Below are 576716 nucleotides of genomic sequence, written 5' to 3' on the forward strand. Positions count from 1 at the left end.
TGAGGTACCACAGTTCTGACCCTGGCACTGGGGGTTGTGGTCCTCCAGGGTCTGGGGACGTCTCAGAAGTAGCTTGAGGAGAAATGGGGAGAAAGGAGGATGCTTATCCCTGTTTGTTTGCAGCAAAATGAAAGAACAACTTGTCCACAACTTTTAAAAATATGTTGATGAGGGAGTTGTTTAATGAAAGATGGAAATTTCTTGAAAATTTGGTTTTACTACTCACCATAGTGCAAGAGAGAGAACTCACAGAGAACGTGAGAAAGGCTCTCACTGCAACAGACCCTGTGAGGGCAGGGTAGTGAAAACCCAAATCCCTTAAGAGTTCACAGTCAGCAGTGATTACCCAGCCCTAGGGCCTGAAAAGTTGGAATGAAGCACATGGATTAACCCTTCACTGGTCTGGAGACCAGCCTAGTGCAGTGGCATGCACTGAAACCCTTCAGAATGTTCTTTAAAGTTAACACATTCCTTTGCAGTTTACAAATTTTATTGTGGCTGCTCTTTGATTCAACAAACTCTGGCCACTTTGCCCCAAAGTGGAACCGAAGTTTATCAGATCAAGTTATAGGATGTAGCAAATAAATAAATAAATACATTGAAAACAGAGCCTATGAAATTAATTTCTCTCTTCTAATTTTCCCCAAATGTCTTGTAGTATTGCTGGCTGAGACTGAGCTCTGGGAAGTAATACAGCTTATCAGATATTCAACGTTAGGTATTCAAAATTATATTATTATAATCTTCACCATACCATTAGACTTATATGTATATAAAATAACTTCTTTTCTATTTAAAGTCTATGTGTCTGATGGATATTTTCCAGTGCATTACATTACTCTTCTTCACCAAACATCAATGACTGTAGGACACAGACCTCCTTCCCAATCAATGTGTGCATGTCCCCTCCTTCACAAAAGACCATTATCCTGTGGTGTTTAGGAGAAAAAGCACACGATAGGATCCTAGAGTGGCTGTGGCAAAAAAAGATCCACTGTGATTTATGCAAGGTGCATTGGGAGCTGTCTGATGTGAAGTCAGCAGATGAAGGGCAATGAATAATTCAGCACCAGCATCCGTCACATCATCTCTCTTCCCATGTTATTGCTGTTTTTACGTAATTGCAAAGTGAAAAATAAATTGATGTCATAAAGAAAGCTGCACCATTTGTCTGGGAGTGCACATAAGAATTAGAGGTGCAGTTCTGCTGCTTTGTGAGCCCTGCATGATGCTACAATGTGCAAAATTAAAAATGTGTCTTTGTGAACACCTTCTCTAGGGTTAGGTGGGTGATCCATGACAGCTTTTACATTGGCATTAGTGGCCTGCACTGATAGGGAGTGATGTCTCTGAATTGCTCCCTTCAAGCACTCCAGTGCCACTGCCCTTGCCCTGTGCTGCCCCAGCAAGGCTCTAATGTGGAGCTGGAACTGCATCACAGGGGAAATTCTGTTTGCCACCCTTCAGACAGAAATACAGCCAGGGGAAGGAGTCACCTACCTCAGGGGAGATTTGGAAGGAGAATTTGTGCACAATGCTGTGTTGGTTTACTCTGTGCACCTCAAATAAAGAACTCAGCAGAAAGGGCTTGGTCAGTGGGCTCAGTGATTCTGTGCAACACAGGAAGCTCAGCTGGCTGGACATGGACACACACACAGAGTCAGCTCGTGCTCTCAGTGTCCTGAGTGTTCACAGGAACTGAGCTGAGGAGCCGGTCCAAGGGCAGCTTTCCTTGCCTGTTCCTAAATGGAACAACATTTTGTACTGACTCACAAGTTTCAGGTTGTATGAAAATCTCAAAGGCCCCAAAACAATTGTGTTTAGGAATGGAAGTTGAGGTAGGTCTGAAAAGCAGAATAGCAAAGAGACTGGGACAGGAGCTGGGAAGATTTCTGGCTTATTTGTTCCCTGTTTCTGGTAGTGTGCATTATCTATCCCTGTGTTTAAGTGTGGCCCATGCTCTGTGCCCTTCTTGCTGCTATTATGTCATGGCTGGAAAGAAAAAAAACCCAGCACTGGTAGATTTCTGCTTTTTAACCTGAATTGTTCCAAAATACACCCAAACAAGCTCCAGCCTGATTCCCCAGTCTCCCTAACAAGGCACAGTCCCTCCTCTGCTCTTGAGTCTGTCCTTGCCTCATGTCAGCGAGGCTGATGTGAGCAAATTCTATTTCTTAGGAAAGTTCTGACTCAACAATGTAAGCTTTTCAAAGGAGAATGAATGCAATCTGTGAACTGAATTGGCAATGCAAGCAGATTAGAAGAAATGCTATGCAATACCCAGATCATGCCATTTTAATATCTAAAGATGATTGCTTTTAGGAAGGAGACAATAGGTTTAGCATAGAGGTGACAAAACATATTCTTTTTGCTTTTCCTCTTGGTAAACAAAGTTCTTTCAGAAATGAAATGAAACTGTATTATGCAACAGTGATGGAAAGGGAAGACATGGCATGGGGGCTGTCTCCCAGCTGGTGAGATAATAGTGATTTATCAATGGGCACCAGTGGCTGCAGAGACCTTCTCATGCCTTTTGTCCTGCAAGGGCTTCATATTCTTTGAGTTAGGTTAGGTTGTCAAAACTGAAAGAGTATGTTTTTTTTTTTTTTGTGGTTTTTTTTTTTTTTTTTTTTTTTTTTTTTTTTTTTTTTTAATATTTGTATTAATTGGTTTCCCTAAAGTCCAGGTCAGCTGGAAAAGCCTTCAGTTTTAGGGTGAGGCATCACTCACAAGCAGCATTTAAAGAGTGGCTGGTGAGTGGGAAGGGGAGAGAGATGCTGAAAGGGGAAAGGAAAAGTTTGCCAGGTTCTCAGTAACATGGTGAAGTTTGCCAGAGCTGCAGGAAGGTTGAGCTTTGCAATTTTCTCCCACTCTGACATAACAAATTGCAGGTCCAAGGTAGAAATCACTGCAGTGGAAAGTAACAGGAATTACTTCCCTAGCTTAAGCAAAAGAGTCTTTTTTTGGTTTTTTTTTGGTCCAGGATTCATGGAAATTTACTGATAATAGAAAAAAAAACTTGCCCATATGAGCAACCCTACAGTACTTCTTCATGGAAATACAGAAGTGTCAATACTCTGAAGTAAGAAAAGTTTATAGCTAGATTCCAAAGGCTTTTTTTAAAAAAAGTAATGCTAAAAAAAATATAAAAAAACCTTTCACCTACCTGAAAGTGTCCTTTATAATCTCTTTTTAGAAAAATTCCCTTTCCCTTCTTGAAAATAAATTAATAATCTCCTTCTGCTCGCCCCCATACCAGCAATCTTGAATATTTCAGGGATTGTAAATAATGAGGTCTCGGTTATCTTTGTGGAGACAATGATGTTGTTCTTGAAAACACTTAACTGGGGTCTTGGTTTTAAGGAGAAATATTCCTCAGTGCATTATTGCTGTGAATTGTAAGTGCCGAGTTTCCAAGTATTTCCAAGCACATGCTTCACATTAAAGTGTAGGGCTTTCTTCTAATTTCTCATCCATTAATGGATAAACTCTACTGGGATTTTGACTGCAAAGACATCAGAAAAACACATGGATAATTTTAGTTTATAAGCAAAGTTTTCCTGAAGTCACTTGCATGTATTTTCTTGCAGCTGGTCAGACAAAAAGTAAAGCAGAGCTGCCACTTGAATTCTGTTTTACTGAGTGTATATTTAACTCTAAGGAACTGTATAACCCAACATAGGATGTAGGTGAAGAGATTCTATTCCAAACCATAGGGGGTGTTGCATTCCTTTTTCTGATGCTGAATTTCTAGCAGTTCCATGAAAAATTTTGTCGACACTTTCCTGATGTGGATAATAAGATCATCTCAAGACCACATTACCTGGACTGTGCTCTTGGATCTGAACTGGGTAGTGGGGAAAAATCTTCTGTCTGGTAGAATTGCTTTACACAAAATATCCTGGAGAAGGACACCCACAAGATCTCAGCAGTTGTATTCTTGCAAGTTGAATTTTGAAAGCAATCCTATGTTTCCTATAAAGGCTGTTGTAGCTATTTGGGGAGAGGGCTGGGGAAGGGGTCATGGTTGTTTTTATGCCTGGGTCAAGTTCCTGAGAAACTCTTTCCATTTGGCCAAATAAGTGCAGCAAAGAGTTGGTGAATTTTTGGACACCTGTCTATTGGCTCCAGCTTGGCAGGAGTCCCAGGGACTAAAAATGCAGTTGCTGATGTTCAGAAAAAATCTACCAGGACCAACCATCAGTGATGTGAGAGCATATTCTTTCTACTTTGATGACATTTGACCAAAACAGGAACAACAGGAGATTAGAGCAGAGGCTTTAAACCAGGACTTCATTTCTTCTGTTGCTGTTGTATTACAGCATTACCACAAATTCTGCAGCCAGGGTTGCAGCTTTGAGGCCCCAGCCTCAGCCTCCATGTACAGCATTTTCATTGATCCTGAGCTAGACAAGCAGCTTGTTTTCTGCTGGATTATACTCTTCTTTAAGAGGTGATGAGCACAACCCGTGTTTTTTCCTCCAGCACAAAAATATACATTAATTAAAAATGTTTCTAGGCAGCTGGCACTGATGTGTGAGACTAAAGCAGTTCAGCACTTCTGGGAGAGGAAAGGGAACCCCAGTGACAGAAGAGTTTGTAGTTTAAGGTTAACTAACATGAGTGCTGCAGTTTTGGGTATTTCTGTTCATGTTGCTAATATGTACCATTTAGAATATGATTGTTTCAAGGAAATTCTCTTCCAAGAAAACACACGCCAACCGAAACTGGAGCATTTAATTCAAAACTGCAATGTGATATACTAATTAGTCTGTAAAACATAATTAGTCTAAGGAAAAGTAACATACTCTGGACCAAATTCTTTGGTGACTTCAATGGGAGGAGTGCCTGTATACCTGGGGGTGGTGTTTATATTGCCCTTTGATCTTCACTTCTGGAGCTCAAGTGCCAAACTGTATTAAAAATTCATTCTTGGAACCCATTTTTAAAATACAGACAGCCATTCCCAGAGGCAGCAGCATCCAGCCTGTGGCTGGGGGAAGGATGGCACTACAAACCTTGCAGAAAGCAGCTTCAAAAGGCTGGGGACCTTGGCACTGCCAAAATGCAGTGGCAGACCCTGTAATCCTACTTCTTCCACTAAACAGGCACCTGATTTCAGTTCTCATGAGAGGAATAAGTAGTGCTGCTTCTTTGTACAGTGAGAATAAAAGGCAAATCCTATAAAGAATTGCCCTGTCTTATGCCAGTCTGCTGTGGACATTTATAATTAAAGAAAATTGAGCATCCCACTGCATACAGGCATTTCATCTGAGAAGATTTGCTAATTTATTTGAGTTTTAAGTCTAGGTAAATTTTATACTTCTTTTTCTATTGTTCTAAGTTATTATTTTTCATCTTCTCCAGCCACTAAATTTTACCCCCATCGCCACCCCAGGGATGACACTCAAGTGTGACAAATGTAGAATCAGCAGCTTGCGTGGCAGTGCCCTCATGGGCAGCAGTCCGTGCTATGGAAGGGCAGTGATGAAATGTTTTAACCCAGTTTCCTTTCAGATTAATTCTCACTTGGGTTTGCAGGTTCTAAATCTCTAATATTAGGCAACTGCCTCCCCTCCCTCAAATGCTGCAAATAGCCTATTGTTATATTTTGCAGGATACCAGGAAGAATTACAAATTTGGATATTTATGTAGTGATAAAGATATTTCACTGTATCATTGGTGTAGTATTAAATACAGCCTATCAATATTTGATGTACAGGCTGTCATCACTTTTGTGGGTAATGCTGTTATTCCTGGTTTTCAGATGACAGGAAACACACAAATTTTTCACAGAAATTGAGGCTTAGCTACCCAAGGGTTTTTCTGTCTCTGTCTGTGTCACTTGTCCCCAGTGATGAGGGAGAAAGGGAACAGGTTGCAGGCTGAGGAGGTTTCTCAGTACCTGTCCTGGTGTCACTCCCTTGCATGGGGAGCCCTGTCGCAAGGAAAGCTTTGTCTTGTAATCTCAGATTTGTGGTCAGGCAGCTCTGAAAAGGTGGAGGACAAAGTTTCTGCTACAGCAGGTAGAGAATGATCCATTACCACTTTGTGTGCTTGGCATGGAAAAGTCAGATGGCTGAGGCACATGTGAAAATAAATATATTTTCTCAAGGATTGTAACTGTCCTAGTAATGACTGTGCTGTCTGTGAATGAACATTTCACTAGTGTAAAAGAGCTCCCTTTTTGGCCATAATTTTTTCTGGTATATGTATATTATTTATTTGATAAAATGAGCCTTATTTTTTCACTTTTGGGGTACTGTAATTTGAGCTCAAAATTCTCCCCTCTCCAAAGAGTATCAGGTTGGAGTGGTTTGGGTGATGCTCCCATATACCCTGCAGAATCATGGTTCAAGGGCTTCCCTCTACTCTTTTGGCAGCAAAAGTATTGGATACCGATCCAACATCTTAGGAGAATCATCCTTTTCTTCTTTCACATATCTCCTCAGCTGCTGAGCAGCTGAAGAGCTGACAGAATTAAATTACATTGCTGCTGCTGCTATTAACAAAGAGTAAAGAGAAACTGTTACATCTGGCTCCACTTCTTTGCCAGAGTCTTCATTTAATTGTTTTCTAATTTGAAGAAAACCACAAATGACAAGATGAAACTGCTAGAAATGTAAATACAAGAGTCAAATTGCTCTTGTCAGATTTCTAGTTCACAAACCTTGGTAATGTGATTCTGCATATCTGACCAACAAATAAGGGTCATAGCCCCTGGATGCTGCTGATTTCTTTGTCGAAATTTGCAGTCCCCTTACTGACAGTCACAAGAATATTTTAGTCTGAAAGAACATGGAACATGCTGGATTGGAGAAACCAGCTTCTCAGCTGCAGATTTCTTTTGTGTTTGCTCTGGGACAGCATTCCTTGGCAGTAAATAGGGAATTTCTATGGAGTTGGGCTGGAAAAGGTTTCATTATTTATTCTCTGCCACTTTTAAAATAATTTTTTTCCCTTGTCCTTTTAGTCAGGTAGTGGTGAAATGTATTTGAAGAATAAATAAAGTTTCACAGACTGTGGTATGAAGGGTCATCCAATTTCTAAATGCAGGATCACAAGCCACTAGTTATGCTGAACATTTTTTTAATAGCACCATTAGTCAAAGATTTTTCTCTAATAAATCTGCAAAAGGTTTCATTCTCACAGAAGAAATTCAGAGCAAAGTATTCCTGAACAGATTGTAAAGAATAAAGTTTATCCTTTGGAAAATCCTTATGAAGGGTGAAACCCGTATTAGTTTTAAAATGGTTTGTTATTCAAAAATAAGAAATCATCCGTTAAAAACAGAAATGCAAACAAAATCTGCAAGGAAATCTTTCTTTTCCAATTGATGTGTGACACTTAGAAACACTCACAGTCCTGAGCTGCACTGGGCAGGTTTACACAAACGGCAAAATCAATCACCTCTAAAGGCTTCCCTGGCTGACAGAAATCCCCAGGTAACGTGGACTCCTTATTCCTTTACAAATGCGCTGCAGCCTGTCGGGGCTGGCAGAGTGACCCTTGGTGAGCGTCCCCGCTGCACCTTTCAGTGACACGTTTGGCCAAGTGGCTGAAGCCCATCCCCTGCTCTGAAGCTGCCCCGCTGTGGAGCAGAACGAGCTCAGGGAGCTGGTCCTGGCCTGCCTCAGCTGCCAGGGCCTCACAAGGCTGGGCTGGGGCTGCCATGGCGTGCACGGGCTTCTCCAAAAGCTCCTCCGAGCTCTGGGCCGTGGGCTCGTTTGCCGTGGAGCTCCCGCTCAACGCTGCCCGTGATGTGGCTGAAACACGGGGCTGGGAGAGAGGAGCAGAGCCCTGGGGAGGCAGAGGGAGAGCAGCCAACGAGCACCAGTAGAAAGTGCAGCTGTCACAGAAGAGAGAGAAGTTAAAAAGGGAAGGGGAAAAAAAAATCCTTGACTGTCCCTCAGGGCCAGGGGCTGCTGTCGTTCCAAATGCCGACAGCTTTCCAAACCTAAACCAAAGCTATAAAATATGAAATATAATGAACAAAAGTTGGCACCCACCCATGTGTAGCTGTCAACCTAATAAAAACAAAATTATCTGGCAGCTGGCACTTAGGTAGTGGGAGATGCCAGCTCTGGACTCCTGCAGAACAGGTCTTGCCTTTGCCTTCTACTTCTGGGTGTTTGCTAATGTGCACCAGAGGGTGAGGAAAGAGTCCTCTCCATGCTAAGGCTGACCTTGGGCGTCAAAGTGAACATCTCCAAACTGTGTGTCCTTCACAGTTTCCTGCTTAGAGAGGACAAACAGAGAGGGAGTGTTGGAGGCTGTATGTTACTGTGTTCTGGTTCCACTTCCCCCATCATTTATTTGTTAAGCACTAGAGTAAGCTGCTGAATCAGTCACAGTGAGTGGGACTGACTTACATTTGATGGGGAAAATTGACAGGTTTGGTGGCACAAAGCTGGCAAAGGACATAACCCCAAATCAGGGCGCCAGATGATTTTCTACAGCAAATCTTAAAAATTAAAACAAGATATTATGAGAACATGTAAGGGTCATTCAGAGGGGACACAATAAGAAAGGGAGTGACCAGTCTTTCCCTATACCAGTGTTAGAGCATGTATAGATTATTTCTGTGTTAATAATGAAATCTGTGCAATTAGAGGGATAAGTAGGTCAAAACAGCTGTTGGTGACAGTCCTCCATCTCCAGTCTTTGAGAGTCAGGGGTTAGATTTGAGTGGATTAGGTGTCCTCACATCACATCTGGTATGAAGAGGTCTGAAGGACCAGGCACTGATCTGGACTTGATGCTCCACAAGGAGTTGAGGGACATTTGGTGTTGCCCTGGATTGGGGTGTCTCATGCAGTTTATTTCAAATAACATCTCACTGGTGTGGAGGAACCCCTCAGTGACTGAAAGCAGTGCAGGGTAGGTGGGGATGAGCACCCTGCAGAGTGGAGGGAGCAGCTGGCTGTAGACACATGAGGGCACAGAGTGGAGCTTTTCCATGGCAGGGACAGCACCTCCCTGGCTGAGTGCAGCCTCCTTTGCTTGTCTTGGCCATGCTTAAGGGTGTGGGACTTGCTCCTCTTTTATCAAAATAGTTTTCTTCTCAGCTGCTGTGAATTTGTCAATCATCCCCTCCCAGCTTTCCATGGCACTGAGTGAGTCTGTACCACTCATCCCACACTGGCTGTTGGGCTCTGATGGTGATGGAGGCAACAAGCCTCCTGCCAGAAAGGCTTAATAATGTGCACATCAGTTGTATAGATCACCACAGTAAAAATAAAACCAATTCTGTAATGACAGAATTTGAGAGGATCTCCTGGTGTCATTGTGTACTACAACATTTGCATTCAAGGCTTCCCAGTTAAGGGAATTCTGTGAGCAGGGACTTAAATCTGAAGGGAATGTGGCGCTCAGAGAGTGGCCATGAATTACTGCTCCTCTCTCTTCTGAAACACATCCTCCATGTGCACATCCACACAAGCACATGTAACCCTATCTAGCTATTTAGGAACATTTTCATGACCCTAGAGGTCTTCATGGCTGAAAGGAAATGTTCATTACAAATGATCTATGTGAAGACACAATTTGTCATAGCCAGCCTCCTAATGGTTAGCTGCAATACACGTAAATAGGTGTACTATGCATTGTTTATCTGGCTCTTATGTGTAATTAAGGTTGTTGTAGAAAGATTTGCTTCCAATTCCCTCTGCCTGTGGGTCTGGGGAATGTCTGCTGAGATCCTGCTTCGTGTCACTCATTGCAGTGGGGAGGCTGCTGGAGTTTGCTCGTGTGCATCAATTATATATCTCGTGTCAAGATAATAAAGGAGCAAAAATGGCAGTGTTTGTATAGCAAAGACAAAGATCCAAGTGAAGGTACAAGGCCAGTTAATCTGGGCTTAAACCATGCATCCTTTGTACTTACTGGAGTTTTAAACAGTAGCCATTTAGCTCCTTTCTTCTCACACCTGAGCTAACATAATTTTTCACAAAAGGTATGATGCAAACCCCAATGAAGGGAGTTTCAACATGGATATTAGATATAAAATATTGCCAGAGCGGGTGACCAACCACTAAAACCTGCTCCCAAGAGATACAGGAGACATTGCTCTCAGGAGATGCTGGTCTCATTTCAGACATTTAAAAAGCTGTCATCATGTTAAGGTAGTCATCCAGTATCTCAAAAAGGTTAATTGTGAGACAGACACCACCAGAATCAGTATGGCCAATCTGTCCTGAGATGCACTGAAATCACTGCAGAAGCACCTGCTTTTCTCCATAAACTGCTGCAGGAGACTTAAGGAGTAATTTAGACCAGACAGTTGACTTCTTGCTGCATTTATATTATGTTGTGTTTGTCTTGCCCATTGAGGCTTTCTAAGACATTTGACTGCAGCCCTGATTTCCTGGTTGAAATGCCTGAATCACTGCAAGCTGTGGAGTGTGCAATGCAGGACATGAGCCTGGATAACAGCTTGGATAATCTCAATGGTCCCTTCTTCCCTTAAAATCTCAGATTTATTGGACTGTAGCACACAGTTTGGACATCCCATTGAAGAAGTCAGAAGTGAGAGAGCAGACATGTGATGCACAGAGGTGCTGTCTGAAGCTGCAGATGCTTCTCCAGACAGGAGATCTGCATATGGGGAGAGCTCGAACAATAGACCATTCAGGAAAGTCTCTCTGGGACAGCTCATGCACTGTTTTGCCTGCAGAATCTCCTTTGGAGAAGATATTCTTTCCTCACTCTTGAGAGATTGAGACAGAGTAATGTCACTAAAACAATGCCTCAGAAAGACCTTCTAGGGAGGTTCCACTTTAGTCTTATTTGAAATGTTAGAAGACAAATTTTTTGTGTGTGTTTTTGCTTTGATGATATATTCTTGCAAAGATTCAATCTGTCATCAGAGGGTGTATGAAATTCCCTCTGACAGTTATGGGGGTTCCACCCATAAACCAAAAAAACAGAAAAGGGAGAGAGAAAGAGAGAGAGAAAGAGAGGGAAGGGAAGGGAAGGGAAGGGAAGGGAAGGGAAGGGAAGGGAAGGGAAGGGAAGGGAAGGGAAGGGAAGGGAAGGGAAGGGAAGGGAAGGGAAGGGAAGGGAAGGGAAGGGAAGGGAAGGGAAGGGAAGGGAAGGGAAGGGAAGGGAAGGGGCAGCTCTCTGCCTACCAGCACCCCAAGCCCCACATTTGCACTGTGCCTAGGGCTGCACAGCATGGAAGTTGCTGTGATCACCCCCACCAGGAATCAGGGTTGTTGGCTGGGCAGGACTCAGGGGGTTTCTCACGGGCACCTGGATCAGCAGCGGGCATTGCAGCCCAGTGTGTGGGGTTTGGTGGAACTTGTGCTGCCAGGTCACCCATGGACAGGGCTCCTGCCTCCTCCTCCTCACCCCTCCGTGTCCAGCTCCCAGTCCTGTGGATCCCTGGCTCTGTTGCCATCGGCAGCACTGGGAATGGTTTCCTCTCTCCGGGTGCAGCCGCCTGTGCTCAGTGCCAGAGCGCTTTGGAAGGAAATCATTCCCAGTCAGCCTAATGCCATAACAAGCTCTGCAACAGCTGCAGCAGTGATATGCTGGCAAGCTGTGTTGACCTTTTAAAATGAATAAAGAATGACTATTTCTACAGTACATATAACTCTTGTCCCAAACCCTATCTGTGTGCCCAGACAGCACAGGCATGCTGCTGAATTTGCAAGGAAGCAGGGTTTTTTTATTTTTGGCTTTTTTTTTTAATGTCAAATTTTATCAAAGCCTGTAAAATTATTTTACAAAGGTTAATCCTCTGAAGTTTAAAGTCAAAATATCCCATTCTAGAAGATGGCAAACAGGCTCTGAGAGGTTAAGGAATTTTGTAGTGATCATGCAGTGCACTTGTTAAAGGTGTGAGAATAAAACCTGGAACTTTCAGGTCTCAGTTCCCTGTTAATCCCAGCTCCATCCTTTAAAGAAGTATGTAATTGAAGAAACAGGGTGTGTATACAGTGATCTTTTCCAGCAGTCTGCAGTCTAGAGATTTCCCAAGCCAGAGAATCTGAAACCCAAATCTTGTTTACTGGCCACTTAACAATCTCCTCCACATGTTTGCCTTTCATCCAGCACCTATTGCTGCCTTATAAGTCAGGATGGAGGTCAAATGTTTGGACATCTTCACTACACAGCTGGAAATCTGGCACCATCCCTTGGAGAAGGATGCCCATTCTAAAAAAAATCCTATTAAAAAAGGATGTATCATAATTTAGTGGAGACTAACTTGTTTCACCAGGCTCCTGGCTACCTGCCAGTTGACTTAGACAGTTTTTGAAGGTCCTCAGACCTTCCAGAAGTTTTCAAATTAGAAATTTTGAAAATTAATTTAAAAAAAAAAGCCAAATACCAACCTAAACTTTTCATTAGTGAGTTCTCATGGATGAGGGCAAACTGAGCACCCTCCTTTTTATACCAGTAGCTGGTTCAAATATCTGGAATATTCAGATATCTCAGCTGATATTTTCTGCTGGGTCAGAAGCTTCCTGTATGACCCAAGGAAAAAAATATATATGTGTGCCTCAGTTACCCTTGACAAAAAGGAGACAACAGCCCTTACACTCCTCAGATCATGGCAAAGAGTGTGGGACACTCAAATTCTGGAGCCACACACATGGCCTTGGGTATGTATTGAATTGTGGCTGTTCCAGTGCTGCAGAAGGAAAAATTCAACTATTGATCCAAAGCTTAAGAGACGCCAAATTCATGGGAAATACATATATTTCCATTGGTGTGCTTTCATATTACACCCACATTCAAAAACCATTGGTGAAATTGTTACAGCTGCATTGTCAGATGTGGATTTACTGAAACTGCTATTTTCTTGCTGAAAAGAGGGTTAGCTTAGCAAAGTTTTCATCACTACATAGTTTTTGAAATGTTCCAGATTGATCCAAATGCTTCCCTTTAATATTTTTCAAATTAAAGTTTTTGTCTATCTTTTTGGGAAAAAAGTCACCCAATGAATGTCTACAAAAATAGTCATAATTAAATTAAACATTTTAAAAGTATTTGAGAGAAAATTTTTTACTTGGCCTATGCCGTGTCTTCTACTCATAACAATTGTCATATTGGACTTTTATCTCAGTTCAGGACACAGCTTATTTTCTAAAGCTATAATTATCTTCACAGATGAAAAAAAAAATCCCATCCAATTTTAATGCGCACAAAAGGCCACAAAAGCTTTTCTTTAAAATGAAGATGCATTAAAATCAAGACTGTTGTCAATGAATCATGAAAGTGGGATTGCTTGTTGAAGTTTCCACAATTTTCCAGGAAAACTCTGATTTTCTACCTCACCCTGGACAGGGAAACAGTGTAGGCTGGAGACATCATGGTCCATATGGAGAGGAATGTTGAACCCAAGCCAGATGTTTGTAAACGTTAACTTTGAAATGTGGCACAATACCACAAGCTGTCAAGTTGTGTAAAAGCTTAAGCAAAGACAAAAACAGAACGTAATATTTACCAGATGAGATTTCTCTGTAATCTTGTTGGAATTTTGGGAGTATCCAACTTTCATGGATTTTGAAATGAGCCCTGTATCATTTTTTTCCCCTTTTCTCTCTCTCTTTTATGAAGAGGGATAAGGAAAAACCCATGCTAATAAAAAGGAAACATTTCACATGGACAAACAATGGACTCAGAATGTCCTTGGGCAATTTCAGATGGGTATATATTTTCTTGAAGATTGTATCCCATGAAAGATGCACATTTTTGGCATCATATTTAAAGACTTTTCCTGAAAAAAAAATCTATTTCTGGAACAATTTGCTAAATTGGTAGTAAGTAGGACAATACCATAGTATTAACAACATTTTTTATAATGCCTGAATTATTGCAGTAACATATGTTAGAACAGTGCAAAACCATCCAACATATTTTACATCTTTTGCCAAAAATAATTTAATTCATCCATATAAAAAAAGATGAGTAAAATATTTCACTACTTGAATTAAAGACATACAACTCAATCCAGAAATAAAATACTAACTCAAGCAGACTAAGGTGACATATTTTGCTCTCTGCTGAGAAAATTCTTATTTTCCTTTGCCTTCCTGCTTTTAATTTTTGTGAGGCCCCAATATTTCCACCCCCAATATTTCCCCATTCCTATTTTCTACAGCACCTGGATGGGTTTCTATTAGACCTCTTCTCTCAGTAATTAAAAAATAAAGGTCTATATGCAGATGTGATCCCAGGGCTTTTTACACTGCTCACCCAACCAAGAGGAGCAGACTCAGCCCAGTGAAGAATTGCTGAGGCCTCACCTGGGAGCAGGGATGGATTGTGAGGACACCATTCCCCACCCAACTGGGATATTGCTGCCCCCGAGCCTCAAATTAAAAGTGTCGGGGGGACAGCAACCAGTTTCTGCCATGCCTCAGCTGGCAGAGCACCAAGCAGGGATTCTGTCCAGCTGGCAGAATTTGTTGCAGCCACTGGGCTGCTCAGCATCACCCTGGATGGGATTGGCAGGGCCCTGGCTGCAGAATCTGGGCTTCCTCCAGTGTTTTGACACACCTCCCTGGGACTTGGGTTTGCTGTGAGAGAGATACACAGTGTATATGTTGTGGTGGTGAAGAAAACATTTGTTGAAAGAGTGGTTGAATTGGTGCCAGCAGTTCTGACTTTTTCAAAATATCCCTGAGATCCAAAAATAGCAAATGCACAAATCTGCAAAGAATGATGGGCTATTTTGAGGGTTATGTTGGATCCGGTTCCCAGCATTAAGGAAGAGAGACCAGGGCATTCTGTTGAATTTCTGCTAAAACATGGCTGGGAACAGTGATTTGTATCACTTTAAACTCACCAGAGTCATAGAAATTGTTGTTTGTGTTGCTTTGTTTTGCTGTTTGTGCCAACAGCAATTGAATTTAAGGACTTCATTTTCCAGGAAGTCTCCATCCAGCTACTGACTCCGTGTGCTCATCATTTAGTGCTCAAACAATAGAATGTGACTGTACAAATAGTGTTTGTGTGCACAAATTAGCATGCTGGTTAATTTGCATTGCAAATTGAGCGCAAACTTTCAGAACTTGGCTCTTGTTAAGCCTATAAGAAAGAGAACCAGAAATAAATAGAGAAATATTGAGAGATTTTCTGTTTTGAATGTTGTAAAACACAGCTATTGCTATCTATCCAAGTGTTATTTAGTTGCAGGAAAAATACAGTTGATGGAGAAATATACTTACTGATCTACTTCAGGCAGACAGAGCAAAGTTAGATGGCAAAGTTAGCCATGAGGTAAATATAAAAACAAGTCTGTCTCCAGGTTGTTTATTCAAAATACATAAATTAGACCTCTGAAATAGCCAGAATAACATATGATATGACGACTTTTTCACTTACCACTGTGTCAAACCAATACTGAACTACAAAAAGTTTCTCAGCTCCCTCCCCTTCCCCCATCTCCTTGAGCATCAGGGTGCTGGGAGATCAGCTAACAGCTCAGGAGTTTTTCAGTACGTGACTGCGGGCACAAAGATCTCCCTCATTCTGAGTAAACAGTAGCTCCCATTTTCCCCAGTAGCTGCTGGTTGGAGACTGTGATGAGAGTTCCCACACGGCTACCCCCTCAAGTTCCTGGGTAAGATTTCAGCTGGAATAGTTTCCTCCTGATGGAGCACAGCCCTTTATTTGAATGTTTTTCACTTGATTCCTTTCCGCCCAGTGGGAATTCCACAAGCAAAATTCTTGTGGGACTGCAGCTTGTCTGTCTGGAAAAATGAGTATTAGCTAAATGATTAGTTTGTCATATGTGATCAACAAGGCAGCTCATTCCCCTTATTTTCAGGAAAGTATCTCCTGGAAACTCTAATGCTAGGAAAAGATTAGGATCATCTTTTCTGGCTGTGCTCAAGAAACAGATTGGATCAAGGTCATGTATCACTCACTTCAATATCCATAATCCCAGATATTTTCACAGCGAATTGGGAAATCCCTGGTGTCCTCAGATGCTGTCCATTTTCTACCAAGAGCACCTGGGGAGATCGAAGTCCCAAGTAGGTAAAAATGGGCAGAAAACCCAAACCAGAAAGTTCAGCCTCCCTGCTGGAAGCTTTTTCTTTTTAAAGTACTTCATTAGCACTCATTATCCATTCCTGCTGATGGATGGAAGTGTCTGTCTTGTTAATGAGAAGCCAGAGATAAATGTCCAAAATTCCTGTGTTTTGAAAGGGGGCATGCTGGCTCATATTGCTGCAATAGGTACAAAGTTGGAAGAGAAATGTTAGAGCTCAGTGAAGATTTGGGTGTTGTTTCCCTTTGAATAAAGGCTTTCATTCATCTCAAGGTGAGCTAATTCAGCTTGTGCTAAAAGGATGTATAGAAGGACACTGCAGATGGGGAGTGAGGTGGAAGGAGTGCTGTACTAATGCCTTTAAAATCACTTTCTACAAAGTAGGTTGTTAATTTAGACTTGTTTTCTTCTTTCTTCTTTCTTCTTGATATTTTTCAACAGAAGACTGGGACAGAAGATGCATGAGATGTAATAATTACCCATCAAGACTTGACTTTTAGAAAAAAGAAGGAGAAACAGCAATCTGAAAACAGAAATAGAAGTTGTGAGGAAAGGGAGGAAAATAGGAAATGTAATTCATTTATTCAATGCTGGTATTAAGGAAAAGCCAAGGTTAAAAAGAGTGAAAAAAAAGTATGTCTTTGCAAAGCTCTAATAGATATGCCAGATCCTCTCTTTTGCTTTCAGCAATTGTGGTGCATATTGTTGGCAGTGGTTCAAAGAAATGAAGTGCTCATTCCCTGGGAATTGTCTTTCACACAAAAAAAGTAATTAGGGGAATAAAAGAATATGATGTATTAGAAAATGGGAGCCATAACAAACTACTAAGTAAGCTGCCATGGCTAATTCTTCTTAACATTCTTTTAACCGCTCTCAAACTTGTAACTGCATCCCAAACATCTCACATTTTCTATCTCGTTGAAAATTTCTGTATGGCCCATCTGATGAGGGCAGGGATGTCAAACATCTAAGTGTGTATTGTGTGTCCTAGTGACAAATATGTTCCCTTGGTGTAGGAAAAGGGCCAGAAGGTACAAAGGGAAAGAGAGTAATCTATTTATAACTTTTACAATGCCTTGTAAGAGGAGATCTTGGGAACTCTTCTCCTGGGGTGGCTGATTGTGCTCTCTCTGATGTGGACTCTGCTAAGTATGGGTAGGAATCCTATTACTGACCACTACAAAGGACTGTGTGGTTTAGTTCAGAATATAAAATTCATATTATGAATGCTGTATGGGGGCGGAGGGGGGGAGGGAAGTAATATTAGCCTTCTGAAGAAGAGGAGACTGTCATGAATAATGCAGCAGTGGCTCTCCGGGAGTCACACAAATAGATCGGATTTAAGATTCCTTTCCCAGTGCTAAGGTCATCCATAGGGATGCTTTACATTTCTGCAGCACTTCCCAGGTACACGTCTCAAAGCACCACCAAGCCTGGAAAGAACTGTGATTTCACAGAACCTGAGAGGCTGGCAAGTGCTGCTAGAGAAGATGTGGGGAAAGGAAAGGGCAGAGGAACAAAAAAGCAGAGCTGCCCACTGAGTTGGCACAGCCAGAGCCGTCCCAGCCCAGCTCTGCCTCTGCTTTGTGCTGTGTTTGGGCAGGGGCTGTGTGCCCAGCCCTGTCTCAGTGTGAACCCGAGCACCCATGAGGGTGAGATGGAGATCCATGGCAGTGGCTGTCCCAAAACAAGGGTTTTGAGAAACTCCAGAGAAATTTGATCTGTAAAATCAGTCCCTGGCTCCTGAGGGCTCAGTGTCACCCCGGTGGTTTTGTGCAGTGTTGTATGGAGCAAAGCTGGCAGCACCCCAGACATTTTCACCCACAGCACTCCTTCCCACAGCCTGCTCTGTTCCTGCACAGCCAAGGGTGTCCCAGGAGAGCTGAGATGTGCCAGCTGGGGCAGGTGGGCACCTCAGCCCAGCGCTGTGGCTGGGGAGGGTGGGCAGTGCTGTCAGGACACCCCTCCCGAGGCACGATGAGCTTGGGTGAAGCTGCCCACTGACCACAGAGCTCTGGACACAGCTCCCTGTGCTGTGCCCCTGTCCATTCAGGCTGGGTAAAGCAGAAACATCCTGTGCTCTGCTTCACTGCTCTGTGACTTCTCTGCTGCCAACACCTTGGTAGTCAATGCTGGACACAGAAACAACTCCCTGGGAGAAACACGTAACCCCATGGCTCGGTCCCATCAGCTGAGTGCCAGGACTGTGGCAGTTGCTGACACCATATTTCTGTGTGCTTTGGGTAGAGAACCAATTTTTTGTTGCTTTTTTTTTATAAACTTTAATCAACAGCAGAAATAATGAAGTGGGAGCACATCTTTAGGTCAAAAAAATATCCTTGACACAGTCTCTGCTAATGCCATCTGCAACAGTTCATAACTTAATGGGAAAAAATAGAAAGACATCATCTTCAGACAACTCACTTTGTCCTGTGGAGCTGAGTCTATAAGAAGCAAGACCATTTTACTAAGAAAAAGCATTTAACCCAGGAGAGAATTGAAAGTAAACACCAGTAATACAACGTGCTTTAGATAAAACAGTATTTTTCTGCCGCTTGATCTCGCTCAGTCTTAAGCCAATTTTGGCAGGTACTGCTGTATTAAGTGGTCAGTCCCCCGTAGTGGTCACACACTGTTTTACTGGAGGTCTGACAGCAGCCATAGGAGAGATAAAATTAACCCTTTGGCTCCAATGGATCTTATTGCCCACAACTGGGAATACATCAAGAATTTCTAGTTCTCAGCCTCATGGGGTTAATGGCAATCTGTTGCTGATTTCCCTGGACAATCAGAGTAGCAAACACTGGACTGTTTAATGAGCCCCAGAGGACAATGCTGGCACACAAGGCTGTGAAGATCTGGACAAACCAAGGAAAAGTAAAATGAAAACAAACATGGACGTTTATTTTCCTAACTCACCAGTTGCAAACAAAATTTCATTTAATAAACCATGAAATGTTTCACAGAGTTTCTGTATATTATTGTAAGAGCAGCTGGGCAATGTAAAAGTTACTTTCCCTTCTCTTTGTTATGCAGTTCCATATCCAGCTCTCATCCAAACAAAGTTGTATTTATTTATGTGTTAATATGTTTATCATTTAATTCCTTACCATGCTTTTCTGAAATGAGTTCAGCTGTGACTTAAGGCGTCATCATTTGTAGGGTCTCCAGCACAGAGCAAAACCAGGGAATCACTGAGGTTGGAAGGGACATCTGGAGACTCTGGTCCAGCCCCTTCTTACCCTGCTCCTGCTGAGCCAAGTTGGAAATTACATTAGGTTGCTCACAATACAACATGAGGGAAAAGCTTTTTTTGGCCATGGAACGGGGCAGGTTTTCTGGTGGATTAGAGAGAGAAAAGTTAGCCAAGCTTCAGTTTGCTTTTTTTTTTTTCCCTGTATCTGAAACAAACTGGAATTTACATGAATGTTTTTCAATTATCCTAAGGGAGAAAAATCAGCATGTATTTCCTATATCAGGAAATTATCCCTACTTGAGGAACACATAAAAAGTGCTGAATTTGAGCGTGTGCTTGAGTCCTTACTGTGGTAAACGAGCACATGCTTTGAGTTAATCTCCTACTGAAGCACTTTCCTGATTCAGGATGACATAGTGCTTGTGAACAATTTTTCTTGAACACATCCTTGATGCATACATAATGCCTGGTACCTGCTTTTTTTACTGATGCCCCCATTTTGTTTTTGTTCCTTGATTGGATGAATGTAAACTAGTGGAAAAGGCAATAAATCAAGAGAAATTTCAAGACGGCAGAGAACACTCTGTCACTGTAAATCTATGGACCAACAGGAGAATTTCTGCAAGACTTTTCTGTCTTTCAGTGAACCAAAAGTTCTGTCACATAGGTTCAGGCATTTCACTTGTTCATGTGTTCATAGAAACATTTGTTTAAAGCCAATTTGTAGCAAATTGCTGTCCAGTGTGAGTGAATGTCAGCTTTGTCTCATAAGTTTTATAAGGTTGCATTGATATATTTGAACAATTAGTTGCATTCCAACATGATGAGGTTCTTATTTCCCTCAAAACTTCCCTCACTGCCAAACGTGCAAGCACATCCACTTAAAACAACACAATTACTATTGTAATTTCTGCAAGATTTTAACCCCCCCTCCATTATTTCTAGACTCTTTCTAGTCAGCATCTCCAAAATTTCCCTGCAGGAGGGGATCAATGGGTGCATTTCTATCAGCTCTGTGTGCTTGAGAATATGATACTGATCTACTTTTGTGGTGCTACTGAAACCCATTTCCACACATCTGGGCATATAAGATAGAACAAGAGATAGTGCTGTCCTCCCCTTTTAAACACACACTGTCCCGCTGGTCTGAGAAATGAAGCAGAAGGGAATTGGTGCTATGTGGCAAGCTCAGATAAGCATCGGGGGGCAATGACACCTGAGATTTCATGGGCAATGGCAAATGAATGACCAATTAGCAAGAGGGACAGTGTAATGTGGCACTGTAATTATGCTCATTAATGGCACTGCAGGATTGTATCTCCCACTCAGTGGTTTCTGTCCTTTGGAAGGGAGCAGAGCACAGCTGAAATGCAGCAATTGAAGGGGATTTTAGTAGGAATAGGGATAAAAGCGAAATCAGTTATGGTTTTCAACATGTAAATGATGGAGATTAATGGACTAAGGACCCATGAAAGGAAACTGTGGTCAGCAAATGTGAGCTGCTGGTGGTCTGTGGCTCAGAAAAGGGCAGAAGAGCCCTAGATGTTCCATGGATATCAGCAAGAGCAGCAGAAAAGGACTTGGCTCCTGTTGGGAAGTGGTGGAGGTGAGGATGGCAGAGCCGGCTCAGCGAGGGCCAGCCCCAGCTCTGGCAGCAGAAATGAGTTCCTTTCTCACTGCACAGGGAATGGGCACTTTTGCTACCTCCCCCTGAAGCTCCTGGGCAAACCCAAGGGGCAGATGAGGCAGGATGGATGGGTGCTTTCCTCAGCTCCCTACACCTGCAGGAGCAGGCTCAGAGCAGGCTTGTTCCTGGTCTTCCTGTTTGGCACCACGGTGGCTGTTTCATTGGAAATATGTGGTTTTGGGCAACAAGAGGCCTCATCTGCCTGATGGACAGGGATCAAATTACGGGCTGGTGACTCCCTGGACTCTCAGACTATGTGAAGGAGCACCATCAACCTTCACAGTTCTCACTCAGCCCAAATAACAGCAAGAAAACTTTTCTGGCTCTCCACATTCACCTTTAATTTAATTTTTAAACATTTAGTAAACACAGTTGTAGGGCTTCTCATTAACTTTGGAATCTTATAGTCATAATTTTTGATACACAACATTACTTACCAATTAGCTTCTCTTGTTCGTTTAAATTTCTTCGCTCATATTTTAATGGGAGCTAATGATGCTTTTGTTGACTTATTTAATGTTATGTAAATGTGGCTATAAACTGTGAAGGGTTTAAAGAGCAGCTCTTTTTTTGCTTACTCATCAGTTTTTTGAGAATGGCATTCTCACAATCTGCACACATCACCTTGACAAATACAAGTAACTAAGAAGGCAAATAATAATAATTTCATAAGATAAGCAGTGAAAAGTATTCAGTGTAAAATTTGAATTCTTCTTTTTTGCTGATGATTACTCTTTCTTTTCTCTTTTTACTTTTTTTTTTTTTTTAATGGAGCCTAAGGGGACTTTGTAACAGTTAATCTAATTCATCATATATTAAGAAACTGTTAAACTTAGGTGGATGTTTAGATTCTGCCATACTCAGGTTGCCAGATCATGAGTACACCTTGTTTAGTTTTGTTTCACAGAACAGAGCCTCTCACGTGTGCTTATACAAGGCCTTTTAATTCAACATAAAAATCCCTTCAAACTGAGATACCAATGCACATGTATGTGGAAAATACATACAAACAACAAGACATACACATTTGTTGATAAATTTAGTTAACCCTATGAAAAAAAATATATCTTTATTAAAGAAAACATTGATTCTTGTACATGTCTCTGATGTTCAGCCCTCTGGAGAAATAATGCAGCTTATTCAATGTCCCCTTTCTTCTCTACAACTCAGGACTGCTCCCCTTTGTCTCGTCTCCAGCGTGGCTGCCAAAGGTCAGCCAAAGGGATGCTCAGAGCCGGGGAGAAGGGCCAGCACAGGCTGGATGTGCTTACAGCACGCCATGGCCCAGGAAAGTGCCCCATTGCTAACGAGCTGCAGTGGGAGCAGGGAGCCTGTGAAACTCTCCAGCCTGCAGTTTGTGACCAATTGAGCCCTGCTTTCTCAAATCTGATGGTAATGCTTTGAAAAGGCACTTCAAGCATATCATAGGAAATTTAAATATTTAAATATTCATTTATTCTAATTTTCCTTTTGATAGGTACCAACCACTAGGCATACATTTCAGCAACTATGAAGGTCTGCAGCAAACTGTCTATCAATGTGGATTTTAGCACAATTCACTGTAAATTAGGGAATGATTTTCATCTTCTTATCAATGTTTCAGGAACTCCTTCAGTTCGATATTTAACAATTGGGAGCTGAGAAGGAACACTTCAAATAATGAGTGAACAAGTTTTACCTCCTATTTCTATCTGTTCCAAAACTTTGTGGGCATGTAGAGTTCTTTCTCTAGAACAGATGCTAATTTTACCAATGTAGATTTACACAGACAACAGGTACAAAAGTACATTCATCACAAACCCTTAAAAATTCTTCAGGGATTTAACTTGAAAAAATAAAAGCCAGCAGATGTGACATTCAAATGATCTACACATTTTATATGATACATAAAATACCAAAATGCAATATTTTGTTGTTGAGGTGTGTCCCACACTATGTTGTCAAGATTTCAATGTTTCCTACCTTAGTAGTCATCTAATATTGAAAGTAATATAAGTATATTAAGTTTGGCATGTCATAACTGCTAGAGAAACAAATTTAGTGCAGAAGATATCAGTGACACTATAATAATGCTCTCTTTGATTACTGATAAATTGTTTATTGCATTTTTGCTTTCAATTGCTTTTTTCAACAATTGTCAACTCTTTTATATGCATTTTCAAACTTCCATACAGCTTTTTGTTGATGATGTTGTTCTGCTGAGCAGTGAAAACATACTTAATTTTTGACTCAGTGTGACAAGCTACAAACATATCTGCATACTTTAATAGCAGAAATGTGGAAATATGTATGTATTCTTCTCCTTGATTAATTGTTTGGTATTAGAGGAGTTCAAAAGCTTGTGTCAAAGGCACAGTGGTGCTATTGGTGTCACAAGGATGAAATTTACTTGCACAGTGCTCATGCCCATGGGTGATGCCAAATCCTTTCCATCACATCCCAGTGCTACCCATGCCAAACGTGCTGCAAATTCCTAAATCCTCTCTGGCATAGCAAACTTTCTATGATGCGTTGTTCAGTTTAGGTTCCCCATGAATGCAATATGCTGGCATGAAGTTCAGTTCAGTAATGGTTGGGAACTGTTATCTTGTTCTGTCCATTGTCTTTTATTTATGTAACACAAAGTGCCAACTGCTCTATGTCCCATGTCTGTAGCATAAATCCACTTTCATTTCTTAATTTCTTTGTAAGATTCCTTCACTGCTGAAATGTGGCTTTCTGTGACTGCATCAGTGTGAGGCTCTTCAAAGAGTGCAAAACTATCTGAGTAGACTAATGAAGACTGCAAAACATGAGTGCCTTCTAAAAGGACTGGCACCACAAATGAACCAGCTGTAACTGAAAATTTAAACAGATTTCTCTCCCTCCTGTTTTGTTTCATAATCCAGAAGTTGTTGGGTGAGTAAAGAGTTTCTTTCCTAAAACACTTTTATAATAAGCAGGTAATAAATTCTATGGAGGTTACTATTTTGATTTCTTGTTCTGAAATTCTGATAAAGGTGAAAGAAGGATTCTTAGATATTAGCTTTTGAGGGATATTTAGCAATCTCTGTGTTTATTATCAGATATTAGTATTACTGTTCCTTGCTCTCAGATTAAATTCATCCTGTCTGTCTCAGTGCCCAGAAGTCCCCTTCAAAATATGTTTGGAAAAAAAATGGAGTCCCAGTGCATAGTGAGGAGAAGTCAAGTTTCTTTAGCCCACAGTTAAGTGGAAAATTGTTGGGGCTGTGACTGAACGTGAAGATTTCACGAGGTTCCAGAAGCTCACCTAAATTCAGATCAGTCCCTGGGCTTTTGCTTCTTCTTCAAACTTAATCTAAAGAGTCTAAATATCAGGAGTTTTCAAAGTAGAGTAGAAAAACCTTGCAGAATCAGGGTTCTTTTACCAGACTACTTCTAGCTGTTCCTTCTGGAGTTAAAAGCTATGAGAATAACAAGTTCACCTGGAAGCTTGGTTGGGAGCCAAGTAGAGCCGTATCTCACTTCCCTTCAAAGAGGTGGTGGGAGGGAGAAGTCTCCTGTGCAGACCAGGAGGCTGATGAGCAGGAAGGTGCAGCACAAATGCAGACATTGCAGCCTGTTTCGGTTCCTCACTGGCACTTCTGCATCGAGATACCTCCTGTGTGCTGTGTAGGTGCTCTGCCAGCAGGGAGAGAGGGAGAAGGTTGTATTTTCTTGCAGGCAGGTAGAGGTGAGGGTCTTTTGTAATCACACACTCAAAGGAGAGATAAAAAGGAAAAAAAAAAAAATCACAACTTCTGCTGTCATTATCAAGCCTCTTATCACAGCCTCCTTTACTTTTTCCTTCCTTTGTTTATTCTACTTCACCACAAAATTCACTCGTGTAACAATTTACGTGAATTAACTTGTGCCACCATTAGCCTCTTGTGCCTTCCCAGAGGTAGAAACATTCTGTGATTTTAAAGCAGAGCTGTGTTCAGAATGCACTAAAAAGCCACTATTTGGGCTTACTTCTAAACCAGCAAATTGCAGCTGAGATCTGCAGCAGACCAGCACAATGCAGCCCCAGCCCTGCTTACCCTGCTCCATCTGCAGCTGCTGGCAAGTGAAACCAGAGGCCATTAAGAAAGCTAATGCTTAGCCATTTTTGTTGATGGATTCAGCACTAGAACAATATTTTGCAGGGAAGCTGGACAAAAATGCTGTTAGTTCTCATTAGAGATGGAAGAACTTTGTGAAGCTAGAGGTTTTTGCAAATCAATCATATTGCTTTTTAGGTACACAAACTGAGTCTGACTTCACAAACCATTTTTTTTTTCCTGTCATTGAATTCCCAGGGGGTTTTCCCCTCCCCAGACCACTGATGCTTAATAAAAAGGGGGGAAAAAATTCAAATGTTTTTCTATCTCAGAGAAAACCTATTCTTTGTACTAGCAATAGCAATGCCACCCTTTAAATAAGTAGACCTTGAAGAAAATAGGGTAGGTTCTCTCACTGCTATATTTAAACTCTGTTTTTCTCAATTATGTTTTTAATTCTCTTTCTTTTGCTTTGTGATCACTCTCTGTTCCCAGTTGTACACTACTCCAGGCCGTCTCCTTTGCACTCATGCTTTCCTCACTCATAAATAAATTTCCCTTTGAGATTTCCATTTGAGTCCAGTTTTCAGTTCCATTTTTTTCATACAAAATGAGTTTGTATGTTTGCTAAATCTTATGGCTCATTAAGTGCCATTGTAATAAGGCCTCTGTGGGAAACACAGATATTTTCTAGGAGCCCATTGTGCTCTCATTGTAGCTGAGTGTCCCAGCCTCCAGCAAGAGGAAACTCAAGATGCAGAAGGAAGGGGTAAATGCCAGACAGATTTACTGGGGGCTAACAGGCCTTTGGAGCCCATAACACTCCTGATCTTTGCAGGGCTGGCAGCCCCACTCTCCCTGCAGCTCCTCTCTGGCTTCTCCATCCCATCAGCTCAGTGCAGCTGACTGGCCCTCGACCAATACATCTGGCACAGGAGCTCTGGAGCAGAGAAAGTGCAAAAAATGCCTCTTTTTCTGCTCTCACTGAATCCTCCTCTCCAAGTTGGCTTGGAGCATTTCTCCCCAGAGGGAAATATTCCTGCCCTGGCACACCAGAGCCTGGCTTCATGCCATGCTCTCGGTGTGAGCCTTGCATACCTGACCCAAAAGGTGAGCAGGCTGGAGAGGTGCAGAGGGGAGGACCTGCCCTTTTGGGAAGTGGTGGGATTGTGGCTGTGCAGAACAGCCCCTCCTCTGCTTCCAGCAGGGGATATTTCTGCCCATCCTTTGGCATAAATCTCATATATTCTGCAAAAACCCTTCTGCATGGTTGCCCCTGGCATACTGATGCAATACACACCCTGTGCTGTGATGGCACTGAGTCCTTGGATGGGGGGTTAGAACATGCTCCAGCTTTGCAAAACATGCCTTTAAATATTTATTCTAATTGTATCTGTACCATTGTGTGACTAAACCTTCTCCATTATTCACAGCAATAGATCCGCTTATCATAATGATGTGCTGTCTTTTGAGCATTAAATACAACCCTCAAGTTGCTGTTTGAGGCTTTTTTTCCCCCTCATTCTTTTAAAAAATACTGAGCTATAACAGTCTGTTTCTTACTGAATGAGCTGCCGCTCATAAGTGAGCAATCAGTATTATCTAAATAAATGAAATATTCTTTGGGGCTCAACAAAACGCTTGTTAGGTTGAAAGTAATCTCTAGGAAATGAATGGTGTTTGTTGGTCTTTGAGAACACAGAAGAGATTCAAGCTTGTGTTAGTATTTCCAACAGTGCCAACATAAATGTGCAAGTCTCTAAGATACAGAGCTTGTTATTGTTATCAGATGAGGGCTGGAGAGAAATGTGGTGTTATGTAATTCAGAATTACTACTTAGCATGGAAATAGGCTGCAGAACACACTCAGAGAGTCTGGTTTAAGTGTACAGTGGTTGCAGAAGGAACAGCCTGGTGAGCCAGGGGATCCCAGGATACTGCTGCCAACTCAAATTGCTCCACCAAAGCTCATGGATGCCACCTGGACTCAGCACCCTTGAAAAATGAGTCCAGAATATGATTTCCTGAGTGGCTGTTGTGTGTTTTGCACTATTGTGGATCACTCTCTCCAGGGCTATAAAAAGAGAGGGTTCTTTGCTAGCTCACCTGGCTGGCACTGCCATAGCCCCAAAAACTTGGAGAAAGTCCCACCGCTTTCAAACCTCATCATTTCCCAGAGACCATCATGCAGCTTTATCATAACACTTTTGATTGAAAACATGCAACAGCTTTCACCCCACTCCAAGGCCCAGTGTTGGCTCTTTGAATGTATTTTGGACCACCACTCATCCACAGAATGCTGAAACAGGCAGTGAACCTGCTGGCTACACTCTCACCTTCCTTCCACCTGCCTGGTGGGTCCTACATTGCTTTTAATTTTATGTTTTGTGTTTGTTTTTATGTCCAAAATACCTTCTTCAGGGTAACGGGCAATTTTGTATTTTTGGGCATTCAGAGACCAGGTCCTTCTTCAAGTAGTGAGAGGAGACATGGTCGAGTGCTATGAGTCAGGGGTTATTCTTGTGTGACAGGATCCTCCTGGGGGATCTTGGCAACTCCTTTAGGCTGAAGTAAAGGTGTTGGGGAACATTTGCCAGGTGAGGTACCCATTGGAACTGCTCTTGCAAAGAGGAAGGAAGCTGTTTAAATCAGGTGTTTAAAGTTAGACTTCTGGAAATGAATCCCATCTTCAGGAATTAAGAGGTGGAAGTTTGAGACCTGGACTAGTTTCTGACCATCTGCTTGGGTGAAAGGATCCATTTTCTTTTATATGACTCTGAGTTAAAATATTTCCTGTAACAAACTTCTGGGTACAAAAGCAATTTGCAACTTAGAGGGGAAAAGACCTGACATTTTAAAGGCAAACTATCAACTAAAATAAAGTGAAAGGATTATTATGTGCATATGAAGGATGGGGAATAAGTGAGATATTTGTGACATATACAGATTGTTCATGGAAAAATGATTGCTATGAGTAACATGAAAATTAGTGCCGTACTGCACTTTGGCAAGTTCATGGCTCTGCTTCTATCTTTAGAGCTTGATTTTATAGCATGACCGTCTCAGTAGTGCCTGGGGCTTCTCTTACTCTCTCTTTTTGAGGACACTTTTTTTGGACACCTGAAATAGTCTCAGAACTGCCCTGAAACCTTACAAAGGTTTCTGCCACTGTGAAAAAACCTGAAAATCCAGTTGGCGGAATCTCCTGAAGTCCAAGCTGCTGGTGGATCAATGCTCCCTTCTTTGTCCCCAGATCTACAACACTTAAAATTGAACAAGGATGTCCTTCAAACATGTCCTCAAATGAAGGCACCAAATGTGCCTTCAAAGCTCTGCAGCCTGTGCTCAATGTTCAGCAAGGTTTTATCTACCATCAAAGCCAAAGTGAAGAACATCCCTGCACATTTTGTTGGGCCTTCAGGGGTGTCATTATAGCCCCAGACCAACAGCTCTGCCTTTCCCAGACGAGCTAATTTCCACCATCAGTCTGTCCCTCAAAATAAACACAGTGTGCTTCTTAAACTGGAAAACCATGCTGAAAAGAGGATGAAAAACCTCAGAGGAAAGAAGTGTGAAAAACTATGATTATTAGGAGGTCCAAGCCAAAGGAAACTAGAGCTGCATTGTCTTTGAACAGCATGTTTGTACTAAGAACTTGTAGCACTTTTTAGTTTTGTTTTGCTATCTGCCATTGACTGTCACATTTCACAACTTAAGAAACATGTTATTTCTTTGTTTATTTTGTCAGTCTTAGTCTCTGGAGGGAAATTATATCACTGTTTCAGTGGAATAGATTTAATTTGTTTGTGTCTTGTTGTCTATAGCATCTATCTAACTACTTATCTCTGAAGTTACCTCTCAGTCAAAGGTTTTCTGTTTCATTCACATTTTAACAGGAGGGAATTTGCACTTGATTGCTTTGAACACTTCCTAAGTTTGGCCAGCTATCTATGTATTTATTTTTCTGTTCTAGTGAGGGAAAATGGGAATTTAAAATGTATGGAGCCAGCAGAGGTTTAGCTGTGATTTGTTTCTAATGTAGAGGAAAATTGCCCAAGTAATCTTATCCCATTCATACAACTAATATGGCCATGAGGCTCTGATGTGTTGAACAGTAAACACCACACAACATACCCTTAAGAACTGTGGCTTAAAAGATTTCTTATTTTCCATCACACGCTTCCAGCTTTCGATGAATAAATATCAGGTCCTGCTTGCACTAACGTCCATGGGAGTTTTCATGGGCTTAAATGAGAGTAATAGAAGTTCCTGGTTTATAAGCATATTTTATAAAAATGATAGTTATTATGCATTATGGAGTTAAATGGTAACACTGGGTAGCTGTGTGAGGGAAAAAAATTCTGATACAAGCTAGCTACAACAGCCAATTCAGATTGAGAATGTATAAACCCACAATCAACATTTGGGCAAGGGAGGCCATGCATTCTCCAACAAATGAGGGCTTGATATATGGAATAAATTCTTGCTATATTTTCTAATAACCAAAAATTGAGATACCCATGCAGGGAAATGCTCTGACCTGTGTGATACAGGAGACACTTTAGATGAATGTGGCAATTCGTTTGGGCTTCATAGCTATCAACTGGGTCAGCTCAGTCACACCTTCACCAACGTGATCTTAGAGCAAATTTAGATATACATGCATATAGAGAGGGATGCACACATCCAAACCCAGGACTACTTGTTGAGAAGATGCAGAAAATGAGGAGGGCTTGAGAATATGAGGGAGAAGAAGATTTACATGTATCACCTTCCATACAAGACCAGAAGAAGTCAAATCTTGTCTCATCGTCATCATTGGTGCAATTTGCACCTGCCACACACTTAAATCTCTTTAATCATTGTGAAGCACATAGGTTAGGATTGAACACAGTCTTCACAGAATTTTAGTGACCCTCCTAATCTTTTTAATCAAAATATCTTGTGATATTTGGCTACAGTATTTCACCCCTGACACCAAGCAAATTGTTAAATGGTAATTTAACACATCATCTTGCAGGACTTTTAATGGATCCAAACTCATACCTTTCCTCATCCTTTTGCAATGGTGTGAGAAATAAGTAGTTGATTAACCTGGGCCCTTGAGAAAGGATGGGTTTAGGCACTATCTCCGCTGAATTTTATATTGATATTCTGTAAAATTCTTCCCTGAATAAACAAATATTAAATATTGCTCGTTCATCCGATGAAATCTACACATGGTTTGAGTACAAGCCTGTTTCTTATATGCCATTACCTCCTTTGCCACATCCCCACAATTCCTTTGAATCTTCTCCAGATCCAGTGGCTGTTGAATTTACATTCTTCTCTGGGCTGTTAATGAGTATATTGATTAATACTGGCTCCGGTATCAATCCCCATGGGAGACCAATTGATACTTCCCTCTCTTTTGACACAAAGCCATTGATGATAAGTCATTGGCTCCTAGCTGTTGGATAGATTTTTGTCTACCTTATTGTGTTATTATGCAGGCTATGCAACTCCAGCTTTCCTATTGAGCTCATGGGTAGAACAAAACTAACAATTTACTAAAAATCCAACTATGTTATGTCTGCCTTAATTAATTTCTCAGTATAATTGGGCCTGAGCTTCCTTTCACAGGCCTGTACCAGCTATTACATGCTTCCACATAATCTTGACCATTTCTGTCAGGTTTTGTTTCTATAGAATCATGGAATAATTTAGGATGGATGTCACCTGTTCCAAGCTCTGGCTCGGAACAGGTTCTGTTGGATCAGATTGGTCAGGGTTGTGTTCAGTAAAGTCCTGAGCACCTGAGAGGTGTGGCTACACAAGCTCTCTGGGTAACATGCCCATTTTCATGTCCTGTGATTCTTTTTGTGCATTTCATGGCATTATCACACACCAGTTCCAGCTCCCACACTGGTGGGCAGCAGATACAGCAGTGCCTGTTTCCCTTTCTCAAAGGCAGCATCTTGATGAGGACTGAGTCCCCATTTCAAATTTCAGTGGATCCACACACATTGGGACAGTAGAATGGACCCACCAGATCAAAGAACTACCCAGGACATCCCTGCTGTGCTCTGCCAGTGCCAGCTCCCCCGTGGACCTGTCCTTATCGAGCACACTCAGCACAGCTTACGTAAATATTTGCTCACTTTGGAGCAAATACTCCTTATCCAATTGTCTTCCTAAGCGATGAGGATGTGGGCACAGAGCCCCTTCTTAACTCCTCTGACATGATAAGCATTCAGCTCCAGTAACTGAGGCCTGGTACAGTCAGAGCTCTTACAGGGGAGGAGTGCTTAAGCAAATTGTATCTCAATGGAATCAATAGGACTTTGGCACTTGCTGAATGTTTAAGCACGTGCTGAAGTGTTTACTATTCAGCCCCTCATTTAGTTCCCATTTAATTAAACAGAATCAGATTCTCACAGAAGTAAATCACAGGAGTTTCTCCCAAAGGAGTTTTCCCAGTTTGCAATAATTGAAGAGTTGTCTAATGTCCCAACTCTACATCTTTTTTTTTTTTTTTTAGACGCTCCTCTGTCTGTCTACCCAACCTATATTATTTTCACCTCCAAAATTATAAACTATTCAAAGGAGAGATGCTGTCAGAAGCAGCCAAAAGGGACACAGGTTTCCTCAGTTACAAATGAAGTTCTGAGCCTTTGGTAAATGAAATGAAACTTTTCTGATGTAATTGTTCTTCAAGTCTAAGCTGATATAAGCATCTCTGCTTCTCCTGATACAGGTAAGGATTTCTTTGGAAGTTTAGTGCTCCCACTCCAGATAAAAGCAAGTCATTTGCTGCTTTCATCATGTCACTACTAATTTCCAAACAGTCAAACCTGCTGCTAATTTATTTACTGAACACTGAAGCCCTGTTAGCAGGGGCTGCTACTGAAACTGCTTTCTGGCCTTCGGCTTTTGTTTGTTGACAGCCTGATTTCCCAGTAGGCCATTTCCACCTGTGTTTCTGTTGTTTTTAGTGCATGTCTTTCTTTCTTCTTCCCAGTGAGTGTCTCCCAAATGGCTCCTGAAGGGTTTCTCATCTTCCCTCGCTCTCTCATCCCCTTCTCCCTCCCAGCTGCAAGGACTCTCAGCTCTGCTTTCAGTCATTCTGCAGTTAGTGGTTGTCTACACTGCTGAGCTCCCATGGGGCACTAATTTTTGTTTCAAGGACAAGATTCAAAAGAGTTTGCTACACACAGGTTGCAGGGTGCACCTTCAGATGTGCCTTCAAATAGACTTTGGAGATTTGAATATATGAGCTTTTGAAAATCAGTTTTTAAATTGCAAGGGAGGCCTATTAAGTGCTGTAAATTTTTTTTTTCTTTTCTATTTTAAAAGCTGCATTAAAAAAAGTGATTTTTTTTCCTTCCTTTCTCCCATGACATTGGGTGGAAATAGAAGTTAGGAAACTGCCATTTCCCTTTAACTTCATGCATATCAAAGGCAGAGAGATGACAGGATAAAATGATTCAGAGAGTGGCCGGCATACTCGGTGTCTGGAGGAGCCAGTAAAGAAAAATATTGAGATGTTTCAGTGGTTTCTTTGCAACAAGTCAGTGTGCCAGGAGCTTTAAGTGTGCAAGAAACGTTCTAAGATGATTTCCATGAATAGAAAAATTCAGAGGCTGCACAGGTCTAAGGATTTATATCTCAAGATGTTATTCTAATTTTGCATTTCTTGATACACCCTTTATTTCATATGTAATTTCTGGTTTACACTTAATTTATCTTAACCACAGCAATGTTTAAGTCTTGATGAGCTCCATTTTGAGAGGACCCGTTGATACTCACAGCTACTGTCTGGTACACTGGGCTTCAAAAATTCTCCTTTGCTTGCATGTTAAATTCAAATGGGATTTTATGCCTCAATTTTGAAGTGTTGGTTTCTAATAAAGTCCATTAAACTCAATAAAACTGCTTGTCTTTTGGCTTAAGCTTGGAACTGCAGACTGGGGGAGTCTGCTGGTTAAAACTGGTGGGCCCTTGATTTCTCAGACTGGATGTTTATGTCTAGTCAGCACTTCTGATTTTTTTTCTCCCTACTTTGCCTCAGTTTCTCACTTTTAAAACAAAGGTGGCAAGACTGTCCTGCCCCAAATAGGCACTGAAATTGTTCAGAAACAAATATTGGTGTGAGAATTTTCAAAACATCCCTGGAGCAGAGCTCAGGGAGTGAAGCTCTGCTGCCCAGTGCTGTGCCTGGAGGCCACCCCTGCACACACAGCCAGGGGCTCAGCACTGCAGCTACACTCTACTGACCTTGAGTGAGTCTCTCAGCTGCTGTGTCTCTCCATTTCCCAATAATACTGCAATAAGACTAATATTTACTTTCCTCACAGCCACATAGTAGTCAGAATGAATTAATGTTTATAAAGGACTTGGGAGTCCTTGGATGAATGGTCCCACAGAAGTGCTAAGCAGAGCGTGCATTGTCATTTCCTTGTAGATAAATACATATCATTTACATGGCTGTACAGAGCTGTTCACACAAGCATATGCAATGTCTCATCTCAGTGCACTCAGGCTAGCACAGGATATAAGAACAAACTCAACAGTCCTTGACAATTCATGTCATTTTGCTTTGAAATGAGTATATTTTCTGTGAGAACAGAGCTTATCATGTAATCTCCAATGAAAGTTATGTTCTGCCTTTTTACAGTTGCCATGATGCAAATGTCATTTGTACTCTCCTTCTTTATGAAAGTTAACAGTTATTTAAGAGATCAAAGTTAATTATCACTAAGGAGATCATTTTTACCTATCAACCCACTTTTGTAACCCCACTATCACAAGTAGAAGCTTTATGCTAATCAGTTTTCTAATTTCCATAAATTACTGATAGAATTACTTTTTTTTTTTACAGCATGAAAGTAGATCTGTTGGTGAAAGCTCTTGAGAGGTAAAAAGACAGAGAGAAAATGAGGTAAGGTGCATTTTCAAGAGTTTACCAGCTGAATGTGGTACCAAGAAAATAAAATCCAAATCATTAGTTTCATCACACCACAAAACTTGTGGATGCTGCAGCTTCCCTGCACTGCAGAAATCTGATGCACACACATTGTTTCAATTTAACATGGTGATAGAATGGAAGTGAACGTGAGGATCACCGTGTGACCCTATTACATGTGAAGTGTCTCTATTAGAGCTGCAGAGACAGCATGCCAGAGGAGCTGAAATGTGTTGATAGAAACAAACAGATATACCTGTTTAAAAGCAGCAGTCAGAAACTCTGCAGTGTGATCCAAGCATGTTCTGCTGGAGAGGGCAAAGTAGTCTATCCTAGGGGAAGAGGATATTAAGAAAGAAACCCTTTCCACTCCATCACAGCCCTTTCTGTGCACTGAGCTTGCCAAATGGAAGCTGCTGCTGCTGCTGTGGAAGTTGTTACTGCTATGACTGACAGCTGCTGCAAAATAACCTCAGCTACAGCATGGAAGGAACAATAAGAACTCAAAATGAAACAGATGCGGATATTTTGGGTATCCCCTTGGTCTAAAAGTTGAGTAAAATAATTGCTTAGTAATTAACAAGCTTGTTGCTAGGCTGCTGCAGCCTTTTAGACTAATGCTGATGAGTTCCAACATAAATTAAATTGTCTCCAACGCAGAGTCTACAACCTAATGTTGTATCCATGCCTCACCTGAACGAATCCACACTTGTGGAGCCTCATCTGGAGTTGGCAACAGAGCAGTTCAGCTTCCAGTGGGCATCAGCAGATTTCTGCTTGACCACTACTCCCTAGAATAAGGAGGGACCTGAGTTGTCATTTTGGTCACATTGGAATGCCAGCATCTCCTGTCCTTGCCTCTGTACCTGTGGCAGTTCCCACAGCAGCATTTTTAACCAAGTTGAAGAGTCCAGCTGTTGCTCTTCCAGGTGCCTGAAGCACTTTCCTTGTCCAGGAAGGAACTGGCAACAAGGCAAAGCCCAGAGAGCCCAGTGGCATCAACAGGGCCACATCCCCTCTGCTGCCACAGGCACCCCACATCCCCCAGGCACTGTCTGGGCAGCCCCACAACCCCAACAGGCTCCAGAGCTAAATGCAAGGGACACCTGAAAGCACCCCAGGAACAGGCAGCCACAAAGGAGTGTGAAAGGACCTGAGCTTCCCCCTGGCTGTGAGGTTTTGTGTCTCTTCTTAGAGAAAAGCAGCACAAAACTACATTCTCTCCTGGCTTTTTATTCCTCGACCTTCACCTCTCTGGCATGCACACACCTATTTCTCTTCAAACGCAGGAGCCACCCCACTGAAGTCAGCAGGACTCTCCTGGTGCTTCAAGCCAAGCATGCATATGCCTGGATCCAGTTGATATTTACAGAAGGCTCCTTTTGAATTGGCTTTTGATTATACCACCTGTGTCAGAGGGTTGTTCCTTATTGCATTTGTGGATAGCGGGATCAGCGTGACTTGCTTCCACGTGAGAAAGATGGCAAAAGATTGCAAATATAACCTTTAACATTGCAGGCCTTTTTTGACTGCCATGTACTGCACTGAACGGTGTATTTGTGGTTGAAAGGGAGCATAAACTATGATGCAGAACACTAAAGGATTGAGAAAATGTAACCTTTGAGCGGGTGGTTTGAGTTTTATTATCCCATTTATTTATTCTGCTGGATATCTGTAGGATAATATGATCAATGAGTTGGAATCCTTCTTGTTTCTACCAACAACAAATCAAACCATTAATAGGCCAATAAAACCCCGGGATTTGGAGAGAGGGGAGGAGGGGAAGTAATTGCATTGTTCTGATGCTAACGAGGCACATCTATCTTGAAATAACTGATTAAAGCTGGTGTTGACACAAGGCCTTTGCACAGAAAAGGCTCAGAACAAGGTGTGTAGTGCTGGGGTCCCAGTGGCAGCTCTGTGTTTTCTGTGTGTGCTGTGGGATGTGGGAAGCACCTGTCTGGGGGGATTCATCCTGCTTAACCCTCTCTGTGCACCACAGGGACAGGCTGGCAGTGCAGTGGGGCAGGAGCATGCAGGGTTCACGGGGCATGATGTGTGGCTGATAAATAGTTCCACAGCTGTGTGATTGCATAATGATAGCCACATTCATTCACCTGCCTATCAAAAGCGATGCATTAAAGTTTGAGCTCTCTTCCCCAGGGTCCACAGAGAGACATTTGAGTGTTAGCTTATAGTCTTTAACATTCCTCCTAGCAGTGGGCTAAGTGCAGTGGGGTTAAACAGAGTCCCTTTTGCTTAGTAACCCATTAGCTAATGGGTGTGTAAGCCCATCAATTTGCTGTTTATTCCCTAACCCCATTAGGGTACACCTGCTGTGCATAAAAAATACACCTGACAAATCAGAGTGATAGTTGAAATAAAATAAATATCAAGTGTTGTTATAGCTGATCCATAGTGTTTAAGGCAGAAAGGGCATAACAGTGATTTGTGATGGCAGAACAAAATAGCTCGTGCTGGCTCATGGTAGCTTGAGCAGGTTGATATAAATCCCCCTGCCATCACCTGTAGGCTCCAGAACTCAGCTCCCTCTTTGCCCAGCCCCAGGGACCCCTCCAGAGGGCTGGAGTTCACCTTCAAACGCCATCTCCAAGCACCTTCTGCAGAGCCACAGTGCTGCTAAGTGATAAATTAATTATTTGGGGGAGGGAGGGTGAGAGTTCACAGGCTGCTCTCCTGCGAAGGCAGCCAGCAGCTTCAAATCTGTCTCCAATACCAGGCCATTTGTTTTGTCACTTCATGGGCTTTATTTATTTATTTATCTCGCAGCTCGCCCTGTGATTAAAACTGTTGAGACAGCTGTTAGCTGGTAGCAACTTTCCTGTTGCTGCTTCCTGCCATCAGTCAGGGGCTGAGGGGGTGATGGGAGCTGCCCTGAGCTGCCCCTCTGGGCCAGGGGCAGGAGCATTCCCAGCCCCCCTGTCCCCATCCCCAAGGTCTGCTGCAGCCCCACAGCACAAATAGAAACTCCAGCAATGAACCTGTGGAACTCGCTGCCCAAAGGTGTTACTGAAATGAAGGTATTAGCAGAAAATGTATTAAAACAGGGGGATGTTCTTTTGTTTAAAAAAAAAAGAACACCATCACCACCGACTGGGGAGGATGATGACAGTAAGGTGAGCAAGGGCTCAAGGTGGTAAAAAATGAATGGGATTTGAATGAGCCAGGATTGGGCTTTATGGAGAGGAGCTGGATGCCCTCTGCCATCAGGGTGCTGAGCAGCCAGGCCAGGGAGGGCAGGTGGAGAACACACAGGCAGAGAATTTTTAACATCTGGGATAGCAGAGAATGGAGAAGTATTCCAATCTCTGTGGTGGGGAAATATGCCTAGAAAGCCTCTCAGGCTGAAGAAAGCTGAGAACCAGGTCTGGGCAGGCGGTGTAACCTCAGGTGTGCAGGGGGCTGTGACCACAAACACTTCTGCTGAAGAAAACAAATGTACAGGCTTTCTGCAATCCCTTAGGGCTGGCAGTGCTGGCAGAGACAGGGCCACTCATGGCTGCTAAACCCATAGCTGGGCAAGCTGAAAAGCTCAATTGTAGTTAAAAACAAAAAGAGGGTGAGTGAGAAGGAGAGACCAGGCCAGCCCTGCCCTGCAGTGGAGCCAGTGAATTGCCAAAAGTCTCAGACAGCGTTAAGGCAATGGAGAGAGAGTTTTGGGTTGCCTGAACTAGATTGCAAGTGCTGCTGATGCACCAAGGAGCAGTGATAAAATGAACAAAGCAAGTCATTGCTCTTGGCTTGCATTATCCACAGGCTTTGGCATTTTCCAGCCCAGTGCCTGTCTCTGCCTTCCTGGCCCACTGCTGCTCTTACTTTTACATTATGACTGTCGAGGAGTGTATCATTCATAACATCCCTATCACAGAGAGATTCCTTTTTAAATGCTTGGGGAGATGGAGGGCTACAAACCCTGGGAAATCAGCTATACCTAATATATTATGTAGAAGTTCTGTAATCATTATTGAACTAAAGTGCATTGAGTAAGTGGATAAAATCAGTCCCACTGTAGCATAAGTCTCCAGAGATCACAGATAAAAATGCCTCGCACTTAAGCAGAAAAAGGTAACAAAATATTTCCAGTCCCAGCAACAGCATTTTCCCCTCTATATAAATAGGGAACCCTCAGGAGAAGGCAATGATGCAGCAGAGGTTGAAGGCAAAGTTAATGGTGGTGGTGAGGTGGGGGAGCGAGGCAGTGCCTGGGGCAGGCTGGGTGAGCAGCGTGAGCAAAGCTCCGTGGAAAGGGGCAGAAGGCAGAGCCCCCCCTGGCAGGGCTCTGGGCAGGGAGACATGGGCAGGACCCTGCGAAGCTGGGGGGCACACTGTGGGTCTGGCATGGAGTGGAAATGGATTTTTTTTGTGCTCTGTTTTTTCTCTAGACTCTGCAGAAAAGTCAATTTTCATGACCAAGGTCACCTCAGGCCTTGCTTCCCGTGGCTCTCAGTTCCCCACCTGGGCACAGGCAGGGGCACAAACACGGCTGCATTTTTGTGCCTCCTGTGCTAAGGTCTGCCCTGAGCTGCTGCCCCCCTGCCGGGAGCCAAAGAGGCATCCTCAGTGCTGAATTTATCCTGAGTTATTCTCAACCAGATAACTGAGCCCCTGGGAGCTGAACAGACCTCCAACATCATCGGCCCTTCCCTTTTTCATGCATTGGCCGAGAGCTGCCAGGCTGCAGTGAATCACCTCGGCACGGTGAGACTCTCTTGTAAACCTGCTAAAACTTTTGTAAAGGCTTACAGTACAGGATACATTTTGGCATGAATGAATGTGGGAAAATGAGGGATTCATATTATTTAATGAAAAAAAAAGGGAAGCATTTCATTCCCTTATACAAAGCAGAGTTAAGTTTGACTGGCCTATATAGAACAGAGTTTATGATATGTTTCAGGAAAGCATTAAATGATCATCTAAATATTTTTTTTTCATTGAGTTCTTTATGTGTACATACACATTAATGAGGAATTTTGGGTTTTTCATTGAAAATAAGGGGGAAAATTTGTGTTAGACCACTGTGTTTGCTATTCCTGTGGTAGGCCCACATTAAAAAAAGCCACCTAGAGCTGCAGTCCCTGCTGTTAGGCTGTGACCTGGGTAGTCACTGGCATTCAGGTCCTGGAATTACTTTATTAAAGTTTTCTAGGATGTGTGTTGTTTCTCATGGCCTGCCAATCACATTGGAGCAGTGCCATAAGTTCTGGTCTAGCTCTGTCCTCAAGGGCACCAAGGGGAGGAAGAGAGAAGAGGGCTGTGGAGTTGGAGCTATTACTTATTTATCTGAACTATCGACCTGAACTCTGCTACTGAAATATCAGCATTAGATGCTGGGGAAAAGGAGTGCCAGAGCCAGCACCTGCTGGGAAGTACAAGAAACAGAGATGTCCAATGGGGCCCAAATCAGTCTTTGTTTCATGGAGACAATGGTGCTGGGACAGGCAGGAGTTGACAGGAAGGAGTGAGTACAACTGGTGAGTGGACAAGGAGGCACTAAGCAGCTGGCCAAGTCTCAAGGAACTCAGTGTCAGGTGCTCAGCACCTCTGGGATGTGCCTTCATTGTATTTAGTGACTTGAAATGTTCACTGTTAGGATCTGCCCATTTTTATTAGTACAGCGATAATTGTGTTTGTGAAGGGAGAAGAAGTGAGTAGCAAGTGAAGCTTCTGTAATGTTGCTGTGGATGGGGAATGTGGTTTTTGCTGAAGCACTTCCAAAAACTTCCGTCCTGTGGAAATGAATGAGTCTGGAGCAAGAGTTGGGGGCCAGGGACTCTGTGGGAGGCTGTGACCCACCTGCAGCACAGCAGCACCACGGGAATATTTGCGAGAGGACTGGGGAGCGAGGGGCAGTAAACAGGAAGGAGCTCAGGAAATCAAGGGAATAACATCAAATGAGTCTTCAGCTGCCTCATGCAATGACAGAAGATACAGGGGCTGTGGTGCTAAGCAGTGTTACATAAATGATTACACAACACTACTGTGGCAAGAGCCTAGAGAGACTCTAAAGGGAATAAGCAGACACACAGACACAGCCAGGAAGCTGACAGTGAAGGCATCTTGTCTTGCCAGTGTTTCTTTAATAAAAATTAGAGACATGCCCACACAAAATTACAGTCAGCACCACTGCCAGAGCAGACCATTCAGTGAAAATGACTTCTAGGGTGGATAAAAAAATGAAAGAAGTTACTAGGTCAGGGGGTAGCAGTGAGGCACATCATTATACACCTGATGTCACATCTCCCTGTGTTGTGACAGATGACAGGTCCCTCCCTTTGGGCACAGGACCCACCATGGGCCATGTGTCTCACTCAGCCACAGCTGGATGTGCACCCTGCACCTGGTCCTCATGCTTTGGGTTTCAGAGGGTTTTATTCTGGCACCAGAACCTCTATCACAGCACTGTCCCCCAGCTGAGCTCAGTTTGGACTCTCAGACACCACTGGGGCTGCCCAGCCTCGAGCTCAGCAGCCTCCTGCCATCCTAGCCCACCTTTCTTGTGAAATATGACTCAATTTAAATACCAAATAAATCCATTGTCTCTGGATCCAAAAGGCTGAAGCAGAACTCTTGTTCTGCTGTACATATTACAGGTTATACTACATCCTGAATTTAATCCCTCAGCCTGCTTGCTTTTCAGATACTGACCCAACATCTTTGTAGTCAGCTGAGCACTCACAGAACCCTCAGCTTCAGTGAGAGCTGCCAATATTCACACCATTTGAAAGAGAACCAGGAGAGTTATCTCAGACAGAAAAAACAGATCTCTTGTGCTGACAGAATAAACACATTTGGGGTCTGACTTTGCCAACATCTCTCCTTTCTCAAACTACTGGAGTGGGTCTGCTCACATTTAAGAGATACCCAACACTTCGCATTGCAAGAAGCCACTTCCAGCTGCTTATGTTTTAGCAACTTCATTTTTTTAAAGTAAATTTTAATTTAAACTGAAACACCCGGCATTCCTATTCCTTCCTGCTTTAGGTCTGGTGCTTTCTCTGTGTGACAGAGAAATTAAATGCGTGTGTCAGCCCTCCATATGCCAGAGGTAAAAATCCTCCTGTCAGAGGGGTACAGAGTGAAACAGAGTGCCTGGAACCAATCTAGCAGCTGATGGATTTGTCATTTAGGAAGGGTAGAAGAATGGAAATCCTCTGTAGGAGCCTCCTTCATGGTCAAGGAGCTCAGCACAGGCAGATGCAGCTCCTGGGGCAGTCACTGGACACATGGATGTGCTGCCACTGACTGAAATAATACCCAGAGAAAAACTCCCCACTCCCTGGGTCTCTGGCACAGGGTAGGATGTGCCTGGTGCTCCATGAGCACTGTGTTTAGAGAGAGACAGCTCTTGCAACTGAGCACCTAAAGATAAATATGCCCCTGAAATCCCCTAAAAAAATATGTTGGTCCTATGGGCAAACAATACTCTGAAACAATGGAAATAATAAGATTAACAGGATGAATATTCAGCATTCCAAGTGAGGATCCTTTGAAATCCATTCGAGACAGAGGGAAAGGCATTTCAGTGCACCAGCATTCACCACATGTCACTGTGTAATTCCATGAATTTCTGTCTCGCCTTAATTTCAGGAAGACAATTCAGTAGCCTCTGGCTTCTATATTCTTTTTTTTTTTTCTCTTCTCATCTACTGACTAGCAGAGGCAGAAAAATAAACACACAACTAGGAGCTGTATTCACAGACAGGAAGTAACTTTAATTAAATATTGTGAAAGTTGAAAAGTTTTTACAGCTTGAATTTCTGCAAAAAAATTATAACAATCTCTACAGTAGTTAGTTTCTCTAACAATAGAACTGTACAGTGTGTGTGTCTATTCAAAAAGATTTAGATAAGAAGGTGAAAGGTTAGTAGTTTCAGAGATGACTTCATTTTAGCTGCATCCTAGTACAACTGTGAGGAAATAGGCATTACTTTATGCAATCCAGTCATTGTGAAGCTTCACCTTGTTAAAACTGAAATCTGAATGTTTCCACTTAAAGCCATATTCTGTAAACAGCTGCATCTTTTACTTTGTAAAAGACAAAGGGTGGTGCAGGGGAGATTTTTGACAAATTCCCATTGATTAGATCACGATAAATAGCTGCAAAAGAATGGAATTATGCACATTGCCAAAGGCTCTTTGGACACTGGAGTAGAGACTACAAATGTGGCTAAAGTGGTGTCAGAACTGCTAGGACTGAGTGGAGCTCTACAAGAGTAATTGATGGCGTCACTGGACAAAATATGGCTTTAAATTTGATTACATTGTCGTGCTGTTGCTTATTATGTGAATTAGAATAATCACTTGGAATACAGAGAAGCAATAAACTGATGTCTCTCACATTTTTTCCAGTTCTCTCTTCTTTTATTTTCTCACCATGAAAAAAAAAAAAAAATCCTGTTTTTCTTTCCCTTCCCCCCAAAGATCACACTGTGACATTCTAGTGAAAACCATTGCAAAATTCATACAGGAAGCATGCACAGTTGCAGCATCGTTGTAAATGATTTCTTGCTCGACTAGAAAAAAGTTATATTGTTTTAAGGTAACAAAACAGTTCTTTTGTGCTTTTCAATTCCTTTTTTTTTTTTTCTTAGAATGTTAGTGATGATTGACAGTTCTGGTGCACAGTACAATGTACAAGTGAAATGAATATGATTTGCATTGTTAAGGCATCCAATCTGCTGGTTTATATTTATGTGAAAGACAGAGAAATATACAAGCAGACTTAAGAAAGAAAGTATTTTCATTGGGTTCTATGAAGTTTCTCCCCATATTTAATGCACAAAAATGCGTCACTCCAAAGAGGAGAAATCCCATGCATATTAATAGAGTAAAACAGCATTAGTTTTTGTTAAGCCTCAAAAGCAAAGGATACATTTTTTTTTAAAATCTACATAACTAAATGCTACAAGAATAATATGCTACTTTTTGCCATATATTGGAAAAAACTTCTTAACTTACAAATAATACAAAAATAGACAATGGCTTTTGGGTGGAAATTAAAAAAAAATGGAAGCATGGTTTTAAACAATACTAAAAAAAACAACCCTATAAATGAAATGTATTAAAATCACATTTAAACAGCTAATACAACGGTGAATGACCAAACAAATCAGCACTTTTCACATAGCAAACATACACAATAAAATAAACTTGTAGGGGACAAAAAGCAATGTACAAATTCCAAAGATAAATACATTATTTATATGGATATTTTACAAAATCCCCCGTAAAACAAACGAACAAAAAAAAACAGAAACAAAAAGCTTTTTTTTTCTTTAATTAATTTGCAAGTATGTGCAAGCTAAAGGTAGTGAGCTCTTTTTGCAAAATATGCAGTAAATTTTTTTTCTTTTTTGTGATATTGAAAAACTGTCTTAAGACGTTAAAATGTATAAATAGAACAACAACTTTGGCAAAAAATCACAAAAAATCTACAGTATTTATAACTACATACAAAACACAACAGCAAAGAAAAAATATCAGGTAATGCATCTTCAGAGCTTTGCTGCCTCTTTGACTAATAATTTTTAAGAACACTTCCCAGATAATGATAGCAAAATTTCTTTTTGTCGTAAAACAGAAGCTATGGTTTTGATTTGAAACCCCCCACCCCAAAGTCAAGTTTCACTACTCAAAAGCAGTTCCCTGTCCTGGCTGGAGCGTGGCAGAACTGGGAGGGTCGGCTGATACAGGAACGGGGCCAGTGGGAGCTGGGCCAGGAGGGGTTTGGGGTGGGGAGGGTCAGACCCCCCTGAGGCTGAGCCCATCCTGCCCAGCAGGGCAGGGCAGAGGGGCTGGGACCCCCGGGATGGCCCAGTCTGTGCCCCCCGTGCCAAACCCACAGGGGAGGCTGTGCCCGGGGAAGGGGAGCCTTGGGGGGTCTGAGATATCACCCCAAAGAGAGGGGTCCTGCTCACTCCTCCAGCAGCTCTGGCTCTGCACCTGCAGGCACTGGGTTTACACTTCCAGAGGAAACATTTTTGATATTTCCACCCCGACCTTCCCTTCCACCTGCTTTTTTTGCCAAGAAAAGTTGGACCCGAAGGTCCCCCTCCAACCTGGTGTTCTGGGATGAGCTTTTCCTCTTGGGTTATTTACACAATTTTGCAGCCTGATATTAAAGGTAGAGGTTACTAATCCCACCCCTCACCCCAGCCCTCATAATCCAAAAATATCAGCATTCTTGGGAGTGATATCTGTTTAATCAGAAGATTAAAAATGCTTCATATCAGCAAGTCACCACTGGATAAGCAACATATATGAGCCGACCCTTAATTAAATGGCCATAATTCTTCTATGAAAAACTAACTGGCACTTCTATTCTGTCCCATACAGGCTTGTATGCAAATGACACCACTTTATTCTTCTTTACACAGCTTTAAAAAAAAAAAAGCATAAATTAAAAATGTGGAGTTCCATCTCTAGTGTCCCTTGTGTAATTGTATGATTTATAAAAGACAAATGGTGTTGAGTTAAATCAAGCCTTAAAAAAACCCACAAAAAAAACAGAAGGAAATAAAAGCAAGCCCCCACCCCCCCGCCAAAAAAAAAAAAAAAAAAAAAGTGGATTTTTTATCAACATACAATAAATATATCTCCCAGGTATTTGGGATGGACAACTTGAATCAACACCTTGCAATTGTGGATTGTTAATTTCAGTATTTGCAAGGATGGTGATTTTTCTTTTGTTTAAAAATCTGCAGTTATTGTAAGATCCTTCTTTATTTCTTTTTTATTTTTAAAAAGGCCTGAGTAAAAAGTTCCACTCTGGGACTTGTATCAGAAGCAGAATTCAACCTCTTCATTAATAAAATTCTTCAAGGCAATTCTTTCACATGGGGGGAACAATCATGCCAGATATAGCTGTTGGAAGGAAACGGAAGGGAGAGAGAGAGGGGAAAAGTTAATTTTTCTGCATTATTAAGCAACTGTTATAATCCTCATAGCTTTAAACATTTACTTGCAATGTAGTCGATATACTTTGAGTTAAATTTATATATATCACTCATAAGAGACAACTATGTACACAAGAATCATGAAAAGTTTCCTTTTGACTGGAAAAAGATTCAAATTGCAAGTGACTTTGCTGAAATTACTGATTTTCCTGTAGAAAAAGTGCCCTCCCTCCATATCAGTATCAGACCCCAATTTATTTTTCTGCTTTTAGTTTCAAAATCCCCAAATGCTGAGAAGCTTTGGCTCCACCCAGCCATTTCCACTCTTTCTGTTACTTTTAAAAGCAAAGCAGGTATTTGTACCAAATTAGAGAAAACAGCTGGAGTCATTCCCCTGTGCCAGCCCTCCCAAAGGTCAGTGCTCACCCCTGGGACTTATGTATGCATTTCCAGGAGCTCAGAAAAGGACTTAAACTCCCAAATCCAATTTTGAAATTGAAATACATGCTCAACTCCTGGGTTAGCAGGCCAGCATCTTTCCTTTTGCACCTGTAGTAGATGCCACCAACTCCATCAGTGAGTCAGAGGTGAATGTTAATTCAGGATGTTTTCTCTTTTGCTGGCTAAGTTGAATCATCAGCATTTCTTTATTATGCTTCCTACCTCATTTTCTATGAAACCACCACCTCTCTTAGCAGACAGATATTTATGAAAATTCAACAGGGACAGTTTTGCCCATAAATTGACCTCCAGCTCCATCTCTCTGTATTTACAGGGGTCTCAGATCAGACATCCCAAGTGTGCCAGTGACACACGGTGAGCAGGCACATCATTACAGGGGTAGTCATGGAAGTTTATGGTGGGAACTGTAAAAACAACGTGTCTCTAAAATGCCAGTTGCACAGTTATTTGCCAAAAGGTAGAAAACAGATTCGCCTTCAGGTTGGCAGCACTTTCCAGGCACATGATTTAAATGCTGCCTGCCATTCCAGACATCTGGACATGTAATTTCTTAAGGAAGGACTCACCCTTGTGACTGGTGCTGATTCATTGTGCTTTAATTACAGCTGCAATTATTTGATAAGAACAGAGCCAAAGTAAAAGACTCACAGATTTGGGGTTGGAGGGGGAGAGGAGGGAAATGTTTTCTCCACAAACACCACCATATGTGCAAGAATTACAAGTCTAATCAGCAAGGGGAGAACAGCTCGAGTAAACTGCACTGATTAAATGAAATAAAACGAGGGGAGAAGGAGAGAATGCAAAACACATCCAGCATGTTTGCAACAGGCCACCCTCAGAGGTGGCACATTGCACCAGCATTTCAGTTATTGGAATTTATCGTGTGGAATCACTGTACTGATTGTGGCTCCCCACATGAGGGTTCTTCAAGGAGTAAGTGAGGATAAAAGGGATAAAAAGGTGAGTTAAGTTGATTTAAGTCCTACAGGAAGATAGGTGAGAAGCATAGAGAACTCTTTAGGACAAGGTATTGCTTTCTTTTAGAAAAAATATCTTTTCTTCAGAGAATGTCACGATATTATTCTAATACTCAATCTGAAAGATTCATCAGAAGCAAATCAATTTCATCAATAATTGGTCAAGAATTGTGTCTCTTGGGACAGGACAGCTGTCTACCCTGGGTAGGAGCCCAAAAAAGGTGAGATAATTGCAGTTCCTCCCTTTATGATTTAGACATTTCCCTGTGGTTACAGATCAGCCACGTACCTTCTGCTATTAGAAACAAATGGCACAGAGGCAGATCTTAGCTCCTTTTTTTTCAAAGCATCATTGTTTTTGAAGAGCTCTGAAATTCTGAATTAAATTACAAGGCAAATGATATCTTTTCTGCCTAAAAGCTTTGATATTTCCATTCTTTCCAAGTCTTCATTTAGATCACTCCACTTTTATTCCATAAGTGCTACATCTAGTCATGCAAATTCTCCCAGCTGTAGCCTGTTATTGATCCTGAAAACAGAGATATCAGTGGGAAACAGTGCAGGTATGAGATCACACCACCTCCAAAAAGGGAGGGCAGAGAATAGAAAAGCTCCCACCAATGGCCTTTATTTCTTCTATCATATACTAATTTGTATTTGCTGCCAGCAAATTACAGAAATAATGTATTTGGGGTTTTACAAAATTGCATGGCAAAGAGAAAAACAGATAAGCCTGGCTGCTGTTTTAGTGAGTTCTGCTGATATCTAAGCTACATAAGGAAAGCTTGATTGCTTTCTGATGTATCCAGAAGCCCAAGAGAGATAAGACAGCCTCCTTATACATGGTTGTTTATTTAAGCATTAAGGCACAACAGGCAGTGCATCTCTGAGTGATTATTACAAGCCTCAGGTGGTGTCAGGAGGCACAGGACCAAAGGCTGTGTGCCTTTAACTCACCAAGAAGTTCAGCGATGACCTAGAAATGAACCATCTCTTGGAGTCTCATTCCTATTATGAAAACTGAATTGCTAAACAAAAATTAGGGGAAATGCTCAGATCTGTGTGGTTCCTGGGCACTGCAGATGTGGAGGTGACATAATGAGGAGGCAATCAGACAGCTCCAGGTGTGTCCAGTGCTCTCGGCTCATTCCATAGTTGCTTTTCATAACTGAGTACACAGAATCTGAGAATTCTGTGTCTTGTGAAAGGAGAAACAGTGCCTGAAAAAGATTTCTCCTGTTACTTGTTTTTTATCTCCATCCACAACAAGATGGGACAAGGTGAAGAGATGAAAACAATGCTAACCTGTTGAAAAGCTTGCTATTTTTAAAATTATTTTCAGTTTGTTTTTTTTTTATTTCAGAAGGGAAATATTATTAGCTGTTTTTTTTTTTAAACTTGAAGCATGCCAGCACTGCCAATTCTTTTAAATGAAAATCAAATCTCCTAAATGCTGTAGTTTACCTGAAAATTTCATTTTGTCTTATTCCTGACACAGTTTGTATTTCTAACAAAGTCCTAACTGAAGGTACCCAAGATCTGCTTATTAGTTCCTAGTCAATTTAAAATTTCTGCACAGTTTTTCTGTGTGTGGGTGAACCTTGAAGGATTCCTCCTGCCAGTTTACCAGTGTAACATGCACTGAGGACAGTGCTTTCCTTCAGGCACAATAGATCCAAGCTTTTATGAATTAATTCCTTCCATTCTGCTTGCATATAGATTTTTTTTTTTTTTTTTTTGGCTGCTAATGGTACTATCAGCATTTTGTCTTCAAGCCCAGTGTTCCTCTTTCCAGAGGCTGAGTGACATGTGGAGTTTGTGCAACCATCCTGCTCTGCACACCTCCTTCTGAACCTGGCTTAAAAAAGGATAGATTTTATTCCTCACCCGATGCCCTTTGGATAATTTGCACAGGCTCATGGAAAGGAAACAAATCTCAGGTCTGGAGGAAGCACAATGCACAGCATGGAATATTTCCCACCTCTGGCAGCTGGAGGCAGCTGGCTGCATCTGCTTAAGGAAGCCCCTGGATCTAAGCAAGCATGAAAATGCCTCTCTCAGCACGGTGATGTGCAGTGAGGGAACCACACGGGGAGGTTTGGGCATGGTGTAAAACAGACTCAGCCAAACAATGAGATGGGCAGTGCTGGGCTTTGCAGCACCCTCAGTTTGACAAGATTTTCTCTGTCACTGCCTCGCCTGCACCAACCCTTCAATGGATTTAGATACTAATGCTGGAGAACTTGTAATGAGAGGGGAAGGGATGCAGAAAAGGAGCAGCCCCTTGATACCAACAGTTCAATAGGCTTTCCAAAAGGCCCCGTGCCTTTTCTGGAATGAATTGGCACAGGAGTACATTAATCAGTGGAAACTAATGTTTGCCCTGGTGTGAGTTAAAGTAGAAAATGCTGCTGTTAGTTTGCAATGCACCTCCTGTTTGTGAAAGGGGAGGTTTGTGCCAAGCTCTGTAACGCTCTATTTGCTCTCAGTAGGATTTCTGCACAAGTGTACTATGACAAAGGACAAAAAGGAAGGGAAGATTGAGTGACGTACTTCAGGAGAAGGCCAGCCCCTGGAGAGACCCTGCAGTGGAGTACTTGCTAGAGTCCACAAAAGACTGGTCTGATAAAGGACGACAACAGGGAATAAGAGAGGAAAGAAAGAAAAAGGACGGTATTAGTAAGCTGAAATATTACTTGTGTTTATCAAAACAGTAGGTCTGTGCTTTAAAAGACACAGCCTCTCAATTCAGCAGTATTAGCTGGGTTAGAGATGGGGTGGTTGCCAAACACCTGCAGGCTCCAGGGTGGGCTGGGGGTGCAGTCAGTTACTCTGTGCAGGAGGAAAGTTTAGGACAGAGCCCACCAGGGATCCCCCATTGCCTTGGCTGCCCTGGGGCAGCTGGGAGCAGCCACCTCCTGTGCTTCCACCTACCTTGCAGGCTATTGCCATTGGTGCTGGTGCAGGTGGGAGGGGGGGAGGTTTGGGGTCTCACGACAGGCGCAAACGCACTCTTCTGTTTCACCGCTGAGACCATGTTGGCTGGTGAGAAGGAGAAAATCCCGGAGGAGCTGCTACAGTTGGAGGGGAGGCTAGTGGAGGAGGCCATTGTTGGACTTGATGGCACAACTGGAGGGAAGAAAGACCCCCAAAAAGGCATTCCTTAGAACTCAATGATAACAGGTTGCAGAAACAAGAGAATTCTCATTCCTGGATGCTCTAGATTCTTTCAGGGATGAACTGACTGTTCAGAATGCAAATGTGCTACATGGGAATTTCAGTAAACCATTATTTGACTATAAAGTGCAACAAATATCTTTGGTTCATGTATTTACCATCAAGCTTTTAAACAAATTTCTTTTCATGAAAATAAGCTACTTTAATATTCAGAAGGCAATGCTGGTTTCCCCTCTTATTCAACAACAACAACAAAAAAAGGACCAAATGTGACATCCCATTCTTTGTCCTGTTTAGAAACTGCTTAGTTATACAAGTGGCTGTGAATAATTACATATTATAGAGTAAAATTCTGATCATCTGGGCTTTGAATTATTATTTTATTTGCATTTATGTAGATAAAAATTACCCTATTTAGGTTCTTATTTGAGAATCTGATATCATATTTGTTAACACTGAGGAAATCAATTAATGGAAATTAAATGTTCAAAGTTTCACAGTCTGACAGATACAATCTTAGTCTGAAGTCACTCTGTGTCTGGAAGTACTTGCTAAGGGAGAGCAATCAAAGCACCTAAATTGAATTGCTACTATACAGCAATTAGTTTATTGATTTAATTAAGAATGCCACCTTTTAATTTTCAGGTCATGATTGAAGCATTTTCTGATTCAATGGATTAGACATTAGCAGAATGACAGATCAACCAAGAAAATCTCCCAAAATATAAACAGAATAGAGAGTCAAGGCTAGGAAGTGAAGTGCTATTCTAAAGAGGACTCCGTTCATAAATATGAAATAATACACTGCCACAGTATTTTAAATGCATTACTGGCATCTGCTTCCAAAAGGAGATGTCTCATCAATCATGTTATATTATGAATTCAGAGTGTGCAGATTCTGTGACAGTAAATCCAACTTAATAAGTAAGGTACTTTGTAACATTACATGTTACATTATTATTAGAGTACAAAAATAATCACTGGTTAGCAATTCTCAGGTTATAAATACTAGTTATGTGGGTAAATAATTTTTTCTAAATTTGCAGCAGAGGAGAAGCCTTGGAGTTGAGTATTTTATTCAGAGTTCTTATTCCCTTTTTTATTCTGATGCAATTCAAAATAATTCATTGCTGCTGTTACACCATTAGTTTCAGATTTGCTGTGTAAACCTTGGTACTTGCAGCAGTCGGTTTGTCCTGTCCATGCTACAGTCACAGCCTATAAATCTATTTATGTGTCCAGACCTTCCATCCTGATTCTGCTGTCAGCTTCCTAGAGATGTCAGTGGAATCCTTTATGCCTCATGAGCAATGTCAGAGGAATTGGGCAGGTCCTGCTCATTCAATTTCTCATGTGACCGGGAGCTACTGAGCTCAGCTGCAGAAAAGGTTCACTTTACCAATAGAAATGTATTTATATACCAATAGAAATGTATTTATATTTAAACATCTTACTAAACCTTTAATATCAAAATGCAGAAAGTTAGTCCTGCACATAAATATTTCCATGACTGGGACTGTAGACCATAAGCTCTTCACACCATGAGATGTATGATTTGTATGACTCACATTTTTGTGTCATTCACTGTACTGACACTAAAACACAAAATCTAAGAGCCTTTGTCACATTTTACTGACTCAGTGAAGTTAAAGTAATATTACTTAAAAAGCAAGTGGGATATAAACAATCAAGCTGAGGCCCAGTATTGATCTGTAATTTTTATAAAGGTTATGGATGTATTATTTGCTGAGAAGTTGAGGACAGTGTTTCTTATTAGAGTATAAGGTATGTGTTGAAACTATCAGACTAAATCATGAGAGATTATCCTTTGTAAGCTCTTTTAAGGCTCCCAAATAAAAGAAAATAATAATAATAATTAATAATAGTAATATGAAAACAGAGAGGAGGATTTCTGGCTACACTGAAGTCCTCAAAGTGCATCAAAGATCAGTGCTTTGGACAGGAGACAAAAGACCAAGTTCTATTTCAAGTGCTCAAAATAGAAAATAAGTACTGAGCATCAGAGAAAATCTACCGCCTCCTTCTAATGAAAATGTGCAAAATGCAGAAAAGACATAAAATACTCACTGGCATAGGGAGAATTGGCAGCAGATCCATTCAGGAAGGTTGGAGAACCGCCTAAATTTGACATTCCAGCGTTCCCATAGCCATTCATGCTTGTTGTGACAGAGTTGTAGTTTGTCTGCTGCGGGGTGGTGCTTGGCACGTAGCCATGAGGTGACACACTGCTGGAGTTGCGAGTGAAACCTTGCGTGGGGAGGGAACACAGGCAGAAATTGGAATTAGCCCCACAGCAGCTCCCTACACAAACCAAGGGGGAGCTCAGTCCAGCCAGGGAGTGCAGAGAGGGACAGGACTGACCCCCAGCAGCACCAGGTACCCACATTGGAGCTGTCCCTGCCCAGGCTGATGCAGAAGGAGGGAGTTGGAGCCTGCAGAGCTCCCCAGGCAACCCAGGGATGCCCTGGAGCAAAGATCAGCTCGGGGTGGCAGAGGAACCCTCGCTCTGAAAGGGCTGCTTGTAGCAAATGGATAAACACGACCTACATTTTCAGAGTGAGGAGTCCAGACCCACTCAAGGTATGTTAAAAGCACGTGATTGTTGTTAACTCTGTTCTGATGTCGCTGGCATTTAACACACCTCAGATGCTCACTGCACACTTCAGGAAACAGACTGTATTTCTCCAGCTTGTGGGATATCCTTTGTCTTTTTGCCTTGGTATCATTATGTCAGTGGGAAATGAGCATCAAATTTGACAGCAAGTTAAAATTTCAATCTCTACCTAATTCTGGAAATGACATTTTAGGAAACTCATATCCAAATATTCATAAGGAAAGATTTGTTTCTAGAAGCCACAGAAATACAAAATATGCATCTTCACTCCTAGAAGAAAAAAATGCCAATTTTTCTGCCTAACACACAGCATAAAATATTTCAATCTAAAAATAATTTTGTGTTTTTTTATTGTAATGCAAAAAAATTTGTTTCTGCTCTTCTAGCAACAGCCTCATCCTAACACTTTCTCATTCAAATGTATTTTTAAGTTGGGTAATATATAGAGCTGAGCAAAGGAGAGGGCAAAATGCAAAGAGCTTTTACAAAATTGTTCTTCACCTTTTTTTTTTATTTTTAACTTTTATTTTAAACCAATACTGATTTTATAATAAAAACACTTTATTTTAAATATTCAATAAGCTCTGAAAATGTCTTTCTAAATATTTGTATTCTTTGCTAGTTGAAAAATTTATGAAAGACTCAAACTCTGAAAAAAACACAGTTCCAATACTCTATCTCTTGCAAAACAAACCCAAATTAAATAGATAAACATTAAAGGGATAACTTCATATTATAATAAGTGCTACACAAAGCCCAGACTGAGAGATCATCCATGCTCAGGAAAATATATAAGCAAGTACTTAACGTTAAGTACATGCTGAAGCTGATTAAAATTAGTGGGATTTAAACACAAAGACAAGCGATGCTCTGGGCAGAATGAAAAGCTATTTAGAGACAGGCAGCAGCGCTTTTCCCGAGTTAGGGCAGCCCCATCCTGTGTCATTCCAAGGGTCTGGGATGGGCCGCCCAGCCCTGCTCCAGCACTGAGCCATCCCTCTGCCACTGCTCCGCACACCCCCTGACTTCTATCAGAAAAGATCCACAGAGAGAGGAAGATGAGGCTTCTGCTGACCCTGGTTGGTGGCTTGGGAGGCTTCGGAGACATTGACAGCGAGCTGGCCACTGAAGGAATTCACTCCCATCATTCCCGCGTGGACGGAGGTGTTGGCGAGGGCGGGGAGCTGGTTGTGGTTGCGGGGGACGCTGTAGAGCGCTTCGGCGATGTCTGCAGCTCTTTTCAGGATTATTTCCTGCAGGATAAGGAAAAAAAAAAACATAGCAGAGTTACCAAAGAGACTCTGACAAACCTCTTCTTACAGACTCAAATGAAACATTTCCCTGTCCAAAGGAGATGCTTTTCTTTCTAAACCAGCTGGCTGACAGAGAGTTCATGCTTATAGGATCTTCCTGTTAAATCCTGACATCTGTGCTAAGAGAGTTGGAAGTCTCTGTCCCAGTGGCCACACTTTGTATAAAAAGATCAACTGGCAGGATGGGGCTGGAGCCTGGGCTGGATCTCTTTAGGGGAAGACGGAGAAGTCACTGGTGGCAAGACATAATGTACAACATTGCTCATATTATATAGGATCTGGTGAAAGTGGGCGGATGCCTCCATGGTGTTTTTACAAACACTAAATTCACACCCTTTAAAAAATAAAACAAGCGAACTAAACCCCCTCCAGATATGGCATTGCCCTCTACATTTATTCTTGTCTCCCATTGTAGCATCATATCCCTTTAGCCCCTAACCTATCTATACAGCCAAGAAATAGCCATGATATAGAATTGCTGAAGTAGAATGCATTTACCTGGTTATTATGTGGCATACCATAGAGTGCTTCTACTAAATCAGCAGCCCTCTTAAGTATTACTTCCTGTCAATATAAAAACAGAAGCATTCTGCTGAGTTCAATAAACTCCTTGTCGGGAAAACAAATATTCTCTTCTATTAGGTGCACCGTGTTTTGTAGTGTTTTTTTTTTTTCATTTTTCCTCCCACCAGGTAAACCTTAATTGTAACAACTCTCAGCAACCACTGAATGGTGTTAAATCACTGGTTCATCCTATTCACACACACGCTTAATCAAGTCAAAAGGTGAGAATCATTGGTGCTGCAAAATAAAATACATCACTCAATTGTCTCTACCATCTGCACTATAAACCACTCATGGGTTTATTGCAGAATACAATCCCGAGGTCATTTACTAGATTACTGCAATCAATGTCATTCAGAGAATGTTATGAATCCCTTCAATGTGTTTATTTTATTCTTAATTGCATGCTGCAGGAATTGTGGCCTTACCCAGCAGGCCACCTTCAGAATATACCCAATCAGTCCTGCTGCTGTAATGTGACCCTTTGGCCTCTTCAGTTTGTGTCCTGGTACCAGGGGTCAGGGCAGGCATGGAATGATGCCCAAGAGGAAAACACATGCAGCGTGTGAGAGAACAGCCCAGGACCAGGCAATAATTCCTGGAAATATTCCTTGCATGGACAGCAGACTTTAAAACAGTCTGAGATTCAGTTCTCCATTTCGGGCAATTTTTTTCCCTCCATTTTCTTATTCATTCCTTTTCATTTAATGTTTCTTATGGTATTTTATACTGGTATTCAAGTAACAATAGTATTTCCTGTGTTCTTATATTTTAAAGCATCCTGATGATAATTCTGATAGAAAATATAAAAATGCATTGCAGAATTACCACAGAAGAATTTTTTCCCCTTATTATTTCATGGCATCTTTCAGAGCAGATTCCCAAATGCCCAATCAAAACCAGTCAAGAACATGCTTTGAGTAAAACATTGTATTTTTGTAGTTCCCAGCTCTAAAGTACTGCTCTAATATTCTAACATGACGCTATTCTCTGTGGCATATTTCTGCAAGCAGCTTACAAAAATAGTACCAGTTCTAAGCATTTTACAGTTTTCTACAAAGTTAAACTTTTAAACTTAAAATATTTTACACAATAGCCATATTTTATACCAAAAAGAAACAGTAATGCTCAATTTTCATATACTGTAGACTCTGATCAGAAAATAGAGATATAATTGCATTCATTTTGCTGTCACCATAACCTCTTCAAAAATCCTTGAACAACTCTTCAAATGACAAGCTTTTAGATGCATATTAGCATTTTTTTTCAATTTTAAATTCTCTATAATATAACATAAAATAGTTGTCATACTGCAGTAACTACTTATGACATATATAATGTCCTAAATTCAAAAATGAGATGGAGGATTTTTGTTCTCCCAGTAAACATTTAGGCTTGCCTTCTGCTGCACACACCCCTGTCTCAGAACACACATTTAAATTATTTTCCACATATGAAGTGAGATGTAATACATAATTGATGGATTTTTAAATCACTACACTTGAAACAGATTCTGAGGAGTTAAGTTGCTACAGCCTTTTTCTGTTGATGGGTTTTGTTTGTTCCGTTCATTTGATTGGTTTTTAAGATTGGGGTGTTAAACCCAACTGCAAGTGTTGGTTTGGGGTGGTTTTTTTCCTTGTTTTTTGACAACATGGTCAAAAATCATGGACAGACAGACACAAACAGCATCCAGGTACAAACAATCCTCATTCCTCACAACACTGAGGTGCCTTTTCTGCCTCACACTGAAAATTCAAACTAGAGAAGAACAGAGACATTACTGAAAAAATGTTCTCTTTTTCAGTTCATGATTTTAGATAGAAAATGACTGCACAGGTGTTTGACTTTGCAAACCAGGATTTATTTCACTTCAGTAGAAATTGTTTGCAGTATATATTTCACTGATGGAAAATTAGAATGTAATACAGAGCCCACAAACTGCTTTGGTATATTGTTAACCTAAGCTGTCATTATGCCAAATTACTAAAAAAAAGAAAGTTTAAATAGTCATTTCTGCTCTACCTGACTAATCATAGTTATTTATATAATGCTGAGCTAAAAACGTTAGAGTGCATCTAAGAAGAGATTGAAAACCGTGTTAAAAAATGAGGTAATTACATAGAATCTTACAGCTGCTCTCCTTCATATCAAATATATTTCAGTTCTTAAATACTGGAAGTTCTTTGATGCCATATCATATTGCATGTAAATAAAACTAATTGTCATGATGGTTTATTGAAACATTCCCGACAAGCAGCATTCAATTTTCTTAGCTAGGCAATGATTCTATTTTTTTTTTCAACATTTTCAGGGTCTGTAAATTTGAGTTTCATACTTTCTCTAACAATATTTTCACACAAGAAAAAAAATTTCTTGTTTATGACATTTTCAGATCATACAAAGTAGATGTTACAAAAAAACCCTCCTGTGTCAAATAGTGGTATCTTCTATTCCAGAGCTGGTGGTACTTTTTATAGCTTTAACCAGCTTTAAAAATACACAATAAAATGCTGCTAAAGACAGGCTTAAGATATTAACTTCTTGTTTTCTGAATGCATCTTAAACCTTTTGCAGCTCTGCCTAAATTGCAATAGAAGCTGCTCCACATACAAAGGAGCCCCTGAAGTCCTCCATGAGTTAGAGCAGCAGACCTTGCAAGGTGCTTGGATTGCGGTGACCAGAAAATTGTTCTCACCTCCGTGTCATTACGCTCACAGTGAAGCAGCCCCCGAGCATGTTTGTGTTCGGGATCTAATATATTGCCTTTCAATCAGAGCTGAGAGCCACTGAACACATAGACAGAACATGACGAGCGGGTCAGGAAAGCAATAAAGATTTTACAGAGCTGTCCAAGGTGCTAAATTTACTCAATAATGGGTTTGGCACCATAGTGTTAACCTCTCATTTACTACCAGTTTGAGGGACTAAATTGAAGTAGCTGACTTCATTTACCTTGAAATGTATATTTTATGACATTATGTAAGTAGATTGAAAGGGCACTGCAGTTTTAACAATTTAAAGGCTAGAGCATGTTTAAGATGAAGCTTGAATATTTATCGTACATTGCACTTAAACTATATTGTATATTAAAATGCATTGATTAAATTTGTAAAAGGTATTATAAAAAAGGACAGCTAGTATAAGAGATCTATGTCTTTTAAAATCCAATTGATACTGCACGTTACCACTGAGATGATAACAGATAAACAGATAGAGGGGGGGACAGAGAAGCAGACAGAGCAAAAAGTGAGTGAAACTAACATTCTACAAAAAGAAATCTCTGCATAAGCTCAAGGTCTGCTACTCCAGATATTCTTTTGTTCACAGATATTTTTCTTGCCCTTCATCTCTGAAGCCTAGATTTTCATAGCAGTAAGTGGTCATCATGTAAGGTCCTTCCAACTGAATATGCAAGTGGAAATGTTTCCTGAGAGAGACAGAGTTTGACTAAAGCTAATATCTAATTTATGGGGGCATTTGTCAAGAAAGATCCACTTTTCCATTACTGCTAAAAGTCTGACAGCTTTGGGTTTAGAATCAAGGACTTAGCAGCATTTAGCTAGACCTAGTGAGGGTTTTCTTTTTTTGTATTTTGTTTCAAATGAGAATAATTTTATTTCTCTAAAAATCCCAGATGAGGAAATATTGAGAAAAGGAAAGATTATCTTAGTAATTAAATACTATACATCAGAACTCTGCAGTCCAAGAATCTGTACACCAAAAAAACATAGTCCACTTTTACTCTAAACTGAAGCTGATTTTCTACTGAAGGATTTTTGCTTTTTTAATTTTTGAAACAGGCTCACAATTAAATATTTTGATCAAATCTTCCTCCTGAAGATACTAAAGAGTGTCTACATACTCAAAGGAAGGGCTGAGCAGTAAATTCTACTGCAGCTTTGCATATCCTCATACTACTGTAGAAAAAATATTATAAGTAATATCAGAGTAACTGCACTTTTGAAGCACAAAGACTGAAATTCAAACTGAATCCACTTCTGACTGAATGTACCTCGAATACTACAGCAACTCAACATATTTTGTTGGAGGCCTGCATTCCTTTCAGAAGTATTTCACTAAGAACATGAAACTTTCATTTCAATTTTTATCATGATGCAAACACTTTGTGTCAAGACGTATCATGACAAACACATTTTTTGTTAGTTCTAAAAGAGATGAGGTATTTCTTCTTGTGACATCTGCTTACTTTTTATTCAGAAACTCTTGAAAAAAAATCCACTCTGTGTCCCAAAAGGGCTGCGAGTCCGGTGAGATAAAGGTATCTTGAGTTACACTGATTTGTTCAGCTTAAGTAACTAAATTAGATAATGTTCAAGGTACTTGTTAAACCGAAATGAATTTTGTCAAGAAGAAGCTGACCACAATATATAACACTCACCAGCCACATATTGTATTATTGAGACCACCAAAGGATTTATGAACTCATGGAGGGCGTGGGGGGGAAGCTGTTCCAGCATCCTCTGAGGCATTTATCTTATGTGTTGTCTGGATATCATATCACCTTCTAATGCTCTTTAGCATTGTAATACAAGAGAGAGCTCATTCATCTTCTGAGAGGGTACTTAGGGATGATGATGTCATTCATACTTTCTTGACTCTTATGTCTGACCTCCTGCCTTTGCCTTCTAACTTCCTACTCTCATGGCTACTCGCAAGAAAAAAAAACCCTCTGCAGACTTGAAATGCTCAGCATCAGACTCCAGTTCACTTCTTCACCTTGGAAAGGTCACATTCTGAAATTTCTAGTCAAAACCACAGTCATTTGTGCTCAAACTTTCCCCTTGGTTTTCAGTTGGTGAAACAATAAATGTGATAGTTAAGTTTTTAACTTACACTTGAAATTTGTGCATGCATTATACTTTAAAAGATAAAATTGTGAACACCTCTTTCAAATTTAAAGGCAAAACCAAGAGAAACATTTACAAGAATGCCAAAGATCTAAAATGCCAAACATTGAGCTTGGTACACAGGAGCTTCAACTTGTCCAGAACCTCCCATCTCTCCCCATCAACAGTGAACACTGAATTATTGTATCATTTTCAGAAATTATAGCTTTATAAAGACTCATAAAAGCCATTCAAAATGTAAAGATCCTCCATTTACTGTAAGACTGAGGGAACTGTGCCAGCCTAATGGGAAGTATAAAATAACAGGGCCATTTATCTAAAAAGGTATTTGTACTCACACCAAGCTGAAAACTTTTCCAACAAACAAACAGAATGGTTTCCATGCATTATGAGTGAATCATACCAAAGAAGTGAGCACCATATAGATACCACAAAGACAAGAAGGCAAAATGGGAGAGAAAGATGATGTGTCTCACTTGAGATTTAGTTTACCACTGCCTACAGGATGGAAATGCACTGAATTCCTGCCACTGAATTTCAATGGCAGCTTCCCAGAAAACATGTCTACAGTGGGAGCTAGAACTTTGGTCTTTCCAAGCCACTGTAGTCTCATCAGCCTCCACCCAAACTGAAAATCACAGCCTAAATGTACAGCACTAAAAACAGTCATGCATAACCTTACCACCTGCTCCACGATGAGCCAAGCTTATAAATAAAATATAGGAAGCCTCTATGAGGCAGCAGAAAGAACAAATGCTGAAGTGCAAATGGGAGCAGGCATTTAGCCATAAACATTGAGAATCGATGATTAAAACTCCTCTTAACCACAAAGGTGATAAATGCATGCGGGGAAAACACACCCTGTCCAAACAGTCTTCTTTACAAATACTGCTGACTAAAGAAGGAACAAAATTATGATGATCACCTGGAAGTCTGTCCTTGCAAGTCTCCCATCTTACACCTATTAATGTCCTGGAAATATGGTGTAGTTAAACACTAAAAAAAAATATCAGCCTCTTTTTTTAATCCACACCACTCATGCTGGTGGCCCCACTCCCATACGTTATGGGCATGTAAAAACAACAGAATTAGTAGCTAACACAGATGTGTTCTTCATCTAGATACAGGGTGGCATGGAATAAACCACCATTAATATTGTTGGTTTGGAATAACTCTTTAAATAAACTGCCACTGGACAGTCTGGATGCTCCCACCATGTTATCATCAGATGAAGCATCTGGCAAGTAATTTAGAGAGTTTTGTTGCTAAAAGTTCTGGACTTGTCTGCTAATGCTGGGTCTCTAAACAAAGGGAGAAGAGTGGGTACAAGAGGGCAGATGTGCAGAATTAAAATCACTCTGCTGGGACTTAAATAATCTCCTTTAGGGACTTTAGGGACAACATTGATGTCATGACTCACATCCAAGTCCCTCTGATAGCTGGAGAACTTTGCTTCTCCTAAGTACCTAGCATGTCTTACCCCTGACCCCTCTGTTTACCAGGAAAAGGCATTTACAGCCACACACAGGAACCCTTCAGAGCTGTCAGATTTTACCTCATGAGGCCAATCTGCCTTTCATGGAGCCAGTGCAGGGCTGGTGGATATCCCTGCACTGAACCCTTGTATCTGTTCACAGCAGCTGAGAGCTGGCAGGTGTCACTCATGTTTGGGACTCACAGACACGTCCCTTCCTGAGCCAACACTGGGGCAATTCTCTGGCCTCCCCTACAGCATTTCCCACAGATTGAGGGTCTAATGACAGATCCCCTCAGTCTGGAACAGCTAAACCAGGAGAGGAAACATTTTACAGCTTTACAAAAACCTGAGGGGTTTGTAGCATGGAAAGACCAGTTCTGCAAACACTCCTTTTATGCCATCCCATCATTCATGGTCAGTTTGTCACTGTGGCCAGTTTGTCACATCCAGTGAGTTATCCAAAGACTCTAATCTAATCTAATAGATGCACAAATGGGTAAGTCCACATAATTTAGTGACTAACAAAAAATCCTTTGCCAACTTCCTTTATGGAAATCCCTCCATCTCACCAGGTTACAGTGACTCACACTATTCCCCTCTATCTAGGCTGCAAAAGAAAAATATTCCTGATTTATCCATATGAGCAAACAAATGACAACATTAGACACTTTTCTTTGATCTGACCTCAAAGGTTTGTCACAATGACCTAAAGCACATTTTTCCTTCTAAATTTTCCTTATTCACCTCCACTATCAGCCCCAGGACAATTTTGGGTAGGAGCCTTGGGCATTAATTTTTTGCAAATTTTCTCCAAACTATTTGTATGAGCATCTACAGTACTTTAGAGCATATGTTCATTAGTAAGATCAAGGAGTTTTTAGGTTTGGGGGATTTTTTTTTTTTTTGGTTTTGTATATATAAGATTTTCTGATAGTTCTTCCTCTTGCTGGTATTAACATTCCTCTTGGGAGAAACAAAAAAGGGGGGAAAAAAGAGTTATTGCTCAAAATCTTCTCCTGACTATTTTATACTCATATATTTTTTGGGAAGTTGTAAACATTTCCTTACGGAAGAAGGTTTTGAATGATTTGAAGGGTCTTGACTTAGGTAACCTTTCACAGAATTTGGAAAAAATTAACAGAGACACTGAATTCTGACATTGTCATTCGAAGATACTGCACAGGCTGTTTTAGAAGCTTTATTCTATGGATCATATTATTGTGTCCATTAGAAAAATTCCCTAGAATATTGGGAATTAAAAAAAGATTACCTGTGACTTGTGATTTTGTGTATGGCACAATGCAGATAACAAATTATGTATTTGTAAGAGTGAAAAACATTCCCTGGCAAATGGACAGGCTGATATCTATTTCTATGATTTGTATACACAAAGACTTTGCAAACACAGATCAAGTCATAACACTTTTAAATTGATCTCACATTAGGTCAAACTGTTCTGTATTGGCTTAATTCACTTGGCTGCATTTAAATCTATAGAGAAATATGCTTGGTAATGCATGGCCAAAATCCTGCTGAGGTAAATCAGAGGAGCTGCATAGCAATTAAAGTGCTAATTGTAGATAAGTGTTTTGTCCATTTTATTTTCAGTTTGTCTTATGCATTTATCCATATAAATATCTAAATATGCCAAATTTCTCTCTTGTTCAATTGTTCAATCACATTGAATTAAAGAGCCACCCATGCTTTCTTTTGATGAAGGAGGAAAAAAAAAACCAACACACTAAACCAAACCAAACCAAACAAAAAACCCAGTCTATCATTAAGATCTGTGAAACTGTCACTTTCCTGGATTGGATGCTTCAGGTGGGAAGCATAAGCAATTAAAAATCGAGAGTTCAGGTTACTTTTAATAGCAGGAGAAAACTGAAAAATAAGACATATTGAAATTCTGACCTACAATAATATTCTGCTCTGTCTGTGGAGAGTGGATGCATAAAAATGTTGAAATAGAGACTGGAATAATGTTGGTGGGTTTTAGTATTACAGTTAAAGCACTGCTCAGTCATAACCCCTACAAATGACTGGTTTCACTTCTATTTTATCATTGGCATAATTAAAAGGAGTCTCTTGAAAGGGGCATTCTCATTACAGCCAAGGACCACTTCAGACCCCATTGAAATGAAAAGACAGACCATAGATTAGGTGCAGATACAAGTGGTAATTTCTAGGGAAGCATAAAATACCAAATGTGTAACAACCATATTTTACGTGTTCAAAAGACTCACAGTATTTTGTTGTACAAAGAGACTTTGGTTCAGAAAGACAACTTTAGCAAAGTGGCTCCTATCAGATATTCTAAAAAAACTTCAACTTCCTTATCAGAAACAAAGTTATTTTGTTTCTTGTATTATTATTTTTAATTTACAATCCTATAATTCAGCAGAAATTATCCAAAACAAGTATCAATGTTGAATAACTGTGAATTTAAGAAATTTATCCAACATTTCACAGAGGTAACACTCTTTCTGTGTACATCTCCAGAAAGTAAAAGCGGGCAGAGCATTTTACATGATCTAGGACTCTTTTTTCAGTGCTGAGGGAAAAGTATTACCATTGTCACTACACCAATATATTTTATAGAATTGCTTCGAAATACTGACTTTTCAAAATACATCAATATTTCAGTAGCATTTTTGAGCAACAAAACCTCAGCACTAATGCTAGTTTGCAGCTGAATAATGAAATAAAATCCAGATTATCAAATTATGAATACTTTTTATTTCCTGTTTATTAAAAATACTTTTAAACACATTTCATTTGTCTGAAGTTCACATTTGAAAAAAATTAGGCACCTCTATTCTGTTGAGTGTTTGAACTTCAAGATGCTATGAGCAGATGAAATTATGAATCCAGCATTATTAGTGGAGGCACTTAGGTCATCCTAAAGAACAAAATCACCAAACTTCGTAATTTCTGTATCTTGGACTGCCCAAAATATAGCAACAAAAATGTGTTAAATATATGTGTCTCTGCTTTAAAATGCTTCTGGGTCTTGTTTTCATTCTCCTCTCAGCAAATACATCATTTGTTATCTGTAGTCACAAATGTATTCCAAAATATTCTTTAAAATAAATCCAAGCTGCATTTCTGTGTCTGTACAAGTAGGTTGAGATTGTGCTATTGTACTTAGAAGACATTCCAGTCCAGTTGAGTTATATCACCATAAGTTACATGATTGACTTTTACAGCAGAAAGAAAAGGTTGTACTCAAACAACTGTTATTGCCTCAATGGAAAAAAAAAAAAAAATCAATGAATGTAAAATGAACAAGAGATTTTGTCCAAGTTGCAGTTAATACTACTGAAGAGCTATGGATATTAAAAGGTCAACAAATAAATTAGTCCAAGTGTTATGAAATGAATGATTTGGCTTATAATTGTATTGAGTGCAAATTGTTCACTGCCTATTAGACCAGGTAATTTTTAACCATGGTGCCTCAATTACTGTTCCAGGAGCAATAATACAGTTGTAAGAGCCACCGCTTCGATCGGGTGACCTGGGAGACACTCCAGGACAGCTGCCTCTGCTATGATGGATCACCGAGCCTGATCTCCAAATGGTGCCAAACCTTCCCTTCCTGGGAGGGGATCTCATAAAAGAAACATTACTGCTTGATTCATTTTACCAAAATGCTTGAGTTTTCTAGCGTCAGCAGCTGGGCAGAGATTGTGAGGCTCTGTATTTCTTAGAAGAATTACGACAAGAGGCATCCTATTGCTCCCAGCACTCTCTGCTAAATGGCATCATGATGGTTTGGAGGATGCTTTTCCTGCCACTCAGCTGGGCTGTGTTGTGAGAAATACACAGCAATCAGATTTTACATCGCCACGTAAACCACCACATAACACCTAAAACTAGGCCAGAAATGGAGACTCTAGGTGAGATTATAGACATTACTTCACACTTCTGCAGTGCCCCGCGTTCAGAGATCTCAAAGCGCCACTTTAATGGGAGCAAATTAAATTTCACAACACACTTTCTAGGAAAACACACTCTCTTCCCCATCTTCATCAGAGACAGCCTTGAAGTGTAGCTGTTTGGCTAAAATTACAGTGGGCTATGGTTAGAACCAAGGCAAGTTTTGTAGGGTGAGGTAATATCTTGTATTAGAGACACTGATCCAGGCCAGAAAAGGTACAGTCAGCACACAGGAAGCAAGAATAGGCATCCAAACCCTGTTTTATTCCAGTTATATCAGTCAGTCTAAGATACAACCACTCCTTACAAATCTTGATAGCTTTAAAAAGGGAAAAGGAATCAATCTGATTTGCTTTCATGCTATGAAGCACCACCCATGTCAGCAGCTGTGTTCCCCCATAGCTTCTTGGGGCACGGTGCTCCCTGTGAGCCAGGGTTCAAAATAAGGCAATAAAGGGCTCACCAGGCTTCCTAGAGGATTGGGCCTTAAAGAATTGTAACTAGGATGTAACTACACAGATCTGCTTCCTGCCTATATATAAAAAAAACTGAAGAGGTAAATGCAAATCCTGAATTATCAAATAATCTGCACAGGAGAAACCACAAAAATAAAAGCCTAATTAGAATAGATTGTACCCTATACAACCAAATCATGTGTATATTGTCACTCTACTATATGTTTGATAAATCACTACATTCAAACAGTCTATTGGGAGGGTGGTTTTCCATTTCATCTCTCCATTGAGCAAAAAAAGTGCCACATGACTGGAGCCTGAATTTCCATTTCACCAGCATACAGTTGAACTGAATAATATTTGGCACAATGCAGTGTACAACTGAACCACTAAATGGCTGATTTACTAAATTATTATTAGATGAGCTCGTGCTGTTCCAAGTGAAAGTGCAGTCACTGTCTCTCTTCATGGTGTGTTGAAATTGTTCTGTGTTTAAATATTCAGCATGAGGCTAATGTGAACTGATGAACTGAGACTACAAACGTTCACTTTCAATGCAGACAGGGAGACAGAGATGCAACATATCATGTGGCCTGTGGAGGTGAAGATGATTTATGTTTAAGGATGCTGCTGCCTATTTCTATTAATATAAGATATTCTTAATTAGGTTTGTGTTTGATCCAGAAATTTGGAAATGTAGGAGTTTGGAAATGTAGCTAGAAGCTAGAAAATAGCTTCAAAACTGAACTGTGTGGCTGTGGAGGCATCAGAGATCTGGTGAAGAGGTACTTGAGCCTGGAGCTGTGCATGAGCTGCCTCCACAGTTGCATTCTTTGCTCTCTTTAATATTTGAGCTGTAGCTTAAAAGTATCACTGCAATTCCTACCTGAGCATCAGAAATTCTTGGTGTGTAAAGAACTGACCATGTTGTGTAATCCTATGACTTTCTGAGTGAGTGCATATGGGGGAAAAGGAAAACAGATATTTTTAAGACAGGTTAAAGAGAAAAAAAAAAAAATCCAAACAATTTCTTTACTGCCACCTGCTGGAGTTGACAATAACCCTTTGTCCCACTGAGAGAACAAGCTCCTCACTTGGAGGACAGTTACGGGGAGCATTTAAAATACTGTGATCCCAGACACTTACAGTAGATTAGAATTTTTTATTGGTGCTGTGTTGCCATAACAACATAAAGACAGCAGATGACTTAAGCTAAGCTTGCAAAGCAAAAGGCTGCTCATCTGGCAGTTAAAATGAATACAGTTCACTTCACAAGTTCCCCATATGGACCCTTAGTGTATGGTAATGAGGATACCATATGGTGGGAGAAAATGCACAGAGAACAATTGTGCTCCACTGGATGAGTGAAGTGAGCGGGAAGTTATGAGGAAGCACAGGAGAGAGATTTGTGTGTGTGCTTTCTAACTCAAGGGTTTCTTTCAGAGCGGGGTTCTCTCTCTTCTTAATCTTCTTCTTAATATATACATGCATAGAAATGACAGAGAAACATATTGCACATTTCGTAACATCATTCATCATAAACTGTCAGCCGTGTTTGTAAATCAGCTCGGTAAGATCTTAGAAATTTGTAATTCTTAAAAGGTAAAAGTGCTAAGTTTTTAGACAAAGTGCAGGAAAATTTAAGCACTTCTGACAAGTAGAAACATTAGTGGTAATCATTTTAAAAATGCTTGCATCTTCCTGCCTGCATGTTTAGCTGTAAATAATGCCGCAATGAATAAAAGCTTTAAAAAAGGGGAGGGGAGGATGCAATGGAAAAAAATATATTTTTTTATTTTATTTCCAAAAGGATAAAAAGTAATAGATGATCAGAACCATATGCATGCCAAATTCTGCTGTAAATGTACATATGCTATAGAGCACGCTGTACTAACCAGATCCCAAACCTGGTAAGACAGCTTGCTAAAGGCTGCAAAGTCAATTTTGTACTACACATGCTTCATAAAAGATGAATATAAATGCATTAGTTAGACACGGTGAGCTAAATTAGAAGGTCAGGCAGGGCTGGAAGGGCTGAAATATCACACAACCAATGACTGTAATTACTCTTTTTTTAAGTCTATTAAGTGGTGTTGTTCTATCAAGGCTCAGGGGTATAGGACATGAAGTACAAGATAAAGTAATGTGTATTTATTACTCCCACGGGATCAATTTACTAGATATTTTCAGCTCCATGGAGCAAAATACACAAATGCAGCCTTTGTTACTTTCTTCAAACTGTGGCTTTTTCCTTCAAAACCTGCTCCTCGAAGGGACTGTGTTTACCTGGTTGGTGTCTTCCTCTCATCCTCAGTTAATTGTTGTATTTAAAACCAACAAGGATGTAGGATCCCTCCTACAGGATGCTCAAACAAGTGGTTGGAGTCGCTGAGATGGAATGTGCAGACTAGAAAATCCAATCCCAGGCATGATTTTTACCCCAAGGCAAAGCAGAGAGCGGGAGCGGAGAGCGGCGCAGAGCTCCTTGTCATCATGTTAGCCCTGATCTATTAAAAGTTTTGTCATAGATTCTAAATTACACCATCTGCTCTAATCATTTGCTGAGTAAATGCTGACCCAGTTATAAAGAAAGCTCAGTGAAATGTGTGTGCACACTGCTGACCTTCAGAAAGGAAAGGGCTCCTTGCCAGCCCTGTGTTCTGGCTCTGCCCTTCAGCAAGTGGTGCCTCTGTCCCTTTGCTCTCCCCTTTCAGGCTCTGCATATTCCCAGACACCCCTCTGACATCCACTGCCCCATAAGGGTGACACTTGCACAGCTACCTCGCCATCTCAGAAGCTTTGATGCTCTCTTGTTGAATATTTTCTATAGGATAAACAAAATATCAGATCCTCTAAACAAGCTCCTCAACCCACTAAGTGCTCAAATTGTTAGGAAACTTAAAAAACCCCAAGCTGTTGAGGGCTCAATACCAACCTTAACTCTGGTCTCACAGTCCTGTAAATTTTACAGTAAATGTAGAACCCTCCAAGCACATTCCATGACCTCCTTGCTGTACACATGAACTCCAATAGCTCCTCTTTACATGCTCCCCCTTCCTGCCCACACTCAGTATAAAAGTTTTCTAATGATTCTCTTGTTACGCTGGATGGGGGAAAAAAAAGTGTTTTCTTAGCTGAAAACTACTAATGTTGGTTAAAATATAGTATACGTTGAGTTAGTAGATGGCAGCCCTTTCTGGAATTTCCATTGGGTCTGTCTGAGCTGCATTGTCTTCATTGCTATTTTAACCCCTGCTAGCAAGCCTGGGCCAACCACCCACGTTTAGAGACAACCTTTATTTGCAATATAAACAATACCCATGTCACGACGGATAAAGGGCAGATCTGTGGGATTTCATGTGGAAAAAGACAACTGCTTTTGCCAGCCTCTGATTCCTAATAACCACATGTCTTTTATTAGTGTCCTAAATGAGGAGGTGAGCTACGTCTTGGGGGGTTTAATGACTGACCAGAGAAAAGGAGCTGAAGGGAAGGAGGATTCTGGTTACCTGTGCTCTCAGCTCAGCAGGGAGTCCCCTGTGCACTAGAGAGAGAAGCTCCACTTTCATCTACATGAAGAGAAACCAGAAGTAAAGGTCCCTTTCAGGAGGGATAAGGGGTCTCCTAGAGAGCACTGAAGGAACAGACTGGGAGGGAGAGGACGTCAGATCACAGAGGGGGTTGGTGCAATGACTCGCTTCTCAAACACAGAGTGAACAATCTTCTGCTTAATCTAAATACAAGTGATGAGTTGTAGGAGTGGTGAAAATGGCAAATAAAATCTAGGAAATTGCATATAAAGAGGAATCGTTGTTATTAAATCATTTAGGATGGATGTGTTTCAAATCTAGCTCACAGCTGAAGCTGTTTTACAGCTCTAGCTGTGGAGTTTTAACAAAATTGCAGAATTGCAACGTGTCTGCCAGGGATTTATTTTAAGGATTGCAGGGTAGTTACATGAATGAACCTTAATAGACTCAGCATGTTGTTGTGATCTGAGCTCTTCGGTGATCTCGCTGCAGTTTGTGTGCACAGGAACCAACAACACGAGTGCTTTTGTGTGCACGTGTGCAACCACTCCAGATGGACGTGGGGCACACACACGTGCACGTGTCCCCAGCTCCAGAGACTGCTCCTGCAGGACAAGGACAGCATTTCTCAACCTCAGCATCACAGTGCTCCTTTTCTCTTATCCCCAGAGATCTCTTGTTTCCTCTGATCTGCCTCCTGTCTGTATTAGAAAGGAAAGACTACACTGCCCAGCACACGGCTGGCACTTGATCTCACTCCAAGCTTTGGGTGCTAATCCCAGCACCTCTTGTCTCTCCTCCTGGTGCCTGTGGGTGTGGGGGTGTCTCTACAGACATGCACATCTCCTTCCACTGGCTGCCTTCCCTGACCTGCTCTGGACAAGAAGGGAACAAGATTGTGGCTCAAACTGGCTCCATAGTTCAGCTGCCAACATCAGCTCCCTCTCTTTTCTCCAGAAACTATATATTGCATTTCTACTTTAAGCACATCAGCTGTCAATCTAGCAGTCCAAAGACCCTCATTTCCAGGTGCTCCCATTCTCCTCACTGTGGGAGGTCATTCTCTATGGGAATTTGCCTGCTGTAGCACTGGGAAAGGGAAATTATTTTTTAAAATTTGTCTTTTTTTTTCTTTGTCTACTTCCAGCAGATAGTTGGAACATTTCAAAAAAGTTCATCCTGAGCATAAATATTGAGCACTTTTGAAAATACTGTTTTTAAACTTGTGGAGATCAAACTTCTCTAACAGCCTCAATGGTTTTAGAATGCTGTTATCCCCTCAGCTCTGGAGGGCAGAGCATGTGCTAACACTCACTTGATGGCCTCAACAACTCTCCTTGACCACAGGGATAAGTCACAGAGCAGAATGCTCTTGACGGTCCATGGGAAGGGCAGCATGCCCTTATGAACACAAAAATTATTACCACTTCTACGTCTGGAATGATCTCTAATTCATCAGTAATGTTTCAATGGAATAATGGCCACAAACCCTAGCACCAATTAGAGAAATATGATTTGTTTTGTTTATTTAATGCAAAGGCACAAGCCTTTTCATGAACAGAAAGTGATGATGTGCTGTCAGGACAAAGGGGGAAATGGAAGGAAGGATTTTGGAGCTCTGAGCACTGCTCTCCTCTCTTCTGTTCCTCTGGAACATTTGCCCTTTCTGCCCGTGGTTCCACTGTGGGAGCCATATGGCTTCCAACACTCCTCTAAGTAGCCACTGAGAATTGTCTGCAGTGGAAGAGTGCCAAAGCCCTTCCTGGTTTAATGACATGGGGAAGAGCACTGTGCAGTGCTCACCAGCACAGGGGCTCACACGTCCTTGATGCTGATCCTGGAGCCAGCAAGTGATGCTGGGAATTGAACCATCAGTGCCTCAAACACAGAAGTCAACATGTGCCAACCCCTGCTGCATTCAGCCTCTGTGCCTGGCATATTAATGAGACTTGAACTTGAGGTCCAACCTTCAAGCTTGCACACAAGGAATTATCCTAAGACCAAAAAGAAAGTCCTCTCTTCATCTTGTTTATTTTTAAGCTGGCACAGTGTTACCAGTTTCTTTGCTGAGTTTGTTCAACCCTTAAGAAGTGACCCTTTTTTTAGTCCATCACATCTTACCTCTGCAGACATAACCACAATTTCCCTTGATTTAAAGATTTGAAAAATTCATTTAGAAGGTACTCCAAAGAAACACATGAAGCCAAGAGGGTAGAGGAGGGGACAGAGGACTAAGTGCTAACCCTCACTCCCACACCTTATCCATAAATACCTGATGAATATCAGAGTCAGGATATGGAGCTAGAAGAAGCTTCCTTCTGCCTGCAGGAATGTGTGCTACCAGTCTCAGACCAAATCAGAAAGAGGAGGGTGCTCATCCTGGAGGCTGCATCCCCACATTTCAGCACCAGCACAAAGGGGCATTGCTGGGGACCCCCTTGGTGCCTCAGGAGCCAAAAAGGAGCCTAATTCCTGTTCCACCACAACCCCATGCCATATAACTCAGTTTAGAATTGCCCAGTTTTATTTTACTTTAATTTCCTGATTTAAATAAAATCTATGGTCATCTACTAGCCAGCTGGAATATTTGGTTTAGGGAAGCTTTGCAGCAATTCTTTTGCGCCTTGCAAATGCCTGGTGCATAGTGAAGGCTGGCTTCTTCTTTTCTGAGAAACTATTTTTCTCCAGAAGCATATTTGGCAGCAGAGGCAGGATAGAGGTGAAAAAAAAAAAAAAAAGCCCCTACAGAAGGATGCTCTCTTTCTTTGGAAAGGGTTGCACCTCTGGAGTGAAACTTGACAAGCCATGAAAGCTGTGTCCTGCTGAAAGTGTGTCCAAGCATTAGGGAAAGGGACAGCTTGCAGAGGGTGAACAGAGCCAATGGTAAATGTAACTCTCCAGGACAGCATGTTTCTCTGGTGGGAAGAGGGAAGGACAACACATCAGTGACCCCAAAACCACAGCCTGCAGCCTTCCTAGGCAAAGATAAAAGACAGAACAAGCCTGTAAAAAAAGTCACATACTGACTTTTATTTCTTTCAATGAATTAAACAAATTAAGTTCCAGTGTTCAGGAAATCTTTCTACCTTTCAAACACTTAAGAAATTCAATTAATCAAAGCCTACAACAATCCCTGAAGAAAGCTTGTGGACAGCTCAGGGAGCTACCGAAGAAGGGTCACAAGTATTGCCCAGTCACAAAGGCTATACTGGATGTACATTAACTGAACAATTCATTTGTCTGTGTCTCAGGTCTGCAAATTCACATTTTTTTTTCCACAGGGAGTGTTCTGACTCCCCAGCTCAGTAACAGCAGATAAAACATGTGGTGGCAGCTGGCCTCAGACAGAGACTCCAGATCATCACCATTGCTCAGAGCTCCTATGGACACCAGCAACACTTAAATCCCCCACCTTGTACTGCAGTATACCACAAAAGTCACTGCAAATTCTTGCAAGGTAGTAAAATCAGATCTGAGTGCAATCCCATGTTTTCCCAGTACAATAAACCTATCTGAAAAATGCTGTCTTTCTCCCAGCTTTTACTTGACAGAAATCAACAAGAAAACCTCACTAATTTTCATGAGAACAAACATCACTTCAGTACACAATGCTTTAATTAAATCAGCAATCCTGAAATAAAACAGTATATAATCATTATTACCCCAAATCAATACATGATGCAGCAGCAATGGAGTCACATCCAATTAACTTGATTTTATCAATGGTGAAGTTCTCAAAATTATGCTGGCAAAGTGCTACTGGTATCAAAACCAAAAAGCATCATTATTTCATGAAAACACTGCTCAGGTCCCAAAATGGTAACAAAAAAAATATGTTCATTGTTAGGTATTTTAGAACATAGAGAAAGATTTGTGTTTAAGAAAGGCAAGAGCTGTTTGAGTTGGCTGTGGCTGAGAAGATAAGAGAATTCTCCTAAAGCCCCAGTTGCTGACTGAGCTTTCTTGGTCATGCCTCTGTTTTAGCTTATCTGGGTTGGGTACCAAACCAGGAGCATCACATTTACAGAGCCTTGCACTTTCAGGCAAAACCATGCAGTAACCATCTTTACCATATTTAACAGAACAATAAACTTTGTGCTGACCTTTGGCAAGCGTTCGGGGTCACCGGGGTGCCGGGGGATAACCTTCTGTAACCTTTGGAAACCATAGTCAATGGTGGGTTCGTTCAGAGCTGAAACAACAACAAACAACAGCGTGAGGTGACAAAGGCAGAGCAGGGGCTCAGGTGACAACAGGCAAAGGCACCGTGGGACCATGGCAAAACCCCCTTTGAACTCAGAACTGACTCAAGTCTTGGTCCAAGCGCTGCTTGAGGTTGGTCCTTTGACTTCCATCCAAACCTTCCCACTTCAACTCCTCCAGCAAAGCTGCCGGAAGATTTGGGGATGTTGCATCCATCTTCCAAACAGGAAGCAATTATTGTCTCTGAAAGGTACAATGAAATCTATTTGATAAATACTTTACACCTCATGTTTCATGTTGGGTTTTTCATATTACGAGGAAGGTGATTGGAAGGCAAAAGTAGTTCCTATTCCAGTACCTTTCTTGTTCCAAATTTGTTATACATTTAATATGCTCCATGTGCAATGTTCACAAATAATTTTGTTGTAAAATACATGCAATTGTCTTGGCAGAGGTCTTAATTTTTACTCATCGACACTGACTTCAGCAGCTTAGGCTCCAATCAGCACTAAACTGATCCAGGAGATTTAATAATTAAAAAAAAAAAATACGTCAATGTTTTTAGTTCATCTTTCCCTAGTCCTTGTCCCATAAAATGGAGGTGAGAAATAGTGAAAGTGGAACACTTTAATCTTCATGAAAATGCTGGTCTGTCTGCATTAATGGAAGCTCTGATTGTGTCAAGCCTTTAAGCACATGCTTATCTGTAAGCACATACTTAAACCCATTTGCTTTCAGCAAAGCAAATTTGAGCATATTATGTTTTTTATATGATTGCCTATAATTACAGGGGACTGCACTGAATGACCTTCTAGCTATATTTCCAGTCATATGATCACTTTAAAACTCAGATGTTAGTGAGACTTCAACATGTGCTTAGAATTTCCTAAGTGCTTTGGTGAACTGGAACAGTCAAGTGTTCTTGAGCATCTCTAAATAACAGCACATCTTGACTCTCCCATACCAATAGAGATGTGGAAATATTCCGCAAAAATTTGTTCTAATTTTTTGAGTTAAATGGAAAAAAAATATCCATTTGAATGTGTATTTTTGTATTTTCAGTCTTTTTTTTTTTTTTGAGGAAAAAAAAATCTATATTTTTTAAATTTTTGAGTCACTTTTAAGTTTTTCTTCTCTTGTCTTAGCTCATTAATAGCAAAAAAATTTATTTCTTGCACAAAGTCTTACTAATTTATTAATATATCATGCACCTTCATGAGGATCATTATGAACTTTTTTATGTGGCTAGAATGACAATATTTGAACCCTGCAAAAAGATTTATCATTAAACTTCATCTCTCAGCCTCAGCATGACATAACCTGTCCATATTTCCATGTTTTCAGTGAACGTTTTTCCATACTCCTAAAGATCTTCATGTTATCAAGAAAAAATATCTAATCCCTGGCTTGTTTGTAATTAATTGGCATTCCATAAGAAGCCCACAAAAAAATCCCTTTAAATTACTGCTACTTTCAAACCACATTTCTCCAGCAGATTGTCCAGCTGGCAAGCAAAGGGTCAAATTTTCATCCCCTCCTGAACCTTTGGCACATCCCATCTCCATAAGCAAATCCAGCAATTCTGCTGCAGCCTGAGGCAGAGGAAGGGGATGTGAGGGATGCAGACCTACCCACCATGGTGAAACACAAATGTGATGGCACTGCCTGGAGAGGAACATGGTCCAGCAGGAGCTCAGCATTCCTCTAACATCAGAAAGGAACCTTCTGACCACATCCTGAAATTATTCTTGCTGTATTGTGGTAACACCAGCTTAGAAATCCTTCTGGATTTTACCTTCTGAGCTTTTTACTACCCCAGAGGTCATGACATCCCTCCAGTCTCCTTGTTTGTTTGGGGTTTTGTCAGGTATTTCCTTTCATCAGGAATATCTGAATGTGATATTTTATTTCTATCCAGGTCATTATATGGAAGGAGTGAGCATAAGGCTTTTCCCTTGCTTGGGCCCCTTTCGATTTTGGGATGGTTGGGCCTTTTTTTCCTAAATTTCCTTTCACACCCTGGACCCCGCTGACCCCTCTGCTGTGAAGTTTTGCAGAAAATATCACAGTTCCTTGGTTTGGAACCCCTTGGTTTCCTTACCTCTGAGTTTACTTATAAGACTATTTAATTTAAATATTTTTCAAATAAATTAATTGTCTGCTATTTATATTTACTATAAAAAATAGCTGTTCTCTGAGAAGATTAAAAGACCCCAAAATCCTACAGTTTAAATTTACATTTCTTTTGCAAATAAGTTCAAAGATTTTAGTGTGGTTCTGCCAAATGTGTTTCTCCTCTAATTCAGTCTAGTTTATGGCCATTTTCCCTTTAGATCCTTTGGGAAAGTAGTTGCTAAATTCTGCAATATTATAAATGGAGGCCAGTTCTGAAATCCCCCCAGAGTTAGCAGTCATTTTCTCATATCTTCCTACACGTTCAACACATTTGAAATCCACAGAGTATTCCCTCTGAGTATTTTCTGAACTAAATGGCCAAAAAAAAAATGTTAATTTTATGGTCCAATCTAAGAAGGCATCGAGCATACTGCGAGAGACAGTGAAAACTTTCTGCTTCAAACAGCTTCAGCTTTACTTCAGTGGTGGGGAGAGGCTGCACACAGCAATCTGCAGGACTGGGTCATAAACTGCTATTGTTAAATACCACTCATTATTCTACAACCCTTCAACCTTTCAATCTTACATAAAATTGAAAAAAAAAAAAGAAAAAAAAAAAAAAAGAAAAAGGTATCTTTAGCTGCCTGGACATCTGACAATGGATTGGACAATTGCAGCCCTCCATTCCTTGTTCATTTACAACCCAAATGTAATTAATCATCTCTCAATGAAAGAGATCTGTTCACATATCTAACCCCACCCACAGCATTAAACCAGACCAGTTGTGTGTCAGGAGGTGGAAAAACTCCAAAAAAAGGGATTATTCTCATCTCCAAGCACGGCAGAAGAGCCAAGGTCAGACAGCACCTCCCTGCAAGGCTTTCCTCTGCCCCACTATGTGTGGCTGGTCTCTGCTGCTGAAGTCCACCCACAAAAAGGCATTTCCCAGTCCTTTAATTCAAATAACAGTTTTCTTTCCATGACTGGAAAAAAAAAAATCAATCAGAAATACAAACTCTCTATTTGTGTTCTTGACATCCCTACATTAAAAACAAGCTAACACATATGGTACTTAAAATGCATTCCCATTACCTTATATTTTAAAAGTACCATTGAAAGTATTACTAACTTTAAAAAACTGTACTGAATTCAAATAGGTCCCAAGGCTAATGGAAGCAATTTGTATACCAACCCAAACTGACTGGCCCACTTTTCAAAATACAGGTATGATAATCTTGTGGTTTTAAAAGGACATTTAAATTGAAAGACTGTGAATTTAGTACATAATTATACCAATAGAACCCTTTAACTTGTCAACTTGTAAATCTAAAAGGCTATCAATCATTTCTAAAGAGGAAATAAACCTTAAAATTCTTTGATTGACAGTGCTTATTTTTTATGTGGAAAAAAAAAAAGGAGTAAAGTGGCCAGAAATCCATTTACAAAAGTACATTGTTTTACATAGGTGAGTAAAAAGCCAATAATTACACCTCCAAAAGACATATAAATCAAGGTAAGTACTTTTCCCTCACTTACATATTTTAAGTTGCAGTAAACTTCAGGTAACTTTTTATTAAAATACTTTTCCAAATGCAAAGCTTATTGAAGCCATTAATAGAGTAGCATTTTCATTTAAGCTAATATAATCATTTTTGCAAATACAAGATTTAAGCCATTTTTCTCCTTCCAAACAATAAACTTTCAGCCTGTCTCTTGTGTGAATTAACTAAAATTACACCCAGGTGTACAAAATCTGTCTATCTATCCTAGTGTATGAGTTAAGGCACAATATTTATTATTCTTACCATTTTATGAATTACTTCTTAAACCCTTGAGGAAGAACTTTCTTTCAAATTAGACTCTAACAGAATAAGCCATGAAGCTCCTTATGCAGCAAGTCTAAAGCCATAACTCATAAAATCTAAGGCTTTTAATCATGAAAATGCACAATGTCTGTAGAAATAGGGATGTGTACATTAAAGCCATCTTTCCAAAGTCCAGCTTATGTTTTCAACAAAAATGCTTCTCATGCCTCTGAAAAAAAAATGTTTCCATCATAACCATAATTTCAAATTCTGCACAAATAATTTTAATAACCACATGCAGATAATCCACCATCTTTAAAAGTCTCTTTTTCTTTTTAACTAGTCAGTGGAGGGCTTTTTTTAATATTTCATATAATGAATTCCTACTGTGTCAATAAAGCTTTGGTTGTTAATTGAATGACTGTCTGATATATCTGAGAGAGGAATTTTTTTCTGGCCGTGCTGCCAACTCCCAGCAGAATGATCGACACTTAATATCAGCAATTAAAAGGACCTGTTCAAATATCATATGGAATTCGTAGCTTGGGGTAGTGTAGGAGAGCCCTTCACCAAGGAAAACTCATTCAGCAAATGCAGAGAGTAATTGAATTAGACACGTTTTAACATTATTATTCAAAGAAAAATAAACACACACTACATAGAAGCATTATGGAAATATTTCAGAATGTAAAACATATCCAGTTAATTTGTTTCCCATGCATTCATGGTTTCATTTACTCCTTTTATTTTTCAGTCCTTGTTTCTTTTTCATTCTGTTTGACCCAAAACCAACGAGAAAGCAGCACTTAGACCTATGAACTTCCCATATGCTTTTCCAGTGGAAAAGGCTGCAAGGAGAGGGAAGGGATCTGAAGGCTCAAATAACCCAAAAAAAAAAGACTGAAGGCTACAAAGACATTTGCCTCAGGCCCATAGGTCTGACCGTCCCTGTCTCAGAGGAGAAATCTGACCTTGGTTTTTTTTAAGTGAAACACTCAGGGAAAGGTTGAACGTGGGAATTAAATATCCCACAGTGTCTGCTCCCGTGGAGCACCAGGAAGTCGCTGAACAGTGGAATGGAAGAAGATGCTTTAGACTCTTCCTCTCTGTACCTTCACAAATTTATTTTGTAAATTTGGCTCTACAACAAAATTAGACAGCTGATGACAGGTTCTGAATTGCAGTGTCAAAGAGGTGGTCAGGCTTTGGGGTCTACCCAGTTGTTTTGGATTTTTTCTTCCTGTCCAATGAGACAACTTGTCAGAATATAAATAAAAGGTGACTCTGTGGCAACACACAAAAAGTTTTGTGTCTCAACACCTCACAGCCACAATAGGCTTCTGCTGCATGCCCTGACCCTAACAAAATAAAAGACTGACTGCAGAAGATGGGAATAGGACAGGACAGACCATAATAATGTCAAACTCCAGATGCTAAGGTCCTGCAGTACAGGAGTGCTAGTGGATGATGCTATAAAGCAATATTTTAACACCAAACTCAACAACTATTATGCACAGTGGCCTCTTTCTGCCTGCAAAGACAGTGACAAAAACCCACTTGAAAACCCCGTCACCAAATCAGAAAAAGTCTGTTCAGCAAATCTCCCTGCAAAGACTTTTCCTTTGCTAATTAAAACTCCTTAAATGAAAACATGCAAGCATTTGAGCTATTGGTTGTTGGTGTTGTGAATTTGTCTTGCTTTATCTGAAGTTTTCTTTCCACTGACTTTCCCTTGAGTGTTTATGCACACAAGAAGTGGAAAATGGAAGTGGGTGGGACAGAAGAGCCTGCACAGAAAGGTCTGGGCTAGAAAGGCCCTTCCAGTGTTCACCCAGAATTTCCTTGGTTTTCTGGTCTTGGTATTTAAATATGCTTCTGTGCACTGAAGTTCCATTTCTAAAATTGAACTGTGACATCATGACATTTTTTTAAAATTATAAATAGATATATCCAAAATGTAATTCCTACATTTTATTTTATTGCCACGTAAAGCCCCAACAGACAACAAGGAAAATGGAGAGCTGCATCAAATGATAAACCCAACACAAAGTTCTCCTGAGCTCCCCAGGGACTGCTCTTGAACTAAAGATGCAATAGGCCAGTGTTGGAGGCAGCTCCACCACGTTCATCAGTGTTTTTACAGACAGGATAGACAGCATGATATTTTCTTCCTGAAAACATTTTTTTTCCAGGAACTTAGAACCAGAGGAGCAATTCCCTTCTCACCCAGCCCACTCTGCAGCCAGTGGAAGTGCTGAAGATGCCAGGAATGCATGTCTTGAGTCCCATATTTTTATGGAAGTTACAGAATGTGATTATGAGATCTGTCTAGCAGGAATTATGTGTTGGTTTCTCCAAACACATCAACTCTGAAAGTTCACTCATAGAAACCTGCAATCTGGCTTGGGGGGAAAAAAAAGTCAAACAATTTGTGAGCTTCACGGTTTCTTCCTCCTCTGACTGCACTGACCTCTTGTCTAATGGGGAAGATTCAGCCTTAAGGGAGTCTAAAACAGAATCCAGTTTCAGGCACTGGAATTTAAACATCCCAATTTCACAACAGGCTCGTGGAATTCACTGGGGATGTGCCTAGAGAGGGCCAGAAGGAAATCAATGCATGTTGGTTATTTCGTCTGGCTGTCCAGGTTAATTGATGCAACTTTGGCAGTCATTATAAAAAGGGGATAAATAGCATTTATATGTGAATATTTTTCAGTTTTTCAGACACATTCTGGAGGTGCATGTGAGAAGGCAGCAAAAAAAATTCACTAAAAAGGGCTGGTTCTCAATTGCTTCTCCCCACATTTAAATAAATAAATATATGTGCACACATAAACAACAAGCACAGAAATGCATCCAAGACAAAATTTACAATAATGGGTGTGTAAGGCTAGTTATAAGATCTATATTTAGACCTACTTTAAAACATTTTAAAAATAAAGACACTGCATTTATTTTTAAACTGTTGGCTCAGAAACAGATGCAGAGATGTGCCATACAGAGCGTGGGAGATGCTAAACTGTCACCTCATGTAACCTTTTCTTTCATTCTGTATTCTGCATATTTTCAACATTTTTTCCTTTGCATGCACTTTTCAAATTCCACAGTGTAGGTGCAGACACCTTTAAAATTGTCCTAGGGATAATTTTGGATAACATACAGGTAGTTTTTTTTTCTTTTTTCACCCTTCACAGAGTCCTTTGGAGTAGACAGTATTGAAAACCATTGTTGAAACTTGTTTGTATGCAGAAATATCTCCTTTTGATATTGCCTCTCTCACTCTTAACCTTGTTATTTCTCATCATCTCTTCAGATTATTTAAAAAAAATTATTACCAAGGGATGCATAAATGAAAAACTGAGTGTCCTGTGTGATTTCCTATCAGAAGTTTTTTAGCCTAAATTTGGCTGTTTCTCAGAATTGTAGACTTCTGACTTGCAAGCGCACTATGGCCAGAGCAAAAAAAGGAACCTTCAAGAGAGAAAATTGGAAAAACACCAGCTATCACATCCAAAAATCTTTTAAAATGAGATTCACAGGGAAATACAAGTGGAGTTGAATCATAAAAATGAGATGAATTACGCCTAGCTGTAATGAATATTATAGGTGTGGTGCTCTTGGAAGGGGCTGACCTGCTGCGAGGTTTAATTTAGGTCTTTAATCCCTCTCCATAACTACTTTAAAATCCATTGAGAAAACAATAGTTTTCACACACCTTTATTTCTAAATACTAGCTTTGACAGTAAGGCTACTCACCCAAAAGCAAAAGGACCTTTTTGACTACACTTTGGCTGATGCAGCAAATTGTTTAAGATTGAAACAGTTGACTTTGTTGTTTTCTAGTTTGTAACATTTAAATAGAAATGTATAATTTGAGAGCTTTCAGTAGTCTCTGGTTTCAGCAGCAGATGTATCACCTGCTTCCATGACTGTTCAGGGTTTGGGATTTCTTTTCTGCAAAAATGTTGACAATAAATGTTATCAAGGGTAAAAAAAAAAAAAAATAAAAAATCATCCCAGCCTGTCTGATAAACATGTTTCCCTGCCCTCACACCCCAGTGAGCACTGTGACACTATACTTTTATCATCTAGTGTGTGCTCAGAATGAGCTTAGAACAGCAATTGCCAGGAATAGGCAGGCGATAAACTGCATTGATTTAACACATCTTGTTTTCAATCATGCTCGGATTTTCTGAGCACGCATTTTTCCTGTACTTCAGCTTGTAGCTTTTATCTGACGAGCTGATCCCTTTTCACTGGAAAATGAAAAGGTCGCACAATAAGACACGGTTTACTGGAACTTGAGCATGCACCAGGGAAAGTATTTTAGATAAATACTGTCAGACATAGTGGAGCTGAATTTCAACAACACAATTGCTAAACAACAATACTTATTACTCTCTAGAACAAGCCTACAAGCAACTTATGGCTTACAGCAGGGGAGATCTCAGAGTTAGGCTCAGGAGTTAAAGAAACCTTATTAAAGCTTGTTTAAAAATGCAGCGTTGCTTTTGCCTTACATGCACCAACCAGCCCTACCCCATGACCAAATTAACATCCCCTCAATTCCTATCCTAGGTAACTTATAAATTATGGAAAAACACACCAATGACTTTTCTTTCTTTTTTTTTTTTTTTTTTTTTTTTTTTTTTTTTTTTGGCAGAAAGGTGATTGACTGCATGCTTGATTTAATTTAATCAAATGGAGCACTGGGTGCTGGTAAAAAATAAAATTATCCAAATGTGAAAGTAATTTAACTGAAACTAATTCATTAACCAAGGTGAGTCACTGAGGAGGTCAGTAAATAAGCAAGGAGTAATATGGCTTGAACCATTCACCAAAGACCAATGTACAGTAGGCTCAGAAGAATAATTCTTCTGAGCCTATATATAATTCTTCCCTCTGATAAATAATTCTAATATTCTAAGAAATAATTCTTCCCTCTGAATGATTACAGTGATCCTGACCAATACAGGACTGGAAGCAAAATATCCTCACTTTTTCCTACCAGAAGGGGCAAAGAAAATTTCCAAATTATTTTTACTACACTGATTATACCCAAGAAAAGATACCACCTATTCTTCATGGAAGATGCAATACAAAAGGAAGTCCCAAAACCAAAGCTGCATCCCCACAAACCTCCTGCCCATTTCTCAGCAATGTCAGTGCATGATTGGTGTGAAATATTTACGTTTTCCTTGCTTCTCCTGAGTGTGCGTATTACTCATTTAGGTTCAGCACAAACTCATCCTAGATTCCCTTTGTCCAAGATCCTGAACCAGTTTCAAGCAGAACCATTCTGGCAAATTTTCTGAAACTACACTGACGCGGGCTGAAGTTTAGCTAGTCTACTGCATATACACATCAGATAGCCAAGCCTCCAGCTCTAGTCAGAACCATCCATCTTTTGGATATTCCACTCACATTGTAAGTCTTACAGAAAAAAATATCATAAATATTATTTACGTTACATTTTTGAATTATAATTTTAAAAAGGCAAGTCACAAGCAAAGGAACAGTACTCAAAAAAAGCATAAAGTAAAATCCAACTGTGCAAGCAATGCCACCTCACATTTAGCTTCATGAGCCTCACTGCAAGAGAACTCACATGAGCATTGATTTCTCCTTCTCATCTGGCAAAGTTTTTGTTTTTTTTTTTTTTTTCTAGAGGAGTAAGTTGAAAATCCATGCTACATTTTAGGGTTATCTCACGCAGCACAGGCAGAATTCTGATATGTCTTCTCCATTAAGTGCTCATAATCCCAGGAATGAAAGAAACTCATTTCTTCCCAGGGTGCCTGTTAACTGAGAAACTCATCTTAATTGAATGCACAGCTCAGTTAAGCATCTCCACACCGCAGACCATTAGTGCCCCTTGGGCAGCTCTGCCAGGCCCTGCCTGCCCGGGGCTCAGCAGAGGAGGGGATGGGATGGAGCTGATGAGCAAACACCGTCAAGGGCTGCTGCTCCTGACAAAATGAGGGCTCTGGGGCTGGACTGGCTTTGGCTGAATTGTCAGTGTTAGATCACCTTGCCAGGCAGTTACAGAGGGATCAACAAATCCTACAGCTCTGCTCCCAAACGCGAGCTCAGCACCCCTGAACACGCCACAGAGAGATCACTGGTCTGGAATCTGGAGTCTCACAGGCAGAAGGGAAGAGGGAGCAAAAATAATTGCTTATATCACTCCCTTCTCATTTTGCCTCTCTTCCACCCTCCCAATTTACCTTCTAGAATATACTCGGTAAACCAGTGAAAGTGATTATGGAAATTAAAACATCTGAGGTGCAACCATTTGCCTACAAAATTGATCTCCGAAAAAGAAGCTGTAAAAGAAAAGGAAGTGAGGAACCAGCCTGAAACTCACTGTCCTGTTATGAAACTCTCCCAATATTTCATTTACAACAGGAATGAACTTTGGTTCTTCAGTGGTCACTGCTGAATTTGAAATACACGGCAAAACATCTGAGCTTGTGATGGCACCCCAGAGCAGTAACCACATCCCTGTGCTCGAACTAGATTATTTTTTCCAAAATTGGAAATATTAAAATTTCCCTAATTAACACAGAGGTGGAATACACAGATTAAAGATTGTGAAATGATCAGTAAATAGAATGAAAGAGGTAAAGTTATGATGGATAACGAGATATGATCACATAGGTTTATAATCATGCACTAGTGCTTATTTCCTGATTTTCTAGATATTATTGGCAGCCTATAGGAAGATTCAGATCTCAGCTCTGAAGCTATCAATAACATACCTTCCAAGCAGCATAGTATTGCTGTTTTCTCTTGTATAAATCAAATACCTGCTTTCCATCCAATTCAAAACAAAAGCAAATGGATTACATTATTCTGCACAATATTTTTTCTAGTAGATTTCATAAGAACTGTTGTCATAAAAAATTGCCACCAAAATCTATGTGTATTGTATTAATACACCTCAAAGTTCAATACCAACACAAACAGTATCATCAGGTGATAAAAACAAAGATGCTGCAAGTGTGACATGAAAAAAGAGTATTCAAATGTTAAAATCTAATTTAGCAATTTGCAAATTGCTGCTCTAAAAGGAGGAATTTAGCATTAATCTTGCTGGAAGTGGCATATTTATCAGGAACTGATTTGCAGCTTTCCAGGCAGTAAGCAATGATATAAATACACTTCTGGGTCCATCAGCACTATGCAAGAGTGAGCTTAAGCAGACAAGCTCAGGGAGGCCCTGGGTGTGTGAAGGATTGAGCACCTGGCTGCCAGAGTTAATTCATGTGCACAGAGGATGCACTGATGCTCCTGCTCCAAACCTGCTCCAGCACAACTGCCCCGGGGTATCTCTGCTGCCTGCTCTGCTGGGCAGTGGATCCCAGCTCTATCCCAGCTCCAGGGAAGCTTTTCCCTCTTCCCACACAACCCCCCTGTGAATGCCAAGCCCATCCCCTCTGTCCAGACACCTTCCCTCACCAAAGAGGGACTGCAAAAATGTCCAATATCTTGGGCTTCAGAGAAAATCACTTTGGTTTTGCACGGAAGGCCCTGTGCTGATGCTGTGCCATGTGTGCCCCTGGGCAGCTGTGTCCATCCCTGCAGAGCCTGGGCACAGCCAGGGGGGCTGAACACACCTTAGAGGTCTCTCAAGAGAGGAGAGTCCCACCACTGGGGTTTTCTCACTGTGTTAACCTTGATTTCTACATTCTGTGTGGTTTCTTCCCTATCTGAGCATGATACACACTGAGTGGTAAAAGCAGTTATTGAAAATAAAACTACATTTTAGCTGATTGAGTAAATAGACACTGACAAGGTTCTGTGCATCCTGCTGGAGCAGATGGATCCTCACTCACCCAAGCTGAAGCTGGGGGAGACACAGCAATGATATTTAACTCTAGGACATGCAAACTGGTTGATGTTTTCTCTAAAAAGCAAAAGGAAATGCAATGTCACCTTTTTCTTCCAAACTTTGCTTGTTGCACAAAACAGAAGTGAAGGAGCAAAAGAAAAAGAAAAAATTCCCATGGGACTCGCCTGCTCTACCTGTCATTTCCTTTTGTTCCCTTTCCTTCTGCAATTCCCCCCACACCAGCAGCATAACAGAGTCCCCTTCAAAAACTACTATTTCAGTAGTTTATCACATATATAAAGTAAAACATGAAATACTGAAACACAAATAAAAGGAAACTAAATACACCATCTCCTGGGCACCTGGAACAAAACTAGAAAAAAACCTTTTCTTAACATTCAAATATTCTGAAATTAAATAATTGGAAAGGGAGAGGTGGGACTAATGCAAGTCTGTTTTAAAGCTTCTTATGCTGTGAAATCCCATATTATTCTATAGGCTGCATTCACCATCAGCTAAACTGACCCACTGAACTCTGGTGTAAGTGTCAGATGGCAGAATTTCATTTCAAATACTCTTGAAAAACTACTCAGGGTTGACTTTTATGACATTCAACTACTAAGCATGCAAATCATTATTTATTGTTTCTTAGGCTTTCAAATCTCACTGGATTAAAGAACACATTACATGATTTGGTCAGAATTTTTTTTCAGCTCTGTATTTTAATCAGATTATGGCTGTGGAGACATTAAGTTTCAGGATATTTCCCCAGCAAAGAAGATGTATTTCCACCAGCAAGAATGAAGTCACCCTCTTTGTTGTGAACCTATGCAGAGGGTTTTTTCCCTCAGTATAAGAGCTCTTTACACATTATTTGGCATCATACATTCCCTGTAATTTATAGCAGTCCTGAATTATTTCTCAGTTTCAGAGCTGGGGAACAAACAGCCACAAAGCCATAAAATGTAGGTACCTATGCCTATTTAATAATCCCAGCAGGCACCTAAATGAACTTTCAGGACTCTAAACGCAATTAAAATTCTGACTTTAAGTAACAGGGTCAAAATTACAAAGGAAGCTTGAGACTCAAAAGAGGGTTTTCTGCCACTGGAAGAAAAGCTGCTGCTCTCCAGGGCTTGGACCTGCAGCTTGAGCTGTCTGAGGCATCAGGAGATATTGAGATCCTTCAATCAGAGAAGTTTTAGTGAACTAAACCTGTAAATAAGCACAAGGGACAAAATTCAAAATTCCTTTCTCTGTGCTGTGCTGGGCAAGGGTAGAAGAGTTGCCTGTTGGGCACTGTTTTTCAGTAGTAAACTGCAGAGAAAATGAGCTGTCAGTCAATGATAACCTCCCATTCCAAGCACATAGAGCTTTTCAACTTCAAAAGGCACTAATGAGTAAAAATTAGTATCTGCCCATCCTTGTACTATTGCCTTCAAGTAGAATTTATTCTATTTGAAGTTTTTTTTTTTTTAATGTATTTGTATTCTTAATTTATTCCTAGTCATCCTGAAAGCTTTTGGAGACACGTAAGACCCCAAAAAATGACATTCAGTGACTGTCATTAATTTCCCATTTCATAACAAGTTTCACAGAGGAAAAGAAGCATTTTCCAACCTGTGGTATACAAAACTCCTGGACCCAAGAAGTCCTGTAACTTTTTCTTGGTGGCCCAAGTAAGGGTGCTAAGAGAGGTGCAAGTCTGTTGTCATCTGGCTTAAAGCTACTGCACAATTCATTGTTCAAGGTTCTGCATTTGTTCTGGAAAATATTTAGGTGTCCACAACCCTAAAAATGTTGCAGAGGCTGCAATAGAAGGTTTGTTGGCACAAGCTCTCCTCCCACTGGAAGATTTGCTACATACATTGAGGCACCAGCTTGGAATACTGTGGATATTTTCTGCTGAATGGGGCCCTTGGAGAGGAAATATTTGATTTACTGCAGAGTTCTCATTTCCCTGAATTGCAAATAAAGTGTAATTTGATTAAATGTAAATGAATCCTACAATACTTTTGGTGGCTTGTCTGAAACAATTGATTGTAATGGGCATCCATCATTTGGCTTGATTTTAATTCAGAGACAAAAAAGGCAAAATGAGAAAACTAAAGCAAGTGCCACAAACATTCTAGAGCTGGAGCAGTCGAGATTCCTGGCGTTGGACTGTCATTCCCATTGTTCTCAGAGTAGAGGGGAAATGCAAAAGCAGAAGAATAATGGGAAACACATACATAGAAACAGATCTAGAGGAAAATTCAGATTTTTCACAATGCGTTCTGTTAAATCAGCCTAAGGAGCACAATTTGTTAAACTTATTTTAACATCAATATTCTAAAATGAATGAATGAGGAAAATTAATATTGCTCAGTGTTTCTCAGTTAGAAGAAAAGCTTTGTTTTTATAGATCACCCAAGTCCTTTTCCACCAAGATAATTTCCAACTGCATAATACTAACTTCAGCAGTTCTTGTGGTTTGAAATAATAAGAGAAGTGAAATTACTGATACATACAAGCTTGATAAACTTTTGGTGTCACTTTCTTTGAATGTGGAACTACACCAACCACAGAGATAATAATAGATGACCAGATTGTAACTGCTTTATTGCTTCTTTTTCCTCATAAATTTTAATTTTTGAAAGTTAAGTGAAAAATGTGGTTTCAATTTCCTACAAATTGCACACAATTGGGTTTTAACAAGAACATAGAAAGAGATGGTACATTGGTTGGAGTGAATTAGGGAGAGGAGTTTGTTATTCTGATGACGCTGAAAGACAAAGACACAGAGTTAAAAATGCAAAAAAGATGACTGCAGAAAAAAAAAAAGCAGCTGTACAATGTACTAAGAAAAGCAAGGAGTAATTCTTTATCTAAATAACCTCTGAGCAATTTAACATGAAAATACTTGCTCTAGCCTTTCTCCCCTCTGTTTTACCAGACTAGAGCTTATAAGAACTCGGGCTGCAGACATGAGTTACAGGAAAGCCTCTGACAAGCAAACCCTGAGTACATAAAATCCTTTACCAGCAGTACCAGAGCTGCCCGAGTGCTGTGCAAAGCAGCCCTGCTCAGGCCATATTAAAAAGGCCTGGATAAATACTTATGTAGAACTACCAAAACAAGAGCAGAAATGAAAGCCCAGAGGAGACAGAGATAATATTGATTTTGCCCAAGAAGCACATGGGGTTCAAATCAGGGTGTGGCTTTACCCACAGTACCCACACCTACAACTACAAAGCACTTATTAAATACTATTTAACACTTGTATCTTAAATCATACTAAAGGTGACCCGGATTCCTTTCAGCAGCAATGGTTCAAGAGAGGTTTTTGAGGTACCTAGAGTAGGTAAGGGCAGCACCAAGCAAATGTTGAGAGAGGATCCTGCCAGTGCTGCCAGCAGAGAAATGAGGGGTTAATTCAGGATGAACAGGGAGGTGACCCAAGTGAAACCAAACCTATTGGTCAGCACAGCTCTGAAATGGGGGTGAAGATTAAAATACAAATTGGAAAACCCCCTAAATACGTGTAGTCAGGCAGTCAACACTTACTGTAAAGACTGCAGGTATAGTGAATCTTAGAATAATCCCAAAATGTACAGTGGTTGACAGATTCCTTATTTAATCAAGCACTTAAGTAACCTAAAGAGCTTCTTTGACTTCCAAGTTGTTTGGCTGCTTCTATGTAAGGATGCTCTTGAATCCTAAACCATGTCAATTGACTTACATCTTTTTAAACAAAAAATACAGTGAAAAATTATGTAGTAATGTATGTAAATATAAAGACTTTATCAGTTTTCTTTAAAATGTTTAAAAATACTCAGAACTTAAAGGAAAAAAGTAGGAAAGAAACAAAAGATACACATTTTAATGAAATTTAGTGCAAAAGAAATTTTCATTATCATCTTGTATGTGAAAAAAAATCAATTTCCCTAAGAAAAAAAAATCTGGCACTGTAACTAGCACTTCAGGGGGAAAAAACCCATCTTCCATAAAAATTCAAATTATCAAATTTGCAAAATCTAAAGGGAAAAAAGTTATTAGGGAATTACTGCAGAAATTTGAGAAAATATCTGTGATGAATTTCATGCAGCTTTAGACTTTATTACACAAATCCCTAGGAATATTTTTTTTTCTGTAAGAGAACTGTGATTGGCCAATAACTGTAAACCTCAAACTGTTTTCTAAAGCTACACACGTGTACTGATGAACTGCTCTGCTGACACCCCATGCCATGGTTGTTTCCTGAGTTAGATTTAACACACATTTTCTGTCCTATGACTGGAATCACCAAAGTGAGAAAAACCCCACGGGCATTGCATTAAAAAGATGCTCCAGCCCCAACACCTCAACTCATGAGAAAATAATTCTTCCAGTGAATGGAAATGGTTGGTCCTACCTCCTTCCAGAGGAGCATGTCCCCACTGCAATTGCTCCTTCCTGAGTGGAGATGCCAAGGGTGCCAGAGAAGAGGGTTTTCTTCACCCCACAGAGCCAGAACACACACCTCTCTCATTTATCATCATGCCAGCTCTGCCTGCCAGCCTGACAAGGATTTTTCCCCCAGGGTTTATAAATTAGAGATGTTATTTAGGTTACAAAAACAATTGCACGTTTGCTGCTTGCCGAGCTGTGAGTGTGCAAATGAAAGGATGTGAAAGGCCAGGGCAGTGGCCACAGCTCTTCCTCAGGCAGGGAAAACAGGGATGGAGAGAGAGTCTGGGAGAGGCACCACGGCCATCAGTGGCTCCACTCCTACTGCAGGGCCCTGCAGTTCACAGAAAGCAATTTCCTTTGGCCTCTGCATCAGCCATAGATTATTTTCTTCCTTTCATTTTTTCTCCCTTCCCCCCATTCCTTGAGCAGAAATGGCTGCTTCACTCTGCCCCCTCGCTGTATGGATTAAAGGGGAAAAAAAGGACAAACCCAGCAACGCTGAGGATCCAGAGCAAATCCTGCAGATCAATGTTGGCTGAAATTTGTAGGAGGTCTGATCTGTTCAGAACTTGATCATCTGCTCTGGCTCCTATTTCTAGATAATGATCATGGGATGCAGTAAGTTTGCAGCACATACAGAGCAGCTTCCTCACGGAGCAGGATGCACCTTTGCCTCCACAAGTGCTGAAATATTGCCCTCTTACAAGACTTCACTGGGGTTTTTTTGTGTCACACAATTTCTCCTTAATTATTTCCTTTTTTTAACATAGGTAAATCTTATCTGTGTTCATTATAAAATTCTCGCTGCTAAATTATTTATGCCAAACAATCAAGTGTGGTACCTTTGCAGATGTCAGCAGATAAACAGAAATGCAATGTTGCATGATGGAGTTTAATGCTGTGGAAATGTCGGGGTGCTTATTTTAAAATTCCACTGACCTTTGCTGTCCTTTTTTCAACTTTTGCTTATTGCCACAGTAAGGAAACACTGCAATGAGATCGGGAATTTTTACACGAGGATGCTGAAAGTCAATACTTAAGGGAAGTGTGTTTCCTCAATGACACCATCGCTGATTATGTGCTATCAAGAGGCAGCAAAAAGGCACCATTTATACAGACCATGGGCAGTTCAAGATACAGCAAAGAGCAAAACAAGCAAAGCCAAACTCCAGCGTTGCCTCAAGAGGAGCACAATATCTGCATGTTGTTACAGGGGGCTGCTGGGACATCAAGATATTACAGGTTTGTGGTTATTTGGGGGTTCCTGTCTTTCCCTGCTGGCACTCCAGGCTCTGTGGGACCTGTGTAACAAGGCAATAGTGTCTGGGAATAATGAGCAGGGGAATGCAGTGCTGTTCTTTCATTGCAGTGTTAGGTGCGATGTTGCACACTAAAGCACTGGATCAATACTTCCAGCAGCAACCCGTTCAATACACCTGAATTATTGCTTCATTTTTCTTCTTATTATAGATGAGTTGTGTTATTATTTTCCCCAAATCGATATTTTACAACCTTTTTTATCCGTTTCTCCATAAATTTTGTGATTACTTTAAACTGGGAATTCCGGTACACTAAATAAGATGCAGTATCTGAGAGGTAGTGAATGTACCAACACGATTTTTTACTCCAGACACTGCTTAAAGGCAGATCCTAATCAATAGCTAAGTAGGAAAATTTTTAAGTTAGAAAGTTGGAAGCAGTACCATGCTAACAAAATGAAAATCCAGGTTCCTAGAAAAAACTGGCTCCAAAAGAAAGAAACTATTTTAGAAACACAGGGAAAGAGAGGCCTGATGGGCACTTTGCGTGGGAAATTTAATTCCAAACAAATATGCTTTTTACTTCCCCTCAGCTAAAGGGCGACCATAATTCACTGAAATTGTTTCTTACAAAGCAGATAATCCTGTGCACCTTAGAGTGATTTAATTAGCTTCCGTAGCTGTCTCCTGCTAAGTGTTTAAAGCATCTGCAAATCAAATCATGTTAACTCATCTGCTGCACCACTTTCTTTGTTCTGTGCATAGGACCTTCCTAATAGCATTAATAGAAGCATGAGTTTCCCTGGAGAGGGGAGTAGCAAAGTGAGTTAATTACATAGTTATTGTAAAATTGTGTACATTATTCCACAGATCACGCTGGGTAAGTATTAAGTTGCTACACAAAAAAAATAATTTTGGGTGATCCCAAGGACCAAAATGGTACAATTTGAAAGGAAAATGCAGATTCCCACCGAAGCTGGAGGAATTCTGCCAAATTCCTGCACGCAGTCTGCCTGGCCTGGCTGCTCATGGGCTGCAGTGCATGATCCTGGCTCTTCCCTACACTTCAGCTGCAATTTCTATCTCACATTTACTGCAGGATTACAAGATTGAGCAGTAGGAGGTACAATAATCTCCATTCAATGTTTTATGACACTTTAAAATTTTTAAAAGGAAAAATAATAAAAAAAAATACTGGGATTTTCTACTGTAAATTGTACAGATTTCTGCTCAGATATATTTAGTCTAATTAGGCATCACAGACCCCTCAAGGAGCAAGTCCAGCAGTTTCTATGGATCTGAGCATCAGTCTACAGAGGGGCAAATAATTCACAACAAATTATTCCCAGTCAATACCTATCCAAAGGGATATTTTCCTCCAATTATTCTGTTTAATTAAAGTATTTGACAAACAGTTTTTCTGACTAATCTTATCCTTATAGATAGATAATTACAGAGTGGATTGTTACAATTTTTAAACTTAAATTCTCCATTTATATATTCAGCAAAGGCATCACCTCACCTGTGTATTTGCTGCTTTTCAGCAAAATTCCTTAACAACCAAAAGTGAGTTTTACATCCTTTTGTCCAGACAAACACCAAGAAAATTCACTTTCCATAGCACACTCTGAGTTTTTCTCAGAAGGGATTGTTTCAGCAAACTCACTTGTTCAAACATTCACAGGGAGCAAAACACTACAGGGAAACTGAAGGAAATTCATTGCCAAAACACAAATGAATATTCATGGTCCACAGAAATACCCTTATTTCCCAGCTCTAATCAGCATGAACATCTGTGGAAAAAAAGTCTAATGGGGGAAATTGGAGAGGGGAGGGGGGGTCATTTCCATCCTTTCCCTTAGGCCCCAGTTTAAAGAGGGTTCATTTCTCTTTCTAACAGAACTCGCAAGCGATGTGAGGATGAGCAGTTTTGGTGAAGAAAGGAGGTGAAGGCTTGGCCTTATCTTTGGGAAATCTGAACTAAATTCTTCCTCCTAGAACAAAAGATATCTGGTGCAGGTTCTTGTTCCTGTCCCTGGCCAGCCAGACTTGTGCCAGCCCAGGGAGCTCCTCCATCAAAAACAGCCCCTGAGCTGACAGAACATCCAGGGAAAATCCAATTTCAGGCAAATGAGTGAGGCATGGCTCACTCTCATCCTTCCAAATAACTGACATGCACACTGCAGTGCAAGATTTAGGGGAACAAAAAAATACCTCAAAATTAAAAACTTGTAGAAAATAAAAATTACTGTTTCTCAGTATGATGGCCACTTGAAGACCTGTTTTTATGGAACAGCAATGTAATGACTATTTCTAGTAGCTGTGTACAACATGCCTGTGAACTTTAGGGAGAATTCTTTTTGGAGTGGTGAAAATAGTCAGAGATCTACATTTGGAAAAAATATTTCCCCAGCAGAAGTGACCTTTCAATGTGAATTCATGGTTACTTCTGGCAGCAAAATCTTGCCTTTCATTTTTACAAATACAAGCTTGCTGCTGGAACTGCCTGAGCACACAAACTATGTATTTTTATTCGATGAGTTGTAGCCTTCTACAGAAATTATCCCACTGAAATCTGGGAACTGGATGTAAGATAGGAGAAAAAAACAGAACAAAAGAAAAAGGGGACAATAAATAGATGTATTTCAGAAATGATTAGGAATTACAATATTGGGTAATAGTTACTTTCCTGCACAACCCCTGGCACGTGAGGCACTGAGGGTGAAATGCTTCTCACTCAGCTTTAGCCAAACAAGTTCTTATTTGAGAAGTTTTTCAGAGCCCATGTGCAGGCAGAGGACAGAGGAAAGTTTCCTGAAGATTCCCCCACATCTTAAATGGCATCTTACAGTCCAGAGGGGATCAGACCCAGAGCTCCAAGGGGTTCACTACATTTTTATAAGGTATAAGAGGGCTTCATGATGTTGAAAAAGGATAAAACCCACCCTGAAGATGCTGCAGTGCTAAAAAGGAACATAAAATTTCATAATTCTTCATAGGTGTCACAATTTTGCTCTGTAATTTTCACAGATTTAAAATAGGGAGTTTGGCACCAATTTCTGTTTTAACACTTATTTTTACTAGGTGGCTGTTACAATATCTTAAATGCCATATGCATTTTCTGTCCCCTGGGGTCCTAAAAATGCCATATTTAGTTGCTTGTGTGGGGTTTCTCTGTGTGTTTTTTTGGCTGGGTTGTTTTAGGTTTTTTGTTGCTTGTGTGTGATTTGGATGGCTTTTATTAACTCTCTGTCTGCTGGGTGTGGGTTTTCCTTTTTTTAACCACCAATGCTGGCACCTGGTGCTATCCAACAGCAGTTAAGTCCACAACTCTTCAAGCATAGAGGTTAACCACAATTTATGGCAACAGGAAAAAGAAGAAAAATCATATTTGGGAAGTGGGGGGAGGGGATAGAAGTTAAAGACATTGAGAGGTGAAACAACAGTAGGTTTGGCCATGCAAATGCCTTAGGGCAAACTGTGCAGGACTGCAGCAAGTGCCCAAATCCAGACTCCACTGTGACACTGCCTGGGTGGCTCACACTTATCTCCCCAAGGTGCAAACTACCACAACTCCCCTGGTCCTTGGCATTGGAAGTTTGGTGTGGAATGGAAGAAGTTCCTTCAGAAGAGCTGCAAAAGCACAGCCTGATTTACATCACGCTAATATGCTGGTGTTCCAATAGATCAAATAATTTCTATCCTACCTTGTGGAACAAAACATCTGCATACACTTGGCTTGGCAGGACTAAGGCATGATGGTTTTATAGTTCTCAATTAACTGCTCACAACAGACCAGGGGCAAGATCCAATGGCAAAACTCCTTTCAGTGAAGGTTATACAGTTAGATGCAGACCTTAAACAATCAAGCTTGACATTTTTTTTTTTAATTAAAAAGGAAAATGTAGCAGTTTTAGCACCACAGTGCTGTCCCTCAGCAACAGCAGCAGCTGGGCGATGACAGAGACCTGCCAGGAGGTCCCGGGGAAGCTCGTTGAGATTGCTGAAACTTTTGTGCAGATTGAATCTTCAAGGAAATTCTGCTTTCTCTAAGACATTAGCCAGCCATTATCGTTAAATAAACATGGCCCAATGCCACATATCTCACATAATTTAAAACACCGTGGCTACAACTTTTCCGAGTTGGCTCCCGTGGTGTCACCAACGCAGCAGCTCTGCAGCCTGTCTGCACTGCAAAGTTTCAGACAAAATGGCTCAAAAAAATTTTAATAAAGTAAGGATGGACACTGTAACCTGTGCCAGGAGGCAACTCTGCAGAGTTCTGGCACATCCTGAGAACCTGCCAGGATTGAGTTTTGTCATAGTGTGATTAAACTGTTTCAAACATCTCTATCCAGTTACCAGGGCAGACCACATCACTTATGCACTTGATATCTTCATAACTAAGCAGAAGAGTCTGTGTGAGTTCTTGCAAGATAGCAGAAAAGTACAAAGAACTCCACACTCCATGCAATAAATTGCTCTTGCATCCACTGAGATGAAAGGCTACAAGTACAAGATTTTCCTTTTATCTATATATTAACAAAAAAAGCCTGAATCTGTAGACATGGGCTATATTGAGGCACATCTTCTCTGTAGTCACTGCTGTCAGAAGCTCTAACCAGGCTAGATAAGCACTACTGGCTGTGTAGGGATGCTGGTACAAGCAGAAGGAATGATGCAGCCCAAGTCCTGCCTCTGGGGAACGATGCTGCACATCCCAGAGCTGGGCACTTGTGAAACAAAAAGCCTCAGCAAAATGAGCCCTCACTAACAAGCACCTCAAAGGATTAAACACATCTTAAGGAGACTATTTGGCAGGCAGTGCTGTGTGAGAACTTGCCTCAGGCAGCTGTGCACTAAATTCAGGTCCTGATGCCTTCTCCAGAGCCAGGGTGGGCACCTCTGAGAGCCTGGCCATGGCTTGGCCACTCTTCAACCACAGCAAATCCTGCCAACCATTCCAGCAGAAACCAAAACATGCTGCACCCCACGAGAAGAGCAGGAAGGATGAGTTAAGGACATGCATTCCCATGAGGAAGCCAGAAGTCCCAGTCTATTAATCATGTCAGTGGCAACAAGTAGTTGAGGATTCTGTTTTCTGGACCAGCAAAGAGACAGTGCCTTGTCCCTCTTCTTAGAGCACAGCACCAAAATACATTAAGGTGATCAGTTCAGACTCTGCTGCCACTCTAAACTGCCCATTTCTGTGGTGTTTGTCTAACCTGGATAGCCACACATTAAAGGCAGTGAAGTCCCCCGTAGAAACAAAGTACAATGCAGACATTTTAGAAATTCATCTCATCTCCCTGTTTTATTGGCCTTTTTTAAAAAAATAAGAGGGAATAATATCTCATCAAGTGACATGAGCTAAAAGGATAATAAAAAAAGATTAACAATTTCAGCCTGGAATAAGAGTTTTGAAGTAAGGGTATGAAAATTTAAAGGTTTTGGGGTGGGGATAAAGAAAAGAATTTACAAGGCTTATTTTGTGAATCCAGTTAATTTATCATGAAGTCTGGAATTTGAAAAGCAAAAAAATGGTTTATTGGCTCTGAAGGTCAGATAACAATGTTATATCATATTCAATGGGTTAAGGTTCCAAGGGTCTACAGGGTTGCATGACAATTGCAGGAATCCTTATGAAGTCTATTTTATACCTTTATTGTTAATAGCTTTCTAATCCTTTACCACAAATTTATAGTTTAGAAATGGCAACACATCTTAAAGATTAAAGGTATGTGACAAACAGTTCATGTCCTCTAATAATCAAATCACATAGTTTAGATTGGGGGCTTATCAGGCTTTTTCCTACTCCATGGTTTCATAGGTAGAAAATACTTTATATCCCTATTACATGAATGATGAATGGGACCATTGGTTATGGGCTGTTATTTGCTTGGCTGTAGTCAATATGTTTTCTTTGGACAGGGACTTCAGTGATTTATTTCTCTTTTGGCCTTATCACTTATTAACTCAGGGCAGACAGAAACAGCCAAGGCTGTGAATAAGGACTAGTGCCCATTTAGACTTCTAATATCAGGGAAAATATTCTTTTTAATGATCCAGCTACCCTTTGCTGCGTAGAGTCTGATTGCACTTCCCTCTAACTAGAAAATAAAGGTCATATTTCTTAGAAAGTGTATACATAAAATATGCAAAATAATATGTTTCCTTCACAGACAGCTTTATTCTGACGGTTGCTGTAATTGCTTTCATTCTGAAGCTGTGCTACAGGTACCCTGCACACTTCCAGTGATTGTGTTTTGCAGTGTGTTATGGTGTTACCAGTGTTTAAGAAATACCAAAGAAATGAGGGTTCTGTTCCTATTAGCATAGAACAGGAATCCTCCAGTTTACCTCCACCAGCCCCTCTCTGTAATCAAGTGGGATTCCTCCCATCTTCCTTTCCTGACTTTCTGCAAACCAAACCAACCAGCCTAATATTGCTAATATTCCACCATGACAACTCTCCACACTTCAGTCCCCTGGGCATGTCCTTACAAGCTTCAAAACAAATATTTTGGTAACAACATTAACACCCCAAACCACCACCAAAATAATAAACACCGAGATTATTTCATCTAGAAAATCTTGTTCCAAAGCAATTGCAGCTTTTTTTTTCCCCTCAAAGTTTCCAGGCAGGGCAGGTGACTGACTCAGTTAATGGACTGGAACATACAAAGGGCCAAGCTTACACTCAAACAGAGATTTCCTGAGAGCAGCTCTTCTCCTCAAGAGCAGGTTAACACCCAGATCACATCACAGATGGGGGGCTTGGAGGGAGAGACTGCACCAACCCCACCCTTGTTTTCCCTGCAGGGTCCTGGACCCAGCAGTGGCACCACGAGTCCTTCAGGGGCTGTGACAAATTCCTCTGGAGTCCCCATAGCAAGGCCCACTTGGGAAGGAACACTTGGCACTGTGGGATAAAGGGGAACTCAATGAAATCTTCATTAGGATATTTTTAATTACATTCCCCAGTAAAAGTTTATATTTACAAAGGTTTGTTTTCATTCATTCTTACTTGATTGTGCTCTAGAGAAAGGATTTACCATCTCTCCTCCATAGACCCTCTCTGAGATCAGGAACAGATTTTCTATGGAGCATCCAAAGCACAGGGTAACCTGCAGCACAGGGCTCCCTGCTCTTCAGAACAGACAGCTCTTACTTTAAACTTTTTATATTTCTTTGCATAGAAGGATTTTTTTTCCCCTGTTCTTCTGCAGCACTTTCTGACTATTTAACTTCAGGACATCTGATACTTTTTATTCTGCCACCACTATTAATATTTACAAGTGAAAGGCAGATAAAAACTGCTGTTAAAAACAAATGGCATTCATTTGCTAGCTACCAGATCTCATAGCTGGCCACTCTTCTGGAGAAGTGATGTGTTCTATATTTCATTTCAGCTTAATGATCCTCATATCTTTGAGATTGAAGAATTTTATAAACACATCAGGATAAAACCTGAGACAGCACCAGACGTGCTGGATCTTTCCTCTTATTTTTATTGTTTTGTTGATGGTGGCCTTCTCTCCTGATTTATACTAATCAGTTATTTAAGTGCTCATGATTTAATAATAAACACGCATGAATGAGGCATTGTAAAACTAATGAGGTTGTGGATTACTGATTTTGAGAATAACTGCCACTAGGTTTTAACATTTCCCAGGAACCAACAGCCACACAACTATGGCCAAGGTTAGCTGGTGTAAGGGTCAAACTCCAGTCTGAAAGGATCAAGAAAAGCTCCAGTGGGGCTGCAGGAACTTCTTGACAGCCAGTCTGTCTCCTATCACCACTTCTTTTTCCTTCTTCTTTTTTTTTTTTTTTTTCCTTAATGTTCTTTTCTTTAGTCTACAAACTCCAGGACTCTCCATGCTGAAAACTGCTTGTTTCATTGATTATGTACTTTTTGAACTTAGTTATTGGTGCTTCCTTGAAAAGAGAAAATTTTCCTAGCAAAGGAAATCACTGAAATTTACCAGGTTGGAATCTGAAGGGACTCAAGATCAGCTTTTAAACAGTTCCAGTTCTGACCAGATCTCTGTACGTGACTCCAACCTGTGCTTCCAGGACCATGGACTCAAGTTTTAGATGGTAACAGGTAGTTTTTGGTCTCTTACTCTTGAAGGTATTTGACTTCAAAAAAAAGGAAAGGAGAATGGTTCTCAGAAGACAACTATTTCTTTGCTTCTGAAAATACAACCATCTAACAATAAAAATCTAAAAATTAAAGCACCTAAAACAGAGCCTTTTGGAAATGTTACCCAAATCATCTATGATCTGCAAGGCCCTTCCCTTTTAGTTCATGGACTCAAATATTTTTGGAAAAAATTTCCACGAGACCATTTCTTCTTTGTAGCAAATAGAGGAGTGGAAAGCTTCCTGAGAAGCCCTGTGACATTTCAGAGACAGACGCAGTTTCCCAGAAATTCTGTGAATATCCTGACCTCCACAGCACCAGGATTTCCACATCTCTGCACACACAGCGCAGCACAAACACCGGTCACTGCTGGCAGTGTGCACCCTGTCCTGCTCAGCCTGTGCCACAGTTATCCTGCAGGATCAGAGCTCAGCACGGGGTTATTCCCAGCCCTACACTCATCCCCCATCCACCATTCCCATTTGCAGCACTTCAAGAGACACATCCCACCCCAGAGCCCACAGCAAACACCAAATGGCCCGTGGGGGACTTGGTCAGCACACAAAGGGTTCAGCCCACAGCCTCCCTGGAAGCCTAATGCAAATTCAAATGGTCCCTAAATTCCAACCTCTATCCAAGCATGTAACCTATTTCCAAAAGGAGGAGCAGTATTTGGGGTACTGCTCAGCCAAGAATCTGAATTAACCCGCGTTGCACACAACCTCAGTGACACAGCTCTGTACTTCTGGCCCCTATGAAGTCGTTTGCTCTGTTTTGGGACAAAAAAAAAGCACAAAATCTTAAACTGAGCAGGTGGTAGAAGACACAGCATAATGCATTTTTATGGGCCCTCCATATGTCCTTTCCAATATGCAGTGAGATAAATTCTCATCTCAATTACGGTCATGCAGCCCCACTCAAATCTTGCAGCTTAGTACCACTGCAAAAGTCATCTGTGAAATTCATGCTGTCCATGGTGCATCTATTTTTTTTTTTTTTTTAATTAAACCCAAACAAAATCTCAAAGGCCTGTCTGGGTATCACAAATTTGTGCCAACTCTCATTTCTTATTTAAGTCGACCATATATGTCCTTAGTTGCCTTCCCAAACTACCTATGGATTTGTGCCTCTAATCTCTTCCTTTATCTCAGTTTCTCCAGTTCTAAAATAATGGTAGTGACACACACTTGACTCCCAAGTTGTGACACAAAGCTGAATTCAATTCATTCAGTGCTCTCCAGTGCCAGAAGAGACTTAGAGATGAGCAGTGCCACAGCATCTCTGGGTATTTCTATGTGTAACATGGATTTTTAATATTATTCCAAAGTGAACACACATTCAAGGTGTGTTCAGACTTCTGTATTTCAAATCACATTCTCTCAGGAATGTCAAAGCTTAAAATCTAAGAAATAATTGCTCTCAAGTGCATGCCAATGGCTTGCTCTGCAGATGGAAAATAAAAAACTTATGTTTTCTTGTAAGGACAGGGTTGACACTGGTTTATTTCTTTCAGAAATACTCACAAAAGCCAGGATTTCCCTGTATATATGTGACCTTCATTCCTAGATGGCACATGGACTACTTAGAGATCATGTTACTAAGTTATTTGCAGTTAAAGAGGAAAAAAAGGCTAAAATTAATGGGTCACTGGGTATTTTCTTCTGAGAACTTAACTACTTAACAGTAAGAAAAAAACAGTTTACAGCCAGGTGGCTTGAGGGGATATTTTGTTGAACACTGATTAAAAATAATTTCTTCTAAATGAGACCTGACCACAAAATGGGACCATTAACGAGCAGGGACATTCTCACCAGAAAGGAAACTACGCTTGATCAACTCCTGCACCGCCCACAAACCTCAGGTCTTGTTCTCCCTCTCTCACACACTCTCTTTTGCTTCTCCCCCCCTTGCTTTTTCTGCTCTCCCCTTTTCTTGTTCTTAATAGCAGGGTAAATAAGCAGCAAGTGATGCTGAAATGTTTTCGGCCAAAAACAGAGGCCAAACTCCTCTGAGAAAACATTTGGCCTCTGTGGTTTTGTAATATGTTCCAGAACACTGAGTTCACTGAAGAACATTGTGAAAAACTCCCATCGACTGGAGTGATGCTGGGGAATGTTACTGTATCCCAACTTCCAATTGGTCCACTTCCTGCAGGCCTTGTTAAAAAAAAAAAAAAAAAAAGAAAAAAAAAAAAATAGTGCTATGTGGGAGTTAAATCAAGTTCCCATGGGAAAAATGAATGGCAAGAAATTCTAGCTTTAAAAGAAACAGCTAATCTGCTAGTTTGATTGTTCTTCAAAACTTACAATGAACCAATAATCCTAATTAAAACCACTTGGCCTAGTTCTCTAAAGCATCATAGCTTTTTCTATGCTTCGTTTGTACACACCATAGACTATTAGGTTTTTTCTAGTGCTCACTAACAAAGTGCTGACTTTGTTGGGATGGCTGAGCTAATTTCGTGAACTCAGTGTGAAACCTTAGCTAAACAAAATTGTGGTAATTTTCCTTAATTTGTAAAAGTGATTGGAGTGCAAACAAAATTTTCCTCTTGGGTCAATCCTATAATTTTCAATTAACTAAAACTAATCGGCAGGCATGTACTGAACCTGCATTTTGTTTAAAGGGCTGGAAGGCACTTCTGAAGGTCAGGATGCATTAATTGTTTTTATTTTAGTTTCATTTAGTCCTTTTTAAAAAGCTACATTTACATTCAGGCAGGTTCTAAAAGGAAAATGCAAATTGTGTGAGGTAGGATTTCAGTCACAACACCTTTTCTGTATCCATTGTAACTCTGTAAGTAACTGCATGAGAGAATTGTCCATGGACTGGATCACCTTTGATTTTATCATTGTTCAGTATTTCATAACTTCCATTTACTGGATGAAAAAGATTGTGTTTTAAACACCAACCAGAAAATGCATACATGGAAACACTCTCCCTACTGGGACACTTTATTTCCACATTCAGCCATCTGCTTCTGGGCAGACAAGCTAAACTGCTGCCCTCCTTTTTACTGGAAAGCTAATTAATGATATCTGAAAAGCAACCCCAAAATGGGTTCAGGCCATTTTTACATTTAATGAAGTCATCATAAATTTCTTTGCAAAGTTAAGGGGAGCAGATTCCCCCCTTTTTTCCCTTCCATATCCACACCTGCCATTTCAGAAGCCCCAGGGGCAGCCACCCCAGTGGGGTGACAAGAGGCAGGACAGCACAACTTCCTGCAAAAAAGAGAGGAGGAAAAGGATTCATCTCAAACAGTCCAAAGCTCTGGGCAACATCCTCCTGTCATGGTTCACACCATCAATTTGCACAAGGCATCAATTTGACCTTTGCTTTTCCTTTTGTGCCAACACATTCAAAATCTTTTTGATATGGTATGTTATTGTCCATTATATGGGTTTCCCACATATTGCTGAAATCAAAATGCTCACAAATAAACACACAGCTTCCACAAGTGCCTGCTCCTCAGCCAGCAGGGCAATATGTGAGTATTTTAAGAGCCAGTTTAAAGAAACACAAGGCATAATCTCATCTGGGGGAGGGTATTTGAAAAAGACAAGAAAGAATTATAAGGCACCTTTGTTCACCTTGCTTAGTTTAGTGTTAACAAAATTTGAATAATTTTCCTGCCCAGCTGGAGCACAGAATTCTCTCCTCTGCCTCGAGTCCCTGTGTGTACACTGAGAGTTGGAGTAATGCATGTGGAACTCAGGATGCCTTAGTCACAAGTATTTATGGTATATCCTAAAGTTCCAGTGGCATTGAGGGCGAGGAAATGAATTGTACAGGGTTGTGCTGAACCACAGTTCAGGCAAATAGTTCCAGCATAATCCTGTCTGTAGATGTGAACAACAAGTGCATTAAAAGCACATCAAAACCAGGGCAAACCTGTTAATTCCTGTAGCACACACCTTCAGAGGAATCAATGACACACATCCTTTTAAAAAGTTAGGCTGCTATTTGATTTATTTTCCAGGCCATTCTTATAACTACTGACAGTGGCTTGACACTGACAGCACCTGCAATGTTCCAGACTGTTTTGGGTTTTTTTGTTAGATTTTTTGATGCCAAATTACTCAAGTTAGTGGTCTCCAGTGTGGGAAACCACCCCAAAGCACAGTGCAAGTTGCTGTGTCTGCAAAACTGACTGGGCTGAGAGCTACTTGAGATCCCTGTAAGCCAGAGACAAGTGAGCTATGGTGAGATGGGCTGGCAAACAGGCTTTGAACCCTTGCAACACCTGCTGGACAACATGAGATGGAGATGTTTAGCAGGATCCTTCTCAAGACAGGAGAAGGATGTGTCTAGCTCCTTGTGCTTGCACTCTTCCTCTGTTTGTTTAAGTACTGGAGTATCTGCTTCCCTCCTTCCTCTCCCCTCCTGGGTAAAGAGATGTCCCATTGAGAGGACAAACAAGCAAACAAAAATCCCACACTGGGATTTCAGATTCATCCCTACAGTCCCCCAGTTCTCCAACCTCCCCCTGACTCCAGCCTCAAACTGGTGCCTTCAGTGATGTCCTCAGCAAAAACAATAAGATGCAGCACAGGTTTTAATGATGAAAGCAGAAGCCCTAGCAAGGGTGATATATTGCCTGCCCCATTTTCCCCCCTTACGTTCAAAGCATCCATACCTGTGTAAATGAATCTTCCAGGCGTTCCCTTGCAAAACTGCTTAGACTTGTAGGACAATGTGACTTCTACAACCCCTGGGATATGTCGGGGAGGCGTCTGTACACGGATGGCATGTGGAGTAATCAGCTAGAGAAAACATTGGGAAGAGAGAAGAAAGAGAAAACAAGCACTGTTAGATGCTGAACACCTCTTTAATAACACTTTCCTCTCAGATCACAGTAAATAAGCTTTAAAACATGTAATTAACCTGTCAGTGTTTGAATACAATCTCGATGTAACCCACACAAAAGCCAGTGACCACAATATTTACAAGCTTTCTCGTAACAGCATTATTCCTGTTTTCATACATGGCAGGCAATTGCTTCCTAGTACAAGCATCAGCCCTGGTTTAATGCAATAACTCCAGCCTACTCCAGCAGGACACCCACGTTTGCTCAGATGAATTCTGGGATCATGACAGTGTCCAACAAATCAGATTCATAAATGACACAGAATTACACGTGTGAACATGGCACAGCACCAGTCCAAGGTTTTAAAAACTCCAGCTCCCAGATGACATCTGTAGACTAGAAAAACACCTTGTGCTGCTGTTTTAATTTTCTGTTCATTCTGTGGAGGTGTAACTGATTCCTGTAGAAACGCAAATCTTGGCTTCTAAAGGATGCTGGATCTTTCCTTCAAAATTATGAGAGCACTCAAAAATGATGTACCAAAGAAAAGCATCTAACCATCACCTCCAGTCTGCCTCACTGCAATGAGAGGGCTTCTTCAGGTGTAGATTTACACAGAAATAAGTAGATAAACCTGACTTTATTGGGGCAGGGGATTCTGATCCTCTTGGCACAAAGGTTGGGGTGGGTCAGCGCTGCACTTTCCAGGCTCTAGACAATTTTTGCTTTTTCAGGATTCTGGACTGGATTTAAAATGTGGTCCATGAAATGAGTAGCAGAGCTATCTAGGAGTTCACTAATTCAGAGCAAGATTAACTCAAATCTCTGCTGCTCTCAGAAACTACAGCATTGTCTTCCCCATCACCAAAACGTCCTCTTCTCACTCAATGTGCTCCCTCAGAAAAAAAACAAACAAACAAACAAACAAACAAAAAAAAACAGTAAAAAGAAAAAAGAGGTCCAGAGAAAAGATGACATGATTGTGTCCAAAAACCAAGATACAGCTCTGGCACATGGATAATCCTTCTCTGCCTGTGGCACATTAATGCACCTCTAGAGAGGCAAATAAAACCAAGACCTGGCTTGACAGGTTATGAGCAAATTGTGAACACCCCATGCAGTCAACTGCTCTATGCTCTTGGTCGAATCATGTCCTGGATTAAGGAATAAACTTCAATAGTTTTTTTTTAAATAAAAAGCTTATTTTGTTCTTATTTTTACTAAGAACCAAATGTTTCAGCATTGTCGTAAGGCCCCACCGAAAAAAAAAAAAATCCAGACTTTGATCCAGTTCTTTGTTTAGGGCACGGGACTAAAAAAGAGCACAGAAGGAGAGTAAGATCTGTCTGAGAGCCATCTGTGCTACAGAGGGAAATGGCACACACAGTAGGGAGCTCTCCATATTTAAAATAAGAAAATTAATATTAAATCAAGTTGAATGTTAAAACCAAAACTACCAGCATCAAATGCTCCAAAAGTTATTCAGATCCACAGAAGTCAGAAGCCACATGTCATTTTAGAAATTATCATGTAGGGGTTGATGTCTTCTTGTTTGGGAGCTCCAAAAGAATGTTTTCAGGCTCTGCTTTGGAATCATGTGGTTTAGAAACTCACTTACTTTTAAAAGAAACCTGCCTTTTTTTCCTAAATTGCTCACTCTATCAATTTGGGAAAAAACCTAAAAATTAAAACAAAACCCAAAACCAAACCCCAAACTTCCAAGGAATGCTTTCACTTAAACTGTGTTGTCTTACAGTTGAGCTGACCAAAGCCTAAAAGTCCAGGCCAATTCTCTCCATGCCCTAAAAAGCCAGCAGAGGCAGAAGGCAGTGCCAAGCAGCAATTGATTTCCAGTGCTTCAGACACCTCTCACGTTGGGGTGAGCCTCTCCCTGGAAGCTTCAACCCTTCCCCACTGAACAAACAGGACAAGCTTAGACTATTTGTTCAACTGTAAGCAGCCAAATATAACTGAGATAAATCCCATCCTCGAGTGGTTCTGGTTAACTGGGTGAACTGGCAAGATGGAGAATAATTTATGGCATTTTTGGGAAAAAATATTTGTAAAAACAGCCAAGGATTTTAGTAGTAAAGGTTAACACGCTCATCTTACTACATCAGCATGAGTCTTGCATCCCTCACCCCCATTCTGGCATGAGCTATACAGGCAGCTTCTGGTTGTATCTTTGAATTTCCCAGCATTTACTGGTCTGTCACCACTTTAATGTTCTTTAAACATAATTTGTGGCATTTTCCAATACTCATCTTCCCTGGTTCCCAAGAAACGTCTGACCTATTTATGGTCCATTGTTACAGAGAGCTGGGGAGAGTTAAGCAAGTTTCCTGGTTTGTTCTCCACAAACAGTTTGGTTTTCCTTTGTGCTCTGAAGTAAATAAGTTTAACTGTGTTTAAAACCACAAATATACAATAATGTCGCCCACACATTCCCAAAGGGTGAACATTATGTCTGAAGTCCTATGGTTTAGGACACTCAGGATGTATTTTATTCCTCCTTTCCCTACAACTAAAATTTGGGAGGTATACCAGGAGCAAACATGTGCCTCTTCCTTTTGCTTTTTCTCCATCACATCTGTCAGTGACCACTGGCAGGGATTCAGTGCTGGGTCTTTGTTCTGGGTCAGCCTTCATGTCTCCTGCACACAGAGGGAACTGGACAGCTTGGTTACACACGAGGAGCTCCTGAGATTGCTGTCATAGCAGGAGATTTGCTTTAAGGGACAAAAAATGTTCCTTTGCACATTGAAATCTCCCACCTTGAATCTCAAATTCAAGTTCCACAGCACTGCCAGGATCTGCTGTGGACTGGGAGCATCTCTCCAAATTGTCCTGACTCTGGTTTGTAATCCAAGTGACCCAGTTGGTGCTGTACAGCTCTGGGCAGTCCAAGCCCATCCACAGCAAAAGCAGATCTGCCCCTGCCTTCCATAACTCCAGGATTATGGGATGTTTTCCTCTGTACACTGTCAGCCTGGGGCCTGATGTTGGGAACCTACTCCACCTTTTCTCCCTTCACCCTGACATAGACTGTTCCTTCTTCAGGGCACAATCTGCCTCGTATTTACATGCAAAACATCTGGAAGAGGTGAGCTATTACCATCCAGGGATATTAAAAGTAAAGACAACACTTCTGGATGCCTCTGAGCCCCAAAGAGCTGGAGACTGATAAAGAGTCTTGGGGAAGCATCGTGACATGTCCACCCTGTTGTTTTTCAGCATCTGTCCTTGCCCAGTGACAACCACAAGACTCTGAGGTAGATGAGCTCCCCGTGTGACCCAGCAGGGCCAGTTGTGCATCCTCAGCTCAGCTGGAAACTCTTGGTGGATGAACAGACACCAAAAGAACAGCATGGAAACAACCAAGAATCCCTAAATATGAGTTATGCCCCTTTCTGAATTTATTTTTTAAATGTAAATCTTGAGCAAGGCATTAATCTGTGATTTGAACAGGAACCCAGCAGACAAAATTCTCAAATCCATCTTCCTCTTCCATTTCAGCATTTAGCAAATTAAGAAATGGAGCTGGATGTAAAATAAGTAACTGGACCTTTATCCCAAGGGATTTTCAAGTGATTTGGCCTGATACTTAGTAACTGCATTTGCTGTTTGGTATAAATTCTTACATGTCAGCTGGGACATGCAGTGGGTTGCACTAAAACCTGAGTTAGGGATCTTTTGAATGGTGGGTGGTGCCTGGCCTTCAACATCCAAAACACATTTGGACTGAGTGTGTACAACAAGCCTCTTTCTGTGGTTTGCTAATATATTCTAGGCATTCTTGTGTGATACAGCATCATTTCACACTCTTCAGAGTGCCAGGTTACTTTCTTTTTTTAAAAGTGACATTTTATAAGGAGATGTCATTAATCTGAGTCACTAGTTTATTTTTGCATGCTTGAGCTCTGGTTTGTGGTTAGGGAAATGGTGACAATCAGTCATAAATTTGACTTTGACTCTGTGTGAAGAGGACCATTAGAACAGGAATGAAGAAAAATCCCACCAACTGAAGGTAATGACAGCTTTCAGTAAGAACAGAACCCTTAGGGTACCTACATTTTAAAAAACAACCAATGACTTTGCATGCCTCAATTCTGGGCATCCAGATGCTGCTTAATAAGCCTTGGTTTGCAAAAAGAGTGTGCCTACTCATTTTTTAAAAATGAGTCAGAGCTCCAAAATAAGCACTAAAAGCCAGAGACTTCCAAAATCAATAACAAACATAAAAAGCAAAATAACAAACTGAATTTGATTCAGCAGCAGTAAAAAAAAAAAAAAAATACACAAAAAAGCCACCAAACCAAAAAAATCATCCTCTGTTTTTGCACTGTACAAATGTAAAAAAAAAAAATAAAAATAGATGTTTCAGTGTTTCATCTTTTCTTAATATAAAAGAAAAAGAAGTTGTTTCCAGCTGACTCTGTACAGCTGCAGGAATGTTCTTGGCAGGAAAATGTTTGAAGAAATAGTTCATTTTAAGCAAATATTGTGGAATATTTATAAGACACTAATTTTGTCTTCACAATCATGTATTTGCCCTGCAAGTCGACTCTCAGAGTCTGAGCACCCCAACAGGAGAGAGAAACAAGGACATGTTCTTATCAGCAGCACCACTTTGGAATATTTGTGACCACACAGGGACCCAGAGCCTGGGGGAAACGCCCCAAATTCCAGCTCTGTGTTGTGTGCACTGCAGACAGGCAGCGGGGCTGTCTGGCACACAGAATGTTTGCTGGGAGGCGCTGAGCACAGCCAGCATGTGCACACCATAGAGCAGCGCTGTTTGTTTGGCGGTACGAAAGTCCCCTGGAAACAAAAAAAGGCATCAGACGGCCCATTCTGCTGTATTCTAAAAATACCAGGGGCTTTTAAAGTCATTTTTCTAAAGTAATATGGGAGGTAAGGATTAATTGAACCTACTGGCTTAGGGTATCTGCATTTCTGCTCAAAATTAATGTGACAAATTAAGTTTTTATTTAGTTCTCCCTGGCTGAGAAAGGTTGCAATTATGTTAGAGTGTTTACAGCCAAAATATATGTTTAAATAATAAATATGTGTTTCAGAAACCATGCTAGACCTCCTTTTTTAACACAGTCAACTCCATTTCAAGCATATAAATATTTCAATTACAAAACTTGAATGCATGTAAAATAAATTAAAAATATATTATTTGCATTTCAAATTATTTATAACATGCTGCTTGACAGCAACAAATTCACTCTTAAAAGGAAGTTGTTTGGGTTATTTTGACTCTTAACTTTACTTCTGAATTAGGGTAGGAGTTATATTTTAAATATCCATGCAGCTCAGGTATTTACATGGATTTTGCTATAATAAAGTCTGAGTAATATAGGACCTTTACAATAATTACCTTCACAGCACCTCTCCAAAGAAGGTGACTAATCTTATTACTGTTTTAGAGAAAGGGAATTGAACTTTAAGTAGATTATACGATTTGCCCAAGGTCCCATGCAAAGTCTGTAGCAAAATGATGCTTAATTTCAATATTAGACTTCATCCTCCAAACCACCTGCAATTATCACTGAAACTGAAGCTGGAAAAATCCACATGAAAATGTTCTTTAAGACTCTTTATTTTTCTTTAGTCTCTATCTGGTTTTGTTTGGGATTTTCTGAAGCCCAGTTAAAATTATATTTTGTTTGGATCTATGAAACAACAGGATGAACTTTAAAATTTGTCCAGAATTCAATGACAAAATAACCTGGCCAAGTTTGCTCATAACTGGGCCTTAATGGCAACTCAGGATGAGCCTGCTCCAGTTTTGTAATGGACTCAGTTTCAGAGGCTTGACAGTTCAATTTTATACTCTATTAAAGTAAAACAAAAATATTCTTCTTGGGTACTGAAAATTCCTTAGACATTTTTAGAAATGGGAAGGCAAATGAAAGAACTTATTTTGTACTTCATAGGTGGCTTGTATGTGTAATTTGAATTATTTATAGACCACTATTATTTAGGGATCACTCATGCATTTCTGCACTTGTTTACCATGTTTGTTTGCTTCTTTTAGAAAGAATGTTCTTTACTCCTATATGATTTTTGACTGCTCTCATAGGTTATGAAATGAGAAGCAGTTTTGCAAGAGAGAGGCAGTGAAAGAGTTGCAGGCCATTGCAGCATTCCCAGACAACAGACTGGCCTCGGTCCGGACCCCCTCTAACATTATTAATTCCATGACAAGGCCTTGCAACCATCAGCAACAATGTTTTGACCAGCATTAATCTCCTGAGATTAGAAACTGACAATTAATGGCTTCCACTAATAAATAGAATCAAGATTTATAATGAAAGATCCAATTCTGCAGCGCCAGAATCGGAGCAGTTTCCTCCCAGCCCCTTCACCTTTCCCTGTGAAATGTCTGCAGCCATAATGGCTTCAATATTAACACACAGAATGCTTACACTGGGCCCAGGGGGCACTTTCATGATCACATAAGGGCTTCAGAATAGGGCTCATTTACTGTCTCTCCTTTTCTGGAATGCCCTTTCATCCACACTTGTCCTCAAGTGGAAGGATGAGAGACAGAGAGAGAATAGTGAAGGACATTAGAGAATACTCTTCACATGGAAAAAACACTGCCATATGTGCAATGGAATCAGTAGGGGGAATGTGCTGGATATAAATTAATCTATGGTGTTGATTTAAGATTTACAGGATGGAAGGTAAAGCATGAGAAGATCTTCTCACCATTGGGAAGTGTTGCAGAGATATTTCAAGGAGGCTGCATTTTTTTTCAGTATTAAAATAATGAAAATTACTATTTCTTATTAAACCTTAAAAAGGCTTTTGGAAAGCCCTAAGTTCAAAATATAAACCTTTCCTTGGAGCTGTCTCCTTGTGCCAGTGGGGGAACTCTGCCATGGTTTCTACAACCCTGGCCATGGCCACTGGGCTGATGCTGCCTGGGTTTTAACTTTCCACCGGTTTTGGGGGAATGTAGGCTACACAATTAATTATGTGCTGGGAAAAGACAGGATTTAAGGAGCTGGGAAGAATAACAACAGGGAAAAAAATGGATAAGAAACAAGGAAAGGGCTCCTGTGAAACTGCAGAGTCCCCTGCTAGGTATGAGGAGTCCACTGTGGTGCATTTGTTTGCTGCTATGAAAATGATATTTACACCAAGTATCCAGGCTTTAGGGATATGCTGTTCAGGGGTGCTGAATTCTGCAATCTTCACCTTACTGAGCTGCAGCTACCAGCAACCAGTTTCCCTGAAAAGTGGGATCACCTAAACGTTTGTTTCCTGTGGGCCCTTAGCTATTGTAGTGCTAAACACAGAATTATTCACACAGGCCTTTATCCTCCCCTTTCCTCAGAATAAAAGCCACTGAGCTAAATTCTCAGCCAGCACCAGAAGATCCAAATCCCCCTGGCTATAATGGGTTCCCACCACAGATAAATTTGATTAATTATTTTCATAAAACTGAGCGAGGCAAAGATTTGTGTGTCGACATTTGTTGCTGATTTAGCATGTGGCCCAGAGAAAGGACAGGCTGGCTACAAGAGACAAAGCTGTGAGACATTAGCTATGAGACAACACCTACCTCACTCCAAACCAGCATGGTGCCGAATATGACCTGTAACCCATCAAAGAAATTGTCTCCTATGATGATGACAGTGGCACCTCCTGTAGTCCATCCTTCACTTGGACTGATGGCTTTGATACATGGTGTAGCTGCTTTTCAACACACATGAAAAAGAGAAGTATTCTGCTGTTAGAACTGGATTTTAATGATAGAAGACGTGAGAAAAATAAAATAAAAGGAGCTTTCATTTCCCCCCCCCCTTACTAACACAAAGATTTCAGCAATCATGTTCTTTATAGTACATATGCATGACCTCAAACTCTGTCTTTGGAAGCATTTTTTTCCTTAATTAATTTCTGTTTGGTTTTATTATCTGCATTGAAAAAATAATTTTTAATCCTATATTAACAAAAAAAAATCACAGCATGATGGGCAGAGACCAATTGGAAATCAGGACACATCCCTTTTTTTATTGTATATGAAATGCACAAGACCTAAGTTAATAAAACAATCTCCAGTAAGCTTGCTTTATTATCCATCAGAACCCAAACTCACCAAGGAAACTCCCATAAATATTATGGAAAATATTGGCAAAATAAAAAAGGGTGTAACCCTCAGCATTTCTCTAACTGTTCTGCAAGAAGATCCAGGTTATTCAGTATTAAACCATCCTGCTCTGATTAATGCTTTGGCTACTACCAAAAAAAAAAAAAAAACAACACCTCAGAACCAAAGCCACAGCTGCCATCCAGTCATTCCAGGTGTATTGCATCTACAGGATAAACAAGATGTGTGTGCAACACATTTTGCCATATCCATGGATTCTCACAGCCACTTTCTTGGCATGGTATCTACTCAGAGCCTCTGAGAGGATGTTGAAAACTCAAGTGCTGCTCAAATCTCGGGCTAAGAGCTTCTGATTTAAGACTTTGTAAGCAGAAGCAGCTCAAATATTGGTGGGCTGGGGCAGTATAAACATTCACATATTGATTCTCCTCCTCTGCAGCACAGGGACGCCTTGGAATTTAACAGTGCTGAAGCAATAGAAATAACATTACTGTAAAAATAGGCAGAAAGCCCTGGGTAACTCTCTACTGTGGAGTCTCAAGGGTGGTCACACAGGTTGATGGAAAGGAGCAACTTCACCCAAGATGCTACCAACTTTTCCTTGCATGAGGTGAGAATATGGCATTGGTAACATTAGATAACACTTTAAGTAAAGCAGGTACCTCAACAATTTCATTACTCATGGAAAACAGGTTCAAGGAGCAGCATAACTCCACCAGCCAAGCTCAGTGTTGGAATGAATGATTCTTTCCTGCAGATGTGAAGCCAGAGGGAAGAGGCTGCACTGCAAACTCAGGAACAGCTGCCACTGCCCAGTTTTAGGGTTGGTGGCATTTGGCTGCGAATTACTACTTGATTGAAAGGCTGATTGAGCTGTTAATTTCATTTGTAATTTTGATCATTTGATGATGTACTAAGGGAAGAGCACTCAGGCACTTCCTCAGGTAAGGACTTAGTAGGAAGATGGGGATATTAAAGCCATTGTGTGTTAGCACCACCCAGGATAAAACCCTTGCCCTCATGAGTTACTCAGCCTGGCAGTGTAGTGAGTTACTTAATGAGGCACAGCCTCAGTCCTAAATTCTTCTAATTATAAAGACAGGACATTAATTCATTCACAGAAGCCTAATTCAAAATGCTCCAGACATAGAGCGCTAAAGAGACCCCATGCATCTTTATGATTCCTCAGTGAAGTTCTGGTTGGTTGGAGCTGATTGCAAGAGCCAGTGTGGCTGCTGGGAAGCTCCTTCCCTCAAACCCTGGGCAGGGTGGGTGGGTGGGGAGCTGGGAAGCAGGAGGGAGCTGGAAAGGGAGCAGTTGAGTCACCCTGAGCAGTGTTTCTGTGAGCACTGCCCCAGCCTCACACCACTGGTGGTGGCAGGCACAGATGGGGAGCAAACAGACCCCAGCCCTACCTACAAAAGGTTGCAAGTGTCAGGAACAAAGTTTTCCACTACTTAAGCTGATGGGGATGCCAGCTCCAGGGAAAAACACAAACAGGCAGAAAAAAATCATTACCCTACTCCAAACTTGGCAGAGTACAGCCATTAACTTTTACATGAGCTAACAAAAGAAACATCCTGACATTACCGTCACGAAAACGTAGCGCGCACAGAAGTAACTTCAATATGTTTAATTTGGATTCAAATTACTTGCCTAAAACTGTGCATAAGAAACACTGAGATGTCCAAAAGTAAATGCTTTCCCTTCAGCCAAGCTCACAGTAATAGATCTACAGTGAAAACAGCTTTTCACAATGCCATCTAGCCCTTTCACAGTATCAAACTTTTCATAAATAAAAATTAAAATCACTTCCAAATTACACCCTTTCCAGTATTCCCAGTTGATTGTGGACACATACCCCCCACAATAAAACCCAGAGATAATCAGTTTCCCATGTGTCAGAGAATAAGCTACTTTTCTTAAAGACAACAGGCAACATTTTTTTGCCTAAATACCAGTGAATAAAAACTATTTGAGACCATAAGCCATTAACAGAAAACACATGCAGGCTTTGCTGAAAGGGTTGTCAAGCACTGGAAGAGGCTGCCCAGGGAAGTCACCCTCCCTGGAGGTATTTAAAAACCATGTAGATGTTGCACTTGGGGACATGGTTTAGTGGTGGGCTTGGCAGTGCTGGATTTAGAGCTGGACTCAATCTTAGAGATTTTTCCAACATAAATGACTCTACAATTGAAAATTATAGATTCAAGTAATCTTTAAAATGAACGCAAGATACTCTTGTGCAGTTACAGGACCCACAAAAAAGTCCTTGCTATTTATGTTGGGATGCTCTTTGTGCTCCCTACATTGCAGTCAGAATTTCAGGTTGCTGCCCTGTCTGTGCTGATTAATGTATTTGATTCCAGTATTTTATAAATGTCTTTGCTTCATATCAAACACCTGCCAAGTCCCATCCATGGGAGCCAGGGGGACTGAGGCAGACTCACTCAGGGCTCTGTGCTGAGCTGGGGCTGTGAGTTCTTCACTGGGACACTCTCACCTGCTTTCTGCCTATTTTTACTGTGACCAATGTCACATGGCATTTTATTGAAATATGTAGAAATTGCGCTGAATCTGTGCCTCATCAAACCTGCTGGCAATTACCCAGGACATCTCCTCTGAGGATAATAAGTTACAAAGACTTGGTGGTTTAATCACCAGGGTAGGATGGTGCCCTTTGCAGGCCCAGCCTGAGCTGGAGTGAGAGCACTGTGCATTCCCAAAAGATTTCAGGGCGTTATTTTTCCATGTCACAAAAACCAGAGGGACTCCCCAACTTTGCCACACAGCCTCTCCTATTTTAAAATGCAAGTGTCTGTAAAGTTTGGAAGGGCTGCAGGAGGTGCTGCCCAGCCAGAAAAGTGGCCCTGAAGGGCTGCATCCCAAGGAAGACGTGCTGAGGGAGGCATCCAGACTGTTACCTGTTTTTGAGGGCACAAACCATGTTTATACAATGACATATTTGCAATAACCAGTGTCATTCAGGACACTGCTGTGTCTAAAACTTTGCCTTTCCCAGGCCCTTTGCTTGGAGCAGCAGGGAGGATGGAACTGGGTCCCTTTGGAGCATCCCCACAGGTAACACTGGGAGGGGGCAAGGCAATGAGCTCAGCTCTATTTATGCCCCTGGTACAAATGTCTGGCCAGCTCAGGCCCTCAGCTCTTCATACTTCTGCTCTTAATCACTTGGCAACTTTCAAAGCACTGTCTGGAAGGTGTTTACTTCTGTGCAACCCTAGGAAAACAGAGCTAGGCAGAATAATCTTTTCACTGGAGGCCTTGATTTTTCTATATTTTGGTTTGGTCAGAAGACAAACCAAAATATAGATTTTTTTTTTTTCTTTCATAATTCCAAGTTCCAGAATCTCTACCTGGAATTAACTATAACACTATTCAATGCCTCCAAGAAAAACAAAATGCTTTGTTTCAAAATATTATCACTTCTCATGCCCTTCTGTATCCCCAAAGCATAATTTCTGAAATTTTTAAAACAAATAGAAAAAAGGTTACATAAAATTTAGCTTTTTCTGTGGAAAAAGAGTTTTTAGCCAAAGTCTGAAGCTTCACTAATAAGAAAATACAGTGAAGGAGTTTAGACCAGTCCTAATCAAGGCAGTGAAGTGAACATGATTGATAACATGAACAGCCTTTAAGTCCAGGGAAGAAGAAAAGAAAAGAAAAGAATAATTGGTCATTCCTACATATATGAACTTTTCTCTTGTTATTTTTGAATGAAGAACTGGAAGCCAACTACAATAAGAACCAAAGAGTTTGGTGGCCCAGCTATCAGACAGGATTTTCAGACTCTTTGGTGTGAGTGTCACATCTGTCATGTTCTCTCAGAACACAATGGGCTGGGCTGAGGGAAAACCAAACGTTCCCCTCCAGCTGCGGCAGGACTCTGCAGCTCCTCACTGAAGGTGATGTGGCCACGTCCTCCACCTGCTGAAAGGGTTGTGAGCCTCAGTGAGCTGCTCTCCTCCTTTGCACGATACCTGGGCAGGTCAGAGCCCCCTGTGCCACGTCCCACCCTGCTGCTCCCACGGGCCAGGCTCACAGATAGAGGTGGCCGTGGCAGCCTCTGCATCCCAAACTTATTGAGGCCATTGGGAATCCTGCCACTGGCTTCAAAGCTAAGGGCTCTATCAATAAATGTTAAGGATTTATGAGCAAAAACCTTCATGGCTCCAAGGAAAACAACATTCCTATGAAATCCTCATTTTTCTCAAAGTACACATTGTTAAAATCTTATCAGCTCCCATACAAAGGATGGCAGGTACCCACTCCAGCACGTGGAGAGCTAAAAAAGGAAAAGTTTTTTGTTGTGTGCTGTGCGTGCCAGTGTGTTCCTGTGTTCCCACACTTCCCAGCTACTGATATACAGGGATTTTTCTTCCCTCAAACTGTGACAATAAAATGATTACCCCGCCACAGTTTAGCATAATGGTTCAGAAACGCTTGTGGCATATTGCAGAGTTAAAGTGGAAATTATTAGGTAGCTCTTCTTTGTTATAATAATGATCACTCCACAAATAAAAGCTCTTCTCCCAAAGGTACTGCAAGGCACAAAATGCTAATTCTGAAGATTATGTGTGCGCTTTTATTAAATATTACTCTGCCCTGTCTGTTTGAGGGCTTCACTGCTCTGATTGTTTTATGAGTGCCATGTTAATGTCAGCCCCATCTTGCTAGCAGCAGGCACACATTTTAGCTTTTGTATGAGAGTTGATCAAAGGCCACGTGCTGAGGGAATTGCTGAGAAAACACGGATAAGCGATAAAAATCTAACAGATTAATTGGTTTAAATTTCATTTCAGGGCGTTGAACTTTGGCTCAGGACACAAGTACTACACTACCAGTCAGGGCCTAATTACCACATTTCCAATTTGCCTCTCAACAATGCTTGGCAGGGAGAATAATAACAGTACTAATAACAATAGCAATAATAATAATAATAGTAAAATAATAATAGCAATAATAATAGTAATCATAATAACTAAATAACAGCAAAAACGTCTCCTCTTAGCTTCTTGTACACATTTAACAACTAACTTTGTGTGTAGGCAATTGCAGGAGGAAATTCCTCTCTCCCACTCCACCACCCACCTGCCTCCTGAGCATTTCTACCTGCCTCAAACAGCACCTGATGACAGAAGAAATAACAGACACCCTCAGGAGCATCTGAATTTACAGCATCAAAAATCTACCAACTCCAGCCCCTCCCAAACACACACTGGACGTTTCATACTCTTAATTAGGGACCTGCATTTCTAAACAGAGATAGCTTTTTATCCTCCAACAGAAATGATCTGTTCCACTGATAGAAAACAGAGGCCGGAGGGAAAAAAACATATTTACCACAAAGTTTATGGGTGGCCTTGGAATAAGGGTTAATTGAGCTTAGAGGTAAATGTTCACTGAGGTGAATTAGTGGGATGTACAGCTATCAGCAGGGCTCTGGGACTGCTCCTATTTAGCTTCTGAAATGTATTTGCTCTGTGATTAATATCCAGTTTGTGCTGGTGACTGTAAGAATGACCTTGCCTGCAGTTTTTATCATGAAGTGTGGTTTCATCCTCTATTATTCCATAGATGAGGCTCTGACAACAGTTGCTGCATCACAACAGGAGTTTAAATGATAGGGCACATGCTTTTATTTTTCTTCTCTCTAAGAGTATTGTGACACGCAAGGAGAGTTGCATAAAGGCAGTTAAAACTGGGAATTAAGAGGAACAGGGAATTTATGTCTCATCTTAGAGGAAGTACTGAAAATATCTGGAATTTAATTTAATTTTCCTTTTTTTTTCTTGGGTAAAACCTAATTCCAGGCTAAATAAATAAATGAGCCACAGATTAACCCACAGTTTATGGGTCTGATTCTGAAACCCATTAAATGCTTTCACCAAACTACTGACTTTTCAGACTACCAACACAAATCTGTTTTAAGCACTCAAAACCGTAACTTATGGAAATTGTGATTTGACAAACCACTCAAGTGCTTAAAAACCCCACTGAAGAAGTTGCAGGATAAGGAACTCGATTTTTTAAGATAGTTGGGCCCTGTGAAAAGCTCCCAAGAGCTGGGGAGTGGATACAGAACGGGGGCTCCCATTTCACAACAGCCTCGGGACGCGTGTGGACTCCCCTGTGCAGGGCAGGGCTCATCCAGCCTCACACAAGGACCAGCAGCAGCACAGCCAACACAGCAGCGCCAACACTTTGGCCTCAGCACTAATTCTGAGACTTTTTTCCAATTTAAAAGAATAAACCAAATATTTTTGAGGGGTTGATCTTGGCTGTTTTGTTGGGTGGGGAGGGGGAGAGGGATTGTTTGGGTTTTGGGTGGTTTTGTTTTCCCCTAAATAATATCCTCATTCCTGAGAAGTGGGAATTGTCAGGCTTCTCACTACTCTGAGCATGCTGAAAGGGTGAACCTTAAAAATTCTGTCTGCCCAGGCAGTTGTGCCATTCCAGCCTGGCTCATGGGGCATTGCTGGAACTGGCATCCAGTACAGGCAGCTGAAAGCGACTGGACTTTATGAAACCAGCCTGGATGGGGAAAAGTCCTCAGGACCAGCCCAAAGGACACTTCAGGGAAAGGGAATGTGGCAGAGCTTTCATGTATTTTACTGGAGCATTAAATCTTCACTTAATCTTAAGCTAAACAATGTGTTTGCTGCTTATCTGGGTGAAGTGATGATCTTCCTGCCTTCCTCTTGCCTCTCAGCCGGCTCTGTGTCCCATTCTCCGCTGACAATGAGCAGCTGCTGTGCAGGAAGCAGGGCAGCAGAGGTTTCCCCTTGGAGCAGATAACTCCTGCAGCTTTGTGCGACACAGGCACGAGGATGTGATGCTCTGCTCCCCCCTTCCCAGCTCCTCGATATTTGGGGGTTTTAGCATATGCAAGCCTTAAAGATTACAGCACCCTGCCAAAAATGGCAACCTCCTCCCGGTCCTTCGTGACATCTGCACTGGGTGAAATCACTGAACCAAAAATACACGCGCCGTGCAATCCCTCCAGGTTGGGGGAAGGGAAGGAAAGGAAGGTTGCATTTGTTTCTCTTTTCCAGTAGTGAAATTAAAGGTCTTGGCTGTGATTTTGTGCTGAACATTTTGGATGCACTGTTCCCATTAATGGGAAATGAAAATGTAAATTACCTGGGATAATATTCCACCTACAATCAATACTTAAGCCAGTGTTTCGCTTTTATCCTTGCTGATGCCTCAGCTAGCAAAGTTACATTTCATGGAGTCCTCTGTGTTTCACTTTCCTTAATGATTTCCAAAGCTCTCAGTTGTTGATCAGTGCCTGAAAAATGACTGCATGGAAAAAGGAGGCAATCCAGAATAATGAGAGACCTGTTACAAAAAAAAAATCTGCTCTGTATTTTACTTACAACATTTCCATAAAATAATAATTTAGTTATCTCTGTATGATTGCAAGAAATGTATTTTCATTCATTCTCTTAAATCCTTTCACATCACAGAGGAAGTTCTGCAAATTTCTTTGCTTATTTGAGTTATTTTTTTGTTTTACTACAGTAAAAAATTAATAAAACAGTCAGAGTCCTTAGTATCTCCCTGCAAATCAGTAAAACTTGACCTCCAAAGAGAGGTCTGTCATGTTTGTATGGCAAATAATAAATTCCCCAAGAAAAATGCAATTTTACAAACCTACTTAAAATTATGTTAATTTAAATATATAGGTTCAGCTCAAACATTAATACATATATATAAACAATAAATTTATTATTCTTCTTGAAAAATATATCTGCATTCTCTCTAAGTATATATATTTCAAGAAGCCTAACAACTTTATTGTCAATTTTTTTGATGTGCTACTCTGATTTTTTTATTCCTAGGAAATTTTGGGCTGGCTTTAAGCTCCAATTTTTTCATTCATTATTTTTGCCTCTGAATTGCAAGGCTTTCATTTTGAGTCGGCCATCAAGAAACTGCTGCAGGTGGCTTTGGCCAAACATTGCTAAACTAGTGCCAGCCCCTCAGCTTCAGCACTCCCCGTGCTCTTGAGCAGCTCAGGTGCTCAGGGATGCACAGAGTGGGTCAGGAGGAAAACCAGACATCCAAGAATATTGCACAGGGCCTTTCAAATCTTGGCAGCAGCTCCAGTTCACAACTGGGGATGGGTTTGCTCAGACCTCAACACCAAAGCAATGACTGCTCTGCTCCCCCAGGGATGCACAAGCATATTTTGACCCCCAAGTGAGATAAATATTTTACCATGAGTCCCCAAATTATTTCACCTCTATTCCTTCAGCCCTTCCTCCACCCCATTGTGTCACTTGCAGAGGAACACAAACTGTGTGAAAACCAAAGGCAATAAACCCCATGTAGGGGACTGAGGTGTGACACAGGGATGGGATTATTGTATCTGTGTACTCCCAAATTTTATTAATAAAACAGTGAAAAAAAATAATATCTGCCTTTCCCATTGCAATTTCAATGGCTTTCCACCATTAAGTTCCCATATGAAGTTATGGAGACCAGCTAAGTCACTATGACTATTTTATAAATAGGCATGTCCAGAAAGTAGACTGCATCTGGTTAAGTGCACTGAAGTTTAAAAATAGTTGTACTGATGCAATTTCTGGGTGAGGATGGAGGCAACCTTGCAAATGGAAGCCCAAATTGTGTACTATAAATCAGGTCTGAAAGTTTGACAAAACAAACATCTCTGCATAGTTTGCATACTCCAAAATATACTTAATTCAACTGACTGTTCCTTCATGATCCAATGAAGAATTTTATATTTGCTAAATGTTAACTGTGTGCTTTACTGCTTTCTGAACCTCAAACCAACAAAAGGGCAGGTGGGTAAAAACTTCCAAATTCCTAGTTTGTTTTACCACCAACCCTGGTCCTGTTTCCTCATTTTCACTTTCCATCAGTACTTTAACAAAACAGTAAATCCCTCATAGTAAATCTCCCTAGAGTCAGAACACAGGACCATACAAAATCCTGCAAGGTGCAACAGGCTCAGCATTCAGAGCACGACAGGGCTGAGCCTTGATGCTCCAACACTCACTGGTGCATTATGGCCACACTGGCAAGGTTCAGTTAGTTATATACAGAAATGATTCTAGATTAAACAGAGTTCAATCTAAACCTAAATTCTCATTGCCAAACTAAATACCAGTATCAGCTACATTTTTATGACATATTTCACTATCACAAAGAAAAAAACAGAACCCCACATCCTTCAAGTTAAGACCCCCTCCTGTTATATTACACAGGGCAACAATCAGAAAATCACCTGAGATGGATTCCACAGGAAACAAAGAATTTGTTTTCCTGATTAAAAAAAGATCCAACTAATACTAATTTTTAGCTTGGGTCTCTTTGTTCAGCAGAACTGAGGAAGTCTGCCCACAACAGAGAGCTCGCAGTAATCGTCTTTCAGAAACAAGAACAACCCGTGCAGAAACACAAAGCTGTTCTGCCAGGGACAGGGAGTGCCTGCAATCCAGTTTCTTCAAGGGAAATTCAAGTACCCTAAGAGTTCTTATTCCTCATCTGATTCCTCTCACAAATCACAAGCTCTCTAATGCAATTTTCTGGAGTCTGAGAATCATAAAGTCAAATCTGAACTAGTCTAGTGGAAAATCTGTGACGCTAATCTTGGCCTACGTTGTACTTTTAACAGGCACTGAATTTGTGCACCGGATTATCCAGATGGCCATACAGGAATCATCCTGATAGGATTAAACCTTTGTGCTGAACTCTGCTCCATCTGTTCTGGGAGGTTTGCCTATCGCTATCGGAATACGAATGCTCAGCCTAGGTCCAGCACCACGACTGAAAGCACCCATTTACCACACACACACACATGTGTACATGTGCACACACAGCTCCCCAAGTGCTTCATTAGTAATGTGAGATGAAGTTACCCCGAAGTTTACCACTAAAGAAACATATTGGTTTTATTACTCATTCAAAGAACAAAGTGCGTTATATCTAAATTCAAACGAAAGAGTATTTTTGTTGTTGTTCTGGGATTTGTTCAATTCATTAAACCATAATACTGCCATAAATTTATAGATGAAGGCATGACTAAACATAAAGCAGCAAGGCTCTTCATCTTTGAAATCTATTAGTGTATGAGGATGTATGGCACAGTCACACTTTGAAGATGCCATGGTTAAATAGTTCAGATTAAAAAACAGCCAGCAACGAAACACATGCGTGCACACAAGCACTGGTAGCTGCTCTTTGCAGCTCCATCTACTCACAGCCCAAGAACAAAAAAGTAATATTCAGTCCCAGTAAAAGCAAAGCTTATTCCCATTAATGTTTCTTTCTGCTTTTATTATCTATTAATGACAGTCTCCTGCATTCATTGCTGCAGCCTGCCAGATGCAGCAGAGATCCATATTCATCATGTGCAAAAATTGTGCTCGGGCTGTCTCTGACAGGTTACGCAGAGCTGCCAATGGAGGGACCAAGGTCCGATGCACGGCCTCGGGTTTCCAGGCCCTGGGCCAAGGAGAAGGGTAGGGAATCTGGCTCTTCTGCAGGGGAAGTATCCCAGAGATCAGAGGGTTTAGCTAAATTTCTGTTCTGGCCAGAAATACTCAGAAAACTAATGACTACCTGGGATGGAAAAGGTGGATACGCAAATTAATTCATATTATAGTTATATTATTATTATTATATAATTATTAATAATAGTAATAATAATATTTAATTATTGTTATTAGATTCAGCAATGCAATATAATCCTCAGCCCCTGTTTGTGATGGCAGTGGGACAGAGATGGAGGCAACATAACCTGCCCTGCATTTCAAGCAGCAGCCGTGACTGTGTTGCACAGACTGAGACCCCCTTGTCTCTGCTGTGCTGTGTCTCTCAGACTGTTCCTTCCTCTGTTCTTTGTGCTGCTCAGAGTGCAGGGTCAGCACCCCCTCCCAGCCATTTAGGCTTTACTTGCAAAAACATAAGCATAAAATTATATTTATAGTTCATAGTATCTATCCAGCAATGACACCACATAAAACCAGCACGCTGAAAATCTGAGTGAATACTTTGGACTCGAGCCTACAAATGCTTAGAGAAGTTGTTCTTTCAATGTCTCTGATAAAGCCATGCTAGGTTTTTATTTATTTATTTAGGGCTGCATTCAGACCACCTACCTCAGGCATTGCAGCCTGTCAAACGTCAGAGTCCAGCTCTGGCTGGGTGAGTCGGCCTGCCTGAATTAGGATCCTCTTTCCGCTATACAATAAGCAGAAATGGGAAGACACCTCTGCAAGCTGGGAGACCCAGGGAGTTCCGTGCTGGCTCAGGAAAGTACCAAGGGATCTCGGCAAGACGATAGCATAGGTAGGGAGCAGCCAGAAGCAACTTCATAAAAAAATTTGGCAGCTGATATTGAGCAGGCACCTGACTCTGGGCTTTCCTGCAGGCACCTCTGCTGAGGCTCAGGGCTAAGGAGGAGGCAGCACTCACTATCACCTCCAGGGTCACAATCCCAGGAAAACAGAAATTTTCCCCAAAGGGCTGCTAATCACAGTAGCTTTATCTTTCAGTGTTTCAGAGAGTCAAACAGAAGTATTTCTTTTACCTCCTCTTCTTCTCCCCAAAGAGCCCAGGGAGTTGAGCAATGCTCTCACCTGAACGTCCTGCAGGAAAGTGCTGTGACCTCAAACCCCAGCCCATGAACTAATGCTGTGGCTGGAAAGACGAGCAGTGCTGTGGTCAGGCAGGATTTGCTCCGAGTGCTGGCCTTCCCTGTGGGCATGGATCAGGTAACACCAAACCTATGAATTCCATATGCAAGCCTGGGTTTTCAGGGAGCAGCAACACGAGCTGTCTGTTCAGCCTCCAGCAGCAGGGAAAGATCCAGCACTCCACTCCCATTTCACAACTTGGGAGGGATCTCTGTGGGAAAAGCACTTTGCTTTTTCATGGGATAGATACTGAACCTCTGAGAAAGCTGCTACAAAACCATAATGATATGGTATTAACCAAACATAATTAATTCTGAACTTCCTTATGCTCCCAGTGCTAACAGGCACTTCAAGGGTAGTACAGCAAACAGCACACAGATTCCTGCAGCTCCTGGGACCAGATTTTTGGAAGCATCCACCAATCCAATGATTCCAGCAAGCAACTAATGGAATTTTCAAAGTACCTCACAGACAGATAGAAATTTTGCAGCCAGACTTTTAAGAATCGCACTAAACACCTACCTACAGCTTTAGGCATCCTGGTGCTTTACAAGTTTGGCTTTAGGTCCAAGAATTCTCCCCAGCAAATTCCTTTGGGATACCTATGCTCTTGGATGGCCACTTGTCTCACAAAAAAATGGATCAGAAGTTTAGAAAATCCTAAATTTCCACATCATGAAGGGCGGTATCTCTTTAAGCATTTCACTGTGGCCATTGTACCTTAACTTACACATCTAAATGTTCAAATTACTTTTGAGAAATAACCTTAAACTTCTAAATTTCAGACAAGTTTTTCATGAAACTTTATTCTTGATCTTTTTAATAAACTTCCTAAGCCCGTTCGCTTTGCTCAGTGAGGTCATAAACCAGCACTGCTTATATTACAGTCACTTTCACGCTAAGGATTTGTTTTGTCACAAAGAGAACTATAAATTCATGGAATGAAGGTGGAAAGCAGAAAGGACTAATTGTGACACACAAAGCTTTCTGGTTATGCTCAGCAAACAGTTGGGGCTAAGATTTTAAAAACCACTTTATGAAGTTGTACTATTGGCTTTAATGAAAGCACACTTTTTGCAATGCCCTACACTCCCAAAAATCTTGTACTCTGGACTGGGGCCAAACACAAAGCCTTTCTTCATTCCAATATTAATTATTAGTAGCTTATTTTTATTCTTTGCTACTAAACATTAAAACTTTCAAATAGCAAACCAGATTAGAATAACAACTCCAAACATCCCACGCTGGTGGGCTCCATTTTCTGCATCAGTGTCCTGGTTTATGCTATTAACTCATTTCCTTGCATGTGGAGGAGCCTTGTCAAATATTCATTTTTCTGGGGAAACACTTGGCAGACAAAGACTTGAATGCTCACTCCAATCCTCTCTCAGTTCAGTGAAAAGATGAGTTCATTATTTGTGAAGTTTTCTAAACTGAATATTCTACATGACAGTTTTGTGGAAAATTTTCACTTAAACAAACCTTTAATCCTGAGATTGTTATTACTTAGTTGATTCACAGCTTTGGACATAAGTTTCCTGGGAGCAAAAGCATTTTATAACCACTGATTGCTTTGGGGTATTTAAATACTGGGGTGCTCAACATGTAACATTTGGAAGTGTCCATATACCTGCAAACTGCTGTGAACACCATTCTTTGAAAATCATGACATTTTATAACATCCAGATGAATTCTCAAAAAATCACTAATTCTTGGCCTTCAACTTCCAAACTACAATTCACAAAATTATTTTCCTTCCAAATTTTCCCAAACCAGCAGGAGAACGGAGTGAAAAAATTACTCTTTCCCACCATAACACCAATACATCATTTCCTATAATGAAAAAATCTAAATTAGAGGATTTGTTCAGAAATAATATTAATCGTTCTACAATAACATGATGTTTTGTCATTTCCTGGTGTGTCCACTTTGGAAGGTCGGGAAAACAACACCTGGCAAAACTTCACTGCCACAGTGGAGTGTCTCTCAAACATTTCTCCAATTCTAAAATCATTCTTCTCCCTATGATGCCATTATATTTGCAACATTGTGGCCAGCAAAGTGAATTAAAATGTAATGAATACTCATCATCTATGAATATTCATTTCCTATTTGAGTGCTGCTGAAGGTTCCCCTGTTTAGGTACCTGTGAAGTTTCAGCCAAACAGGGGAGTTAAGCTTTTTCTACTTGCATGACTGTATTCCAGTTCCTCTAAAGTCTGGAGAGAAATCTCAAACCTTCAGCAAAAGGCTGCTCAAGCTCTCCAAATAAGAGCCAACACTTATGGTGGTTGGACAATTTCCATCTGAACTTTCTCCCCTTATGGGTCTGCTGTAACAAAACAGTTTTTTCTGTGCAAATCTGTATCAAAATTCAATGGCAGTTTTCCCTATGTTTTCTTCTTTTTGCAATTTTGGGAGCACAGTTCTGAAAGCTCCTCAGGGAAATTCACAAAATGCTCTCTATCTTCATCCATGTACTATTTTTCCATGAATTCATGACATCCTTGTAACAATATAGGATAACAACATATCACATCTTGACATCCCTTAGATATTGGTGGGGAAAGGCTGTTTGGGGGCATTTTATTTATTTTATTGATTTTATTTATTTATTTATTTGAAAAACATAAAGGGCATCTGCTCATGGGTAAAAAATGACATGTCTTTGTAAAATCAAGGTGTTGCCCATTCCCAGTTTTCCTTTCTCAATTAAACATTACCCTAAATCTCTGATAAGTGACTGTCAAGGGAAAATCCTTTCTAACTGTGCTAATTGGAGTATTCAAATTTGCCTTTTCAGAAGATATTTCCATGGAAATTATGTAACAGTAACCCTTTCATTAATGACTAGAATACCTCAGATGATATCCCCTAAGTCTCCTGCAGAAGTGTTAGCACAAATATGTTACACAATAATGCTTAAAAACCAAAAAAAAAAAACCCACACAATCAAACATCCAACTTCATGCAATAGCTACACTCTAATGGCAGAACTGAAATTCTGCAATCTCCTTGCCTAAACTAGCCTTTAAAAATCCATTTTCATTGCTTAAATCTTGTTTTCATTTAGCGTCAGACTAAAAATAAATTTTGAAAGATCAGAATTGCTGCAGCCAGATATTCCAAGCTTTTGAGTACCTCTCCATAATGGATGATTTATGACCCACACAAACAGAAACAAAAGATTTTCTGCTTTTTGCTTGGCGTGACTGGCTGTGAGAAGGGCAGCTCCACCGACCCACCCACCCAGTTCTTGTGCAATTCTCAGTAATATCCAAGAAGGAATAAGGGATCTGGGCCTGCAAATAGAGACTCCAAAAATAAAAAAAAAGAAGACATCAGCAAAATTCAGTGGGGCACAATTTAGTTAACTCAGTTTTGGTTGCCTAAATTAGAGCTGTACAAATCCTAGCTCTGCCATGTTTTTGCTGATCTGATTTAAATCCAACATTTCACTCCTGAAAAGACCATTTTGATCACCCAGCCTGACATCCTGCATAGCACCCATCAGAGAACTTCATCCTCAACCATGTGAGGAATTACTAAAACCCTAACCTCTCCCTGACCTGCCATACATTATTTGGGAAAATACCACGTCCTTACTCAACATTTACAACAGAGAACTTGCCACAGTACTGGGACTTACTTCACTGCCTCCCAGAGTTAAGATCTTGTTAAGATCATCACGAGCCTTACTCTAGCAATTCTCTCAAGTAAAGCATCTTAACTCTCTGGCCATGTTTTGTCTCTTCAGAGGGACAGATGCTCCAACTCCTCCCAAGCTCACATTCTGAACTACTCCAGCCCTGGTGTTTTCACTTGTATTAGAAGTTCCATCTGATTATGAGGAAAAAAAAAAAACAACTTTCTTTTGACAGTAACAGAGCATTGGACCAGGCTGCCCAGAGAGGTTGTGGAGCATCTTTCCCTGGAAATATCAAAAACCTGACTGGATGGGATCCTGTGCAACCTGCCCCAGGCAAACCTGTTTTAGCAGGGGGTTGGACTGGATGATCTCTAGAGGTCCCTTCCAGCCCCAACCATTCCCTCATTTTGTGAAACAGAATAAGTCCACAGGGCAGTGAAAAGGTTAATATTATACACTCAGTGAGGTCAAGCTCCAAGAACACATAACAAGCCATTATGTTAAAAATTGCCTGAATTTATGAGTCACTGCATTTATGAAGGAACTGATATGAAAAAGACAACTTGGCAAAAATAAAGAAAATTATTTCCAGCTTGAAGTTTTGCAATCCTTCAGTATATCAAGGCTCACTTACTGTTATTACTATCCATGTTGTGCAATGTCTTGAAAGTCACATTTTTTTCCCCTGTGTATGCATAGAGATGTCCAACAACCCAAGGTATTCTTCCCTCATAGAAAATAAATTAGAAAGCAGACATAACTCAGAATAACAGACAAGATCCCCTCAAGTAGAGTGGTAGAATCCTCATATTTTTTTTCAATATTTCCCTTCTAAATAATAAATCAAGCCCACTGCATTTCTCTATACAGAATGATATGATGCAGAAAAAGCTTGTGTGTTTATATTTTTCATATAATCACAAAAACATTCTTAAGCTCAGCACTAAACTATAACAGGTGCTTCCACCCATAGATGAAACAAGTAAACTTTAATGCTTCTTTGTTTAAACCTGGCCAGTTTTTTAATGCAATAGTCCCTAACTTTGATGAACGTGAACCTATACCAACTAAGGGTAAAATGTATCAAGTTTTGAAAATTAACAAGTCTAAACTTGTTAAAATTTTTGCTTCAGCCAGTGTTGTGTCTTGGAGTGACAATTTCATCAACTAGCGCAGAGATAGGCACCACCAAGGAATTGAGAGATAAAATGGTTAAAAAGGAGCTAATCGGGTCATCCTCTTCACAACTCTAAACACTGCCCAAAATTTGGTGGCTAGAGTTGTGCCAGAGCCACTCAGGGCACAAGAAGAAGGTCACTAAGTCAGATGTCTGAGCATCTTTCAGGAATCACCCACCACGTGCAACTGAATTCATGGTATCCAATGTCTGTCCTTCTGTTACAGGCAGACTAGAAATGAGACCTAAGGGCAGTCCGTGTCAAAGCTTTATTTTAAATATTATCCTCTCAAAATCCTTTATAAGGTGAGGGAATTTTTTCCTTTTTTTAATAATCCAAACAGAAAAGACCTGATTCACCAAGGCACAGCCTAGCAATCACTTTTGCTTTCAAATCTGAGGACTCAGTGGAAAATCTCTGATTGTGCAGTAACTGTGAACTCTTAAATGGCCCAGGATGGGCAGGATTGGCAAGAAAAACTCTTTAAATGCCCCACTGCTGACAAGAGAATCTACCTGTTATGTGCAGCTGAGGCACAGCCACTACTGCTTTTCATTTCTTGTAGGAGGTATTGCACCTGCAGACAAACGGTTGGAGTCACTCACTGCTGTCATGAGCTAAAACAACATTGTAAAAGCTTGGCTGTCTCAGGTAGCACAATAAAGTGATCAAATAACCCAGCCTTGCGCTATCCTTTCCCGTTTAAGGCAACCAGTAGTAATGGTTTTGCTACATAATGACTTATTTTAGATATAAACACACAGAGATTAATGCATATTTCATATTAAAATAACAGCAGGATGTTGCTTTGGAAATCATGGTTATCTCCACTTCCACCTGTAAGCTCTGATATCACATCTAATAATTTGTGTCTATTTCTACCCTGCATCTTTCATCTGCTGATGCTGTTGAGCTGACTCAGAACCAAATCATCAGCAAACCTCACCATCACCTAATTCTTCAGTGCTCTCCCATGGAGGAAGAAGGAAAAGAAAAAAGAAATAAAACTGTCCCTTTAAAAACCCAAGCATTTAAGCTACTTGTCAGTCGTCTTCCTGACAAGGCCACTTGAATGTATTCAGGAATATTTGCATAAATGCTCGAAGTGAGTTCACCCTGGCAGCTAGTGCTAATGGTACATAAAGTAATTTAGTCACTTCTCTTAGGCATCCTGTCAGGGTGATAAGCACCCCCTCTTTGCCTTGTTGCATATTAGATCATTAGATAATAAAGTGTTAGAGCATGCAAACTGACAGGGTCTCAGGGACTATCATTTTTCGAGGGCATTGAATTCTGCCAGTGAGGAAAAACAATAGAGAAAGTGATGCTGCAATTGGCTTTACATTCTTGTAAAGACATTCAAAAGATTTGGGGAGAAAAAGAATTTTTGCTTTGCAATGATATGAGAGTTTTAACTGGAAACTTTGCAGTGGATTTATTGCTGGTAAACTTGAAAAGAATTTTTGCAAGTGCTGCCAGGACTCTCTCCTTCCATAAGTTCATCACTTAAATTTCATTGGGAAGATTTTGCTTTTAAAATTGACACCCTGGGATGAACTACAAGCTGAAATATATCCAACAGTTGGGGCCTGTTGGCTCTTGACTATACATCTTACTATATATATAATTTGGAAAGGTCAACCACACTAGCTTTCTGGTTTACCATAAATATAAAACCAGTGAGGATCCAACTATTTGTGAATGAAAAAGTGATAATTATTGAAAACCACAGATTACTGTGGCTTACCCTATTTATACCACACAGAGAAGGATGAAATAATAATTGGTCTCTGCCAGCTATTACTTTTAAAAGATAGATACATTTACTTGAAAGATGAGCTGCTTAACCCACTGGCTTCAAGGGGGCAGCGTGTGGACACAAAACCAGGATCTGGGGTCCTGGTTATATTCAGAGAAAGGAGCTACAAAAACGAACCTTCACTTTACTGAGTGAAAAGTCTGACAAGCAAGATATAAATAAAGATGTGTTGGATGTCCCAAAAATAATCCAGACTACCTGCTAATGAGACGGTGAAAGCCAAATGTGGAGACACCAGGCTCCTGAGTGGCTCAGGAGGTGCAGCTTTCTTCACAGATTTTTGGTCCCCAAAGTGTCTTTTAGGTGTCACATAAACTGTAAGTTGGTGTTTCAGAGCAGCAAACACAAGATTGTAAGGATAAACTGGATATTGTCTAAGTAAATTCAACAACCAGCACACCTTTCTACACCCGGCCTCCCCTCTCCCCAGCCCTGACAGTCAGGCATTCAAATCTATTGCCATCAGATATTTGTGTTAAGAAGTTAAATGTCTGGAAAAGTCCACAGAAATACATTTGGTCAAGGGTATATTCTAGTCAGATCCCAGAGTTTGTAAACCTGTGATGAGCAGTTGCTCACCAGAGCAATGAACCAGAGACAAGCCATGACTACGTTCCCGTCCCATCTCCCTGCTCATGGATACAGCTCAGGTCAATCTGTCCTTCCCCAAGGGAGGCAGAAAACCTGGGGAGAGGAGAGGCAAACAAACTGCCTCTGATATTATCCAGAATAAAAATTGCAAAAATTGGAGAAAATTAGTATGTTTTTTGACTCAAAGTGAAAGCAAAAAATTATTTCAGTGGTGGAAACTGTCATCTGTTCCAATGGGTCTTGTCCAAAATTCAACAGCATTAAGCCTTTTTCTTTCTTTTTATTTATTTAGTTAAGTGGTTTAGATACCTAATTACATCATAACAGTTACTGGATTTTTTTTTTTTTCCTGTTTCTTGGACTCACATGTTCAGAGAATTCCTGGAGAGCTGGGCTGAAGGATTTAGGTTAAAAAGAGAGGCTCCACCAAGCCTCTGGGAAGAGAGCAATTTTGTAGTGTGAAGGCAGCTATTCAAAAGTAAGAATTTACTAGCAGTTTCTTTATGAGGTTGCTTGAGAGGTGCCTGAGAAAGGAGATTAGAAAAATCACCTTTCCCACAAAATGTACACATGGAGACGTTTTGCAGATGTTGACTTTTAATATCAGTACAGTAACTCAGGTGGGTGCAGCTACGTAAGCAAAGAATTATCTTTTTTTCATTGTTTTTTTGCCAACAGAACCCCTCAGGTTGTAGGAGTGGGAACGACATCTGTGGTAAAATGAGATACCACCATGCATGAGAATAAGGGCATTTATGGAAGATTTATTTATTACTGCCTCAATCAAAAGCATGCACTGAGAAGACTGCAATGGGGGAAAAAGAAAAAACATGACAAATACTTTAGTAGGAATATAAGAACAAAAATAGGAGTGTTTTTTTAAGACTAGACTTAATGGAAAGATTACAAAGTTGAACAGAAAGAAGTTTCCCTTTGTAATGCCTTCTGCTAATTAATAAAGACAGAGTTCATACATTCCTTATAAATTTCAGTAAAAATTATGACAGTGGTTTATTAAATTAAGTTGTTGGCAGGATGAAAAAAAAATTCTATAACATGAATTATGGCTGAAAATGGCTCGTAGCCTACATAAAAAGTTAGAGCTAAATAAATACAGATGTAAGTTATGTTTATATAATGAGAAACGCTGCTGAGCTAAGAATTTTAGGTTAGTAAGTGTGAACTACAGACCCGATTCTGCAAACACTTATCAATACCCTCAGCTTCTCTGACACAAGAAGCCTCATTGATCCCAACAGGACCATATGTGAGCATAATCTTAAATATATGCATAAGTGCTTGCAGGACTGATGCCTGAAAGCATAAACAGAATAGAAAAGTATTTCCACAGGAATCCACTGAGCAGTAGAAACCCACACATTTTCCCATTTCTCAGCATTAATAATTTCTTTTAACGTATCTAGTTAACATTTCTCTGAGTGGCATTTGCTTTCCCAGAGAAAATTTTATCTAGTTTCTTCAAACTCTTTGGAAAAATCTATTTAATTATTCATCAGATCCTCGGCAAATATTTGTGAAACAAACCAGCATAAAGGACTGGTGCCTTCAACACTCAGCTACTTCAATGGGAGCTCATCTCTTAGAGGGAGCAAGCACCTATTGAATTTAGGATTACAAACAGCTTTGAAGACAAAGAGCTATTCTACCAAGCTGGAACAGGGAGAGGGGAGTGAAATGCCCTCTGTTTTTGTTTTGTTTTTCAGCAGTAGTCATCAACTTTGAGGACAAAGAGCAAAACAAAACATTAATCAAATCCAGATTTTTCAAAGTACATTTGCACTCAACAACTCCAATTTTAAGCACCTACAGTCACCAGCAGATGTTCCCTTCCAGGACCAGCTGACCTTACAGAAGAGATTACTGTCCCCAGGCTGCTTCCAGCCACGTGCCCCATCCCACCCTTGCTGGAGTTTACTGTACTTTCAGAAAAGCCAAACTGCCTGGCACCATTTCTCCTTCAATCATTTCAGCAACAAGCCAGATTGGCAAAGAGTGATTATTTAAATGGTTTAATTCAAATGAACTTCACTGGCCTGGAGGAGACCAGGGAGCAAGCACACAACCATCCTAGCTGGCATGTCCATGGTGAAGAATAGCCTGGAGCAAGGAGGGGAGACAAACAGCTGTGGGAAAAGCAACATCCTCAGCTGGCACAGCTGGAGCCAGAAAAGAACATGCATCCATGGCTTAAGTAAGCAGATGGATTTCCAAAAGGGCTCTGCTTTCATTTAAGGGAATTCAAAGGAACAGAAGAATCTCCTAGAGAGCTCAGCACCCTATAGATAGAAGAAATGCAATCCAAAATTTGGGTGCTGAGCACTTCAGAAAATATGCAATATCCTTTAGATGCACAATAGTCAAAATCAGCACAGTCTAGGAAAAAGTCAGACTCCAAATATGGGTGCTGAATAAATGCAACCAACATTAAAAAAAAAATCACCCCATTTCACTGACACACAGGACAACTCTGCACCCATGTTTGCTTACTTGTTTGTCATTTCACTACATTTAGAGTTGACCTACTTGAAAAATTCCCTCTTTGGTCTTGAGGCCAGTCCCTTTCAAATGTCTGGCCCCAGAGATAATAAACGCTTACAGGCCAGTTTTGAAACCAGCAGCCAGAGACACAAACCAAACAAATCCACATTTAAAGTAGCAATGCCAACCAATGAAAATGATTTGCCTACCATGTTCCAGATAAGAAGGCGTACCTTCCGAGGGATCGAGTCTTCGAGCTCTCCGCCCGTGCTTGGAATTGTTGTGCACAAACATATTGTCTGACACTGCCAGCACATGGCCATCAACATTGACTGTTGTAGACACCACGACCTGCAAGCACAAGAGCAAGATGGAGGAAAACTTGGAGAAATCTGTGTGTTTTTCAAAAAGCGTGGAGTGTAATAAACTCGGTTAAATAAATAACAGCTGGGAGCTGTAGAAAATTGCAAAGCTATTTCACATAATAACTGGTGCTTATGCTGTACAAATCTAACAAGAGACGCTATTGATGAGTGGGTCTTTGGCATCGAAAGCTTTTGATGCAGTTTTAAGTCAAATTGCAGAGTTTGTAGCTGCGTGGCAGACAGCACACTGTTAACCATCATTTTAACAAGAGGATCTTTATTAAGTATTTTTCCCCTCTATACAAGGGCAGCTGTGTTTCACCCTAAATTATCCTTCAGTTTCCACGCTGAAGTAGATAGAGATGTTGACATTGCAAATGAGAATCGATTCAGAATAAAAGAAAACAAAAGTGTATTTTGTGAAGTTGTAACAAGAGTTGTTGTTGCCTGCCTCGTCCCCACCCTCCTCTGCTGCTCTCCCCTCAGCCCAGTCACTGCAGGTTGTTGGACTTACCCAAATTTCTCCCGAGCTCTATCTTAAGGAGTACCTATAGGCATGTTTATGTACACACACACACACACACACTTGACAGTGGGGTCTTGATCTGGAGAACACAACCCTATTCATCCAGTGTTAGAATTATTTGTATTTCTCAACTTATCTCAATGTCAACACCTGGGATTTGATTTGAGGCAGGGTGAGAGAGACACAGCAGGACTGCACTGGAGGAAGGATCAGACACTCCTGGCCCCCAGAGCTGCCCAGGGCAAGAGAGGAGCAACCCAGCTGGGGCAAACAGGTAAGTGATGGGTCCCAAGTAGAAGACCCAGCTGCTCCAAGGTGTCTAGAGGGACTTCTCAACCCTCAGGCTCCAAAAGAAAATCCCTGTCTAGGCAGAGGGCACATGAGCCATGAAATGTCATGGTGAAACAAGTCCCTTGCAGAGCTGTGAGCTCATCACCACGTCTCCTCCTACCCCATTCAATCCAAGCAGTCTCAGCCTCTCTGGTTTTCCTTCAGCCACCCCTCCCACAGCCTTTTGGGATGGCATTCCCAGGGTTTTACCCCAGCCAAAGATTTGGCCTTCAGCTGGCTGCTGGTTTGCCAGGAGCACGCGTTGCCTTCGAGAACTTTGACTAAAACAATAAGAAGAAATGACCTACACTTCTCCTTACATTAAACAGGGAAAGGGATTAAAGACTGAAACCCACAGAGATATGTTTATTCATGCGACCTCTTACAACCAAATATAATAATTGTCTGTTAATTGCAGTTTCAGCTCCCACCTCATGCTTCGACATGTGAAACAGCAATCAGCAGCTCCTGTTTAATCCACCTATTATGTTGACTAATTAACTTTGCTCGACAGTTTATTTCTTCCTCCATTATCAGCCCCTGTCAGCCGCAAGCACAGTGCCGCAAAGGGGGACCTCAGCCCTTTTGATTGATCACCGATAGATTGACATGCAGATTAATTTAATTAGAATCACCTCACTTGAGAAATGAAAGACAATGGCAAGGGGGCTAATAGATCTGCTCTTATAATGAGGCAAGCCTCCAGAGCCACGGCAGAGGATTTCTGATTTATTTTGCTGAATTCCCCAGTCGCTCTGAAAGGCTCTCGCTTTAATTGTTCTTGGTTTTGAGAGGCTTTAGCCTCTGAAGAGGTGAAATGCTTTACAAGGATTGGCAAACATTGCTTCAACTCTCTCAGGAAGCTGCTGCCTCTCAAAGTTGGTCAAATGGGGACACTTAAAGGATCGCTTATAACTATTCAATTTCATCACTTGAATTGGAGCTAAAAAAAATAAAAAAACAGAGCGAAAGGGAAAATATTCTACCTATTTCTGGTCCTCAATTAAAATACTCAAAAAGTAAGCAAAGCCACTAAACTGCCCAGAGCAGATCCTGAAGTCTTCCTCTGCAAAAAGAGGAATACAAAAGAGAATATTTTACATCTAAAAGATCCTAACCCCATCCCTCAGAATGTCATTCCAAGCAATAGACTTTTGTGCGTGTTTTAAGTGAAAGATATTAAAATACAGAATAAATGATTCAAGAGCTCCTACAGATGGAAATTTGGGAAAAAGAAAGCACCAAATACTACAGATAAGTTTTTCTGAAATCAAACTAAGGAAAGAAAAAAACCCAAGCCCTATATATAAAATTCCAAAAGGGATTTCAAAAGTAATTTATCCATTGAATTCCTGAGGGGTAGAATAAAGTTTATGATATTTTCAATAAAATATGATCTTATAGTAAGTGGCTCGGGGTTTGCAATCTTATTTGTGCACTTGCAACCACTGTAAATTCTTCACAAGTGGGATTTTGAGCCAAATTGTTGCCATTGCCTGTCACAGCTCCATGATTTATGTCAGCTCCTTATCTTCTTCTATGAGTCTGATTAGATGCATATGAAAATTAACCAAATTACAATTAATAACAGTGGCTACAAGATAAAATATTTTCCCCAATTCCAAAACCCTACAGGTACACACAGACTTCACACTGAAGCTGATCAATCCTGCGCTGAAACCAAAACTTTTAACATTTTTATAAATGGGATTCCAGAAAAAATAATGAATCAAGAGTAGTAACAGTAAGATTAACCTGTGAAAATCCTGTATCTGTGTAGCTGTTGCTATGTACGCAGCTTTCTAGGTAAGAACTTGAGGACACAATCCTGTTGAGGTTTTATGTGAGTAAAGCTACATTTAATTTCCCCCTCCTCAGATTTTCAAAATTGTTGATGCAACATATTTTGAATTACTTAGCACTATCTTCCTACCTCCCTCCTGAACAGTTTGATTTACTATGAAGAGACCACATTGGTGTGGCTCTTTGGTGTCGTTAGCAGCAGAAACTATAAATGGAATCCCCAAGTAAAACTGTTTCCAGTCTCAGGAAATGCAGAAAAAAACCCCTCTAATGTGTCTGTTTGGAAAAAAAAAAGATTATTCATAGCACACCTGTAAGAAGCAACAGGCTCTTGCTGCTCAATTCTTTAAATGAAAAATCTCATTAATAGAGGAATGTTAAATGTGCACTGCACCAAGGAAATATTAATGCCTCTAATTATTAAGAGTGAAAAAATGTACCTCGAATATTGTGTGCCACAGTTGCCTTGGATTGCTACAGAGCACTTACATACTTACAAGTTCTACTCATATTTTTTAATCTAAAAAAATACTACACTCTCCTCATTTTGATTTTGAAATGACTGGGATATGTTCGAGTTAAAGCACATGCTAAAACTAATTTGTGGAGAAATCATAAAATTAGGGGGAGGGGACAGCCAGTGTATATGTGGAATGGGCACCAAGGCATCCTAAAACACAGACTGTAGCAAGAGGGAAAGGCACACTACAGTTTAATAAATGATTAATGAGGTGCTGACACATTAATGTAAGCACAGGGACAACCAGGTCTGCCAAATCTCAAACCTTTCCAAATTTTGTCAACAAAACACAGTTTTAATTTGAGACAGGCAAACACGGAAAATGATTTTGAGCTTTAGCTTTAGCCCTTCATAGATTTTGAATTTAAATCCTGTATCAACACCAGGGGAGACAGAGGTATGAAAGAAACACATGGGTTTACAAATTTCTTCAATGAAATTGGCACTATCGAATGCAATAACGTATCCCAGCTCTGTGGATTATTCTGCCTGCCATTAAATAGTTCAGTTTGTGAATACTTTGGAGCTTAGATTTTTTTCTTTTCTTTAAATATTCAGAGACCAGGAGCCTGGAGATCAAGCTATTTATCCACGTTTAGCACTCGGCCTGTTTATTTGGTATAGTACCTCACTTAATATATCAAAATTAAGCATTGCACAACTCCTGATTTTTAACCACAGCCCATTAAGCTTTGCTCACTGATTAAGACATAGCATTTTCCTTGTGCATTCAATTTTCTCCAATGTATGGCGAGGGATCTGATATTTTTGCAACATCCCCAATACCCAGTGGCAAAGGCAGAAAAAATCTGGCTAGGATGATTTCCAGGTTTGAAGTGTGCCCTAAGTGTTAAATATGTGACTCCAGTGCTTGCCACTCTTCTGAAAGCTATAAATGGCTCGAGCACATCTTTATTTTCATCACCACTTGGTGACCTCTTCCTACAATGTGTTGACTTCTTTATTCTAGTAACAAAAAATCACTCTCCATTTAACAAGACACTTCAAAAGGTGCCTAACTAAGAGCACATAAGTACAATACATTCAGTAATTTTGCTCACGTGCTCAAGGACAGGCCAGGCACTTAATTACCTTGTTGAATTGGGCCACAGCTCTCACTGCTATTTTTCAGTCTCTTTTTCTTTTTTTTTTTTTTTTTGCCTTTGCCTTCTCTGGGGATGGAGCCTTGCATGTCCAAATTCCATTATCTGGGATTCATGAAGCATCATCTCTGTCTCTTATGCAAATTTGCAATAAGACACAAGTGGCTTCAATTCAAACATGAGTGGCAGCATCCCATGGAGGCAAATGAGCAACCTCTGCTGCAGGAGAGGCTGTGGTAACAGAATCAAACAGTATGGCAATCTCTAAGTGACTTTCAAGGTTTTCATAATAAGTGAATGTTTGGGGTTTTATTCAGTGACACAGCCTGAAAAGTTTCCTCTAAATTAAAACTTGACATGTGTCAGTTTACAAGCAGTTCTGCTAAAACAAGAACAAGAAGACAGCTAGGGCACCTGGGTTTCATTAATTAAAATAACATACAAAACTGTTTAGGTTGTATGAATGCGTTTTTAGTTCTGAAAAAATCAAATCTAGCCAGAGTTCACTCATGACACCATCTACTTAGTAGCAGTATTATTATTACCACTAACTGGGGCACTACAGCCCATTCCACCAAGAATGATGCCTTATTGTGATGAAGAATTCACAACCAGACTGCGTATCTGCTCCAGAGGGTTTCTGGAATAAAAAGGCAAGATTGGGCAAAGGTGATAATACACAAGAGCACCAAATGTTTTGTGCAATTGGACTGATGAAACATGGAGATGAAATTATTTTCTCAAGGACCAGCAGGAGTGTGAGGCACAGCTGAAGTACTGTGCAGTACTTGACTTCTCCTCCCTGACTGTCTCCTTGTGCTAATAGAGACACAACAAACACAGCCAGGGCCAGCACTGCTCCAGCACACACACTCTGCTGGCACTCCACACCCCTCCACTTGTCACATCCTGGACATCTCAGACATGCAGAGAAATTTATTTCCTTCCAGGCCCTAACAGCTTTTATGTTAGACTTATCACACTCCTACATTTGCAAGCAAAGTTCAGGATAAAACCTCCTAATTAATTTCTGAGTGTGAGCCTGAATCAACACATGCTCTGCCTCCTCCCTCTACTTTCTTAACATGTCTTTTTTCAGGTGATAACCAGACAATTCCATGCTGCATGGGGAAAAAAAGACCAAACCAACTCTAAAATCTACTAAGAAAGGAAATTTTCTACAGGACTGGTCCTTAGATAGTGCAGGACTCACATCCTTGACCCTTCATTGATTCTCCCATCAAAACCATAATCTGTGTTCTAAGAACTTACAGCAACTTTTGGGGACTGACGAATGACAGACCAAAAGTTGGAACTATTTCCTGGCAGCTTCAAAGTCCTGCACAAGTAGGGGAATGAAGGAAGGGAATGTCTCCATTTTTGTGTGTATAAAATGAGTATGGTACCATTTAAAAGTATCTGGAAACACCTTATCCTTATGGTTTTTAACCAGAACTTTGACATCACCACTGGAGACCTTGTAAGTCACTGGCAACAATTCAAAGGCAGCTGATAGCAAACACAGGGACACAGATTTAATTTGGTTCCTACACAACACTGCCTCAAACACCCAGGAGCACCATAGAATTGAGATACTACATGTACACTCAGTCTTTTTCACCCTAAGAAATGATAAATGAAGCTTGGACTCTGTAGATCCCAGCTGTTTTATTTTAAGAAGTCTATTGCTAAAGACCAACAAGTTCAAAATTTTAAAAAAAAAAAAAGGGAAGAAACAAAAGCAGCTATTGTAAAACAATAAGCCTGGGCACTGAAGAGAACGCTTCAATGCCACCCTGTATGAGAGTAGGAGTGGTTAACTTGGCTGAAAGTGATTAATTTCTTGAAAATGCTGAGGTCACGCTAATTGACATGACCTGTGTAATTAAGCAGTCTCTGTTTACACACGGAAAGCTCAACTGCTGTGAAGCTGGGTTTGTATGACAGAATGTCTTTACAAGTCAAGAGATCAACAACCTTTCCTGTGTCCTACCTCCCCGCCGACACAGCTCCTGATTGCTGTTCTGAGGGACACGCACGGGCATTTCCATATGAAAATCAGCCTCGAGCCTGGGCGAGCAGAGCCCCAGCAGAGTGTACATGTTGTGAAGCAAGCTCTGACAGGCCCCAGGGGTGGCTGCTCGGACTAAATCCCCGTGCTGGTGAGTCCTTTTCCCACATTCTCTTTCCTTGATAATGCCCTCTGGAATCACAGGAGAATCGTGACAGAGGGAGGAGTGTGGGGTGAGAAGCTGAGGGCTCTGCCATGCCAATGCTGCCTTTTACACTGATTAATTTAATCCCTGTGGCCACATCTCCTCACTTCTGCACTTCCTTGCTCAGAGGCAAATAGTATCCTTCTGCCTTGAAGCACTGCTGCAATTAAATATTTCAACAAAAGACATTCTACAGATAAATAATATTGTCACTTACATAGCATTCAACACTTGTGTTGAAGTGCAACAATGCTGGAAAAGAAGCAAACAAGGTCCTGAGTAACTACAGAAAGCAGATATATTTTGGAGTTCTCTTTCTCCAGAGACCCATGTGGTCCATGGACAAATCTCTTGTTTCTTCTTCAGAACCTTGAGGTAAAGCCCCATAGACAGATTCTACCATGTTGCCTCCTTGGGCTGTATTCACTCCTCCCACCAAAGTTCTTTGACTTTCTATCCCATATTTTTATTCAGCACATACCCAAGTAAAGCATTATTGCCACAGTCAAAGAGCATGTCTTCAATAAAAGTGTTGGAACAATTATTCCTCAGCATTGCCACCACTCCACTGTGCTGCCAGCACTGGGGAAGTGCATGTACAGACCACCTTCCCAAGAGACAGTGATGTTCTTCATCCCAAAATGAGTTGTGACACAAGTGGAGCATAACAAGATGTCCTTGGCCATCTGAAGCTGAGTTGGTATTTCAGTTCCCAAGCCCCGGTGCCACAAGATGCAACAGTGGGGAAGTACCAGCCCAAAGCATCCCAACAAAGAGACACCCAGTGGTAGCTTTTTCCAAGTGCTCACTACAGGGATAGACTTTCAACCCATCAATGCATGTTTATGAGTCTTTACCACTGCTCAGGGGTAACACAGGTCTGATTTTATTAATTGCTCTTACACCTTCCTCTGCCCCAGCCAATAAACAAGGTGCTCACTTAGTGTCTGCATGAAAACAAATAGTTCCCCATGGAGAGAGAAATATCTCAGAGCAGGAGAGCCCCATAGCTGAAAACAACAGAGATGTCATTTTGATTTTTCCTTTTCATGCTTTCCCTTCCGGTTAAGATGACATTATCTTCAAGAGTTCTCTCTTCCAGAGCAAGAGAACCCAACTACTTCCTGACCATTCTGCTGTGACAAGACGTCCTCAGGCATTATTTTGTGACCTTATGCTTTTAGCATCTTCCAGTGAATTATTAGGTTAGTTTGGGTCAAAGTACTTCTGTCCTAACAGCTGCTGATTTTTAAAGGAGGAAGCGTGTCCGACTGACCTGGAATCGACGCATGTCTCGAGGGTTTCCTGCATTTTTTAGGCAATTTTGGTTACATTTGAGGAAAAATTTCAAGAAGAACCTATGGAGAAAGAGAAACAAACATTAATGTCTTATAAATAGGGCGTAGTATGTATACATATGATAGTAATATAAATATGACATCTGCACATTTGGTCCAACAAAGACTTAACATCAGTATTCCCAACTCAGACAAATCACCCCCCTGCCCATCCAAAGAGGGAGTGGAGCTTGCATAGGCCCCATCTAGCAAAACATGTGAGCACATCCTGAAAATTTAAACACTAATTTCATAGCTCTGTTGTGTCAGAGCCATTGAAGATTGCAAAGTCAGTCCCTCTGTCACGCCAGGCTGGCTGTGCCATCAGAGCAATGAGGAACAGACACGTTTTTCAGCACTGCAAAAAAGGGACAGAAAATGCTAGACATGAAAATTCCCTTGGGTATAAATGGGGCTTTGTTTTACAAGTTCACTGTTACCCACAGGTTTTGATTTAATACAAAAATACTGAAAATGTTCCATACAGTTGAAATCTCCCTCCCAGGATTAAACCAAGTTTGTCCATAAAATTAATGCTCAAACAGTGGTTAATGGAACCCAAATCCCTGAGAGAAGGGTAAAGGCTTGGTCAAAGGAATGACTTCATGGAAAAATGAAATGTTTTTGATGCAGTTTATTTCCTGACCATACACAGTTCACTGAAGTAGCTATATGACCCTGACATATATCTCTAAGAGAAGACATTGCCTTTTACGAAGCCAAAGAAAAAAGCAAACATTTCACTGAAAATATTTCCTTCAGTGTTATGCATCAGTGGACTATAAACTCATAAAGACAAGTCAATGAATAATAGTGGGTCTGAGATTCCAGGCTTCCTCCCTGAAAGCCAAAGTTTATCAGCCTTTTGTCCAAGATAAACTACAGACTAAGGTCTACTAAAGCTCAGTCGTGCAAAGTTTAATCCTACAGCAAGCTAAAGCCCAGTGTAACCAGACAGGGCAGCATTACACGTGCAATAACCATCAGTGACTAAGCAGATGTTCCTCTGCCCTGTTCCCACATACAGGAGTGGAGTAGGGAACAGTTTGATCCTGTTTTACTTGAAATCTGAATGTTAACTTTTGCAAGCAGCCCTCTTTTAGCACCCAAGCTGAATGCTGGGTCAGCACAATTTGCACAGATTGTCACCAAGAAAGGCAACACCGCAGGGTAAACAACGTCAGAAAATCCCTTTTTGATGAGCAGCATTCTTTGCCCTGCTCTAGTTGTGATGCTGCCCTTCAACAAGGCAAGTTTTCCTGCTTGTTCCTCTATGTCAAGGAAATTGTACATGGCAAATAGCTGCAACGATAAACCGAAACTACGAGGGACTGTTTTCATTAAAGAAATGCAATGTAATGAGGAGGATTATCAAATGTGATGCTTGGGATTATCAAGGACTAGATCTCCTGGCCCAGGAAGTCTCTTCTAGACCTGAGCTTCTAAATAAAAGCAAGCAATCCACATAAAATAAACATCCACAGCAGGGGTTTGGAGGCAATGTTTGTTTAAAGGAAAGAGCAGTGCAAGTCATTGCATTTCTCAATCAAGCAGGTTCTGATATTCAATAATGGAAAGGTGGTGCTATTTGCTGTACATGTGCCTTTTTAGCTGCTAATGGCCAGCTGTGACAGCCTGACTCAGATTGTGTAGAAGGAGCTGTCAGCACAAATCTTGGCATCTCGGATCCAGACAACTGCTTGCCACCAGGCAATGGTTTGTACTTGTGCCAGAATGGATTTTGAGAGACAAGCAAATAGGGCATTAATTCCGCCAAAGAAAAACGAAAAGTGGGGAGAGTTGGGGATCTTGCACTTCAGATGATGGCTGTCCTGTCAACAGCTCGTCACTTAGCTCACGAGCTATGAAGGGCACAGACATCAGATCCCTCTTGCCCTAAGCTGGCCCTGTCTCGCGAAACCCTGGCAGGATTCGGAGACCACCCCTCCACACGAGATTGCTCGCTGAAATAAAAAGCCTGGCCATCTGTTCAGAGGCAAAGACATCTCTGTCAGCTGGTGCCTACAGCCTCAAACAGGCCCTTATGTGGCAAAACCTCTCAGAGCCACTCACTCTTTGGGGAGAAGCTGGCGCTGCCCTGGGCTTACCGCGGGATTTTGGCCGTTTCGCCGAGGACTGAGTCCAGCAGCTGCCCACCCGGTCTGCCACAGCCCCAGAGCAGCACCCCAGGCCCTGAGGGGATCTGGGGCATGGAAAAGTTAAAAATAACTAAAAATTCCTGGTTTGTATTCGCACAGCACACAAATAACTGGCAATGAGGGTTGGTGGGTTGATTAAGGGTTCCCCAAAAAAATGGAGGACTCTTTGTGAAGCTCTGTGGAGAAACACTGGGCCTTCCCTCCCCTTACAAGCTCTGAATTCATGTCAACTCAAAGGCTTGGAAAGTCACTCTGAAATACAAGAGTTTGCTTTTTGAGGTCTGCAAAACTCTAACACAAAGTTTCGCAGTCTAACTCCATTTGCACTGTGCTATAACCCCCAAAGGCTACAGAAGTTTCACCAAAATAAACTGCAGAAGAAATGAAGCTCATCTGCTTAAACCTACCAAAAAACCTCAGGCAAGAAAGCAAGCAAACAAAACTTCTTCTGAATTAAACCAACTCCAGAAAAAAATTAACTTGCAAAAATAACAGCATTTTCAGAGGAACGCAAAGCTTACACAGCCAAGTTCACACACTGCATGTTAAGCAAAAAAAAATCACCAGTTTACAGAACACATTCTGCCAAGTGCCATATTTTAATTCTACTGAAAAACAAAACAAACGACGGGGCTGCACTTTGTTTGGGAACACACCAGGGCTGGAGTCCCCCCAGCCACACAAAGCATCCCACACTCATCCAGGCAAGAGCTGAGCAGCTCCTGGGCTGGCACCACACCTGGCTGCTGAACCCCCACCTTGGCAGCAAGGAGGAGGAGAGCAGATTAAGAGAAGAGTAGAGCAGAGCAGTTTGATTCATAGGTCTCAGCCCAGGCTCCTGGTTCCTGCTTCAAACCGATTGTTCAGGTGCCTTCATCACCTCAAGCCCCATCCTGCCAGCATTGCTCATTAGCAACACTTCACTCTGCAAATATTTCAGATTTGGATTGACAGCACTGGTCCAGGAGAAGTGCCAACAGAGCTGAGCGCTTTGTAAGCATAAACCTCCATCCCCATTTGCTCACATCAAGCTTCTTCACAGTGGATTATTTTTTTTTTTCAGTTCTAACTTTCCCCGCATTTGGCAGGACTGTGTACTATTAATGCTAACCACAGAGGATATATAGCATTAATACTCACTACTGGGGTCTGAAATTCATTTCCAAGATGAAAAAAAAAATGTGCAAAACACAGGAGTGTCAATAAAATCTTCAAGTCTCTCTCCAAACTTATGTGACTGCTGAACACCCGCTCTTCTGCCACACAGGAGCCAGTCATCAATTATCCTTATTGCTACCATTGAAGGTTCGGGGGTTTTTTCATGAATCAACCAAAACATATTTTCTGACTCCCTTCCTGACTACTACCATCCCTGGTGTGAAGAGCATTTGTGCATGTGGAGCAGAGAAACATAATCCAGCTCCATGGAAGTCAGCTCAGGTCCAGGAACAAAAACTTGCATTGGTATTAAACCAGAGAATTCCATGTGTCACCTTTACCCCACAGAGACATGGCTGGAGTATAAGGAAGGGAACTTTGGGGGAAAACAATTTTAGATTATATTCAGATGTCCTACGATGCTGCTCAGGGCAGGCTGTAAAAACTGCAGAGGTAGTGACATTGCTGCATTTTTAATCTGTGCCATGCAGGCACTACAAATCTCTGAGTAACTGCAAGGTCCGGTGTGGAAGTGCATCCTCTGGTTAAATACAAACCCCTGGGCTGAACCAGGCCCCAAACTAACGTGAACTTCTTTTGGCCAGGCAAAAGCCCTAAAAAATGTGCTATTGGTTGTTAGGAATGTTCTTTTCTCACAATTCAATAGAAATTCCTTTTTTAGAGATGAAGTAGTGGGATTTTTCCTAACAAAACTGCTGCATTTCCAAAAAGATGTTGGTGCCAGTAGGACTGTGCTCTCACCCTCTGCTAGGGAGGAACTCTACCCCAGGCCTGGTTCCTACTGTTATTCCAGCTCCTGAAACCAGCTCTGTCCTCACTCCTGCCCCATCCATCCTCTGATTCCCTGTGTTCCACTGATGGATCTGGTGAGCACAAGACCAGCTGGAGGTCACTCCACTTGTTTCAAATACTCCCTGCCACTCCCTGCTGGCCTCATTTTCTATCACACACCAAACCCTTTGGGTTTGTGCAACACCTTCCCCAGCAGCATCCCGCTCTTTGCCACTACCACAGGGATTTAAATTAAACCCACGGCAGAAATGGAAATCCAAGTAATGAAGATGTAAGAGGATTTTGCCTTCCTGCTTTTCTTGCCACTACAAATTAATACTCATGTTTATTAAAAAAAACTGAAGAATTAAATTAAAGAAAGCTAGTTCTGACATGATCTACGTTGGCTCTTCTGTCACTCCCCTGAAGGAAATTTAAAGGAACTCAAACACGAAGGCTTAGCAGTAGGATTTTCTTGCCATTGCCACAATAAATATGTCTGTGGAAGGAGGAAAAAAAATAGTTGGAAAGAAGACCTGCTGCATTCCTGATGCTGAAGAAAAGCTTGTTTGTTCCTGATACATTGGAGAAGTTGTTCAAGAACAGTTCCTGCATGTGAAAATACGACAGCTGTCATGGTGCCAAGGTCAGCCAGACCAGTGGCTATCCAGCGTGAGTGCTGGTTATACAGCTCAGACCTGGCTAGGGCAAACAAAACTGACAAAACACACCTTTTCTGTGGTGTAAACACATCTGATAGAAAAAGAGCAACTTCAGACTGCTGGATGAAACACAGCAGCACGTATATGTGGGTTTGTAAAATTAGTAAAACCAAAATACACAGGGCCAAGGCAATAATTAGCAACTTTCCATCAGATAAAAGGATTGCATGCCCATTCTGTACGGCACACCAATTCAGCAGAGTACTAAATATGTGCATAAATTTAAATACACAAGCAGTACTGGTGGAGACAAAGGTACCACTCACATCCTTGAGCATGTCCAGCTCTGCTGTCAGCCTGGTGATGCTACAAAAACAGTGTCTCACACAACCCCTGATGGGTATTTTGGCTCTGGTGAAAACTTGGCATAGCTGGAGGAACCAAATCCAGTACAGGGGTGAGCCCAGAGGTCACCAAGGTTGGCAGTGCACTCACTGCCACTGCTTTGTTTGCTCCTGCAGGGTTTTCTCTGCACTTTTCACACACACCTCTCTTTGTCAATCTATAACTTCTCCTACAAGTCCTGGTAACTTGATTTACTCAGTAATCTGTTGCTAAAATAAAATATAGAGAAAATGCTACTTTATTTGAAAAAGTAAATAATAAAAAGGTAGAGAGAGTAGGTTTAGATTAGATAAGAGCAGAAACTTCTTCCCTGTGAGGGTGGTGAGGCCCTGGCACAGAGTGCCCAGAGAAGCTGTGGCTGTCCCATTCCTGGAATTGTCCAAGGCCAGGCTGGACAGGGCTTGGAGCAACCTGGGATGGTGGAAGATATCCCTGCCCATGGCAGGAGTTTGGAATGAGATGAGCTTTAAGATCTCCTCCAACCCAAACCATTCTATGACTCTAGGATTCCATGAAATGCCCCTTTAGAACCTTCAGAAGGACAAAGTTAATTTTTTCCCTTTCAAGTTGACTCTTCCTATTATTCCTAAAACTCCTATTTTAAAATTGCAAAAGTCCAAACATTGAAAAACTTAGGCTTAAATAAAGCTTTTTTATATTCTTGAAGAATAATTTCTTTAATTTTCCAACATTTTAAAACTTCACTTGAAGATTGTTTTTTGGTTTTTTGTTTTGTTTTTTTTTTTTCCTGCAGGCCTTTTCACATACAGCTCCCTGATCATGTCAGGGAGCCTATTCACAAAAGAATAATTGATAATTACAGTGATGTTTACCAACATGAGGCTGAGCATGGAAATCAAATATAGGCATGGAGAAAACCTCCTATTACCCACATGTTCACAGCTGGATTTTACTTGCCTCTTTAGTCAATAAACAGCAGTAGCTACCTTTTGTGGCATTTTACAACAAGAAATTTATTCTGCAGAAGAGAAATTAAACACCAGATACAGCCATCTAACTCTCTTCTAAACATAACCTCTTGAGTTATCAAACATCCTAATTAGGAAAAAAAATCCCAAATCTGTTTTCTCTGGATTCAGTGCTCTTACTGATTTTAAATGGAAGCCAAATCAGACATGCATTTTTCATTTATGGGATGCTAAGCAATTCACTGGTTTACAAAACGAACAAACACGAAAACTAAAGGCATGGAAAATTATTTCCTTTACTAGAAAACATATATCTTCCTCCTGAGCTGCTGAAAAGGTCCAAGAAAAGCAATGTGATGCAGAGAATAAAACTCAGGCAGGCAGAGCCTGTAGACTGAAATTTTTCAGGCAGTGTCACAATAACAGAAACATAATAATAATAATAATAATAATAATAATAATAATAATAATAATAATAATAATAATAATAATATTTTTGTGAGCTTGCTGTTGCTACCAGAGCTCCAGCACTGCCAGGGTTTGCTGTTATCAATACAGTAAATATTCATCTCAGCACAGCAAACAGCTGAGGAGGCACCCACACAACCACCAAATTAGAAGGCAGGACCACCCAAACCAGCCTTAAATTACCCATTGCTCATTTCAGCAAGTGCTCCCAGTCACTTTTCCTTAGGTCTGTGTGTTCTGCAGAGCGAAGCACAGCATATCAATTTTTCATCTTGCATTTTCGGGACTCCTCTAGCTCCCTGATACCGAGTTATAATGCATCACAGAAATTTAGAGTAGTTTGGGAAATTGTGTTTGGCATTTTCTCCTGTGAATGAGTTAAAATCCCAGAGTGACTGTTTTGGTTTCTTTTCCCAGACTTTTAATAAGAAAAGAAAGAGATAACACCATTGAAAAACAACATCACAAAACAGAATTAAGAACAGTCCAGAGGCAGATTTGAATGCTCAGTTTTTGTAATTTAATTTTGCCCCTAGGTCTCACGTTTTAATATTTTTTTTTTCCTTTCAAGTAGAGAAAATCTGAATTTTCCTATATCTCCTTACTAGTGCCCAGCTCCAGTATCTAAAATTTTTATTACACTTGAACTGCAGCTACCTTTCTATCACAAACAAAAAAAAAGTTGGAAGGAGTTTATGCCATCTGTGTACCGGGGATACACAGGGTATTTGGTTGATGACAACCATTGTGAATAGTAAAACAGTAACAATAAAAAGCTAATTAATTTGCTTCAGTTTAACCACTTTTCCCTTCAGTCTCTCCTTATTTCGCTCCCATTTCACACCTCAAATGCTAGGGCATAAAAGCGAGTTAACTATTTTTAATTTTGACTGAAGACATTAGACTTCAGTCACTGGAAAAAACGACAAACCAGCCCTGTGGTCTGTCATAGTTCACACAATGCCAGTGAATTAGCAGCCCTGCCAGAGTCATACTTTAGCAGAAAGAGCCTCTGTTCAGTGTAAGTGCTGACAGATAACAGCAGTGCTGTTATTGCAATACGATAGCAGCCTTTGCTTCCCTGCTTCCTCAAGGTAAACTCCTGTAACTTTAGCATGGGCACCAAAAAGCAGCAGAGGTACCAGAGACAGGGGATGTTGGAGAGCAGGGCTAATCCAGCCCTCTGAAGCTGCTTTTCTCACAGCAAACATGAGGCCCTAAAATATTTCACCCTGAGCTGGGGGTGCTGATGATGTATTTTTTTCACCAGCTTACTGAGAAAGTTAAAAAGATTCATCTGGTAAATATTTCACGTGTAGAAAACACATTTCCCACCTTTCCCTGGACCAGGCATGTGTAAATCCCCTGCATGTAAAAGTGTGGGCAATCTGCCTGTACATACAATAATTAATGATTCCTCAAATAACCTGACCCCAAGAATATCTTTAAGTAACATTGGCACATGGGTGCCATCACCCAAACCTGCAAAACCCAGAGGCTGAGGCCATTTAAGGGACAGGTGGGTGCAGAAAAAGTTCTGCACAATCAGAAGATGAAGTGTTACTCAAACCCCATCTGAACAGAAGCATCCTCAAGCATTTACACCAGGTGTAGTCATGATCTTACAACAGTGAAATCCCCTGAGACCTGGCTCAGAATCTGCTTCATTTTCTCCTCAAGATGTCTTTTATAAGTGGAAGATGCTTTAGGTTAAAAAAAAAAATTAAAAAATTAAAAAGGGGAAGGAGGTCTGCTTAGACTGATATAGAAATTATTTTTGACCAGATTTATGTGTAGGACTGATGGCTTGAAGAGAGAGAAACAACCAAGGTGTTCTTAGATCTCTGATTTACAATAACACATAGTATACACCAGTAATGAGTCAGAAGAACATAAAACATCAAGAAAGTGATTATTGAGTAAATTCATGTCTCAAAAACATTAAAAATGCACAAACCAAGGATTTTCCAGAGAAATGAAAGAACTTTTCACAGTGCTCTGTGCCCATGAGATGCTGACTCTGGGCAAGCTCAGGGGTTCTTGGCTACAGCTGCTCCAGTGCCTTGGGATCACTGCCAGCAAGACCTACATTGCAAGACTGGGATTTACTGCTGGGATGACACCCCAGCCTCAGCTTCTGCATCACTAAATCCTCCAGAGAACTGCGACAGTGATGGACAAGTTTAAAATGTGCCTGTAAATCACCTGTTCACACAGTCCTGGGTGGAACTTACCTCACCTGGACCACCTCAGTAATTACAGAGAAGTATTTGGGAAGTGCAATATGGAGAGGGATTGATTGCATTCCCTCCTAAGACAACTTATGCTTCATAGAACACATTAAATGTTTGCTACAGGTAAAGTGGCAGCAGTGAAGGACATTATGTGGGGGAAGGGAAAAAATTAATAACTTTAAGTTATTAAAAGCTAACTTAATAAATCAAAAACTATAATGATCTGGGAACCCAGTCAGTCACTGACAAAGGACAAACTGACAGAGATGCTGCTGGGAGATGGTCCTCTTGAATAAATCCAATTATTAAATGAAATCTTTTAAATAAACTAGTAGTGGTGAGTCTAGAATTAGCTGTCCAATAAAAAAAATACATGCAAATGTACATTTGTATTTACCCAAGACAAGATCAAGTGCAAAAATATTGTGGAAGAAACGCAAGTCCTGCCTTCAGCTCCTGCCCACAAGCTGGACATTCCATCCAGGGGTTCCCATTGTTTCAGGATATTTAAGAGAATAAAGCCCTCGTTTCCTTTGCAGCAGGGAGCTCTGGCAGTGAGCAGAGGATCCGGAGTGTAGTGGCTATTTTGAGAGCTGGAAGGAAGCAAGAGGCTGCTCTGTGCAAAGGTGGAGGCACTTGGAGCTGTGTGTGTAGTGGTTCAACAACAGAAGACATGCCAGGGGTTCTTGAAGGGGATCAGGAACTGCCTTGAAGTATAAAATGCTGCAGATCTCTGTGTGTGTGTGTGCACGGGCAAGCAACACACACACTGTAAAATTCACTGAGATTTACCACAAATGGGGAAAAACTGAAAGATGAAGGGGAAAAGAATTTCTGATGTGCTGGTGAAGAGGACCACACTATATGTACTGCTGCAGATGTCATCAATAAATATTGCATATGTCTGCTACCTTTAACATGACATTGAAAGAGCTTAATTAACCTCAGAAATAATGACCTCTGCAGCAAGAATGTAGAAACCAATCATATCTGCTTATATCACAAGTTTGGATTAAATGTTTCAGAGCTTTTCTTAAAGCAATGAGCCTTGAATATGTAGGAAAAATACTTTTGCTGATGTCCTTTTCTGTGTCAGAGAGATGTGGGAAAGGCATTGTAGGCTGTAGCTGCAAAGTTATCTCTTTCACCAGTTGGGAAAGGTGATCCAGCTAACAAGAATATTTTCTCCTGCCCTTGAAGCCCACCATCCAGTGAGGGTACTAAAGCTGAAGGACAAAACCCCAAAACTCGGGTAGAATTCAGATCAGGATGCTAGTGACAAGTTAGAACCAGAGCAAGGCAAAGACATGAGTCGGCATTTGTAGAATAACTCATGCTTATGGCACTGTGTACTTCGTTGGTGGGAGCTGTGAAAAACAGCACATTTAGAGGGAGCTCAACAGACCAAAAGCATTGTAAGGGCAGAGGCACAGCATTAAACACCTGACAGAGGGGAATAGGGAACAGCTACAGACAACTTCCATGGTGTTAAAACACAGAAAAGACTTGGGATCTCCCCTGTATTCATGGATGCCTGGCTGTGTCCCAGATGCCCTTCTGTGTGAGAGCAGGGATGAGACCTGTGATCAGTCGGATTTACACCCACAAAACGCAGCACATGAGGGTCTACAAAGTACTAGATAAGTACTTCAGAATTATGACTTTGCTGTGTCGCTGCAGAGGACAGCATCGGCGATGGAAACTTTACAATAAACAGTTAAGAAACCTTGCCAAGTATCCAGGGCAAAAAGATAAAAGTTCATCTACATCTTAGCAATGAAAGTTACAATTGAATGGACTAGGAAGTACTGAACAACACTAAACAAATCTAACTATTTTATGTTCTATTGTACTTCTTCTGAGAGCAATTGTGCTGGACATCAGGAACAATTTCTTCACTACAAGGGTGGCAAAGATCTGGAAAGAGATGCCCAGGGAGGTGGTGGAGTTCCCACCCCTGGAGCTGTCCAAGAAATGACTGGATGTGACATTCAGTGGTTTAGTTGACACCATGGTAGTCAGACAAAGGTTGGATTAATGATTTTGGAGGTATTTTCCAACTTTAGAGGTTCTATGATTCTAAGTTTTACATCTCTGCTTAATCTCCAAATAAAAATTAAGATCAAGTTTGAAGAAATACTGTGCAGTGCCAGTGACAAACTCATCAGCAGACACGTGTTAGACAACATGCTAAAATACCCTCACATCAACTTGTCAACAATTACCACCAACTAACAGACAACCCTGACAATATAATGCTCAGGGCTTGACTGAAAATACAGTTAAATGTACACTATCACATACAAATTGCATGTGGCTTTGAGTCTATTCAATGAAATCATATTACTCCGAGTTAGGAAGTATGGATCATTCTGATTACAACTGAATGACAAAGTTTCTATCTGCTAAGATTTCTTCCACTGCACAGAATAACTGCAACAAGCACAAAATGACTGCACTGCTCCTGCAGGGAAGCCTCTCTGCCAGCCTGGAGCTGCAGCACTGCCTGTCTACAGCCAGCTTTACCCTTGGCATCTGCTGAGTCCTCCACCAACTTTTCACACAAAGTCCATGGATATAAAGAGGCAGGTTTGGCTCACTGTGTTTAAGAGAGCGTGAAGATCGCTTCATCTTAAAGATTCCCAACACTCGGTAGAAGCAGCTACCTGGAACTTGCAAGGACATTGAGGAGAACACTTTCATCCTTGCAGAAAGCGTCTTGGGACTTGTTAAGACTACAGGTGGTCAGACACTTGACTTTGTGTCTCTCCTGAAAGACGGCACCTCCAGCAAGGCGGCACTCCCTGGTGTGACACCTCTTCAGCAGCATCTGAAAGGGAAGCCAGCCTCCCACTGAGCCACCAAACGCTGCTTCCCACACTTGTGAGGCTTTTCCTTAGAGGACTCTTCTTTGAAATTAAAAAACTGTCAGTTTAGTGATGCAGTGCCAATAACTCCATGAGCTGTTGCTTTCGTATATCCTGCTTTAAAAACTGGGTTTCATTACATAACAGGTTACAGCAAAGTGATGTCCCACAAGTTTTAAATTGAGATTTCTAATTTTTTTTTTGCACCTGCACATGGTTTCCCTGGTCTCCATCCAGTCATTTAGAAGGCACATTCTAATGTTCACCTACATGTCACTTTGAAAGCAAGAGATAGATACATTCTGTATTCCTTGGTAACAGTTTTTATATTATTTTTTAAATTACACGTCCAAAGATCACAAAATAATGGGAAAAATAAGTTTTTTCTTTTTTATTTTTTCAAAGGAATCTTTGTATCAAATTGTAGGCAATAATGTATTTGAGATACATAAACCAAGAATGGAAGTGGAGCTGGCAGAACACCCACAGAACACCCTTGCCTTCATTCTAAAGAGACTTATGCTTTCAAGGTGTCCAGGCAGAAAATCTTCTGGAATTTTAAATATGTTAATAGCTCAAAGTAATGACGACTCCAAGCCAAAACCCCAAATTGGAAAGTTCCTGAGCCCCAAGCAACATTGACTCTGCAGCAGTGAAAGACTGAAACAAATTCAGATGGGAACACGTACACCTTTTGTGAAGTTCTCACCTGAGGTTGGCATCTGACCAGAAATAACCAGTTCAGACCCCATCTCCGAGACCTGAGCTCAGGACCAAGAAGTCTTCAGAATAAACTGAAAATGTCTTCCTGAAGTGCAAGAGAGGCTGGTTTCTCTCATGTCTGTTCCCAAACTCTCCCACCCATTATCTCTTAAAGGACATTGGCAAATGGCACCCCTTAGACTCTATAAATCTGTATAGAAGGAACGGCATAATTTTTCTCCCATCACGAACCTTCCAGTCTAATATTTGACAGCCTAGATCAGGTGCTGTCCAAACATTTATTAAAACATTTTAAATGATGAATATATCCAATTATTACTATTAATGCAGCTAATACTGACTAATGAGGGGGAAACACACTAGCTTGTGTCCCGCAATTCATTACCCCTGCCTTGTCAACAATTCAAAGCCCAAAACCTAATCATCCATACCGGGCCCTGTTATATTTCACACGTCACATTTAATAAGTCACTCAGTGCCTATAAATTAATGTAACATGTCGGCGTTTATGAGCGTGGCTTTGTCGCTGTTAACAAATGATGTGCTGGCCTGGTCTGCTGCAGCTCAGCAGTGACGAATGATGGAGGATGATTTCTCTCCAAACTATAAACTGCACACTGGGGACCACAGCCACACGTGGGCATGTGTGTGCAAACCCATGCTGGGTGTGGGAATGGCATAGAATATACAAAATTAGGTACCTGTTACAGGTATATTGCATACATTTTAATGTAGTAAATATTTTTCAGTCCAGTCATTACATTTTATCAGCACACATCATAACTAGTCAGACACATACAGAGATGAATACAAGTTGCCACACAGTGTTACAGGGATGTATAAACAGCTCTTCAGCAAGTTTATCAAAAACACATCTCCTGAGTGTATCATGTTACAATTTCACTCGCACCACTTTAAGCCAACCAAGTTTTTAGATACTATCATTTATAACAACACAACACACAGGTGGGGCCAGATCTTGGGTTTGATTTACAGTTCATCTGAACACCTGTAATATTTCCATTCTTAGTGCTTCCCCAGCCAATCACAGCTTGAAACAGAAATGAAACACCACAGAGTTGTATTGCAGAATGTGATGTTAAACTGCAGATGACTGGCACAGCACCAATACTTCCTTTACTACTTCTTGAGCAAAACTGATTTTTTTAAACAATATGAATAAAGCATAACTTAAAGTAACAGAGTATATTAAAAATGTACATGTGATATACATGCACTTTTTAAAACCCTTCCTCCAATTTTCCTGAAAAAACTGTAAGCACTGGAAAGCAACAGAGAAAATGTTGTCATCTTTTGGTTACTTTGGTCACAGCTGTGGCAGGTTCAGGATTGAGGAAAGACATCTGGATCTATACACGACTGCATTAAGAACTATGTGCAGTAATAAAACTGCATGTTGCAAATGCACACTGTAGCCAGGAGGGAAGTTGTCACTGGAACCAGCTTTTATGGACATAAACAGGTTTGTCAACAGCAGAGGAAGAAGACAGATAAGGACAGGACCCCTGACAGTTGAGCTCCTCACCCCTTGGAAATCTGACTCTTACCAAAGCACAAACCAGGACCCTCGTTTTGGTTTTATAACAAAGCTTTCCTGATAGTAAGGCCAGTTTTGCCCATATGGGCTCTTTTAAAGTGTTGTATTCCATTACAGGGACAGATTCCTTATGAAACAGATCATCCTGGAATACACACAATAATGCATTGGTGATGAGCTCACAGCCAGCCTGGGAGAGACAGATTTGACTGAATTCTCTGGATGCTTTTATTGCCTCTGTTGGGAAATGACAGTCTGTAAAAAAGGAAGATTTGTGGGAAAGGATCATGTCTGAAGGTCTGCCAGCACAAAAAACATTCTTAGAGAAAAACCTCTAGTGTGACAAAACATCATCTTGAGAAAATTTGTAAGTGAAAGCTCTTCACTTAATCTCAGCAGCCATGACTCAATGCTTCCATGTCCTACTAAAGCAACAATCCTTAAGAGCAGTGCAGCAGAAAGTCACACTTATTTTCCAAAATCAATCCACCTTGGAAGGGCCATCCCATGGTTACAGTACTAGAGCAGGACACAGAAGACCTACATTCCTTTCTGTGCTTGGTACACTTTGGAAGCCACCAAGTTGCTTTCAGGCTGCTAAAGTTGCAATTAAACCCTCTTAAAAGTCCTATTGCACGTTTTACTGTATCCTTAGAAGTCAAAACACCTTTAAAAATCTACCTTTAAATCTCTCTGTCTTCTTTTCCCATCTTTAAAATAGGGATCATGACACTTCTCTAGCACACAGGTACCGTACAGATAGATAAAGACAAAGACACTTTCTAAAAGGTGTCACACACATCTAGGATTCTCTCATGTATTGTTGGCATAAAAAAAAATCTTAGATATTTTTAAAGACTTCTGATATATAAAGGGGAAACGATGTAGGATTTCATAGACTTTAAATGTCTCTAAGAAAATTATTCTGTATAGGCTAGATCAGTGAAAGAACCACACTTACCAATTTGTTTTTCTAGGTCGTGTATAGGATTTTTTTAGCACTTGATAGCTTTAGAGCAATAGAGATGGTTAAATTCTATTGAAAGGCTTGAGCACCACTGCTCCTGCACTCTACACACTTCTTGTTGAAGGAAACTATTTGGGAGTACAGTCTGAGATCAGCCACGACAGCAAAGACCAGTTCACCAGTTAAGGCTCAGTGACACCTCAGTGTCCTCACAGCCCATCATTTGCAAAATGCTAGAGATCATAAAGGCTCTAAAAACCCAGGACCACATATTTTAACAATTTCACTGCAGAAAATGTATTTAGTAATTGCCTAATAAAACATGTGTCATTTTCTCTAAAAGCAATATTGTATTTCTAGCATCTAACACAGAAATTATGTGGTGCAAACCCTTCTTCCAAGTAACTCCATGACAACACCTATGCAAGCAGAAGCTGGGACCACTATTCCTGACTAAAACCAAATTATTAGAGCAGTGAAGCCCAAATAAACAGCATCACCATAATCAAATAATGTCAGCTGTACAGCACCCCCAGCACCTGGGTTCTTTTAATCCCATTCTCCTCCCTGTCATTCATTTACCATCTTTACTCCTTTCAGTTGAAAATTTTGTGGGGCAGCATGATATGATTTGTATATAAATATTACCTACCAGTTTTCTATACAAAACATATGACAGATAAGAACAAACTTCATAACCTTTTGGGGTTTTTCTTCCTTACATTCCTTAAGCTTTAAATGGGCAGGAAAAGCCAAAAGTAAGCTGAGTGCCAACATGAAAGCTTGGTACTGCTTTCATGCCACAGCAAACACACTTAGCTCTAGAAACTTCTAAAACTCCATGAGATAAGTGGAGATTGCAAAGAATCGACCACACAGGCACTGCTGAGGAAAGCTTTAAAAACGTGAAGTAGAACTACCCTGTTGCAAGGGATTCATGGAAACTTTGAAATCTTGAAAAGGAGAGAAATCTGCATGACAATAACATTGTTTCCTCCTCTGAGGGACCCTTAGGGCTCACAAAATCATACAGAAAAGAACACAGCTCTTTTCAATTCAGTCCATTGTGCAGAACGGTGAATGTCACCAGTTTTATTTTCTAATGATTTAACATAAAGAAAAATAAGGGCTCAGGCAGAGACATAATTTCCTCAAGAATTTATTGTTCACCAAAATGGTTTGTTTTGCTGAAACATTTCTTTTTGCTCCATTTTTTTCTAGCTTCGTTCTAGAGCTGCCTTCACCCACACTTTGCTTTGAGAGAGGTTAACTTTCCATTGTCACCTCTTCTGCCACCCGCAGCCCCTAGATGTCCCCTGAGCAGTTGTTGCTGCAACTGAATCACTGCTAAGGCACCAACCATCTCTTCCTTCTTGCACCACACCTGTCTGGCTCCTCCCTCCCAAAACATCAGGGATCCCTCTGGAGACACACGGGAGCGAAGCACCACCAATACCAGAGTCACTCCTCTGGCAGCCGAGGCAGAATCAAGCCTGAATTCCAGGCTGAGGATCTCCTTTGATCCCTGCTGGGGGAGCAGTGGTGGCCCAAGAGGACAGGAGCATCCCCAGCCTGTCAGCTGAGCTGAGACCAGGAACCACCTCCCTGAGGGAGAGCCAGCTGGAAGAACATCCTTCTTAATCCCTGTGTGAGCAGTGGGATGAGCTGCACTGAAATGAAGGGCTGGAAGCAGATCTCCTTCCCACCAGCAGCAGCTCCAGAGAGACCCTGGCTGGGTGTGCTCTGTGTGATCCTGGATATTCCAGTGCCACCACACACCTCAGCAGCCAACCCTTCCCATGTGCTCTTACTGCACTTCCTCACTACAGCAAGGACACAATTTATCCTCTTTGTGTACCTAGTCCCCACTGTCATCAAGCCGGGTAAGGAAATGCCAATATTCTCCTTTCAGAGAGGAGGAAAACAAGTGAATTCACAAAGACATGCAAGAGTTTTTGGTAAAAGAAGGGAAAATATTCCAGTGCATGGCTCTGCTAGTGACAGAAGTTCTACTCCAAGAATTATTTCTTTTAATTAGAAAAGCAGAACAACTAAAAAAAAATTAAAATCTATCTCAGCTTCATTTTCCACCAAAATTAGCACTTGGTTCAGAAAGCAAATAAGGCAAAAACTTAGCAGGCAGAGAAAACTCCAAGTGCATTGTATGTCCAAGCTAAACTGATGCAATTCCACATATTCAACAAAAATAAAGTCAAAAGTAGGTCAGAAAAGCTGACAGAATTAATCACAGAAGAGATGAACAGGAAATTTGATGGAAATAAGATCACTTTTCATTATGAATTCAGCACTTAATTGACTACAACAAACTTGAAAATACACTCGATGAATGTCTGCATTAGCTGGACTTCTGAATGTTTGTAGCAGTTAAGATACACAAACTGATCAATAGTGTAAAACAAAGGAGCTCAGGTATGCATGTGTACTCATACATCACTTCAATAAATTACCCTGGGTGCTAACACTGCGGGAAGGAAGGGGGGTGGATTTAGAACAATCATTTTGGGATCAAGAGCTAAATCATTTCAACCACATTTTGATTTCTGCAAAACTCGGCAGGAATTATGAGGCTTAACAGCATCTCAACAATTAGCATATTATAAATACAAAAATGATATATTAAAGCGAGAGGAGAAAAAGGCCAGCATTTTACACCTACAGTAATATAATTCCACTACTTAATGCAAAGTAACAGGCATTAGAGTGTTTGGGATCCTCTTGTATAGTGTTATCTGTTCTATCAGTAAATGAGACTATGTGAACAGTACAACCTATAAATAATTCAAGGCCTGAGATGGCAATTATAGAACCATGCACAACCAGCATGAATATTTTATGAAGGCTAAAACAGCCCTCAGAATGAATCATGGATAGATGAACACACACACATACACACACACTCAGCTGTTGGCCAAGTATTGCTCCCAGACATGGCTTATATCTGGTCCTCACTACATCTAAAAAGAAAATTCCTGAACCCAAAAGTCAGAAGTTACATCTGTATTTTTAGATATTAAGAGATATTAAAAAAATAAATAAAGGGACTGCAGAAGAAAAAAAAATGTTCTGTTGGTGAAAGAAAATGTTTGTTTCCTTTCAAAGATTCTGGTAGGAATTCTAAACAACTTTTTCCTGTGCACAAAATGTGGCTGCCAAAAGCCAACCACGATGTACAAACCAAGGGTCTGCAAGAGCTGTGCAGCACCTTAGTCTGCAAAATCTGCCCCTAAAGAAGGACTTGCCTACATGGAGATATTTTCCAGTAGAGATATACTGGTGTAACTCCCCATATGGGCACTATTATTGCAGCACAAGAGCATTCACAGGGGAGTTAGAGCAGTATAACTACTCCAGCATAATTATACAGGTATAATTATGCCAGTAAATTTCCTTGTGTTAGCAAGCCCAGAGAAAACCTCCCTGTAAGGAGCAGGGAACTGCTGCATCCTGCCCCAGCACACAGCCAGGGGGCCTGCAGAGAAACATCTGGGAGCAGAGATCCCCAAACTCTGCTCCCCAGCCAGGGCACTCAGTGGCACATGAGTAAATTAATAACACACAATGAGAAAAATAATGAATTAATCTTTTACATGTCTATCATGTACACAGTCACATGCATGGGCACCCATACATGCTTTAGATATATTTATACTGTATATAAATATAGCATACATAAATACACATACTTTTATTTATAGGAATTTACATTTTAGAACATGTGTTATAAACACTGTCTGATTAGTCCACAGATCACCTCCTGGAAATGAGGATGTATAATTTCTCCCATTCTCCCACTGGCAGAACTGGAATACAAAGTTAAAACACCACCAGCTATTAAAAGAAACTGGGCTGGAACCTGAGTGACCATCAGATAGCTGTTCTATGCTAAATATAAACATATCTTTGATAGCTTGAAGATTTCTCATGTATAAATACAAATGATGAAACTGGTTTTGGGTGCATGGCAGTCTACATGCATGCATGAGAAATAAAGATTAAGACTGAACACAAAAAAAAATATAGAACTACAGAAGAAGCATCAGACATTTCTTAGTAATCTTAATACATTTTGGGGAGTTTTTTTTTTATTTTTGAAGCTCTTATTGGGTCTTTCATTTGCATCTAAAAAAGGCTCTTTTAAGGCTACAATTTAAAGCAATGCCTTGCAGACAGGCTGCCGGGTCCTCCTGCAAGGATGTGCCCATGAATAGGGTCACAGTGTCACAGACAGCACGGGGAGCACGAACTCACCCACCTCACGGCCTTTTCCTGCACGACCCCTATAATTTTGTGGGTTTGGCAAACACAAGGGGCAATTGTGTCAGCCAGGGTCAAGCTGCCATTGTGGGGGGTTTGTGGGCAGGATCAGTATCTGAGGGAGAGGGGTTGTGTCACGCTGGGTCAAGAGTCTGCAATTGTGGGTGCCAATTTGGCGGCTCCGAGGTGGGTTGCAGTTGTTTTCCAGGGAGGGAAGAGATGACCATGCTGGCAGCTCAGGAAGATTCAGGTAGAACAGAATCTGTTTCTAGAAGGTTTGGCAGTGAGAAGAAAGTGAATTTAGTTGATGGAAATGGGGAGATGGCAGAAGGAGACAAAGCATCCAGGAGCTGGAATGGTTTAGGATATCTGTAGGGGAAGATGCAGCTCCAAAGGGATCGGTGCCTTCAACAATGCTGACCACCGTGAGTTCAGTATTTTACTCAGCCAAAAAGGTGTATTTTCTCCAGCAGAAGACAACACCTTGAAAACAATACGCTCCTCAGGACATACACCCATGAGAAACTGGTGCATCAAGGGGAGGTTTGGCAAGTGGTTTTACACCCTAATTCTGCTTTGTTTGCAACCAGGTCCTAACTCAGCCTTTTTTCTCCCACCTGCCCATGCATTTGGAGATGTTGAATTGTGATTTAAACTGTGACTCAAACATAATCAAACTCCTGGTATATATGGACCCACCAAGGCAGAACTGTGGAGTTTGGTTTTTCTCATTTAAAGGCAGAAAATTAAAAAAAAAACCTATCATGAACAGAAACACATACCTTGAGACCACAGTCCAAAGGAAATACTCTGCTAATTGCAAGGGTGTATTAAAGTCATGAACTAAGTAAACTAATTTGCTCTTGGCCTACTTTCTATACCTCCCAGGTTTCTGTTTAGAACCTCTGTTTAGACATTTCACAATCTAAATCTGGTGAAGTCTGAAAAAGGCCTTCAGAAGAAGGGAGGAAAAAAAAAGCCAGGGAATGGTGCAATAAGCAGCTTTTGAAACTTGATCTGGCTTTCTATTAATTTGCAATACAGATTTGATTTCTAACTCTCAAAAATCAGAATGGTTAATCTTTTATTTTCATTATTTTGACATTTCTGTTTACCTTTTAGAAATGCTATCAGAGACACAATGTGGCATTGGAAAGCTAAATGCTAACACATGGAGTGCTCTATGACTGCAAAAATTTCTCTCATACTTTTGCAAATACCACAGCCAAAATCAACAGCACAAGTTTGATTTTCTTCATCATGAATTGACAGCTTATTTATCTCTAAGGAAGAACTTTCTAAACCCCTTAAGCTTCCAAACAACTAAAGAAGGATTCTGCTGACTGTTCAAAAATTTTTGTGCCTCATAAAATTATAAGCTACATTATTCAATTCCTCATGTGTTCTTTCAAAAAAAAAAAAAATAAAGAGGATGTATTATGAATTGCAACAGATTTAATGAAAAAAAAAAGTCAAAAGACTGATCTGCCAAAGAACTTTCTTATTAGGACTTGTTTCATCTGATATTAAACCACAACATCCACATTGTGCATAAAGTTCAGCTAAAAAGTCTTCACGATATCAGCTGATCTTAAGTACATATAGACCTTCAAACACTGGGTCAAGTCTCATTAAAGTCAAAGTTTAACACATGCTTCAGCATGTGCAGAACACGATGGATTTACATTAAATGCTCAATTGCTTTCTTGAATTACAGCCTTAACCACTTCATACTCCAGTGAAGGTGAACATGATCCTCCTCATCAGGCCGGGTAATGCCAGTGCCCTGCTACAGCCCTGAGAGCACAGGCACTGCCAGACTGCCAGGAATGATGGTTCTGGGGCTGCTGGCAGAGAGAGATGGTCCTCAGACACTGTCCTGGAGCCTTGAGAACACAACCCTGGCTGCAGCAAGCCCAGGCTCTGCTGCTGGGCAGCAGCATCTCCCCCAAACGCTGCCTTCCAGCGAGCTGAGGGCTTGTTTGCAGTAGAGACTTTAAATCAATACACAGCAACGAAAGAATCCAGCAATGCTAACAGATCAAGTATTCAAACGTGGAATCCAGGGAACATTTCGCTTGCCAGTAAAACGCCCAGTGTAACTCATTCACCCATGAAAAGAGCTGTGTCTGAAGTCATCTTTATTTACAATGTGTTTGTGCCATGTTTGTTTGGAAGGTGGAGGACGAGTTGGAGTAGGTGGCATCTCTCATAGCTTCCTTTCCACACATGCTGCATTCAGACTCCAAAGGTCTGAGCCTCACAAGGCAGTTACTGAGGAGCACACATTTATTTGCACCAAAAATACATAACGTGCTTGCTGTGAAAGTGGTCTGTTAGCCTGAGCTTGTAAATCACAAATTCCATATGCAAAAAGTGGAGTTACTCTTCTCTAAAACTAGTGTAGCACAGAAATTGGATGATGCGTCACTTTACCTCCACTGCCCAAAAGGTGAAGTGGCTATAAAAATTGCCATTTGACCAAGACTAGGCTACCAGCCCATGTTCTGAGTTTTGCTGAATGTCAAATGGGTCAAAATCTGGAATTTTTGTCTGAATTAGAAGTCTGAAATGTTGATACTTATTTTCATCTTAAATCAAAACAAAAGAATGACACATTATGAAAAACTAGAAATCATACCTGGAATGGCATGACAGAAATACACAATATGGTGAGAAGTCTCTCATTTCCTCAGACAGTCAGCTGGACACTGTGATATATACCATGGCCAAGTGAAACTTGATAACAGGAAAAAAAAACAGACTTCACATTTTCCTGTTTCAAATTCTCAGCCCACCCTCTCCTTGGAGCTAATGGAGAAATCTCAGATAGCAGGAAGGAGCCCACAAGGAAAACATAAAACCTCCTGGAACAGGAGGTGTCTCCAGCCATGTCATACAAAGAATCATATATAACATTTTTATCCACTTATTTTTCTAAAGTAAGAGATCCTTTCCCACCACAAACTGTGCATAAAAATATCACACCATAAAATTAAGCATATTCTAAACCAATGTAATGATGTATTTGATAAAAAAAGCTGTTATCACAAGCACTGCTTCATCCTGAAACTTATATTTTTGTAAGCAATTACATAGAGAAGATGGCTTGTTTCTAGGTTATTCTGCAGAGTGGCTGTCTCAAGAGAGATGAAAGAGCAAAGGTAGGTCTTTCCTGTATATCCCCATCAAGATAATAATGGATGTGATGGGAGAAAGCCTGAAGTGATGTCACTGGAGGCAGAGTGCACACAGTGCTACAGGGGCTCCGTAATGGAGCAGGAGAGACGAGCCACAAACATGAGAGAGGGAAAATCCTGATGAAACAATAGTTAAATGGAAATTCAGTTGCAATAGAAGCTTTTGTTAAACTGGATAAACAGTCCTCAGTAAGGGAACATGAATCATATGAAAGAACAGGAAAAAAACCAACAGCATCTGAATCTCCAGAAGAATTCCCTACAACTGACTCCTCCATTCAGAGGGTCCTAAACCCAAATTTCCCACTCTTGGGAGCCCATTAAAAATGCCATCCTGTAGGGCCCTTCTAACCTTCCACAAGACAACACACGAGGCATTTTTATAAGTCAGCAGAGGTACTCATTTTTGAGGTCTGTCACAAAGAACAGGAAATGATCTTGCAGCATAAATGGTCATCCAGCAGAGAAAGGAGATTTTGTGTTAAAGTTACACATGCGTGCAAGTAAACCCAGTTCCCTGGGGTAAAGAGACATTACATAACACCCCACTATTTACTAAATGTAATTTCTGTTTTACTGAAATAAATGAAGACAGGTAACTACTGTAACCACAAAATCATAATAATGAACCGGCCAACAGATGGCAGCTGAACCAAATCACCTGATTTAAATAAGATCTGCATTCGCTTCAATCTGGCAAGTTTTGCAAACAGATTTAAGTCAACTGCCAGATAAAAATCAAGCAATTTCAGAGTCATGCTTGCTTGGAATGGATTATAACTTTATTATGAATTATGTCTCTGAACCTGCATGTTTAAAAGAACAAACATTACTACTGTGGCACCAAAGGGGAAAGGGGGAACAAATCACTCTATTTAGTTTTGCTCACCAATGATATCATTAATACAATGAAAATAATGTTCTGTGCATGAATCTGGCTTCTGATGGCAGCACTTCGGTGAGAGACTGAGAAAACACAAAGCAGAAACAGATTCCTGAGGCAGTCAGTGAATATGAATTAAAAAAAAAACACAGGAGAGCTTTCTGGCCTGAGGTTAGAGGCAGAGGTTGGCATTATTTTACATTAGAAACAATTCACATTCAAAACTGTAATTGATAGCAGTGAAGTGTTAGGAAAAGAGACTGTGGTGTTCAGGCAGGCTGACCTGCCAATCAAACTCAACCTTTCTTTGAATGAATAAAAGCTTCATTGCCCTATTATGTGGATCTGGGCAGGCAGCACTAAAGTACCCTGTTTGTCAAGTTTATGTGCACTGCCCCAAGCTACCCAGACACCCATGCTCAATAATAACTTGAAATCATCAGTGATTTTTGATAGGGTTTCTTTTAAAACATTTAGTGTTAATTTTACTAAGTCCCTGGGACTTAAAGAAACAGGAGGGCAATATTTCCACTCTGCTTTGTACAAAGACTGACAGACAATTCTGCTGCTGCTCTAGTTAAGGTAGAGCGAGACTGTTGGCTGGGGTTTTTTTAAAACATCTGTGAAACCATGTAGTCTGAATGCTGCAGGCAACAGCTCCTTATCATTACAGGGAGGAAATGCTTGTCTTGATACTTTTTTTTTTTTTTTTTTGCCTCTCCTCCAGGCAGGAGAGCTCTTGTAAATAGAACAATTGGCTTTTTGCTAACCATTTGATGGGAGACTTTGGTTTTTCAGGATTCCTTTCCTCTCCCAGTTGCTGCCAGTCCATTATGTTCCTTAGAGCACCAAATCCACTGCTGCTTACATCCTGATGCACTTAGGAGCACTGGAAACAACAGAATTATTTGCTGCAATCAAGTTGGTCTTTCTGTTGCTGAACAGACCCCCTTTAGAGGTCTGTGATCTGCTGAGAGAGGCAGTGAGAGTTCTGTGCTGAACTGGGCCAACACACCTAAAATGCAGAGTGCAGTTTCTCCTCCTGGTGCGGTGAACACCACCTTTAGCTGTGCAAATCCATAGAAAGCTGATCTTTCAGGAGATAGAAGAGAGGATGGGGGAAAGGTCTGTAAGCAGAAGATTCCCAAGCCCAAGAGGATGTTTAAGGACCCTACTGCCCTGCTGCACAATTGTCCTGTTTCTATCCTACAATGCCCTCCCTGCTATCAGAGCTTCTCTCTTACATGGGAAGTGGGTGCGTGGCACTGTGCAAGGTCTGGGTATCAGTGCACAGAGGAGGACTACACCTCTGTAGCGTCAGGTGACAGGAATTTCGAGGACTGCTGTGACACCTCTGCTCACTGAGGGAAGTGCCAAGAGCTCCTCACTGAATATGAACAGTGACAAGTACTCTCCAGGCAGAGGATCTGCTGCTGCCTGCACAACTCACTTCCCATTGTATTCAATTAACTTGCTTGTCCTCACAGCTTCTGCAGTTTCTTTTTACCTCCTAAACCTCCCCATGAGCAAGTACACAAAGCCAGTATATTCACGTGTCCACATTTGAAGTGTCTTGTAAAGCTGTAACAAAAACTCCTGCTGGGAAATTAGTTTGCTGTGCCCAGATATTCTGGTTGATACATAAATATGATAAACTCCGTATAAATATAAATAACAGCTCCTCCCAGAGCACAAGAACAAAACCAGTGTCATCATGAGAAAGTCACCCTCCAAAGACAGCTCAATCTCAGACCTGATTTAGCAAGCAAAGTTTCTGATTACACTCAGCCCCTGCTTTTCCAGTTCTCTTCACAAGTGATTGAGGGGAAAAGCTACTTTTGTAAGTGATAACTGAATGTTGCAGCAAACACATGGGGAAGTAGTCTGTGGCTAGAAAAAGCAGCAAGGAAATCTCTTAAAATGCTTACAAAACTATTAAAGGAGACATGGAGGAAAAAAAAAAAGTGAAATTAAAAAGAGGAGCTCACCCAGTTTCTGCCTTTTAAACTACTGTCCTTCCTCAGCCTATTGTCTCCTGGGCTTTAAATATCTTCTAAGCTGTTTTTTCAAAAGGGAAGCTCTGTGTACCAGTGATCATACAAGCTGGTTGAAAATAGATTCATCAGGCTTCAAAGGATTATTGTTTGCAAAGAGACAGTACAAACATAACTATTTTGCAGTACAGCTATGACATTATTAACCTACTGTGCAAGGATTTTATTGCCAGATTGGTTCATTTATCAAAAATAAGGGAAATTCAAAGCACCATAAGGAAGGTAACATTTCAGCAGCTTGGCTTTCACTTAATGTCATTAATCTCTCTATTTACACAGGAGGCAAAAGTCTTCGTTTAGTGGTGTCTCAGTTCCACGTAAGAGCCCTGATTCAGTGTCTGAGCTCCAGTACATCAATACTGCACTTGGCAGAGAGGAAATATTAGTATTTCTGCTATGAAATCTTTTTTTTTTTTTTTTTTTGACTTGTAGGGTCCCTTCCTAAGCTAAGTGCTGGGAGGAAGATGACAGCTGCTGCATGTGAGAAGTGTCTATGTGCAAAAATACAGTGATAACTGGAGAAAAGAAAAAGATACCCAAATACTGCAATATTTGTGTCATTAAAAGAATGAAAACTTTTAATATCTGAGAATTTGTGTCTTCATATCATGGCACCACAAGTAAAAGCAAAGGGTGTGCTTGGGGAGGAAACATCGAACAATGACTGGATTTTTTTTTTTTTTTTAAAGAAACTGATGGCAAACATCTCAATAATTCATGAAGAAGCAATTGATTTTTTTGGCTGGAAGGACTGGCTCCTTTCGACTTGTCCTCTCCAGAGGAAAAGCTCATTAACACAGAGGTGTGGGGGGCAGGGGGTGTGTGCACATGTGCACATGGATGTTCTCCACACATATACATGCCTGTGCACACACTATTTACGTGCATTTTTTAATCTAACTTTTACAAATCTCACACAAATCAGATAATATGTTTTTATGTCCACACAGACTACAGATACAAACACACCAATACAGTGAAAATAATCTTATGGATTTTCATTACAGAATTCAGTCTTCTCTATTCCAAAAGATTTTCATGAAGACCCTAAATTATAGCCTTTTAATTGACCCACCTCCAAAGCATGCAGAGTGCTGAGATCCCAAGATGCATACAGTATTTTTGCAATATACTATGGGTCAAATTCATTTCAGGTACAACTCCTCTGCAGTGACTAGTTATATCTTTTGAGAATGTTAGCCCCCAGAGTATAGTGACAGCAATTACCCCTATTTTCCTGCAGGAAACATTACAATATATTTGAACACTACTGAAAGCCCTGGAAAATGTGCTTATAGTCATGGCTCCCTCAGAAGCCTAATAATGGAAATTATAATGTCTCCAGTTCAGCCTACTGGGTTTTGACCCCAATGGTCAAGACATCAGAGAAAGGCTTTTTCTTTTTTTTTTTTTTTTCCCTCTTAACCCTCTGGTTTTATCATTGTTTTAAAGATTTTTCAAGAGCTTTCTCAATCAGGAAATGTAGCATGCAGCAGCAGTACTTTGTGATTGGCTGTACTTAATCCCACACAGCCAAGGCACAGAGAAGTTGAACTAAAGCTGGGACTTCTCCTCATGCCTGGATACTGCCAGTTCATGCCCTTGCACATCACATACAGCAGATGTTGCAAAAGGCTGGTGGAAAAGTGGAAAGATACAGAATTTTTCCTAGCCTTAGGCTCCAAGGACACTGCATGGTGTGCAGGGTGGAGGTGATCATTCTCAATGAAGAACCTGCAAACCACCCCTGGTAGTTTGAGCTCCAGCTGTAACTCATATGGGGACAAGAGACTCCAGCACCCTGGATCCATTAATTCAGTGAAATCAATGAATTTGCTCCTCTGTCACTCCCCATTTCACAGTTCCCTCCCCAGCTTCCAATCTCCCTCCCTTGCTCCCTTTCTTCTCCTCTTCCCACCTCACCCTGCACACAGCAGACCCTTTGTGGTGAGATCTCTGCAGAGCATGGGGTGGGCAGGGAGTGACCCTGCAGGGCCCAGGTGTCCCTCGTCCCTGCAGACAGGACTGTGCTGCACCCACCCACCCACCCCACAAAGGGGTGACAGCAGCCCCCAGGCCAGGAGCGCTGGCCAGGGCTCCTCTCCTCCAGAGCTCCAGTGATGCCTCAGCTCCCAGCCCAGCCTCCACCCACAATGAATTCACTTTTACTGGGATATATTCCCTATACTGGGGAGCTGGAACAGCTATTGCTATACAGAATACTCCACAAACCCAAGGGGAAGCTGTGGGTTATTTCTGCTCTCTCCCATGCATGACTGTACCATAGCAAAGAAAAGGCAGCTTCACTCGAGTGTAAACCCTCCTGGAGTATATAATTGTCTAAATTACTTATTTTTAAACAATATCAGGGAACAAGCAACACCTTTGAAAGTTTGAAGTCTAGCAGCATCTTTTAAAACTCAGAAGATAGGGAATTATTTTGGATTTTGCCGACTCTGAATTGCAAACCCAAATGATTAACCTCTCCGCTGGGCTCCCTGTTTCCAGGGGAAACAGCAGAAAGGACGATTTCTATGCTTAAATCTCTAAATCAGATTGCACAGAGTAGTGCTGGCAGGTGATAGCTGAGCAGAAGATACATCCTTTTGTCATCAAAACCTTACAAATTATTTATTTGATCAGGAAGGAAAGCTGCAAAAGGCATCATATATTGATAGTTACTATTTCAGGGCAGGCTGCCATCCTTTCCAGTTGCTGTGAGGATAAAGGAACAACTCTTAAAATACACTCAACTCTCCATACATTATATTTTTGGAGTGGATGAACATTGAACTTACAGCTCAGACCACAAAGCTACTACATCTCTCTGTAATGGATTTGTGCAGTGTGTGATCCTGTCAGCTCTGCCCCAGAAACCCTGGGCTTGTTTTTGGCTTTGCCACTGATATTTTGTGTGAGTTTGGGCTAATCACTTTATCCCCTTGTGCCTCCCTGTTCTCCTTTCCCTGCTGTTGCTCATCTTTGGCTACTTAGGTACAGTGAGAATGTCTGAGAACAGGGATTGGTTTCAGAAAATGTTATTTAGCATCCTGACTTTAGCTAAAGCTACTTCACAATTAAATAATAACAACACGCCTATCCAGATATCTGATTGTTTGCCACCATTCAATGCCAGCTATGCATTTTGGGACCTCACAGGAACAGTTCACTGACACCAAACAGTTTTCATCAATTGACTTAGGAAGAGTAATTTGAGCCTGCCTTGGCTCCCCCTTTGTCTCCAACACCACTCCAAAGTATTACTTCTAATCCTGACTAGCACTATTGAAATCCTCACAATAATGGCTCATTTACCTGTGATTTTTATGAGGATTTTATCATGCTAGTTTTTAGTGGAGGTTGATTTCTCGTTTGCATATGGCACTAGGAAAACTAGAGAATTCATAAACTGCAAAATCAACCCTTTATTCTCCATCATAGAAACTCCAGAAACAGATAAACCTGTATTGAAAAATCTCATTTCTTATTCAATCTCATTATTCTGGAGGGAAGTAGTGTTGGAGTACCTTGGGTTGTCACACCCCCAACCTGAGAGAAACAAAATTCCAATGAGACAGAAAATATTTCAGATCTGGAACAAACTCATTCTAAAGGCAAATGGAAGTCTTACAAAGTAAAATACCAATAATAGCTTCCATAAAGGCAGACATTGAGCCAAGTATCTCTCTGCCAGTGGCCAATACAAGCTGTGTGAAAGGAGAAAATAGGAACATGGAAAGTGTATCCAACTGTACTCTCCCAGCCTCCAGCAATGAAAGTTTCAGGGCTCTCCAGGCCCAGAGATTGTATCTGAGCCCTCATATTTAATAGACTTTGTCAGCTCTATCCTCCTTGAACTCGTCTCTCTTTGAACTCATTTACAGTTCTGACCTCCACAACATCCTGTTGCAATGGGTTCCACAATTTAATTATGCATTGTGTGAAAAAGTACTTCCTTTGTTTGTGTTAAACCTGCTATCTGACAATTTAACAGGGACATTTTTACTCCTTGTATTGGGAATTGTGAATATTCATTCCATATTCCCTTTGATAATTTCATAGTCTTGATCATATCTTTCTTCACTCATCTTTCACCCTAAAGATTTCAAGTCTCTACAATCTCTTCTCATCTATCATTCCACAATCCTGACTGTACCTCTCTGCAACTCTTAACCCATCCCCAACCCCCAAAGATACCAACTTCCTTCACTTGTTTGTGTTCTTCTGATTAAAATGCTTGGAAGTGAAAAAGCAGAAGCTGGAGGAATCACATCTGTAAATGTTTTGTTCACACAACTCTTTGTATTACTTATTTTTTTATTTGTTTCTGTAAGATTTCATTTTGTAAGAATCTGGAGAATAAAATGTTTTCTTAAAATGTGATTCCTTCTCTCAAAACTGAATCTAACTGCTAGAAAATTTCTAAAAACCCAAACAAAACAGTAAATGCAACCAAATATAATACTTCCAAAATTTCACTATAGGCTTCACAAAATTAACAGAATAGGCTTTACCAATTAACAGAAAATGCTGAGAGAAGGTCCACACAAAATAAGTCCTTGCAAAATGTAGTGTCATAGCCCCTGGAGTCCAGTGTTTATCAGGCAAGGTATTTACACATCTTGCTTACTTTCCATTTCCCTCCTGTAATACAGTAAGTGGTGCTCCTTTTATTTCCTTGAGCTTTTTGAACTGCTATCATCTCACCTGGAGCAAATGGGGAACAGCATCCAAGTACTGGCTCTGAGCTACAGGACTTTGGCCTGCTCCAGAGCCTTGCAGTGAGATTCACAGCTGCCCCCTAATGTGTCCCTCTGCTTCTTTCTTCAGACTCCAACTCAGTTTTCATTTTTTCCCCATGAAGACCATTGTGAGCATTTCCCTGCTGCAGATTTCAGAGCTTGCCAGGTGCACTCACCTGGGGCTCCTTTTCCTGGATTGTGATAAATGAGCAACTTCACAGCTTTTTCTACCTTTCAGACCTCAGGGACACCATTTGACTTGTCCAAAGCTTCACCTACTCTTTCCATGACTCGTCAAAGTCCTTCCTATTTTTGTTACTCTATGTATAGTAGAAGCATATCAGTCAATGGCATCTCTCCAGGACTTTCTTTTGTCAACTGCAAGGGGCAAAGAGATCTTTGAATGCTTTATAGCAACCTCTTGGTCTTCTGTCAAGAAATTCCTTGTCATCTATCAGAGGATCCTGCTTCCTCCTTGAAAGTTTCTTCTTTTGGTTGTGAAATATTTCTGACTGGGGGCTTTGGGGGATTTTCTATACAGACAGTTCCTTTACCACTCATGCTCATACCATTTCAAAACTTACCCCTAGTTTATTCTGCAGTCTCAGCTGCCACTTTGCAGCCTTAATTTTTCCTTACCAGACTTTTAATTCTCTTGTTTATTTCTATTGCCTTTTTTTATGCTTAGTGTATTGATTAAACAGGAGCATGCACAAATAATTCCTCTTTGGCTGACAGCAGACCTTGCACAGTTTCACTCAAAAGATTAAAGCTTGCAAATGCCACATCTGGACAGCCACAAGATGGGGACAAAACCCACAGGACCCTCCCTGAATGGGCCAGATATTTTTGCAGGCATTAAAGTGTTAAGAATTCCTGTTACTTAAAAGTCTCCCTACTATGCATCTTCAAATATTGCAATTTTCCCCCAAATGTATAAATGTTCAGTGTAGCTTTATAGCCTCTCTAGTTGGATAACACAATTATCCAAGTATCCTTCACTCCAAAATCATTCTTTACATAATGTCAACATTCAGAAATTATTCTAATTTTCTCTCATACCAAGCATTAGTGTGATGTTACAAAGTCATAAGGTGGCAGGTGAATCTGTGAACCAACAAAAAAAAGCACCCCCAAAAATCTCAACTAAAACTGAAACTATAGCAAGGATTTTAATACTTGTAGCACAAAAAGATTTTCTGTCAACAGCTTTGCCATTGAAGTTCCATGTATTTCCTGCTGTCCATAAATTTTCCATTCCTCACAGGCCAAGGTTTTTGGCACAGGAAGAAAGTATTTGTACCAGGAGAAGCTGCAGCAAGGCTGGCCACAACCAAGAAAGTAGAGAAAATAGTTTGAAGTTGGGTGAAACAAAATCTGAAACTTCTTTTCCAATGACAAGCAGCAAAACATAAACAACACTGCTCTAGGGCTGAGTCAAGTGTTGAGATAAACAGGACAAACTTCCACAAACTTTTGTTTCAAACTTCTGGAAAACTCCACCAAAAAAGCTTTGCACCCTTTTTCTGCTCACTCAGGGACATAAGAGTTGTCTCTACCAATTTGAGAAGCAGTGACTGAGGAAAATGTGAAAGGAGGGTATTCTGCAACCTGGGAAATGCAATCACAAGGGACACCGGAGGCAGAAAATTTCAAGCTAGAGAAGACTGAAATAATAGATTTGTGTTCTCTTGGCAGAGCTGAAGCAGTTGAAAACATGAACTTGATGAAGCAACCCAAACTACAGCGGAGGAAGCAGGAAGGAAAGAGGATGACTCCAAGAAGAAACAGCTCTTCCAGTTTCCAGCAGACCTTTGGAGAGGTGTTACCAAATGAGAAGACAAAAGACTGATCAGAGCAGGAACCAACAGCTGGGAGAAAATGAACAGATCAGGAAAGAGTACGTGTGATTATTCTGCACATGGTTAATGGGGGAGAAGAGGTCCTTGAACTTGTGTGGGGTGAGGTCACCATGGGTGACGTGAGCTCTGCAAAGCAGCACCATTGTTCTCCCTGAAGTCTTCCCCTCTGGACGGTCAAAAGAAAATAACTGTTTTCACCATCTTCTCTTTTAATTTCAAGACACGGTGATTCGGCTCCAGCTGTTTCCACACCCTGCTTTACATCCACGGTCCATGTGACCTTTCCTCCCTGCCCCACCCCCAGCCATTTCCTCTCTGAGCTCTTCAGAACAGCTTACACCAAACAATATTTAGCCCTAATTCATTCTTGCTCCATTTGGTTACTTCTCTCAGCTAAAAAAACACAAAATAGCTGCACTTCCCTAATGAGAAGTGCAAACACAAAACCCAATGAAAATATTGGCACCGTTAAATTCTAACGTGAAAGTCAATGCTGCCCCAGCCCCCTCTCCCTCATTTTCCATTTCAAGCATATATATTATTAACCACCTTTTTTATTTTGCTGCTTATGAAAGAATACATGGTCGATGTGATCTTGTGTCCCTGGGATTAGGAGTTAAGACATCCCCTATAAATCAGTGTAATCTTTGTAACAGGACGTCGTTGCATTGAGCATTCCTGTCTGTATGATGCATTTTCAATTACTCTACATGTTTTCTACTTAGTAAGCCAGCTTAATTCTTCGCTATGTCACAATATTAGAACATGTCCCAGGTTAGAAAAAAGGAGCAATCTTAGAGTCCTTGTAAGTTGTTTAGCCTCTGGCACTTATAAATCCAAAAACACAAGGGAAATCCCTTTTTCTTGCTTGTAATATGCCTTTAGATTTATTACTTAAAGAATCTGTTCACTTAATCCTTGGCTGAGGTCAGGGTTCATCTGCATTCTAATAAAGGTTTTAGTAAAAGTAAGACAAAACAAGAAAATGAAGGAGTCTGCCTGTATAAGCAAGCAATACTGCAGATAAAGTATATTCCCAAGTAAATTCTCCACCAGGAAAGAAAACGAAGCAGAAAAAAAAAAAAAGCAGGATGCTTTAAATTACTCTACACAAATCCAGACCATCTATCTTGGGCTGGTCTCTTCGACAGCTTGGCCAGGGTGGGCAGGCAAGGCAGAGGCTAAAGAGCTCTTTAGGGACCAAATTACTGTTTCAAAATGGGCCTGCTGCTCCAAGGATATGACAATATTATCTGAGAAATGTTACAGACATTGTGTGTCCTTCAGAGTTCTGCTAATACATCTCCTGTGATTGGAGGCATGTGTCACTACACAAGAAAAAAAAAAAAAAAAAGAAAAGATGTTCATAATAAACAGACTCAAAAATATCTGGATGTAAAATTAGGAAATGACCAAAATATGGCTATGAAACTTATTAATATTTACGTTGATCATGTTTGGATTTCCAGAAAACTGATGTACAGATGTTTTATGTTGTCTCTTTCTTTTCAGGGGGGCTTGTTTAATTTATTTGATTTTGTGGTGGAACAAAACAGCGCTACAAATTCCAGAAGAGGTACAGTGAGAAAGAAAGAAGAAAAACGAGGCAGAAAAGTTATCTTACCCTGTATTCCTAAAAATTTGCATATGAATGAGCATGTCTGTACATCTCTGTGTGCAAAAAAAAAAAAAAAAAAATTCCATTATATCAAATGAAAGAGCTCTGTTTCTCTGTTTGCCAAGGAAAGATTTCAGAAAAATCTGTATATATCCTGGGTTCTAGCTGATTCCACTGAAACTCAGGCAAATCCAAGGCCACTGAAATCTTGGTAATTTCTGTATTCACATGACAAAGCTCCTTTAGGCAAGCACATATTCTGCACCTCAACTTTCTGATTTAGAACACTCTCCCCAAAACCACCCCTCAGAAGAGATCTCAGGTCAAATCTATGAATGTGGTGGCAATGCACTGAGCAGGGTTTGCTTCCAGGAGCACAGGCAGGCACCCTGCATCAAAGAGCTATTTAACATGAACAAGCACTCCACATCCAACAAATATTTTGTGCAAATATTACCAACACAAAATTCACTGGAATTTTGTTACTACGAGGTCCCTAATCCCTGCTGTGCAGATAAAAGCACCTGCATCAGGGTAGCATTTTTAGGATTTCTCCTGCTTTTCAACCCAGAGACAGCACAGAACTTACCACCTTCAGTGCTACAGATGTTTCATCACTGATGAAAATCCAATTGCAACTATCGGCACTGATTGTCACAGTGTTGTTAGACAGAACACTGAAGGTACAAATTAAACACAAGCACTTTGCCCTTTTTCCAGACACATTACAGCATGGAGCATCCCTCATCCATATTACTGTGACACAAAGCAGGGCTTCCGGAGGGAGAGAGAGGGAATAATGTCTTGCTTCACTTTTCCTCCATCCTCCAGACTGCAGACCAAATTTCTACAGAAAGGTGTGAACACAAAGCTGAGGCAACATGATAATTCTCTCTCTTTTTTTTTTTTTTTTTTTTTTTTTTTTTTTTTTTTTTTTATCTCCCCCACACCTGGTTGTGCCTTGCAGGTTCTGGGCCCTGATCTGGCAGTGTGATACTGCCAGAATTTGAATTCCATTCCAACTGGAATTCTTCTGCATCAGTATAAGAATCCCAACATAGGAACATGGAACTAAGGTAAAAGCTTTCCAGGGAAAGGACTGCACTTAATCGTGTTTTCCCCAGCACAAGCCTGTTATCTACAGTAACAAATAAAATTTGCATCCTTGAATTATACCAGGTGCAACAGTGATTTATTCATCAGGTTAGTAAAATTGTGAAGCTGTCAGAGGGCACCTACTGTGAATGTTTGCACAGACCCATGTTCATCCCTGTTTACAAACAGAAGATAAGAGGATTCAGAGAGAAATTTCCATACCATAAGCATCTATTAAGACTGCTTGTTCTGCTGCTATATCCTGAGTTCTTATTTCCATTCACCTCAGTCTACAGAAAAAAAAATTCAATTTACAGGAAAAAAAAAAGTAAATAAACCACTCTTCACAGGAGAAGATCTCAGCAATCATATGCTGAGCTAAGAACACCATTCTCCTCACAGCAGCACTGAGCCCTCAGTTCAGCACATGCTGATATTGCAAATGGCCTTTCCTTCCTTTCCAAAGGCCAGAAACAGAGTCCATCCCCAAATGCAGGTTTGGGTTTTTTTACACCTATGGGTACTGAAGGACTGGTTTGGGTTTTTTTCTTGATCTGATCCATGACTAAGCCCATTTCTGTTCTTATACAGATTTATACCACCCCTGACCTCCCTATCACTCCTATTCACTGACACCACAAGACATTAGGAGTAAGCACATCTTTTTCTTGCTCCTGTGTGTGGTCCTCACTGGCACACACAGAGATTGAGGCTGTTTTATTGTGATTAAATCACCCCCATGAACTGAGCTGTCTTTGTCAGCTGGCACTGGGCCTCTCCAGAGCTCTGTGACTGCATGATTAGTTGAGAAGTATGGGTTATATTAACACTTTGATATGATTACAAATTCAATTCCCCAACTCTTCGATCAGGTAAATCCTTATCAATAAGAACATTTCCACCGCATATGAGCAAATAGTTTTCTGAGGTATTTCTGATTTTCTGGACACAGTTTAAATTACAACTCTTCCTGGGAAGCAAATTATTCCTATTCTGGTCAGAGCTCATGCTCCAATCCTTAAAAGAGCTGGCTGCCTTCTCTTGGCTGTCTTTCCCCAACCTCTAAAGGCTTAACTCAAGCCACAAAAGTTAGTGTCTGGAAACCAAAGGCAATCACCCTTCTCCCGATTAAATCCCAAATTGCCATCTAAAGTTCCCCACATTCAGCTTTCCAATCCCCTTATTAGACTATTTTAAAAGCAAACCACAGTGGGGTTCCAACAAAGACCATGTCTCATTGTTACAGGCCTGACTGTCAGTAACTAAAGATGTCACACATGCAGAGTGTGCCCTGTGATGAGCAACCGTGTCAAAAGAGGTTCTCTGTTAAAACACTGATACTTTAAGAGTGGGATTTTCAAAAGCACTCAGCATTCACACAACTGTTCAATGGCAATGCTCCCCAGCTAGGGCAATATTGAACACTTTTGAAAATCCCATCCTACATGTTTACACAGTCTTTTAATCATTTCTGTCCAGGCTGGCAGGCCCTGGGTGCCAGAGAAAGAAGAAAAGGATTTAACAAAGCAGAAATAAAAATAAGGAAAAATATTATCTAAGGTAAAACACCTCCTTTAATAAATTAAAGGGTAAAATAATTCACATTTTTAACCCCCCAAAGAAAGCTAGTAGTCAAAAAACAGCTAGAAATAAAGCAGTACTCCAATGATATCGAACATCCCATCTGGATAAATGCTTAAATTCAAAGGCTTAATAACCAAATGAAAGAATACTGAGAATCATTAGAAAGGAAGACAACGTGCTCTGTAACATTAGAGAAAGCTGATTAAATGGGCAGTTTGTTCTACAATTTGGTCAGTGGCATTTTGGCATTACACTATAAATGGGTGAGGATTAAGTCATTTCTCAGCTTTCCTTGGCAGAGTCTTTTATTATTTACACTATTTACTTCAGGGAAGTCTTGGCGTATGTCATATTTATCTTGCTGAAAAATGGGCCCGTAAATGCATATCACCTCTTGAACAAAGCAAAGCATTGTAATACTAATTTGGTTCACGAAGTACGTAATTCAGCCTCTCTGCACAGGGGCAACATTTGTCTCCTGCTTTATTAAATAGCTATAAAGCCATTTTTTTCACTTGGTACTGAAACAGGCCAGGCCAGTGGCCTTCTGGAGGGCTTCCTGCAGACTGTCATCCTTCAGCACCCACCAGCACCATGTGAACACAGACAGGACTGCAGGACCAGAGGGGATGTTTGCACCAAACCTTTCCAGCACCATTGGGATAGCAGGGAGGCAAGCCCTCAGAAACAAGCAAATACAAACTCCCTGCTTGCCTCTCTTCTGTATTCCCACAACAATCAGGTTTTCCCACAAGGAATTCTTAGCTCAGGTAACACCACTTCCTGCAGAGGATTTGTCTTTCCAGCCCAGCCAACAAGATGTGGTTCCAGAAGGGCTGAGCACAGAGCCTGCTCATCTCAGGATGATCTACCACCTCCACACTCCTCAATAGAGGAGCATCACTGACTGCACCTCCTGGCAAAAACACCCTCCAGTACCAGCAGAAACGCCCAGTTTAATACCCATGGCATCCAGACTTGCCCCATCACTGCAGATTACAGTGTTTTAATTTTCAGTAGCCACACCTCTAAACACACCACCCACCAAGAGCTCTTTTGTGCTTCATTTCAGACCCTAAGTGAGACCCTCACTACCCCAGCTACAACATATTCTAGGAGCTGTACACCTGCCTGGTGTTGACCACCACCTGCACTATGAAATACAAAAAATTGCTGTACAGGAATGGGGAAAAAAGATATGGAGAAGAGGAAATACAAAAAGGTGACTTCCAATTATGAACCTCTTTTTCTAAAGCAGACATTTTATACAGAAATGGTTTGAGAGTAATTTGATATTACAGAGCAACCAAGTATGGGGGAAGGAGGAATGATGTGTGCAGCTTACAAATGCAGAGAATAAATACACATTTTTAGTGAATTGAGAGTGTTTAAAATAATTTCACAGACAAGATTCACTTATCACCACGGGTGGCCTGTGTAATAGATGTTTTAGTTGAAGATGCAAAACTTCGGAGTAGCAGGAGTTGTTGATTACAAGCAAGAGTGTTTGCACTTAAAATCCTATCAAAACTGATCTTTGTAAGCAAATAATATTAGACTAATCTATTCTCCAGAGGTTATTAAGTGCGTAGGCAGAAAACAGCATTGTCATAATGTTAATTAATTTGAACAAATGGGGTAAGGGGGAAAGGAGCTGCTTTTATGAAAGTTTCTCATTTCATCTTCAGAACTATGTTAGACCAAGAGCTGATCATAATAATAATTACCTAGGTTTTAAGGGTTGTTTTCCATGGGAAGGATTATGCAAATACTTAATTTACATGCGGAAGTATTGTGATTTATATTCTAAGTGAGAGATTAACCAGAAAGAGACCAAAAATCCAAAGTGAAGGCCAGAGCTCTGCATCCCTCCATTATCCAAACTGCATCCCTGTACTAGCATGGTTTTGCTCTGGAATGCTGCTGGGACACACAGCATTCCACACAGGAGAAGATTACAGGGTCAGGACCCAAACAACCAACAACCAAGCTGAGGGCCTGATGAGCCAGTCACCTCCCATGAAAAACAGAGAGCAGAGGCAAGAAATCATGGGAAAAGAGACATTAAAATGAACTTAAGTGCTTTTGATTTTTTGAACAAAGATGTGGTTTAGATTCCCTTTCATCCTTAGCACATACTTTATGTAGCTGCCTGACCAACCCTGCTTTCAGATCCCAGGCTAACAGAGCAAAAATTACCAGGTGCTCTCTACCATTCTCCCCTGCTGTACCTCAGCTTGACAGCCCTTTTTTCCTTGCTTGATTTGTCCCAAAATTAGGATGTCACACTTTCCTTAGCCACAGTTGAAGATGACAGAACAGCACCTCTCCTCACCCATTACTCAAAACTGATTACAGTAAAAATTAACTAAAGCTGCTGGCTATCAGTCTAAATAGATTTATCTTTGTGCTCCATCCTAGTTCCCCTTTTATAAAACAAATGTTGTTCTTTAAGCCACCATGTTCTTACCATCATGCTGCCTCATAAGCTGTTTCCTCCTGTCAGTGAATTTCCCCTTCATTAAAGACTTTTTACAGGTGGCAGTTACGTGGTGTTTGTTGCACCCATCAGGAAAAGGCACAGGTTGGATGATGGTCTTCTAGACAACAAAACAACAGATACTGCAGGGTGTTTTCAGTGGAGCATTTTCAGCCAAACCTGAAAGACTGACTCCTGCACCCAGTTTCTTGCAGAAAATTACAGAGGACAAATTCACACACAAAGAAGGGACATTAAATTCAATTATGTGTGTGCATATAGGAGCGGAACGGGCAGTTTCATCCTGTAAGTTTTAATTGTGATTTATCTGGAAAACTCCCATAACTCAGTCATTAGTTCTAAGTATTACAGCTTTCCTTAAGAGAGGACAAAAGCCAGAATCTTCATGACACTCTCAGCATCTAATGCAGTGGCTTCTCTTAAAGAATGTGATTCTGTTTTTTCATTGTATTCCATATATGTAGAATATGCCATGAATAATTGCAATAATGCCATGAAAAGATGGTTATTTTTATTGTTATTACAATACAAGAGGAATCAACAATTTCCATTTAACTTAGAGAACACACAATCATAAAAGCTACTGTCTGACAAATAAGAATTTAAAGGTGCATTGGTGGTTTTATGCCTTGCTTAGGCCACACTTGTGGGGATCCTATATATAAACATCTAAAGAGCAAAATCTGCCATGTGCTGCTCATATGGTATAAAGGACAGGTACATACTACATCCATCTTGCAAAGATAAGAAGCAGCATAAATACAAGTAGTGGGAAGTGAGAAAAATACAGATATAATGTCATTCCATGCTGCAAATCCTGAAATTGCTGCACAAACAGAAGATCCAATTTGTGACAGTTTTGCTTCCTCAACCACTGTATGGGATTAGCTTCTGCCATGTTTACTAAAGGAATGGATGTTGATTTTTCCCTTTGGATTTTCCTGTTAGAAACATAACAAAAAGTTACTCCATGAATTTATTTTCAGCTGCCAGTAATCAATTGCTTGCTCTCAGCAATTACATACAGGGGGTGTTAAATGCATATCCTGTACCACACTTACAGTATTCTGAACACACAAAAAAAACCCAAAAAACAAAGGCACAGTCAAGCTGAGTTAATAACTTTGTAACAGACCAGAATCAAGACTGAAAATATTTCAGCAGAAAAACATTTTTCCATAAGAAAAACTTCAGAATGGTGCCTATGCAATGCCAACCAAATCCACACACTTTCTTCCATGCATCAATGCCACTTCGTTCAGACTGGCTGGCTTTTTCTGCAGTGACCCCATCATGCCTTCTGTATTATTTAAAAAGATTTATAGCCGGGTGTCTCGTGTGCTGAAACATGAGCTCTGACCCCCAGGCTTAGAAGTTGTCAGGCAGAAACATTAATATTATGCCACATTAGGAAAGAAAACTCATCAGTAGCAGCAAACCAAACGACAGAGTGAAACATGATGCTTCTTGTCATACATGACACTGAACACTTAAAACATACCCAAAAAGTTGTGCCCTCTAATGTGTCACCTTCTCTGCTGCACCAAGGCAAGAGCCAAGGAGCTGTGCCCCAGGTGGGGCTGCTCCTGCTAAGGGTGATACAGGAGAACCTACAGTCACTGCAAACAGGAAAATCTCAGTGCCATGCAAAAACACAAATACAGACAATTCTTGCCCAAAAGGAGTTAACAGATATATTCAGGGTGGAGGATGGAGAGAAACACAACCTACACATGGGGCATTAGGAGCCAGAGCTGAGAGAATCAAAATGGCTTCTCCAAAAATGCCTGAGAAATCAATGCCTGAGCACAGGACTCTCCTGAGACCCCATCCAGTAACCCTACACCACATGATTCTTCTTCAGCAAAATTCTCTATACTGACAGAGTGGGCAAAATCATTTCATCAATAAAATGTTTGTGTGCCACAAAACAGCACGAAGCCCTACCCTGAGATTTTAGAAAGGGCTGGCTACTTTTAGTGACTCACAAAATCAGTTGTGATGCTTCATGCTAAAAATAGGCACAAACAGTCTAAGCTTCAGGGAATAATCAGATTGCCACACAGGTAAGCAAGGATTTTCCTCCCAAATCCCACAGACAGAGCTTCAGTTTGGCAGAATATCTGAAGGAAGCACATACACATATATGTGATTTCTATAATCTTTTGTCCAGTTTCATACACACTGATGTCAGTAGTACTTTATATATATATAGTCAAGGTATGAATTAGAAATACAGAATTACTATGTCATAAATATGGTCATTAAAGATTCAAAATATTACCCACAGATATTTTGCTCAGATGTTTGTTTCTCATGCAATCTGTCAATAATTTACCCCCCCCAAAATTAAATAAAAGAGAAATTAAGAGAAAAGGAAGATAAGGGAAGGAGAAGGGGCAGGAGGAAAATAGGGAGAAAAGCAAAGGCAAAATGAAAAACTTGCTGTCTCTGCTTCCTAACACTAGTCTCGAAAGTCATCTGAGCTTCAACTACCTTGATGAAATCAGAGGAGTAAAGACATATATGTTTAATCACTGAGGCAGACACGGCTTTTTCAAAACCATATATTTTATTCAAGTATGATTTCCTTTTCATAATAAAAAATGTATTAATATGTACTTTCTGACTAATCTTAGCAATACCTGGTAATTTTCCCATATCTTTAAATATTTCTTAGAACAAATGGTCTTGGCTCTTCTCACGTGTCACATGCACAGGTGTATGAGTGTGAGCAAGGCCTGTTTCTCATTTGAGAATCCAAATTTGCTTTCTCAAGATCTGTTCATTTAATGGCCCTTTTATAATGTATAGAAAACCAATAGCTGAGCACATAGGAGGGTTTTTTTTTTCAGACACTAATCAGAGGGACTCTAATTCTTATGGAAAAATGAGGCACAAACAAATTTTTATCAGCTTCACATATTGTTTTTGTAACTTACTGAGCTCTTCTAAAATTCCAACAAGCCAAAACAGCTGTGGAGCCCTATCATAATTTGCACCTCTCCTGACACTCTGCTGATACCACAACTCATATGCCCCACTAGGCAGGGACACAGCCCCTCTTCCCCTGAGGGGAGATGCACACAGGGACATACATAATGCAGAAGTCTACTGCACCAAAAGGGAGTATCAAAGTGTTGCTGGTCTCTGGAAGGTGTTCAGAATAAGATGTGATCTTGGTTGCAAGGCCAAAAACCTGGCTTCTGGAGGAGGTATATACCAGCAAAGGTTTATATATTCCTTTCAGTAAACATCTGCTCTTTTAAGGAAAAGTCTAAGCCAGCTTGTAGCATGGCCTGTGAATCCTGGATGTTCCTAGAGGGCAGATTGTGGTTGCCTAAATACGGTTAATTGGAAAAATCCTTTTCATTGCAAATTTGACATGTTCTCCTCACTTCTAAAAAATTTAGATAATAAAAAAAAAAAAAAAAGATTAAAGGTTTGACCCCGAAATGCAGAGGTTTATAGCACACAAGATTTTCACTTTTGGAGAAAATAAAACAACACAAATACCAAATTTTCCTGACTTATTCCATCCTTCTTGCTATACTTACCTCCTGCCCCTTTCACAAGTTTTATATACATGCCATGCAAACAAAAAAAAGCATATACATGAAGAGAAGCAGGGGATGAAGAGAAGAATGCATGTAAATAACACAAGCAGTCCATTATGCCTCAAGGTTACTGCACATTTCAGATATAATTTTTTTTTTATTTTTTCCTGACTGAATATGGAAATCCACCTCTGGGCTGTTAAGTGTAAAGACCAATTTACAAATGTCTCATACATGCAGAGAAAAAACTGGCAGCCAGAGGACAAATGCTAGGATTGTGTGCTTCCCAGGCCTGCAGACTTTCAATTAAATTAAGTTCTAATAATTGTGAATACATTAACAAATATCAAAGAGTGAAATCAGAATACAAACAGAAAGGAAGGAAATATTTTTAACAGATCTGTTATTTGCAAAACAGTCAACTGTCAACAGTGATGACAACACTGTTGGAAGATTCACAAATGCTCATCAGGGATAGAGCTTTTCACTGATTTTCAGATTAAATAGAGAACTTTGAAGAAAACTACTACATTTTTAAGTTTTTCTGTCAATGGGAATTTGCCATGCCAGTCTAAAGAGATTTTTTTTTTTTTCTGGGTATTTTTACTCACGTTTACAGCTGCGAAATTGCACTTAACCCAAGAAAGACCCAGCAAGCACAAAACTCGAGCAGAGATGAGAGTTGCACAACACTGATGCCATGTCCTTTGTGTATTGAGGAAAGGCAAATCAGGCCTGACATGAAGTGATCAGAAGGAGCATTTGGCCTAGAGAACTGTGGATAAGGCCAAGACTGTCAATGTTGCAATCAGAGGCTCTGGGACAGACAAACAGCTCATGGCCGGGTGTAAGTTCATTGGCACCAGCACACTGCAGCTCCCCCACGAACAAACTGTGCCCCTTCTGTGCTGAATTGTCACACACAGCAGGCTGAACCCAGGGAAGGTGTGGCCTTTACCAAGGGGTACCATCAACAGCCACATAAAAATCCGGAAAACCGAATGGGACATATGGATTTCCCATACGGTGGAACACTGGCCCATTGTAAGAATAACCTCTCCCCCTGAGTTCAAGACACTTTGTTTCAGTGCAATCCCTCTTCCAAAAATTCTCATCCCAAAGCTGAAGGCATTTCCTCCTTGTGCTATAGAAAATTCAGGGCACAGAAGTGGCAACAAAATCTGAAATTTGTTTAAAGAAACCTTAGTCTGACAAAAGGCAACTGGCAAACACTCAAGGGTACTTCACAGGATGGCCAAAATTCTCCAGAATCAAGGAGTCACGTTCCATACACTGCACTTACAGCTTGACAACTCTCAAATGGGTTGCAGGGTTTTTTTTCCATTTCTCTTTTTATCCAGAACCCCTGAAAACAACTCTGTCAGATGCCCCACCACTACTAAAGAGCTCTTTAGACAATACACCCGCTTGTGAATTTCAGAGTTCATGTAGAAAATCAAAGTTAATAGTTTCTCAATACTATTTTCATTTCCTGCCCATGATCCCAGTGCAACAAAGTATTTAAGCATGTGCTTCAAACTTTGTTCTAGAAGTGCTCAAGAAGCACTGCTATGTGGTGCTTTTCCTGACTTCACTTAGAAGTGCAGAAGAAGGGCAACACCAGATAATTAACATTTGCAGTACACATTCCTTTCATTTGAATTTCACTTCCTGCTCAAAAAACACAATTGTAATTTCCACACTGCTATTCTGAGTAACTTTCAATCAATACGACAGTTTAAAAAATTATTTAACATGATACATAAACAGCCTGGAGCAAATGAATCCAACAAAAAAAAAATATTTACAAATATAAACACCAAAGAGTTTCATTTCACTTTAGAAAACTAAAGAAATCTGCTTAAAAACAAGTTAAATGAGTAATGTATTTTTCTAAGAAAAGTTTTTCTGGTTTTGGGGTTTTTTTTTGTTGTTTTTTTTTTAAGACAAATGAGTTGACAGATGTTTTACTAAAACCATTAAGGCAAGATGGCAATAATTTCTGGGTATGTTAACTAACCCACTGCTAGCTGGATCATGTGATGCATGACAACAGAGTTTTCACATTTGGAGCAGAAGCAGTTTACCAGTTTGAAAGTCAATCAAGTGAGTATCCTGTGCCCCAGCCTTCCCATCCCCACTCTAAAACACCATCAACAAAAGGACAGATATAAATATACCTGTGTATAACTTTAGCAACAGATTTAAGGTAGGTGCTTATTAATATCATGAAGATATGATTCTTAATGATGTGGGAGCAGAGCCTTATATAGGTTTGAATAATGACATTGTCTCATTGCATGCATAGTTTGTGCTTTTGTCTGAGACAGGTTCATTTTTCACTGGAGGGGAAAGGTTCATCTCGCACGAGGGGGGTAACCAGTTGATGTTACAAGGCTGACGATTAGCCCCCTCGCTGTTCCACATGACACTGGGAAGGACTCCAGCAGGCATCCTTAATGCCTGCTTCAGCATCTTGAAGAAATTAATGAACACAGCTTCGATGGCAAAACATTTCAATCAACCCCAACCAGCTGTGCCTACCATTTAAAAAATATAAATTAGGAAAACGACATATTTATTTAAAAACAGCCTTATCAGAAGTTTCTTCGAAGGATACAAGTTATTTTGGGAGCGAGAGAGGGAGGAATAAAAAGGAAGAAGGACAATGGTGGTTAGTGCCAAAAGATGTGCGATGGCCCCCGTGTTTGTTGAACAAATTAAGCACGTTCTGGTTTTTCACCTGCTGAAGTAGCAGCAGTGCATATGGCCCAGAAGTTAAAAATAAGGAAATATGCATACATTACCATACTTAATGGACGACCCTCTCCATTTAATATGCAAATTTCCTGAAATATTACTGAATGCCGTCTGTTCTAAATGAATAAATTTGAATTGCAATTAGAATAATCCTTTATAATTAATGAAAACTGTCAATTTTGGTTCATAAGTAATTTGATTAACAGGATGATGGGACACTTATCAAGTTCACTGGACTGCTAGGGTATGAGAAAGCTGACAGGGAAAATAAGGTGGTCCAGGCACTTAGGCACCACTGGAATATTATCCTAAATTATTGATAACACAAGCTAATGAACTTCAGAAAGTGAACTCTGCATGCTTTATTTAAAGGGACAGTGCACTGGGGTGGTAAGGACTGGTTTGGTCACGATAGCCTTTTCCAAAATACAGTCGTGCCATTACACACACTCATAGGAAAAAAAAGAAAAAAAAAAAAAAAGGAAAAAAAATCCACAGGCAACAACACACACCTACTTAAACCTGAAATTTACACTTCCCAGCTGCTTCCAGAGAGGAAAAAATGTTCACACCATAAATGTAAGAAAGGGACAATGCAAGCCAGGTGGAACACAGTTTATATAATGTACCACAGCCACTATTTTATGTTGTATTTCCATTGGTTAAAAACTGGCACTCATTACACCTGGTTTTCCATGGTTTTTTTCTTCCTATCATCTACCATGCAACAGGCCAGCATTTTTTTTTTTTCAAAATGAGCTTTTGCTAATTGAAAACAGGAGAATGTTAATGTATCAGTTTCAGTCTTACAAGAAAAGCAATTTTGAAAACCAGCCACTACACACCCAAGAAAAGCCCCAACTCTGAGCTCACCATTTCCCCCAACCCACGTGCTCCCTGACAATGCCATTCTGCCACAAATGGAAAGATGACTGTAGGCCAAACCTCTGGGCTAATACACCACTCCCTCTGTAATTCCATTAACTTCGGGGGTCAGGGAGGATGTAATCCAATGCAAAAGTTGCCAGTAATGGCATTTTAAATCAGTACAGCCATCAGCACACGCAGGCTGCAATTCTGATAATCTACCTAATGAGCCCAAATGTCAGTAATATACGTGAACCTTAGTAAAAATTTCAAATCCATGGCAATGTCTGAGGATATTAAGTTTCCCAAATCAGTTTAGTTTTTGAATGAAAAGTTCAGCTGGATATGTTATCCTGCTACAAAATGAAATATGGTGAAATTAGAAGGATATTTTTTTTCTTTTCCACTCAGTGTGTCTTCTTACAAATACATTCCTCTAAAACCCTGCTAGGCTCTATACACATCATTCACATATCTTATGAAACTATATCATATTTTATACATTGCACGTGGCATTTAGTGCATGCAATTATCCCGTATCACCATCACAAAACCAACAGAACAATTCTGAATGCAACTTCAGAGTGAGATCTCTTTCCAAACATCCTGATAAAGCACATCCTGGATACACCCACACAGTATAAATGGAATCCAGTGCAATTCGGCCTTTTAAATTTTGCAAACAACAAGTTGAAAATGGTAAAATCGCCTGCTGAACGAGCCTCCCCTTCAGCTGAGTGCAGGCACAGAGCCAGGGGATGCTGGGAGATCATTTGGAAAAACCTGCTATTCTATAACAAAAGCCAGGGTGCATGAGCAAGGTTTTTAAACCATTAGAGCACTGAGAACTCAAACCAGATTTTCAGCTAATCACTGAAAGACACTTTTGTGACCCAGGGACCAAATCTCTGCTGAATTTCAGGTTCAGACACTCTGAGCACCAAACCATCGGCACTACCTACAGGAAGGCCACAACTTTGAGTAGGAGGTAAGCATTCACAGATGCAAGAACAATACTTCATTTTTAAATCAAACATTCTGATAATGTTCACATCTTGCCTAATGCAGAACATTTCGACACAGGAGGCAACATTTGTCTAAAGTACAAGCATCTGGAAAAGGCTTTTTGGAACTGAAATGCTCCAAACCAGAGGTGTGTTGTTATAGGTAGACATTATTAGAATTTGCAAAGCCAGAAATTAGTTCACTTCAGTAACCCTGCTCTATAGTCTTATGTAGCCATTTTAGCTTGTTTCCACAAGAAAATGTACTTACTGCAACACTGAGCAGCATCAGAGACACCCAAACACTTCTGAGCTCAGATTTTGGTACAGCGCTCATCAGTATGGCAAATAAAACACATTACAAGAAAACAATGCCATAATTGGCCAGTGGGGCAGTTTCCTGTCTTCTTCCCCTGAGGCAATCAGGCCTTTTTTTTAGTCTCATTTCCTAAGGAAACCAGGATCTGCAAGATCACATTGTCTGCTCTTGAGTCTCTCCCCATAACAGTTTTAACCCTTTGTCCATTTCTGAGACATGAGTCTCAAAAAAAGTAAAGTTTTGATATTTTCATGCAAATACCTCGACAAAAAAAGATCTGCCACAAAAGGGAAGACAGGTACAATGCAGCCAGGTAAGAAGCAAATGCATCCTTGTGCAGCCCAAGTGGAAGGGAGCACAGGACATGAGGATCACAGTTCAGGGACAGTTCTAAAGGCAGGAGAGCACTGGATGTTTGCAGCGGAACTCAGGTTCACAGGGAAGTACAGAGAATATTGGAGTGAGGGCTATAAAGGTTATGTCAGTGATCAAAGGACATTATGGTGACAAGCAGACATGATGAATGGAGTTATTGTGATAAAGGAGCACAGGAAACAATACAAATCTGTGGAAAAACAGGGTTTAGTTTCATTAGCTTCACTGCTCATGGAACAAACTCTTACTTTGACAAATCTATACACTTTTGTTTGTTTGTTTGTTTATTTGCTGTTCCCTTCCTTTTACTGTCTTTTTCAACTACTGATTTTTTTCTTGCTGCTTTCATTGTGGCTATGGAAAAGCATTTTCTACAAGCAGAAAAACAATAGAAGACCGGCTTAAGAAAACACTAAATTATCAGCCACACATGAACATAAGAAAGATTATGTCTCTGTTCTGACTTCACTCATTAATAGAATGTGGAAATTATGTGCAATTCTTTCATGCCCCTTCTCACTACCTTTCAACTTTCATAACCATTTGCTCCAATTTTCTTAAGAAGAGATGTCCTTTAAGAATCCAGTAACTATTTTAAGTAGCATTATCATCTGAATTTAGGAACAGGTTAAGTGTGGCAGTAAGATGCCTGTAACTCACCATGCAACTACAGAAAGATTAATTATACAATGCAAACAGCAAAGTTAAGAAGTCCTGTGAATAGACCATGAGATTGTCCTTCCCTTTCCTCCAGAAATCTACTCTTCTAAAAGCAAGGGATCAACAAGCATTATCCATTTGGACATGTAAAGGTTGAACCAGGATAAGTAAATATAGCCTAAGCAAAACAACTTGGAAAATCTCCTGTTCTAAATTTGCAGTATCTCTTTTTATATAACATCACAGTGAATTCTTTAGAATTCCATAGGAGTGATAAGGGCCTATCTTACTGAGGAGGCACTTCAGTTAAAGCACAGCTAAAAGTTCTAGCAAAATCTCGTTTCATTCATTCACACAATGCAAGAGAGATTCAAGTAACAGAGTTCCATAGCGGGATAAGACTGAACCATCCACTAAATAACAAACAACAACACAGGAGAGACAGCTGAAGGACACACCAAGATGCTGGACAGAAAAATGCCTCTATTTAATTCTCCATCGTGTGAATGGGAAACATAAATATTATATTCCCCTGGCAGAGCTTCAGAATTATGAAGGCAAAGGGCAGCAGGTGAGAAAAAGTATCTGTTGGGAAAATAACCAAAATTTGGAAGTCCTTCCCTTGGGTGGTATCACTAACCATTCAACTGAATAGAGCATATCTATTCTTATCTTATTCCTATGATCATGGCATCCAAGAGCCATTATCATTTGCTCTCCTTGGTGACAAATGCCAAAACACCCAGGGCAAGAGGAAATAAAAAATAAATATATAAATAACCCAAACGTAGATTTTAGTGGCATAAACCCTTCTGGATATGGATGTAAATAACAAGCTTATTTATTCATCCTCCTTAAAAATATATAGATTATTTCCCCCACTGCCCCCAGTTTGCTGAGCTAAGAAAAATTAATTTCAAACTGTTGAGGTTAGGAAGGGAAGGTTGGAAAAGGGTGAGTGTTATACAAGGCTTTATCCCAAACAAATGAAAATCTTTGATTGAATTATGATCTGACTAGTTTCTTTTTTAAGACACATCAAGGCATTTCAGTATGTGTCAATAAAAGCCCACCTGGAGGAAGAAATTACAGAGCACTGGAAAGAACGCCAAGATTACTCAAGTCTTTGTGTTTTCATTTGTTTTAAATCTGTGTGTTGTTAAAACAAATGTAGAAATTAGCCATATGGGAACTTAGTTTTGGTGCAATATCTTCATCTGTCACCGCATTCGGGAAAAAAGCACACACACAAGATCAGTGGCCAGGGAGGGAGGGTGAGAACAGCACACAAGGAAACAATGCTGAACATATGCACAGGATTTCGACCTCGCAGCATGGTGACTAATGATTATTTCATAAATTCGAAGCTGGGATGGATTCTTATTACAGAAGGGGTACATTTTTAAAGATCAGCTAACAGTTATTGTATAGGAAGGTAGCTCACACCTCTCACTAGGACAACCTGCCCTTCTACTCAGTGTTTCTTACCCAAATGCAAACCACACACTATTTTCAATTCAAACCTTAGACCCAATCCATGTAAGACAGGAGCTTAATAGCTTTCCAAACTCTCATTTGGCCTCAGTTATACAACCAGCTGACACTGAAAATAATTAATGCCCTTTAGGACTCGCATCTGCTCCTATGGTTCCATGTCAAGGTTTTTAATTGGGCTATTTTGGCATTTGGAGACAATGGCAAGGTGAAATAACCTTTCTTTAATATTTCTGAGGTCAGAAGTTAGTCCTGCCAAAGGTCATCCTTCAGGTTCACAAATGAGTCATTTGTATCACCTAATGCAATCTGTGACTTGCAAATTGCACTGGGAGATGTTCTAGTGCATTAATTAGTCCATGTGGTGAATACTGAATTCATCATTACCAGTGAAGCCTGTGCAGGCGTGCCAATACTCGTTTTGGTGGGTTGCAGTAGCTGATTATATTACATATTCTCCTTCAAACCGTGGCCTTTAATAGCGGGCCCTGTCTCCCGCTAAAAGCAAAGACAAGGACAAACCAATACTCTCACTCTGAACAGGGCAACATAGGAAACCTACACATCAGGAATTCTCCAAGCGTGCAAGGAGCCACCTCAGCTCATTCATTTGGGTTCTGCATCCAGACACTGCCATCCAGCACATCCACAACTGACACCATTGCTGGATTGTACTCGAGTCAGAAGACAAGTGGGAACTTCAGAAACTGGGCTTACCTGTCTCCTGCTTGTCAAAACCTAAAGAGTAGTTCTGATTTATTAATTTTTTTTTTTTTTTGTTAGCTGGTTGGTTGGTTTTCTCCATAGCTGTGGGGATTACAAGCTTTAAAAACAGACAGGCATAAGCAGTAATTAACTGCAATTCTCTAGTGACCTCATGTCTACAAAAGCAGGGCCTTTTAGAAAGCACAATGAAGCAAGACCACTACTAACATCTTTCAGAGAAGATCTGGTTATCAGACAAATGTCCCAAGTTTCCCAGATTTTATTTCCAAAAGTGACATGTCACTATCATCTTGTACACCTGCACATGGCAGAGCCACTGTCTTCAGGCCTGAGGATCTTTCTGGGGGCAGAAGAGGGGTTTCTCTCATGTTTTTCCCTACATGCTTCCATGCCCCAAATTTCCCCCTGCACTGGTGCTCCATGGCTGGTGGTGCTCCCCATATTCCTCACAGCTGCCTGCCCCACATTTAGGTCCCCATTTAGGTCCCCTCTGTGCTCCAGGATAGGTCAACACCAAACCCAAGGCCACTTTTTAAAATCAACATTCAGTCAAGCCTCCTTGCTGCACAGACACCTTGCAGAGAATTTCACCCCAAGTCAGTCTGATCTTTCAGCTGGTTGGCAGCTATTGCCTATAATGAAGGGATTATTAATTTCTGTTTCAAAGGGATAGGAGATCAGGATATGGACACGGCATGACTGTACCATCTGTGCAGTTGACATATATTGATTCATACCATCTTCCCATCTGTCCTTGACACTACAGAGCATCAGAGGTCACAATCAACTCTTTGCTGGAATTCCCCCAAAAAACAAGTTTTTATCCAGTTCCCTGTCAAAAAAACACTTCGAACCACTTTTACAGAAAATGGATCACCTCTTCAGCTATTATGGAAACAGATACAGAGCCCACAGTTTGGCCTTCTGTGGCCAAAATATATGCCACACAAGAGGGATAATAATGACAAATATTATCACACAAAAACAAATAGCAGCTTCAACATCTCTTAACAAAAGGCTCAGACTAAAATATTGCTCTTGAAACAGAAAGGGAGTGAAGGAACTATGAAAATTACTAAAGTTCTACAATGATTTGCATACATATATTACACTAGGTACAACAACCAGGCAGAGAAGAATGTTGAGAAATGTGAAGTTGGGTGGCATGTGCCTATGGAAAGTGGTGGAGAAAAAGAGAAAACCTGCAGCTAAGTAAATCACGAAATGTATCAAGGTCTCTGGAGACGACCTAGTTTTGTTTTCATGATAGGTATCATTTTTTCTTCCTGTCATCCTATGCAAATTGCTAATAGCTCAGAAATGAAAACTTTTTAAATGGCCATTTTCTGGCTTTTGTCAGTTTAAATATTTCATATGGCAGAGCCCACAGTGTAACTGGAAGCACTGTGTGTAATCTAGGCTTAAGCAGTGCTCATGCGAGACTGCATTTTCTGTGAGTTACAACTGTCCCAAAACAGCCTTAGGTTAAAACATGTCATGTCCTCTTTTCATTCCAAAGAATTGGTTGAAGAAAATACAACCAGATTTTAGAAAGCTCAAAATTTTTAAAAGTCTGTGGTAAGAGGAAAACAATCTATGTTTTGTCGTTGCTGTTGTGACAGAAATGACTGCACAAGTCCTTAAATAACAGAGTTTAGTCCTTATGTGCTGCTTTCCTCTTTGAGCCTAACCAAGCTTAACTACACAAAATCTCAAATATTCTCACACCACCTTTTTTTACACTTGAAAAATAGACATGGAAAACGACAACATGGTCTGGTGGAGTATCAAATCTGAAGCTATGGGCTCTGATTTGATTTATGGCCATGGCTGACACTACTAAACTCCACCAGGATCAATTTCTTTACGCACAGCGATAACACAACGCGAAATCTCTCCGCTGTTGTCGGAGTGCAGCAGCGAGGAAAAGCCCCAGAGAAAGAGCTCCTGCTGGGTCCAGCTTGTACGTCCAACACGGCAACTCCATGTGTTCGGGCAACAAAAACACGGCCAAAAAGCCACAGATCGAGCCAGCTGGGGATGCTCGGGTGACAACAGCATCTTAGCAGGTACATCCCACCTGGTTACCCATGCCCACGTGCCAGGACAACCTGACACATTTCACGGCAGCTGCGCAAGCTCTCAGATTTATTTTTTTCTAAACAACCTAGCCAGGTTCTGAAACTCAACACCACTGTTGTGGTTTACACCTGATACCTCCCCTCTGCATCATCTGCGCTCGCCCATGTGAGGAATTTTATGAATTGACTTTTGAGCGAGCCCATCCACAACAGGTGACGGCGCGCCGGGGTGCGCTGGCTGCCGGCCCTGCCTGCGCGCCGTGCCAGGCAGCTTCCCTCGGCCCTGCCGTGGGCTGTGGGCTCTGCTGGGCGTTTGTGTTTTATTCCAAGGGATTAAACTGCCCAAGGAGGGGAGGGAAAGGGGCACAAACGCAGGGAGCAGCAGGCCCGCAGCGCTGAGGGGCCGCCGCAACATGGCGCCGCGGCCAATGGGGCAGGCGCGGCACCGGCCCGCGCCGTGCTGCCACCTGGCGGCCGCGGCCGCGCACTGCACCCACCCCCGAGCCCTCCAAAAGCCCCCTAATTTTTGTCACTCAAAAAAACGGAATTTTTGTCTTCCTCCCAAAAAAATCTAACTTGTCACCCCCCCCCGCCCCCGCAGGGAAACACCACAAAGATGGGTGTGCACCTGCTCCCTCACACACGTCCAGCCATGAGGCCTCGGGGTACCTGGCGGTGCAAGACCCAAGGCTAATATCATGAGGTGGCGGCATTAATGAGGTAAAATATTGCCACGTTATTGTTAATCTCTTAATAAATGCATTGAAAACCAGGCACCATCCATTAAAAGCTGCCCAGGGGTTGGGATGTGAGCGAGCAGATTTTTTTCCATGTTAATTTACAATGGGCAAATCAGAAAGTAAAAGGACCTAGGCGAGTTGCAATCCAGCCAGTTTAAGAGTGCACACGTGAAACGAGGATTTGGGATTTACTGCTTGCCTCCTTGCCAACTTTTAAGGTTTCACAATCTAATTCCTTTTGTGTGATTTTTTTTTCCTCCCCAAAAATACTTTTTTTCCCCAAAAAATATCAATTTTTTTAGCTCTGTTTCCACTCTTGAATGCAAAAGCAGCACACCAAGAAACAGGAAAGTGAAGACTCGGTCCATCTCCCATGAAAGCTCGGTGCAATATCAGACACACTCTAAGTCTCTACTTGTATTAAGCACAGAACCCATCTAAAATGAATCCTTCTGAAAGTACTAGGTGGTTAAGTACCTTGAAAATCATATTTCAAGGGTACATCAGGGGATTTGTCTTCACTGAGGTGGATGAGAAGCCAGCCCTTTCAAGGCATTTGCTGTAGACATCACAAGAAATCAAAGTCCTGGCGCCTATAGGAGCCCAGGCATAGAGCGGCTGATCAGAGCCTGGGGATTTACAGTCACAACAGTTTCTGACAACAAATTGTAGGTGCTCTGCAAATCCCCATGTGCTGACGTGTGAGCGCTGCCTGAGACGCAAAGTACCAGGGCTACCCTCGAGTGCAATGCTAATGACTGTCAGAAATTACAGCAAATAAACTAAATTGCAGAAGAACTATGGGAAAGGAGGAAACACCCAACAGGTCAGCTTCCATTAGTTTTCATACCTGTCGGAGTCCATGTTATTTCACTTTGTAATAAAAGGATAAGGAGATCTTTGTAGTTATTTTACTGAGGTCAGAGGGGGTAATGTGCATCTAGAGCAGCCTTCATAACCAAGCAGCAGGAGCATTACTGATCAGCTCAGAACTCACCTGAAGGCTAAAGCCTGAATTGTATTACCATTTACTTTTGTAAATCTGTTCAAATGCTGCCATTCAGTCTAGTTTTTGCCCATTCCTCTATTTATTCTGTGCGCGCTCTGTCTCCTCAATGCAAATAAATGTGTTGGTTTGTTGTTTGTTTTATTTTAATAAGTAATCATTTCTATAATGAAGAAATTCTAAAGAAACAACAAACAAACAAACAACAAACCACCAGACTAGATTCCTGTGATTACAAATTCACTTTACCTTTTCTCTACCTCCAGAGCAGTAGGGTGGTGATCCAGGAATCAACTATCACTTATCCCTGTAACTTCCTGTAACCTTCCTGTCTGGGCACAGCAAAGATAACCTCTGCCCTACAGGGCTCACAGTCTAAAAAGCTTTGTCCCACACAACCTCATCACGGTAACCCTTTCTGCATCTTCCTCCTCCTCTTTGCCACTCGTGCTTTAAGAAATAATCCCAAGTGCATCCCTGTCTTCCTTTTTAGTGATTCAAAAGGAAGCAAAGACCTGTTGTGGTCAACAAGTGGATGCTGCAGAATCCCAGTAATTAATCCTTGCATGTAGAACAAAACCACCTCTACATCCATCTGCTTGTTCTTAGACAAGGAGACATTCCTACAGCAAGATCAGTGATACTTGCCACAAGCAGACCAGAACAAAGTTTTTCCTCCTATGAAGACCTTCAAGCAGTTGCTACTTGCAGCAAATAAACTACATAGTTCTCTGTTAAGTAAGTTACCAGAAAATAAAAAATAGAAAGAAACCCCATTACTTAAAATATTCATCCCCACATCTGGATGATAAAATATAATTCTTATGGCAAAATATCATTTTTAGGCGCTATGTTCCCTATCTGCAATTACATCAAAATCACATTAATTGAGCTATAACACTGTCAGGCCCAGCAGCTGGGAGGCACATCCATACATTCTAAAGAGGTGGCCATTAATTCAGCGCTCCACAGCGTGGCAATGAAGTTGGGATGTCCGTTCCCCAACGTGATTTACTGTCTTTCAAGCTGCTTAAGTGGGAACCTCTACAAAAAGATTTAAGTTAAGTGACTCTTATGCCGAGCTGGAGCTCATTTATTATTGAATTAAGTTTTCATTTCTTTTAAAGGGAAAGAGAAATATAGTTTTATTCGAAACAAGGTAAAACAGTTCAAAGGAATCAAGTATTACAATTTAGGAAGTAAGAATATATATCAGTGGGTGATGGTGGCATTGTGCTTTTCTATTGCTGTAATGAGAAATTTAAAAAATATATATGTACTTATAGTAGAAATACACAAATATATGGTTTATGTATACAAGTATGTACACAGGTATGGAAAATATATATAGAAAATTAGAACTGAAAGTACAGATTAAATGTATCTGAGACATTTATGAGCCTAAGTCCCAAAACTCAACATAGGCTTAGTTTTAAGGCTATATATGCCTGTTACCTTAGAATTCTTTTTCATATACTAGCAGTTCAGTCTTTTAAATAATGTATTCAACCAGGTTCTAGTTCAGAAAACATACTGTATTTTATTTCTTGTCAATTAAAAAAATATATCAAAACTTGTACCTGGCTCTCAAGCACCTTAGTTAAATGGGGATGGAAAAGGTGGGTGTTGTTTTTGTAATGTACTAAAAACTGAGTCTGAGAGAGAAACAGAAATTTATCCTTTTCAAACAGCAGGTACCCAATTTCTGCCCTGAAATTAAAACATCAGAACACAGCAATCAGTGCAATATTTGGCCTCTGTCCTCTAACCACATGAAAGAAATATATTGAGCTAAATTTGCTGCCAGCTTAATTTTATTGAAATTAGTGGAGTTTATCCAACAAAATATTTGGCATCTTGCATTTGATAGACAAAATGTGCCAGTGCAGGGAATGGGATTTGGAGGGAAAGCAATTATTCTGCATGCTCGATATTTCTGCAATGGCTAAATATTTCTGAGTAAAATATACTTTAAAATAATAATTAAAATTTGCCAGGACCCCCATAATGGTGTCATTTGCACTCCAGTCACATGAGTCTACAGCACAAGACCCTTTCATAATTAGGAACGTACACTATATAAGCTCCCTCCCTAATTAGCAAATTATGTTGAAAATAGCATCCTGCTAATTAACGGTTATTATGGCATTTCTGAAGCTGAAGCTTTAATTATCACCAACCTAATGATTGTGTACAGAAAAAAACAACTTTTTTTCCTTAAATTATCAATAAGGGCAGGAGATTATTATCAGGCGAATCTGCTGACGGCTGATTAATTTGTTTGATGCAAAGTTGCTGTGTGTTTCATATTATTTTATTGGAGTTGCAGGAAAAAGGTACATAATTTGGTTTCATTAGCAACTACTGCTATTTATCACCAGAAGATACCCCTCCCTTTTTTGTTGTTTGTTCAATTCTCTCTGTGTTTTTGCCTGCACCAGCATCAAAGTCAAGAGCAGGAAGTTTTAATTAAGTGACACTAATGAGGTCGTTGAAAATGATACTTCAGCAATTCAGCATGCTGTTAAATGTGTTTATTCTATAATGTCATCAAAGGTGATTGTTTTCCCTTGTAATAGATAAAATTCATTACCATAAGCATTGTACTTTTGAGTGTTAGAGATACAAAATGCGAGTTAGTCAGGTGTGTCTGTTGCACATTTTATCTCATCTACCTCTGTAAATGAATTTGCATCTAAAACTATCCCTTGAAAAGGAAATGTAGCATGAGCTGTAGTTGTAAGGGGCTTTTTGTTTGCAATAACTGAGCTGTGAGCAACCTGCTTGGGTGTGATCATTGGAGCCCTGCTTTTCGAGCTGCCAACCCATTCACAAGCACATCTCGAAATCTTCTTGGCTGTATTCTGTTCTGCAAGTCCTAATCAAACAGTTTGAATGAATTATTTCCAGTTTGCAAAGGAGCTGTAGAGTCATGACACAAAGAATACCAAGATTTTGAAAATCAAAGAAATCACAATAGGCTGAAGATGTAGATGCAAGATGAAGATGCAAGACGTGTTTTGTAAGGAGAGATTGTCCCAGCTGAACAAGGTGGAAGAAACAGAGTCTTCAAATCTGAATCAGGAGGAGTTGTGAGCATTTATGAGTTTCTGCTGCTCTGTTCCTCGCTGGGAATTTGGCCATATAGATATAACCTTTGGCCCCATATGGCTCCTCCAAACGTACACACCAAACCCACTAATCCTGCAAGCAGAGCTGATGAAGAGATATATTCATGTCTATAGATTTGGCATGAGCGGGGGCTAAAAATCCACAAAGGATCCCAAATGTCTGGGACAAGACAGTCCTTGTGGGAGAAACAATGGATCAATGTAGCACCTGGTCTGATCAATCCTTAAGTTGTTTGATTCCTAGACAAATACATTTCAGAATTAAAAAAATAATAATACTTAAATTCAATTTGCAGAACTATGTTCAGTCAGAAGCTGACTCTGAAGTACAAATCTGAACATACTAAGGGAGCATTAAGCAGACATAAATGGGGTTCACCTCTCCTGACACCTTGCAGTAGGTTAAAGACATGGACATTCAGTTTAACTCAGAGCATAATACAGCCCACAGTACTTCCTGACAACCCACTTCAACCCCAAAATTTCACTCATATGATTAAGAATGTCAAAATGTTGCTTTTCTGCCCTTGTATGCTAAAAAAAATAAGGAACTAGGTACATGTGAACACTAAGGAGAGTAAAAATATAGTTCACATTTTAATTGTATTTTTTTAAACTATTACAGTTCTGAGATTCTGAAGTTTTCCTCATCTAGAATAACTAAATAAAAATCAAATTAAAATGAAACAAAAAACCTAGAGAAATAAGCTCTATGGGAAAAGTCTCCCTTTGCTTCCCTGAAGAATGGAAGCAATAATTTGTTTTGGTTTGTATCAAATTAATTTTTAAAAACTCTGTTTCTTTCCAGTAATTTTTTTTTAAAGTCAGATGAGGCAAAACCAAAAGAAAAAAAACCAAAAAACTACAAGTTATTCAGAATGCCAAAGCACCACAAATATTTTTCAGTGGCAAAAGTCCAGTGTTTTCAATAAATAGCATTTGGACACTGCTCAATTGCTAAGTGAAATACAACATGGCATATGTGGGCTTAATACTGGAAATCTTTACTTACAGTTCAAATTTAGAGCTGCTTTTCAAAGCTTTGGTCTTAGTCAGTTCCCTCTTTAAACACCTGGCCCATGCTGCATGGTTTTCCATCTGGCTGGAGGGAGAAGGCTCTCCAACCCAAACAATGTACAGACACCAAATTCACCTTGTCCTTTGGTCCATGGGACATTTGGATTTGCCGGTCCAGCCCTCGGAAAATGCAAAGAACACAGCTTTCCCTGATGTGATATTGCAAGGAGATGCTCCATTCTGGCAATATGAATTGTGTTTTACAGTGCAGAGCCACTCATTTCCCCCAGCTGTCACCCCTTGCAGTTGCTAACACTGCAGGGACACATCAGAATGTACTGGAGATAAAACAGTCTCATCCTTCCTCCCTGAAGTCAATGGCAAAACTCCTATCAATTTCACTGGGGCAGAGCTGGACCTTTAATGAGAAATAAACAGTTCCCAAAGTGACTTCTACAAATAATAGCTACAGTGGCACCACAAACAAACTGTGATGGCTGGATAAGACATGAAAAGAATTTTTGCTTTACAGTCAGGAGCAGGGAATTAGAAATTGCCTGCACACTCACCCACCCATCCCCACGGCAGGAGCCATAAATCATCATTTTGTCCACACGGAGCAAAAAGCAGGAATCACAGGAAGATGCAGGGAGAGCCGCCCTTCATGTGGACAGCAGGGGACACGTCTGGGTCACATGACCCCTAACCTTATCTTTATTTTTCCATCAAGCTCTGTGACATTTGTCCTTTTTCATTCAATAAGATGCAGGACTATTTGCCATTTTCAAGTAACCCCATTATACAGTACTTCCCATTGACAGACGCGTCCCCACAGTACAAGGTACTTTAACTCTTTCTAATAGGTTTCTTCCTGACTCCTGTATCCCGAGTGGGATTTTGTGTTTTGTTTGCTTTGACAAAAAGAAAAAAGGGAAAAAAGAAAGAAAGAAACATACCCCCTGGGAAAGTTAACCTCAAAACATAACATTTCTGAAGCAGGATAAACCACCATCGTAACTGCAGAGGACAACATAATTACAGGCAAAACCATAGAAAAACAGATGTACTGAGCAAGCAGTCTTGGCAGTCCAAAGTTAGAAGGTCAATAGGTTGGGTTGCCTAAATTGTAGCTTTTTAAAGCAGGCATTAGTTTCTTTCTGCAGATTAGCCACTTGAGGATCTATATTTTGTCTGAAATCACAGGCACCTTCTCATCCAAAAGCGCAGCTTCTCCAGAAATATAAAAATTGACATAAAACTTCATTCCAACTAGCACAAAGGGCTAGGGGAGGAGCTGTGTATAGAAGGTGACAGTTTGCATCTCCAGAAGGTTCCTACCAGCTTCACAAAATGTTGTCTCCTACCAGTGACCAAAGCACGGGGCTGTGTTGTCCTTCTGTCATCTGAAGGGGCTCATCCCAGTGTCAGTCTTCCAAGTGGGAGAGGATATCCCATCTTTATCTGTCCCCTACAGATAAAGACTGAAGGTATCCCCAGGGGAACAAGTACCTTTATATATCAGCTCTGACTTTTTTTTATGGAAAGCTGAAAGATGCACCCACCTGCTTTATCCACAGTATTAAAAGTTTTCATACAAGCCCTGCCAATTTTAATAGATTGGAAGGAGTAAGAGAGAGCTGCTCTTTTTTACAGCTATGAAGATAAGGCCCAAAGAAACTTTGTAAAATAAGTTATTCTGGCAAATCAGGACTTTAAGGAAAAATCTCTCATCAGCAGCTTTATAGCTCTCAGCAACTTTCCTCTGCCTCCACAAATACTTGTGTGAGATGAAAATTATTGATGAGCTCCGCCTTCAAGATAGAGAACCTTTGCAAGGGGGAGAGACCCAAACTCTTCAACAGAGGACAAGACAAAATATTTCAGGAAAGCCCTGGGGTGCCTACTCAGTCCAAACCATGCCCTTCCTCATAACAGGTGCTGAGCTGCTCCACTGCAGGATGCTTGTGATAGAAGCAATGAGGACAATGTTCTTCACAGACACGTTTCAAGAACATCTCCAAGTCACCAAAGTGTTTTTAAAATTCTGTGATGTAAATTTGTTTATTATACTAAAATCATGTTCAACCTCTCAGGTCAAGTCTAAAGAAGGGATCCCTCTGTCACATGGCACAAAACCTGGCAGAGGCAAAGGTATAATTGACAGCCACAAGCACTGAAGAGAGTTTCATTGCCTCTGAAGTGCTGAGTTGCCTCCAGCCCTGCTGCTGCTCGACTGAGAAAGGAGGAAAGCTTTACTGTGCAGCACAGAGCTGCCTTCACCATGGTTAGCTCCTCGCCCACACACAGAGTAACCGTGGGTCATTGAGGAGGCAGGATTTCAGCCTGAATGCAAACATGAGATGTGGACCAAGAAAATGCCCTACTGGGTTTTTTTTCCCATGTGATTAGAGGCACACTGAGATTCTCTGAGAAAAATGACGCTCTGTTTAGTCACTACAGGAAGGAAAGCACCACTAGAAGCAGCATCACTGGGGTGTCCAAACCACATTTTCAAAGGCAGAAGTTTAGTCATTTGTAGCTGACTTCCAGCATATCACTATGCTCATATGAGTGGATCCACCTCTGTGGCAAAAATCAAAGACCACCAATTCTGATTCTATTCTTTCCCTAGTTTATATTTGACCAGTAGCAGTCTCAAATGAAGCCTTACATGATGTGTTGTGACACAAGAGATGATGACAACCATGGGAAGAAGCTCAATACAAATTCTCAGCACTCATTCTTTCCCAATCCATGACTGAACCCTCCTGAAAAGTACCTGATTTGTGTTAGCAACATTTCAAAAATGACAACAATGAGGTGGGCATGGAAAAGTAAATACCACAAAGACATCACAGATCAGGATACCAGTAACTAGAGGCTTTCTGCAGCAGCACTTGATAGCAGCAAGTAAATACATCCCAGATGTGAGGTATAATGACATTTCTGAAAGGCAGTTGATGCATGTGTGCACCCAGACATCCCTACTCAGAATGACTGTCAATGTGATGACTTCCAGAGAACTTCTGAGATGCCATAAGATCACTGTACAGCCAGTGGACAGCAAATTAAACATGTGACACGGCTGCAAAATGATCAGTGAGTTGGAGCCAGATGTATGAAGGTGGCTTGTGATGATCAAATGGCACTGGTGGAGATGCACCTACAGCTCTGTGTTTTCCAGACAGCAAGATTAGACAAGAAATATTGGCAAATTAGAGGGAGATAAGAGAAAAGTGACAAAAATTTTCAGTGACATTCAAGGGAAAAATAGATAAAGTAAAGTACCAGATAAGCCACAGACTCATAGGCATGCATTTATTTTCTGGTGATAATAATTGAATTTTTAGCCTCCTTTTACAATTAAAAAAATAAAATACAACCATAAAGCAGCAGTTTCACGAGGATGGTAGAATCAATAAATAAACTCTTAGGCAGCAGTGGAGCTGCATGGAGAAGTTTTCAGAAAAAGGCTGCAATATGTTTGTCCTTATCTGACTGCAGTTCAGCGGTTGTGCAGCATTGCAGAGCTGACACATCAGCCTTGCTCTCAGGGTGGACACTGCCCACATCCCAGCTGTGGCAAGATGTAGCCCACACTCCTTGTCCCTCAGTCATCAATATCAAAGACCTGTAGAAGCTTCTGCTGTCACTCCTCCCCTTGCCCATAGGAAATCAATGAGTGTTGAGGTTTTATTCTGACATACATATAGAAAATATCTGTGCTGCGGACACAGAATCCAGGCAGGGCACAGAATTGCCTCACGGTTGAACCACAGTCCTGCTGAAGTCAGGTGACTGCCAGCACTCATTCAACACGCTCCAGATACTCAAAATGCAGGTCAGGGACAGAATCTCAAGTGATCAGTGATAGGTTTTCAGCAGCACATTTTACACTGACAAATGAAAGTTTCTCTGCAGTGTCCCTTCTTATAAATATTTCTACAAATTTTTTGTGCACCTTCAACAGAATGTAGAACTTCAAAGCAAAAAAGAGGACTCTAAGAGAGCTACTGAATCGAGGACTCTGGTCCAAAATATTTCAAACCTGGACTCAAATCCTGGATCTTATATATTGCAAAGACTAGAAAATTAAATGGGAAAGCTTCACATTTTTTGCAGACTAGAATTCTTGGTTTTCAGTCAGCACTACTGAACCATTACAGCTGGGTTCAGTTTCCCAAGGACCTCTGCAATCAATAATTCCCCAATTCCTGTTCAAACTCTTATGACCCCTACAGTATCAGAGATAGGCTCAAAACCACACCACTTTCAAAAGACTGAGGTGCCAGGCATGACCAGTGAGTCTTTTTTGCTGCCCAGACCCACCCATGCAGACCATGTCACAGTCCAGTCCCAGCCACACAAGTGCATGGCTGGCTCCCATTTAATTACTTCATGTCTTGATTTCCTGTTCTTCACTTTCACGATTTATTTTCTCTCAGCTTCCTGCCATGTGTTCTCAGCTTGCAAACGACAGGATGCCATTTGCATTCACAAACTACCAGGAGATTTTTACTGAACTGTTAAAGTTACATCATTGGACATTATTTTGCCAGTATCATCACTGGGCTGACATGCAAAGCTGAAGTTTATAAGACAAGATGCTCTTCATCCCTCTCCTACACTGGTTTCCATGTTGGAAAAGCCAGTCCACAGGCCAGGAATATAGGATTGAATCTGGCTATTAAAGGATAGCAATACAAAAAATTCAAAATAATCTAGATGGGAAATGTTTTCAAATAGGAAACATATGTTATTATGCAAATGTTTTATTCTTTATTAATTTTTTCAAACTTCAAGATCTGTATTGCACTTGTAGCATAACCAGGTTGCACAACTGCCACTTATATTAACCTTACCATATGTAAGACAAAGAAAAAATGTATTAATAGGTTCTATTGATTATCTGCTTAATGCAGCTGTGTTACTAATCCCCACACCTCAGGTTCCAAATGCACTGTGCAAACAGTCCATAATAAGGTGCTTTTAAAAACCAGGGAAAGCTTGCAGGAGACTCTCTAATATTAAATAACAATTTCCAGTATTTTTTTCAGAACTATAAGGAATAGAAACTCTCTTTTATAAATAAGGATCGGTAACACTGCAACCAAACACCTTATTTGTGGTTTAACAAAAAGTAGAATTTATTTTCAACTGAACATTCAATGCAGACTAAAGGTGCTCTCTCTGACAGAGGGCATCAAAAGTAAGAAACTAGCATTTTAAAATAGTTCTTACAATTACAGGTCATGCTTTAGTAGCTTGAAATGCCATATTTGTATAATTTCTCCTTCTGGGTGAACACAATTTTAAAAGGAAATGAAGCATTGTAATATAAACTACCACCTATATATACCTTGTGCTCACATTATAAATATTATCAGATACAAAATAAAAAAAAAGCAGCCAATGCTTTTCCAGAGGAAGAAGACTTTTTTGTTTCATTCTTTCTTGATCTTTTGTTGTGACTCTCCCTTTGATTGACAGGTGGCATTCTTGTCTTTATGGATGGAGAAGCAAAGCCCTTGATGGTTATCGACATGAGGAAATGTCATGTGTGACTGTGTTTCAGCAGGACCTTTCCCCCCCTCATTTTCTACTCCTCCCCCCTCACTTAATTTAGTATATTTAATGCCAAAAAGTCTCTCAAATATGAATTTATAATCCAAACACTAATTGCAGTCAGGAACCCAAACCTGACATTTAATTGCCATTTGGTATTAAAAGTCACATTTGCAACAAGTGTCATTACAAGGTAAAGTTGACCAAGTTCCCTTTTCCTTTGGCCCTATAAAACCAAAACCCTCCTTGGCCTCAAACCTTCAAGCTGATGGTGGAAATGTGCTGTTGGAGGACCAGAGTAGCTCCATAGCAGCACGTCATTGTAAATTACACATGGGAGTCACTCACCCAGAAACCAGAGGTGGGTGGGAGAGGCAGAGCAGGGGTGACACATCAACACGAGGGCGATCACCCCATGAGGGGCTCGGTGCCTTTCCTGGCAAAGAGGGGCACCACCCCCATTTGTGTCCAAAATAACTCTGTGGCACTCCACCAGCACGAGGCCTGACCCAGGGACTGAGGGGATTGTGCTCCCCACCAGCCCCGGTTTGGCTGTAGGAGTCTTTGTGGTGCAGCACACCAGTGGCACTGACCAGTACGTGCCATTAGCCACCCACAGCATATCAGCATCACAGACCATCCTCCACTGGCCCTAAAGGACACTGCTGCCCTCCACACTACCCCCAGTTCTGCCCTGGACAATATTCCATGTTAAAAACCCCACTGTTCATGCCCTGCACGGACTTCAAACTACCTCTAATACTTATTCCTCTACCCCTCATGCACCCTTCCTTTGTCATGTCTGAAATTAATTTGTTCTCCTCCATCTCAAGCAGGGATCATATCTTTATTTGAATTGTGAAGTGTCCAAACAGCATAAAAATTGTATCTTTAGTGATGTCAAATAATAAGTAATAACAATAGGGAATACTTTGTCTGGGATAATGCATCCATGCTCTCTCTACCATGACCCTAATTCATCTGCATAAATTTCCAACATGTTTTATATGCATTATGCTAACATTTTGACCACTAACCACAGGGTGAAAAAAATGTGACATAGGAGCTGGTTTTCTGTAGCCAAAATTAGGTATCTCAAATTAAAAAAAAAAGAGGAATGGGAAACTACTTCCCAAAACACATATGTCCCTTTGACTGGATCTACATTCCATCCCAGGCCTGATTGTACTTGTCCTTGTTACTCCACAAATGGTTCATGTCTTGCAGCAAGCAGATCTTAGGCAAGTGAACGGCCCTTCTTCTGACACTTTTGCATTAAGATCTTCATAGATGGGTAAATTTTCAGTTATTTTCACGTTAAAACTCTGTATCTTGCTTCTATGTTATAAGCAGTGTTATGGGGTTTGATGCCTCTATTGAGTACTAAAATAAGAGACCAGCCGTTCACACTAGGCAGCAGGAGCTGTGCAAGGACATCTTGAAAGGTTTGGATCTCAAGTAAATGTTTCACTGAATCACATCACCCCAGCTGCAGAGCAGATGCTGCAGGTGGTACCCATGGTACCTGTCAAAGCTCCCAGGCACAGCCAAGCTTTTCTCCCCATCTCTTTGACATATCTCCTGACTTTTCAATCCACATGCTTTCAGGCATTCACAGGGCCAATTCTTTGCCCAGAAGACTGAAAAAAGAATACCTAAGTAATTATATTACTTCTATGCCATTGGATTCAATCTCACAAATGCAAAAAGAACATCTGAGAAGAGTCTGCCTGGCCTCTTCTTCTTCTCCATAGCAGAAATACAAAAAAGCAAGTTCAGAGTCAGATTTACACAGTCTCAGTCCAGCCTTGTCTGCAGTGACATGTTTTGCTACTGTAGAATACCAGAAGAATTCTCTAAGCAGCAGAACAAAGAGGGAGAGAGACCTCTGCCAGTTCTGAAACAATTACTTTACTTCAATTGAAGGAGTACTTGGGAAGACAATCACATGTGGGATGCATGAGCATTCCTATTTCTTCTAGTTAAGTACTCCTGCTTTTCCCTCATCTTGTCACTGAACGCATTTCTGCTCCTTTATAGCCAGCCAAGCTATAAAATTCAGCATGAGCTTGAAGTATACTACATGCTAATTTTGTATTGCCCTAATAATGCTCAGATTTACTGGGATCTATTCTCTCGCTGATGCATATTTGTAAGTACTATTAACGTTAATGGGAGTTACCAACTAATTAGAAAGGAGAACAAAATCTAGGCTATAGGATGCAAATTAGAGTAGTAGCTGTGTCACTTATCTTCCCGCTGAGGAATTACAGAGTACTGCAATATCAAGGACAGTGACTCTAAATTCAGTTGATTATTTGCCTTACATTTTACACCCTTGAACCCACAACAAAACAAAACACTCGAAGGGAAATATCCAGCCAGGTCATTAAAGTCTATTGCATAATCACAAAAATCTCTAAGCTAGTTCTCAAACTGAGAGGAAGACCTGAAAAGTCCTAACCTAAACACACTCAGCAGAGAACTGTTGCAAGGTGTAGCTAACAATTAATATTTTTAACAAGCTGGTCAAGAGAGTGTAGCTCAGTGAGTCTGTGTATTAAAAGGGCATTGTTAGCACACTGCTTGGCTTTTATGAGGTGAAACAATCCAAACCTACTTCAGTGCATGGAGTGGTTTGGAGAGGTTTTATTTTCATCCTTAAAGTCCAGGGTGGCTTTGGCATAATAAAGGTCATATCTCCTAATCATGGTAATGTTCACACACAGCAATATGAGCTCATTGCAGAGAGCTCCAGCACTCAGAAATCCCCGGTTAGAAGGTGTCACCGATTAAACTATCGCATTTCAAAGGCTTCCATACAGTAAATAGGAAAGAAAAGAAGAAAAGGAACTGTGGCCTTTTGTTATTCAAAAAGCTACGGAGAGCGATAATTAACCCATTTTTGTTGAGAAATCATTTGGACAAAAGTCAAGGGATTGCCACCCTGTCAATTGTTAAGTCTAGATAAGGACATTATATTCCACTGTACAAAGAGTGACTGAAGATAGTGAATAGAAAGTAGGCCACTACTATGACTTTCCCTAGTCCATCGAAAAAGAGGTCTATTTTTTTCCACAAAAGAGGTAATATAGTAAAAAAGTCTCTTCCTACATTAAAAACATAACTACAGAGCTTGGTTTTTTTTTTTTTGCATTTTGTTAAATATTCAAAGGTACCATGCAATTAGCATGTCATTAATGAATAATTAATTATTGCTAAAACAGCCTTCAGATTTTTTTGCAACTAAATTATTTAAAGAGCAAATATAACAATGGAATGCAGCTCCCCCCTTTCCCTAACTCTGTATTTTCATCAGTGCTTTGGTTTGGAGATGAATTGGGGATATTAACTAAGAGAAAAATTATATTTTGGAACATGAAAAGATTCCGCTTTCCCTTCCTGTTTGTCTGCCCTCACTCCCTCAAAGGAACCTGAAGACAAAAAATAATGTAGTCCTTACTAGGATTACTCAGAATGTATGAGTTTAAATATCCGATATGTGCTTCAAAACACAAGATTTGTACATTTCCTGAAAAAAAAAAATCAAACAAACAAAACCCCCAAAAACGTTTAAAACTAATTCTGCCATCACTTTGCAGCAGTGAACCCCAAGTCTGAGCAAGTGCATGTATTTTTGTTGATCATTTGTCACCAGCTCAAATGACAGTTACTTTATTATTAAAATCTACCCCACTATACAGCCAAGAGCTAAAGAGAAAGTAATTTGTTGCCACTTGCAGATATACATCAGTAGTAAGACGTTAGTTTATATTTATAAGCTGCACATCTGTGAATCAGTTGGCCTACCCATCTGTTAGCTGCACCAGTAAACAGGGAGTCTGTGCGCTGCAGATCCCTGCATCCATCACAAATTCCTTCTTTAATTGTATGTTTATGCAACAAACCTCCACTTAAAAGTGTATTTGAGAATGTTTTGAACAGTGATAATTAGTTTTTATGACTCAATGCTACTCTTCCTAACACTGATTCAACACTATTATTTTAATAGAGACAGCACTTTTCTCTGACAGTGTCAAAGCAGGTTCTCTCCATGGAGCAGGTTCTCTCTTTGTCCCTACAAAGATACTCTGGAAAAACAAATCTCTTCCCAGTGTTCCCAAGCTACCATTACAGCATGCAAATGTGATTCTTCATCTTTTCATAAACTTTTCTTTTAGAAGTTGGTCCCTGAAATAAAATACATTAAAAGCTATCAGCCCACCACAAAAAGTTGCAAAAGAGCTTGGATTGCACTGGTCTGGATAACAGGGCTTGAATTGTAATGTTGGACACATAATTACTAAGACACACCTCATGAGCCAAGGAGACCACTCACCTGTTTAAACTTAAGATCCCTGCTTACATATATTGATTCCAAGTGCAGTTTCATTTCCAAGCAGATTTATGCTTGGGTACCTCATGTAATTTCTGTAAACAAAAAGCTAATGGAGAAAAAAAAAAAAGCCATAAAGTTGTACCTCTTACTGTATCTCATTTTACTCAGGAAATACTGCATGCACCTTTTTGCATAATAGGGGATTTTCACAGTGTTTTTTTTTGTAATGGCTTTACAGTGAAGTTGTGTACAATATGATGTTCAACTTCATAAGGCATTTAGTTACAGCATTGAGTTTGTTTGAGGAACTGAAAGCACACTTATCTATGTATCATTGTGCTGATGCAAATGGCAAAATTTTCCACATGATTTAACATCATTTTCTCAGGGTATTCTGTGTCCAACTGCCTGCTACTCAGTAAATGTTTAGATCAATGCACAGTTGATTCCAAGCCTTGCAAGCCTAAAAATCCTCCTATATCTAAATAAACACATAGGTTTACTCAATGCCACAAAAAAAAAAAAAAAAAAGGACTGGGGCAGGATCTGGAAGGAATCAGCTGGGTTAAAAAAAAAATGCTGATTAAAAAAAAAAAAAACCACAGATACACTTGTGATAAAACTTTAAACAATGGATTACGTTTATGTGTATCTCTATTTACTCCTCACCAGGAAAGGGCTTCTCTTAGGGACTCTTGGAGCAGAAAGTGCCACCAGTAAATGGTGGAGCCCTGCAGAAAGTGCCATTGACTGACAGCAGTGACGCCCACTGGCACAGCCAGCCCCAGGAGCTGCCAGGAGCTCCCCTGGAGTTGGTCTTCAGCCACCAAGCTGCTCACAAGTCCAGCATCTGTTCTTTGCTTAACATGACTGGGAGCCGTATGGACACAGTCCTCCTCTCTCATTCCTGGGGGCAGATGCCAGCATGGTCTTATGTCACTTCCAAGAGAAAAAGCCCTGACCTACACAGTGGCCATCAGACAAACCAGGATCTTAAGGAACAGCAGGCTTGGCAAACCATGATAACAATTTTTAGAGCATGTGGCAGCCCGAAGAGAAATTTCTCTCGGTAAGTATTGTTGTGATTTTGTGTGATTACAGATATGCAGAAAAGCCAGATCAAAATAAACTTACTGAGGATATGCAAAAGTGAAGAGTGCAAAAAGAAGCAATCACCGTGTTCTCATCTCTTAAATCCTCTGCTCCCAAACCCACCAGACCCATACACCACCAGTTAGGCTTGGCAGGGAGCTGCAACTCAGTGCTAAAAGTCATGCAGTCCCCAGCTTCTCTATGAAGCTGATGACAAGGGCATCAAATTGATGCTTCTGCAAGAACTGGCCAGAGTACAAAATCTCATTCCTGAGCAGATGTCAGGTAGGACGAACATTCAATCTCCACAAGGCTTGGACAAAAATGTAGGACAACAGCACAGAGGTGAAAGAGGTTTGGTGAAAAGAACAGATCCCAAATCTCCAGCCAAAATATTTCAAAGCAACTTCTGCCGAGAAGACACAATCAACAATTCCAGTGAGAAAGAATGTCGGCTTCAGCACACACAAAAAACCTTCCACTAACATCTCCCAAATGGAAAAAATATTATAAACAACATTCACCTCACTCTCCTCCCTCCCTGTCACAGAAATGACCATGATTCTTTACTACATATCTTCAAAAACAGTCCTTTGCAGATGAAAAGAAATAAAATCTAACCTTAAGAAGTACATTCAGAGACCCCCTTTATGCCACCGCTCTGTGTTATGGAAAAATGAAGGTAAAAATCTGTTGAAAAACATTTCCCTGCTGTATTGTGATTGACATCTGACAGTGCTCAGTGGTGTCCTAACTTGGATGAATTTAAATGACAAGCTTTCCTTTATAAGTAACAGAGCTCCTTTTACAATAGAACAGCACGATTACTTCATGGAAAGGAAAAAAAGGAAGAATCAAAGTTTTTCTTCAAATCCCTGGGGGCACCCCTGACCTGACACCAGGCTACGACCTTCCCTCGTTAATCTATGCAAATCGGATGACTCTAATTTGTGGCGCCGATTACATTGCCACACCTTTAAATTCAGAGATCAGCTACGGGATGATGGCTACATCACACAGAGTTCAGATCACCTTCATGTTGCCAACATTTTTAATGCCATGACAGATGACTTCCCCACCATTCCGGGACAAGGCAGTCCACGCAGCCCTCCAGACTACTTTTTGATTAACATCGAGACAAAAGGCACTGGTGTTTTGCCTCCTCGTTTGTGATTAGCAGCATTGCTGCTGTAAGCATTCCTAAGCTAGAACCCCTGGGAAGAGTATCAGATCCCAGGTCAAGGCACAGACTGCCAATATCACGGCTTTGCTAACAGTCACCCAATCGCTTTTATGGACATGAAAAAAAAAAAAAAAAAAAAAAGGAGAAAAAAAAAAAAAGGTATTCACTGTAATAAGCACCGGTTCCAACTGAGAGATATTATGTCAAACTCTAAGGCCTGTTTCAAAACTTTCCCCATTCACGTAACTTAATACACTTTGTAAGCCAAAGAGGGCAATATCACAGAAGATGCTCTATGTTCACCTTCCACGTCACACAAAGGCCATGGAAGCTATTTTGTCTGGGTTCAGTGCAGTATGGGGGTTAAACTTTTTGCTTTAAATTGGGTCCTCAACAAGGATACACTATTTTTTATTTAACCCTAGCCTAACTTATTCTATCCCTAGTTTTATCCCTTTTCCACAGTGAAACTTTTGTCTTCATGGTGCTGATAAAGTGGAGATTTTCATTTATGCTGGAAAATGTGTTAGCTATTTCTGTTATCCACATACACATCTTTCCATTTAGAAAGTCATGAACCCCATTTTCTTGAAAACCCAAAAGCACATATAATTAATAGTAAAACACTCCAAGAATTTAATCCATGGCCTATGTGATCAACCTAACAACATGCTCTGAGCAATGATCTCATTTGCTCATGCCTTGCAACTCTGACAATGCTCAAACCTGTTAACCATCTTTTCAAACAAACTCTGAAGGCTGCCAGTTGTGACAGATTTGGACCAGTGCTGATGCTAACATGGGAGTTAGTTAAAGTGATTTGATAAGCTTGTAGCAGCTTGAGGGGCGGCGTCATTCCAAATAAGTAAACAACATTGTCAACAACATAGCCCATCAATAAATGCAGCCTCTATCTCACACAGTCATTATTAAAATTTAAAAAAAATAGTAATAATATAGAAAATCAGAAAGGAAGGCAGGCAGATAAGGGGGAAAAAAAAGAAAAAAGTTTCTTTGTCTGTAGCCACAAATCAATGACATATAGCACCAGGGTTCACTGAAACACTGACAAATGTGTCAGCAACACTTGTTTTTTAGCATTACTGTATTCTTTACAACTATTAGGAAGCAAGTACAAGGTTATTATAGACAGAGAGGCTAAACATACAGTGACATGCTTCACAAGCTCACTCATGCTTTGTATGAGAGCTTTCACTTTCTATAGAAGTGGATTATCCCATTTTCTAATGCTGATCCAAGTGATCTCATTACTTACAGAAGAATCCCGGCATACAAGAATTGTTCTGCGAACGATCACTTACAGCATCCCAGCAGACCCTATTTTTAAAGAAAAACTATAATATTTTTCTTCTAATGGCTCTTCTATTGAAGAAAAAAAAAATTTAAAACTGAAAACAGCTTCCACAGGGATTTCAGCCTGGTCACTGGGGAGGCCAAATGCAATTATGGATCCAATACTTTTTAACAGCTCCCACTCTGATGGCCAATAAGCAGTTTGGTATTTCCCCATCTCCATCCCCTAAGTAAATTGCTATATATATATATATATATATATATATATATATATATATATATAACCACTGGCAAGCTGCCAGAGACTTTGGAGGCTGTGCACCACAAACACGCTCAGTGCCTCCTGGCCATCTGGTGAGCTGGCTGGATCCCTGCTCCAGGATCCATGTCTTCGGGCAGTACCAGCCCCTGGAGGATCTGGGGGATAGGCTGCCTGTGCTGATTGACAATTCCTCTGCTCCATCCTCAAGAGCTTTTATCAGAAAATGAATCCCAAAGGTCCTCCAGCATCTCATAATATAAAAAGCCCTTTCCACAAGGTGGGACTCGCCATAGCAGACCTCAAGAAGAGACCTGTAAATTGGCTGGGGAAAGTGCTTTAAAATAAACAACAGCTTTCAAAACAAACCCTAAAAGCATCTAGGCCCCTATCCAACAAAACACTTAAATGCTCATGTGGCTCTAGAGAGGGAAGGCAGCTCACCAAATATGCGCAGATGCTTGATAGTCAGAGTCACTTTCCAGAGCTCTGCCATGTGCTCATCTGTAACCTCGGACAAGGGATTTGAGCCCTGCCCTGCCAGGTTTCATTCCCTCCAGCTGGAGATCTGGGAAAGTCATCCTGAGTTTCATCCTTGAGAACACTGTCTTATATATATTGGATATGTATCTAGTGCTGGATTTTGAGATGATGAAATACAAGAGGTACATTTAACTACATATACCCAGACCTTCCACCCAACACACTAAGTAGATTCTTTGAATTTCATTGAAATTTCCCCTGTAAGCAAAGGTTTTCTAGATCTTTAACTCTTGAAGGACATTGAGCTTCATGGTTAAAATTGACAAGGGTGAAAAAAAATTCTATCATGTTTTCACTGATGGGAAATACAAAAATTCTGCCAATGTTTCAGATGTTATGATGTGGCTCAGATCTAAGTTCAGAGGAATTAGTTCTTTAACGTCAATTCAAGGGCCTTTTCACTAAGGAAACAAACCTTATTGGTTTGCCTCCCTTTTTTTCAGATGCATATGAAGTCATTATTATATATTCATGACCATTCTCACAGAATGATCCTGTGAGATTTAAGAAATAACAATTTTTAAAAAATTTCCAAAGGACTGGCTGCAGTGTTGATTAATATCCAGAGAGGAAAATCTAATGGGTAGGGAAGTGCAGAGTGATTTAGGAGATATGGGATGTAGAAAAGATTCTCCAGCTTAAATTCTCCCAGACTTCTTTGGAGAATTGTTTTCATCTCTCCTGTAAAATCTCAAGAAAATAGCATATCATTACTTCAGAGGGGTCTGAAGTAATGAAGTATTTCAGAATAATCCATTAAAATATCTCAGGTAGACTTGAAATAACGGGAGTTTCATCCATGATACTCTTTCTTTTCCTGATTTGTAGCCTATCCAAACTCCTTTGATTCCTAAGTCTCTGCCCAGATTGGTATTAAAATCACCCTGGCAGTGCAACTCTAGGATAAAGACATCTGCTAATTCAGAAAGAGCTTGAAGGCTGCCACAGCTATGAGAGATTGCTGACCCTGAACAGGGTGATACCTTGGCCTAGGATAGGTCAGGAATAGCAGAGCTCCACAATTGGCTTTTCCAGCCCAGCCAAAACAGCCATGCAAAGAAAAAAACACTCAGGAAAAGCCATCACGCAAATGAGCAATTCTGCCTGTTGCCAAGTACTACTTGAGAAGAGGCAAAATTTACCATCACAGACCAGAGCAACAATGCCTGTTTCTTGTAATTAAATTATTAGTCCCACTTCCAAGCTGAGACTGGAGCTGGAACACTGACATGGCCCATGCAGTTCCAGAGGGGCTCCCTGTGGAGACCACCGTGCTCATTGCCCTCGGAGAGAGCAGGGGAAGGGCTGCATTTCACTGGAAGCCAGTCAGAAACCATCTAACTGCAGCTGCATCAGGTGCTGCTGCAACCTGCACGTTGGAAAGGGTTTCAGTTCAAGCAGTGGTGATTAATTGACCTGAAGCTGTGTTCCTACCCCTCCCATGGCATCCCAGCATCTTGCCTCTGAAACAACAAGGGGTTAAGGTTTGCCACGAACGCACCACCTACATTTTTAAGGCTATAAAAATGGGATGCTTACACTTTTCCTAACCCCTCACCAATGACCAGACCCATATGTAAATTTCACACAGTAGTATTTAGTAGCATAATTAATCCCTACTTTATGTTATGAGTAATATTTCCTATTCCCGACCCTGCAACGTCCTTTAAGAAGATCCATGTTCCAATTAGACTAGCCCATCGGCACTCTTTTAATGAGCAGATTAATCATTCAGATGGGTACAATGGTGTCATCACAGGTTTTAAATATGATAATCTACATCCTAATGGTGCTGCAAAAGCCTTGGCTCACAGCAAAAAAAGGTAGGCAAAAACTGGTGCTACTTTCTTTTTTGTTCTCTCTCATTTTCCATATGACTCAAGACATGAGAATTCTTGGGCAATGCAGAAAGTGCAGCAAGAGGCAGCTGGGAGAGAGGGGCTGCAGAGCAGTGTGGTAATTCAGGTGCAATAATTGTTTTGCAAGGGTAGAGAGGTCTTCTGGTCCCTGAAAAACCTCCTGTCATGATGAGAAAAAGTTTCAGGTCTGCCATGTCAGCCTAACAGATCAGCTCTGCCCTTAGAGCCTTTTCTCAACACTTACTTAATACACATCTAAAATGTGAGACTGTCATTCAGAAATTCATTTAATTTTAATAATAATACAGATCTTTTCAGATCATGCTAACTTCACCATTTCCAAAAGGCAGACTAGATATTTTTAAAGCCAAATAGAACCTATTGTATTTGTAGGAAAAAAAAAAAAAAAAACACAGACAAAAAATACATTCAGACTGCATTATATTGGCTCAGTTCCATGCAAGCTGGTGTAAATACTCCAGATCAAATGGAGTGAAAAAGCTCCTAATAGTATCTTCACACTAGAAGTGCCAGGGTTATAACCCAGGACCATCCTCCATCCCTACTCTCAGTGCAACACTTAAAAATATGAGCTGCACCACCCCTTAATTGTGGCTTTCTACTTAGCAATAGGTGGAAGTTTCATCTGCTTTTCCATCTCTCAAGCTTGTGTTAGTGAGACAAACCCTGCAGAACAGCAGCTCCTTTGCAGACATACAACATGGATTTACACTGTGATTGATTTTGATGCAGCCAAAAAAGAACCAGCAACTCAATCCGAGGCCGAGGCTGTATTTTAAACCCAGCAAGAAAAGGATAGTGGTGGATACTTATCTGTGAAAAAGTTCACTGGAAACCAAGATCCATTTCTGAGCCCTGTGCTCTGGTAAACAGTCCCCATGAAGTCACGACCAAAGTCTGAGTAATTCTTTCATCACTGTCTGAGGATGAACTGAGTAAGGGATATAAAATTTGGATTTACCCCTAATGTGCCCACACAGTCTATGGCAGAAGACAACTAAATTCTGCCTCAAGATGTCTGAACTTCATTAAAACATGTTTCTGCTACAAAGGAATCTTTATTTCTTATCATTAAAGCAAAATCTCTTCCTCAGGAACCAAAACCTACCCTCCAAAGTCATTGTCAACAGTGTGATTGTATTTTTCAAACCACATTTTTCAGCTAATTGCTGTCCAAAGCCTCCTTGTTTTACTCAGATATGTAACTGTAGGAATCAGTCATGCTACTCACTCAATTAAATAGTATCCTTCTTGGCCCTTCATCCTTTAGGATCTGATCCAGCTCTCCTTGACTACAGAGACGACTGGATCAGAGCCATTTTGCATAAAGCCAGCAGAGGATTTGGTATTTCAGTCAGGTGCTCAGGTGTGCTGCCTGAACTCAGTCTGAAATTGCCTGCTCGAGATAGGCTGATGCAGAGAACTCTTTGCATACAGAAGGAAGCACTGAAATTATAAAGAGCTGTCTTGTGACCAGGTACTTGCTGGGCTAGGAGACATTATTCTTACTAATGCACCTTTGCTAATGTCCACATCACAAGGATATTTTTTTTTTTACCATAACACTAATGTTAGTTGTCCATTATGGTATGAGGAGTCATAATGGCCAAGGAATCCCTACAGTGAAGTAGCAAAAAGAACATTTAGAAATAAACTCCTACACTGGTTATGAGAATATTGCTGTGGCAAAATGCTTTTATTATTATTTAATTTATTTTTTTAAATGCATTAATTTCTGCTCATTTTGCAAATTTGGGAAATGATTCACAAGGCAGCACTTCAAAAGCACTTAGGGAGAGCAGCCTCAACCCTGTGACATTCCTCTTACAATATTCCTCTTACAGAGGTTCCCCTATGCTCACCCTGGCTGGCTCCTCTGCAGCAAATGCATTCTCTGCATCTGACACGAGGATCTGATTGTGGCTGTCACTCTCTGCTGAGGCTTTAGCTGTGCAACTCTAGAAACCACATCAAATTGCAGTTTTTCCTGATTTTATTCCAATTTGCATAATAGGTCACTGTTAGCACACTGTGCTGAAGGAGAAACAGCTCAACCAAAATCTACCTTGAATGCTTCCATTAAAATGTGCTCCATTTTTCCCCTCTGCTCTCACTCCTGTCAGCCCACTAGTGAATTAAGGAAATACATATGTAAACAACTATAAAAATGCAAAAAATAATTATAAAATTAGTTCTAGATGCATAATCCAGTGTGATTCATGTTATGTTCCCGCCGTGATCCCAGTTCCAGAAGAGTTAATCAACCATAGCAACCTTCTAATCAGAGCAGTGAACTAATGATCCTATTTCTGAGTAATACCAGTCAGATAAGGCTCTCAAAAGGTAGTTAACATCACTTTGGTGGAAAGGCATGACAAGTGCAAGTTCTAGCAGTGAGTAATGCATCATTCATGCCCCCTCTCGTTCTGACATTTTAACGTTATCTTGTTTTACTGTGTCGGCCTAACACTGCCACTGCTGGCAAATTAAACTGTGAACTTACAAAGTGGGTGGCAATAAATACAAATTATGAGAGTTCAAAAGATGTCCCTGGAGGTGTACTGCCAGACATGGAATGTCTCTGGCTTTTCTGTCACATAGCAATAGACAAGACAAAGTGTAGCATGAGCTGAAAAAAAGAATTAACTACATCATGGTGAAAAATGAGAGGAAAATGAAAAGAAAAAGAGGGGGAAAAAAGGAAAGCCAAATAGAAAGAAGATATAAAGGCAGAGCTGGAATGAACAAAAGAGCATACCTTTGGAATATAAAACATAAATGAATTTCACCTTGCAGAACAAAAAGCTATGTAAATTAGGGATCAACAAATGCCTCTTCAAAACATCGACCACCTATAAAATGTTGTCAATGTTTTACAAAACATCAATGTTATAACAAAAGTAAACATCTCCTCCTGAAGAAACTGCAACACAAAAACAACAGCAGCATGATGTTGCAGCATTTTTATCTCTAGCAGAAATTCAGAATATCTCACTTATCCACACTAACAAAGATTTCACATTTTGCACTGACTTAAATACATGGGGCAAAATCCTGCTCTCATTGTCAGGAAGAAAAAAAAAATTGAGAGAAACTGCCTGAGGTGACAACGAGGAAATCAGAAAAGGGCTTCTTGCACAGCCTTATCCCCAGCCTTTTCTATTTTGTGTAGGGAGATAAGAGGGGTAGTGGGGCTCCCCTCGGACACCCCAACTCTCTAGGGGGCTGGTGACCTGCTCAGCCCCCCAAGCCAGGGCCCAACACACACTGCAGCAGTTGTACTGCAGATTTATCACAGACAAAACACAGAAAGTTAACATTTCTTCCTTCCCACGGGAAGATAAAACTTTCCATGCTATTAATGGGGTCAGAAAAAAACTGATTTTTAATATACCCAAGCCATGAAGCTTATTCAACTTGGTCTAACACTGCTAATGAATCTTATAAAACATTTTATCTCCCCCGCCCATGTTCACAAACCACTCACATGAGGCTTGAAAATCACAATAATATCTTCCCAAAGTGCAGATATCACTCACACCATATGCAGCACAACTCTTTATTTTTCCCTATAAACTATTGGTTTCATTGAAACTCATTAGCATCACCTGTGTTAATTACACTAGCAAACCAATCAACAGCTCCTTCTTAATTAGGTTTTCTTTATTAAAGCCGGAAATTACCAAGGAGACAAAAGTCAACTGGGGAAATTATGTGAAAAGGAGTGTTTATGCCAAATTACCATACAAAATATAATAAGGAAAGGAAACTCAGTTTGTTTACAGGAATAACAAACAATATTAATTTTCAAGGTCACTGGCACAATTATTAATTACCTGCCTTACATTTTATTGTGATAGTTTAGTCTGCTGAGACAGGGGTCGCTCATAAAAACCCTTTGGAGTGTGGCTGCTCTGCATTTCAGCCGCCGCGGTCGCTGCCGATGACGCGGGCGGTGTTTTAGGAAGTTACTTTCATGAGCATTTCCCAGATGGAAATTCTGTCAGGTACATAAAAAGCTTTGTGGTTTGACTGCTGCCTCCCTCAGAGAGGTCCCCTGGGAATGGAAAATGCAGCCAGTGAAATCCAGGTTTGCCCATTCCCAGTGGAAGGCGCTTTGGGGTCCAAGAACACACCATGAGAAGTGCTGCTGCTACTGACCCTTAGACCTCACAGAGACAACATTCCCTACCCTTTACACCCTCTGATACCAGTTAAAATCACTCCCACAGCTCCAGGGAACAGAGCTGGCAGGGGCTGAAACAAATCCCACTCAGCATAACTGGTTTTACGATGTTCTGTGGGGAACACAGTCAAATTGACCCTTCTGCAGAGGAAATCTGCTGGCATACCCAGCTTCTTCTCCTCCATTGCCTGAAAAACGCTACCAGGCTTTGTTTGTGGGTCCCAAGCTGGGCTCAACATCCTCCTGCTCAGTCTGGTTGGCATTGGGTTGATGCCAAGATGAGGTCAGGGTGCTGGGCCACAGAGCAAATGCTGTGGCTGTTGCTGTAGGAATTTTGCCAGATGCTTTCTCTGCCCATGCCCACCTACCACGAGAGTCCCCTTTGAGTGTTCTTTACCACACGGTGCCTCCTTTTCAATTTCCTATGTGCCCACAGAAACACAGGCTCACACATTCCTCCAGCTTCTCTGCAGCTCCACAGCTCTACCATGAGTCCCAAAAAATCCTTAGATAGCACCACCAAAACTGTTGTCTCCAGATTAACCACCTGGCAACACAGACTGAATTTTCAGCTGGGTACATTAAAAATCAGGGTTTTTTCTGACCCCATTCTTGACCCTGACTGAATCTGTCAAAGGAACCTACTGAAATAAATAAGACATTCATGAACTGTAGATGATCTGTTGTTTATTTACCTGAAAATCCACCTCAACAATTGATTATTTCAAAGTTAACTCACTGTGCTGTACAACAGTTCAGTTTAACTTTCCAAATATGAACTGACTGCTCCAGCCTTGTTCAAGTTGTTGTACCTACAGTTTTACAGAACTTTTTAGAAACTCCCTTCTAATTCCATAAAAACTCAGGGCCTGCATCTTCCTCCTCGTGTTTCCTAAATGACTATGAACAGGTCCTTTTAAAGCTGATAGCAGTTGGTTCAAGTAACTTGCAGAAATGCAGCTCTTACATTACCTCAGATGCTTTTTTCTGTTGTTTTGAAATTACTTCTACAGTGATTGAAAATCTATATGTAATTTTTAATTAAATCTACCTATTCTAATATTTTGGTGCCTTCATCCTTAGTTAATCACTCAGCAGATCTTTTCAATCCTGCTAACACTTGCATTTGGAAAGAATAATATTCTGTAGTTTTACAAATATGCAATATCCTTGAAAAAAAAACCCTAGTTGTCTTCTCAGAACAACTCTCCTTTAACCCAGTTATCTGTTATACCATCAACATCTCAGCCCATTTATTAACTTCTAAATGCAGATACCTTAGCTTTATTGCACAGATCTATTACATAATGGGCAATCATCTCGTTTCACAGACAGTTGCTTGTAAACTAAGGTAATGTGGTTTTCCCATGAGTTATTCTTGTACAGATTATGGAGTTTCTCTGTATTTTTTTTGTGTTGATCTTACACTTTGCAGTCCTCATTATGGCAGCAGGGGAGATGCAGCAGTCTCCAGTGCCAGGACACCTGCAGCATCTGCTCTCTGCATGGAAAGCATCTGCCACGCTGGGGCTTCAATGCTTATCTGGGCTCCCAAGTGTGACCACAGTAACAATATTTCACTTTCTCCAGATTCTTTGCAAATTCCACTTCATTCCAGCAAAACTTGGAAGCATTACCACTCCTTCCCTCCAGCTCTGCAAGGACTTGTTCCAAACTGACAGTTCCTTTGATCTTTTCCCTTCGTTTGCTCACTGAAATAGGTAATGAAGATGTGACACAGATTCAAGAGGGCTGGTGAGACACTGAGTTACCCCCTAACCTCAGCCAGCTGGTGGAGGAAAGAAAATGGTCACACAAAGATCCAGGCCTGACTCTCCAGAAAACCAGAGTGCTCACACAGGGAAATGAGGAGGACTTGGAGGGAAGTGGCTGCCCTGAAGGTGTCTGTATAATTGAGGACATCTCACAGTCCTCGGCAGGAGTTTCCTCCTCTCCCCATTGCCTGGGAGCATTTCCCCTCAGCTCATCCCAGTCCCTCCCCTGACACACTGACTCTAATGAAAGCAACACCTAGAATCTGCATTCAAATCACATTTTCTGGTTCAGTCAGAAGATATATCCATCCCTGCTTTGATCTTCACAACGAGCTGCTGGAGAAGAGGCACCCTCCAGTCATTCCCTGAATCTTCCTGGATTTCAGAGTACAAGAAGAACATGGTCTGCATACACCAAGGAACTGCTGGGAGAGCCCCCCAGGTGAACATCCAAACTCTGGGAAAAGTTATGGGAGCTCTCCCACTCTGTCCTATGAGGGAATAACTTGTCAATGCAGCAAAGTCCCAACTCGGCCTCTTCCACTCAATGAAAGCCAAAAATAATCTGGAGATGTTGCCTATGACACTGCACCAAGCCTTTGCAAGGTAGGAAATGTCATGGGATGTGACAGGGATGTCTCAAAAAAAGAGTGGATGGTTTTAGAAAAGCATATTGCACACTAAAGGTGGAGCTTCCAATCTATGTATCATTTAAGACAGATTATCATATTCTGCTTTAAAATGAGACAGGTATGTGAAAATGTTTATTTCTGTTATAATAGGAGGGGAAAATAGCCAAGGAAAAAAAATCCCCTATGCTAGAAATGCATCACAGTTGCACCAATTCAATATTAAGTATTTAAAAGACAATTTTTTTAAGAACTATATGATTTCCCTGATAAACCATAATGGCTATTTAGAATCCATCATGGTCTACTATAAAAAATCATGTTTAAAACACTTCTAAAATATGTGTAATAAAGATTTTTTTTAATCAAAATTATTTACCCAGAAGACCATAATGGTTCTGAAATGTACTTTGTAAATCTGTATTCAGGGACTTTTTTGTTAAAAAGGAAGTGTTGGGGATTTTTTGGGGTTTTTTTTTTTTGGCCCAAGAATCTTGAACAGCTTCTATGGAACTATCAGGATTTATTGTTTTAATAGGGCTGAAATGAAGTTTGGAACATGCACATACAGCAGCAATGTTTTCCAGACAAAAATGAGAAAGAGGAAAAAGAAAAAAAAGCAGTAAAAGTGGAAGGAGGAAAGGAAATGGAAGAGGGAGACAGGGGAAGGAAGACTGCCCACACAACTAAGATGCTGAGGCACAGAAGAGACACAGTTGTTGTAGCAGAGGCAGTCAGTGAGGGGGAGGTCTAGAATTTCCAGGAAATTGGGGGGAGAAATTATTTCTCAGCTCAAGGGAAAGCACTGCTCCCACAGACTGCAGCACTGCAACGTGCCAGCACTGGAGGAAATAAAGTGAAAGAAAGGAAACATTGATTTGGGTGAGCAGGAGCTGCAGAGCTGACAGCAGCTCCAGGTAAATACTGTAAATGCTTCCACAGCAGCACCCCTGGGTTCAACAGCACAGGCTGCTCACAGAGTCTGCTCCTGAGTGCCCATCTGGTCCTGACTGCAGAGAAACCATGTGAGAGGAGACCTGGGAACAGCCAGAGTGAAGCAACACGGCCAATATCCCACCTGTGCCCCAGCAAAACCATCAGAAGCCACCTTAGAGCCACACCAGGTGGGTGGAGAGCCAAGGCATCCTGTCCACATCAGCAAGGGTCTGGTTCCCACTCCCCAGAAACATCCTCCAGCTGATAAAGAACAATTTTAACAACACCATTTCCATGAGGTCTCAGAGTACAGAGCCAGAGACATGAACCAATCCATCTACCAAGGCAATCTCCCAGGAGGAAATTAAGGAAGGGGATAAAGGCCCTCAATGAACAACCAGTGGCTGCACAAAACAACCTGCAGCAAACAGCAGGTTCTACACATGGGCACAAACACCAGCATATACACACACATCACCATTTTCAGGAGCCACAGTCAGTGCCACCAGACAACTCTGAGGCATTACTTTTGATTTTTGTTATCCCAGCACTAATTCTCACTTGAGAAGAGAACACTGGGACCAGGAACACTCTGGGACCAGGAGCCAACTATTTTGGTGCAGGTGTATCAAAGTCTACTTGAAGTAGTCCTCATTCAATGCAGCCTTTCAGTGGCAAAACCAGCTTTTCTCTGTTAGAAAAGTCAGAAATTAAAACTCCCAGGAGCTGCTTGCTTGCACCATGCAAAACTCCACTGCGCAGCCACACCGAGGTAATCCTTGAGCAGCAGGTGGCAAGTGCCCACAATTGTCTGTGACTAGAGCAGAGACCCAGCCTTTGAACCAACTCTAAGGTAATTCTAAAATGCTAGCAGCCATCCTTGCTTATTTTTACTTAATAATTAGAAATAAGTACCAACTAAAAGCCAGAAAACAGTGTTTGTTCTGAGTCATGTAAATACATCATCAAATCACAATGTCTGCTGATACTGCAGAGGGCATTAATTTAACTAAACAAAAGCCAAATGCAACACATTTAAATCACTCTAATCTATGTCTAAAAGAGATTTAGAGAGAAAGACAGGACAGTTCTTGACCTTTTGAATGCAATATATGATACCCTACTGAGTTAGATATCCATAACTCACTCTATCAAGGATTTCTGTGTCTGATCGTCTTTTGATGTTCGTGCATTGCCACAGGTGAGAAGGAAGACTGCACTGGGAAAATGACCCTGCTGGAGTCAGTAAAAATGTGTGTTCACAGGAGGAGTCCAGCTTGTCCTCCCAGGAGAGCCTCCCTCCCAGTTACAGGCTGGATGTAGCACCCTGGTGGGTGCCAAGCAACAGCTCAGACTGCATCACCTCTGTTCTCTTTGGACTGCGATTCCCTGCATCTACAGGTCAGGATAACTGGTGAATTTGGGAGAACTCTGCACCTGGAGGCTCTCACTCCTCAGGGAATGGGAAATACAAGTCTTTGGAGAGGAGATTTCTTTGGCCGCTTGCATCGATCTGCCTTGAACTCACAAAGGATAACTTTTGTCACCAGTCTTCCCCATAACACTTCAAGAGCTTAAAATACACTTTGAGGAAGGTTTCAAACAGTTTTTTTCCCCCTCAAATCTGTCTACGCTTATTCATCGTGGATTCCAGAGGGATGACCTGGATTTCCTTGCAGATTCTAAAACCAAATTATATCGGTCCCAATTAGGTCATCTGCTAGCTGCACCTGCAGCTCAGGACTGCAAAATCCCTCCCCCTCTGTATCTCCCTACAGCTCATACAGGGCAGGGAAGCCTTCTGTGTTAGAAAAACTACTATAAAACCATATAACACAGCCTAAAAATACAATTATAATTGCAATGCCAAAAGCAAGCCAGTCAATATCTTCAAGATTCTAATAGTTTCAAGCACTATTATCTTAACGGTCTCACATCACAGTACTGATTAAAGAAACATTTTGTCTTTTTATCTGTATTCAATGGAGAGCGTAATCACTGGAGTGTAGAGAGCTAAAATATTTATTAGGAAGTATACAGCTCAGGCCAGGCGGCAACAGGCAATGTTCAAGCAGTGAGCTGCAGCCCAGCTTGGACTCTAAATCACAGATCCCATCCCATCATCTGCTTGGGGTGATCTGCTGCACACAGGACAAGCTTTGGAGTGAGTTCTGCTCCTGCTCTGCCCCTCTGAAAAACATCCACAGGAAGATCCTCCTCAAGAGCTTCAATGGGCAGCATCTCTCAAGGAACAGCAATGGGCAGCATCTCTCAAGGTATTTGTATCTGGCTAAGCCAACAGGACCTACACGTGGAGATGGAAAGTATGCTGCTTCAAGTATAGAAAATATATGTCTGGGGGCTTTTTCAAAAGTAAATAAGCAAATTTGCCCTCACTGATCTTCATATAGAATTAAGGGTAAAAAATAAATTAAAAAAAAAGAGGCTATGCACCCATTCTTGTCCTGATAAATTTGTTTTCTCTTTTTGCCCAATTGCTTAACAATAAATCCACACACACTCTTTACCATAGCCTACTGCAATACTCCTCAGGGCACATGATCAGCAATCAGAAAGCTTGAAAGATGGCCAACATAATCTTAAATATCCCAGTGTATTAACAAATCAGTATTTCAAATTTAGTGGACATACTCAGATATGTTTTCCTCTCCGCAAGAGGCATCATGTAAGTGGCAAACAAGATACAGAAGATCGATTATTTAGCATAATTGCACAATCTAATTGTATGGATTTTAAATGGAACAGGAGGAGAAAGATTAAAATCATACAGCACAGCAGTATACTTTCACAGACTGCATGAAATAGATTTTCCCCAATTAGCGGAACAATGGAAATATTTACTGTCTATCCAGTGAAGATATTCTGAAATAAGAATCAGACAACATCCAGATTTGCACAGGACAGGGGCAAATAATTTCATCATTGATGGGGGGGGAAAAACCCAAACAACCCAAAGCATTGAAAACTCACACATTCTACTCAAAAAGCCACATTTCAGAACCAGATTTGGGGACCTCACAAACAGCCTGTGCTGACTTCCTGAAGGAAACACCACATCCACGCCAGCAGATGAGTTTCAGACACATCTGTGAGCACCTTTCAGCAAAACCTGGACCACTCCAGCCCATCCTGCAGATCAACCAGGAGAATGGAGGGAGCTCCCCTGTCTCAAAAATTAAGCTCCAGCGCTAACCTTGTCATATTCCCCGGGCAGACAAAGGCGGCGCGGCTCCGCTCAGCCGTACCACGGGTTAACTGGCATTTCTAATACTTTTCACCTAGCCTGGCTTGACAGATGCCTAACCTTCGCCGGGAGTGGAGACAGCCTGATGGGCCCTGGCCATACAGGGGGAAAATTTTTGATGCTTCCCACTTATGACATGATTGATTTTCTTTCAGCGGCCCTTCACTTTTGGCTGTGGCGAGGGCTGCCTGCCCGAGCCCCCGCGCGCCCTGACCTCGACATATGGCCGCTGTGAGGCTGAAAACTGATGACGGCAGAAACCTAAAAAATCAATAGGCCCTGTCAGTCAGTGGGGAGGCGAACGTCTCTTAAAAACCCAATCACGACATGTACTTGCTGCACGGTGCGGATCCGCTGCACACTTGAGAACACACTGAATTTCCCGGGGTTTTGATTTATTTTTTTAATTTTTTTTTTTTTAAACTTCTGTGTTAACACACCATTTACCTATTTATTCCTTAACCTTTTATGCAGCAGGAAAGCGCATGAATCTTGTTAGGGTAGAATTGCCACAATATTAACTAGAAGAAAAAATAATAAAATCCCTGGAAACTCTTTGGGAATAGCATGAAATAAATAAAGAGCACCTTTCTGTTGCCAATATAAACACTGACATCATTATTTTTGACATTATCTGGAAAGAATTTAGATATAAGGACTTCTAGAGTCTAAAAACATGTGAGCATGAAACTGTTTTAATTTTCGTTGCAGGGGGTGAAGTATTGTTTTGGTTTGTTTTGATTTTTTAACGTAGTTTTTAAAATATGTAAGAAAGAAACAGAATTTACAATTGGTTCTACACTTCATAGTTCTTGTCATCTTCTGTGCTCAGTGAAGAAAGGAAATTATTGGCCCACTGAAATCAGCTGGAGATGCTGATGCTCTGTAAACTGCACTGAACATTTGTATCCTGCAGGATGGGGCCAACAACATCCAACTGATCCTCTGCTCTTGCCAGTTCGGGAAACAAAGGCATTTGACAGGATAGAGATAAGCAATGTAGCATACAGTGATTCCATTTACCTATTTTGCCCCAAAACAGTCTTCCAGAACCCTGATGAAAAGCAAACAAACAAAAATCAAACCACAACTAGAACCATAGCTGTTAACCAGGGATAGGCCCAATTATATTTTATTACCTTCATCAAGAGTGCAAATCCCAAACAAGGAATGCCTCCGAGTGATGTACCTAACCTGGCTGAAATTTTAGAGAGATGGGATTTATTTGAAAACCCTATCTTTGTGCAGGGAAAAAAAACGAAAAGAAAACTGTAAGGAGATGTTGGCTGAGAAACTGATGCATTACCAGGATGCATTTTAGAAATCCACCAAAAGTAAGGAAGATTTTTAAAAAATATTCATTGTACAAATAAACAAAACGTAATGCTGAATTCTCAAATTAAGACCAATTAAAGCTTTCTTTATGACTACAAACCTGACAAGCTTACAATTTCACCCTGTTGCAGTGGGGTGTGTGTGTGTTTTAATGTAATATTAATGAGCCAGGATGGAGGGTCATAAAAAGTGATAGGTTTTTGCGATGGTAAATTATAAATCGGTATTGATTTTTCCCGGCACTAATGCAGCCAGCTTATTGTAAGACACCACAGGCAAAGTGCACTTTATCAGATTAGACTGGAGCCTGGTATCAAATATACATGAGAAAAAGGATGCATTTGTGACTTAGACTAGACTTTTTTTTTAATGATACATGAAATTTTTAAGGAAAAAGTCTCAGAATATTAAGAAATTAAATACCATTTTAAAAGATCCCAGATGGTAGCAAATAGATATTAATGTCACATTAGGGTAATTTGTTTTTACACTGATGGAATATAGGAATATAGGAATAAGTATGTGAACTAAATTCTGCTCAGATTTAACCATGTGCTTAATCAGTCCAATTTATGATCATCTCAACTGTTCATGAAAAAAGTTTTTCATTTGCATAAAATGCCTGAAGAATCAGGCCCTACATCTGCTCATACCTATATGTGATATCAAGTCACACACATAGACACCTATTCAGGGAACATGGATCCTGTGTGAGGGAGTTTTTACATCTTACACTGCTTTGAAGAAGTTCATTTTTTTCCTCCCATACCTCATACCACCCCTCCATGCCAGCCAAAGAGCTTTTCCTTGTAGTACTTTTATTGCTTAAATACTGTGAAGCTTTTCTTTCCCTTTCATCTCAAAAACGCATTGGGAGTTGGCTGCGCAGTAAAACTGGGCGTTATTTTTAAAATCAGCTCTGCTTTTCATCTCCTGACCTTCCCGCAGTCAGGATTTCCTCATTAAAACATTTCAATGACGTGGATAATTGACCAAAAAAAAAAAATTGAGAGGGAGAAAGAGAAAACAACAACAACAACAAAAACCACCATTGTTTTCTGCAGATTTGCTCTGGATGGGCAGCAAACCAGTATTCCTTTCTCTGCACCCAGGAAGGGAAGGGAAAACTGTACAAAGGCACATGTTCACATTCCCAAGCATGTTCCAGGGATTCTGCCAACCCTCAGTGGCCTCTGTCATCCCCTCCTGGTGGCTCCAGACTCTCCTGATGCTCTCTGCTCTCCTCCTCTGGCCTCCAAGGTCCTGCCAGCCTCCCAGGGCAGAGCTGGTCCCCAGCTCCTGCTGCCTCGCTGGCCCGAGCAGCCTGTGTGAAAAACTCCATATTTTTCCCCCAAACCCGTATGTTCCTTGACAGGTTGTTAACAAACAGCCCCACACAGGCTGCCTGCAAAGGACCTGAAGTGAAGTGTGAACCCAAATAAGTAACAGTGGGAAGGAGGAGGGGAAGATGGAGGAGAAAGGGCTGGGCTGCATTTATGGGTATTTTCCGCAAGGAAGAAGGTGTGGGGTTGGGGAGATGGGGATCCTCAAGGGCATCTGAACCCCTTGAGAGATTTAAGCAAAGGAGCATTGAAGAAAATCCTTTATGTTTCACACAAAGGGGAAGGGGGGGTCCAAGGAGCCCCCACGCTGGGCACTGAGGAGAGGTCTCAGTGCAGGGGACACAAGGAGATGGAAGGTGCTCCCATTCCCCAGCTTTGAGTCTTTTTGTATTTTAGCCACGGAATTAATGCTTGGCATTGCCCTCTCAAAACCTTTCTGAAGCCATTTACCTTCCTGTATTCAGTTTTATTATTCTTACAAGCAAACTGAGAGAAATGAGAAACTGGGAGAAGAGAGGGAGGGGATGCTGCTTTTTTATTTTTAATAAATGCATACAAATAAGCTCCCAAACAAGCCCAAAACACCAAGACTTCCTCACTGCCAGCCCAGCTGGCCCCTCTCTCTGTGTCCATCCATTCTGATGGCCACAATTATGGCTTAGGAGAGATGACCACCGGCCCTCAACACCACGGAGCGAGCCCATAGCAACTTATAGGATCTTACAGAAACCTTACTTGGGATTAAAACAACAAAGAAACTCAAACACAACCACTCTCATTAGCAGAGGGCCAGCAACCCCGCTTGTCTTGCAATGATGCATTAGATCACAGGATAAAAATCTGAGGCCTTAAGAGCCATTTCTCAGACAAAATTCCTATAAACTTCAATGGAAATTCTGCCCGTCTTGGGGACCGACTGGGCTTTTTCCTTGCAACTTTTCATACACTGAAAGTAATAAGAGGAAACTTTTCTCTTTTGACAAGACCTCATCAGGTAAAACCTAATAAAGCTAAAAAGGAAATGAGAAAAATGAAAGGTTATTCCCAGAGCAGTCTGATCCTGCCTCAGCCAAAGCCAACGCTGGAGACGCCTCCGTCCTGAAGGAGCCAGAATCCCACTGGCACATCCCCCAGGATCCCCCACCCAAACCCCAGGCACAAGGGTGGGACAAACCGAGGGGCACCTCAGGAGTGCCCCACCAGACTGAACAGGACGAGAAAACACAGCCTCAAATCTGGCCCAGGGAAACAGAAGCCCCTTCCACTGCCTCAGTGCAAACTCACTGTGCTCCCAGTCAAAGCAGCACTTTTCAAGTGATTGCTATAAATGTTATTAAAGTGAAACAAGCCACTTTTTAAATGTATGCTAATTCCACTTTATTAGTGATGCCAAAGTCCTCATTTACATTTTTCATAAAAATTACGCAGATTTTTTTTGCTGCTTTAGGGATAAGACTAATAAACAAATACATAAATTAGTATATTTTAATTAAATGTTATCCCACCAAGTAATATTGTATCCCATTGTCTAAAACAAACAGAAAAAAAGTAAAACCTATAAAGCACCTCTAACTCAAAATTTGTGTTGTATTAAAATATTAGAATTCATTAAAAACTAATTTGAAAATCACTTTACCTAACAATCATAAAAATTTTGAATTCCATATTCCAATACATGTGATTTGTTTTGGTACAGGAGATTACCACTGCAGCACACATTACTGTTGGAAAATACATGTGTTAGGGACATCACAATGCCCCCAGATCCCCAGAAAATAACAAAGTCAAGTACTACCTACAAATGTATTACTATTTCCATATTAAATATTGCATTATTTCCCTTCTGGAACCTCATAGGCTGCACACAGCCTACACAAGCATATTTTTTACCTTGCTTTTAGGTCCACTTGAGCACATAAAAAATACCTACGTATTTTGGGATGGGCTATGGCACAACATTGGCACTTTAAAATGTTCAGAGTACAATAAAAGGGGCAGGTTAAGGCATTCTGGAGCAAGAAGGGAAAGTCCAACATGCAGAAAATAATCACATCTTAATTCAATATCTTAAAGCAGTCTGCAGAAAGAGCTTGAGTATTAAAAAAAAAAAAAAAATCAAATGTGCATTAGAACATATTCACCTCATTAGAAGGTTTTCCATAACTGTTTTGCCTCAGATGGGACAAATAGACCTCGGCTCCGCATTTTCATTACTCTCCATCCTCCACTGTAATTTTTTCTAAATGTGAGATTATTGCTTTTCAAGGCAAGAATTTAAATGAAACAAGCACCCTATTTGGCATTTTCACTGAAAAAGCTTTGTCTCCCACTTGGTTATGCTTCCTGGAAATTGAGAGATTTTTTTTTTTTCTAAGTGAAAAGAAAAGGAAGCAAAAGAAAACAAAAGGAGTTTTTGTGTATATAAATGCACTTTCTGAAAAGGTGTAATTATTTATTGGCCTTCCTGAGAGCATAATTGACTGCATATTCCTATTAAGACTATCTTGCACTACAACCTCAGCTGCTCCAAGGCCATCCCATCAGGTATCTGATTCCAATATCAGTGAGAGATTCCAACTGCACACAAGGAGAGCAAGGGGATGAAGCTGAAGTAATTAAGCAGCAAGTTTGAAGATTACCCATCTTCAATCCCTTTGAAGGCAATGACCAAGTTTCTGCAACATGGATCACAGCACTTGGGTGGGAGGACTGAGATTCCCACCAAGGTGAGCTCCATGGGATGATCCAAAAGAATTGTGTACAGAGAGCCTCAGATCATGCAAATATGGAGTTTTTCTCCATTAAACTTAGGGGGTTCTTATCTGCCCCCAAAGATGGTTTCCTGCAGCTTAAACTTCCTGAATTCTTCTCATTTGACCAGATGTCAAATGTTTTCATGAGGTAATTTTGATTTCTGGAGGTACAACCAACAAATTAAAACCCCCAGTGTCCAGTTCTCTCCCAAATAGCAACCAGAAAAAAAGCTTTCTCCTAAACTTGCCTCGACACTTTAAAGGCTTTAAAAATATTTCCAAAGCATTCTTTTTAACCTAATAAGTCTCATAAACCCCTGTAAGATTAGCCTTAATGTGGAGAAATGACTCATCTGCAATGACATCAGAGAGAGCCTGATGTCCCCTCTCCCTTTACACCCACCCTTATCACCCCCCTTGCCTTGCCCCAAGTCTTCCCCATAAATATTTAAACAAGGAGCAAAGTGATGTATTACAGATATCATATTCAAACCTGCCTAAGTGACTCACTTCAATCCAAGATCCATGAAAGCATTTAGATACCTGAACTTCAGTTTGGATGCTTGAATTTCCTTTCAAAGCAATGCAAAAGCAGGTTCTTACAGAGCAGAAAGATCCTCATATTCGTGTGACTCTGGCATTAGGTTACTCACAGAGAGGGTGTTCAGCATCCTATCCATCATCTCTGGAGCTGGGAACAGATGGACAGGGGAGGTGTAGCTGCCTGGTAAAGCAGGGCTGGGAGAAGCTCAGCCCCAAACATCTGATGCTACTAAAAGCCTGCTCCTGTGGTAGAGACTCCTGAATTTCCTCTCCCTAAATGCAGTGCAGCTGGATCAGCAGCCATACAGCTGTCTGGCATCAAAACCACCCCCCACAGCTCCTCAGGGTGGAAATCCTGGATCAACTCAACACTGCTCCACACATTTTTATGTGAAAGAACTCCAAAGGGATGCATTGCTTCTCACAGCAATTCCTCCAAGGTGGCCAAGTCCCCCCAAAGCCCTGTGAAACTTTGAGTAAGAACGAGGATTGACAGATTCTTGACGGTAATTATGAGTTATCCCCCATTTTGTGCACAGATTTCACACTGGCAATCCCCCTTTCCTCTTCCTCTGTCCATGTGGTGTGGCTTTGGTCACAGACAAAGCAAGAAGAAAGAAAAGGCTCTGGCCCTGGCGTTGCCACCAACATGTCACATATTTCCTGAACACAGAGCAAATGCTCAAAGCTAGATATCCCAGCTAGATATCCCATCCAATGCACTTTCCCCAATCACAGTCACACCCACAGCTCTGCTTAATTATAGGCAGAAGATTCCCAAATATTCTTATATATTGTGCTACAGCACCATTGACCCCTTGATTAATGGGTGGGACCTTGTATCACCTCCAACATTCCAAACAGACACACATATGACAGATTCCACCTCAGTCTTTTCTGGCACTCCACAAGCAAATCAAAACACAAACTTTATATCCACCAAAAAACTCGCCATTTCACAATAAAGTCAAGTCATAAAGTCTCCTGAGCATCTCACAATCAGTGACAAGAGCACTAAGCAGGCCAGCTGTGTGGAAGCTTCAGCAAAAGCTCTCATTGCTTCTCTCACCCTCCCTGGACTTCAGTGGAATCATTTGTGTGCTGGGTGCTGGGACACGGTGCTCATCTCTGCTTCTCATCAGTCCCAAACACCAAATGTCACTTCCAAGGGTTTATATTGAACCTAGAAAATGGCATGATTAACCCAGCCCCTTCACCCAGAATCATTATGATAACCTGGGATATTTTAAGGAAAAAATAAGTAGCTTTAGGCTTTCTGGACTACCCATCACAGCTGCAGGCTGCCTCAGCAGGGCCTGATGTCCTGACATCCTTCTGACTCAAAAATCAAGACACCAGACCCACAGCAAAACATAAACAGGCAGCTAGTCCAGCAAAGGGAGCATTTCTCTTGCCATCAGCATGGTGCTGATTTTGTAATCAGTCTGGGAGGTTTATTTTTAACTGCTGTACCAAGGCTTTACAGAGACACAATTGTTCTTTTGAAACCTTGCTAATAGGGCTGATCAGTAATACCAGCACTACGCTGAGAGCAGGAAAGCACAGCACAATCAAAACTATGAGCTAGATATTCTTACTATAAAAGGTATTTTTAATAAAACATGCAATGGCTCCAGAAACTGCTCATCATATTCTGATGAAGAAAGTGGTGCAGCAATTGGTGAGAGCTCGAAGCCTCCCCATTTCCTCTGGGTCCCCATGTGCTGTTCCTCTCCTTTGAGAGAGCTCAGCTGGCAATGTGAGGATGGGGATTTTTCCAAGCTACTTTCATGTTGACCACATGCTTCATAACACTCAGAGCCTGTTCCAAGGAATAAAGTGAGTAGAGATGCTCCTTCAATGCCTCTTAGGTTGATGTGATACAATACAGATGCATTTTGGTATTCTGTGCAGATTGCCATGATTTAAAAATTCAGTACCATTATCAGAAAACCAACTGTGGTTCTCCAAAATCTGCATACATCCCCTGAAAAATGCTATTTCCCAAGCACACTACCTAAAAGCTTATTTCCATAAGCAGTTGTTGACACATGCTTACAAAGGGACAACCAAAAAAGTGAATATAGATTTTTAGGGAACCTGATCATTTGAGAAAAGTTTATCATTTCTCTTTCTGAGAAGTTTGTAGCTGAGGACCTACTTAAAATTAAGCTTGTTGTTCCTGTTGTTCCTTAAAATACATAGAAAAAGATAATTGAGCAAGAGAGGGTTCTCTGCTGTGAGCAAATTTAATAGCATGGGCTAGTTGGTCAAAAGGCATCTGAGAAGCCCTTTTGTCCAGTCTTTGGACTTTTTGGGGTGAGAATGATCTAAATAAACCACACTTCCAAATTATCTGTAGGGAGTAAGAAATAAGCTAAAGGAGCCCATTGTCATTCTGACCAAGCTCCAAAGGTGTTTGTAAGTGACAGGTAAGTGACAGCTCCTCTTCTCAAACCAAAAAAATTGCACTTGGATCCCTACAAGTGATTTTGCCCCATGAAGTTTCTGAATGTTCTAAAGCTTCATCTCGATCTTTCTAATAATGTAAGAAATGTGTGTATATATTGCTCAGGTCCTATTCCTGCACCATTTTAACAACTTAAACCATTTTTTTTCTCATTTCCATTGTCTTGCATTACCTCAACAGAATAGTCTTTGTTGTTACTTCAACAGGAGTTTAAAATGCATCAAAAATATTTTTTAAAAGTTTAAAAAATATTAAGCCACTTTGTAGCCACACTGCACAATGCAAATCCTTTGCCAGATTTGGTATATATTTCTAGATATTTGTCTGACCCTCCCTGCTGAGCCAGGCAAGCACTTCACAGTGATTAGTGGATTTTAACCTCACAACAATGAGGTGGAGGCACAAAACAGTTTAAATGACTTGCCCACGTCCATGCCAGGAGCCTATGGCAGAGCAGTGAGTCACAGCAGGACAGATACATTCACTGTGCTGTCACCCAGCCATAAAAGTAATGTTTCTTGTCACAGAATTAAGATTTTTCTTTCCATTTATATTGGGAGGGGTCAAGAAAGAAATGTTATTATTTAACACAATTGTAAAAGGGCACAGTCAGTGACCCCAAATGTTGTTTTTTTTCTTGACTCAGTAGATTTAAAATCTGTATTTATATATCGAAGTAGTCATAACAGATATAATCCATTTTAAAAACACCCTGTATTTGCCACTGCTGTCTTTCAAGAGGGGGAAGAGGAGAAACAGACAGAATTGTTTTGTTGTCAAGAAAAATACATCTAGCATAAAATGTTAAGGTTGCCAAGAGATGACAGTACTTGGCAGCATCATAAAATGTTTGTCATTTTAAAAGTATTTATGCTAAGGCAGAAAACAAACTATCCAACATTTTAGTCACTTTAAGTGATTAAAACGAATCATTAGAATTTTAGTTTAAAATCCTTTTAGACAAAATTTTCCCTTACCTAACTAACCAGTTTTCCTTTTTCACAGAAGAAAAATAAAATCCTGCATGCAGGTTTTTTACTTCAAAGCTGGAGTTCTAGCTCTAAGTGCTCTTGTGTGATGTAGGTAAAAGAAAATGTGGGAGACATTGAATATAATTTTCATTTTCATTGGAAACATTTTTGATTACTACACTGCTGAAACAGAAACAACTGGGGGAAAAAGTTAGGAACATTTTAAATGCCCGCCGAAAGTACAAGGAGCTCTCCTTACAAAAAGAAGTAAGTGCATTTAGTTGCCTAAGGTTATATTTTAGAATGAATTTGGCAAATTTTCCTGATAGCCACTTGCCTTACTTCCATTTATTGTACCATGTTCAAGAGCATTTACAAATGCACATTTCTCATGAAGTTGGAAGTAAATTTGGATCTATTTTTTCATGTTACAAAGACATTGATGTGTTTTTTCTGACATGCCTCATGAACTCAGTCAATCACAAGTCTTTCTTAATGGAAACCACATGTCTGCCCAGAACTGTGTAATTACAATGCTAGTTTTCTTGGCACTGCCAGGAAAAGGGGCATTGTCAAACCAATTAGAGTTTATTTATTTACATACCATTTCTGGATGAGAATGTTCTTTCTTTTATGCTGATGCCGAGAAAATATATATTTCATCGAGTAGCTGTAATTTTTGCTGGATACTGTTACATTTTGCAGCAATTACATCTCTAGTTTTCAGTTACTTTCCACGTTAGGAAACTTTCCTTACAACAAAACAGCTGGGAACAGCACCACAAATTTTATCAGCCCGGTTTTCATTTGTTTCAGATGATGAAGGAGATGTGAGGGCGGCTGTTTCCCTCAACTCCAGAGTGTTTCCACCCACTTCCACCCCACTATGGGTATTTCCTTGCACGAGACATCGTGTTTGTCCATCCATCCTCCTGGAACATCACCTCTTTTACACCTCTGTAAACTGGTACCTGCAGCTGGCCCCGCTCAAGCAGCACAGAGTGGCTCAGGAGAGAGAAGGAGCAATCTGCTCTGAGGCAGATCCCTCTGGACAGCAGTAAAAAGGAAGTTATGTGTCTCAGGAAAGCCAAATACCACACGGATTTGCACTGGGCTGAATCACGTGTGCTGCTGCTGGGAGGTCACGGGCAGGCAGAGGAGGCTGTGTGGTGGGAAATGCATTCCAGGGACACCCAGAAATGGCCAGAGCTGTGCCACGGAGCGCCCTGCACACCACAACCCTCACAAACACCACTCCCTGCCCCAGGCTCTCTCCCACCATCCGCTGGAGGCTGCTAGGAGAAATGAGATGGGGTTTGTCCCCACGAGTGCAATTGCAGGGGGTGAAGGCTGCCTAAGGATTCCTTTTGATGGCAATAAAGCCGAGAGTGAAGGGTGTTGCAGCGTTTCTGAGAGAGAGAGGGTATGATTTATGTCTAGAATGAGATTTGAGCTACTCCAGTTTGGCCTCAGATCTGGGCCTTGTGAGGCCTCCAAGCCTGCGGCGCAGTTGGAAATTAAGATTTTGTGGCACAGTTAGAAATTGTATTAAGGTGTGATGGGGAGCACTGGGCTGTCTGGGTGTGAAGTTGTATAGGTTTATAGGGTGAAGTTTAGTCCACCTTAAAACAAAGACAAACAATGTTAGCTTGCCAATGAGAGTGCCTTTGTAAACTGTAAATTGTACAGAAGTGTATGTAAACTGCCATCTTCTCACCAATAAGGGGAGAACGTTTGATTAACCATATTGGTTTGACGTGCGTTTGTTCTGTCCAGCTTTCCTGTCTTATGAGGACCCTCGCCTCAGAAGGGACAGGTTTAAGCTCCAAGTTTAATGGACATCCTCCTCCAGGTGTTGTTCCCATCTGTCTGAGATGGGATTCCCAGTCTGACACCTTCTACACTCTCTGTTCTGCACTGCCTGAGCACCCAACCATCCCAAATGCTCCCGGAGAGCTGTGACACCACCACGTTCCTGGGGTGGCAGGGTCCATCAGGGACGTGCCCAGGACTCTGCAGCAGAGGAGGGGGGTTAGCCCAACCCTTCAAGATGCACACAAGGTTGTGCCAGGCTGTTTTTTGGGGCTCACCCACTGGAACCTGTGTTGGGAGGCTTCTTCTAACACACAACCAGCCCTTTCTGCTTACACACAAATCTGCTCTGTTCCATAATCCTAAACAGCAACCCAAGGATGATCCTCTCCTGTGGCAGAGGAGATCAGAGTGTGCACCTGAGACCTATAGGATTTAGTCAGAGAGAGAGAGGAAGGGCTCAAACCCTCCCATCTGGACCATGCCAGTCCTGCTGGGATTCTCTCTGGTCACAGGAGGCACCTCCTACCCCAAGGTTCTGCTATGTCCTTCCACTGAAAAAGCAGAGGAAGGGAAACAGCTGTAAAAATCTCCTATTTAAAGCTCCTGAAGCTTCAGAGCCTACTGTGAAATCCCTTCTATGGGATTCTTTCTTTTTTTTTTTAATTTGTTTTTAATTGCTGATCCAACCTTTCATGACTTCCTTGTCTTTGGAAAGTTCCAAAGCACTAAAAGGAAACATTTAAGTTCTAACGCCCTCCGACATTATTTTTCAGCTTAATCATTTTCCCCCATTTTCCTCCTCTTTCTCTGTGCTGAGTGAGGGTGGGAAAGAGACAATTAAGGGAAACTCAAAACCCTCAGATGTTTCAAATATGAAAAAAGTTTAATAAAAGTTTTCCCACACATCGGCGCAGAAGTGCCACATCGGCGGAGAAGTAGGAAAAACTGTTTTCTTATTAAATCCTCAAAGCAGAAATTACCAACACATTCCTGGGGTTTGTGTTCACCATTCCCTCCCCCATTTTTTGAGCCAGAAGTCCCTGCTTTATCTTGCTTTTATACTTGTGTGGATTTCTGTGAGAATCAGAGCCCTGCCCTGATGATCTTAGAGTTTATAGCGACCAGACAAATGCAGGGTGAGGGCTGAAATGGTAGCTCAGGGAGGGGAAATGATTTGCCTGAGGTCGTGCACTGGGGCAGTGACTCAAGTGGTTTCCAACAACACATTTGTTCCTGAAAAGGCTTTGAAGAAACGATTCACTGCCCTGCACTGCTGCTGCTGTGTGGAATAACATGGTCCTGACAGCACAGAGGAGTTACAGGGTGCTGTGTCAGGCCAAGGGCTGCAGCAAAAGCTGGCCTTAGTTCAACAGGGAAGGAAGGAGAGGGGAATGGATACACGTGTTTTAAACTACAGATCCTGAATAAATGAGGGAGACTCCTCAAATAAACATTTAGATGGGTACTTCAGAGGTGATGGATGCTACCCACATCTTCCACTGAGGATGAAGAACTGAGGATGAAGAAGGATTGAGGGGTTGGACAAAATACTCCTTTTCTGCTATGGCAGAACTTTTATTTCCACTGAGCTCCAGGTCCTGTGACACTGGGGATTCCCAGCCCTCCATCCTCCAGCTGCTGGGTGGCCCATCACCCTTCTCACACAGCCAAGCAGGGCAGAAAACTGAGAGGTACCAGCAGCCCTGTTGAGCACATGCCTGGCCAGCAGGAGAGGGAACCCAGCAGCTTCTCCTTGCTGCAAGCAAATGGTCCAGAAAGAAAAGAAAGGCAAGAGAAAGGTACCCTCAGGAAGGGTTTGCTGCTTTCACAGAGCAGGGGACTCCAGGGTGAGGCTGGATTATAATCCATGCTGTGTTTTTATCTCTGCTCTATTCACAAGGTTCTGCAGCCCTTGGCTGAGCTGTCCCTTGTCTCCTGCAAGGTTCATCATCGCTTCACCAGGAAATCTCTGCCACCTTGCAAAGCAAACCCATGAAAATGATGCAGTGGTGACTGGATTTCAATGCTAATTTCAAATTATAAAGCTCAGGAGCCACTTTCTACACACAATTTCTGATTCTGCTTTCTATTCCTGTCGAGCTGCAGCCAGAGTTTTGCCAGTGAAAAGTGCTATAAACAGCCCTGGCCTCGCTGAAAAAAGCAATATGCCGTCAGTCTGACATCTACCTCGCTTTTCCGCTCATTGTCAGCACTTTGATTGATGGTGTTGTTCATTAATGTGGGACGATTGTCAGCTTTTCCTGAATAAATATAAAAAGAAACAAAGAAATCCCCACCCTTTTCAAGCCAGAGTGAATTATTTCCTATTTTCCTTTGCTGAATTCAGGCATGTAACAGTACACTGCCCTCAAAACATACCAGAGCTTTAACCACAAAGTAGGAAATTGGACTTTGGATTGAAGAACCAAAACTTTCCTTAAGTAATAGGTACAGTAATTAAATTTTACTATTATTTATTTTCCAAAAGAAAAAAAAAAAAAAGCAACAGTATGCCCTAAAGGCTTCTGCTTTAATACAGTACTTCAATTTTGCACAAAAAGCTAAAAGAAATCTATTTGGTGAAGACTGAAATGACATCTGAAAAGCAGAGGCAATCACAAGCATGGCAAAAGATAGGCAGAGATTCAATTTAGTACAAGGCTGCATCTTAATTCACACCAGGGAGAAGGGGAGAAAGAGGTGTGAAAATTCACATACATTGAAGTATTTAAAAGATGTGTAAGTTTTGTTGGGCCCTCAGTACCCCCAAAGCACTCCCCACAATGCCTGCTCAGCAATCTTTGAGGCTTGGACAATCTCATTGCCTCTGTTGCATCCCCTCACACCAACAATTAAAACAGAGGGAGATGCCATAAAACTCATCCTAAATTCTTCAACATTTTCCACTTTGACTGGTCATTTTACCCCTGTGAGTCCTCCTTGTGCAGGCACCCTTGGCTTTCTGCTTGATGGAGTCCTCCTAATCAGGTCATTGCTCCTATCATCAGCAAAAAGTTCATTGCTCAACATCTTTTTCAAATTGTACATTGCATCAGTGTGGACAAAACACAACAACAACAACATCAATGATTACAAAATCCGAACTGGGTGTGGGGGCAAAAAATGGGGAGATGAATTCAATGGGTGACCAATGATTAATTCAGCAAATTATGCTTCAGCATGGAATTGCTTTACAAGTAACATGCTAACAATAATAATATTCTCCACAAGTGCTACATTTGTAGAGTTGAATGGCAAATTATTTTGAATACCTCTGTAAAGAACAGGAAACTGAGAACTGTGGAAAAACTGGCATTACGCCACCGATTGAAGATTCAATCTGACTGTAATAGAAGGTGATTATTGGGGACTAGCAGGCAGATGATGGATGATTTCCTCCTAAAATGACAGCTCTGCTGTGTATCAGCAATCCTCATCCAGCACAAATGTACAGGTTGGCTTTTGTGGCTTTTTAATTCTTACCATTGTGGGAAATAGATTTCAAACCTGTGGCAAGCTATTTCAGGCTGGCAGGCACATATGGATTGCTCCTCTCTTTCTCTTTTCCCCATTTTTTTTTTTGTTTGTTTCTTTTCCTTTTTGCAAACCTAAGGAGGGATGCTCACTGAAGTTCCCTGGCCATTTACCTCAGGCAGCCAGGGAACAAAGAGCAGAACCATGTAGTCCTTGCTCCAGTAAGTTCCCTGCTCCCATGGTTGGGAGGGCAGAGCAGGGGGACCAGAGCTTCCAGCAGCTTCCACCACTGCCCCTGTCCTGGGTACCCTGAAAATTAAAATACCTTTCAAGTATGTAATGCCATATTTGTTTTTTGCCCTTATCTGCTTCGGGGGAAAATGCACACCCAAATTATCATTGAGCTAGAATCCAATACCCTGCAGTGTTTTGTTTCAAAAATACTCATTTAGGGTTTCCTAGAGAGAATGGGCAGCCCACCAGCACAACCAGGGACTGGAATGGCTGCAACACCAACACGCCTTCCATGCTTCCCTGCAGCAAAAAGGCAGCCCAAAAACTCCTACAAGGTTAGAACAAAAATTATTTTAAGTTCCTTGCATGAAGCTATAAGCTCTGTAGAACCATTTGTTTTAAAAGACAAGCTGATCAATAACCCCATCTTTTATTGCTGTGCCCCTCCGTGCGCTCCGTTAATGATCACGCAGCACTTTCAGTGCATCATGAGATCATGGAGAGCAGTTATAGGAAAGGCTGTCTTGGAGGAGGAAAAAGTGGCATCCAACAAAACCCAGGCCTTGCACTCCACATCAGGGTGGGCTGGTGTCTGACGACGTCCTGGCTCCCTGGTCCTCACTGTAAATGAGGAGGGACACATGCTCTGGGGTCTGTCAAGACCCAGTCCTGACACTCTGCCAGTCCTGCACAAAAGGACGTGGTAATCCACAAGAGCAGTAAATTTATCAATCAAATCCCCTAAGTGTCCCTCGCTGATAACACACCAGCCCTTTCTCCAATTTAACAACAAAGAGTGATCCATCTCGGTGAGACGTCACAGACCAGTTCCACCCATGAAAACAGCCCTGTCAATAATGCAGAATTCACTTGCCATTCTCTGTCTGCAGCCAGTCAGATGCTGGACTGTGTTCATTCACTGGCTTTTAAAAATGGGGGGGGGGGGTTCTACACCAAAGACCAAGAAAGAAAAGCAGCTACATACAGGTAGTTAATATTGAGCCTTTTTTTTTACCTAGTAATTAAAAAACAATCACATTTTGGCCTTTATTTATGTCTCAGCAATGGGCATGGAATTAATTCTTAATTTTATATTTCTGTGCAAGCCTCATCATTTTTTTTCATTATGAATGCAATTAGGGTGATGGAATTAAACTAGTTGGTCAAAGATGTTGCACAACACCTCTGAATTAAAAATTATGCATTTTTGGTTCCCTTGTTTGACAGGTTGCAGTCATCAACTTCTGCAGAAAAACAAAGTATATCTTCTGCTGCTGTTTGGAACACTGCCTTCTTGCACAAAATGATATCCCAATAGAGTAGTAGCTGGTGTTTATAGTAAAGTAGAGCAAACCATTATCAGTATGCGATGTCAATTTAAATTTTACTGGAACAGAAACCTTTTGACCCCTTCCAAACTTGATCCATTACTAGGTTTATACATGAAAGCTTAGGAGAGAATTAAATTAGAAGGAACATGGCAAGAGAACTGTATTTGCATCTATTGCACTTAAGACTGGAGATTAGTTGACCTTTGGAAAAGGGGATTAAAGCAGTTTCACCATCAAGAGAAGACAATCTGTGTTCTTAAGGCAATCAGATTGGGAAGGGTAACAGCCTCTGAAAGATGAATTAAACTGAAGAAGAATCCATGCTAATTTCCATGGTTTACACTTACAAATGAATTTTGCAGTGATTTCTGCAAAAGGAATTGTGCAGTATTTGAATTATTCCACAAGTCCCTCAGTTCTGGCATGTACATGTGGAAACTGTGTCCATTTTTACAATCTAATTTTACAATAGATTAACCTGAGAAAGGGTATCAGTAGATAGTAAAGTTGCTGTGTGGTGCATACTCCTGGAACAGCAAAATGCAGTCACAAGGAGGTTTTCTTCTTTTTCCTCAGAGAAAAATGTCAAGAACAATAATCACCAATTCCCAGCATCATAGAACCTCCTGCTCCAAGATAATCCAAAACCAGTGGACAAATAACCCCAGACAGGAAGAGGCCTAATATGGGGCACAAAACAAGGTTTTATCACACAGGTAGCAAGAATATCTTGAAAAATACATGAAGCTGTACACATTTGCTGACATTGTGGTCCTCAATGAGTGATGGAATAGAACTAAAAAATTAAAAGTAAAATGTGAAATGATGTTCTCTATTAAGCATCATTAGCACTGTGGTTATACAGAGGGAAAGTCTGTTCTTTCCCCAGGTCAGGAAAATACCTGTTAGCTTTATTATCTGTGTCATGAGATTTCACAGGAGAGCTCATCAATTAAAGCATAATCACATTCATTGAAAATTAATGACAAAAAAAAATTATCCAAGTTGGGCTCTTCCTTACTTTTTAATAACCAGGGAAAAGGAGCAGCAAATGCAGATTTCAGCAGCCTTTGTGCATCTCTGCAAAGTTACACCTCTTCAGACTCTGGTGCCATGGAGAAAGCTCTGCACATGGCATAGTATTGATGCTGTTTTTATCAAGTGTGTTTTGGTTTTGGAGTGTAACAAGCTCTGAAATTATTAGGTGTTAATACAGTTTCCAGGTAGTCATAAAACCCAAGCAAAGAGGTCAATAAACACAATCCCATCAATGCCATAAAGTGATGTTGGACTCATCATCACAGAAACCACCAGTGAGCAGGGGTTTGTTCCACAAGACACACACAGAACTCTCAGGAGTCCTTTGAAAATAAAACATCCCCATTTTCAGACAGAAACACACACACACACAAACAAACATGCTTAGGAAACCATTTCCCAGCACAAACCTATTCATCAGCAGGCTCTTAAGAAATGTGACAGAACTTTTCATGCTGAATATTTATAATTTAAAGGGGGGTTTTGAATTCTCTTAAAAACAGATTGCACAGTTCCATGCTTATAGTTACAATACAATTTGCAACTTTGCATCATGGAAAACATGAATTCTGTCTGTGAAATTTGGGTAGCTTTCTCCAAGGAAGAGAGCAGAATGTATTAGGGCTATCCATCTTCTACACATCTCAAAGCAAGATGTGGGTCAGAAAAGCATTTGTTAAATGTGTTTTTCCCCCTGAATGACCAAATGGCCATTGCATGGGTACCCAGGGAGTACCTAGAGGAAAAAAGGAAAAAAAAAAAAAAAAAGCAGAAGACCATAAAAGGAAATATTTGTATCTTTAAGAAGAAAATACACTTCAATGAAGGAAAAAAAAATCTGAGTTTTAGCAACCAAAAAAAGTTTATTTCATTAAGTAAGGATGCTGGGGACATCCTAACTTAGAAGGTAACATTTCTGCAATGTGAACACAGCTGGTAATTAAGGATTTCATGTTGGTTTAAACTTTGAACTGTAGCAGCCCTGGTTTGTAGGGAGAGAACTGGCTGAGGCAGAAGTCACTGTCCGTGCAAAGGGGTGAAGGACAGAGATGGGACCTGGCCAGGAGACCCAGCTTCTTTGGAAAGCAGCTGGAGTTGTCTCGCTCCAGGAGATCACCCTGGATGGAGGGACAAATGCAAGGACAGGTTTCCAAGTGCTCAGGCATGACAACTACCTCAAGCCTTCAGCAATTCTCAATACTTTCAGTTCTTCCCCTTTGCAGAAAAACTTGGCATCCAAAATGCCGAGTTTTTCTCAGGAAAACCAGGAGGCAATCACCTGAAGCCTAGCAGAAAACTAGAGCAGGAATTAGCTGGCATCTCCAGAGTGATAAGTCCATCTTGTGTCTCATCTCTTGTTCCCTGCCAGAAAAGATTCACTCATATAAACACTCCACAGTGAGGGCATAATAATCAAAGAAAAAGCAAATTCTGTAGTGCACAAACCACTCCAGAATCATCACTTTATCTATTAAAATGGCTCCCACCTTTTAAAATTGAAATTATTCAGTGCCCCTAACTTCACTCTCAAAAAATTTTAATAGAAAACAGTTAAGGGAAAAATGATAGGGAAAGATATTATTTTAGAAACCTAAGAAGTGATGGCTTTCTTAGTCTATTTATTAAATTGTTCTCTGAATGCTCAGAGAATTCACAAAAGGCACTCAGTCCTACTTTGCAGTACTGGCCCTTACACAAGTTTTACAGCAGCTGTAATCATAGGATGAGTCCAGCTCCAGGCCAAATGAACAAATAAATAAAATAAAGATGCACCCCTAGGCTGTGTCTGACTTTTCCCACATAACTATCTCCAGGATGCCACCTCTAAAGAACCTCAGTGTTTCTTTTATATTCACCTGCAGAAAGCCCCTTCCTCTCCCTTGCATTAAAGATTCAGCCTGCTCACAGGGACACACACAAGGGGTCACACACACACAGACACTATTTTATCAGTTACTGATTTACAGCTTGGGAGCACAATGGGCTGAGGCTGACACTTCAAAGGACCTGGGCACCTCACCCCTTCAGCCTCCTCAGAAAATCACAGCCATGCCCCCAACAATAACAACACACACACTTGCTCAGGACCCAAACCCAGTTATTACACTTGGAAAACAGGCTGGGGAAACCAATTAAAAGCCCAGTTCAGCATCCAGGTAGAGCAGCAGCAAGCCCAGGCTCTGTAGGTAGGTTTGCATGTCAGCTGCTTCCCATGGGAAAAAATTATAAATTTTAAGCACTGCCAACTGCCCCTTGTTTGTGGCTGACGGGTCTCAGCTGAGGGACTGGGAGCTGGTACAGTGACTGTTTGCAGTTGTTGCACAGAGATGCTCCAGGAGGGATCTGCAGTGGGGAGCTCTGCCGGTGTTGAACCACGCACACACCTTGTCTGAGCCTGCCCCAGCCCCTCCCGCTGCAGCACAGGTTCACATAAGCCAAGGCTGATAAAACAAAACGCTGAGAAGGTGCCTGTCTGAGGATGGGCAGACAGATGGGTGCTGAACACAAAGCTTTTGTGATCCAGATTCCTCACACCAAGAGGAGCAGGCAACAATCAGAGTGGCTAAACATGAGCTAAAGGGGGACAGTAATCCAGCTTGTATTGCAAGAAAGCCATGCCAACTTCCAAATCTGTTTTCCCTCTCCGGCAGCTTATTAATTAAATGCCCTAAATACCAACAAAATCCCTTTTTCCAATATTAATTTGAGACCACCTGGAAGAGAAGAGCCGCTGCTCCCACAAGCAAAATCCCCTGTCCCTCTGCCTTTCCCCGGCTGGGGATGTGACCCAGGGCTGGCAGCACCTCCAGCATCCCGAGCAGCCCCGGCAGCTGCCGCTCCCTCCCCCTGCATCCCTGCAAATCTCTGCCAGAGATCCCCAAGGCTGTGGTTTGAGGCTAAGCACCTTGGAGATCACTTTCACTCCCAATCTGTCAGCCCATCATTCGGGATCAGCTGTGGCCCTCTTGTTAATTGTTCCCAGCTCCGAGCAAGCCGGGATGGGAAACAGGCCACGGCTGATACATGACTCCAGGCTCTGGAATGCTCTTTTACCATCAGCCCTGCAGAGACCGAGTTTGTTGAGTTTAAGTCTCAGCTATTTGCCTAAACCTAGTTTTTGGGGAGAGACAGAGGTTTGACTATTTTGTTTTATCCGCTGATGGGTAAAGAGCTGTCAAAAGTTGTGCTTGTTGTTTTAAATATTGGTGTATGGGAGTTTATTGGGCACATTTACATTCATTTCAGATTAAAAAGGGGGAAAAGGGATTTAGTGTTTCTAGAAAGAAAAGATGTCAGGATACACAAGGCAAATTTTCCATGAAAGAACAATCAGCATCTGAATTTAAACCTTTGCATATTATTTCACTGGGCATGTGTTGACCACAAAACTTCAGATAACCAACATTAACATATATAGGCTGTTTATTAAAAAAATAGATTATTTATACAGACTCACTAAAGCCCTTAAAGAAATGTTTTTCTGTTTGGTTTTATATCCGAACAACATTTAAAAGAGGAAAAAAAAAAGGAACTTTCATAAGCAAAAAACATGTTTTAATGTATGAAAAATGAGACTTTTGGATTAGAAGTGGAATTCCACACAGCATTCAAGATTGCGTTATCAGTTTTGTGGCACCCTATTAATCTGTTACAATAAAATATGGGGCTTTTTTTAAAGGGAAATTGTCTTTCAAGAAAGGAAAAGCAAAAGGTCCAACCTTGATAGTAAAGCTTGTGCTTACTGAAAGTAACAGGAAGATCTGTGTCATCTGGCCATCTAATTGAAGAAAGATGCTGAACACAGTGCAGAACTGAGTATAATAAACATGATTTCTTTTCTAACTGAGTGTGGAAATGTTTTACAGATTTTTTTCCCTCCTTTTTGTAGGTGTGTGTATGCCTGCGCCGACACATTTTTCCATTTTTTTATAAATATTATTTAGTACTTATATAAAGCTGTCAAAAAGCACTAACAAACCAGCAGGATTCAATTAGCCTGAGCTTTTTCGAAAGCGGCCTGGGCTCCCTGAACGCTCCAGCTCCATCCCAGAGAATTTTCCCAGCGAATAATTTTCACCCGGTGCTCGAGACAGAACACGGCTTTTATAAAAGAAAACCTTAAATATTAATGCGTGTTTTGCTAAGGAAGTGGAAGTCGAATCAACTTCCTGATACCCCGAGTATCTGATTTCTAAAGCGGGCCGGGGCCGATGGTGGCAGCGCTGCAGATGTGGGGTGAAGCAGAGCAGCGGAAGCCCAGGTTTGCAGCCCACTGCTGGGTCGGACACAGAGCTCAGGGGATGCATCCTCTGATAGTATATTTTTGTTAGCTGCCTGCCCGGAAAGCCTCCGCTGCTCGATTTGTTTTGTGATCCTGCAAGGGCCTTCCCGGTGCCGATGACAGTCCTGGATTCAAGGGCTTGTTTGCTTTGGTGGGGTTGGGGACCAGCAAATGCCTCGGTGTTTCGTTTATCCTCTGCAGGAGCGGGATGGGGGCCTCGTCCTGGAGGATGGAGTCTATTTTGAGAGGTTCGTGCTGCCGCTGTTCACCACATACCGAAAAACAATGACTTTTTGTTACCGATCCCGCCTTCTTTTATTGCTTTGTTTATTGACATTTGCAGTGTGGGACTTTTTAGGAGCATTTCCTCATATGAGGAGCAAATGTCACAAATACCAAAAAATTTGAGTGAGGGAGAGAGAGAAATCCCAAGAGGATTACTGATTTCATTACCTCCATTTTGGCAAAGAAATTGGAAAGCAAAACTTCTGCATTTTACTTCATTTCGTCTCCCGCCCTCCTTCTACAAATAAGTATTGGGGGAGAAACAGAAAAAAAAAAAAAAAAAAAGTAAGAAAAAAGAACAATGTTTGCTTAATCCATCCTAAAAAAACCAAAAACATTTTTAGGACTTGGAGAGCAGAAGAGGTGATGTCCATAAAAAGAAAACAACAAAATAAGAACTGTCCATTTGCCCCTTCTCCCATTTTGGAGCCGAAATGCCGGCCCTGCTACAGGGAACAGCTTGTCTGCTCCAGAGATAATTACCAGTGCAGCAACATTCTGGCAAAGTGGCCCATGTGTTGGGCTGAGGACGGGTGCACACTGTCCTCCTTGACTTTTCACTGAACTGTGCCTTAAATTTCATGTTTTAACTCTTTTTGTGTTTACATTTAGCATTACCACATGTCACGCACGTTGCTCACAGAGCGCCAAGTCCCACTTCTGCAAATATTTTCTCCTACCTCAGCTATACAGAAGTTACTGAACTTTTATTTATATAAATAAATACTTTTTTTTTTTTTTTGCTGGTATTGAGGTGTTAAAATGTGTCATTGCCTACCTAAGCATTTCTGATGGCCTTATTGTTATTCCTATGCAGTGACACTTAATTGGGAGCTCATTACAAGGGATCAAATTATTCTCCCCATTTTAGCCCACTCCTCAGGCCCTGGGAAGCTGAGCCAGCTGCCTCAGCAGATGCTCAGCCACCCATCAGAGTGATCAACACCCCACTTTGGGGTGCACATGATCTATCAGATGAATGCTGAGTGGCAGCAAAAGCTGCTGCAAGAAGAATATGGGGCACAAATATATGGGGCAAAAATTTTCACATCTCACACCCAGTTTTGTTCAGCACTGTGGAATGTTCAGCAGAAACCCACTCACCACTCTCCCATATTATTTAACTTTGCAAGATCTGGTCCTCTGTGTGAGCAGCTCTCTGCCCACCTCACTTCCACAGGCACAGCTCTTTGGTTTGGCAGGAAAGCCAGTAATCAGCATAAAAATGTGCTCCATATTCATAGGCCTCACTCTGCAAATGCTTAGGAGAGAACTCCTCCTCTAGTTTCCAGAACCCCAGAAGAGAAATAGCGGCTGCTCGTTCAATAACACAGGTTGGATTTTGTCAGGTTGCAATCTCCAAGAACGACACGGTTCCAGCCGGTTAAAAGTCAATACATGAAATGACACAGCAGTACATGGCATGACAACAGAATCCAATTTAACACAATGTAACATATCAGGAATGTAATTTTTTCCCTTTTCAGATTGGCTGTCTGCTGGCATTTCGAGTATCAAATAGCCAACAAAAATGTTTTCCAACCTGGGAGCTGTTCCATTAGCATTGTCTGCGGCGCTCCGATAGCTGCTGGCCATGGCATTCCCACTCTGGAGCTCGTGGGCAAGCACTCCCTGCTCACTTCACTTTCAATTTCCAAAGCCTTTTCCAAACTTTTGTTCCTTTCCTCGCAACACATAAAGTAAATCTGTTTAGCATTTTATTTATATGGATAGAAGGGACTGGATTCCAAACAGCTGCTCCTATTCCCAGCTAATAAACCGATTTAAACCGTGGTGAGTGCTGTCCAGAACACGTGCACCTATAGAAGTCACTGATTAACAGGATAACATATGAACAAGCCACATTTTTGAGCTTTTTATTCAAGTGCCTTCCTAAAACTATTTAGCATCCTGCAAGTAGAAAAATATGTATTAGCACAGTACTACAGATGCAGAAAAACAGGATATTTTTGCTTATTGCTAAAAAACTGCAGTAAAATTAATGAAGTGCAATAGATAATCCACTGGACCACCAAAGCAAAAAAGTTTTTACTCAATTATTAAAACCACAGCTCAAATAAGGACAAGAAGAACTGAATTTTCAGAGTGTCTCTGAACACATACCCATAGTGAACGGGGAGATCTGTACAGAGACACAGCCTGATCTCTGCAGGCTGTTCCTCAGCCCAGCCCTCACCACCTAACTCAAACAGGGCATTTACTACAGGAAAAGTTGAGAGAAGGGCAACGTGTGTATGCTGGAAGAATTTGGAGTATTTCCTGGACTACTGCACACAACATGGGAAAGGTGCATTGATTGGCTTCAAACAAGACTGGAGAAAGTAAAGCACACAGGACTAAACACATGGCTTTTCAGTGTTATTTTGTGCTCCACCTCATCTGTGGGACCTCACTGGACTCACCTCTGTCAAGGGTGAAGAAGAGAAAAATCTGAGCAATATTCTTAGCCCTGCATAACCACTTAGTGACAAGTTTGCATTCCTTTGACCAAAATCATTATAATTCTACTGCTCAAAAAATGCACTTTATTAAAAACTCATTAGGCCCCATTCATTTGTATTTACCTAATTCTCCTACAAAAGCATTAATCTTTGCACAATTCCTCCAAGCATTTACCAGATGAATATTTAAAACAAGAGATGTCCTGTGACCATAAATGTCACGTTTATTTGTGTTATATAACTAATTAATATCTCAGATTTCCTGCATGCATCTGGATACCAGTACTGTAAATATAAATGAAAAATAAGTAATAATTTATGAAATCCAATTTGCATTTTCAAATATAAAATGTGCAAAATCCAACTAATTAGCAAGAGTGAAGGCCAAGGTGTTCCTATAGCAACTATAAAAATGCTTTAAAAATGTTTTATATCAGGCTCATTAATGTGTGTATTCCTCCCTTGTTTTGTGGGTATTCCCTCTGACACAGCTTCTGCTTTGCTGTTCAGTTCTGATCACTGAGTATCATTTACCATGTCTGGCAGAACTCTACTACTTTTGTGCTACTTTATGCTGACACTTTTGTCACAGGCTTGGAAAAATATTTGGTGTGCCATACAAAAATTGTAATAATAATTAGAACGGGATCCAATGGCACAGGAAAAATAACCCAACCAACTCCCAAAGAACAGAAAACAATGAGAAACAACCCCTGAACTTGTCCTCTTTCTCCCTTCTTCCAATTCACTCTTCTAATTCTGACCTGCTGCATGTTGTAGATGGACAGACAGCAAAGTTTCTGGCAGCCCCCCAGGCTGGTGCCAGAGCTATTCCTGGCTCAGCACACAGCATCTCCCAGCTCAAAGGCCATGCTGAGGAATTCTGATTTTCCCTTCCCAACCCACCCCCTCCCATACAACTTTTCTTGCTTAGTAAATTGAAATTGAGACTCTCATTTCCATCTGCAGCACAAGGAGCTCCCGGCAGATTGATTTCTGCACCAGAGCCAACCACGACGCCTGAAAGCTGTCAAGACCTACTGTGTCCCCACAGCCTTGCTCAGCTGGTACCTGCTGGCCTGAGAGGGGTAGAAAGGTGACAAATGTCCTCATAAAGCTGGGACAGGGTGAGCTGCAGCAAGTCTTCCTTCTTTGCTTAAATTACTGAAAATCATTTGAAACCTAGAAGCCCATCACTGGTCATTTGAATACAAAATAAATTTACGCTGAAAGGCAAAGTGAGGGGCCACCAAATAACATTTATTTCTAAAGTGGCTCTAATCGAATGCTAATTTCCAGCCCCTCTGTCAACTATTACTAATATTTTATGAAAAAGTCTACAAGACTAGGTCTAAATTATCAAAAGCAACTGAAATATTCTTGAAATACTGCAATGTTAACAAAATAAAACCATGCACAGGGCTGCTCACAGTTGGGGCATTAATTCCTAATGCCACATGTGCAATCCCTATGATAGTTTTGTACCATTAGACTGCATTGAAATTTTAAGTGACCTTATAGGGCTTTTCAATCATGGATGCTGGGAAAGCTCTAGTCCACTCCTGTTACTGCTGCTAGTTATAAAATACAAATTGTGTTTTATACAATGAGGGCATTAAAATTAGCATCTTCAGCTAACTTTCAAGCCAGCCCAACCTGAGGGCGCTCACCAGAGTATCACTGACTAAAAAGGGCCTTTTCCTCATCTCTGTCTCTGCTGGGTACAGCACGAGCACACATTGAGATGCTGAAAGGTTCTGATCCACGTATTATACTTGCAACCAAGTCTTTCTCCTCAAAAACCTTAACAGGAATCTCCTGGAAGGCTCTGTTTTGCTAGCTCTGGCTGGGGCTGTCACGCCGCTCAATTACAGGCGGCAGAAGCGGCAGCAGAAGAAGCTCCAGCACGCGGCTCCCAGCCCTCCCCGCAGGACCAGCTCTGAGTGACCAGCTGCTTTCCCAAATTTGACACCAGGCATATGGAGGGGAGTCAGGCCCGGGGTGAGGAGCTGGGGCAAGCTCCAGTGAGCAATCAATTAGGAGCAGCAGCTCGGCCTCGGCGCTCCCAGCACTGCGCCCGCGCGCAGGAAAACTCGTGGGGAAGCGGCTCGAGGGAAACTCTTTAAGATATATGATGAGGACTAGCTGTAAAACACTAATTAAGGATGGGTTGTGGAATTAGTGGGAAGCTACAAGGCTTTTTGTTTTATTTCCCCATCTAAAAACTTTGCTGCTCTCCAGTTAATGAAAAGAGAAGTCAACCAAATGGATTTGAGTTTTTCTCTTTGCTTTTTTTTTTAATTGTTATTATTATTATTTTTACTTAGCTTATTTTGTAAGCACAAGTCATTAAAGAAGAAACACAGCCAGAAAAAAAATCTCCTAGTGATGGCTCATTACATTTTTCAAGCACAAATAAAGTGTCACTTTAAGAGGAAATCCAGTTACTCTGAAACATTTGTTGCTTTACTTCAGTGCATGTGAAATGAATACAGGGCTCAGCGCTGCCCTCAGCTTCTGTAACTTCCTAGCAGCTCAATGCTCAGAGACAGCACGATGTAAAAATATGTATAGTGTTTAATTTATTGCAGTACGTTTCCATTTTTCTCATGAAAACAAACAAACAAAACAGAAAAAATTTCAGCAGCTGGTTCCAATACCGCCCACTTTGCTCAAATTTATAGTGAAAACTAGCAGCATCATTAAAAACAAACATGTTGCTCCTCTCCAAGTATCCTATAGAGCAGCTCCCAGAGAGATGTGTAACTTCTGTAAGAGCTCCAGGAGGCACCAGCCAGCTTGGAGCTTAGAGCTCAACCTCCAGCTATGTTTTCCAGGACAGAAATAACTAGAATTTTATTCATCTAAATAGTTTTCTGGAAAATAATGTTTTGGATAGAAAAGAACGGTCTTAACAGAAAATTTTCCATTTGCTGAAATGTTCCAATTTTCTGGTGAAAATTAACAATGAGTTCTGTAATTGGGTTTGGGAAGCCTGTGTGTGCTGAGGGCTGCCTTCCACCACAGCTCCCTGCTCTGCTGTCCTTCCCTTCCCACCCTGAGGAAGGGAGGAATGGAGGATGAGAGGACAGATGGAAGAGGGAGAGAAGGGGAGCAGATAAAAACAAACATATTTTTTGTTTTCACTTCCCTCCTCCAAACTGATAAATGATGTAAACGTTTTCCAGCACTCCTTCAGCTGAGCAATTAATCAGATGTCTTGGAATGAGGTAGATCCTCAGGCTGCTTTGTGGAGGAAATAAACACAATCTTTTCCTCATTCTTTCCTCTCCCTCCCACTGAGCCAATCTCCCTGGGCAAAAGGAAGGAGATGGTTGTGTGAAGTATTTTTGGGATGGGGACAATATTTTCCTACAGCCATCATTCTGCAAGACCCCCACCCCTGGCTGGGAGATGGCCACGGGTGGGGACAAGCTGGGCTCTCTGCAGCCTCATGGTCCCACAAACAGCAGATGAGATCCAGCCTTGCCTGCTGCTGGCAAACTCAGCAGCCTAAAAGCCACGTCAGGACTCATTGCATCCTCTCCTCGTGTTTCTCAACCTGATGTCTGCCTGCTGGTGGTCTGCAAGCGACAGCAAGAGAACAGGCAGAGGGGTTTCAGAAATTATTTGTGTACTTTTGAAGCCATGCTGATGAGCAAAGAGAATGGGGAAAGGCTAAAGCAAAGACAAATGTTCAAAGCTTAGCTTGGTTGGTACTTGGCTATAAATAAAAAATATTTAGCAACAATTCAGAGGATGATCTTTTGGACTAATATTTTTCCCTCATAAGACAGGTAGAACTACAACTAAAAAGGCTGAGGTAAAATACTTAGAAAGACAAAAATCTGCTTTCAAGCTCCTTTATGGTTATAAACAAAAAAGCCAAATCCATGGACCTCACCAACAGAAGGTGTAACTTCCTGGCTGCATTTGCAATAAAATTCTGTATCAACCCAAGAGCAGCTTGTGAGACCTGCCAGCTATTTTAATAAAATCAAAATGCCCACTGAGATCACAGCTAAGCACTTTTTGCAGTCCAGTAGCTCTCACCTGCAAATGCTCCTTCAGCCTTAACTTTAGACAAGGCAATAGAGATCTCTTTGGGATAAGTGAGCTGACAGAAGCTGTGCCTGAAGATGAAGGACAGGGGGCATGTGAGGAGTTGTAACACTCAAGCCTGATATATAAAGCAGGTAGAATACTCCTAACAGAGAAAAAAGTTTTAAAACTCCTTCCTTAATGATGTTCTAACAGTCTAAAATTAAGACAAAATGCCAGAAACCCTGAGAAATAGTATGTCATAAGAGCTTCAAGTTCTATCTTTTCCTATTTTTTTTTTTTACAGATGTGAATTACTTTGGAATTCAGATACAAGAAAGCACCAAAGCTCAAATCAGCTCAGAGGACAATGTCAAAACATGGCTCATATCTAACTTCAGGTGCTCTGCTCCTGTTCCTGAGATTCTCTTATTTAATTACTTACTCCATGTATGCATTTATTCACTCATTTGCATCCCTCCACTTATATTTAGAACATTTAGCAGACTCAACTACATAATTTTTTTTTCCAAGTATCTGTGGGAAATAGGGGATTCAGTCCTGCCCTGCAGCATCCTGCACTGCCTGGAGTTAGCCATAGCACCAGCACAAAAGAAACCACATTGTATTATCCTGCTTCCAATTTCTCCAACTGCTTTGCTCCCAAGTTATGACTTTAGTTTCCCCCTTGATATGCCATCCTTTATTTATTAGGGCATATTTATCCGTGGGGTTTTTTCCTTTTTATTGTTGGCCTGCTTTTACTTCTTCTTTAACCTTATTAACCCTTGCAAGTATTTGACAGCTTAACACCCTCCATTACTCTGTAACATTTGCTATAAGAACTGACATGGAACTAATAGCAGCCTTTTTATATCCAATCTACGAGGTCACATGAAACTGCCCTTGTCTGAACCCTGCAAGATTTCCTATAGGTGGTTCTCCTTTTCTCTGGATTTTCTACTTAATATGTCTCTACAGGTCTGCCTGAATGTAAAAAAATGGAATCAGATTCCTGCTAACTTTAGTTACTGACAATGTACAACTTAGAATAGGAGTAAGTTTTCCCTTTAATGAAAGCTCCCAGTAATGTGATTTGAAACAACTTTGTGATATTCTTTTCAAGCATTATGTATCACTTTTTAATGGCATACCCACAGACCTTCCATTTCAAGGGATCTTTGATTTTCCCAGCAAAGGGGCCAGAATGCCATGGTCACATCCATCCCCTGAACCTCAGCTCTGAGTGTAAGTAGGACATTAAAGCCATAGCGTGATAAGGTTGAGGTGTCTGGCTCAGTTGTTCAGCATGGCTTGATTAAATGTAATTAATTTAGGTCTCTGACTTCAGGGGACACCCATCATGCTGCACTGTACAGCACCAAGCTGTTGTTTATCCTCCTGACCGGGTCTGCTGCAGCCTTCCCCCAGCCTGTGGAGTTTAGCTCTGCTCTAAAATCCATTCTGAGATTCTTCAGACAGAAAAGGCTGTAGTAAAAACATCCCTGCAAAACACCTGAGGTGCTGCAGAGCTCAACAGCAGCTGAGGGAGGAAAACAAATCACCAGGGCAGGACTGCTCAGAAGAGATGCAATGAGAACAACAGTTACTTCTATGGTTTTTTCCTAATGGGACATACACAGCAGGAAAAAAAAAAAATGTATTTTCCATGCATTTATCCTTTGCAAGCATTAGAAATTACTTTTCAATTTAGCAAAAGTTAAAGCACAATGAGATCTATACAGCTGAGCAAAGGAATACATGGAGGACAAATTGAAATTTAGGAGAATAGGTTTCAAAGCCTTCCTTGCAGATGTAATACCTGCTTAGATTAGTCTGTGATTATCTATTTTAAAATTTAAAAAGTCTTCTTTCTGTGCAAATCTATCATCCTGATTATTACTATTCTAAATGCAGCAAAGACCCTAGGAGCCAAATTCTTCACTTAAAACTTCTTTGGGGAACATTTTTTTAGTTCAGAAGTCCACTGTTTCAGTTTAATAGCACCACCCAATTTCAGTTTAATGGCATCTTGAGTGATAAAGTGGGAAGAGACAGACATCTGGTAGAGCTAACTAGTCATTTGCTGGTTCTGTGAAAGTTTGTGCTTCCCCATCAGTGTCACATATGAGAAATACAGATGGTCCCAAGTTGAAAAAAAAAAGAAGTGTTGAAACATATACAAATGTTATGAGGACTTCAAGTGTAAAATGTTAACCAGCTGTGAATGTGACATCTCTAGTTTTACTAACTCTGCTGAGATACATCATTACTGCACATGAAATCCATATATTTTCTTTACTGATGGCAATTCCCTGTTTTCGATTTGCTTTCAGTTTGGGGCCAGAACCATCCGGATGAGAATATTAAAAAGATAGGAATGCAAAAACAGAAAGAAAAGTGGACTCTGTTCCTAAGAACTGTTTGTAATCGCCCCAATAATTTCCTGTGTTATAAGCTGACTATTTACAGGGGGGGAGGGCAGAAGTCACAAACATCTAGAGTTAAAAATAATATATAAATGTTAAAACAAAATCAAAAGGTTACTAATTCACACAAAGTCCTGGAGATTTAAAGTCATCCATTCTATATACAGTTCAGCAATGCCTGGAATGCAATAAGACATTTAAACCACAACACAGCAGTGATCTTGCCCTGTTGCTGGCAGTATCAGTTGTTTCCCACACAAGGGCCTAAATCTGACCCTTTTATGAAACTTTTACATTTGCAAAAATAGAACAGTTGGGAAATATTGGGCACTTCTAGTTAAATTACAAACCAAATAACCCTCTCTGTGCTGCTGCTTAAGGTCTATAAAATCATCCCATACCATGACAATTACTTTCTCCCCCCGTGTGAGCTGACAGAGCTTTTCAAGTGTTATGTCCAGTGCAACCCGAAAGGAAAAGGTACATTTCAGGATGCATTAAAGAGTAGGAGAGACAGGGAAGGAGGTGGATTCCCCCTCCCTTTTCCTTGGGTTAAGGCTGGGAATGGCCATGTCTGCCTTTGGCACCTCCTCCAGGTGTGCAGCACCGAGAGTGGAACGAGGCAAGGGAATCTGCCGTGCAGCCCCGATGGGCAGAGCAGTTTTGGGGGGCTGCACCCCCAGCGAGGCCGTGCTGCCTCTCCCCCCAGCCTCATCCCATCCTGGGAGGTTGGAAATGGAAAGGATCTGTCTGTGGGAAGGCAGGAGTGCCCCTCTCAGCCCTGCTGGAAGGAGAGGCTCCCTCCCCAGGAGTGGCTCTCAATAAGAGGGCAGACAGCTGGGGATGGTTTTTTGGACGTTTGGTTGTGCTAGGAGTGGAGCAGCACTGCAAGAAAGTCAGATCCCTGCACCCCTTCCTAAAATGTAACTGGGAGCAGGGACCAGCCTTGTTCATTCTCGACTGCCAGGAGGCTTTTCTGTTCTATTTTTGCTTTTCCTTTTTATTTTCTTCTCCAGAGAAAGCAGGCAAAATCAAAAAGAAGCCTCAGTTCTAATAAAAACTGACAAAATACTATACATCTTAGTAGAGTTTTACACTCAGCTTAGATGAGGATGGGTGACTGCAAAGCACAGAGCCTTCAGCCAGGACCAGGACATCACCCCTTTGGAAACAGTGATGAGCATGAGGGTCAGAGAGTTCCTAGAGTGAACAAAACTGGGAGCTTCAGTTGAAATGTAAACCTCCTTTCTCCAGAGCACAGGCCTGCTGATTTAGGATCCTTTTACTAATAGATGGTTTGCCTGTTATTATGGACTTTATTATGACATTAGCTTGTTTTAAAATGTTATTTGTATAAAGAGATTTCCCAATGTGGCTGCTCAGCTTGCATATTTCTTTCAACACCTTCAGCAGAATTACCCTGAGGTGCCATCACAAACTTTTTCAGGTTGTTTTCCTACTGATTTGTGCATCCCAGCTATGAAGTTTTTACCCGAACAAAGGAATGGTAGTACATGGAGCCAATTTGTCTTTTCTGATCAGAGACAGAAAGATTAATTTTGTAACCCTTCTATGACTGAGGGCAATATCAAAATGACATCACTTTACAGCAGAAAAACACATTGAGGCACCCCTTTGAGGAATAAACTCCTTTAATACAAACTGGGGGTAAAGGAGTCACATAAAAGACATCCAACAGCATTTGTATGCCTCAAGTTTAGCCAAGGGCCAAACTTGTGCAGGCATTTAGGCCCCTGAAGACAGGGATGATCCCACCTCTAGCAGTCACTTTGAAAGCCCCACCAGCACTTCCAGCTGCTCTGTCTCTCTCCAAACTTCAGCCACAGGCTGAGCTCCTGCAAAGCATTCCTGAGCCAGCATAACTGGAGCTTCACGGAACTGAACAGCCCAACAGGACTTGGTGGCTGCTGCTGAGCCCTCGTGGACACCCAGCCCACCCAAATCCCTGCTCTGCACTCCCTGACACCGAGCTGGAGCTGCTCCTGCCCGCCAGGCAGACAAATTGACTTCCCGGCAGTTCATTGCACGCAGCACTTTAGCAAGAGGGATATAAATTGAAAGTCCACATGGATGCAAAATGATCTCTCCCCAGTGGCCGTGCCTCGCTCCAGGTGGGACTCTGTGCCCCACATCCCGTGGCACTGCCCCTCCCAGCACTGGGGACCCCCGGCACCGTCCGGGACACGCGTCAGGCTCCCGCTGAAATCCTCTGGCTGTCACGCCATGCCCGGGGCTCAGGAAGTTGGCCACCTGGGTAAATGTTAGAGGATCTTGTACATATTATATCCTCATTATTTTCTGACAGACTTTTCCTTCCATTATGCGATACAGGAAAAGAGGTTCAGCATTATAACACCACCAGCATGGGTTTGGAGCTCCTGCTAACTGTGAGCCCAGATCCTGGATACAGACACACACTGCTATCAACAAACACAAGGTAGCACCAAGACCACTTTAGGTTTTTCCTTTACATTTCATTAAAAAAAAAAAAAAGGGTAAAAAAAAAAAGCTTCACATAGTTTCCTCCTCTTGACCTAACACAAATTCCATCAAACTTCAAAAACAATACTTTGGGATGCTGGAGGATGCAGGCCGGAAACTGAGGAAAGACTTTACACAAAGTTAGGAAATCTTTTTTGGAGGGAGTACTTCAAGCTACTGAACAATTTTATCTAGATGACTAGATCTTATGGTAAATGAGTATATAATTAAATTTAAGAGCTATGCTATTGTGTTGGAGGTATATCAGCTCATCAACAAAAGAAGGACTGTTTAACTATGCTAAAAGCAATATGTAAATACCATCCTCTGATAAATAATTGATTATTACCTTAATGTTTGACAAAGCCATAAAATGCCCTGCAGATTATGTCCAAAACATTTGAAGGTGATATGAAATCATTTTTATTGTAATGACAGTGAGCTGTCCATGGTTGACTGGTTTAAATTTTATCTCTCCTTGTTAGGAAAGGTTTCTGTTTTCTTTGAGAATTTAATTATCAGAGGGTGTTTAATATGATAGGAAGATTTACGGCCTTCAGGAGCTATCCAAAAATAGTGCTATAAAAATGGACTTAGATCCCATCACAAGCAATAAAGCTGCTATGCAGACTTGATGCTTGCAGTGAAAACTCTGCATATGAATATATTTCACTATCACACATAAAAGTTCACTTTGGAGGATTCTGAATTTTGACCCTGAAATGTGACCTGAACAACGGGGTGAGGGGAAAAAAATCCTTCACAAAAAAACCCCAAGCTCTGCTAGTACAGATGCATTCATGTTTATTTTGGAAAATGCTCTTCACTATCCATAAATATTTGTTTTAACTCGTTGCCATTAAGATGCAGCAGGAACTAAGTTTTCCAGGAGGAGATAAAAAGAACAACAAAAATACACTCCTATTGTGTAATAATCAGTCCACATTTCAATGAATAAGTAATATTTCTCACAAGCCAAAGTTAGATAGTGGATTTATTTAACCTCTGAGGGTCAGGTAATAAATACTAAGTGAATTATTCAGACCAATGGGTAATCAATACAATTCAGTGATATATTTTTTGTGTTTCATAAAAGGTTGTACACTAAAGGCAGTGAGCAATTATGGAAATTGGGCCCGAGCGGCACTCAATTCTTCTCTTACTTGAAACCCCAGCACCACTACCTTGACAGCAAATCGATTAGTGTGCTAGTGAAGCAGCTCAGCAACCTCTGACCCCTTCCAGCTCTGTCCAACAGCCTGGAGAGTATTTTATATTTATTTTATTGAATTAACCCCCTCTTGCCTGCACAGTTTTACACATACAGTAAAGTGGTGGGAGAAGAGCATCAGAGTTCTTTCATTTAAATACCTCCTGTAGGCCTGAGGAAGGCAAACCTAACAGACCCCTTTGTTCTAGCTTCAAAACACCAATTTTTGCCACAGCACAGGGTTTTCCAGTCCATCCCAAAACTAACATAATTAACAGGATGCAAAGAATGTCCTAAATGTACTCAGGACAGTGAATCACTCCTATTTATACCTGCCCTGGCACACAGCTGCCAAATTTATACAATGCTCAAGTCACCGTCTTGCACCAAAAATAAAAGCTCCTCAATAAAAGTGAGTTAATATTGCTATAGGTATAATATCCTGTTTTACACAGTGCAAGGGAGAACACTAGAGATTAACAGCATTTTCCACCAGGAAATTAAAACTAACATAAAGCCACATAAAGCCCTTTTTTTCTGGACGTTTAACTCTGTAGGCACCACTCCTGTGTCCTGTGCCTGACAAAGCCCTGCCTGATCCCAGTGGGAGTTTGCAAAGATTCAAAGTCATGAAGGAGAAGATAATTTTAGGTGTAAGGCCTGTGGGCTCTTCCTTGGCATCACTCAAAGGATTCAGCAGAGATACTTTTGGTGGTGCTGTGAATCAGGAACCCTCAGCCAGCTGTGGCCACCAAGGTGTCTGTCACCACCTGCCCAGATCCCAAGGGGAAATGTTAGCCATGCAAAGGAAAGCATCTTCCTTGCCCAAAAAGCATTTGCTTAATACCCCAACTCACATTGCCTTTATACATATCATCAACAGGCTTTGAAAATGATGCACCACCTCCTTTTCCAAACAACAGGCAGGACACAGAAAAAGTGCTACAACAGCTGCCACCTTGCCCAGCCTCAAGCACAGGGATAAAAACATGATTTTCTGTGCCTTTAACTGGAGAGCTGAGTACTGCAGTCCCATGGGGGGCCCCACATGAGTATCCTACCCAAAGTACAAATCTTTACTTTTTCAAAGCCATCCAGAGGAGTAAGCAGCAGCTGCACCTATTTAAACACTCTCTATATCATATATAACCAATTTTCTTGCTTCTAGGAAATTTATTCCCAATTTCCACTGGCAAAGTTGAGAAAATATTCAGACCCCAAAACCCTTAAATCTGATTCCATTACTGTTCCAATACTAAAAAGGATTAAACAGCAGGTAAATACTCAAAGACTCGCAAGCATTGCATCCCATCTGGTTACGAGCGTGTGCTAAAAAATATAATGGGAAGTCACATGCAAATAACATAAGGAGAGATTTCTCAGGAAGAAATCAATCCCCCCAGAAAAAGTGAAGACATGATGCTGTTTCCATTGAGGCTAATGGGAACCAGATTAGATTTCCAATGTAGCTGATCCATTCCACACCAAATAATGATAACCAAAGCAAAAATGGCATTTAGTAGGAGTCCAGAAGCTCGTGTGCTCTGTCTACAGGTCATATTCTGTCACTTCAAGGCTGAATAAAGCCTGCATGCATAGCAGGACACATCACTTTTAATAAGACTATTCACAGAAAAAGGGACCACTCAAAGTTCACCACATCTGACCGTAAGCAGATACACGGCACAGGCTCGAGCAGGATATTTTATAAAACCCTTTTATGCTTTCGTATAACACTGCATTGAGTTCTGAATTATTCTTTTCGTCCCTTTTGCTCTCAGAATCCATACAAAAGTGATTACTTCAGTCATTTTTCAATATTACTTTCATTCCTGGAAAATGCATTTTCAAAAGTTATTTATTTTTCACAGCATGTCATGTTGTTATATTATACTAGTTAAAATAAAACCACTGTAGGCTTCAGCATGCATTTATGTTTCTCCTCCAATGGTATGATGTAGGATTTTCAGTTTTTATGCTGAATGTATTCTACATATTACATTATCAATCCTTTATCTTAGGTTTGGTGTAGATTTAAAAAACAAGCTGTTAAATCAAGTTACTAAAGTAATTGAGCTATAAAACTGCCTTCTTATTTATAATCACTATTTCCCTCCGAAAAGGGAGTTTTTAAAGATCAGCTGTGATTTCTGTTATGCAATTTTTTTAAACAACTTTATGCTACTGATTCCACTTAAAACCTAATTAAAATAGTGGAGAAAAAGTTTCCTCCACGGAGACAGTGAACTGGCTTCATCAGCACATTGCAGGCTGGAACTGCCCCTCAGCCCTGGGACCTGGCTGAGCATCTTCTTAGCTCAAGGGCAGCCTGGTTCTTATCCCTGCCCCAAAATTCACCTTAGGAGCCCTTTTCCAAGGGTTTAACTCTGTTTGTGTTTCTTAATACCTAATTCTGGGTAATTCTGGAATGCAGAAGAACATTATTTCTCAATGGGAAAGAGGCTGAAACAGGATTATTTAAAGATGAATCCTTTGCCTGCCCAGCTGCTGGCCAGCAGTGACCATGCTGCCATTCCTTAGTAGCCACTTCTTTACAACAATTCAGTTAAACATCAGGAAAGTGGCTGTGTTTATCCAGTTATTTGCCAAAAAAACCCTAAAAATCTCTGTCTCCATAGGAGGGTACCTCAAACACAACAGCATAGATGCCAAACACAGATTTTCCAGGGGTGGGCACATGGCAGGAGCTTGGGGACTCCTTGTCCCCCTGCAAGGTCACTGCCCACCACACTGCTGGGACACGATGCCACAGCGAGAAAAGCTTGGATCCTGTTGCCCATAGCCACAAAACCAGTGGAAATCCCATGTCCCCAGAGCTGTGATTCCTTCAGAGTGGGCAAAAAAGGAGAAACACAGCTGGAAGTGCAGGGAAATACCAGAGCTGGGTTATCCAGCCCAAAGTGGGCGACAGCGGGATGAGACTCGGCATTTTCGGAGCAGCAGGAGCGACAGGGTGGGTTTGAGGCAGCTGAGGGTCCCACATCCCTCTGTCCTGACACATCTTCCAGGCTGCAATCCTGCTCCAAGCTTCTCTTCCTCCTCCAGCCAAAATCTCTGCAAAAGCTGCCTGTCCCTCTGTCCCCCCCGCACACACACACAAAGGGTGAGCCACACCATCGATGAAACCCATCTGTGCTGTAAAGGCTCATCCTCCCCAAAAACCACATTATCAGGCACCAGAGCATCTGGATGCCTTTAGAAAAACTGCTCTCCTTGCAGTGCAGCTGAATTAGGGGCACGGGAAAAAAAAGTAAAGAGGTTAAATATTTAATAAAGAGTTCCACAAAATCTCCAAGAGCAGCCCTGAAATGCCTCCCCACTCCACACCCACGGAGGTGGCCGGGAAATGGCCGAGGGCCAGATGACAGGGGACTTTTTTTCTGAAATAGCCCTGGCAGAGGCCTATCAGGAAATCTTTCAGAATTGCTTTAATCTTTCATTTTAGTTTGGTCTCTGGCCACACAAGTGCGTCCAGCCCTCGGAGACCCTGGAGGTCACTATCTGTAAGTTTTTAAAAACAGGAAAGCCATTACAGAAAAATCAGAAGAGCAAGGGGGGAAAAGTCCTCGCTGTAAATATGTGCATTTTTAATACAACAGAACGGTAGTTGCATTTTTTGTTCTGCTATTGCTTTTAACTAAAAAGGAAGGGAACCTGGAATGTTATAAACACCTCATAGTTTTTAGCTCTCTGCCAAACAATTTATCCATTAAACATAACATAAACTATAAATCTGAATTTCAACTCCTGCTCACGGTATATGAATCTATTCTCCCCTTTGATATGCATGTGAAGTTCTCATTGACACAAATGGGAGTTACACATGCTTATTATGGGATAACTCGACCTCTTGGTGTGAATATTTACTTTAGACAGACAGCTCTGCTTAAGTTTATAAGAAAAAAAAAAGGGAAAAGAGATACCAGTGGGGGAAGCAAAATCTGTTATGAGTGTTGTGCAAACAAAAGTACCATTCTGTGCATTTTTGATCAGCAGGAGGCTTGGAACAAAAAGTCACATATAAGTGCTCAACTGCATCCATGTACCTCATCCTTCCTGCACACAGGGACACGTGTGAAGATGTGCACCAGCACATGTGTACTTGTGAGGGCAAGTCTTTGCTCAGTCACCCCAAATTTTGGTGCCAAAATTTGCCTCAGCTCAGCTCCAGCATTCCCCCTGAAGTGCCCAATTTACACTGGCTGAGCAGGTAAAATACAGGGTCTGTGAGAGTGCTGAAGTCCTGGGCTCTCCTACAGGCTCTGTGTGAAGTTGCTGCTGCTCTGAATGCTAATGGCTGTGGGAGCACAGAGCACTGGCATCGGGGAGTTATTTCTTTTATGGGAACATTTCCTTAGATGTGTATTTCATTTTTTAGCTTTCCGGCTAGAGGTGTTCCCAGGGACAGCAAATAGAGAGGGAGAGTCATGTTAAATTCATAAACATAATCTCTAGGAAGTAAATGAACCTATAAGGATGTGGTGGGTTGAGCCTGGCTGCCCACCAAAGCTGCTCTCTCCCTCCCCTCCTCAGCTGGATTTGGGGAGAAAATATAATGAAAGACTCATGGGTGGAGATAAGGACAGGGAGAGATCACTCAGCAATTACTGTCACAGGCAAAACAGACTCAACTTGGGGAAATTAGCTTAATTTATTGCCACTCAAGAAAGAGTAGGGTAATTAGAAGTAAAACCAAATCTTGAAACACCTTAAAACACTTTCCTCGCTTCTTCCTAGGCTCAGTTTCACTTCCATTTTTCTCTACCTCCAGCAAAACAGGGGGACAGGGAATGGGGGCTGCACTCCATCACACATCATCTCTGCTGCTCCTTCCTCCTCAGGGAAGGATCCCTCACACCCCTCCCCTGCTCCAACGTGGCTTTCCTCCCATGGCAAACAATCCTCCAGGAGCTTCCCTGGTGTGAGTCCTTGCCATGGGCTGCTCCCATGGAGTTCTTTGCAAACTGCTGCAGCGTGGATCCCTTCCCATGGGGCACAGTCCTTCAGAACAGGCTGCTCCAGTGGTCACAGATCTGTGATCCTGCCAGGAACCAGCTCCTGTGTGGGCTCCTCTCTCCATGGATCCACAAACCCTGCCAGGACCCTGCCCCAGTGTGGGCTCCTCTCTCCATGGATCCACAAATCCTGCCAGGACCCTGCTCCAATGTGGGCTCCTCTCTCCATAGATCCACAAATCCTGCCAGGACCCTGTTCCAGCACAGGCTTCCCTGAGGATCTCAGTGTCCTTGAGAGCATCCCCCTGCCTCACCATGGACCTGCAGGGGAATCTCTGCTGCAGCACCTGGAGCACCTCCTCCTCCTCCTCGACCACCACCCAGGGCTGTTCCTCTCACACCTTCTCACTCCTCTCTCCAGGCTGCAGCAATACTGGGATTTTTTTCACTTTCCTTTCTTATCCCAGAGGTGCCACCACCATCTCTGCTGGGCTCAGCCTTGGCCAGTGGTGGGGCCATCCTGGAGCCTCTGGCCTTGGCTCTGTCAGACACAGGGGAAGCTTCTGGCAGCTTCTCACAGAAGCCACCCCAAAACCCCCCTGCTACCAACCCCATCTTCCACGCAAACCCCATACAAAGGATAAGATATGAGTGAGTTTATACCACATCTGCATTTTTATAGCCCAAATGGATCTCTGTGTGTCTCTGCACAGCTCTTTCTGTATACATGGGTGTCAAAATATTGGCACTTAGAGTAAAATTTATAAATTGTCCAACCAGCCCAGATTATCTTCAGCAGGTTGTTTTTTTTTTTTAATCAAGAGCTTTTACAGGAAATATTAGTAAAGGGTCAATTCCCTTCCATCCACCAAGTGACACTTTTGAATAACTGTGTTATGCACAGCGCCTTAAGAAGACTTATAGGACTGTCACAATATTTAACTACTCATTTTTGCTTGCATGATTGTGGTTGATATGACCACAGAATACTGATCTATCCAAAAGAGAAAAATTATAGAGTGGAACAGTGGGATTTATGAATGAGATATCTTTGGCTGCAAAGCAGTCCCATTTATAGCACTCAGCCACCACAAAACTGCTGTGTAATTGGAAGAGAAATTTTTCCCATGTACTGAAGCTGTAGTTGAACTGCCAAACAATGAGAGACAGCCTTGTCTGAATTAAAGGAGTCACATACCTGATTTTTCTCCCACTCATTTAGAAACAGACCTTATTTCCCATCCCCGCTCCTCTTGTGCTGAGACTGGGGATAGGAAAGCTGTGCTCTGCGCGTGCCAGAGCCAAAAGCTGATTCCATTTAAGCATCATATCAGAATAAATATGTGGACAAATCAGCAGGACAAGTCAGAGCTTCCAATTTTAACTTCCTGAGTATCTGCATGTGAAAACTGCTATTTTCCCAAGGAGGCACACGGGCTTTTGTTACAATTATTTATTTGTGTTGTGACAGGCCAAGGAAGCCACAGTGAGGGCCCTGTAATGTGAGAGGACACAGAGCCACAGCGCTGCCCCAGGATGCTGGGGAGGTGGGCAGAGGCTCCCAGGATGGATTGGTGCCCCCAGGAAGGATGGATGTTTGCCCATGAGAAGGCACCAGGCAAGTCCCTGCCAGGCTCACACAGGTTCTGGGGCTCTACAAGTCTTGTGACTGCAAAGCCAACAGGTTAAACCCCCCATGGCAGAGCCCACAGCACTGCACAGACAGACAGAAGGACACTCTGAGATCCCCCTCATGTGCAGACCCACAGGGCAGCCCCCAGGGTGCCAGGCAGGGCAGGTGCCCTCCCTAAAAGCAGCAGCTTGAGGCCAGGGATGAAGAAACCATGAAACAAGGGAACTCCTTAGAAAAACAGCAACTTCAAGTCCTCTCCTCCAAAGGGTAAAGTCCTCCTGAGCATTGGATTGGGCACATCCCATGGGGTCAGCACAGTGCCACCCCTGTGGAGCCAGCAGGACGAGCTGCTCTGCCATCACTCCAGTGTGAGCCCTTCCTCCTTCCCATCCTCTCCCTCCTCCCTTGGGTGACCCCTGCCCTGGAGCAACACAGAATTGTGCCTGGCCAAGTTTCCCCTCCCTGCCCAGGGCCACTGCAAGTTCCACAAGAGCCACACAGCAGCACAAGACAGTGGTCTTACACAGATTTTTGCAGAAGGAAAGTTCTCAGACAATCCTGTCCATGTAAAGTCCATCTGACCACAGACACTGCTGAGGATACTCTGCATGACCCTCAGATCACAGCCTCACACAACTCAAAACTGGGTACCCCAGAAATCCAAAAACCTTGATGCTGCTCTGGTAATTCAGGACAACATTCCCCACCAGTGATAAAAGGGAAGGTTCAGAACAGCTTTTCCAACTGCCAGAGTGTTGGGACAATTTACATTTTCTCTTTTCACATCATCCACAGTGAAAATCAAAATACCAAAGTACAGATGTAACACATAACAGGTTTCATAGTTTGCCAAGAGTTCTCTAATCCATTACAAATTCCCTTTAACAACAGGATTTCTTCTATGTTTGCATTTGAACTGTGGGTGATTAAACAACAAGCAGAAGAAAATTAATATGTTAAATTCAAAGCCACAGAAAAATAGATAATCTATTATCCAGTGACAATCCCAGGAATCCCTGAGTTTCCAGGAACAAAAGCTGCAACTCACTCAGGCTTAGGTCTTAGCAGAATTAACATTGCTCAATAGCAAGTACTGATTGTGGGGGTTTTTACTAACCTACAATACAGAACTTGGCTAATACTTAAACAAATAAATAAACCTTATTTATATTTAAAGAAGGGGGGAAAAATGGAGAGAGGTCAGATGTGCCACAGAAAGAAACGAATGCTATGGATTCAGAACCACATCTGAAAACCTCTTCCAGGTCCCCAGAGACCACCACAGGATGCTGCTCCCAGCCAGGAAAATTGGAAATGTGAACAATGACTCTGGATTTTCTGTTAAAATTCATTGGGTTTATTACTTGGTTGTGTTTTTCCAAAGGACACTTTGCACACAGAAACCCCAGTGCAGGCTCAGGGTGCCAAAAGCTCTCCCTCTCCTGTTTAGCAGCACAAATTGATACCATAACAGAGTTTCAAGGACCTGGCTGAGATCCTCCTGACAGAATGAAAGGATTTTCCTCGGGGCAATGACACCATGACCAGACCTCACTGATGGCAGCACAGTTCATGGGCAACGTGGAGAGACAAGGACCTGAAGGAGCTCAGATGCTGGCAGAAGTGATGCCAAGTATTTATTTGGGAAAAAAGCCAACAAACCAAATATGGCTTTTAAAGTGCTCCTGGAATCTCTGCCTCTAGAGTCCCCTTTCCTTGGAGCAAGAGCAGTTTTCCCTTACTCCAGAGGGATGGGATGGGGAAAAGCAGACAGGAGGCCACCAATCCCCCTGCCCACAGCAATGGGCTCCAGATGCATTCTGCTGTTGGCTGAAAAGGAGCTGGAGACAGGGATTTGCTCCTGGTAGGAGCAGGGAACCCAAATTCCCTGGGCAGGAGGAGACAGTGGCACCTCATACATGTTAGGGGCAGAGGCTTCTCTCACATTGCACTGCTGAAAGGGAAATACACAAAGACACGGCTTAATCAGCCTGTGGACAATTAATGTTACCATTGGATCAGCCTCATTTCTCCCATTGGAGCTCACCCATGGCAGGGAGGCACAGAACTGGCAGCCACAGCAACAACCTCCCTGTATTGACATACCTGTCCCTTGAATGCCCTGTTGGTGTCCCTGTGAGAAAGGACTCAGTAAAACACTGCAAATTAATGATATAAGCAGCAGAATACATTCTGCATGGTTTAAACAAAAAAATTGTCTCAGATGGGGAGACACGAAATAACAATATAAAGGCAGAATGAAGCATTTTGATCTACTGAATGCCTTTATAAATATTTGAGTATCATTTATTTATGTTTTCCTTCTTTTCATTGTAAAGCAAGGTTTTCTGACAAAAGCCCTCATTCGGAAAACACTGTGCTTTATTATTTAACTTCCTAAAAGCAACATCAAAGGCTTGAGTTTAAAGCTTTAAAACAAATGAACTATTTGCAATATTTTAAAGATTTAGAGATGAGAAAAGCAGGAGTTCTCCACAGCTCAGATCTAAAGGCCTCTGTGGTCTGTGCTAGGTAAAGAAGACACAACAGCACTGCCAAACACCAGGGAACAAAATCTCTGACATCCTTTTGCACGCACCAGCTGTAGCATGTGCCCAGGGCTGCCAAAATGCCTCAAGTTCAGTCATTCCTCCTCTCACCATTGCATTTCACCTGCAGCCACCCTCTCTCCTCTTCCAGCCATCCCACCACCGCTGTCAGGACCCCAGAGGGGTGCTGGGTGTCCCCTGAACCACGGGCAGAGGTCCCCAGCAGGGACAGTCGGCACCACTGGCACTGCTCAGACACGGATCCAGTCCTGTCCTGGCTCTGCCGTGATGCACTCAGAGGGATCCTGCCAGAAGAAAATTGGCCTGTGCTGTGTCTGGCACCTGTACCTGTCATGGGAACATGTGGCTGTTCCTGGCACTCACGCACAGGATAACATGACAAATTTCTCCAGCTTTATAAGGCGTCGAGACTAAGTCTGGAAGCTCGGCTGAAAGGAGCTCCCGGTGCTGCCCTGATGGATCAGGTCCTTAAGACAAGGCACAAAAAGTGCCCCCAACCTGCAGCCACCTCTGGAAACATTTCTTTCTCCACACACCAGGACATGGACTCCTGCACCCATCCCACCTCACTCCATCCTCCAGTGAACAAGCTTTGCTCTGCAATCCAGATTGTCACACAAACACAGCCCCTCAAGGCTCTTCATGTGGAGGCAAACACAGCTGAGCCCCAAGGGCCCCCAGTCCCCCTGGAGCCAGAAGCTGAGGCACTGAGCAAGCAGCAGATCTGCTGTTCATCCCTGCTCGCTTCTCTCTGATGCTTAAATCCCTGATGTGCTCAGACACCACATCTCCCCAGTATCTTTTGTCCCCAGAGCCAGGGCAGGCTGACTGTGCTGCACAAATCCTGATCAGACCCCAGCACCACCCAGAAACACTCACAGCACTCCTCAGCTCTCACAGCTAATAAATGGTCAACAATCAGAATTTGACTTTTGGTAATATTAATCACCACAGCTGCAGTGAGTGTAAATCTGCACAGCTCCACCAGCTTCACTTTTATATATAATAAAAATATAAAACCTTCATTAGGTGTTATGCAGTTTGTAAGAAAATCCCTAAATTAATTTATTCAGGGGGGAAAAAAATTTAATAGAGCATTAACTTTCAAACCTATGCCAAAACCATTTCCTTATTGGTTTGCTCTGAGACAACTTAGTTTAGGTCATACAAACTTTAAATCCCTCAAACACGTTATGAAAATCTTAAATTCACCCAAACTTGCTGAAATTATGCAGGCACCTTTAAAAAAAAAAAAAAAGCAGTTTGCGTTTTAAAGCAGAATGGACTCAGCCATCCATTAAATATGACAAGGTCTGCATTTTATTTAGACATTGCCATTAATAATGAAATGATGTATGATTTCCATTCCTGCAGTTCTTCCTTCCCTCCACAATCAATTATGCATTTAAGAAAATATTTACTTGTTATAAAACTCTTCTAATTAAGCATTACTGGTATGAGTTTGAACAAATCAGGAGACAATCTCTAAGATGCACAACAGAATATGTGATTCAAAGAGGTATTTATTCCTGTCTGGTAGAGAGAAAAAATCCTCAGAAGTTAAAGGGATGCAAGGCTCAGTGCAATAGTGCAGATCCCACCAACTTTCTGACCTCGAGAGGCAAATCCTACTTGTGAGAAGGTCCTTGGGGCTACTCGTGTTCCTAAAGCAAATAGAATGTGGCCCAAGCAAACTCACATGGGAAGCTACATGTGAATGTTGAGAAGGTGAGGAAAGACCTTCCCAAAGATTCGGACACTTAGAGGCTGTTCCTGAGCGAAGAACAGGATCCTAAAAATAAATTTAAGAGCAACGGCAGCGCCCAAACTCTCTTGAGACTGCAGAGATCGTTGCTGTCCTGGTGAGCACACACTGGAGCTGGGGGCTGCCCTTGATCCCCACGATGGCATTCACAAACACCAAATTCCCCCTTGCAAATGCAATTCCCTGGTTCCTGAGCTGGCACAAAGGGCTCCTACTGTGGGTAGGAAAAGCCCAGCCGAGCTGTGCAGGTCACCCAGCTGTGCCCCAAAGGCCAGGAACAAGGAGCAAACCCAGGGCATTTGCAGCTCCTCTCTGCTCCCCGGGCTCGCTGGAAAGCAGAGCACAAACCCCAGCAGGCTCAGGAAAACCTCTCCAGCCATGCCAGGGGAGCAGAGCCCTTCCCAGCCCTGGAGAGGCTGAACGCTGCCTCCAGAGGTGGCTCTGGAGGTAGGAAGGGAAATGGAGAGAAAGTGGCTGGAGGCCAGAAAGCGGCAGCCAAGGAGAGAGCAATTAGGATGCAGGAGCTGCCAGAGATATGGCATCACCAGAGATTTACTGTGCGTACACACCTCCCTCCCTGCTCCCAATGTACTCGCTCTTTCTTTCTGTCCATATACATACAGTAAATCTTCGGTGACTCCTTATCTCCCAGCCTGCTTCTAGATCCTAATTGCTATCTATCTCTGTCTGCCTGCCACTTCCAGGTCTCCCAGCCTCTTCTCTTGCAGCTCCCAGCCCCCCCAGCAGCCTCCCTGCTTTTCTCACCCCCTCCTCATCCTCTGCCTGCAGGCAGGAGGGTTCTACATGGCACTGGGACAGGCAGCCAAAATTTCCAAAACTTCCCTTTCTCAACTAAACACTGCACCCCAAAACATCCAGAAGAATGCTCAGCTCACAGCACAAGGTGCTTGGGCAGGGCTAAGCCATGGGAGAACAGCATGGGAGGAAAACTTGCTCCAGAGGAGCCCAGCTCTGCTCTGCCCCACCAGCCTCTTCTTCCCTGCACCACCCAACCTCCCTCCCTGGGCATCAGCTGGCAGCACCTTCCCAAACCTGGCAGCACCTTCCCAAACCTGGCAGCACCTTCCCAAACCTGGCAGCACTCAGAGGGTGCCTTCCGCAAGGCTCTGCGCGGCACTCGCTCGGTTTCATTTTTATTTACTACTATTCTTTACTACTATTTATTTATTCACTCCTATTTTTATTTCACTTTGAACATGCCCAGCTGTGTCATCTTGGTTTTGCTGAAAATGTAAACAAAAAGGGGGAAAAAAAAAAAAGCTGCATTCAAATGCAGCCTTTCATTGCATGAATACATTTCCCATCCAACACAGCTCCAGTGCTCCCATCCTGGAATTAGAACTTAAAAAAAGGCAACGTCGTCACTGTACAGCACATCTATTCCCCCTTCCAATGTTTTCTTCATTCATGCTATTAATTCTTTTTGAAAAACAAAAAAAAAACAAGCATTTAATAGCTCAGTTTGCTCCTTGCAAAGCAGGAGAGAACAAATAAATATAAACAAAACTAATTTATATTCCATATGGCAACAAACCTGAGTGCCTCTGCTTTTTCCTAGCAAAATGTCATGCCTGCTTTTAGTCTTTGACACAGAATTGGTCACCAATTTTTTTGTTTTGAGCACTGAGTTCAGTTTTTGTCTTGCGAAATGTAACTTTACTCTAGTGATCTCTAAGCCTGAGGCTTTTTGGTTTGGCTTGACAGTAATTATATGAATGTTGAGAAAGGGAAGAACGTTCCTTACACTTCATAATTCTACCATGCATCTGTGCTCAGAACAGAGAAAGAATATTTTCTCTTTCACAGAGATGACGATCCAAAAGGAAGATACAGAACATACTGTGCAGAAGAAAACATCCCTGAAGAATCCTGCAAACCACAATGCCAAGGCTGCATTTGTAATTCTGCTTTTGGCTCCTAGCAAGGGAGCAATTAGAGAGGGAGAAGGAAAAGAGAGAGAGAAAAGTGAAAGAGAGAAAAAAGTAAAAGAAAAATAACTACAAAGAAAAAGTGAAAGGGAAAAGTGGAAGAGAAGGAAAAATAAAGGGGAGGGTGAGGAGAATAAGAGAAGGAAATAGGGGAAAGAGGAAAGGAAAAAGGGGAAAGGACTTTGAGAAGGGAAAAGAAAAAGGGGAAAGGAATTGGAGACGGGAAAGGAAAAAGGGGAAAGTGAGATAAGTGGGAGAGGAGAATGAGAAGATGAGAAAGAAAACAGGAGAGTGGAGAGAAAATAGAAGAGATTAACAAAGGGGGAAGAGGCAAGAAACGAAGAGACGAGAGAAAGAAAATAGAAGAAGAAAAGTGAAATATAACTGGAAACAAAAAAAGGGAAAAGACAGGGACAACAAGGAAGGTGGGGGAAGAGAAGCAGAAAGAAAAAGGAGAGAGGCAGAAGGCAGAGGGGGCAGGAGGGGGTCCCCACAGCATCCCCGAGCCCCCGATGCCAGCCCCGATTCCCGGCCCAACGATGGCAGCGCCCCGGAGCCGCCCGCGCTCCGCACACCCCAATGCAGAGCCCAGCGTGCTCCTAAATTAGCTTTACCATAAATCTTTTAGGCTCTTAAATAAATAAGTAAATAACACTGCTCCCTTTTGCCCTCTTTTCTTTTTTTTTCCTTTTTTTTTTTTTAGCATGTAACTCTTCATCATCCTGAAGCCCTTGGACTTCCCTGACAGCAGTAACAGGAGACGCGTTGAGTCTGAATTTTAAGGGTTTTGGTTGGGGTTTTTTTGTTGTTGTTGTTTTTCCCCTCTCGGCAGCAACTTTCTACTTTCAAACTTTGCACAAGACTTTGGGTTGGTTTGCTTCCCTGCTTTCAAATGACATTATGATTTTAATCAAAACGGACTGGTTTCTGGAGAAGGCCAGAGCAAACTGGGACGGGGAGGCAGCTCGGCTGGGCGGTTTACAGCAGTTCAGAAGAAGGTTTTGTAAACAAACATGGCCCAGAGGTAGAAAAGCAAATACAGTGGGTGAAATTTGGCCTCCTCCAAAGGCGATGGCACAGCTCAATGGGGCCAGTATTTTCACATCCACACACAACTTTTCCTCCAGCAAACACAAAACCAACAGAGACGCAGGTAATGGAGAAAACAGCTCCAAAACTGCATTATTATTATTACTATTATTGTTGAAACAACTTGATGCTGTCTGGCAATTAAAACACAAGTAATGACTGAGTAGAGGGAGCAAACTCCCTGACAGGTTTTCTGGCTAACAGAGACCTCCTGCCACTGCAATCTGCCCCAAGCACAGGGCAGCAGCGTGGCCCCTGAGCTGGCCCAGAAGGGTCACAGCCCCCCTTGGTGCTGATCAGGGCTCCTGCATGGCAAAACCTTAGAGAAACCACAGATACAAAAGTTTAGCTTTCTGTTATCCAGCTATTTCACTTGTAAAGCCTGGGGGAAAGAGTGGAAAATAAAGGACAACTAGACAAGGTTGCAGGCTTGGGTCATTTGGGGCAAATAAGAGTAAATTCCCCTAGAATCAGTGTCAGGGCTCCTCTGGCCACTTCCACAGGCTGTGATCCCAGCAAGGAGCCCAGGCTGGGCTGAGTGTGGCTCTTTTCCAGCACACACAGGCTGGGAAACACACAGGCTCGGAGCCTCTGCACCTGCAGCTCTGTCCCACCACACACAGGCACACCTGAGTGACAGAAGAGAAGATGTTCCCAGGAGGAAGAGATGCACGCTCTTACTAAAAAGGAAAATTTACAGTCCCTCTGCTTGGCTTGAACGTCTCCCATTTATTTTCCACCCCACCTAACTGTGCTCAAACACAGCACCCACCTGATGCTGCTGGGGAAGGGGCAAACCCTGAGCCCAACAGAGCTCACCCCATGAACAGCCAAGGTGAGAAAGGGCACCCAAAGCAAATCCAGGCCTGAATGTGGACATGGGTGAAGAGAAAAACGAGTCAAAAACTGCCAAAATTGTGATCCAAATGCTGCCAATGCTTCCAGAACCAGCCCAGGGAGCTCCAGCAAATGTGACCATCCCACTCTGCTAAGGGCTGAGCAAGGTGAGCTCTGAACTGAGGTCTGGGCTCCACTGGCAGATGCTTTTGGGACCTCTCCAAGCCAGGGAAGATCCCTCCAGACAGGAAGAACTGCTGGGTGACGGTTTTTGATATTGGGGCCATACCCCATCTACCTTTGTCCCTTCCTTCCTCCAGAAACAGAAGCATCAGATTAAAAAAAAAAAAAAAATCAAAGGGAAAACATTCATAAATAATAATCAAGATCATCTGCAGTTTTAATGATAAGCTATTTAATGAATTATAAAGTACCTATAACTCAAAGTATGAGACTGTACATTGTCAAAACTGGCATTAAAGTGTATGGAGATAATTAGGCAATAATGACCTCCACAGAGGGCTTTTCCCGGGAATTAATGACCAGTCGGGAGGAGCTGATGGCTCAAGGCACAAGCAAGGGCCATTAACCCCAGCTGGTCATTAATACTCAGGAAATGCCCAGCTCTGAGGCCATTATTGTGAGTATATGACAAAATAAAGGGGGAGCTATTAAGAATATCCGAATTTGTGGGCTGATGGGAAAGGTGAGGCTTGCAGGTACTCGGGTCCATCCCTCAGCCCTGGTACTCCTGCAACTGGGAAGGCTCAGGAGGGCACAAAGGTTGGATCCCTGACACCAGGTCTGGGGGCTCTGCTAGCTGTGAAGTATCTTAGCCACCAGAAAGAGTAAAAAAACTAAACCGAAACAAAAAACCCAAACCAACAAAAAACAAACAAAAAGAAGCCAAAAAAAAAAAAAAAACACCGAACAAAACAAAACACCAAAAGTTTTTGTTGAAACTCAATTTTTAAATATTAAATCCTTGTGCTATTTTAGCAGCTGCAGAGCTCAGGTCTCAGGCTCATCTATCTAAGTGGCATGTCGTGTAACAGAAGACACTTTTGGGATCATCACAGCCAAACTCAGCCCCTGGAGCAGCCCTGGGCATTACTGGGAGCAGGACCCCAGCCTCATTTCATCCCAGACCCACAGGCACTTCTTCCAAACTCGCCGTGACTTCAGGGGGAGCTGGAGGAGGAGGAGGAGTGTCACCTTCTGCCGGGACAAAACAAAAGCTGCTGCACAGCTGATCCCCTGTGCAGGACATGCATCCGTCCTGCCACACACGGGACTGGAGCATCAACACAGAGGCAAACACCAAATCCCTCCCGTCTCCAGGAGGGCGCGGAAGAAGGGAAGGGAGAAAGGAAGGGAATTTGGGGAGACAGTCCCCTGGGAGTGATGCCCCGGCTGCCCCTCCCCACTGCAAACAGAGAGGAATGAGCTTGGGCTGCCTCTCCGGGTAATGAAGCCCAGCTGCCCGGCGCTCCCAGCCCCGCTGTCCCTCCGGGAGAAGGGATGCGGGGTTTGCACCTCTGGAAGCTCGGAACCGGCATCTCCATTTCCCCGGCCGGAGAGGGAGGGCCGGGGGTGTCCATCCCCCGGCACAGCGCCCACCCCACCGCAATTATCCAGCCTTGTTCTGAATAACCCCGAAGGGACTTGATGTCCCCCTGAAGTCCCTCCGGTCATTTATTTCCCCCAGTGCCATATTCCTGCTCCGCACACGCAGGGGGTGCCAACCCCGGAGCATTTTGCGCTGTAGGATCACAGCGGATGCAAATTTTCACCTCCGCAAACAAATCCATGATGGTTGTAAATATTTCCAAATTATTCTCCGCAGCGATCGGCTGCACTAATCGCTCTGCTTGTGAGAGCACAGCGGCGATGCTTGTTGGCAAAATAAAGGATCTCTAAGTTTCTTACAATCTGGAAAGGAAGCCGGAGCAGCTCAGCCGCAGCGTTTATCCTCAACTGTTTACAATCGATCAAAAGGGGAAAAAAAAAAACCATTAAGTATCCCACTGGCAATGCGGAGTTCCCAACAATTGTACATTAAAACCCGCTATTGCTCAGCATAGGAAAATCACTACAACAGGAAAATTAGTGCTTGTTAGTACATGTAATATTCAGAACCACGAGGAGAATAAAAGCAGCAATGCAGAAACTGTTATCAGCAGAGGGAAAATTATTCAAGTATGCATTTGAGTAATTCTGCATTTTAATTTAACCCTTTGAAACATTAATCAAACCATGGCTAATTATAGGAATTAAGGAATTAAACGATGGAATCTTCTAAAAGATATTATTTAAAAGGCAGTTTATACAATTACTTGTATAGATGTTTGCTTTAAAGAGGGAAACATTTCTACTGTAATGAAAAGGGTCTTAGAAAATTAAATTAACAAGAGGGGACCAGGCTGATATGAAACTAAATTAGCATCAAATGCAAATTACAGGGTACTTAATGGTAGAAACAGGTGCAGAGCAGGTCCCTAAATGAGATAAATGAATAAAACATCCCTCTGCACAAATGTGGAAGCTGACACAAAGTCAATGATATGAATAATTCAGCAGCCTCAACACTGCTGTTGAGGTCAGCTTTCCTTGACCTTTGAAACAGGAAGTAAAATTCTGTCCAAATTTGAGTGACTGGAAATGCAGCAGTTATTTATTGGGGAGGGGGGAATAGAATAAAATTAAATTAAAAAGAAAACAAACAGAAAATCCAGATTAAAAAAGAAAACCAACAAAAACAACGCCAGCAAAAATACAAATCCATGTGTGAAATGTATATAACATACATGAGAGATTTTAGGTCACAGTATGATCTAAACATGTTCAGAACTAAATTATTTCATCTTTCAGAAAATAATTTAGTTGTGCTAAAGGGGATATTAATAGAGTCAAAGTCATTGCATCCCAGACATTAAAGAAATCAAATCATTTATAAGTAGCTGCTCAAAGCTCAGTGATCAGTCATGTTTTTTGCAATAAACTTTTATGAAGAACAGAAAGATTTCTTGACTTTTATACCTAAGCTAACAATTTAGTCACTATTGCATTTCAAACATTGAGAAGTCACAATTTAAACTATAAACCAACCTAACAACAATGTGTAGAGAAACACAATGTGCAGGAGTGTGAGAGAACCTTGAAAGCAGAAAATACACATGGAAGTTATACTGATATCTTAAAAATTACGTAAACCCTAGAAATAAATCCTTGCATCCCAAATAATGAATATTTTTTCTTAAAGAGACATAAATAAGAAGCAGCTGCCTTAAAGCCGACGGAATATCTTCAAATTTACATCCTTATAACTAAGTAAAGATTTCTGTGCCTTTCCTATGACAAAATACTCACCTAAAAGCATAGCTCATGTAATTTCTGACTACATTTATAGTCCTAATTTTATATTGAATTTGGCACTAAAACAGGTTAATAAGGTATGACAAATAACTAATTTCTCCAAACTGGGAGAAAGAAAGAACATCACCCCTGCAGCTTCTCTTCTAGGGCAACAAAAAATATTAAGATAACATAAATTATCTCTCTCTTCCTTTTGTTGCATTAATCTCTCTTTACCTGCTTACCTGTCAGCTGCAGAGCTTGTGTCTGATATAGTAATTTGGATTGATTTCTATTAATTAATTTTATTTTCTCTGTTTTAGGCAGGGGAAGGCAGGATTAGGACTGCAAGGATGCACCTCTGCCTCCAGAAACTTTGGTGAGGAGTTCAGCCAGCCCCAGCAGCAGCCAGCAGCCACCCTGGAGATGCATATTAATGAGAAAAACAAAATAAAAACCCAGCCCTGCTGTGTCCTAATCCCTTGTGGCCCAGGCAGCAGGGGCAGTTTGGGGGCTGAGCTCGGGCTCTGCTCAGCTCTGGGGTTTCTGTGCAAAGTGGCTCCCTCCAAACGCCAGCTCTGAGAACCCAGCTGGTTCTCATTTCCAAACAAGCAGCTTCTCTATCCCCAAGTGCTAAAGAAAATAATCCCAGCAATCCATGACTACACGCTTTCACAGGGACAGCAGTGAGAATTTGATTGTAGAGATAATTAAAGTCATTCCTGAAACTTGCAAGGAAAAGAAACCAAAGGGGAGAGGAGGGGGCCAACAGGGACAACGATGCTCATGTTTAGCTCGTGTTTAAACTGAATGAAGTTTGGAGAAGTGGGGACACACACACGATTTTAGGGGAATTTGTTTTCCTGAAAATTCTCTCTTCTTCACCCTAAAGAAGATGTAATAGACTGTGGCAAGTAGGAAGATTACGATGAGGTTTGGAGCCTGGCTGTTCCTAATTTGGCAAGAATATCCAGAGGGAAATGCTTTCACATTCTGGTAAACTTGAATAAAATTACATACAGCCACTTCGATTAGAAGGGTTTAAAGGGAAATGATACCATAAAAGCAATAAACCCAACTGCTATCTGCTTCAAACACTGAAAACATCTTTTTAAAATTAATGTTTCCTGCAGCCCTGCCATGAGTTAGATCTAAAATAATTTTAATATTAACAACACTCAGGAGCAGGTCAGTCTAGAGCCAATCACACAACTGCATTAGTCTTCTACATCTTTCCAAATGTCCTCTGCATCTTTCCAAAACAGTGGAGTAATTTACACCACTCCAGCTGGTGCAAATCAGCAGGGTGTCCCTGGCATCAGGAGAGATGGGAAGCACTGGCCTCACTGAAAAATAATCACAGTGATGACTATTAAAAGGAGGAAAAAAAAAAAAAGAAAAAAAGAGCTACACCAAAACCTAAACAACAAAAATAAAAGCTTGCTCCCAGCAAAGCTAAATTGTACAACCCCCATGTCACACATCTGCTCTGACCCTGAAATGGGTGTGAAATTCAGAGATGGAGAGAAAGAGTTTAAAGCACTTGTAATCTCTCCGTCTGCACTATCTGCCTTGAGCAGGAAGGAGGGATCTGCTCAATGAGAGCTATTCAGGGCCTCTCAATTAACCTGATTAGTTCAGCACGCTGCCCTCATGAATGACACCTTATCTTGGAAATGAAGGGAAAAAACTTCCTTCCTTCTGGAGACACAGGCGACCCCTAAAGCCAGCCCAGCAGTGCCCAGGGCAGCTCCCCATCACCCCGGGAGCTGCTTTGGGGTGGCAGGGCCCGGGCAGGGAGGGGATCCCCTCTTTGGGGCCCATCCAGGCACAGGATGGGATGTGTGGTGGGGGGACCCTCCTGGGGCGGCCGCAGGTACCGCGACCCCCGGGGATGCTGCGGAGCATCCGAGTCTGGAGCTCGTTTCATAGGTGACAGATTAATGAGCAATAACTGGGTTACCATGGCAAAAAGCATTCCCAAAATTCTCTTTTGTTTCCCTGAGAATTGTCTCCCTATTTATTTCCCCCCCTCCGAATCATGCCGCTCTGCAATAACACAAATATTAACTAACGGCGTTGTTATTCTTTCAAGTGCGAATGTCAACAAGGCTGATTGTTAGACACAAGCTCCAAGGATTAATCAGGGAAAATAGGTATCTCAATTACAGTTATAATGCTGAAAACTCAAATTTATGAATGGCCAGCCAACTTTGAAGACATTTATTAGGGAAATTCCGATGACTTCAAAAGTATTAATGTACTAATGAAACATTAGGGCATGATGTATTAATGCTCTTGTAATTGCTGACAAATTGAGTTACCATTGTCACAGCAGGGCAATCCTTCAGGAAAAAAAAAAATTGAAAGTTCCTCTCTCCTGCCACGTGGTACATGACAGATGACAATTTACATACACATAATGGGGTTCAGCAAGAAGTTTTCCTCCTACACCACAGTACAGTTTATTCCATTTTTCAGAATGCCAGAGCTATTATGGAGCTCACTGTGCTTTAAAAGAAAGAAGCCTAGGGATTGTCTTCCTAAACAGCTCCATAGGGAAGAGACTCTCCCATTTTGCATCCCTCACCCAGCAGCCTCAGAGTCCAGCAGGGCCCAGTAACACCAGGCCATGGTACCAAGAGAAAGACCCAAAGATAAGAAAAAAAAGCTTTACAGAGCTGCTTTTAACACATAAACCCCAGCATGACAAATAAATTCTTCCCCAGACCACAGAAAACTCTAGGACACTCATTTGTAACACAGCTGAATTTCCTAATTTTTCTTTAAAACCAGGGTAAATCCTGATCCAAGCTGCAGGTCCTTTCCTTCTCCTGCCTGTAAAACCTCCAGAAAGATATTCCAGGGTGTAGACTCCCCTCTGCAGCCAAATCCCAGCTCATGCAGGATTGTGCCAGAGATGTGGAGGCACCTGGAGCAGCTGGGAGGAGAAGCGACCATCAGATCTTAATAGCTCTGAGTGTGGCTAATTTTATTCTTCTTTCAGAGCAAAGAACTTTATAATGAATACATTTTTCCTCTCCTTGTGTCATCTTTCTACAAAATTTGAACTAGGTAAAGTGGTTTTTAACATCCACTTATCAAAGTGACTTAACATCTGGGAAGTCAGCCAATGGTTATGTGGTGATGCAGATGCCAAAAAATCTGACTGAAGGATTATATTGAGGGAGTTTACAGAGGACACCTGACTCAACTGGGTGGAAGTTGATGGTTATCCTTGTCAGGAGAGCCTGAGAGTATAAAAAATAAAAATTAAGGAAAAGTATTGTGCTTTAAATAGCTTATTTTTAATCCATTGTAGACACTGGCTGTATCCTGCACCAGCAACTTTTTCTAAAGGCAGATTTTGGAATCAAAAGATGAATAGTTTGTCAAAGTCCAAAAGGAGATGGAACAGGAAATTATTTTCTTCCTCTGACAGTTGTTGAGGCAACATTAAGAGGGAGATAGTTTTTTGATAGCTTGACACTCACATTGGAATATCAAGTCTTTCTAACATTTAGTTGTATAAAATTAATCAGTTCCAGGGTCACAATGATGTCACACAAGGATGTCTTCTTTTTTAATTAATCTTTGAAAAACGTGACCTAAACATTCACCTAATTGAATTATGTGTTTAGCTGAATGTTTGCAACTCTGATTAGAAAGTCAAGGTGAGAGGAGCACTAGGAAAACCCAAGAAACAAGCAAGCCAATATGACCCTGGCATTGTAGCATAATACATATTTTTTTTTTTGGTAGCACCATTTTTCATCTCTTTTTAGCCCAGCATGGCACTGGAAGAATTAAAGAAAACAATAAAAGAACAACTGAGTGTACAGGGTAGGATTTACTGGCATTTACTTTTAATTCTATGGTCCTTTGCTCTGTGGCTTATCAGCCCTATGTCAGCCCTTTTTCCTCCTTTATATTTCATGAGGGGACCCACATGCTGGTACTGAGAGACAGAGCCCAAGTGTCTATAAGCTTTTTGTCAGGTAAAAAGAGAAGAAAAAGGAAAGGAACAAGAGGAAAAGCAAAGCTAAGAGGCATCTATTAGATGTCACTAGGCTTTTGTATTCATGTCAATGATTCAGGATTAGAGTATTTGAAATAATCTTATTGAGAGAACTCAAAAGCCCCACAGAGGGAAAGCCTGCTCGGTAGCATATGGCAGAGCAGCAGACAATATCTTATTAAGGATGTGTTAGCTAACACCATTACTTTTTATATTACATTACTGAACTCTGGTGCCTCAGCCCGTTAGCGAGATGCCGTAGTTGTGGAATGCCAGATTGGACGTGTTGTTACAAACCCTAAAAGATTTGGCCGGGCCTCCTGGCGCGGTGGGGGTGGGGAAGGGGGGGTGGCAGAGGGATGCTGCTCCCTCAGCCCTCCCCGGAGCCCTGGGAAGGGGATGATGTCCCCAGAGGAAGGGGACAGCACGCCATTGTAAACGCAGGCAAACCCAATGGGAAGAAATGCTGATGTCTGACTCAATTCAGAAGGCTGAATGATTTCTCTATTATAACTATGCTAAAATACATCTATATACTATATAAAAGGAGGATACTAAAACAACATACTACTTTCTCTGACTCTAACACAACTTGTGACCCTCTCTCGAGGGTCCAGCCACAGGTGGGTTGGATTGGATTGGGTTGGATTGGATTGGGTTGGCCACCAGGCTCAAACAATCCTCACCAGAATCCAACCAAGCACTCACCTCAGGTAAACAATTCTCCAAACACATTCCACATAGGAAAAAAAAAGAAGAAATAGAAATTGCTTTCTCTTTCATTTCTCTCTGTGCACCTCTATGAAAAATCCTGAGAGGGAGAGATGTGCTTGCCACAGCACGCAGTACCCTCACACCCTCCCCACCTCAGGTCACCTCCCCTCTGTGAAAAACACGGGGTACAGAGGGCAGCTGCTGCTCCAGCCCCAACAAAAAATCCCAAACTATTGCCAGGCTCCGCTTCTTGTCAGATGAAGGGAATTTAATTTTGTTATAGTGAATGCTGTTAGTCTAAAAATCTTTCTTTGCTCTTGGACAAAAGCTTGTAATTGGAGAAATAGCTCTTTTTAAAGTTATCTTCATCTGCCTACACCTTTAGAGGCAGCACGAAACCAAAGACAAAACAGCACTGTTCATAGCATTTCAATGATTGCTCTGAAAGGCTCTATATCTGGGTCACCTTACTACAGCCCAGTACATAACTCCAGTGACTTGATAGAAAGCCTTTCAATAACTAATTTCATATCTTTCACGTATTAACAGCAACAGAAAATTCATATTCACATTTCCTATTTCCAAATGCCGTTTTTAAAAAGTGGATAGAAAATTATTCGTTTCACTTTAAAACTTAAAAAACCTCTAAAATACTGTCCCTAGCAAAAAAAGTAAACACCTAGTTGATACTGTAATATATTCTGATCACAAACTACCTATGCAAAGTTGCTAATGTGACACAGTGGGAACTTTGTATGGGTTTTCTGTACTTTTCCAGAACTGTTACAGAAAAAATATCACGATGTGACAGGGAATGAGGAAAATTCATACCAACATTTCCCACTACTACTACAGAGACTTTCTGCCTTCTGAGGACAGTGTTAAAACCTTTTCTAGAAACTTAGTCATGATTTGCACAGTAACCTACAAGTGTTTCTTACTTTCTTTCAACTTTATTAGTTAGATGTCGTATTAAAATTAAATACTTCCAGCAGGCAGAAGTGCCTGTGAATTTAACATAGTTATTTAAATAAGTGTGGCCAATTACTTATAGGAATATGTTTTGGTGGCTGGAACATGAAAACATTTATGAAAACTCACATGAAGAAAAGTAGTCACACATCTCAGCTCCTGCAGAATAAAGCTTGGGTTGTGTTTTCATCCAGTAAACACTGGGATAGAGCTGAGATACATTTTTCATGTTCAGAGGAATTTTAGCTAATCTACATTAAAACTGAGGATGATCTTTGCAAATACATTTCCCCGTTGCTCTTATTCATGTATGCATTCCCACTGCGACAGCAAATATGGAAATAAATCAGGTGTTAAGATGGGAGAGGAAATTTATCCACTCCACAAACTATGTGTGTATATATATGCATATGAGAAAAAGACAGTTGTTTTTTTTTCTCCCCCCAGAAATCACCACTCTTGAGAGAAAAAGCTGGCACTGAGCTGCATGGAGCCAGGGAGCCCACTGTGCCCATCACATCCGCCCTGCTGCAGGACATGCTTTGAAGGAGGAGTTCACATTAAGAAATCGATAAGTACGAAGAGCACATTTGAAGTTTTGTGACAAGAAACAAAGGGATGGATCCCCCTGCCAGGCCCTGGGCTCCTACTGAGGCCAGAGCTTTCCTGGTGCTGCAGGAGGTCACTGCACCAAAATTTTTAAAGCATCTCCAACCTCAAATTCCCAAATCCTGACACCAGAACAGAGCAGCAGAATAATCCATGAGGTCTCAGTTAGATTCGTTTGCACAAGAAAATTCACAGGGTCTTCAGGATTGACTTTGTGGACTAAAACAAACTAATTCAGTCTCCTAAAATTGTTAACCCTTGCTGAGCAGGAGATTTTCAGGAAGGGATTTACTGACATGGAGAGGCTGCAGGGCCAGCACATCCCACGTGTGCACTCAAGTGACAGCTGGCCAAGCCCATGGCTGTGGGTGAGCAGTCAAATGCCAAAAGCAGCAATCTTGTCTTCAGTTCCCCTCATCCCCAGGACATTCAACACAGTGTTTTAGTCTCCCTAGAAAAATCTCAATTTTTACTCTGCATCAGGAGAACCTTCTTTCTTCAGGAGTGGGATCATCTCCCTGCTTAGAAATTACAGGGCATTCAGCACAATGGGTCTGCTTTGCAATAGAACCCTCTGCTACATCACCAATGAAAAACAGTAAATAGTAATAATCAAGCATAAGACCACAGTTAACTAAAGCCCCAAATACTAGCTGTGAATTCAAAAGGCATCACTGAGAAGCAAGTAACTATTAGAGTAGTGTGAAATGTTTGCAGTGAAACCCAAAACCACATAAGGCTTGCCTGGTTTGGGATTTAATAACAAACTGAAAACTCGGAACAGGTTTGCTGAGAAACTCTTCTGAGTGAAGCTCAGACCAAATTAAAGTTTTGCATAATACTTCTGAAATCACACAAAAATTCTTATACTTGGAGGCAGAGAGAAGAGTAATCAAACAAACAATAAGCAGAAGCTGGTTTGACCCTGACCAAGTTCATTCAGCCCCAAGAGCAAAATAAAGGAATTTATAAGCAGCAGTGATATGTGCCAACCCCAACAGGCTGAAACCAAGAGATTTTTGCAAGAGTCCTTGCAAAGTTACCCCCAGCTCTAGTGATTTCATCACCAGAAAAAGGCTGACACCACACGCATGAGGAGCACTCGTAGAGAGGAAAGCATGCAAGGCTGAATCTCAGTGTGAGAAGCATCTACTGATCAGTCTCCCATTTATCTCACAACAGCTCAAAATGCCTTTGGTTGCCTAAGTCATGTGGGAAATGTTCTGGGTAATGCTTCTCAGCTGCATCAATCACAACCAAATCCTGGAGGATGTGTGTTTGGGTCCCTCCCCTCTCAGAAATGTGTGGGCTCAGAGGCTCCCGGAGCTCGCATGAAGCGCTCGGGGCCAACTTCTGTCTCTGAACACCCTGCTCAGAGGCCCAGGGGGTTTAGGCAGCAGCACAGCCTGAGAAGACAGCCTGGGAGACATCTCTGTGCAGTGCTGGGGTAGCTCTGTCACCCAGCTTCTGCTCCTCTGACTCCTCCCTGATGCATCAATAGCTCCCATCTAGCTCAGGAAGGGGCACAGCAATGGTTGGGGTGGGGGAGAGGGGGGAGCTTTCCAGCACAAAATTCCAGATAACAGCCAAATAGTCACAGCCAGGGACATTTTGCACCTAGGATGTCGCTCAGAGTGCTCCATGCCTGCCCTCCTGCTCCTTCTGTGTGGAAAACCCACCCAAGGAGCCAGCAGTGATGAGACCCCCAGGCTCCCACAGCCCGTCCCTGGTGGGAGCAAGGGGGGAGACAGAGCTGCCCCTGACTCCACAGCCAGGTCCTGGTACTGACATGGTCAGGGGGACAAGGATAGAAGCAGTACAGGGCAGGAAGTGCCCAGGGGCCACTGCCAGGGCACCTGGCATCTCCTGCCACTTTGCTGTGACGTGCCCAGGTCCCTGCAGGCTGGTGGGGATCAGCTGCACTGATTCCATCCCCTGCAGCAAAGCATCCCCCAGCAGCTCCCTCTCAGCAAAACCCACCTCATCCCCTCCCCTGGAGGGCAGGTTCTGCCTGCATCTCCTTCCCCCTCTCTCCAGACATGGAAAGCTACTGCAAAATGCATTATTTGCCACATCTACTTAAGCAGTGTGTTTGTGGGGAGGATGCAGGGAGTGTGATACACTCCTCCCAGTCACTTTTCCACCTGCCTGGTATTTAGGATGAAAAGATGATCAGGCTTGTAAAATACAATCCACTACCTGATGACTTGTAAAGCAGTAAAACAGAGGTAATGAGTTTTTCATGTCCTTGCACAGTGAAATTCTACCCACAAACATAAAACTTTTCAGGTTACAGGCAGAAAGATTTCAAACCCATCTGTAGGTGAGTTGGCTGGGTGTGCTGGGACAGGTTACAGAGAGCCCAGATGAGCATCCTGCACGTGTTAGAAGCACAGAGGCCTTTCAGACACTGGCAGGAGGTCATGCATTAAAATGTATTTTGGTATCATCTGATATCAAGGCATAGGAAATATTACAAGCTCCAATCCATGAGTCCCCACCCCTGCTCCATGGACAAGAGCTGTGAGGGCACTGCAAAGGCACAAAGCTCCTCATTGCTCCCAAACTGCATCCAAAATGCCACATGAAGACCTTCAGTGTGTTACCAGAGCAGGGCCAGGAGAAGCCCTGGCCATCCCCTGCCACCAAGGGTCACAGAGTCCCTCCCAGGGGAGCTCCAGCACGAAGCCCCTTGACTTCTACCTCACCTAAAGATTATCAATCCAAAAGTGGCCAGATTCTCACTACAGGTCCTGCCTCTATTGGTAAATATTAGCAAAGCCAATCCCAGGTCACTGTCAGCCTGCTCAAGTACTCTGGGAAGAAGCAAAATCTGGGATGAGCCAGGAACTGCCTGTTTCAGCCCTTTTTCCATGCAATATTTCAAGCAGGATATATACGATATATATGGTATCTGTATTTTCTGCCACTATATTTGGGATTGCAGTGGCTATTCCTATTTTACCAGTCAGTAGGACTCCTATTGACTGGATGCAGCCATAAAAGGTAAAGAAGCCCCAGCAGGCACTGGTAACACCATTAAATATCGGTCCTGACAATGGTAAATTGGGTTTAAAAGTTTGGAACAGAGTGCCAAGAGAGGAGCCTTTTTCCTGAACCAAGGAATAACATAAAGCCCCACTTTCTCCCCTATGTGACTTTTGTCATTATCATCTTTTCTGATTCTTACAAAGCAAACCTAATTAGGAAGCTCTCTCATTAGTCTTCCAGAAAAATTAGCACAGCTTATGCTAATTACTCCTGTAAAATTTAATAAACTCGTTGAAATGGGAATAGTCTAATGAGGTTTTATTTATTGAACTAAGATAACTGTAAGGAAAAAGGTTAGGATACCAGGATATCCAGAGTGGTAATAAAACTACAATTTATTCAATTTCTTCACAGGAATTTTATTGCGAACCTTTTAAATTCAAATATGAGTTACAATTTGAAAGTTAAATCAATCTAGAATTTAATTTAATAACAGGAAGTGCTCTGTGTTTTCTTTAAGTGTGATTACAATACAGCCCTGCCACTGCACTCGTAGGAGGAATTGTGCATTTGTATTGTGACAATAATACCCCTTTTAAAATGAGTTCCTGTTCATCAGATCTTCATCTCGGCACATGTAACTGGATTAGCAATAAAATACACAGGCTATGCTAAGAAGATGATACAGACACGCACAGGTTTCCAAGAAACTTCCTTGGGATGACTGCTCTGTAATCATAATAAACTAATTTTGTTCTCCAGAGAAAATTTAAATCACTATTTTATATGAGTATAAATCTCTTTAGGTCCCTTTCACTGCTGTATCTGCTGATACTGTAATAGAGCAAAGTAAAAAACAACTTTATAAAGAAAAAAAGTCATATCCTGTTTCAAACACAACTACAGACTTTCTTTCTTAAAACTCACATTTTCATTAAAGAGAAATATACAATTTGATTTCACATGTATCCAGATTTTGAAGAAGACTACAACACATGTAACTTTGAAGTTGCTGAAGAGCCTTTTCTCCAAGTTCACCAAACCACCACAAAGCCAGAGCCCTCTCTATCCCAAGTCTCTCCAGCCTCATCAAAGAGAATTAATCAATCCCAAATAGTGTTCCAACTTGTCAGAAGAGGATAACATTTCCATGTAAGTACATATGTCAAAAATCCCATGGATAGATTCTGTGTTAAACTCTGTGTTAGGTCAGAGTCTGTGGATTCACAAGATTTGATGCAAGAGTTAGATTAAATCCATAGGCAAAGACTTGATCAGAGCATCAGGCATGTGGGAGTGCTTTAGCCCAAATGGTAAATGAATTCTCTAAGCTCAGTGCAAATAAAAATAACTAAATATGGCTTTGCATATCAGTTGACATAATAGTTAAAAACTGTGTGCATGGAGAAGTGACAATGGAGCACAACCAAACACATGGCCTGACTTGTGCGGGCATTTTAATCACAGAACAGTTTTAAAGGACTCGTTTTCAGGTAAAAAGGCTCCATATAAATCACTTCATCTTTTCCAAACCAAAGGGGACAAGAAAAATGAATAGTATAAATGTCACAAGAAACATCACTAAAGCTACTAACTGTATAAAGCACATACTTGCTTGGCCTAAATTGTTTGAACTAGCCCCAGCCAAGAAAAGGTTTTAAGTACCCTACTGGGACAGATGCGAAGCGGCAACAATAGAAGCCACACTAATGCAATCCAGGTAACACAATCCTGTTTCAAAAACACAGGGAGGGCTAATTACAGTACTGCTGAGTCAAATTTCTTATGCCATTGCAACCCACAGGAACAGGTCAAAATCAAGTGTTATTCAAACCACAGTCATATCAACCTCCTGTATCAAAGTCACAATTTAAAACCAAGTGAAGGACTTAAAAGCTTAACCCATTCACAAGCCAAGTGTGATTCAGTGTGGGTGGTGAGGCAGGGTTTGTATTATCAGCTTTGAATTGTGTTTACCTTGCATTTTAAGAAGAAACTTCAAAACTGGTAACTATTGCATCAATTTATGTAAAGACTGAGGAAAGGATCACTGCTAGGAAGCTAAAGCTGTTTTGTTGTTTTTTTTTTCCTGTACCTATTTTCCTCATTTGCAGGAAGCATGTGATAGCATATCTGGTTTTCAAAATTTAAAATTATTTGCAACTGGCAGTTTTGCATACTAGATAGTTAAACAAAATATTTCAGTAAACCTGCCATTAGCATCTTAACATCTCACTTTCCAGTACAATGAAAAATTCATGTGAATTTTGTAGCTTTCATGTTGCTCAAAATGCCACTCTAACACCATGTTTATAGTGTTCAGCTCTGCAGCATGCTTATAAAACACAGCTCTGTACAGGTTTCACTGGGGGGCTTTCCCCCACACACACTTCCTCTGGTGCTACCTGATGCTCAGAGAAGATGAAAATATGCCTAGTTAAAATAGATAGGGATATCTTCTGAGATTTAAACATTCTCAGGATTACTTATTACAGCTAATCAAAACATCTGCTATAAACCTCCAATAAAAGCACTTTCCTACCCAACCCATCCAAGAGCTGGGACGAGCACCAGGCTCTGGACTGCTCTTCAGGGGGGACCCCAACACATCAAACCCAGCTCGCCTTCTTTCATAAAATGGATGCTCTGGCATGGAAGGTTCTCTGAACTTCATACAGCAAACATAACTCAGACAGCAATGCAAGGAGATGCTCTGTGCCCTCAGCCCTGTGTTTCTGGGGTCCCCCTATTCACAGCTCAGTGCAGGGTGCTGCTCTCCCCAGCCCTGAGAGACACTTTTGGTGCTTGGTGGCCCTTTAACTCCTCTGGAGTAATGCTGCACAATGCCCTGGTTATCCCACACGGCTTTGGACAACACATTTGGACAATAAAAACGTAAAAATGGCTCTTTGGCTACCATTTTGCATAACTGGCAAGCAACAGAAACAACACATGGCTCAGAACAACAGGAATAGATGTATTGTACTACAATGATTTACTCATTGGTGTCAGATTAGCAATATGGATCTGTTTAAAAACACAATAATTAAGACAGGCAAAAATGAATTAATCAACTGACAATACAGTCAAAATAGTATTCCAACCAAAGAAAATAAGAGGAGGGAAAAAACCTTACATTGCAGATCTATTTTCTTAACCGTTTTTATGCATAAATAAAAGCCTTAAAATGTAGATGGATTGCATCCAACAGAACTACAGTAGCTAAGTGATAATGATTCAAACATTTTTCAAATAAAAGTTAAATATTTATAAGCACCCAACCACATTTCATAAATCACAAACTATTATTATTTTATTCCTGAAGCTTCCCTGGCATAGCATGTGAATTGAGTCACAGAAAGTCAGAAAGAAAAATCTCCTCTTTATGCACATGAATCAGTTACAAGAGCTGGAGCTCTCCACAGAGCAGGGCGCTCCAGTATCCCTACATTTTCTCACATATGGCCCTTCCAAGGCAATCACAACTGCAAAGCACAACTAATTCAGTATCAAAAAAACCCAAAATTTCATCCGCATAGCCTCCTAATTCTTCCCTATTAGCAACACCGGGCAGGTGTTTCATTATAATGAGGAGAAGGAGGAAGAAAAAAAAAATGGAAGGAAACAATAGCAGTCCTTACCTGTCAATTATCACTGGATCTGATGGAGTCTCATTTCTGTTGCCACAGCTTTTCTTGTCACAACAGCGGCTACAGAGCAAAAGCGAAAGGATTTAGTGCGACCATTACACTGTAAAATCATCATTACGAACATGTTGGGTTCAAATTGCCGGCTCGAGTTACCCTGCCGGCCCTGCCTGCAAATCAGTCAAATGTACTGGGTCACATATGGGTTAATTACCATGTTTAACTTCTTGCACAGCTGGTTAGCAACGGAAAATATAAAAAGAGAGGGGTTTTGCCCCTTTCACAAATAATAATTCAAGGATTGCCCAAAACAGGGAGAGCTGCTTATTTGTAGCCTCTTTTCCGTGGGGTTTAACAGTTGTCCCGCAGACGCTGGCACACAAAATAAGGCAGATTTTTCCCTGCTGAGCCTGGTTTTTACATTTGCTTAACGCTTGTGTTACACATCCACAAGATATTCCTGCTTCCACACAATTCCCAGCTACTGGCAAACCTCCCCCCCAAACTCCAAAAGCACAATTATTCTCCCTGTAAGAAGCACTGGTGTTAATGGGGAAGCTGAAATGCAAGCAGCAGCAGCAGCTTTTTATGCTCGAGCGCGCCTGTTTCCCCAAGTTTTCCGAGCATGTTAATGATCACTAATGCCACGGAGAGCTCTGCTCAGGGCTCTGGTGCCCTGCATCAGGTCAGATACAAAGCAGGCATGTGAAATATAAGCTCTGTCTCCCAAAGCACTGCTCCATGGCTGACCTTGAGGCTGGGATTCTTTCTGAGCTAAGGTGGCTCATTGTTTCCTAAGAGAAGTTAAGTTGATGGTTTTTGACGATTCTTTGTCAAGGGTAGTTTTCAGTAAGGAGGCATAAATATATTGCAGGTGAGTTTGTAGGTGAGGTACACGTTCCTGCTCCAGGTGGGAATCCCTCCTGGTGCCTCTGGAGCTCCTCTGCTCTTCCCACCTGCCCATCTAAACCCACGAGACCAAATCACAGCCACAAAGGTCAGCAAAGCCTTTAGATTTCACCCACCCACTCATCTCCAGGGAGGAAGCCCCCATCTCACAAGGAAAAATCCTTTTTGTTGATGTCCCTTAACAGAAACTCTCCTATTGAAGTCAAGGCTTCAAGAAATAAAAAATATTTAAAAATCAAGAAGTTCCTGACTTTCCCAAGTCCTTCTTGGACCCCAGGGACCTGTTGGACAAAGCCTGGGCAGCTGCAGGGACCCCATTCCATGATGGCACCAAGTGTCAGGCAGTGAGGACCACCCCAGCTGCTCTCCCTGGCCAGACCTGAGCACATCCCAGGTTCAATAAACTTTCTGGTCAGCCTCAACCACACACAACCAAATCTTTGTAAAGCACTAAGTTTGTTCCCAGTGGCATCCCAGAGACCTGCAGCTTGCCTGTATTTCAGCAGCTGTCAGGAGGGACCACTGCTCACTCTCCCTCTCAGATGAACTATTTTCCTTTCCCCAGAAGGTGGGAGAACATCAGGACAGGAAGAAGCCCTCAGAAGTGCCATGCTATATAAATAGCCTTGTTGGGAGTATGACAAAGGTTCTCTTGTTTTGCTGAACAATAGAAGCGAATAATATACAGTTACCCACCAAGATTAGCAATAAAGCAACTAACCACAGTAAAGATAACAAAAAAGGGGCCTTTTACAAAAACAGCCTGTTTAAACATGGCTTTAAAAAAAAATAGTAATTTTGTTTTCAAAGAGAGGAAAATACATAATTCTTTTCACCGCAAAAAGCTTCAAGGCAACTATTCAGGGCTGAAACTTTTCACAGTTAACACATGTGCGGTATCTTCATTTCGGTGGAAGTTACATTGTTTGGGATTGCCAAAAAAAACTGCTTAATTTTACAGCACAATACCACAATTGATCCACCAGAAAATGCCAGAGCCTTGGCACCCTGAAAGTATTAAAATTTAGGAAGGAATAAAATATGCTGTAGGTAAATAGTCATGGGGACGTTCAGGGGCTTTTTTGCCTATAAAAGGACTTGTCATTGGAGTGCAGCTAGAATGTGTGGGGTGAGAAAATTTACCCACAAACAAGGCAATAAAAACTGCTAATCATTTTTAAATGATTAAAATGTAATTAGAAACAGAGTTGGCACAAGTTAAGACAATGCAGTTCTTATGACTGAAGTGAATCAGGGCTAGTCCTGACATTCTCCCAGCAGACTGGAGGGACAGAAATTGCCACACTTACTCAGGGAAGCAAAGGTTCCCAGGCTCCCAGCACGAGATGGGCAAATACCAGCATCCACACACCACGGGGCTCAGAGGTTGGTACCCTCCCAGGGCATTAACCCAGGGGGAGAGGCAGCCACGGGCACCTGGGGACAGGGACACCTCGGTCTCACCTCCTGCCACAAGCGTCAGGCACTGACCAGTGGGGACAACCCAGCTTTGAGAGCAGAGGAAACACTTCCCTGCTCCTCAGGTGACCCCTTAACTGGGGTACCTCCCCTAAAGTGCACCCCAATAGTCCCAAGAGACAGTAGGAGACCTCACTCCTTGACCACAACCTGAGGGTGATGTGGAGGGGCTGCATGGCTGGCACATCCCACCATCCAGTGGCTCTCTGGCATGAAAGGAGGCCCTGATGTTCCTTCGTGATCTGGAGAATTTTATTTTAAAATTTAATTTGCCTTTTGTGTTTTTTCCCTCCTGCCACAGCAGAATTGGCGGTCTCTTCACTCTTGACTCTATGCAGAGAATTAAAACATCACACAGATCTTGAGTTTTCAGACCTGGTTAAAAGTGCTTTTAATTCAATTTCCCTCAAAAGCTTTGCTTTTAGTGCCTACTTAGCACTTGGAAATAAGTTCCTAAATATTCAGCACCCTTTCTCCTTTCCCTGAAAGAATTTTAAAATTCCCAGGAGCTTCTCCAAACCACTCAGAAACCCTCCAGCTCCCAGCAAGGAGAACAGGGAGTGCCAGCTCCATGCAGCCAGGAGGACAAGGACTTGTCTTTGCTGTTCTTCCATGACACCTCTCCCCAGGTGGGGCCAGGAGCCACGGCTCGGACACAGTGCCATGTTGGCCCACAGGAGAAGCCTACAAAAATTGATTTATTTGTGGGGTTTGCTTGTTTTTAAAACCAATAGTCCTTGGTAGTAATGCAGCCTCCCATTATTTCATGCTCCTGCACCCCATCTCCGAGCACACCGCTGCTGTTGTTGCCATCCTCATGGCTCATTCCTGAACCCCTCACCATCCCTATCCTCCTCCTCCTCCCCAGGCCACCACCACCTCCAGATTTTATTGCTGCCTTTCTCCTTGCCCCAAGCCTCTGGGGACCTGCTGCTCTCCTGTCTCCTTGCTGCCCATCCTCCTCTTCCCTTCCACGTGCCTGAGGATCTCTGCCCGCAGCCTCCTCACCCCAATGTCTGCACCCCAAACCCTCCCTTGCCCTGCCCCTGCTTTTGCATCCCGGGGACAATGAACAATGAGGAATTAGGGACCCGTGGCCCGTAGCCAGCACCAAGGAGACTTTGGCTGCCAGGCCCCACCGAGTCGCCAGCGAGGGTTGGGAGAAGTTGCACAAGGTCCCAGCGAGGTGGGATCCCTCCCACCAGTGATGCCATCAGCACAGCCCCTGCCCCAGACAGGCTCCTCACCCTGCAGCGTGGAGGTGTGGGACCCCCTTGCCAAAACAGCTGCAAGATCTTATTTTGCACAGACGAAACCCATCTTTTACTCCAACCTCATTCTCAGAAATCACTGAACCATTTTAGCGGAAACTTTCCAAAGAAAGTCACCCTGAGGCTGACACCCTGCAAAGGATATTTCAGCCAGAACAGTTTAAGTTTGGCAAAGCTGTAAGCCACTGAAGGTTTCATAATGGAAATTGTTGAGGCAATATTAACTATAGATGTCCCTCCCCATGCTGCCTACAATACTAATAAATTCCACTGAGGTTGTGAATTCTCCCCAGCTATTAACATTTTCACCAACAGTGTAGATTTTTATATCTGACAAAACACAATGAAATCCTTTGAAATAAACAGCTACCTGAAGCAAGCCTCAGCTTCGCTCTCCTGCCACAGCCAGGACTCTCTTACACATTTGAATTCTTTGTCTCCTCCGTGCTGTAGCTGTAGTACACTATAAATACCCAGCTTTGTCACATAAATGCAAAGTTTTATTGTGCAGTTAGCCTTGATAGAAAGCACTGCTGAAAGTTGTTTAGAAATTAAATATCTAAAACAAGCTATTTTAAAATACAGAGCCCTCACTATTTCATGTCTGAAATGAAGAAATTTCATCTTAGGGAGAGCAAGCTGTCTTTCACACCATATGGCTAATGGTAGTGCATAGCAATTAGCTGGGCTGATTAATGGGGAACAGACTCTAATTTTATGCTTATAATTGAGGCTGCATTTGCACCCCTGGTGCAAATTCAGCACATCCCAACTTCCACTTACAACAGGCAAGAAATCAAGAGAAACAGAATGGTGTGGAGAGAGAATTTTTTCCCATTCTAGACCCCTAAAGAGCATCAGATTTGCAATTTAAAACGTGTTAGCAGCACAATAGATGACAGATTTGTGCAATAGGGTCAAGCGGCCTGGTAAACAAACAGCACCTTCTTACACACGTATGGGCAGCAAAGGAAATGGGAAATATCTAATATGAGCTGTAAGAAATTTGGATATGTCTCCCCCACCCTGTCAGGAACACAACATTTGCCTACTACAGGCAGTTTGGGTTTTTTCTACTCCTCCACCTTATGGCCATGAAACACAAAGCAAGTACCAGCAGTAAATAAATAGGAGGAGAAGAATAAAGCTTCCGAGCCAGTGAATTTTAAAAACAAAGAAAGTGCAAAGTGTTTTAATAAAGGGAATGACTGTGCATCTTTCCACATTCCCAGAACAGAAATAATTTTGTCTCAGCCAAAATATATTGAATGGCTATAAATCTGTGATGTGGACATTTAGTCTTCTGGTTAAAACTCAGCCCACTATATAAAGTTTTAATTTACTTCTTATACTTTATGCTTCTGAAGTATCTGTAGGGAAATTAATTCATTAAAGTGTTTGATTCTGGCTCAGTGAATCATTCCTACCACCAGACCTTGCTGGTTAAGGATCAGGAGGACACATCACCCAGGACTAATGGCAGATTCAGACCTTGACACTGCAGGTACTTGAACATGTGCTTAATTTTACTCATGTGCCCAGTCCCACTGTTTTACTGGTCTGTTACAGGAGAAAAGTAAAAGGCACTTGAGTCTTATCAGGTCAGGGGCCTCCTTTAATATTTCCATGAATTGTTCCTAGCTAGGTATCCAGTGTGAAAGTCGTGCTAATTGGGCCAATGAATTTTAGGACAATTACAACTTGTCAACATGACTGGGATTCCATTTGAAAAGGCAGAAGTGGCCTGGAGTCCTCAGCAAAGCAACGAGGCTCAGGCACCTCTTGGAGCAGCAAACCAATGTCTTTCCTGAAAGAATCAGCCTAAAAAAGCAAGAGAAGAAAACTAAATGCCCCAAAATCCTGCTGCAAGGAAGAATTTGAGAGGGGGGGTGTTGTAAAGAGTTTCACCCAAGCTGACAGAGCAAGGAGAGCAACTCCTCTGCCTTCATCACGGGATGCTACCCCCAGCAGGGTTTTAGCAGGAGGAGCTGTCAGTGGAGGACAAGACATGCAGATCCCAAGAATTTAAAAAAAAAAAAAAAAAAAAAAAAAAATCAACCAACAGAGAAGTTTCCATCTGAGTATTTTGTCAAAGACTCTCCCCTGCCAGGAAACCCTCATCCAAGTTTATTCTTTTAGAAGTGGGTACTAGTTTTTACCCTCAAGTTACTCCTTTTTAGTAAATGTGTTTTGTAAAAGTTACAACGCATGCAATGGCATTTTTACAGTCTTAAAACAACTGATTGTAACAATGAGCTTATGCAAGAATGCCTCGTCTTCCACCAGGGAATTATTTTCTGCCATCAAATAACATGTAACAAATGATCTTTTCAGACATGCAAAAAACACCCACTAACTTTAATGAGACTGTGAGGTCAAGCTCTCTGAGGTGGAGAAGGGGGCTGTGGTAAAAAGGAAGTAGAGGAGGCTTCACCTACTTCAACCAGCCAGAACAGAGAAGGAAGCAGCTGCAGAAGTTTGGGGGAGAAGATATTTGACTGAATTAAAGTCACCGAGCCCTAGCAGGGCAAAGGAGCACTGGGGAGACTCAAATCTGCACGGGGAAGTTTAAAGAAGTTCAAGAAGACATCTTTTGCACAGAGAAGTTTCAGCTGCTCCTCTCTGGCCGAGTGGGGACCCCACATGAGCAGCAACCAGGACAAAAGAACCTCCTGACCTCACTCCTTAATGTCCATCCAAAAAAAAAATACTATTTTGTCATTTTGCCGAGGAATTTTTGTTGGGAATTGGGGGCAGAGACATTTATTGCTACAAGACTATAATAGACTGTTAATTTCGGTGAGGAGACCTTTTGTGGGCTGAAGTGTCTAAATGAAAACCAGCAGCATTCTGTTAAGAATAACTCTTTATAAATAATTGAAAACTAGTGTGACAACTGAGACCTTGCTGCTAATTACACACACCGAACTGTGTTATTTTGGGATTGTTTAATGCAAGAAAGACAAATTTAAGTCTGAAAATAGCTGTAGGTTCAACCTAGATTTTGGGAGACAGATTCATCTTCTCATCACTAATTAACTGGAAGAGGGATATTTCTTACCTGCACATTATTTCATGCGTGAGCAGAACTCGGCACATTTCTGGGTTCTTGTCTTGGCCTTCATATACTATTGCCTAGAAATAAAACACGTTTTTAGTTGTACATGATGTTGAGTTTGGGGAAAATCAAAACATGTCATGATAAGCAAAGTCTCAGCGAGTTACAAACCACAGCTCAGGCTAAAGAGAGCTGGCATCTCCACCAAACCTGCTCCAAGACCTGCAGTTGTAAAACAACACAAGCTGAGTACAGCTAAATTCCCTCCTCTCTGTTGCACATTTCTCCAGCAGTGTGTAGGATGGGGTTTTTTAGTAGTCAAGACAACCACAATTTTCTTTTCAATTCAGAATAAAATATAAACCTAATAGCATTAAAAGGAAGGGGGGAAAAAAGAAAGAAAGAAAGAAAAAAAAAGCAGCAAGGCTTGGTATACTTTGGGTCCTATTCATTAAAAAAAAAAAAAAAAAAAGACAGAAAAGAGAGCTCATGCATTTTTAATTACAAAAGCTGCACAGCCCAGGCATTTTCCTGGTAGCTCCTGAGAAAGCGCCTGGGCCTGATTCTTCCCTTGAACCTCCTGATCCAGCACTTCCAGAGAGCACCTCCGGAGTTACAGGGATATAAATAAGTGAGGAGAAGGCCCTACGAGAGCAGAGGAGACCAAAACAAACAGATCATCAAGAAGCTTGAGAAATTTAACTCTGAGACAGCACAGAGAGAATCCTTTGAGCTAAAACTGTGGAAAGGCAGTGTGTTCACATTTCAAGAGGAGTCTACGTTTGCTCCCACCAGCAACGAGAGATCAGCGTTACCCACGAGCTGGGTCGGTGTTCACAGCCCCTGTGGGACAGGATTTCCATCTCAGCCCCACAGAGTCATGTTTTCCAGCCACCCCTGCTCCCAGGCACCAGCCTCCCAGCAGCAAAACAAGAGGGGAGTTTCCCTTGCAACAGCATTGTTTGCTGGCACTGAGGTTTCTAAGTCTTTTAGGGTGGCACTCCGGAGCTGGGATCCGAGCCCCAGGCTTGGAGGGATGACCACCCCTGCATCTGAGCATCAGCACTACCCTTGAGCCTGGTGTGACCTTTTCAGTCTCTAAAGCACAGAATTTAAGAGAAGAAATTGTGGGGAAAAACTCAGCAGGTAAAATGACATCTGAGATGGGTCTCCCTAGAGCTAACGATAAAATAGAGACTGAAATTTAAGAAGTGTGCTCTATGGTTTAAACACATTTTAAGGAATGAGATCAATTTGAAATGGAAGCATGGAAAATACTGACAGAAAAGTAAGTTACCTTAATATAGAATGAACTGCTTTTCCAGTCCTTACAAATGTAACCCACAAAGGGCAAGAGGTGTGATATTCCAGAATGGGCACAAATCTCAACACACACAAATCTGAAGACACATGCACTGACCCTTACACAATTTAAATGGTAACACACAATATTAATAACATGGATTATAAAATTACTTAATAATTCCATAAATAATATCAGGAATGGGCCTGCATTACCTTTGGCAGTTTTAATTTTTTTAACTTCAGGTTTGCTATGGTTCCTCCCCTAAAACCTGAGAGCCCTTGGGCTGGGGTTTTATAGCTGATAAAACAGAGGCTGCCACTAATTGCTGCTAATGGGCCCAGGGTCTCACCTGGCTTCTGCCCCCTCATTTCCACCAGTGAGGGACAACAGCTGTGAACCCAGCCCTGGGAAAAAGGGGATGCACAGAAAGCCCCCCCAGCACAGACACCAGCAACCCCCTGACCCCAGCTGGAACCCCCACTTCCACATCAGTGCCCAAGAGAGATACAGACACAAGAAGCCTTGGAAAATGGAATTACATGGATTACAGCAGGAGGTGGGACAAATTCAGAGAAGCCTCATTCCCAGCATTAATAATGGGGAAGATGGGGAGAAGCTTCTTCCAGGCAAAGCCAGAGAACTGAAGTAAATGGCTGACACCTGGTGGGGTCAGTCAGCGGGGACATTGCAAAGACTCCAGAAAACCCCAGATCAGGTTCCACCTGGCAATGGAACAGGCCAGGAGAGGAGGAAACTCATGGCACGACTTGGACTTCATCAACAGTTAAAAAATAATCTCCCTACTGAGAATGCAGAGCAGGAGGGAAAAGAGTACTTCTGAGGCCTCTAGTGGGGGCAAACACCTCCAGCCCCCTGTCACTTCCAGACAGTCACAACGTGACATGGGAGGAGAGGGCTGCCGGACTCAGCTTGGTCTTCTCATACTTCCAAATATTAAAATAAATTTACCCAGGATGGGTTAGCTTGTTGCCAGTGGAGCCAAAGAACTGCTAGAAACGACAAACCAGAACGCAAAATTTACTTTCTTTTTTCCCCCTGCCCTCTCTCCTCCTCTCCCTTTCCCACTTCTGTGCTTACTTAACCTTCAGGTAGCTGCTTAAATAACTCAACTAAATAGCAATAATGAACGGGCAGAGTCAACACTGTGGTACATAATCACCTTGTCTGTTGTGTTTAGCATCAGTGATCCCTTCTTTGCGTGCATGACATTCTCCTGCCTGCCTCCCCGTTAAGGATTTGCTTCTCACTTTATTTGCATTCAATTATCGAAGTTGCACCCGTGCACATTTTGTTTTCTCCGCGTCAAACGCAGCTCCTCTTGCCTACCCTATTCCTGCAGGAATTTCTAGGAAATTCTGGGAAGGGGGAGGACGCGCTGGGCTCATTTCTGGGCAGCTCATCCCCATCTCCCCACTCCTGTGTCCCAATTTCCTTGTGTGAAGCACCAACTGTTTGCCCCCATGAATGGCTGCCCGAGAGCCCTGCAGATACTCGACCGCCGCGCAAACCGCGCCGCTCTGAAGCATTAATTCTACAATTAGTTTCAAAAAGGAAACAGGAACTGCTAAAGTTTCAGATCGTTAGAGCTGCCAGAAGTATTTTTACAGGAAGGGTCCACTACGTTAATGTTGTGAAAATGTTTAACTCTTGGATTTGAAAAGTTGCTCTTTTTAACAAAAATATCTTGATTTTTTTTTTTAAATAAAGTATGCGGGTTTTAAGTTCAGGCTTTGAAACAGGCTTTGAGTCAGGGTTCCCTGTCGCACTAACGTCGTCGTGATTTTGTCAAATAGGGATCACATTAATGAGAGACAAAGTGAAAGTTACAGTGCATAAACTTAGACCACAGCAGAGCTAAAAATAAGCCTGCAGATACACATCAGAGTTGCACAACAAAACACCGGCAAAGGAAATGCAAAATTATAGACTTTGGGTTTTTTCTTTTTGTTTACTTCATGTCGTTTTAACTCGGTGGTAATTCATAAGCACTTGAAAATAGCGTTTCTTCTCCTGAACAACTGAAACATTTCCTCACAAAATTAATCTTCCATTTTTCCAGCTGTTACTCACCCAAGTAACCTTCCTGCAAGAAGTCCCAGTGAGTAACAGTCACTCATGCACAAACAGACCTCAAAATCTGGCCCCGAAAAATTTCTGTCAAAAATATGAGACTTCCTCACTTCTATTTAAATGAAGCTGCGTAGAAACTTAAATCTAATTCAATTCACTGCCTAACAGCAAATAAAAACTACTGCGTTGAGCACATCACAGTCAAGTACATCCAAAATTTCACCTAAACTTTTCAGCGACAGACTTCATTATTAAAAAAAATAAGAAGAAATAAAAAATGAAAAGGAATGGGGGCGATATACAAGTCAAGGCTACAGTTCTCATTTAATCTACTTTTTCCCAAGTAGACGCAGTAAGATAAAGCAATAAAATAATCGTCAAACAAACTGGAAAAATACAGAGACTGATTTTGTCCTTAACCATTCCTGAATAAATCCAGATTTATGCTGGTACAAGTGAGGACAGAATCGTCTCGTGGTGTCAGTTTGCCAGTCAAGCAATCCTGCTTTCAGAACTGGACGAAAAACAATCTTGAAGGAATGAGATCATGGTCATTATATTACCCAGTTATGTCAGGGCCTTGATTTTAAAAGAGTAAGAGAAGGAGAGAAATCACCAACGTGCATGTAAATCCACTTGCTTTCAGATTCCATCTGCCTCACAAAACAAAATATCTCCCTTACAGAAATAAAAGAGAAGGGAAAACTCATTAAAATTAGGGTCTTTTCCAAAACAGAACTAAAATGATTTGGAATGACGTTTACAGCTGTACACACAGGGAGAAAATAAAATCCTGGCCCCACCGAATTCAATAGGCGCTTTGCAATTGACTTCAGATGGGCCAGAATTTCACCCAGAGAGGATTAGGCTTGTATCCACTATATATCTACAGAGAAAATACTGTGAATTACATTTATTTGGCTTTGAATCCTTAACCCTCAGCTACCCGAGGTTTTACCCCTTCCCCAGGCAAAACCTCGACTCATCCCAGGGAGGTTTATCCCGGACGAGCAGCGCGGAGCTGGTCCCGGGCGAGGACAGGGAGTTCTTGCTCTGCCTCTCCACACACAATTCAGAAGCATCTAATTATTTTATCCAGTCTGCCTCTGCCTTTGATTCACAGCCTGCTTATCGACGTATTCACACAAATTAAATAAATTTATCTCTCCTAATATGTTCATTTTTAATGGTTTTCAAACATTCACATGGAAACAGCTCTAGCGTAAATATCCCAGAACAAATGGCTGTATATTATACAGGAGGGAGCAGTTGGGCTGCCAGACTGGGAATGCACCAGGCCATCTGGCTCAGGCAGTCTCTCCAAAATCCTCAGCTTTGTTTTCACCCTCAGACTCCAAACAACACATTTTCCACTGTGATGAGTTTACATTTTCCCAAACACAGGTCCTGATCATGCATGCAAATTCCAAACTTCTCCATTCCTCTCTGTACAAGAAAATTAAAATCACCTGCGCTTCTGACATCTCACCAAAGGCACAAGAAAGCTGCTAAAATCTGGTGCAATGTAAACTTTCCCCGTCACAGGGGTTAGGTTTTGTTTTATGTTTGTGTGAAATTTCTCCGAGTCTGCTGAGGCTCCTCTGAACTTATTGATAACATTTTTTTTTCCCATGCGTGTAGCTGCCAGAGAAGGGCCATGCCATGCACAGAATAGAGCTGATCAAATATCTGCAGACATCAGAGAATGACAGACAAGTCAACAGAAAAACCATTTGCATCCAGAGTTATAGCTCTGAAAAAAAAATCCAAATATAAACAGTGTTTAAGTCTAAAGGAAAGATTTTTGACTCATGAGGGCTCTCAGCAATAGACAATAGCCATTGAGCAAAACTTATGATTCCTAAGATGCCTGAGCCATATTAGCATCCGTTATATCTTATGGATGAGAACAGCTGAAGGAAAAATGGGTGGGGAACAAGTATTTCAGATTTATTTCCTCCATCTTTCCTAATAGTGAAATGCCTCAACTTTATGAAAATACAGCTGAAGAAATAGAAGGCATCTCTTCTCCATAAACATATTAAAATCCCTTGACTTGCCTAAAAACTCCAGTTTTATTAGAGTAGACATATTTCACGTTTTGCGGGCAATTTTAAAATGCATCATTGTTAGAGGCAGATCTTCTGCAGGAGGAGCTGCTGCTTTACAGAAAGCAACAGCTATAAAGTTTGGGGTCCTACAGGGTTTTGAGCGCATTAGGAATGTGATCCTGACAAAAAATGAGGTGCCAATATAACATAAAAGAAAATTTAATTAAGCCAGTATTGACACCGAATGTTGTTGCCCAAACTGGAAAGAACTTCTCTGCCACAGGAATTATTTGTGTGCAGCATTTACAATTTTTAAGCGACGGGGACGCGTTTTAGAAACTCGGCGAGACCCCGAAAGCCACATAATCCCCATTTCACCCAGCGCTCCTCCAGGACCACCACCAAAGTCCAAGTGTGATACCCCAAACACACCCCAAAACGAGGCAATCTGAGACCAACCCTGGCTGGGTTTCCCGTTTGGCAGTCCCGGTTCCCAGGGAGTGCCCGTGCAGCCCGAGCTCCTGCACAGCTCTGCCCTGGATGCAGCTCCCAACACAACTCTTGGCTGCCCAGTAGTGCCACTCTCCAATCCAGCCCCATCCTGCTCCACAGCTGACAGAGAAACACAGGGCAGCACACACACCATGGCACGGAGATGCCTCTGTTCCACCCAGGACACCACTGCTGCTACGAGTTTCTCAGCTGGGCACCAGCACACAAACAAATCCCTGACTTGGGCAGAGCAGGAGCACTCAGGAGCAGGAACTTCTCCTCTTTTACTTCACACACAGCCCCCAGCATAGCCAAGCCCTGCCTACCTGCTGCTATAACACATGCTGCTAATGGGACGCTCACATTAAATCTCTGAGCAGCAATCCTATGCACAGAAATCCAGGTCTGATTTGCAGAAGGGCTTTTATTTTATCTTACCTAACTTAATAATCTGCAACGGTACAAAACCTCGCAATTTGTAACTGTGACACAAAGAGAATATATTTAAATCTGATGTGTCCGTATTAAAAAATAATAATAAAAAATTAATATTTAAAAAAAAAGCCACAGATACTTTCCTGTATGATCTGGGGAACCTAACTCATTCAAGCTTTGCTTCTGTGGGATTTTTAATTTGCCACCAGAAACCTCAGAGTAGCTGTAATTTCAGTCTGGGAATTCACAATTATCGAGTGTGTGAATGTGCGTGTGTGAGGACTGAGCAGATACTTGCCAGCTGAAACGTGTATGCTTCTGCAACAGTTTCATTTAAAAGTAATCATTTCATTATCCAATTTGTTCTGAGCGTCATGCATTAAAATACTACACCTTCAAGTAGACTGACAATATATATTTAACTTTCATTAAAAATTAAAGAATTTTCAGACAGTCTTTGCAATATTTAATTACAGTTTGATGATTTGAAAGTTACTTGAGAATCTTCTATATAATTCACTGTCATAAAATATAAATTATATATTCAACATTTGGGTGAGCTTCTGTCATGTGTTGTACTTCACTTCCTAATAAGCATTCAGTAACCGATGCGGTCCCAACTCTGAAATAATTTCACTTTTGAAAAGAAAGTATTTAAAAAGGAAAAGAAGGAGAATTTAGCATCTGGCCCTCAAAAAAATTTGGAGTGGCACATGCCACAGTTTTGACATGACAATGCCCTATTTTTCAAAAGCAATTATAGTCATGCCTAAAGAAACTACAGACATGAAATTAATATGTAAGCAAACACGTTTGCATCTAAAACAGCCTTTCGCTCCCCGTTTTCTAATCTAAGCTCAGAGAGCTTTTGTTCTAAAATCCTCGCTTCTCCCCACCGCACTTTTCCCAAAATCTGTAATTTGCACTAACTTTGTTTTTCTAAGACTTCCTGAAATCAGACAGATTTTTTTTTTTTTCTCCTGCTTCTTCATTGTGAGCGTCCTTTAAAGCTACACGGTAGGTCTTACAAATAAACTGTATCTCGGGGTTTTTTTCCCCCTTTCTCTCCAAAGACCCTCTGATGACTTGATAATAATGAGAGACCAAGAGGTCAAACAGTGCCTTAGGATGAACTCTTCATATGCAAGATGCCTTTGTTAAGAAAATTATTTTGAATCCACTGCTCTCCATGAGTTCAGGGCTCTGTTTTCAACAGGATTATGACCAGAGGCTTCTGCACTTCCGTAACGATAGGAAAGCTATTTAAAGATAATATTTATTGATAGTCTTTCTCACACGATCTACACTGAAATACACAAGCTCCAAAAGGACTAAAAAGAGTTCATATATCAGGAATATTTTGTTACTTTTAACACAAACTAGCCAATTTGTGCCTGAAAACCAGGGAATGACAGCAAACGCTTTCCAGGATTTTTATGAGGAAGGGTATGTGGCTGCTGTTTTAATTCCTACAGGGAACGGGCTCCCTGTTTGGAAGTGTACAGTATAACAGAGTTCAGATGCATAGTGGATTGTCTAGTAAAATTCACCCAAGTTCCTTTTTTCTATTTTTTTCTTTTTTTTTCTTTTTCTTTCTTTTCTTTCCTTTTTTTTTTTTTTTTTTTTTTTTTTTTTTACTGTTGAAAGACAGTCTTCAATAGCAGGAAAAGATGTTTTGGGACCATCAAAGAGAGTTTTGTAAAACAAACTCAGCCCTTAGAGCTTTATGTTTTGCTGTAGAAAAGAAACCCAAATACAAGCCAAGAGTTTTGTCCCTGCAGACAACATACAAGGACTGACGTTTCCTAGCGGTACAAAAAAAAAAAAAAAACCCTTAATGTTTTTCTTAAATAAAATTTAAGCATTTTCTTTAACAAGTAAAACAGATTAGGAGAGGAAGAAACACATTTTAAGAACGAAAAGTCTCAAAAGCGCTCCCAACTATTTAAAAGAAACATATTCTAACAGAAAAATATTTTGAGAGAAGCAGAAAAAAAGCCAGAGTAACAATAAAAATAAAAAGAAAAAAATAACAAAAGAAATGAGAGAGAATCGATTTGCTCAGATAGTCGCTTTGTAAAAATACCGGTTTTAAAATGAAAAGTATTTTTTACAGGTAGGCACGCACGTTATTACTCTGTTTGGGCGGCTTAAGAACGGGCTTAAAATGAGGATTAATCCACTGCCAAGCCCTGCTGCCCTCCCCGAGTGCGACACCGAGCTCGCCGCTGCCCGCGCCGCGGTTCTGGGTCTATCCCGACATGCGGACGTGTCGCGATAGAGCCGCTCCTCCTCCGGCCAGCGGACCGCCGAGCCCCGCGCCGGGCAGCGCCTCGTGCCGGGGGCCGGAGGTTAATTCTTATTAATTAAGCGGCAAAACCATCCGCAGCCCTGACTGGCACGGCGGGACGGTCGCCTGTATTTTTCCCCCGCAGCCCGGCAGCGGGCAGGGTCCCGCGGGGACCCGCGGCCGCCCCGCAGCCCGGCCGTGCCCGCGGGAGGCGGAGGCTCCGTCCCGGCCCCGCCGGGCAGAGCGGCCCCGCCGCGGGGGCGGGTTCGGGCTCCCGGGGCCGCCCCGACGGCTGCCACCCCCCGCTCGGCCCGCAGCACCCACCTGCTTGGTCATGGAGTCGATGAGGCGCACGTAGAAATCCTGCTCCGTCCTGATCCCTGAAAGAAGGCAGAGCCCCCCGTGAGCAGCGGAGCGGGGCCGGCCGGCGGCAGCGCGCCGGGGATCGCCCGAGGGCTCGGGCCTGCCGGGGCCGCCCGTGTGCCGGCAGCGAGCGGAGGGGAACCGGGGGAACCGGGGGAGCCGGGCGCTGCTGGGCTCTGCGGCCGCGGGGCCGACCCCGGGGGCTCCCAGCCCTTACCATTGCTGTAGAGTAGCTGCAGGCGGTAGTGGATCCCGTTGTTGGTCTTCTCGCTGTTGGCTTCCTGAAGTCAAAGGCGACACGGGAGGCCGGAGGGAAAAGGAAAACAGTATCAATGGAGCTTCTCCATCACTCGCACGCCGGGGGTCCCGGGGATTGGATGGGGCAGCTCTCAGCCCTGTCCCCTGCCCCGGGCGTAGCGAGGGAGCAAGGGACACCCTCTCCTCGTCTGCCCTCCGGGACAGCGGAAGACTGAGGCGCCCGGGAGGCTCCCGGGACGAGCCGGTGTCGCGGCCCCGAGGGAGCGGAGCGGGGAGGGCCCCGGAGAGGCGGCCGAGCCCCCACGGGGCGCCAGGGCACTCACCTTCTCCTTCTCCACGAAGCCCACGAAGGCGGTGCGCTCGATCTCCACGGGCTGCCCCTGCCGGTCGTACAGAGCCAGGACGAAGTGGAAAAAGTTGGACTTCCTCAGGTTGGAAGGCGGCTGCTTCTCGAAGTGAGCCCGGGCCAGACCCACTCCGCTGGGACCAGAAACACGCGGGTTAGCGGCAGCTCCGACGAGCCGGCCTCACGCACCCCCCAGCCGCCTCCCGGGCCCGTGCCTTCCCCCGCCGGGACCCGGCTGGGCCCTCCCGGGGCAGAGCATCCCTCCTCCCCCGAGCCGCCCCGGGGCTTCTCCCTCTGGGCACGGAGAAATACTCCAGCTCCGAACCCCGCGGAGCCCCGACCCCATCCCGTCCTGCGGCGAGCCCGAAGCCCCCAGCAGCCCCCCCAGCCCGGGCCCGGTACCCACCAGCCCTCCCCGGGGGCCGTGCCCGCCCGCAGCCGGCCCTGCATGGCGGGGCAGCCGCGCTCAGAGCCGCCGGCGCGTTGCCCCGCGGAGCGGCATCGGTCCTGCCACTTCTCAAACTCGGCTCGGAGCTGTCACACCAGCGCCCATGTGCCTTATCTTGCGAGCCTTTCCTCCCGCGCCGGAGCGGTGGGTAAACACCCAGCCCAGGAGACAACTTCAAATATTTCAGGGTTGTCCCTGCAGAAACTTTCCCTTCCTTAGAGGGCTCCAAAGGGGGGGGTGCAGGGCGAGATGGGAGACACTGGGAGATGTCAACATTAAACTGATGCCGGATGATGCCGGCTCCAGGGCTCAAGCTGCGAATCCAGCATCAGGGTTTGGTTCGTGTTTGGGTTGTTTTTTTCCCCGGGAAGAGGATGGGAAGAAGGAGAAATAAGAAAGAAAACGAGGCTGGGTGCAGCTTCGTCAAAACCATCTTATATTTGGAGGGATTTCTTTTTTAAAATCTGAGATAAGAGACAGTGGTTTTACAAAGGGACTTCAAATTAAATTTCTCCTGGAGTACGCTTTGCAAACTCCCTACTTATCGAAGGAGAAGAAGGGGAGCTGCTGATTCTGACGAGAATAGGAAAGCGAGGTAGAGAAATATATTTTGGATACATCCGTGCACAACCCGCTTTCCGGAGGAGGAAAGTGTCATTCGAAGATTTTAAGACTAAATCAGCAACAAACATAGTTTTGAAAACTCCTTCCTCCGAGCGAACACAAGGAGCCAGAGAGATGAAACCTACCTATCGGTACCTAGCGAAACTCTCTTTATTGTTGTTATCATTATTTAATAAAAAGTCATTCCTACGGGACAATAGGGATAAATATTTAACTGGCGACATCTGCGCGAAACTCACTGCTGGTAGCAGAGCTCCAGAGCCGGGTTTTTGTTGGCGCGGGGGGAAAGGCGCTGCCGGCGGGAGCAGCGCGGCGGGCGGGGAGCGCCCCGGGGCGCGGAGCGGGGCGCGGGCGCGGAGCGGGCGCGGAGCCTGCCTACCTCTGAGCGGCCGTGCTGGCGTCCAGGACGCCGGCTCCCTGCATCCACGTCCGCACCGCGTTCATCCCCGCGCCGAGGGGCTCTTCCTTCATGCTGCTCCCACTCCGCTGGATGCTTTCCTGAATCCCAAACATGAATCAGAAACAACAGAGCAAATCTTCCTCCTTTATTCAAAAATTTTTAAAAGTGGTAAAATCGCCAGGCGGACTGTTATATGTGGGTTTTTTTCTTTCTTTCTCTCTTTTTTTTTTCTCTCTCTCTGCAGCTGATCGCTGGAATCAAAGCAAGTCGGAGAAAGCAAACACAGGCACGCACATTAAAAAAAAAAAAAAAAAAAATCCAGAGGCAATCAGAGCCCGGTTTTGTTGCTGCTGTTTGCTGCGTGTGCAGTTTGTTTGGGTGCTTGGAGGGGCTGGCGGGGTGCTGGGGGCTGGTCGCAGCGCTCGCAAGCCGGAGGAGTACTTGAAGTCCCTTTTGTATGAAGACACCCCTCGGATGGCAGCAGGCAAAAAAAAAAAAAAAAAATCTCAGATGGCAGTTTAAGAAACAATAGGACGAACGGGAGCTGCGGCAGGCTCTGCTACATCAAGTGTCATTTTCCAGTGACAAGAGAGGCAAGTCCCCCCCCTTCTCCCCTCTCTCTTTTCTTTCTTTCTTTTCTCCCTCTTTCTTCTCTCCTCTCCCAGCCGAAGCGCTCTCCGCTCCTCTCCTCTCTCCTCCCTCCTCCAGCCGCGCAGGAAGCGAGTTGCCGGAGCCGGGCGCACGCCGGGAAGGGAGCGAGAGGGGCGCACCCGCGGCGGCGGCGCGGACGGACGGCCGGAGGGAGACCCAGGGGCTCCCCGTGCCCCCTCCCTGTCCCGCAGCGCCGGGCGGACTCGCCGTCTCTCCCTATGGGAGCCACTTTGACTGTCCCCGCCGCCGAACACGAGCCCCGCAGCCCCGGCGGGCGGGGGGCGGGGCCGCCGCGGGCACGCCCCCTCATTTGCATCGCGTCACCGCCCCGCCTCCGCTCCGCCGCCGCCAATGGGAGCCGGCGCAGCGCCGCCGAGGGGGCGGGGTCACGCCTCCTCATTAGCATAGCCCCGCCCCGGCGCGGCCGGCCGGGGGAAAGTTGCCCCGGGGCGGCGGGGCGGGCCCGGGGCGGCGCGGCCGCGCCTTTGTTCGGAGCGCCGCGGGCAGCCGGGCACGGCCCCGCGGGGCTGCCCGGCCCCGCACCGGCCCGCCGCCGCCCGGGGACGGCCCTCGGCACCGCCCGCACGGCCCGCGGCCCGCACCGCTGAGCGCGGGGGTGGCCGAGCCCTCCCCGCTGCCCCCGGGATCCGCCGGCAGCGCCCGGCTGCCCACCGTGCGCAAAGCTGGGGATGCCCCGTGCCCGGTGCCCGAGCCCGGGATTGTCCCTCGCTGGAAGCGCGGGTGGGGCATCCCCCGCCCGGGCCGGCTCCTGCCCCGCTCCCGGCAGCGTGCGCTGCTTTGCGGCACAAGAACGCGATTTCCGAACAGGACAGCTCGCCGTGGAAGTTCTTTTTTCTTTTATTTTATTTTTTTTCTGTTTGGGTTTTTTTTTTTTTTTTCTGCTAAGAAGTCAGATTTTTGTTTTCTCAGGGAAAATAATAATTCTAATAAAACCAGTTCCTGTCCTCGCTAGGGAAGAGCCGGGCCGGTTGCGGCGCGGCCGAGCGGGCGCAGTCCCGCGTCTCTCCGCTGTCCCCGCATCACCCTCCATCCTTCCCCTGCCCGAGTCGCTCGGTGCTCGAGCCGCTCCCGTCTCGTCTCTCGCACGGGCTCTTGCCGCGGAAGGAGCTCTCTGTGCCGAGAGTCTGGGTTATGCCTCCCCAAACACAGGCTTGCCCATCTTTGCACATATAATGGAACAACACCCTGCGCATCCCGGCGCGCCGGGCTCCTCGCCCTCTCCGCGGCGATGTCACAGCGCGGAGGGCAAGCTCTGCAGTGTCTGGGCTATCTGTGAATTGCTGCCGTGTCCCTTCATGTCCCTCTCCCCGATCAGAGGGGCGGGAGGTGCTGCTCAGGGGGTGCAAGGGCGGGCGGCTGCTGTCCGCTCCTTCCAGGGCTGCAGAGGGGCAGCGGAGCCCCCCGGGCTGCATCCCCCAGCCGGGAGGCAGCTAAGGGCCTGGAGAGCAGCCAGAGCCGTCTGTCAGCACCACTCTGCCGCTCCAGAGGCACCCCACGGCAGCCCAACTACACAGCACCCTCTCCCAACCACCTGTACATCACTTTGTGTGGCACAGCCGCCTGGGACACAGCTAAGCCTCGGGAAGAGAGCTCGGACTGCGAAGCGGGCACAGAGCCCGCTGCCAGAGCCTCGCTGGCGCTGAGAAACTGCCCCCGATCCTTGGCTTCAGGCGAGTCCACACACAAAACATCCACATCGCCAGCATTCTGCATCCTCGCACAGGAACTGTCACAGACAGCAAGTTTTCACATTCCCTGAAGATGCCATTTGAATCTTGACACGGTGCTAGCGTGTCATAGCTCAGGGAGATGTGGAAGAACACGGACACACGGCCACACATGAATATTTACGCCGTAGGTACGGCATAGGAGCAGTTTGGCTCCTGCAGAGCTCGGGCTCATTGGGCTTCCTCCGGCTGCTGCTGTATCAGTTGTATCATATCCAGCCTAAATGCCTCCATGGTGAGATACATTCTGCAATTAAAAGCTATTTGCACCTGCACTGATTGCTCCTTTCCCAGGGCAGGGATCTGCCCAGGGAGGAATAATGCATTTGAATCAATATACTGAGCAGTTGGCAGATTTCGTCCTTCAAATCTGTTCAGGGGATCAGGGACCGTTTCCATGCCTTTTCCAGGATGCTAAAGGGAAAAGCATCCCAGCTGCAGTCTCCACCGGGCAGGGACAGCCAGCCACGGCACTAACAGTGACAGGTTCTCCACTCTTTTCCTCCTCACACGAGACTTGTGCCTCTGTGCCCAGCACACAGGGAGCTCCAGCTGAAGGCTGGTGGGGAGATGCCCCACCTGGGGCTTACGGGCAGTCGCAAAGCAAATAAATAAATTGCTATAAGGATGAAAGAGTTAAACGCTGGCTCGACCCTCACAGGAGGAGTGTGAAAGAAAAGCAGAAAGGAAACAGGGTGAGAGTGAGAAAGTCAGGACTTTGGAAAAAAAAAAGGAAAAAAAAAAAAAAAGGAAGAGAGCTGGCAGCAGGCAAGGAGACTTCTGTGCTCCATCCACCCTGCAGAGGCCAACCCTGGAGCGCTGGGGCTTTGATTTTAAAGAATTCCTAGTTGCCTTTAGCATTCCCTTTCTGCCCCTTGCCTGGTTCTGCTCTCTGGACCAGCACCACCCCACTGGGACTGCAGCAGCACACAGGTCCCTGCCAGGCCTGCTGTGAGGCTGGAGCGTATTCCTGTGGGAAGCTGGGTCCATCCTTCCCTCAGTATGGCAAACAGAGCTGCACAGCCTGCCACAGGGGAGTTCTCAGGGCTGGGACTCAGCTCTTCCCTCTTCTGCTGCAGGAGCAAACTGGGGCACGCTGCAGTGAGGGGTCCCTGCAAAGCCCGAGTTAAATGCTCCCTCCATTCCACACAGAATAAAACACACACAGACCTGCAGCTGTGATTTGCTCCCAGAGGTGAGGAAGCTCCCAAAGCGAGCAAGAGCTGCAGGGTTGAGCCGTGGATTTTGGCCAGCAGCACAAAGCCAGGAGCTGAGACTTTGCAGCACAGGCAGCTCACAAACAGCACTGGGACATGGCCACAGCGTTCCTGGCCATGACAGATAGCAGGGATGGAAGCACAGGAGGGAAAGGCTGGCCCTGGCTTGCTCATCCTATGTAGGAAAACACAGGGTTCCTGGGGAACAAGTGGTTTTGAGGCCTTTGAACAAGGGGGCCGTGGAAGAAGACCTCACTCTGGAGGATAAATGTAACATCTGTGAGGGAGCAGACAGAGGTCCCAGAGCACAGGAGTCTCTCTTATTTAGGGGAAGGCCTCTCCCCTCTCTTGACACCATTTCCAAGTGGGCCCAAGGCCCCTCTCTCCTCTGACCTGGAGTTTATCCAGAACAACTCCCTCCTCCTGCCTCCAGTCCCTCTTCTCCCACCCTGCGGCTCTCAGCACCGCGGGGATGGTCAGGCCTTGCTTCCCTCTGCCCAGACCCCAAGGGAGGGAAGGAGTAGCTGGAAGTGGGGATTTCTGAGAGAAAAGCCTTCTGGTCCCTCATCCCTGACCTTTGCAGCTGGATGAGGCCACCCCCAAAGGGACCACGCTCCTTCCTGCCCTTCTCAGGAGAAGGCAGAGAAACAACTGGCCTGACCAGTGACAATGGGGAAAGGGAAAGGCAGCCTCTCCTCTCAAGGTGGGGCTGAAAGCAGAGCACTCAGGTGCTGAGCTCGTGCCTGCACTTTTCCAAGGGTTTGGAAACAATTCACTCACGTTGTCCCCTGTGAAAATGATTTCCATAAGTATTTTCCTTACGGGCTCCTGTGTCAATCCAAAGACTTACAGATAAATCCAGTGTCTGCCTTGGCAGGTGATGGCACTATTCACCTACTCGGGGTGCTTTATTCTTCCTACTTGGCTAGCTCCCGGGAGAAGAGGAGAAAAGGATCAGAGAACTGGGAACTGGGATAAAATACTCTGAGTAGAATAATCCTGTTTAGGAGAGAGCCTGGATGCCTCTGGGACCAGCAGAGGACCTGTCCACAACGTGATGGTGATAACATCCCACATTCACCCTGCTACAAAGAAGAAGCAGTAGCAGGTGAGCCAGATGGGAAGGTTTCATCGAGGAACCTTCCTCCTGCTGACTCCCTTGGGGGACTCCCTGGCTAGGATGGGGTGTCGGGCACTCCCCAGGTCGCGGTTCAGTCCTGCGGGTGGGAAGCAGCAAGAGCTGAGCGGAGCAATTGCTTCAAGGGCCGGGGAAAGGGGGAGCCCCCTCGGGGTGCCTGAGGGCGGAGGATGCCGGGCAGCAGCGAGAGGCTGGCGGAGCGAGCGCCCCAGAGGGAGGACGGGAGGATGCACCCCCCAAACTCAGCGCTCCCCATCACTACCCGGGACAGGAGCCCCCCATGGCAACTCCTCAGGGGTGACCAGAGCTCTGAAATTACATGGGGTCCGTCCCCCCATGGGGCTGCACGGAGGGGAGGCACAGGGAGGAAAGCCCAGCTGCGCTCCCAGGGCCCGGGGCGGGGATCGGGCGGGGATCGGGCGGGGATCGGGCGGGGATCGGGGCAGGGATCGGGCGGGGATCAGGTGGGGGCCGGGCGGGGATCGGGCAGGGATAGGGGCAGGGATAGGGGCAGGGATCGGGCAGGGATCAGGCGGGGGCCAGGCGGAGATAGGGGCAGGGATCGGGGCGGGGATCGGGCGGGGATCGGGCGGGGATCGGGCGGGGATCGGGGCAGGGATCGGGCGGGGATCGGGCGGGGATCGGGGCGGGGATCGGGGCGGGGATCGGGCGGGGATCGGGGCAGGGATCGGGCGGGGATCGGGCGGGGATCGGGGCGGGGATCGGGGCAGGAATCGGGCGGGGATCGGGGCGGGTCCCCCCGGTGGCTCCGGGACCCCGGGGCTGGGGGATGCCGGAGCGGCCGCGCCGCGTGCCCACAGCGCCACCTGGCGGCCGCGCCGCGAACCGGCCCCGCCGGAACGGGAACGGGAACGGGAACGGGAGAGACCGGGAAGGGTCCCGGGAAGGGTCCCGAAGAGGGGGAGCCCGTGGGAAGGGGGTCCCGGGGGACGGGGATCCTTGGGGGAAGATCCAGGGGGACGGGGATCCCATGGGAAGGTCGGTCTCGGGGAAAAGGTGACCCCGAGGGGGCGATCCCCGGGGTGGGAAGGAGGCGAGATCCCGGGAGGGACCGACTATCCCGAGGTGGAACATCCCGGGAGGACGGCGGTCCGAAGGATCCCGAGGATCCCCGAGGGAGAGCATCCCCGGGGAGGAAAGCGGCTTTCACAACCCCAATTCCCGGTATCCCGGCACCGGGAGACCCCCGTTCCCGTTCCCAGCTCTGACAGCAAATGCTCTTCTGAGCACGGAGGGTGCAGCCCCAGGTACCCAGGGAAGCTGTGGATTCCAATCCCTGGGAGTGTCCAAGGCCAGGCTGGATGGGGCTCTGAGCAGGATTTTGGTTCGCTGCAGTACTCACAGAAGCTTGCCATGCAGTTAAGTCTAGCCTGTATTTATTTGTTGATGCTGGCAGCCACTGGACAGACTGCAGTTATTTTATCACACAGAATCTTGCTATGATTTTTACATTGTGAGTTCAGCAAAGCATTAAACATCTCAACTGCTATTGGCTTCAGGGAGAGATAAATACTTGTCTCCCACTGAAGAGGGAAGGGAGAAATCCAGAGGCTCCCTCCCTCTGAGAGGATGAGTTTAAGCATATTACATGGAATGGATTTAAATACCTCTAAAGTTGTCACATGCTTTGCTGAATCAAGACTGAATATTATCAGAAGTATTTAAGCGGCTCTGGAATCTATATCTCCTTTTGAACACTTTCATAAACTCTAATGAGGACTTTGAATCTCGGACTTAAAGGTGCACAAGCTCTTTTGAAGGGTGCCCTCCAAAATCCTAGGCAATTTCCCAGTGGGGAATTGGATATTCAATACTTGCTGGGTTGCAAGCATGAAGATTTCCATGTCTAGGACTGGATTTTTTGGGATGCGGCTGCTCTTTTTGTGCTGGCCATTTGGAAATTTGTTTCCACTGGCATTCCTATAAATATCAGAAGGTCCTGTGACTTCAGCAGGAGCAGAACTAAGTTCATCATCTGGCTCAGAATTCTGCCTGGAGCCACAGCCATGCCTTTGAGCAGTGAGATTTTACCTGAATACATCTTGGGAGTGTTTTGCTTGGAATGAAGTTCAAGATACAGAGAGACACTCATGTTTACATTGACTTTCCAGAGTTTTGGGCAACTTGTACTTCAAATCCCGGTTTCGTTGATCCAGATCAGGGGATTTCTTTGTTTTTATCTTTGTCCAGGATCTCTGTCACTCGAGGCAGACCAAAGACACCAAGCTGGATTTTCCTCATGTCCCTTCTCAGGACCTTTTGTTAAAAATATCCAACCTGTGTGAAAAAGAAAAGTTCTGGTAGAAGGACAACTGGACAGGAAGGAGGGGAACTCATTGGGAACTCTGGGTTATTTTGTGTTAGTAGAAAGTTTGTACCTGTTTTTAAAATCTGCATTTCAACAGCGGTAAAGCATGTTTAAACATTCTTGCACACAGAAATTTTTTGGAAGTTGCTGTTCATTAACTAAGCCTCGTGTGGGGGTGAGACATCGAGGTCCTTAGTGAAGCTCAGCTCCTGCTGACTTTGCCCAGGGAAGGGGCAGCCTCTCTGAGCAGACATCTGCGTGCACGTGTGTTTGTTCCATATGCACACACATCCATTATGGATGACCCACAAATGCTGCTCCTGCTTCCCGAGCAGCCTCTTATGGCAAGGCTCACATCCCACTGATCTCACTGCAGGGCTTAGGAAGTGAAGCATTCAGGAGCCTCCCAAAAATGTGTTACAAACGATGTATGGAGAAACAACTTCCTCCAGCACCGAAGCAGAGTCATTGTCATGGCATGATGAAGGAGCTGTTAAACAGACACAGCAGCAACACCGGAGCTGGATTCAAGCCAGGGTATTTCAAGCAACTTGTAAAAAGTTCACTGATTCTTTAATGACTCCACCTGGCCAGAGCAGGACCCCTGGTTTATGTGCCTTCCAGAAGATATGCTGCAGGAGGAGTGTGTCTGAGCTGATATGAATCAAGCCCGTTCCTCAGCATCGCGTTGGTCTGGAATAGCTGTTGACCTGATGGAGTGTTAATGGGAACATTTATTTGTTTCTTTATCACTACAAAGATGTCATATATACTTACCCTGCTGCTGCCACTGTTCCCAAAGGGCTGTCAGCACCAGAGCCATTATAACACGACTGCCAGAGGTAATTTTTTTTCCCCCTCACACATTATTTCTTCAAATGATTCTGCGAAGAGAGAAAGAACTCGGATACAAAAATTGCTGGTTAAAAGAACAGTACAGTGTGATGTGAGCCAGAGAAGCTTTCCTAAATGCCTGTCAGTCTCTGCCCTTATTGCTTACAGAGAGCAGCACAGGCACAGCCTGGATCTGTCTTGGCACAGGGGGTGTGTGCTCTAAGGATGGGATTTGCCCCTGGAGCTCTCCTGTTCATGGGGACAGGTGACAACTGCGTGGCCAGGGAAAGGGGAACATCCTTCGGGGTGCCTGAGGGGACCAGGCAGTGCTCTGTGCACTGCACCCCATCTTCGTATTTCTTCAAATGTCTCACATGAGAGCACAAAGACTCTACCAGAGTGTTCTGGTGACACAGATCAGTAAATGAAAATCAGGCAGGAGCCCACTGCCGTTACCTGTGGAAGAAAAACAATCCCATTGCATTTCATTTGTGTCACGCCGTGACTTGACAGTTTAAGGAAATTGCTAATGGGACCTTTTACTGCGGGGTCACCAGGTCAGACCTGGCTCTGTCGGTAATGACCAGCAGTATCTGATGAATGTTTGATGACGTGAGATGAAAATATGGGTCTCAATCCATTTATCAGTAGGAAAACCCTTCAACAGCTCAAGCCCCTTAAAGCTAATCCCGACAGAAAAGCCAGCGAGGCTGGATGGTGAAGGAGCCCCTCCACAGCCCCACGGCAGATCAAGGTCAGGATGGGGCCATGCAGATGGAAAAGCTTAGAGCAGAGAGGGCTGGGCAGCACCTTTCTGTGCATAAACAAATCTACTGCTTAATGCACTGAAATACTCCCACAACAGCTCGGAACGAGAGAGCCAGATCCGGGATTGTTCTCAGAGGGACAATGATCCTGGCACGAGGAGGGAGATGCAAACATCGGGAAATCCGGGATCAAGAGCTGGCTGAAACTACTGCCAAAATTCAGGAACTCACTATTTTGCAAGCTGAGAAGTTCTATTTGAATTTCTCAATATTATAACACCAACATAAAATTGAAACTGAAATATCAAGGGTGAGAAGTTAGTAAGTGTCCTTTTAAAATTGGTTTTTTTTTTTTCTTTTCCTGAGATCAACAGAAAAATTAATTATTGCCTGATTCGGAACTTCCCGAGCTGTCCCTGGCTCTCAGAAAGTGTAAAAGTGTGGCTGGCAGAGTTTGGCAGCTGCTGAGAGGCAAAGGCTGACGGAGCCCTGCAGAGCCCAGCCCGCCTCACACGGAGCCCAGGTGCAGATTTGGGACAAGTCTGGAGCACACATGTGCAAGGTCCAGCCCCAGACCCGGCTCTGCCCCCTCCTGCAGTCCCTCGGTGCTTCTCTGTGGCAGCACATTTCTCTCCCTCTCAGGATTTTTCATAGAGGTGCACAGAGTGGAATGAAAGAGAAAACAATTTCTATTTCTGCTCCTTGTTTTTCCTATGTGGAATGTGTCTGGAGAATTGTTTACCTGGGGTGAGTGCTGGGTTGGATTCTGGTGAGGATTGTTTGAGCCTGGTGGCCAATCCAATCCAATCCAATCCAATCCAATCCAATCCAATCCAATCCAATCCAATCCAACCCAACCCTACCCTACCCAATCCAACCCAATCCAACCCAACCCTACCCAATCCAATCCAATCCAATCCAACCCAACCCAATCCAATCCAACCAACCCAACCCAACCCAACCCAACCCACCTGGGGCTGGACTCTCAGAGAGGATCACCAGTTGTGTTAGAGTTAGGAAAGTAGTACGTAGTTTTAGTATCTTCCTTTTTATATTAATGCATTTTAGCATAGTTTCAGCCTTCTGAATTGAATCAGACATCGTCATTTCTTCCCACTGGGTTCATTTACAATACTTCTCCTTCAGGTTCAGCCCAGAGGGGCACTCAGGGATGTCTGTCCCGGCTGATCCCGGGGTGAGCCACGGGAAGGATTCGCAGCCCTGTGCTTGCGGAGCCTTTCCAGCGGCTGGGAGGGAAACGAGAAAAGCGTGAGGGCCATCTGCTGGGAGGGAAACGAGAAAAGCGTGAGGGCCATCTGCTGGGAGGGAAACGAGAAAAGCGTGAGGGCCATCTGCTGGGAGCGGCGAGGGCATTCCGCTCCGCCTCATTGTTCTCCGCAGCTTCGCCCGGGCTGATTCCAGCTGCAGGGACCGCCGGCCGCATCCTGAGAAATGGGGGATGCTGGAGAGGCCGTACCGACATCAGTAACACCTGGCACCTAAAAACACCCATTTTAAGGGAATTACACCTCTGCTGTGTCACCAGGAATGCCCTGGCAGGGATGGCAAGTCTGGAGCTACAGGGGGAATAAACCTCCTCAGCACCATTACAGGGTCAGAGCAGGAGTGGTTTTCTGCCCAGGACTGACTCCCTGAAATCAGCAGCCTCCAATTCGTTATAGCTGCAAGTGTAGAAAATAATTCTCTAATTTTAGTGTTTTCCCCCATCTGTATGACATTTCTACATAAGACTTTATTCCTGTTCATCTTTACATTTCCTGGGATTTGATCCATATTGATCCACATGTGCTTCCTCACAGCATTTTTTAAGGCTGCAGAAATGACAATTTCCACACTAGTTACAAAATAATTACCCATAATAATTTAATAATGAGCTTTTCCTTTAAATTATTAACATAGGTAGCCAAGAAAATCGTCAATTTTAACAAGTTTAAATTCAAATGATAAATGCCAAATCTGTGTTAAATGAGACCAGCAAATTAGTAATTAAAATATTTATGCAAGAAGGCAAAAGATATTGTATTCAAGGAGCTGCAGAGCAGGCTCCCATCGGAGTATGTGACAGTGGCCTTGTTTGCACATCCCAGTTTTAAAATCCTCTGCAAAGGGAAGAGGGGAAAATATCTGACCTCATAATTGCAGCTGGACAGTATTGACTGGCATCCAGTGGGATTTCACCAGAATCCAAGCAGTTCTCAGAATCCCTCTGGGTTTTACTGAGCAGAAATCCTGATCCAAATGAAATTATTTCTATCATACAAATCGTTATCTGTGGGAATCTCCAAAGGAAGGAATTGCCTTCGTGACCCCTCAGAGCTTTGTCACTGAGAGCAGTCAACTGTGCTGGCTTTTAATGAAGGAGAGAAAAAATCCCTTTCAAGCTGCAAGAAAAGTACCAGTGTCAAAGGAGATTTCTGATGCCCTGCGAATGTAAATCCCAATTTTCCAGCAAACTCGGCAGTGGATCAGCAGCGTGGAACGCTCCGGAGCAGCTCTGCTGACGATTTTGGTGGTGAAGAATAACAATAGGAATGAATAATAGAAATAATAGATATAATAGTAATAACGGTTATAATAACAGTAGTAATAGCAATGTACTGTTCTTCACCCTGAGCAGCTGCCGGAGCTGCCGGGGCCGGTCCCGCACCGCCCCGCCGTGGACACCGGCCCCGGCATCCTCCTCCTGCCGGCTCCATCCTCCTCCTGCCGGCTCCATCCTCCTCCTCCTGCCGGCTCCATCCTCCTCCTCCTGCCGGCTCCATCCTCCTCCTGCCGGCTCCATCCTCTTCCTCCTGCCGGCTCCATCCTCCTCCTCCTGCCGGCTCCATCCTCCTCCTGCCGGCTCCATCCTCCTCCTCCTGCCGGCTCCATCCTCCTCCTCCTGCCGGCTCCATCCTCCTCCTGCCGGCTCCATCCTCCTCCTCCTGCCGGCCCCGGCCTCCTCCTGCTCACCCCTGCACCGGAGACAGGCTCCAGCCTTCTAGGGAGCGACCCCGGGCTCCCAGGGAAGCGAGAGTCCCGCTGCACGGGGCGTGACTCCATCCAGATGTTGCTGCAAACATCTGTCGGGCCGGTGTTGCAGAGCTGGGGCCTCACAAGTGATGCCCAGAGAAAAGTTTGATCTCACAGAGTGAGAGAGAACATCAGGGGAGTCAGAACCTACCTCAGCCAGCACAGCCCGATCCCCAAAAACGCAGCTGGATGTGGAGCACACTTGTGTCCAAAAGCAGAGGGAACAACTCCAGACCCAGCAGTGCACAGCCAGAGCCAGCTGACAAACCCCAGGAGGATTGGGCTGGTGTTTTCTGTGGAGAACAGGCCCATTTTTTGGTGAAAATGTTTCTGACGGCATCGTTGCACCCTCCCTGCCCTGTGTGACAGCTGGGCACAGGGAAGGCCCAGCCCAGAGCCCCCAGCTGCACCCAGCAAGCTCAACAAGGACATGACATGCTCGCTTAAAATCCATATTTTAGCACATCAAAGCATAATGAAGAAATCTAGCAATACTCCACTGCCGTGCCTGAGGCTCTCCCCCACAGATTGTTTCCTTCCACCTGTGCCAGTGGAGATCATTGCCAGCCTTTGACCAGATCAGCTGTACCCCAAACTCAGCCACATCCATGCAAAGATTTTTATCTCGAAAACAAGATGTATTTTAGCAGGCTACAATTTTTCATTTTTCTTTACTTATCAACACATACTTTCTAACACGGAGGGCCTTTGAGGAATTAATTTCCATCTGAAAACAAACAAGGGCTGAAACAGTTTACAAAGGAACCCATCTTTCAAGGACATTTCCTTTTAAATTGCACAATGTGGCTCTTAGCAAGGAAAATAAATAAAACTTAATCTCTCTGCATTCCAGCTGGCATTTTTCCCCCAAGCTAGAAGTGAACAATCAATTTAAAGAAAACTTAGACTATCGTCAATTAATAAACAGCATATCATTTTATTTATAAATACCAGATACTTATTCAATTTATTATTTTAATTCAATTAAGTCAGTTTTTACATTTTAAAATTCCTAGGAATGAAGTAATTTATCCACATTGCAGACCTGGGCTTTTCACATCTGTTGCTGAAAAATCCTGCAGCTCGTCTGGTCTTTGGCTGTGCTATTAGAGAGTGTTTCAGCTACCAGATTTATTTAAGGATGTGGATTGTAAGCCTCCAGGAAATGGCAACTACTGGAGAAATTTGTGTCTAATTACTTGTAACACAAAGAAATTTTTTTTTTTTTTTTTAAATTTGGGTTGGTCATGTATTTAAATTATTTTTCTAGGGTGTCTTCTATCTTTAACCAGGATGGTCTCCCTTAGGTTTGTGTGTGTGTGTCAGATGATCTCTGAGTGTTGTTTAATGAGCTGCCAGCACCCAGCCCCTGCTTCTCCCCTTCCCAACCTCCCTTTTCCTCCTGACTCTGTCATCTTCATCCTGCTCTTCTCTGCCAGGGAAAAGGAGAAGGAAAAACCCTCTGGAAAACAACCCATGGGCTTGTGGGGACGTTGTAGAGAGCCCACCAAGTCTAGCAGGGAAGCTTTTTCTCTAGAAATGTTTGGTTTTGAGAGAATGACCAATACCTTAGAGCCACAGAATGCATTTCCTGTGTGGTTTATCAGCTGGATCATAACTTCCCTTACAAAAAAGATGGAATTTCCCTGGCCAGGCTCTCCACACAGACTCTCAGCATTCCCAGGCACAGCAGAGCTGCACCAAGGAGAGAAGCCACCACACCTGGGTGTCTAACAGGATCCAGGGAGTAAAATAGTCATAATTAAGAGAAATAAGCATGGCCAAAAAGAAAAATGGTATCTTTGGAGTGTGGGGTTGTGATCTTTAATGTCACAAAAATGGGGACCAGCAATACTGCCGCACTCAGCATTGCAACACTGAGAAAAATGGGGTTTGAGGTTACATTTACTGACAGCTTCATGCCAGCAAAGCCAAAGAGATTAGTGGGGAAATGCATTTGTCAATCTTTCCCACAAATGTTTTTGTGGGGCGACATCACGGGCGAGGCTTAGAATGAGCAATCCACACACAACAGCTCCAGGCACTGCAGAGACTGAAAAGCTAAAAAATTAAAGGTCTCTTCATACAAATTTAACATGCAGGAGGAAAAAAGCCAGCACCAATCCCTGGGCACCTGCACAGCCCTCCTGGGAGCAGCACAGACCTGCAGAGAGCCGTGGATTGTTCCTTTTTGAGACCTTCCAGCCCTGCACTCTGCACCACCCTGCTGGCTCCCAACCAGGGGGGCCTCCTGCCCTGACCCATCAAAATCCAGAAACATCAGATCCACCCCCAAGTGGTTCCTTTCATTCTGAATGCTTCAAATGGCCAATTCTACCCAAAAGTGTGTGTGGGACAGGTGGGGCTTACACACTGCTACCACTATTCTTGTATTTGTGTTTTATTTGCCAGAGAAAATCTGAATTTTGAACCAAGTGAATTCAAACTCCTTGCCTGTCCCTGCCAGTTAAGAAAAATACACAAGTCTGTTCTTAAACATTCAGACAGTTTAAGCCAAATTATTTTTGTCTATATTAGAAAATGATTAAGGCAACTTAGAAATTTAATTTAATCAGTAAAAAGGAGACTCCAAAAGAAGAGATTTTCCCATGGTGGAAAACCTTGTGCATTTCAAGAACTCTCAGCCTTGGCATAAATGAAGTGTTTCACTAGGAACAAGGAAGGAAATAGATTCCTCTGCTGCAAAACTGCCAAAACCCAAAGGAGCTGAGAGCAATGCAGCTCAAAGAGAGGCTTTCAAATCAAACCCCTCACCACAGACTTGTTTCTCTCCTCGTGGAGTCATCCCACCTTGTGTAAATCCATTTATTTCCCTGAGCCCAGAGCTGGGACAGCTGATAGGACTGACCAGACACACACCACACCACCATGTGATCAGCGCTCCTATTTCCAACAAAAAACCAACCAGCCATAAAATTCCCAACTGTTCCCATTATATCACCTAGCTGGAAGCATCTTTTTGAGTCCAAATGTTCATCAATCACACCACCATCATGAGTCCACATGAAAACCATTTCAAGCCTCAGCCTACAGTTACACCCTGATCATAAACACTCCAAAAGCATTTTTTTCCCATTTACTCATGCACAGCTGCAGAGAAATAGAAAATCGACTCAAAGCAGTGTCCAAGAGGGAGTTCTGCACCAGACAGAGCACAGAGGTCAGGAGTGCTCACCCAGATGCTCTACAGAACACTGAGACAGACGGTTCATTTCATTCCTAACCTCCCTGCTCCTCCAGAGCAGCCTTCCCTCTTTCCCTCCTGTTCAAGTTTATTTCTTCTGCAAGATCTAAGCTGGCCTCAGTTTTGGCAGTTCTCACTTCATCCCTGAACTTCCTGACCCGCAAGATATGGCCTGCTTGGCTTATCAGGATTTATTTCCCACCCACCCCCATTCTTTGCAGGCATATTTTTAAGTTTCTCCTAAAGCTAGCTGTCCCTAGTTTTCAGAAAATGGTATCCTGCCAGCATTTCTGAGTTGCCAAAAACAAAAAATGAAGAAAAAAAAAAATAATGAACACACTCACCACTTCCTTTACGTTTTCCAGTCCAGCTTTCACCAACCAGTTTGCTGTGCCTCATCACCCTGCAGCACTGGACATGCTCCACCTCACTTTGCTCTTACAACTCTCTTTATAAAAGGGTTGGCACCTTGTGGAGGTAACTTGCATCCTTCAAGCCCCATTCCTATGAACTCTGTAAGCCTCTCTCTGTTCTCCTTCCTCTCCTTCCCCTCTTTAAGGTACCATTTTTTCAGTAGGAAGGGCATCAGAGCTGTTTTCATGTCCCTCTTTGCAGGGTGCAGGACTCCCCGAGCCTCCACGTCTCACAGCATCTTCTCCAGCACAGAAGAGTCAGGTCACTCTGGGAATCCTGCAGCATCATTTTCCTGACAGATCACAAACCTTCCTGGTCTGCCAGGCTCCCTTCCAGCACCACATCCACGTTTCCATCCTGTAATCCTGGCAGGCAGTTTGTTGAACCTGCTGCTGGCCTCTTGGTTCCCAAGGAGCCTCCAGGTGCACTCACCCACATTGCTGGAAATCCACAGGCCTTTCCTACAGCTCTGCCATTACCAATTAGCTATGAATAATTCAGGTTATGAATTAAAGGGTCTATGGCCAAGAGATCAGTCAGGCTAAGAAAAGGCTCCTTGGCATCAGCAGTGAAAGCAAACCTTAGGGGTTTGTTACATTTTCGACACCACTTCCTGCATTTATGAACATGATGTGACAGTGTGGGACAGGAATGGCCCCGGGGTTCCTTCCTGCCCCCAGGGGTCCCACAGGTGAGTTCCTCTCCCTCCCTTCCCTGGGGTCACCTGAGGTACCTGTGTGGCCCACAGAGCCCTCCAGCCTCCCTTCCCAAGGCTGACCAAGCCTGGCTCTTCCCACTTGGGTTACACTTGCTCCCTACCATGGAAGTGAGATGATCCCATCCCACATTTCCCATTACTCGTTTCACAGGTTTATGGGATTATTATTCCACATCCAGGGACAGCAAGCAGAGTTCAGGAGAGTATCCTTCAAACACATTCTGTGAATTAAGGGAAAGCCTCTTTCCCACCATACTAAGGAGCATCCTGCAACAGCCATGCCCAGAAAATCCCCATTTCCTGACTCCAAAGACTTTTAAAGTGTGGCAAGAATAGAAATGGCCTAAATTATGTAGAGGGAAAGCCTGGGCATGGACAAAACATCCTTTTGAGAAAGATTCAATTCCACAGAAATGCATGCATGCAAGAGCAGGACCCAGACCATGGCGTGGCAGGAGAGAATAGTTCAAGAAAATATTCTCAAATTTCCCCCCCACCTCCCCAAACACACCAAGCTGCTAATAAAAGTTTTGGAATGATCAGAGAAAGCACATGATAAATCAAAATTTCTGATTAATATACAAGAAAATAAAATTGAGATACAAAATCAGAAGACGGTGTAAGTCATATTCCCATCCTGTCAGGGGGAAGAAATAGATTTGGGGTTTGTTTGGAGCTCAGTAGCAGCAGGCACAGCCTCCAGGAGCAAATGTGCCTTAGAGTTCTACATTGGCCAAGATCTGGTGACAAGAAGAGGGGAGGGCAGGAGGTACCACCAGGACACAGGGCACTGAAATGGAAATGGGGGAGAACACAGACATAGGGAGTTTCACTCATCAAGGGAACAGAGGGCTATTACTTGATCCTCTCAACATGTACTTGTTGAATTTCAGTGCAAGAATCACATAACCAGGTGTAAAAATCTTCAAATGTAATTTATTAAGACATTCAGCTATGTCTGTCAGTCTACATCCAAATTTACTACTAAAAATAAAATAGTATCACATTTCACATTAGGAATACCGACTTTGAAAAACACTTGAGTCAAGCCTATCGTATAAATAAGTGACTAATTTCTCTTCATATCAAAATTCACATAAAAAAATTGCCTTCCCCCTACTCCCGCCTATTTCCCCACCCCAGTCCCTTGTTCTACTTGAAGCCATGATGAATGTAAAAATTTAAGTATGGACATGTCCTTGTCAAAGAAAAAAAGGTGCAAACCTATTAACAGCTTTTAAAAGTGGCATTTGCGGAGTCTGATCATACACAATAATGTACTCATTCCCAAAGTGCAAATATCGCCAGAGTTTAATACTGTTTTAATTCAGCTGCAAGGGTTAACATTACACAGCACAGTCCTGCAAGGCCTCTATCCGTGCCCTAAAACTCATCCCACTTTCCTCCTAAAGAGGCAAAGTGTTCATGAGAGCTTTAGTTTACTTCATGCAGCCCACACTGTGCCCATTATGAGCAAAAGTTTCATATACATCAAAATATTGACGACTCCATCATAAAAGTCAAGAGTCACTATAGATTACATAAATTCAAATGCAACTGCCCCAAGAACATCCAAAGCATACACACGACGCATTAAGAGTGCTTCCACCTCCTGGTACAATCACTGCTGTTACATCTTTGATTTTTGCTTACGTGCCATAAAAAAACGTCAGCAACCAGAGCTGCCCATCTGCCAGAGACCGGCAACTCGTGGCCTGGAACGCCCCTCAGGACCTGGGACCTGGCTCTGTGCAGCTCCTCTCCCTGACCAAAACCAAAGCAGCCTCCTGTCCCTCTGGCCACAACATCTCACAGACCCCTCCTCCTCTCACCCCTCACCTACATCTTGAAAACACTCTAGCACTGCTATTTATTCCCAGACATCCTTCCTATGCCCACAGTTCAGAGAGCTTCTGGAGTCATTTCTACTACATCTCACTGGAGTTACCACTATCAAGCAGCCCATAAAAATCAGCATGGGAGATTACATTTTGACCAGCATTAACAGCTACACTTCTTTCACAGCTGTGGAAGGATTGGTTTTCTTCTGAGTCAAACGTGGATCTCTGAAATGTGTTTGCTCCCATGTCATCCTCTGTAGCCTCAGAGCTGGACACAAACCCTCAGATCTCGAGCAGAGCACCCCTCTGGGGCTGCAATGAGTTCTGCAGCACAGGCTGCTCCCTGGCTGGCCTCACAGGGGCTCGTGTCACTGTCCACGCTCTGAGAGCCCCCCGGCTGGGCAGAGGCCTCGGGGCTGTCGTGTCCATCGTGGCCCCTGCTCGGGCTGTCCTTCACGCTTGGCCTCTGGTCACATTCAGCACCAGGCTCAGCTGCATCTCCAGGCCTGGGGTTTTGCTCTGCACTAGGATTTGGCTGCTGCACTGGCTCTGGACCCAGTCCCGGGAGGTGTGAAGGGCTCTTCAGTTGGCAGTGGCACAGAGGGCAGGTTTCTTGTACGTACAGCCATTTCTTAAGACAACCCGCATGAAAAAAATGGCTACATGGAGTGATTACAGCAGTTTTCATATCCTGAAAGACAACAAAAAAAAAAAAAAAAGAAAAAAGAAATACATTATTATTTGTAATCCCATTCCTCTCCTCTCAACTCATGCATCTAATGGGTTCACCAGCATGAAAGAGACAGAAGCAGCCCACAGACAAGAGAACGCTCCTTCCTTCACACCCACAGTGTTTCATATGAGGAGCAGCTGAGGGAGCTGGGAAGGCTCAGCCTGAAAAAAGGAGGCTCAGGGGTGACGTTCTGGCTAATGCACAATTCCCTGACAGGAGGGCACAGCCAGGTGGGGCTGATTTCTTCCCTCAATGACTAAGCAACAGGACAAGAGGAAATGGCCTCAAACTGCGGCAGGAGAGGTTTGTTCTGGGCTTCAGTAAGAATTTAATCACAGAAAAGGCTGTCAGGCATTGGAGAGAAGGTGATGGAATCACTGTCCCTGGAGGTGCCCAAGGAAGGCCTGGACATGGCACTCAGTGCCATGGGGGTCAGCCACAGGCTGGACTCGATCTTGGGGTATTTTCCAACCTTAATGATTTTCTGATACACACATAGTTCAAACACAGGCCAGGTCTTGCTTTCTTTATTACAGCATTAAAAATGAGACAAAAAACCTTTGTTTGTAAGATATTGTTAAACATATAATAATATATAATAATAATATCCTTTTCAGGATGAGAATCACAGGACTGGTTGGATCAAGAAACAATTGTGCAACTAAAGACAGCACAATGACAGATACAACATGTAACAACACCAGAAATGAAGTGATACCATGAACTCTGCCAGCTGAGACCTACATAATACTAGTCTAGTGTTTTGAACACTGTCATTCAATCTGGCAGTTTTACTCTTCAAAGAATTTCTATCAAGTTTGGAGCCAATCCAATCCCACTCTTAACTGCACACTACTAATGTTGGAGTGATTCTTTCACTGTCACATGTAACTACAGTTTCTATTCAAGAGTAAGAGACTTTGGAGCTGAAGTGTGATAAAGATATTACTTTCAGCATTAATGTCTAAGGTCCTTACATCTGCTGGCTTATGTTAGCAAGACCCTTAACCTTTTGGTAATTAGGTTTCTGCTACAAAACTGGCACTGCACATGAAGCAGCAATGTCTGTAGAGACAGAGCTATTTCTACAGAATAGTAAAAGATCAACTACCAAGAACATGTTGTCTTTCACTAACAAAATCCTCCAGTAATGAAGAAAGGGAACATTTGCTGCTACTACTGAGACCAGCTCAATCCAAACATGAGAGGTGTCAAAGCAGCTTAAGGACAGAGTCTGCTGTGTAACTGGAATAAAAAAAAAAAAGGCAGTTTAAGCACATCCAAGCTCTTCATTCCTAAGAATTATATTGGTGACAGCACTCCAAATCAATTTGCACAAAGCAGAAGACTGGGTGATTCCAGTAACTTACTGAGTGCAGTATTATTCATTACACAAGTCACTTAATTTATTAGCTGAAGACTGAAGTTCATCTGGGGGCTTTTCAACTTGAGCCAACCCTTTGACACTTCCATTCCTACCTGGTAGCAGATGGCACAGATGTCATTGTGCTGCTCCAGCTGCTCCTTGGTGGCCACGGGCAGAGATTTTATCTTATTCACAGCATCTCTGCGAAGGAGGAAACTCTTCCAGCCCAGCTGGGCCCGCAGCCACACGTTGTAGTAGGAGTGGATGAAGATGATGACGGAGCCCATGACAGTCCATTCTCCAAAGATGGTTTCTGAGACTCCATAGGCCACCACGCACAGAGCCACCAGGAACTCCAGCAGCCGGTAGGTGCCGTTCACGTAGTAGATCACATCGTCCATGTTCTCCACTGGCTCTTTCCTGAACTCCTCCACCATGAACAGAACATAAACAAAGAGGGTCCCAAGCACCTGTAACACAGTTCAAGAGCATGAGCTCAGCTTTCTGAACTGGAGCTTGAGTCATAGAGCTCTGGCCACACAACGCTCCCGAGCTGGACAAAGGGCAAGCCCCAAAGTATTGGAATTGTTGAACTTCAAGACAAATAAAAGTTGCTCTTTCTTGCAAAGCTTGCTCCCAAGTACTTCCTCTTCTTTACCTTCCTGAATCCAGAACACAGCTGAGTTGATTAAACAAGAGCACTGAGCATTTTTAGGGGGAATTAAAAAAATTTAAAAATAAAAACCCAAGTAATAACAAATACTTACTAGTATAAAACATGTCCTCTATTTACACTACTATGTTTCAAACATCAAATTGCTTTCAAAGAGTTATAGCTAAGTAATGAGACATAAATGAGTACTCTGGGAAAAACCTTTTTACTATGATAGTTACACACACTCAAAAGCCTTACAATTTGAAGTAGACTTCCATTCACCTCTGTTCTCAGCCCACCCAGGAGCTCCTCAGCCTGAGGTACAGGACACAGAAAGAGATTTTTTATCACCCCTTGTAATTCTGCCCTTCTCTAATCCCTGTTCTTTTCTCATCATGTATTTTCCCCCTTCGAGTAACAGGATCACAGTTAATGCAGGGGCTTCACGTGGCTGATTTCTTACCTGAAGAGAGGTTAGAATACTGCTGGAGATAATGATCAACAGCCAGAAATCCATGTGGAAAAACTGACAAATCATGTAGGCCATGTACGCAGGGAACACGAGTAAGAACAGACAGAGGCTGACTGCCCGGAAGTGCTTCCACAGACTCCTGCAAAACAACACAATAGGTTTTTATTTTTCAAGTCAGATTTGAGTGTCAGAATAAGAATAGAATGACTGCTGGATGTAGGCACGTTAGATAATTGCTCAAGGCTTTAGCTTGTTGAAAGGAGTTTCTATTTTACTTGGGCACAGTCTCATTCCCAGCTTGCACACATGCCTACAACTGTGGAAAGTTCTCTCTCATCTGACCTTTGCTGTTTTCAATAGAAAGACAAAAAATAGAGGTAAAATAAGTACTTGAGATACTGAATGTTACAGATGCAAGTCCATTAAAATAAATTATTAAACCTGTAACTGTTTGGACACTTGTCTAAACAAACAAGAGGTCTCCAAATTAAATAATTCTTGCAACTCTTCTTCATATTTTTGCTAATATGTGTGGGCCAAAGCTACTTCCTTTCATCACCAGATTTAACCCTCCTGCCTCCTCCCCAATTCAGACATCACTAAAGAAGAAATGTAGCAGGACTTGAACATTTATCTCTGCCAGTCCTTACTCTGCTCCTATCATTTACTTCTTCCTAATCTCCTCCCCAACCTAAACACACCATCAATCTTTTTACAGCCACCCATTTGTGAAGGCTTTCAGAATATCTCCAGTAATTTACTATACTACCTCTACTTGTTCCTCAGGTTGTATTTTAACCTCACTTAGCTCTGGAGATGAGGTACAGAGAAAGTCAAACCATTTGGGGGCACAGGACAGCAGCACAAACTGATTAATTCAATACAGTCTGAAGAAACATCAGAGTGACTTTGAGGTCTGCAGTTCTGTGTCTGTGGGTGAGGGAGGAAGGGAGAGCTGAAGTGGAATTTATCCTGTTTCTTGCTGATTTAGAACTCCCTGGGAGATTTGGCAGAAGAGTTAAAACTCACTATCCACACATTCTGCTTGTTTTAGCTGGGCAGATGCTCCTATCCTGGTTCTACTCCCTTCCCTTGCTCCTATCCTGGAAGTTAACTTGCTGCAGGCAGAACATCTCCAAGCTTAACAAACTCTACACACAATCAAACCTCCTCTGTTCATTTCTTCACTCACAGGTTACAAAAAGGAAAAAGACAAATGCAACTAACAAAGATAAGAACAGATTCATATGAGAACACCACAGAGCATCAACACATCTCTTCAAAACACAAGTGAAACTGAACAATCCCACACAATCCAAACATGTGGGACACTAAGGCAAACCTTACACCTCTTATTTTGTGCCAGGAAACCATATTATTTGGGGAATCACAAAAAAAATAGATTTTACAATATGTAACACAAGGTCACTCCTAGAAACTTCCCACCCTCAATAGCTGTGTGAGATCACTGCTTCAGAGGGAAACTCACCCAACTGCAGAGGAGGTTAAGAAAAACCATTCTGCAAATCCACACAATAGAGTGTGGGTGGGGAGAGCACAGTCCTGGATTTGCTTAACTGGAACCACAAAACTAGAGAACTTGGACTAGAAAAGAAATCTGCATACAGGAAAAAAAAAAAAAAAGAAAGAAAAAAAAAACCAAAACCAAAAAAACAAGGCAACTTTACAAGTACTAAAAGCCATCAATTACTAGTTTATCACCTCCTAAAAGAACATTGAGTAACTCTCAGTTTAGGAAACCAGTCTCTTACTTGTCCCTTGAGGCTCCCAGTGCCAAGACAATGGGATCAGCAATTTCCAGCATGGACTGAAGGATGGATGCCACCACAATGAAAAGAATAATACTGAGCAGGAACGCCCGATGCACAACTTGGAGCTCAATCAAACCTGTCTGCACAGCCAGGATCAGGAGTGTGACTCCTTCAGTCATCCCCCTGCAGATCAACACAGTCAAAAAAAACAATCACATCTCTGTGTCAATGTTGGTTCAAAAGTACATCTAGAAACACCAAGAAATAAACTGTCTGCTTCTGTCACAACCTTTCATATGTCACTGGTTTCACTGGTGTCCCTTGGAAGGCTTTAACCAGGGAGGGATGTTTTCAGAAATGCTGAAGTGCTGGGCTTATAAACAGCAGATTTTGCTCCTGACAAGCAGCATTTGTGCTACATCCAGCTCAGACACCACCCAGCACAAAGCATTTTAAGGACCCAGTTTAGACAAATTACCAATTTTGCCATTTTTCAGTTTAGTCCCCCTGTACCTTAACCAAAAAGGAGCTATCCACTCCTTTCTGTCTTGGAACCTCGGGGTGACTTTAATCCCTCTGAGGATCACCACAACTATTTGATGCAATAAAGTACATGCTTCACCAAAATATGTTTTTATACAGATTACTCTTATGCAGCCTCTTTCTGCTTCTGCATCTTGGAATCCAAAATGTAAAACATTCTTTTGCAAATGGTCTCAAGTCTCTACAGAGAATTATGGGCTAGAGTAACAGGAAAGGCAGTGTCAGCATCCCAATTTCATATTAGACAAGTTGAGACAAGCCTGAGAAAAGGCATTTTGTCTATTTCCCATAACAATTTACAAGCAATCCATACAATGCTGTGTTTTAAGTCTCACAGATTAGTAATGTTTCATACATGATTAGAGGGGACATGAGGAAATGAAAATACAAAGTGTTTATATTGTGCAAGCATGTGAAAATTTTTCAGTGACTCATGAAAATAAAAGCGATTGTAAATCCCAAGTAACAGCCCTGAATTTGTGCAGAAATGAACCATCTCCCAAGAAGTCTGTGACAAGTATTTTCACCTCAAATCTTTTCAATGCACACACAAACTGGCATACAAAAAACCTGTCCAGAAGTCAAACTGCAATGCCACCCCTGTATTTTTATATAAATCCCCTTTCTATCTGTTTCTTTTCAGACCCTAGGCACAACGAGGCACTTACCTGTTCATAGCAGGATCGTTCATGAACGCTCGATAACCCTGCAAGTAAAACTTGCAGAGAGTCAGAACTCCCAAAGCAACAAAAGAAACTGTGAAGACCAATCCCAGCAGTGAGTATGGAGTGCTACAGCATTCGGCAATACTGCCAGGAGAGAGAGGAAAACAAAAAGAAAAGGTTGATCAGTTAAAAGCAATGTGACGAGCTCTCCCCTTGTCCTGTTAACTGTGCAGGTTGGTTTTAAAGCAAAATTGGATGGTTTAATGAAAATGTTGAAAGTTCTACACTGCCATTAAGTCTTCCAATAAAATAAAAAGATGAGATGGATTTTATGACTTCTTTCCAAGATATAAGTTCAGTGCAGCTCCACCTTGGAGGCCGGGCTGTGCTGTGACATCCCTTTCAGTGCCCTCGCACAGGGCCACGCGGTGGCAGTGTCCTGCTGCCGCTCGGAGCCACAGCCAGAGCCTCCACGCACTGAAATCCTTGCTGGAATTTCAGCCAGCACCACAGAGACCCAGTTAGAGCAGATGAATTCACTAAGGCATGTTCTCCTCCTATCCATAATAATGCACACCAACATCAAACTAATAAATCCTGTTGGGAGACTGGGGCTTTTTTCCCTATCAGGGTCAGGTGGGCAACACCTGTTTTTGGAATGGCTGAGCCTGAAGCAGCAGGAAAAGACAGCAGAGAAGGCTCTCCTTCAGCTGGTTTCTTTCTCTCTTTTGCTAGAGCAAAGTCACAGAGATCAAGACCCCAGATTTCATTTGACAGCTGCATCACCCACTTTCAGGCTGCTCTTCTACTGACCCTGGCACTGTGTTATTTCAAGCAGCCCAAGCCCCAGAATGTGCTTTGGGTTCAGAAACACAGCACTGCAAATGCCAGGTAAAGATAAAGAACCAGCTGTCAGCCAGGGGTTACACATCTGGAAATACTCATATGCATAATCCAAGGTAATACAGTGACAGATTCATTAAAAAAAAATAATCTTCATTTGTTCCACAGGACAGTAGTCTTGAGAGAAAAATTGTCATGGTCAAAACCATGTCCTGCTAATTAACTGAGTGATGAGTGAAGCAGCCCAGTGCTCTGACAAAAGAGTTTTGAGGAAGCACATGCTTCAAAGATAAACAAAGCTCATCCAAGAGACATTTACTTTGTCTCTTTTAGTGACTATTTAAACCTGAAATATCATTTGAAAGCAATTCACTGCAGAAAATGTTGGTATGTTTACATATACTATTTACAGTACTTCTGGTAAGCCTTAAAATTCTGCCTGTTTACCAAGCCAAGGGGGGCTGAAAAAGCTTTTATATGTTCCTGCTGATCAAGATAGTGAGAAACAGCATATAAAGCAGTTATTTAAGTAGGGTATTTAAGGAACTCTAAGTTTTGGTTCAAAATAAACTACCAATAATCAAGAATCCCGGGTTTTCTGCTTTCTTATCAGAGCAATGTTAGGACTCTTCTTAAAACTGATCTACTATGCAAGGGTCCCAGAGGAGCTTATGAGCTCAAGAGATGCCTGGGGAGCTTTACTATGTTTATGTGTCAAGCACAAGCTTATAAATTATCCCAAAGAGCTGAACTCTTCATGGTTTCTCAAAAATCATAGCAGTTAAAAATGAATGGAAAAGATTTTGAGAGGAACAAGAACAATGAAAGGTACAAAACAGTTTTAAACAGCAAATAACAAGAGCTTACCAGTCTGGGAAGAACAGATTTAGGCTACTCTCAATTTTCAAGAAAACAACTTGGTATCCAGGTCTCCCCTCCCCAGTATATGAACTGAGAGGCACTGAATGAAATTATATGGATTCAAGCAATCAAAATTGATTTTTCATTATAGAGACGAGGCTGAGCTGGGAAAACACCTTCCCTTAGGATTTTTCAAATGACACAAGTGTACAAGGCAGAAACCACAACCTGATGGAAGGGCTTCTTGAGGGTTACTGAAATACTTATTAGCCACATCCAGCTAATGCAGCCTGACAGAAGAAGTTGGATGCAGGATTGGATGAGTCCTAGGAAGCATCCTGCTTGTCACACAATGGGTGGGTGTCCTTCCAAGAACTCATCTGCAGCCACTGCTGGGAAGAACTGGATCCCAGGCTCCTGGGCTGATCCAGCACAGCCACTCTGAGCCCCTCATGGAGTCAGACACTGCTGTTGTGTACACCCCAACTGCTCCCACCTGAATTCCAGCCCCACTGTTTGAAACAATTGTTCACTGACAGGGCAGAATTCACTTGTTTTCACAGAAGAGCACATCTTCTCTTCCATTCTGTTGAACAGCCAGCACTATGTTATTACATGACCTGACAAGGTACTTCAGCTCCCTCCACAGGGTCAGAGCCTGTTATTGATACCATCAGAGTTTGTGTTTTTATGATAAATCGGTGTTTTGTCCCTGTTTTGCCACAAATAGGAGAAGTGTAACAATTTGGTGTAGGAATAAACTCAACTTCAAGGAAAAGGACTGCTTCTCCTCTATTTTAACAAAACTAAAATTGCAGAAGAAACGAACAGGAAGAAAAATTTCAGACCCCAGTGGTTTAGTTAATAAGCAGGAATAGTCACTGTTTCTGCATAATGCAGGGTGACACCACAAGCAATTTTAATACTACATGCAGTATAAATCCCTGGCATTTCTCCTTAATTATAATTAATTTTGACAGCTTACAGGATGGCACCACAGATAGATACAGCAAGGCAAGAAAAAGCCCAGCAACTGGAAAACTGCAGTGATGAAGAAGTTACTAATCAAACAGCAGAACTAATGATGTATGATCCCTAAAGACTCTGTCCTGTGCTAGTTGGTTGTGTTTAGACAACTATTACCCCTCTTTTCCACATCCCACTATGGCACTGTACCTAATCTGCCTAACCCAGCTTCTGCAGCACCCCCAGCTCCTCTCTGCCCTGCATTCCTGCTCCCTTTGTATGAACAAAACCTGAAAAGGGCACATATGTTCCAGCCAGCAGAATCCCTCAAATGCAGCCTTTCAATAACAGCACCAACACAGATCTCTAGCCTTTATATTACAACCTTTAAACTTTATAAAACTTTATAGCCTATAAAACCTTTTTATGTTTTAAGAAAGCTTTTACAAATCTGGTATCTTTCTGATCTTTACACCTCTGCCACATTAACCACTGGGTTCAAAAGTTGCTTTGGGATTTGGGTGCTTTGGCTGCTTGAATGAACTCAAGAATGTGTCCCACACCAAAATGATGAAGTAAGTCATCCAAAGCTCAGAAAGCAACACAATCACGAATAAGATATCAGATGGACAGAACTTCATCTGAAATATCTCAGACTTAAAATCAGTTTATATACTGAAAACAACTTCTGGACCAAAGCTCTAACTATGGCTACTCCTTCCTCAAAGGAATATTTTCCTTTCTTTGGGAGCTCTTCCACAGTTCTATTAATGTCTGCTCTGAATGGGATCCATGTCTATACAGGAAAAGCTTAACAGGGTTCATATGCTTGGTCACTGCAATAAGGACAAATATTTGTTTGGTATCCAAGGGCAATAAAGCCAATATCCATATCTCATGTCTAAAAGAGCACAGATACTCATTTCAGAAGACAGTTCAAACAGAAATCCACCTATCTGCAGGCTCCTGAATTACCTGGTCAAGAAGAGGAAGAGGAGCCTCTCTCTGGAGGCAGGCTGGTCCCGAGTACTGAAATAGGAATAGATCTGAAGAGCAAATAAGACGAGCCAGAACACCATGAAAAGCACTGGGACCACCAGCTGGTTCCACAGAGACATTCCCAGTGCCAGGAGCCCATACACCTCCACCACCTGGGAAGATACAAAAAGACAATTTGTTACTGAGTCACAGCACTTGGGATTTGATAACAAAAGGGAAGCCAACAACATAGTCACAAGGAAGGCAAGGATAAGCCAGATGACATCAGCCATCCCACAGGAAGAGCGGAGATACATCAAAGTACAGGTTGACAAAGGCAGAGCTCAGGCTCAGCACTGACATTTCCAGTCTGTCTGGCAGGAGGCAGAAGTACCTGACTTCAGCAGCAATCCCTCAGACCAGCTCAATGTCCATTCCTACCAACACCTGGCTCAGAGCTGCTCCCTGCAGCCCACTCACAGCTAGAGGGATGAGGACACGTGGCTCTGGGTCATGCCAGCCCCTCAGATCCTCTAGCCCAGTTTAAGTCACAGCAATGCTGTTTTCTCTGTAGCTGCTGCCGAGTCACTGCACACATTTTAGACCCTGAAATGAGTCATACAATTTAAAAAGTAGTAAATCTACTTTGCTGACCTGTTTTTAAGGAAAAACTTAACTCCCCCACACACATTTTATGTTTAAGTATCTCAAAAGGATCACATACCTAATCCACCAAGTGTTTTGAAATTCATGCTTAAGACTTACATTGGAAGACTCTGAAGCTCAAAGTACTTCCTTTGCATTGCAAGGACTAAGTTACAATCATTTCCAAAAAGCTGGAACCTCATATAGCTGGCCTTAGGTCAAAAGGAAATTGCTCATAACTACTAATTCTTCATCACTTGCTTCCCACAATGACACAGAAGCCATCATGGCAAGGAAATTTTCGGAAGTGCTAAAAAAGCTGACAAGCATGAGAGATATGACACTCACGGGACTTGCTGCAACACCAGGGCTGATGGACAAGCAATATGCTGCTGGCAGGGACACAGTGCCAAGCTCCTGCTTTGCTCACAGACTTGTCAAGAAAGAGCACCTGCCCTCAGGAGACTCCCCTGGCCTGGGAACAAGGCAAACAATCCCATGCAGCTCCTGGCACACTGCTCCACCACACTGGAAAAGGGTCACACTACGCTCATAATGCAGATTCATAACCGTGAGACATTTCTGGCATCTTCTGCTGTAAACAGCCAGCCAAGGTTCTGGGCCTGCTTTTAAATTATACCCCTGGGCACAGCCTAACACACACACAAACACAAAAAGCTGCCCTGGTCCACCTGTTAGGGCTGTCAGGAAACACTCCTGGTGTTTAACATCCCAGTATTCACTAAGTTTTGACACTGATATCAAACCCGCAATCAAATCCAGCCCTAAATAGCTGGATTTGCGTGTAGCCTCACAAACACCAGGACAGCACTGAAAACCAACAATTACTCAGAGTTACAGTAGTGGAAATACAAGCATGAAAATAATCCAGTTGGAATGGCAATATCCTCCTCTGGAATAAACACCTAGGCTTGATTTGTAGCAGAGTTGCAACCAGGTACACAAATACACCATGAGCTCACGTTTTTTCTGCTGTTTCAGAACATGAGCAAAGAGCAGCAAGTTCTTAAAAAACAAAAAAACCTGTGTTTTGCCAGTACAATGTGAAAACCACTCACAACTATTCACTGCAACTCTATTACACGTATTTAGAAAAGCAGCATCCAACATTCCTTTAAACCCAGTGCCACATTACAAATTTTCTGCCATTTTTTTCTGTATTCCCAAGGGAAAAACACTTTATGTCCTCTCCATAAAAAGTCAGGAGAAAGAGTATGATCAGTGTCCAAAGGCCAGGGATACAAGGACTACTTCCTCAGGATTAGTGTAATACAGCCTGGCATGGAAACACTTGAAATACTGGGACATGGCAGAGAGGAGACAAGCAATTCTAGAGATGAGAAGACTTGGGTAACAGCAAGGTTTAGAACTCAATTCTGGCAAACAAACAAAAAATCAGCAAGAAACAGCTATTTTCCCCCTTCAATCTGGAATGTATTTGCAATCAAAACTTTTGTAAGATTTTCAAGTGTCTTAAATGTATCTAATAAAAAATAGATACAGTTCTCAAATTCCACATCTAATTGGAATTTGACTTCAGGGAGCCAAACTGTGCATCCATTCATGTACATGGAAAATGGAAGTGCTGGTTCCAATCTTTTGAAAGGCTTTGAGCTGTGCAGACATGCAACTGTTTTACCCCTACTGTTGCCACTCATGCACAGTAAGCATGATATTTATAGTTTCACTGGAAAACAGGATATTGAACCTTTGACAGTCAGCTCACAAATAAATTTTTAAATCAGCAAATCTACAAGCCAGGGGAGGCTTTGATTGGATCTCAGGAAAAATTTCTTCCCTGAGAGAGTAGTCAGGCATTGGAAGAGGCTGTCCAGGGCAGTGGTGGAGCCACCATCTCTGGATGGATTTAAAAGATATATAAATGTGGCACTAAGGGACTTGTTTGAGTGGTTGGACTTGATGAGCTCAGAGTTCTTTTCCAACCTAAACAAATCTGTGATTCCATGGATGAGGTCAGACCAATGCTAGATGCTGTACAAACACAGAAGGATAATCCTGCTCTAAAGACCAACTACACATAAAATAAATAACCAGACACCAATGATCAACATGACAGGCTAAGACCTTGGCACAATACACACCTCCTGCTGCCAAGTTTTTGTTTGTGCATGACAGATATGACAGCAAACAAGAGCTTTAAAGAAGGCTTTGAAAGAGCTTAACAAGTTAGCTTTCAGATTGCTTCTGGACTGAAGAGCAAAGAAACCACAGTGCCTTGGTTTAAAAAAAAATCCAGGCAGTGATGAAAGCTGAAACGGTGGCTCAGTCAAAAGCCAAGCAAGCATCATCTTTTTATATTGAAATATACAGAAGTATGTATATACATATACATATATATATATATATATATAAAAAACATAAAAATACAGGAAATGTGATGTTTTTGTATCATTGAGAAAGTGTCCTTTGAACCAAGCATTTATCAGATGCCAAAGCATTAAGAAAATGGACATGTCAGATGAGTCTTGTTTGAGGTCTCAGTAATGCTGCTGCTCTAAAGAAAATACCACAGACTTTTCAAATCAGTGATTATTAGAGTCAAAATCAGCTTCAGTGTCACTCACAGTTTTCCACTTCTATAACTACAAACACTTTTCATACAGAAAGTGTTTCTTGAAATGAATAGCTACTAAAATGAATGCCCAGGGATTACCTTCCTCACTTAATAAAGCTGTTAATAAGTTCCAGTGTGACACAATCTTGCCTTTTAGCCTGGATTTGGAAAGGAATACACAAAGTCTAAGCAAAGTGGCCATGCTCAGCTGGCCAGCAGCATAACTTAGGCTTGTGTAAATGCAGGTGAACCCAGTGGGAAGAAATTATGATGTCTGACTCCAGTTCAGAAGGCTGAATGATATCTTTAGTATAACTATACTACAATACATTAATATACTATTTAAAGGAGATACTAAAACTACAAACCTACTTTTTCTAACTACCATATCTAACTCCTCACAACTCATTACGCTCTCTCAAGAGTCCAGTCCCAGGTGGATTGGACTGGCCATCAGGATCAAACAATCCTCACCAGAATCCAATCAAGCAATCACCCCAGGTAAACAATTCTCCAAACACATTCCACATGGGAAAAACAAAGAGCAGAAATAGAAATTGTTTTCTCTTTCTTTCCTCTGTGCTCCTCTATGAAAAAGTCCTGAGAGAGAATAATGTGCCTGCCACACGTGTCTTAACTGCTCACCCATCCAAAGCTATAATGAATTAAAGAAAGAAGATGTTATGGATAGGAGCTTATTAATTTGGCTAAGAAAGGATGAGTTAGCACACAAACACAGGTGTAGTAGATAGGGACAGGCGAACGGAAGATTTCGGGATGTGACGGAAAGCAAGACCCTTCCCCCTCATCCTGTAATACGTGATCTATTAACCCCAAGACATATAACCTCACCTAACCCAGTAGTTTTCCACTCCATACTAATCCTAGAAGACCCTACCTCCTTCCTTTGATGTAGCAAAGTCCCCCTTGACTATTTAACCCCATGAGATAAGATAATAAATGCCATTTGACATCCACCACGTTGGTGTCTGTATATGTCTGTGGCTGGAGTGGCCTGGTTGAGGCCAGGCTGCCGTGCTGTTCCTCAAAACCAGGTCACCTTGCCTTCCCCTGAAGGCAACACACAGGTGCACAGAAGACAGATAAAGTGTTTTTTTTTTTTTACTTCTTTCTTGCATGAAAGGCAAGAAAACAGAATGGTCACATCCACCATCCTACCTGGACAAGCTCTCTGTACGCAGACTTCGCCAAGTTATAGGGCACCAGAAGATTTGATGCCAGGAAGTAGAGAACTTCCAAGCCGGTGAAAATCATGGCGAATTTGTTGATGATGACGATGGTCTCGAGCGGGACGAGGCAGAGCCGAGCCAGCAGAGGGAGCATGTGCGCGGAGAAGAGCCAGATCTGCTTGGTCTTCATGACGCAGGAGCAGAGCGTGCACACCACCAGCTGCCCTGGAAACGCGACACACCAGTTCAGAATCAAGCTGATTATCCCCTTCAGGAAAAAGCGCATTTTTAATACGTTATCTTTCCAGAACACCGTTATCAACAGCCAGCATATTATGTTGGTTCTAACTAGGACATCTCTGTTACGAAACCAGACTCCTCTCCTTGTCTTTTGCTGGGTCACTAAAGTTACCCTTTCCAAAATGCTTTCACTTCCCAGATTAGCCAGCTGTAAACCCAAAACACATGCAGAATCAGATTAATAAAGCCCCAGGAATAAATCATACAGAGGATAACTCAACAAGCCAGCCCTCTTTTTTCTTCACCACCCCCAGCTCAGCTGAAATCCCATCAGTATATGTACACACAGCAGCTTTTCTGAAGCCCAGCTACACTATTTCATCCTGACTTACACAAAAAAGCAATCAGAGGTCCCAAATGGCTTTTAGAGCAACAATATTTACACTGTCAAGTGGAATTACTGACCAAGAACAGCAACAGGAGAACAGCCAGGTCAGCAGCTGAGACTTCAATAATTTCATAACGCCCTGAGGCAGTTGCTCAGAATGATCACTGAAGCTTGCAAGTGACAGATAATTAACAACTAAATTCTCTTTAATAGCTGGCGGGGACACAAGCATGAGCACATCTCCCCCACACACCCACAGATTTGGAGGGTGGTATTTCTAAAGCACAAAGATCACTATAACTGCTCCCATCAGAGACAGTGAAGTTGTACCCTTGATCCCAGAGGAAACTGAAAAAAGTAAAATGCACATTGCCTGGATAAGAACAATCCTCACTCATCTTTTTGCAGTAAGGAAGAAATTTATGGCATATTATTTGAAAACAGACCCTTCCTCACCATCTATGTTAATTTATATCAAATGCCACAATGCGTGGTACTAAATTCAAGAGCCAATGCTCTGGTTTGGAACTACCTCCATAATGTTTGCATTTCATAACTCTCCCTGAAACCAGGAGCTGGGTTTAGGAAACAAGAGGAACCAGACCAAGGCCAGTAACATCTCTAGGTCAGCATGAACTCCATGTGCTCACATAAGCTCACTGACCTTGTAAGCCCTTCTGGATGGGCTGGGGAGAGAAGCTGCCAGAGGAGAAACAGCAGTACCAGGGTTTTGCTTTCATTCTGCCAAGCTTCCCTACCTAGGGAAGGACTTCTGCTTTCAAAATAACTGCAACTGAGCTGAAAGCAATCTCTAATCTCTACTACTTAAGCACACAAAGTTCTCCCTCCTTCACGCTGTCCTCTTTCAAGTTAAATTCCAACTGTCAATTCGATTGATGTATTTCTGAATTAGCAGATGTCTCTGCAGAACAAGCACCCTTGCTCTCAGCACGACACCATCAGCATACTGGGTCTTCTGAGCCTCCGAGAAATTTACTCTACTCATCTCTTTAAACGTTCAGCAGACTCCAGCTCTGAAGCATTCTCCCTCTGCTTTGTTGTTCTCTGCCCACACACCCGTTGCTACAACCCTATTTAAGATACCACCAGCACACTGCTGTGCTGTCATATTCAGGAGCCTGGCAGGCAGCTTGCGAGGATTTCTGCGACTCATGGTAACTAAGGCAACTCGGCTCCACACACAAAGGGACGCAAACACCAGCATCCAATGTGTTCTTCAGCATTTAGTAAGTGCTGTCATCTGAAATCAAATACTGCAACAGCATCACTTCAAACAATCCAGCGCTCTCTGGGATGACTCTGGAGCTCTCAGATCACAAATCAGAACTCCTGAGTTCAGTCTCAGTAAACAGCAGAACCTGCTTTCCTCCAACAGCCATGTGTGGAGTGCGCTGCTCATCCCTGCTCAGCTCTGGCCCTCCCACCTTTTTAATTTAAACACTGATCAAAAGTTACTTGTCATGGGAAGGAGAACTGTACACACCATCAAAGGAAATACATGGAGCACTTTCTCTGAAGGCTCCAGCCTCCTCCCTGAAGTGTGCACCTTGTCAGTTCTCAACCCTGCAGGAAAGGCATGAACGTCTCCAACATCTCTTTGATTGATGGTACTTCCCATTTTAAACTGGGGTAGCAGCACCTTAGTTCAGGACAGCCAATCTCCCTCTGCAGTAAATCACACTTTATCTGCAGGTGGGGCTGCACAGCATCATCACCATCACACAGCAGGATCAGCCAGAGAAAATAACCTCACATCAAACCATAGATTTTAACACTCAAAGTATCTGCTATGACTATCAAACCCAGGTGGATGTTTGCACCGTATAAACAGAAATGCTGTGGCCTGAAAACTGACAGACACAACTAATGAACCCAACAGCTGCAACACACCCAGGAAGACACCAACCAGGGTCTTCTGCTAGGGAATGAGACAATAAGGAAGAAATCCACTGGGTGAACTTTCTGACCATTCTTTTCCCCCCCCAGATACATTAAACATTGCTGACAGGTAGCCAGAGCCTCTCAGTGCATAAGTTAATGGCAAATATTCAACAAGAAAGCTGACATGGTACAAGCCTGGAGTAGAAAAGCATCTTTATTTCATTCACAAGTTTAGAAAGCTGATGTTAACAAACTCCCTGGCTACATCAGTGACTTACACAAAACCAAGGTATCCTAAACTTAATATAAAAACCAATTACTGTGCCATAAGAATAAGCAAGTGGTATGGTAGCATCACTTGCAAAACCACGCAGCAGCTTTGAAGAGTTCACAGCTGATGTGCTCTGCAGTGGCTCACTCATCCAAGGGGCCATCTCCAAACACATTTATTTCTTCCATCCAGCACTAAAGAACACATTATTATCACTAGACAATAGTCATCAGACTGAGTTAAATGCAGGGGAAAAAATGACTGTGAGATCCCATTCAGAAAGTATTAATGAATAAAAGCATAAACAAAGGTTACATTTGTGAACCAACTGATACTGTACATCATTCCTTTAATTCTAACCAGAACTTTAGAAACCAGAGCTGTACCAGTAGCACCACTATTCCATTCCCTCATGCCCCTGCTTTGGTGCCTGTCAGCAGTGCTGCAGCACAACTCCCTGTCAGAATGTGTGAGAAAAACATGTAGCAAAGCACCTGTACATTAATTTTGCTGTGAAGATGATACCACTCAGTGCTGTGTATTCCTGAGACATCACTGAATAAATAACCTTGTATATAACAAATCTGAGAAAACATTTCATATTTGTACAAAACACTGTCAAGCCTCACAGACCATTTTCACAAGTCATCCCCAAAGATGACTGCTTGTCATCAAGACCAAAATTACATTTGCAAGTTGGCTTTGAATGAATAAGAAAAACTAAGAATGGGGATATTAATATGTTAACACATACCTATTTCTGAAATACAATTACAGTAAGGGGACACTTTAGTCTGATACCCACTACAACCCAAAACTGTATAGAATAAAAATATCTTTTTCTCACTTCAGTGCCTATAAAAACCTAGATGCAGCATGCTGGGTTTGACTCTGGGTTTAGTTTTCACATGTTACTGAATGACACAATGCCTCCTGATCTCTTCCTGCCCAGGCCTGCAAGATGCTTTGTGAAGCTCTCTGAGGGATTCGGCTTTACCATGGAACCCTGCATTACACCTGGGAGAGATGCACAGGACTAATTACAAACATTTTCCCATAAAAATACACCAGAAGCTTTAGCTGTATTTTGGCATCATTTTATAAAATAGGAAAGCATAGCTAGACATTCAGAAGAGAGAGGAAATTATATCTAAATAATCTTTCCTTGAAAATTACCAGTGTTACTTCTACTAAAAAAAAATTAAAATCAAAGACAAATGCCACATTTGAAAGTCAGGATGCAGGCAAACAGGAGGTGGGTAAATTCTGTCAGATCTAGCATACTGTAAAGTAATAAACCCATTTTTATCTGCCAGTAGCAGCTGCAAGTAAACAGAAAGCAGCTGAGTTTTGTCAACAGTTGTACATGGCTGACTAAATCTGTCAATAATCTGATGAAAACCATAGATTTTAGTGAAAGGAATTAAGGAAAACTTTTCTTGCAAGCTTGTCTCAAGCTTCATTTTAAAATACACATGGGTGTTTGTATGTGTGTGTGTGTGTGTGTGTGTATTCCAGTATCCTCTCAGGAGAACATATGGTTTGGTGTAGCAACCTTAACACTGAATTTATTCTCTTCCAGTCAAAGTTCAAAGGGTAAGGAAACACTCTAGAAAATCAAATTCTTCATTATTTACTTGGGATTTTTAGGTAGGGAAGTAATCTCTGCCATTAATCAAACAATTTGAAAGTGTTTGACTTGTTATTCCTTAACTCTAATTAAAAATATCTTCAGGACTCTGTAATAAAACCAGTAGCCTGTAGTCCCATGCTCACACTCATCAATGTATTTCATCAGATTTCATAAAAGAATTACAGTGTTTAGCTATAAAGCCAATGAAGAATTTATGTGTACAACACTTGAATTGACAAAAACACTACAAATGCAGGTAACTATTGAAATTTCTACAATACTTTCCACATAAAGGTTATTAAAGACACTCCAGTTGTTGTGAATCAGACTTCATAGTCTGAGAATAACAGAGGCAGAGCATAAAAAACAGACCTGGAAAGTATTTCAGAGCTGCAAGAATGGGGTATTGGTAAATCAGTGGCATAGAAAAAGCCAGGCAGGATACAGCTATCCTCCCATGCCTCTTGCATATTAATAAGAATCACAACAAGTTAAAGTAATAAAAGAGATTTGAAACAAAGAGGTAAAACATGCATAGGTTCCAATGAAGAGAGTTAGAGCTCTCTCCTCTCAATTATTTGAAGCACTTACCTACTAAAGCAGTCATGAAACGGTTCATGGAGAGAGGCTCCAAGTACATTGGTCCTTCATAGCCTGATTCCAGTTCACTCCTCACATAATCCCTAAAAAACACAAACCCGCAAACTATTATGATCCATCTGATTCAGACAAGAAGCAATTTATTCATTCCACATACATGAAACTTCAGTGTACATCACAGCCAATTAACGAAATTGCAAAAAGCAATATTAACACTACTGTTGCAGCAGCCATGCTGATGGAAGGATCCAGCTGAGGCATGACTTAAGCGAGTGCAGAATTATCTGTAATTAGAATCACTGGCAGAGCTGTAAAAATCCTTTGGGACATCTAAGCTGTTCTTCAGAGCGTGGCCTCAAAACTGCTTATTGAAAAAGCCTCTTAGGCATCATTCCATTTTTAAGTATCCTTATTAAGTGTTTTTCTTCCAAACAATAATTTCTTTTCCCACCAGCAACATGTGAAAAAAAAATCTGAGAGCTTCACAGAGAGATCTTCCAATTCAGTGCTTATAGTATTTTGCTATTTTGTACTTAAGAAGTTCTTTACATAAAATCAGAAGTTAAATATGAAGGAAAAGCAATAGTCATGGAGTAGAGTCAGGAACAGAGTTGTTACATCACCCTTTTGTCCAACACAATTTAAAAGTTTAGTTCTATCCTACCAGATAGCCACAAACTGATAAAACACTACTGACAGACACCGTAAGAGAGCTTGAAAATCTCTCAGTATTCCCCTCAGAAAAGGTGGGCTGGGGGGGTGGGCTCTGGCAACCAGAGTGCAAGGCAAGAACCTGAAGATCGTGGGTAAGTTTTCTGTTGTTGCTGGTCATCCACTGGCTCTGCCCTTGAGTAGGTTTAACATAACAACAGAACTCAAATATGAACCTCACACAAAGAGCAGACATTTCACACCTTCAGAAGCTGATCCTGGAGCAGCAGAGCAGGAATTCTGCAGTGGCTCCTTAATCCCCTGCCATCAGACAGCAGGCAATACTCCTGACCTTCCACATCCAGCCCGTTTTTCTGCCATGCCCTGTGACCCTTCCTGCTCCACTCCAGGGCAGCTGCAGCTCCACTCTTGTTAGGGCACCACCAGCTCTGGCATCAGCAGCACAAAACCCCTGAGTTTGTTTCTGGCTGATCCTGCCCAAGACTCACATCTACCTGCACCACATCCTGGGAATGCCAGACAGACACACTTGGTCTGACCCCACGTGGAGCTCCCAGAGGCTGTTTGCTCGAGGGACAATTCAGTTATTCTGTGTTTATTTTTATCAGTGGGGCCAGCCACACTTGCTGGGAACAGATGCAGACAAAGCACAGCAAAACAGGACTGGAAACTAAAGCCAACATGAAAATTGCTCTTTTTATTTCAGTGGAGAAATAGATGCAATTTAGTGCTACTGGGATCATTCGCTTCTCCCCAGAAATGTGGGAATATACCCTGCTCCTAGGATTAACTTCCTACCCCAAGCAAAGGTATTCACGTTTTCACTTGCAAAAAATCTCTGGAATTCAAGACATAAATCTCAAAGTACTAAAACAAACACTTCAAAGCCTGTTCTTCATAGCTGACAACACTGCCTACTCAGAGCAGCTTTTCAAGTGTCGTGGTATACGTGAGGTATGTTGAAATGAGTTCTTTAGACTGCAACCTACAATTAAAAACACATGAGGACTGAAAAGGCACCTCAAATGACAATTCTAGGTATATAGAATTGTTCTGTTCTCCAGGTATAACTAAGCACAAATGCTTTTTTTTCCACCTTCCAAAATCCATAAGGTTGTAATCCTGTGGGCAGAGGGGTTATTTTTATTTATTTACATCATATGGACTAGGAGAAAGCACTTTCTGAAAGCATCAGCAACACAAACAGGATAATCCATCAGTTACAGAAGAGAGAAAAAAATAACAGCTCTTGCAAGATGCTGGAGATGGCTTTTTGTCTTAGCAAAATCATGCTCCATCCTCAAATTTTGGGTGGAAACATTGGGCAGCTATTTCTAAGCTGCTGCAAGGAAAGCAGTGAAGACATCAGGTTTCTTCTATATTTGTTAGGAAACAGGTTATAAAATCATCCAGGATACCAAGTGCAGCAAGATGACCTTACACAACTTAGCCAAGAGACACAAACAAAACTGCACTTACAGTTGCTTCTTCAACACCAGAACGTGCTTGGGGATGACCCAAATTCCTTCGAGCTGCATTTCTTGTTGTTGTCTGATTCAGTCATCTGCACAGAGGTCTGCACTTGGCTGAATTCTCTAAGAAACTCTCAATTATAACTGAGTTCTAGGCCCACCAGTTTGGAGAAGCAATGTTTTAAGATCTCCTAAATTTTTTAAACAGTATTTTTAGCTGATGTCTGAATGAGGAAAGTGAAAGCAATGATTCTCCTATTACCAGTACAAACACAAGGATCTTTTGGCACAGACACCAATCAGAAGATGCCTCTAACAGCTGCAGTGCCATACAAGATGCTGAAAAAAGCAAGTGCCTGCACTCAATTTTGATCAATTAAAACTGTATTAATCTCCAGCTTTGACATTTGAGGATTGTTCACTTTACTGCAGCAGTGTAAGAAAACAAGAATGCTAAAATCATTATTTACTAGTTAATGAAATGACTGAAACTACATTACTTTGGAAAATTAGGATTTAATAGTAAAGCTTAGCTCAGATTGGCTGCTGTTCATTCTGCAGATGCATTCACAGTCTTGTTTAATCCAACTGCTGGCCTGTTAACAGGTACCCATAGACAGTCATGACTAAATTGCTCCAAAGGTGATAATTTTTCCACATGTGATCTATTTTTTTTGTTGTTACTGAAGTATAAAAAGGTCTTCCATTACTAAAAATATGCTTTAGAATTGACTGACATAAGGTACAGTGGTTATCTGACCTGACTCATATTGCTGACATTTACTTTGGCTGATTAATCTCCACTGTCAACATGAAACACACTCTCATAGGTTTCTAATGTCTACAGAAAACCTTAAAATCAAGTGTATTTTAAATTTGTCCATAAGAAACAATTCAGTCTCTTGCTCCCCCCTTCTCATTTTAAGCTCTGTGAGGCTCAACACACCTGGGATATAATAATAATAAAACTGCAAAACCTGAAATAAGATAATGATTTGAACTCCGGTTTTAGCATTAACAGTGTGTTTAATCATATCACTCCTATTCTGCAAAACTGCATCACTTATTTTTCCCAAGCTGTTTTTTGCTGGAAATGGGTAAAAGAAATGTGATTTTTTTTAAGTAAGACATTTGTGCTACTACATAAAAAATAAAACCAGCATCCACCTTCCTTGTCAGGAGCAACAGGACTGTGGTAAATTAATTTAGTTCACTGAATTCTTTCACATGGCATTCTTTTGTCTGGGTAGTTTTCCTTAGCATGAGTAGCTGAAGCTGCTGGAGTCTTTAGCCACAAGCAGCAAGCTCCACCTAGGAAAGCTGAACTTATCTTGAACTTCTGCTCAGTTACATGAAGTGGGGCCCTGAGAGCAGTGTGAGCTCTGGATCACAGCAAAAGCTGCAACCCCGCCAAATAAAAGCAGCCAACACCCACCTGGAGACAGAGAAAGAATCCAACAGGGAGTGAGAAGATCCCAGACCGCCCACCACTGACCAAGGGATGTGTGCATTGGCTGTGAGGGTACAAAGGCTCCGTGATTTCTGTGCTCTGAGTCCCTGGCTGCAGCCACCCAGCTCAAGCTGTTCCTACTGCTGTGTCACTCCATTATTAAACTAATTTTTCTTGGAATTGGAAACTGCTGCAGGAAACCAGATGGGATCTCAGACCACTTTCACAGCTTCTTGTTTCCCAAGTGCTGGCATCAAGTGAGCTCACCAAGAACCTCTGGAGCAGGAGGCATTGAAGGGTCAATGTTAAAACTCCCCAGGCAGATTTGGAGAAGGTTCTGCAGTGGGTTTGAGTCCCTCTCAGTATCAAGGTGTGTTTGAGTCCGCCCTCTACTGCAGCTCACTCACAGCTGCACAGCCTCATCAGACAGTAGTGTGCACACAGAAAGGGGATTCAACTCCATATGTAAAAACAGGTTCAGGTCCCTGAAATCTAATCCTTTAGATACAAACTGTTGGCCAAGTCTGACATTAAGACTGGATCCAGCTGCATCTACACTCCTCTCTGAACCTCTTAACTCCACAGGAGGGTCTCCCTGACAATCTTTCTTGCTGCTTTTTCTTTATTCTTTCAGGTAACAGGGAACAAACTCAGTGTAGAAAAGGGGATGCCCTTGGCCAAGGTATTGCAAAATTGAGAAAAGATTTATGGTACAGCTCAATTATCTAAAGAGCACACAGTGGCCTTGTGCCAGGAGGAATGGCCATATATTACTGGGACAGCTGGTGGGGGCCCCAGGAAATCTGGCCACTACATGGAACTCTCAATCAATTAAGACTCACTTATTTACGACTCAGCTCAGAGGATAAAAGCCCTGGACAAATGCATTGCTGCTTTAGGAAAAGAAAATTGGATACACCAGTCTCATGTCAAACGAGGGATGAGAAACCAGCCAGCTAATGAATGATGGCACTATGAAGAACTGATACTCTGAAGAGATGAAGTGGGACAGCTCACTCACCACTCTTGGTGCTGTTAACCCAGATGACCACAGCTGCATAGTTAATTACACAATCAGTGCACAGTTCAGTGTGGTATAAAGTTAACAGGACTGAAGAGGAACTAATTCACATACATTGTTAGGGGCTGGGTAACCCAGCCCCTAGAATTCTGTAAAACCCAAAGAAGTACCTCTCATTTTTTGTTGTGAATCCAATGCAGCTCATGATCCAACTTTAATAGAGAGAATCAGCAAGACCAAAGCTGACTGCCCCATTGCTACTGTTATTTAATATTCAATTTCAGCTGCTAGGTGTGGCTGGACACAGGATTTCAAATAAACAGAATGTGTGTTAATGCAACCTGTGAAAAATTTACTATCAACCACTGCCTCACTGCCCAGCATAGTAAGCTTAGCCACCAGCCCTCCACAGGTCAGGGAGGAGCTGGTCCCACAAATTTCTGAAATCAGCACTAGCTCTTAGCTGCATCCAAGCACAACTGTAGATACAATCTGTGGCAGCCACAACCATAGGAGAAGGGTAAGGGTGTATCTTACACATTGAAATAATAAAAAAAAAAAAAAACCTGAGAAAATGCAACTGATTTTTAAAGAGAATTCCAACGGTGGTGGTATGCAGCCAATTTCCCATATAGTCCATATAATGCACAGCTTTTGTCTCAACAAAATGCACCACATCAGAATACACCACAGACCCAATCCAAATACTAGGATTGAATCACAATGGAACTGGCCAGAGCTGAGTATGGGCCCAACAAAACAGTATCAAATGGCAGCATATGTTGTGTTGTTAGAGAACAACAAGTATTTATTTGTGAAAGTAAAACTATCAAAGCTCAAGACATTTGTTTTGATACTGAACAAAATGTCTGTAACTTGAAATACATTCCAAAGAAACCCCTAAAACTGAACTTGCCTATGTCAGGAAAGGATGTGTTTGTGTAAGAACTCTTTGTCATCTTATGTTTGTAAATAACATCACTATAGGGACAAATAATCACTCAATTACTTCTAACTGTAGAAACACTGTGGGATGCAATTTTAATTATTCAGCTCCTATTATGTCCAATCAATGGTTACAGCCCAATTATACTGAAGCTAAAATTTACTACCTATCCCCATCAGAATGAATCCTGCACTGGTGAGGAAACCACTAAAACCTGATGACCTGCATCAACTGCTGGAACGTGTCCAAAATGATGGACAAAAAATTCCAGTCACTATTCAGTGCAGAATCAAGTCTTGGAAGAAGTGAAGAAGGAGGCACGACATTTATGGTGGAAAACTCTCTTTGGGTGCTCACCAACAGCAATGTAATCTATATTAAGATGCTCCATGCAGTGGTGACTTGCTCACTCCACTTATATTGTGCTTGTTGCTTGGAATAACATTGTATGTGAGACTAAGGGTTGTATTTAAAGACTTTGTGAGCTCTTTCTGACACATGAGCAGGTGTGCTTAATAAAAAAAGCAAGACTGTTGTAAATCAAGTTTAGTTAGTTGTGTTCTTTGAACTGCATTCTTTTGTCTGAGTAGCTTTGCTCAGCAGAAGTAGCTAAAGATGCTGGAGTTTTAAGCCACAAGCTCCAAACTTTCACCAGCTCCAGGCTCCCACCTAGAAAAGTTAAACTTATCTTGAACTTCTGCTCAGTTACATGGAGGGGGGCCCTGAGAGCAGTGTGAACTGGAAGATAAGGAGGCCACAACGCAGCAGAAGCTGCAACCCAGCCAGATAAAAGCAGCTAACACCCACCTGGAGACAGAAAAGGAATCCAACATGAAAAAAGAAGATTCCAGAACAAACCCCACCACTGGACCAAGAGGTGTTTGCAAAGCACATGAAGAGTGGATGCAGCATGGCTGCAGTGACTGGAAGGATTTGTGAGCTCTGGTTCCCTGACTGGAGGCACCCAGCTCAAGCTGTTCCTATTACTGTGCCACTCACTTATTAAATTAATTTCTCCTGAAATTGGAGACTTCTGCAGGAAACCTAAGGCAAAGAGATTTCATTAAATTGGATTTTGGGTTTTTAAAGCTGACTTCTCTTTCCATAAACAGATGGTATGTTATTTCCACCCAAATTACCAGGTTAGCATGCTACATACAAATGTAGCATCTTCTGCAGTGCTCCAAGTATTCACAAATATTATCTAAACCATCTTTACACATTAAGGTAATTCTCTGCTCAGCAGGCAAGGAAACAAAACATTTAAAAATTAAGTGACTTGTCAAGGTCACATAAACCTGGAAGTCTGAAGTCAGAGCTTAACTATAAAATTCAGATGATCTTATTCCCAGACTTGCAGATGAACTGCAAGCTATTTCTGGGATGGAAAAAAAGCACTGAAAGCTGAAGTCTTTCAACAGCTCACAATTTCCAGGACACTGCAGAGTCACAAGTGCCAGATGATTCTGGGCTTGTTCTATAATTTGCAGTAACCAAACTGGCCTCAATATAAGACCTCTTCACTGGTCTTAAATAGCATCCCAACTGTAGTGCATGCAAGCAAGTCCCTGAAGTTTTCATCTCTGAGCAGAATTACTAACAAAAAACACTGAAAAACAGTTTGCACATGTGACTACTGTATGTCTTGTTATGATCAGGCTGCTAAATAGAAACATAAGTTGGAACTGGATAGCTTTGGCAATAAGAGGAATGGCTCTGCCAACAGATATGTCTGTCACATTTTACTATTTTCAGTATGAAAACTGATGAGATTTAAAAATTCTTTTGTAAGGTTAATTCAAGTATCACTCCCCACATTCCCTGACTGTACAAAGGCTTCAGCTGAGAGCCCTTTGCACTGTGCTTCCTTCCAAACCAAACCAGCCTTATGCCTAGGGAGTGGGTAAGCTCACTCAGAAGTGTCAGCAGCTACATTTGCCTTGCAAAATACCTTGGGAATAGTGCTGGACTATTTGAATCCATGACATCTTTTAATTAAATATATTTTTTGTGCTAGTTAATGCAAGATTTAATTAAAGTCTTTATTAATTCGCTCCAGGAGCACCAAATAGAGAAAGCTTAGTAGGAACACACAGAACAGTCCAAACAGTGTTTACTAAATATGTCACAATAAAGCCTATTAAGTCTCAAACCTCACAAAGCAACAGAAGTCAGAATTCCTATTACACAGAAATACAAACAAGGTATTAAAAACAAACACAGTGCTATCCCTTAATGCATCAATCAAACACGTAACACCTCCCTTTCTTCTAAAAATTTAAAGATCTGAAGTGGCATAAACACCTCCAGTTGTAAATGTTCTGTACCAAAGCCCTGCATCTGATGAGCATTTGTTACTAGATTTATTATTTCAACGCTTAAATAATGTTTAGGTTGCTTTTTCTAATAAATAAGCCTTTAACCCTATAAGAAACACACACAAATTCCATCTATAACAACACAGGACTCCCCTGAGGATGACAAATAAATCCTTTTTTCCTTCCTACTAAGGCAGTAAGAGGCTATAACTCCTCTCTTGTAGACTCATCCTTTTCAGGAAATCACTAACTGCAACTCTGACAGCCACAACAGCGACATGTCAAATCATCACAAAACCTTCATTAACACTTCCTTGAACTGCAACATATCAAGAAAAGCATTCCAGCAAATGCTCTGGAACAACAATTTTGATGCGGAAATAACAAAACTATAGCTTCCATTAAATCAATTGAAAGCACATTTTTAAATGTTTCCGATCAGCAGGCACCAAAATAAGTCAGGCTCAAATACATATTTTCAAAACTTCCCATGCAAAGCCTTTAATGTGATGGCAGTGTCTTTGGTTCCAATTAACCATTGTGTCAATATGAAAATTTAAACTGGCTTTCAACACAGCTGGGGCCAAACAAAGATGGTTGATTTTGTCTTGTTTGACTCGGAGTTCTCCAGACTCCTGCTCTGTGTTTTAGATCCAAAACACCTGCATCCACTGTAAATTAAAATTTGTGTAATACATTTTAAGAATAAATTCCACTACTACTTTGTTTTTACTGGATTCCAGATCTCTATTTGCTCTCTCTCCTGAGGTACCAGGAAACTAAAAGTAACATCCTGTCTGCTGTGTAAAACACCCCAGTGCTAAAAGCATTTTAGCTGAGCCACTAAGTTAGATTACTGCATCAGAGTTCACATTTAGTCTTGTGGTAAGTGCTTTCTCTCCTTAGATTGGTGGGCATTACACTCCCCAGTCAAGTAGCTCAAAATTCCTGGTGCTTTTTCAATGACTTCAAAGAATTACTTGACTGCATAATTTAGTTCTGTAAACTTTTTCAAAGACAAAGAACAGCAAGATATATTTAGGTGTCTGACATAGAAAGAAAGCCTCCACAAAACCATTTATAGACAATATTAACAAAATAACTGTTATTTTTCTAATTCCCAAAACAAGCTAAAAAATCTAATCCATTTATCCTTACCTGGAAATTTGGTGCCCAGCATAAAGCAGCAGTGCAGTCAGAAAGTACAGGTAAAGCTGAACCAGGTGTTGCCTTGGTAAAGTCAGGAGCACAACACTTAAGATGTAACCTGTAACAAAAAGCAGAAGTTGATATTTAAAAAAATACTAACACCAAATAAAAATAACACTTAGCATGTTCACAATATAAGATGGGGACACAGAAGCTTTACTCCATATTAGTCATATTAAAGCCCACTTCAGCTATCAGGGTTGCATAAATCAAGGACAAGACCTGCCACAGCCTAGGATTTGTAGCTTTTTATCCCAGCAGTTCCTGCACTTCTCATTAGCATTTAGTGAGGCTGCTGAAAATGACCCAATGCAGATCCAGCTTTACTCTTTAAGACCACAGCCTGGCTGCTCAGCAGCCTCTCCAACAAGCAGAGCCCTGATCCTTATTTTCATAAGGATCTCACTCAGAGACCCACATAAAGCAGCACTTTGAAGTCCACTCCATAACTGAGTGGTGCATGTCCATACTCCTCCTTTCCAGACAGGCTGCAGATCAAAAACTCAGCCCACGGTGCCCTTACAAATATTTATTTCCAAGCTCTCTCTCCATCACTGCAGTGCACCTGTGCTCTTTCTGAAGGTCAGCTCAAGAGCCTGGCACTGAAATCCACTCAGGAAAACAACCCAGCAACAGCCAACAACTCCCTAAGAAAAAAATGTTAGAGAAGAACATATCCTGACCCTCACAACCACACCAATCATGTCACATTTAAAGTTTCATACATTTATTCAGCAACATCAGGCATAGTCTTTGAAGCTAATTTATATTTTTAGCTTTTGAAATATATGTAATAATGCAACTCTAGATTAAGCACTCATAAGCAGTGGCACAACCAGGTACTATAAACCAGCTGGGGAACACAGCATGTTCCAGTATTTGAAAAAGATATTTCAGAGTCAGTATTTATGAAGAAGTATTTCAAGGCTGCTTAGAATCTGCCATGTTCAATAAGCCACCTCTGTAAAAATCTACCAAGACCAAGTTTGGTCTTCAAAATCCTGCAAGATGTTCCTAGAAAAGACAACAGATCCACAAGATGCCAAGCAGAGAAAGATCAATTCAGGTAAGACAGATTATAGGATCAATGACAGACAAAGCCTATTTTCTAAAATATCAGTATATCATTTATGTATTTAACATTAAAGATAATTTTTCAGTCATCTCCATGAAGTGGATGTGACAAGTTGCACATTTGTCTCAGGATGCCGTTTTTAAACAGCTGAAATAATCAGCAGTATCTTTTATTAAAAATCAAGTGTCATACAAGTCACTAATTATGTACAATATAATTTTGACCAGAGGGCTGGAGCACCTCTCTCTGTGAGGACAGACTGGGGGAGTTGGGGCTGTTCAGCCTGGAGAACAGAATAATTTTTATTTTGAGCTTTTTGAAAGGGGCCTGAAACACACTGAAACACAGCACTCCCATCAGTTTCCTTCTAGCGACTGTTTTATACAGAATAATTTTCTTCTACTTACAGCACATCAGATGTTCTACACCATCAGTTTTCTTCACGAACACCTGCATTTGCTGGACTTCCTGTTCACCACCTGCCTTCTACCAACCACACAAATGACAAGAGCAGGAACTCCTCGGCAGTCTCTGTGAAGACATTTCACTACCTTGCATCACACCACAGCCTCAGGAGCCAGCTCCAGAGCTCTCAAACAATCTGCATTCATTCCTACATCTCACCTCTGCTGCATTCACCCCTGCATTCCCTTGTGAGGGACAATTCTCCCTGAGGAACAACCCACAACCATCTAGCATTCCAGCACGAGTCAAATATCTCTAAACCTTTCCTTCTCTCTGTAGCCTGTGACTCACCTTCAGGTGGAGAACTAAACTGAGTTTATTATGCAGTCTTTTATTCCTCTATAAATAGTTTCAGAATACCTGTTTACTGTATCTGTATTTAAGCTCTGTCATCTTTACCTTATTCTATCACAAAAAAGTCTGCTCCTTGGCCATGTGATGATGTACCTGAGCAATGGCAGGATCATTTCTGTAAAAGTAACACTTTTTAGAGGGCAGTAACAAAGATGTAATACATGGAAGGATTTTAGATTTCACTAAAGTTCATTCTTTTCTACATGATCACAAATTTAATCAAAATACTTAAGATCCTTCGAGATACAATGAGGGAGTGGGAAAAAAAAATAAAAGGCTAAATTAAAAGATGAAGCAAGTGCTGTCACAGTGCCTTCTAACCAGCAGGCTTCCACTCTGCACAGATGCTCAGATCTGTGCAGGGAAGCAGCACGAGACAGCCAAGGTTACTGCAGAAGTTTCAGCAGTGAACTCCACTGCTCAGGAGTTTGGGCTGGAATATAAATGTTCACTTTGAGGCAGCCGTTTGGTTTAATTGTTAGACTTGGAAGAGGGGGAGAGCAACAGACATTTAAAGTAGTTCCCATTCAATCTTATTTACAATTTCCTCTTGTGACTTGGTTAAGAGGGAGATTTCAGCATACTTCATACTGCAATATTTGCATTTTTGCTGCAGAGGCCCTATTCCCAAAGTGGCACCAACCCCATTTTTATCAACAAAGCTTCTGCCAAAAAAAAAAAAAAAAAAAAAAAGAAGCCAAATAATTCTTTACCAACCCATCTGATTGCAGAAGAATAGGATGACAAACCCAAATTCAGACATACTTGCAATAATATTCTATTCCCTTTGTTCTCATACAGACAAATGAAGTAATTAGCGTACAATGTAAATAAGATTCCACTTCAAAAAAAAAAAAAAAAAAAAAAAAAAAGGACCAGGAAATTATGTTTCTCACAGTAGCTTTCTCATCTAAACCATTACATTCTGTTTTCATTTGCACCTCCTCTGCCAGAAGAAAACATGATGCTGAGAACATTTATCCCTTTGGAGAGAGTCCCCACACACAAGGATTACAGTTTGAGAAGCAGTAATCTTACTGGGTAACCTCTGAGCAGGGGTTAACGATAACTAACACTCACTTCCATCCAAATGGAGTTTTTGAGCTCTGTGTCAACAGTGAGCACTTTGATTTGGGCTGTGCTATTTTTGCTCTTGGGACTTGGTGCATTGTCCCTTTTGACTCATCACGTACATTTCTGTGAAAAGCAAGCAGCAGGCTCAGGGAAGCCCGATTCCTGCCCCAGTAAAGGAATGGTTCTAACACACATTAAAAACGATAAACAAAAAAGATAAAGACAGAATAATCTTTCCTGAGTGCAGTCAGGGTACCCTAGTGCCACAACACCAAGAAAGAGACTTGCATCTTTATGCCTCCAGCTGTAAGGAGCATTACAGCAGACACATTCTGCCATCCTTAAAAATACACAAATCCCCCACTCAGCTCCTATTCAGGAGCACAAGGAAGCAGAGAACTTCCACTGCCTCTCATGCAAGATGGTACAGGTTTAGGCTCCACTGGAGAAAATAAACTGTGAAAATCATCCTAAGCAGAAAAGCAAAGTTAAACACTGCTAGACAAGAACATTGGTGTATTAACCAGTTCGTGACCTCATTTACAACCTGTTGATTCAGCTCAATGAAAACCTCTGGCTGTGCAGTGCTCATTGTTCAGTGAGAGCAGCTCACAGACTGCCTTTCAGCAATCTCTCCACTTATGCAGCACCAAGGTGTTCCCAGCTTCTCTTACCAGAATTACCTCTTTGCCGACTCAGGTGTCTGAGGTTTATTGACTGCACACAATGAAGGCTTCTGGAACATGATCAAAGTCACAACTCATCCTCTTTATGAAGCACTTTAGTGCTCATTTGCATGATTACAGATCCCTTGTGTCCATTTCATATTATCACTCACAGTTTCCTGCACATTTAGTCTAAAAATGAGAACTTTGCACATCAGAGAGCTCATAACATTTCTTAATAAGGCCACACCAACTCTTAGAGTGCCAGAAAGTAGGAGTACAAGTCCTTGGATTCTATCAGGAAATTAATTTAGAGGCTCTACTTTTCCATTTTCCCATATCCTGTGAGGGTAAAGGGTCCATGATTTGCAAAGCAACTTGCTGGGAAGCAGCAAGTCATGAGCCACAGACTGAATCCCAACACCCAGCTCTCCTGCCTCAAAGAGGGATCAGTGCACTCTGAGTTAGTCACTGCACTTCAGCCTAATCCTTGACTGTCCTCATTTCAGTTTGTTCAGACAAATATCTGGCCACTACATGCAAGTGCCAATAGAACAGGACATACCTCTGAAAGCCTGCATTTGAGATGGCAAAAGCACTACAGAACAACTGGCACCTTTATTTTCAGTGTGTCTAATTCTCAGGATCACCAGACTGGTTACACTGCAATTGGCACAGAGATTTCATAAATTGTCAATGTCTAAATCATCCATCTGAAGAGAGGATTTTTTAAATGTATACTTTTACATACCTGTCCTCCAGAAAATGCCAGAAAATTAGTTCAAATTTGAGAAAGCACACATCTAAACATACTTGCACATATGGAAATTGGCATTTATTCAGTCATGGCTCAGAACAACTATAACAGAGATCAGAAATCTTGTTATCAACATCTGCACATCTTGGTGAAAGTAATGCCAACAAAACAATTTATTCATTATTGGGGTACTGCCATCAACAGCTGTTTCTTCAATATTTAAATACATAACAGATTGGGTAGTCTAAGTATAAATAATCCAAGAAACTGAATTCTTTACAGAGATTTGCAGTATTCTCTGAACAAATAAAATGGACTTTTGATTCTAGCTCTGCCATATGATTCAGAGGCTCTTTATGAATCTCTAAGACAAGCTGCAAGGCTGTCATGAGACTGGTATTCAGAATCAAAAATTTTAAGCACCTCCTTTCACAAATGCTGCTAGTAACTCCTTTAAAAAAAAAAAAAAAGTAGTGATGTGGGTTTCCAAATAAGAGACATCAGCTTTATACAGAAAAGCTACCTGAAAGTATCCATATGCTGAGAAAGCTGCTTAGGAAAACCTACAATATTTAGGGAGCAGTAGAGGAATCTTGAGTCAGAAAATAAACAAACTGTGCTGGAGCTTGAGCATGGCACACTCTCTACCTCCTCCTGTGTCCTATCAACTGCAGCATATGCTGCATTTTATCCAAGAAGAGAATGAGAAGACGTAACAAGTAATTATTTTAAGAAATAAAGACCAAGTCCATGTCATCAAATTGCACTTGATTAAAAATAGCTTAAAATTAAATAGTAACACTCAGAAAATAGTTCTACTAGCCATTTATCTAAGTGCTGCTGGCAGGAGAAAGACAGAAGACATAAGGCAGCAAAGCCAGAGATGCTGATTCTAAGCAGGACCTCATCTTTGTATGCAGTAACTGTATTTACACATTTAAGTCATGCATCCTCTTCTTGCAATTTTAGGAGTTTTGTTTCTGTAATGAACCAACTCATTTCTTCTCACACTGAAACTTCATTTGACACTTCTTAGAGTGTTTGTACCAGAGTAGAATACCTTTCCCCTTAAAAGGCAACATAAAAAAAGAAATCTAAGTAAAAGATCTTCTACGTAAAGCACAAGAGCTTAAAGAAGTGGGCAGACCAAAGGGTACAATCAGCACACAAGGGCAGGAAGTCCAGCAGGTTTCTCCTCCCTCAAGCCCCCCTCATAAAAGCAGCATTCATTACAAGCAGTTCACACCTATCAAGTGATGTGACCAAGAGATTAAGGTATTAACCATGCAGTTCAAGAAACTGTTATTACAAGCAGGGTTGTGAAAGATGACACACCTTATACTTATTCCAAATATTTAAATACATTTTTTTCCCTGAGAATTTATTTTTATTTTTTGTAATGACAAAGAATACAGTTTAAGATAGAAAACTGCTCTATTTTTACTCTTGAGTAAGAAAACCCTGTATTTTGTGCAATTCTGTGCCTCACCCATGACAGTGACTTAAATTCCAACCCTGATTCTGATTATAGGTTAAGCTCATGACTCTTTCCATCTAGCTCAGAGTATTTACCAGTTGGCACAAACAGCATTGCTTTGCCCTTCTTCAGAGGAGGAAATTATGTGGTTTCAACTTTTTTCCACCTTCTCCACCAAAAGAACACAAAAAAGGAGTGTCTGTTTTCTCACAGCTACTCTACAGTGCAGAAGAAAATGGAGTAGTCTGGCAATAAGCCCTAATCTACCCTACACAGAGGTTTCACCAATTCTAACCAGAAATTTATCTCTGCTGTTTGCACTGCTCTGTGCATATTTAGTTAAATTTCATGCAGGTGAAATTGTGGTTGAGTGGTTATCAAGACTGAGTATTTTCCTTTGCTTGAGCAGATAAGGGCTGTTTCATGGAAAGATAGGAAAAGCAAAAGTTTTTTCAAAGAACAAAGTGCATTTCAGAAGCTTTTATTATACCCACAGTACTGTTAACTGGAATGGGAATCACATAGGACACACATAATTTTACTTGTTACATTGAAACAGAAAATACTCTCCTGGTAACCCCCAGTTTTGAACAATTTTCCAATTCTGTCTCCTTAGTTCCAGGAAAAGGTTCACTATATAAAGATTGGTAGAGTTTATTAATTTTTAGGGCTCTCTAATCGAATTGCTCCTTGAGCATCTGCCTGAGATAGATGCACGCAATTTCCTCAGCTGCTGGAAATACTTACATAGCACTATATATAGCACTACAAGATACTGGCTTGTGGAAGAAATTGTGATTGTTTGATATTGCAAAGCTGCCACTGCATTTGCTGATAATGTTTCCTAACTGCAAATATGAATAGAGGATTTTTTTTCCTAAATAAAGTAGATTAGCATGTTGAAACGCATCCACGGTGAATTGTTGTTTAAATTATATGCTGGCAATTAATTTCCCCCAATGTATCTTCAAAGAAGCTCAATTCTCCAAACTGGTGGAAAAGTACTTCGTTTTCCCTACAAATCCAATTTATATATTTTGATACATCATCTTAATTAATGTTATAATCTAAAGCAATGCAACTAAATCTATAATATGTCATGGAGGCATGTAAATTGATTTAGCCCAGCTTCACCCTGACACAGCTTAAATCCGCAACAATCACGGAAATGAAACACAGCAACTTTACGTGAAAAGTTTTGTCACTAAGAATTGTCTGAAAATCCTTTAAAACAAGCACCTTGTTTGACAATTTAGAAGCTCTTCTTGCTCAGCAATCACCAGTTGGAGAAATCAAAGTGCTTACATTCGATGTCATAAAAGCAAGAAGTAAAAGAACTGCTGAGTGATTGTGCACCAGGACAAAAAGTACCCCTTGTACAAGGAGCAAAAAGTTAGATTCCACTGGTTTAGTCCAAAAAATAGCAACCAGATGAGAAATTCTTTGGTAACAATGCCCACCCCCTCTGCAGTGTCTTTTATTGGTGTATCTCACATATTTTAACAAGGCAAAGATTATCAATTGGCTATTAAGGGCTTTGTCATAGCTGGAAATTACCCACTGCCATCTTGAAAACCTACTGCACAGCTTTTAATTCTGCATTAGAACCTGACCTGATAAAGTTATTCCTAAAAGCTTTGTATGTGCACACAAATGCAGGAGCAAGCCAGCTGTAGGTACAGGCCACCACAGTCCTGTGTTACATTCACCAGCTCCAAACAGAGCTGTCCTCTCCCATAGACAAAGGAAAAAGGGAACCAATGTTCTGTACTGCAAGCACACTGTCATCTCAGCATGAGTATAGTGGAGCCATTACAAAGAAAGCTGCACACACTTTTAGTGCAGTAAATGATTTCCAGACAACAGACATTACAAAAAAAGGGAAGCCTCATTCTAACACTTATGCATCAGGATTAAAGTCAGGACATGCTCCTTCAAAAGCCCAGTTTCCTAACTGCTTAAGTAAAGTGTGCTTCCTTTAGCTGACTGCAGTACATATTTATCTTCCAAAACCATCTACAAGGAAGAAACACTCCAGAGTGGTTAAATTACATGCTAGCCCTTTCTCTCCAAGCCAGGCAGTGCTCAGGCAAGTGCTCACCAGAGATCAACCTCAACTGCCTGAATCCAATCCTTAATTTGCCCCATGTGCAGATGAATCACATTCCCACCTGGAGAGCAGGTCTCAGCACACCAATCCTTTCATCTCCTAAAAACAGACATCTGGCATTCCAGAGCTAGACTTGCAGGCCAAGGTTCACACCTCAGCTGCCTGAACCGAGTTAGTAATTTTGTCCATTTATCTGCACACAAGGACTGGTTACCTGCACAAATCCACTCACAGCAAAGAGATGGTTCATAAGGGTGTAAACTGAAGAGCCAAAATGGTGCAGCAGAGATAACTAAATTTCTAGTGCTGTGGTCAGTCCAAAGCAGGCCACATTTTCTCTAGTCTCTTGTTTAATGTTAAGTTTCTATACTTCTTGTCTGCATAGCATTTCACAGCAGTTTCCTCATCAGACACCAGCCAAAGTCCCTGTGTTCTTCCTTGAGGACATCAATTGTGTTTCCAAACACCAGGTCTACTTGTAAAGGCTAAACAACAACAATCAGTAAAAACCCTGGGCAGGATTTATTTCCTGCTAACATAAACTGTCCCTTAGGCAGGACTGTAATGAATGCATTGTCATGTTATTCTTTGTATTCAATATATTAACATGCTATTACTAAATTCTTCAAATTCTTGTAGCAAGCCAAAAGGCATTTAGTAAAGTAGTATTTTCTCTTGAGTAGATCTATACTTACCCACATAATGCATATTAAGGGCCAAGTACTTGTACTGGAAGAGAGGGTTGTTGTGCAGGCTACTTCTTTGGATCTGCTGGAAGAATGAGCTGACATCCCATCTGTACAAGACATCCAACAGCATGATGCTGGGGACCCTTAGGGCCACGTTTAATACTGCCTCCAACTTCTCCTTTGCAGCCATTCTCTTCCCTTTCTGTGAATTGGCAGCAGACTGTAAATAGCACAAGAGAGAGAAGAGTAATCAGATCAATCCCACTGTACAAACAGCCATTAGGCTTTGTGAGCGTATGAATGGGGCTTCCTGTGTGGCCACAAACGGCTGAATGAATCAACTGAGCTAAACCCAAATCCAGACAGGACAGCTTCTATTTTGGCTATATAAAGGTCAATTTGCTAGCAGTTTTTTCCATGGTGACACTGTAAAATGGGGGGAGGGCAGGTTAATGACATGAAAATGGTCCAAGGGTGTGCACCGTTCTTATTTACACTCATTTAACATCTGAGATCTCAGCGAAAGACCCCAGTGTAGTAGGTACTACATAAACATTGACATGAACAGCATTAGAATGCAATACTCTGTATACTTTAGAAACTAAACCCCAACAAAATTCAGACACTACATCCATCTAGCTTAGCACTATTTCTGTGTCTCTCAAATTAAATAATCACCAATTAAGGCAGGTCTTTAAATATTTTGGATTCACTTCCTCAATGCAAATTGCAATAAATAATTTTAAAATACCTAAAAGCTTTAAAAAATCATTTACAGCCTTCATTAACTTCTACAAATTTATTGATAGAATTTGAGGGCTGTTTGTTTTGAAGATTAGGACCAATAATGCTACTAATTCTACTGATTTCTATGTAATTCACCACAAAGAATCACACAAACAAAAGACATATCCTCACTCCTGAATACTAGAAGGTAATTTAAATTTGGAGTTTGCCATCAGGTAAGATAGATGACACAACAAAACACGGCACTTTTTTAAAAAAAAAAACAGCTGGCCCACAACAGCATCTCAAAAGCCACCAATAAAATAATTTTAAAGAGCAAAAGGTACAGTTTGACATCCTGATAGTTGTTCCTAAATGAAATGTGCTGGTTTCACCATTCACCACCTGCCCATCCCTTGAACATGATTCATTGCAGGCTGCATTAGGGAAGTGCAGCTGAAGATGAGGATGATCCAGCAAGTTTTTATCCACAAGAAGCCACTCAAAGTAGAATCACCTGCAGCACAATCAGCCCCCCGATGAGGTCAGACTAAAGAAAAGGCTTCCAATCCCAATTATTAGGGGGACAATTGAAAAGAACTGCAGCCTGAGCAAAGAAATGGAAAAACCTGCATTTGAACTACACTTAAATAAAGTTTAACAGGACTTTATTAAGATTGTCCTTGTGTAAGTTATAAAAGTTTTTGCAGCTGTGCAAGCTCTATACATCAAGCCAACACGGAAGTCCAGCAGGAAGTGAAACCATGCAAATATACATTAAGAACAAAAACACAACCCAAAGAACCAAAAAAAACCCAAGAGCTCTCACTTACACACAAGCCTCGTGTGAGGTTTTATTTGTGTTGCCATGGCCTAGATGACACTGCAAACTGTTCATATCACACCTTCAGCCATGCTTACACTTCTCGAGCTACGATGACATAAAATTAATTCAGCTCAAGGAGTCAGGAAAGATCAAAACTGAGATGTGGCTCAATAAACCACAGGTTGCAGGGCTGTTGCTTGCCATTGTCTAGCCCATAGTCTGATTTTTCAAGTTATGTAAATGCTGGCACTTTGTACAGAGCTCTTGCAACAGCTCTACAAACCCCAAGGGGAGTACATACTTCCCCTTGCACAGGAAGTGCCTTCCAACCACATCAGGCACCCCACACACCACCAGCATTTCACAGAGCTGCCCAAAGCAGATTAAAAGGTCAGCCAGAAGATTACAAAAATCTATAATGAACAACCAAAACTACCACCCAAGCAGCTACTACAGAATCAGAGCATTTAACATTTTGTGTGAATAAAAGACTGAGTTTAAAGCAATAGTATTGTAGAAGCAGAAGTTGGGAGTCACATAGGTTGTATACAAAGATACAAAAATTATACGCTCAAATAATTCATATCAAATTATTTTAAATGTCCCAGAATTTTCAAAAATCTATGGGTTTGTCAAGTCCATACATTTAATCAAAACCCTAAAATTAGCCTGCCCCCTGTTTTTTTACTAGGTTCCTTTTCCAAGTAGATCAGGATATAGGGACAGGGATGAGCAGGAACTGACAGGTTTTCATTCTGTTATAAAAATACCCAAGTAAAATGCCAACAAGTGCCAGATATCAAATTACATTCTCAAAACTGTCAAACCTTTTTCAGTCATCAACAACAACCAAACGTGTATGACAAGAAGGTAACTTTCACTTGAGCCTTCACTTTCCTTAATTACTCCAAAAAGAGAATTACGTGGACAACTTAATGCTGAAAGTTAACTTGAGGGTCAGCACATCCAAATTAAGTTGAAAAACTCTGCCTCCCAAACTCATTCACACATACTTGAATCATAGCAAACTAAAAAGTGCAGCATTTAGATTATGTAAGAGAATAATTAAATTTCAAATGCTGCTAAAACAAAAGCAACACAAACTTTGAAAACCACATCATGTCGCAACGGAAGTGCTGAGGAGCAGTCACTGCAACTCCACAGCATCCTCTGTCCCTGAGTGACAAAAAAGCCCAACACTACTAAGAAACCCTTTAAAATTAACTCCACTAGAAATGCGGATGTGTTAAATAAAGGCTCAGTTGTAATGGCTGCCAAGTTCTAACAGAACGAAATAAAGGCAAGCAAAGTCCATTGCTCTAAGCTCATTATATTATAAAGAGCTCTCACAATACATTATTTTGATTGGTTTAAAAACAAACAAAAAACCAACCACAACATTAAACCTCTAAAACCTTTAGATAAATGATGATGACAGGAGTTGCTGAATGCTCAGATGTTAGGAGAAAAAATGGGTCACTTCTTGTACAAAGCCAAAACATAGACTGGGGAGCCACTTGTTTGTGTTTCAAAATTTTTTCCCATGATTTCAAACATCTCTCTGTTCCAATTTAGAGTAAGAAAAGGAACAATCTCAGGAAGACTGTCATGGTTTAACCCCTGCTGGGATAATATCACACAGTCACTTGATCACCATCACCCCTCCCAGTAGGACGGAGAGAAGTGAAAAAAAAAAAAAAAGGTAAAACCTTGCATTGAAATAAGAACACTTTAATAAATAAAACTATGATAGAATAGTAATATTAACTGTGGTGAATGGCAGATAATAACCAAAAAAAAGGATGGAAAAAAGAGATTACTAAAACCCAAGAGAAACCAGTGCCACAATGCAGTTGCTCACCACCCACTGACCAATGCCCACCCAGTCCCTGAGCATCAATCTCTGTCTCCCAGCCAGCTCCCCCTGTTTGTACTCTGGGCATGAGGTTCTGTGCTGTGGAATATCCCTTTGCCCAGTTCCCCCAGCTCCTTGTGCACCTGCTCACTGTCAGAGCACAGGAAACTCAAAAGTCCTTGATTTAGAGTAAGCACTGCTTGGCACCAACTAAACCACTGGTGTGCCATCAACATTACTCTTGTACTAAATCCAAAACAGCGCTGCACCAACTACTAAAATTAACTGAATTCCAGCAAAAGCCAAAACCAAGAACTTTAGATTTCACATCTTAAGCTGTGCTATTTGGCAAAAATAACCTTTTAAAAAATTCCCATTATAACTGATTGTTCATGGAACATGGATTGTTCATTTTTGTTTTATAACAATTATATTTCAAAAATCCCTCCCTCCCCTGGCACACCCATTTTGGCAATAGCATATTTCTGGTTAGCCTTAAAGAAAACAGTAGAGTTGGCAAAAATCAGTTAAAAAAAAGAGAAAAAATTCCTTCAAGTTTATCCCAGCTCATTCCATCAGCAGAACAGACCATCTTGAGTGTGATCACACGGCACGTATCCTCTCAAAGATAACACACATTTTGCCTTTCACAGAATTTTTTTTCTGAAGTTTTATCACAACAAAATTTTGCTATTTCAGCTGAAGCTGTGAATTCTGCCACTTAAACCAGTGTAACTGTTGCTTCTGCACCAACATAAATACAAATCCATCACATTACAGGCAGAAAATATGCCCTGGTAAAGCAGCACAAGGGGCAGCAAAAATCTGCACCCATTTATCCAAGCAGGTACAAAATTACATTAACAGCGAAAAGTCTATACATTTAGGTAAGCATTAATCGTAAAGTTACTTAATAGTTACAGAAATAAACTGGAATACCTGTGAACGTAAATTATTCCAAGATTATTACTACCAAAAATCACCACAGAAAGTAATTCCAGACAAATGAGAACCTCAAAACCAGACTTGATCCTGCAACATTCAGCCTCACATATGTGAACAAGATGCTCATTCTGCTACAGCATCACAACCTAAAACACTTGGCAAGATTGACTAAACTCCAAAAGAGAGAATTTCTACTTCTGTTTCTCACATCTATGAAACTCTAGTTACTCTGGATACATCCATTAACAAGTGGATTCTGGTCTTTAGTTTAGTTTCCACGTTAGATTATTTTCCAGTAATAGATTCTGAAACTAAAAATATCACCAGGAAAACCTTTTGTTTTCCTTTGAGTTAAACTTGGCTAGACAGGCTTTAAAAAGGAAAAAATATTTAAAAAATAAACCCAAACAAAATACAAACCACAACTCCATCTGTAGCTGTAGAAAAGTTCAGTGTCCCAGTCCAACAACTAAAATTAGATCCATCAGCTTGGTTCCGCCCACTCACTCCCTTCTTTACACCTGTCCTGGTCTGAGGAGCAAAAAGAATTTGAATTATAGAAGAATTCCATTCTTCAAAGACTCAGATCCTTCTATCATCAGTTTGGGAGGAAGAGAACAAAGGGAAGCAAAGGGAAGGAACAGGACAAAAAGGTTTATCAAATATGCACTTAGAAAAGAATCTCCCTGTGTGATTCTGTAGAAAAACAAAAACAAACCTAGAACTCGGAGTACGTGAGTCACCAATCCATCAAAAAGGCTCTCTCCCTCAGAGACAGTGCCAAGGAAAGGAAAAGACTGCCTCGCTCCCATACAATTTAAACTGGCTAACAAGACAGCAATCAAGGATTTCTGCTGAGAAGGGCAGATCCAGCGAGATACCAGAGCAGGAACAAAGCCCCAGAACACTGCAGACGTGCACAGCAACACCGGCACTGGCACCCAGTCACTGCTGCCAGTAATGCTCACTCCTAGATCACTGGAGTAGTTCAGGAATTTCAAATAATAACCAGAGAGTATTTAGCCTTCCATTTAAAGGTTTAGAGAGTCAGTCAGCAAACACACAGCTTGAACTTGCTGTGTAAGCAGTTGACAAGAACAAACAACTTTTTTTTCCCCTTTTTTCCCCTATCTGGTCTAACGATATGGATCTCTCTATAGCTGCTGCAGTGGTGTGCCTGAAGAACTGGTATTTCTGCCTAGAAAACACAGTAATTCCTACATTCCTACTCATCCAAGACTCATTCACTTGTGAACTGTGGCACAGCTAAGGTTAACCATTCCAAACAAATACAGCACGTGTTTTGCAAAAGCAAATGTTACTGCAAAATAAATTAGGTCAAACTCTTCTCTATTCACAGGGACTTCAGTGAAGATGAATTCACATTAAAGGCATATTAAAAATGGACAAAAGCAACCACAGAAGGTTAATTGCAAAGAATAAAAAAATCTACATTTCCAACATTCATTATTTCCAGCAAATGTTATATGAAGGGAAAGAAAACCAACCCAGGAAATGAAGATATGTATCACAGAGCTGTGAAGATAAAGTTTTCCTTAAAGATTTATTTCTCAAGTACATTTATACACTATCAACAGTTTCAGCCCACTCTCAATTATATAGCAAGTGCATTATATTATTTATGGGTAGCCTGTAAAACATCCTCCTATGGCTTTTATTTTTCGTAATGAACAGGTAAGACAAAGGAACTGAACTTGGGGAATAACACACGTTAACAAATCCACCAGGTATGCAGCAAAATCCTTCCTTCTGTGGATTCCTATGGGATCTACACTCTGCCTGCACACGATCAGTTCAAACCCAGTCACACTAAGAGGGGCTGCTTGGTTTTGAGATCACAGCTTAGCTGGGCATCTGAAAGACAGCAAGCTAATTCATTAAAATTAAAATATAATTAATAATATCTTTAATTAAAATCTTCAGAAGAAAATCTAGGTTGACTCAACAAACCAAACTGCTCCAAGGTCTGTTCTGGCTCCCCAGTTTCTCACCAGTTCAAGGTTTGGTTTATTAACCAGTTATTCAGCACTTTTTTTTGCCATCACAGCCCGTGTTTGCAAGCCCACACCTACAAGCCTGCCTAACCACATTTGTATCAGCACATTCTGAGAAAATCTGGGCAGCAATCCCAAAGCGCCTCTGCAGAGGAGAGAATACCCAGAGGAGCTGCACACTGAGCATTAATGAGAGCCCAAGATGATGCAGTGACATCCCATCCCAGACCCCAGACACACAGGCAAAGCTCACAAAAAACCCTGCAACCCAAATGTCTTACCAAGATGAAGCCACGCGACAGGATGAAATATATTTCATCCTCCACAGTTGCTCAGACAGTTTTTAGCCATTTCAGACACAGCCTATGTTTAGAACCTGCAACAACAATAACTAGCTACCAAACTGGTAAGAATTTAACATAGAAAATAAGACTTTTAAGATTTCTTTAGGTCAGCACTGATAGTTTCCATCGCTGCTGCTGCCTTATCTGTTTTTGGAATCATGTAAATAAAGCTTTGAGGCCTGTGAAATAGGCAGCTCAGCTTCCTGAAGCACCAGACTCGCCTGTCAGAAATATCAACTGCACAGTGGAAATACCCAGAAAAGTTCCCTTTAAAACATGCTCAAACTCAAGATATGCAACCGAAGAATTCTTCCAGAAAAGCTCCTCAAGATGAAGTACCCACTTCTGAGTGTTCCTCCCAAGTATGCTACTAATTACAGAGCAGCAGGGCCTCTCTGAAATGAGAGATGCTGGAAAGGCAGGGAAACAGGTACAGATGCCTGAATCACAATGAGGCACTGGACTTGAATATACACTTAAAAAGCATAACGATGGTGAACTGTCCACTCTAACCACATCAAACACTGCCAGGTGTATTTGGAGCTAAAAATGGATTCGGAAGAGTAAATCACCACATGGGTTCCAGAGGAGGGGAAGAGGAGCCATCTGCACTGTTTGAAGAGGAGGAAACCGACCCAAGTTTAGCAAACAGCTCGGAGAAGGTTTGTGTGAGCCAACACCAAGCAGGCTTACAGAGTTTTTCAGGACACACCCATGGTTCAGCGCTCAGGGACATGATGTGCCCTTCTGCCTCTGCACCAAGGGCTCCAGCTGCCCAGCTGGACGGAGATACCAACCTCTGCCCATCCTCTCCTAGAAGAAGGAATTCCCCAGTATTTCTTCCAACGAACTTGCTCAGTTCGTGTCTCTGGCAGAACCAAGTGGCTCTAACAGCTCCTCAAGGCTGATGTAAACAAAACGAATCCTTGGTTTGGATGAGCAGCTGTTTTATATTGCTCCGTAAGGTTTCTGATGAACCTTCTATGTCACGGTGGCCACAAAGACAACCATTTCCTAATGCTAATCAGTTCAGGAATTAATTAAACACTTTAGTGATATTATGACTCAAAAACAAGAGTTGATTACCAGTTATTAAAGGGCACTAGAAACAAAAAAGATACAGTTTCTTATGCACACACCCCCTGCTATCTAAGATAACCAGCAAAAAAAAGCCAAGGTTACAGATAAAGCGAAGTCACAGGGTGCAATAGCTTAGAGCACCCGCCTAACCGAAGTATTTTTTTCCATATTTAAATCTATCTTCATTAATCCTACAAGAATGATCAAAAAGTAATTAAGAATTATTTCCTTCTTCTCCTCCCAAGTTTTACCTCTACAGACACATTACAAACACAGACAAACCCTAACTAAAATATATGTGAAAGTATCCAAGTCTGAAACACAAGTTAACAGAAACTCCTCTACTAAAAACTGCGTAAGAAATAAATACCGCAACACCTACAGATTTCAAAAGAATCTGAATGAGATCACAAATGGCTAATATTTATGAGTCAAACATATTACACAAATCTCACTTTTCTTTGGTATATTTTGCCCATAGCTTCTAACATTCTCCTTCATTTGCTGATACTTGCGGCATTACACACACACACAAAAAAAAAAAAAAAATCACAATTTTTTCATTTTATTCCCCCAATCACATTATTTATGCACCGGGTCCCACACACACACCCCCAAAAAGACAGCACAACCAGAAGGTAAGAATCCCTCTAAGAGCTCCATCTGTCACAAGTATACTTGGTACACAGAACTACTCCCGAGCACAGAAGAAAAATGAAAATTCTCATCACAAACCTTATTTTATAAGGCTACAGAAGGTCTCCTAAAACCGACTGACATGACATAAGTAGGGAAGATGGAAAGAGCCTTGTTCTCCACGCCACGGGCAGGCTGCTCCTTACATAAGCATGACCATATGCTCCAGGGCCCGTCTCCAGGAGAGGTGCCCGGCTCCGCGGCACCGGGCCGGGGGATGCTCAGCCGGCTGCGGGCACCGGAGGGCAGAGGGCAGAGCCAGGCAGGGCTACCCAGGCAGGGCGGGCAGCACCGCAGCTCTCCGGCCAAGCTGTGCCAGGGCTGCAGAAGCCCGGAGCTTATCCCCACGGGCAGGCGCCGGCCGTGCGAGCCGAGACCCCGCTACCCCACTGCCCTACGGGACTCGCATTCCCCGCCCGGCGCAGCTCCCGGCTCACCGCCGGCGCCGCGGGCAGCCCCGCGCATCCTGCCCGGCCCCGCTGAACTCCAGTAACCCCGGCGGCTCCCGGCGCCGGCGGAGGAGGGGAGCGGGGAGGGGAAGGGGGGCGGAGGGCGGGGAGGAGCGGGAGGGGGCTGCGCGCGGGGAAGGCCGGGGAGCCCCGGTACCGGCGCGGGCACGCGCGGGAACGGCGGGGGCGCGGAGGGCGCCGCGGGGGCGCGCGCGCCTGAGGCGGCGCGTGTGCGGGAATCACCTGAACCCGCGGGGTCGCCGCCGCCTCCTCCTCCTCCTCCTCTTCTTCCTCCTCCTCCTCTCGCTCCCGCTCCCCGGTGGCGCGGCGGTGCCTCCGCGCTTCTCACACCGGCGGCGGCGGTTCGGTGCCCGGCGGCAGAGCGGCTCCTCGAGGCACCATGGCCGCGCCGCGCCGCCTCAGGGCGCCGCCGACTCCCCGCGGCCCCGCGGACGGGCGGCCATGGCCCCGCTGCCTGCGCGCGCGCGCCGCCCCTCTCCGCGCATGCGCGCGCCCCGCCCGCGGAGCGGCTCCTCCGCCCCCGCCCCGACCCTGCCCGGGGGGCGCGGAGGGAGCGGAGCGGCGTTTTGGGGCAAAAGAGGCAGGATTTGGGCTGGCGAGGGCTCCACGGCTGGAACGGGTTCTGCCCATAACCCGGGGACCCTTTCGCCCGCCCACACCCCTGAAAGGCAGGGGTTGGGGTTGGGGTCCTCTCGGGACGTGCGGACTCGCCAGGGCAGCTGCGAGATGACTCAGAAGAGTCGGTCAGCAGAATTTTAGATAGTGTCTGAGCAGATGTTTAAAAGGCAGCCCTGCAATTTTAATAATACTCCTTACTGGCCTTGTGGAACTCGAAGTGCTGTATTACTTTCAAATACTGACTCTGTTTTTTCCAGTGGTGTACTGCAGAGCCTCCAAGTCACCTTCGTGGTGAGTTCAACCAGAAAAGCACGAGATTTGCTATATTATTGCACTGTCATTTTTCAGCTGGAGACCCGACCCAGGGGCTGCTCTCTCACAGCACAGCACAGCACTGTGTAGTTTCATACTCTGCAGCTCACAGATAGTCTCACCAATATTTACTCATCCTGTCTGGGTTGCATGAAAAAGCCCTAGAACACATTCTTAAATGTTATGGAAAATATTATGACACAAAAGGAGTAATACTTTTTACCTCAGTGTTAAAAAAAAAAAAAAAAAAGCCACATTGTCTGGAACATGGAAAAAAAAAAAAAACCAAAACTTTGCTGTGGTGAGGAATGAGGGAATACACTGAACTGGAAAATCCTGTAGTTCACTAGGGTTGGGCTGGCCAACTTAATGATTGCGTTTTTCCTTCCATCTCTAATGAACTGCAGCATTCACAGACATAGGTATTAACAATACCTCAACACAGCGTCTGTAACTCTGTGAAGCAGAGATATTAAAATAAGGGGTTTGGGTGTCTGTCCACATTGTGCCTTGCAAAATTACTCTGTCTGAATACCTGAAGGTTTTCAAAACAGCAGGAAACAAGCAGTTTGAACGTATCCATCCTCATATGGTGCATTTGGTATTCACCCTGGGCCAGTCTTCTCCTCAACTCCAGTCACTCCGGAATGCAGCAGGCAGGGGATCAAATGGCACAACTGACAGGAGTCTCCCAAACCTCTGCAGGTACCATGGAACAGCTCAGCACCATTTTTCACAAGCTTCAGATTTTAATACAATTTAAATAAAAATAGCAGGCTTTGTACTGCAATATGTTTACTTCAAATCTCTCAGTTGAGGCAAGTGTTCGTAAATTAAATTTAGAAAGAGCAAACCTGCAGACCAAGGCAAACAAAGGACACCCACATGTGATTATTACTCATAAGCACTCTGTGCTCTGGTCAGTCTTAGGAGGTTGACTGAGCCCTTTCTGCACAGGGCTTTTCTGACCTGCTCGGTGTCTCCAGTGATTGCAGTTCTTGTTTTACATATGTTTATTAATCATGCCACTGTCACCTAATCCTTTTCTTGTACCTGGGGTAAACACTGCTCCAAACCCTGGATTTCTGGATTTCTGCAGAGAACACGGGAAAAACGTCACCAGTCTCCAGCCACCCCATTCTTCTGGCTCAGCCCACTCACAACTGCATCCTGTTCCACACTTGCCAGTACCCCACTTCTTATCACAGGGAATATAAACCAGCTGTCATATAAGGCATAAGAATTTCAGCTCCATTTCTAGGGGCTGCTTGTCTATTCATGCCATACATGGAAAAAACCCCATGAGTCACTTCTTGTCTATTCTTTGTGGGCTTGGTTCAGTGCTGACTGAGGTTGGGGTGATCTCTCAGTCCTACCTCTCTGCAGTGCTTGGGAGAGAAAACAGCAAGCAGCAGAGAGAGACAAATACATATGCACATCTGTAGAAAACAACAGGTATTTATAGGGCTTGGAGTGGAAATATCTATTATTATTTTAGAAGTAATCATATAATGAAAGTATTGTAGAGTTCCCACTTCAGCTTGCAGGCAAACAATAGAAAATTAACCCCACATTTCATTCTATCCTCTCCCAGCATTTAATTCTGGAAATGTGTTACTTCACAAAAGCAAAGGTTTTCTAATGAGCAGATCAGGTATGTGGCATTACTACTGTTTTGTCAGGCTTGGTTTTTTAAAAGCACCTCAACTTTCTGCTTCATTTCTCCAGAATTTTGACAGCCTCTCCTGCATCTGACATTGGGTTGCTGAGAATTCTGAACTCAATGATTATTCATCTCTCATTATCAACAAAGGCCTTTGGATTCCAGAATTTCAGTGATCAGCAACAGAGGACTGAAGGGCACCACTGTGGTGACATCTCATTAAAACTTTGAAAAGACTTTCTCAGAGTTCAGATAATGTGGAAGCTTGATTTGTCCATGCAGATGGACACATGCCAGCAGCCCAAACTGCTTACAAAGAAAATCCCTCATAAGAATTCTCAAAGAGCAGCAAAATATGCTGACATGGAAGGACACTGCATGCATAAGGTGGACAATAACATAGGCAGTTTTATTTGAAGCTTTTTATAAACCATTGTTTCAAAAAATATTCATACATACATATGCATAAGCAAAGAAATGTCTTAATGAGTAGGTTATTGGACAGAAAGTTAACCAATGCAAAAATTAAGATTGCCTGTGAAACCTAATTTGCTACCTTGTGTATAATACTCGTGGCAGCCAGTCCCCAAAGCCTTTGTGTTCCCTTCTTGCAATTTCATCCCATTCACTAAACAAAGGAACAAATATACTTTAATTAAAGTTTAATTCCTGCAGAAACCCGTAGCCAGAAAGAGAACTTGGTAGAATTACTGGGCAACAGCAACAGAGTCAGTGCATCTATCTCTGATTTAACTACTCTCACTCTAGAATCCCTTCTCAAAAATTCCTGGTTTTCACTATCTGTGACCCTATTTCCTAAATTTCTTGCCATCACTTAGCTTCTCATTATCTCCTAATTTTTCCTCTCATTCTTGTGTGGGAACCCCAGCCTTGTTTTGGGGCCACATGTGGTGGTGAAATTCCTCCTCCAACCCGTGCTTCCAAAGAAAAACTCCGCAGGCTTAGCTGTTCGGTCTCAAGGCAGTTTATTGCTAGTTATCTAACAGATTATGTTCTTGGACTGCAGCTATTTGATCAGTGGCCTGGGTAGAGGCACACACACACCCTGACATCCTCTCTATCTGCTGTCTTCTTCGTCTCTCCCTCCGCCCAGGGTTGCTGCTATCTTTTATAAGATATATTACGTATAACATGTTTACAATTATTCCCCAATACCTACTACCTACGTTGCCAAGTGTTTTTCTACTCTAAACCAATCTATGAGTGCCAACATCACCAAGAACATGGAGGTAAGGAAGAAGAAGGAAGAAGGATGGGATCAGCCCACTTTCCTCCATCTTAGAACTTCTGACCCCCATGTACAAAGTGAAAACCCCCCTGTACATGTGCTAAAACCCCCCTGTACAATACTAAAAAAATTTCCCCTCTACTTCGTAACTACTTATACTATACTATCTAACCTTTTGTGATTGCTTGTTCCACCTCCAAAGTTGGTAATTCATTCCATGGCTCAAACTCAAAATCACAGTTGTTTTTCAGCTGTCTGCCAGGGTCTAGAATGCTTCTGACCAAGGCCTGGAACCTCTAAAAATGTCTGAGAGACATTTTGAGTTCCCACATCTTGCTGCTTTTAAAAGCAGAATTCAGATGGTTTATCAATTCCCTATTTGTTTTCACTCTTCTCAGGAAACCACTCCTTCTGTATCACCGATAATTAAATCTCTCCTTTGATTACATATATCTTTACCTCTCTCATAACACTGGACAGTGCTGACTCCAAACACACCAACAGCTGCTGTGATTTTCAACATACCTAAAGGAAAGCCAGAGCAATCTCTGTGTTGGGAAGCTGAAGAGCTGTGTGGTGATGTAAGGAAAGGGATGAATCAGGTTTTGTTCCATGAACAAGAGCATCACAGTTCTTTCCCAAGATCCCTTGCCAGTGGGGCATAATCTAGAATACAAGGAATCTAAGTAAATAAAATAAAATCATTGGTCTGAATAGTGGCAGAAGAATTAACAGTTGCATTCAGGAGGTGGAAAATCATATGGTACAAGGGAACCAGCCTCTGGTATTTATATCATCTCGCAGTGCCAGCATTCACTAAATCATCCTGAAAAAGCTCCTGTAAGGAAACTACATTAATAATATTCTAACTTCCCCTTTCTGATAAAGCAGCTGAGACAGAGACTGCATTAGTAATAAGCTGAAAATGTGCTTCACTTCAAACTGGAGACATTTCCGAGTCCCTAACCCAGCTGGCAGCTCCTGAAGCATCACTGAACTCTGGGAATGCGGCGCTCGGAGCTGTGCCCAAGTGACAGTGACTCAGAATCACAGGGAGCACTCCAGTGCTGCATTTCTGGGACACAGGGATGGCAGTGGCCAGCACACCCTGCTGCCTGCTCTGCTGCACTCACTGCAGGCCAGGAGGCTGCAAACGCTTGGATGGTCTCGGACTTGCAGAGTTTGACATTCTCAGACATCACTGCCTCATCCACCTGCTTAGAACAAATTACAAACCAGAGAAAGGGGACTGGGAAAAAGCAATAAAGTATCATAGGGTATCATAAAAGGAGGCATTAGGGGGAAAGCAAAAAGCATAAAACAGACTAAGAACAAAATACACTGGTACCAAAATGTATTTTAAAGATTATTCTATTCTTACTGGAGAGTATGGGCTCTGTTCTAGATTTTTTCCAAACATGTTCAGTTTAGAAGTGGAGTAGAAGGGCTGGTGCATATTCAAGTGAGTTTTCTGGACCAAAAAGAAATTTAGAAGACAAAATAAAACTTTTAAGGAACAGCAATTTAGGAGATGAGCTCCTGGGCTTCAGTACTTATGCACAGGAGCATATTGCACAAAAGGATCAGAAATGCATGATGTGAACATGAGGCATGGGAAGGCAGCCAGCAGGCATCAATCTGACATGCAGCCACTTCTTTTAATTCACCCTGGAGCACCCCAGGATGTAGCAGTGCACATCAAGGTGAAAGGGAATGTGCATTTGCTTTCAAATTTTCCCACTGCTCTTCTTTCTTCCTTGCCTTGCTAATTTACCACAGTGCAAACCCAGAGAGCCCCACCATGAAACACTTTCCTCAGTATAAAGATTGTGCTGTTTGGACTTTGAATTGTAATTATATGGTTTTAGTCAAATTACTTTACCACTTTGCATTTAGTAACATTAGGATTGAGCACCACCATGTGTTTCACAGCTAAATAAAATGATTTATTTATCTGCACCATGTGAATCTTGTCAGGATCAGAGCATCTTCTGAGGATACAAAAACACCAGCATCAGACCAGAAATGAAACACGCATTCTTATACTTTTTCTTATCACTCCTCAAACAAAAAACAAAACCACACCCAAAACCCTACTGCCTCATTTTCAGGAGAGCTTCCCAAAGGCCAACCAGAGAAGAACAAAAACTATTTTTAACAAAATTGCAAATACAGAGATGATCACGCTGGATGTCGTCTTTGTAGCCTGAATTTTAAGCAGGCCTGGAGGGTGCATATTTTCATGACAGGGTGTGACTTTAATTACCAGTTGCAGCTTTGGAAGCTCTCCAGCACCATTGTAACATGCTGCCTCTGTGTGGAGAACAACTGTGTGTCATTCAAGCAAAAAGCAAACCCTTGGTGACGGGGATACAAGCAGAGTGACTGGTTTTATGTGGATTTAGGTGCTGTCAGAAACTAAACTTGACAAGAACAGTTGTTACAATGGCCTCCCATTTGTACCACTCCTCTAGAAACCAAAGTGGTGTTTCTACACTAAAACTTGAATACAGAACAAATGAAAGTACATATCCAGGTAGGAAATACATTAAATTAATATCCTCTCAGGAAAGAGATCGGGCTTCTACAGTTTTTGCTTATACTGCCCTTCTCCACTGAGATTCCCTAACAGCAGGAATGGCTCTTGCAAGTTCCTGGAGCCACTCTGAAGAAACTTCTACTCACTGTACAGTTGTTTACCTCTGCTCTTTTGTTCCCTTCCCTACTTATTACTAAGTTAAACAGGGAAAAATTATCTAACCTCTCAATACTGCAAGACATAAGGTAATGGAGGACTGAAACCTTCACTTCCTTCCTCACATTTAACACCACTTCTACTGACACCAAGCAAAACCAGTCTCTGTCACCTCCATGTGATTTCACATAAGAAACCACAGAATAATGTTCTTCCCTTTAAACTATTTCTGCAAAGCAGAACCACTGAGTGAAAAAGGCCAAATTCTATTTTTATGGCAAAATCTATTTTTTCCTTCTACATCTGTTGCCTAAGCACAGAACTACTGCAGCTGGAGGCAGTTCCCATGAACCCCAACAGGAGTCAAGAAGTGTCAACAGATACCACAATGTGCCTGTAGAGAGTCAGCTTTAGGAGCAGAGAGAGTTTTGAGTCATAGAATGATAGAATGGTTTGGGCTAGAAAGGACCTTAAGAGCCATTTCCTTCCAAACCCCCAGATGTGGGAAGACCCCTTCCCCTGGACCAGGCTGTTCAGAGTTCCATCCAGCCTGGCCCTGGACACTTCCAGGGATGGGAGAGACACAGCTTTTCTGCAAAACCTGATCTAGGGCCTCATCACCCTCACAAAAAATAACTTCTTGCTAATATCCAATCTAAACTCACTCTCAGTTTGAAACCAATCCCCCTTGTCCTGTCACTCCAGGCCACCGCCAAGAGCCTCTCTCCAGCTTTCCTGTCATCTCCCTTCAGGTGATGGAAGGCTGCAATTAGGTGGCCCTGAAACCTTCCCTCCTCCAGGCTGAACAATCCCAACTCTCCCAGCCTTTCCTCCCAGCAGAGCTGCTCCATCGCTCTCATCATTCTGGTGCTTCCACCGCATCCTTTCTGTGCTGGAGAAACTGCTCCAGAACTGGAGGCAGCTCTGCGGGGTCTCAGCGTGATCCCTGGGCACGGAACAACCTCCTTTCACAGCCGCCACTGTGAGCCACACTCATGCCAGCAGCTGCCCGTGCAAGCCGCCTCTCCGGGCTCCCCGGGGCTGCGGCGAGGCCGGCGCTGAGGGGCGAGGGCTCCGCGGTGCCGCGGCGTTCCCTCCGTTCTGACCCCGCCGGGAGCAGCCCCGCGGAGCTGCCGCTCCCCCGCCCGGGGCCCGACCCGCGGCATCCTCCGGTCCCGAGCGGGGTCCGACCCACGGCATCCTCCGGTCCCGAGCGGGGTCCGGCCCGCGGCATTGCCCAGTCCCGAGCGGGGTCCGACGCGCGGCATTGCCCGGTCCCGAGCGGGGTCCGACGCGCGGCATTCCCCGACGCGCGGCATCCCCCGCCCGGAGCCCGACCCGCCGCATCCCCCGGTCCCGAGCGGGGCCCGACCCACGGCATCCTCCGGTCCCGAGCGGGGCCCGACCCACGGCATCCTCCGGTCCCGAGCGGGGCCCGACCCACGGCATCCTCCGGTCCCGAGCGGGGCCCGACCCGCGGCATCCTCCGGTCCCGAGCGGGGTCCGACCCGCGGCATCGCCCGGTCCCGAGCGGGGCCCGACCCACGGCATCCTCCGGTCCCGAGCGGGGCCCGACCCGCGGCATCCTCCGGTCCCGAGCGGGGCCCGACCCGCGGCATCCTCCGGTCCCGAGCGGGGCCCGACGCGAGGCATTCCCCGCCCGGAGCCCGACCCGCCGCATCCCCCGCCCCGCCCGGCGCTGCCCGGGCCCCGCTCGGGACCGGCGGTTCCCCGCGCCGGCCCCGCGCACTTCCGGGCGCCTCCCGCTTCCGCCGCGCGCCAGTTCCGCTTCCTGCGCGGCGGAGCCGGGACGGAGCCGGTGCCGCTGCCGGGTGAGCGCCCGCTCCGCGCTGCCAGGGCGGGGCGGATCGGCGGCCCCGCACAGCCCGGTGGGTGCGGCGGGGGCCGGGGGGAGGCCGGGCCGGGCCGGGGGCGGGCGGGTGTCGCGGCCGGGCCGGTGCCCCCGCGGGGCGGGAGCGGCCCCGCAGCCCCGAGCGGGCGCTGCCGGTCGGGCCGCGCCGCTGCCGGGGCAGGCCCGGCGGGGAGGAGAGCCCCGCTGGCAGCGAGCGGCCCCAAGCCCGTCCCACACCCGTTACCGTGCTGCGGGAAGCGCGGCCCCGAGCGCTGGGCGGGCGCTCGGCTGTTGCAGGGGTTTGTGTTTGTGTTGCCCGGTGGAACTCAGAGATGGGCATGGACGTCTTCGGAATCGTCCCAGGAAAGTGGTGTAGAGCTGCAGCTCAACAGCAGAACTGGAATGCTTTCTCGGACCCGTGGCTTTGCAACCTTTTGGGTCCTGCTGGCCCAAGGGTCTTATAAAGGCTTTGAAGATGAAATTACCCAAAGCTGTGTTACCTTCAGCTCTGCACAGCACCCAGCCCCCGTGGTAGAACTTTGGAAATCCCTGTGTCTTTTTCTGCTCCCAAACCATTTTACCATTTACCTTGATTCAGACCCCTGAGGGGTCTGAATTTTATTTTACTCTATTGCCAGGGATTGTCTTGTTTCCTTACAGCATTTGTTGTGACAGCTATAAATCTGTAAGGATTGAGGGTTGTGACGTGCTCAGCTTTAGAGGGGTGATCTTTTCAATTTAGCACTGGACAGAGGCTGCTGAAGTTTTCTTACAGTTCTTGCCCTGTGCATGTCCTTGCATAATGATTTTTAGGTCTATGGTACAGGTAAGGAAACAGACAATAAATTTTCCTTTCTAACTTAGTCTAAGGATTATGAGCAGGAATAATTAATGATAATGACACTGTGTATCACCAGTGTACACCATACAGCCTTAGCCTCAGTAGAATTTCTTAGTGCTTCTAAGACCCCCTTTTCATGAGTCTTTTTCACTGTGTCATACCAGGTCCCAATCTGATTTGACATTTTTGGGGAGAAAAGAAATTAATTTCCCAGTGATACAAGTTTTCCTCTTCAATTTGTTTTCAGGGCTCTTAGAGGCAATAGTGTGGAGATGAGGTTTATAGTGTCCTTAGCAAGGAGGTTGTACCTAGACTAATTCTTTTCTGCTCTGAGCTTGGTGGCTATGCCTGAGCAGTTACAGGTTTGTTCCCCATAGCTTTTACTGTGTAAAAGAGAAAGATTTTTTCTGAGTGTGGATAATTTCTGAGAATACAAAGGCAGAGAGGAAGAAGGATCAGAGTTCTGGCTTCTGAGATATTTTAGAATTGCCAGACCTGCATTTCTTGAAGGTTGGTAATCCTAAATTTTTCATAGATCTGCTCTCTTTTTGAATACCAATCATTTGAGGACAATTTCACCATCAGTGGTGCAGAGGCCTTCTCTGCATCTCCTGACTGTCTGTAGCAGCTTTTTCATACCTTTCTATCTCCTTGATTCTATTTCTAAGCCCTAACAGAGAAATAAATGTGTTCTTCCTTTTGCATTAAGCTAAAAATCTTGGTTTTCTGCTGTGTTTCATGTAGGATTAAACTGTTAAATACAATTTGTATAAACGATGCTGTGTAAATTAAAGATAGTATAATTATGGTGATTTTGTCAGCACTGAAATGAAAGTGCAGTTCTTTGGGTGTAATTGCATTGTGTGGGTGTGTGTTTTGGCTTTGTTTTCAAATTCCTGCTTTGATATTGCTACAGTGAGATGTAACCTGGGGTGTGCATTACTGCAGGTATTGCACAGTGGAAGGGATTAGAGAAATCCAGTGCCAAAAATTGACTCTTGGGCTCAGAACTATTTTTATAGGCTTTATAAGCTAGGGATTTCATATTTGCTGTTGTGTTATTACATCTGTAAAGGCACCCATGGCTGGTTTGGTTGCATAAGTATTGCAGAGGACATTTCTGAGCTTTGCAATGGCTTTTGTGGTGCTGCAGTGCTGTGCTCGAGTGTGCAGTGCACAGGCTGTACCTGCACAGAGCACCCAGCAGATGTGAATGTGACATTGCTAAAAACATCAAAGTGGAACTCAGAGCCCCAGTTTTAACACTGCTCTTCCTCCCTTTGTTTCAGCACTTTTCCAACACATTTCTCATCTGCTCAGGGGAAACAAACAGCTCTTTGATGTCCAAGATAATAAAGAATCAAGAATGCTTTAAGTAGATGTTGTGGTTTGTCTTCTGGAAAGAGTAGTTCTCCTCTCTCTTCCTTACATGATCTTTGTGTTTCCCTCCTGCAGCAGATTTTTCAGACAGTAACACTGAACATATGCTTCAAGGATGTCTCTCTCTCTCATAATAAAATGGGGTGGACAGGAGTACACGATAACCTCGCTGTCAGAAGAAGACACAGTGTTGGACCTGAAGCAGTCTCTGAAGGGCCTCACTGGAGTGTTACCAGAGCGTCAGAAACTGCTTGGGCTTAAAATGAAGGGTAACTGTCCCTATTCACTGCTTGTTGGGGATGTGCCTGGGGTGTTTAAGGACAAACATCCCCTAATTCTAGGCAGGATGTGTGCACTAACAGAGCATCCACTTCCCAGTTGTAGCTGTGGAATGAACATGAAGACAGACACTTCATACATTACTGGATATTGTTTATTATTAGTACATCTACTGGTCATTTTTTAGTGGTTCACATTGCCCTGTCCTAGTGGGAAGAAGAATTGGGGTTCAGATAAGAAGAGTTCAGTGACTGAAAGATAATAAAATATAATACTAATTATTATAATAATAGTAATGAAAAGAGGAGAAAGAGGACTAAAACCCAAGAGAAACCAGTGCCACAATGCAGTTGCTCACCACCCACTGACCAATGCCCACCCAGTCCCTGAGCATCAATCTCTGTCTCCCAGCCAGCTCCCCCTGTTTATACTCTGGGCATGAGGTTCTGTGCTGTGGAATATCCCTTTGCCCAGTTCCCCCAGCTCCTTGTGCACCTGCTCACTGTCAGAGCACAGGAAACTCAAAAGTCCTTGATTTAGAGTAAGCACTGCTTGGCACCAACTAAACCATTGGTGTGCCATCAACATTACCCTTGTACTAAATCCAAAACACAGCTACCAAGAAGAAAATCAGCTCAAAACCAGTACATTGTATTTGGAAGATGATAACATAGCCAGTATTCTACAGGGAGCTTATTTCAATTACACATGGAATGTATTGACATTTTTCTAAAATCTCTATCTCAATTAAAAATTTTCTGCATTACAGGCAAACCTGCAGATGATGATGTTAAGCTTGGAGCCCTCAAGTTGAAACCAAATACTAAAATAATGATGATGGGCACTCGTGAAGAGAGTTTGGTAAATAATTCGCTTGTTTATTAGCTTAAACAGGAAAAAAATGCTTTGTGTCTTCTAACTGGGATTTTAAATTTTGACTATTCCAATAATCTTTTAAAAAATGATAGTACAGTAGATTTCTGTTGACATTTTTTATGTAAACTTTGCTGCAGAACTCTCAGAGCAACATACTTATGAAACTCTTGTGGTGTTCTGCACTTGAGCTACAAACCTATTATTGTGATACTCACTGACTTCTAAACCTGAACATTTTGGTAATTCTTTCCACTAGTAAAGTGAAACAATTTTGGTTAAATAGTTTTCCTGCCCTGTAATGTGCAGTAACAGAAACTTGGTATCCATTGTTATTTTCCCTCTCTGATCTTTGTTATAATTTATTACTTTTATTCCTCTAGGAAGATGTCCTTGGGCCGCCTCCGGATAACGATGATGTGGTCAATGACTTTGATATTGAAGAGGAAGTTGTGGAAGTAGAAAATAGGTTAGGAGTCCAAGCTGTTAAAACAGGTTCTTATTGACTGTAGAGCGTACCTTTTAATTAACTGTAACTTTTTACACTCTTACATCAGGGAAGAAAATCTACTAAAAATTTCCCGTAGAGTTAAAGAATACAAAGTGGAAATTCTGAATCCTCCTAGAGAAGGAAAAAAGCTGCTGGTGCTAGATGTTGATTATACACTATTTGGTGAGTTTTGATACAATTTATGGTTATTGTTTGTTTAAGAGCTCGATTTATTTGCCAGATCAGGTTTCTTGATTTTTGCTTTGCTGTGTTGTACAACATAACTTCTGCTTTGTATGATTTTGTGACCTTCTGCTCACATTTTAAAAAGCATTTTAAAACGTTGCATGTTGTTGATTTTAGTGCAGCAGCTATTTAATTGCTGCAAAAAGACATAAACAAGCAGCAATTTAATCTTCTGTCCTCAGTCTTTCCCTTGACAATTTGTATCTAGATCATCACAGTAGCAGGGCAAGATATTGTAAAATAATGATCCCATTCTGTACCTGATTGACTCTACTTTGGGGGGGGGATGTTGGAGAGCAGCTTCAAATTTTATTTACATATCATTACTAAACATTTACAAAAACACGTTTTTCTTGAAAATTCTGTCAAGCTGGGTTTTTTTTGAAAGCCAGAATTTTACTTCTGACTTAACTTTCTGGTTTGTAGATGTGCCATGGCAGCATGACTGTGAGCAGTAAATAATACCTTTCCCTTTCCTTAGCTTTCCTTTTTTATGACATTTGTTTCCAATCTGACTTTAAAATTCAACCTATTTCCAAGTTTAAATTTTTTACTGAAAGGCCTTCTGCTGGCAGATTTTGCAGCAGTTTTGGAATTGGAGCAGTAATGTTTGCATCTCTGAAATGAGCTTGATATATGCTCACACAATTAACTGGACTAGGTTTGAAGGAATCTGTTTCATATCTGGCCAGTTACTAATTTGCTAAGTGCACAGATGATTTGCCCTGTCTCTTCAAAGACATTCATCCTCAGAGATGTCTTGATTTAATTATTGCTAAGCCTTCAAGTAGCTGTGAGACCAACAGATAAATATTTCCTCTGCTTTGTCTTTCCACCTTTAAAATGGGAATAGGAGTTTGATATCAAATCATTCATGACCTTAAAGTATTTCAGTGCTCCTCTCATGAAACTCTTTGAGTCTCTGGATAGAAAGGAAAATCAGACTGGAATTTAATAACTAAAACTTTAATGCTAAATTCCTTATCTCTTATATTCTTTTTAGACCACAGGTCATGTGCTGAAACTGGGGTAGAGCTGATGAGGCCATACCTTCATGAATTCCTGACTTCTGCATATGAGGACTATGATATTGTAATTTGGTGTAAGTATTATACTCTGTGCCTAAGAATTTATTGTAAATTGTCATCCAGAGCACAGACTCCAGGTGGGAGGTTTTTATATTAGTGTGAGTCACAAGATCTGAAACAATGCAGAAGCATTTGGCTGTAATTTGCACAACTATTAGAGATATTTTAGAAAAATACCAATTCCTATGTGAAAAAGCCTCACATACTGCTCACAAGAATGGTTCTAGTAAAGCTCAGCATCACTTTACTGAGTGTTACTTTGTACAAAGAAGTGCTTGAATAACAGAACTGTATAATCAACATTAGAACACTGTTTGATAGTAATTCTACAAATAATCTCAATCCAGACAACACACAGTAAACTGTCAAATGACCCAAACTCTCCTGTCTGCAGGGGTGGTTGGTTGATCCTTTGCCTTTGCATTCTAGTTCAATTCCTGTACAACAGCTGGAGAACAGACTTTAGCCAGTGCAGGGTTCAAACTATATTAAAATCGTGTTACAAAATTAAATTCCATTTTCATAATCTTGAACAATGTTTCTCCATATTGTTAGATCAGCAGGCAATGCTGACACTTTGTCCTTTCTGGATTTTATGTATTCCTATTATTGCTTCCAGGAGGAAATCCTGCACAGGCAGTGAGGTTCCTCAAGCCAGGTGTATCCATGGTCTTACAGGCTGTGGTTCAGTAACAGCTGATCTAGAAAATGGTTTAAATATTTGCAGTGCTTCATCTAGTTGTTCATTAGAAAAGTAAGCTTTTCCAAACGAAAATAGACTTCCATGAAGGAAGACTTTCTTTAAGGCCTTAAAAGCTGCAACAAAGGTGGATCTTTCTAAAATTAAATTTTGTGTAAAAATTTGACATATTAAATGAACAAGTTCTTAGCTTCTTTTTTTTTGCCTGTCAATGACTTATTTTGATAAAGTATTCTTTCTGTTTTCTCCCTTTTGTTTCAGCTGCTACTAATATGAAATGGATTGAAGCCAAAATGAAAGTAAGTTGTTCTGAAAATATTTGTTTCTGATCTGGGTAACCCTTCATGCAGTTGTGCTCATGCTCAGCATTGTAGAGCAGGTTAGAAATAGGGGAGCTTGTGTGAATCATAACCTGAGTTGTTTCAATTTCCATAGTCACTTGAAATTATCTTTATCACAAAACTAGATTAAATCTAATTTTAGAATTCTACACAAACTATCAGCAGTAGGTGCTAATTTTAGCAGAACTAAACACAAGTCAGTACCTGCTGAAACTTGGATTCGTCATTCAGCCCTGCACAGTTGCTTTCATCTTACCTCTAATTATAGAGCTCCAGTCTTTAAATGTGATTTTTTTAAAGGAACAGACAGATGTGACATGCTGGAGTAGGTTATCAAGAGGAAACTCTTTCGATATTTATCTTTACCTCTTGCAGCTGGGGATTCAGTTGCTTCCTCTGCCTTATTAAACATCCCATAAGAGCTCTTTCACTTTCTGGTTTCTTCCCTACTAGAATCAGGTAGGGAGCCAGTTTTGAACAGCTGACCTCATGGTAAACATATTTAAAGTCAGGCTTAGGTTTAAATCTAATGAGCTTACTAAGAATTGCTGTGTGTTTGGTTGGTGGGTTGGGGTTTTTTATGTTTATAAATCAAAAGTTATTCTCATTCCAGGAAAAACCTTCCCAAATTTAAGCTTTTACTATGCACTATTTTTTCAGGTTTTCACAGAGAAAAAGACATTTTTCCATTGTTCTCTTCCTCAAAATGATTAATTGCTACAATTTTTTCTAAACAAAAATGCCTCTTAGAAATGAGAATCTTTAGTCAGAGCCATGAAGTGGAGTTAGTGTAGGTAAAATCAGTGCTGAGCCTTGCAAACATTACCTTCTTGTGGCAGTGTCACTTATTTATATTGTGTTGTCACAGTAGCGCTAGGACTCAATCTTGGAAATGGAAAACCAAAAAATGGAAAACTCAATGGAAAACCATTGTTCAAAACTGGGCTCTTTCCCCTGCACTGGTCACATTTCTGCATTTCCAGGTTGCTTTTCCAGCACTCCTCCTGGACCCTGATCCATTGAGATTCCTACCACTAGATGCCATTCGTTAAACTGATGGCACCAGGGGTGCTTCCCTCTAGGAGTTTCATTTTTGGTCAGGGAGCTGTGATTCCAGCAATAGTTGGCATTAAAGTTTCTGTTTTAAAGTACAAAGCAGGAACAGCATTTAGAAGAAGGGAGTATTAGACAAGCAGAATTAATCTCTCAGTTACCACCCTTTTATGCCTGAAACTGAAACATTCTGGAACAGCTGGTTCTGTCAGTGTAACAGGATACCAGCCCAGGTAGGTAGAGCATTTCATTTGCAAGACTGCATATTTAAATAAAAGCAAATCAGTTAAGTGTGGCTGCATAGTTGCAAGAGAGCTGCTGCAGTTGGTATTTTCTCCCTGTTACACAGATTTGGGTATTGCTGCTGTTTCACACACCAGAAATTGTCAGCAATATCTGTATGGTACCATATCAGCAGATTTTACTGTTACTTTTCAGCTTTGGAAAGGATTTGAAATGGAAATTATGCTCCCTCATCTAGTCTTAAGTTCTTTATTTCTAAAAAGGATGTTTTACTTAGAGTATTTCAGGAATTACCAAATCTTCAAAGTGCAAATTGACACTGACATTGGTTATCTTGGAAGTGTGCAGGAGGGAACAGTGACTGTGAGATGTTCCTGGGTATTCCGTCTTAGGCTGGGCTGTGATTTGTGCAAATCACTGTCAGGAGCAAAGAGCAGCCAGAACACAATTGCTGTAAAGTTAAGTTGAGGTGTGGAGAACTTGTGAGAGGTTGTGCATGAAGGTATGAGCAAAACCTCTGTATTTTGCCTTCTCTGCAAAGTTGCTTTGATTTTCTGCTAGCATCAGCTGTTCAGTTCCTGATATTAAATACTAAAAATAAATCCCTGTGTGCACTTTTATGATCCTCATTATATAACAAATGTCAATTTTCCCAGGTATCTATTTTTAGTGTGCCTCTGGTAAACCTCCACAGCTCACCCCATGACAAACAATGTACTATAATTGTGATTCCAGTTGTTGAACAGTAAAACTGTCATAATTAGAAGCTTTAATCATAAATCTTTGTGATGCAGGAGCTTGGAGTGAGTACCAATGCAAACTACAAGATAACTTTCATGCTGGACAGTGCTGCCATGATAACGGTGCACACTCCTCGGAGAGGACTAATAGATGTAAGTACCAATTTTACTCCTAATCTTTTCCTACATTCAGCTGGCATTTTATCACACCCCTTTAAAATACTTGACAAAAAAAAGTTCCTCAGGAATTTTCATTCAATAAACTGCAAGAATCTTGGAACCACGGATTTTTTTCTCCTGGAAGTCTCTATTTTTTGAGTAGCATCTGTAGATGTCACAGCTTTCAAATCAAACAGCAGGTAACTCTTGCAAGAAAACTTAGTGTCAACAGAAGTTTCTCTTGCTCTATCCTTAGTGTGAGGGGTATTTATGTTATATTATTTCACATCTTCCTTTGTTAAAGCCAAACTACCTGCTAATGGTAAAGCAAAAGAATACAAGTGTTCATTCAAGTTAGGATTCAGGTTCCTATAGATGGCATTTTCATCTCCTGCATGTGATCAGATTTACCTCAGATATCTTGTATTGTGTTGTGTTTGCAGGTGAAGCCTCTTGGTGTTATCTGGGGAAAGTTTTCAGAATATTACAGCAAAAAAAATACTATTATGTTTGATGATATTGGCCGAAACTTCCTGATGAACCCACAGAATGGACTCAAGGTAATGTAAGCTGGAATTTTCATTTCCTGCTACTTTCTCCTGATACTTCAAAGGAGTACTTTCTCCTACTTCTTTGCTGTAGCATAAAGAAAGAATATTCTTAACTAACAAAGATGCATGTTTTGTTAAACCTCTTAATTCACAGTGCCGTTTGTCTGCTTGGTATTTCCTTAATAGTAGTATTAAATAAACCTTGTGTCACTATTAAGTGAGTTTTTAAGAGATTACCAAAATCAATGAAATTGTTATTTCTGCTGAAGTTATAGCTGCAAGCTGTAATCAAGCTGGACATTACTGACAGGCACCATTGAAAATGTGATGTTCAATCTCCAGAGTGGTCATATTCAAAAAAAAGGCAACAAGTGGCTGTACTTCATGATAGTATGACAGGATAATCACAAGTATTCTATATGAGAAATAATTAGTACCTTGAGCCATTTTGACTACAGAACAGCAAATATTTCATCATTTTATACAGCTGTCAACCAGTGTGTCCTCTGTTCTTACTGCTCATTCTGAATAAGAGTGCAGCTTAAATTTCTACATACATGTGATGGTAGAACAGTGTTGTGCTAAAACAACCTGCATAAATCTCTCTAAAAAAGAAAAAGATGTTTTCAAATGCAGAAGTTCAAGATGGTATCCCTTTGAAAGTATCCATGATGAGAAGAGAACAGCAGTTGATGAGATCTAGCAAAATGATCTTAACTGGAAGGAGAATCAGGAACAGCAAAGATCTTGCTGGGAGGGGATGATCCAGAGCTCTAGCTCAGGATTGGAAAAATGTTTGTCAAAGTGTTGTTAACAGCTGCAGACAAGAGCATTGAATCACTAAAACAAGGCCCAGGTATAATGTATTCCAAGCTTTGCTTCTGATGTCTCTTTTCACAACAGCTCTGGTTGTAGTCAAAGGCTTTTTTGCTGAAAAAAAGCATCTGGTTCCAATGATACCACACAACACAGAATGCTAAGCTGAAAACCCCTCCTGTAAAAATCTCTGTGAAATTATATTAGAAAATGTGGCAGTCCATTCCAGATCATTTTATCAGTCTGTCTAGGAGGGGAAGGCTTAAAGAAGTGCGAGAGAAAAGACTTTTTTTCTGATTGGTGCAAGGTAAAAACCCCTCAGTCCAGTTTGCATGAACAGGACAAATTGGATCTGACCACTACTGAAAAAGGGTTTTTTTTCTCTTACCTGTGAAAAGTAATAACTTGTCATAGTACTGAAAATATATTTTAGTCAGATGGTAAGCGATAGAGAATCTAAAGCACTTTTTCTTTCTGTGAGCAAATGGTTATACCCAGTTTATTTCTTTTGTGTAGATAAGGCCTTTTATGAAAGCACATTTAAATCGGGATAAAGACAAGGAGCTGCTAAAGCTCACCCAATACCTCAAAGAAATAGCAAAATTAGATGACTTTTTGGAGCTGAATCACAAACATTGGGAAAGGTAAGAAAAAAGGCAAAATTCTTGCTTCCTTCTGTCCCTGACCTCAGTGTTTCGCTCGAGGTTTTCTCTACAAACACCAGAAACAATGGAACTGATGAACTTTATAACTTATAGTTATAAAGGTCCTTTAGTTTGAGAAGAATTTTAATAGGGCTGTAGTGTTGGGACAGCTTCCCTAAAATGATTTTCACAAGTTGCATCTGTGTTTTCCTACTTCTTCAATATTCAGCACTGCTAATTATTCATCCTAAAAGGAAAATAATTTTGAAGGAACATGGTCCCTGGAAACCTCTTTCATTCCACCCCAGCACAGTTAGACTGTGGGTTCAGATCCCAAATCCCTTGTTTTAAGGTAATTTTTCTAGAAGCTTCTTGAAAGCTTTGTTGTGTTAGTGCAGTTCTCAGGCACATCCAGGTTGGGTGGTATTGCAGGATTCATCAGCTCCAAGGTACTGTCTTGCAAACAAAGAGTTTTCCAAATGCTCAGGGCACCAGTTAGCATCCTAATTCTAGCTAGAAAGTGATTAACTGAAGGATTTCAGCAAAATTATTCTTGGTTTTATGCAACAGCCAGAGGCTTCAATGCTTGTGAAGAAAAACTGCTGGAAAACCACTCCTTTGTTGTTTAAAAAATGCCTTACAGACTTGATAAAATTTTCTTTTCTGAATAGAGCAGAAAGTGAAACATTAAACCTTAAAAGCAGTGAAGTTCACTGGATATTTCACACTGTCAGTGAAATTGGTTGGATTCTTTCTCCTGGAGTATTTGCAAAGCCTTTGCTGTCACACCACATAGGCAGACTGCTTCAGCTCGGGTGCTAAGAGAGCTGTGAGATCAGAATACACAAGCAGTTCAGAGTCACTCACATTCTCCAGAGAAGCTGCTGGAGGGCTGTTCTTTTCAGGTTATGCTGCATCAGTTCATTAAAGTCCTGAATTTATTTGAAGGAGTGCCATTACTAATAGGCCTTTTCATCTTAAAGGATATAAAAGCCACTTATCCAACTGATGTAATTTTCCATCCTCTTGGAATGAAACAGGTTTCCATTTCCTTCCTCCCTTTTGTTTAAAAAGCCTGATAGAGTCTAACTAAAATATGACTTTGAATTACCACAAGATAACGTATCATGGAATTGAAAAATGTTGAAATTAAATAAAAATCCTAAGTGGTATTGATTGCATTTCTAATTTTTGGTTTTCAGTAGGAGGATTTCTGGTGAGAAAAGAAAGCAGAGTCATACTTTGATCTTAAGATCTCAGGTATATTTGTGGCCACCTCTTACTTGGTGAAAAACTACTTTTGTTTCTTTCAGGTATCTTTCAAAGAAGCAAGGACAATAACACTAATAAAACTGTGTGGCACTGAATTGAAGGGAACATCACTAAGATCATTGGACTTTTCCTTGCTTTTGTGCTAGAGTATAATAGTGCTGGACACTGGACCCAATGCCAGAACGACTGCTAAACTTGGTCTTCCAGCTGGTTGGTTGTGGGTTTTTTAAAAGATCACAGCAATAAGCTCAAAAGTGGGAGAAACAAGTCAGTTGCTTTTTCTTGCATTCAGTTCTGGTGTTACTTCTCAAAATACTTTCCTCTCCTTTGCTGCTGAAGTATAACCATAACCATCAAAGACCAAAACCATTCTGAGACTAGAAAAAAAATATTTAGACCAAAAAAGGTGATTGAAAAGCCAACCTTGGCAGTGTATGAATTGTATAAGTCCTCTCTTCCCTCCATCTTTAGAAACAGTCTCCCTCTCCCATTCCAGTATTTAAGTCTATAAATTACAAGTTGTCTAAGTTTGGTATGTATTAGTATGTCAGTGTTTCTCTGTGCAAGACAGTAAGATGGGAAAGTACCACCTCTGTGGCCAGTTTACCCCAGTGTGTGAACTTGTTCTATAAAGCAGTGTTTACTGGAAAACAAAAGACTGAAGTTTGAAGGAGAGAAACCCACTGTTATTTGATCAGTGAAAAGCAGTCTGCCTGAAAAATCCCCATATCTCAGATAAAGGGTTTAAACCTCAGATGGGAAAGTCACATTCCTAACAAAGCGTGAATAAAACCCTTGTTCTCTTCTAGCTAAATCTTGTCAAAGTGCAAACACTGTGTTTAAATACAATATTCAGCCATACTGTTCTTAAAATATCATTTACTTGCGCTGCTTATGCCTGCACTATAGAAGTGTGATGTGACTGCTGTTTGGCATTTCCAACACTTGTGCATTATGCAGTTCATGGATTTGAAAGAAGACTGACCCTTTCAAATAAAAAATGGTATATATTGTTCTTAAGGAACTATAGCAGTTGTGTAAATAATAAATACCTTTTTCATACTTTGTGTCCTGTGCTGCCTTCAGAGGAACTATCAGTAATATTAATTTTAGGGGTGGTTGGAGGATTTGTTTGGATCCCAGAGACACTGGGTTTGCATCAGGAGTTGAGTAAGAGCTGGTATGTGTCTCTGTGGATTAGGGCAGTGGTGCAGCACCAGGCTGGCCAGGAAAGGAGCCCTGACAGCACATGTCAGGCTGTCAGGCCAGCAGCACAAAGGAGCTGCTGGGATGAGCACACGAGGCTCCAGCTCAGTGACCTGTCAGAAAACATCCAGGTCCTTGTTCAGGGCTCTGTGTGCTTTAGGGCCAACCCCAGCTGCCTTTGACAGAGCAAACCAGAAACCTGATGCATAAAAGTGGTGCTTTAGGTAAGGATGGGGGGTGAAGAGCTGCAGTTTTGTCTTCTAGAGCTGATTTCTGATCAAGGAGCTGCCTGACCCCTGTACAGACAGCACAGGCAGAATCCCTGAGCTTACAGCAGTGATCCTTTCCTGGAAAAGCTGCAGCACCAGAGATCATGGAGTGTGGGACTGCAGTATGGTGCACTGGAATTCCTTTGAGTTTGAGCAGTGGAAAGAAGTCAAGGCATTGCAATTAAATCAGCTGTGGAGTTTGTGCAGGGCAGAGAGAGAAAACCAATCCAAGGAATGTATTTAAACATGTGCATGTATTTTTTTCTTCAAAGTTGGCCTACAAACAGAAGGTTACAGTGAATGATCAATGCTAATTTCTTTTGCTTTATACAAGAAAAGTTTAAAAAATCAATCTTGATTGTATTTCAGTGATGTGGGGGTTTTGTCCCAGAATTTGAGAGTATTCACTGATCTGAAGGTGATGTGCACTCCCCTTTCAAATATTTTATAAGCTGAGCTGGAACATGCAAGTATGATCTCAATGTGATGGTAACACAGAGCTCTTGCTGTCAAGTTATGTCTTTTATGACTAATATTTTACCATATTTTCTGTTTGAAGATTAGTCTTACAGTTTGATTTGGTTAACTTCTAAAAATGCTGCTGGGATTTACTTGGCTGAGATTTTTAAAATTGTGAAGCTGGATATGGCAAGCACAAGCCTGATGTTCAAATGACTACAAGAATCAGGGGGCACTGATGGGAGAGTGGGTTAAAATGGTAAAAGCAGCAGGAATAAATCTGGATTTTGTTGCCGTAGTTGATTGTGGAGGCAGGTGGCATCAGCAGGTTCAGAAAAGAGTTCAGCACATATAGAAAAGTTCACAGGCAGGAGCTAAAAGCAATAGCACTAAAGGGAATAGGAAGGCCTAATAGGCTGAAATAAAAGAATTGGAGGTGCTCAGGAAGATGGGAGTGGGTCACACAGAGCAGCTCCTGCCTGCACTACGGGGCTGCTCTGGGCGACACCTACCATGTGGCTGTGCCAAACTACCACACTAACTGCAAGGATAAATGGGTAGTTTTCTGCTTTGCCCCACAATAATGTATTTATTGTTCATAAATACAGAAGAAAACACCTGTGCTGATTTTTTGTTTCTCCAATAGGGAAGGTAGTTTTGACCTACTTGTATTTCCAAAATGTAGTTAAACCTGGAGAATAACTATGGACAGCAAAGTTTAAAGGTTTATTCCCTGCTAACATTTACTTTCCTTTTAGATGATATTGAGGTGCCTGAGAAATACTTCATTAATGGCTTTCACTATCTCTATTAAAAGAAACAGTATTAAAGTATAATTAAAGAGAGGGAGCATACAACTTAATTACAGAGCTCGTAATTCACCATTCTGCAAAACTCAGGAGAAGCATTAAATGGAGTCTGAACGATTCCAAATATTTTCATGTGTCAGAGACTGTCTCAGGCTCCCAGTACATGTCAAACATTTTGTATGTTGTTCTGTCTGATTATTCAGACCAGAAGAGACAGTCCATTTCAAAATGAAGCTATTTCAGTAAGCCCTGGATATCTGACAACTCCAATGCCTCGCTGTGGCATGAATGCTCATCACTGGAGGTGCATGGAATGACAACTGAAGCCAGGAACTGAGCTGCAAATTTATCCCCACAAATCCTGCTCCATGACTATGAAATCTACAGCTAGTTGCCAATTTTTATTCCTGACTTGACATTCAACTGACAGCAAGTGGATGCCAAAGGGTTTAAGGCAATTTTCCACTCTGCCTGTTCAGATGTATTTAAGGCTGATGTGAGAAGTGCTGAATACTTGCTCCCAATTAGACAAAGGCCAGGTAAAAACTGTATTTCAGAGGGTAGAGAAAAGCACACAGTTTTCCCAATTCATTAAAGCTGCTTAGAACAAGAAATGCTGGATGAAGAGGCAGAATCCTTGGACATTTCACTGTTGTCACCACAGCAGTTGTGACAGGTACTAGTGGATATTAGCAACTGCTGCACACAGCAGAGGGTGCCTGATGAAGTGCTTTGGCTGAGGGGGATTCACAGAGAAAAATTTCAGTGAAAATAAAATTTGGGGAAGAGAATAACAGCAATAGATGATAAAAATACTGCTCTATCCTGGAGAAGACAAGGGACATCTTGCGGGCATTACAACTTTCTTGTGTGAGCAATATTGGCAATATCTTGTTAGCAGGGACTGGTGCTGGCAGCTGTGCTGTGAATGGGCTCTGCACCAGCCAGGACATGCTTTAGATACAAGCAGCCCCAAAGATTCAACAAGAACTGCCTCGTGATGACAGGTGAACAGCTCTGGTTAGGTTTCCCTAAAAATACTGAGAAACAGCTCTGAGGGCTCACAGTGCCAAGTTTGACTCTCCTGGCTTTATCTGCTGCACCACACCACTTTAGACATGTATTTCCCAGCCCATCTCTATCATCCCCCATTATCCTTTGGATCACTGATAATCACACAAGGCCTCAATCTCATTCATGCATCAGCTCTTTCCTGATGGTGTTTTATGAGAGAGAACTTCAAAATGAACTATTTATATACTGATGAGCTTCCTCATACAGCCCTGAGCTTCATTATTTATGCTTATTTAGGAAATGTGCTCGTCTCTGGAGATCCTTTGATGCTACTTTGAGCACTTGGATGCTCATTTAGCTCTCAGGAGTCTGTGCTGAGCTTGGCCTGTGTCCTTGCCACACACAGTCACATACAATGCCATGCCATTAATTTCTGTGTCTCTCCTGGCAAATAATTTTCCCACCAATTCATTTTCTGTTAAGAATGAAGTCAAAGGGAGATTGTTCTCAAATTGCATAATGCTCAGAGCACTACAGCTGGGGTGCTGGGCACAGTAAAAAGTGCATCATTAACACCCCCAAAAGTTTTAGTTGTGTTTGTTTTCCATTCCTTTAAACTGCCTGGTTGGAATTGCACACCCACTCTGCTCACACCCCACTGTTTGTCAAGGTGTTTATGTATCAGAAAAGAGCAGCTTTTATCATTTAGCACAGCAGGGGCCAGGTTTGGCTGCACCTCCTGCGTGGAAGGGGACTGGGTGACCTGACACGGAGCCTGCATGGTCACTGCTGCTGAGTGATGTCCCCTCCTCCCCCTGCAACACCCCAGAAGACTCTGACCTTGATGTTTTGAAACACTAAGATTTCATCAGATTTTTTGTACTAAATATCTGTAGTGTTAAAGTGTTTGATATTTAAGAGTGGCAGCCTTGTTCTCCATTATTTGTGCTGCTCTTGAGAGGAAAGCAAGTCAAACTCAGAACCAGGGCATCAAAGAAGTCAGAGTTTACTATAAATTCCTGAGTCAATTCTCTCAACCTTCAGATGTGATTGGGCTTTTCCTCTCCAGCCTGTTCTACTTGCTGCAAGATCAACCGCTGGATTTTGAGTTGGATCTGTCACGCTCCTTCCAGAGCAGAGTGCAGGGCCAGACAGCTGAGCATGAATGATGGTTCACAGCCTGCTCAATAAACTTGTTTAAATTGTTCCACATTGGAGGAAAATGTTCACAGATGGATTAAAAAAAAAAAAAAAATGGGTGTCAGTGCTGAGCTTGTTCAACAGCTCTACTTCTGAACATGTTCTTATAGTAAAACTGTGGGTAAAAACTCCCTTTCCAGCTTTGTTTTTTTTTTTTTTTCCCAATGCTCTATGATTTTTTCCCTCTCACTTCTTAAAAGTTTCTTGGAGTGTCTGTGTTGTATCCTTCAATCTCTGCTTCATTGGCCCCGTGGGCTCCTGCTCTGTGGCAGGCACTGGGAGTGACTCAGGCTTGGAGGAGCTTTGTACTTGATGGATGAGCTTCAGTCCAAGAGCTCCACTGGTGAGCCCCCAAATTTATCCCTCAGGTGTTTCCCCCCCAGTTTGGGTCACATTCAAAAAAGAAAATGGTGGCACAGTAAGAATATTGTAAATTTAACAAATTCTAATAAAACTTTCCAAGACACCCTGGTTCCTAGAGCAAGATGAGGTGGCTCTAGAATTGTATTTTGCAAAACTTATGATTGTTTATCCAATTTTCTATATTCAGTTCACATTTCCTGACATACAGGGGTGTGTGTGACATTTGTGAGCAGTGAAAGCTGCATCAGTTTAGTGGAGGAACATGAGCAGAATTTCAAGCAGACACTTAAACTGCAACTGATGCACTTTTGGGTCCCTCTGCTGTCCTAATGATGGATATTTCTTGAATCAGGACCAAAATGAGCACATTTTTGGAAAAGTTAAGTGTATTAAACTGCCTCAGAGATGAAAATGATAAAGTGATGTGGGATGTTTTTTAAAATCTGATTAATCCCTTACAGATGTGACTAGACAGAACAGGTATGTAGCAATATCTTTTTCTATGATAAATGGTACTGAATTAAACACAAAATTATTTGTGTTTAACACTTGAAGGAAATCCTGAGCTTCAGATACAGAGGGTTTGTAATTAATTAGGTGACATCTCCACTCCCACAAATAGTAAATTAGCTGAGATAAATACATCCAGAAGCTGTTAAACTACTTTGGTTTGGATTTAGTGAGTAGCTGCTGCTGGAAGAAAGCAGGTAAATAATTTAAATTTCTGACTTTTTTAAACAGAATCGAAATATTGTGTTTTGTATGTGTGTTTCCACTTCCAAAAAAATTAGGTAGATACAGTTCAGCAACTAGTAAATCACATAACATTCAGTTTTATGGAGTCGAGACGACACTGTTGTCACTGATAAATGAGTTCATAGCTTGTCCTTCACCCAGCCCAGCAATTCCTGACCAAGTTTATGACTGAGATGCTACAAAATAGGTGTTTATTTAAACTTAGATCACTGATGCAGAGATATTCATTGCCTCTGATGCTTGGAAAGGGGTGTTGAGAGCCCCACAGCTCCTTGCTGGTCCAGGAGTCTCAGCTGGGTGCTGGGATCAGGGATGAGGGTGAATTAGGGAGAAATGCCTGCCTGCATCTCTGCTGGCCCTGCAGTTAACCCAGCACTTCACACTAAGAGGTTATGGGCAGCCAGCAAGATGAGAGCCCCAAAATGAGCACTAAATCTTGTGAGATTAACATATAAAATCCCTTAATGGAAATGCAGGCACCACAGGTAATTACAGATCCACTGACTCAGCCAAGTACAGGGCACAATTCCAGAAACTGGGGAAGGAAAGGAAGTCACAGTATTTTCTCCAAAGAAACCTGAATCGAGCCAGAGAGCAGTAACAACAATTACTAAATTGTCAGATTATTCAGGCAGTAAGGAGGGCAGATGGAGACTCGGGGGCAGAGTTTCCAGCACTGGTCCATCTCTCACAAGAATCAGATGAATTTTACATCCCCCTAATGTTTTGCCTTTCCAGAAGGGTGAGCAGAAGCCTTGGGACAGGCGTGGGACAAGCACTGTTCAAAAGTCTGGAAGGAAAGCAGACAGGAGCTTTCCAGCTGAAGCTCCTGCCAGGACAAATTAGGAGGTGACAATTTACAGGGGCAGGAGAGGGCACGGAGTGACCTGATCTCACCTGGAAGGGACAGCACAGCCAGGCTGCTCCTGCTGCCACTGCCAAACACTCTCCACCCTGCAAGGACCTGGCAGGAGCTGTGCTCACCCAAACCATTCCCCAAGCCCCGCAGCAGTGCTGCTCCCCCATTCCTAAATCACAGTGGAGCATGGGTACAACGGGATTTTCTCAAGACAGCACAGATGTGTCCCAAAAGCAACAGGGCAAGGCTGGAGGGGAATCTGCCTTCCTGCCTGCCCCTGGCCAGGCTGGGAGCTGCACACCCACACCCCTGTGCCCTGGGCACCCAGCTCCACCTCTGCGTTCATCCCAGCACCCAGTGCCAGGGACCTTCTATGGCTGGAGAAGAGCTGCAGCTACAGAACTACTCAGGCTGATCTTAAAGAAAGTTTTTGCTCATTTAGATTCCCAGGCTCAGTGCTGAGTGCACTCACCTTGGCCAACCCACAACACAGAATATTCAAGAAACTCCTTTGGGGTCAGCAGTGCCCCTGAGGGCATAAAGAGCCTCCCACTGCCCCAAGAGCCCAGTTTTCCTGCTTGTTGGCACAGCTCTACCATGAGGCTGCTCCTTTACCCCAGACACCTCCCAGTGACCCCCTAGCAGTCCCTAAACTGCACATCCTCTCATTTTAAACATGAATCCCCACAGGGAAAGCATGGCTCTCCTATCTCCATCACCTTGCCAGCATCCAGAAGCAACAAACCCGTGGCACAGCTGAGAAGCTCAAGTGCTTTTCACTCCATTTTCACGAGCAAAACACCATCAGCCAAGGACTATCCATCTGCTAAGGGCAGAGCTTGAGGCTCATCCCTAATTACACCTTGTCCACCCTCCTGTCTCAGCAGCATGGAGCTGCTTTTGAGGGGAGGTGAGGTTTGACAGGTCAAAGCTGAGTGTTTGACCAGCACACCCTGGCACTACTGGAGTAGCTGAAGGAGAAGAGCCCTGTGAAAGCAGAAAGAAGGGTTTTTATCTGAGCTTGTCAAGGAGGATCAGTGTTGAATTAATATCTGACATCTGCCAGGCTCCTGGAGCTACCAGGGCAACGCTTGCAGGACACGTCCCAGGGCTAAATGAGGCTGGGGTTTAGTCCACTGGAATTGTTTTCCCCCTCCCATACAACATCATGCTGATTTTTCAAACAAGTTTGCTTTTCTGTCACTGAGTTTTCTCAGCCTACTTCTTGAATTGTGATTTGACCTTGAATTAGAAGGGCTTAAGCTATATAAACACATATACAAATATATATCTATTTCAGGAGGCAGAAGCTTAGCTCTCACCTAATCACCACAGCCTAGGAGCTGGGGCTTTACGAGAAAAAGAAAATCAAAACCAACATTTCACGGCTCACAGCCTAGTGCCAGAACTGCACTGAAGGGACACGATGAGAGCACCCGGTCTGTGGCAGCATCCAGTGTCCACCGGCAGTACTGCACCCTGCCCACGCCGGCCTGGACCGTTCCAGGGATTGGCAGGACCTGGAAACGCCAAACACGAGACTCGGCAGGGAGCAGCAGCAGAAGGTCCTCTGAGACCCCGCTGGGGCGCGGGGGTCGCAGGGATGCTGCGGGCACAGGGATGCTGCGGGCACAGGGATGCTGCAGCTGTGCTGTCCCACAGCTGCTGGATCCCGGATCAGGCACTGCCCGTGTCTCCTTTCTCAGGGGGAAATCCTTCACAGAGACAGAGCCCAAGCCTCTGTGATGATGAGTTCAGTGAAAAGTGCAGCAAATGTGTCATGCTCAGAGTCCCAGCACTGATGGTACACCTGGCAGAGTAACCAAAAAGCATCCCCCAAATCACAGAGATATGAAGCCAACTCACCCCAGCTGCGTTTTTCTGGCCCCAAACTTCATCCTGCAGGGTCTGCAGGAGAGGTGAGCCATGCCCTGTGGGAAGAGAGGTGATGAGCACTCTCAGGCCAAGGAACTCATTATTCCCTTTTACCCCTTGTATGAACGAGACTGTGCCCTGTGCCTGAGCTTCTTGATGGGAGGTGATGGATCCTGCCCGAGCAGAGTCCTACGACCACTAGGACTGCATTTTGCTCATTTTCCAGGGCTGACCTTCTCCCAGAGGCCGGACTGGGGCTCCTCTCCGGCAGGAGCAGAGCCGGTTCCCGGCTCCCGGCGGTCACCAGAGGGAGCCCAATGCCCGGGCACGGCGCATCCTGCGGGGCCGGGCAGGCTGGAAGCGCTGCGGGTGCCCTTCTGCAGCCTCCCCTGGCTCCTTCCCCATGGCTCATCACCACAATCAGACAAAATCGGAGCCCCCGCTGGCCTGGTGTAACTGTTCATGAGGATTGGAAGAGGAGGAGGTGTTTGCATCGGCTCCCAGGCAGGGATGGCTTTATCACAGGTGACTTCCCAAAATCACCCTGCCCAAGGAAGGCACAACACTCCTTGGGAAGGCCCGAAGAGTCAGAACCAGCCCCTGCCATGACAGCAACATTTCTGTTCACTCACAATTAATTAACCAATTTTAGCTTCAAAGGGTCCCTGTGCCCCAGCAGTTTTGACCTTGTATTCAACTCCTGATGGAAGCTCTGCCAAAGCCCTGCTGCCTTCAGAATCCTGAGGAACTGAGCTTCTTCCTGAAGTCCTTGCCCCTCATTGCCCCATGGGTGACAAAGCCAAAGAGCTGCCTTGAAGCACCACCTCATCTGGAGGTTTGAGACAAGCAGCTCTTTCTGTGACACCTGCATTTCTATAGGGGTTAAACCTTATTCCTCCCCCATTCTTCCTTTTTGTATTGGGGTGATCCTTGTCTTCCACATTTTCAAAGCCTTCTCCGGCATTTTTAGAGCTGCCTTATAGGACACCTATGCCACACACAATTACTGCAGCTGCTCCTGTAAGAAGCTCTTAAACTACACTGTTTATTTCAGGGAAAAAACCAAACAAGCAAACAAAAAAAACCACCCACAAAAGCAAGCAACAAATCCACAAAACCCCTACCAGCTCCCAAAAAACACCAACACTCAGACCACTAAGCAAACTCCTCACCTTCTCCTTGCTCTGTAGTCCATGTAAACAGACAAATCCCTCCCATGGGCTCCTATTTAGCCCTTCAGCTGTGCTAGGAATGGAGGGAATTGTTGGCTGATTCCCAACATCTGGCAGCCCTTTCACCCCAGGGCAGGCTCAGCTGTTCTCTAATCTATAAGGGACACAATGCACTCTGACATCCTCCTGCTGCTCCCTGCAAATGTCACCATCTACATCTTTTCAGTGCCCTGAAACACTCCCACAGCTCTCCCACCTGCTCCCTGAGCAATCCTCTCTGTCCCCATGGCTCAGGATCCCATCCACTATTCAGTTTTGGGCCCTGCCCCAAAATAAGAAAGGCATTTGAAAACTCAGGTGAAAAACCACCAAGAGAGTTGAGGGCTGGAGCATTTGCTCAGTGAGAGGAGGCAGAGGGAGGTGGGGTCACTCAGCCTGGTCAGAAGAAGATTTCAAGGGGATATAACAGCGATGACCAGTAAAAAAACAGGTCCCTGAGCAGGTGGATTCAGACTCTTGATGGTGGTACATGGTTTAGAGACGAGACAGTTGAAAGAAAAGGTGCTGAAATTGGATACACAAGGAAAAAATTCTTTACCATAGTGACAGCCAAATGCTGTCACAGGGAGCCCAAGGAGATTGCATATCCACCTTTGAGGGCTCTCAGTGCTTCATTGGGCAAAGCCCTGAGCAACCTGATAAGATCTCAGCACTAACCCTGCCCTGAGCAGGCGGCTGGACCAAAGTCCTTCCCAAGCTGATCCAGCCTGCTCCTCTTTGGGAAAAGAGGGTGAACCGGAATGATAACCAAGGGCTGAGCTTCCTCCCCAGCCGGGCTGTGGGAACCCTGCAGTCAGCACCACCACCCTGGGATCATCCCATGGCAGCTTGAAAAGCCTTGTCAAACGCTGTGAATGTCAAGGGAAAAAAGTAGGGCAAAGGATCCAACTGAGTTGCGACAGTGACACGTGCCTGTGCTGGGGGAGGAGGAGGAAGCAGTTGAGCTCACAAGTTAAATGGGCCGAGAGCCTGGACACAGGAAAGATCAGCTGCACCACCAGCAGAGTGAAGCTGTGAGAGGGAAACAACATCTTCCCTTTGCCATGGGCATGGCCTGGCCACGGGAGGATGCTCAGCTGTGAGCAGTGGTGCTGAGACCACACACAGGTTTCATTCTGGTTGTATTTTAGCAGGTGAGGGACTGAGTGAGGTGTGGGGAGAACCTGGCCCTCATTCCACTGCAAGGGGTGGCTCCCTGCCCCTTCCTCCCCAGGGAGAGGAAGAGCTGTGAAGATGATCATCTTAGATGTTATCTAAGAGAGATCTCAAATGTATCATGACTCACTCACCTTCCAAAGCTGTCAAAAAAAAAAAAAAAAAGAAAAACCAACAAAAACACAAAAAAAACCACTCAACAAAACAACCCAAACCCAACACAATTTCAAAGGTGTAAGAAGAAAACCAAGGAAAAACAGTGGCTGAAGGTTTGATCTCAGTTCTGGTGCGTGTTTCTGGGGAGGCAGCCAGACACAGATGGGAGTTCAGACTGGGCATCCTGTGCCCACTGCTGCCCCGTGCCAGGGATCCATCAGGGAAGGTGAATCCAGCTTTCAAAACCCAAGAGCGAGCACACCTGGCATCAGCAAACCATCCCTTCCATCCCAGTTAACTGGAACCATGTGCATCCTTCAGCTGGAAGGATGGATGACAACTGAAATGGGTTTTCTGGAGCTTTGCCTCTCTTGGCCCCTCATGGGGACAACATTTTGGGAAATGTCCCCAAGCAAGGGAAGTAATTTCCTCAGAGAAGATTAGTCCCACTCCCCACTTCCCTGACACAGGTGGAAGAGATGGTAGTTGGGTCTGTGAGATATGGAGGTGTTTTATTTGGTATTTTATCTGAAAAAAAAAAACAAAGTAAATGATGGTTATTAAACAATGAACTTCTGTAATTTCTGTTCTCTTGTGATCTGTCCTTGTTATCTCAGCTTCCAGATTTAAAAGGATTAGATATGGCAATATGCTGTGAGAATTTTGGAGTCACTGATTGCCATCTCAGGCTTAAAGATGCACCATTGCCCTTCTCTTGTTAAAATGTGATTTTTCCATCCTAAAAATGGGGTATTTTTGCTCCTGTCCTCTGAACATGGTGCTGTTCCAGTGCCACACAATGTAACAGGATCATCACAGGATAACTATGGTCAGAGAAGTCGTGGAGGTCATCCTGTTGCTCCAAGCTGGAGGATTGGTAGGGAAAGGCACTTTCCCAATGTGCTCTTCAGGACCACTTGTGCCTTTTGCTCCCCTCAATCCTGCCCATGCTCTGGATGTCCTCTTGAGTTTGGTAACAAAACATCTGAATTTAAAAGCAAACAAGGGCCCAGGCTGCACAACTGGGCCACAGAGAGGGTTGGTCTGCTTCAAAGAAGAGGTGGCAGATTTTGCAAGGATCCAGTAGGCTGGGATGGGGAAAACATCAGGATCAAAGGCAGCTGGTTGGAGAGAAGCTCCAAAACAGCTCCAAAACAAAGCTTTGCCTTTGCAGCTCAGCCACTGGCTGCCTGCCTGGGAAGTTACCAAATGACAAAGCATTTACCAGAATTGGGTTATGTGGATTATGTGGAGGAGAAGCTGGTATTAGGTGTGCTGAGCACCTTGCTGAGGTCTCTCTTTTTAGGCATTGTGCCCCAGTTGAGTTCAAAGCTGGGATTGTGGCATGAGAGGCAAATGCTCAAGCTCTGTCCAAACAAGGTCCAGAGGTTTAGGTGCTCAGCATTTAGGTGCTTGCAAAAGATGTTGACCCCTGAGGCGCATGATAAATCTAAAGCTTCCTTTGAAAGTTAAGTGTTTAACATGAAGGTGCTGCTGTCCCATTGATCTACTGCCAATGTTTTAACAAGAGGATGCCACAAGTGTTTCCCTGTGAGAGTTTTGCACAGTGAAAGAGACCGTAAAATTACTTTTCTTGTGTTTGCACAAAGAGGGATTTGTCAGCCAGAGTGAAGAAGAGAGAGGGCAGCAGTGTGAAAAGTGAAGAAAGGAATGAAGTCTATGTGTATTAAAAATTGTAAATAAATGCAAACATGTATGCCTAGAAAATTAAGGTCTGTGTATGATTCAGAGAGAATTTATCCTAGAGAAGGGGAGAGTAAGCCCACAGCTCTTCTGCTCCAGGGATTTTTTTTTTTTTTAATTATTGACAATTTATGCAATCTGGCTCTCTGCTAAATATAATTTTATTAGCATGCGAAGACACTTGGCAGCAGGAAAATAATGCTGGTGAGCTCACAGTTTTCAAGACAAAGCATTCTCTAAGAGAAAAGAAGGGAAAAGACTGATTTGGTTAGAAGATCCTTGCAGCTTCTGCCCAAAACCAGCCTCCACCTGCCATCTCCTGGGTGAAGGCTTAAATGGAGCAATATTCCCTACCCTCAGCTCCTTGTCTCTGCTTTCCAAAGGAGATGAGGCATATGCAGTCACGCTGTTCATCAGCTCTCCCATCACCCTCCCACAGTAACCCCTGAGAGAGGAGGAACACGGCTATGGAGGCTGGGGAGGGGACCAAGGCTCCTGCTGTCACCCACCCCCTGGGATGGGCAGAGTCGGGCAGGAGCAGTTTTTGGCTGCCCAGCATGTGCCAGTTTGCCAGGCAGGACGGGGCAGAGGAGCTGTGGCTGGCAGAGACAGGAGGACACAGCCCACGGAGCCGTGGGAATCGCCTTTCTTCCCAGGAGGAGGTGATGCAACAGCTCAGGAGTGCAAAGCCACACATCAGGCTCCAGCACGGCTAGATCAAAGCATTTTTCTGGGTCTTATGGAAGAAAGAATCCAGCCAAAGAATGGTGCTGAGTGTTATTTTATTGAGCAGAGACAGCAGAGGGAGGACAGGCTGCTCCCGTGTCCGCGGTCGAGGGCGGCTCAGCTCCTGCTGCTCGGTCCAGGCAGGACTCAGCATTTCCCCAGGTGCTTCAATCTTATTTTCCCTCCACTTCTCCTGTAAAAGGAGGGAGAGAGACTTAGACCAAGCAGCAAATGACAGACACAGCAGTGTGGGACAGAGCTCACTCACCCCAACAGGCCTGACTTGTGCCAGAGTATGTCCCTGGTAGCTCACAAGGAACACCCAGCTATTTTCTCCTCTCCTTGTTCTTCTCTGATTTGCCCTAGGATAAGGCAGCCTTGGCTGCACACTAAATGTAAGGATTGCTAAGGCAAAAACATTTTGCAAGCACATTCCATCCATCAGGGATGGCATCTCCTTTAAAAGGTGACAGAGCTTAGGAAAAGGAGAGACATCCTGTTCTTCCTCTGAGATCTTGTGTCTTGTTTCACAAAGTTCATTCAGACTTTTCAGGAATAACTTGGCATGGCTCAGCTCCCACATTCCTCCAGCACTTCTCAGTACCCAGGAGTGTGGGCAGTGAGAGCTGCAGCCTGTGGCACACAGTGGGAATTGTGCATCAATTTAGTGCTTGTGGAAGGTACAGGCAGGATGCATTTGCTTCCTAGGCCCTGTGCTGCCTCTCAGCATGGCAACCAGCAGCCTGCAACGCCCAGAAATGAATTAAAATTAACTTGTAGCACACAGCTCTGCTCCAAGGAGGAAACATTCCTCTTGGCACGGTTCAGAGGCTGGTCCATACAAGAGGGGCAGCCTGGATACAGGGCTTCCCCCCATGAAGAGCACTACTAGATCCATGGAAATGAAGGCAAAGCCTGCTCTTCCAGGGCCCCCAGTGTCACTTACAGCACTGCCTTGCAGAAGGCACACTTGTTCCCATACGTGACGCCATCCGTGCCGCAGTGAGGGTTGGACTCCCTCGTGCAGTACACGCTTCTGTTTAGGAACTCCCTACAGATCTGCACAAGGAATAATAATTTTTAAAAAACCAAAACTTTCAGGACCTCCGTACTTTTTGTTTCACTTTCCAAATCGGACCCAAGGTCATTAATGTAAAGCTTTTTCTGACAAGTTCTGACACTGTCTCTTTTCTGACAGAAAAAGCCCTTTCACAAATTAACAGAAGCAGCATTTCAGGGGAATTTTGGCCCGTGTTTGAGGAAGGAAATTGTAGTCACCTGGGAGAAGTCTTGATCTCCCAACAATAGGAGTGGATTAGCCTAGGCATGCACGAGAAGAGTCAGCACTGATGCTCTGTCAGGCACTCTGAGCTGAGCTCCCTCCCTGCTGCATGACTTCAGGTGTCTTGCGAAACGCTGCACTCACTTTGGTGCTTGCTAAGCTCCTGCTTTCCCAGAGGAAGGAGGCAGAAACAATAGGGAAATCCCTGGGCAATTAAAAATTATGCCCAGGAAGTGTACAGGTATTTTGCCTCTCTACAAATCCCAGGGATGAACTAAATTTGGGGGAATAGGACACTCAATAATCCGTTTGCTTCATGAGAAGATTGTATAGTCAAAAGTCAAGTCAAAAGTGGTGCAGCACATAAACATTTGCTAAATCAACCATTTATTTCCCTGCTTTACCTGCTAATGTGGCCACACAACATTCCCCAGGTAGAAGTGAACTCCCCAGCACTGGGAATACTTGGAAGGACCCACCTGATCCCAGCAGACATTAAAAACTGTTTACCCAGCACCAAGGTTTTGGTTATAAAAAACATTTCTCCAAAGTGAAACGCCATGACTGGATGTGGCACTCAGTGCTATGGTTTAGTTGACAAAGTGGTGATCAGTCAAATCTTGGATTCGGTGGTCTTGGGGGTCTTTTCCACCAGTAATGATTCCATGGTTTTATTAAATGCAGATTCAGCAAGCAGAAACAGCAGCACTAACCTCTTCAATCTCTTGACCTGCTACATCTGGAACTAAAAGGGAAAAAAAAAAAAAAGGCAAATAAAAACCAGACAGATTTTACACGTCAGCATTACTTTCTGATAAAGCCTGAATTAAATTCACAAACAAGTTATGCAAACTACAGTGAAACATACTCCAGGTTTTTCCTACTCCGTCATCCCTCACGGGGGAAGAGGGGGCAGGAAATACATTATCTGAATTGCTTTTCAGTATTTTCCTATTTTGAAAAATGCTACTAAAATACCATGTAATCATTCATTCAGCTGCTAACTACACCTCAGACACATAACCCAATCTCCTGGAAGGCAGCCACTCCCGGGGAAGCAAGCTGCCATATCAGATGTGGAACCACGCTCCCAGAGATTTGAAACCCATGTTGGCTTTTAAGGCCTTTAGGCTCCTGCACCTCTGAACAATGCACGTGGCTGCTGCTGCTGACAGGAGGGGACCCTGGAGCAGGAAATCTCGTGGTTGGGTTCATGCTCAGCACAGCCCAGACACCCTCCCAGGACAGGCTCAGCCTGGTGAGATACACAGAGACGTCATGGGGTGACAGCAGAACAGGCAGCACCGGTCAGAACCAGCACCAAAATCCCCTGGAAGCACAGGCTCTGGGCTTGGAGCTCAGCAGTCCATGCTCTTTTTGTTTCTTCTTGGCAAAGCTGGCAGGCAGGAATGTGGGCTGAGTCAGAGCTGTGAAATGGGGCGACCCTGTCATGTCTCTAAAGGGGAGCCTGACACTCCAGGGTGGGTTGATTGAAGAGCTGCAGATTCTGGGTCACAGCAGAGTGGGATGAATACCCAGCTTTTGGTGAGGCTGTACCTGCTGGTCAGCAGGGTCACTGCCAGCTGTGGTGCTGCTCAGGTGGCTCTGGGCAGGAGGGGAAGGACCTTGTCCTCCACTCATCCCTCTCCAGTGGATGAGGGACACCCAACCTGCAGTCAGCTCAACCCTCATCCATCAAACCTTCCTTCTTCTTTTGCTATTTCTGTTGTCCTTTGGTGTTTTTTCCTGGTGCTGGCACATTTACTCTGTCCTCAGGTTTTGCTAGGCTCCTGTAATGTTGAAGGCACTGGTATGGCTATCTGCATATTATTTACAAAACAGCTCATTAAATATTTTTTATAAATATTACATGAAGCTACAGAAGAATTTGTGATGATGCCTCTTGACATCTGTTTATTTTACTGGAGATCACAGGGTTTGCTACTATTCTGCCCGGCCTTGGAAGGAAGAATCAGCCTTCTGATGGAACCCAGTCCCAATTAAGACTCAATTAGAGACAGATGAATATTTCATAATGAATAATGTGTACAAAGCAATTCACCTCTTCTCCATGCACAGCTTGCCATTTTCTCAAGTGACTTCTTTATTCAAATTATTCACAAAAAAACAAGTATAAATATTTCTTGTTCCACATATTCTTCAATAACTGTTGCCACAGACCTTGCAGAGCTGGGTCAGCTGGACTCAAGCAAGTGATAACACTGGCATGATCTATAGGTTCAAAAATCATCACTCAGCTTCCCCACATCATCACAGAGATGTGTAAATCTCCAGATAAATAGTTGCCGGATCCTTTTAATTTGCCCTCTTTGTTCTGACTCCTTGAGGACATTTGAATTTAATTTTCAAGCTTTTCTCTGCAACATCAACGAAAGCTGAAACTTTCATCTAATTACATCTCCACATCTCCAAGGAAAACACCAAATACCAAGATGCTTAGGATCAAAACAAGAGCAGATGACCTGGAGGTGAGCGAGTTTCTTCTCTAACTGGTTCAGCAAAACTCTCCAGTGAGCACTTGTACCAAAAATTCATAATTACACTCTGCTTTGGTATATTTGCTGAAGAAGTACTCAGAATTTGCTCACTCTGTCTCCCAGTGACACGTCCACTACATTATCCACTGCAGAGGCACACGAGAAGTGGAAAAATGTCATATGAGTGAGCAAGTCCTGCAGGTATTTTCTACTTGCTCAGTTTTATCTTCAAGCCTGTCAGCCAGTGATCAAGACTCTCCAAAATTTGTTGTCAGGAGATGTTCTGGTGTTTGATTTTCTTTTCTAGGCTAGGGAAAAGATCACTTACCCGTGAAGAAAGAGAGCAGCAGCAGGCTGAGAAGCACTAAGGCGCCTGTAGCCCTCATGCTGCAGGAAGCTCTTTAGCCAAGCCAAGGTCGGAGCAGGAGGTGCTGTCTCAGTCCCAGAGCCCACAGTGCACACAGAGCTGCCTTTCTATGTATTTATGTGCCTGTCCACAGATGTCCTCATTCCCCACCTTAATTGTGAGAACTTCTCCACTTGGTTTCTAAAGCCATTATTGGTCCTGGCCAGTTTATGGTGCTTTAAGGAATGCTGCCCTGTCCACATCAAACCTAGAAAGGGATAATTATATGAGTGATAGACGTGCTTGTAACGTAATTATTTTTTTTTTTTCTAAATAGTCACAGGATTCTCACAAGGGTGAATTTTCAAAGCAGTGATTCATCAGGGAAGCTGGTAATTTTCATTCTCTGGGCTCTCTCCGAATGCCAGCACCGAGGCTCTGAGTGCGGCGTGATGACACTCACCAGACGTTACGAAATAAATCACAGCATGAGAATGTGTTGTCTGTGAAACCAATTATACGTTGTTCCCTGGCTATTTTTGAGGATGGTTCTAAATTTGTGGAGTTGGGGTGGAGAAGCTCTGGGCTGTGACATGCTCTCCTCGCTGTGTGCACAGTCCCAGATAGAACTGCTGACTCTCCTCCCTGAACTATTTAAACCCTAGCTGTCAATGTTTTTCCAGTTTCTCACATTCACAAACATATGTTAGGGCTCTGCTCCCACCGCAAGTGGCAGTGATGGGAATTTGATGGGGAATTGGCAGATCCAAGCTCTATTTCCAGCTGAGGCTGTGCAAGGATTTGTGTTCAGGCACACCAAACACCTCTCCAGATAAGAATAAGCCTAAATTTTAGTATGTTTTCCTGAGGAGGCAAGGCTTAGGAGACAAATATGTGTAGATATATCTAGGTTTCAGTTCCCCCAGTGAATTCTGAATACACAACTAGTTGCAGCCAGATTTCACACAGGAGTGGAAAAAAAAATTAAAAATAACGATCACATTTTTATACCTTTTCTCTAAGCAAGAGGAGGAAGAGGAAAGATGCTACAAGCATCCCCAGCCAGTTTCTGCAGGAGATCAATGCTATGGGTGCCCTACATCTGGGGAAGCACCTCAGTTTGCAGCTTGCCAGACATCTTAAAATCCACAGAGTGGCAGAGAAACCGTGAGTGACAGGCGAATCCTGGGCTGTCTATTAAGGGTGATCTCACGACGCAGCCTCTCGTGTAATTTAGTTATCAAACCCGTCAGCTGCAGCGCCGTTCCCAGCCACGCTCAGTTCTGCCGCTCGCAGCACTCCCTGTTTGCCTTTTCTGGTTTCAGACGTCACCGCTCGTGACCACAGCCTCGATGCCTCAGTCCCTTATCTGCCCAAATAATATTTTGGTTGCTGCAGCACAGCTGGGCTGGCTCCAGCCTCAGCAAACCAACCCCTTCCGGGCTGAGCAGAGGGAAAGGCTAAATTACCAGCCAGGTGATTATTGTTGCTGCCCGTTTCCACTTCTTTGTGACGCCTGAGGAGTGGCAAGGAAAGGCACTTTCCCAATGTGTTCTTCAGGAGCACTTGTGCCTCTTGCTCCCCTCAATCCTGCCCATGCTCTGGATGTCCTCTTGAGTTTGGTAACAAAACATCTGATTTAAAAGCAAACAAGGGCCCAGGCTGCACAGCTGGGCCACAGAGAGGGTTGGTCTGCTTCAAAGAAGAGGTGGCAGATTTTGCAAGGATCCAACAGGCTGGGATGGGGAAAACATCTGGATCAAAGGTGACTTGGTGGCAAAATGCTGTCCCTTTCAGGGACAGAAGAAAGGCACCTGGACCTCACTGTGCAGCCTAAGGGGTGGCTGGGCAGAGTCTTGCTGGTGTTAAGCTGAGTCCCTAACCTGTGCTGGCCACTTTTTAGACTTAAATGCTACAAACCTTTCCATTTTCTAATGTCCTTGCTAGAGGCTTATGAGACAGCCACATAGTCACCATTTGGCCCCATTTTGCTGCAGGTGAACTCTTCTCTGGGCTTTTCCAAAGCCTTCTGAGCAGGTATCTGACTTCCTCAGGCACAAACTACCTCAGAAGGGGGGACTCACCATAAGACTTTGCCATTGAAGATAATTTCCTGCTATGGCCAGAATTCACTGGTCTGTGGCCACTATGTGAACTTCTTGTCCAAAAAGGAATTATAAAACAATTCAACAAACCCATCCATTTTACTGTTCCTTTTACTCCTTTTACTGTTCCTTAACTGTTTTCTCAGACACACAAGCAGGTAACTAGTGAGGACTCTTGTGACTCTCCAATTTCTCTCTCTTTTCTTAGAAGCAGGCACAAAGGTATGATGTGATTTATACTACCTGTAGTAACACCAAAAAAATCCCCCAAAATAAGAATTTCCATTCTTCTTCCTGCTCTCTGCGCTGGTTCTAGGGAAGGACAAGCCTCTTACATTCTGGTGGGGAGCACCTACAAAATCCTTGGTCAAGAAATTATCTACTTCAGGAAACAAGACCAAAAGAAGTGTCTTGAAACTCGCAGATTTTGTCCTAAATATCAGCCTTAGCAGCAGGTGTTCTTTTACATAACAAGAGAATGGGAGGTGGAGAAAGGATGAGGAAGGGAGTGTGTGAGCCATGGCACTTGGGACTTTTTTTGCTTGTGCTGTTTGCATATTAACTCCTTGACTCACCCAAAAAGATAGCAGATCATCACCAACAGTCATATATGTCATTTTTCCTGCAGTGCACGCTTCAGGTTCCCACAAAGATGTTATCTTCACACTTTTTTTCCCCAGATAAAAAACACATTTGAACTGCTAGCACATCTTCTTGCCCTTCTTTCCTGGAGTTAGAAAACCCAAGACCTTTTCCTGAAGGGTCCTCTGCCTCACCTCTGCCTCACATACCATCAGTACAGCTTTTTAGATCTGTCCTCCAAGAAGCTGAAAGCCTGAGCCCAGTCTAATTTCTCCTCAGGTTCTCATTAGGCTCATTACAACCTTGCATAGCTTGCTGCAATTTTCTGCTGATGGGCACAGTCTCAGTGGACACACCCTTCAAGGAAGCAGCAGTTCCTAATTTTCTTCCCTATGAGAGACCTCCTCCCTTTGCCATAAGCCTCCTTTTTATAAGGCACCACCTGACCTGCCCCTTGTCCAGGTGTGACCAGATAAAGCTGATCACACCCCCTTTCACACTTCCCCAGCACCATCCCACCAGGCCAAGGCCCCAGAAAGGAACAGCTCCTCCAAGGTCCAGCACTGTGACAAAGACAAATCCATTTACACTCTGCAAGACTTCAAAATTAAATTCAAAGATGTGCTATTTTATAGCATTTCTGATGGTTTCTACAGAGTGACATTCTCTCTTGAGGGCTTGGGCTGGTGTTCTGCTCTTTATTGTGGTTTATTTCACCACTTCTCCTGCCTGGCAGAAAAGTTCCCAAAAAGCCTGAAGACCATTACCCTGCCTAGAAAACAAAACCAAAATTAAAAACCATTCCATGGCAAAGATTGTGGCTGCATTTAATTTATTGATCGATCAAAGCAGAGACTGGTGTATAACATTTGAGGGAGCAAGGAAGAGCATGTTTGATTGAAGAATTTGGGAGGGAAATGTCGTGTTGAAGGGTCCAGCTCCAGCGCTTAGCATTCGCCTTGGTGCCTGACGAACAGACCTCCAAAGCTGCGTCTGAAGAGAGAGAGGGAGACCAAAATTAGAGACATGGATCTCATCTTTATAGCCTGATTTTACCCAAATAAGCCAAATGCCCTTGTGCTCTCCAAGTCATAGAGTACTTTGCTTAATGTTCCACCTCTTTTCAGATTCCTCAAGTTACACGCTTTCATACGTTGAAGAGATTTGGGACAAACCCCATAATTTTGGACACCTCCTACGGTCACACTTTCAATCACCCTGGCAGGGAGGCAGTCAGCAAGGCTATGAGCCTGCAAGCGGGGATCTGCTTTTAATTGCAAGGGGAGGAGGAGAAGACTCACTCAGGCTTAGGATCCGTGGCGCCTGGGGGGTGGCAGAGGAGTGAGCGTTGGGAGAGGAGCATGGGGTAGGGATGGGAGCTAACGGGAGCTCTGGGGCTTCCACCCCAGCTGCCACAGCTGCATGGGAGCTCCTCTGGTTCATGGTGAGCTCTGTACTTACGAGACGGCGTTGCAGAACTGGCACTTGTTCCCGTAAGTCCTGCCGTCGGAGCCGCAGATGGGGGTGTACTCGGAGGTGCAGACGAGGTTGCCGCCCTTCTGCTGGAAAGCGCTGCAGTCGATGTTGACAGTGTGCTAATGGAACAAAAAACAGGGTTTAACACTTCTGTTCCCCGTATTTTCCTACATAAGTGCTTTGTGTTTGTTTAGTATTTTGTGATGTGGCAAAGCATGAAAGCGCTTTTCAGGAGCAGGGCTTCTGCAGACTCAGAGAATGTGCTTGCCTGGAACAACCTGAAGTAGGGAGATGGTGGAGGCAAAAAAAAAATCTAATAAATATTACTATGAGTAGTTGAGTGACCATGCTGGTATTTCCAGGCTGGCTCTCCCACTGGCTGCTCTGGTTCAGCAGACAAGAAGTGGCAAGTGGACAGAAAGGGGGTGGTCACAAGCCCCAGTGCACTAAGTTCTCCCACCCAGGGAATCACTGCTACTAGTAGAGCTCCTGCATCAATGACACAGCGTCTCTTGCTCATCCAGTTTTGCAGTAAATGAAGGTCTCAGCACCTTCTGCCTGCTGTTCCCAGATCAGAGAGGGGACCAAATATCTCAGCCATGGATTAGGTTCCATACCTAATCTGGTATGGACCTGGCATAACTATTTTCCTCAAGTCCTATTTCCATGCCAAATGCACCAGGACAGCAGAGGCATTTCTATTATTCAGCCATGAATTTGTGTTACAAAATGTAACAGCAGTTAAGAGTGCAGATTTCTGGCTTTACCTGGTAACACTCTCCGTAGTTCCTCAGGTCCACTTCCAGGCCGCTCCTGTGTGGGGAAAGCAAGTGGAGAATGAATGAGCACAGTGCAGCTGCTCCGTGAGTCAAACTGCCCCTTTATGCTCCAAATGCCAAAAAGAGCAATACTTGTGCAGAAGCCCTGTCCTGCCCTGGGCCCTTCACTTACGCCACAGCAGTACAGAACTGGCACTTGTTCCTGTAGGAGATGCCATTGGTGCCGCAGATGGGGGAGTACTCCATGGTGCAGGGGATGTTGTAACCACTGCCAGGCTTCAGGAAACCAGTACAGTCGACCTGAAAGTCACAGAGCAGCATTTGAATCTCTGCTCCCTTTTGCAGCAGCCCTTTGTAATGGAGTGTGGTGCAGGAGACATTCCCCCCTCTAGCCAGAGCTGCAAGAAGAAAGGGGATTCCAGCCACAGTGTGGTGGATTTTGGGGAGCACAGATGAAATCCTGCCTGTGGGTACAGCACCAGTGTTTGTTCTGAGGTGGGCTTCATCCCTGTTATCTTGGGGATTTTCCCCCTGAATGCCACCATGAAGGATCCTTGCCTAAAATACCTCACACCTTTCAAAAATTGAGTTTACACTCAACCTGCTGCTCCTGCAATTACTCTGAGTATATTGAAATGGGAGTCATTGTATTATGTGAAATTGCACAGCCAGAATGTTTCTCTTCTCTCTCTCTCTCTCTCTAAACTAAAATAGACATTCTTTGTCACTTCATGGTAGCTCCATATATTGATACTAACTCTAGCTTGTGATAAACATTCTGATAGAATACATTTTTTTCTGTTACAAAATTATAGTTTAGTTGAAATTCAAACTTCTGGGGATTTCTTAGCTACAATAAGCCTCTAAGTCTAAATGTAAAGGGAAGTGTTTTCATAACACTGAACAAAACATTCCTGAAATAAAAAAGTTTCCTTTCTAAACTCTAATGTTACACAGATCTTTTGCCTTTTAAAACTCACTGATTTTAGCTGTTCAAACAAAATGCAAATTAAATTTCCTGCAAATCTGAAATTCTTCATTTTCACCCCATTTCTGAGAGCTAGCAGTTGTGTGGGTCCAGTACAGGACCAATCCTAAGCTAGGTTTGTGTCTGGCTCTCACCCATCAGGGGAAGGAACCAATCTCTGACTGTACCTTAACGCATCTTCCATCGTGTTTCTTGTCAAGAGCACGGTTGCGGCTAGAGGCAGAGAGGGAGAAGAAAAGCAGGGATTAATCTTTTCATGCCATGTTGTCATCTCAATCATTAAGTCCCTCCACCCGTAAAGCCTCAGCAATTAATCAGATTCTGGAGCTTTGACACGGAAGATCCCGGGCATTAGGGAAGACAGAAACTTAAGAAAATTCTAGTCCACCCCACGATTAGTCACAACCCCAAGGGCTTCTGCCTGCTGCTTGAAGTGGAGGTGTAGGTGGTCAGGGGACTTTCTACTCACAAGAAGTCCCTGCACAGGGAGCACTCGTTGGGGTAGGTGCGGCCATTGGTGCCGCACACGGGGTCGTAGTTGCGGGGACAGACGACGCTCATGGTTTTTCCAGTCGTCATGTAGGCGCCGCAGGAGGCCTGGGAAAGGGGACTCGTCATGTCTCCAAACACACAGAAGGCTGTTCTTGCCCTAATCGTGTTTTTGCTGCATTGGGAGGCTGCTCTGAGGAACCTCTATGGCTCCTCCATGGTGAAAAAAGATTTATATATCGAGTATCTTACAGCATAACAAAAGCACCTCTCTGGCGTTAAGACTTAAAGTAATTTTGGTGAGAATTATGGGCAAAAATGATCATTCCTTGGGGAATTAAGACAGGGAAGATATTTAGGCAGATATTCAATAATCATATAGATTTTCTACTGGCACTCTGTGCTGTTCTGACTCGCATTCTACATTATTAATCACTGCCTTTTTAATCATCAAAGTGCTAAATTATCTCTCTCTGACAAAGGTGGTTTCTTCTGTTGGGAAAAGAGGTGCACTTAGGGGCACTTCTTTCTTATTCATTTTCTCTTTTTTTTTTCCCCTCATGCATTCCCTGACATATAGTGTGAGTATGAATTATTCATCTAGACTTAGAAATCAAGACTAAATGACAAAGATCTAATACTCACCCGTCTTTGGGCAACAGCAAGATCTACAATAAAAATAGAAATTATAAAATGTAAAAGTTGTATGATGTCCTTTGCTAAAATTCCTTTGGAAATATCAATTTCCCTACAGATTAACCAAATACACCTTCTCATTACTAGGAAGTGATTATCCTCCCAAATGTTTCATCTACTCCAAGTAAATGCAAAGTGATACACTGAGATTAAAAAAAATCGCTTATTTGTGAAACCAGAAATTTTGACTCACTAAACAAGAAATAGGACCTAGAATTTTATCCTGCCTCAGCACCATAATCCCCACTAAGGCTCAAAAGATTAAAGCATAGATCCCATGAGTTTGTCTGTACAAGGGTGAAGTTCATCCAAAAGAGAGGCCGCGTATTCCTAAACCATCACACCCCCAAGAGGCTGCATCCCTCGGGATGCACGGAGACAGGGAAAGGATCAGGTTGGTCTAGACCAGCACAGAGTGTAACAAAGGTGACAAAAATGACTTACCAGAAAGGCAGCCAAGAAGGACCAGCCCCAGGAGGGCAGCACAGTTGGCCATCTTCATGCTGGCGGTGGTGGTGGCGGCTGTTCCGTGTGGGTCGGTGCCGGAGAGTCCGTGGATGGTTCTCAGCCTTCTCCCTCCCCAGTATATATATGCATCTCCCCGACCTTGTGAAGTCATCACCAGAAAGTAATTATTTGCTCTGTAAACTAAGAAAATTGTATTGATTACTGAGTTGAGCTCCAAAGAATACTTGTTTGTTAGAGAGATGCCTAGAAGAATTAAACAAAAATGTGAGCTACACCCAGCTTGTTAACAAAGGCGTCTTGCTGTACAATGAGTGATTTGTACTTTCCAAACAGGAGCACTGTCTCAATAGAGGATGTTATGAAATGGAATATGGAAGTTGGGGAAGGAAAAAAGAGCCCGTTTGTTGGAAGTGTTTGACTTGTACTCACCATATCACATATGCTAGACAGGAACTGGGCTTTGGGAGACTTTCATGGTACAGCAGAGTGGGGTGCCAAGAGGATGGGACACTCTAAGGTTTTACTGACATCATATCTGGGGTCTGGAAAGCATCAGTGCACTTTAAAGATGCTGAAGTCTCAGTGAATCTCTCCACATTCTCTTCTGTAATTTCCTGGTACACTGGATTTCTCACCCACAGAAACTCATCATGAGAGAAAAGCACCACAAAAACCCCCAGAAGTTTATTAGACATTTCTGTGTAGGAGCAAGAGTTATTCATCTCTTGGCAATGAGCATGAGTCTGATTAAGAAATTACGAGAATAAGTAGCTTCAAATCTGTACTGGGATAATGTTTCCTATTAATGGCAAGCAACTGGTATTCTGTGCAGGTGAAATGGGCTTGTCAATACTAAAGGCATTCCAGAAAAAATTCCAGTAACTGCAAACAGAAAGAGAGCCCTTAGGCTTCCCCCTTCTCCCTCAATTATATGGCATTAAATTTTGAGTGTCAGCTGAGAGTTGTGTTTTAGGGAAGATAAGTGATAAATAATGTGCTAGGCTCTGCTAAGTGGCTCGACTCTATCGCAAGTGTATGGAAAAACAAATAGGGGATATTGCATAAAATAATAAATTTTTGATTTAAGGTAGTCACGGAAGGAAGTGACGGATGGAACTTTTTTGTGCTTCAGAAGAAGCTTAATTCATACATGTGGCTTAAAGGCAGCCTGAGTTTTAAATAGAAAATCAGAATTGGTTTTCTTATTATCCTGGGAGATGTTCAACACTTGGCATGAGCAGATAAATCATAAAAACGTAGCTGAAAGTGTAAGGGAACAGTAGTCACAGAATGGAGCTTGTGGGATTTGGTCTGTTTGTATCAATGAAATCATTTTCCTGAAAAATAAATGAATAATGCTATTTGGATCTCTTTCACAAATATCACAAGTTGAAGGGTTCCTTTGAAAGTTGTTTCTGTCGCATTCTTAGCATCCTGAGCAAGTTGACTTTCAGATTCCTTGTACTGATTGTGAGCACATTTGGAAAGGAAGCGGTAGTCACGGAAGCATTAATATTGATTAATCTCCAGGGGCAGGAATGCCAAAGTCTGAAAACAAAGCTTCCTCAGAACTTGCACCAGCCACTAGTGGAGGTGCTGCTTGCCAGCCCCATGGCTGGGGGGCTCCAGGAGCAGAGTCTGTCTCTTCTCCAGCCCTGTGACCCAAACAGCCTCATACCCACCTCCAGATTTGAGATCCCCATTAGCAGGAGCTGTGCTGCTTCTCCTGTTGTGTTTCCTGCCAGGCTGAGGCCAGCAGGAGCTGCTGTGCCTGGCAGTGTCTGCCAGGGATGGCATCACTGATGTTGGGCCAGCACCTGCTCTTTCATTAGTGAGATCCGCTGGGAGATCCTCTCTGCCCCATGTGCTGCCCCTGAGGGTCTTGGTGGCCATCCAAAAAGCTCTTCTCCTTCAGCAGCCCCTGCCACTTCCCAAGGCAGCAGGGAGGAAAAGAGAAACGAGGAAAGAGCCTTGCTACAGGGTCTGAGAGAAGGGATGGGAGACAAAGCAGTGTCCAGGGCAGGGCGGGAGAGCTGCTGGCACAGGTGTGACAGGGGATTGCACAAGGAGCCCCATTAAGAGGAAACAGAGGGAATGGGACAGCAGTAATCACAGGAGAGTGGATGGACTGAAAACAGGCACGAGGAGCAGTGAAAAACAGCAGTACTCACAAACAGTGAGCCTTGGGAAGTGGCAAACACCTGCTGCAAATGGGAAGGGCAAAGTGAAGCCACCTGCCCAACCCCCTGGGATGTGTGTGATGGTGTCAGGCTGTTCTCAGAGGTGCCCAGTGACAGGACAAGGAGCAGTGCCCATGAACTAAAACACAACAAGTTCCACCTCAACAGGAGGAGAAACTTCTTTCCACTGAGAGTTGCAGAACACTGGGACAGCTGCCCAGGGAGGTCATGGAGTCTCTGTCTGGAGTCATCCTAAACCCACTTGGACATGTTCCTGTGTCACCTGCTCCAGGTGTCCCTGCTTTGGTGTGGGTTTGGACTAGATGATCTCCAGAGATCACTTCCAACCCAAACTATCCTGTGATTCTGAGGTTCAGAAATACGATGGAGGGCTCAGTAAAGTGACTTTGGGATTGTTTTAATGTTACTACAGATACAAGATCCATATAGAAGCTTAAATAAAACCCTTAAATAAAATGCTTCCTTCTATTTCAGACTCCTAGAGGGCAAACATTCAGGAAGGTTATGGCCACATGAATGGGATAAATATTGACCATCATATGATGGGTCCTCTTGTATTAAGGTAAATTTCCAATAACTCTGGGTTTCTACTCCAGCAGTACTTTTTCCCATAGCAGTGAGGAAGATTTTCCTCTGGTCTTGAGACTTCCTACCTCAAGTAAATCCATAACCTACCACAACCTAAAAAATTCTTCACAGATGATGCTCCCTGCTTTGGTTTAAAACTTGCCATAGTCTTTTGGCTGCAAAGACCAACAGCGGGATTTTTATTATTATTATTATTTATTATTATTACTAAATACGGGGTGGATGTGTGCACGCAAGATGTTGTCACGGGTGGGAGAACAAAGGGGCCCCGCCGCAGCGGGGCAGGAGGAGCGAGCGCCGGGCGGGGATGGGCGCAGCCGCTCCCGGCCAGCTGCTGTTCCCGCACCTCTGCACACGGGGGCAGAGCTGGATCTTCTATCCGAGCAGAAATTCAATTTACAGCCGGCAGAGCCCCTGCTCTAAGCCGCACTCACCTATTATTTCTCCTCGTAGTTCAGCTATCTGATTGCTGCCTGAATATCCCCAGTCTTTTAAGCATAGATGATATCACAGGCAAGGGTGTCTGGAATAATTTGACTGTCTGGAAGCTGCATGCTAACAGCATAAGGCTGAGGATCCCAATCCCTCAGTGAATCTCAGCTCTGCCTCGCTGCAATAGCTCTGATACAGCCAGCCTCCCAAGACACCCACAATTAATTCACTTTTCAAACATAATTTTATTTTTCTCCACATCAAGAAAGAATGCACTAACAAACCATTTCTCCTGAATGAAGCCACAGAGAGAAACTGCATTAACAGAAAGGTCTAGACTGGCCTGAGGTATATTTTGGCCAGCAACAAGTTGAACAATGCACAAAAATAGAAGGAACAATATAAAATAAAGAAAACAGAATAAGTACATGCAATATGTTAATCAGGTTGTGGGGTAATTGAATGGCATTTCCTGAATCCAAAACATCAGATAATGACATAAAGTGCTGAGGTACTGCTCAAAGAATTGTACCATAAAATACCTTGGCAGGCAGACAATGTTTCCTACCTTGAATTTCCTGGAGGGAGAGTTAGATTAGTAATGGTGAGAGGATTTGTGCTGCTGTGGCAGGATTTTATTGAGAAGCAATAAAAAAAATTATTTCCAACGAGGTGCTCATAAAGGAGAATTCTCTTCCTCTCCATCCTAAGGAGCATCCAGGATGAGCTGCTGGGGCAAGAGACTGGGGATTCTACTGGAGTTCTGTTCTGCCCTTGGTCACTCCTGAGCAACCACAGAGGATTTATCACTTCTACTCACAATTTCCCCCTAATTGCCTGCTGGATTTTCCTGATTGGCAGACATGCCCCTGTCAAGAGTCCCTCTGAGCATCACTGGGATCTCCAGCATGATCAGGAGCTCTGCTTGTCTCCAAGGCATCGCGGCTCCTGAGGGCCATCCTCATCCTCCCTGCTGCTGCTCAAGGAAAAAAAATAACTGCTGCAGCTGGTGCTCTCCTACCCTGGCTCCCACACTCAGCAGAGAGGGAGAAGAAGGAGACTGAATGTGCCCCACACCCCCAGCACTGTCCCCCAGAGCCTCAATTTATCCTGGTCCCCAGAAATGGCATCAGACACTGAAAAGCCATCCCACACACAGACCTCCCCCTCAGCGGAGGGACACTCCAGCCCCAGGAAGGGACTTGGCACTAAATGGCTGCAGAGAGTCATGTCTTTTGGAAATAAATAGTCTCCTTTTAGAGAGCTGCTCTCCGCAGTCTCTGGGAAGTGACACATTGTCACTTAAGATCATTAACTATTTGACTGTGAGACTGCTGCCTCTACAGCACGGGCACGGCAGCGCCTCGCTGCTAATGAATAATAAATTAACACTGTGACTCTGAGCCTTTCCTTTCATCAGCCGAGATTTCCAGAGGCCGGAGAATCTCAAAGGATCCTCTACAAGCAACAGTCAAGGTAATTACCTTCAACCAGCAGCTAAGTGATGGGTGAGGTGCCCGGATGGGCTGTGGCAGTGGTTGCCAGCATCCCCTGGACATCGGCTCTGTTAGCACTGCCTGCCCACGGGTTTCCTGCAATGCCCCTCAGCAATGAACCAACACGGGCAGCCCAGAGAAAACACCCTGGCACATTGCTCTGGGGAGCAAAGCAGATTGCAAAAGGCCTCCTCTCACCTGGAGGTGGGTTTTCAATCCTGCTTGCGAGGTGCAGGCAGCTTGGAACGTGACCTCCCTCACATATTCTCTTGCAGGTGTAAGAAATTGGGGATAACCCTGGAAACTGAAACAGGGGTGAGCAGCTCACTGTGCCAGCAAGACCCCTTCTGTGTGACAGAACAATGCCGGAACACCCCAATTACAAGTCTGGGGACTGGCTCTAATGATGTTAATGTTCAGGTTTGCCCGGGGCCCCTTCGTGCTGCCAGCCACAGAGTGAGGCTGGGCGAGGCTGCAGGTGTTTGCTAGCAGCACCTGGGGAGGGAGGCAGCTCCCCTCAGCCAGGCAGAGAGCGATTCAGATCCCCTCAGAGCAGTAAATGGGCAGGAGCACCAGGCTGCATCTCCAGCCTGGGCTTTCTTTTGGAAAGTCAGATGAAGTCAGCCCACAAAAGCTGCCCATTTTGCTTTTGTGGTTGGGCTTGATATTTTTGTAGCTCAGAACACCATTCTCCCTCACCCTGCAATTTGCCCATTAATTCCCACACCCCAGGGTTGTGGCAGTGGTATAATCATGCAACATATTAGGTAAAACCAAAAATGAGACTAAAGGATGACATAAATGCTGGGTCTTTTTTTTTATTATCAGAGGTTTCACGATTGATAGGAGGTTTTCAAGGGTCAGGTCGAGGGTTTAGGAAGTCATCTGCCATGGGGAGCATTGCCAGGGAGGGGTGTTCTTTCTCAGCTGAATCCAGTCGAGAACTTAACATGCATTAAGAGATCTCAAGCCAAGACCTCCACGGCTTCTCCTGCAGAGAAAGAAATCAGTACCTCAGAGACAGAACATTTGTTGGTCTGTCCCTCTGCACCACAGAGGGACTTATGAACTCTCTTCCACATATTTACTTTTATTATTGACAAGAAAATTTCTTATTTCGAAAGACTAAATAGTCTGTAGGAAACAGGCTTTGTTTGCTGAGAGAAAGCTCTTTTGCAAATCACTTAAGAGGAAAACAGAGAACACTCCATTGTCTCTTTACATCTGAAAGAAAGAAGTTCCTAGCAGGCTCTCCCAATAAAAAAAAAAAATTACCCTTGCTGGTGAGAGAAAAAACAAATGAAATAAAAGAATTTTACTTCTCCAACCTGTCTCCAAGACTGATTAGCCAGTTTAAGCTAAGTTAATTCACCACATAGTAGGTGAAGAGATTTATTCCATACGTACAGGAAGGCATTGCAGAACGTGCATTTGTTGGGGTAGGTGACACCATCAGACCCGCAGTGGGGGACATACTCCATGGAACACATATCCCTGAGACCCTTCTGGTCCCTGCAGTAGACGGATGCAGCCTGTATTCACAAAAAAAAAGAGCTGTCAACCAAAGCTGGGCGAGAAAGGTGACATTAGGAGGCCTCACACACCCCTTGATCTGCCCCCTAACTGCCCAGGAGCAGAGGCTGAGGAAAAGCCCAGGGACAGGGAGGATGCAGGGGAGTGCTGCCTCCAGCCATGCAGAGCCTCTGTAACCACTGCAAAGGATGCTGCAGTAACTTTGACAACAACTTGGACATGAACTGAATACTGCCCTGCTTGTTGAAACTGTCACCAGATGAAAATGGCAATTTCACCCGATAATATCTGTGGCAAATATTGCTCAGGCAGCTGGGTGCCTCAGGATTTTGAAAGGCTCCGTCGTGATGTGATTAGTAAAGATTTATACAGAAACTGCTTTAAGGAAAGAAAAGATGGAGAATAGAAAAATTTGTCCCTTACCTGCAGAGCATCAGTAGCTGGAACTAAAAAAAAAAAAAAAAAAAAAAAAAAAAAAAAAAAGAACAAACGAAATATGTTACAAATGCAATTCATGGATTCTGTTAAAATCTGAGAACGCATGCCCTGAATACATATCCTCCAACTCCCTGTGTGTTAGCAAATTATTCTTAGACAAAAGGAATTTCAGGCAAAATGTTGTGCCATACTGTATGTTGATTCTGTAGCATTTTTTTTTAATAAGAGTTACAGTCAAAATGGGAAAAGCTGTGTAAAATAAAAGAAGAGAAAGGCATTTTCTATGGTTCAAAGGATGGAACAGGACATGAGCTCAAAGCAAAGCAAATTATTGAGGCAAACAGGGACATAAAGCAGACAAGTACACGGAGAAAGCATCTTATATGCATTGCCAATATTATTTTAAAATAAGAATAGTATTTAGTGAGAGGTGAATTTACAAAGCTTCTACAGCAGTTCAGGCTCTCAAACTGCACCTCGGTTCAGGGTGACTACAAGAAATGTTCACTTTCATTCAGTAAAATTATTTGTGTTCCTGCAACATTTCAGAGGTTAAATACTGGTTGTCTGAGTCTCCGGGTTGCACCACGTACATGTCACTTCTTTCATTATGCATAAACTAGCACTGAGAGTAGAGCTGTTCCCACAGTTGTTCTTACCCACTCAGTTCTGTTGCTAAAATATTACCCCATAAGTGATAGTCTCTGATGTCAAGTCTTATCAACACTATCTTTCTAGGAGTAAATAAGTCCTTGCAGAATGGAGCTCTTTCCAGTCTGAGGATGTTTTTTTGTGGTTTTGAAGACAGCCAGCGCTTACTCCAAGGCGGAGCAGGAGGCAGTGGAGCCACTCACCTGAGATGCAGAAAAGGGCCAGAGAGAACAGAAGCAGCACCCCCGTGATCTTCATGGTGGCTGGATGAGCTGTGAGCAGCAGAGCTTGGCTTTTGCTCAGGAACCACAGCCTGGATTCTGTCCTCAGGTGGCAACCACGCTTATATGTACGCCTGCACCACTGGGGGGGTGTGTGTGTTTGTGCATGTTCATATTTGCCTTATCCACCCTTATCCTGGAGCAACATTTCCAGCCTTTTGTCTCAGTGCTAATATCAGTAGAGGTAAGCTGTTCTGTAAGCCAAGAATGGTGTTTCTTCATCAACGGGAGTCACGAGAAGTTGAGATGTGTGAGATACACCCTCTGCGTCGTTATTTTAAGTGAAATATGTGACAGTTTCCTTCTGAAGGACCACAGAGAATTCCTGCAGGCAAAAGAGCCACTGTACAAAGTGCTGTCAGATTTTCTCTGTGTTCACCTATCACTGCCTATTTTTGTGCAGTGCTTTTTCTCAAGAAAAACATTGAATGAAATACTTCCGTAGCAGAAAACCTCTCCTTTTATTTTTGTGCTTCACCCAAGTAAAACATCACTAAGTTATAGTGAAAGCAGGAAAACAATGAACCAGGAAGGCAAGCAAGAGTGTCCCAGACACTGAAGGGAGTCCTAAGAAATGACAAGGGATGGAGAAACTTTTATGAGACCATGCAAAAAAAAAAAATTTACAATTGTTGTTCCCCCTAAAAGCCATTAGCTTTGCAGTAATAGACTTTTAGTATGATGATGACAGAATGATTTGAGACCACAGCATGGATCCTAGAAAAGCTGAACCCAATCTGGAAATCACTACTTCATCCATCTGCCCATCTCTACATAAATCCTTTGTTTTACCACCAAAGCATTGCTTTTTGGGGCAATCTCCATCAAGGAGAACAAGCACCCCTCTCATTTTGATTCCCAGAAGAAATGCATGTGGGAGATATTACTTTTTAGAAGGGATAAGCCCAATTTATTTATGCCTCTCTTGTGTGGATCCAAAAAGAAAAAAACCAAAACCCAATTCAATACTCAAACAGAAGACAAAAGCAAAATAAATTTCATGCACAATACGCCAATGACAGGTCACACTCTCAAGAAACAGAAGGAAACTTTGTCCTTGGGTTTTGAAACACTGCTGAAATACTCCTTGGGCTGGCAAAGAACATTGTGTAATTGAAGACTGAGAGAAGACAAGTAGGCAGGAGTAGGCACCACACCTAGGAAGGCATTAATCTCAAAACACTTGAAGGGTGTTAAAGGACGGCTCCAAGATGAGAAGAATCTGGTAATAAGTCAGTTGGAGGACTTAGACAAATGGACAGAAACAATGCACATGTCTGAGAAATATGGGCTTTGCCAACAGAGCGTCCTTGAGAGAGCAACACTTCAGGTGAGGAACAGGGATCAGCTCTGGGCAGTGACACCAGGGTGTGACTGGGTTTTACTGACAAGGAAAATGCACCAGGAACACCTTAGGAGAGACCCTCCTGTGCCACCCCTTCAGCCCTTTCCAATGTCCAGCATGAAAGGGGCTGAGCACTAACGCAGGGACGCTTCATTTATGTGCAAAGACACACAGCTCTGGGCTTTGAGCATCTGTATTTCATTTTCTGACTTTTATGAGAGGGAGGGGAGCAAGATGTTGTTCTTGTTCTGTCCCAGAGCTTTGGGTACGTAACTTATTCTGCCCGGTATCATCATTCAACAAATCGTGACAATGTTTCATGAGACAACACATGAAAGAAGACAGGGAAATGTTGCTGATTTAGTTTATTGAGAAAGAAAATCGGGAGTGAGCTGAGTTCCCCAGGGGGTGGGATGAACTGAGGTGAGATCTTTATCTGGGATTTTCCAGTGGGGACCCTGTGGTGAATTCTCTTGGCACTGATACTCAGCATTTCCCAAAATGGTTTAAAGTGATAGTCCCATTGCTGTCCCTGAAAGCAAGGAGGGGAAAGAATGAATTAAACACAGAGTCCTGCCTGCTATAATCTGTCTTTTTGATGGCTCCTAGAGATGGTGTCAGATGGGATCCTGCCCCAGAGCCAAGGAACTAGCAGACCCATAATCCCATTTGCTATTGGATTATTAAGACATGAGTGAAACAATTTACCCCATTCCTAAAACTAAAAATATCTGTGGGGAAACTATAGTGGAATTTCAATAGGAAAGGAATTTCATTTCCTTTGCAACATGCAAGAAAAATTCCATTAAGATTAAATGGTCTTCAAACCATTCACACTAACAAAGCAGCCGTAGCTTTTTTTATGCTCTAATGAAAAAAAGAAATGAATGCTTGACACGGTGGCTGGCATTCCCTCCTGCCCCAAATCCCTAATCAACATTATCTAGCAAACAAAAAAGCAGTAACTGTGCAAACTTGTGCCCACAGGGGGCAACTGATAACACAAAACATCACTCATATTTGTACATACATGACTGCGTTGCAGAAGGCGCACTTATTGTTGTATGTTGTGTTGTCAGAGCCACAGAGAGGCATGTAGGCAAGTGAGCAGACAGGTTTGGGATGGTCACTGCAGTCAACCTGTAAAAAATAAATAAAAATCAAAGAGTCTGATGTGAAGGAGTCAGTAATACAAGGGTTTGAACCCTGAGCTAGAGCTGTAGTGCTGGTGATACCAATCTTACTAAAAGTAATTAACTTCCTTGCACATCTGATATAAACAAAGGTGTCAGTTTCTCCTATGCCAGGAGAATTTAATAATATAAAAATAGATCATAATTTCCTGTTTGAAGAGATGTATATCATAACCTGGTCACAGCATTTCCAAGCAGCAGCAGTTCACTCGGTGAAGGTGCCGTGCTCTGTGTTCCCAAGCTGGCCAGGAAATTAAATGGAAAAACACTGGTGTCTGGAGAAATGGAGTGCTGATCCTCTGTAAAGGTCCCTCCTGGAGTCTTAAAACTGGCAGATCAGCATGTAGCTGGATACTGCAGGAGTGGGATTCTGTTTCCTGGAGAAATGGGTGCTACACCTGCTGAGGAGCATTGTGGAGATAAAAATGTGTCTGGGTGCAGGAAGAGGCTGAGGAATTTCATGGAGGAGAAATCTATCAAGGCTTACTGACTACACAGGAATCACACCTAGGGTAGAAATCACTCTTTACATTCTGCACTCTCACTCTGTCCTACACAATGCTCACAGCCCCTGCACCAAGTTGCCACGGGCTAGAAGGACCATTGGGCTGACCACAAAAGCCATTCTCTGTTCTTATCCACACTTCTGCCCTGATGGATTATTTCTTCTATCCTTTTACTCGTCCCTTCCTGAGCAGTCACCTGCTCCTTTCCTGGCATTCACACGAGTAACGTTTATTACGTGTAGAGAAAGCAAATCTCGTTCTGCAGCACAGCAGCTGTTTCACTTCTGCAGGACACTGCTGGTCTGGGGACTACTGCAGACACTGGCAGTGCTTTTCCTGACAGCAGCAGGACCAAAACCCAGCCCCTGATCACCCAATTCACTTACTGTGACAGTTTCCTTCTTGCATTCACCATCAGCCTTCTTGGCAACACTGCTTCCAGCCTCTCTGGGAAGGGAAGAGAGCTGCATTAGGGAGCTGTGCTGAACCCCTATCACACAGGAATTCTGAGCAGCCTCAGGCACAATGTATGGGATACAGGAGGCATCCAGCTTAGGCAGTGCCCATGTAGCTCCAGGGACCAGTTCAGGTGGCATCACTGCCTGCCAGAGAGCTGGTTTATAGCAAGATGTGAGGGTACAGGGCTCAGGGTGGATGAGGAGAGAGGCTGTGTGATAATCTCAATGCCCCCTGGGTTAATTGTTGTCCTCTGCAAGGCAGCATCTGCCACAGAGACCCTTTAAACTTAGTTAAGAGAACCATCCTGTCCTGGGTGAGACTCCCAGCCAGCCCTCTACTTCTCTGTCTAGACCAAAGGCAGAGCTTGCCTCCTAATCACAGAGGAAAAGAAGGTTTAGTCAGGATTTTGAAAGGCTCCGTCTTGAGGAGGGTCAAAGTCTAAGCACCTCACAAAAAAGGCCTTGGAGGAAGTCCTGCTATCCTAAAGAGCAGGTCCAGGAGCACCAGGCCCTGTTGCTGTGCTCAGTACTCACAGGCTCCGGGCACAGAGCAGGCACTCGTTGTCGTAGGTGACCCAGTCGGTCCCGCAGACAGGGCTGATGTCTTTGTTGCAGAGCAGCACCACTTTGCCCTCCTCACTGGTTGTGTTGGGGTACCTGCTGCAATCCACCTGGTGAGGGAACAAACAGGTCCCTGGTGAAGGCCTTGCTTACAGCACACAAGTAGGTCTGGTGGGTGTGTCTGCCTGGCCACACAGGACACCACCGCGGCAGGAGAAAAGCTTTTCTGTCAGTCACTATGATAACAGTTCACTTGGAGGAGACCAGTGCAAGATTCTGGCATCTCATCTGTACTCTTGTTTGGGGTTTGAATTATTTCAATAAGCACCTTTGGCCACTCAGAAGCAGGGCATACCCTTTGTTTTGCCCTTGGTTTAACTTACAGGGGCAACTTCCTTGCATTCTCCATCGTGGTCTTTGCTGACATTGGTTCCATATTCTCTGCAGAGGGAAAGACAAATGTTAGGAAATTCAGCAAAGATGTCTTGCTACATCCTAGAATTAATACAAGAGAAAGCTGACTCTTTCTTGGTCAGGCTTCTTTTATATTTGAGAAGGTAGTGCCACTCTCCCTGACCAGCTGAGTAGCTGGCAGGGATGTAAAACCCTGGGAAGCTTTAGGACCATTTTGGGCAGCCTTGAGCAGAGCATCTCCATTCTTTTGCTGTGATGAGATATGCTCTCAAAGCCATCACCTGACCACTCCTTGAGACAGAAAAGAAGAAACCTGAATAAATTACAGAAGCAAAAGAAAGACACAGTGACTGAAGTTCTGCCTGAGCGCTGTGCCGTGATAGCCAAGCTCATTTTGAAGGAATTGACAGGGGACAGAGCACTGATTGGTGAGCCATGGTGCTGCCAGGAGCTCTAGCTGTGCTGCCTGGGGTCCCCACGCCGTCCCCACGCCGTCCCCACGCAGAACATACGCGTTGTAGGCACAGAGCTGGCACTCGTTGCCGTAGGTGACGCCGTCGGAACCGCAGATGGAGCTGACGGCCGTGCTGCAGACCAGCACCTCTCTGCCCTCCTCATTTGTGGTGTTGGGATATGTGCTGCAGTCCACCTGCCAGAGGAATCACAGCAACAGGCTCAGAAGACCTGTGATGTTCACAGCTCTCATCTTGTGGGGGACACTGAGCTGGTACATCCAGTCCTCACTGCCACAGCACAAACTTCTGCCGTGGGTCCATCAGCTCCATCCTGCAGAGATGATCCCACAGAGCAGGAGAAGAGGAGGAGGAGGGAAGAGCTAAACCCATGCATCCCGTTGGTTGGGATAAACCAGTGCTGGTCTCTCATGCTCACTTGACATGATTTCATAAAGGCTCTCCATTGGTTCCTAGTTCTTCTATTCTTGTGGCCTCTCTACTGTACTTCTGGTTTTACTTTTTCATTTTCAATACACTGATCATGTTTTATTTCAGAGGACCAAGACTAATGACCTGTGAAGAAGCTGGATCAGCTCAGAGTACTTTAGTCTTTCAGTAGGTTGCCCTCAGGTGGGTTCTGATACCAGTCTATTGCTTCAGTTTAGAACCAGCTATATTTTTCCAGCTTAAAGCTTAGACCAGTCTAAAGTTGCTGAAAAATCAATTAATCCAAAAACATTGTATCATTACCACTAAAACATTATTAACATACAACAGCCAAGGGCAGTATAATTTAATGTTTTACACTGTAGAATCTGATTACAGTGACCCAAGTGTCACACTTAGGTGAAAAACAGCTGAGCACCTGCAGGCTGGAGGTTTTTCTCATTCCTTTGGTTATGTCATTATCAGGCCACATGCTCGAGAAAGGTGACAGAAAGAAATCTTCCACTTACCTCAACCCCAAAGGCAGTATCTGGAAAAGAAAAGAGAGGCAGAAAGAATGAACAAAAGCCACTATGATAAGACCTCAATTGAAGCTGGAAATATGGATATAAAATTCCTGTGTGCAGAACCAAGCTGAATGATTTCCAGTGATTGTTTTCTGAACTAAATAAACTATGTATGATTCTTTTTCTTTATGTTGATAAGTACAATAGCATTTCTTATTGCTGGCTGTGATGAAACACCTTTTTGAATAGCTTTGTTCTTTTTTTGTTGTTAGACATGTAGATTTATTAATTGAAAACAGAAGAGCTTTTCCTTCGTTATCTTTTTACATATCCGTTTTGACCCTAAAGCACTGCTGTTGTGTATTTGAAAATACACCTGAATCAACAGAGACAAATGCAAATAGTCACCTACAGGATAAGCAAATACATACAACATCTGTTGACAGAAATATGCATTTGAAAGAAAGCGAATGTGAAAAAAATGTCTTTGGCTTTGTAATTTCATCAGTTGTGACTATGCAGTGAGAACATCAGAGTCTGGCTTGTTTTCATCTCTTGCTGTTCCATTAGCAGAAAGAGCATTACAGGAAATTTGCCAGGGTCCTGCAGAGAACTTGCTTGTGCCATTATAATATTTTCCTTACTAGTTACTGGAGGTCTGACCCCCTTCTCATGGCCTTATTTCAAGTATTCATCCATTTTGCTGTAATTGTACAAGTCTAAGCAGTGTAATGGTGTGAGAACATCAGTGTACAAAGTGTAACAGCACCAGTTGCCAGCACACAACTCCACTTGCTGTTACTTATATTTATGACAAACAATCAGCTACAGCAGCGAGCCATTGAGGACTATGCTGAAATACACTCCTGCAACCTGCACGATGCCAACCGAGGCAGCAGAGCCCTCGGAAGGAGATTTTCTCTCTTTGAATCCTCTGTCTTATCCTTTTGTCTTAATCTTTTTGACTCAGACACCGGGAGAGTCACTCACCTGGGACGCAGCAAAGCGCGAAGGAGAGGAGCACCACAAGCCCCGCCGTGCTCATGGTGGAGGTGTCTGGAGTCTGCAGGCTGCCAGCTCCCACTCTGCTCACGAGATGCTCCCTCAGGGCTGCCTGCAAATATATACAAATGCAATGTCTAAACTGTTCAACTGTAACATAAAACAACCTGCAGAATCTGTCACCAGCACAATGAGGCCGGTGATATTTATGGAGGTCTTGACTTTTCGGGTAATGGTCTGCGTCTGCTGGGCAATTGATTTTGGCTGGACACCTGGTTAATAGATCAAGACAAGTATCACAAGTTCTGAGTGGTCAAAAGCAAACAGCCTTTAGGACAAAAGAAATCTCTTTGGGATTCTAGTGGAAATGTAAGGAGCACAAAATATTGAGGGGAGTAAAGAGCAGGACTTTGTCTCTTGCAGAACAACATCTCCCATCAGGGAGCAGCTTAGGCAGGATGCAGTCCCACCCTGCCTGCAGACCAGGCTGAGTCTCTGCTTTCCTTTCTGGTTTTGGGTGGGTTTTTCTTCCCAAATTCCCAGATAATCACTTCTAGGTACAAACACAGGTCAGGTGTGGCTTTGCCATCAGCAGCACCAGTTAAGCTTCGTCAGACAAGTCTGGCAGGACTGTGTCCAACCTGTGAATCCAAATGTTTTTAGCACTAGTTTGAGTAAAGCCAAGTCTTTTACATTTTCACTGCCTGGGTATAGAGGAGCTCAGTAGAAGACTTGAAAGCAGGTTAAAAATCTGTCAAATGGCACTAAAAATGTCACTTGAACCTTAGCAACAGGGAGCACTTATTTACAGACCCAGTCCCAGTTAAACACACGGATTCAGAGTGCTCTGCCAAGTCATCTAAAGAACAAAAGACACTGAAGGTTTGGGAACCTATTTACATTGCACCAGCTATGCCTGAAAGTACAGTGGGTCCTTTCCTCTTACAGATATTTTAGAAAATGATACTTAAAATATAGAATCTGTCCCCATTTCCCTGTCTGTCTCACACCACCAGCCTTTGTGTCATCTCCAAATTGCTCCTGCCTAGGAGCAGGTATGTATCTCTGCTGTTTTAGTAGCTTTAATATTGCAGGAGTGGGTTCTGCCTGTAACCTGTTCCTCATCCCTTTCACAGGTTCAAAATGGCAAGGGTACTGGGGGGTTTTTTGGGGGGTCATTGGAGCTGAGCATTGTGCTCAGGGTAGACTTCAGAACTATGGGAGGTGCAGAGCAAAAGGTGCTTTATAGTTGCTGTCTTTAATGAACCAGGCACCACCCATTAGACAAATGAAATTCATCTGAAATAATTGAAATTCACCCCAAGCAAATGTGTTATTGTCTGATCCACCACAGGAGTCTGAAGGGTATATTTTGATCCTTACATGGATATATTGGATAGTGCATGGAATCATCTCTCCTGTCATGCCCAGAAGGCCACAGCACGGCTGTGTGGATATGCAGGTCACATTTTCACATCCAAGAGATGAGATTCTTCACAGGGAGAAGCATTGAAATAATTATGCTGCTGTGATTGTTTCTATAAATTACAGGGAGCATGCATGAATATTTCAGACAGATTTGGCACATCTTCAGGATATATTGCCCTGATGCGTCTTGTGAACAGCATCTCTGGAAGCCAAACACTTTTCCCTGAGCATGTGCAGGAGTTACAGGAGCTGCTCCCTACGTGTCACAGCTGCTGCTTTTACCTGTGCAGGCTCTGCAGAGTTGGAGGTACTCCATCTTTCTGGGTTAAATATGGACTTGGCCACTGCCTCATCCAGCCAAGACCTCTCCAAATCATCCTCACCAGCCTTTGCAGCCCCACCCCTGGACAGTGCTGTCCTTTGGGCAAGACCAACCTCTCCTGATGAGTGGAGAGCAGCTTCCTGCCGAAGTCTGGCTCGTGTTACACCAGAGAAAATTTTTCCACTTCAACTCCTGGGTTCAGCACTACGTCTGGCACTGGCCCCAGGCAACTCAGATTTTCTCTGACCACAATGCCTGTTGGATGTGCATCAGATCTTTCTTTCTCTCTCTCACCTACAGACACTTCAGGGAGACACAAGTCTGCAACAATTAAATGGTGACTGGGGAACACCTGAGCCCCTCAGGTACCCCCTGGACAAGCCACAGAAGAGACACCCAGAAGTCCCCAGGTTTCAGACACTTGCACAGCCTGCAGCCATTCAGCATCCACAGCCTCCCCACCCAGGGCTGCAGCTCCAGATTATCCCAGCTCTGATAACAGCGTGGAAAAATCCCACAGCTGGCTAAACTCATGCTGCAGGACAGGTCGATCAGCCCTTAGCTGCTCCTGGAAGAACAGTTAGAAACAGGATTTGGTTTGCAATCCTGCCACTGATCTGCTGTAATCCACTTCATTATGGTCTCCTAATCCTCAAAGTCAGATGCAGCATATGGCTAATGACCATTTGGCTAAAGGAAAATCCTCTGTGTGCAGCAGCCAGCATGAGGGCAGAGAGCCTACAAGAGAGCTGGAGATGGACTTTGGACAAGAGCTATGAAGTGATAGGACAAGGGGGACTGGAAAGGCTTTAAGCAGAAAGAGGCTAGATTTATATTAAGTATTAGGGAGAAATTCCTTAGTGGGAGGTCCTGGCACAGAGGAAGCTGAGGCTGCCCCATCCCTGGAAGTCTGCAAGGCCAGGCTGGGCAGAGATTGGAGCAAGCTGGGATAGTGGAAGATGTCCCTGCCTATGGCAGAGGGGTTGGACCAAAATTATCTTTAAGGTCTCCTCCAAACCCAAAAATTCTATGAGTCTTTAATCCGCAGGTAAGCAAAGGCAGTGCCACACCTCAGGGTGCTGCCTGTTATGGTCCTGAGCACCATAAAGTCTGTATGCTGACACCAGGGCAGGATTATACAACATCCTCTCTGATTTACTCGTGTAATTTCTTGTTTTACATTTCCCATTACAGTTTTTTTTTTCAGTATCGATTTCATATTCTCTGAAAGAATCAAAACTGAGGGTGAAGAATTTTCTTAGCAGATATGCAACTTCTCAGCATAAATAACACATTGATAAATAAATGGCAAATCATTTAATACACTTTTCTAAACACTCCTGGGGTTTGTCACATTATTCAATTAACAAATAACTGCTGTAAAAGTGGGAAATGCCCACAGGTTGCAGCTCTTTCATGAAAATGCCTCTAATCTCTGCAAAATTCCTGCTAAACACATTTCAGGCTGCAGTTTTCATCTCTGGCTTTCTTTTGGCCACAGTGTGGCAAATAACTGCTTGCACTGAGCCACATGCCTGGAGAAACCAGTCCAGCACAAATGGAAGCTTTGCCTCTTACCCAGTGCTTGAAGGCCTCACTTGAACTGAGCAATAAAGCAAACAAAATCACTGATATGATTAAAAACATCTCCCTATCAAAACATATCCATGTGTTTAAGAACTTATTAAATAGAACTTGATCCAGGTAATGCCAGTGGATGTTTTCCTGAGCTAATAAGACCATGTGCAGAACTTTGTACCCTGCAGGTGAAGGCTAACATGGTTTCACATTACTTATGCAATGAATTAAATGTGTTTGGCCCCACTACAAGGGCAGATGTTGACACATGGGAACAAATCCAGCAGAGGCAGGCAGGTTACCCAGCGACAGGGGCACAGGGCATTCCAGGAAAGCTGAAGGAGCTGGGCTTCTTCATCCTGGAGAATTGATGGTCCTGAGGATCACCTTGCTGTCTGCAGCTCCCTGGTGGGGTTAGAGATAAGGCAGAGCCAGAGCCTTCTCTAAGCTGTATGGCAAAAGGATTAAATTCTGAATGAATGTGAGGAATTATTCCTTGTCATGAGGATGATCAAGCACAGAAAGCAGAGAGGCCATGCATGTCTTTCCTCAGTGCTATTGAAAACACAACTGAAAAAAGAAAGGCTTGGGCATCCTGACCTGCCTTTGACTTTGGCCTTGCTTTGATCAAGGCTTGAGCCAGAGACCTCTGGAGAGCTCTTACAACTTGAATTAGTTTATTTATATTGTACTTATATAATTCTCTCTCCTATAAATAGTTGTTATTAATAAAATAAATCACATTACTCTATGACCCAGGAGAGTCTTCTCAGAATTTTCCTCCAGCCTTTACTAAAGGGTCACAGGTAAGCTCTACAAAGAGCTCCCAGAATGTTATTACAGGGGGTGATCAGTACCATGTACATCAGAAATTGTAATTATAATAATTCTTAAAATAAAGCCACACAATAAACCATCCAAATTTTAATATGTTATTAGCTCCCAATGATTTCAAAGTCTCCTCACTTCTGCATGAGCCCAGCACTTTGCCACCACAACCCTTCTCCAGAAGAGCATCAGCATTTGAATCTCAAGAAAAGTTATCTGCACCACAGAAAATCAGCTGCCAAAATATCATGCACTTCCCTGCTGTGCTGCAGCCTGGACCAGACCTGGGTGTCAGCAGCAGCAGCAGCTCTGAGGACACAGCTCCACCCTTCACCTCCCCAGCCTGTCCTCTGCTCCAGCTCTGAGAAGTTTTTGGGTGATAAGGATGTCAGGCCAGGGCTCCATTGCAGAGGCAGGAGTCACTCATGAGGAAGCAGCACAAAGCTACAATGAACATCAGAAAAAGGAGGCAGCAACCAACACAATTTGGCTGGACACTGACCCAGGTTATTGCTCTTGGAAGTGAATGCACTGCAGGGAAGGTGGGCTGGAGGTAACACAGAGGTATTAACCTGCAGCTGATCAGAGGAACAGGAAATCATTGCTTTAATCAGTTTCCCTAACACTTCAGTGATCTCAGCTCTGCCTCACTGAGCACTCGTCTCATCTTTGCCACAGCCCAGGCAGGAGCAATGAGGAGGTGGCTGCAGGGAAGTGGCAGCTGACCTGGGGCTGACACCATTCATGGCTGCCTGGCAGGACGGAGTCAATCAGGCAACTTCACTGCCAGGCTGGGAAAGTCTCCTGCAGGAGAAAATCTTCCAAAGGTAGAATAACAAATAATAAAATTCAATAGATTCTTATCTGCAATGAGACATTATTTATAGCTCAACGCACAGTTAAAATAGAACGAATAAGCATGTTCAGCTATGAAAGCAAATTGCTTTGAGGTTATATAAACCAGGGGAATAGTTGAACACATTTTCAAACTACCAGTCATGTAGCAGCCCTCACATCACCAGAATAGCACAGAGCAGGGGGACTGTGGCTGTGTCCCACCAAGGAGTGTCACAGCCACAGAGGCAGAGAGCAGGACTAAGATATTTTAACTGACTGACAGGCAGGGCTGGGAAAAGTGATCTAGTGTGGTTGAGATGAGCACTTGCTGCACATTGAGCAGCAGAGAGGAAAGTGAAAGCCTCAAGGAAGATGGTTTGATCCCTGGACAGCTGCATTGCAGAGTTTGTTTACAGAGGGATAACCATCCCGGATGTGACTGCAGCACAGAACCTGCGGCCAGGCTGGCTGGGGAGCCAGGTTATTGTCTCACACGAAGCACAGGGATCATCTCTTCACACTGAGCTGCCAAGTCTCATTAATTTATCGTGGGGACATGCCTCCAGTGCTCACTCCCCTCAGTTCTGTTTTGTAAGATTGACAGATATGTCTATAGATCACAAAGTGTTCTTGACAAGAGGGTAATTAACCTTCAATGTTTACATCTCCTTCCTCTTGGAAGTAACACACAATTTGGGGAATTGGGCAGGTCTGGCTGTAAATGCAATTGATCAGAGTCCAGAAGGAGTGACTTTCCTAAGCTCTGCACAGAGAAGGAGGTAACCAAGGGAGAATTTCCCTGGGTAAATGGCCAAAGCCTTAGACTCAGGGCTTTTGGACCAGCACCATGTCTGCAATCATCCATAAGTCTGTAACTGTGCCCTTTGGGTCCAGGTCTGGGATTTGCTTCATGTGAGCTCAGAACAGGGTGGGCTGAGGCTCTGCCCAACTTGGGGGAACCAGGGGGGAAGAAGTTTATATACAGACAGTGACATGTAGCAGAGGAATTGTTGTAAAGGGGAGGTAAAGTTAGATAAACATTTCAAGGGTATGTTCCCCTGCACAAATCCCATGTGGAAGCAATCAGGACAGCCACTGTTACCTGCAGGCATCATTCTGCCCCAAGAAAAAATCAGGGGATCACATCCCCATGCAAAACTCCTTTTCCATGTGAAACCACAGGATGATGCAGAACAGAAGCAAGCAGAGCACCAAACAAAAACATGCCCCCAGGTCTCATCTTATCAACCAACAAACCAGCAAAAATGCATATAAGGAATACTGTTTGGAAAAGACAAGTGAAGGTGCTTGCTTTCCTGTATGGGAATAAAACCAGGAGCCCTTGGGATATGGGATAAATGAGAGTTTGGTATTTAAGAATGATCTTGTAAATAAAGCAGCAACAAGAGGTAGGTGCAATAGGCTCAGAATGAAAATTCACTGCTCTTCCTGGTGGGAACAGCAGGGAGGAGAGGGTGAGAGGCAGGATATATCACGGTGCCATAGCTTCAGCACTTGGCTGGGAGAGGCTGAACTGGATGGAAAGAATTTCTATTGCTGAAGGACTATTAGCATCCTAACCACTGAACACATCTTCATTATTAACATCAGAAGAAAGGGCAACAATTTCATTTATTCTGCAAAGCTGAGCTTTAATGAGACCACTGACTGATTCTTTGCATCTGGACATGGGTGAAACGCAGTTGGTGCTGACAGAAGGGCACAGGATGTCCAATTACAGGATTTTACTGTTTTATAGTAAAACTGAGGTAGACAGCAGGAATTCTACCCTCTCTGAACTATTGCAGTAGAAAAGTAACCCAAAATAAACAGGTATTTACTTAGTAAGTTATATATGCATGGCAACTGCTGTATTATACATGATCATAGGGCCCCTACATCCCATGGTTTGGGCACTGCCCCATTTGCAATCTGACAAAACATTCTTCTCCCAGGAGAACTGAATGACTGATCTCTGCAAAGGCTTTGTGTGCCTCCTTTTCTGGTCTTGAAACATGTTATTCTGCACTTTCCTGCTGCTGTCAATGGAGGTTGTTTATGAATGCTTCTATAGCAAAGAAATATTTCTCCTACTTGTCTCATATTTTGCATCATTTTGCACTCCTTCCCTTCCTACTTTGGAATGCAGCCTGTGGAGAACAGCAATATTAGAAAGCTCGTGTTAAATCACTGCCAAATAAAATGTCAACAGAAGGTGTGTGCATCACTTACGTCCAACCCTGCGCTGCCTGCTCAGCATCCGGCTGACACCGCTTGGGATGCTGCCACGGAGAGCAATGGGAGTTCAGGCTGCTCCTTCCTGTGCCTTCCTTCTTAGTCACTGGGGAAACTGCTCTTCCCAAGGCCCTGAGTGCCCCACGTTCTCTGGAGAAGGGAAAGTCTGCCATTAGAGACTCGGTGTGGCCGTTTTCCCAAAGGGACACGAGTGCTGGAAATGTACACGAAACTCCCAAATGAGGCAAGTGATGGAGAGATCACCCCAGTTAATCACCAACAATGAAGTGGTTTTACTGTCTCTGACTATTATAAACCTATCTCCCATTTGAATGTGCTGCATCATTTGAATTTCCACCCCAGATACTTTTTTCAGCTATTTTTTTTTTTCTCAGCTAAATCTTCATGATTTACCCCCAAGCAAAAACAGCAAGTGGAGACGGAGAAAAGGAGGATAAATTGGAAAAGCACAAGGAGAGGCCAGGGGCTAGGGAACTGTCACTCAGAAAGCATATTCCTTCCATTGGAATGACACTTTATAGGCACAGATCCCACATTCACTGGTGTAAGTGGAACCATCTGTGCCACAGATCTGCTCCAGCACTTGGTCAGGGGGCCCTGACTGGCCATCCTCAGCAATGGCCCTGGGGCACGGGCTGCAGCCCAGCTTTAAAGGGAATGCAAGAAAGAGCTCAAAGCAATGCATCCAAACATTCCTCATCCTTCAGGGGGCTCGAACAAAATTAACATTTTACTTCTAGGCATGAAAAACAGGCAGGAAGCAGCACACTCATTCTTTGCAGTTTCATGTTATGTTTAAAATCACGGGGCCTCACCTCAGCTGGTGGAAATGTGGAAACCCCTCCTGGGTTGTGTGGACATCTGCCAGCTGGAGAGAAGCTCCTTCCACTGCTGCTCTCTGCTTTTTGCCTCTCTACTCGTTGATCCGTGGAGAGCACGAAACTAGAGCCCAGGGCATGGCAAAGAATCAAATAAAACTGTATCAAACATTAAATTGCAGCCAGAGAATGAACATGTCTGAGTGTGAACATATTGATGGATGAAATGGGTGCATAACAGGGCTATATATTTTTTTAAACACAGAGGTCCAAAGAAATCTTTTAAGTTCCCAAACTATTTTCTTTGCCAACTGTCAGTTAAATAGGATGGTGCAATTGATACAATGAGTTTGAATAATTATTTCTGGATTTTTTTTTTTTTTTGAGGAACATATGGTTATAAAAATGCTTTAAAAATAGTTTAAATATTCTTCTGAAATGAATATTTAAAAATCAGTGGGATGAGCCTTGTCACTCTCCAGCATCCCTCAAGAGAGTGACAGAGTGTCTGAGCCCATCCACATGCCTCAGTAACAAATGCAGCACATGAAAAAATAGCTAAACCAAGGCAAATTATCAGCAGACAAAATTTTGAAAGGCACAGATTTTTAGATAATGGGTTTGAAGGGAGTTTAGGTACAGCCACGCTCAAGGAAAGGTTGTGAGGCTTTTTTTCAAGTTGCAGATGTGTGAGTGCTGATAAAAGATGAAAAAAAAAAAAATTCCCAGCTCAATATGAAAGGACTAAGTATTGTTTTCTACATTCCACTTATCAATCAAAATTTAAATGATTCGCCTCATTCTTCCCCCTCTTTGTGTTGCAAGAAAAATGACTGTAGACTCAGAAAACATTGATAACGCTATAAAGATAAGTCAGACAAACACGGAAAGAGAGAGGACGTTTATATTTTTAAAACACGGCCTCTGTGATGTGTTCTGGTACATTTAGGGTCACAGATCCTGAGGCTGGATCAGCATCAGTGTGAAACACATCAAAGTTGGTCCAGCCTTGGCAGCTCCATCCCCCTGCCCAGAGCTGCGGCTGCCAGGCAGCGTCTGCAGTGGCACCAGCTGCATTTCAGATGCCTCATCCTGCAGCCATAGCAGGCTCTGCAAAGTCATTTTTTTCCCCTTCACTTCATCCTTGACTGAGGATATAATGCTTCTGTTCATGGCAAGAGTGCAAAAATAAGAGTCCACCAAAGCAGGACTAAGTCCGTGCTTGTATCTGATCCTTTCAGTGCTCCTTTCCAGGTTAGTAACCAAGCTTTCCCAGAATGACTGTGGAATGGTTTTTGAGACAAACCTGACTATTCTGAAGCTGCTCAGGCAGCTCAAGTTGAGTAAAAAAGCCCCAGTGCTCTGCAGCATCCTGCACCTGAGCAGGGATGGAGCAGCACTAACGCATCTGTCACCCACACAGCGATGGCTGCTGTTTGCAATTTGGCAAGCAGAGCTTATAAGGTGCTTGGGGACTTCTTGACTGGGGAGGATGGACCAGATGCCCTCCAACTTTAACTATTCTGTCACTTCTTACTGTGGTGGGAAACAGAAACACACACCCATCCCTCTGTCTGCGCCCAAGCAGGCGCCCAGCTCGGTCCACTGTGCCTCGACACCACCTTTCAAGTCTCTTAGGGGAGGGGCACTTGAAACCTGGTATTTTTCTGCCTCTCTCCTAAGCCACAAAAAGTCAATGTTCCTTCTTGAATGTGCTTGTCTTCGCCTCATCACAGAATTGTTTAGGTTGGAAAAGACCTCTAAGATCATCAAGTCCAAGCATTACCATTGCCAAGGCCACCACTAAGCCATGTCCTGAAGCACCACATCTATGCATCTTATAAATCTCTCTAGGGTCACTGACTCAATCACTTCCCTGAGCAGCTTCTTCCAGTGCTTGACAACCCCTTCTATGAATAAATTTTTCCTAACATCTGATCTAAAGCTCCCCTGGTGCAACTTGAGGCCATTTCCAATACAAAGCAGAAAAAAATCATCTAAGTAACACACACTCAGTAAGTAACCATGGAACAGCTGAAAAATAACTCCAAGGCACAGAAAACCATGCTGTCCCTGAGAAGGCTGCCCTATTTTTATAGTTATATTGCTTCATAAAACACCCCCTGAGCCTGGGGGATATTTAAACTCCAATGTCAGGCTTTTCCCATTTCCTGGCCCAGTTTTAGTGATTTATTCCATTATGTACTTTGACATGAAACCTACTGGTGAGTCCTGTGTGGAAACCTCCATCCTCTAACCCCTTTGGCTGCTTCCTTGGATGGCTCTGACTTAATCTCAACTTCGTGCCTCCTTGAATTCTTGTTTGCCTTTGGTGTCACCAGACAATGAGCTGCACAGAGGAGGCTTTAGCTGTGCCAAGATAATGCCACTGAGTTGGCTCTTGACAGCTTTACTGCAAAGGCTTGCAAAAGCCAGCGGTCAGAGCACAGTCCAAGTGAAAGGGTGCCAAAGTCCACAAGAAAAAAAAATATCCAGGTCTTATCCCTGAGGATAACCAAGTAACACTTAAACAGGAGTAAAACAGCATGTTCTGCAAAAACACCTGAGCAGAAAATGGCAAAAAGGTTATATAAACCAAAAGAACGTTTACTTTAGGACACAGACCCAAGAAAAGTACAATAAGCCATTGTTAGTTACAAATCATCCTGAAAATGGACACTAATGGCACAGAGGTACTGTGGCCTCTTTCCCTGGAACAATACCCCCAATACCTCCAAATCAGGAACATTTGCCTTCAGCCTATTCTTCTAGCCCAGCAATTCAAAGAGTGACTTTCCAAACTGATCCAAATAATTGTGTTATTCTCTGGTGAGCTACAATGGGACATTGAATCAGGGAGGCACTAACTGCAGTCCAGAAGAATCCCTGAAATATTAGACTTGCAATAGCTTTGGTGACCTCGTGTGGAGGCAATGGCTCAGCCAACAGATGAAGGGCAGCCCCAAGGACCCGCTGCCTCCCTGCCACCCACACAGACCACCACAATGACAATAATTATGTCACCGGGTCCTGAGCAACTTGGCCTCAAAAAAGAAGGCAAAATGACAATCAGGCAGAATTTTTTTCCTATGGCTTGTTATATATTTGGTTAAAACTGGTCACAAGTGAACCTCTGCATCTTTTTTTCCTTCCCAAATGACTTTAGAAAGCAGCTCAGTGATGCACCAGGGCTGTCCCATGCCTCAGGGGTGATCACAGCCCACCAGTCCTGGAGATATTCTGCATTAATAAATTAAGATACTTCATGAGTAGACACTTCTGCTGTCTGTCACTCATGAATGGAGCTCAAGATTCCCCTCTGGTAGATTATATCCTTAAACTGCACTTGACATTGTGGACAAATCCAGTGGAGGCAGGCTGGGATCCTCTTTCCTGGCCACAGCTGTTGTCTCTGCCATGGGACAGGCTCCACAGGCAGTGGGAATGAGCACAGGGAATCTCTTGCCCAGGCAGCCAACTCCCCTTCCTAGCCCAAGCAAAAAAGTGCTCTCCTCAAGAGCAAATCACCACCTACATCCTCAGCATTTCCCCATGGAGGAGGTGGACCATGCTCTGGAGGCAAATGTCTCCTTGCGCTGACTGTAGAGAGGGACTCTGTGGCCAGGTCACACAGAGATGTCATGGTTTGAGAAGATTAACACTGACAAGAAGATTGAGGAGTAAGGAAAGGACTGAGAGCTCCAAGGGGAGCCCAGGTCCTCATCAGAGCAGGGCTGGCACTGACACATGGCAAGAAAATTCTATCCACATTAGCTGGTAGTGAAAAACATCAATAGAAAAACACATCCACCACTCAAAGTACTGTGACAGGGAAGAGATGAGGCAAAAGGGAAGAGATGTGGCATTGAGACAGAGGAATGTTGCCAAGTCAGTTTATTGAACAAGTGTTTCAGGAGCTAAGGAAACAAGGCAGACTGAAGGGATGTTACTAGGGAAGGTCAGCCCAGGGGAAGACACATGGAAGGGAGTTTGTCTTCTTGGGCTAAAGTCCAGCACAGACTTAGCATTCAGACATTTTCACGAGGTTGAGAGTTGCCCTGCTTTCCCTGGTGAGAGAAGGAGAGAGGAGAATTAGACATGGCTGATGCCCCTTTCCTCATTTCACTGGCCCAAGCATTGGCTTAGGGTTGATTGGAGATAAAGAACAGTCTCAAAACCCCAAATATCCCCTTTCATTATCCTCATTTGAGGAAAGATGAATGGTTTCATTCATTTGGTACAATCCAGTTGGTTTGGTGCAGCAATTTCCACACACTCTTGTGAGCTTGTGGAACAGATTGAGCACTGCTGAAAACCAATAAAATACTTTTAAAGCTGACAAACAGGGGGCCAGGTACAGATCACAGAAATGGGCCCTTCTCATTTTCCCTTACATTGCAAAAAACCTAGAGATGTCCAGTATATGCCCCAAGCAGTTATACAAAAAGGCACGATGAGACAGCCCTGCATTCACAGCAGGTCCAGGAATTGCTCATGAAAGGGAAGGTTTCACTCCTGTACGTACAGGTAGGCGTTGCAGAACATGCATCTGTTGCCGTAGGTTTGGCCATCAGAGCCACAGTGGGGCATGTACTCCATGGTGCAGATAGGAGAGACTTCTTTGGAGTCCTTGCAAAGGGCCTGCACACAGAAGATAGATATTGAGAACCTCTGCCCCAGAGCAATCTGCGAGCCCCCCAGCATAAGGAACAACACCCCACTGAGAAATGAAACCGGCTGTAACATCACCATAACCAACTCCAAGTGTCCTCCTGATGGCAGATGTGATCTTGTAATGCTTCTGCTCACTCTTATATTTATTCCTGCTTTATTACAGAGCAGTGGGATGGATGTTGGCTGGTTTATGAGCAGTGTGAAATTCCTAAGGGATCTCCTCAGGTGTGCACACCACCACCTCCTGATTTGTAGCCCAAAGCAGAACACAGTCCCCCAGGAGTGTAACAGACCCTGAATTTCACTCTTCATTCCCATCCTTTCCCACTCACCCTTGTAATATCCTCTTCACAGGGTCCGTTCTTTCTCTTGCCAAGGTTGGTCCTATGCTCCCTGGAGGAAGGAGAGATTGTTATTAACCACGACCTTCCCTGTTACAGCCAGAGAGCAAGAACAAACCTCACTCCCATAGGGTCAGAGAGATTTCCAGATCACCCAGCCCAGCTCTAACAAAAACCTGCCCTTACAGACCAGACACCATCCCCTGTTGGTGCAGCCCCTCTGTGGGGTTGAACACCCATATCAGACACCGAGCAGGGCAAGCAGGAAAACGGGGGCAGACAGACAGAATCCCTTCAGCACCAGGTTTCAGAGAGAGCCCTTGCGGATTACCTGCTCCCACAGAGCCAAACTGTGAATGCCCCAGGGAGGCAGAGGAGCCCTTACATGTTGTGGGCACACAGGGTGCACTCGCTGGCGTAGGTGACGCCGTCGGTGCCGCACACAGGGTTGTAGATCATGGTGCAGGCCATCAGCTCCCTGCCATCCTTCAGCGTGGTCCTGCGGTACTGGCTGCAGTTCAGCTGGGCAAAACAAGGACAGCAAAGGCTCTGCCACAGCTCTGCTCTGTGCAAGGCAGCCCCAGCACATCCCCCCTGCTAATGCCTCTGCCAGACCCTAAAAGGATCTGCCAGATGACAAATGGTGGTTATATATTAACTCGTTCTTCATGGAAAACTAGCAATTTCCTTTCACAGCCTTCCCTGGAGAAGGCTGAATCAAGGCTGGAAGGTAGACATTACTCACTGAGCTCTGCATTTATCACAGTGCCCCTATACCTTACCAAACCCACCAGGATATTACAAAAGGCAGTTCAGAAATAATCTGTAAATCAAAATGGCACGATTTATGCACTTCCTGCAAGGGGGCTGAGGGTGACCAAGGTGTTTTTCAAGGCCCACAAGAATGGAGGGGAGATGTGCTGACAGGTCTTTTGTTGCAGTGGGACAGTTCCGAGTGTTGAGAGCTGCCAGCAGGACTGACAGCAGGGGAAGCTGATTTACGTCAGCCGAGGAACTGGCCTTGTGGTTTAGTACTCCCAGTTTCTCCAGTGTGAACTCTTCATTCCTGATTTATGTATCTCAACCGGCCCAAGCACAGAGCGTACTCAGGAAACAAAGGAATGACATTTCATAGTTTGTTTGTATAGAAATGAAATATCTGACTCGGGATGTTGACTCTTTCAAACACATGCTAATGAGGTGGCTTTGTTCTTCTACTCCCCAGTGAAAGTAAATGGTTTAGAACTGGCCAAATATAGTTAATCTGGTATTTTTACATGATTCATGTTAGCATATATTAGATTACATTGCATTTACCAAAAAAAAAAAAAAAAACCAAAAAAAAAAAACAACCCAAAAACAACAAACCACCTACACCAAACCAAAAACCAAAGGTGGGTTTGAATCCCTTGATACTTTAGGTATCAGCATTCAAAGCACAGGCAGTTTTCTAATCTTTGAAAAACATCCTTTTGTAAAACATAAGCATTGAGAGAGCACCAGGTTCCCTGGGCCCTCTGCATCCCCTGCCCATATTGCCAAAACATCCTGCAAATTTCCTGCAGCAGCTGTGACAGAGTGCTGTGGGAAGAGGATTCTCTGTGTAAAGCCTTTAATCATTGATCATCTACCTGTCTCATAACTCAGTCCTCACCTGTCCTCTCCTCTTTCTTTCCCTGATTGTGTGCAGGAAGTGCACAATGTTCCTGCTGATGGGAGGGTGACATTCACCCACAGAAGGAAGGGCAGCACAAGTGTGACCCCCGTGGAGGCTACACCACCCAAACCACCCAGTGTTTGCTCAGGTTGTGCAGTTGGCACCCGCTCAAACTCTTCCTTTCCTTCAGGCATCACTTACCTGGGGAACTTCTTCTATGCACCTTCCATCGTGCTTCTTGGCAACCTGGGTTCCATACTCCCTGGAAGAGAAAGCAGAGTCAAAAACGCTCAGAAATGGCTCTGTGGGGCTCTCGGGGGGTGCCTGCAGGGCTCACATGTTGTGGGCACACAGGGCGCAGTCGTTGCTGTAGGTGACGCCGTCTGTCCCGCAGATCTCGCGCAGGATGTAGGGACAGGCTGCCATGGCCTCTCCGGATTTGGTCCCGCTCAGGTACGTGCTGCAGTCAACCTGGGCAGATAAAACAGCAGCGTTGGGTTGGTGGCCCCTCTGCACTCTGATCCTCTAGATTTTAGAGGTGTTTGTCAGGGGAAAATCAGAGGGGTTTTTAAGTTTAGACTTGCATTAGAAATGAATTATGTAATCGTAGTTCGGTGTTTTCTGCTAGCGGAGGGAACAGCTGGTAAAAGGGATTATTCTGCTAGAGCAGAACATACAGAGATTTAAAACATAGAAATTTTAAATCCAGCATTCATAAAATCATAAAGATTAGAAAAGACTTCTAAAATCATCAAGCCCAACCATTAACCTAGAACCCCCATGTTCATCACCAGAACATATCCCCAAGTGCCACATCCACATTCCCTTTGAACAACTCCAAGGAATAGCAATTCTCTGGTCAGCCTATTCCAATTACTGATAAGACTTTCACTGAAGATTTTTTTTGTGCTAATTTCTAAACTAAACATCCTTTAACTCAGCCTGAGGAATCTGATTTAAAGTGTTTGACATTGAGTGCAGTTTGACATAGTTTACTATGTCAAGCTGCACCATCGCTTAAACTTGGATATTGTTTACTATAGCCAAGATTTTGTTTCAGCATTTCCAAGGGAAGCAAGAACTGTTTCACTAGCTTCTGTTGCAAAAATATTTACAATATATAGAATCTAATGCTTTAAATATTTGAGGATCAATAGACAAACACCTATTGGAAATCACTCTACATTAGCTAAGCATCACTGACACTTCACTGTCATTTTGCACAGTCTCCCCAGTGCACTGTCTCTTATTATCCATATTTCCCATGTGGTCCAAGAACAAATTAAAGCAAAGACCACATTTTAACGTGCCTTTTCTACAGAAAATATATTGCACTCCCTCGGGATGTATGAAATTATTTTTGGTGCTTCAGAGCTGCTCTGCATAAGCAGAATAAATGTGTTGAGATATTATCAGCATATATTGTTACTGTGCAGGATAATAAAGCTATTTCTGTACACATACCTGAGAGCAGATTTGTCCTGGCTGACCAGAGTACAAGGATTTTTTTAACCTGTCTAGTGCAATGGAAATCCTAGCACTGAATAAATACACAGACATCTAACACAGCTGTCTGCCTCCTCTCCTACTGTTCTAAAATGGGCTGCATGGTTCTTGGGCTGCCTCTGATGATTTCTGTTCAGAGATTGGCAGTACTGGGACATTTTGTTTCTGAAGTGCCAGCCTGTCCCCATCCTCTCTTTCCCTCCTGTACAGCACACTGGCAGCTGTGAGCAGCTGAGGAGAAGCACAGCATCAGCACGAGCCCTGTGCACCATCTCTGGGTGTCCTGAGCCCAGCCAGGGTCTCCCTGGAGACTGCAGAGAGAGTAGATGGTGCTTATTTAACAGCCAAAAGAACACTTACAGGAGTGCTTTCCTCCTTGCACCTTCCATCGTGGCTTTTCTTAACATCAGTCCCGTGTTGTCTGAAAGGGAGAGGTTGGGGTCAGCACATTCACTCCCTGAGCCCTGGAACACCCAGGCACCACAGAAGGCAAACCAGACCCATAACCAATATATCTGATAAAGGAGACACCTGACTGCCTGATGAACCAGCTTCTCCCTGTCATTAGAAAGTGTAATTCTAAGTGGTAACAGACCAGTCAGGTCTCCTTCTTGTGTACTATACAATAGCTCCATTCACTCTTTCTCCTGCCCAAATATCCCAGCCCTCACAGAGTGCTCAGGTTGAGAACTGGCTCTCCCACACTTCCCCAAGGAGCAAAAAGAACATCAGGGAACAAAATCCAGGTGACAAGGGCTTCAGGAGGTTGGAAGAGGAGCAAAGATACGTTAGTACCAAAAGAAAAGCCACCTGGAGCACTAAGCCTGGCTTGCCACTCCAAAAGAGAGTCCTGTGTACCATACTTACACGTTGTGGGCACAGATGCTGCAGTCGTTGTCATAGGTGAACCCATCTGTGCCACACACTGGGTGCAGGATCCTGGGGCACCGGACCAGGTCTTTGCCACCCTTCACCTTCCTGGCTGGGAATTTCTTGCAGTCAAGCTACAAAAAAAGCATCAGCATCAAACTTGAGGAAAACCTTGATCTCCAATTAAAAAAAAATTCCATCATAACCTGCTGCCATGTCTCTAATGCTGGGATGCTGAGACAACACCAGTGCTACGACTCAGTTCTTACTAAACCAGGCTGAGTCAGCTCTGCCTGAGCCCTCTCACATGGGGGGAACTGCACAGCACTGCACAGTGTGAAGGGACAAATCCCTGGCTTAAGCACCTTGGTCAGTCCCAACTACAAGATATGTCAAAAAAGAAAAAAATTAAAACATGGCCCCTTTTTAATTGTGCAGTGAAAGAACTTGGACTTTGCATTTGAAGGGCATCATCAAAAGAAGATCAAAGCTGAATGATTCTCATATTTGTGTGTTAGCATGTCCTACACAGCAGCTGATACATTCAAATCAAAATTTCAGGTGTGCTCCACATTTCAGAATATGACCCCAACCCAAAAGCTGCTGTAGGTGTGAATTCACCATGAGGACTCTGTGCATAGCTCCCACCCAGCCCATCTGCCAGAGCTGCTGGGCAAAGATGGCCCAGAGGACACCTGCCTCAGGACAGGTGGGATTTGTCAGCACCCTCAATACGAGGAGCTGATAAGATTTAATAGACAGGTGGAGAAAGCCAGACCTCAGGCCAGCTCACTTTCAGAGTAGATGTCACCCAGGGAACCCTTCAGTTGATGCAGCTAGGAAGAGCTATATTGAACACTTACCTCAGCAGTCTTCTCTCTGCATTTTCCACTGTGCCTTTTGCCAACGTGGGTCTTCTTCTCCCTGGAAGAGGGAAACAAAACAAATACTTAACCTCTTGGTCAAAGTCATGTGCAAAATGAGGAAAACTGTGGCTTCAGACTCTTTAAAAAGTGTTAAGAATTACTACTTTACTCATTACCAAGCTCATCCCATCTTCACAATTTAAAGCAATATTGTCAATTGTTGCTTCCTCTTCCCAACCCAAAGACTCATCCAAGGAGATGCCTTATGACTCTTTGTGAGCACACGGAAGGCACCAGAAAGAAACTCAAGGCAAATCCAAAACCATCCCATTTCTAAGAGACTTGAAGGCACAGGCAGGAGCAGAAATGCAGCAGGGCAGCTCTCAAGGCTGCCCAGCACTGCTGGGCACGCAGGAGGAGCACTCCGGGCACGGCACTCACGCGTTGTGGGCGCAGATCGCGCACTCGTTGTCGTAGGTGGTGCCATCTGTGCCACAAACGGGGTTCAGGTCCCTTGGACAGGCTACCAACGTTCTTCCATCTTTAGTGGCTTGAGATCGGTACCTGGTGCAGTCAACCTGGCAAAAAAAAAGGACAAATCACTCTGGTGGAGCCCTTGCTAGGCAAGGAAAGTTGATTCAAAATCTTTTTGTTCTGTATGTCAGCCTCAAATTTTTCTGCAACAGGATAAAGCCTTGTTACACTGAAACTAAACTTCCAATCAGAAATTAAACTTTGAATATTATCCTAGTTCTCCAGGAGTCAAGAAAAGGACTATCTTGGAGAAGAGATCCTTCGGACTTGAGAAAATGTATAAAATTTTTGGCCTCGTCTAATTTAAAAAAAAAAATGAATTTAGTAAGAAACATTTTTCAACAGCTGTAAATCTGAATAATACTGTTTAAGTTTGTGTTGGTTTTCTCCACACTTTTCCAGCTCTGAGATTACTTCTTCAGATTCCCTGTAGTTCAGTACAGGATTTGAAAGGATAGGAAAGAATGGTTATCTATCTGTTGGAGAATGGACTTCCTACATCCCAGAATTTTAGCACTGAAATACAGAAACTTCTCCTTCTCAGGCATCAGACTGCTGGCCTCAGAAGAAATACAATAAACTATGCTCTATAAATATTTATGGTTAGTGCTCTTGTGAGTCTCACTACATCTGTGAATACAACCAGCATGGGAGTTTTCAAATCCCTGCTGCTGAGGGTGGAAACGCTTGTGGTCTCCAGAGAGAAAACTGCCAACCTGCACAGCATGTTGGCAAGAGAAATCTTCTGTCCCTCCTCCTGGGGACACAACTCAGCTCCTCATATCCATCTCCTTCCTCTTTCCTCAGTTTGGTGTGGCAAGCATGGGGTGACCTCTCTGGAGCAGAGAGGATACCAAATCCACCACCACCACACAGGAGAGCAAATAATGGACTGGGACCCTTGCACACCTTGCCCTATGGACATCCTCCAGCTTCTAAAAGAAGTCTATGAGGTCTTCAGGATTTTATTAGCAGCCCTAAGAGATGGGTTTTTGACTTATATTGCACTTACAGCAACAGATTCCTTGCAGGGCCCATCATGCATTTTGGTAATGTTGGAGTCATGTTCTCTGAAAGGAAGAAAAGCTTTGGTCAGGGAGCATTGAGAATAACCTTCCCCATGACACTGAAGGCACTGGGACAGCAAAGCAGGGTCCCACCCTCCCCATGGGACACAAAACTGCCTGAATTCTCTGAATGTGCCCTGCAGATGGCAGCTGCTAATGTGCAGATATTCCCTTCTCCCGTGGGAATGAAGTGCTAGGAGCAATTAGGTGTTACAAGCAACACTTTGATCTGCTCATGTCTCTGCTCTGTTTTTTTTTTGTGATTCCCTTCATGAGCATAGACCAAAAAAAAAATGGGGAAGAAAGCTCAAGTAGGCTGAAGAATCATGAGAAGCCAGAAGCAAGGAGACCTGCAGAGACACCTGCCTTAAAACTGGTATTTTACAGAGGTGCTTCTGAGAGCCTGAACTTGTTGATTATCCAGAAGGGCGTTCCATGCTCAAGACTTACGCATTGTAGGCACAGATGCCACAGTCATTGTCATAAGTGAAGCTATCTGAGCCACAGACTGGTTTCAATATCCTTGGGCATGCTACCAGGACATGATCATCTCCTACAGTTTTACGGTAATTACTGCAATCAACCTGTAAAAATAGCAGGAATAGAGAGAAAAAAACCCACCTTTTTGATATAAAGATAAAACATGCTTATGTAGTCTTCTCACTCTCCCTCAGCCTTTGGGGACAAATCCAGCTTCAAACAAATTTCACTATCAAAAGTAGAAACTGGAAATTCTCTGGAAATTCTCCCCCAATGAAAAAAATCAAATGGGATATTAAGAAGCACTGTGATTTGGGTTTTATGAGGTCCTTCATAGGATCCTACTGGAGGTATCCAGGTGATGAGATCCAACCTTCAGCCAACATATTATATTTACTTTATTCCCAATTAGACAGGTTTGAAGTCTGAAGTAGAAAATAACAGAGATGGTATCAGATAACCTATGAAAACCCTCTCAACTTTGGTTATCACCAGATTATGTTTTGGGCTATGCAGACCAGCTGTGCACACCCTGCCCCACTTCTGCGTGGTGTTTGAGTTGTCCCCATTACAGACTTTGTCTTACCACGACAGGTTTAGGGTCACATTCCCCATCGTGCTCCTTCTCCACGCTGGCGCTGTGCTCCCTGGAAGAAAGCAGACCTGTGTCAGGGATCAAGGAACAGCTTCACCTCAGGGCTGGTGGCTTTGTCACCCAGCTGCAGGGGCACATGCTCCTCATCCCTGGGGTACAAAGCTGCCACCCCCAGCCAGACTCACGCGTTGTAGAGGCAGATCCCGCAGTCGTTGCTGTACGTGTTGCCATCGGTGCCACACACTGGTTTCAAGTCCCTTGGGCAAGCTACCCACGACCTCCCATCCTTGGTAATGCCACTGGAGTACTGGCTGCAATCAAGCTGTGGAAACAGCCCAGAATCAGCCCCGATTTTGGCTCCCTCACGGAATAAAACCCCCCAAGCATCCTCCCACCACCACCACGCCTGTAGCTGCTGCTGGGAGGCAAATTAGAGGCATTATTGGGAATCTGCTCAGGCAATCAGGAGGAGGGAATCTTCCCTACAGAAGTTTCTGATTATGCACTTCTGCCAGGGTCCAGGGAGGGAGGATGGCTGTGGGTGAGACAGTGCCTAATGAAGGCAGTGGTAATTGGGAGCCCCTGGGCTCTGCAGCGGATCCTTCCAGATCGTGCTGCACTCCGGAGAGCTCCAGGAGGCTCCTGGCTGCGTGGGAGGAACCTGCAGACAAATCCATGGCTCAGACCCTGCTGGTTTTCTCTCTGTGATATAGGTATAGAAACTTATGCAAGGAATTCTTTACGCCTTGCTGTATGGAAGCAATTATCAGAGTCACAGTGTTTGATGTTTTCGAGCATGTCATCCTAAGACAGTTCTCCTCACAAGGAGGAAAACTACTGCCTTTGGCTGGGAGTAACTAAATTATGTCTAAGAGTTAATATAATAACAGTGTACAATTACTTCTTGTTTTTTCACTTTATTTAATGAACCGAAAATATTGCAAAAAATGGGGATCTTTTACTTTCTCGTGAAATTGGAAATGTCGTTCAACCATGCACTGGGAAATATTATTTTAACAGCAAAGACTTCATTAGATTTAACCCATGTGCTCATTGGGTAGCTACATACTGCTTCTACTTTGCCAGAAGCCTGAACAGAACATAATAAATAGATCTGTGGCTCACCTGAACTCCAAAGGCAGTACCTGAAAGAAAAAGATGGAGACAGAAAAAACCCCACCATATTATTATCATGCAGAGAACACATATACAAATATTCTCACGAAACAAGCTAATTTGGTGATTAGTCAACACTAACTTATTTTGTTCAGGAAAATGTGGAGTTTTACATTATTCCAGTAAATGGCCTCTAGTAGGTATTAAAAGTTACTAAATAAAGCTTCATTGCATTTCTAAGGGATAAACCTTGTGAGAACACATATATTTATCCCTAAAATGTTACAGGTAAGTAATACAGGTACTTTCGATTCCATACTCTTGGATTTTAACCTCTCCTAAGAGACTTTTATGTTTGACTTTCAAAAGGTGGGACATGAATGCTTAAGATAATTATTGCCACCAGCACTGTCCGTCTCCAAATACATCATTCTCAGTTACCAGGAGTAGCAGAGTTCAATGAGAGTTTAACCTAGAGGTTAAAGTTTGCATTTCTATTGCTCACATGGGTAATAATGCCATTTTTACAGTTTTATTTTGCCTTTATATGCAGGACTGCCACGTGCAAGGCCCTACCCTGCACTAGAACTGCTCCTACAAACCAAGAAGATAGCAGCTGTATGATGTTTGCTGAAACCTCAATCTTGAAACCTAATTTCCTTGCTGTGCTCTCTCAGGAAGGCTATTTCTTCATGGAACAAGGTTCTCCTCCATGTTGCAAGACCCAAAGGCTTTTACTGAAATGAACACTCAACTCTGACACAGCCAGATCGATCTTTGCAGTACCCCAGTGAATACTCACCCAAGCAGCAGCAAAGGGCAAGAGCTGCCCTGACCAAAAGTCCTGTCACCTTCATGGCAGCCAGGGACACCCCTCCAGTGCAGCCTGCCTGCTCTCTGTGCGGGAGAGGAAGATTGCAGGGAGGAGCAGGAATATATAACACACCACGCTATCAAGTGGTCCCACCTCATTAGGTAACGCTCCCAGCCTGTCATCACCACTCAAAGCCAAAAACGTGTTTACCCAGCTCTGGATGCCTGGCTAATGATTGATACAAGTGTGTGTGCCAGGAAGGGGATTTCGTGTGGCTCGGGGTGGGTGGGGACCGTGCCAGGACCCCTCTCCTCCCGCACGCTCTGCCCAGCCCTGCCCCTCGCACGGCTGCAGCACATCCCAGGCTCACATCTCCCCTCTGCCTCCCTAAATGCAATTAGGACTTTCTCCTCAGCTGTCATTTTCAACCGAGCTGCCAAGTGATAGCCGAACCCCCCGTTATTTAACCTCAGAGGGTGGTTTTGTTCTCTTCACTGCTGTATTTCAGCCCGGTTTGAGCCCAGGCAATTTGAGCCCAGAAGGTCACCCTGTGCTCTGCAGGAGGAATCCTGCTCTTCTCATGTTTAAAAAACTCAGCAGTGCTCTGCTGTACGTGCCAACTTTTCCTATAATACAGCAAGGAGTAAAAATACTAAGTTTGGTCCTAAAAATCCATCTCTTTTGGCTGTTCACTGGAAACTATCATGGCACCTTCTGCTCATCTGCTACCACCTCCCCCATGGCCAATCCCTGACCCACCTTACTGAGCCTAAGTGACACCATCCCCCAGGGCAGCAGGCCAAATGCCTTTAGTATCTGCACAGACTAGATGTACTGTACTTCCTTTACCTAGGAAGTCAGCCAACTTTGCAAAGATTGGTATTAGCCCACGCATGGTTTGCTTCCTGAAAATTCACTGTGTACATTATCTCTTTATGCTTTATGTCTTTAGTTTTCTTCAAATATCTCCTTAAGGTTTGCCCACTATTCAGGTAATAGAACTTAGATTGGCCCTGAACGCTTTTTTTGTCCTTTACATAAGGAGATTTTTGGCAATTCTTTGGATTAATCTCAATTGTAGACTTCTCAGTTGGGAATCCTAAATTCTCCAAATCTCTCACTAACTTTTCATTTTTCAAATACTGTATTTGGTAATCAAAATCCTTGCTTGCAGATCTATTTTTTGACACAATTTAAACAGAGCGAGCTTGTGTTGAATCATCACAGTTTTATTTTCTAAGAGAAGGAAATTTCCAACATCTTTCTCACTTGAAAAGCAAATCCACAACAACACAATTTTAGGGATTACCTAGTGGAAAAATATTTGCTTTCATATCCAGGAGCTCTGCTAATATTAGTACTTTGCAGTGTGCATCTGCAAAACTAAAGCCCCTCCAAATGCCAATGTTTCCTGCTACGTTAGGAACACGAGGGATGTCCTTGTTCATACTCCTCACTTTCATTCCTTCCCCCTGGTGTTCTGCCCTGTGTTTCCTGACCTTTCCCTTATCTCATTTCCACCATGTGTCCAGGACTCCAGACCTTTGGATCGATGCAGATTTTGGCTGCAAGGAGCCCTTCTCATCCCGAGTACAATATCCATCTCCCAGGGCATATTCCAGCCAAGGCCAGGATCCATTAATGCTTCCCAGCAGTGGAAAATGATTCCTGACAACTTAATTGCCAGGCTCTGGAAAAGCTGTCATGGTCAAGCAAATTCCTGCCAATGTCCACAGCGATGACACCTGAACCCTATGGGAAAGGAGATATTATTTGCAAACCAAATCTGCAGCTAAAGTGGATTGACTCAGCATGTTCTGTCAAGAGCAAAGTAATTCTCTTCCAACCAAGCTATTAAATTTGGGAAGTAGTTTGCAATAGGAGACAGAGTAAAGAGACAGAAGAGCAAACACCTGTCAAGGATCAAGAGAAGAAATTTGGATTTAGAAAACACTGCAGCTACAGCACGTGTCTGCTGTCCCCTGTGTCAGCTGGGGCACACAGAGCTCAGCTCTGGGCTCCTGCCCTGTGCATGAGGAAGACCCATGCTGTGACCCTGCCAGAGAGCTGCCTGCTTCACAGAGAGCGATTCAGCAAAGCTTTTTACACCAGGAAATGGGAACTTTTCCCTTAGGACAGAGCCTTTCAGGAGTGAGAGGCAGGTGCAGTACATTCCACCCACCTGGACAGGGAGACCTTTGGCTGTGTTAACACCCTTCTGCTTGTGCAACTCCCACTTGCAGTGATGCTGTGTTGACATCTACCTGTTTATTTTCCTTTGCTGCAAATCCCACCTGGCTGAGCACTCCACCCTTTCTTCTGCTGCCTCTCCAGGTTACCTCTGGTCCCAGCTGTGAATCACCTGTCTCCATCTCTGCAGAATCTCACCGACACAGGCCAAGAAAGGAAGCAACCCCTTTGCGGCAAGAAGGCAACAAAGCCAACTCATCTGTTTTTCAGAGATATATGTGGAAATTCTCCATGCTTCCCACCCTCAAACCACAGGGGTGGTTGTTACTACACCCAGCATTAAGTGTTTCTTTTGACACCTTCTACATCAAGGGTCTGTATTCTTAACTTTCAAGCAGCTGTATCTTGTTTTCAGTGAACAACTTGAGTGGAGTTACTCACCCTTCATGCAGAGGAAAGCATTGGAAGGTTTTGTGTTGCAGTTCCAGAGAAAGAGCTGGGCAGCAGGAGAGACCTTGCAGCAGAATAGAGCAGGGAGATCCCAAGGAAATTGCCTGGAGAGCAATTGCCTGTAGCAGGGAGAGCCATGCAGGGAAAGACAGATGTTCCAACAGCTGCCAAACAGAAGCCCTAGAGAGAAAAAAGAGAGAGGCCCATTCATGAGTCCCCAAGGTGAAAGCAGATGGGCCATGGAGCAGAAATTATGATAATCAAGACAAATAATATTGAAATCCCCAGGTACCCATAGCAGAAGTTGTGTGGTGGGACTGAGCATCACAGGGATGTAGGGAGAGCCAGGAAAGAGAGCTCTGCAGCAGAGCCAGAGGGGCTTCCCTGCACAAAGAGCATCAAGCTCTCCATGTCGCAATTCACCAAGTTCTTAAAGGAGCAAATGCCTCTAAACTGCAAGATTTCCAGCACTGTCTGCTGTGGCAGCCTGAAAAAGGTGCCCTGGGCAGAGCACACCATGGGGTCAGGCCAGGGCTGTCCCTTGGTGTGGCTGGGAGCAGCAGGGAGCTGCTGGGCAGAGCTCCCAGGCTCCAAATGGACAGAGGGCTTAAAAATACCACAGGGAGTTCAAGGTCTGCTGAGGCATCTGACAGAGTCAACAGTCCTCAGTCTCTACCAAGAGCAGCCACTTGTGTGCCCCGAAAAGTTGCATAAGTTCCTGACACTTTCTATGAAATAAGAAGGAAAAATATACTAAGACACTAAAGGTTCCTGCAGAGGTCGTTTTAGCTCAAAACCCAATGGCATTGAGAAACTGGAGGCCAAAGTGTCAGTTCATAATGCCAGTTCTGCAAAACCTCAGGAACTGCTGTGAACCACATGGGGTCTGCGGTTATTGGCAAGCAACACCCTTAATAAAGTGTAATTTACAGCAAAGCGAAGAGTCCCCAGAGCTCTGGTACCTTTCCAGTTTCATAGAGGACTGGCTTGGCCTCATTACCATTCTAAAGGCGAAACAAAGGGCAACCGCAAGCAAACAGAAAAGAAAAAGTGGTAAATCTCCAGCACCTCATGAGCCTTTGCCTCCTCCTCAGGAGTAACAACATGTGGCATCCTGCTGGAGCTGTGCTCTGCCACCAGGGACATTCCTCACCAGCCAGCCCTTGGAACAACCTGCAAAAAGGGGGTTGAAAGCAAGAGCAGAGCGAGCAGGCAGGCTGCTGGGAGCAGGATGGAGCCAGCCCTGCTGCTAACAGCAGCACAGGCAGCTTCAGCAAGTCCCTGTCCTGTGCCTCCTCAGCAGATGGGCTCAGAATCTGATTAACCATCCCTTATCACCAGCTGTGATTTTTGTGGATGGTAATTTCTGCTGGCTGCAGGAGAAATTTAGAAGGTGCTCAAATACTGACAGAAGAGGCTACTGGGGCAGTCTTCATCAGTTTATTGCTTTTCAAGCACAGTTAATAAAGGTTTTAGGGGTCATTATTTGAAAACTTAAATACCTGAAATCACTACAAATCATAGTAGCCTTCAAGTGTACCAATTTTCATTTGCAAGAATTTATTTTAAGCCACAAATCGTGCACTGCTTTTATGAAATCATGTAGATGTCCCTGCACACGACATTAGTTGGAATCAGTGAGCAGACATCATCAAAGAACATTTTTACTCTCTGACATTCATCGCTCTCATGCTGCATAAATAACATTCAAGAATGTACTTGTTTCATCTCTGCTCAAAGACAAAAATCTGCATCTCCCAAAACAGCTAACCAGCCCCAAACTGGTGACTCTCACCCTACATGACTCTACTTGGTATGGGGATTTTCCATGTAGAAAGAAACAGTCATAATTTGTTTCTAAACCACAGTGTTTGCTCACATTAATAATAAGCATATAAACTATTAACAACCACTTATGGCAAAGTCTGTTGATAATAAAATCAATTTTTATTATTATCAGCTGCAATAAAGCATGATGCATGCGTAAGCATTTTGAGAGTTTATAATCAATTCTCATTAACTGCAGTAGAAATAGAGGATGTGATAACTTAATTGAAAGATTTCTACATCTTTGGTGGTAGTGAAATTAATTGGTATTAGGTAAAATCCTGTCAAAATCTGAAAGTCACATCAACCTTATCTGCAAGAGAAAAGTGTTTACAGATCAGGTCAGCTGAAGTGGACTCAAACACTGCAAATGTTCATTCAAGGTCTTCTGGAAATGTCCTGCAATAAACTTTATACAAATAAAGAATGTATTTGCTTTAAGAAACGGCTATAGAAGAGAGTACAGAAAGTACGTGCAAACCACCAGCAGATTTCTATTAACTCACCATCAGGGTCTCCTGTTCTGCAAAGTCCACCCCAGTCCCAGATCCACTGACTCCAAAAAAAACCAGGGAAACCCTTGTCTCAAAGGCCTGGCTTCATCTGAACACAGTTTCAGAATATAAATGAATTAGGATCATCTGTAGGTCAGTTACATCTCAGAACAACACATCTTCTCCTTAAAAAGCTTAAGCCATTCCATACCATGGAATTTCTCACTTCTCCATGTGCCCCAGCACCAGAACCCCAAAGGAAGGAGCCTCCTCCCCTTGCAGGAGATGGTTCCTGAGACAGAACTGACCTGAGCCTACAGAGAACTTCAGGCCAAGGCAGAGGCTGACCCAGCAGCAGATGGCCCATGGGCCACCACAGTGGCTGAGCTTCCTGCACTGCCTTGAGGGTGCCACCAGTCCTTCTGCCCTCTCACAGCAAGAAATACTGGCCAAATTCACACCTCCAGATCCCAAAGACCTTTCTGGGCTCAGCACATCCCCTAACATGACCACTGAATATGTATCTGCTTCCCAGCATTGCTCCAAAGTGAGGTCTGGATTTCCCAGCACCTCACATGAGAAGCCTGGAAGAGGACACTTAGTTCATCATCTAAACGCTGCCAGCCCAAGACACGAGGTGCTTTACAACCAATTTTCCTCTGTAGGTTTCCAAATGTAAACCAAACAAATCTCAAACAACCCTCTGAGGTAGGCAAGTATAATTTAATGTTCATTTTACAGGCAGGAGAAAAGGGCTGATAGGGCAGTGACGTGATTGACCCAAGACCCCATAAAGAGCCAGAGACAACTGACCCCTGACCCCTCCTCACAAAACCCCAAACCATACTCTTCCTCTTTGGGTCCAACATCTTCGCCAGGTATTTACAGCAGCTGCTGCACCTCAGGGTGCTGGTTCCTAAGGAGCAAAGGCAGCGCAGGGAGCCGAGTGTCCCTCCCCTGAGGCTGAGTGAAGAGAAGGGACATGAAGCTGAGGAGTTATCTTTATTGGAGAAGCACGTTTAGACACAGCGAGGCAGCAGGGACTGCAGCACGGGGACACCTGGGAAGGCACCACTGAGTCCCCACAGCCTCTCGCCCTCCACCTGAGCAAGGACAGGCCCCGTGTGCTGCAGAAGGGGATGAAGGCAGCTCTGGCAGTCCCGGGGACTCGGCAGCTCCCCCGATGCTCGACATCGACGCTTCCTTTACTCGCTCTGCAGAGACAGAGGGCAGACAGTTTATTGCTGCAGTCCCAGAAGGCAAAGGGATCTGAAAGGACCATGAGGAAAGCTTAAAGCTGTGATGTTCTCATGCTCTGCACGGGCTCTGGGCATTCCTGCCTCCCTGTGATGGGGACCACTCTGCCAGCATCCTCTCCGCTCTGCAGGAACAGCTTGGCTGAAAAAACAGAGCCAGGGGAAAGGAGTGGGCAGATTCCACTATTTCAAGTCCCCACAGGCTCAGCCCCACCATCATAAGGCAGCAGTGAGAGAAAAAAATCTGCAGAACCCTCTGTCCTGGCCCTGCAGCTTGTCTGGACAAGGTAGGACACAACCTCCAAAGGACAGGGTGGCCAAGCAGGGCTAAGCCCCTCTCTGTCCATACCTTTGGTCACAGCTGATCCCTGGTGTTTGCTGGCAGTCTGAGCTCCATTACTCCTGGAAAGGAAGAACAAAAAAAACATAAGCCCATCCCCAGGCTTGACCACATCTGTGTGACACTGGTATCAGTGTGACAGCCCCGCAGGCCAGCTCAGTGCCACGTAAGGCAACTGCAGCAGAGCCTGGCACAAGGGCAGGCAGGCTGGGCCACTGCCACCTGAGGAAAACAAGAGTAATTTCAGCCTTAAGCTAGGTGCTTTCCACACCTATTTTCTAATCTGGGAAAGGTCATGCTTTTCTTCTTTCACTGCCTTTAAAAGTAGCACGGCAAAACAGAGAGCATTGTAAGGAAAGTGGGATTTGTGGGAGTGATCTGTTTGTTGAGAAAGAGGTTTAAAGAAGAAAAGGAAAACCCTGGATAACCCCTTTTTTCCCCTGATCTATTGACCAGCAGGCTGGTGACTACTGCCCAGGTGATTAGTGTGAAAAACCTTTGGACAAGTAAAAGAACTGCAAGATAAAAAGGTCCTGCAAGAACTGCAGGATTAAAAGTCAAATGTGCAGGAAAGACCCACAATCAATTCATCCACATGGCACAGGCCTGCAGGACCTACCAGCCAGTTAACTTACCAAAAAAAAGAGATCTTATCCCACGATGCCAACCTGTATTTGTCATCAGTAAAGCAGAACAGGATCAAAGGAATTCAGTTATGGCAGAGACCTCCCAGGGAAGGTGGCCAGACCCAGTGCTGGCCAGTGGGGACAGGCTCTCTCTGCAGCAAGGTTTTCCACCCCAGCCATGCCCAGATACACCCTTTAGTGTCAGCTCTCTCTCAAACCACACTGCTCCCAACCCTTCCCACAGGCATCCTTCCCTGATGGCCATCAGGTCACCAGAGCTACCAGAAACACCTGGAAATCCACCTGGAAATTCAGGCAGGGGTGGCTGCAGGCACTGGGCTACAAAGGGATGAGGCAGCTTTAACACACATTTTCACAGGCAACCCAGCACTTGCCATAGGTAATTTAAAAATACATCTCAAGGAAATGCTATAATTTTGGGGTAACAATTTCTTATCTTCTTCCAAAGCATTTTACATTCTGCATATTGCAACTCTCTAAACCCATTTCTGATGCCAAAAGCACTGCTGGAGCTGCTTTCCTTCAGGTTTTAGTAGCATATATTGAGTGCCTGAATCTTCAGCAGAAAGAAAAATTCATTATACTGTAAGTGAGCACGAATTTTAGTGCTGAAAATAACATTGCTCTGTACATTGTTTATAAGCTCCCATAAATTTCCAGCCCAATTCTTCAGGTGACTTAATAAACATAAAGCATAAATCATTGTGCAGGGGGGCTTTAGCTTTTCTTGCCTCAAGAAAAAAAGCTTATCACTTTGACTTCCAATTGCATCCATCTCTCCTTGGAATACTTAACACAGCTGCAAGCTCTCTGACTTCCAGTAAATGGCATCTCCCTCTTATTGCAAGGGCTTGAGAGCTGTAATAGCTCAGTGAAACAGCAAGGAATTCCAGACCAAGCACAGGTTTTTTTGGGAATCCTGTGTATTTTTCAGTTGCCACGGTGTATCCAGTCTCATTCTGTCTTGGAGGCAGTCACTAACAGGCTCTTACAGTGCCTCATCTCCCTTTACCCACAGGCCAACAGCAGCTCCATCTCCCTAAAGACTGAGACACAGAGACCTCCAGTACTGTCACAGGCAAAAATATTTCTCTCTGCACTGCAATTTCTTTAAGCAAAGTTTAGAGCACTCTGCTACTTTAGAGATGAGGAGAAAAGGAGACAGGTTTTCTGTGTTTGGGGGATCTGCTGGTGTCCTGGCACTGAGCAGAGGAAGGCATGGAATGACACTGTGGCACGATGGCTCTCTCATAACCCACATCCCACTGTGCCTACAAACACACAGATACCACATCCATACTCAGAAGCCAATGCTCCCACTCAAAACGTCCCAGAAATCCCTTTAGTAGGTTCAACATTTGGATTCTCTACAGGTTTAGAGTGGGAACTAATCTATTTCCCTGGGGAGGAAGATTTCTCAAGAGTTTCTCAACAGTTCATGCCAACGAGCACAGTCCTCCCCAGGTGCTACAGGACATCCCGTGCACAGAGTCACAAACTGGGAGACACTGGCTGGCTGTCCAGCTTCCACTGCTAGGAAGACAAAGCACAGCTAAGAAATGTTTAACTCATCTGCTCTGTGGGATTGCACAAGATGTCAAGGCTCAAGACCTTTCCCGAAAGTGTGCCACCTAGTGAATAATCTTAATTTCCCAACCATCTCCCTGGATATTATTTAGGGAACAAGCCCTTAATGGTTTATACAGTTCTGGTCTTTCTAGCTCCATCAAAGTCCCAGGAGAAAAGTCAGCTGTTTTCCCAGACATCACACTCCTACCACACAGCCTAGGCAAAACATGGAGACTATGCCCAGGTTATGCAATAAATCTGAGTCTCAACTTGCATTTAAACATCTGGACTGCGACCATCCATTCCTGGGGCTCTAATGATCCTGTCACAGGTGCAGAAGCCAGGCTGGCTCCCCAGCAAGCACTTGGAGTAAAGTGGGATGCTACACACGCCAAGAGGCACTTTCTTTTCTTCACCTCTTGGCATCACTCCACTCCAGGAACAAAATAAAGTAGAAATAGGAGCTTCAATACCTCTCTTCCCTCCCAGCCAAAGTGGCTGAAGAGCAGCTGGAGAGCATGCCTTTAATTAGCCCACTGTTACCTGAAGGAACAAGCTAACTCTGTTAACCTGCCAGCGAGGTCCCAGTGCGGACACCCAGCTCCTGCTGAAGGGCACAGTGGGCAGCTGGTGAGTGCCAGCCACTCCTCATTCCTCACTGCCTATTGTGGCTGCCTGGATCAGGTCACCACAGGCTGAGACGGAGCCAACAGGGAATTTCCACCAGGGGAAAGGCAGAGATTGATGTTTGGCAGCCCAGCTGTGGTTTGCCGCTTACCACTGCAGGGGCAGGCTCTCGGCACTCGCCTCGATAGTTTACCGTGATGAAGTCTGAAGCTCTCCTGCAAAGGGAGGACAAGACATTGCTTATTATTCACTTGCAATGCCACAGCTCTCAGCCGCCGGCATGACAGTCCTCTGTGGGCTCCTTAATGCTTTGATGCTACTTCCAATGTGATGGCATTTACTACTCCCCAAACAATTTCATGATTGGGCAGAAAGGGAATAGGGGACCCTGGCAACTTGTGTATCTTAATTAGCTGTCATCAGATTAATCTCAGGCATTTTGATCTATGTTTGCTTAACAGCAAAGCACCAAGGACACACTTGATAGTGAGTCATGATGTATCAAAACAAACACTGTTCTGCAAAAGACACTCGGGAATGGTGGATGGCCCTGTATTACTGAAATCTCTCCGCCTACTCACATGGCAGCTGAACACAAGTCACATTCATTTTTGTATGTTTTCCCATCAGTGCCACAGACTGGTTGTGAGGATTCGCTGCAGAAAATCCTTCCACCCTTTACCCCATGCAGAATTCGATCACAGTCCAGCTGAAGAGAGAAAGAAATCACATTTGGTGACGGTTCACTTGCTAGACCCTCCTTTAAGTGAAGGTGCTTATAAACCAAGCCTTGCATGGGGCACCTCTGTCCTGTATCACATCCAGCCAGGCCAGACTTGGAAAGACATCATGTCTTTTGTTGGACCAGCCAAGTTTTGGGGACGGAGCCTTCACTCCCCGCTCACCTATCCACCCCAACACTCCTGTCTGGTGCAAGGCTTATTTCTCTCGACGTGCATCCATCTTCTACCTGTACCTAGCCTTGCTTATCAGTATGCTGACAGCACTTATCTCCAAGGATGGAGACGAAGCGCATTGGGCACGGACGAGGAGGAGCGGCCGGAGCTGCGGGCGGTGCGGCACGCAGCGCTCCCGCCGCCCACCGAGCGGGAGCGGCTGCGGCTGACGAGGGATGGATGCCCCCGAGCACGGCAACGCTCAGGCACAGCTTTCCCTGCAAACCACACGCGGCACAGCCAGCACACACCGACCTTTAGGGATCCCCAAAAAGCCTCTCGCACCCGCGGAGCGGGTGTTCGCTCAGTCATAGCAGGTTTCCAACAGCAGAGGTCAGGGATAGCACAGCCTGTTCCCTGGTATCGCAGCCCCTTCCTCAGCCCCAGGAACCGAAAAAAAAAAAGACCGAGACGAAGAAGCGGCTAATGGGCTCCCGAATCCTTTCTCCAGGCGTTGCAGAGGCTGTAAATGGTGCGATGGGTCTGAGACAACATCCCACTTCCCCTGCACCTGGAGAGGCAGCATTTAGCCCAAAAATGATGGTTTATCAGCAGCAGGGAGCACCCCAGGGAAGGATTTCATGCCAGGCAGCACAATGGGAGGTTTTGGTGATGTTGGGGTGCTCTGATAGCACCTGCTGGTTAAACGTCACTTGCTAATTTCCATAATGTGCTGCTTCCTCCCTCATCTGGGTAATTATCAGTGACGTGAGAGCAGAAAATGCTGACCTTTGCAGTCCTCTGCTGGATGCCTTCCTACGCACCAGACATTGCTGCCTGCACCACAGCCCAGGGCAGGAGGCCACCCCACCAGCAGCCCCACACATCACAGGTGCCAGCAGCCAGCGCCACCACTCCTTTGGCTCTGGTTCTTGTCTGTGACAAAACCCACAGGTGGCCCTGGAAAGAGGAGAGGAGCAGATCTGCTCCCTGAATCACCTCTGGTCTGTCAGGCTCATCGGCATCCACTCCCCCTCCGGTGCTATCAGGAAATACCACAAAGCCCTGAAGCAGACTGGCCTTATTACACCTAATGCTTCCTCTGGAATGCATCAGAATTGCAGTACTTGAACTATATATTGGGGTTTTAACTCAAATATCCCTTTTCTCAAAGTGGTTAGTGCCAGAGCTTTCAGAGAAAGTTAAGGCAGTTGGTAGTAAGATCCCTCCAAATCCATAGAAACACATTTCCTATCTCTTCCAGAATGCTATTTAAATTGCTGTATGAAAAGTCTGGAGGGATTAAAACATCAGGTATTTTTTTAACCATCCTACCTCTAGACAACACCCTGTGATAGCGAGATCCACACTTTAGTCACCCTTTTTACGGTAACTTATTTTCTCTTATTAGTTCACATTTTCCACTTTTAGCTTTGTTGGAACTATTCCATTTTCTTCTCATGAGAAGGGAGAGCAGACACCCCCACCTTCCTCCTACAGTATTCCATACACAGTTGTCATCTACCACTCAGTGTTTCCCCCTTTAGCACTCCTTCCTTCTGCCAAACTTGTCCTCATCCCCTGGTCACCTCCACCACTCTGCTCTGACCATGGCCTTCATCTCAGCATGGGGAGGTAGAACTCTTTACCCTAGTTTGGCTACATGTGGGGCAGGATTCCAACCTGAGCTCAAGACCCACACCCCCACAGCTGGGGGGCTTCCACAAGGAGCCAAGCCCTTCCCTCTATTTCCATGCTAGGTGATACAAGGGCTTTCAGCAGGCTACAGATATGATTTTGCTCATTCAAGCCCCTCCGAGGACATGGGGCAAAGTGAAAAGCCTCAGGGTTAAAGCAAGAACAGGAAAAGCTGATAGGAAAGGAGCAGAGGTGGCTCAGCACCAGCAGGGGAGCAGCCCATGGGAGAGGTCCCCATTTCTGCCCACACAGCTGCCAGCCCAGGGGCAGGAGCCCTGTTTGTGCCCACATAGCTGCCAGCCCAGGGGCAGGAGCCCCATTTGTGCCCACACAGCTGCCAGCCCAGGGCAGGAGGTGGATTTACCATGGGGTCCTCGTGGGTGTCTCCGCTCTGTGACTTGCGGCTGGGTGGCTGGTTGCAGTTCCTGCCACGCTGGACTTGTGGGCTGGCAGAGAGAGCAGAGATACAGCTCAGCACCGTCTCCTTCCAAACAGGGGGTGCAAACCCACCCTCCCTGCAGACCCCCACGGCTCCTGGGGGGCTGTTTGCACTATGACATCCACCCACCCACAGGAGAGGAGAGGGAGAGAGGCCCCCCAGCACCACCACCCTGGGGCTCTGCAGCCCCGTGCTCCTGGCAGCCCTTGCTGGAAGGGGGACATGAAGGAATTGCACCAGGCAAAGCAAGAAATCTCAGTATGCCCCAGAAAAAGCAGCAGCCGAGTCCTGCTCAGGGCCAACAGCTACAAAACAAACAGCTCCTGCCTGACCAGTGCCCAGAAAGCACATGGTGCACCAGGCACTGCCTTTGAGCCAGGGCCAGGCACACATGTGTGCACTGCCAGGAGACAGATTTTGCTGGACAGAGTGTCCTGAGAGGGATTCTGAGCACAGCAATCACTAGTGCTTCGTACACAGAACATCGAGGCCAAAATGGGGCAAGGGTTGCATGAGAGACATGCCCCAGTGTGTGTCTCTTCCCCAACACCAGCTCAGCCTGTGGGAAGTGCTGTAGTGAGCACCAAACAGCACAACATGCACTGCCCCATCCCAGACTGTGCTGCCAAACTATCCTTGCTCCAATTAATCTCCTAACCACCCCCAAAAAACACACATACATGGATGGTGGTGTGTGTGGGGACAGGCCACCACCCCGGGTGCTGCTGAACTCACCCTCTGCCCGAGGAGAAGGGACGCCTCTCGTTTACACCCTGCCGTGAACCACCACAGTTCTTCTGCAAAAGGGGCAGAACACACTCAACAACCACAGAAACAACTTCTATGCAACTAGGGAAGCAGCAAACCTAAAGCAGCTCCTGCCCTGCCCCCTGATCCTCCCAGACCCAAAGAATCACCTTCTTAAAGTAGCAGGTTTGATGCACTGCATACCCACCAAATGTTATCATCCAAGGGTTTACAGGATTGTGGGGAGTCTGAACCTGCCCTTTATCTCCCATATGGCATCACATCACTGGGAAAGTGAGAGGGGCAGTTCTGTCAGCTGCAAGCATGTCCAGTTTGTATGCTCACACCCAGGTCCATCCCACAAATGAGAGAAGCTTTGCAATGCAAAAGTTTCTCCCCCATGATTAGCTGGCTACAGAATCCTAAACACCTTGATCACCCTTGGCTGACCACAGGCAGTCCCTGGCCATCCTGATCCCACAGAGTCTCACCAGACCTTTCTGAGTTCTGCACAGGCTCCCAGCTCCATCTCACCTGCTTTGTCCTCTCTGAAGAGGGCAATTTATTGCGCTGGAGGGTTCCACCCCCTCTTTGAGCTTCCTTTTTGCTGGAAGAAGGGAAGAAGAGAAAAAATGGAGTGCTATAGTAGTGTGAGTGCCACCAGCACCCAGGGCTGCCCTGTAAGCCAGTGTCATACCACTAGGTCCCACCTCCCCTTCCACAGTCCCTGTTCTTGGTGGTCCTGTTCCTAATTCCCACCCCTAAGACTTCTCCTTTTCTCCTCCAAATTCCCACTGTAGGCTACATCCCGGTTCCAGGTGGCTGCTTTTATATCAGGTCTGCTTCTACATATGGGAGTAGAGAGAGAGAGCATTTGGAAGGCAAAGCACACCCGTGAGAAACTCCTCAGGAGCTTCCCATGCCCGACAGTCCCCTGGGAAAGGGGCTGCTCTCTGCCACCTTTGCTTCTCCTCCTCTACTCCACAATGCTTCTGACCTGCCCTTGGGCCCTTAGTGCTGAAAGGGGAGGGGGAAGAGGAGCCCAGCTGCCAGAGCATCTCCTAGAGAGCCACTGGGAGTCAGGACTCTCCCAGGCATGGCCCAGGTGCAGCTTCACAGGCAGAAGCTGCACTTCTGCAGCGGGAGGTTTCCCTCTTGGCTGTTGCTGCTCAGGGGAAGGGGTACTCACAACTTCTCAGCACACATGAGACACTTGTTGATGTGCTGCCTGCCAGAGGCATCCCGGACCGGGGCGTTCTCCCTCGTGCAGGACAGGCGGCCGCCTTCAAACTGGGAGCGGAACTCGCTGCAGTCATCCTGCAGAGGGAGGGCAGGGTTAGGGCACTCTGTCCTCCTTGCCTTACTGATCAGATCCTTAGAAACCTGGGGTTTTCCTGCCAGGAAAGCATGGAACCATCACAAATGCATCACAGGAGAGTCTGGGTGGGGGTGAGAGAAGAGGGTGTGCAGTACCAGCCACTTAGCATATAAACAGAAGAGTGAGTCAGAAAAATTCCGGGTCCTTCTGCCTGCACAGCACGTGTTGGGAGTTTTCTAGTATGGTCCCACTAATTATTATTCTCCTGGCTGGGCTATCCAAAGCACGCCAGTGATGTGACCGATACAGCAATGAAGTCACTCCCTTTTCTCCCAACATCCTTAATACACAGCTACAGCCTTTTCCCAGATTGTATCTCAGGATAATTTTCTTTACAAAGCGCGTAGGATCCTCCAAACCAGCCACACTTTGGGACATGTCAATCAAGAAGCAGCAGTTAAAACATAAAAGCACAATGCAAACACACTTAATAGCCCACGAGCAGAGGAAGGTTGTTTGGAGAGTGGATGATTAATTTGTCCCTTGTTCAAAACTGCTGTACAGAAACTGTGTTAACCTGCCCCTGATATGTAACAGAGATGGAAACATTCAGCCCCCCTAATTTCAACTAGTTCACACAGTGCAATAGGCAGTTTCAAATGAAAAGTACAAAGGGTAAGGAAGCGACTTCCACTTACCCTTTTCTTTTTAAAAACAGCTTTTAACACTCGCAATTCTCTGCCCATTTTGTGCACAGTTTTGCTATCTCGTGTGAAGGTCCTTGGCAGGTCACTGGCCTCACCCTTTGCTTTGCTCAGAAGTTTACATCTCATCCTCTCTGCCAGGGGAAGGTTAGCCCAGTGCTGCTCTGCATCCCATCCAGGGCACCCCAGCCTCCAGCTCCTCAGCTTTCCCACGAGGGTAATGCTGGCAAACCACCCTGAGTACAGAGCCCCACATTTCCCTAGAGCCAGCCAGCCACAGGCAGCAGAGATGATCTGGCCCTGGATGAGCCTCTCCTGCTGTGCCAGCAGCCATAAGGCATTGTCCCATCAGAAATCAGTGTTGCACCCACTACAGAGGGCATCCCCATGAGCCTCCCTGCTTCTCCTCACCACCAGCTCACACCCCTGAACAGTTCTGGCAATGCTTTCCCCTTCCCAACAAGCTCTCCTTGTTCGCTGGGACCAGCCCAGCTCAGCAGCCCAATCCTCTGCAGACAGATGTGCCTTCCCCTAAGAGCCTCTCTCAAACATTTTCTCTTTGAGCCAGCATTTCTGGAGCCCTGTTCAGGCCTGACCTCTGCTGCAAAAATCTCACCGAGTACATCTGTGCCGTGCATTTGCCTTTTTCATGGCCTGTAACATCCCTGACCCACTAATAAATGCAGGGCTTTCTTATCCTTTGTCACTTCTACCCAATGAGTAGGAATTCTTGTTGAGCACTGGCTGTGTGATCTTGCACTGCCATTACATTTTATCTTGTTTCTATTACTGCAGGCCTCAGCACTATCCAATTAGTCTTGAGTGATCTGCTGATCCTCCTCTACTGATACTGCCTCCCAGCTTTGCCATCAGCAAATTTCACTTACGCTTCTATTTTTTGGTGCCAAAGTCATTAGAAAAAGCACTAAAACGGGATTATCCCCACGACTGAAGCTTAAGGGGGCCGCACCACTCCCTACCATATCAGGAATCAAGAGGAAAGTGGTGGAAAGCATCTATTTTCCCTTTCCTGAGCTGTTTTTGCCAGCAAAGCATCAGCAAACAGCAACATGGAGGCTGCAGCATGCCAGGGAGAAGGTGGCAAATCACAGCTCAATGAGAACAAAGTTTCCAACAAAAAAAAAAAGCTAAAACTGAGCCACAGGCCTGGAGATAGTGCAGGGCTGACATCTCCCAGAACACAGTGATCTCTTAAACTGTGCAGAGTTCAGATTTAGGGCTTTTCACACATTTTCCTTTTCCACCTAATTAGCAGCCTCAGCAGAACTGACCTCTCCACCTGCAAGCTGAAATTTGGGACAGCACAGCACACCTGGCTTCCTGCTCTGTCAGGATTTGCCTGTCCCTAGATCCACAGGTCACTGGGGCAGACCATAATATTCAGGCACAAGTTGTTCACTTGAGGGATTCAAGAGCATGAATAAGAAATAAGGAGCACAAGGAAAGTGGATCTCAAAATTAAGTCAGAGGAGAAAGAGAACGGAGTAGAATAACATTCCCTTTTCTCTGTCTTGGGTGAAAATCCAATAAAGTTCCATATTGACCTGCCTAATACTTTAATCTCACCTTATCTTTTCCTTGTCTGTTTTTAGATAACTTCCGCTCATTCTCCCTTTTGCTGGAAGAGAAGAGAGATGAGAAAGTGAGTACCAGGGTGCTCCAGGGAGGAGAGCTTTCCCACACTCCTCTCCTTTACTCACAACTTCTCTGCACACATGATGCACTTATTGCTGTGCTGCTTCCCAGAGGCATCCCGGACAGGGTCGTTCTCCCTGGTGCAGGAAAGTTTCCCTCTCTTGAACAGATCCCGAAACTCCTGACATTCATCCTGTGCAAACGCCAAAAGCATGGGTTGACACCGATATGCTGACAGAGAGGCACATCTCCCACAAATCCACAAAGGATTATCCACCCAATGAATTACATTTCGAGTGTTATTTTGCTTCCTTGAGGCGTAACTCGATGGAAAAATCATAACATGCGGCATAAAACAAATAAATCCGTTTGTTTCGATCAGCAGATCTGTCTTTCGCATCCAGGGTAGCCTTGATGCTATTTCTAACAGATAATGCATGCAAGAGCCTGCCTGAAGGACCTAAGCTCTGTTCTAAGTATAAAATCCACAATTTCAGTGAATTTGAAATGAGAAAGTCAGTTTTCCCATCCCTCCGGAGAGAACGCACTACTGAAACTAAAGAATTTTAAAATCCATGCAGAGTAAAAAAATGAAGCTGCAGGCATAAGAAAATATAATCCTTGAACACCTCTTATTGCCAGGTACACGAGAAGAGTAAGAGGTGGGTGTTTTTACCCTCCACTTAACATGATGGTATGTGTTAATTGAACCAAAGCACTCTATTTCACAAAAGGCTTTTGTAGCAAAGCCTGCATAAGCATTTCAGCCTGGCCTTTACTTTTCTCTGAACAGCTTTCCTATGACTTTCAGGGCAAGTCTGGAGCATAAGAAACACATGGAACATGTGAGGTCTTCAGGTTCATTTATGCAGCACTTACAACCTTATCGGTTGTGTGATCTGTAATACATTTTTCCTCTCACACCATGTAGAGGAGATGGCTTGATAGCTTATCCCAGTTCTGCAGATGGGGAAGTCAAGCCTAGAAAATTACTTGCCAAAAGCCAGACAGAAAATCTATGGCTTAACAAAGAAATTCAGTGTAGGTCTCTTCCTGACACTGTAAAACTGTCCTGCTGCCTTCAGGACCACACTTTGGCAAGTCAGATGTCTAAAAAAAAGATCTCCCTTAGGACAGCTATGCCTTACAAAGCCTTTAATTTGTCCAGACACACAAGAGCTAGAAAGCTACCCTGCTTAACCAGCTGTAAAAAAATAAATAAATCAATCACCACAACCAACACTATCTGATGAAAACCAATTTGCTCCCATCTAGAACAAAAACCCAAGGCTAAAAAGACAGCTCCCTCCACATAAAGGCCTGCTATCTAGAAAAACAGCTATGGGTAAAAGAAACCACAGGTGCATCAACAAGATAAACAAGGCACAATTAGAGTCAGCCTATTCCCACACCCTGCCCTAGTCAGAGCTCACATGTGCCAACCTTGCTATTAAATATTTGCCAGATTCCAATGGTGCCTTATAAACAGGCAGGCATCCTCCTCAGCCTGGGCTCTGGGTCAGGCACACACCGGGGCTGCTGTGATTGCCTGGGAGGAGCCGCCAGGAATTTTGGTTTCTTTTACGCTGGTGGATGGCACCAAGCCTCACACTCTTCCCAAGGCTGGGCACGTTTGCCCTGCTCCCCTTGCAGGGCTCTTTCCCACGCTGCAGACGAGGAAACGCCCTGGGCAGCGGGTCAGAGGCAGCAGACGAGATGCCATCGCCAATAAAACTGGCTTTGGCAGCCATGCTTCACCTCACCTTTCCCAAGGAGTTCACATTCCTGTCCGCCTCTCCACCACTCCCTTGGTTTTTTGAGTCTCTTTCCCTGTAAGAAAGGGAGGTGTGAGTGACGGGGCAGCGTGCAGTGCTTGGACACAAAGCCAAAATTGGGGGTGATTAAAGCCCAGTCTGGCCAACCCCACCTCCCCATTGCGCAAGGCAGCGGCACAGGCCAGCAGCAGGGCTCAGCTCCCTGACACACATCCAGGTGCTCAGCATCTCTGCTCTGGGGGCACTGTGCCACCCTTTCTCCCTGCCTAATATCCAGCTCTCCCCATCCTAAGAAACACCATCGATGGAAACAAGAAATTAATCTGTGTAAGTTTTCACTCTGCATTTGTGGTGAATCCCCACCATGTGATGAGCTGGGGAGGGCTGCTGGCTTCAAAGGTTTGCTGAAGAATTACAAACTGGTCTGGCTGGCCAGGGACAACAACTTTATAGCACGGAGCCTCCAGAGAGTTGGCTCCCTGCTACAGGAGGAGAGGACAGGCTGTGGGTGGGCAGGGCTGCCACTGGAGCCAGCAGGCAGCTGATACTCACAGCAGCCTTTGGCACATCATGCACTTGTTGAGGTCTCCTTTTTTATTTGGGCTGCTGAAGGGCTCCTTGGTGGTGGGACAGGAAAACTTCCCGCTGCGCAGGAGTGACCAAATTTTCCTGCAATCATTCTGCAAAGCACAGAGGAGAGCAATCAGTGGAGGCTCCCAGCAAGATCCTGACACACGTTTGCTCACACTGAATCTTTTTTGGGTGTGCTGCAGGCTCTCAGCAATTCACACAACCACGCTCCTCCTGCCCATCCCTGGCCACACACCACACATGGCACAGGCTGCACCCAGAGCCCTGCCCCTGGCTACCAAGGAAGAAAAGACAACGAGAAAGTTCAAAACCCATTGCAAGAACCATTAACAACAGGGAAAGCAATATATATTTAAGGAACACATTTAATTTACATACAGCTGCAAATTGCTGCCCGCTACAGCAGAGAACTGCAGGTTATAAAGTCAGCCAAGAGCAGAAAATATATCTCTGGAAGTGCCAGAGGGATGCAAGAGGAATGAACGGGCCAGAGTGACTGAAGAGTGATTCACATGCAAGCAGCAAGCACAGAAAAGAACAACCCTCTCAGGAAGCAGAGCAGTAACATTGTGCAATGTTGCAGCAGCCCATTGCATCTTCTGCTGGGTAACTGGGATGCAAACCAGGGAGAAGCAATGAACCGTTCAGTTATTTTTGGCTACTGTGTTTCCCGAAAGGATCTTTACCAAGGAGACAAGCTCACTTGATTAAAACATGAATGGAACTGACTTCTAAGTCATTGAATCAAATTATTTTCTGAGACTCAAAGGACTTGCGTTAATTCTTTTAATTATGAAACTCAGGAATTATCAGAAGCAGGGGTTTCTGCTGGATCAGAAGCTACATTCTAAGATTTCATTAAAGATATAATTCATGCCATTTCTAACATCACTTCTTGAGACTTCCAGCCCAGAGCTGTTTGGATATGCTCTCAGCATCATGCACCAAACACACACTGTCAACTGGAGCCATTGCCATATTACCTAAGTGTTGTCTCTAAATATGGAGAGATTCACTGTTTTCTCCACCACTGAAAAAGCTTTATAATATCTAAGTATAGTGCATCTAAATGGACTTTGCTCAGAGCATGCATTAAAGCAGTGTAAATTGGCAAGACAAAGGGAGAAGCAGAATAGAAAAGGTTGGACTCGCCTTAATCGAAGCTTGACTGGCAACATCTGCGACAGAAAAACCAACAATGAAACCATACAAAAATCTTTGAAGGGAAATTTTAAAGCAAAAGCATTTAATTAAAATACTTGATGCAGTTTCCTAATCCACCCAAATACCTCTTGATAAAAGCTAATCCAATGCATTATTTCACAGATAGAAATTCTCTAATGCTCAGTCCTTTCTGGAACATTGCACTTTTTGTCATTCAAATGCAAAATCACATCCATTTTTTTGAGTGTCTTTGTGCCCTTCTTTACTGTGTTACTTTTCTCAGGCTTAAAATCCAAGTTCCAAGGATAGTTCAGTAACTGTTTCTTCATTATTGTATACCCTTGCCTTGGCAGTTGCATCAAACCTACACAAATATTTTTGGCATCCTTCACCATTCCTTAAAACTGGGATACCAAAGCTAGGCCATTGTTGTTTGTCCAAAATGACAAATTCCTTTTCAGGGCCCATTCCATTTGCAGTACTTCACACAAATTATCAAATTAATAATGAGTCAGCAGGTGAGTAGCTGATACCTCTTTCTTTTTACTAAGCCACTTAAAGCTGGTATAATATGTTTCATCCTCCTTTTCATCATCAGTGGCATTGCAAGAAACTGTCAAGAAATCTTCCATTAGTGCTTTTTCAATAGAAACTAGCAGGAAATTGAAAGACCATTGCTTCAAACCTAACTCCTGCTGAAGTCTATCTATTGTAGCCAAATTACTGCAGCCATGTGAAAATGCCTTCCTTAGCAAGTGTTGACAAGACATTACCATTTTTCTGAATTTACAAAAAATTGTATTGCATTTTTGTTCAAAGTTGGGCCTTTTATGGAAGAATTCAGTCTGGTTGGAAATTGGTATTCTTCCACTTAGATAAATGGGGGTCTGGCTTTTTTTGTTTTGGTTTGTTTTTTGATTTTTTTTGTTTGGCTTTTTTTTTTTTTTTTTTTTGCTTTCTTCTTTAACTGTTAATTCTATTAAAAATTGATGCTTTCATCTACCAATAAAACTTCACTATTTCCACATGAAAAAGAAAGAGTAGTTAGCAAGACATGTTATATCAAACCAACGCACGTAGTACAGCAAAAATAAAATGGTGGGCTTCTTCTATACCACCACACTTTTTAAAAAACAAAAGCTCTCTAATCCTCTCTCTCTGTCTTTATGGGCACTCCCAGGCTGCGTCCTCTGCCAGTCCCAGATTCCAGCACAGAGAACATCACAAGTTACTGACCTGAGAAGAAGCAGAAAAATGCCAGAGCAAGGACCACCGAGGCACCTTCTATTTTCATGGTGAGGGTGGTGGCAGCTGTTTGCCTACGTTGACTCTACTAGAGCATTGCTCAATGAAACCCAAAGAAAGGGCTCAGGGCTCATCACATATATATAGATGACCAGGTTCTCCGCCTCCCTTATGACATAACCTTCCCAAGAGCCTTCATTAGCTGCAAAAACCAGTTTGTTGACACTACTCTAAATTCTAATGACCCCATTAACACAATTAATTTCCATAAGGATGGGACATATTTGAGTCACTCCCCGCATTTTGTCCAGGTAAGAAAATTATAAATAGATCACTTCAGATCCCCCACACAGCCAGAGGGATTCTTGCCATCCTCAGGGTGGTTCATAAGGCAGCAAGACTCCACAGCCACCACACCACAAGTACCTTTCATATCTCAACAAAAGAGCTGAAAGGGGTTTGTTTCAATAACTTGGCTGCAGAAGAGACAACAGGAAGGCCACGTCATAAAAACCTCTGGAAGTCAGTCTGCTTTTATTAAAGCACCTCAGTGTGAACCTGAAGAGTAAACATTCAGGAAACATTGAAAAGCATCAAGTTTGAGGCTTTGTTGAAATTCTTTGGGTTTGATGCTACAGTGCTCATAGCAGCCGTGTTAATAATAAAACCACACTGACAAATCCTCATCCTTTCCCAGTTTCTCCCTGTTGTCTTCAGGAAAAATAAATATGCAGTGTTATTAGTGAAAGCCTTTCTTCAGCCCAGGTGGGACCTGGCAGACCATTATAGATGCTGCTCTTTGAGGTGTGTTGTTATTGATGCTAAAGGGTCCAGCAAAGCAGCCCTGCTCTGGGCTTTCCAAAGAAGAGATAAGATGAAAGTAATCATCCTGCACAGGGTTTCTCAGGAGTCCCGAGAGAGGAAAATAAAGATGACATCAAAGTTTTGGAATGTGATTTACGTGGGAAGAAGCTGTGTGCCTTGTCTCCAGTGAAAAGAGAAGAATTTGGAGAGAAAAGTCATTTGCAAGGTTTGAAAGGGGTGGATAAATGAGTCAGTCAAGCAAACCAGAGCAATGAGGGGCTCGAGCACAGGCTGTGGCTGTGCAGAGAGGCAGATCAGCACCATCTGAGGAAGAAAACATACTTCTGCATGACATATGTGCCTGGCCAGACAGGCCAGCAGAGCCCAGTATAAATCCTTGTAATAAACTGCTGCCACACGTTTCACAGAACAGAACAGTTGCTCGTGTTCACAACTGGAGCCAAAGCCAAGCCAGCACTGCCCTGATTTGGAGTGTGGTCACCCCTAACATTTATTTTCAAGCCAAACTGAAATGGTGTGCAGGTTCACAGTGGAGAGTTTGCAATACAGCAGCAAACTGCCCAAGGCCATGCAGATGGCTCATGGCAGATCTGAAGAGCTGTGTATTGTCCTGAATCATGAGATAATTCCTGTATGCGTATTTGGGCGTGGAATTGGAGGGAAGGCCAACAGGAAGAGAGGAAAACTAAGCTGACAGAGCATGTGTCAGTAAATCCTTGGGAGAATTGGAAGAGAAAAAGCAAAAAAAAAAAAAAATAAAGTGTATGGTAGTTTAAAAGTGGTTAGAGCTTGGAAATCTATCTGAAGGACAAAAAACAAAAGATGCTATTTGTTACTGAGGCGTCTGCCCATGAGTCAGCCATGAGGTGGGAGGGTTTGGGAACGGGAAGCGCATTTTTATAAAGGGTTTTGTTCTTAAAATTTTCTCTTCCTCCAAAAGTTCCATTCCAACTGAGAAATGAAACAACTCCCTGATTTAAGACACCTGGCTGACTGCCCTATTCCTGAAGGAGCAGAGTGGGTGCCAGATCAGGTCAGACTGGCCAGGTGAGAGCAGCTCCCAGCGTGGCAGTGCAGTGGGACAAGGAAAAGGAGAGGGAGAGACAGGTCCTGACCCCACACTGGCCTTGTGACCACCCCACTCTCCCATATTCCCACCGTGTCCACCAATTACACCCACACCAACATGTGGGAGAAGCTCGGAATGGCCCAAACACACCTTGATACCAAAACCAGACCCACATTCAGCAACAAAACTCAAGAAGGAAAAAACCAGAAAGGATTCCCAGCCTAATTACTACTGCACAATGACAACCTCCTAAAAAAACCCAGCAATGGAATGAAATGTGAAGGGATGGAGAGGACCCAGCAAAGCCTCATGGTTTGCAGGATTATTTGTGTTTCACAAACCTGGGCACAATGAGGGATGACAGCAGGAGTGTATTAAGCAGAAACCTTGCCCGACTCCCTTGATTGCTTGTATTGATCGATTTACACCGTATTGATCCATCTACACCATGAAGTCTCAATCCTGCACTGAAATCCAGACAGCCCATTAATTTCCATAGGAATTTATATCCCATAGGGTTGGATCTGGAAGAGAGATGATCCCAATGCTTTATTAATATATTTTTAGCACAGCACCTAGCTAATCTTACTTTAAAAATATATGCCAAACAGCCAGAGAGCAAAATGCCACTGAGCAAAGCAGATGAGGGCAAGAAGAGAAATTGCAAAGGTATCTTTTGTTCATGTCTCAGTTAAGAAATTTGGAAAAGTAAACAGCATATAATGATGCTGTGCCTGGTAGGACAGCTCTCACTGAGTCTATTTTTCACCACATTCTGCTATGAAAACAGGAATCAGGATAAAAATAATCATGAAGGAGTAACTAGGAAAACACAGGAGAAAATAGAAGCATAACATGAAATGTAGGGAACCCCATGGCAGCTGAAAACCCAAAAACAATATCCTGCAGCCAGCAAGCTGGGCCAGCACTGCGGCAGGCAGGACACAGCCACAGTGGGCATTCACCTCTTCCCTCTCCAGGGCCCCAAGGAGAATGGGAAGGGAGTCCAATAAGCAGCCAAATTATTTATACCCTAATTAGTGATGAATATCACACTCCTTTTCCTACAGCCATTCTCCCCTTTTCTGATGTTCCCATATTTCATTCCTTCACAACCTGTGCCCGCACAGAAATATATTCATACACAGAAAAATAATTGAGATGCCTTGTCCACTCAGGAAGTTGTTTTTCTTCCCATTAATGACATGGCACTGTTTTGCAGGCAGTATCACCTCCTTCCTAATGGGTTTAGCTTCACTTAGGGATATTTTTACCAGGGAAAAGCTTCCTGGCAGCATTAATTGGTTTGGATGGTGATGCTGGGGGTGCTGTTTGGTTTGGGGTTTTTTAGGGTGTTTTGGTTTGGGATTTCTTTTTAAGGCAGTGGAAGGGGGGTTTGCTTGGGGATTTTTTTTGGTTAGGTTTGTGGGTTTTGTTGAACCATCTGTGCTTTGGTAGCTCTCCACTGTTTGAATGCCAGCCTCCAGCCCAAGCAGCTCTGAAGTTGCCCTAAATGCTTGAGGACATGGGCTGTGCTGTCCCATTCTCACCCCAGAGCACGGCAGTGTTTTGGGTCAGGCCTCCAAAGCCACCACAAAGTGGGACAAAAAGCCCAGATGAGGATCTGCAGCCCATGTTTCATCCACTTTTTCCCTGGCAGAAGTGCCAGTCTCTTTCACAGCACCATTTGTCCTCATAAAACTGCAGACATGACTAAATTCCCACCATAGATGTGCTTTTCCATCCCGATTGATGCAATTTTTACCTCCCACCATCTCTCTTCTTCTGAGGAACCCCATCAGCACCACTGCTCAACACTTAATTTCTATAAAATATTGAAACTCCTTTCTTTTCCAGCTGACCACTATGTCCCTCTCCAGCCCAGAGATCCTTAGGGACAAAAGGGAAGAGACAGAGTTGTTTGGCATATTTAACAAAGGAAGCACAGAGTAAATGCTGTTTTGCTTCACAGCCAAAGCTGAATCCAGAGCTCTCAACTTCAGCAGTCTCATGAGTTCACAGAATCACAGAATGGTTTGAGATGAAAGGGACCTTGAAGATCTTCTCACTCCAATCCCCTGTCATGGGCTGGGACAGCACCCACCAGACCAGGCTGCTCCAAACCCCATCCAGCCTGGCCTTGGACACTTCCAGGGATCCAGGGGCAGCCACAGCTGCTCTGGGCCACCTGTGCCAGAGCCTTACCACCCTTACAGAGAAGACTTTCTTCCTAATACCCAACCCAAACCTGTCCTCTTATAACTCCAGAGTGAGGCATTGCAAAAAGAGGGACTTCAGAGACACAGGGTGGTTCCCTGCCCAAGACACTCATTCATGCACCCACCCTGGGCCAGACTCTGCTGCAAGAGGAGCTACAAATTCACCCACTCCAGCAGAGCTTAAGAGGCTCCTCACCACACATCCCATGCAAGAACAAGATTTATGATGCTGGACAAAGCTTTGCCTGCCCTTCCAAGACCAAAATCCAGGTGCTGATCAGCCAAGAAGCCAGTAAACCCCAAGTTGATGGAAATGAATTTGAGTCAGCCCAGAGCTCCCATTTGTACCCTCTGCTGCTGCAGCCCAGATCTCAAACAAGTCTTGGTCATCCTGCAATCCCACTGTCACTGCAGGTACCCAAGGCCACCACAGCCCTTCCCTTCAGCCAGGAAAGCTTCCTGAGCCCAAAGCAGGGCTCCAGCAGTCTGACACAATAAATGTCTTTCCCCAGAGGCTGCTGAGCTCCCAGCGTGGTGTTGGGTGTGCAGTGCAGCTGCTGGCTGGTCACAATTCCTGGCTGCATCCCTGGAAATGCTGCAGGTTAACTCCCTTCATCCTGGAGCACTACTCCTACTCTGGCAGCTCACCAAGGAGATGGAATTGCTCAAGGCCAGGATAGGAATGATGGGAATTTCCTGATTTCATCCACTTCTGAGAGTCAGTTGTACAGTGAATGTTATGTATCCACAAAGCCTCAGTAAAATGCATTCCAGAAACACATCCAGAGTGCAGCAAGTCCTTACTGAAGAATTAAAACCACTCAAACCCAAAAAAAACTGTGTCAAGTGAACTTACTCTACCAAAAGGAGACAAAGTGGATAAGCTTAATTTGGAATAATTGCTTTGCAAATCTCTGTGCACTGAGAGCATTTAAGAATTTCCCCTAAATGCAGTATCTGCTGCAGCCTCCTCTGGACCCAGTGTCTCATGAGTCACACCCTTCCCTGTCACCAGGTTTCCTTTCCCACCCAAATCCACCTTTTCAACTCTGACCTGAAAGTCACAAAAAGCATCTGAGGTTATGGACTGACCACATGCCCCGGGGACATCCTCCAGCACAGAAAGCTCCTGGCTGTCCTTGTCACACCTGCAATGCCATGGCAGCAATTTCCAGTCCCCTGTGCTGGGACCAGAGCATGAACCTCATCTTTTCAACCCTCCCCAGGCCATGAGCCACCATGACATGTGGCTGACTGGCCTGGACAGGCCTTTGCCACTGCTGATTTGGCTTGACAGTGCCAGGGAGGAGGGGGAAATGAATCAGGAAGTGAGCAACAGTGAGAGGTGTAGGTCCAAAAGGCAGGCAACTTCGGAAGATCAAAATAATAGCATGTAACACATGCCTTCTTCAAAGGACTAATGAATCCCTACAGGGTTCCCCTATTATTATTTGCATTTCACAGATGGATACATTAAGATGCAGAATGCTGCATTATCCTCTGGGTCACACCTAATTCAGTCTATTCATCCCTGGTCTTATACTGGAGCTCGTCCCTGCTGTGCCAGAGATCCTCCCACGAGGAAAAACAACTCTGCTGCCTCCCAGGCAGGCCTGCTCCAGGAGGCACTGCTGTGTCTGGGCTCTGATTTGCAGAGCACAGACTGACTGGTCCTATCGATCCCTCCTGACCTTGAAAACTGATTAACTTATCAGCTCTCCTTCCCTCCAATCAGGCTGAGGAGTACAAGCAGCTCTGGCTTAAAGCTGGATTGAATCTTTTTTTAATGTACTTTTCTTCTAGATGTGAAATATAAGACAGAGGAGCCCAGAGGAGAGATGCATCTGAGTGTTCAACACACAGCCCAGTCTCATTCCACCCCTCAGCCTGGCTGTGGAAAGGACCCACCTTCCAGCCAGGAGCTTCCCTGCAGCTCAGCAGCTTTTGTTCACAGAAGAATAAAGCTGCCCTGGGAAACTCTGCTCGCTGGGAGAGCAGAGCTGCTCCCCGAGCTGCAGCTGATGCCATGTGGGGCTGGGGATGCTGGAACTGCTCTCTGCATTCAGAGGGAGATCCAGCATTGAGGCAACAGGCTCTCCCTGCCGACTCCGAGGAAGCAGCTGCCATTCCTGCTGTCAACACTCTCCTGGGCGGGTTTTGCTCATTGAAAATCGCCAGGCTGGAGATGGCAGGAGCTGGGGTTTGATCTACAAGGCCTCAGCAAGTAACATCTGCACGCTGAAAGGACTTCCCATGGCAAAGCACCACGACATCCCCTGGAGCTGCCCAGCACTTGGAGCCTCCAAAGGCCACCAAGATCTGCGCTGTGACAGTCCTTCCCAGTGCCAGCCGATTTACCTCCCTGACAGTGTTTGTAGCTTAGATAAGGCTAATCAAAATCTCATCATTCAGGGTGTAAACTGATCGCCTGCAGGGGTTAGAAAGGAGTTTTACTCCGTGTGTAGCGTTGCACAACTGCCAGGATTCACTGTGGGCATTCTCCAGCCTCTGCTGAGCACCAGGCGGGACCACAGCGAACAGCAAAGCACAGCACACCGGCTGAAAAGCCAGAGCCATCATGCAAAACAACGCAGCCCTATTGTTTGGGAACAAAGCAGAAATTCTTCTGACTCTGGATTCAACTCACACATGGAAATGGAAGACAATGACTGTCACTAGGCTACTGAAACAGCAGAATTTCAACAGAGGAAGAAAAATCTGTCCTGAGATAATATTCCTGCAGACAGTGAGAGGAATGCCTAGAGAGCACTGAGGATTGCACTTGTGTAACTCTGCCCATCCTGTGCAGGCACCAGACCCTCTAAGTGATGCTCCAGCGAGTGGTACCAACCACCTGCCCCCCTCATGAGGGCTGAGCCCTTCCATGCCCCCCAAAAACCCTCACTCCCACCCCCCCACCTGAACAGCAAGCCACGAGAACACAGTGTCTTTCCCCTCTGCAAAATTATTATTTATGTTTTATCGGCGGCCAAGGCTCCATAGTGCCGGAATCGGCCGAGGGGTGTGGCGGCCTAAGTGCCAGCACCCATGGCTGCAGTGACAGCAGGAGGCCAAAAACGCCCGTGTGGGTGGTGGCTGCTCTCAGATTGAAGTATCACCACGCCCCACTCTCCTAATTGCGCCGTGGAACTCTGATCTCTGCCCGATCCCACAGCCAGCCCCGTGGCAGGAGCCCTGAGCCACCCATGGGATCCCCCAAAGCTTCAGCTACTCCTCCAGAGGAGCCCACAGCAAGATGAGATCCCAAATTCCCTTGCCCTGTAGAAGGTAACTGAGAATAAGGCATTTCAGGACTTGCACGTGACAAAAAACCACACTGTCATTGCTTGAGGCATCTGCTGCCTTGGATTGTGACTGGAGCTGCCAGCCAAAAGGGAGAGTTTCCAAAGAAAACTATCAATTTTTCTCACAGAAGGAAAAAAAAAAGGCAACTGCAGCTGAAAGTTGAATATGTTTGCATTAGAAGTATGGATTTTCCATACATTAGATTTTCCAGTACCTAAAGGGGGGCTATAGGAAAGCTGGAGAAAAACTTTTTACATGGGCATGAAGTGATAGGACAAAGGAGGAATGGGCCTACACTGAAAGAGGTAGGGTTGGGTTAGATATTAGGAAGAAACTTAACTATAAGAGTGGCAAGACACTGGAAGAGATTGCCCAGAGCAGCTGTGGCTGCCCCATCACTGGAAGTGCCCAAGGCCAGGGTGGACAGGGCTTGGAGCCACCTGGGACAGTGGAAAGTGTCCCTGCCCATGGCAGGGGGGTGGAACTGGATTCTATTCAAGGTCCTTTCCAATCCAAACCACTATGATTATCTGATTTCATATCCCCCAAATGTAAGGAGAGCACATAGAATTAATAAATATTTGCATTTGGTTCAAACACCCTATTTTTAATTTGAAAACTGCCGAACCTGTTTAAGGCACCCAAAACTATCACTTTTCAGTCACTGTACAACCTTTCTGCAGTGTGCTGGTCATACAGCAGTACCTGGGAAAGAGGACAGTTGTTCCTTTACACAAGATGTAAAAAGCTTTAAGCACATTTTTTTGTGGATGAGAGGCATTTTTCCAAGCAGCATCAGTACATTCAATAGCATCACTCTGGCTGCTGAAGGAACAGTTTAGCCTTATCAAAGATAATGGCACAGCCCTTGATGCTGCAGAGAGAAATCACCAGAAATGCATCAGTATTTTGGGGAGTCATTTGAGGTCTAATGCACTTAAAGCATCTCCATTCAGTCCTCGCTCACACACCAACACCCAAGTCTCATGCAAACATGACCCTGGAATCTGCTCCCCTGTGCTGCAGTCGACACCCCAGAGGACGTGTCTGCAGCCACCCAGCTCCTGCAGGTTTGTGCTGATTTTCAGCTGGTATAATCACTACTGAGCTGAGAATCCCTGTGCCCACGAGGGTGTTTGCCAGGCCCTTTCTGGCAGCAGCACAAGGACACCCTGACAGATTCCAGCCAGGACAGCTTCCCCTGCACACAAACCTGTGACAGAGCCCTTGTCCCTGCAGCAGGAATGCACTCATACTGGGAAGTCCAGAGGTTTACCTTGGTACATTTAACTACCTGTGGCTTTTTGCTTGCATTTAAAAACTATTTCCCACAGTCTGAGCACCCATATCCAACCCAAGAAACACCCCATTTCCCATTGCAGCTGAATCACCAGGATAATGGTGGACATCAGCCAACAAATGGTTGATGACCAGGGGAATCAACATGTCCACCAGCAGTGACTGATTTGGAAATTGGCTACCAGGAGTGACATATGGCAGGCAACAGCATCCTAGATCTGAAACAAGGAAAGACCTGAATCAATTTTTTTAAGGAATGTCTAGATCATGGTCCAGTTCTTTTTATCACCAGGTAAAAGTGTCTGGCAGACTGGTCAAACCAATAAAATTTTAAATAGGCAGCAGGGGTGCTCAGCTCCTTTTGATGTTCACTTTGCTCTAAAGCATCTAATGTTTTGGCTGAACATATTCCAGGTGTTTGTCCTTAATGCTACAAAAACCACAAAACAGTTTTTTCCTGGTGGACCATTGCAATCTGCCAGTTTATGGCCCCTTCCAGGGATGGGATTGTATTTAGGCTTTGTTTCCCAACTGAAAATATAGCCATAATGCAACATTTCAGCCGCAGGAACAGAGCGTTCTGAATAGGAAGGAGGAAATTTGCATAAAGCTTGTATTTGCAGCTTTTTAGGGAGCTGAGAATGCCACACACCAGCTGTTGCACATGAGCACATCTGTACAAACAGGAGCATACTCCACATACAGCGTGAATAAAATTTTTAAAAATTAAAGAAGATACCTCCCCTTTGCAGCACTGATCTAGTGACAGGCAGCCCTGGGGATCGGGAGCAGAGACCAAGCTGCTGCCTCAGGAATTCCCCCTTCATTTCCTCCAGTCCTTGCTTGTAGCAAGGTAGGTCTCCTGTATTTGCAGAGCCCTTTTCTTTTCTAAACCTGTTGCACATACACTTAATCCCTGCTGCTGCCTGCCCTGCCTTCACTGCAGAGGTTCATCCTTGGCTGAGTTACTGCCTGTGCAGGTCTGTCCTCCTGTCTCTGGCTCAGGATTAGACACAGCCAACAGCACTCAGGGCCCAAATGCTATTTTTGTCATGTATCCATCATGGACATGTTGGGTCCATGTGCTGTTGGCTGCAGTGCTGACTTTAGGGACACACTCAGCCTTGCCAGGCAGAGCTGGAGATGCCATGGAGCCTGGTTCCAGAGATGCAGGACAGAAACACTCGTGATTCTCTCTGGCATTAGCACCGTGCTGCCTCCACGGAGCTCACAAGTGGAAAGGACCTCCTGGGTCATCAAGTTCATCTCCTTGTCATCCCCAGTAACCACATCACTAGATCAATTAGAGCTGTTTGATTGGCCTATCACAGCTAATGGGCTCCTCCATCTGGCAGAGGAATAACAGGATCCAAAGGTGATGCCAGGCTGGAAACAAGGGTGGCCATGTAACGGTGCCTGGCTCTGCCCAGGGCACCCCATGTCACCCTCAGATTTTCAGTCTGAAGTTGTGCCAAGACCATTTTATCCAGTGCCTTTCTGCTCCAAAACTGAGTCTGGGAATCTCTGGGCAGCAGTTCCATGGTTTGTGAGCAGTGACAAAGAAGAGCAGTTTCCATCAGCTGTGTAATACAGTCACTGAGGTTTGGTTGGGTTTTGGTTTGGTTATCCTTTAAGGAATTGCAGCTTTCCTGAGCAGCACCAAAGAAATCAACAAGCTGAAAGAGGAGGTTCAAAAAGGAAAAAAAAAAAAAATCACTGCTCTGAGCAAAACAAGAACTAATTCTAAAGAATCCTCTGGCTGCAGCTTTAAAACCCACCCTAAGTGCTATGCCCATCACCAGGTTTACAAAAGCAAGGAGTTAAATGGAATTTATTACTTGTTTTCAAGGTATTGAATCAAATAATGAATCAAAAATTACCATATGCATGTGCCCTTTTCCCACATGCTTTTGAAGATGCCCTCTTGCAGATTAGACTGACATCTAAGATAATTAGCATATCTTCAGGCTGGAGATTTAATGAATAACAAACAAATAATAAGTCTCTTTTACTTACTAAAAAGTCTGGGCAATCTCTCTTCTAATATTTTCTCCTAAGCAAACATACATACGCTGCACCATGGTTATAGTGGTGCTAAGATTCACTTTCTGGTCATTATCAGTTCCAGAAAAAAAATATTACCAGAAAAACCCAAAGACTTGAGGGGAGTTAAATTATTTTTCAGGCAAAATAAGATGCTTTGGTTCATTCTTGAGCTTTTCTATATTCCACATTTCACATAAACCCAAAATACTTCACTTAAATGATGCAAATCACTGCAACAGCAACTGCAAATCACTGCAACATCCCAGACACACACAAAAATAAACATTTTCATTCCATGGGGCTATGTTTCACCAATGTGTGGGATGCTTAGACTATGTGATTTAGTGAAATTACCCAGAAATGACAGCACATTCTACACAAGGGATCAAGAATTTGTGTTAAGAATGTAATGGAGAGGATTTTGAATCCCTAAGTAACAGGACATGAATTCACCTTCCACTGAGCAATAGGACAAACAGTCAAATGCTGCTCAGGGATGGAAGACAACCCTGCAGCTTCTCACTGGAGATTTGTGGGACCCCTCAAAATGCAACAGCTTTGAAAAGGTGCAAAAATCATACCAAAAGAAACATGTCTAAGTATTTACACATGATTATGGCACTGTCCAGGGAATAATTTACTCAGTCTTTCCCCATTTTGTGGGCATCCAAAGGCCTTTTCCAAACATCTGACTCAGTGCAATGGCAACAGACAACTGAGGACCGAAACATCAGTTGTGTGCTGAATGCTGATGTGGTGATCTCTCATCTCTCACTTCTGAGCTGGGAAGCAACTCCTGGGGAGGTCTATATAGGTCACCACCAAAGCAGGATGGAGAGAGCAATCTTGAAGGCAAGGTTCAGCTTAAGGCCAGGACCAACTCAATAAAATGCTCAGAAATGCTTCCCCAAGTGCCATATAATGAAATCCAGGGTCACCCCAAAGTGCAGAGTGTAGTACTCCGAGGACAGGCTTAAACAAGTAGGAACCTGTACAGCAAAGATACAAATATTAAATCCAAATGAAAAAAGATTGAGGCTACTGGCACATAAAGAAGGTCTTTTAAACTAAATATTGTGGGAAAGCCAAACGTTTGACAAGACATGTGGCTTGGGAAAATACAGTCTCCAGTGGAGAAGTCATGAAAATTTAGTATCCTTGAAGAAAAGGATAGGAGAGAAGCCAAAAACAGTCAGGGGGAAACAGCAGGCCCAGCTGACAGCCCTGCCAGGGCTGCAGAGAGGGAACAGCACAGGACACCAGGTGTGCATTTCCATCCAGGCAAGTCTAAAAGGCCAGGGGAGTGAACAGCAGTGCCCTGGTTTCAGATGGGGCTATTAACATAACCAGCACCTTGGAAACCTGGTGGGGGGAAGATAAGCAGCAGAACATGGTAATGAGTGGGTACAAATCAAACAGGAATGAGAGTGGGCTGTGCAGGTGGAGGAGCTGAGCATCAGAGGAGCTGAGCATTAAGGAGAGCTCAAAGAGCTCAACCAAGATAACTGTATCAACAAATAGCTGATACTGTTAGGATTGCAGCCCCATGCCCAGACATTATAGTGTTAGAGTTATTCCATCCTCCACCCACCCAGAACAGGCCAACAACGCAAACCTTAAGGGAGACAAGTGAGGCGGTGATGGATATAAGCAGAGACAAACAGGAGATGTCCCTGTCCCTGTTCACATGGGATCACTGGCAGGAGGGAACATGTTTACATTGAAAATGGAAAGTTACTGCTCCCTCCAGCAGTAATTTATGACCTCTGACACAAGAGCCTCTTCAGCACATCCTGAGCAGCACCCAGGAACCAGCGGATTTGATTTCAAGTGTATGGCCAAGGGCTCTTTGCACCTTAAAACTGACAAATCCTGATGGCAGCCTTGAAAACGTGCTACTGTGAGTTAGCTTGAAGAGGGTACTGCCTAAACACACAGGCACTTGTTCAAAGAAAATTAAAAAGGAAAAGCCCTTAAGGAAAAACACACCCAGGAGGTGGGAAGACCATTTGAAGAGGTCATTAGAGTAAATGTTTATTGCTTAAGGGGGAAAAAAAAATCAGAATAAATGCTAGTGTGCTTAAAGTGAGACAATTAACAGTAAAATGAGACTAAGGAGAAGCACTGTCCAAATAGCAAAAATGTAAAAACCAGGACTAAAATCTAAAGTTGCAACTGTGCCAAAATGCTCCAATGACTGAGAAGAATTTTCCAAGCCACAGCAGTAATAACAAAACACATTGAAGAGTCCTTGATCACAGGGCTAAGGGAGCCTCCAAGGAAGATAACAGCAGAGTAGAAAAGCTAAATTAACTTATTCACAATAAGCTGATAAATCCTGATAACACAGAGCCACAGTCAGGGATTAAATCCCCCTCTCAGCAGCACTGAAGGTGCCCAAATGTGCAATCACCCAGCTCAGGCTCCATAGAGCACTCTGGGGGAAAGGCAGGAAAGCTCATCTAAAAAGAGTAACAAAGCACACAGAGAGAGGTGACAGGCTGGGGAAGACTCATCACAGGTTTCTGGGAGACAAGTCCTGCCCCATCAGCCCCAGTCCTCTGAAGTGTGGGTAAGTGGGCACTGCTTGGCACCATGAACTTCCCTTTCTAACAAACCAGTTACAAGAAATTAAGGTGCCATTATGTAAAGAAGTTTCTTTGAGTTTAAAATGAAGGAGAAGAAATGAAGAAGAGTTTCTTTGAGTTTAAAACGGTTAAAAATGGAAGCAGTAATAAGATGTCAGCTCTCCCAGTGGAGGTGAGACACGACAGGCATCTCTGCAGCTCAGCTTTTTGTAAATGACTATGAAAAGGCAATTAGCAAAGGGACAAATTGAATGATTCGAGAGAGTTCAAAGCTTTGAGTCAACTGAGAGAAAAACCACGAGTCACTCAGGACACAGTGGCTGGACAAGAAAGTGGCAGACAAATTTCAGGGTTGAAAAATGGAGAGAGAAGAGAAAAGCTTGCTGTGCTCTACCTGTACATTACAGCTCCACAGTAACCATCACTGTCAGAAGTGCATTAAGGAGTTCTGTGGCTAAGGTCACAAACAAAGGTCACATCATTACCAGAGGAGCAATTAGAAAGGTTTAGCACCTGATAGGAGCTGTTAGGGAACATGGAAAGGATAAAACAAATTATTTCTGTCGTGCTGCCTTATGATTGCTGGGTCTGCCCAGCTGCACAGTTGTGGCACTGTGGCCTCCCCCATCATCACCATAACAGGGATTTAGAGAGGTAAAAGGACACAGGAAACACCTCTCCTGGCCACAGAGAGGAGCAGAAATGGGAAAGGCTTTTGTCTAAACTCACAGCAACTCCCACGGTGGAAAACAGGCTATAGAGGCTCATGACAGTCCACAAAATCAGGAGGAATCCACAGAAAATAAAGAGTAGCTGCTGTTCAGGATTACTCACAGCACTAGAATTAATGGATACTAAATAAATTATCATATAGTAGGTTTAAACAAACACAGGGAAGTTTTTCTTCCCCTCCCTGTAAAATGTAATTGTATTGTGGAACTCATTGCCCCAGGATGTTGTGGGTGCCAAACACCTCAAGAGAGTCAAAAGTCAATTAAACAAATTCATGGACAGGTCCATCAGTGGCTATTAAACATGATGATAGAGATGCAGCCTCCAGCTGGCAAGTCTCTGAACCACATGAAACTTTATCACAGGAAGATTTTCTTTGTGCTTGCTCTGTTTGCTCCCCTCAACATCCACAGCCAACCATGGACCCAGGTACTGGGTTATTCCAAGTTATTCCAAGCTGGGGCCAGCTCCCAGAGTTGAAGTGTGCATTTTCAGCACACACCAGCCCTGGTCTAGAGCTCTAGAATTCCTATTTGTCCCTGTCCTGAAGTGACATTAATCTTTTGAACACAGGGTGGATTGCCAACATCTTAGGCTAAAATTTTGGGCTTTAAACCTCAGGAGATTCCAAGGACATGAAATCCAAAATGACACACAGATGTCAGCCCTTTGTTTGGATGTTGTGATTTATACTATGAGTGATACTTCCTCTTCTGTCTCCCTAACAATGACAAAACAAAGAGCTATAAACAAAACCTGACTCCAGATGTTCTTTTGCCCTCATTAGCGACCAGCTTGGCTAATACTATTTCATCAGCCCTTTGTTTCAGGGTGGCAAGCCAACATCAGCAACTCGAGGACATTTTGATGGGCTCCCCCCACTTGGGATGCGACAAATTCCCAGGACATTCCTGCCCAACACTCACTACAATAACAAGCACGGGGCTGAATTACTGCCCTCGACAATGTTTGGTACGTGGAAGAACTCGTGCGTGCTAATTACCGTGATTGCTCCATAAAAATCCCCCCCAGGCAGCCGTGTGCAATCCCGGTGAGCCCCAGCCCTGCCCCCCGGCAGCAGCCCAGGTGGAGAGAGCCTTTCCTCTTTGAAGAGCCTCCCCAGCACCCGAGGTGTCCCACCCACTCGCCAAATCTATTCCTAGACATATCAGCTCTGTTTATTTTCCACGCTGACTCTTACACCAGTGCAAAGGGCGAGAATCAGGCTGGACACTTAAGTAGGCTACAAAACAAAGGCACTTCCTCTCCCTTTGAAGACTACTATCCATTATTTTTGATAAGAGGTGCAGCAGATTTATTTCTCTGGTTTGAGCACTCCAAAGCCTCTTTACTAAGCCTGGCAGCAGGAACCTCAAAGCAGATGCCAAACTCTGTAATCTTTTCATGTGTGGTAGAAATAATCCCTTTTCTTGGAGCCTGGGGGAGATGAACCCTGACATCCACAGGAGCTGCTGATGGACAGGTACTTGGGAGCCAAAGCAGAGCCAGCAATGGTCTCTTCTCCCCACAGAGCCTCTTCTCTCTGTAGCCAACCAACAACCACACACTTTGCTTTTTTCTGAGCTCCAGCCTCACCCTTGCACCAAGATCAGTAAGAAATACTCATATCTAACCCCAAAGCCCATCACATCCCCCTGTGCCAGTTCTTCTAACAAAGGATCCTTTACTCCTCCTGCAGTTTCACTCCTACCTTTAGATGCTTTGTGAGTTGAAGAAGCTCAAAGAAGATCACATAACAGGGCAACCCAGCTCCCAAAGCCACCCCTGCTCCCAGATTAACACAGGCCAAGCAACAAGGTCCTTTGGCTTGCAGGCTGCCTTGGGCTGAGTCACCAAATCCCAGTGCCAAATCCCCAGTACCGGGGTAATTGCAGACATTTTGAACCAGATTATGCTGTGAGGGCAGAGGGAAGCTAATCATAAAAGGAGTAAATCAAGGGGAAACACTTGGCACCTCACTTTTGTCAGGAAGGGGCTGATCAACTTTTACTCTGGATAAATAGAGAGTGAGAGAGGGAAGATTCACTTTCACTTGGTTCCCAGGATGTCCAAGGACTTTCACATCCCAGCACAGAGAACAGCTGCTGTATGTCTTTACATCTCACAATGATAGATTCCTTATTTAAAAATAAATCAGAGCAGCCTGGGATAGATGCCAGCACATTTCCCCCAGTTTTCCCACATCCTACATTTTAAAGGCAGCTGATGAGCTCCATCCTTGCTGATCCCTCATCCTTCCTTTAATAACTCCCCATGTTCCCATTAAAACCAGTGCATTGCCCTCCTCACCTTTAAATTCCCCCCAAGCCGTAGTTCCCTATTTTGGCTGCTCTTACTCAGTTTTGTATCATGTGTTGTTACTGCTCCAAGAGCACCAGCACACTCTGAAGTTCTTTTCTTTTTGTAACTTTTCTCCTCAGGCAGCACAACTGAACCCTTTCTGTAAAAAAAAAAACCACCTCTGCTGGGCTAATCCATGTCCAAAAATCACTACCTCATCAATCACTTGTGATAATGCTTTAGAAGTTAAAATCAATAGTTCAGGCACAGCTGGAACCAACACATATTGGAACCACATATTGGTCTTGACCTTTTGGGTTGATATTTTTCCCCAAAATTTATAAAAGGGACCCAAGCTTGCAAACAAGGTGCCCAAGCACATGGTGTTGAGCAACACAGAGGCTATCAAAGCTGAGATCTCATTACACCCTGTGCCTCCCACTCCGGGTTGTGCTCCCTTGTTCCATCTTGTTTCAAATTAGACTGAGAGCTCCTCACGCCAGCGGCTGTGGCTCCCGTGGCACCACTGCACCAAACAGGATTAATAAGATAAGACTAAAGACAGCTCTCAAAAGCACATAAAACAAAGGGATGTGGGAAAGTCTTGCCCCTGCCCTGGATAAAGACCTCTCAAGATACTTGAATAACTTCAGGACATCCATGAACTTGGCTTCTCTATCATGAGTTTAATTTTTCACTTTTAACCCCAGCACTCCACAAATTAAGTGAAACTAAATTAAAAGATGCTTTGCATGGTCTAAGATTTTTGTTATAATGTTTCATCAGCATAGCTCAAAGGTTTATGTAGTCCATTCAAACTGGGTCATTTGTGTTGTAGACAACAGGGCACACTCAGCAAGCAAGGGATAAGGATTTTAGTGGCAAGAAAACAAGCAGCTTGTCCTTTATCAGCTGGCTGCTCTGACCTAGCCCAGGATCTCCTATCTCCCAAAGCATGGTTTTATCACTGTCTTCCTTCTGGTTTAGGACTTGCCTTGGGAATTAAGCCACCCTTACCACAATAACATCTGGCTGGGGTGGTGCTGCTGGCTCAGCTTCCCACCAAACTGCTCCCAGAGCCCCTGGTGCTGCCCTTCCATCAGGGCACACAAAGATGTGGCATTTGGGTATCTGGCCATCAATTTCCAGAGGCTTTACACCAACTGAACCAATTTTCCCATTTTCCCATAGCCTGAAGAGGCTGACCTAGAGCCACATCTGGCTTTTATCAGGTGGGATACAGAAAAAGGAGAGATTTGCCAGCAGCCACCAAACAAGCCAGTGGTTAAGGTAAGGTGCTCTTTTCTCTGCCTGGAGCTGAAGTTGGGATTCAGTTCACTGGCCCCATCATCTTTTCACACTCATCTGCTGAGCTCCATGATAACAGCTCAAGATTTGGGAGAGTTCACAATGCGCTGCCATTTCACCCAGCTGCAGCTGAGAGTTTCCCCCTCTTCATTCACCATGGTCCTGTAACAGAAGCTTTCAGTGTGATAGGAATTCCCAGGCCAAAAAGTATAATTTTAATAGTTCAGCTTTACAACAGCAGATCAGGCATCACTGCTTCCCTGGAGGCCTTAAATCCTTTCTCTCCCTGCACACCCTCCCAAAGAGCATCCTCTCTGAGGGTTCACTTCTCCCAGGACTAGAACATAATTGGATTTTGCTCCCACAGGGACTTCCAACATCAAAAATAATGCCCAAGTAGCAGTTCTGGTGATTTTCTCCTAGGAGGCATAGTGGGCCTGCCTTAATGGCAGCATCTCCTTGGACAGCACTGCAGTCCCTGGCACCACAGACCTCCAGAGAAGGTGGGTCTGGGGGCTACAGAGGGAACTCAGTGCCCACACAAATGAGCACACTTAGAGTAGAGAACAGCACTAGAAAGTAGAGTTGTCATTCCATGGGAGATCCTCATTTCCAAACAAGATTAGTTGTGCCTTTAATCATCCTTCATCCAACCAACGCTTGGGACAAGAGGCCTTGCAGGCAAAACTCAACCTCCCTGTCTTACCCTTTGCTTGCAGCTGTTGTTACAGAAACACACAAACGAGACCATCACATTTGCATGCCATTTAACTCGGCATGACAGTTTTCCTGCTGGGAGGAAAGCTCCTTCAGGCTGGGTGGTGTAGGGCTGCCCAGAAACAAAACCCTTTTCTACAGAAAAGGACGAAGAAGTTTGTTGTCTCCTGCCTTGCCCCAGAGCTTCGGAGTGAAGGCACTTACTTATGACAACAGCAAACAAGTGCTCAGCAGCACTTCAGTGATGTGGTTTAAGCAGAAAAATAAAAAACCTTTCTTGAGCATGGAGCTAAGCAGGCCCCAGGCAGTAATGGGTACATGGTGAATAATAAACCCAGCTGAAGCAAGATGCATGAGTCAACCCAGATGAAGAGTTCCTCTTGGTTCCTCCCTCCCCCCTGTCTTTGGCTGTTCCTTGGAAAATCCATATGCGTTTTAAGGGTGTCCACAAAACAAACATTTGGCTGCTTTCTTCAAGAAACCTTGCAGAGCCCAAAACTGGCTGTGTGGGCTGAGTACTCAGCGGGGTACAGTAACCAAAGCAAAGAGAAACCTCCTCAGGGGCTGTTAGAGTATTTGGGATGGGGGAAATGGAGCAGAAATCTTTGTAGAAAAGCTATTTACATCTGTTTGACCCTTGTAAAACAGGTCCCCAGACTCTTCTCCACTCAAAGGCATTTGGATGACAAGGCTGGAGCAACATTTCGATCTTTCCCAGGGGAAAGGAATGGGGCAGAGCCACCATGGGTAACCACCAAGCACACACATGGCACAGGCAGGAAGGGACACCAGGAGGCTCCCTGGAAGGAGCAGGTGCTGCCTGCAGTGCTGCCTCTTGGCTCACAGCCCCAGGAGGAGCCAACGAAAGTGAAAGACACCTGCATCCTCCTCCAGACTCCACCTTGCCCCCCAGCCTTCCCCAGCAGGCAGCTCCTCCCTGGAGGCTGTTCATCCCCTCCCACACGAATCCCTTGATCTGTTTGCCAAGGCCCGGGTGCTCCAGGAGGGTCTGGCTGCCCACAGGTCATGCAGGGCTGCAGCTCAGCTCTGGGTGCTACAGGGCCAGGTGGCTCTGGGTCTGCTCTCCCCTTGCTTTGTTCCAAATTCCAAATGGAGATTTACAAGGTCACCCAACACAGCAGCACGTGCTGGCCCCAAAGCTTGGGAAAGCCAATCCCATGAGGAAGGGGAATCCCTCATGCCAAGAGTCTTTGCTGAAAATGTGGATGCACACAAGTGACCAACCCATGCCAGGCATGGCTCCTGCTGCTGGTCTGGAGCCAGGCTCACCCACAGCTCACTCTGCCTCCACGTTTGCTGCCACCACAACCTTCCTCACCCCAAGGGCAGCACCACCTCCACTTCTCCCTGAATCATGAGTGGCACCAAGCCAGGAGCAGTGTGGAGGTGGTCTGCTTGCTAGGGACCATGGAGAGCAGAGAAATGGGATGACAGAGGGTTGACTTGCACAGTTCTGCACCCAGCAGCCTCTCAGCAACTTTGTGCCACGGGAGGTAGACTACAGGGTCGATGAGAGGTGGCAGGTGAATGCTGACTTACCTGCACAGAATCTGTCTTTCTAGAAAGAAAATTTCAAGTCTGGTGTCATTCAGGACAGCACTGGGTGTGACAGCCAACTCTGCTGCCGGCTTCCGTCACTGCTTATACTGCAGGACAAAGCCTTGCTCTGTCCACTACCCTAGGAAAAGAGAAAGTGGGTTTTGACTCCTTCCACTGTGGATGCCTTGCAGTACGTGGACAATGCAGAGGGCTTGCCTTGAGGGCTGACACACAAACCCCAGGAGCACTCTGCCCCAAACCTAGAGCATTGCCCACCCCATGGAAGCTCCCTCTTCCCTGGGCCATCCCATCGCACTGGGAATCCTCGCCAGGCACCACAAGCAGCCAAGTGAGCATGGCCTCCTCCTCCTCCAGCCTGTTGAGCAACCTGCAGTGGGTGGACACACACCCAGGCTAAACACAGCTCCAGCACGGCCGCCCCCACCCGCCGTGGCTTGGGCCCAGGTCACCAAACACATTCTTGCTGTGGGTGCGCTGGTTCCCATGCTCCTCCCCGGGAGAAGCCCGTCTTGCTCAACCCCACTCAGCACTGGTTTCCCCAGCGCTGAACCCGGAACCAGATTTCACTCATCACCAAACGTGCCAGCCCTTCTTGCCACACAGCTCTGCCCCAGGGCCGGGCAGGATGCGCTGCTGCCAGCGGGAGCTGCTCCATTCCCCACCACTCCACGTCCTGCAGGCTGGCCCAGGACTAATGGGGAGGGAAAGGCTTTTGTTGCAGTTGTCATTGTCCTTAATCCCTGTTATTGACCAGATCAGCCTGTGAGATGCTTGACACCTGAGGAAGAGGGATTTTAAGGCTTCCAATGCCTCCTCAGCATGGCCTTTACCTCCTTATGACACATCAGAGCTTTTGCAATCCAGGTTAGCACCAATCTGCCCTATTTCAACTTCAAAGCACTTCACAAACATTAACCAATTAATCCTCTCACTGTCCTCCAAAGGAGGTGAGCATCTTTATTTTTATCTGTTTCCCCGTCAATGAGAAGGAGAGAGTTAAGTGCCTCTCCCAAGGCTGTCTGCACTTGACTCCCAGCCCCAGGCTGGGGCCATCAGAGGAATGGACAGGTGCACCTCAGACACAAGAAATGCTTCAGGAATCACATCACCTAAATCAAGTAACTTTGGTTTTCTCCATGCCCCATATGATTCAGCTTTTGGAGCATTTTCTGTTCATCATGAGTCAATGACCTGGAAGAAAAATTATCTGAGACAAGCAAGACAGAGGAGGCCACTGACACAGCAGCCAGGACCAGCTGGAGTGCCAGGGCACACAGACAGTGTTTTAAATAAGCCAGGACAAGTCCTACATCTTGTAATAAAAGATAGAGCTCAGCATGGATGGTTTCAGAGTAAGGGGACAAACTTTGATGCAACCACAGGTAGACAGACAGCCAAAACACAGCATGAGCTCCTGGCAGTGCTTACCTTCTGCTAAAAACTGGGGCAGAACATCCCAGCTCACTCTGCATTTTAAATGGCCCTCATTTCCTCCAGCTCAGGCAAAACTTGGTTTAGGGAACCCTACAAACCTCTGAGGCACTGGCACAGACAGAGCTGGAAGGGGAGCTGTCCTTCAACTGGGAAACTGCAGGAAATCAGCAGGGGTCACACCAGCGTGGTGGCAGCTCGCTCAGGATGGGACACATGTACCTGGGAGTGACTCTCCCCCTCAGCCATCCTCTACATCAGCCAGGACTCACTCAAACACTGCCAGCAAAGAGCACAGCACCCACATTCACCAGGTCTATTGTGTGCCTCTGAGGAGCAACCAGCAAAAAAAATAGTGCTTTATCACCTGAAATGGCTATTTATTTGTTGGAGTCATGAGCACTCCTTCCTCCCCCAGTGTGGATTTCTCTCTTGGGATTCCTGAGGGTCAGGGTGACCCCAAGAGAGATCCAAAAAGAGTCTTTGCTTCCCTAGCCCAAATGCAGCCAAATGAGGGGTCTTGGAATGCTTCTGACTGTGCTTTTTCAAGGTTGTTTATTTCTTCTTATCTATAATATTTTCTCTCTGACCTGCTGAGCTCTGGCTAATACAGAAGCTATGGCAGCCTCTCCTTGAGTCCTGGGCAGCTCCCACAATATATACTCAAAATTACATGTACCATGTTTACAGTTCCTGTACCAATACCTAAAATCTATGCTTGACAGTGTGTCCCTATCCTAAACCAATAGAAAAGTGTCACCATCACAGCAAGTCATGGAGGCCAAGAAGGAGGAGAAAAAGGCTAGGACACGCCCAGATTCCTCCATCTTGTACCCCTGAATTACATTCTAAAAAAATTCTACTTTTCCACCCTGTGTTAGTTTAAATATCACACTACTAAAACCCTTGTGAGTTATAATTCCTCATACAGAGTTGACAGTTTTCCAGGGGCTAAAATCAAAGACACAGATGTTTTTGACTTCTTGACAGGGTCTCTGAGACCCCTGCTAGGGTCTCGAGACAGCCAGGCCAGCCAGAGGGATGTGCTGGACTCCAACACCCCAGCACCCAGGAGTGCTCAGGAGTGGGGATAGAACACCGTGATCCCAACAGCCCTGAGACAGGAGGAAGAATGGCATGCGCACACACACACGGGGGTTGAACACCAGAGCCCACCTTCAGTGGTGGCTGCATTTATTAAACCTTTTCAGGATTAAAAGGTGGCTGGGGAGAAGGGACCCAAGCTGCAGGAGTGCTCCCACTCTTCCTGTGGCACTGTGGGATGGGCCAGGCAGGGCTGGGGTGCTGCTCCCAGCTCCCTTTCACTGCAGCAGTTCCTGTCCCCAGGGTTCCTCAGAGCATGTGAGTGAAAGTCTCTCTGCTTTTGCAACACCACTGACCCAGGGTGGGACTCCTGCCCCAGTGGCAGAGAAAACCCACAATTGCAGGGCTTACAGGGAAGCACTGGTTCATTTTTCTCATCATTTCCAATGGCTGGGGCTCAGCACTAACTGCTGACAATTACTCATTACCACTCACCCCGAGGTTCCACAGTGCTCTCTAAACCCTGTGAAGATGCAGGAATCCCAAAACCTTTTGGATGGAGAGGGGCAACCTTTAAACAAAGCTCTGCAATGCCAGATCAATACTGGAAAGAGCTGAAATCAGTCCAGCATCTCGCTTAAGTGGCAGGAGAATTTCAGGCAGATGAAATGCAATTCTCTAACAGCAGTTATTAGAGGCAGCGGGGGTAGAAGCCTTGCTGAATCTGGAATAGAAGTACCATCCTGAGGGAAGGCTTTTCTTAGCATCAAGAACCTCTAAATGCACTGCTTTAAACAGGTATTCAGAGCATGCCTTGAATTAATCGCTATGCACAGACCTCAGGTCACAGTAGCACCTTGAAAAGGGAGACTTGCCCACCTCTGCAGAGGTGCCACAGCTGCCCCTCCACCCGGGCCCAGGGAGGGAGGCAGAGCTGTGGCTGCTCCCAAGGAGCGCCCCAGGAGCGGGGACAGCGCAGGGCTGGTCACAGCAGACAGTGCCACCTGCTGTCACCTGCCCTGTCCCATCCCTCCCGGACCCCAAAAAACAACTGGTTTTCTACGCAATATCCTTGTCTGCTCATCAGGCCCTTCCCCGTGTGGGACAGGCACTGAGCTGCTGTTTGCCCATGGCCTGCAGCACGTCATGGGATTTGACACCGCGTGCCCATACTGTTCGCCAAGAAGGAAAAGGCAAACACCAGCTCCTAAATATGTCAAGAAACAAGTTCCGAGTGTGCTTTGTCACAAGAAACAATTTCTGAGTGTGCCTTGTCTCCCCCCTCAACTGAAAACCTTGGTTTTGCGTATCTTTCTGGAGCATTGACATCACCTCTTCCACTCCTGAACCTCTCACCACCTTTTTGTGGCATGAAGAGGAGCCCAAGCTGCTCAGAAACACCCTGGAATTGAGCAGGCAGACCACCCCACCCTATTCAAACACCAGGATTAGAGTTCATTTAGAAACTGCAATTGCATGACATGCCCACAAACCCAAAATACCTTATATAAGAGTTATGGGGTTTGCCTTGACCCCACAGGGATACAGCACCCTCACAAAACTCCTATGAACTCCTCCAGGCAGCCTTTGCAGCTTGGCTCAGACCGGAATCAAAATATGAAGCAAAGCCACCAAGCTCAGCAGGATTTTGGGCCCTCAGAGACTCAGCAAACCCTTAACATTCAGCACAAGGAGCTTTTAACAGATAAGTGGATTCTCTAGCATATTCTCAAACTTATGAGCATTTACCTTGCTCTTCTTTTTACTAGAATTCATTGGAAGATGGAATCCCCCTTCACAATAAATCTATTTGCCAAGCCCCTCTCATGCCCAAATTTGCTCTTCCATTAACTGGCCACCAGGATCTTGACCAACAGTACATTGGCTTTTTTCATATTTGAAAAGTGAAAGGCCCAAGGATTCACTAGGAGAGATACTTAAACCAGTTTACAAAACAAAGATCAAGTTAGACAAAATCCACACAAATAAGAGGGAATGGAACTCACAGCCTAAAACATCCCTTCTCAAAAGCCTTCCCTTAAGCAGAACAGAACAAATCCAAATAAGAATGAAGTGTTTTTCAGGAGCCCACTTTGGCTCCTGCTGGGGGAGTTACTGGCGAGCCCAGAAACCCCTGCAAGGGCCAGCACAGCAGGGCTGCCCAAAAAGCTGGCACACAACAAACTCCTCTCTGCCCAGGAGCAGATGCAGAGACAGCTTTGACATGAAAGCTTGTGCCTCTGAGCCATCTGAGAAAGGTCCACCCTGGACAGGAACCATCTAGAAAAAAATCAGCTTTGTTGACACCCCTCTCAAATACTTGGTTTTGAAACTAGATAAGTCACACACCAGATTTCAAATAAAGCTCTACAAAAGCAGGGCAATCCCTGAGAGCATGCTTAGTCCCCCTACTACCCAAAGTCTCATTATTACCTGAAAATCAACTTAATTGAAGAACTCACATTCAGCCTGCAAATCCCTCAAAACCAATTATGCCAGGATCTGCTTCTTCCTGGTGCATTCCCAAAGCAATCCCACTGCTGGCTCTCCAGACCATCCAGCCTCCCCCTAAATAGGGAGGGGGCACATATTTATGATACCAGGAGGAGTCACATGCCTTAGGTTAGCTGAGCTTGTTTCTCAGTCTCCTTGTTTTCAATTTCCCTCCTTCAGTCAGTGCTGAAGTGGCACAGGAGAACAAAATTCAATTAACAGGATTAATAGCAATTAAGCTCCTATTGGAGTCAGGGTTGTGCTCTTTAGTCCTGGGAAGAAACTAGATGTCACTGCAACAAGATAAGCAGCAGGTGATGCCAGAAGCTTTTTATTTCCAAGGAGAAAAATTGGTTGTCTTCCTGAAAGTCCTCTCTTCCTCCTCCCTACCTCCTCTGATCAGAATTTTGCCCAGATGGAGCCAATTCCTTTCCAGCCTGCTCCTGCTCAGCCCTGCTCTCTGCACCTGGAAGAGCTCAGCTTCCCCTGAACACGAGTTGTAGGGTCTGAACAAACCACCCTGAAGTCACTCTCTTTTTCCATGCCTGTATAAAAAAAACCAACCCAGTTTCACAGCATGTGTGGGAACGAGTAGAGCACTTGGATGTGATGCTGAAGTTCCCTTTAGTCTGTAGGATTTGCTCCCGACAGCCTGACCCTGCTGTGCAAGGAGGTTCTGCCAAGAGGGTCAGTCCCAGTTTTGGGTACCCCGAGGTGTTCCCACTCCCTGCAGAGCCCTGACCCTTCCCACAGCAGGGCCCATCCTCGAAGGCAGGAAGGCACTGTCACTCTGGCAATTTATCCTCCGGTCTCACCCTGTTATCACAGCACCTCACAGAAGTTATTTTAGCTACAGAGCAGCTTTCTAGCTTCCTGTGTAATTCCTTAGTGTTCTTCCTAATTGAGGGCTTTAACATTAACAGCCTTTAGCAGCTGTTCTTCTTCCGGAGCTTGGCGGGGGGGGGCACCAAATCTTTTATTCAAATTTCTTCTCTAAGAAGTGGAAACGTGACCCACATCCTAAGATGTCCCTCAAGTGACAAGCCTTCCCCACTCTGTCACAGGCTCCTTTCAGCCACTGCTCCCACGATTTGATGAATTCACCAGTCCATACATAATCCCCAAGCAGGAACCAGGGATCCCAGGCTGGGTATTTCCTACAGAACCAGGAAAGGAGCTCTGTATGGCTTGGTGGGAGCTGGAGCCTCCCAATTCCAATGCTGGCCCATTAGTGCCCTCTCCCTGCTGTGCCATCTGTGAGTGAAACTCTGGATAAAATGGGGTGGGTTCACCAGGGGCTCTGTCCAGGCAGGGGCAGAGCAGCAGCAGCCGGGGGCTGTGGGCTCTTCCCAATGGGATGCTGCGTGCAGCAGCAACCAAGCAAAATGGAAAATGGGATAGGAAAGGATTGTGGGACACACTGAGGTCGGTGCCTGCAGTTCCTCTCCAGTCAGGGTGGGATCTGCATGGCAAAAAGCTGCCTGAGCCCTCAGAAGAGAGCTGGGATTTACTTCTGTCAGAGCCTTGAGTGTTTTGAAGTCTGGAGAGTGGCAAGAAGCAACAAGCTCCACCAGTGCCCCCGGGAAATTGCAACAGAGTCACCAGTCAAAAGCATTCAAAGATCACAAACCAGACCCAGATGATCATGAATCACAGCATAGAAACCGCAAATGGTTCTTAAGCCTCATCCAAATAATGTCATTTACCAACAGGCTCCTTCGGAGTGGTTCTCATTTTCCAGCCTCCTCCTGAACTCAGGAGAGAGAACAGGCTGCAGCAGGACAGAGCTCCTCGTGCAGTGCCAGCTCCTGGGAGCTGGGGACATCAGGGAGATGTTCTGACACCTGGCACAAGGTTTTACCCCTGTTGGTGGTGCCGGGGCTGTGGGAGGGGCTCTGTGGGAGAGTCTGGTGTCCACAAGGGTGGGCAAGGGGTGACCTTGGACAGGCTGAGCCGGTGTGAAGGAGGGCAGGGAGTCTCTCACCTGGTTCCCGGTTCCCTCCAAGGTTCCTCTGGCCTCACCTGCCCCACACTCACCTTTGGAAGTTTGAGGGATGTCAGACAATTTTGTTTGAAAATGCTTCCTATGGTTTTCACCAGGGAACACACAGAGGTGATGTTAAGTGCACTAATGTGGTAAAACACCACAGGCTCCTTGGTCCACGTGTGTGGGCAAACCTGAAGCTCCAGACAGAGCAAGACCTACATCCCAATAATGCACAGGCAGTAAAGCTCTTATGTGTCATCAATGTTTTAACGCCCCATTTAAATATTAATCTAATGGAACAGCATAAAAGCAATATCCCTGAAAGCACAGGGTCATTTAGTCTATTGCCCTGTTCTTAGGAAGAATTCAGAGACCTCCTCCAAGTGTTTTACTTCCCCAGTCCAGTGCTGACTTTCTCAGTCTCATAACATTAGTTCTAGTAATAATAATACATCATCATAATGCAAAGCTGGCCATCATGATAATTATTTATGACTTATGCTTCTGGCCGTAACTGAATGTTTCTGTAGAGGTTTTAATTATCATTTATGCATCTTTGTTCCACATCCATAAAAATCCCAGGGCTCTGTATGGCTGAAAGCTGAATTTATAGGATCCTGGGAATGGCAGAGCCTGGATCCACTGAGAAAGGCTGCTCCTAACCACCAAAATGCCAGATCCAGTGAAAGGACATGTCAGCAGGACACAAAATCCAAAAATTAGTCCCAGCAGGTGGAACTGCAGCTCCTGGAGTAAAAGTGACTCCTGTCAGCTGCATTTGATCCATGTCTGCACCTTGATGGAAATGACAGGGGAGAGGTCTCTGGGTCTGAGCCCAGCTGGCCAAGAGGCTGGCAGAGTGAGGGGCACAGCACACAGAGAGGAGTTTGGGTTCGAGGACAAGGACACTTGTGCCTCCTCCCTCCCTTGCTCCAGAGGGAGCTGCACTCGGGGCTGTCCAGCCCCAGGAGGGTCTGATCACCCTCGGTGCAATCCTGGAGGATCCTCAGGGAGAGCAGGAGCTGGCCACCAGCAGCCCTGCGGTTCCTCCTGAGCAGAGGAGCAGCAGAGCACAAAGCTCAGGGATGTCTCAGCTAAACAGGCAGATGCAGCATCATCAGCTGCCTCCAGCACACCCCTCACCATCTGCTCCTGGCAAACACCTCAGCACTGGAAGAGAGATGCCCCAAGTGCAGGCACTGCGAGGCTGCCTTCAGCTTGGAAGCAGGCTAGATTCCTTCTTCTAAAATACACAGAGGGAAAAATACAAGATGCAACATCCCCAAGTATTTCCCACAGAAACTACTGCATAACATGAGAATCTTGGCTGGTTTTTTAACTGGAAAACCAAGTTTCTTGGTAAGTGGGGCTTGAAACTGTGAGCCAGGGGCTTCCAGAAGCTCAGAAAATGGGGAGGAATGAAGAAAAGAGGATTTTGGCAGGGATGAATAAGGATAAGAAGGAAAAGCATACTGCAGGCAGCAGCCATGGGCTTTGGCAGCCACTTCCTCTTGTAGAAGAAAAAAAACCCAATTTAAAAGCTGCTTGGGGAAAAGGAGGTTCACCAGTGGATTTTTTCATCTCTGTTACCAGAGCAAAAGGGCTGCTTCTCATATCCCTGATGGGCTGAGGACAGTGCCTTCACTGCAAAGCACCTCGCTCCCACAACCAGGCTGGAAATGTACAAGGCATCAAAAATAATGTCACATTTATTAGGGAAGCAATTCAAGTGCAAAACTCACCGAGGGATATAGGGAGCTGACTACATGCAGAAATCAAAGGGAGCCCTTGATGGAAAAGAAATGTTTAGCCACTATGTTCAAAGGCTCCCTAAATCAAAGACAAACTCCTTCTTTAATCAAGGCCATTGACCGAGGCTGAAAGCAGAGAGAAGTGCCAACAATCCCCGCAGCGTCGCTCTTCGCGGCAGGGCTGCAGGTGCTGATGCTTTTATACCCAGAATTCTCCCCCCAGCATCCTGTCTCTGTGTCCTGGAAGCAGCTCTTGGCACTCAAAACACAGCAGTTTTGTGGGGACAATAAACCTCAGCCACCAGCCATCCAACCATCCCAGTGCCCCTGTTTCAGCTGCAGGAAACTCCGAGCTTGAGGAGTCATTAGGAGAAGGAGCAAGTGTTAATTGGGCTGTATCTAATCTCAGCCCGAGCCAGGGGTCAATAGCTGTTAGCTAAAGTTTATCAGCAGTGTTTGGCCATCATTTATCAGCTCTGGGGAGGCTGGGCTCGGACAGGTGTGCAGCATGCTGACGCACAGACGGGGTCAGGGAATATTGATTTTCCCAAGCGGAGCCGATCAACGAGCGCCTGTTGGTTGTGGTTAAAGCCACCAGCAGTAACACGAGATGCTGCTAGGGAAAAAGCTGGCCAAGAATGAAGGCACATTTATGAATGGACTCATGAAATAACGTGGGTCTCGCAGTGCCTTGTGGCAGCACAGCTCTGAGGAAAAAGCATCTCTAGAAACAAGCTCAGTGTTTCTCATCTCTGCTGTGCTTTATGTTCAGAATCAGAGTCCAGCAATGTTATCCCCAGCTCTGTCTCATGTCTGCTACTTGTTTTCCCTTTCCTCCTAAAATCTCTTTTCCACCATTCTGTGTAAAAGCACACTGCTCATTTTAAAATCTCTCTATAGATCACAGGAAGAAATGTTGACAGAAATTAAAGCCTTCTTTCATAATCTGCGTTAGTTTTGTCTTCCTATCCTCACCTTCCTGATGTTTTTAATAGACAATTTTTTTCTATGGAGCTAAGCAGGCTGGGACCTCTCCACTGGAAAAACCTCATCTCCTCTGTCCAAAATGGCACAGCGAGCTGGACCAAAGAGCTTCAGCATCCTTTAGCCATATGTTTCATCAAAATCAGAAGTATAATGCTGTTTTTCCTATTTCTGGGCCAGTTCTGGGAGCAAATTATTTATCAATAGCCATTAGTGCTGCCAATGGAACTCACAGGAGTAGCTAGAAATGCCAGGTATTTCTGGGGTTGTGATGAAAGTCATTTGCAGTATATTTGGTTTTGTTGATCAGCTGCCTTACAAAGTGATGGAAAATATTACAAAAGCTTGACAAAAACTTTGACAAAATGTTTTCAAGAAATTAGGGGGAAATGTGAAGGTATCCTGGATTTCAGACCTCAACTAAAAAAATCTCCTAGTCCTGGAGACTGGGTTAGCCAAGGACCACGGAGGGACTGTTGCTTCTCTGCTGGTTTCTGACAGCTTTTGTGGAAAATATCACTTCATTCAGTCATGTTATGAACCTCTGCAAGTATAAAGACTCCATTTTTAGTGGTCCAGCAGCAGTGTTTGTCCACTCTCATGGTGAATGTTATTTTCCTATTGTGCCATTGGGATAACCCTTCCTGCAGCTTTTCTATCATCCTACTATTCAGGTCTGGGAGGGCTTTGGCTCTGTCTTCTCCCCATGTCATGCCAATCCTTCACCTCCTCACACCAGCTCTGCAGGCAGGACAATGCACCCAGAGCTCACCTGGACTGCTTTCTAAAGAGCCAGTTTCAGATACCATCACTTGAAACTCACCTGAGGGAAAAGGTCAGACAGTCACAGAATGGTTCGAGTTGGAAGGGACCCTAAAGATCACCCAGCCCATCCCCCTGCCATGGGCAGGGCACTTTTCCCTAGACCAGGCTGCTCCAAACCCTGTCCAGCCTGGCCATGAACACTCCCAGGGATGGGGCAGCCACAGCTTCCCTGGGCAATGGACAATAGCTGCAGGCAGACAAGATCTTTTATATAAACAGCACCAGGCACTAGAGATCCAGCATCCTTATCAAGAATGCCTCATACCAGAGCTCTTAAGTTACCTCACACACACTTCAGAGTGAGATCCAGCCCTGGACAAGGGACATGTGGTCCTTGGGAGCAGCGACAGAGCTGCCTGAGCTGAGCAGAAGGACAGATTAGACTGGATCATCCCCCCTGAGTCTGTGACCCCGAAAGGACAGGGACCATATGCTTCCCATCTGGTTAAGCTCCGTGGAAGAGGGAGTGGGCACAGGGTGCTGCTTGGAGTTGGAGAAAGGGGGAGTGATTTGCTGGAGGAGATTGAAATCTGTGTTTGCCCAATTATCAGCCGCAGTGCTTAATCACTCTGCCCTGGATCTCTCCGGCAGCCGCAGGGGCAGTCGGATGTGGGGGCGGGAGGCAGATAGGATTTAATAAAGAAGCAATTTTATGAAGGAATACTTTGCTTTTGGCACTTTCTGTGGGAGTGGGAAAAATGATCCTTTTTTCTTCGGTAATGCCAGGGAAAGCAAGAAAAGCAGAGCTCCATGTTTCAGCTCCTGAGGGATCGACTCTCCCTCCATGTGCTCTCGCTGCCTCTCCCTCCATCCCATGGAAGTTCTGCAGGATGCCCAAGGAGAGGGGCATGAGAGATCAGGGGAGAAAGGGGGGAAAGCCTGTCCAGGAGCTGGCACTGACCCAGGGTCCCACCTGCAAGGGACAGAGCCCCAAGGTCACCAGAGCTGACCACAGTCAGAGTCATTCCCAGCAGACACGTGCCATCACCCAGCAAGTCCCAGCAGACGAGGGAAAGGTTTCCATGGACTGAGCCCGTGGGGTTTGGTGTCACTGAGAGGTGGGAGAGCAGAGGCAAACAGGCCAGGAGCTGGGCTGGCAACTTCCACGCCAGGCCGGGAACTCTACCCCAGCCAGCGTCAGCCAGGAATTCTTCCAACCACAGAGCCTGTCCCCAGCACATTCATCCTCCTCGGGAAGCATTTGATTGGCACCCAGTCACAGCCTCTTCTGAACAGCCCAACAAGCTGTGATTTATGTGATGTCTTTGTCTTTAGACACTGCTGTCAGCAATACCCATTCTCAGGCAAAGCTGCCAATGCCTGCAGATTTCCAAAGGTCTCTCTCATGGACACGCTGCCCTTGCTGAAGGACAACAAACAGAAGCTTTCGTAAAAGTAGAAATAATGATTTGGTAGTGTTATCCTGTAGCTATGCCCAGCCCCCTCCCCAGGAACCAGAGGTCCCACATCTTCCAGAACAGAAGAGAAAACAAATTGATATGCTGTCCTGGGCTCCAGAGATTCTCCTGCAGCTGGAGAAAATATGTGATGCTTTCTCAGCAGCTACTCACAGGATCCCTTTTCCTAAACTGCCAGAATGTTCAATATCTCCCATGCACCCAAAGCAACAGAATAGCTTTCTCAGCATTAAATGGGAAAGAATCCAAGACAAAAATCATTACCGACCAGATTATGGTTTATTCTTTATTCTGCAGGAAAAATCAGTGTTTGAGCTGTATTCCCTTGACAGAGGAACAGCTGATCCCTGCACACTGCTCTCACCTTGCTGATGCAAAAGGGCTTGGTCTGTCCCACACACATTTCAAAACCACCTTGTAAACTTTTGGCATGGTCTTGGCTACACCTGCAAGATACAGGCCTGGCAAGTAACACAAATTTAGGCATTTTAACTTTTAAATCAAACACAAGCAGCATCTTGGACCCAAAAGAACTTTGAGCAGCTTGAGAACTGGTTTTTGTGGCACCTCTAGGTTTCACATTTGCATCAGCCTTTCTCCAAATCTCACTCATCCCACCCACTGCAGGGCAGCAGCAAAGTCCCCAATTGCCTTGCTGAGATCCTGACACGGAGGAGCCTCTGGAGCCTCATGAATCCCAAGGAAGGTCCCCACAACCTCCACCAAGGGACCAAGCTCAGGGATCCACCAGCACAGGGCCATGGTGCAGATCTTGGTCACGCAGTCATTCCCTGGTGAAAGGGGTTGGGACTGCACGAGGAGCTCTGCTCCTGCCTTAGCCCATTCTCTCTCTGGTTCAGGAGGCAGCTGGAAAGTGTGAGCCAGCCCTAATGAGCTTGTTGGGAAAAGCCATTATTTGGAAGAGGCTTAAGAACCATTTGTGACTTCTAAGCTGTGATTCATGATCATCTGGGTCTGGTTTGTGATCTTTGGATGCTTTTGAATGGAGACTCTGTTGGTTTCCTGGGGGCACTGGTGGCTTTCTCTTTGTACATCAAGTCTCCACAAAAAAAAAAAATCAAATTCCAGAATTCCAGCCTTGATTATAACAAGTGATCCTCCAGGATGGACCATCACAGGGAAATAGGTAGTTTCCCAGATTTTTAATTCCCCTGCAATGTAATTTTTTATCCCTTTGCAACACCTTACTACTGAAATGAATGTAACTTGAAAACACTCAGGTTTGGCCAAAAGACAGTACAGAATTTCATCCTGCAGAAGGAGAATCACCTCTTCCTGCTGGTCCACCTGGAGGCAGATCTGGCAGTTCAACTTGCCTCCTTACCCACTGCCCCTTCCCCTCGTGCCTTGTGCAGCATCAACTCCCTCTCTGAGTGCCTCCAGCATCCAGGAGGAGACACCATCAGCAACTGCAGAGGTCTTGTGTGCAGTGGCCACCACCCAACAAGGTGGCCAAGGGGACACCATGCCGTGCCAGCCCCTGCTTTGGGACCCGCCTGTGCCCTCCATTTCTCCACGACAGGCTCAGCAAGTCACACAGCATGGCTGGCAGAGCCACCTGACTCATTTCTCTCTACTCCTCCAGCTGATGTGTTTGGAGGAACACGCTGCTCTGACAAGGTGACACATCCTGAGAAAGCCCACACTGCTGAGGATGGTACCAGGAGCAGCCAGTGCACTAGCAGCTTGCAGCTCTTTTTCATTCCTCCCCAGTCAAATCAGCCCCAAGCATTTCTGTTTGATTTTCCTGAAGGATATTGAATTGCTGTCAATCAGGAGAGAGGAGCCCTGAAATCCCGTTTTTGAAGGCATCTCATAAAGACACAGCTGTCAGTGGAGACGCTTGGAAAGGAAGAGTATTTGCTAACAGAGAAACTGCATTAAAACCCCAGTGTGCCTGCTGTTCAGCTGCAGCCTATGCTGGAATCTTCTTTTGGCAGAGGCAACTGCCCTTGAGTCTGTTGGTTTGGCTCAATTCGTTGTGGAATAATTAAGTTCAGTCCATTGCACTGCATAATCTGGAGTTTCTTCAACCTTCCTCAGTAGCAAAGTACTTAATCTCATCCAGCTCTGGGAGCAGTTGGGAACATTAAAATCAGCCAGTGCAAAGCTATCAGGAGCCTCAGCAGTAAGAGGATGAAGAGGGAAGTGGCCAGGAAGCAGGGGCAGGTCAACAGCCTGCTAGTGTTTTGATGCCTCTGACTTCTGGAGGAAGGAGAAAACCATGGCATTACACACCCTGAAATGTCCCAGGAGCCAACACAGTTGCCACCTGCAAACATAAGCATAGCATAAACAACAGAGCATAAACAGTGAGGATGTACCCACAAACCCAAGTCTGGAAATGCTCCTGGATGTTACCAAGGAATCTGAGGAAAAGAGTTTCTGTTCCTGGACAATCCCAACTATCACATTTCCTGGCTACAGCAAGGATCTTTAATCTGAAAAATTTGTTTTACCAGGAGTGGGCATGCCCTAAACATGGGTAATCAGAGAAACTCTTTTCAGCACTGCACTATTTACATGTCTTAGTTTGAAGAGGGAAAAAAAACAGGGGACAGTGTTGGACTGAGCTGAACCTCTTTTAGCTGTAAAAAATTATCATCCTTCCCTCCCCTGCTCCTCAGAGGGTGATGACACCACCTGAACCATTGTCCCAGGCATGCTAAAGGATTGTTGCCTGTGCTCAAAGGTCCACTAACACCCACCCCAGCTCCTGAGAGCTGCTGAGCAGGTCATACCCAAAGCCAGCTTTACTTTCTGTATTAATAAAATAACAGATGCCACTAGGAGCAGTTCTTTCTGCCCCATGTTTCAGGTCAGCCCAGGGACAGCAGAGAGAAACCCAGCCAAGAGGGAGGAATCTTCCTATGACCACTGAGGCAAAACTAAAAGAGATGTTTATGGCGGGGGAAAGCACCCTCCAGAGCCACGCAGGGATGGGGTATCCCTTGGACAATGGAGCAGCTGCCAATGAAGCTGAGATTTCTCCCTCTCAAACAGCTCCTTGAATTGCTCTTGGCATTGGCTTTTTCCTGTTCAGCTAATTAAAAATCTGTCTTTGAGTCATAAGCCCCCATTAGTAATAATTTGCTTTGCACTTCTCCAGTGATTTATGGCTGAGATATCAAAGTGCTTTAGAAACATTAATTAATCCTTCTAATCCCCGAGGGACTGATCCACTCTCTGCAATGCACCACTGGTGGTGTAACTGTGGGAAATCCCCAGGGTTTACTCCCAGCTGCAGGCAGGGAGAGGGGAAGGGAGCAGCGTCCGACCCAGCAGCTCATTTCAGCTGCTGTCTGCAATCAGAGATGTGCAGTCAAAACAGCAGCACTGGATCTGCAGCCGTGAGCAAGCCCAAGGCACAGCTCTGTGTGCTCTCCAGAGCAATCCTTGCTCCCATTCCTGCCTGCCCGGGGAGGGAAGGGGAGCTGCAGCACCCCAGCTCTGCTCTGTGGGTCACAGCAGGAAAGGTGTGTGTGGAGCAAAGCCATCTTCACCCAGAGGTGGCTTCAGCAGAGAGTTTCACCCTACAAGTGGCAGCAGCAGGGTCATTAATCAAAGCCACAGTGCTGCTAACTGCACTTCCCTTGCTGTCCTGCCCATTTCTCCAATCTTGGTTCTTTGTACGGCACTGCTTTATCACAGGAGTGCAGACCCAGGGCTGACCCCCACACCTGGGCCAGGGCCCCAGTCCAGATAAGGATTATTTCCTCCATTGGTTTGGGAGAGGCTTTCATCCTCGCGCCCTCCAATGAGCCAGTTGCCAGTTGCCACCTGCTGTGGTCCCCGTGCTTTGGACGTTGTCACCACAGGACTGCAGGGTGGAGCTGGCTGTGTGGTGTGGTGCCAGCAGTGGGGAAAGGTATAAAGGTCCCATCAGAGTGCCAGAGACAGGATCCCTGAGACACTCAGGAGGGTCCTGCTTTCTCTCTGCTGTGCTCAGTAAAACATCACCTCGACCATGAAGGTAGCTGGTGCTTTCCTGCTCCTCTCCCTGGCACTCTTCTTCTACCAAGGTGAGTCCAGCATTTTGCTTAGGAGCTATTTCCTCTCCTTGCTAAAGCTCCCAGGTCTGCCACATGGGAAGGTGAGTGTGGGAAGAGACCAGCTGGTGCTGGGACCTTGCTGTGGCCCTGGGCACGGAATGCTGCAATGGCCAATGTGCATTAAACCTGTACCTGGCTGTGGCTGTGAGCAAGCCTAAAGCAAAGGCTTTGAAAGGTTGCACTTGCTCCCAAAAAACTAACAGACCTGCTGGGCTGATGCTCTTTCTTCAGGGGTAGGATTTGTCCTGTAACCGGTGATTTCTAGGACAGTGTGATCCTTTCAGAGTGAATAGGTGCTATTCTGGTTTTAAAAAAGCAAATCCAAGAAGACAGGAAATGAATCTATGCAAGGGAAAATGCAGCTCTCACTACCAAAGCCAATGTTTAAGCCAACTGTGTTTTCAAAATCCCATATGGTGCAGGGGGATGAGAACATGAGCTGTTGCTGCTCCTCAGGTCCTGCTTTAGTAGGCTCATTCCAAACAGGATGGTGCTTCTGAAGCAGGTCCTCTGTCATCCTGTTTACTGCACAGAGGCTGCCATTGCAGGGCTGTCTGAGCACAAAATCTGGGCTCATTTCAGATGAACTGAGTATGTCGTGAGCTGCAGCTCCTGCGTCTGGAACAGTACTAGCCCAAAGTAAAATCCTTGAAATATTAAACAGTGTGGCTACCAGCTCCTCAGCACCAAAATGCTTCACTGCTACTGGGCTATGCTGGTTGTTAATACAGATGTAGTATAAATCCTCCATGTAAATTCCTTGAAATATGAAACAGTGTGGCTACCAGCTCCTCAGCAGCAAAATGTTTCACTGGGCCATGCTGGTTGTTAATACAGATGTAGGATAAATCCTCCATGTAGATGACTTCTGGGTTTATTAAAAAAAGCCAGGATCATCTTCTCAGTTCTGTCTTTTGCCAAAAAAATCAGGTTGTTTTTCAAAACACACCCAGCATGTGTTCCACCCGTGTGATCCCAGCTGCCAGCTCAGGCCCAGCTTCTCCATGGGAAGCCCACCAAAGTCATGGTTTGATCCCACCAGCTTTGATGTGAGACCTCAGGGTCTCCTTCTAGTAGAGACTTTCAACAGCTTGTCTTTTGCTCTGCTTGCCTGTGGTAAAAACAGAGTAACAGTAGAAAAATCGTCCTGGGTTTACTCCAGCACCTGTCCAGTGCCAGCAGGAGTTTCTCAGGTACTCATGAACATGTGGTAAGACAGGATAAAAGCCACCTTTAACTCCGTGACAGCTGGCAGGTGACATCTCTAAAGGTGCATTTTGCCATGGCAGGGCCTTGCACCATTACAGTGTTTCTGCCAGTGGAAGGAGGGTGACACAGCAGAGAGGGATCCAGCTGAGAAATGTGGGCAATCCAAGGGAAAAAAATATTTTCTAGGACAAAGGTGTTTGAGTGAAGACATACAATCCTCAGCCTAAACTGTCCCACTTGAAACCAGCCTGAGTCATGGGTGCTAAGGTGTCTTCTCTCCCTCTCTGTCTGTCTCTCTCTCCTCTTTCTCTAGGAAATGCCGGGATGGATGCAGCTGCTCTCAGAGGAACAGAGGTGAAGTTTTCTCTTTTACATAGCACAAGTGAGGCAGCACTAACCCAAACACTGGGGAGCCACTGTTGCTAAATACAGGGAAGCAGAGTGGGTTAGCCCAAAAATGCCAGTGCCTGGGAACCCCCTTCCACCTGCAGTGCCACAGCAAAATCCCAGTGATGATACTGGTTTTCCACTGCATTTCCCCCAAACACCAAAAGAGAATTTCCTAAAAAGCCAAATATTGCTGTTACCTGCCAGGGAAGTCAGGAGTCCCCTTTAGTCTGTGGCTTGCAAGTGTGAGGACAGGTATTGCTGTGGCATAAAAATAAACACTGGGAAGAACATGCTCAGGCAGTGCCCATGGAGCACTATTTACACTGCTGCTCCTAAGGGTGTGCAGCAGTGCCAGGTGGGGTTCAGCTGGCCAAGGGACATGGTCCCAGTATCTCTGAGAGCTCACAGCAGAGCTCTGGGGATGGGTTATGAAGATTAACAAAATGTGCACCTCTCTGGGAAAGCAAAGCTCCTCTGGTAAATTGAGAACAGGCTTAACATTTTCAAAATTAACCTTTTGTGTCTCCAGCCATCTTGTGAGAATTTCAACCTGAGAAGAGGGTGTACAAGGGAGTTTGACCCCATCTGTGGCACGGATAACCTCCTGTACAGCAACGAGTGCCTGCTGTGCCTTCACAACCTGTGAGTATCTGCAACTGCTGCAGCTCTAAATGCCACACAGATGAGGGCTACCACATATATCTGGGATTTCCTAGAAAGAAAGCTGCTTGCATGCAGCTGGGTGGAGCTTGGGCAGTGAGCCCAGCACATCTGGCAGGGATCTGGCCTCCTGCACAGCTGTTCTCAGCACGTGGACTCCAGCTGAGGAACAGCACACACGCTGCCCACAGGCAAAAATCTCCCCATACCTGCAGCTGCCCAGCAGCAGCAAGAGCTGGCTGGCATCCAGGATCTCAGACAAATGGCAAAGTCCTCCAAGTCTGCCCAGATCTAGCACACGGGCTGAAGAATATTTTTCCAGATGACCTCAGATGTGTGGTGGCTAAGGGAAAAACTGTGTTTTTTCACCCCAGAAATTTATAGCTGAGTTCTTCTTTCTGTCTGCTCTGCATATGAAAGGACACAATTTGCTCGGGGTATTTTTAAGAATGAGTTTTATATTTAATCTGTGCTGGTGCCAGATTGCACTGCTCTAGCAGAAGGCCAGGTCCAAATGCTAAGGGTGTCTCTGGCAAGACTTGATACATTTCATCTGGCTTGGGCCCTAGGTAATTTAAAATATATTTATACATTGGAAGCACTCTGTGTCAGACAAGTGAAGGAATTACTTCCAACTCAATGCTATTAAGTGGTTCAAAATCTCTTTTGGGAAGATTGAGTTTTATCTGGAGCCAGATGTCCCAGTCCAGTCTGCAGGGCTAAGGGAGCTTCAGCCTTGACTTCACCTGGTGTAGCCAGGGATTTTTGGTGATCAGGTTCGCAGGCCCATCTGCCATCAGCAGAGACATTTGTAGCAAAAGCTCAAAGTCCAGCTTTTCTCTCCCTGGATGCGTGGGTTTGTGAAGCAAATTCTGCTTTCAGGAGCATCGCCTCCCTGCTAACTCTGCAGGAACAAGGACCAGAATCCAGATCACTAGGAAAAAAAAAGAGCCTGGATAAATATTGTCAGTTGGGTTGTCCCCTCTTTGCTTCATTAACCCAGGCTGCTGCCACATCCTCTGCTCCTGGCCTGCTCAGATGCTGGTTCACCTTTCAAGGCTGAGTATGGTGCAGTCAGGCAGAGAGAGGCTGAGTGGGATCTCCTCAGCAAAAGCACCACAGCTAATGACCCGGCACGGCCTGGCAGGGTGGTAATGACCCTGCTGGAAGCCAGCAGCCCAGCACCAGCTGTCCCTGTATTGTGCAACAGATGGGGGTGGGAGGTTCATCAGACACAACATCATTAGGGCTTTGGCCACGGACCAGGAGCGGGGTGAAGTGAGCGAGGAAGGCTCCACAGTCAGCTGTGCAAAGTGGCATCCAGGATGCTCCATCTCCCCAGAGCTGAGGGCAGCTTCACAGGGGATGGGAGCTCACAAGAAGGGAAATAGGGGTACAAGAAAGGGAAGGGCTGAGCTGGTGGTGTATTCAGAGCCAGGCAGGAGTCAGAAGAGGGGTGGGATGGATGAGAAGCTGGTGCTGCATCTGCCTTGTGTTGACAGGCGCTGCATTCCCAGAGCTCCTAAAACTCCTGCCTGTGCAAGCTCCGAGTAGCTGCAACTGGAAATGTGCTGCTCCTGTGGGTCACAGCCCTGGGCCTCGCAGCTCCCCTGATCTGTTCCCAGGTGATGGAATTCTGAGGTCAGGAACAGCCTTTTGGTCTCCTGGCCAGGGCCATCTGGGCTCTGAAGCTTTATTCAGGGCTCTGAAGCTGCCTGGTGCCAAATGACTTGGGGGAGAGATAAACGGAGTATCCTCATCTATAAAGCCTTGGTCCACGGGGAGAATTCAGCCAGGAGGCAGGATGAAGTGTCATTTGCAGTTTTGTGTGTGTAACTGGCCTGACAAGAGCTGGAAGCCTGCAAGGAGCCTGGGAATAACTGAGCATCTGGCAGGTCCCTATGGCAGCAGCGTCTCACTTGTCGCCTTTGGTCACTTCACTGTGACCAGCATGCAAAATGCTTTTTGCAAAAGGCAAATCATTTTACCAGCATTTCTCTAACGCACCTGAGAAATGGATCTGTCTTTCCAAAGAGGAGAACATCATGATTCCATGTGAAAAATGGAACAATTCAGAGGAATCATGTCCACTATTGGGCAAAAAGAAGAAAATAGTTTTTTAAAGGTACCTTTTTAGTATTTTCCTCACTTTTGCTACAGAAGCAATCGGTAGGGGAGGCTGGGAGCAGGCCAAACCCAAGTGAGACACAGTGGTGGTCTTTTGTTTCTAAAAAGCTACAAAATAAAATCATAACTTTTATTGTCTGCAGTCAGACAGGCATTAGAGGTGTCTCAGTGCTGTCCTGCAGCACGGAGGTGAATTATCCTGCCAGGAAGTGTCAGAAAGCACTCTTGAGCTTATTGGAATTAATTAACACATGTCCATGGTAACCCTGAACTCCCTGTCAAGAATATGTGGCCTTGCTTGCTGTGAATAACACTTAGATGATGATTTAAGCAGTATTCTCCTTTCTTTCTGCCTTTCTCCTCTGAGCCAGGCTCTGCTGTGTCTCAGGGACCCGAGGGCAGCCCCCCAACATTTTTCACCTCTCTTGCAGGCAAAGAAGTGACCACGTGCGCATCAAGAACAGGGGAATGTGCCAAACTCCCCGCAACAACGTCGCTTAAAGTGAGATGAGAGAAGAGAGCACAAAGCTGTCCCCTCACCTGCTGAGACCCCAATAAAATGGAAGCATCGCCACATCTTGTGCTGGGATTTCTTACACACACAGCAATCCCCTTTCCCCAACACTTAGAGCACCTTCCTGAAAAATGTGGTTTGCTCTGGTGATGCCTGTAAAGAGCCGTGAGCAAATTACTGATAGAGAGCCAGGGAGAAGGCTGGGATGTGCCCAAGGAGAGAGCCAGGCTCTGGCATAACAGGGAGACTCTTTTTTTGCATCAAGAATTTTGTTTTCCTTTCCTAGACTTCCAGTGTTCGAGCAATAGATTTTTAGCCTTCTCATGACCTGCAACAGCATTTGCTAAATAAATAAAGGGCACTAAAGCCCTTGCTCCAGAGCCTTTTCCAGGAGAAAGAATCCAGCAAGTCATCTCCATGTTGACCCATCTCCAGCCTTGTCCATATGCCAGTGCCCCATGACATGTCCCTGTGCACCAAGAGCCTCACACTTACCCTGCAGGTCAAAAACTAAAAAGATTCAATTTTTCCAGGCAAAATTCTATTTTTTTCCCCCCTCTACTGACTTTGGTGAGCTTTGCTGCTGGCACTAATGACCTGGCCTGAGGGCTCTGGGCTGGCAGGATGGGAGATGCCTTTCCAAGAAGGACTTGAAGGTGCTGGTGGATGAGAGGCTGGACAGTGTGCACTCACAGCCTGGAAACCAGCCTTGTCCTGGGCTGCATCCAAAGCAGTGTGAGCAGCGGGGCAAGGGAGGGGACTCAGCCCCTCTGCTCTGGTGAGACCCTCCTGCAGTGCTGCACCCAGCTCTGGGGTCCCCAACATGAGAAAAACTTGGGTCTGTTGGAGCAAGTCCAGAGGAGGCCATGAAGCCACTCCAAGGGCTGGATCAGCTCTGCTACAGAGACAGGCTGAGAGAGCTGGGAATGCTCAGCCTGGAGAAAGCTCCTGGGAGAATTTAATAGCCCTTCCAGTGTCTCAAGGGGCACCAAGAGAGACTGTTTAGGGGACTTGGAGTGACGGGACAAGGGGGGGTGGCTTCAAACTGACAGAGGGAAGGGTTAGTTAAATATTAGGAAGAAGATTTTTACCATGAAGGTGGTGAGAAAGTGGAATAGTATTGTAAATGCAGGTGAACCCAGTGGGAAGAAATGATGATGTCTGACTCTAGTTCAGAAGACTGAATTATTTCTTTATTATAACTATACTATAATACATTAATATACTATTTAAAGGAGATACTAAAATTACATACTTACTTTTCTAACTACCATATCTAATTCCTTAACAATTCGTGACCCTCTCCCAAGAGTCCAGCCACAGGTGGATTGGCTTGGCCATCAGGCTCAAACAATCCTCACCAGAATACAATCAAGCATTCATTCCAGGTGAACAATTCTCCAAACACATTCCACATGGGAAAAACAAGGAGCAGAAATATAAATGGTTTTCTCTTTTTTTTCCTCTGTGCTCCTCTATAAAAAATCCTAAGGAGAAAAATGTGCTTGCCACAGAATAGGCTGCCCAAAGAAGTTGTGGACACCCCATCCCCGGAATCATTTCAAGATCAGGCTGGAGGGAGTTCTGAGCAGCCTGGTCCCGTTGCAGATGTCCCTGCCCACGGCAGGGGGGTTGGCCCAGGTGCCCTCCGAAGGTCGCTCCCGTTCCGTGGTTCGCGGCTGTGCGGTCCTGGATGGAGCGCGGGAGGAGCTTTCGGCACTGGAGGCCGCTGTTGCTCCGCCGCAGCCGGAGCCGCTGCCGGAGCCCAGCCCGCAGCTGGATCCCGCAGCTGCATCCCGCAGCTGGATCCGCAGCTGGATCCGCAGCTGGATCCGCAGCTGGCGGGGGATGCGCGGCGGGCCGGGCGGGCGGGGAGCAGCGCACAGCGGGCGGTGCTGCCCCTGCCAGGAGCCGCTGAGGCGCTCGGCCTCGCCGCGTCCCCGTCCCTCACAGCCCACGGGCAGGTCTGGGGGATGCTCCGCCCAAGGGGCTGCAAGGACAAGAGGGGCCCCGGCGGCTGTGCCCTGCGCTGGAGGGATGTGTCAGCCTCTGCCTGGCGCTGGCACAGCACTGCCAGCTGCTCCCTGGAGAGCCGGGCACTCCCCTGCTTGTGCCAAAGGGCTGTCGTGAGTCAGCCCAAAACAGCCTGGGACGGAGCATTTGGAGTTGGGGATCAAACCCTCGTGATTCATGGCCCTTCAATAAATGACTGTATTTGGGGCAAGCCCAGCGCTTTGTTCTTAGGAAATCCTGGGCTTCATTGTGGGTAGAAAGATGACTTTTCTTTATGAAGTGGCTGAAACAAACACCCAAAAAAAAAAAAAAAAAAAAAAAAATAGCATGATCCAGCTGAGAGAGCTCCAGTGCTCCTTTCAAATTTCAAATGTGGCCAGATGCAGCTGGAGGGGGGAAGCACAGGCTCCTCAGATCTGCCAAAGAGTGTCTGCAGTTGAGGGAGAGATGAAAAATGACTCACTTTGCCCACATGTAAAATTAATGCACTAAAGGTGGTAGTCCCAAATAGGCTTGGGACTGTGAATTGCCTTGACATCTTTGCACACAGGGGATCCTGGAAGGATGCTTCCCACAGCTGGGATAGTGCTGATTCTGCTGCATCATAAGAAATGGAGCATAGCTTTTATCCAGGGAGATCTCTTCCAGTGAGGCTGGCAGGAGGGGAGTCTAATCCTCCCTACAATTCTTTCACTGCTCTTGGATTTTTTTGGCATGGCTAAACCCACCTTAGCCCCAAACCCATCCCAGTTGATTCCTTCTCCCCAGCAGAACACTGAAATGTGCACTGAGGCATTTATGCCAAACAAAACATCTTTCCTGCCCATGCCATTTCTGGGAAACATCACCCAGTGTTAGCCAAGAGCGTTTCTCTGATGAAGTGAGGTGCTGACCGAGCCTGCAAAGCAGCAGGTCTCGTCAGCCACACGGCTGAGCACAGCCTGCCTCTCCCCAGGCACTGTTCTGATGAGAACTGGCATTCCTGCTAAATGTCAGCCACATCCGTTTCACAGCAAGGTCCATATCAGCCTGGAGATTATGGGAAGCAGCAGGCCAGGGGCCACTCTGTTGTTCTGCACAGCAGGGGCACATCGGGCAGAACCAGTGGCAAGTTTCCAGGAGGGAATGGTTCCTGTCCATATTTCAATTTTGGCTTGAACAAGGGCAAATCTGAGGTGCAGGTGCAAAGTTTAGACTCATCCTCAAAAGCCAGACTTCTGCCCCCATAAGAGTTTTTCCCTGAAGCAGAGGAATGGAATGCTTCATCCAAGCTGCTCCTCTGCCATCTGATCCCCAGCAGAGCCTGGAGCTGTCCTGCCAGCAGCAAGCCTGACTTTTCTGAGACACCAGCTTGCCTTCCCTGTGTCTCCATGATGCTGTTTCCAGTGCTGGTGAGCTGGCAAGGACAAAGCAAAATGGACAGTGACAGGACCAGTGGCTTCAGTTCTTGGTTTCTTTGTCTAAATAGCTGCAGCTCTTCGGGCTCCTTCCCAGGGCAGTGCTGCTGGCCATGTGTTTGGAGCCCTGAACACGTTTTGAATGATGCAGCGAGGGAAAAGCAGGATTTGCCAAATCAGAGGAAGGGCTCAGCCATCCACCTCCCTGCTCCTTCCCTTCTGGCTGCTCCCAGAGGGCTCAGCCAGGGCAAAAACCAAAAAGGCCAAGAACATATGGTGGCTGAGAATACCAAAGGATGGTACAAAGGGCTTGGCATTTACTGCCCTGGGGAAGCTCAGACAGAGAGCAACACAGCTCCTGTCAGTCACAGAATTCCTGCCCCAGTCCCACAGTTCTTGCCCCAGTGCCACACTGCTCACAATAACAAGTAATTTAATGACAAAGGGGGGAAATTCCAAAAATAACCTCAATGGCTGAGACAGCCAGGGCTCTGCAGAAATCAGGACACCCACAGGGCCCAGCCCCAGCCTGCCTGCCCTGGGAGCACCAGCACATCCTCAGGAGGAGCAGGTGGTTTGGAAGCTGGCAATGCTTCCCTTCATCTCCCTCCTCCTGCCATCCAGGGGCATCTCTCCTGCAATCTTTCACCAGGATTTGATGTTTGGGTGGAAGCTTTTCATAACAGGATTGCATCTCTGTGCCTACAAAGCAGCCCTGGGTACTGCCAAGCTTCAGGAATATCACAAGAGTGACAAAACTCAGACAGCTAAGGACAGAAAATGCTCCCAGGGGAGCATTTTCAAATCAGGAAAACATGTTTCTTTAAATTGATACTTTTCTGCCAGTAAAAATTCTTGTAAAATTCAGCCTGGGAAGCCCTTCCCCCTCCACCTCCTGGAACACTTTCCTGAAGCTCCCGCCTGGGAGGCAATATCTATTTCCACTGCCAGTGGCATTTGACTTCATGATGTCATGGTAGCATACTGTGAATTCAGGTTGAGAACTGGACTGAGGGATTTCAGTGAAACACGAGACCCAAGCTGAGAAGAAGCCCTGATTTTCTGGTAGTTGTAAAACATTCTTGTGTCCAAGCCTGCTTGGAAGAGTCAGCTTTGGTATCACCTCTGCCCACTGCAGCCTTCCCCAGCATTCCCCTGATAAGAAGTCTTCTATTTTAGCCATGTTTTCAACTTCAGATTTGTTTTTCCAGTCTGGAAATAAGCAGAGCCTTCCTCAGATTTGCTGCAGCTGCCGGAGGGCACTTCCCACGAGGCATATTCAGTTCTAGGAGACTTGTTTTGGGGAAGCTGAATTAAACTCATTTTGTTGGACTGGCAAGGAGAGCTCCCCTTTGCAGACACCCCATGGGAACCATCTGCTGCTGGAAAGGCTCTGTGTGCTGTGATGGTTCCATGTGCCACCTCCCAGATGTGGCCTTTGGCAAAGGATGCAGACAGAGGTGCCCCAGTGCCCAGGGCAGGGCAGAGATCCAGAGCCTGCTCTCCTTGATGGCTACAGAGCCACTTCAGCTGCTGCTGTTGTGACAGCCTCAACGAGAGATGTCAGGAGTGCCAGCAAATGCAAACAGTTTTGTCATGGTGGAGAGGCAGCTGCCAGCCCAGCACAGCAGCCCTGCTGTGGCAGAGGGTCACGCTGCCAAGCTTGAGGCCACCGAAGGAAATACCAATTGGTTCCACCCGAGTGGGAAATGACATTGTTAATACTCTGCAAAGGAAAAGCCTGACTGGAATGGAAGGATGCCTTTAAACTGCAAATTTCCTTTCATCTAAACCACAGCTCGGGCTACGGAGGGAAAAGCTGTCCTTGGCAATTGTATGGGAATGAGCTGGAAGTGGCTCTGCACCGACACAGAGAGGCTGTCCCCAGGGCTTAGTGGGGCTGGAGCAGGACCATGGCTAAATTAGAGGTGGACACTTCTCAGTGGCAGGCTGAAACCACCCTGATAACCACAGACATGGCACAAATAGCCACAACTGCAGCTGCACCTTTGAAGCAAGGTCTCAGCCTTTGCTTTCTAATGTCTGTGAGCTGTTAGAGAAGTCGGATGACATCGATAGTTTGTATTTCTCCCTATCAAAAGACAGTAAAAGCTTCCAGGACTTGGGAGCATCCAAAGTGTTCCACAGACAGCAAAGCAGCCTTGCCAATGCTTCAACACTACTTTTCTGGCCTTCATCCTTCATCAGGCACACTCCACTTACAGCAAGGACAAGGAGGGGCTGGAAGTGCCAGCTCTGCATGGTGCTGGCACTTGTTGGAGACCTCCCGGCGCTGCAGTCGGCATTAGCACGGCAGGTGGATTCAGGGCTCAGAAGTTCTGCTTCCTTCCAGCTAAGCAGCACAGCTCCTGGAAAGCTCCCAGGCAAAGGTCCTGCCCTTCACCTATGCCAGAACAATAACCTGTTGTTGTAGCATGGCTCAGCAGGGCTGGATTGCAGACTTTTTCCAATAACTTCAGCACTTTTCTTGCTGGAAAAGGATGCCACAAACAGAAAATCACATATGAGGTTTAACCCAAATAGGCTGCTGGCCTCTGAGAGAAGGCTGGATCCTTCCTGGCACACCTTGGCATGGATTTAGGTGGTGATCCACCCCCACACCTGCGTGGTGGGGTGCTGGGAAGCTTTCCTTTGCTGGCAGATGGTACAATGTGGCTTGAAGCCACAAAGGCATTAGGTCAGTGTAAGTGTCCAGCTTGCAGGTGGCATCACTCTCATGGACTGAGATCTGAGGCATTAATCAGTGGCCCCCCATCAGCCCTCTTTTCTGAAGTCATTATCCATACAGAGAGGGGAAGCAGCAGCCTCCCTACATGCCCTATCCCACGCCCTGGGGCTCTGTCCCCTCACTAATGTCCTCCTGGGTGCAGATGGTGTTTAACGCCAGAGGCAGGATTCCAGGACCTGAAAGCAAAAGCCAGGATGCCTCAAGTTGGGCACAGCAGGGGCTGAAACACGGTGGTGAAAGAGCCAAGGCAGGACTGAAGCATGAGGCAAGGCATGGCTGGGGCAGAGAAAGATGTCCCACAGCCCTTGCACTGATGGCCATGTACTGGGAATGTCCAAAGGCAGGGAATGAGTTATTGCACATGGCAGTGAGATGGCACAGAAGCCTGAGTGTGCCTGTGGATTTGGCAGAGCTCTGGATCCGGCCCCAGCAAAGCACCACAGGGAGCTGCACCAGCACTGCTGCAGCTGCTACTGGGCTGGAAATGTTTCTGGCTGCACCAGGACTTCGGCAGGAGTTCTCTCTCTTCCCTCACCCCACCCCTGGTCACAAGCACACAGGAATTTGGTAGCCTGGGATTGTTCTGTGCACATTTCCAAGGGGATGGAGCTACCAGTGGTGACTCTCATGGCCTCTGCTGGCATTCCTGGCTGGTCCAGGACACTGCACCTGCATCAACAACAGCCAGTGGCAACACAGGAAAACATCTGCACCAGCAGCTCCTCTCCTCCACCTGACAGCAGAGCCCACAGAGTGCAAGAGGGGAGTAGAGGTCTTGCCCTGCCAGTGTGGAAGGCTGTTCTAGGGAAGAGCACACACATTCATCCTGTCTGGGAAGTTCCAGGAACCATGCAGACTCGGCTACAGCATCTTAAATCAAACCAAATCAAACCAGCATGGGATAGAACCCCAAAGTTCTGCCCTCCAACCCTTCTCCAGCCACTGACATCTCCAGTGCCCTGAGCTCAGCTTCTCCCATTCAACAGGATCTTCAAATGTTGGTGCTCAGAAACAATCACCAACATGCCTGAGCTCTCCAGTTTGCCTGGCAGTGCAGAGAGAGGCAAGTAGACCATGTAAATGAAAATAGAGTTAAAGGCCAAGGTCTTTCTGAGAAAAAAACTGAAATAATAAGCATAAACTGATTTGATCATAATGAGTGCACCATTGTTTCTGCTTTTGAGTCCAGAGCCACAAATAACCCCAACCTCTTGGCAAAGGAAAGGGACTATCCGGTTACAAATGACTTCCCAAAAAGCTATAAAGAAAAGTTATATTAACCTCTATAGGCACTGGAGCAAACAAACATCTTCTGGTTCCAGCACTGACATGCCCCCCATCCTGATCCAACTCCTTTTAAAGACAAATCCTGCCTCAGAGACTTCAAAGGCAGGTCCAGGCTTTTCCAGATCTCTTACAGGCAAAGTGAAGGGTTTGACCTAAATAGGACATCTGGACAAGGAAACATATGTTTAAAGTTTCGTCATTGAACTGCCACTCTTGGAAATAAGGCCCATGAGAGAAAAGTCACCCCCAGTAACCAGTTCCCACATGGGAAAGGAGCTCTTTCCCATAAAAACACATTCCTGTTCATTGGACATGGTACACACAGCCTTCATGAGCCACAGTTCGTCACTTTTGGGATTTTGTGCCTATTTCAAGCCCATGATTCTTGCTTGATTGTGCAAAACACTGGTGGGATGACCCACTAAAATTGAAGCAAAGGAAATGAGCTCTAGATCTGGGTCTTCAAGGGTTGCAGCTGGAAACAGTGCGGCTGCAGTTCTGAAAGCCATGGAGGCTTCCTCATCCAAACCCCTGACCATAAATGTAACAGCCAGAAAGATCCTTACCAAAGTGGAAACTGGAAAACAGCACCTTTGTCACATTATCCCCAGCAAACTTGCTGTCATACACCACGTTTCACACTCCCTCTCTGCTGCTGCTGTTGGAAGGATTTGAGTTTGGAGAAGCCTTCAAGCAAGCCCTGGACTCCAGGTCACCAGCTGACACGTGTGCTCTGCACAGAAGGGTCAGTGCCACTCCGTGTCCCCGCTTGCCTTGCACGCATTTGGCTGCACCGTGAGAAATAAGCAACAAATCAGACAGGGCCACAAAGAGTAGCCACACAAGATGTTTTTCTTCAGCAAAGATAAGGCCAGAGACCAAAAAGGAACCTCAGAGGAATATTAAAAATATCACTGCAAACTTGTAGCCTGGCAATGTGCCTAATTGGGCATTGCCCACATCGAGAGGAGATATTCCTGTGAAAACCTGGTGCTGACTAACTCACTCCCAGCCTGTAGATGGGATCCTGCACAAACACCTGCCACTGGAGATCCAGGAGGGGAGATGTAACAGGAAGCGGCAGGAGGTACATAAAATGTAATTTTCTCTTCCTCTGATCGAGCATGTTGAAGAATAGCTTGCCTGTGTTGAGACAGTGTGAAAACCACCTTGTCAATAGATAGAAATCATGGGGTTGTTGAGCCAGTCAGGGCAAGAGGTTTTATTTCTAGACCATCAAGGGAGAAATAATTCTTTAGAAAAATCAATGAAATTTAAATGAGTACATAGGAATGGCTGGTTTAGCCCCAAAGGTCCATCCAGCCAAGCACTGTGCTTCCAGCACAATATGTCCTTCATCAAGAGAACAGAGTTGTGCAGCTCCCAAGGGCACAGTGAACATGGGAGGCGTGTGGAGATGTGAAGTGCCATGAAACAGATGCCATCCCCTCAGATCCTCCCAGCTCCCCCGTGTCCAGCAGCAAAATTAGCCTGTTTGGGTAGTTCTGCTGGGGGATCTGAGGGCCTGGCAACCCCCTCCACAGTTCAAGGTGGTGGCCAAGGACTTGGGGTCATCACATCCCCATTGGCAGAGCCAGGCAGGAATTATCTGGGCAAGGAGCTGCTGCCTGGCAGAGGGGTCACATGCCCTCTGTGTGACCACAGACAGAGGGACATAACTGTCCCCAAACACCCATCTGGGTCACGTCAGCTGGGTGGAGATCTCAGTCACATTCTGCCACCCCTCCCGAACCTGGGAATCAGAAAAATCTGTCTGTGCCAGGGAAAGCAGGTGAAGTGTCTGGTGTGCTTCCAGAACGTACAAGGACCCTAATTAATACCTAGAGATGCCTTTCTCTGGTCACAGCCTCCATTCTCTCCTCAGCACTCAGCCACCAAGGCCTGTGGTCTCAGCCCTCAGCTTTGGTTCTGGCAGTGCCTGACTCTGCAGCTCTGGAGCTGAACCCTTCCAAAAAGCCATCAACAGCTGTGCCACCTCTCTGACTTGAGGATAATACCACCAATTAACAAAAATAAAGGTTGGAAGAGCCTAAGGAGCTCAAAGCTGTATCAGGTGTTTCCCCACTTTCTTTCATAGGCTTCCAGTAATGGAATTTCTACAACTTCCCCAAGAAACAATTTCCCAGCATCTGCGTCTTTCTAGTTTGGCTCTTGACATCTTCTCCAAACCAAGAAAGACACAAAAGGAAAAAAAAAAACATTTTCTTCCTCTTTTCAGTAGCTTTTTCCATATTGCAAGAGCTTCACACTTATCCTGTTTTGCCTCAATCTTCCATAAACAATTTTCTCCCTCCCTTCCATGCCCTGCTAGGTCAGATGTTCTCTCTTTCTCCCTGTTCCTACTGCTGTCTTCTATTCTTCCCCTAATGCAAACCTGAAATCTGATGCTCGGGGTAAGTTCCATCAAGCCTTTTCCACCAGCCTTCTTGTAGGAGACTTTGACCCACAAAGACCATGCATTATTCAAAGCAGTTCTTTGGCATTTCTGCTTCACTGACACACAGCACAACACTGATCATTTCACCTTTATAGCTCCTGGCAAAACTTGTCAAACCTCAGCCTCGCTCATAACCAGTCCTTTAACATCCTGAAAGCCATCAGAACCCCTCTAAGCCTCACGCTGAGACTTGGTGACTTCTTGCTCTTCCAGCCCTAACATGCACGCTCCAGCTTCCCAGACTGACAATACCTCTGCAAAGGGAAATGTGAGACTTGTTTGCCCTCCTGCTCTTTAATTGCTGTCCTTGCCCCAGGCGGATCCGTGAAGTCACCAGCCGTGATGAAATCCTGCATTTCTCATGTCTGTAAATATTTTCCAAAATTTTATTTCCTCCTTAAGACATCAAAAACTAGGTCAAAAAAGAACAACTGGGATATTTAAGAACCAGGTTTGCCTTTGGCTTTTATGATCAAGGATGCTTTTAATATTGAATGTTCAGCTGTCAACATCGGGACCGACTTAATAATAAATGTCTGACATTTCAGTCATTATTCGGAGATTTTAATCCTTCCCTCCCCTCCAGTGCCTGCCTGTTTACTGAAAGATTCACGTTGGTGTTTGCTCTGGGAGCCTGGGAGCTGAAATAGGAATGAAGCTCCTTGTAAATACCCAGCAGCCTCTCCCAGCGCTCCGGAAGGTCAGCCGGCAGCATGTGCAGGGGAGGAGAGGATGCCTGGGGAGGGCAGTGCTATGGGAACCTGCTAATAAACCCAGCACAGCAGTCCTGGCTTGCCAAAGCCTGGGCTGGCTGCCACACGTGGATCACAGCTCCTGTGGAGCTCCACGGGAGGGAGAGCAGCCAGCTGGGCTTTGCTGCTGCAACAGCCTCTGGCTTCCTTCGCTTTGTGGCTCCCACACAACTCCACAGGCACTGTCCTGCTTCTTGGGGGCTTCTTTTTTCTTCTTCCTCTGCAGAAAAGCTCGATCTCAACAAGAGTTGTCCCACTTTCAGCAGGGCCAGCCAGATGTGTGGCTGCTGCAGCATCACTACAAAGTGAGGGAGCAGCAGGAGGGGACATCTGGAGCCCCAGCACCCCTGCAAGTCGTCTGTGGGACTTGTGGGAGCCACACCACACATGGGAAGGGACACTGCTACCAGGCCTCTGGTTTCCATAAAACACATTAAAGAATGCTTAAGTTCTTTAAACTTTTCTTAGTTCTAAGGTTCTGGCTTAATGTGTTCCATGTTAAGGGGACTTTTTTTATCTTTATGTCATTGTCCTAGATTGCAAGGCAAGATGGATTCTATTTGCCATCTGTCAGAGGTGTGGCAGTTATCTTCTGGGCAGTTTTCTTTATCTCTTCCCCAGACCAACCCTCCCCCTGTGGATACATCTGCTGTTCATGGGCTACTGAATGTCACTGCAGACTGATAAAAGTGACAGCATCCCATTGTGAGAAGCTCTGCCCACAGGGAGGAGCCAAGCATTCCTACCTGGATATAATCTGAGTTTTTGGGACACCAGACACAGCCTTTTCCTCTGGATTCCCAAGAGGAACAGCTGGGTTTTCCCACTGGACCTTCAAAGGATGAGTACACCCTTCTGCAGGATCACTGCTCCAACAGAACCACACCTGCCACTCCAGGACTGCAGCCACTCCAATTTGGACAGCGACCAACACCCTGACCAACAGGGTGTCAGGTTGTATTCTGACTCTGTCAGTGGCTTTTCTTTTGTATTATTGCATGTATTGTGGGGTTTTTTTTCCCTTCTCCTAATAAATTGTATTTCTGACTTTGAGTCTCTCACTGGTTTTGCTTTCAAACCAGAACAGTCATATATGGCAGCCTAATTACAGTCATTTATTTCACTTCCTCAAATTATTTGAAAGAAGTTGCTACACATAATTATGTATACATAAGTGACACTAATGCCATTTCTGGTACCACACTGGTGCCTGAAGGGGTTAACACCACAGCTTGCACCCAAGGCCAAAATTCACATTGCCAGCAGTTTGTCAGATAAGTTGTCCACCCTCTCCATCCCATGAGACATGTTGTGCTCTGGATATTTTTTGTTATATTTAGCAAAGCTAGAACGAGTTTTCCTGCAGGTAGTTACCACCCCTCCAAAGGCACTGCAGGCTGGTTTCAGCTTTTTTAGTGATTTGGCTGATCAAGATTTGAAAACCCCACATAACTCTGAGTGTCCTTCAGAAGCACCACGTGGCACACACAAGGCAGGTGTGCATATCCAGGGGGGAGGGTGCACAGTCTGGTTTAGGTAAGGCTGGGTGCATTCACCTCTGTGACCAAGAACCTTTTCTTTTCATTAGAGACACAAACACCAAGCTGGGGTATTTTCATGGCCATGAGCAGTGTCCTGTCATCTTCCCACTCTGCTTCTCCATCTATCCTACAAACCAGGGCAAGGACACGTCACCTCCTCAGCCAGTGGGCTTCTGTGTGCCCTGCTGAATGCACACACAGTTCTGTTATGCAAAAGATAGTTCAAAGAGTCCCCTCTGTGCACCAGCAAAAAACACAAACATTCCTAAATGAGATCAGCCAAACCTAGAGGCAGATCCCAGTAAAACCTATAGAGAGATACAAATTATTCCACTGCGTGCCTGACTGCCAGGAGGAGTTTTGCAAATGCTGTAATGAAGTCTGGACTGCACCAAGCCAAGACTGTCAGAAATTAATTCCTAATGGTCTCCTGTATATAAGCAGCTCTTTATCTGTCTTTTCAGCCAAGTTGCTTGAGTTTACTTCTTTTCTGTTTAGGAATTAAGTGAACAAGTAATTACATGGGCAGAAATAAAACTAGAAATAAAAAAGGGTATAAAAGAAAACCCCTCCAGTCGACTGGTGGAAGTTGAGGCAAGGAATGACTGTAAAAGAGACGCCTGCCTCACACAGCCAGGACTCCCAAGTCAGAGGTTGGTCAATTAGAGCTTTACCAGCAGCAGATTAACTTAAAAATATGTAAACCAGCTGGCCCTGATACTTCTGTTTTCTTTGTGTACCCAGTGCTGACAAACACCAGCCATTTTTACATAGCCTTGGGAAAGCTCTTGTTCTGGAAATCATTAGTTGATGCAATTATGGTTTTCTCTGTTGAATGTCACATGTGCAGAGGTCATTGCTGGAGATAGGAAAGAGGCTTCTGTTTCCAGAAGAGGCACGAAGATGGGCCACTTTTGGCTGGAATACAAAATATTGTTCTTCATTGGCAGGACACGTGTCCTCCCACGCATCACCTGCCTCTGCCTGCCCGCTTTGCTGTGGCCCCTCTCCCAGTGGCCACATCCTCTCACCAGGGCTCACACTGGGACTTCAAGTGAGAAATGTGGTGCTGTTGATAAAAGCTGCCTGCATGGATTATCTGCACGCCTGGAAGGTGTGAATGGCATCTCAGCTCCAGTGGCCCAAGCACTAAACACCAATCTCTGGGAATGAGCAGGTCGCCAGTGAGACTGGGACTGTGGCAGCCTAGGCTGGGACTGAAGGGTCAATGGATAACTACACTAGCTTTGGATTTAAATGACTGAAAAATCAGGACAAAGGTCCTGCTCTAGAAAAACATCAACCAAGCAAAGATAAAAGTGTCATGAGCAACCCTTGGGATTGTGTTTCTCCAGGGACAGGCAAATGAGCACCTGGCTGGACTCCAGGCTCAGAGCACAGTGCCAAACCTTCTCTCCATGGGGAACAGGGTGAAGCCCAAGCCCAACAGCCAAGGAAGCACTGAGCAGATCCAGCTGCTTCAAAAGTTTTGTCTGGTGCAACACCTGAAGTGTGGTGCTGGGTCATTCCTTAGTGGCATAACCCACCAGGGCAATACCTCTTTTTTTCTCTCATTTAGTACTGCCAATGCATCACAAACCAGGTAAATTCTTCCTGAACTGAGCAATTCAAACAAGCTGTGCCTAATAGTCCATCCATCTCGTTGCTATTTATTTTGGCATCTTTTCCTGTTTCAAATCCCACTTAAAGCTGTCTAACAACCAAGATTACGCCACTCACAACTGCCATACAAACATCTCTATTACTGTATGTACACTGGAAAAATGACTTCCCCCCCCCTTCTTTTTGCTAATACAACACTGGCAGCAAATCACACTGAGGTAGGAGGAAGGGGTGAGATGATAATTATGCTGTGCGAGTCCAAAGTGTGACACCAACATTTCCTGCTGGCATTAGACACTGTGGAGACCTGTGTGGGCTTGTAGCACACAGGCACACTTAGAAGGATCCACAGGTGTCCAGTTTAATAACAGTCTCTCTGCACTGCAATCCAATTCTCCTCCAAATAATCAGTCAGGCTTGGCTGGTGTCAGGCAAAACACACATCACCTGTAAGACCAGGCCCTGCTGAGAGCAGCTCTGGAGGCTCCCAGCCTTCCTGTGCAAGGGCAGGATTTGATCTACAAACAAAATGTTCAAAAGGATTTTGACAAAGTGACATTTAAACAATGGTTGAAAATTCATCCAGCCCAGGGCACTTGGCTGCTGCAACTCTCTGGCTCTTTCCTGGATGCACACACAAAGCTACCCCAAATCTCCAAAAAGAGCAAAATCTAAGGCTGGGATTTGTGTCAGTTCAGTTAGCATATGTCAGTGAAAGCATCTCCTTTCAAGCATCCCTCTGTCTGCTTCGCACACCCCTTCCCAGGAGCTCCCATATCTGTGCAGATTTCCACAGGAAAAGCTCCCTTGTGAGGCAGATTTTTTTGACAGGACATTTGTTTTCATTATTAAAAGAGAAGGCAACCTAAAATACACTTAAGCACCCACCGCTACCCTTTTTAGTGTCAGTGTCTTCAGATTGAACATCTAAAATGTATTACACCAATCATTTCTCTCACTTCCCTCAAAAGAGGAGCTCTGCAAACACCAGGATTAGAGAGGAAACCTTTACAGGCCTGACTTCTGAAGAGATAAAGCCAACATTTCTTCCTCTGCTGCAGCCAGGCTTTCCCATGTTCTGGTATCCAGACCAAGAGCCATGACAGGCTTCCACTTCTCTTAGCAAGGCAGCAACTCCAGGCTGTCCTCAGACAGCAGGGGTTTGACCACCTATTTACTGCTTTTGGTGCAGCATTTAATACTTTTGATCTGTTGTTTCTAGTCCAAGTCCTTTCCTGGGTCCTTTGGCTCGGAGACATCCTATTGACCAGAGGGACTTAAAACCCAAAATATGTCTGCCCCATAGATCCTCTCTGGCCCATAGATCCTGTCTGACCCACAGATCCTGCCCCATAGATCCCAATCCTGCCCCATAGATCTTGTCTGACCCACAGATCTTGTCTGACTCATAGATCCCAATCCTGCCCCACAGATCCTGTCTGACCCATAGATCCTGTCAAAATTTCTGATTTTCTTCTTCAGAAATTTGCTGCCAAAAATTTTCCCCCCATTGTTTATCTATTTCAAGGTTATTTTGCCACATATTTCACCAACTCTATAAAATAAAATATTTAGCTTAGGTCTAGATTAAAATACGTAATATTAGAAAACAAGACAACCATCCCAGTTTTCTTACAGTAGTTCTTTTGAGTCAACCAAAAGTGTTCAGGATGTTCTTTTCAAGGATGTCCCAAGAATTTATAAAATTGAACATTTCCTGCCATTTTCACACCAAACACACCTGGACATCCCCAGGCTAGAACTAGAAAGTGCTCCAGCACCGCAGCAACACCATTCTCATTCCTGTTCTGTTTCTAAATGTTTCAGGGGGCTCCTCAGTGTGCTCTGCACATGAGGCAACACTTGAAGCATTCTCAGTGTCTGTGCACAGCACTTCATGAGCTTCCATCCAAGAAGGTGGAACAATGGGTTACTCCTAAACCCACTTCTCTCAACCTTTACTTGTGTGCATGGCTGCAGATTTGTGCAGTTCAGCTTTGTTTGCATTTCAAGACCCTTCAAGCAAACGTTAGCTGAGAGGAAAAACAGATGGTAATTAAAACCCCAAAATTCTCCACAACAGGATGTCCTGACAAAGCTCTCAAACCTTCCCCGAAAGGCTGAGTGGGGAAGCTGGAGCAAGCAGGCTTTGCTGCCTCTGTCTGTGCAAGAAATTGGGTAAAGAACCATTTCTAAAGCTCTGATAGTTTCCTTAAGGCAGATGATCTGAGAGTCCCAGAAAATCGAGGCAGAAAGGCCCAAAATGCCCATCCAGAACCTCAGAGGCTCTCAAAGCAGCAGGCAGAGATCAGCACTTTCCTCTGTGCAGTTTTCCAGCAGCAGGGGCAAAAAGCTGAGAGAAACAGCTCTGGAGGCAAGAGAATGGAGATCTTTGAGAAGGAAACACAGGCTCAGTTGCTGCAGGGATGAAGTGGGAGAGGATTTCACCTCTGCACGCCTCTGAGCCAGTGAACACTCAGGGGAAGTGCCTCTCCCTCCACACCAGCATCTTCTTACCTGGGGGAGCCCAGGGGGCCACTGCAGAGCTGCAGAAAAGTTTGGGGAAGCACCCAGGGCTGCACTTGGAGCACACAGAGCAGCTGCAGAGGAGCAGAAGGTGCTGTTCACAGAGAAGTTTCTCCCCCAAGAACTCACCCTCACCACGGGGCTGGCCAGCCTGGAGGGCCTTGTCAGTGACATTCTCATTTGTGGGCCAAGTTAAATTGTTCTGATTTTTTTCTGAAGAGCTCCACAGAGGCTCTCAAATGTGATTTTCATTACCAGTCATATTCAAGAGCCATTCACCTTCTAGCTTGTGCCACCAGCATCTGGCCCGTAGCATACAACCCTGTGATTTCTCAGGATGTATGAACCTGGCTCAAAAATCCCCAAAACAACCAAGCAAGGTCTTGGCAGCTTTGTCTTTCCTGACAGCACAAGCCCAGACCCTCAGGACACAGCATGTGGCTCACAGCACACCCAGGGCTCCTTTTTCCCTTTGAAAAGCTTCAGCCTTTTTGTGTCTGGACTTGCTCAATTTGCTTTGTGGGCTTGTTCCACCTGAAGTCACCACAGCAATTCTCTCATCGTGCTCCCATCAGTTTGGTGTGAAATGCAGGAGGAAGTGTTCTTTGCTCCAGACTAGCAGAGCACAAGCCACCTTCTCAGTGTCACAGCAGACATGGCACAAGGTCAGGACATTTGAGACTCCTCCACACTCCCAGAGACAAGAAATAAATGTCACAAAGTTCCCCTGCCTGCCAAATCCAGGCAGAGGCTGCCAGAAAGAGGCTGCCTAAACTTCGTAGTCAGAACCTGCACACTCATCTCCCTGGCACAGGCAGGGCTTGGGGTGCAGAGGATTATCAGAGAGCTCTGCACCTCCTTGAGAAGCCAGGGATCACATCCTCCCAGCACAGCTTCCAGGAAGCAGGGAAAACCCTTGCTGCATTTCCAAACAGAACCCAGCTCTTCCAGGCACTGATGCCAGCATTTGATGAGCTGCACATGACTCTGACATCCTCAAAAACCACCATCATCCAAGAGTACTTGGGAATCCCTAGCTGGAAGGGGTATTGGGAGTAAGGAACACTGCATTCTGCAGTGCTGTTACCAGCAGAGAATGTGCCAAGTGTTTGTTCATGTTTCAAGGAATGTTCCTTCCTTGATTCCCAAAGGAGGAATTCAGCTTTCCTCTAGAAAGTTAAATAACCCTAATGGCCACAGCTCTGCTGCTGCAGAAAGAATTTTATCCCATGGTATTCTAGATGTGACTGAATTCCTGCCCAAAAGCACTGTTATCCCAGCTGAACAAGCATCCTTCTCTCTGCAAACCCCCCCTGGGTCTTCACACACACAGACCCCATTTAAAATCACCCCAGGGAGATCTTGAGATTTTTCCACGATTTATTACTAAGCCCCAGATGCTCGTTTTACCCTCCTGTACTTCCCCCACTCTTAGCACCCACCAAAAACACTGCAGCAAATGCTGTGGCCCACCCTCAAGAGCTCTTTTTTTTCTGTGCAATTCCCTATTTCCCTCCCCCAGGCAGGATCCACAGGGAGACTACACCACTCATGTCCCGACACACAGAACAAATCCCAACTTCGCAGTGACTGTCCCAGGCTGTGGGAGGGACATTTTTAGTTTTCCCAGCTGTAGATGTTTTATTTCCATAAGAGGTTTCAAGGAGGGCATTTCTCAAAAAGCTTTCTCTCCCACAAAAATCCAGCCTGCTCCTTGCTTTTATCTCTAAGAAGGAAAGAAGACCTGAAGACCTATTCTCACAATGACTGTGCTTACTTGCTTTCAAGTCCACAGAATCAGGGGACATATGCCTGCATCCAATGCCAGTGCTATACAAGAGCCATTTCCAAGTCATCTGCTCCAGTGCCTTATTCCAAAGTATGTTTGGTTCGATTTTTTTTTTTTTCTGTGGGGGTTTGGAGTAAAGAGACTCTCAAAATATGCCCATGAATCCCTGTGGAGGAAGGTTGCACAGCAGGTTGTTCAGCTGCGTTATAGGAACTGTAATGGAAGGTGTAAGAGAGCAGAGCCAGAATTAGGATCCCGAAGCCAAGGAACAGCAGACACCCGTGGCTTTGCTGCCTCAGTCTCTGCAGAACTTCCCAACCCACCTCGTTCTGTGCTGTGGCAAGTGGTGTTTTCCATGATGCTGCTGCAGGAGCGTGGAATTCTTCAGCTCAGCCCAGCTCTGTACACAAGAGACCCTGTGGCTGTGAGCAGAGAACTGGGATGAGAAATACAGGGTAAGATCCTCCAAGGCAAGGGCTGGAGCATCACAGACCCCCAAACCTGGCCCAGGGTGACCCCAGGGCTCCTGTGCACAGCCCCCACAGTGACAAATAGCCAGGGAATAGATGTTGAACATTGATGGGCCCCTGTGCACCTGCTCTGCACAGACTTCATGCTCAGGATCCTTGTCTTATTAAAAATAAAAAGGCAGTTTAAAAAACTCACTTTTCACAAGACAGCTAAAGACTTGTCATGCAAGTCTCTATTACTGCAGGAAGTATTCAAAGTAAAAAACAAAAACATGAACAACCAAAGAGTGGAACAAACAAAATGTACAAAGAAAACTACAGTAAAGCTTTCATTTTCCTTCCTTTTTTTTTAACAAAAACTCCTTCTCATCTTCATGTGTTTTGGAAAGCTACTTGCTGATCCACTCAAAACCAAGAAAGGTCCCATCAGCAAGGGTGAGGAACTCATCAAAGCTGCCATTTTCATCCTACCTCTGGACTATCAAACTCCCAAATTAGTTATAATCCCAGCAACACACTGTGACAAATGCATCACCTACACCTCAGCTCAGCCCAGAAGCAGACAGCTGCCCTGAGAAAACCATGCCAGACCCTCTAAAAATAAACAAATAAATAAATAAATAAAGAACAAGAGGAAAATGTAATTTTGCAGCTGGGAATCTTGACTGTCTCCCAAAGTAGCATTAATCCACCTCACCTTCCTAAGCTGCACCAGGAAATAGCTGCAAGGAAGGGGCGGAGGAGGAAAGAACCACTTATGAGCATCAGCTGCAGTCTAATTAGAGCTATTAGCAAGCTCTTAGTGGTGTTTATTAGCCCTTTCCCAGCTTTGCTGAATGAAGCAATCCTGCCATCAACCTTCTGGCTTGGAGAACCACGCTCCAACCCCAGCTCTAGGAAGACAAGGGTCCAGAAAGGCCAAGCTGGTTTCAGTCACAGCTGCAGCTCAGAGCTTGTTTTGGTCACATAGAAACCAAGGTCCCAGATAAGGGGAACCCACCCTGCTTAGGGCAGCAATAAGATGGCCCAGTCAGATGGATTCCATCATTATATCTCTCTGAGCTAGAGGGTTCCTGCTCTGATTTATAGCTTCTGAGTCATTTTGAGTTGACAGCATCATTCTGCCTTTGCTCTTCAGAGAGCCAGTGGTTGCCAACCACCACGCCAGGGATGGGGACAAGATGCTCTCAGAAGACAAAGCACAAGCCCTGAGCCCAGCTCAGGACAAGCTGGCCATGAGTTGGACAGGATTAAAATAAGATTTACATCTTCAGATGCACAAAACATTCATCACTGGCTGTTGTTGGATGTCCTCATGCAAACTGCAAACAGTTTGTCTGGCATGAGGTGTTTCTTAAACATGTCATGCCTTTCAAAGCTGCATGCCTCAAGCAGGGCTAATCTCCCTGGAGTCTCTTACAGTAACATATTTCAAGGCTGTTTATCATACAGAAGGGACATTTAAAAATATACAAATGTATGTTATAAATCACATCCTTTTCCTGGGAGGGAGCAGGAGGAGGAAACCAGCAATCACTCAATGTTGAGGAAATTTATATGGAGGTATCTTAGCTCTGGGCTTACCACAGCTAGCAATCATTGCTTCAGCAGGGCCAAAAACACATAATCAGAGCACCACAATAAATGAAAGCACTTGGGAAACTCAAAACATACTTAAGGAAACACTGAACTCCCATATATCTTTCTCAAGCACATGTATAGCCAGGTAAAATCTTCCATATTCCTGTGATGGAAAAGCTGCCTTGGTTTTGTGCTGTAGCTATCACAGTTCACAGTCTTTACAACTATTTCCTTTACACAAAGAAGCAGGTTTCTACCATCTCAGCAGATGGGTCTGTCAGAGGTGCTGCTGAAGGAGGAAACCAAACAGAAAGTCTGAACTCCTGGGGCCGAGTGCCAGATCAGTACCTGAAAAACTGAGCTGCCTTCCCTGACTCATTCCCAGGGTGTGTGACAGCCAAGTGCTGTGGTCACAAGGTTTTGAAAGACAAACATGCATCTTTCCAAGGCTGTGGCCACAAAGAATTGCTTCTGCAATGCTTCTCAGGACAGTGTTGATGGAAGCTGCCTCTGGAACCCGGCTGATGCGGCCACCAGCTCTGCAGGATGTTGCCAAGCCATGCCTTGGCCACCCAGCCCCACAAAACCTGCAACATTACCAGCACAACCTCCCCTCTTGATGAGCAAACACTGCACACCACCAAGGTGTTGCTGTTATCACAGCCACCTACAAGCAGCTGCTGCAGGGGTTCTTTTGGAAGACAAAATGTGGAAAGAAACTCTGATTTCATCTCTGCTATGTCTCAGACTCGTGGCTTCCAAAAAACAGTCGTGCTCAGCAGAGAAATTCTGCAACCATGCTTTGCTCTCACTGTCAGCATTTCCCTGCACACCCTCCAGCCTCACAGGTGTTACACATCAGGCCATGGTGCTGGCAGGTGAATCTTGGAAGCTCTATCAAATCGGCCTCAAACTCATGGGAGGGAAAAGCTGCTACCACACTCCTGATCCATGACCCTTCTGCTGATCCCCCCTGAGCATGTTGGAGGGGAGATGCCACATTCCCCTTTCCAGGACCAAACATCACTGAGATGTTGGGGAGGATGAGCCTCCAGGATGAAAAGTGAGGTATGCAGGAGGAAAACTTGATCCTCCACCACCCTGGGTATCAGACTACATCATCCCACCCAGCTCTGGGCGCAGCAGCTCTCTGCCTGCTGCCACTGCAGCCCTGTGTCAACACCCTGCCCTGCAAGCAAGCACTGCTCAGTCTCGGGGATGCCTGCAGGTAAAGATGTAAAATGTGAGTAAAGAAAGCAGTTTGTGCAGAAAAGTAATGACCCCTTTGGGATCTTCCCAGTTTATACACAATTACATCAAGCAGCTAAAATGAACGAGTGCTTGGCAGAGAAGGGAGGCGGATAATCCACGGGTGTAAAGCCCTGCAGCTCCCAGAAGCAGTAAACGATGTAAAGCAGAGCTGACATTTCAGGATGTGTATGATCCTCCAGTTTATGTATGCCAGGACATCTGCTACTGCGACCTCACACAGCTAAAACTTCCCCTGTCTTCACCTACGGCTGCTGCTGAGCGTAGCGTAGAGTAACTCCCTGAGCCGAGCCACACGCAGGGGATTCCACTCCTTCATGCCAATTTATAGCCAATTCAGGATTTCAGCAACTATTATTTATCACCAGGGCTCCCCGCTAACCGTTTCTACATTGGTGAGACGTTATTCCAAATGAGTTTCCAAATTAGCAGCTCTGAATTCATTTCTTTTATGTTGGTTTCAGTTTATGAGGGATGTCAGAAAATCACAGGATCCCACTCAGGGTAAATTACCTGGGGATTTTATGCATGATCATTCTGCTCAGCTGCAAAGGCAGAGAACTCTGCATGCTGCTCGCAGTGCCTAAAGCACCAGGGAGGATGTGCCCAACTGCTTCCAAAGGATGATCAGGTTGGAAAGGTGCTTAAAACACCTTGTAAGGATGGATGAGGCTTCCCCATGTAGATTAGAGCATGCCCAGGTCACATACCCCTCTCCCACACCCTGAAACATAATTCTTCTCTCCCTGAATTTATCATTACTTCATGAGAGAGGAAACAAGCATGTGCTCTCTTTCTGCCTGATTTTATTCTCTGAGACAAGAGCTTTTCTACTGAGCAGAAAGCAAACTGGGGCTTGTTTTGTTTGGAAGTGAAGAAATAGCAGGTCTTGACTCCACAGATTTCTGGCAACAGTTACGCCTTGGAAAAACAGTTGTGTTGGCAGGAAAGCGAAAGACTCCTGTCTGCTGGAGCAGCCTTTGGCCTCTGTGGATGTGTTTCCTGATCCCAGACAGATGGAGCACGTCTCCTACCCTGCTGCACTCCAGTGATTTCTGCTCCAGGATCCTTGTGCCAAGTCAGACCAGCCCCAGTGATGGGGCAAGAGGCAAAGGCACCAGTTCCCACGAAGGGGGATGGGAACAGGAGCTTGTGCACAGGCAGCAGAGTCAAAGATGTCAAGGAAAGTCACTTCTCCTTGCAGAAGTGGAGGAACAGAAGGTCCAGGAGGAATAGCTGAGGACCAGTTTCTCTGTCACATCAGAATGGCCCCAGTAAAAAGTTTCTCAGGGTGCAGCTTGGTCCATGCACCAGCCTGAGGCTGTTTTTAAGCTGGAGTCTGAAGGACAAGGGCTGCATGGTGAGCTGAGAGACACAAGGCAGAAAGACCTGTGATAGAGGCCAAAATAAAATTGTCCCTGGCCATGCCCAAAGCTGCAGAAGGACCACAGCACATGGAAGTAAAGAGGGAACTGTTTGCTCTTCTTGCAAAGTTTTGTGGCTGGGATCCAGTTTATCCCATGCAGAACCCTCACTTGGAGTGAGGATGGATTTAGCCTCCAACACAGGAATAGCAAGTGTCAGGAATGACAGAACTGGAGGAACTCTGCAGTCCTGGTTCTCTCCAGGGCACCAGGGACACGAAGGAATGTAACAAACTGTGTAGGCTTGCCTTCCCAAAACCATGGTGGTGTTTGGACACAAGACCTCTGGCCTTTCTATTTCCCTCTCTTCTTTTCTCCTTTTTTTCTTTCCTCTTTCTTTTTTTTTTTTTTTTTTTTTTTTTTTAAGGCATGTGGCCAACACTAGTTCTGTCCAGCTGCCTTCAGTCTTGTGTTACCAATCCTTCCTTAATGATTCTTCTGGGAACCACAAACCCCAAATCCTGCACAGCTCTCATGCTCTGTTTCTGCCTCGCAAGATGGACACAGCTGACTTTCACATTCAATTTCCCAGCTTGGAAATGAAGCAGCACACGAAAGGGCAAATGAGGTTTTTTCCCAATTCCCCTCATTCAATGTCAGGTCAGGGAAAAGCTTGCAGAGGGACCAGAGTAGAAGGACTGCCAAAGTGCAGCTCTGAACATCACTCAGGACATGGTGGTGCCCCCAGAAATAGAAGACCTCTGGATAAAAACAAACCACTGGGACCATTTCTCATCTTAATCCTCAGAAGCAAGGACTTTCTGATCTTCTGGACCCTCTTCCACCTCTGTGCAACTTGGTCCCAACCCAGTGTTGTGCTGCTGGCTGCCCTTCTGATGGGCTCTGCCATGTATCCCTCTCTAAGCATAAAACCAGCTGGGTGGTGAGTCTGGGGACTGGTACACAGAGGTGGCTTGAAGTCTCCTTCAGTGGTTTTGCACCTTTGATCTCTGGAATGTGTATTTCAAGACTAGAAAGGGTTTTTGTGCTGGCCAAGGAAATAACTACTTAAAAGGACAGGGAGAGAGCTGACAATGGATGGGGCAAAAGGATTGTGTTGCAAAGGAAAAAGGCAGCCTACCCCTATGTCTTGAAATGCCCAAGACATAGTGAGAATTGGCAAAGGTCAGGCTGAATTGGCTCTTGCAGAGGATGACAAGAAAAATAACAAGAGAAAGTTTAGCCATATAGATCAGAGTAAAAAAAAAAGAGAGGGGATATGGAGCTGCTGTACAAAGGATGGAGTATAGATTAAACTTAGTCCAAGTGTGGTCCAAAACTAATGCATCCTCTATGTAACATCGTGTCATTGTGCAGATGACACAAAAATAGCCAGAGTGAGGAGACAGAAATGTCACATTCCTCCAAGATGGACTCAGAGGGCAGCAAGTTCACACCATGGGTATAGCTGGTTCCTGTCCCCCAGCACTGAACACCTGGCGCTGAAACCTGCCATGGAAACATCCACCAAGCTTGGAGAAAGGAGAACAGAAAACACAGCACCTCAGTGAAGGAGAGGGAAAAATGCCCCTCTCCCAACTACAGCCTCTTAAGGTGCTCCATGCCACATGCCAGGCACAGAGCAAAGTCCAAGGGAAGAAGGATTTGGAGCTACCAGACTGTTTTCCAATGCCCCAAGAGTGCCAGCCAGCCTGATAAGATATTAGTGATAAGATATAGCCTCCATAAATGAGAGGAATGGAGATCTAATCTACCTCACCTGCAGCAAAGTGTTTGCTGGAGCACCTTGGCACTTGGTCCAACAGTACAGACCTGTCCATGGGCTTGGTGGCAGCTCAGCTCAGCTCCTGGATGGCAGGGCTATGGCAGCCTCTGGGGAAAGCTTGCAACAGATTTTTATGGATGATCTTGCCCCAGACCAGGAGTGGGATCCCAGCACTCATGGCTCTGAAATGTCCCAGGTAAATGGAGATTCAGAAGCAGGAGCCTTGGAGCATCACTGTGGGAACAGCCCAGCTTCACGACTCATCACCAGTTTCAATCCCAGCCAAAAATACTTCAGGAGCATCTCATTCCCTTCAGTTCTTGCCTGTTTGTGGCACACTTGTGAGGACTCTCTGCCCATGGCTGAAGCACTGGAGTTGCCATCTGATTTCCAGACATTTCAGGGAAGATGCACAGCTCTGCTGAGCCGAAAGCGGAGCCCGCGACGTGCCTAATCAGCTATGCTAATCTCCTGCTGCCACGCAGAGCCTGCACAAGGCAGCTCCCAGCTCGTCCAGCCTCCTGCTGCAGAGCCCAGCAGCACTGCTTTGTTCATTTGCAGCGATTTGCCTTCGGATTGATCACCTTCTTTCCAAGAAGTTGGCATCCCCCAGCACGAATTGCCCCCCTGCACTCCCGGTGCCTCTGCAGGCTTTGGAGATGGATGGGAAGCAGGCTGGATCCGGGGGTGCAGCTTGTGGAGGGCCGCAGGGGAGTACTGGAACAACCACGGCTCTAACTCAATTTCTACCCATTTTCTGCTTTGCCTTCACTTCATTATAGATTATTATTTTCTAAACTGAGGCAGACTCGATTCTGCTTCCAACTGAATTGCCCACAGGCTGGCTTCTCTCCTCCATCCAGCTGATACAATCCTTATAGCAAGTTCCTTCTCGATGGACTGGCAGCCTTCAGGGAGCAATGCCTCATTTGGGGAGAGTCCTTCATCTTTTAAGGAAAGCAGCATTTAATTTCCAGTTGTTACTGGCTGTTTCATGCAGCTTTTCCACTGGATAAGAAATGGCATCCATGTACAAACTTAAAAGATAGTAATTCCCAGCTTGAACTGGGATAAAAATTTCGGGATCTCAATGTATTTTGCAGACAAAGTGTCCAGAGCAATGATAGAAAGGGTCATTTCCCATTTCCTACTTTTTTTACAGCCCTACCTACTTGTTATGCTGCAGATGAGCACTTATGTCTAAATAAGTTGTTTCAAAGCAAAAACTGAACCATTCTCCTTTGAGAAGTGTCAATGCAAGACTTCACAAAGATTTCTAAACATAGAGACTTCAAAAGAACAAGTGCAATAAGGAGACTGGTCAAAACGTATCCTCCTTGGCACAGTCTGGCAGCTTTGAAGAATTCATGTTTTCTGATGGAAAGATGCTAAATGGAAAATATTCCCTGTTCCCTGGGCAGGTTCCTGTGCTGCAGCAGCCCCAGCTCACCCGCACGGGGTGATCCCATCCCAGCACAGAGCTGGGAGGCCACTGGGTGTGAGAGGACAGCCTGACAGCCTTTCCCAGGCCTATCGTGGCTCTCTTCTGTTTTCTTCACTACCCGCCTTGCAGTCTGGGGTCCTGCTGTGGGGCACACACAGCTTGGGACAAAGGCAGTGCAGGATTCTCCAGGATGTAGATTTGGCTCGACCACCTGGCCAGGAGCCCTTGAAATTACCCTGTCCCTTGTCCCATCCCCTCTGTAACCTAAACTAAATGGGTCTTCCCACCCTCCTGCAAGGCTGCAAAGTTTGCTTTGGGTTCCCTCAAGCCCCATTCTCTGCCTGCCCTCAGAAATCCCACACTGCACCCATGGGAGCCCTGCAGGGAGGGAATTGGGCAGAAATCAGTGCTGGAGACATTCCTGCCTTTCCTCAGCAGGTCCAGCTAAATCCCACTAAAACATTTCTGAGCATATTTGTAATGATTTGAGCAGTTCTAGAGTACACCCTGCACACTCCAGCCGGGTTTTAGGGGGAGTGTGCTCTTCTGAGAGAGCTGTTTCCTATTTTTGTCAGCACATGGAACACAGCCTCTAAATTAAAATCTTCTATTTCCAGACTATTTTGATCAACGCTACTTCCTTCAGTTTAAAAGATACAATAAGAATAGATGAGCTCTTACAAATTAAAAGCCTCTCTTGCTTAACAAATTGTCTCTTTGTAATAATTAATTATCTGGAGAGAGATTCTTGCCCTATGCTTTTGGCCTCATTCCAGGCTGTGTAAGGGGTGAAAAAAAAAAAAAAGTTTAGTGTTTTTTGCCTCAAAATGCTGGCTCTCACACTTCCTGCACAAGGCAGGACCAGTCCAGAGGTGAGCCCATCCTGGGCACAGCACGGCTGTCACTGAGTGCCTGTCACAAGCCTCCGTTGTGGTTTGCAGGGAAAGGCTCCAGGCACATTTCACTGCCTGCTTTATTTTTTTTTTTAATAGGTGATTATTATTAGACAGCAGATTTGTCACTCTGGGCAGGTACAACCATTCCCACATTGATGGTTCCTAGGAGCTCATGGTACAGGGGGTTGTGGAGATGGAAGATGTGGAAGCAGTGCAAGGACATGGGGGTGGCTGCTGCTAGCCATGCCTCTTGCCAGGCTCCAACTCCCCCATGACTTCAGGACTTTGTCCAACCTACACTTCCTTAGGAAATTCCTTCTAGTGCATGACTATCCTTATGATGAGTAAGTCTAAATTATTCTTAGATTTTGCACTCTAAACCCCTGGCTGCTACTTCTCTCAGGGGTGAAGAGCTCCTACTCACTCTTCCTGTGGTGAAACTGGAAATATGAGCAGGTTATGATACCTGCTCTGTCAAAATCCCATCAGCCTTTTCTCAGGGGACCTGTTCTGCACCCTCAGAGCTTTTTAGCCTCCATGAAGAGGATGGGCACTGTTGGCTTTGCTCACCTTGATAGATGCTCCAGGTCCTCGGGAGACAGGGGAGAAGGTTGGTGCCAGGTGGAATCTAGCTTGGGACTGTGAGAATTCCCACTTGTAGCAGAGGATATTCACCCAGTGGCTCAGGGCAGAGAGAAGAGGAGGCTCAGAGGTGACCTTGTTGCTCTCCACAGCTCCTGAAGGGAGGTTGCAGATAGGTGGGGTCGTTCTCTTCCACCTGCAGCACTGACAGAACAAGAGGACACAGCCTCAAGCTACGTTAGGGAAGGTTTAGGTTGGATACTAGGAAAAAAATTTTCACTGAAAGAATAATAAAATACTGGAATTGTCTTCCTAGGGAGGTGGTGGAATCACCATCTCTGGATGTGTTTAAAAAAAGACTGGATTTGGCACTTGGTGCTATAGTCTAGTTGTGGTGTTAGGGCATGGGTTGGACTTGATGATCTTAGAGGTCTCTTCCAACCTCATTATTCTGTGATTCTGTGATTCTGTGATTCTGTGATTCTGTGATTCTGTGATTCTGTGATCCTCTACTGCTTTAACCCAGTCCTACCTGACTTGCAGCTGCAGCACTGCTGCACCAGGGATCAGCATCCCACACAGAGCCCCAGTTCTGACAAGGTTACCAGCAGTGGGACACGAGATGGAGGTGGCACAGACAAACACGTTGCTGGTGCCCACCGGTGTCCAGCTCCCCATCTGGTGGTGGCAGCACCTCAGCACTGCTTCGGCTCCATGGTCCCTCTGCAGCCTCATCCTTGCAGGGCTTCCCCTGCCCGTCTGCCCATGCTGGCGGCTCAGGCAGGGCCACAGCCGTGCCCTGCACAGGGACAGCTGTGGCCAGGAGCCACCGGGCAGTGTCTGGGCAGTGCCAGGGCAGTGTCTGAGAGTACCAGGGCAGTGTCTGAGATTACCTGGGCAGTGTCTGGGCAGTGTCTGGGCAGTGTCTGGGCAGTGCCTGGGAGTGTCTGGGCAGTGCCAGGGCAGTGTCTGGGCAGTGTCCTGGGAGTACCTGGGCAGTGTCTGGGCAGTGTCTGGGCAGTGTCCTGGGAGTACCTGGGCAGTGTCTGGGCAGTGTCTGGGCAGTGTCTGGGCAGTACCTGGGCAGTGTCCTGGGAGTACCTGGGCAGTGTCTGGGCAGTACCTGGGCAGTGTCTGGGCAGTACCTGGGCAGTGTCTGGGCAGTGTCTGGGCAGTACCTGGGCAGTACCTGGGCAGTGTCTGGGCAGTGTCTGGGCAGTGCCAGGGCAGTACCTGGGCAGTATCTGGGCAGTGTCTGGGCAGGGTCTGGGCAGTACCTGGGCAGTGCCAGGGCAGTGTCTGGGCAGTGTCTGGGCAGTGTCTGGGCAGTGGCTGCAGCCAGGGCCGTGCCCAGAGCCCCGTGCCCCTTGCCAGCCCCACGGCGGGCCGGCTGCAGGAGAGTGCTTTGCAAATCCTCTCACTCCTGCCCCGTGCCCAGCAGCACAGCCTCCTGCCAGCTTTGCAGGGAAAGGCTTTGCAAGTACCTGGGGCTCCAGCAAGGAATCCTTCCCAGTGAAGTGGCCAGGAGACACCTTCCAGCCCTGAGGGCTCCTGAACCACCCAAACAGCCTCAGAACAGGCCCTTACACACACAGAGCAGATTGATCTCGCCCCAGGCTGGAACCAAACAGCTCATTCCCTCAGAAATTGGCTGATCCTCCTGACAGAGGGCCAGGAATGCTGGGAGGGGTCTGAGCAGGGGTAAAGTGTAGAGCATTCCATCGTCCCACCCTGCTCCTGGACCACAGCTCAGCCTCCTCCACACACAAAGAGCAACAGCTCTGCACAACCCCAAAAAACTAACCACAAGTTATTGCCCAGGCCACAGCCTCAGTAGTGCTTGGAGGAGGATTAAATATTTATCTAGAAAACAAGGATGTACACAATTGAATTCAGCAGAATTAGTGATGAGCCCACAAAGATCCACTCATGGGAGCCAGAGCCAGTTGCTCCCTTCCAAGGAAAGCCTCGTGCACCCAGGGGTGGGTCACACTCTGCCAAGGCTCCTGCTCCCCTCACAGCCTTGTGGTTTGGAGGGAATATCTGTCACCTCCTCCAGCTGATCCTTTTCTCTTTATAGTGCACCAGAGAGATTAAACCCCCCGTGTCCACAAATTATTCCTCCCTGGCATGGTTTAATCTAGGAACAGTTCTGTTTCTCCTCTGTGAGAAGAGGACCCTCCTTGACACACTGGAAAATGTGAGCCTTCAACTCCCTGAAGGAACTCTGTAGTAGTGTGGAGCCAGCAGCACTCTCTAGTACTCATTAGAGCTTGGAGAGCTCTGTATAACACAAACAGACCGACAACCTGGAAATAAACCTCTAACATCCTCTCTCTGCACACAGAGAAGCTTAATATATATGTCACAGACTGTGTCTATAGTCTGACACTATATCACAGCAGATGGGATCCTGCTAAGCATCCTTGGGATCAGCATTGCAGAAAACAAAACAGTGGGAAAGGCCCGAGCATCCTCTTCTTTTCCATTACACACATCTCCGTACAGGAAAGGTGCCTTTGGACAGAAATATTCCTGGAATAGGCAGGATTAATGGCATGTCAGAAATATGCAAACAAGCAGGATGTTGCACTGGAGCTCAGCCACCTCAGCAAGGGTCTCCCACCACCCTGAGGAGCTGCCCAGTCTGCAGGCAGGAGCAATTCCTTGCACAGCCCCAGATGTTTAACATGTCCTTTCCTTGTAATATTTATTTCCCACAAGTATGCTCTGGTTTACAGAGTCCCTGACAGGGAATATCAGAATTTTCTGTCATTATTTATCCTTTTGTCCAGGACAGGATTTAACTGGAAATTATTTGTTTAAAAATGAGAAAAGCTTATTAGCACACAGAGGAGGTATCTGTCCTTTATTTGTGTTGTGTGTATAATCTACTGGAAATCAAAGTATTCAGATGATTGAGTAAGTTACTGGCCTCTGCCTGCCAGCCAGGAAGTTCAGCAGCCTGTGGTGGAGTCAGGACCTTTCCATGGCTTTTTACTTTTGATTTTTCCAGAGAAAACAACTAAGCACAAGCCTATTTCCAGTCCACAATCTTCTACGAGATCCACACAGATATCTCTAAAACCCAGTGGGACACGTCACCAACTCCTCTCAGCCTGCACTGCCTAATCTGCATCCAGATGCTTTATTGTCTACATATTTTCTACCCCCCTTACCCCTCCTCCTTTGGCTTTTCCAAACTCAGCTCATGCTGGGGAGGGCAGCACAGAGCTGCACCTCTGAGCCCTTCTCAGAGCTGAGCTGCCTCATGTGATTTCCCAAGTTGGCTGCTACCTTCCAGGCGTATCTTCACCATCCGAGGCTTTTCAAGAGCTCTTGTCTTTGCCAAATCTCACATTCCTGGAGCTCCAAACTTTCCCTGACTTCTCTTGCACTTTCCCATCTCCCAGCATCGTAGCCTTTAATAACTGCTGCTTACCCACATGAACAGAGTGGCAGAGACCTCTTGCCATTTCCTGACTCCTTGCTCACTCCTTGGCTCTGCTCAGCCCGCTCAGGGAACGCTGCAGTTTCTGAGTGTCCCTGGCTGCTGCCTGCCCCGTGCAGCCTGGCAAGCCTGCTTGAGGTGGCCGTGTGGCAGCTCAGCCATCAGGTCTGATGAGTTTCCAGCGCCTCCTTCCTTTTCAGAGCGTGCCAACAATGATGTTTTCCAGCCACAGGCTCGGCAGGTATCACATCTGCCATTCCCAGGGTGCAGATGCCCAGAGCACAGCAGTCCATGCCGCCAGGAGTGCCCCCACAGGGCTCCTTGCAGCTCGAGATCCAGCTGCTTCCCCACACTCCCTGAACAGCCCATGCAGGCTGCACCCCTTCCAGCGAACTCACATTGAGGGTATGACCCCATAGAGCCCCTCGGAGGCTCCACAGTCACCCAGCCATCGCACGGGGTCAGGGTTTGGGGCTCTCCTGTGCTCAAGGGTTTGCAGAAGTGCTGGGTTTCCCTATGACCCAGATGTCCCTGCAAATCTGAAGCTGCTCAGCCACTGCACCCTAAAATGTGCCCTCAAATTTCTCCAGAGGCTTTGCAAAGACAGAACATGCTGAACTCAGAGCCTGCCCCATGGACAGCAGGGGCCTTTTATTGAGAGGGATTAGTGCAAGGGGGCTGGAGAGGGAATCCTGCCCAAATAACCAGAGCACTTTATCCATCCATGGCATTTCCCATCCTGAGACTTCCTGATGAAAGATCCCTCGTAGAGCAGAGCCAAGCGAGCAGCCCTGTAATAAATCAACACCCCAGAGACTTTGGCTGACGCAGACATTCCTGAGCAGATTTAAATCTTGTTTGTGAGGAGGGATCCCTCACAACATCCACACTCTGCACACCCCTGCCACTAGAGAAGCATCTGGCAGCCACAGCTCAGCTACCCCAGACACATCACAGGGCTGCTGATCAGCAGGAAAACTCTCTGGTTCCAGCAGATCACAAGCTTATTAAAGATAGATTTGTGCTTTGGTCTGCAGAGATAAACAGATCAAAGACATTCTGGTCTGTGTGCCAGTGCCGCCGGTATCCCCGTTTGGCAGAGGGAGGCTGGGATGTGCTCTCCATTCCCAGTGCAGGGCATTGGGGAGCTCAGCCCAGCGGGGAGAGCAGCAGGGAGTGTGCCCAGGGCCACATCCAGACTGGAATAAGCCCATTCTTGGCTATTTGCATGGGGAACTTGGAGCAGCTGGTGGGGACTGAAGCACCTCCCTCACAGGACTCCCTGCGCTGCTCCCTGGCCCTGCGGAGCCAAGGGGTGGCCAAGCTTCGCTGGAGTTCTGCTGCCAGCCCGGGATCTGCTCTGCTCAGGAGGGACAGCTAAAAGGGGAAACAGGTCCTCGCACAGCTGGCCCAGCAGCTGATATTTGCATAATGCTTTGAGACCCACAGATAAAAGATTTGAGAGACACGAAAGGCTGTCACTGCCTGTTTGTCATTTCGTGTGGTTTCTCCCTGCTATTGCATGCAAAGCAGACAACTTTCAGGAGAGGTGAGTGCAGCTTGAGGGAAAGATGGAACAGTGGAGGCTTTTCCTGCCACGTCCCCTTGCACAAGGAGCACATCTGCACCCCAGAGCTGGCTGGGCCCCAGCTCCCTCCACCCATTTTACAGCCACCTCACCTTCATCCTTATCTATCACCATCCTCCCTGGCTCACCTCTCATATCCCAGTCCAGCCTCAGCTGTGCTTGCTCTCAGGGGACTCACATGAATTGCAAAGCCAAAAATTGGGAATGAGTGACAACATCAGGGCTCCCGACAGCAGGCAAGCGTGTGCCTGCAGAAGAGAGCCGGGAGGGAAGGGAAGGAGCCATTGCACATGGCAAACCAGCAGCAAGGGCACTGAAACTTCAGGTGAGCGAGGAAGGTGATGGTATCACTCAAGAAAGCAGGAGCAGGAGGCAGCGGGCATCCCACCCCCCTCTCTGTGCCAGGCACGGCTCGGCGGAGCCCGGCACGCCGTGCGCTCGGAGCTGGGCTCACTTTCAGCATTTCAAATTTGCCGGATGATAACCTCGGTGTCTGAGTTCACAGCTCCGATCCCACCCACTTGAGGTCTGACTGACTCATGTTGCAGTCACCGCTGCCTGGGTATTGGTAGGAGAGCAGGGAGGGAGGCTGGTTCGAGAGGAGGGAGCGAGGGAGGAGAGGAGAGAGGAGAGGAGAGAGGAGAGGGAGCGAGGCAGCCGCCGCTCGCAGCTCCTGCCTGCACAAGTGAGCCGCTCGCACCGGGGCAAAGTTGGAGTCAGTGCAGCCACTGAAGTCTTCCACAAGCTCAGGGGCTGTGAGAAAGCAGCACCTTTCCCAGGTAATGTTTTTATCTTACTTCTTGCTGAGTTGTTTCGCTGCTAAAATACTTTTTAAGTGAGGTTCAGAAGGGTTGGTGGGTCCCTGCTGAGCGGGATCCTGCAAGGGGCCAGCTGGGTCAGAGCAAGTGTCACTCGTCAGATGCTGGTGCCATCAGCATCCTGTGGTGGCCGAGTGGAGGGCAGTTTGGGGACTTTTTTGGCTGTTGCTGGTGGGGACAGCTGGATCCGACAACATCGGGGAAGGACACGGTGCAGTGTGCCCAGGGCAGAGGCAGAGCCCTGCACATCTGCGCTGTGCAGCCTCTCTGCCCAAGCAGCCTCCCCACGGGGGCTGCTGCTGACTTCTTGCACTGACCTGCCCGAGCCTTTTCCCTGAGCACTCCAGCCCTTCCATCCAGCCCTGCACACCCTGGCAGCTGGCGGGATCTGCTGCTGCCCCATCCCAGGGCATGCTCAGATCTGTGGGGCAGGACACCCCCAGGCTGGGCTGTAGCGCAGGAGGGGTGGGCAGTCCCCAGGGGCACCCAGTGCTCACTGTCCCTGTCCAGAATTGGCTTCAGCAGGAGGCTGAATCCCACAAACTCAGGCAGCTCCAAGCACACCCATGAGCCCTACTGCTCTGTTTTCAGTTTCACCTTTCCTGGACACTGTCTGATGAGCAAACTTTCGAAATGCTGACTGCTCTGTGCATTTCCACATTCCTCTTCACATTTCCTGATTTCAGGGGTCCTGAACAGCTTCTTACCCACAGAGCCCCTTTCCTCCTGGGGAAGCACTGCTGGTGGCAGTAATGGGAACTTTGTCCTGCCTCCCCCAGCCCCTCTGCTCATGCCAAAGGGAATAATTGATGCTTTGTATCAGAAATCACGCTGGGATAGGGCTGAGAGAGCACCAAGCTCTGGAGAAGCCCAAAGAACAGGGACAGAAGCATCTGGTGATGCAGGCAGGCAGGACACCAGTGTCCCCTCGCATTTGTCCTCTCCCACATTGCCTTCAAATCCTACCTGTGACAAAGTTGTCCCATTCTGAATCAGGCTTATGAGCCTGGCAGGGGATCAAGAAGCCCATTCCCATCTTGGGAGTTTTGCAATTCCCACCATCAAACCTCAGGCATCCTGTCTCAGATCAGAATAAACCCCCAAACTCCTTCCCATCTCTTGATGGGAAATACCTCTCCCAGCATGCCCAGATGTTTAATTCCAGGAAGGAGTTGAATATAATTTTAGAAAAAGCCATGATGTCCTGCTGCGAGCTCCGCATGGCCAGGGAATGCACTTTGCTCTCAAATGCAAAGCACTTTTTCTGCCTGCTCTTTTCTCAGAATGAAGCTATCATGGGAGGCAAAGGAACATTTCAGGTCTGAAAGGGCACTGCCCTAGGATAGAGCTCAAAGGCTTCATGTGGTGCTTCTCCTGAGCCCCCAACCACCTCTGTCCTTTCCAGAAGTGGGAAATACTTCCCAAAGACAGGCTGCCACATTCAGGCACTTCCTGAGTGCTCCTCTCCGCTCAAGTGTCTGCCCATGGTTCCGAAGCACCCAAGCTTTTAACAGGTTCAAAACAAACCTGTTATGCCAGAAGTAGAAGCACAGGAAGGGAGAGCAGCCAATGCATTCCCTGCCAGAGCCAGAGCCGCGTCCCATTAATCTTACTGCAAAAGTGCACCAAGCGCTGGAATTAATTATGTCGGAGGAAAGGATGCTGAGAGATGGAGAGGGGGAATAAAAAGGTAAAATGCAACAGAAATTTCTCATGAATAAATCACAGCCCCCTCCCCAGAGGAGATAAATGCCATTTTAAAGGAGAACACAACATGGACCGCAACAGAGCATAAAATATCTGTTCAGGCAAAAGAAAGCAGAAATTACTGTGAGAATTGTAAAGAGGATAAATGGAGAGACGGTAGGATATTACAGCAGAAGGATCATTAATGCACCAGAGAAGGCTATTAACAGAGTTCCTTAAAGATCAGCCTAGAGGTAAATTTTATTTAATGGTTTTCATTAGTGATCTTGGCTCAGAAAATTAGGGTTTCTTTAAGAGAAATGTACTGGTGAGAAACTTGGGAGATGTTCCACACTGGACAAGGGACTAAGTACTAGAGGATGTGAAGATTAATAGAAACACACTGGGCTGGCACAAGCTCACATGCTTAGGGTCTAAAAGCAAAAATTGCTACTCTAAGCAGCTGAAAACTCCATAGGAAAAATATCTGACTTTTAGGAAACCCCAGGATGAGTGCAACAAGTGCAGCCTGACAAGCCTTCACAGCAGAGATAGAGTCAATCAGAACACCAGTACCACCAAAAAGGCATGAGAAAAATGACCCAGAAGCAACACCCTGCTCTGGTTCCTTCAATGTCAGGAGGGTGATTTTGAACCACAAACAGGTCCAGGCTGTGATAATGAGGATAATCAGGTAAATGTAAAAGCTGCCTGGTGAGACAGGACTGGAAAGGTATCATTTATTCCGGCTGTTGCTGGAAAGACTGCAATGGGAAACATCAAGGAGGAAATCAACTCACTCTGCCAAAACACAACAGGAGCAGAGGACACAGGTATTGAAGGTGGCCACGAGTGACCTGGACACAAAGCCAGGAGCACATGTGGAGTCACAGCGAGCCAATGCTCCAGGAGAGAGCTCTGAGCTGGATGCATCATCCCAGGCTCTGTGTCCTGATGGCAGCGAGCTGACAGCCCCCCAGCCATAGCAGGCCCCCAGTCTGCTTTTCCTGCAGAGCCATGTCCAGAGGCTGTGCTCTCCTGGGGGAGTGTTTCCATGAGATAGTTTGGCTGAAGGATACGGGAAAGTCTCCTGCTCCTCCACCACAGTTAGGGCTGCAGCATCACACATCCGAGCTGCCAGCAGGCAGGTCCTGCCTCACTCCATGGAGAAACATCCCAAGGGTTTGCAGGCAGCTGAGCCCTGCAGCCCACATTGAGCCACAGAGTTCCCAGCACTACCTGAGCTCCTCTGCAGGGATGGGGACACCTCTGTCCCCTTGCAAGTGGCCATTCCTTGCCCTGACCTAATCTGAAAAAGCATTAAGAAGCACAACTCCTTCTGCAGGGCAAGGCTGCAGCAGGAGCTGCCCTGGCACCGTGGCAGAAGCCAAATGAGCTGGTGTGCCCAGAGCTGGGTGCCACCAGTAGAGCCCCGGGCGAGGCCCAGCAGAGCCCACAAGAGCTGTGAGAGCCAGATGCAGGAGCAGGTTGTTGGTGTGTGGTGAAGCAGCCACGTAGGAGGCTGCCATCCACCCACAGCATTTTCTAAGTGTGCTACTCCCCCTATAATTTAATCTGCCATTTCCACATGTTGGGAGCAATGAAAACACGTCCCTTTCACTTGGAAATTCCCTTCTGTGGGAACAACCTGTTCTCCTCGCTGCCGTCAGTGGGCAGGCAGCGCTCAGCTTGTTCCACACTCCTTTTGTGAGTGAACAAAGAGCTTTCCATGGCAAGAGCCTGTGCTGCAGCTGGAGGTGAGGAACTGCTCCACAAGCTGCTGAAAGCGTTGCATCCCTCTCCCAACAGCCTCAGTCCCAGCACCCAAATTCAGAGGGCTTCCTGTCTGGCAATGAGTTTGCTCTGCTCAGCAAAAGGCTTCCCATGGGCTGGTTTGTGGCTTGTTGTTTGCTTTCCATGCCTTTAGAAGCAGCAGGGCTGTGGGAATCGCCTCTAATCTCAGTGGTCCAGTCCCAGTCTCTCCCCTGTATGGCTCCTGGCAATCAGTGGTTGTTTTCTCATGCAGTCTCCTTGGTATACTCCCTCCTGTGGCCCCCATGCCTTTAGACTTCAATCAGAGACATAAATCATCTGAAGAATATTTCCACCTGCACCACAATGTTATCTTGTTGTTGCAGGGGGAGTTTAAAATCTCACCTTTGTCCTCTGACAAGGCTGGATCTTTTCCTTTCCTGGAGTTTCTTCTGATTGCTCCATCTCTGCCGCCTGTTGCGCCTGCAGAGAATCAGCTCTGCCTTCCTGCACAGCCCTGGGCACCACCAGGGGAGCCTTCACTGCTGCTCCATGGGGTGCAGGGAGCCTGCAGAGCTGGGTCCTGCCCCACCGTGGGCACCAGGGCAGCTCTCCCACACCAGCACATGGAGGAGGATGGGGAGACCCCTCAAATCATCTGGTGGCAGACCACAGTTTGGACACAAGAGATCCATGAGTTTCAGCGAGTCAGTCCAGCTCCTCAGCCCATTCCCAGCTCTCTTTCTTGATCCTGCACTACCTCAATTACCTTTTAGGCATCTTCCCAACATGGATATTGCTTCCAATCCAGGAGCCAAGGTTCCTTTGAATCTAGCAGTGGCAGGGTGTTGGAGATCACCATAACCAGCAGCTCACTGTAAGTTAGAGTGGTTTGCTCTGTTGTTTCTTCCCTTGCAAAATGTGGCATTTTCTTATTTGTATCCAGACAGAAAACAGCCAGAAAAAGTCAGTCTGCAAGGGACATTCTTCTTCCCTCCCAGGACCCAGAGCAGAGTGGGATTTCCCATACAGGCTACAAGAGCTGCTGTGATTTTTGATGGCAGGGACCAACCCTAGGCACTGGGCTGCTGCAAAGCACAGGCACAAAGGCAAAGTTGAATGAGATTGGCAGCCACAGCCAAGATTCAGAAATTACGTAGTTGTGACTAATTTTGCTGAATTGCATAAGAACTGCTATCTCAGGAAAATTGTTTCCTCATGTCCTCCTTGTTCTCACTTTTATTGTAAGCCTATAGGAACATGACAATTTTAAAATCCCTGCCCTTCTCTCAACATCCCTCCATTACATGGGCTGGGAGAGCCCCGCTGGCAGGTACACGGGTGCCTGGCTGCCAAAGCACTTTCCAGTTTGGGTTTAAGTGGGCTGGAGCAGGCAGGGAGGTACAGACACCCTGCTTCTGGAGGGGTTTGAGGGGAATCTCAGAGGGTCTTTGCCCACTGCAGCTCTGACTTGATGCTTTTATAGAATCACAGAATGGTTTGGAAGGGATCTTACAGATTTCATTCCACTCCTCTGTCAAGGGCAGGGACACCTTCTACTAGACCAGGTTGTTCAGAGTCTTATCCAGCCTAGTCTTGAACATTTCCACAAATTCTCTATGCAGTCTGTGCCAGGGCCTCACCAGACACTTTCTTTTGCAGGTTGTCCTTGAGAGGTGTCAAAGCTCTGTCCTTGCTGGAGCACTGCTTACCACTGTCACCAACCAAACATGCAGAGGGCATGAGAGCCCAGAGGAACTGACCCAATGGTCACTCAGAGGAGAAGAGAAGGCATGAAAGGAAAAGAAGCAGCTGAGATCCACCAGCAGCTGCCACAGGGCATCGCCTCCAGCACTGAGCTCCCAGAGGGGCCAACAGGCACAAAAGAGTGGCAGTGTCACATCTTTCCTAGACCATGTCATTCCCAGCACACAAGGCTGAACCTGTAAAGTGACTCTGCAATGTTCTCCAAGGTCACTGTAGAACTAGGGTCATTTTGGGAAGGGCCCTAGGCCTGCCTGCTCCAGGCTCACTCCAAGCAGCTCTGGAGCTGATGAGAGCAGGACTGCTCCATCCTTGCAGTGACACCATGGATCCATGTTACAACCACACAAGCTCTCAAAAAAGCAACCACACAAGCTCTCAGGTGTTCCCCCTGCAGGTGCTGGTCGGGTTCTGCCTCTTCACCCTCATCGTGGTCACTCTCTGTGGTAACATCATCGTCTGCCTGGCCGTCACCCTGGACCGCCGGCTCCGGAGCTTGACAAACTGCATCATTGTCTCCTTGGCCATCACGGATCTGCTGCTGGGGCTTCTGGTGCTGCCCTTCTCTGCTTTATATGAGCTCACCAAGGAGTGGCCCTTTGGCAGCGTTTTGTGCAACATCTACACCAGCCTGGACGTCATGCTGTGCACGGCCTCCATCCTCAACCTCCTCATGATCAGCCTGGACCGCTACTTTGCTGTCACCACCCCGCTCCGCTACCGCCAGGTGGTCACTCCCTCGCGGGTGGCCGTGGGCTTGGCTGTAATTTGGACCGTTTCACTGATGGTCTCCTTCCTACCCATCCACCTGGGCTGGAACACCAACGGGACAGCAGTGCAGAACACAGGCCCCACCTGCAGCAAGGAGTGCACGCTGGCAGTGAACCTTGTGTACGGGTTAGTGGACGGCTTGCTCACCTTCTACATCCCTCTGGGCATCATGTGCATCACCTACTACCGGATACTCAAGATCGCGAGGGAGCAAGCCAAGAGGATAAACCACACGTGGGGCAACGCGCCCACGCCACCCATGGTGAAAGAGCACAAAGCCACCGTGACGCTGGCAGTGGTGCTGGGAGCGTTCGTCGTGTGCTGGCTCCCCTATTTCACCATGTTCACGTACAGGGGGGTGTGGGGGGACAGCGGGGTCAAAGGCACACCCATGTCCATTGTCCTCTGGCTGGGCTATGCCAACTCAGCCCTGAACCCCATCCTCTACGGGACACTCAACAGGGATTTCCGAGTGGCATACCAGCACTTGTTGCACTGCTGGAGGACGAGACACCCCAGGAACTCCCACCTGCCTCCCCTCCAGAAGGCCCAGCCCAGGGGCAGGCAGGGCCAGGGCAGGCAGGAGGGTAAACCCTTGAAACTGGAGGTGAGGAATGAGAAGGGGACGCTGCTCACTGATGGAGCCCTCAAGAGGTAAGAGCTTTCCCACACTCAGGACTTTGATGGTCTGTCCCCAGAGAGGAAGGCAGACATGGGGACCCCAATCGTCCATGGACTTTTAAGCAACAAACTGATGCCTGAGCAGGAGATCATTGCCCAGGCAACTCCTAAATTCAACCACTCAGAAATTCCTCATCACTTATAAGAACCCAGCTTGCATCCCCTCCATGCTGGCAGCACAACTCCAGGTACTCCAGCTTCCCACGTGGCTGGAACTCCCCTGGAATTGCCACCCTTCACAGGGAGCACAAAATGTCCCCTGGATTTGCTGGGCAATGGGGACGGCTGCCATCAGAATTTGCTGTACAGAATGGGGTGAAGCTCTTAGCTGGGGCTGCTCCCCAAAATCAGCCGTGTCCCAGGAACCAACAGCAAATTCTGGGCACAGAGCAGAGTTTCAGGGGCCAGGAAAGGAGACAAAAGGGAAGATGAGAATTAATCCTGAGGTACAGTCAGAGCACCTGCAGCCAGGCTGAGAGTCCCTGCAGGAGCCAAGGTCTGGGTTCCCAGTTCCCTGCAGAGAAGCTCGGCCACTTCACTTCCCATCCGAGCCACACACCCTCAGCATTTCAGATTTTCAGTTTGCACCAGCAGTGAATTCAGCCAACAGCAAGTTCCATTCCCATCTCTGGAAAGGGGCAGGAGTAGCCCAAATTAGTTTGGCAGATGTTTTTAGAAATACAAATGCCCATGTAAAGTTAGAGCAAAAAATTCTCTCAGCATCATCCCAAGCATGTTATGAGGGTCAGCCCCAGCAAAGGGTATGGTGAGGGAGCAGGATGGGAGCAAAGTGGGCAAGTTCTGTGCCAGGCTGTCTCCCCAGCCCCCTCCCTGGGCACCCACATCCCCACAGGGCTGTGCCACCCTCTCACTGCCTCACTCCAAGGTGTTCACCCAGCCAAGCACAAGGAGAACGGAGAGGCAGGCTGTCAATCTGCTGCTCCTGAGATAATCTAACCTCTAAGCCGTGCCTGATAAGCAGCCTAGAAACTTTCCCTCCATAGATAAGGAGTCCTTTGATTCCCTGTTCCCAGCGTGCCAGCAAAGAAGCCGCGCTCGCTCGGGCGCTCTCGCAGCACGTGCCCTTGATCCTGTCCCAGAAAGAGTCTTAAGCCACCAAAAGGAGAACTCAGGGAGGTGAACCAAAGTTCAGAGCCGCCCAAAAGGCTGATCCAGCATCGGCCTCCCCTGGGCACCAACGTGACCATACCCAAGGGAGGGGTGCAGGAAAAGAGACACAGAGGGATGGATTAACCTGAACGAATACAAGAATGCAGGTCCCGGGGCTGCCTTTTTCCAAGGAATTAATGAGGAGCCCAAAGTTACAGCATTTGGCAAATTGTAGGTTGTATATAAAAACATACGGAAATCATGTCTAAGGTGGTGGGGGTGTTTCTGCAAATATACAGAGACAAAGAAAGATATCCTGTTTGCTCACACAGAAGTGCAGCCCCTGGGCAAACCAGGAGCTCTTGCACTGAGGCTCTGCAGCTGAACCAGGAGAGCTGGCAGTGAGGAACTGGCTGTCGGGATGTCCCTGCACAGCCAAGAGAGAAGGGAATGTAAATGTCAGTGTCTTCTCAAAATGCTGCCTTACCACAGAGGGACAATAATGGCTTGGAGGGAGATAAAAGAGGAAGAAAAATGGGTTTCTGTTCCTCAGACAGAGGGCAAGGTCACTGATTTCCTGGCTTTTACCCTCCCAGCTTTTCCGGGTAGAAAAGATTCTTGCCCTGGCTCCCCAGAGGGAACACTCAAGCAAGGGGATGTTTCCTGACCTTTCTAAATCCAGTGAGCTCCACCCCATCCCACACAGTATCACCACTGTGGTTTCTGCTCACAATCAGATAAGAGTTGCTTGAGCACCTATTTTTATTTTCTCCCCCTCTCTTTGTAGCCTTCCCACCTCACAGCAGTGGTGCACCAATGATCTTATATGGCCCCTTCCAGCCCTTTTTTTCCATAGTCAGATACACAAAGATCTGCTATTAGCAGATGATTGGGATCAACTAATGCAACACAAGACAGGTGAGCACAGGATTTACCTGCTCTCCAAAAACCTGGCAGCCAGTTTCACCCCAGCTTTCCTCTGGCCTCTTCCTCTCTGCAGAGTCTTCAGAGTCATGTGCCCTGAAAATGTTAACAGGAAAAGAGCAACATAAATCATTCCAAAAACTCATAACCCCCCAGATAGGAGCACCCAGAGCTCAGAAGAGCTCTGCTCAGAGAAGCTCTGTGGGATCATTCAAGGGAAAACAGAATTTTGAACCGTTGCCCTTAATAACAATGTTCTTTTTGGTTATGAGGCACAGGGAAAAGACTAACAAACAAGAGTGGAAATACTGGAGAACTGCTGCCAGTCTCAAGAGTCACTCAGAGTCTCAGTCAGGAGCAGGACAGGGAATCAAAAGCCACGGGACCTCCACAGCAGCTGGAGGCTGGAGGGCATTTCCAAGAGTGAGGACCAGGTAGGGCTGAGAGTACAGGACCAAGCAGAGATGCAGGGGGAAGACAGCTGCTCCTATTTCCACACCAGGCATTAGAGAGGAAGGCAAATCACACAAAACCAGTAAGGAAAACCAAAGGACCTCAGGAACCTGTTTCAGTGCAGTGGGAGGGGGCTCTGGTGCTTGGCTTTAGGCTCTGAGACCAGACCCTGATGTTTACAGAGATTAAAATCCTATGAGGGGGAGCATTCAGCCCTAACAGGGATGTACTGGGGAAGAAAACGCTGGAGCTGAATGAGTGGCTGTGGATCACATTCTTGCATCCCATCTGTGCTTGCAGCAGCATGGGACAGCACCATGGCCACAATATATGGGCAGAGGAGAAGTCAGCTCCCACTGGAAAGGTTCCCTGTCCTTGTCACAACATCCTGCCCCAGCTGCCAGCCTCGGGCAGACACTACCTGGTGCTTCACAGAGCAAAGCCAGGCTCAACCAGGCTGGCATTGACAGACTGGACTGCTCTTTTTCCCTGTCTTTATGTGCTATTTAACCTTTCCAGCACAGGAGCTTTTCTGTGAGTCTCAGCCAGCCCACTGCCTAGGACCCACATCTCCCAGCCTTCAACTCCTGGCTGCCCTCTTCCAAAATCCTGTCTGTGAGGTTGAAAGGACAGCACTCAGCTTTCCTCAGTGCAAAACTCAACAGCAGAGGCGAGAGCTGCAGGGTGAGTACAAGGCCAGGGTCGCTGTGTGAAGATGAGGGGAGAGGCAGCTCTCCCTGCCGTGGCATCCACTGCATTTTTCCCGATGGTACCTGGTGCAAAGGGTGATACCATCAGAGATTCAGCCTCACTCCTTTATCCATCACTGGTTGCTCTCCAAGTCCCAAGCCTGGGGGAGGTGCACAGAGCTGGGCCCCCGCTCTGCAGCTGCCCTGGAGTTTTGGGATTATAGAATCAGCCTGAGATTCTCTGGAACATGCTGCATCCTGCCTGCTCCTCATGCACTGCAGAGGCAGCTGCATTCAGACCATGAATTTCCAGCACACTTCATTTTCATGCAAACCTACATCCACATAAATTGCCAGCAGCTTTGGCGGAGATGCTGGCAGGGCTCCCGAGGTGAAGAGCTGATGCTGCACCAAGAATTGCTGCTCTCTCCAAGTGGTGCTGGGCTGGAGGCCATGACTGCCATGCATGGGGATGCCTCTCAGCTCCAGAGAGCCACGTTGTGCAGCCCTTCTCAGGAAGAGCCAGGCAAGGTCACCTTGACCTCCACAAGCTCTCCCCTCCAATGCTGCATGCTGATAACCTGGGCTCTCCATATTGACTGTTCCTTGGGGTGAAATGCAGTCACCCACGTGCTGGAAGCTGGGCACACTTTGTCCTTGCTGCACCCTGAGCCAAGGTCACAGCAGTAACAGGAGCTGGTGCTGTCTGTCCACACACACAGCTGGGAGAGAGCTGGGGTACAGAGAGCCCCTGCCCTGGGGTGCAGCATAAATCTGCACTCCTCAGAGGCTGGAAATGCCATTGCCCATCAGCAGAAGAAGCAGAGGATGGGAGCTGCAGGTGCTGTTCTTTGTGGGGGGCATCACTGCTGCCCTGCAGGAGGAGCAGAGTGAACCCTCCAGTCTGGAAACCACAAAGCACAAAGTGAAGGTCCCCAGGGCAGGCACAGTGCTCACCCCCCAGCAGTGCAGACACTACAGCAGAGTCACCTCTGCTGCTGTCACTGCCCAGCAGCAGGGGCAGAGGGGACACCAATTCCAGCTCTTCTGCTTCGTGCATATGTTCTAAGACACATGTAGTTTCTGTGAGGTAAAGGCAAAATGCCAGCCATCCCCTGAGAGGCTGCTGATCTAATCAGCAGAATGAAGCAGAGGTCTGGGGGGGAGGTTTGCACGAGATCTGAGGTCCTGGTGTGACCACAGATTTCCTCTCTGCACCATAGGGGTGGGGACAGGAAATTTACGTGGGGACATGTCCTCATACAGGACCGCCCAACCAGAGAGTTCCTGACCAAAAAATTCCCTGAGCCACAGCAGGGAGAGGAGCCATGGCAGAAGCAGCACCTGGGAGCAGAGCACTGCCAGCTCCAGGACATCAACTTTTGTCAGGCTATGGCTCTGACAACTCAGCCCTGCTGCTGCTGGCTGGCCCAAGGGACAGGAAGAACAGGCAGAGAAAGCCACAAAGCAAAGTGATACTGCTCAGAGGGGCATTGGCTGATAGATCTTGGGGTGATGCAAGCCTGCTCAGCTCTGCTCAAATGCCAGCACTTAGCATTTAGTGGAGGATGCCAAGAGCATCCTCACAGCATCCCAGCACGGTTCCTCCCAGGCACAGCAGGTGCTGAATGCAGCACCTCTTACATTGGGGAACAGGAGAGGGGGGAAATGGGCCCATCTGCACCTTGTAAAGTCACTGATCACCCTCTGTGTTCCCCTGCAGGATCCCTGCTCGGGCACCTCCAAACACTGCTGGACAGGCCTCTGCCCACCCAGGTTTCTTCCCAAGAGGATGGTGTGTTAGAAGAGCCCTCAGAGGAGCTGCAGAAGAACATCTCCCCATCCTGTCTGGGCAGTGACACTTTCAGTATCAAGTGTTTCCCCACAGCAGCAGGAAGAGATGCCTGAGCAGCTGGGTCAGGAAGCAGTGCATGCCCTCGGCAGGGCAGGGCTGGATGGGAGTGCCCTCTCCAGACCCACGGCAGTGGGTCAGGCTGCAAGGGCACAGGGTGGAGGGGGAAAGGGGCTGCTGTTGAGGTCTTGGTGCCAGGAAGACCAGCCTAGGATGGAGAAAGACAACACAGGCACCACCTTCCCTGGTGTCCTAGGGATGTACCCACCCCCCAGAGGGGACAAGGCCCTGGTAGGTGGGGGTGACATGACAGGGGGGCTCAGCGTGGTGGATGTTGGCAGCCACGAGTGCTGGATGTCTGTGCACAGGACATCCCAGTCCCTCAGCATCCATGCTGGGGCAAGGCTGCTTCCCATCCCTGGGGCTGTCCTTACACCACCCCCCTGTCCCAGCCCTACTGCAAGGCAAAGAGAAGCCCTGGAGCCGCTGGGCCATGGGGAGACACTGAGCAGCCAGGGGAGACACATGGGGAGACACTGAGCAGCCAGGGTTTGCCCCAGGCTCTGCCCTCCCCAGCTGCTCAACACTAAGGCTCCCAAAAGAGGATGTTTCTGCCCCAAGCCTGTGCAGAGATCATCAATGGTATAAAAAAATCCATTTAAGACAGAAGGAAAATGAGATGATTGATTTCTGTGGGTGTGCTTTGTCCTCGGAAGAGCCTCCCTGCCCTGCTCCATCCTGCTGTCCCATCCCCATCCCTCTGCTGGGACAGAACCTGGACACACAGCACAAACACCCAAAACACAGGCACAGCTACCCTGGGCAAGGCTGGCACCCCCCAGAGCACATTTTCCCCTGTGGGACCAACCGGATGATCCCTCCCTGGCCCCTGAGCTGATGGAGCAGGGGACACTTTGCCATCCCCCGGGCGCGGAGCGGAGGGGCGGCACCGCTGGCTCGGAGCTCCCCCTGCTTGCTGCGGGCACGGACCGGCCCCGAGCTCCGGCCACGCCGTGGGTGCCACCCACTGTCACCAGCCAGGGCGGGGCTGGGCTCCCCGACCCGGCACAGCGCACCCCAGCCACTCCCGAGCTTCCTCGACACCCCCCGAGCCACCACAGCGCTGGGTGCCAGCGTCTGCCGCCGGGAGCTCCGTGGGTTTCACCCTTCCACGGTGGTTACACTTCATCAGAGGTTACAGAGAGCAACCGGCTCCCAAAGAGCGAGGAGAGCTGAGGGAGGGCAGTGCTTTAGCCCCAGCCAAATCCCACCAAAACATCAGCGAGCAAGGAAACATCCCCAGCAAGGTCGGAATCTGAGGCATTGATGATTCTGAGACTGTAGAAAGTCTCTGTCTGTCAGCCCCGCTGCCAAAGAAGAAGTTGTAATTAATCTGTGCTGGTTCCAAGGTTGTTCATTCTGTTTATCTCTCACATGTTCTGCTGCCCTGCCCAGCTCTGTCCTGCAGGGCAGCGTGTGGGGCTCTGCCCTCAGTGGGATGTGACAAACATTAAATACCAGAAACTCCCTGGGCTGGATTTACAATAACGTGCCAATATCTGTCACCTACGTTGGACAGTGTGTCCCCAGCCTGAACCAACAGAAAAATGCCAATACCACAGTGAAACATGGAGGGCATGAAGAAGGAGAAAAAGGACAAGACACACACAGTTTCCTCCATCTTGTCCCCTTTGGACCCCTCATCTAGAAACTTAAAATTTTACTTTTGCACCCGTGCCACACTTAATTATTACTCATATCAAACACTCGGAGCTGGTAATTGATCCTGTAAGATTGCAAACTCTTTTCCATGGCCAGAGATCACAGCCAGTGTCTCTGGGGGCTCTGTCCAGGGGGGTTCCTGACCCCTGCCAGGGCAGCCAGAGGGATGCCCCGGATCCCCACAATGCCCTGGTTGGCAAGGTCCCCTCGTGGTCCTCCCTCCTGTGGCCTTGGGATAAGGAGCTGTGAAGCTCCTGGGCTGAGCAGGTTGAGAAATTGCAGCAGGAGCCCAGTCGTGTTCCCCAGACAAAGCCGGCGGGAGCGGGGCTGAGCCGCCTGAGCATCCACGCTCCAGCTCCGAGGAGAACTGGCAAACACACACCCAAACCCCTGCCACCTCTGATAACAATTAGAGACTTATCTAATTGCAAAAATAATTGCAATTGAAGTGTTTAATTACCATACTAAGCAGGAAGAGCCGTTTCCTACTGTTCCAGCAGCACTCCCGATCCATCAAACAAGGTTTGGGGCTTGTTTGGGTGCTGGGGTTTTTTGGGTTTGTTTTCTTTTTTTTTTGTTTTCTTTTTTTGATTATTAGATTGCAGCCCCAGGGGATGAAGAGATTTGCTAATTAGGGTCTTGGAGAACAGCTACCAATTCACAAACACTTGCTTTTCATTTCAATACTAACGAGGCTGGAAGGGGGAGAAATCCAAAGCTCAGAACGTCTGTGGCTGCAGCAGCGCTGCCCCCAGCCCCTCCTCACTGCTCAGGGACCATCCCAGAGACCCCGGGATGGGCTGGGGTGGGGCTGGATCAGCGCAAGCACAGGCAGGGTGGAACTGCTGCTCCGGGTCGCTGCTGTCACCGCAGCCACCACACAAAGCAATCCCAGCATCGATCATCTGTCTAATCCCCGCAGGGACCATCGGCTTTCTCAGTGATGGGCTAATCCTGGTCCTGAGGCAGCCGTTCCATCCCCTGGGGGTGCAGCAGCAGGAATTTCTCCAGGTGACATTTGGTTTTGTTCTCCTCTAAACTGACAACAAAAGAGAATTTAATTCTCTCCACCGAGCAGCAATTCTGTGAGGGAAGAGAAACTGCTTAGGAAGCTCCTAACCAACATCTGCTCTCTCAGATAGGAAATATCCCCTGCTAGTGCAGGGAGCGCAGGCAGGGCTGGCTGCCAAGTGCATGGGGACATCCCCATCCCGCTGTCCCTGCAGGGGACACAGGAGCTCCACTGCCCTGTACGTGGCACCCAATCCTCACCTTGCTCCACCAGCCACCCCAGGGACCCACAGTGCCTGGCTGGGCTTCTCCCACCAAACCCCCTTTCCCGTCCTTGCCACAGCTCTGGGAAGGCTCCAAAAACCTGCAAAGAGGAGATGCAGGGAAGGAGAGAAGCACAAGGGAGGGAGGAGCATCCAGGCGTCCTGTCCCCCAGGAGCGCAGCTGAGACGTGGTGGCTGCCACAGGCCGGAGGCAAAGGAGTGTTTTATTTCTTTTAGATAAAAGAGAAACATCAGTAGAATGAGGAAAAAAAATTGTGTTGGGTTTTTTTTTTCAGGCTGTCATGTGATTAAATGCAGAGGAAACAGAAAGGTAGAGAACAGCCCCGAGCAGTAGAAAATGAGAAACTTTGTGTTAGAAATCTCAAGATTGGATTTTCTGGAATAAAATACATTTTGGGGTCACTTACCCAATAGTTTTGGCTGAGGAATCACGCCTCTGGAAAGGTTATGGAACCCATTTCCTCCCTACAAATCTAAAAATTACATTTCCATGACAAAGCATCTTGAAAGCACGGACAAGCACTCCCTTCCAGCGTGAAGGAGATGACCGTGGGGAAGGCATCAGCAGGAGCCTTCCTGGCCTCAGCTAAACCCTTCCTGCCCAGCATTTCCCCACCACCAAGAACGCCAAGGCTGGCAGTGCCAGGGGCACAGGCAGACCGCAGGGTGGTGGCCCCGGGAGCATGGTGGTGCCACTGGGGCGGTGGCCAAGGGACCAGAGAGAGAGGCCAAAGCCACTAGAGGGCACAAATATGACAGAAACACGTCACCACAGCAGGGCACCTCCAGTTCCTGCGGTTCAACAGTCCCAGAGGTCCCCAAAACCCCTCATCACCCCCACCTCCAAAAAGGGCACCCTCAGCTCTCCCCCGCTAGTAACACATTTTCTCCTGGAGGCCCAAGACCCCGCCAGGCAGAGCTGGCCATGGAGACCCTGGCCAGGCAGCGAGGTGTGTGTCCTGCAAGGAGCCATCTGGTCACCACCAAGGGACACGTCCAACATCCTTCTGTCCTTTCCTTCTCCTCCCTCCCCCGAGCCTCCTTCAGGCAGGCGCTTCCCTCCCTGCTCCTGCAGCCACCACCGCTTTCATTAAGGCTCTTCCACCAAACCAAACACCATTTGTCAGGGGAACAGCTGCCAGAAGCAGCTCTGCTGGAGCAGGTGCCCCCGTGTCCCCCAGCAAACAGACACTGTCACATTTCCCATCCCCTGTGCCACCCAGCTTCACCCACAGGTGTGTGCACGTGTGTGGGGGTGTGCTGTCCCCAGTGCAGGATGGGGTGCACAGAGCCCTGCTCCCAGAGCTATATTCCTGCTCCCAGAGCTATATTCCTGCTCCCAACCCTTTGAGCACCCTGGGACTTCTGTGTGGGCGTCAGAGCCGCTCTCAGCACCTGGGCTGGCCCATCACTCCACCCACCCTGGGCATAGCTGGCAGGTGCTGCTACCCCGGGGGTGTTTGCACAGCTGTCAGGGCCTCCCAGATGGATCTGCTCTCCTTGCTCACAATTCCCACCCCACGGGCAGCAGCCGATCTCCTCCCTGCCAGTAACCCAGAGAGGCAGGAGCACCCTCCGACCCCGAGCACACAGGGACTGATGCTGATTAAATGCAGCCCTGGTGTTGATAATTAATTTCTTAGAGGATGAATTACTTGGGAAAGCTCCAGAATGAGTGTTGTTCTTCCTGTCACAAAACTGCTAGGTCTGTTCAGGCTTTTAAAAAAATCTGAAAGCAAAGGGGTAGAACATCCCCTGATGAAGAACTGTAGCCCTGCCCTGGGCAAGGGCTGCCTGCTGGGTTTGGGATCTCTGCTGGGGCTGTTCTCCGGATCCATGAGGTTGCAGGCAGGGCAAGAGGACGTGCTGGCACTGCCCATGTCCCAGCAGTCAGGAGACACTCGGGAAAGGTTATGGGCATTGGCCAAACGCCCTCCAGCAGCTCCTTAGACCCATCTCAGTCCACACCTTGGGCTGAGACATCCCCGTCTCCCCATGGCACCTGCCCAGGGAACCACAGGGATCTGTGTGGAGAACACCACCTGCCCCCTCCCCGGGCACTGCCTGCCACCCGTGGGGCTGGCCGTGGCTGTCCCCGTGTCCCTCTGCCGTAGCACGGCCCCCTCCTGGCGCTGGCTGCAGTGCAGAGCGAGCAGCCCCTGCAGACAGCCTTGTTATGCAGGGCTCTCCATCCCTTTTGCTTAATAGGAAACATTTTTCTGTTTCATTTCCCTTACCCTTGGAGCTGAAACCGCCTTTCTGCAGCAAAACACACCAAGCCAAGGAAATTCTTCTCCCTTTGCAGCTCACAAACTCCCCTCCCTCCTCCAGCAGCAGCAATGCCCACCCCACAGTCCCCCCCTTGCCTGGGGTACACTGGACTGGCAGAGGGACAAGTGATCCCCACCCCTGTCCTCCCACAGGAGACAGCAGGGACAGAGTTACTGAGGGGCTGCAGGATTCTGTTCTCCCCACGTACAGATCTTACAAATATTCCCAAATACGGCAGAAGGCAAAGCCTGCCCTCGGCTCACCTCCTCTGGCCCTCCCTGAGGACACTTCACTCGCTTGGCCTGCTTCAAGGCTAAGTCCACCACTCATTGGGTAATTAAGCTCTTAATTAACAGGCTGATTTCCCCTCCGAGCCCTGCCAGCAACTCTTGGTCCCTCTGTCAGCTGCCTCCAGCAGGGCCTGGGGAGTGCTCCTGTCCCAGGGATGGCTCCGGGTGTTTTTCCTTCCTCCCCCATGATCTGCTCCTGCCAGCCTGGTGCTGGAGCACCGTGACCCAGCCTGAAGGTGTGAGCCTGCTCCAAAAATGTGCCTGCAGCACAAGTGAGCCTGACACATGTCTGGGCTCAGAGTGACACCAAGGAGTCAGGGGCAAACAGGGCTGAGACATCGCCACCGTGAGTGATGCTTAAACCTAAAGCTCCTAGACTAGACAACCTCCCAGCTTATAAGCCGTAAGAAAAAAAAAAAAATACAATATCTGAGACATTTCTGCCTAAAGCAAAAATCTCTCAGCAGCCTTTGCCGCCAGCATGTCCCCTCTGTGTGCTCGTCCCTCCTTTGGGACCGAGCTGGATAAGGAGGCAGCAGTGCCATGTCCCAAGCCCAAACTGGCTGGCCCGTAGGGGATAACATGGAGACCCTGCCCCAGGCTCCCCACCAGCTCCAAAGCTCAGAGAACCGCAGCAAAGCAGCCGTGCTGAGCCTCGGTGAGATGGCAGGAGCTGCCCTGCAGCGCTCCGGCGGTCGTGTATTCATCACTTGTCAGCTCCCCTTAGCCGTGAAAAGAGAGTTATCCTCCTGCAGGCAGGGCTGGGGACACAGGGGCTGGCACTGAGCGGTCCCCATCCCGCTGCCGGGGTGTCTGGGCGGGAGGAGAGACGAGAGTTTGGCTAATCCAAGTGGAAACTAATTGTGTTTCATTGAGGTTTTATCTCTGCAATTGGCAACGTGCTCCTGCAGGAGATTTAGTGTGAAGTTGTCTGGTCCCTGCCAAGAAGGCTGTTTTGCTTTTTTTTTTTTTTTTTAGAGAAAGCACATTATGCATCTAAGTTGAAATTCAAATCCCTTTTCCTTCATTCCCAGAGTATACTTATGACGTTCCAGATATTCCTCGGTGCTTCACGGTTTGTGGGAAGCCCCCAGTCACTGCAGGAACCCGGGACCAGCTCAAAGAGCTGCCTGAACTTCTTCTGCTTTATGGTTTTCCCCTTTGCTTGAAGTGATTGCTGCGTGAGTGGGGGACTGTGGGCAGGCAGGGATGAAGCTGATGCATATGAATGGCTCCAGGTGAACTCTCCCCAGCCCTCCCAGGCCTTCCCAACCCAGGGCTGCTCCTCTCCATGCCAGCCCTGCTCTAATTTCACACTGCCATGCCCCCCGTGTGCAGCCTGGTGCCTGCAGTCTCATCCTGGATGGGGTTGGCAGCAGATCGAGTGTTTTTCCCTAAAGATGCTCCACTTCTCCCTTGGTGGAGGTTTAGCAGGTTCTGAGTACAGCCGTGCCAGGAGGTGAATCAGCCCAGCCTGGAGCCTGCACCGAGAAGGGGGAGGAAAAAGGGGGGCACGAGGAGTTACGTGAGTGCAGAGGGGGAAACATGGGGCTGCAGCCCTCTCATCCAAACCCTCTGGGCTGTAAACCCACCTGCTTTGCTGAAGCAGCCTGGGATGGGTGGAGGGGCTCCCTCTCCCACCCAGCAGCTCCTCTCAAGGCATCAGGACAGGCCCAGCATCTGCAGTCACTGGAAAATCACACTCCATTTCCAGAAAGGAAAGCAAAGTGTAAATCTCCCTCTCAGACACACATTTGTTCCTCTGCAGCAAGAAAAGTGGCGAAAGCTTTAATTTCCGAGCTGGGAGGGAGAGACAAATACATCAGCAGCACCCTGGGTGCAGAGGGAGAAAACATCAGTTCTGGGATTGCACCACCAGCCACGGAGATTTCTCCCTCCCTGGCTGTAATCCAGGAACACCACAGGTTTCTCTCCGGCTCTGCAGCTCCTACCTCTCACTGTGTTTGGGGGAAATCTGGGTTCCTCCGTGGTCAAGAGGGTGATTATTGTTATTGCACCAGTGTTTCCCACAAGTGCCAGGCTGGGGGGAGGCAGGGATTCCCCTGGCTGCATTTCACATTCAGAGCAGGCTGGCCGTAGTGCTCGGCTCTCCCCAGAGATTCCCTTCATAAGAGGGAGCAAATTCCACTTATCTATCCAGAGGAAATTTGCATTTTAAATATCCCAACTCCAAATGTCACCCAGTTTGATCCCCTAAGCTGAACAAATGCAGTGGAGCAGGGAGGGGGCCAGGGTGGCTCACCAGTGTGAAAAGCCAGGAAGAAAGGGGAAAAAAAGCATGTACAGATGTTTAATCTGTGCTGAGGTTGAGGAAGGGAGCAAATATGGCAGAGACCTTCCCCCTCTTCCATCCTCCATCGGGCAGGACACGGGGGAACAGGTATCCGAGGCTCCAACCATTAAGGATTAAGGATTTCGTGTCTGAGATTTTGTTTACACAATAAGACTTAAGACTGCATGGAGTGTAGGTGGATTCTCCCCAGTGCCTGCAGAGGGATTAGTGCCTATAAAGCAGCCAGAGCGAGCTAAAAATTGGAGAGATCAAAGTGCAGGAAGAGGAATCACGTTCTCAGGGATGGGAGGAGAGGGGAGGAAGAGGGCAATGGTCAAGCTTGAGACAATTGCAGTTCCTGGTCCTGGAGAGCGTGGGGAAAGGCATGGAGCATCCCCCACTGCAGCTGCAGGGGTGCCAGAGGGCATCCCAGGGAGCAGCTGGACCCCAGGGCTTTTCCATCCTCTCCTGAAGCTGCCAAATCTCCCTGACCAGCTCCAGTCTGCAGGAGAGGGAGGACCCAGCCCTTCCTGAGCTCTCTGCTGCCACAGGGCCATCTCTGGGGAGCACAGCAGAAGAGGATGTCCAGCCTGAGCCCCTCTGCAGTGCTGGGGCACAGGGGGAAGCTCAGCACCGTGCCCTGCAGGGAGGGGAGCCTGATCCTGCTATTCCTACCAGTCCCCTGTGACCAAGGTGACACTGCCACGAGTCAGCCTATGCCACATGAGGAGGGAACACACTCACCAGGGCCTGGGGGGGCTCTGCCAAAGCCCTGGACCTGCAGTGCCCAGCCTGCTCTCCCTGCCTGGCTGAGCAAATGAGCCTTCTCCTCTTCACCTCATTAAAGCCATGAGCTGATTCAATTAAAATGGGGCACCAGCCCTCATCCCCAGAAGGCAAATGGGATGAATGTTTAAGGCATGAAGTTTTCTAACCCCAGCGTCTCATTACCAGTCCAACCCCCAGTGCACAGGGCACTGCCTCCTGCCAGCTCCCTGCCTGCCATGCACCTGGGGGCAGATAAACTCACCTAGGGCAGGAGCAGTGCCAGCCCTGCACTACTCTTGGCCCCAGGGATCCAAGAGCAGGGGGGCCACACACATGGAAAAGCAGCCCAGGCACAGCAGGCTTACAGTCGCCTCCAGGGCTGCAGCAACCCATGGTTGTGTGGCTCACAGGGCTACAGGCAGCCCCTTTTCCTCCTTGGCACCTGCAGTGACTGAGTTTGCTCCATCACTGTGTTTTTTGGGAGGCACAGGGTGCCTGTGCTCCCCTGCACAGCCGCCCTGCATCCCAAGCCTCTCCTGCACTCAGGCACGGGACACAAGTTTTATCCTTCACCCCTGCCTCCAAACCTGCGGGCAGGCAGGCACTCCTTTGCCAGAAATGAGTCTGAAACGGTTCAGAGAACTAATTCCCTCCCTCCTTAATGCATGGGAGCTTCTTACACTAAATCTATACAGACACAATTAGCATTATTCATATTCCATATGCTCCGCTCCCTTGTGATGAATATTAATCTCCTTCCCGCTCCCAGGCATTAGAGATAACAGCATTGCACGGTGCTGCTGCAGTGGCACAGAGGGTCTGAGGGAGTGATGCTGCAGGTGCAGACAGTCTCATCCCCATGTCGGGAAGGGCAGATTTTGTGTCCTCTTGGAGCTGGTTTACAGCTGCAGGGCTGGGCTGAAGAGGGGTGTCCTTTCTGCTCCCACTCCCACCGGGGCTGCTTCAGCCCCCCCAGGGCATGTGGTTGTGTTGGGCATCATGAAACCCCAAATTTCCCTGCACCTTCCAGCTCTCCACAGGTTTTGGAGGTGGAGTAGGACTGAGTCAGACTGTCCTGCTTCTGTCAGCTCACATTTCACAGCGTTTCTTAGCCTGAGAAGCGCTCACGGGCATTGCAGGAGCTAAACTGATTCCTCTTGGTGCTTCCCAGGGCGAGAGCAGCTTTGCCGGCATCCCAGAGCATCCCTTCTGTGGTCTTTGAAGTCAGCACATCTGGCTGGGCAAGTGCAGCCCCTGGGCCAGTGTCCCAGCCCTGCTCCCACCTCTGCGCTCAGCATCGCGCCCCGGACGGGCGCAGCGGCTCCGCGGCCGCAAAGGAGCGCAAGGAGCGGCGGGGACACGATGAGGCCAAAGCAGCTCATGCACTGCCGCATCACTCGGGGACACGGCGGCTTTCGCAGGTCGAGCTGGAGCCATCCCGCACGCAGGCAGGGCTGCATGGACCGTCCACACCCCCGTGTCCGTCTGTCCGTCCAGGCTTGCCCTCCACACGCGGCTGCCGGCCGGGCCGGGGGTGCTGTGAGTGGGGCCGGGGGTGCTGTGAATGGAGACGCCGAACGAGTGGTGGGGGTGGAGGGGATGCAGGCCAGGAGGCTCCGCGTCTCCACACAGCCATCGGCATGCCTCACCCGCTGCCGGGGAGCGCAGCGTCAGGTCCCCCCATCTGCTCCGCAGCTCACAGCATCAGCTGGCTGCTCTCCGAGCCGGCCCCGAGCGGAGGTGGGAGTGGGGCACAGAGGGGAGAAGGGAGGCTGCCCCCAGCCCCAAACACCATCACACGTCGGCAGCTGGGGCGCCTGGGAGGATCCTGCCCCTTGCCCGAGCTGGTGGGCAGCACACAGGGGACAGACAGGGGCGTGGGTGGAGGAAGGGCTCGATTCCTGTGGGTTCCTGGGATGCTGCTGTGCTCCAGGCTTCCCCCTGGGCAATGTGAGAGGCACAGGGCATCTCCTCACCCATCACGGGTGCTGCCCACACTTTAACTTTGCCCCAGGGCAGCAAAAGTCCCCATGGACGGTTCCTTGCTGCAGGCAAGCCAGGAAGAACCCACAGCCACCAGCCCACCCACGGAGCTCAGCCCCACCTCCCGGATCCAGCCACATCAACCATCCCCACAGCCACTAACCCGGCGTGATGGCACTGGGACACAGCCCCTTTAAATCCCCACACTCACAGCCTGGGCTGGGACACTGTAAAGGGAAAAATAAGGCAAAGAAATTATTTTCTTCTCGCCAGCAAGCCTGGATTGCTGCCCGTTCCTCGGCTGCGTGCTGCCAGCCCGCCCACACACCGCACACCGAGCACTGCAGAGGCCAGTGTGGGCTGGGGGATGCCAGGAGGGTCGGGGTGCAGCGAGGGACCCCCACGCTGGACACTTCTGCTCACTGGGATCCCACGGGAGGAGATGTCCCACCCAGCCCTTCGCTCCCTGGGATGCACTGAACATCCTTCTGCTCCGTTACCTGCCCCGTTCCCATCTCCAGGCTCTAAAGGGGCTCATACTCATCCAAAATCCCTGCTGAACTCCCGAGGCTGGGGCCACAAGGACCCACTCCAGCCAGCAGTGCCGAGTAAATGGGGGTTTCCCAGCAAGCAGCAATGAAAAGGGGGTCAGAGGGACGAAGGGGATGGAGGACAAAGGGAGCAGGGAGAAAAGAACCCCACATTCCCCCAGGGTTACTCTCCCCCTCTGCTTTCACGCCTGGCTGGGTTCCTTCATTACTTACCCAAGCTGTAAATTGTCTCATTTGGAGCACACCATTTATCCCTGATGTGCACTTGAGCAGCCAGATTTTGTTTTCAGGTGTGTAATTAATTTTTTTTAACGTGATTTCTCTCCTAGGAAACTGCAAACAAACAGTTCTGGCTTTCATGGCTGGGCAACTCGGGTGAGCGTCAGGGCAGGGATTAGGCAGACAAGGACCCGAGGCGACATCTCAGAGGATGGGAGGAGCTGGGGTTTTGCAGAAACCTCTTGCTCCTACTTCCCAAATCCTTCATCTTCAGTGCAGCCCTCTGCCTCCTCCAGCACCACCAAGCTCCCCATGGGCACTGGAGAAGGCTTTAAATGGGAAGCTACAGCCACCTTCCCTGTTTGCAACTCAATCTGCTGGGAATTACCATTTTTATTGAGACCTAACATGTCCTTGGCTGCTGGGAATGTGATTCGCTCCTGGAATGAGATTACAACAGCTCCTGAGGATCCCATATCAGCATCCCCCTCACTGTGATGATGCTCCCATCCCCAGGCAGAGGTGTCTCCATCAGTGGATGCTCACAGGCATCTCCACCACCAGGAGAGGTTGTGCTCAGGCACGGTACAGGGCGCATCCACTATCCTGAACTCTTTTCCCTTCTTCACATCATTCCTGGGATGTTTGCTGTCTGAGAATGATGTCGGCTATTTTTGCATCACCCATCGCCTCTCCCAGGGCAGGCACAGAGGAGGATGGAGGAGAAGCAATGGCGAGGGTGGGTGATGTCTGCCCCCGCTGCATGTCCCAGTGCCCCGCTGAGTGTGGGTCGGGACCCACAGGGGTTGCCAGGTGCTGCTCTGCATCCCGAGCCAGAGCGATCCGATCCTCCCCTGGGCAGCACGGACCTGCCGTGAATGTGAGACAGAAACCTCTTCAACGCTTCTGCTGCCAGGGAAGTTGTTAGATGACTTTTGCCGTCGGTTTTCCAGATGAAAGGAGGTGAAAATCACCTCCATTAGTTGGCAGAGGCAGGTGGGAGGATCTGTGGAGGGAGCACTTCGGGGCTGACCGTGCAGATCCCAACCCTGAAAGCCCTCCGGGCATGGGGTGGCAATTTAGGGGCACAGGAGATGCTCTTGTGCCACCCTAACAAGGACACTTGGGATGGTGCTGACGCTGTGGGAGTTTTGGGGTGGCTGGGGGGTGCAGCCATGAGGGAGGGTGCTGCTGACACCCCTGGGACAGGTCCCATGCACTTCTCTGCTTCCTGCCCTACCAGCACAGCTGGTCCCACTCGTGGCAGCTGCCTGCAGAATAAATCCACAGCCCCCCCCAGAATGATCCTCCAGGAGGGGATCTTGGCCACAGAACAGGCTGTGACCTCTTGAGGAGGGATTCCACCACCCAGACCCCCAGAAGCATGGGCCAGACTTCTTGGGGGATTTTTCCGATGAGTTTGATTATCTGTTGTGATTTTTGGGAAGGGACAGTGCAGTCTCCAGGGGCCATAGGAGGTGGCTGACTGCTCTGCTCCCCCATCCTGCTCCCCTTTGTGCTTTGAAACTGCTTTCCAAGGAGCTGCTTAGCATTCGGAGCAGGCACCCACACCATTTCAGGGCAAAAACTCTGGTTTGCCTTCAAAAACACATCAATCTTCTGCAGTCTGGCATGAAGGGCAGCTCCTGCCCTCCAA

The 576716-nt window shown here is 44.0% G+C and overlaps 11 protein-coding genes and 3 long non-coding RNA genes across 33 annotated transcripts; 4 read left to right on the forward strand and 10 right to left on the reverse strand.

The window, feature by feature from the left end:
* Positions 1 to 30663: 30663 nt before the first annotated feature.
* LOC146766193 (uncharacterized) lies at positions 30664 to 44320 on the forward strand. Its single transcript, XR_014958335.1, has 2 exons — positions 30664 to 31667; positions 33792 to 44320. It is a non-coding gene; the product is annotated as an uncharacterized LOC146766193 (long non-coding RNA).
* Positions 41584 to 310379, reverse strand: EBF1 (EBF transcription factor 1). 12 transcript variants are annotated; one of them, XR_014958333.1, is made up of 16 exons: positions 309435 to 310379; positions 307961 to 308117; positions 307597 to 307660; positions 307341 to 307396; positions 298355 to 298428; positions 291629 to 291697; positions 140494 to 140575; positions 132564 to 132705; positions 110380 to 110513; positions 102627 to 102753; positions 72295 to 72383; positions 53854 to 53919; positions 53118 to 53295; positions 51496 to 51675; positions 48784 to 49359; positions 41584 to 44759 (listed from the first exon to the last, which is right to left on the reverse strand). XR_014958333.1 is itself a non-coding variant. In XM_021530736.3 (16 exons), the coding sequence occupies exons 1-16, from the start codon at positions 309566 to 309568 to the stop codon at positions 44728 to 44730; spliced, it is 1752 nt and encodes a 583-aa protein (XP_021386411.1). In that variant the 5' UTR covers positions 309569 to 310379; the 3' UTR covers positions 41584 to 44727. The 12 variants fall into 12 exon arrangements, 11 of the variants coding, with proteins under 11 accessions (XP_021386411.1, XP_021386410.1, XP_021386409.1 ...); XM_021530736.3 differs by having other exon boundaries at positions 49165 to 49359; positions 110380 to 110510; positions 132588 to 132705; XM_021530735.3 differs by having other exon boundaries at positions 49165 to 49359; positions 132588 to 132705.
* A 5206-nt stretch (positions 310380 to 315585) lies between these two features.
* LOC146766194 (uncharacterized) lies at positions 315586 to 319386 on the reverse strand. Its single transcript, XR_014958339.1, has 3 exons — positions 319111 to 319386; positions 317316 to 317422; positions 315586 to 316507 (listed from the first exon to the last, which is right to left on the reverse strand). It is a non-coding gene; the product is annotated as an uncharacterized LOC146766194 (long non-coding RNA).
* Positions 319387 to 326425: 7039 nt separating this feature from the next.
* Positions 326426 to 373846, reverse strand: RNF145 (ring finger protein 145). 2 transcript variants are annotated; one of them, XM_021530719.4, is made up of 11 exons: positions 373603 to 373846; positions 364430 to 364643; positions 355707 to 355815; positions 346661 to 346752; positions 341625 to 341860; positions 337202 to 337377; positions 333560 to 333700; positions 332349 to 332531; positions 330568 to 330715; positions 329563 to 329919; positions 326426 to 328041 (listed from the first exon to the last, which is right to left on the reverse strand). In XM_021530719.4, exons 2-11 carry the CDS (start codon positions 364611 to 364613, stop codon positions 327613 to 327615), a joined length of 2055 nt encoding a protein of 684 aa, XP_021386394.1. In that variant the 5' UTR covers positions 364614 to 364643; positions 373603 to 373846; the 3' UTR covers positions 326426 to 327612. The 2 variants fall into 2 exon arrangements, with proteins under 2 accessions (XP_021386394.1, XP_021386395.1); XM_021530720.4 differs by lacking the exon at positions 373603 to 373846 and adding an exon at positions 372950 to 373423.
* A 7847-nt stretch (positions 373847 to 381693) lies between these two features.
* UBLCP1 (ubiquitin like domain containing CTD phosphatase 1) lies at positions 381694 to 394547 on the forward strand. 4 transcript variants are annotated; one of them, XM_021530721.3, is made up of 11 exons: positions 381694 to 381806; positions 384066 to 384259; positions 385039 to 385130; positions 385526 to 385611; positions 385700 to 385815; positions 386882 to 386980; positions 387928 to 387965; positions 390098 to 390196; positions 390646 to 390762; positions 392086 to 392213; positions 393527 to 394547. In XM_021530721.3, exons 2-11 carry the CDS (start codon positions 384106 to 384108, stop codon positions 393552 to 393554), a joined length of 957 nt encoding a protein of 318 aa, XP_021386396.1. In that variant the 5' UTR covers positions 381694 to 381806; positions 384066 to 384105; the 3' UTR covers positions 393555 to 394547. The 4 variants fall into 4 exon arrangements, with proteins under 4 accessions (XP_021386396.1, XP_021386399.1, XP_021386398.1 ...); XM_021530724.4 differs by having other exon boundaries at positions 384069 to 384259; XM_021530723.4 differs by having other exon boundaries at positions 381694 to 381749.
* A 12760-nt stretch (positions 394548 to 407307) lies between these two features.
* LOC110470838 (serine peptidase inhibitor Kazal type 6) lies at positions 407308 to 411568 on the reverse strand. The gene is made up of 4 exons (XM_021530777.4): positions 411377 to 411568; positions 409264 to 409295; positions 408215 to 408327; positions 407308 to 407461 (listed from the first exon to the last, which is right to left on the reverse strand). The coding sequence occupies exons 1-4, from the start codon at positions 411432 to 411434 to the stop codon at positions 407416 to 407418; spliced, it is 249 nt and encodes an 82-aa protein (XP_021386452.1). The 5' UTR covers positions 411435 to 411568; the 3' UTR covers positions 407308 to 407415.
* Positions 411569 to 414896: 3328 nt separating this feature from the next.
* On the reverse strand, positions 414897 to 419143 carry LOC110470837 (ovomucoid). The gene is made up of 8 exons (XM_021530776.3): positions 418954 to 419143; positions 418459 to 418481; positions 417794 to 417921; positions 417492 to 417537; positions 416509 to 416636; positions 416325 to 416370; positions 415543 to 415676; positions 414897 to 415074 (listed from the first exon to the last, which is right to left on the reverse strand). Exons 1-8 carry the CDS (start codon positions 419126 to 419128, stop codon positions 415029 to 415031), a joined length of 726 nt encoding a protein of 241 aa, XP_021386451.3. The 5' UTR covers positions 419129 to 419143; the 3' UTR covers positions 414897 to 415028.
* Positions 419144 to 424496: 5353 nt separating this feature from the next.
* On the reverse strand, positions 424497 to 426664 carry LOC110470836 (ovomucoid-like). Its single transcript, XM_077786752.2, has 4 exons — positions 426520 to 426664; positions 425651 to 425673; positions 425102 to 425226; positions 424497 to 424685 (listed from the first exon to the last, which is right to left on the reverse strand). Exons 1-4 carry the CDS (start codon positions 426572 to 426574, stop codon positions 424640 to 424642), a joined length of 249 nt encoding a protein of 82 aa, XP_077642878.1. The 5' UTR covers positions 426575 to 426664; the 3' UTR covers positions 424497 to 424639.
* A 1628-nt stretch (positions 426665 to 428292) lies between these two features.
* On the reverse strand, positions 428293 to 441680 carry LOC110470835 (ovomucoid). Of its 2 annotated transcripts, none has more exons than XM_085591467.1 (9): positions 441549 to 441680; positions 433473 to 433596; positions 432486 to 432505; positions 431587 to 431723; positions 431044 to 431101; positions 430634 to 430770; positions 430028 to 430088; positions 428973 to 429082; positions 428293 to 428474 (listed from the first exon to the last, which is right to left on the reverse strand). In XM_085591467.1, the coding sequence occupies exons 2-9, from the start codon at positions 433525 to 433527 to the stop codon at positions 428429 to 428431; spliced, it is 624 nt and encodes a 207-aa protein (XP_085447593.1). In that variant the 5' UTR covers positions 433528 to 433596; positions 441549 to 441680; the 3' UTR covers positions 428293 to 428428. The 2 variants fall into 2 exon arrangements, with proteins under 2 accessions (XP_085447593.1, XP_021386449.1); XM_021530774.3 differs by lacking the exon at positions 441549 to 441680 and adding an exon at positions 440710 to 440848.
* A 3750-nt stretch (positions 441681 to 445430) lies between these two features.
* LOC110470798 (ovoinhibitor) lies at positions 445431 to 456212 on the reverse strand. Its single transcript, XM_021530717.3, has 16 exons — positions 456060 to 456212; positions 455267 to 455286; positions 454327 to 454463; positions 454133 to 454193; positions 453517 to 453650; positions 453012 to 453069; positions 451907 to 452043; positions 451463 to 451523; positions 450597 to 450733; positions 450090 to 450150; positions 448561 to 448694; positions 448425 to 448485; positions 446952 to 447088; positions 446558 to 446618; positions 446077 to 446192; positions 445431 to 445618 (listed from the first exon to the last, which is right to left on the reverse strand). The coding sequence occupies exons 1-16, from the start codon at positions 456112 to 456114 to the stop codon at positions 445573 to 445575; spliced, it is 1416 nt and encodes a 471-aa protein (XP_021386392.1). The 5' UTR covers positions 456115 to 456212; the 3' UTR covers positions 445431 to 445572.
* A 5803-nt stretch (positions 456213 to 462015) lies between these two features.
* LOC144247145 (serine protease inhibitor Kazal-type 5-like) lies at positions 462016 to 502718 on the reverse strand. 4 transcript variants are annotated; one of them, XR_014958337.1, is made up of 15 exons: positions 477696 to 477845; positions 476448 to 476473; positions 475257 to 475384; positions 474693 to 474759; positions 472995 to 473122; positions 472861 to 472912; positions 470441 to 470568; positions 469786 to 469858; positions 469240 to 469301; positions 468430 to 468511; positions 466053 to 466180; positions 465623 to 465686; positions 463264 to 463296; positions 462638 to 462690; positions 462016 to 462246 (listed from the first exon to the last, which is right to left on the reverse strand). XR_014958337.1 is itself a non-coding variant. In XM_085591464.1 (14 exons), the coding sequence occupies exons 1-13, from the start codon at positions 477751 to 477753 to the stop codon at positions 462685 to 462687; spliced, it is 1002 nt and encodes a 333-aa protein (XP_085447590.1). In that variant the 5' UTR covers positions 477754 to 477845; the 3' UTR covers positions 462016 to 462246; positions 462638 to 462684. The 4 variants fall into 4 exon arrangements, 2 of the variants coding, with proteins under 2 accessions (XP_085447590.1, XP_085447591.1); XR_014958338.1 differs by lacking the exons at positions 476448 to 476473; positions 477696 to 477845 and adding an exon at positions 502604 to 502718; XM_085591464.1 differs by lacking the exon at positions 463264 to 463296.
* Positions 502719 to 513478: 10760 nt separating this feature from the next.
* On the forward strand, positions 513479 to 518661 carry LOC110470833 (pancreatic secretory trypsin inhibitor-like). Its single transcript, XM_021530773.2, has 4 exons — positions 513479 to 513671; positions 515224 to 515264; positions 515830 to 515942; positions 518519 to 518661. Exons 1-4 carry the CDS (start codon positions 513617 to 513619, stop codon positions 518586 to 518588), a joined length of 279 nt encoding a protein of 92 aa, XP_021386448.2. The 5' UTR covers positions 513479 to 513616; the 3' UTR covers positions 518589 to 518661.
* Positions 518662 to 536812: 18151 nt separating this feature from the next.
* On the reverse strand, positions 536813 to 537856 carry LOC146766195 (uncharacterized). Its single transcript, XR_014958340.1, has 3 exons — positions 537748 to 537856; positions 537060 to 537158; positions 536813 to 536949 (listed from the first exon to the last, which is right to left on the reverse strand). It is a non-coding gene; the product is annotated as an uncharacterized LOC146766195 (long non-coding RNA).
* A 13881-nt stretch (positions 537857 to 551737) lies between these two features.
* Positions 551738 to 564345, forward strand: HRH2 (histamine receptor H2). The gene is made up of 4 exons (XM_077786751.2): positions 551738 to 551946; positions 557086 to 558612; positions 561646 to 561810; positions 563539 to 564345. Exons 2-3 carry the CDS (start codon positions 557477 to 557479, stop codon positions 561662 to 561664), a joined length of 1155 nt encoding a protein of 384 aa, XP_077642877.1. The 5' UTR covers positions 551738 to 551946; positions 557086 to 557476; the 3' UTR covers positions 561665 to 561810; positions 563539 to 564345.
* Positions 564346 to 576716: the final 12371 nt, after the last annotated feature.

Source organism: Lonchura striata, chromosome 13, assembly GCF_050655825.1.
Source record: "Lonchura striata isolate lonStrDom1 chromosome 13, ASM5065582v1, whole genome shotgun sequence".
NCBI classification, from domain to species: Eukaryota; Metazoa; Chordata; class Aves; order Passeriformes; family Estrildidae; genus Lonchura; species Lonchura striata.

Excerpts from the sequence above, each read along its gene's own strand:
- LOC144247145 (XM_085591464.1), bottom strand. The coding sequence starts at position 477,753 with ATGAAAATAGAAGGTGCCTCGGTGGTCCTTGCTCTGGCATTTTTCTGC. Across the intron at positions 469,859-470,440 it reads CTCATGTGTGCTGAGAAGTT|CAAAAAGGAAGCTCAAAGAG; the intron begins GTGAGTACCCCT and ends CCCTTCTTCCAG. Across the intron at positions 469,302-469,785 it reads CTTCAGAGAGGACAAAGCAG|AAGAACTGTGGTGGTTCACG; the intron begins GTGAGATGGAGC and ends CCCCTTTTGCAG.
- HRH2 (XM_077786751.2), top strand. The coding sequence starts at position 557,477 with ATGAGAGCAGGACTGCTCCATCCTTGCAGTGACACCATGGATCCATGT.
- LOC110470833 (XM_021530773.2), top strand. The coding sequence starts at position 513,617 with ATGAAGGTAGCTGGTGCTTTCCTGCTCCTCTCCCTGGCACTCTTCTTC. Across the intron at positions 513,672-515,223 it reads GGCACTCTTCTTCTACCAAG|GAAATGCCGGGATGGATGCA; the intron begins GTGAGTCCAGCA and ends CTCTTTCTCTAG. Across the intron at positions 515,943-518,518 it reads CTGCTGTGCCTTCACAACCT|GCAAAGAAGTGACCACGTGC; the intron begins GTGAGTATCTGC and ends CCTCTCTTGCAG.
- LOC110470798 (XM_021530717.3), bottom strand. The coding sequence starts at position 456,114 with ATGAAGGTGACAGGACTTTTGGTCAGGGCAGCTCTTGCCCTTTGCTGC. Across the intron at positions 454,464-455,266 it reads GTACTGCCTTTGGAGTTCAG|CTTGATTGCAGCCAGTACTC; the intron begins GTGAGCCACAGA and ends CTGTTTCCACAG. Across the intron at positions 446,619-446,951 it reads ACCCTGTGTGCCCACAACAT|GGAGCATAGGACCAACCTTG; the intron begins GTAAGGGCTCCT and ends TCCTTCCTCCAG.
- LOC110470838 (XM_021530777.4), bottom strand. The coding sequence starts at position 411,434 with ATGAGGGCTACAGGCGCCTTAGTGCTTCTCAGCCTGCTGCTGCTCTCT. Across the intron at positions 408,328-409,263 it reads CAGGTCAAGAGATTGAAGAG|ATCTGTAGGGAGTTCCTAAA; the intron begins GTTAGTGCTGCT and ends TTCCTTGTGCAG. Across the intron at positions 407,462-408,214 it reads GCCTTCTGCAAGGCAGTGCT|GAGAAGTGGAGGGAAAATAA; the intron begins GTAAGTGACACT and ends CTCCTTTTACAG.
- LOC110470835 (XM_085591467.1), bottom strand. The coding sequence starts at position 433,527 with ATGAGCACGGCGGGGCTTGTGGTGCTCCTCTCCTTCGCGCTTTGCTGC. Across the intron at positions 432,506-433,472 it reads CGCGCTTTGCTGCGTCCCAG|ATACTGCCTTTGGGGTTGAG; the intron begins GTGAGTGACTCT and ends TTTCTTTTCCAG. Across the intron at positions 430,771-431,043 it reads AATGCAAGGAAGTTGCCCCT|GTGGATTGCAGCAGGTACCC; the intron begins GTAAGTTAAACC and ends TTCCCTCACCAG.
- LOC110470836 (XM_077786752.2), bottom strand. The coding sequence starts at position 426,574 with ATGAAGATCACGGGGGTGCTGCTTCTGTTCTCTCTGGCCCTTTTCTGC. Across the intron at positions 425,674-426,519 it reads GGCCCTTTTCTGCATCTCAG|TTCCAGCTACTGATGCTCTG; the intron begins GTGAGTGGCTCC and ends TTTTTTTTTTAG. Across the intron at positions 424,686-425,101 it reads ACGTTCTGCAATGCCTTCCT|GAGAAGCCGTGGAGGTCTTG; the intron begins GTACGTATGGAA and ends CTTTCTCTGCAG.
- EBF1 (XM_021530725.4), bottom strand. The coding sequence starts at position 309,568 with ATGTTTGGGATTCAGGAAAGCATCCAGCGGAGTGGGAGCAGCATGAAG. Across the intron at positions 132,706-140,493 it reads GAGACATGCGTCGATTCCAG|GTCGTGGTGTCTACAACAGT; the intron begins GTCAGTCGGACA and ends TTGTGCTTGCAG. Across the intron at positions 110,514-132,563 it reads GCCTTCTTATCTGGAACATG|CAGCTACACCATGTATCAAA; the intron begins GTAGGCAAATCA and ends TGTGTTGAAAAG.
- RNF145 (XM_021530719.4), bottom strand. The coding sequence starts at position 364,613 with ATGGCTGCAAAGGAGAAGTTGGAGGCAGTATTAAACGTGGCCCTAAGG. Across the intron at positions 341,861-346,660 it reads TTTCATGACTGCTTTAGTAG|GGCAGCTGGTGGTGTGCACG; the intron begins GTAAGTGCTTCA and ends TCGCGTTTCCAG. Across the intron at positions 332,532-333,559 it reads AACGATCCTGCTATGAACAG|GGGGATGACTGAAGGAGTCA; the intron begins GTAAGTGCCTCG and ends GTTGATCTGCAG.
- UBLCP1 (XM_021530721.3), top strand. The coding sequence starts at position 384,106 with ATGTCTCTCTCTCTCATAATAAAATGGGGTGGACAGGAGTACACGATA. Across the intron at positions 385,816-386,881 it reads TGTTGATTATACACTATTTG|ACCACAGGTCATGTGCTGAA; the intron begins GTGAGTTTTGAT and ends TATTCTTTTTAG. Across the intron at positions 387,966-390,097 it reads GGATTGAAGCCAAAATGAAA|GAGCTTGGAGTGAGTACCAA; the intron begins GTAAGTTGTTCT and ends TTTGTGATGCAG.
- LOC110470837 (XM_021530776.3), bottom strand. The coding sequence starts at position 419,128 with ATGACTTCACAAGGTCGGGGAGATGCATATATATACTGGGGAGGGAGA. Across the intron at positions 418,482-418,953 it reads CCTTCTTGGCTGCCTTTCTG|ATCTTGCTGTTGCCCAAAGA; the intron begins GTAAGTCATTTT and ends TTTTTATTGTAG. Across the intron at positions 417,538-417,793 it reads TCCCTGTGCAGGGACTTCTT|CCGCAACCGTGCTCTTGACA; the intron begins GTGAGTAGAAAG and ends CTCTGCCTCTAG.